Below are 451,742 nucleotides of genomic sequence, written 5' to 3'. Positions count from 1 at the left end.
TGCCCGCGGACTGGGCCAGAAAATAATTTGTTTCGCCGGGCCTGGGCAGTGTCAGGATTCAATCTGCGGGCCCGGACCGAGTTTGCGCTCGTACAGCATCAACTGCATTCAGTCGCAAGGCGACGAGGGCGCTTGCATGTTCAGGCGCTGTTCTCGGGACGGAGACACCATTGGAGCTGCTTCTGGCGCAGCTGGTTCTTTAGTGTACCCATCTGCTGCCCGTCGCACCTGCCGCACAGATAATTTTTCGTAACACTATTGTGGAACACTTTATGTAGCGTAAGACTGGACACAGAATTTAGAATGAATGAATGAATGAAAAACTTTATTGTATAAGGGTTATTTCTCGCAGCGTAGGTGGAGCCCTCAGTTCAGGGCCCCAGCGGCCTTTGCAGTCCTGCGAGCCCTGTCGATCAGCTTGAGCTGCTCTTCAGGCTTCGAGCTGGACAGCGCAGCCTCCCACTGCTCCGGTGTAGGTGTGTTGTTTATCGGCGCTGCCTGCATTTTCTGAGAGGCCCATGTAACGTGGTAAAGCGTTGCGTGTTCACCGCATAGCGGGCATTTGTTTTCATAAGTGGATGGATAGATTTTGCTGAGTAAACTCAGATTGGGGTATGTGTTAGTCTGTAGTTGTCTCCAGGCAACCGACTGCTGTTTACTAAGGTCTTTGTGGGGAGGCGGGTAGGTCCTCCGGAGGGCTCGTTGGCGTTCTAAGATGGCTCCATACCGTCTAGTGACTGCGTCCAGTTCCCCTTCGGTGCGCGCCTCCCGGTTGGCGTATGCTCGGGCATTGGCGTCCGCACATTGGTTCCCTTTGACAGCCTCATGGCCTGGTGTCCACGTGATGAAGAATCTCGTAAAAGTGATTGTCTTCGCCTTGAGTATGTGAATGGCTGCAGTGGATATGCGTCCACTGCTGTATCTTCTGCACGCCTCTTGCGAGTCTGTAATGATGTGTGCATGGGGCTGGTCACTCTGCTGGGTGATGGCGAGTGCAATTGCTGCTTCCTCAGCCTCGAGTATGTTGTTGGTTTTTATCGAAGCGCAGTTGATTTCCCTGAGCTGGTGATCCACCACGCTGGCTACCGAGCCATATCGGTGTCTGTATGTTGTTGCGTCAACATATAATACGTCTTTTGCCCCGGCGAAGCTTCTTTCATGGAATTCAGATCTTGACTTTCTTCTCGCCTTATGTATATCTGGATGCATGTTTTTTGGAATCGGACTGATCTCAATTATCCTCCTGATTTCATTTGGAACGCTCGCTGTGCTATTGATTTCTTTCAAAGCATCCCTCATGCCCAGCAACCGCAGCGTGTTTCTGCCTGTTGCGGACAGCATCAGTCTTGTTTTCTCCGCGATAAGGTGGGCCTCGATATGTTCTTGTACTGTGTTGTTTTGCCCAGTTTAAGGAATTTCTCCGTCGAAGTGCTGACCGGCAGTCCGAGAGCGCATTTGTATGCTTTTCTAAGAATTGCCTCCAACTGCTCCTTTTCTTGCACGAGCGGTGCTTGGTAGGGGACGCCGTATAAGATCCTACTGACCACGAGGGCCTGTACTAGCCTACATGTGTCTTCCTCCTTCATACCTCTTCTTCTGTTGGAAATTCTTGCAATCATCCTGGTGATCTGTGCTGTGGTATTTGCTAGCTGTCTGATCGTGTGATCAATACGACGGTTGCTTTGGACCCACATGCCGAGGATCCTAACTTTCGATACTTCTGGAACCTTCGTTTCCCCTATGTATATATCTATGGAGTTTTGCAGATCATACCCTTGTCTGTAGACTCTGAGCACCTCGGATTTTTCAGGGGAGCATGCAAGTCCACAGTGTCGGGCGTATGCGTTGACCGTGTCTGCCGCTCGCTGAAGAAGCTCTTGTTTTTCGCCTAAGGATCCCCTTGTCACCCAGATTGTGATATCATCTGCGTAGATGGCATGCCTGATTCCTTCAATTTCTTCGAGCGCCCTTGCTAAACCAATCATTGCAATATTAAAAAGCATAGGTGATAGCACAGAGCCTTGTGGTGTTCCTTTTTCTGGGGTGTTGAAGGTGTCAGTCCTGATGCCTCCTATTCCAATGGTAGCGGTGCGGTTAGTCAGAAAGGCTTTCACATAGTTGAATATTCTCTGCCCACAACCCAGTTTGCTGAGCCCCTCCAGCACAGCCCTGTGACTGACGTTGTCGAAGGCCGCTTGAAGATCGAGAGCGAGCAAGATGTTTTCTCCATATTTTGGAACGGAAGTAAGCACCTCCTCCTTGATTTGCAGGAGAACGTCCTGTGTCGATAGGTACTTTCGAAATCCAAACATAGTGTGCGGCATGAGTTCGTTGTCCTCAAGGTGGGTCTGCAACCTGGGATGCAAAACTCTCTCGTACACTTTTCCCAAGCATGATGTTAAGGAAATGGGTCTAAGATTGTCCAGGTGTGGAGTCTTTCCGGACTTCGGAATCATTACTATTTCCGCATGTCTCCAGTCGTCCGGGAGGGTCCCCTGTTCCCAGTGTTTATTGATGAACTCCGTGAATCTTTTGATTGAATTGTCATCCAAATTCCTTATCATGGCATTGGTGATGCCATCCCTCCCTGGTGTTGTGTTCTTTGTGGCGGACATCACAGCGTGTCTGACTTCATCTATGGTAAGGGGTTCGTCCAGAGCGGGATTCGTTTCACCCGTGTATGCCAAGCTGCTGTCGGCGTATGTTGCATTGCCGATGTAACGCTGCTTGATGTTCTGTAGCATTTCCTCGTCAGTGCCTTGGAACTGGTGCGCGATCCTTTGGGTCGTCTTACGGGTTTCGGATTTTGTGGTGGTTGAGTCTATGAGAGCCCTTAGCAAGGCCCATGTCTTGGCCCAACCTAGAGTCCCCTGAAGTTCGTTGCACTTTTGGTTCCAGTCGCGCCTCGAGAGCTCCGTCGCATATTCTACAGCTTGTCTGGTGACCTCAGCGATCTTACGCTTGAACCGCCTATTATGCTTTTGCCTTTTCCACCTTTTTAGTAGGCCCCGTCTGGCGTCCCAAAGGTGTAAGAGATGTTTGTCCACCTCGGGTGTGTTGGTAGTGAGGGCGACCTTTCGGGTTAGTTTTCGCCAGTCTGTCTTGATTCTTGCGACCCAGCCTTCTATGTCGGTGATCTCAGCGTCTTCATGCTGTGCCCTGGATTTCCTATAGGCTTCCCAGTTTGTCAGTCTAGCCTGGCCATGTTGTCGCCTGATCGGGAGGGTTTCTATATGGATGCGCAGGATGCAGTGGTCACTGCCTAGAGTTTCGCCGCCGTTTTCCCATCTTGCGTGCCTTACCCCTTTGACAAATGATAAGTCTGGGCACGAATCTCGGTTGATGCTGTTCCCCACTCGCGTGGGTTGGGTGTGGTCAGTGATGAGGGTGAGCCTTCTACGATCAGCTTCCCTGGCTAGATCCCTGCCTTTCGGGGTTTCCCGAACGTAGCCCCAACTTTTATGCCAGGCATTAAAGTCCCCCAGAATAACGATACCGTTCTTGCCTGCTGCTTCTTCTGCTTTGCCTAGCAGGTAGCTGAAATTGGCTTTCCTCTGGCTTGGCGGGCTGTACACGTTAAGTAGGAAGGTGCTTTCTTGGCTTCTCTTTTGGGTAATGATTTCTATAAGGACGTGGTCAATGTCCGTTCCGTCGATGTCGTGTCTGATTGCGGTGACTGCTTTTGCAACCAGCGTGGCGACCTTGCTTTGCCCCTGCCCCTCGTAGACGGAGTACCCCGCGAGAGTGAGTGAGCAGCCGGTTTCCTGTAGGGCGATTATGTCTGGCGGAGAGGTGCAATTTGTGATGTGTTGTTTAAGAAGACCCTGCTTTCGGCGGATCCCACGGCAGTTCCACTGCCATATTTCAAGGGTTTCCAACTTGACCGAGCGTTTACGGTTGCTCGCCATACTGGGATGGCCTGTTATAGGGTTTTCCTCTGGATTTCATGGCTGTCAATTGTACTAGACGCTCTCTATCCTTGCGCGTCTCGTCTTGGATGTTGGAGATGAGGTTGCTAAGATTTGCCAGTGCATTGTTAACAGCAATCATGGCAGTTGTAAATTCCTGGCGCCCTATAGTTGTCGCCTGAGCTTCGTCTGTTTGCGGGTTAGTGCTGTTCTGCCTTGTTCTTTGGGCCTTTAGTTCGTCTATCAGATCGTTTAGTTTCTGTCTCAGCTCGGCGTTTTCTGCCCTGAGCGTCTGAATTATTTGTCTTAGCTCTTGAACGTCCTCGTTAGCTTCCCCATTAGCGTTGTTACCTATCACTGTTTTCTGTGTGTTTGTGGTTTTTGGAGCAGTGGGAGAGGTGGGGAAAAGATGCTCTTTCCAGCTCACCCTGGTTGCTTCCTCCTTTTTTGGTGCGGTCTTCTTCTGCACCTGCCTCTTTTTGGTTTCTGGATCCTCCCGGATCCTGGACGCCGATCTCGACTTTGATCCTGATCTCGATGCCGTTCTGGACTTGGATCTCGAACTGGAGTCCTCGCTGAACCAGCGTTTCCGGGCCCGGCCGCGTCCGCCGTTGTCTCCGCCGCCTGGTTCCTCTTTTTTTCTCGTGCGTGGTCTCGGTTTCCTGAGGCGTTTCTTGCACTCCTTTGCCCCCGTAGGATGCGCTTCCATGCATAGCACACACCTGGGCTCGCAGGAGTGTCCGTCCTCGATCACTGGCTCGGTGCATTTAGAGCAGACGACAACGTCAGGCGTCGGGCATACGTCCGCCCTATGTCCGGCCTTTAAGCATGTATAACACACTTGCCGCGATGGTCGATAGAGGTAGCAACGTATCTCGCCGCCGTAGTAATAGACGTAGCGCGGAACGATCTTTCCCTCGAAGGTAATGACCGCGCTTTGGGATTTGCCAAGCATTCTTGCATAAAGTATTTTGACTCCTTGGGTACGTACCCGGAGATGCGATAGTAGTTTAGTTGGCGTGGTCCCGGCGTCCACTCCATGAATGACACCTTTGCACGAATTGTCCGGCGCGGCCACGTAAGCTGTCACTGCATAGTTCTTTGCAGCAAAGCGTAGACTTGAAATACACTGCACATCACTGGCAGTCTCCATGCATGGCGTGCTGAGTATAGCGATGTTGGATCCGTTGCGCAGCCGTATAAGGAAGCTGCCTTCGTTGCAGATGTCTGGTTTTCCGCATGCTTTGGTTATAGCCCGGGCCATCTGATGCGTGCTCAGTTCGCTGATGTTGAGTCCATTCTTCGGTCTAAGGATGACTTTGAAGTCGTTTTTTTGGCAAAGGAGGTAGCTTCTCTCACCGAACGGGATTCCACTTGAGTTTGGGTTGGCTCAGCGCTGAATTGTCCGCCGCGTCTGTCCCGGCCTCTGGAACGGCAATCAGTCTCGAGTTCTGGTATTTAGCAGTGAACCATCCCCCGTTGTCGATTGTTCTCTTCTGCGAGAGGTCCGTAGCGTTGTCGGTAGCGTGGTCGGTAGCGTTGTCGGTAGCGCTGTTGGTAGCGTTGTCGTCGCTGTGAAGATTCTCTTCGAGCGGTGTCGTGGCTCCAGCCGACGCCGCCGCGTCAGCGTCCGCCATCCTCACGGGTGCGGCGTGAGCTGTAGCAGCGTTCCTTCGGGCCGACGGCCCGACGCCGCCTAGGCTTAGCGCGGCGTTCTCTGCCTTGGATTTTCCGACGGGCAGAAAATGGCGAAATCTGGACTCACGGATGTAAAGCGGGTATCCACGGATTCCGCTTGATCAGTAGAGAGCGATGGAGTACTCCATTTTCTACTGCGTTGATGTTTGCCGGGTGTAAGGAGGCGTCGAGGCAGGAGCACTTGCGAAGGGCGTTCTCTTCGTCTGGCCCCCTAGCGGCCTCTATTTAGAGGCTGGCGCTCAACGAAGTAGACGACGAGAAGCGCCGAACATTGCGAAGCTCGAGAGCCGAACACTCCGCAGCTCGAGCGCCGAACGCTCGGTCGCTCGTGCGTGCTCTGGACTGAACGCGGTTTCTGTTCTGTGCCTGGACGGTTCGGCTGGTTGTTCGTGACGCTGTGCTTATTACTGTGCTGTGCTCTTATTACTGTGCTGTGCTGTGGTGTGCTGCGCTTGATGTGCTTCCCGGTTGATGTGCTGGGAAGCACATCAACCGGGAACCGCTGGATCATCGTTGCCATCGACCACCTTACACGTTACGCTGAAACATCGCCTTTACCATCCGCTACAGCCCACGACATTGCATCCTTCATTCTCCATCGCATCATTCTTCGCAATGGTGCGCCCAAAGAGCTGCTCAGTGATAGAGTTTCGGCCTTCCTCTCAGAAGTTGTCGAAGCTCTCCGTCACGAATGCAACGTTGTTCACCGCACCAGCTCCGCCTACCATCCCCAGACAAATGGCATGGTTGAGCGTTTTAATCTCACCCTCGGTGATATGCTGGCCATGTATGTTGCTTCCGACCATTGTAACTGGGACCGCGTTCTCCCTTTTGTCACATACGCTTATAACTCCGCTGCTCAAGCCACCACCGGATTCTCTCCGTACTTTCTCCTGTACGGCCGTGAGCCTTCTTGCACAATGGACACCATTCTACCTTACCGCCCTGATGCTTCCGAATTTACAACTCTTTCTCAAGCCGCAACTTATGCCGAAGAATGCCGACAGCTTGCCCGGTGCTTCACTTCTCACGCCCAGCAGCAGCAGAAAAGCACCCGTGATCCCCCTGCACTTCCTCCCGCTTACCTTCCTGACTCTTTGGTCTGGCTCTGGGTACCCTCCTCAGATCCCGGCCTTTCCTCCAAACTTGTTAGCAAGTACCAGGGACCCTACCGTATTCTTAAGCAGACATCCCTCGTCAATTACCTCATCGAACCCCTTACGCCATCCCCTGATCATCGCCGCCGAGGCCGCGAAATTGTCCACACGACCCGCCGCAAACCTTACTACGACCCCGCCGTCGTCACATCGCCCTAGGCTGCCAGGATGGCGCCCTTTCGCCCGGGGGGAATTGTAAGACTGGACACGGGCTTTAGAATATTCAGAGGCTGGCGCTCAACGAAGAAGACGACGAGAAGCGCCGAACATTGCGAAGCTCGAAGGCCGAACACTCCGAAGTTCGAGCGCCGAACGCTCGGTCGCTCGTGCGTGCTCTGGACTGAACGTGGTTTCTGTTCTGTGCCTGGACGGTTCGGCTGGTTGTTCGTGACGCTGTGCTTATTACTGTGCTGTGCTCTTATTGCTGTGCTGTGCTGTGGTGTGCTGTGTGTGCTGTATTAGTAGTGTGCTGTGTTCTTATTACAGTAGATACGCATTACTACCAAGTTCTTAGCTCTTATGCTGGCAAATTTGGGCCCGCACAATCCTTTACTTTTTGCAGCACCGACTGAGCAACAGCCCTGATAACTGCGCAAAGAAACCTCGTTGGCAGCAACCTCCATACCTGATAGCTCATGAAGTACACCGGGCAATGGGAGCAGCTTTCCTGCGCTCTGAGCAGAATGTGTCGGGATGCTACGCCTATATATACCGGATTGTAAGCTTGTAATCATTTGGCGCTTGCGACACCACTACTTTCCTTGGTTGGAATGAAAACATCTAGTATCTATGGTAGTTATCACGAAAGGTCAATTATAAATCCGCAAAGCTAATGCCGTTTAGCTTGAGCTACTCATAAGCAAAATTTTTACAGCCATTTCTGGTCTTAATGAACAAACGTAATGAACAACACTGTAGGATTTTGTTCGTCTTATCGTCTTTTCCTTTATAAAGCAATTTCATTTTACTCTGTTTCCAGCTGTGCGGAATTTGTTTATTTGTTATGACTGCCTCCAATGCTTTTATCAGCGTTTCCTTGCCTCTTGGGCCAAGTTCATAAATTAATTTGATTGGAATTTCGTCTATCCCTGCGAACGTGCATTTTGGAATACTTGCTTCTGCGTTTTTCCCGTAAAGATTGGCCAGTTCTAGGCTCTTTTCTATTGTGCTATTCTGTGTTGCTCTCTCATTTGGGGCGATTACCCTGTCGTCTTTCCTAAATGGCTCAGCTGTAACTGACGCAATGTATTTCACAGCGTCATCTCCCTCTAAACATTTTCCCTCGGCATCGTGAATCTGTTCTTGCTTTCTGTGATCCGCTTTACCCAGCCAGCTTATATTGTGCCAGAATTTTCTTGAACCCCGTTTAGTTGCATCGCGAACTTCAGCCAGCCAGCGAACAGAGGACTGCTTTATTTTAGCCTGGACGAGGACCTGCACTTGTTCTTTTTTTTTTGTCGATAAGATTCCCATTTTTGGCCTATTTCCTGCTCAGATAACGGCGCCCTCTTTGCTTCTCTGTGTTCCCGTGATGCCCACCGTCGTTGCTTGATGGCCTCTCTAATTTTCATATTCCACCAACTTCGTGGCTTCCTCTTTCCTCCCCAGCGGTTTACTCCTTTTACTTCTTTTGTTTTGTACTAATCAGCAGTTCTAAATGATTATAATCCCACTTTTCCATGTCATGTTTCTCTATTGCTTCCTCTATGCCGGTCGCTATTCGCGCCATTTGTTCGTCATTTATTTTTCGTACTCTTTTTGACTTCCCTGGATTTCTCATTTGACCAGGCCTCCCAACTGTAGACTAATACACTTATGATCACTCCCCAGGATGTACTTTTCCTCTTCGTCTATTTCCATTATTGCGAACTTGCTATACATCCCTTGCGACATTAAGCAGTAGTTAATGGTCGTTTGCCTGTTACGGAATCCCCACGTGATTTGTCTCTCACACTTAATTTATTTACAATAAGTAGATTGTTTCGCTCACAGAAGTCTAGCATCAACTTCCCGTTACAATCTGTGTATTCATTCAGATCCTCGACTTGGCCATTCATGTCACCCAATAGAATAATATCGGCGCCTTCTCCAAACTGCTTTATATCGTCATTGATACATATAACTAGATGTTGCACTTAACGAAGCTCTTGTCTTACGGCGTTCTTCTGCTATGTGTGTGTTTTTCGGCGCTACTGTTTTCCTTTCTCGAGTACAACGAGCCATCTAGCTCCAATAGAAGTTTATCTATACATTTAACTAGATCCTTGTTCTCTTGCCTGCATTTGTCGTCTATCCCTAAATAAACTACTCCTAGCCACGTCCTTTTACCGGCAATTGTACCTGATACCCAGAGATGTTCCTCGCAAGTTGACTTTATTTTTGCCAATTTGTTCCTTGATGTATTCTATTTGTAATCACATCGCTCTTTTTCTACCGCCTTGCATGTTTATGTACCTGATCCTGGTTGACCTTCTCTTATCTCCTCTTCCCTTCCCCCAGAGTAGAGTAGCAGGCCATATTTTTCTTTTTCGGGCCAAGCTCTCTGCCTTTCCTATTAATAAACCCTCTCTCTCTCTCTCTGATCCTGGTGTCAAATTTCTTTTTTGTAGTTTTCTCCCTGGACCTCCTTCTGGCCATTTTATTGGCGACAGCCTCCATTGTTACATTTTCTACTTTGCTTCTACCTACCCCTACGCCCTGAGCAGAAGTGGACCCCCTAGAAAAGCTACTTCCCGGTTTGCAAAGCGCCAGCCGGTCTCGGCTCCTATCCTTCCATTAAAGTGGATGCCATCTCGTGTAAAGCCTCCGTCAAAGCCTGCTCTATTCACTTCCCTGTTTATGTCTGCCACTTCAAAGCCTTTCTCTTGGCTTAACTTCCTTATCTCTTGACTAACAGCCACAACGTCCTTGGCAATTTCTCCGTTCCGTCCTTGCACATCCGGCACTGTGCACACTACGATCTGGGCTTGCTGTGCTATCGCCCTTAAACCGTCAACTCCCTACGCTAATCTTACCACTACTTTAGCAGCTTCGCCATTCAGGACATCATTTAGCCCCGCCGCTACCACTACCAAATTGCGCTCTGCAACATTCTTAAACAGTTCGCTTTTTGTCTCTCTCATTACTGCGTCCATTGTCCTGCCTGGGAATGCCCCACCTGCTACCCGATCATTACCCCTTACAGGCTCCATTATAGTTCTTTTCCACCTACTCATAGTTGAGTAGGTGCACCTACTCATAGTTGCACCTACTTTTGCACCTACTCATAGTTGGAAGTTCTTCTGTATCAGAACGCTGCCTTCACGTCTGTGCAGTTTTTTGGTAATTTGTGCTATAATCAGGGAGGCGCCGCTCCATTTTTGCCACGGCGATGGAAGTGGAGGCTGCTGTGCCTCTATTGGAACCCGGTGGGTCGGCAGCAGCCGCCCAGAGGAAGCGCCTGCACCGCCAGAGTGACTCGAGCAGCCAGGGCACTGTTGTGTACTCGGTACCAAGTGAAGACTCCTCGTCCTCGGCCGACGACGGTTTCATACCGGTTGTTCGCAAGAAGGCCAAGCACAGACTGCGTCGACAAGCCGACTCGTCCTCATCGAGCACGTCAACGGTGTCCTCATCAAGAACGCCAACGATCTTCACGGCGCGAAGTTCCTCAGCGCATACAGCCTTGTTTGTGCCGTTGGACTCAACGGACAAATTGAACCTACTGAACAGGCAAGCCATCTCTATTTATCTGGAGAGCCTTGTACCGGGAGGCATAAAAGATGTAAGAATAAACCCGTTCAAAAACGTCGTCAACTCTGTTCAGGCGTGCACTTAATACGCAGCATTTGCCCATAAAATCCGCGCTTTCGGCCTCCTCTACAGATTCGAACCGCGTTTCTTTCAAATGCACCGACACCTCACACTCCTTGCATTTAACCTTCAGTTGCTTGACCATCTCAGCAGCACTCTATTGTTACTACCACAAAATGCTAGAAAGGAAAAAAAACACTTGTAACCACGTGCTCAAATAAAATTCTGCCTGCCGCAAAAGCCGATAACCTAGAAAAGAAATACTGACCACCTGTCTAAACTAGTTAACTCAATAATGAGCCCTGCGAATGTATAGCTGACGCCCGGAACAGACCAGGCAATTAGGGCACTGACCTGCTCTTTCGCGAGTACTGCACTTAACTAGCGTAGATCTATAACTAGCCTAAATCTAAACTCTCAAAATATTAAAGGAAAGAACTCATCTAATTGTCGTAGTGACGGCGCTCTCGCAGTCGTCCGTCCGTCCGGTTCTGGTCTCCACGCGTGATCCGAAGAGCACCGAAACAAGCGCCCGCACCGCACGGCTGTCAACTGTCAACTCATAGAAAGTGTCAACTCTAAATGGCAAATAAAACGCTCACTTCTTGGGCCAGTGATTCACACTTTGAGCAGTGCGATAGGAAACATGATTTGCATGTAATATAAATTAAGTACTATCACCTGTATCAGAGCACACTTACGTCCAGCGACGCGTAGCTAATGCGTAGCGGAGCTTTTTCCCTCGGCCGTTTTCATCTCTTGAGATGAATAAATTGAGGTATTACCAGTTCTCTCAGAGGTATCTCGTTGCATTGATATGAGTGCACAGGTTGAATGCATATTCATGGACTTGTCTGAAGAGTTTGTGACTATTTTTCTCACAAACACTTGCGAAATCTTAAATGTATGCTGAAAAACCCTAGAATCATTATCGAGGATATCTAGGTTTCATTCCAACGCCCAAAGTAAGTATGTCTGAATTTTATTAGATCATCGGTCATTGACGTTTCAGGAGGCATCGCAAAGCGTTCCATTCTAGGCCAACTTGTTTTCCGGTTAGGGAAAAAAGATTTTTGCGCCAAGACAACACACACAAGAAAGAAGACCCCACGGGCGCTCCGGTATCTTGTTGTCTTGGCGCAACAATCTCTTTATTATGTCTGATCACCAACTCGCCAGGCGGTTAACTCTTCTAAAGTATATTTCTTTTCCTGTTTCACAACAGTGACCTACCGCTACATGTAAACTAACATATACGCCCCGATGATTGGGATTGTCTGCTCAATATTACAATTAAATTACCCCTCGATCGTCCGCTTCTCAACAAGAAAGCCACATGAAAAAGGCTGCATAGGAAATGAACATTAACAACTGGAATTGTGTTTGAAAGGGTTTTCTGATGTACGGGCCATCTCGACAAATTCAAAGCATTACAACCACACTTTGCCTCTTGTACAACGCGCGGGTGATGGCATACGCGTGAGATTTAATGAATGCTCAAGAAAGACCACTTGCAACAAAATTGAAGCGCCCCGGTTTTCAAGCTATGGCTTGCAAGGTTTCGTTCAGCCATGTGGAAAACTTTTAATTAACCAATTTCCGCGAGCACTTTTCAAGTATATCCGCCTCATACTGGTGTCCCCGGCGCATTTATTTATTTTTATAATTTATACAAAATACCTCTAAAGACCCTACTACTGAGGGTTTTACATGTGGGGGGAGGGGGGGGAGGAGAGTGCATGCAATAGATGAAAATACCAAATACTGACACCACAAAAAAACAAGAAAACAAACATTACGTGACGTTGAAATAAAATTGCTAACTCCTTATAATTTAGTTCAAGCTGCAAAGGTACAACAAAAGAAAAAAAAGGCATGAACAAAGCAGCAGACAGTAAAAAATAATACCAGCCAATGCAAATTAATAAAGCACAAGCATTCAAATCAATCAATAAAAAACATCTTTTACCGAAATAAAATGCAAAACGAACACAATGTGCATTTATGTTGTACAATGTGCGTTAGAAGTTAAGCAGTAGTTATTGCAGACATGAAAATTACATTGTTAGAATTATATGGCAGATTCTAGTAGAATTTATCAGGATCAGTAGCAGTTGCAACACGTGAAGGCAGAGCGTTCCAGTCAGTTATGTCGCGTGGTATGAATGTAGCTGAATGCACAACATGAAAAACGCTTTTCATTGAAGAGATGGTAGCGTCGTTCAAAAATTGAAGGCAAATAAAAACAGTCGTTAAGCGATGACAAAATTGCAAGTCCTGCTTTCTCGGGCAAAAATTTCGAAAATTGAAGAACTGTAAGATGCTCTTATAGATATATTGATGACAATGGTTCATTATTCGAATATATAGCAAAATTTTTCTCTTAAATTGTTTCCGGCGATCGCATCGGAAGTAAAGACTGCTTAGAAAACCAATCGGGAACGCTTTTGAAAATGGCAAAAACGTGAAGAGAAAAACAAACTAGAAGACTGCGGATATATTGATTGTTATAGTGAAATTCTAGATTGTGTGAAAAATTGCGTTTATAAACGGTTTCCCGCTCTAAAATGTTTTTGTCCAGAATTGCTAGGTATGAAAAGTGATAATCCTGCAATTGGTCCGTGGAGACATAATTACTGCAGACTTGCACGTTTCTTCAAGGCTGTGATGCTGGTATGACGTGAATAATCTTAGTAAATAAAACGAACTGCGCAGTTCTGCAATGATTCGATGTTTTTTTATTAACTATGCTTGATGAGGGCCCCAAATAGCCGAAGCCTATTCGATTTTAGGTCCGATTATAGTGTAATCATGCGATCGAAGGTGAGGGGGCGCGTGTTTGAAGTTGGGTTTTAAGAGACCTAGTGACCAAGTAAAGGATGCAAGACTAAGGTCAGTACGGTGGCTCCATGCTAGGTCTGAATGAAGGTGAAATCCGAGGTACTTATGCATAGTTAAGTATTCTAAAGAGGGAGAGATGAACGGAAGGGTAGGGAGGTTAAGTAGGCGACGTCCAGTATGCTACCCTATAGGTGGGAAGGGGAACAGAGGGAGAGATAGAAAAGGGAGCGAGGAAAGGATAATCACTTTTCCCTGTGTCCGTTAGCCATTAGCTACAGGGTACACAGGGCACACACTTGAAGTTCACGACCTATTAAGGAGTACACTGTTTGAATGCGAGAAATTCGGTTCGTAAAAGATATGGGGTCACTCTGCGTCCAGCCGGCCGGGAAGGCGAGCTTCCGTGCAAGCTACACGCAGGCGTTATTCAAGTACGCAACACGTTTCCCCAACCCGTGGCGCATAGTCGCAGCCACGGCAGGTCCGGACGAAATAGGCAACGGCAGGGCACGCTAGGAAATAGTTTATTATCCTAACGCGAGGTAAAGCACACTGCGGAAGAATGTTCTATCCGTAAAATAGATGTTCAGTAGCTCACCAAGTCGTTGACGTCGGCCGGCGTTGGTGTTCGGGGGCCGGCGGACAGCGAAAGGGGTACGTGGGGCACTTAGGTAAGGTCCGGTGGCGAGAGTCCCTTCCCGCCGCGCGATCACCCCTTTTATCCCCTCGGTCATTGCCTCCCTGGCAGCAAATCGTTACCGTCAAGCTTAGGCGTGCTACCCTCTCCGCAGAAGGCAGCGCGCTGCCGTGACGTCACGTCAGTGCTGGGGCGGAAATGAGCAGAGTCGCGGGGGTGCCTTCTCTCCACATTCCTGGCGGCCAGCGCGCCCGTGTAAGTCACGGTCGCCGCTGGCGCGGGGGACGAGGAGGGGATACCAGTGTATCCCACATCCTCCCCTTTTTAAGAAGCCTCCCGAACACAGAAACAGGGGCAACATTACTTGATCTCCACCATCCTGGGATCGAAGTTCTTCAGCTCCCGCCGGTGGATCGGTTGACGGCCGCGCCACGCCCCCGCCGATCAGCTGCTTCGCTCCGAGGGCTTGGCCTCCCGCACGATGACGCTTGGAATCTTGCTCCCTCTCAAGGTCTTCCGAGTGCGCGCGGCTGCGCCGTTCCGGTGAATTCGGTCGACCGCCTCCTTGGCGCCGGCTGCGATGGCTTGGAGGCCAGGTACATGGCTGCGCCCCTGAGGTACTGGGTCAGGCGGCTTCAGGGGCCAGAGCTGCGGCGCTTTATGGTTGAGGCCGCGGTTGGGCTGCCCTGGCATACCTGGTCAGCAGGCGAGGACCCAGGGTTGCGGTGGTAATGGGGCCCCGCAGGCGGTGGCGCACAGTCGACGGGTGGGCAGCTCCGATGCGTTGTGGCAGGTAGCCGGGGTGGCCAGGGTGGCAACTGCAGGTCGCGGGCGAAGCGTAGCGTCGAGCCTTGGGCGCGGCGCGCTGCCGAAGCTGGATGGTGGCTGGAAGTTGAACGGTGTAGTTCTGATGTGCCCTGCTTCTTTTCCATCTGCGCTGGAAAAGGTCAACACAGATGTAGCCAGCTCCCGCAGCGCGTGCTGCGTGGCTGTTCGACCCTCACGAGAGTCATGAGGGTTAATGCAAGTCAGTCTTGCGTGACACTGATCGGCATGGGCGGCCCGCCCGTACGTTCATGCATCTAGCGAGACTGCCTGTCGGCTCGCGCCCTCGCTCTAGGCTGCGCAGGCAGATTCTGTTTCTGCCTAGGGCGCAAGTTATAGCGGGACGCGGGGTTCGCCGGCTGATCGCAGCGCTCGTTATCCGAGTGCGGCGCGGGTCGGGCTGTGTCCTCTACCCACTCCTCTCGCTGCACGTAGCGTTTCAGGTCGCATACGTGCACCGGTCCGCCTGTCGGTTTCGACCGCAAGTCCTCGAGCCTGTAAACGAGCGAGGAAAGTTTCTCTCGCACGCGGAACGGCCCGATCCATTTCGGCGCCAACGAGGCCGCAAACTGTTTGCTAGCGTCGCTGAGAACGTGCTGGCGTCGAAGCACCAGATCGCCCACTTCGTAGTGAACATCCCGGTGCGAGCGGTCGTACTGTGCTTTCTGCTGCGCCCTAGCGGTGCTCAGGTTGCGGCGAGCCTTGCGTAAGGCCTCCGTCATCTTAGCGCGCAGCTGCGTCGCGTACTCAGCTCGTGCTGACGAAGCGACTGGCGTCTTCCTGCTGTCCGATAGAATCCGGTCCATCGGATTTAGCAGCTCTCTACCCAGATTGAGAGAAGACGGCGCATACCCAGTCGAGCGGTTAACGGTCGAACGCAAAGCAAACGCGATCTCCGGCAGATAGGAGTCCCAATCTTTCTGCCTCTCAGAGTACGCGACAAGCAAGTGCTTAACGTTGCGATTTACTCGTTCCGTGGGGTTCGACTGAGCATGATAGGTGGTCGTTTTCTTGTGCTTAATGCCGAGTGCAGCGCACGAATCAACGAACACCTTCGCAGTGAAGTAGGACGCGTTGTCCGTTATCAGCTGCTCTGGGAAACCGAACCTGGTGAATACGTCCATCAGCTTCTCCATGATCACTCGTGCCGTCAGCTTTCTAAGGGGGAAAAGTTCAACCCATTTGCTGAAGTGATCCGTGACCAACAGCAAGAACTTGTTCCTACTCGGTGTCATAGGATACGGTCCCATGATGTCGCACGCCGCGATTTGCCAGGGAGTCTGGCTGTTAATCGGGTGCATGAGGCCGGGTGGTCGTCCGCCTCGGGGCTTCACACTTTGGCACACGTGGCACGAGTGGGCGTAGCGTATCACGTCCCTTTTCATGCCAAGCCAGGTAGCAAAGCGACACAACTTAGTGTGTCTTGGGGCCGCTTGCATGCCCAGCGATGCACGAGTCGTGAAAGTAGCGTAACAGTGCTGCTCTCAATACTCGCGGTATGACCACCTTGAACGCCTCGTTCGTGTCGTTCTCGGAGGGGATATACCTCAGCAGGACGCCGTCGGAATCCAGCAGATACGAATCCATCGCGCTCACAGCACTACCAGCTGCTTCCGAGCGCTCCGCACCGACAGCAAAACCAGCTGTCTCCTTGTGCGCGGCGGCCCTGCCGCCCGGCTCCCGGAGCCCGTCGAACACCTTTCGACAAAACGGATCCTTCTGCTGAGCTTCGAGCAGCTCCTTTCTGCTGAACACGATCCCCACGGAACTCGCGTAGTCCACGTGGTTCACGCTCTCGCCCTGGATCAACGGTTGGTCCGCGTTCCTTACATGGGCTACGGCTCGGGTCAGTCCCTCGCTCTCCCCGGCTGTCGGGCGGTCGGTCGCGTGACCTTCCTCGCACTGGACAGGCGCTCGCGAGAGTGCGTCAGCCACAGCGTTGTTTTTCCCTTTGCGGTAGCGCACGGTGAAGTCGTAACGCTGCAGCAACAGGGACCAATGCGCTAGGCGGCCGCTCGGCTCGCTGAGTCGTCTCAGCCAGGTGAGCGCCATGTGATCCGTCTCGATCACAAATGTCACCCCATCGACGTAGTAGTCGAACTTACGCAGAGCAAAAACTATCACGAGACATTCCTTCTCTGTCACCGAGTAGTTTCTCTCTGCCGGCGTCAACGAACGGCTCGCGAAAGCTACCGGACGGAGAACGCCTTCATGCTCCTGAAGCAACACTGCTCCTAAGCCCAGGTCGCTTGCGTCGGTTTGAATCACAAACTCCCTGTTTAGGTCGGGTAGCTGCAACTCAGCCGTGTCACCGAGCACTTTGGTGAGGTTGCGCAGTGCATCCTCTTGCTCGTGACCCCAACTCCAGCGCTCGCCTTTCTTCAAAAGCTTTGTCAAAGGCGCCTGCAGCGCTGCGCACTCTGGGATGAACTGGCGATAAAAGTTCGCCATTCCCAGGAAGCGCCTGAGTCCGGCTATATCTGTGGGCGACGGAAACTTAAGCAAAGCCTCAAGCTTATCGTCGCACGGCAGAATGCGGCCTCTGTCGATCGTGAACCCCAACAGTGTTATTCGGGTTGCGGCGATCTGTGCCTTCTTCGGGTTCAAAGTGATTCCCGCGGACCTCAGCCTCTCTAGGACGTCCCTCAAGTGGCGCAGGTGTTCCTCGAACGTTTTCGAGTACACCACGATGTCGTCTAGGTACGCGAGCACATGTTGCCACTTCGCATCTCCCAGAACACGGTCCATTAGGCGCTGATAAGTAGCGGGTGCTCCTACCAAACCAAAAGACATTCTCTTGAATTGGAAGAGGCCTCTGTGACAAGTGAAAGCAGTTTTCTCCTTTTCCCGCTCATTCATTTCAACCTGAAAGTATCCGCGGCTAGCATCGAGCGTTGTGAAGTACTTCGCCCCACCTAGGTTGGACACTAGGGAAGAAATGGTGGGTAGAGGGTAGGCGTCTTTCCTCGTAACCTCATTCAGCTTGCGGTAGTCCACGCAAAGTCGATATGTATCGTCTTTCTTTGGAACCAAGACTACCGGGAAGCCCCAAGGGCTGTTAGACCTCTCAACAACGCCAGTGTCGATAAGTTCGTCTAAGGCGCTGGCCAGTGCTTTTCTCTTGGCCAAGCTAATTGGTCTAGGATTGCACTTCCAAGGCGGTGCGTCACCCGTGTCTATTCGGTGCCTGACTAGGGTAGTGAGGCACGGGCGGTCAGTGAATGTCGCGTTGTACTCGTAGAGGAGCGATTACAAACGTGCCTTCTCCCTCTCCGTCACGCTGTTCACTTCCGACAACAAGGGGTGCGCTGACCTTCCCTGCGCGGCAGAGCAGCTTTCTACCGCTGCAACCTTCTCTCTGCCCTCTCTCTCTCAGCGGCGACGGTCCGCTCGCCTCCTGGATCTCGGGCTGGCGGGGTGGATTTGTCACGGTCTCCCCCCGCTCGCGCCGCGTTCGGAGTCTGAATGGTCTGCGACTCCGCGGGCGCTTTCGCGAAAGGCTTCAAGGCGCCTGACGTGCGCTCCCTGTAGCCTCCGCTGCTGATGTCTATCACAATACCTGTCTTGGCTAGGAAGTCTCGTCCAAGAATTACAGGAACGGATAAACAGGGAAGATGAACGAGGCGTTGTCGCCGCACGCGTCTTTCCCAGCGAACCACTATCCTAGCTGCACCGCTTGATTGCGCTGTGCCGCTTGCGAGGCGAAAAGTGGTATCGCACTCTCTCAGCCGGATTTTGTTCTCGCGGAGATGGTTTAACACCTCATCACCGAACAAAGAAGCGCTTGCTCCTGTATCTAGTAACGCGGTGAATTTCTTTCGAGCTATTGTTAGCTCAATGAACGGCGCTGACAGGTCAACAGAATTTCCTACGCGACATGCCAAAGGCGCTAGCAAACCGTGGTTTTCTGTGTACGCCGCGCGGAATCGAAGGTCGATCACCGGCGGCTTTGGCCGTTTCCCGACCGTGTTTGGTCACGGGCGGGAGGGCGGCCACACTCGCGGGCGAAGTGTCCCGGCTGGTCGCACCGGTAGCAACGGTTGCCCGGGCCCCGACGGGCTAGGCGCTGGTCGCCCCGTTCCGGTCGGTCATCTCGAACTCGCGGCGCGGATGGTGGGGGCCGCGTGTCGGCCTCGCGATCTCGCCTCGGTTCGTTCCGCTCTGCGGCAGCGTGTGCTGTTCGCAACGCGTAGCTGAATGGGTCCAACGCGCGGTCGGACAACTCCCAACCCCTTGGGACACGCTCGTCAGCAAACTGTGCTGACGCTTCAGTTCTAGATGGACTGCGCGCTGAGCTGCCATTCCACGCGCAGCGCGGCTCAAGTGACAGCGATGCGGGTGGGGGCGGCCGATACGCTCGCGCAGAGAGGATGTCTCCCTGAATGCGCTTCGCCTCAGCTGCCAGCTCATCCAAATCTCTGAACCTGACTCCTCTCAGGTAAGCCGTGAAAGTCGGGTGCGCTTGTCTCGTGACACGCTCAACTTTCTCCGTGTTCGGGGCGCGAGGGTCAGCGAGGCGATAAAGTTCGTCCGTCGCTCGGACGTACTCTCAATTCAATTCAATTCTTTTTTATTATCATTTCTTCAGTACAGTACATAACATCACTGTCTGGATCCTTAGCCAAAGGCTAGTTATGGATCCATGCAATAAAAGCAAAGAGATTAGTGAGGACATGATTTCTACTGCATGCCAAAATAATACACATAAGAATGGTGGAAAAATGCAAAGCGCACAAGCAAGATGGTTCAAATTACAGAAATACAAGAGGGCTCATGACAAAAAAAAAACATATGAAGACAGGAACAGCATTTTTTATACAAAATAAACGCAGTTGCCTTAGAAGTGATTATTCAATGACATATGAATGGCAAACCCAACATAGACACTACAGAGAATAATAAGAGACAATCACTAAGCGATTTGCATTGTAAATCAGGTAATTATTTGTGACAGAAAAAAGGTCTTTAGTGAAGTATAAGGATTGGACGTTGCAAAGACTGCACAGGGGATTTTATTCCAAGTTTTTACCCCTTGATACTCGAAGCGGCGCTGGCCATAGTCATTGTGAGATGTAGGAACCAGAAATATTCCCTGTGCTGCTGAACGGCTGTTAGTTGGGGCTCTATGGAATGTGTTCAAAGGAAAGGGGGAGGTGCCGGAGAGGACTCTTAGTACGAGTAGTGCAACGCGAAAATCTCGAAGCTGCAATGCCGGCATTATTTGGAGTCTAAGAAACAAAGGGCGAGAAGGCGTATATGGTGTTGTGCAAGTCATTATTCTCAGTGCCCGCTTTTGCAGGCGTAAAACAGGTTCAATGTAAGTGATGTAAGTGAACCCCCATGATTCTATACAGTAAGTTAATTGGGACTGAAAGAAGCTAAAGTATATTGTTTTTAGTGTGTGTATTTCGAAATGTCGCCGAGCTTTGGCCAGAACGAAACATGCATAAGATAGTTTGCTACGCAATTTTTCGATATGCGGTTTCCAGTTTAATGCAGCGTCTAAGGTTACACCCAAGTACTGAATAGTCTTAACTTCTTCAATTTCTTTATCTCCTATCGTTATTGCGGAGCAGGTATTCTGGTATTTTTTATAAGGGGATGCAAATATAATATGTTTAGTCTTGCCTATGTTCAAAGTGAGTCTATTTGTTAAAAACCATTTATTGACTCTCTGAAGTTCTGAGTTTAAAGTATGCTTGGCTGTTTCAACGGAATTAGCGGTCACCAACAATGAGGTGTCGTGGGCGTACATAATGGCACGGGTATTTATTAGGCAATCGGGTAAGTTGTTTATGTAAAGTGTAAAAAGTATAGGCCCCAGTACTGAGCCCTGCGGAACACCTACGGAAATAGAACGCGAACTTGACGCGTGTTCGTCAATAATAACACACTGCCGTCGCCCAGTTAAATAGCTTCTAAAGAAATCGAGGATACACCTCTGAACCCATATCGTTCTAGTTTCTTGCATAAAATATCGAGATCCACAGTGTCGAATGCCTTCTTAATATCCAGGAATACACCAACAGAAATATTGTTATTATTGAGTGCTTCATTGATTGAGTCAGTTATAGAAAGCACAGCCGTGGTGGTCGATCTAAATTTCTGAAAACCATGTTGGGACGTTGACAGAATTGCATTTTTAGTCAGGAATTGCGTAATTCTTTTAGCCAATAGTTTTTCAAACAGAGTGTTGATACAGCTAAGGATTGAGATCGGCCTATAGTTTCCGAGTTCATTAGGATTCCCACTTTTGTAGATAGGGACTACCTTGGCGAGCTTCAGAGAGACTTCTAACAGAGACTCGTCGGGGTGCTGGGTTCCATTGTCCTCGCTCGGTTGCCGGCTAGTCGGTACCAGCGGGCCGCTTGCTCCGTCAAAGAAACAGGCACAACATGCGCGAGCATTTCGGCGTCTGCGATTTCTGTCACTTGCTGATAATGCAGCAGACGGTCGAGGTACTCATTTGCTCCCGCAATGTCGTGGTACCCCGTGTAGGTAGGCAAGTCTATCCTAACACGTGGTGACTGGGCCGGGGCTTGCAAATTGTTTTGCAAAATACCCGGTAGACTCCGCATAACCTGCATTGCGTTCTGCAAGAGCACCTCGGATGATTGCGGACTAACGCCCCCGGAGTTGGGCGCAGCCGCTGATGGCGTCGAATGATGAGGCCTAGGTGCCTCATTGTTCGCGCCGCGGAGCGGCGAGGCGCCTGATGTGGAGCCCCCCATGCCAGGCCTAAGTCCTACCAACGCGTCAGGGGATGTTACTCGGCTATTCCGCGTGGAACGCCCAAGATTCACAAATTCAAACCCTTCCAACGGCGCGTCAAGTAGGGAGCCCTGGTTATGTGCCGCTGGCTCTGACAGCATAAACAAAGACTGCAAGTCACTCCTGTCGGCTGCAATCCTTTGTTAGGGCGACGGTAGTCGTTCGCTCCAACAAAGGTCACTGCTCGATGGCCTAGTTCGCCCCACGTTCGGGCGCCAAGATATGGGGTCACTCTGCGTCCAGCCGGCCGGGAAGGCGAGCTTCCGTGCAAGCTACACGCAGGCGTTATTCAAGTACGCAACACGTTTCCCCAACCCGTGGCGCAGAGTCGCAGCCACGGCAGGTCCGGACGAAATAGGCAACGGCAGGGCACGCTAGGAAATAGTTTATTATCCTAACGCGAGGTAAAGCACACTGCGGAAGAATGTTCTATCCGTAAAATAGATGTTCAGTAGCTCACCAAGTCGTTGACGTCGACCGGCGTTGGTGTTCGGGGGCCGGCGGGCAGCGAAAGGGGTCCGTGGGGCACTTAGGTAAGGTCCGGCGGCGAGAGTTTCTTCCCGCCGCGCGATCACCCCTTTTATCCCCTCGGTCATTGCCTCCCTGGCAGCAAATCGTTACCGTCAAGCTTAGGCGTGCTACCCTCTCCGCAGAAGGCAGCGCGCTGCCGTGACGTCACGTCAGTGCTGGGGCGGAAATGAGCAGAGTCGCGGGGGTGCCTTCTCTCCACATTCCTGGCGGCCAGCGCGCCCGTGTAAGTCACGGTCGCCGCTGGCGCGGGGGACGAGGAGGGGATACCAGTGTATTCCACAAAGACCATTTGTACTTTCTAGAGATTAAGTTGCATGAGCCAAGTAGAGCATTTTGCAATTACTGAGTAAAGGTCAGATTAAGTGGCCTGGTGGTCATCATCAGAATACGACAAATTACGATAAATGACAGAACCTTCAGCGAAAAGTCTGATTAGAGAATAAATTGAGTTAGGTAAATTGTTAATAAATATCGAGAAAACAAATGGGCCGAAAACAATTTCTTATGGGACGCTAGAATGTACTTGGCTGAAAGACGAACTAGTGTTATTAACAGTTGTAAACTGAAACCTGCAAGAGAGAAAATCTTTTACCCGTGCAGTGTCAAGGAGTGAATATTTAGCAGTGTCGTTTTTTTTTTTGAATGACCAGTTGTGAAGCATCCTGTCAGAAGCTTGAGAAAAATCAAGAAATATGAAGTCGACTTGAATACCACCATCAACCGATGAATGCAGGTCAAGCGTGAACCCAGCAAGTAGCGTTTCAGATTGGTAATCTTTACCGAAACCATGCTTTTACTTAAAGATGAAATTGTCTTTTTCTAAATAGCTCATTACCTGAGAGTGAATCACGTGTTCAAGGATTTGCAAACTGTCCTAGTTAATGAAATAGGTCGATAATTGAGTGGTGAAGAATTATCGGCGTACTTGAAAATTGGTACAACCTTAGCTAATCTCCAGTCACGTGGAATCAAACCAGTTGGTAGAGACTGAAAAAATAGCGGACAACATGCGATCAAAACCTTCGGATTAATTCATGAGTATTTTCTTGTTAAATCCAAGGTGATCGAATCTGATTGGTTTTAAGCCTCCTTATCAATGTTGTTTTTTAACCAAGGGAAAGGAGCAGCGCAAAAACAAGCAATCACACAAGAAGGACAAGACACGACACGAGGACAAGAGCGCTGCTCGTGTCGTGTCTTGTCCTTCTTGTGTGATTGCTTGTTTTTGCGCTGCTCCGTTCCCTTGGTTAAAAAATGCACCAACTAGCCCAAATAGAAGTTTTACTGAAGTTATCAATGTTAAGATACCGATCTCACAATACATATTTCGGAAGAGAGAGAATTTTATTTAGGCAAACGAATATTTTTCAGGAGCTCGATAGTCGGTGTCCCTAGTCGATGGTTCCGCTGGCGGAAGTTGACTTGCGGACTAGCTTTGTAACCCCGGCTTCCTGGTCCAGATTGTCGCTGGCCACGACCACTTCCAAAATCAGCCCAAAATCAGCATGGCCACGAATTCGCCATTGCGTACGCCAGCCGCCTTCATTCGACCGCCGAAAAAAATTATTTCATAACTGAGCGCGAGTGCCTGGCTCTTGTTTCAGTATTTTACTATTTTCCGACCTAACTTATTAGGCCGGCTATTCTTCGTCTTTGCTGACCACCATGCTCTCTGCTCCCTTTCTTCCCTCAAGTACCCCAGGGGTCGTCTAAAATCGTTGCGCCTTGTGCGCACAAGAGCACTCGTTCAGTCTAGTGTACAAATTCGGTCGTCTGCACCAGGAAGCCAACTGCTTGCCACGCGATGCTGTGCAGCCGCTTGACTCAAGTGCGAACGACGTGGGACCTCCTATTTTGCCATTTTCGACCTGCTCCACGTCGCTAAAAAATAACGTCGCGAGCATTTGTTACGTCCGCTCACTGAAGGCATTTCCCCTGGTAACCCCGATGGCTCCGTACACCCATTTGTCCTTCAAACTGACATCCTGTACCACCGCAATCTCCAACCTGACGGGACTGGCCTGCTGCTTGCGGTGCCCCAAAGGCCCAGGTCGGCTGTCGTGCAAGAGCTCAGCATCTGCCCGCTCCTACACATCTCGGTGTGTCCCGCATGTGCACCGGGCACGCCGCCGTTTCTTTTGACCAGGACCGTTTCGTGCAGCGATATGTCGGCGCCTTCGATCTGTGTGAACACTTGTAAAAAAGCATAATTTTTGCCGGCTCGTTACCTTCAACCTTATTTATATTCCGTATGACCCATTATATACCGTCCACCTCGACCTTTTTGACCCTTTTCCAATATCGAGCTCAAGCATTAAATGAATTACTGTTGCCACTGACTATGCGACAAGAAACGCAATCACGCATCTGTTACCAACGATCTGAGCTACAGATGTTGCAGGCTTTCTCCTCCAAGACGACATCCTTCGCCATAACACACTACCACAACTCCTCATCGGCCGAGGCCGCTACTTTCTACCAAGAGTCGTAGACGACCTTCTTCACTCCTGTTTCACCCAGCTCAAGCTGACTACAGCCTATCATCCCCAGACTGATGGCCCCGTCCGGCGCTTCAGTCGTACATTGACAGATATGCTTTCAACGTAAGCCTCAATTCTTTAATTCATAGAAACTCCTAAATGCCCTCACCAGGCAGGTATTACGTAGCGGGGTTGAGAAAAATGTAAACATAGACATAGAACAGGGGACATTTAACATGACAAAGACAACAATAAACAGAACTATAAAAAGCGCAATTAATAGGCTACAAGTATAAAAATGTGGGGGATCAATAACACGTAAAATGAACGTAATGAAAAAGCAGCACGATAAACAGTACAAAAAAATCAAACGCATTAAGGTGAGCAAAACAGAACAAGAAAAAACTACCCATAGTTTTTTTAACGTTTATCAAATAACGTCATCGCTATTTAATTGGCGATTGCAGACAGCGGCCAGTTCCAATCAATTTTTCGGTATGAAAAAGTTGCAAAAGTTGGAGTGAGGCACGTGATGCGTTTGATAATGAAGCGTTGGTAGAGGCATGGGAAAACTACTGAGAGGGAGTGAAAGATATCATCATGACGCAGCAGATGATGGTAAGTATTGTGAAAAAGTGTTACGCGAGCAAGTTTGCTACGATGGAAAAGTTTGTCAAATCCGGAAGGATATTTTATCGTCGTGGCGCTAGTGAAACATTTGTAATCTGAAGAAAAAAAAACGAGGAGTACGATTCTGCGGGGATTCTTTGCATCTATGGTGTAGGCTTGATCCGGGTACCACGAGGCTGAAGCGTTCTTGATTTTAGCTGGACTGAAAGTAGTATAAAGAACAGGGTTAATTGGGGAGACATGGGAGAGGCATTTGCCCTGCAGTGGGTGTGATCAGGATGATGATGGTGATGGTAGTATAAGCAGGTTTTGGCAACTACGTAGCAGCATGTCAAAGGTTACGTTTTACGAGAGGTAATAGCAGCTGCTAGAATCAAATTAAAGTGATAGTTCCAGGTGAAGTCGAAGAGAAGGTAATCTTCTAAATATTTGCTACGTAGAGGGTGTCCCAACTGTTATATCAACAAGAGTGTGTGTGGTTTTGATGCGGCAAGAAATTTTTTTAAAGGAGACGAGCTTTGCCTTAAAGTTGTTTATAGTCATTACCCACGATGATGAAGTGTTAACTGAATCTAGATTGGTTTGTAAAGATTCGCGGTAAGCGTGACTTTTAATGGTTAGGTACACAAAGCAGTCGTCAGCAAAAAGTCTACCTTGGGAAAGTGCGCAAGTCATGTGAAGGAAACAGCGTGAAAGACAAGGACGTGACACGGCAACAACACAACAACGCCTCTGCTGTCGTCTCACGTCCTTGTCTTTTGCGCTGTTTCCTTCACTTGACTTCATTGGCCAATTAGCCCACCGAAAAGCCGTATTGAAAGACACAATTTGCTAAATCATTATTAAACATCGGAAAGAGCTGAGGACCAAGCACACTTCCCTGCGGTACTTTAGGCAGTGATGAGTTGGAATCATTAAGAGAGGTGAATTGAACGCGATACAAGAGGAAGTTTTAATGCATGCTATACCTGAGGGTGAACATTGAGATGCAGTACCCTGAGAACTACTCTTTGGCGGAGAAGCCGAAAACATGCCTTGTAAAAATTTAGAAACAAAGCAAGGACTCGAATCCTGAAGTCTATTGAAGTATATAAGTCGCTAGTAAGACCAGGGAGCTGGATCTAACAACAAAATCCTTTGCGAAACTGTGCTTAAAATTTAATGTAACGTTGTCGTCTTCAAGATAATGATTTGAGTATGTGTGACGTGTCCAAGGAGCCTAGAGAAAGTGCAAGTCAACGAAATGGGTCTATAGTTTAGAAGATCAGAACGGATGCAAGATTTGGGGCTACACGGGAATCATGATGGATTGAGCCAGATGATAAGGTCTGAGGAAAAATGCGAATAACACTTGAAAAATGCTCTTGAGGTATTTTTATGAGAATATTGCTGTTAAAGCCCACTGGATCCGTGCTTGTAAAACCTTTAAGATCAGTTAACAAAGAAAGAATACCGTCTTCACTTTTGACTTTTGGGCTCATAATTAAACATCATATGAATTGAGGACTACAGAAGAGGTAATGACTTCATGAGTAAAAACAGATGCGAAAGCATTTTTAAAAGATTTGAGCACAATATGCATCGTCCAGATGGTCACCATAAGAACTTGCCAGGAAGAAATCAGGAATTGCATGCGGTTTAATTAAGCTGCAGGATCTTCGGGAGTTGTTAGAGAGCATAATGGGCAAGACGTCTCTGTAAAACTGGCGACGGCTAGCTATGAGCCACCTTTGATAATATTTATCACTTTTTCAGCAATTTTTTTATGAAGTTAATAGGATTTCACGAACTGCCTCGCTACGCAAAACATGTTCATTTTTACTGGATCTTTGGAGCTCCTCATTCAACCAAGGGCCCTTTCTACTGCGCATAATTGTGGCAACCGGAATAAATCTTATAATGAGGCTGATTAGGTTAGTTTTAAACAGTGTACATGTTTGTCTAGTGGAAGACAAAGAACAGTCAGCTAACATGTCCGCTGTATTTGGACACAGATTTCGAATATAGGAAAATTGTAAGGTACTGTTATGGAAATACTGAAGGTAATGGTTCATTCTTCCGATGCGGTGCCAAATCTTTCGTTTAACGTGTTTCCATCGTTTGTACGGACAATTATGACTGTTATAGAAAACCAATGGGAAACGCTTCTGACGACCGCAGAAGGGTAATTGCAAAAAAATGTGAGCTTGTTGGCGGGAAATTCGTGAATATATTGATTGTTACAGTGAAATCTTACAATATGTGAAAAAAAATGCCTTCATAATCTCTTTCCCGTTCAAAAATGTTTTTTGGACTATACTGTCGGCTACCATAGCCCAGAAAAAGAACTAAATTCGAGATTCATCTGGCCAAAATTAGCTTTGTTATACACTTGATCAGCTTATAGCACTTGATTTTATTTTCGAGAACACGGTGATTGTTAACCCAGCAATGATGTCAAGGCCAGAAGGACCACTGGGGTGATCGTTTTAGAAGAAGCACAGAGATTATTGGTGAGAACCATGTCGAGAATGTTAGCAGGGGTACTACGGATCGCGTGGGCTTTGTAATGAGCTGAGTTAGGTGAATATCTACACAAGTCTGCAAGAAAGCGTGCGCATCCTTATCACTTGCTGAGATGGGGTGTCCCAATTGATATTTGGGAAATTAGAACCACCAAGGTCCAAAGATATTTAGCAGCGAATTTGGAAAACGCGTACATACATGACTTAGTAGGCGACAAAATTCTTCAGCAAACCCATCCTACAGGCCGGCTGGATGGTACAGTACACCGGCAAGTTGTATTACATTTTAAAGCGGGTGAATAAACATTCGGAAAAATAAGCAGCAACTGGTACCGTAATTAGTTTCTTTACCGCAACAAGAACGCCACCTCCTCTTCTGTTCTTTCTGTCGCACCTAAACTTCTTCCCTCTATGACACTGCTGGATTTTCCCCTTTCTGTCTCTTGTCCGGCCGGTACCCGCTTTCACCGACCGCTGTCACCTTGACAACGCAGCGTGCGTAGAATGTCATCGCACGAGTCGACATGGTGCGCCAATTTGCCCGCGCCTGCCTTTCTGCGTCCGAAGTCCGTCAGAGGTGAATTTAGGACAGCCAAATCCACCTGTGGTGTCCCACTCGCCGCATCGGGCTCTTTGAAAAGCTTCTGCCCCCGTATACGGGCCCTTACCGCCTCCTCCGTCAGGCTACTGAGGTGAATTACGAGATTATCCCCCTTAATTCTCCGACGTCGTCCGCCAGCGCTGCGATTCGCGCTGTTCATGTGGTTCGGCTCAAACCTTACCACGCACCTGCCATGTCCTAGCACCGAGACGGTACTATTGCCGCCGGGGCTTGTGTCACGGCCGTAGGCATCGATAACGGTCAGGACGTGGAGAGGACAGAGTTAGTTCATCGTGCTGGGCGCCGATTGCTTATAGCTGTTCGGCTGCGCCGCTGTCAGATATTCCTCTGCAATACATCCACCGTTTATATGCATGCATACTTCTACGTCGCAGTGTGTAACCACATATGTGTCATGTAAAATTTTTATTTCACCCTAGTTCTGGATCAGGTCCCAGAGGCCCGATATTAGAAAGCGAAATGATGTCCTGTTTGTGGGGTCTATTGAAGGCAGAAGGCGTGGCTTTCGAAGATATGGCTGAAACCGGTGGTTCTGCATTTATTAAGCTCCTTTCTATATGACCGTAAAGGGGGAGGCCCACCTCCTCGTGGCTAAGAGGCGTTTAGTATGGTGACCAATAAATAGGGCGTTTGCCGAGAAGCGCCGAACGCTGTATCGGAGTCGAATGTCGCGCCCAGCGTCGGAATGCGGAACAGTTCCTCTTGCTTTCAGTCCCTCGCGCGCGCCCACTGCACCCTGGCGACGGCCGGCGCGATGCTCGGCGGCCTTGGCTCCGACCCGCGTTTTCCTGCCGCCTGTCGGCGTCCACGTCGACGTGCGCGACGCGTGACGTCACGGACGACGAGAGAAAGAACAAATTGCATCTGCTGCACAAGGGGGAAGGAGCCTGAGACGAAGGAGCACGTGGAAGAGAATTCAGTGTGTTTGGAGGGAAGCATAAAAAGAACGAGCGGAGGAGAGGGCGGGGAAGTGTAATGGAGGAGGGTGGCGCGTCAGTGGTGGCGGCGGAGCTCCCCATCTCCCGTGTACCGCCGGCTCCCTCTCAGAGCGGAGTCTGAACCCGGCTCTCGGAGCCCGCGGGCGTCTCTCCTTCGCGCGTGCGGAAGAAGCGGAGCCGGCGCTGGGGCCACGCGGCATCGGCGAACGGGCGATGTTCTCCTTCGCGTCGCGCCCTGCCGTCGCGTCGGCACCGCCGGCGACGAGTCGGTTCGTTTTGCGAGGCGCACCATGCTGGACGTGGCTCCTGTTGTTGCTCTGGGCAAGCGTTACTGTGAGCACTGCTTCCGGAGTTACGCCTCCCACGGGTGAGTCACTGTCCTTCTCCTGTGCGCTACAAACACGCCGACGCACGTCTCTATCGGCTAGCCTGTAAACCGAACCGAACGGGTTTACGAGTGTGCCTGTTTACAGATTTCGGGCTGCTCATCACCTGCAGCACAGACGTTAGGTCAGACGCCCCTACAACTGTAATCGGCATCCCGTCGTCGTTTTCTCATAGGCCACGTGTTTACGTGAACTAATTTTGGATTAGTTGTTTCTTTCTTCGCTGACATCGTTCTCGGACACTCTTTTTCTATATTATAACCTCTGTGAGGCTGCGCTCATAAAGCCCAACAGTGGATATTGCATTTGATGGTGTATAAGATGTCACTTGGAATTTAAGTAATAAAATTGGTCCCAATATACTGAAACAGTATACTTAATTAAGCTCACATTGTCGACAAAGCTGCAAGTAAATAAAAAAAATTGCGGTGACATTTCGTTCGAGAGCAAATATTGCTCACGATCGAAAATATTCTGTGACTGCACTCTTAACACTCTAAGCGTCGGCAATGATTCGTTGTGTAAAGGATAGCATGGTTCTCCGGGAGCCTGGAAATGGAAGGTCATTATATTTACGATCCTTCAATTTCGGGTAAAACTCGGCTGTGACCGATACTTCCACGCCGCAAGTAATTTTTTAAATTCGGTTCAACCCTATATTTACCCAGGAACGAACCTTAAAGCAACCGTACTTTCTCAGCACACAAAGCTAAACGCCCAGCACGGAAACTAGTGCATTGCTTGTACTTGTTCTTGAGGTGTGTTTCCAGTGGAATAATGGTGATTTTAATCCCCTTTGAACGCTTGCCACCCGTACTGTTGCTAGCTCTAGGGATAATTAAAAAAATGTACCAATTGGAAGCAGGCGATCAAACACAGGCACTGAGAGGACGTCTTCTTTGCGTGGACGTTTTAGCGGAGCTACCCAAACAATATCCTGCTGCAAGGCTATTGTTCCTTAAAAATCGCAGCTGTGATGACGAAGGAATCTTTTCGCCACTTGTGTGCGGCACCTGGGGATGAAAAACCACCCATGACAGTCACTGTTATTACAGTGTTTACAGTGGAGAGAATGAAGGTAACAACTGATATCAAAAAAATTTCTTGTTTCAGTTTTGCCATTTCTGCAATGATTGCAATAATATTGAGCAAGAGATTGGACATGTGATGTCTCGCAGAAGTTCACGCACTATTAGTGAATAATTTTTGGCAAAAAAGTAACCCAAAAAAGCCCATGCTTCGTAACTTTTTTTTTATAAATTTCTCTAGAATTTCAATTCAAATTATGGAACCCCAATTTCACCCCTTGAATTTCGAATAAAAAGCTCGAAGACGGAGGGGATTATAAATATATTTAGTGAGAGCGTCTCCTGTGCCCGAGATGCGTTAGGAGCACTAGCCGAGGCGTCTGTGTTCGTACAGGTTCATTTATTTATGTTTTGTCACTATTTTCTGCATACCCTAAAACGGGTGCACGTTTTAGTGGACTAGTCATAGATGAATTTGATAGCGTCTTCTCATTCCGTACTAAAATAAAACACCGCGCTATCGTGTTGACCCGCGGTCTTGCGCGTGCGTGTTCTCTTGTCGATTTAGAACGTTTTATACGTCAGTGTTTAATGCTTGTTACTAGCACAATCTTCTCAGTTGGCTAGCGAAGAAGTTTAGGCTGCACATCGGCCATTGTTGCGTTGTGAGGCAGTCGTCTCCAAGCTTCCACGACAAGGATGGCGGTCTGCAGCCCAGTCTGCTGAAAAACCCAAGGGTCGTTCAAGGCGTTAGTACTACCTCTGAAGACGGATCTTGGAACCTTGGTATGTTAACCACCTCGCGGGCAGACTCACGGCAGCCACCAGCTAATAATACAAGTAAAGGCAAGGGCTACGACGGAAGACCGCAGGCTTCTTCTTAGCTTCGAAGTCTACGAAGAATGCTTCGAAGCTTAAGCCACTGCGAAGAATATTGGCTAGAACACCAAGAAGCAGGTGTTTCTAACGCTTGACGGAGAGGCCGTGTGCACTGCGAATCGAAATCTACTGTTTCCCAAGAAGCCTAAGTAACCAACCTATCAAGACGTCGTTAAAACCCTGAGATTGCGCTTCTCTCGCGAGCGTTCGGTGTTAATATAACGATGCAAGTTCTACCGAAGGAACCGAAGTTGAAAGCAAAACATTAGCGTCCGTGCCGTCGAGGCCAAGAGGCTCGCAACTACTTGAATTTCTGCTCGTTCCGAAATAAGCGCTTCGTCACCCTCTCATCGTGCGTTGCACGACGACGCCATCCGCTGCGGGCTCCCTGCGACTTCGGGCGGCAAGGACCCCACGTTTGAGTAAGCGTTACTAGAGATCGTAAGCTGCCATTACCTTCGCCTTTCACGTGACGCTGCGCCACTGCTGGCATCTTTGAATAGCGGAATCCAGCGGCGAGGTTCTTGAGTGTGAAAGAGGCTTATGCCTGGCATGGTCATCGTCAGCGGCATACATCCACTGCAGGAAAAAGTTCTCCAATTGCTCCCTTATTTCCTTGTCTACAGTTTATCCCTTATTTCGTCGCCCACCACCTCCTTGCCTCGCAAACTTCCTGTCCTCGTCACTCTACGTGAGCTGCGGCCTCCGTCCACTGTTCCCCTTTTACCTACTCTGCCACCGGCTATTTGTACAAGACGCGACATTATGTGTCCCACTGATGTCCGTTGCCCCGAATGCGCTTGTTCCTTAGTCCACGCCACTGTCATTGTGCCTAAGAACGGTACTTGTACCAATTTTCTGCCCATCGCTCTCTTCGCCGCTGTTAGCTTGATCAAGAGCTTCATTAGTCTCCATCCTTTGAGCCCGTGAGAACGGGTTGGAAGGACACACCATGTCATGTTATTTTCTATCGAGGATGCATCGATAAACTCCTGTTCACGAATTAACAGTGTCTGTCGACTGCATACCGGTTCCTGTACCCTTGGTGATCTCCTGAAGATCAAACCGGTTATTCTTCCCGTTAACCTCCCTGCCTTTCCTATTCCTCTCTATTTCTATTCTTTCTATTCCTCTCTATTTCTATTCGCCTTTTCTATTTCTTTTTCCTCCTCCTCCTCCTCCTGAAGATCAAGTCTGGTAACAACCAATTGCGCAAGCATGAAAGATACACACGCGAGGAGGCTGATGGGACGAGCGAAAATTCAATTTTGGCCGCGAACCTTCTAAGGAAGGTAAAGAGCGAAAAATGCGATAATAGGAATGAACGGACGTTCAGAGGACGAAGCCCATTGTTTTGCCTGATATATACAAGGTCGCCCACAATACCATAAAAAAGGCGACAAATAGGCTTGACATCATTGTGTTTTGTTTTTTTTCAGCACCAGTAAAGTTCGCCGGGCTATGCCTGGGAATAAGTGGCGGAGCTCCAACAATTGCATGCGGAACGAAGCATTTAAACGCGTTTGTAAAATGTGGAAAAAACACGAAAATGTAGAAGCGTCTACGTAAGCCACACGAACCGCTGCGTTAATTTTGGGCGCAAGGGTGGACGCGGTACCGACATAAAATAAAGGAGAAAACTAGCTCCCGCGTTGCATCGCTTGCAAAGCTCGAAAGCCGCGGCTTGAGAGTATCAGGATTCCGGGCAGGGAAAAGAGCACAGTAGCACGTAAACTGTTGGAGGTGTATCAGATTAAGGAAACTGCGATGCTTTCGTCAGTGAGACATCGCTTTCACTGCACAATTGAGAAAAGAAATTTCTCCAGCATTTCGTTTGGCATGTTCACAGGCTTGACGTGTGATCCCGCTTTTCGTCGTGTTTCTTTTACCGCTGCCTGTATAAGCCGTCACCTAATGGCAATAAAACAAGTTGAAAATTTCCGCTCGTACCTTCAGCCTCGTCTCCAGTGTGTCTCTTTCATGTCTGAGCAGTATGTGGTTATTAGAAGCTATAATCCAAATCGCACAGCAAGAAGTACTGCTGAGTACACTCACGATGAGCCGCTGAGTGAAAACAGCCTAAATCTAATTCATCTGAAGAATCCTGGACATACATTGGGGAGAGAATCATGTGCTGACATGTACCCTCCGTGATAAACCTTGCTCCCGTAACAGATAACATTGTTCATCCAATCTAAACACGCCGTTTTCGCCAATTCTTCTGAAGATGCCCCGCAGCTGTCACCAATTGGTCCAGATTATTTCTCGTGTCACCCGACCAATTACAGTAGTTGCGCCTCGTTACGGCGCACTTAATTTATACCAGCCCCTGAAAAGCGATATTAAAATAGACGGAATTTTTCCGTATTTAGCCATTCATGTTCATCTTAATCCTAATGAGCACCCAGATTAAGGCGACTACTAGGGGACAATGGCCTTTCTCATTGACCGTCAATTACACTATGCTCCTTTAGCCGCTAATTTCCGCTCCCAACTAATTTCTTAACCTCATCACCGAGGCGTTTCGGGCTCCAATTTTCTTCCTTTTAAGTCTGCTTTTTGAGCAAAAAAAAATACACCATCGGTAACCTATTATTCTCATTGGATGCACTGAACAAGTTGTTGTTGTTAGTGGCTATTTATTAATAAAATAACAAAGGAAAGAAAAGATCTTGCCAGCCGCGGCATCTGCCATCGAAACCAAAAGCACCTGAGATGCGACTAGCGGGAATAAAAGGGCAGGAAGAAGGAAAGAAAGGGGGGAGCGATAGTGAGAAAGGATAGGGGTAGGGGGTAATAAACAAGTCCCCTTTCTCCTTTTTGTTCCCTCCATTTGGGGCGGATTTTCACAACATTTCATGACGTGACCGCTATTTTCTTTCCTTTCAGTTAACCTGTCTACACCTTCCGTAATCTAAATTTCATTGTCTTGGTTGCCTTCCAAACTCCAGCCCTGCAGGCGAGTGCTCCAAGATTCGAGTTTTATGTACATTTGTTTTGTTTTTGTTTTTCAAAAAGTTACCGGTAATCTGTCCTCGACAGCCTCCGCGCTTACAGATTTCTATCACAATCCTAGTCTCCGGGTAGTTTCTTTCACATGGCGTGGTTCTGTGGTCCCTGCAAGGCTCAAATAAATACAGCTCCGCACCACTTGGAGCACCTCACTACATTTTGTAAGCTGTTCTTTCCATATGAGAACTGAATGTTGCAGTAATCTCGTTCACTTAAAATTTGATAAATGAATTTGCCAGTTTGGGCATCTCCACTGCTGCGCTGTAGTTGGTTGCATGATTTACAAGGAAAATATCGTAAACAAAGGTGGTGTTGCTAACATCCTATCCTTTCTATCTGACACGTAGTTCATCCGAATTCAAGTCTTTGAACAGTTCTTGAAGACACAAAGTGAATAACAATGGAGAAATTGTCTTCGTCTCACTTTTTTTTTGTACCTTGTTCCTCGTCCAATAAAGGACCATGTTGTTCACGCAGCTCCTGTATATGCTTTCGCGCTTGCTTACACAACCTTCTTCGTCGCTTCAGTATATATAGCACAACGCGTTCGGAGAGGCTCTTGTTTCAACGCAGTCGGCCGGCTTTCCTGCGTTAGCTTGTGGTGGGATGTGAGGCGGTTGTCCCTCGTCTGAAGCCGCGCATTCTCGAGGCGTGAGCAGTCACTCGTAACCATGGCAGACAACATGAGTGACCCGAAGCGGTACACAGAAGAGCTCCGTGAACGGCAATGTGAGCCAGCGACGGCTACATCATAATCATCATCATCATCATCATCCTGACTCCCCTCCCGTGTCTCTCCAATTAACCCTGTCCTTTACCAGCTGCAGCCACCGTATCCCCGTAGCACCCTCTGCTGCGTCACAGGTCTGACCGTCGCCTTGGTAAAAACAGTGCGTCTGCTTTCTATAGACTTATTTGCACTTTATTGCTTTCCTAGAGATATTTCCTTCTGTCTATTCATAGTCTATAGACAGTCTATAGATAAAATCTACTAAATTTACGACTATAAATTTACAAATTATGTATAGACTGTGTATACGATTTCTATTGTCTAGCGACTAGTCTACAGTATTTAGCTATAGGAAGGCTTTCGACCTTACTGACAACTCCATAGACAGTCTACATTGCCTAAAGAAATATATGTAAGAGTGGAGTTGCGCGCCCATGAAGCTGAGCGACAGTGTCATCAGCGAGAGGATCTTGACGCCTGAACTTGAGATGCCGAGATGAGGCTACAGCGTCATTATTGGGAAAAAGCCCAAGTAGGCGAACTCAATGAACTGCCCAGTGTAAAAACACGACAGAAAAGTTTTGCGACCACAAGACATTTCCTGCAATGTTTTTGCGCATGAAATTGCAGTAACAACAGACATTTTTGTAGCAACAACAAAATTTCCTTTGTTTGCTGCAGAGACGTTCTAAAAAATACTGAATACAGGAAAATGCTACAGAAAACGCTACAGCACTGCAAAGAAACTACAAGACAACAGGAAACTCTGTCGGCACTACGAAACGACAAAACATGCATTTTTATATGGCTTTGCCGTTTTTTTTCTTCGGGGAGGGGAACCACGAAGGAGATACTTGTGCTTGAGCGTCAACGTCAACCGGCTCAGTTGTGCGCGTTTGGTCAGCGACAGGATACCAACGGTGTGGCGAATTCCAGTGGTAGCTCTAAGCTTAACCGCCCCATTGATCAGTGATATTGTAAAGAAGCGGTATTAAACGTCAAGCTAGCGCTCAGGTCCGCAGCGCCTGCGATGACACCTGGGTAGTCACTGCCTCTTACGGCTCAGTGGTTATGGTGCTCGACTGCTGACCCGAAAGACACAAGTGCGATCCTGGCCACGGCGGTCGCATTTCGATGGATGCGACATCCTAGAGGCCCGTGTAGTGGGCGGTATCAGTGCACTTGAAGCAAACTCAGGTGGTCGAAATTATTGGGTGTCCTCCCCTATACGGTGCCATTGAAAGCCTGAGTCTCTTTCTGGCGTTAAACCCCATAAACAAGCAAACAAACAAACAAACAAACAAACGAAAGCTAAATTTGTTGCATTGGCGTATAGAATTGAACGTTTCTTTGATTTTATTAGTATTCAAATTAGTCAAGATATACTGGGCTGGCGAAAGGGAGCCTCTCGGTCGTTTCTTTTTCCAGGTCTTAAAACTATCCTAAAGCCCACCTCCTATTCGTTCATCATTCATGAGTGCAACCGGTGCAGTTTAACGCACAGGGCACTGCCGGAAAATGCCCGTCAGTATGTAGGGGTGAGAACATCCATGTTGTACCAACACACAAAAGCACTGAGGAGATACGGTTTAAAATATCAGTGTGCCGATGACCCGTCTTCCCAGCACCTCACAAAAGATCCTTTATCAAGCTGCTCTCAATTCCACCGACCTCCTCATCATTACTCTCCCCTTCCCCTCTACCTGATAACCTCCGCATCACCCCCATTCGAAAAGAAGTTGCAGCCGATTCCATCCCGGGCAGACGCGGCGCTATAAGCGTTACTCACCACACTGATCTCCTTCGTTGCTCCCCACAGACGCTTCTTACGTCGGAGCTGCTACTTTCTCCATAGCGCATACACCCTGTGTTCTTGCATCTACCCTACTTCGACCGCTACCTTATGAACTCTCCCAGTGATCACCAGTATGCAGTACCGCTCCCAAACACCCCGTAACTCCTCCGGCTGCACGACATACACCGATTCCATGCGAGCTATACGCTCGGTTCGCATCAGTCGCATTCCTGCTCAACTCAGAATGATCTACAACAGCCTCTCACCACACTTCAGCCACCGACAGTCACACTCGGGTGGATTCCTGACCACGCTGGGATCCAAGGCTATTAGGTGGTGAATCGCCTCAGCCAGGAGCTTCGACCGTGACGCCACTTCTATGACGTCGCAGCAGTTCATTTTTCGCAGGCGCTTTGAATATGGGAGGGTTATGGGATGCTCATTGAGGTTTTCTCAGCAACAGAGCCACCTTTCCGCGCAGAAGAAAACGTCAGTATAGTTCCTGAGGGACTTTCCTAGTTTTATACTGCCCACTAGTTTCCCTTTAAAGAAGTTAAAAACGCACAATATGAATAATTTTATCTGCGCGCAGACGGGAGCCTCGCGGCGCAGCTGCCGATTACGAGGCAGAATTCATATTTTCTGCCAGCGCTAGCCAAGCCAAATAAGCAACCTCGTCTTCCCGGCATTCTAGCGATGGATGAAGTGCTCTTTGAGCAACTCGCATATACGGTGACGCCAGCTTTCCCTTTAGGTAATATTGGGAAACTCGATACCACCAACGGCACCTTGAGCTTGACGATGCGGATATTGCTGTGAATTTGTGCCGTTCTTTCGTGCTGGAATTCGGTCGCTGTAGTCAATAATGGCCTCAAAATCGACATCATCAGTCTCAGAAGTTCCCAGGTCGAAGAGCCCGTTGAGTGGAGGTGGAGGGGGAAGGGGGGCTGTAATGACGGGAGGAACCGCTGCCATTCGCTGCTTTTGCGAATGAAAATGCCTGCTGGGATGCCGCTACTGCTGGAGGTAATGCTCGCTGGAAATGGCGGATACATTCGTCTTCTCTCGACAAGCGCGCGACCACACTTAAACCGTACGAGGGCGTCGGTCTGAAATCACACTTCAAAGATGGCACTGTTCCGTACATATTTATGATGACATCTGAAAACGTACTCGAATTTGCACTGTACATACCGAGAATAATTTTTTCACCTTGGTATCAATAAATTGGAGGGAACACTTAAGCTCCGCCTTAAAGATATGACGCGATAGCTGTAAAGGATTGTGCCATATGCGGAACTAGTCATTATCGGCTTTCATAGATCCCTGGGAGTATTCATGCCATTCCTGGTGCAGTGGTGCAGCGATTAAGAGATGCGCCACTGCCCTCCGATGGCAAGTGCTGCCCCCGATGGGGCTTGTGGGTACCAGGTTGTCCTTGCCGAGCAACCTGTCGCGACCCATCATCAATATAACAGTGACCTGCCTCAATTTTCTCACAGTCCGTTGGCCAGGTGATGACCTCGTCACACTGTCACGTGACCTAAATGGCCCCCCCTATGTTGCTTCTCCGAAGATTTTTCGCTCACAACCCCGACGCCGACGACACCGGATTTTCTGCAGGAAGAGAACATAACGCTGTCGCGTTAAAATTAGGCTATGATCAAACACCCGATGCGAAATCTACGCTAAAGCGGCTGTATTTACCTCCGATGACTGCTCTGGTGCTTGCACTCCAGTATATTCTTTTGCTCCCAGCTCAGCCTGCACACAGGCGACAGACTGTCTCGACAGGGAAGGTGGGCAGAGGTGGGTCAAGGGTGGCCAAGAGTGCGTTGGCATCCCCTTAGTTCTGGCAGGTGGGTGGTGCTTCTGTGAGGTAGCTTGCTTTCCCGCTGCGCCTTTGAATTCTATTTCGCCTTCGTTTTTGCATTCCCATGCAGCGTGCGCTTCTAGTGGGTGAAGACCTTGTGGAGCGTGGCGGAAGGTGGTTTGGGGCGGGTGGCACTTCTGCAGGGTAAAGTTAGACAGGTAGATGGAGGATGACACTTTTCAAAAGTGCAGGGGTGCCTGTGGGTGGATGGGCAGCCCTGTAGCTGGGGAGAGCGTGCAGAGAGGATATGGCCGGTAGGAGACGCTTCTGGAACGAGAAGGTGGATCGTGGATTGAAGCGCCTCGCTTGGGATGGAGGCTTCAGCAGACGCAGATTTCTGGGGAGGGTACAGCAACATTGCTTCTCAGGAAAATTAAACAGTCCCCACTGTTTTTCGAAGCACGTAATAGCGCCTGTCTCGTCGCGTGTATTTTGAGTACGTCCGTTAAAAAATACCGCTCGGTTATTTTTCTTTCAAGCCGTGTATCCGAATATTTTCCCCATTGTGTATGTTAAGTGACTACAAGAAAACGGAAATTTGTTTGCGGGTTTCGTTAACCTCAGCATCGACTACGCCGCGAAGCGTTCATTCCGAAGCTGTCTCAAAACTTGATAGCAGACGCCGTGACCTCGGCGCGGTTCAAAAGCGAGCCATTATATGGCAAGTCTGAGGTCTTTACGCGCTGGCGGTCTGCCAGCTTGCTGGGCAAGGAACCGGTCGCCGCGCACGACTCATAACAGATGGGTTCAAAGCGTCTGGCGATGTCCTTTGTGCCCACAGTGATGTTTCCCACCCGTCTTGACTCAATGGGAATGGCGGTAAAATGCGGGCACTCACGTCCTGAAAGCATTCATCTCCATTTACGACGTCGCAACCCGAAACAACCTGCTAGGTATCACAGCCAAGTGCTTTCTTGGCGTGTTAACCGCGCAGTTAACCGCCGCTCAGAGAGCCCTAAACAACTCTTGTCAGCCTTTTCCTTTGCCCCTTTCGGCCGTTGTCATTACGCGTGGCAGTAGTTTACTAAGAATGCCGTGTCAAGCGTGATTGAGCGCCTTTGGCCTACCGTTGGTACTGCCATGCATGCAGTCATTGGCTATGCTTCCTTGCGAGAGAAAATGGGAAATCACGAGCCCTTCATCATGAGCCAAAAAGAGACCCCAAGGACAGTGTAGAGAGTATCGCATGATTGTGTTGGGAGGACAGTGAATTCGCCACAAAAAAATTTATGTGACATGAATTTTGTCTAGTAATTTCGTTTCGTTGCATGTATGTAACATCGCTTAAGATTTAATTGTGCACTGCGTAATTCACATGCTCAGAATCGAGTCGCATATATATACTCCAAGATGCGTGCAAGAACCATGATGGAATTAATTTCGTTCGCGAATATTCCGTTCACTAAACGCTTGACTGTGCGTGCACGTGCCCCACCGATGCGCCATGTACTACCTTCCAGCGCTATATTGAAGGTGCGAGAAAGGGGAACCTTAAGATAATAAAGAAAGAGGACGTCTTGGGTCAAAGGCCCGGTTTATGGCTTCTTCGCGCGCACACTGTCCGCGCATGCTCAGACATGTATACCGGAGTGAGCACACTTCTACGCGTGTGTACTACGCGTCCGGGTGCGCTAAGCGAGTCGTGTGGCGCGCCCCAACTCGGCTAATTAGTGCCGTGAAGCGATGCGGCACCGTCCGCTGCCCGCCTTTCGCCGCCTCCGCGCGCCTTGTCATCATCCACTTTGACGGCTCCTTTGGGCGCTCTGTCGGCGGCGGTGGCAGCGCTCGTTCCAAAACGCGATCGATCTTGCGACGGAGCGCACGCACTGTCGCAGAGCCGAGTTACGAGCCACTGCTACTCTTTGTACGCAATTTGCGAACGTTCGGAGACATTTTAGTTTCTTGTCAGACGCGCGAAACGAAGCGGTTGTTCCGAGGGGCCTGTCAGTCGCTTTTTGTGTGTGCGTGTCTCCGTATAAGCGCGTGGGTGCGCTCCGAAGCGGGAACGGTCGGGGCAAGTTTGAGGCGGCGAGGCAGCGCGTCTCTTATTAAATTTAATACGGTAAGTGAGCCGGGCCCGAATCTGCAAAAGGCGAAGCCGCGGGAGGTTCCTCCTTGCCAGAACCCCGCCAAGCCCCGGGAGCCCCCGCTGTGCGCTCGCTCGACGGCTCCTTTGTCTCGCACAAGGGGCTTCGATACATAGACGTCTTATTTGCTTCGCCACTGGGAAAGGAGAGTTTAGTTTATAGTGTTCCCTTGTTCGTTTTTTTTCCTTCTAAGCGCAGTCATGACGTTTTCTAGCCAGCTACAGAATATCAAAAATCGTAGACTTAAGAGGGTGCTCTAAATCAAATTTCTGAAATTAAAAAAGAAACACTGAGCAGTACACGAGACCTTTTTCGCACGCAGCCTATGCGACGAGGTGAACACAGAGAGAGGATACTTGCTTCGTAAACCTCCTAAATGACCAAAACCAAATAAAAAATTGGAGCGGCCACTTAAGCTCCACGATCCAGAAAGGAAAAACAGTAGCGCTGAAAAAACACGCAGACACAGTAGAAGAACGACGTAGGACGAGCGCTATGGTGTGGTCTATGAGATACCAGTGACCTGCGGGAAGGCCTATGTGGGCCAAGCGGGCAGGTGCATCAATGACCGTGCAGCAGAGCATGCACGCTCGCTCAAGGAAGTAGGAGGAGCGCATCTACCCAAACACTGCGCAGAGTGCAAGGTGTGTCACCGAGCGGCTGAACATTCGGCGGGGGAAAATTGCAAACAATGTAAAAAGTGTGAACCACGACTTGATGAGATATAGATTCTGGGCAGGAGCGGTGATAGTAAGGCACGAGAGGTTTTAGAGGCGTACCACATCAGAAAAAAGAGCAAAAGAGTGTGTCAGCCTGTGAGCCTTGTTAAAGCTGAGGTTGTATATCTGGAACGGTTTTGTTGATCGCACGTGAGATTTTGGTCTGCGCATGCCTAGATTTTTCTGTATATTTGCTCGCTTCTCAAGGAATTAAGTCAGATGAAGTAAATAGCGCTCGTCCTATATCGTTCTTCTACTGTGTCTGTGTGTTTTTTCGGCGCTACTGTTTTTCTTTCTGGATCGAAATGAACCATCCAGCCCAAATAGAATTTAAGCTCAACCTTAAGTTTATGACGCGATAGCGTAGTGGGTTAGGCTTTCCACTCTGAGCAGTTTGACACCATTGAAATCATTTGTGATTTGTTTCAATTGTTTTGAACTAATTATTTGATCAATTACAGGCTTTAAATTTTATTATTTAGCATCATCAAGCATTGACTTTTTATTATGAGCATGTTGACACCATTTAACCCCCCCTTTTCAATTTTTTTAATCTTTTCATTTCTCAAAATGCATTAATTATTTACAGTGATTCCATTAACTTGGACTGCATATTTATGTTAAAAACTTAGAGGCATTCGCATTCCTATCCCCCCTCCCCCCCTCGAATTTGGCGGAATTGGCCTAGCACGCGTGTTTCGAGATGTTCGCCTCTAAATTCCGAACTCAATGGCGTCATTGCGTCATGCAAGGCAGGGGCGATTGTCGCAGAACTGCTTCCGGCGTGACGCAGCTTTCCGTATACCCCGTTTCATGCACTACTTCCATTCAACTTTCGGCTATCGAAATTAAAGGAATCCCTTACGCAACGGCATCGTCCGCTATGAGCAGTTCCGCGCCGATCACCACCACCTTGCATGCGCAAGCACGATCTGAAACTTAGAAGGGTGAAGATCTGGGTCTACGCGGGTGTTAGAAGAATTCTGCCAAGTTGAGTAGTCTAGGAATGTGACCACGCCTCTACGAGAAAGACAGAGGAAGAGGGAATGCAGGGAAGTTAACCAGAAGGGTGTTCCGTATGGCTACCCTGAACGAAGAAAGAAAAATGAAGGCATGTGAAAGGGAAAGATGGAAGTGATGAGAAGCAAGGCCATTGGGTAAGGTCATGCTTGCTGCCACGTCACAATCTCTCGCACAAACACAAGGCCACGAGCTATCGAAACAGGTCTTTGAAGACTTGATAGCCGTTGATTGCTGCTGTTAGTAAGAGTATCTTACTCTCTGTCGAAGGGCGAGAATCTAGACGGTCTGGAAAACAGCACAGCGTAGGTCTCTCGATGCTGAACACTGGGCATTCTCACGGCCACGTAGTGTCAAAACCGGGGTGTTGATCATACCAGTGCGGAATGGGTAATGTTTTAAAACGGCAGCACCGACCGAGACATATCTTGCTTCCAGTCGCGCTGTATAAGGCAGGAGACGAATTAATCTAGGGTCCAGTTTACTGAGGCGACGGTTTGCAAAACTCGCCCAGCTTTTATTGGGCATGTGCGAGTTCCCGCGCAGGCCTGCGAAGCCTACCCACTGCATCAGGCCTCTATACAGGGACAGTCACATGAAATCCGTCGTTGTGGGGAGATCAGGCGGATTCGTCCGAACAGAGGCTTCCTCTGATGCCGGAGTGTACTGACAGCCACTGGATATGTACGTCGTGACCTTTGGTTGTGGCGCCGCGATAAACATAACGGACTTCTAAGACGATTCTGAGGGAATTTTTGAGACGAAAGGGAGCTTGCAGGCCTTGGAGGGTATGCCTCTAGCATATGAAAAAAAAGACCATTCCTGTGGGTTTTCTGTCAAATGAACTCAATGACGACCCGGACGGCATCGAGTTCCGCGCCCGTCGAGGAATTGCGGTACGTGGTTTTCACCTCTCAGTTTCGATCATAAACGTGCTCCCTATATGCAGTTGCTAAAAGCGTAATAATTGTTTTAGCATAAAGGTTGACAATTCCCCCCTCACTTTGCGTGCGCCTTATTTCATAAGCAACTGGGGAAGAAACATCCTCGTCATGCTCATCGTTTATTTCCCTAAAAAAGTCTTTTTTTTTTACTATTCACTCTTCGCTTAGCTCTTCGTAAGCAGCATTCCTGGTGTTATGCGGACCCAGCAACACCATTGCTTTCCAGTTGTCAATAATGACGTCACCGGCAGGAGCCAACCACGATGAACGAGCAACGAAATGACTCGGAAAACTATCACGTGAACAGGCGGCTTCTCGTCGGTGTTCTTTTTTTCAAGCTACTATTTCGTTTCCGTTCGTCACTGTACGAAGAGACGGGCAAAACTTTTTGATAGCCCCAGTAACTGGGCACTACTTTTTGATATGAAATGCACGTGCATTGTTTCTTTCCGTGACATACTATATCATCCTGCCGATGAACAGCTGCTTTGTTCGATTAAGCGGCGTTCCGTTACAATCAATTCTTTTATGTTGCTATCTTGAGCGGTTTCTAGTTCTTGCGCTGTCTCAACCGCAACGGCTCAAGCGGGTTCCTTCAGTGGGTTTTGCTTCGAGAATGGAGCTGTAAATAAGCTCTGCTGAGACCTTGCGTGCTTATTTTCTCAAGGATCGGGTCACCGGAGAGAGAATTAGCTTCAGTGAAAAAGATCGCTGAACAGTGTGATTGAAAATGATTGGATGAAGCATTTGCCCCACAGTGGACATCCATGCAGCTGCCGCCGCTTATGAGGGTAACCGTGAAATCCTGGAGTCTTGTACGTTAGCAACGTTTCACCATGGTAACCAAGGTAGTCCTCGTACCTGTCTAAAATAGGAAAACACCGCAGATCGGAATCATCGAGAAGATATCGCCGTGATTAAGGCGAATCGGAGTGGATTTGGCAGGCATTTCAAAATTGTGAGCAGCAGCTTAACGCTACCCTTCGAAGGAAATGCGTGTGACAGTTGCATCATGCAAGTGCAGTCGTCCACACACCTGTCTAGGGCGCTGGAACGGGGTGCTCTGTTTTGCATTCATTACTGGCTGCCTGGGGGGCTCAATACGTCTTTTGCACACCTAAGGAGCTGAACACGATCCATTGTTATGTGTACGCATGACAGAGTCAGGTTTCAAGCCCTAGGTCATTCGTAAATGACACAAGTGTACCAACCGGTGGGCCGCTCAAGCGCTCCATGCAGGTGTGTGGGCGACTGTACTACCCTTTGAAGCTGAAACTTGCAGCCTTGTTTATCTGGCACTGTTGAAGCGATATAAGTACTGTCCAATTCGTGCAGATTTCCGTATCTGTGGACAAAGGAAAATGTTTAACAGCGCTTGGAGTAGCCAAAAATTTACTAAGATTACCTAAGCTATGCTACGGCTTAGTCAAGACATTGTGCTCGAGTTTTCATCTTTTAGCCAACTAATATCATTGTTTAGCCACTCTTTTTTTCTTCTTTCCACCTCTCTCTCCATGACGACGACTCTACTTTTTCTCCCTCTTCGTCCATTCTTTCTGTCTTCTCACTCTCGGCTGGTCTTCGCTCTTGAATTCGCTTGTCTTCACTTGGCGCCCATCTACTTGGGCGCGAAGCCAGGGCAAGAAAAGCCATCCCAAGAAAGAACAACGACGGGCTTCAGTTGCACGACGACTCGGAGGGGCCTTCCATTAACGGCTTTCGCCATATTTTTATAGCAATGTGTATTGCGTATTTCATTTGCCCCGTAGTCCTGTATAATGATGTTGCAATATTTTAATCTACGCGCGTTCATTATCCAGCTGTTCAGCATTGTTCTTACGTATCACTTCGCGACCGCTCACTCCCCCTGCGTGATCCATAACGGAACTTGAAATAAAAAAAAAATAAATGAATGTAGCGGCGTTCTTGGACAATTGCGGGACCTTAGCGCGGTCAAGTAATATCTTCGCCGGCAACGATTCGCTCTTCGCTTTCACGTGCAACCCTAGATTGACAAAAGGTAGGACCAAAATAACAAAGCATCGCCATGCGTTCTCTTGCGATGCGAGGATGGAGTCGGCGGAAGAGATTAGGAAGTTTGCGGGGATAGGACGGCCGCGAATGGCACATGACAGGGCTGTTTCAAGGGCACAGGGGAGGCCTCTGTCACGCAGTGGCCTTAGAATGACGCAGACGAGAATACGAAGCTTCGCTCGCTTCGCATAGCGCCCAGTCGGCCAGCGTGAAGCTTTCGTGCGCAGCATCTTCAGAAGCTCAGTAGATACCTCTAGCCTACCGCATACCGTGCTGCCGTTACCAGAATACCAGGAGCCCGCGCGCCGTCAGTGCGCATGCGCAGGTCGCCTTGAGGGCGTCAGCGGGCCCTAGGTACCCGGCAGCTCACGCCTGCTGCATCGGGACTAATTAGCGCGTGCACACTGGCGGCGGGTGGACTCCCGGTGCTCCGGTAGTGATAACGGTAACGGTAACTAGGTACACGTTATGCTAAAGGTGTCTAATATCACTCGCTCTCCGAAAGGTAACGCCACCATCAGAGCATGACGAGTGATAAGCTGGGTTTCGTTACAAACGGTATAAGGGCACCACCTTGTTCATAAACAACGTAACGAAGACCCGCGTGATCGATGTGAGAAGTGGCATTATTTTCGTTCATTTCTTCTCATTCCCGAGAGATAAACAATAGATATTCTGGTCGATATATCCGCCGTTTTGTCCGATTCGCTGAAGGCATAACGCCTTACAGTCAATACCACCAGAAGGGCTTACGTGGGAGTCAGAGCTTGAAAAAAATCAGAAAATTTTGTGATTCTGGCTCCAACTAAATCCCATTTTCGTGCTGATGAAACGCTGGTAGCACGCCTGACGGGAAATCCCTCCGTTCAGTGCGGCTTCTCATTCCCGTTTACTTTCCATTTAATGTCTCTTTAAAGTCACTTTACTTAACGTATTATTTCATGAACGAAGTGAGGTCAATCATGCAACTACCGCTGAAATGCGAAGCATCGGTGATGGTTGTTTTTTTATTATCTTTAATGCGTGAGCATTATAGGGGTCTGTGCAAGTGGTCATGGGGATTCCCATCACGCGTGACGATACTTGTTACGTCATAACAGCCTGTCCACCGTGGCAGGTGGCAGCTAAATTTATGGTTGGTAACCAGTGGTTGCTCGAGAATAGCAACCTGGGTCTCACAACCAACGGTCTCACAATAAATGGGTCTCGCAACAACTGTAGAAGATAGACAGCCATGCATTGTAAATGGCCAGAGAAAACGTACACTTACGTATCTACGCCAAGTAATGATCCAGTATTTGATACATGAGAATGAATTACCTAGGAGGATAAGAGTCAGGCATAGTGACGTTGGCGGGCACTCAGGTCATGAAGAACAGTTTCCCAAGGCCTCTCAAATGGAAACTATATTATAGATGTGTGTTGGCGGTACTCGCAGAAACCTGGATTATCAAGAAAAAGTGTCATAAAATTTGTTGAAGCCGCGGCGACCTATACAAAAATATTTATAAAATGTTTAAAATCTTCTGGGTGCGTCTAGCGACAGCGAGAGGGCAGAGTGGGTTACAAAAGAAACTTTATTTCTTGATAACCTAGTGAGATCAAGAGAGGAAGTTGGCATGGAACTAAATCTTACGTGGCGAAAAGCTAACCGATGGTCTCTTAAGGTCACGAAGTTTACTGAAGGGAAGGCGCACGAAGGAAAGGGCGGCAGCGAGTGATTTGGCCAAATGGAATCAGTACAGGATAGGAAAACTGGGAACAAATGGAGGAGGGGCTCATGGTACAGTGGGCGTGGCTTGCCTAATGATAATGATTGCAAACCACCACGACTGCTTACATTGCATAAAGGCATACCGACTGCATATCTGCACTTTCAATCCATCACCAATGACTCTCACTATACCTAAGTACCATAGAGAAGTGTCATAGCGTGACGTCACGGAGATGCGGCAGCGCTGTTGTCAGCAGCGACTTCCACTGTGTATGCCAAAGGCGGGACCGTCAGCATTAGAGTGGCGCGTTTCAGTCTTTTTGAACATGTTAATGGTTAACTTTGTAGCCCGTATTATATCTTGGGGTTTATTAGCGATGGAACACAATGAAACGTCTCTGCTGTGGGCGAGAGCTCGGTAGAGAATTCGCTATATTCAGGCGAACTGAGCTTTTGTTAGTTGCGCCGACAGGCGGAAGAAGGGGAGTGGCATACGTTTCTACAAACTTCCTCGGGAGAAAAGGAAGGCAGAGCGATGGGCGACAACGTTCGAGCGGCCACTTCTTTGACGGATCCGCTTTGAGGGCTGACATTTCATTTTTGGAAAAATTATCACTTTACCTGAGGCTCCAAACTAGCATAATTACCCTTCGGGGCCGCGGCAAGCAGTGCAAGAATCAACGTCTGCAACTCTCTTGTGTTCTACTGTGCTCTAAGCGTTAGAACTTCCTGGGTCGTTCCATTCTCCTCAAAACGGCGATCCTGGGTGGAGTTCTACAAGCTGCCCATTTTCAATTGTCCATTTCGCGTCTATCTGTTATTGGTCCCTCACATATACACGCAGCTTTCAAGCTTCTGTGCGAAGCGACTAGGAAAGTACCTCGCAGTTATAGCTGCATGTCACAGCCAATGCCAGCCAATGATGAGTGAGGTCCGGTCACCAACCACCCAAAGGCCGGGTTGCTTCCCACCGAAGCTTGAAAGCTGCGGGTATATCTGAGGGACCGCTGAGAGAGGACAGAATGGACGCGTAATGGACAACAGGAAATGGACAGCTTATGTAGAATGCGTCTCCTTGGGTCCTTTTCGATGTAGGCGTCGCGAGTTTGAATCTCGTAACCGGAAAGTTTTTAAATCACATTTTACAAGCACTAAAACGTCTTTTATTGCAGGAAACGCATCAAGGCGCCAATATAGAATCACATAATTCAGTTTTACTTAAAATTACTGTTGGATGGAGTTGTCATCAGGGCACTTTTAACCCCGGCTGCCATATCACAGCACACCGACATTTTTGCATTTCGCCTCCTTCGAAATACGACTCCCTCGCACGGATTGAACCCGGGACATTGGAATCAGGAGCCGAACGCAAAAGCAACGCAGCCGCGTGGCTGGTGCAACCCAATTGTGTTTACAGTGGTAAGGAATCCTTACTTGCCCCAAAATAAAGTAGCCATAAGGTATCCCACGCTTTCGTCTTGTGCCATGGAACGAATGCGATTTCTCGTAAAATTTCACTCCTACAAGAAGGGCGTACGGTGCTGCCATGATGCTTTCACGCATTGCATAAAGCTCGCCTAGTCTTTCCCACGATTATAAAAAAATGCTTTGGAAAGCACATCCAGATATTGGATTTGTCCCGAATTTCTGCGTTCCGTCTTTTTCAAATACATCAAATAGTATGAGGCTGAGCTTTTAAATGCAATGCGAATAATGTTCAATCTGTAAAATTTAAACCGTATTCGAAATTTGCACACATCCGCACAATCCTACTTACTTTAGAGCATCTAATTTAAATAGTTCATACCTTCGCGTAAACGAAGAGATATCCTAACGAAACAAATATATTCGCGTAATGTATGGAGTCAAAAAATTCAAAACTCCCCACAAACTATTCCCCTGCCGTCACATGTTATTCAAGCGAGTGAAAAGTCAACAGGAATATCAACATCAAACATTTAGCGCTGTGTTTTACTTTAAATGAACGCCTTCCTGTTCCCTGTAAATGAAGATAGCTAATATATTTCATGTATTTGGAGCCATTTCTTCTCAAGTGGAGGACTCCCGTTCATTTGTGCTTCTGATTACATTCCTTACTTCAGCGAACTAATGCTTGAGCAGTTCACGCTGCCCTCACATCTCTGTCAAATCATGAAGAGCAATATTTTTTTACGCCACGTAGCTTTCTTTTTCCCTGGTACAAGAAGAGACCTCAGTTACTGGAATCCTCCTTGTGAAGAAATGCTTGCCTGCTCGTAATCTGCGTCGTTTACGATGTGCGTGGGACACGTCTTTAACAAGCTGTCGCCATCGTCTTCCCTTCGGCGACGCCTCCAACGCCGGACGTGCGCCACGAGCCTCAGTTTTCAAATTCTCGGAGGCGGGCTTCCATTGAATATCACTGCCATTTACTTCCTACGGCTTCTTTCAAAATGCGTCGCACCCTTTTAAACGTTGCACTGGGTTCTTTGAATTTACTTTGAATGCCCTGGCTAACACAGACAGAAGAGTCGCTATAGAAAGCGCACTGTGCTTTCACGAACGAAGGCGCTTCTTTGCTGTACTTGCCCACCGTTGCTAAAAGTTACTGTCAAAGCGCCGTCATCATCTCCCGTGCCTTTTTACATGGTTTCCCTCTACTTTCCGTTTGCTTCCCATCGTCCTGTACTGTCGGGGACAAAAGTAGTTAACTGTACCACGATCAAGTTCCGAACCGTGCCGCACTGCATGCGGGCGCCACCTGACGATGCATAGAAACAGAACTTGGATGGGGGGCTGCGCATGGTGCACGACGTGGTACGCCGCCCACATGTATTCCCACGTGTCCGCATCTGTTTTACCTATGGCACTCAAATTTTCGAAATGTTCCTTATCGTATCCGCATAAACCATACAGAAAACATTATTGAATCCTCATACAGCACCGTTTACTTTGTTTACTTAGGAGCCACTTCCGGGTAGGTGACAGAGTTGCTTGTACACCAAAGTCACCGCGGAACGTGCAGTGAGCGTTGTTTTACGCCCTACTATATACGTACGGGCTTTCGCTTTCTGTTCAGTACACAATCGAAGGTCAGCGCTGTTGTTGTAGTGTGTGGCTGTTTTTTTTTTTTATCTGTGCGAGTCGCCCTATTTTACATCTGCAGTTTTTAATGGCACCATCCTCCGAAGTATGCACAGAGAAGGAGTCTGATGAAGGAGGAGGAGAGAAGTAGAAGAGCAGGGGGGGGGGGGGGGGGGGGGGCTTCGTGTGGGATGATGCTATTACTCTGCACAAAGGCATTACGCTGCAGAGCGTAAATGTTGTCAGTTTTTACAACGGGATCCTTTGCCAGCGTGCCCTGCCAACTACTTTGCTGAAGTAGCTGGGTGGCACGCCGTAGTGGAGTGCTTCGGATAAATTTCGGCCATTTTGCAACGATTTTTATCGTTCACTATTTATTCCTGTTGATCGGTGTTCACTGTTGATCGGTACGCACTTTGATAAGAGAGCAGGCGCCGCTTGCTAGCTGTTATGAGCCCTGACATTAGAGGCAGCACCACTGAGAACGGAGAGGAAGACCAAGAAAGGGTAAACAATCGTTTCCTCAGATTGTTTAACGTGCACAAACATCTCAGTACGCGAGTGTCTAAGCAATTACCCTGAATCTGTGGCATTCTTCTGTCCTTATACTCTTGCACCTGCACCGCTTAAAACCGAGGAAACCGTCATTGGTTTTCAAAGTACAACAGACGAAATAGAGAAACCAACTGCTCTTCATGCGGCTGATGGAGGAGATCATACCCCAATATGCATGGTCACCGGCAGCAGTGGACAAAACCAAACAGCAGACACCGTAAACATGCTAGAAATAAAATTTTCAAATGTCCTTGTAAAAAAGATGATCCTAAAACATCCCGGAGCGGACAAAAACATCGGTTTCCTGAATCGTGGGTCTTTCATTACTTTCGAACGTAAATGGCATTCTACGCTGACCCAAAACATTCGGCCGATGACCCGAAAGACGAGGGTTCGATGCTGGCTGCGGCGGCCGAATTTCGATGAAAGCGAAATTCTAGATTCCCGTGTACTGTGCGATGTCAGTGAACGTTAGAGAACCCCAGGTGGTCAAAATTTCCGGAGCCCTCCACTACGGTGTCTCTCATATCTTGAGTCGTTTTGGGAGATTAAACCCCCATAAACCAAAGCAAACCAAACCAAACCAAAACAATCAATGCTGGATGTTGGTTTGACAATAGTTCTGATTTGTTTCCCCGCGCAAGTTCTAGAGCTTTTTCTCTATGCAATGCTATTATTGCTTGGTATTTTGCATGAAGCACTACTGAGGGAACTGCACTTATCGGCACGCTCGTGACGTTATATGTTTAATGCACATATTTTGTATGCACATCATCAACTTATATGGTTGTGCGTACAGGATTTCTTAAAAATTCACAGCCCAAGAGGTTTGCTCCCAAGCCACGTAGCGGGCCAATTAAGCACCAACGTACACCAACTAGCCCACCAACAAGTATTACGCTTAAGCACATTTGACAGTCCTAGTCATGGAAGGGTACTTCAGTTCCTCCCGCATTCGTGAGATTAAAGACCCTGAGTATGAAATTGGAGCTTCGCTCTGGAGCTCAGAAGCTGACCCCTTGGGCTGTATACTTTTTAGAAAGACTACTTACATGGTTGGTGGCATACGAAGGTACGTACCTGTATGTGGATCAGTGCGTGTAGTACCTGGGACATGTCGAAGCGGTTGCTGTAGCTGCTAGTACACAGCATACTTGTACCATCTCTAGAAACGTAAAGCAACTAATTCATCATTACGTGTGTTCATACATTGCTGCTCAAGGCAGGTTCCTTTTTTTGTCTTTAGGCTTTTCATGTAATGTAGACAAAAGAGGAGCGGGCTGATATGTTTAGCTGAACACAATGTTAGTAGCTGCTCCTCGTACTGAATAATAGCACACAAATCGTAAGGTCGTGCCGTTGTGTGGTTTCTGTCATTTTTCAAGAAACGTGCTAGTTTGCGCTATTGGGCAGTATGTGTTTCGACTGAAGTTCAGCAGCACAACGATTCGTCTCATTACCTTATGTGTCAAACATCAAGTTCGTGATTGGTTTAGAAGCACCCTGTGTGCATGACGGAAAAAAAATTGATGAAAGCAATGGCATATATACTTTGTTGCTTTGAAATTATGCAATATTTAGGTATTATTCGCAAGGTTTGTACGGAAAGAAAGCATTATTCATTTGCACAGCCTATGTGATAATCCCACCGTTGCTAAATAGAGAAGATGCATAAGCACTTTCCTTTCACGATTGATATCGAATCTATGCTTCAACGTTGAGTTCCCGGTACATATTCGTTTTCTTTAAACTCGTCACGGCAAATGAACATGATCAAGCAAGAACCGTAAGATTCCACAGTTGCCACACGACTAGATGTATTATATGCTTTTCTTTTGTTTTCTTTCCACGTTCCAATTTCGAAAGTTGTTTGAAAGCCTGCACCATTCCTGAATTTCTCCCCCTTGTTCGTTTTCCTTGTTCTCCTCCGTGCCCTCATCCCATCATCCGTTTTTCTTTTTAATCTTCTCGGAGTGCCCTCTTTGTTTTCTCCAAGCTCGTGATTCACTTTTGTAGATTGAAGTCACCACATGCGCCGGAGATAAATGAGATTCCTCTCTTCGGTTTCCTGCGCAGGCTTTCCAGTTCTCTGGTGCGTGCATGTTGAGACATTGACGGAGCGCCCTCACCGCACCCTCTCTCACATGCTTTCGCTTTCTCCTGAGAAACCTGGGCAACCCAACTTGATCGAACTCTTATTCGTTCCTTGCCCTTTATATATGGCAGGCCTTTGCTTATCTTCAGCTCTAAATATTTTTTTTTCTATGTTTTGGGTCAAGCAGTCCCCCTCCTGATTCTTTCAAACCTCTGACGGGTATTTCAAGTGGTTACCTGTCTTTCAGCGTCCCCAAAATACTGAGCTTATTTCCCTTCCAATTCTAAAGCCCTTTTTTTCGTCCTTCTGTCATTCCTCGCGGTCCGAATCCTTTCAAACAGACGTATACTTTCTTTTTCTTATCATGACTTGGTTTCTTTTATTATGCCTTGGCTTCGAACTCAGATTCCAGCGGATGCGTTGCCAAGCGAGAGCCGTTGAAGGGAGCGTTTGTTTATTTCACCCGCGCACCCGCATTTCGTCTTTAGGTTTCTCTTAAGCTTCTTCCATGTCGCAACTTTCGCGCTGCCGAAGCTGCGGCCTTCGGGATAACGGTCGGTTGCCGCGTACACGCCTGAAGGAGGCCGTACACTGGAGAAAAAGTAGAAATACGCGGTGCCTGCGCCTCTCCTCTGCGCAGAGTGTTCTTCTCTTCGGCGTCTTTCCTCCGGAAAAATAATCAGGAAATGGTTCAACGGACGTCCTTACCTTTGTCAATCTGGCCTTTCATCTGCAGAAGTAGGTTCATCGTTTCTCAAAGCCGCGCATTATCTTCTTCGTGGAATGGACGCCAAACAAGAAATGGCGTATGAAAAAACTCTAAGCTCCAATCCTGGCGATCCGCTTACGCCGTCCGCATAGTAGGGCTACCCTGTCATTTTCCAAATTCCCTCGTCCCTTTCACTCCTCTTTTCCCTGACACTAATCCGCTCATTTCCTTCCGGCAGCCGAATGTGGCATTTCTTCCCGTCGTCCCTACTCACATGGTAACCTCTCGCTCCCTTTGCTGCTCTTTTTTCTTGGTATATTTCTCACCTATGCCGCCTTTTTTTCGCCGCGCTGCACTGAACTGTGAGGATATTTCCGATGAACGGCGTAAAAGAGCGGCTCTGCTTAATAATATTTGCGCCATCTGAATCCAGATGTTGAAGTCAAATCGCGGGTTATATAGCTACTCTCTGAGCCATTTAACACCAGCATGTGTTCTCGGTATGATATTTTATGCGAACAGACCTCAAAACACATCTCGCCCGATGAAAACCAGCAGCAAGTCAAGGAAGACAATGTCATTGACTATAGGTAAGGAGCGTCATGAAATCCTGACAAGTGTGTGCGCCCGGTTACCTGTGTAGGTGCTCGGAGAGGAGGTGATCGTAGCGACTTAAAGGGTTATTGGCAGCGGCGGACAGCACAAAATTGCAAGTGTGCAGCGCCTAAGCCAAGCCTAGATAAGGAAATACTGATCATAAAAATGAGCAATTTGAAATTTTGAAAATTTGACAGAAAATTTTAACGGACTACGCAATCCGAGCCATTGACAGTGAGGAGAGTACCACACTTATTGTGCGAATGACACGAGCGAAAGCTTGACGGGCGCGTGCTACGAGGTCGAAGTCGTTAGTTAACATTGTCACTGTGCAAAACAACGAGACCTCGTAAAGGTACTCCTTCTTGTGGGATATTCTAGGACCGTCTTATAGTTCCAGAATCCCCGCGCCTGATCACACGGTTTCCGTTGATGCAGACTTGAGATCTGTAGTCTACTTCTTTGAAGGCCTTCTGGGCCTACATAAACGTTAACCGCAATTTACATGCGCATGATTAACCGCAGTAGAGCCCCAAACTTCAAAATTGAGGCAACCTTGTTCGCTCAAGCCTTTTAAGCTTCCGGATGGCGATTACCCCTTTTTATTGTTGCATCTCTGGAAGTCTGCTCTCCATTTATCGTCATTCAAAATGCTACGTCTGCCTTGCACAGCTACAGTGTTACTTTTAGCACGTCTTGTACAGTCCATGTCATTGACGGGCGGCTTGCCACTATTTTTTCTTGTTCCGAAATATGCTGCTATAGTTCGCACGATAAGGCCGTGGCTGCTGTTTCCTTTTAGTCAGCCACAGTGTGGTGTTCAAAATGGTGCGACAACAGAATCTATTGTGCAAACCATATTCGATATGCTTCACTTCTCTGGGCCTGAGGGGAAACGCGATTTCCGCTCGCGAGTTTTTGACTAGCAGCCATCCATGCTTGTTTTGCCTGTCTGTGAAAGTACTCAACGCATCTCCAAAAATGGGCAGTGAGCGGTCTGCGCATCTCATTGAACAACAGTACCAGGAAAATTATTCGTGTCTTGAAGCCTTAAAGCCTTACAGACAGCTTGCAGGCTTCAAAGAGCTGGCCTTAAGGTCATTAGCTAAATTCGCAGGCGACTGCAGGTTAGCATCAATGAGCCTGTCCTACCCAGACCTGGTTCGTAGGAACCAAAATTGTGGAAAATATTTGCACCTACGTTGAACGGTTCCGTGTAATTTTCTGTGGATTGTTCTGTATAAGACGCAGAGGCAAGGCTCGAATATTTGCTACATCGTTCGAATCGACTCTCGAATGAGAGCCATCATTCAAATGCATTTTACGACATTCACGAGAAAGTTTCCCCAGGCTTGCGGAAAATATCCTATACAGCTTCTTTTTTCTGATTCTAAAATGGCGACAACTTCCATCGGTGGTAGAACCACAGCGGGGCCGTCGGTCGGAATAAAAGCAACGGCGCGGCCCGATTCACCCATGATACAGTGTGTTTTATTCGTATACTGCTAAGCGGGTTCTGCAACGAAACTGCGCGCTTGCACGCAAACATCGCGTTATAGCACCTAAAAACTTTCAGGGTCACTCGCAAACTTATGCACAGCTTTCCTACCCTTGCTAGAAAACAACCATAAGCATATACTGGTCGCTTCTTGTAGCCCAGCAATTCTTTTAACATTTTTATTTATTTTTCAAGCGGGCAGGAGGAAGATAAGGGGCACTTACCGATCTGCTCGTGGCTGTCTGAGCTTTTTCATGACACTAGATGACATTCCGATGATCACCCATTCCGGACGTGATGACTGGGGAAACTAGCTGTTTTAACACTCTAGTCGCCTTCACGCTCAAGAACCCTATCCGTGACCATCATGGGCTGAATTCATGCTACGCCGATCACAAACCAGAGATCGCTGGGTAACAGGCACCCAACCTTATACCCCTGTCACACGGGCATTTCGAGGGCCCTCGAACCGATAGTCTATCGACTCAAAGGCGATCGAGCGCTGCCACACGGGCAGTTTCAATGGCGATCGAGTCAATAGCCTATCGAGTCAACGGAGCAGCACGGAACTCCATCGAGATTTCGAGGGCCTTCGAGCGCTGCCCAAGGTTGCTAGCGTTGCTCCGAGCGGCGCCAAGCGCACTTTCGTACACGACACATTCACGGTGAAAAAACATGAACAAACATTATTCGCATAAAATTTAATGTAAGCAGCCTGTAAAATTATTTTAAAATTATATTAGACTGGTTTTAAGCGCATTCATTTTGCGTTGCAGTCTTTGCGTTGCTTGCGTACTTAACGTTGACAACATGTTGTATTCGCCTTCGATTTGCCCATTCTTACTCCCGCATAAAGTTTCAAGAGAAAAATAGCTCTTGTTTTTCAGATATCATGGCGATTTCCCCGGTCTAAAGCCTGACGAAGCAGCGCTCCGACGCAGTTGGACTGGCTTGGTTTTGGCTCGTCTTGTATTAAAGTGGCTACAGCAGTGTATGCATATGTACGTCGCGTACGTGCAATTAAAAGGGTTTTTAACGAATTTCGCGTATGTCTGTATTTCAGCATTTAGTATACATTTATCAACTACTTTTGCTATTTTTGCAAAATCCAAAGTAGCGATTGTGGCGCCCCTCATCTGTGGCGTAAGACACGAGAACCATTTCAATGGCCATTGAGATTTGCCGTGTAGCAGCGGCGAGTTCGGTGGCAATTGATAATCTCGAAGACCCTCGACTCGAGGGTGATTGAAACTGGCCGTGTGACAGGGGTATTACACTGCGTTCTCGTGCTCCCATAGGAGGTAACCCATTCTCGGTCATATTTCCTTTTTATTACCGCCGTTATGCTCGGGTTCGAACTCAGACCGAAGGAGTATTGTTGCGGCTAGCCACTCTGTTTCTTTCTAAAGATCTGTTAAAGTTACGACTATTAATTCAGGGAAGAAGATCAGTGCATGCTGCAGGCACGACAAAATTATTCTGTGCGTGAAAAAAGGAAGCACTGGATACACCTATATTTCGTCAAAGTGAAAGGACATCTGTGGCGATGGGACGAATTTAGATCCTCTCTGTGAGGACAAGGATCGCATAAGCATTTAAACCTTGCGAAATCTAACCTGTCTGCATTTTTGCTGCCCTTCTTTATATATACTCGATTATACATACCTTTATACGTATACCTTTATATGTACCACGATCAGGCAGACGCGCCATACTTTGAAATCACCTTCAATCAATATTTTGTGTCGCTGACATCAAGCCAGCGACATTTAAAGACTCAAAACTCACTTCACTCAGCAAACAAACCTTTTCGCCACCCTTGGAACAAACCTGAGCCCAGTAGCTCCTTGCGAAAAAACCGCCGGCTTGGCAGAAAATTTTAGCTGACTTGGAGCTCGCCTCAGAGTTCTCCCGTACATCTCCCTCTTGAGCACAGCAGTCGTCCGACGTCAGCCCGGTTGGCCTGCAGGGAAATGCGCACAGGAAACAGAAGCAAAAGGAGAGGGTTCGTAAAAGGTCCCGGAGAAGGGGCCCTTTTTGTTTACTTTGGCTGAAAAGAGTTTTGCGAGTCGCCCAGAAAAGAGATGAGACGAGGGAGAAATATCAAACGCAGACAGAAAGTAAAGGTTGAAGAATATGAAGGGCGGACGAATATAGGAAGAGCCCTTCGCGGCGTCGCATCGACCGGAGTATAAAATGCGGTGCGCGCCCGCAACTGTCTCTGCTCCCCCGCGGCGGAGGAGAAGGCGGCTCTGAGTCGCCTGAGCGATGCTGGAAGAAGCGGCTCTCTTCACTTCTGAATTATACATCAGCGATGCGGAGGGCTTCGGCAGGGGCCGCGCTAAACCGGCAAATCTCTGAGCGCTGCGCTATCGGACGGGGCGCAATTCTGGCGTGGTTTACGGCACGAAGAATGAGCAGCAGTGACACGCGGTTGTGGAAGCGCAATCAACGGTGCACGCGCGGTATAACAAAACGATAACGTCGCAGAGGAAGCAAAAAAAAAAACAACTCACTACTGGTATATCGTAGTGGCAGCGTAGAAGAACGATGCTCTTCGACTTTTCCTTCATTTTTCTGGCTACTCTCTCTGCAGACCACGCGCCATGCCACAAGAGAGCACGGGAGGCTGATAAGGAAGACGTGTGCTTCGAAGGGATTTCAGTGCTATCGGAAGCTTCAAGTCTTGGACGTCCACCAAAGGCAGCAAGAGTGACACCTGGTGCGGAACCGTAGCCCACCGTACCAACGCTGGGTGAGGAAACTATATCCTGCGAAGTTCTCCACGCCAACGGCTCATGCGCCCGGTCTTTCCTCGGCTCATTCATTATGCTTGCTTTGACCGGTTTGCGTCCCAAGCAGCACAGGCCATCGGCCCAATATTGCAACAGGATGGTCCCATCCTGGCCCTTTGTAGGGCCGGCCTTTGCCAATACGGCTCCAATGTTAGGCCAATTACTTGTGCTTCTTGGGGTCTTTCCCTATTTTATGAATACATGACGCTTCCTCACTATCTCGGAGAAAATGCGTTGTCCCTGTGGTTTTGCAGCATGAAGATATGATTCCACCTGCTTGTGTACTTTCAGTGGACCATTTGGCGGATAAGCGCCGATTTTTGAGTCCGTCAGGAAATCACGACAGTTGCGTCCACCTGTCAGGACGTATATGTGACAACCGCTTTCAAAGAACATTTTCAATACTCATCGAGTTGGCTTTCTTGCGTTGAACTACGATCAAAAAATGGCGGCACATATCGGTAATTCGACGCAGCAAAACGCCTCAAAAGGCATTTATGATTGTTGCCGGGCCAGTTAGTACATGATATCACCAAAAAACACGAGGCTTACACGGGACAGAGAAAGAAAACACGCACACACGCAGCACCGACTTTGAACTGCAGCTTTTATTCCATTGCTCGCAATAAATACCGGAAAACAAAACAACAAACAAAAGAAGGCGAGGAAGAGTTCTTTCTGTCACATCATGTCGTCATGGTTATTCAACATACGCAATCTCTTTTCTTGACAATGTCATCGATGGTGTGCTAACCCATGACGCACCTTTCCTGTCTATGATGAATGCTTCATAAAGCTCGTGCTTGTGCCGATGACTATACCGCCTCAAAATCTGGCTGCGTCCAAGGTTAGGAGTGTATTGACAGGCAGAAACGTGTTTTTCCAGCGTGCTGCCGTATGCCGTGCTGTTATTGGCGTGCTCTCGTAAGCGGTCCTTTATGCAGCGTCGGCTTTGACCCACATAAGACGCTCCGCATGGCAGCAGTATCTCATAGATAAACTCAGTGTCACAGGTGGTAAACATTTTGTCATGCTTCTTATTGCACCTCGCTGGCTTTGGGGCTTCTTCGTTCACCATTGTGCAAAGCAAGTTCAGCTTTCTGGGTGCAGTTAGGATCATATTCACTCCAGCATGCCCTAATATATCTTCAACGCGTGGCTGATCCCCCGCGGACACGGCATAACAGCCATCTTCTCTCTTTCCTGGCTTCTGCGGGAGGATAGAATGGCGGAGATCTTTCAAGAGCTTGAAGCCGATCCCTGAAATGAGGGCATCCGGGAAGCCCGCTTCGCGTAGACGTTTCAGCCGGGATTCCATGCTTAATTCTTATCGGTGATGGCAGGACCTTGTGGGTTTCTCAGTAGGCACAGGCCACTACCCACCGCGGGCTCGAGCTTCGCGCGAGCCAAGGGCCCCGATCAGCCGTCACCACGCGCACCCTGGGGCACCGCTGCGGCGGCGTTCAACCTCTGCAGAGAGGAGAGCGGCTCGCCGCAAGAAACAGGCCTCCAAGTTCACAAAGGAGACGTTTATTGACGCCGTCCTACAGCGGTACACACACACACTCAACAGTCACCCCGTCCCGGGGCGCGCTCAGAGCAAGGCTCCGGTGCGCGCTCGGGGCAACAAGAGAAATGCGCGCCGCTAGCACGCCGCTGCCGGAGATTGTACCCGCGGCAGTGCTGTGATCTCTCTCGTGTCGGCCGTTGGGCAGTTTGCGAGAGAGTGGGCAGTCAACGCAAGGTGCGCCTGTCAGAGGTCGTTGGACCCCTGGACAGGCTCGAGCCGCAGCGGATCGAGGACCCACGCTGGCGAGCTCGAGTATGAACTGGTCCGAACGGCAGAAGCCGGCCCGGACGAACAGCAACGTACGCACCTTATACCGCATTTACACGGGCACCCTTAACCATGGTTAAGTAAACTACGGTTACCCTTAACTATAGTTAGCCGCGCTCACACGGAAAGCCAAACTGTAGTTACGCCACTAACCGTAGTTACCGTAAACCGAGCTGGCTAACCTCCGTTTGCGCTTAACCGACAAAATGGCGGCGTCCGTGGAAGGCATGGAGGCAGCATCAGCAGTGTCGCAGGAATCGTCCTCCCAGAGGCGTGTCAACTGGCCTGATGCAACAACAGCGGCTTTGATTCGCATCTGGGAGGACCAGCTACCCGCTCTGCGGGGAAATACGCGCAATGCGCGTATATACGCTGCCATGGCGGCGGAGCTGAACGCCGGGCTAGCGCCGGGCGAAGGCCCCTACACTGCAAAGCAGGTGAAGCAGAAAATGGATAATCTCAACAAAAAATACCGGTAAGTGCTATCTTTACTCTCATTGCATTGCTCACCTAGCGCTGTTTTTATGGCGCGACGGCAGCCCCACGTGTGCGGCAGCAGTGTGTTGGTTCAGCAACGTGCAAACTTTTCGCCGTCGTCGCGTATTTACCTCGCGAGCGCCCAAGATGTTTCAATTATGTATGTACTCATATAAGAACTGAACAACGAGTGCCGTGTGACGGGAGCAGCGTATGTTACACAGCGCCAGTCCGTTTTTTTTTTCTTCGTAAACTGCGTAGTTGTTGGCCTAACAAAAGATGACACATACCCACATTGGGGGATCGGCCAAGAATCGGGTGGCTATTCACCTGTACTGAGTTAATAAAAAAGAAAAGCACCTTTTCGTCTTCGTTTGTGTACGCGTGCATGCACCGCTCTGCATGCAAACTTTGTCTTTCTCATTTTCGCGGCAGCTGTTGTCGTTCAAAGCTTTTGTTTCAAACTGACAGAGCGCTGTACATAGTGACCTTGCCATACAGCCGCCAGCACGCATGGCAGCACGCATGGTCAGCGTTGTGATCATTACTTATCTCCTATTTAACTTGCACTGATTGATTGGCAGGCAAAATTCTCAGTCAATCAACTTCCGCTCAAGTGTAAGCATTGCGTGCAGAACCGAATACACGTGCTTCAAAATTTCACTCTTTTTTTTTCTGAGTTAAGATGTCATTATAGAGTGCTCGGGTACTTCTGGCTACCAGCTAAGGTAACAGTTCAGCAAATTTCTCGATTTTCTGAAATATATAACTTTAGGCCTCACTGGCCTACTATGCAGATACTGCTAGAATGCTATCAGCTGAACCAATCACTTGAAAAGCTCCAACTGGTGCAGTTAAGTGACATTTTCACCAGTACTTGCCAGTTGGTACCTGCATATTGATGTAACATTTGTCTTAAGTACCAGTGTTCACAGGAAGTTTGATGGCCTAAAGAGATCACCAAGAGCACATTTATTATTGAAATCATTTCTATCTTTCCAGGCAGCTGAGACGAACTGGAACTGCCACTGGCTCTCCTGGTGTCCCGCGGCAGTTCTACTGGCAGCTGCACAGTTTCCTCGGCAGCCTACCCATCAATGATGATGGGCGGGTCGAGGAAAGTTTGGAGGTAATTTACAATTTCAAACATTACCCATTATTAGACCGCTCAGTCACTGTGGAATTCCATCACTATGAATTTTTTAAATGTACAGAATACTGCACAAGGCACGCCGGCTGCGGATACTAGAGAACTGAGTAGAAAAGGGAGGGAAGAGGTTGCACAGAAAAAAACGACACTTGTACAACCATGGTTGTCAGGCAAGCGCGAACAAAAGGTTCTTAACCCACAGCAGTTCAATTCAAAGTGTCATACTGCAGTTACCACCTCATCTCTATCTACTTTGGTTCATTGGTTTGGCCTCTTGCCAAGGTTATATACCAAGTTGTACGTAGTTGATTACTTGTAATCTGTTACTTGTAATTGAATACATTTTATGTAATTTTGTAATCAATTACTTTTTCAGACTAACAATACGGGTTATACAGTTTTCCTTTATTTTTATAGCATTGTTTATTGCCTCTGGGCATAAGGAGAGTTGGGAAGAAAAGAGGAAGGATATAAGTGGCGAAATTGAGGCCACGTCCCAGTTACGGCAGGAGTGAGGGCAACCCCTACCCGGATCCTCCGGAGCACAATCTCCTCTGCACGGGTAAGCCCGTGAGGCGGAGGGTTATCGCACTCTGAGGGACGAGAGCACGTGTGTGGCACCGGAGGTGTTCCTTGTGAGGAGGGTAGCATCATCTATACTGAGGAATTGAGGCATTGATGTGGGTAGGGTCGGCAAGCAGGTTGCAGAATCTGCAGAGCTTTGTGAATTGATTAGGTCACGTGGGACCCACTCAATTCGAATGGCTTGCGGGATGCGAGCCACCAGGCGATGTATATTCTGGCAGATTTCTGGGCTGCGGCTGACGCGTCGGAGTAGACGTATTGCTTGAAGGGCGTCAGTGCGGATGATAATGTGGGCTGTAGGGAAGCAAGGTAACTGCGGCTACAGAGGAAAGCGAGTCTTGTATAGCAACCAGCTCAGCACAGAAGGAAGAAGGTTCCGCGAATCGAAACCTGACCGTCTTGTCAAGTGCAGGCTTGCAGGGACAGTAAACTGCAGTTGTTACACAGCCCTGGGTACTGACATCAACATATATAATAATTGAGCCGCGTTATTATTATAACATATATAATAATGTTAGCCGCTCAGTCGTCCGGCTAAAATACCTCTGTGAGCTTGCACAGTGTTGATTTTAGAGAAATAGGCCGGAAGTTGCCAAGATCCGTCGGTGGCTTCCCTGCTTTTGTAATTGGGATCACAGTGGCCAATTTCCAGGTCTCAGGAACAGAGCCGTTTAGCCATACTGGGGCGGTAATTGACCACTGTAATCAGTTACATTTTATGCAACGTGTACAAGACTGGTTATATATTACCAATGACACTATCGATGTCTCATTCATTTTAAACATGCTATTCATTATTGCTGTTCAGTGATTAGTTTTTGCTAGACTCTATAATTAAGTTCTTCAATAATATATCTATGCAGCTACTAGACTGTGTTAAGTTCTTCAATAATATATCTATGCAGTTATATGCAGATAAAAGATTTGAACTGTCCCTTTGTTCTAGCTGGCATAGGTTGGGGCAGCTGATGATTGCATACTATTACGGCAGCTTTGACCATTCACCTGGGAAGATGAAAAATGCAATATACTATGTTTGGTCGTGTGCAGCTGCCAGTCGTCAATGAGGTGCCAGGCACTGCCGAGGTACTGGCGTCAGGGGAAGACGAGCCCCTCGGAGACAGAGCGGACCCCCAACTGCTGAGCACGTCTCCCCTGGCTGTGCTACCCAGTACCAGTGGAACCATGGGCTGCAGCAACCGAGCTAACGTTGGTGGAACAAGTGGAGGCGGCAGAAGCCGACGCAAGCGGGACAGCAGTTCCGTTGTGCACCAGCTTCTTGCGCTTCATAAAGACGAAGCCGCACAGGCGGTGAAAGCGGAGAAAAGGGCCCACAAATTTAGAAAGAAAATGCTTAGAATGACACAAGAGGGCAATGATATTAACGCCAACTTGGTTCGGCTGTTAGACAACTACATGAAATCAAAAGAGGATAAAGAAAATAATGACAGGTAATTTAATAAAACTTTTTGCTGGGTAAGTTGGTTCATTTTACTTGAAGGGATGCTTGTAGCGCGACAAAAAACAAACAAGGGACAGATGTCGAACGGGACAAGTGCTACTCTCAACTAGTTTTATTGAAAGATCAATCGCACTCATTTATACAATTTCCCTTTTCCTCCAAGAACACAATCACCAGAACACTCATGCGAATGACACACAAATTTCACACGCATCACATCAGGCTATTTAAAAACTTATGCTCGTTAGAGTACATCTTTACCGAAGGGCTGGTGGCGCACTCCAACCCTTCCTTTTTGATATGGAACGCCTCTATCAGTTCCCGTGTTAGTGCGAGCATGAAAAATGCGTCGAGAATGGGAGTGGAACGAATCCGGTAGTTTACTGCAAGTCTTGCAAGTGCTCGTCATTCCTAAAAAAGACAAGAGGTCATTGGTCAAAGCAAATGCGCGCTAAAGCGGGAACTGATATAGGCGTTCCATATCAAAAAGAAAGGGCCAGACTGCATCAGCAGCCCTTCGGTGAAGATGTACTCTGACGAGTATGTTTTTAGATAGCCTGATCTGATGCAGGCGTGTGAAATTTGTGTGCCATTCGCATGAGCGTTCTGGTGATTGTGTTCTTGAAGGAAAAAGGAAACTATGTAAATATGTTCGATCGATCTTTCAATTAAACTAGTTGAGAGTAGCGCTTGTCCCGTTCATCTCTGTGCCTTGTCTGCTTTTTGTCGCGCTACAAGCATCGCCTCAAGTAAAATGAACCAACTTGCCCAACAAAAAGTTTTATTGAACTTCATTTCTAGTACAGTGGGCCCTTCTTTCGTGTTTTCCTCTCCATCGCAAGAGTCTGTGTTAATCACCCACATCACTTGGACGACATGCAAGGCAAGACGCTTGGCGTATTGCATAAGGAAAGGGCTGGTGCCGGTAGAGTTGGCTGCCGCCATAGACGTTGAACATCTCTACTATTCTATTCCCCACAAAGAACTGTTTACCTCTGTTCTTAAGTGCATTGAAGAGAAACCGTCGTCCACTCCAGCGCCTACAGCTGCGGCTTCGCACTCCGGTGACGAGGCGCCCCGCCTTGACGAATTTGATGCGGCGATATCCATTGTGTCGGAGCATTACAAATCGTCCGTGAATGTAATCGCCGCACGTCATCGCTTTCGCCGTCGAGTTCAGGCTCCAGGAGAGACAACCGATGAGTACGTCGCTGTCCTTCGCAGCCTTGTCGGCGACTGCGGGTTTGGGACCATGGCGGACGATATGATCAGGGACCAGCTGGTGGAGAAGGCCTCGAGTTGCCATCTGCGTGAGTGCCTACTCATGGAAGGCTCCTCCTTGACTCTGTCGCGCGCCATGCTCCTTGCTCGACAGTGTGAGCAAGCTTCCCGGGAAGCCAGGGAATTGGCTGAGGAGGTCGCTCCAGTACATCGTGTGAGATGCGAGCGCGGATCGAGACAAACACCACCTCAGGCCTATTGCTGCAAGTGCCAAAGTCAACCATCACAACCTGCTGCTGCAATACCAGAGCGCATGTGCTACCGCTGCGGTTCTACAACTCACCTAGCGAACAACCCTGCATGCCGAGCCCGCAACCGCAAGTGTCGTCGGTGCGGCAAGGTGGGCCATTTCGACTCTCTCTGCAAGTCGTCCGACCGTCCTGTTCAAGTTCAGCAAGTTGCAGATACTGCTGACACATCGTCGATGCCGGATGGCTCCAGCAGTGCGTCTATTCTCAATGTTGAAAGTCAAAAAAACGGAATTTTCGCCTCAGTCCTGATTGAAGGCAAGTTCATCCGCTTCCTGATTGACACCGGCTCATTTGTGTCAATTATTTCTGAAGATCTATACCACCGATTCTTCGCTGAATGTTTCCCGCTTAAATCAACTGCAGTTCAACTATTGGACTATTCTAAGTCTCGGATTATAGTCCAAGGGTGTTTTGTTGCCACAGCAAAGTTCCACGGCCGTACCGCCTGCATCCTGTTGTACGTTGTCTCGGGAGGCACAACGCTGCTGGGCCTGGATTCCATTGCCGCTCTACAAATGAAGATCAAAGGTGCATCGTTGGAATGTCTTTCCATGACACCTGATACGCCTCTGTTACCTCCTGAGCTACGTCCACACTTCGAACATCTCTTCTCCAAGGAACTCGGAGTTGCTCGTGGCTACGTGCACAAAGTCAGAGTGCAGGATTCCGTTTCTCCTGTTGCTTGCAAGCTCCGACGGCTGCCGTTTGCCATTCGTCAGCAGGTGTCCGAGGAACTCCAGAAGCTTGAAGCTCAAGACATCATTGAACGGGTCGACGCTTCCAAGTGGATTTCACCCATAGTCGTGGCTCGGAAAAAAGATGGCTCCATCCGAATGTGCGTCGATTTGCGTGAGCCGAACAAGGCTATTGTGGTCGACAGTTTTCCTTTGCCTCAAACGGAAGAACTTCTACATAGCTTGGCCGGGTCACAGCGTTTTTCGAAGTTGGACCTTGCCTCGGCTTACCATCAAGTACCACTTAGCCCTGAGAGTCGGGAATTGACCACATTCATTACCCATGATGGCCTCTTCCGCTTCAAACGAGTGTGTTTCGGCCTTGCTTCAGCGCCTTCGGCTTTTCAGAAGATGATGCACTTAATTTTAAAAGAGTGCAAAGGTGTCCTCTTCTACATCGACGACATCATAGTCCATGGCACCTCCCGACAGGAGCACCTGACCAACCTTTGTGCTGTTCTCGAGCGCCTGTCCCAAGCCGGACTCAAGCTCAACCACAAATGTGTCTTCGATGTTCCGAAGCTCACTTTCTTGGGGCATGTTGTCAGCGGTGAAGGACTGTTTCCGCTTTCTTCTGCCATCGAGGCGATTACGAAGGCTTCGACTCCATCTAACATCAGCGAGCTTCGCTCCCTCCTTGGACTTGCGGGTTTCTTCTCCAAGTTTATCCCGCATTACTCCGACGTCGTTGAGCCTATGCGCGCCCTACTTCGAGGCAGCGACTCCGCCTTCACTTGGACTGCTGCTGCGGATTCAAGCTTCAAACTACTGAAGTCCATGTTGACGTCATGTGACGTGTTGCATTTTTTTGATCCTGCCCTTCCCATGGTCGTAAGGACTGACGCTTCCGGATATGTCCTTGGGGCAGTGCTTCAGCAAGACAATGGCCATTCCCTGCAAACTGTTGCGTTTGCCTCCCGTACCTTGACACCCCAAGAAAGAAAGTACTCTGTTGGTGAACGTGAGGCCCTAGCTTGCGTTTGGGCGTGCGAACGGTGGCACGTGTATTTGTGGGGTCGGCCTTTTGTTCTACGCACCGACCACAGTGCACTTGTCATTTTGCTGTCGACGAAAGGAACGGGCCATCGGCCGTTGCGAATTTCACGTTGGTCGGCTCGCCTGTTGTGCTACAACTACACTGTAGAGTACCGCAAAGGCAATGACAACTCTGTTGCGGATGCTCTGTCTCGCCTTCCCTTACCGACCACATCGTGCAGTGAGCCCAGTGAGTTCGACGCTAGTGACGACGACTTCGTCTGCCTGCTATCGCCAGCCGTGACTCTACAAGAGCTTCAAGAGGCAACCATCAGCGACGCGGCAGTTGCTCAAGCCATTCAGTTTACATCGGCGACATGGCCGGACAAGAAATCCCTACCGGAGTACCTTAGGCCATACTATCTCCTGCGCTCGGAGCTGTCCGTCGTGCAAGGCGTCTTGTACCGAGGTGACAGGCTCGTCGTTCCCGAAAGTTTGCGACGACGCCTCATGGACATCGCGCACGAGTCACACCCTGGGATCAGCCGCACGAAAAGTCGACTGCGAGAGCTCTACTGGTGGCCGCGAATGGACGAGCACGTCGAAGAAATAGTACGGACATGCGTCGTGTGCCAGTCCTGTGACAAATCGGCTCGTCCGGTGGCAGCTCCTCTGCAACCTGTCGCCTTCCCAGAGAAACCTTGGGATAAGGTTACCATTGATATCGTGGGGCCTTTCGACCAAGCTCCCAGTGGCTGCCGCTTCGCGATTACTCTCATGGATTATTACAGTAAGTGGCCAGAAGTTGTCTTCGCTGATGCCATCACAACTCAAACCGTTCAAGAATTCCTGCTTGGCCTCTTCGCTCGTGAGGGTTACCCTCAAGAGATTGTCTCTGACCACGGACCTCAATTTTCATCGATGGCCATGCAAACTTTCCTCCGCGAACGGGGGATACGCCATTGCTACTCTTCAGTGTACCATCCCCAAGCTAATCGACTCGTTGAGCGATTCAATTGAGTGCTTAAGTCCCACATTCAGCTAGCTCTGTGCGAGCGACGCGACCTACGTACAGCGATTGTGGACTACCTCGGTGTCTACCGCTGTACGCCCCATGCCACGACAGGAATTGCACCAGCTGTCCTACTTCATGGCCGGTTGCCCCGCACAAGACTTAACGTCGTAGGACTGCCGGATCAGTCCTTCTCAATGGATCCGACAAAAGCGCTTAAGCTTTTGCGGCAGAGGCTTGACGAGAAACAAGCGCAATACAAGCTTTATGCGGACCAGCGGAGTGGCGCCCAGTGTCGTGACTTTCAGATTGGCCAGTACGTGCGTGTCCGCAAACCAAATGTGCGAGGCAAACTGTCAGCTCGGTTTTCGGAGCCTCGGAAGGTTGTGGAGCAGCGTGGACCTGCATCTTATCTGCTGGATGATGGGCGAGTGTGGCACTCGCCCAAGTTTTCTGCGGTTCGCCCAGAAGTAGTTCAGCAGCAACTGTCCTCCTCAGCTCCAGCGGCCCTTTTCGCTGATATTTCGCCGCCTATCGACGGCAACCGAATGCCGCCGCCCAGTCCACAGTCCGGAACCGTGGTCCAGGGTCCTTCTTCGGACGCGCCTTCAATCCATATGATGCCAGCCGTTCCGCCCGCTCTGGAATCGGCAGCCGCTCCTCAACCCTCGTGTAGCAAATCCACAGCGGCAACTGCGGCTTCACCTCCTGCGCCGCCTCGCTGAAGTACTCGCAAAAAGAAGCGGCCCGCATGGTTCAAAGACTATGACATCCGCTAGACATTTTGTTTTTTTTTTTTAAGTGCGGCGGAAATGTGATAAAGATGAAGTGTGGCAAGTGCGCTGCACGCACTCGCGCGCATGGGGGGAGAAGAGACGACGAAGTAGGAGAATACAGATCGGCTCGACCGTATGCTACGTGTACTGTTTCACTGCTAATTATCATTACTACGATACAACAGATCTTATCTACCCGCACTACTCAACCGCATCTTTGATTGACATTAATAAATGCAGCAATGCTGACCTCCGGGCGTTCTTTCACTAAATAATTCTCTTTTTTATGGTTTGTGGCTGTTACGTATATGGTCGAAATATGCAAGTTCGTTGAAAGCTTAGCATAACCCGACAGCACGCCAATATCATGTTGTCTTCATTCATGTATGTTGAAAATTGTTCTTTTTTATACGTTGTCAATGTGTTCACTGCTGTGAAATTAAGTGCTATAATCTGTATATCCCCTTCAGGCGCGAATTAAGACAAGAAGAAAAATTGTGATTCCTTCAAATATTGCCTATAAACAACTACCCACACTGAGTGGTATGAAGAAAAACATGTTTATTAAGTCAACAGAAATTTTTTGTGATGTGGACATTTGTACACATGGCGCCTCTAGGCCGTAAAGTATGTCGACAACCACTCACATAGGCAGAACTATTTCCAGGTGCTGTGACTCTTCACAAGTACTTCAGAATGAATTTTCAATGCCTCTCAGCTTGCCCACTTCGATTGCTTCTACTTTTTGGCATGAAATTCATAGTAACAATCCCTTGCGGCATTTAGGCAGAGGAAAACTGCGCATTTGCAACAGCAAACTCAAGACTTCGAAACACAGCCTGTGTTTCGACACCTTTGCAGGAAGTTGGCATTCATGTGAATGGGCCAGTGATTGTTTCCGTCAAACCTTGTAGAGTTTGTCGGCATGGGCATGCCGATATGTGAGTTTTGGGCAGGCTTTGCAGAGCTGGTGCTCGGTCTTCCCCTCTTGTTTGGTGCAGTCCTGTTGCTTGCAATCAAGCTCCTTGCAATGTCGGACTGAAAGGCCATAACGTCCTTCACATCCTTTTTTGGCAGTTCCTCTGCATTAGCATCGTGAATGTACTCAAGCCAGCTGTCTTAAACTGCAAAGGAAATGAAGTGGTAGATTACCCTTACTGGCCATTTCTTCGTCTTTGTATGAAGGGGATAGAGCGACATCAAAAAATCCAACTTGTCAACGCCACCCATAAATCGATTGTACTCGGCGATTACCTGCGGGCAGTTGATGTCGACATGCTCCTTTGCTGCTTTACTCCATCTCTTCACCTTAGTGATACTGCCTAGTCCTACAGCTGTAGAGATCATGTTGACTGGACCATTGTTGTGCCAGCGAACAATGGCCATGTGTTCCTCTTCAACAATCTTGAAGTCGTAGCTTCCGCGCCCTCCCTTCTTCAGCTCTTTTTCGCTTTTCAGCTCACAGCCTAGAATTATGTTGGCCGTAATCGTGCCAGACGCTAAAATTCCAAGCAATTTCAGCTCTCGGAAGAGCGGCACAGAAGAGAAATAATTGTCCATGTAGCATCTCATGTTGAGGCCATGCGGGAGCGCTTCCATAAGCCGCACCACAACCGAACCACCAAGGCCCAAATGTGAATGGTCGTTGCTTACGCCAGTGCCTTTCCCTTGATAGAGCTCAAAGTCATGAGCCATGCCGTCTGAACTAGGTGAAACTAGGTTTCACTAGTTGTTCACTTATAAGGCATTCATCAATGCTCACGTGGGGTGTCGGCCCGTTTGAAGCAAGGGCGGGAGCGCAAAGTGGCGCCAAATTTGATGTTTACAATTGTACACACCGCCGCTGAAGGGGATATAGAATGTTTAAATCATGCTTCCAGTGCATGCTTTGAATTTTGTATATAACTTGTTCTTTATGTTATATTGTGCGCTTAGTTTGTGTTTCCGCTATTCATTCATGGATTGTGAATTATGCCTTAGGTTTATGTATGCCTTTCTTGTTTGCATGCGACCAATGGTGCCACTGTTGCTGGATGTTGTGGGCCTTGGGAGCTTGCCAAGCTACGGCATTTCTTCCCGGGGCCCACTGCTCTGTAGCAAGAAATAAATAAACTGAAACATAAAACCCTTGGTGTTTATTTCTCCTCTCATCTACAGTGGGACAGTCATGCAGACTACCTGCGAAAGCTTTCGGCTGTTACTGGAATATTGTCACGTGGCCGAATGATCCTTCCTCAAACTGCTAAACTCCAAATATATCATGCCTTGTTTCTTCATATATAAATTATTGCATGTTAGTCTGGAGTACAACTAAAACAAAGTTCTACTTCTTCAGAAAAAGCAATCCTTCATGTAGCGAATATACAGCCAATGCACACAACTATGCATACTTTACTGCATGTAACATGATACAAGTTGATCGTATATATAAATTTTGATTACTACAGGTTATGTATTTTTCTACATCTGGTGCTAAAAAGAAAGGGCCGGACTGCGTCAGCAGCCCTTCGGTGAAGATGTACTCTTACGAGTATAAGCTTTTAGATAGCCTGATCTGATGCAAGCGTGTGAAATTTGTGTCATTCGCATGAGTGTTCTGGTGATTGTGTTCTTGAAGGAAAAAAGAAATTTTATAAATGTGTGCCATCGATCTTTCAATAAAACTAGTTGAGAGTCGCACTTGTCCCATTCGTCTTCTGTCCCTTGTCTATTTTTTGTCACGCTACAAGCATCCCCTCAAGTAAAATGACCAGTAAATGCAGTAAATATCATACATACTCCTATCAACTACCCTGACGATCATAGCATTATCTTCGATCATCAGTGCTGTTTTCGCAAGGGCTACTCATGCGACACCCAACTTGCCGGTTTTATTTACGACATACATGCACTGACTGACGCTGGTTTTCAAGTTGAAGCAATATTTTTCGATTTTTCTTAAGCATTTGATTGCATTCCTCACCAAAGGTTGTTAAACCTTCACAACTGAACATTCACCCTTATATTATTGCATGGATAGCAGATTTATTTTCATCTAAAATCCAGTTCACAGCAGTTAACAACTCAAACTCATGTTTTGCTAATGTTACGTCTGGAAGGCAGTTTACTTTTTCTCATCTATATTAATGATTTACCCAGTTACGTGACGTCTATGATCAGGCTATTTGCTTATGATTGTGTGCTTTATCGATGTATAACCTGCAACGCTGACAACCAATTACTACAGTCTGATCTAGAAGCGATAAGCACAGTGTTCTAATTGGTTAATGCCATTAAATCTTTCCAAATCTAAGGTCATGTAATTCACCAACAAGCCACATGTTCCTACCACCTACTCTCTTCATAGCTATAGTGTAGAACTCGCCACAAGTTACAAGTATCTTGGCGTGAACCTTCAGTCCAACTTATCATGGACTAATCACATTAATCTCACTCTTGCCTCCGCTAATCGTACTTTCAGACTTCTCAAACATAATTTGAGAGGCCGCAACAAATGTAAAAAAATCTTGCGCATACCACATTATTCAGTCCAAAACTCTTCATACACGTCTGCCATTTGGGATCCTCATCAGACTTATATCATAAGTAACATCAAAGCCTTGCAAAACCGTGCTGCGTGATTCATCTTTTCTGATTATTCATGTTACACCAGTGTCACCTCATTGAAGTTTACACCCGAGTAAGAAAATTTCCTACCTATCACTTTCCGTAACCTTTATCACCATCCTTTCCTTCATGGTGAATTCTTTCAGCCACTGCCTATTGCCTTTCCATGTCGTGATCATCCTCACAAAGTTAAACACATTAACTACCAGCCATCCCATTATGCATACTCTTTTTTACCTTGCACAATAACTGAACTTTACCATCACACATTGCCATATGCGACCTAAATAAGTTCCAACACCTTAATCACACATGTTTCAACAACTAAAAAGGTTTTTTTCAGCGTACTGTCTTCTGCCTTGTCTTCTTTTATTTTTCATATGTACTTCAGCGCACTTTTTCCGGCGTTGTCTTTTCCTTGCGGTGCTGTTATCTGTTCCTAAAATTCTGCTGCTATGTGCATTGTTCAGACTCTTCTTGTGGATGTCTATTTTTCATTGATATTTGTGAAACCACAGCGGTGGCCAAGTTGTTGAGCATCTGTCTCGTATGCGAGAGGTGCGGGGTTCGATCCCCAGTGCCGCCGGGTACCCACCGGTGATACAATGGGTACAAGCTTTCCCCTGCCTGGTGCTCGGCTTATTTAGGGTGAAATGCTTGGTAAATGGGTCTTTGACCCCACCTTGAGAAAAAGAAAATTACCTTGTGTCATGGCGCTCTTTGGCCATAGATGCCTTTGCACCATAAAAAAAAGATGTTTGTGATTTCACCGGTTTGGTCTAGTGCATTATTATAACCTTGAAACAATGCCTTGTACCCACTTCCCCCCCCCCCCATGTAATAACCTCGAATGAGGGCCTTTGGGGATATTTTAAATAAATAAAATAAATAAACTGAACATTCATTATGAATGCTCAATATTTGTTGGTTTGCATTCATGATACAACAGCATGTGATTAGCAGTAGCAGTAAGTGTTTATTTTAAAATTAACAAAAGGAAGGAAAAGATTTTTGCCAGCCCCGGCATCTGTCATCGATACTGAAGCACCTGAGCTGGGGCAGCGGAAATACAGGACAGCAGGCAGTTTGAAGAAATGAAATGAAAGAGGTGAGTGGACAGTAAGAAAGGATGGAGGATGAGGTGATAAATACACTATTTACATAATACATTTGTACAAGTCGCACGCGTGCAGAGTTAATAAAGGAACGGAAAAACACGCGCACAACAGTTCGCACACAACAGCTGCAGCAGGGTGTCCAGCTGTTAATCGTCCGAGGTTGCACACGCGGAGCGTTCGGTCACTGCACGGCACTACTTGATGCAAAACAGACGAGATGTCAAGCCCCTCTGTTCGAGAAGTGCACAGAGGCTCACCAAGGTTCGCTCACGGGTGTGCGCACTGCCCTGCAGCCATAATACCGATATTTTACAGGCATAACTTCAAAGCAGTAAGCATGCATATGCACTACAAGAGTAGTATGTGAATAAGGAGTGGGTGCAGGTAACCAGTAACATCACTGTTGCTTTCAGAGTATTTAAGAATAGAAAGCACAGTGCAAAACACAGGATATGAAAGATTTGTGAAAAATTGTATTTATTATTTTTTTGCAACTACCTTTGTAGCTATGCTCAGGTCATTCAAAGAGGTTACTACTTTAGCTCAAGTGTTTTGCAATCTGGTCAACATCGGAGTTTAGTTTTGTTGCCAGTTCTGTGTAATTTATATGTAAACAATGTAATAAGAACATAGCACACTACTAATACAGCACACACAGCACACCACAGTAATAAGCACAGCGTCACGAACAACCAGCGGAACCGTCCAGGCACAGATCAGAGACCGCGTTTAGTCCAGAGCACGCACGAGCGACCGAGCGTTCGGCGCTCGAGCGCCACAGTGTTCGGCGGTTCTCGTCGTCTTCTTCGTTGAGCGCCAGCGTCTAAAGATTCTAAAGCCCGTGTCCAGTCTTACAATTCCCCCCGGGCGAAAGGGCGCCATCCTGGCGGCCTAGGGCGATGTGACGACGGCGGGGTTGTAGTAAGGTTTGAGGCGGGTCGTGTGGACAATTTCGCGGCCTCGGCGGCGATGATCAGAGGATGGCGTAAGGGGTTCGATGAGGTAATTGACGGGGGATGTCTGCTGAAGAATACGGTAGGGTCCCTGGTACTTGCTAACAAGTTTGGACAAAAGGCCGGGACCTGAGGAGGGTACACAGAGCCAGACCAAAGAGTCAGGAAGGTAAGCGGGAGAAAGTGCAGGGGGATCACGGGTGCTTTTCTGCTGCTGCTGGGCGTGAGAAGTGAAGGACCGGGCAAGCTGTCGGCATTCTTCGGCATAAGTTGTGGCTTCAGAAAGAGCTGTAAATTCGGAAGCATCAGGGCGGTAAGGTAGAATGGTGTCCATTGTGCAATAAGGCTCACGGCCGTACAGGAGAAAGTACGGAGAGAATCCGGTGGTGGCTTGAGCAGCGGAGTTATAAGCGTATGCGACAAAAGGCAGAACGCGGTCCCAGTTACAATGGTCGGAAGCAACATACATGGCCAGCATGTCGCCGAGGATGCGATTAAAACGCTCAACCATGCCATTTGTCGGGATGGTAGGCGGAGCTGGTGCGGTGAACAACATTGCATTCCTGAAGGAGAGCTTCTACAACTTCTGAGAGGAAGGCCGGACCTCTATCACTGAGCAGCTCTTTGGGCGCACCATGGCGAATAATGATGCGATGGAGAATGAAGGATGCAATGTCGTGGGCTGTAGCAGATGGTAAAGGCGATGTTTCAGCGTAACGTGTAAGGTGGTCGATGGCAACGATGATCCAGCGGTTCCCGGCTGATGTGCTGGGAAGACCAGGCCGAAAGGTCGTGGCTGGAAAGGAGCTTGTTCAGGGGGTCGACGATAGTGGCAAAATTGCGGACAAAGCGGCGGAAGTAGGAGCAGAGGCCGACGAAGCTGCGGAGGTCTTTTACAGAAGTGGGCTTTGGAAATTCAGCCACAGCTCGCAACTTGGCCGGGTCCGGGAGACCGCCATCTTTCGACACGACATGACAGAGAATGGTGAGCTGCCGAGCTCCGAAGCGGCACTTTTTTAAATTAAGTTGGAGGCCAGCGTCGGCCAGGCAGCGAAGAACAGCCTCGAGGCACTGGAGGCGAGACGGAAAGTCCGAGGAAAAGATTACAACGTCGTCTAGATAACAAAGACATGTGTGCCATTTGAGCCCTTGGAGTATGTTGTCCATCATGCGCTCGAATGTGGCGGGTGCATTGCAGAGTCCGAAGGGCATGACATTAAATTCATAGAGCCCCTCGGGTGTGACGAATGCAGTTTTTGGGCGATCGGCCTCCGTCTTTTTTCTTGACCAGAACCACTGGCGATGCCCACGGGCTGTGAGACGGTTGTATCACGTGACGCTGGAGCATGTCGGTCACCTGGGCGTCAATGATGCTGCGCTCAGAGGCTGACACGCGGTACGGACGTTGGCGCAAAGGGGCATGCGTTCCAGTGTCAATACAGTGGGTAACGGTGGTGGTGTGGCCCAAGGAAGGTTGCCGGTAGTCAAACGAAGCTTGAAAACGCTGCAGAACGGCTACAAGCTGGTCTCGTTGAGTAGACGTCAGGGCGGCGTCGACGGAATGGTGAAAAATATCGACAGACGACTGATTCGTGATGGGAACAGGCGTAATGGCGCTGACGTGAAGGCCGGCCGTGCTAACGACGAGGGGGTATGCAGAGGCGGGCTCGAGAACAGCAACGTTACCAAGTGATTGGCCACGGAGTAAAGTGGTAGGGCAGGAGAACGGGTTGGCCACATAAATAGCGCTGGAGCCACGAACAATTGTCAGCACAGCATGAGGCAGCAAAACAGACTTCTGGTCAGTGCATCGTAAAGAGGGGGTATAAGTCACAGTTGCATCTGAGAGCACAGCACAAGAAAGAGGCACCAGCACTGAAGAGAAAGGTGGGACGTCTGTGTCCTCTGAGACGACCACAGTAGTGGCAGCAGCCCCGGTTACGTGGGGCGTCACTGTAGGGCGACAAGTCAAGCTGAGCACGGGTGCAGTCAATAACAGGGTGATGTGAGGAGAGGAAGTCCCAACCAAGGATAACGTCATGAGAGGAGCGGGCGAGGACGATGAACTCGATTGTGTAGGGAACGTTCCCGATGAGCAGGCGGGCGGTGCAGGCGGCTAACGGTCGAATGTCCTGTGCGCTGGCCGTGCGGAAAGAAACGGGAGGAAGGGGCATCGTCACTTTTTTGAGTCTGCGACAGAGGGTGTGACTGAGAACCGAAACGGCTGCGTCAGTGTCAACAAGTGCTTCGACGGCGACTCCTTCAACGAAAACAGTAATATTGGCAGGTGCAGAAACAGGTCTTGAGTGAGCCGCTGATGACGCAGTTCTTGCCTCCGGAACTGCGGTGGTTAGTTTTCCGCGTGGACGGCGGGTTGGCGACGGAGCATTGGAGAACGGGAACGACGGCCAGGAGACGGCGAGCGGTGGGAGCGGGGATGGTAACTAGGAGAGGAATCCGGAGGCGGAAAGTGTGACGCAGGCGAGGACGACGGCGGAAGGTCGTACGTTGGCTCACGCCTATAATCGTAGGGACGGTGGTCACGACTGCGACACAAACGAGCCACATGACCAGCGATGCCACAGGCGTAGCAAATAGTGCGGTTGTCTTGTGTGCACCAGGGGTTGAGTGGCTGCAGCTGTGATCGGGGGTGGGCAACCGGATGGTAAGGTGGGGTTGCAGGTCGCTGGGGTTCTAACTGCCGGGTAGGTGGCCTGTAGACGGGCAGCAGGTGAGGGCCGCGACCGCAGGTGGTAGGCAATGCGCGGGTGCGAAGCTCCAGGGCGAGGGATCGTTGGCACCTCCACCACTTGTAATAATAACACAGCACACTACTAATACAGCACACACAGCACACCACACCACAGCACAGTAATAAGAGCACACACACAGCACACCACACCACAGCACAGTAATAAGAGCACAGCACAGTAATAAGCACAGCGTCACGAACAACTAGCGGAACCATCCAGGCACAGATCAGAGACCGCGTTCAGTCCAGAGAACGCACGAGCTTCGGAGTGTTCGGCGCTTCTCGTCGTCTTCTTCGTTGAGCGCCAGCGTCTGAACATTCTAAAGCCCGTGTCCAGTCTTACAACAATGTCTTCTGATATCACTCATTTTAGGTTATTTGAATATGCATACATTACCATTCATCTCTGTTGTCACTTTTCTCTTAACTTTGCTATGGCCTGTTCAGAAGTGGACGCTCTTCTTTTATAAACTGGTAATGAAACAGCCAAATCTCTGCTGATCAGCAAAAAACTAAGCGTCTGTTTTTGTAGCTCTCACGAAAAGCTAAAGATTGTGCCACCTTATGCCAGATTTGCCAGATTTATGCAAAATGCTTCAGTTGCCTGCAAGGTGGTTCGCCAGGGCATTCCTTATTGCTACTCCTGACGGCTCTAATCGGCTACTCGTGTATACTGGTTGGGGACGCCTTTCGTTTGCACTTTGCACCGCACTCAGCCATCCTGCATCACACCCATCACTGAATTGCTCGCAGACATTGTGTAGCACACAAGCAGCTCGGACCACAATGTTCACATTGTGAATACTGCACTCGAGGCCTTTCAACAGCATTCTGAAGCGTGCCTTAACACGTCCAAACGCATTTTCTACGACACGTCTGGCACTTGACAGATGGTAGTTGAAGGTCTGTGCGGGCGACCCAGCAGTTCCAGAAAAGGAGTAGGGCTTCATTACATTCCTCTGCAGGGCGAACGCTTGGTCAGCAAGAAGCACTGGGCCAACTTGCACCCCTTGAATTGTCCTGGTTTCTAATTGAAACAGGTCACTGTCTAAAATACGCGGAAGTCGTGAGGTTTGAAACACTGCAGAGTCATTATTTTTGCCAGGACTCCCACTGTTGGTGTACAAAAACTTGTACTTGTGGTCAACCACAGCGAGGAGGATGATGCTGTACCACCCTTTATAGTTAAAATAATCTGCCGCCTCTTCCTTTGGAGGGCACACCTCGATGTGGCAGCCATCCAGGGCACCAACACCTTGAGGAAAGCCACAAACTGCAGCGAACTGGCGCATGTGCTCCTGCAATTCATGCAACTTCGGGAAACACACAAGTTGAGCTTCCAAGTTGTTCACAATTACGGCGCAGAACTCGCGAAATATCATGTTCACAGAGGCAGGGCTCACGCCAAAAAGGTTCGCTACAGTCCGCTCTTCAGCTGACGTTGCGAGGCGGTAAAGGCCAATCGCCACGCGTTTTCCCAGAGCGATTGCCTTTCGCATGCTGGTGTCTTGCCGACGCATGTTCTCGCAAACGCCCACAATATAGTGAAATGTGGGGCGGTTCATTCTGAAATTATCGCGGAAGCCGCTGTCCGGAAGATGGGGCAGCGTCGTCTCGTACCACGAATTTGGGCGTGGATACATCCATAACGCTCGCTGCCGCGTGCATTGAAGAACCGCCGCCAACAAAAGGCGTTTCGATCGCCTGCGATGACGCCTACTTTTCGCTTCCAGCATGTCGATTTCGGCGCTCAGAGCAAGCCGCTGCATGCGGAGACGTTGAAGTGCTGCCTGATGCGCCGCAAACACAGCCCAAAACTCAACGTCGGCGTCGTCCCCACCGTCCGCCACAGGCCGGCGTGAAGCCATCGCAGCCTGAATGCTGAATGTCGACACACTCGCAATACACGATATTGCACACACAGAACGTAAGCAGGCAATTAGACGCCGCACGTGACTGCACTGATCACGTACACGAGGTGCGCTTGCAATCAAAAGAGGCACAATGCTCCCACGACGGTTCCCAGCACAGTAGTGGCTACAAGTGGCTATTATGCCGGCTAAAAAGTCAGCTAAAACCATCGTTTGTAGACTTCTTTTTGCTTTTCGTTAATGTCCGCCACATGCGTAACCAAAGCTCTGCCCCGCAGGGGGTAGTGTGATAAACAACCTTTTTTTTCTTTCATTTATCCTTTTTAAAGTAACCGTATTTAATAATACACTGGTATACGTGCAGTCACAAATTCGCAATGGAGGTGATCACATGGTGGTTTCCGTCACACTAACCGACATGCCTAAACCGCGTGTAAGCGCGGCCAACTACGGTTTGCGCTAACCATAGTTAAGTCCTATAACCACAGTTAAGCTTAACCATGGTTAAGGCTGCCCGTGTAAAGAGGGTATTACGCTGTCTCGGAGGGGGTCTCTCTCTTTGGGCCCCGCTCGGACTGTCGCGCGTCGCGCGACCACCCAAATCGGGTCCCGAATTCCCGCCAAAAGTCACCAATGGCAAAGGCCCTTGGGAAGCCGGGGGCGGAGCTGCGGCCGAATGACAGAGATTAGCCACCAGCCGTCTCTCCGCCGCCCGAGGCGGGAGAAAGGGAAAGAGAGCGACGCGGGATGCCGCGCAGACGCCACGGCGGGAATCTAGCAGGCTTCCCACATCCTCCTCTCCTTAAATGCCCTCCTACCCATCGGCGAAAGCGTGCGACAAAATAAAAAAATTAATCCATATAAATCTACCACACTTCAGTTCCAGCCATAAACTCAGAAGACAAACAAACAAGAACAGAAAACAAACAACACTTGCATACGTTTCAAGGAGACAAAACTAACTACATGCACTGTACACTGTACACGAGGCCAGCTGACAAGTGGCCTGCAGCCTCATAATGTTCGATGGCGCGGCCCATTGGGCCTGTCGGCGGCCAACTCACGCTTTTCCTGCCTTCCGGGTCCCGGTGGACGATTTATTGACGGCGTCCCATGTCCTCCACAAGGTCATCAAAGTTGAGCATGAGGACGTCGACGACGCTCGACGATCCCGAAGAAGACCCGCAGCCCGACATGTCGGCACCGTCAGACCAACGGGAAATGATGCTGTCCTTCCTGCCCCCCTCTCGGCGTTGCCTTTGATCTTGGGAACACGCACATAATCCCAGGCACGCACCGGCGCAGAAGCGGACATTGATCAGTGACAACGACCCGCTTGTCGGAATCGTCCCGAGGCGCCGTGGCAGGGGTCAAAGGACACACAGACGCACTCTTCACGCTCCCCATAGCCACACAAAAACCATGCCGCGAGACACTCGCTCCTTAACGAGCAAACCACTCCCCAGCCGGAAGGGGAGACTTTCGCCGACCTCTCCGCGAACCAGCCGGTCCCGTGTTCGCGAGGAAGGCCGCACCCGTGGGGTCAGAACGTAAATGAAAAGAAGGCGCACTGTACAAAAAAAGGCCATCTCTGCGCTACAAGAAAAGTGCAATCGCGAGTAGGCTGAAGTTTACATATTGGCGCGTGCTCATGGGAGTGCGCCGACGATGAAGACGAAGTGTGCGTGTGCCGGTGGACAAAGACGAAGTGTGTGTGTGGTTCGGACAGCCATCTTGTGAGTTCCCTGCTATGCGCTGGACTTCGCTGAGACTGTGATCTGTGCCGGTCCTGTCTTCGTTACATTTTTGGTGGAGGTGCTGGGTACTTTCCAACTTCTACGTGCCCCGAAGGCTCTCTATGAACACGGATTTGACTCCGATTCATCGCAGTACGAGCCGCCGAATCCAAGGTCAGTTACCAGAGTACGGTCCGTTATCCCCTAGGACCAGGGCTCCAGCTGTGACGCGCAGGACTGACGCGGCACCTATGGCTAGCAACGGAGACGCGGCAGCTATGGCTGACAACGGGAACTCAGCTGCTCATTTCCTGGTCCTCCAGCCGCGAACGCCGCCGACCTTCCATGGCGAAGTGTTTGAGGACGCGGAGGACTGGCTTGACCAGTTCGAGCGCGTTGCTAGGTACAACGGCTGGGATGCGGAGCGGAAGCTGCACAATGTTTACTTCGCTCTTGACGACTCGGCGCGGACGTGGTACGAGAACCACGAGACAACGTTTCCTTCTTGGGAACGGTTCCGTAGCCAGTTGCTGGCGACCTACGTCAACACCGACCGTCGGGAACGAGCTGAGTCGGCGCTGCAGTCAAGGAACCAGCGACCCAGACGACTCCAGGATACCCGCCCTGCGTATTGCTGCTGATGACGTGACGGTGCCTCCGCGGTGCAGCATGATGGTCCCCGTGCAAAGTGACTCGCCCGGTGATCGAGACGTTATGGCAGAGAGAAACGTCAGCCTTCTACTCGAGAAAGGAATCTGCGCTGCAAGAGGGCTCGTTCGCTTACGGGATCGCTCTGCGACACTCTTGATCACCGACTTCGGAACAGAGTTCCAGCCTATTGCGAAAGGAACGGCCGTCGCATACGTTACCGACTTCGTTGAGCCCGCAGAAATATGTGCTCTGGAGCTACCGTCGCCGGACGGACGCGATGCAGCAACCGTTCTGTCTACCGTGGACATTAATCCCGGCTTGTCGGTGGGTCAGAAGCAGCGCTTGTTAGAGCTCCTTCACGATTTCGCAGAGTGCTTCGCCACGACATCAAAGGTAGGGCGCACCCCGGTAGCCAAACACCGCATCATCGTCAACGAGGAGACTAGCCCCATATCCCAACACCCGTACAGAGTGTCGCCGGTGGAACGGGAGGCTATACGATCCCAAGTGCAAGAAATGCTTGCAGACGACGTAGTCCAGCCGTCCACGAGCCCCTGGGCTTCGCCTGTGGTATTGGTGAAGAAAAAAGATAACACCTTGCGATTCTGCGTCGATTATCGGAAGTTGAATCGTGTCACGAAACGTGACGTTTACCCCCTTCCACGTATCGACGACGCCTTGGATCGACTGCGTGACGCTAAATATTTTTCTTCACTCGACCTTAAGAATGGCTACTGGCAGATCGAAGTGGACAAAAGGGACAGAGAGAAGACAGCGTTCGTGACACCTGACGGCCTTTATGAATTCAAAGTGCTACCCTTTGGACACTGTTCTGCGCCAGCAACCTTCCAGCGCATGATGGACACCGTTCTTTCTGGGCTGAAATGGCAGACATGCCTAGTGTACCTTGATGATGTTGTCATTTTTGCTCCTAGCTTCGAGGAACACCTCAACCGGCTGCGAATGGTGTTACAGGCGCTCCGTTCGGCACAGTTGACGATAAAGCCACAAAAGTGTCACTTTGGTTTCGAAGAGCTCAGTTTTCTTGGTCACGTGATAAGCGCTGACGGAGTCCATCCTGACCCGGAGAAGACTGCCGCTGTGGCACAGTTCCCGCGCCCAACCGACAAAAAGTCCGTTCGTAGGTTTCTGGGCCTCTGTGCCTATTACAGACGTTTCGTTGAAAACTTTTCCACAATTGCCGAGCCCCTTACAATGCTTACTAGAGACAATGTATCTTTTGTGTGGCATGATGATCAGGAATCTGCCTTCAACGAGCTACGCAGCCGCCTACAAACTGTCCCAATACTCGCCCATTTTGATGAACGAGCTGCCACTGAAATTCATACTGACGCCAGCAATGTTGGTCTCGGCGCTATTCTCGTTCAGTGGCAGGATGGCAACGAGAAAGTCATAGCGTACGCCAGCCGCTCCCTCTCGAAAGCAGAGGCAAACTACTCTACCACAGAGAAGGAATGCCTTGCGGTAGTGTGGGCGATTAGCAAGTTCTGACCATATCTCTATGGTCGCCCGTTTCGAGCTGTCAGTGACCATCATTCGTTAGGCTGGCTAGCCAATCTCAAAGACCCTTCGGGACGGCTTGCGAGATGGAGCCTTCGCCTCCAGGAATACGACATCACAGTAGTGTACAAGTCCGGCCGTAAGCACAATGACGCCGAATGCTTGTCACGTGCACCTGCCGACGTTGCTCCGGCCGAAACGGAGGACGACTTCCCGTTTTTTGCTCTCGTCACGTCGTCCGATATGGCCCGGCGTCAACGGGCTGACTCAGAGTTGCGTCCGCTCATCGAGCATCTGGAGGGCCTTAACGTCGCTGTTCCGCGGCTTTTCGTTCGAGGTTTGGGTTCCTACAGTCTCCGAGATGGCGTCCTTTACAAGAGGAACTTCGCCCATAACACGGAAACCTTTCTTCTGGTTGTGCCATCCGAACTCCGTCCAGAAATCTTGCACGCCTGCCACGACGAGCCATCGGCTGGCCATTTGGGTGTTACGCGGACGTATGCCCGCATTCGTGCGAAGTATTACTGGCCAAAGTTGCTCTCATCAGTCCAGCAATATGAGAGGACCTGCCGTGACTGCCAGCGACGAAAGACACCACCAGTTAAACCCGCAGGGCTTCTCCAGCCCATCCCACCGCCTACAACACCTTTCCAACAAGTGGGCATGGACTTGCTGGGCCCATTCCCATTGTCTTCCTCTGGGAACAAATGGATTGTTGTGGTGACGGACTACTTAACGCGGTACGCCGAGACACAGGCGCTCCCCCACGCTAGTGCTGCAGAAGTGGCTCAGTTTTTTGACATCAATCGTCTTGCGTCACGGTGCGCCATCAGTCGTCATCACGGACCGTGGAACCGCCTTTACGGCGGCATTAATGCAATCTCTCTTCGAACTCACCCACACCAGTCTCCGGAAGACAACAGCCTATCATCCCCAAACAAACGGCTTGACTGAACGCCTCAACCGGACGCTTGCAGATATGCTTGCTATGTATGTCGACGTTGAGCATCGTACGTGGCATGAAGTTCTTCCTTAGGCAACCTTCGCCTACAATACGGCAGAACAGGAGACTACCCGTCTTACACCTTTCCAGCTGGTCTACGGACGGTGTGTCACTACCATGCTGGATGCTATGCTACCCGCTGCTCACAACAACGGAGACATCGGCCCCTACGCTGACGTTGACACATTCGTCCAGCGGGCTGAAGAAGCCCGCCAACTCGCAAGGTGCCGGATTCGACATCAACAACTCGACGCTGGTCGCTACAACCTCCGACGCCGATGCGTTCGGTACGAGCCCGGCGACTCTGTATGGGTATGGACACCTGTGCGCCGCCGCGGACCCTCCGAAAAGCTCCTCCGACGCTACTTCGGTCCGTACGAGGTGGTTCTTCGTATAAGTGATGTCACATACTAAGGTTTTCCGCGGGACACGACCTCCTCACCACGTCGGCGCCATCCGACCGAGACTGTCCACGTGGTGCGCATGAAGCCCTACCATGACAGGCTGCAACCCGCCGCTTTACCAGCTTAACAGCTCTCTGTATTCTCTGCCGTCCGCCGTCTATACCGAACATTACCTCTGCTGTCCGTGTTCGTTTCCGGCGTCGGGCCGCCGCCTTGATGGAGGGGGTAATGGCGCGTGATCATGGGAGCGCGCCGACGATGAAGACGAAGTGTGCGTGTGCCGGTGGACAAAGACGAAGTGTGTGTGTGGTTCGGACAGCCATCTTGTGAGTTCCCTGCTGTGCGCTGGACTTCGCTGAGACTGTGATCTGTGCCGGTCCTGTCTTCGTTACAATATGTACAAGTCTGGTTTAAAAAAAAATCTGAACGCCTACGCAAACGTATATTACATTAGTACAGATCTCGAAACATTAGAAGAAACAACGAATAAACTGGAAACAAAAACATGCTACAGACTGACTAAAACAAAAAACGACTAAATAACTGCACAAGGCTGGAACTGAGCATGCGGCAAACAAAAAAAAAAGAAACCGCCGTGCTTCACCTGGGGTAGGGCCCGACGAGAAAGCTCGCCAGCTAGCTGAGGCTGCGTGCCTTCGGTTGCGGAAGAGTGCGCCATCCGGCGTCAATCACATCGGTGACCGTCGCCTCAGATTGTACCGGTTCTCGGTACGGTTGCGTTAGGCAGCACCAGTTGTGCCTTTGCGCTTACTTGTGATACCAATGGGTACCGACGCAAACTCGTCAGACCGTGACGCATAGGCCTTCAGGTCTGCGATGTGGACACGGCTGGTTTTCCCCGTAAGGGGATCCTCCAACAGGTACGCGAGCGGCGACCAGACTCGGTACGGACCAAGCCACTTAGGAGCGAGCGAGGCTGAGAACCTCTTGCTCGCATCACTAAGAACGTGGTTGCGCTTCAGGACAAGATCACCCGCCTGAAAAGTCAGGCTGCGGTGCTTGCGGTCATACTGAGCCTTCTGTTGGGCTCTGGCTGCCGCCAAACTCTGCCTTGCTCTGTTGAGAGCCCGACCAAGCCGGTCCCGAAGCGTCGACGCATAAGCAAAGCAGTCTGCCCGCGTCTGCTCATCCCCGAGCTGGCTCTGCACGACGTTTGACATCGGATTCGCCAGCTCCCTCCCGAAATTGATGAAGGCGGGAGAGAAACCAGTTGAGCGATTCTCAGCTGTTCGAATGGCGAACGCAAATTCGCTCAAATGGTCTGCCCAGTCCTTTTGACACTCGGCAAAGGCCGCCAGCATTGACTTGAGCGTTCGGTTGATTCGCTCGGTCAAGTTGGACTGGGGATGGTAGGGTGAAGTGGTGTAGTGCTCAATTCCGAGGGAACGGCACGTGTTACCGAACACCCGAGCGGTGAAATAGGACGCATTGTCCGTGATCAGTCTTTCCGGAAAGCCGAACCGACAGAACACTGCCTGGAGTTTATCCAGCACCGCTCGTGCTGACACTTTCCGAAGCGGGTACAACTCGACCCATTTGGAAAAATGGTAAGCTACTACCATCAGGTGAATGAACCCCTGCTTATTCCTGGGGAAAGGCCCCATCAGATCGCAGGTGGCCATCTGCCACGGACGCACACTGTCAATTGGTTTCATCATTCCGGGCGGCTTGCCGCCCCTTGACTTCACCGCTAGACAGACATGGCAGGAACGGCAATAGCGGAAAATGTCACGCTTCATGCCGGGCCACGTCGCCGATTGACTCAGTTTTGCAAAAACTTTGGAGCCACTCACGTGACCGGCCAGTGGTTCGTCATGAGAAAATCGCAACAGTGCGTCTCTCAGACTTTCGGGGATAACCACCTTGAACGGGTCAATGGACTCATGATCGGTGGCTATGTATTTCAGCACGAGCCCGTCATGGTCCAGCAAATATGAATCCCCCGGGGCTCGCCGCGACACACGCTGGCTTTTACCCCCTGCGCCCGCTACATACAAGTAGCGTCCCGGCGCTCCGTCTCCCTGAGACCGTCGCTCATCTCGCTACACATGGACTCATTTTGCGGGGCTTTCAGCAGCTCTTTCCGGCTGAAAACGATTCCAGTTACCCCAGAGGGGGGTGTTGCGTTTGGAGACGCCAACATGCCAAGAATATTAAAGCCACTGGGAATCATCAATCTACCGAGGCTTCAAAGGGCCGTCGATGTGGTTGCAGCGCTACGAGTGCAGGTGGTGGCGTCTACAAGGGTCATTCCCCCCCCCTGCTGTTTAAGGGGTGAAACGGCTCCCCGCTGTCTGAGAACGGCTTTAGTGAACCTGTCTTTTGTTCTCAACGCCGGACCCACCCGGGACATTTTTCTCCCGGAGGGGACGACGGGGAGCCGGCGAGCGGCGGAACTGCAAATCAGCCGTGACAAATGCGGCCGGGTTTGACTAAGCCAACGTCTCTGGAATCTTCGTGCTTCGAAAACAACTTCGACTTAGACTGTGCTTTCCCACACCCATACGTGAAAGCTTCTGCGAACTGCGGTGGGATCCATTCGCCCCACGCTACCGCTGTGAAGTGCAGGTGACTGACCTTCAACGCTATCAATGGGACCCCCTTCGGGCTATTCATCACTGAAGCCTGGACAGCGCGGACACTAATCTGCCAGAAGTGGCAAGAGTGTGTGGCTGGGGGCGGACCCGGAAGACTGGACACGTGATCTACATCACAGTGATTCGACGCATTTTTAATGAACTAGATTCCCCAACTAGGGACCTGGGGACAGCGGACCCTATTTAAGCAGCGATCTGGCGTGTGTTCGCCAGCTCCCGATTCACTCTTTCAAACTTTGTATAAATGTAAATAAACCCTTCAGTCTCTTCTTCACCTCGAAGACCCTCTCATCTCTTCGTCAACCCCACTACAGCAGTCTCTCGATCCGGAACCCGGGGACACCGACCTTGGCGAGAGACGGCACAGGCGAACCAGGGGCCCGCATCTAATAACTGGTGGCAGCGGTGGGATCGAAGCGCAATCCCCCAACACCGGTGGCCTGCTACGGGAGAGAAGCCCCACTTCTAACAACTGGTGGCAGCGGTGGGATCGAAGCGCAATCCCCCAACACCGGTGGCCTGCTACGGGAGAGAAGCCCCACTTCTAACAACTGGTGGCAGCGGTGGGATCGACCATGCGGCGGGGTGTTGCTTCCGTGGGTGAGTGCTTGAACTTTGCTTGAGATTCGCCAGGCTTCAATTGTTTGGGTTAATACATTGAACTGCTGGGAATCGAGGGAAGTTGATCAGTGAGTCTGAGTGCGTGTAGCTCACGTCAACAGTTGTTCAGCAAAGTCAAGGCTCAGAGCAGCAAACATGGACCTAATGAAGTTGCTAAGGTCAGATTTGCTGTCCTTGTGCGAAGAGTTGGGTGTAGATGTAGAGGTTAAGATCAAAAAGACGGAAATTTGCAAATTGCTCTTGGAAACCGCCGAGGAAGGAATAATTACCGATACGTGGGAACTCGTCAAAGCTGAGCGAAAGAAAAAGGAAGATGAGCAAAAGAAAAAGGAAGATGAGCGGAGAAACATAGAGGAACAAAGGCTAGCGGCAGAGAAAAAGAAATGGGAGCTCAGAAGGTTGCAGCTTGCGCATGAGAGAAAGGAACTGGAAGATGAGATCTCGAGAGCCAAGGCTCCAGAGAGAGCGAGTCAGGCCGGATCGTTCCAGTTGGACAGACGTGACGACATAAAACAGTATTGTGAAACAGCGCACACGTATGAGCTAAAGAAACTGGATGATGAGATCTTGAGAGGCAGGACTCCAGAGAGAGCGAGTCAGGCCGGATCGTTCCAGTTGGACAGACGTGACGACATAAAACATTATTGTGAAACAGCGCACAACCGTCAGGAAGGCTGCGGAGCTGTAATGTTGAAACGCAGTATCGAAAGCCACGCGGAGACAGAGGACGAAAGCTCAATTGCAGACGAGCAGGCCGTTTCAGGGGTAAGCGCTCAGGCCGATAAGCGGGCGGTGGATGACTGCCTTCAGGAAAGCGAACTGCCCAACTCGGGGGCAGCGGAAGGTTCGTCTGTCAGCGGTGTGGAGCTGACACTGACCTGCGAAGGCAAAGCGGCCAGTTTGCAATTGGATGAAGGTCTCCGAGGTGCCTCTGAAAAACTAGATCAAGCTAGTTGCGATCAGGAGCCACAAACGGAAGGGCTAAGGCGTAAAAACAGGAAGAGGGCACGGACCAAGAAAAAACGGTTGAAATGCCAAGCCCTAAATCCAGGAGCGCAGACAGGTGCTAATGTTAGCACAGATATAAGTGCGGCAGAAGGGAAAGAAAAGACTTCCCGCATGGAACCTTGTAATTTTGCAGGTAAAGTTACTGGTCAGGCGGCACGCGCAGGTGCTTCTAAAGGTGACCGCAGTAACAGAAGGAGAAAAGCGCATCTTGCAAGCAGGACAGGAGCAAGGTTCTTGAAAGGGCATCGGCCAGCGTTAAGACCCAGACAACCCCGACCTGACAGAAAGGCGGTAAAGAAAAAGGCAAAGTGGCAGGAAAGATCAGAGGGCGCTAGATTGCGGTACACTCGGCGCATGCGAGCTCAGGGGTCGAGCAATAAAGACCACGCATGCAGGCGTGTCCGGCGCCCACAATTGACAAGGATGGGTCCTGCACTTTCTGCACTGTATTCGAGGAAGCGCGCAGGGCGAAAGGGTAGGCGGGCTTGCTTGGGGCGAGAACAGAGAGCAGCTTCTCGCTCCGGTCGCTGTCCGTCGCCCGGAATCGGTTATCGGCACTGCATGAGCTACCGGGGCCTACTGAGCGCGTCGAGGGACTGTGGAGAGGACAGTAGCGATCAGCAATGTCTTCTTTCAGTTGCCCTTTGTCACGAGTTGACAGTCGTACAATCAGTCAGAGCGCGACCCCGGCGGGCGCGGCTGAAGGACTAATCCTTTCGACGCGGGGGTGGTGAGCCATGTTTGACCCCGCGTAGCAATTCGAAGTAGCTGTTTTTTTTTATTCCTCTTTTTTGTGTGTGCGTGTAAAAACAGGGAAGGAAATGCTACTTTGTTTTACGTTAATGATTTGGATTTGATCAGGTGTTCCTGTTTTCTTAACACTTAGATCAAGGTTATTGTGCCATTCAGGTGGAAAGGACATGTGTTAATTTGGGATGCTACCGAGTGATAAAGGCACTAACAGGAGTGCAGCGAACACAGTTCCTGAACAGACGATGAGCTCTTTGCGTAGGTAGAACCGCTGAGAGCTAGCAATTTTTTTGTGTGTGTTTGAAAATTTCGCACAGTACACCTCCACCCTTGACCTAGTGAGAGGGTACTGGCAAGTCCCCCTCTCGGAAAGCGCGAGTCGGTATGCAGCATTTATTTCTCCCATGGGGGTATTCCAACCTTTGGTGCTCAGTTTTGGGCTAAAGAATGCACCTTTTAGCTTTTCAAAGCTAATGGACATCATCCTCAAGGACATGCAGGATTTCGCGCTGCCTTACCTTGACGATGTGGCCATTTTTTCTAACTCTTGGGAAGACCATGTTTCCCATCTCAGGAGGGTACTGACGAGTTTGAGGGACGCTGGGCTAACCATTAAGGCCGAAAAATGTAGTTTCGGCTGCTCACATGTCACCTACCTTGGTCATGTTGTTGGTAGAGGGACGAGGAGACCGTCAGACCTCAAGATAGCCCCTATCGCTGAATTCCCGCAGCCCCGAACTAAGACGGATGTACGGTCATTTCTCGGTCTTGTGGGGTACTACCAAAGGTACATACCCAACTATTCACAGCTAGCAAGTCCTTTGACCGATGCGCTTCGCAAAGAAAAGCCGAATAGCGTTATCTGGGACGCAGCAAAAGAAATTTCGTTTCAGAGCTTGAAGAGCGTGCTGGTTTCGCGGCCCGTGTTACGCGCGCCGGACTACAGCAAGGAATTCGTGGTCCAGTGTGACGCCAGCGACCGGGGTATGGGGGTCGTATTAAGCCAAGTCGGAGACGACAATGAGGAGCACCCTATCCTTTATGCCAGCAGGAAGTTAACCGTAAGGGAAGAAGCCTACAGCGCTTCGGAAAAGGAATGCGCTTGTCTGGTTTCGGCCGCACAGAAGCTAGCCTGTTATGTTTACGGGGCGAAATTTACTTTCGAGACAGATCATTGTCCGCTTACATGGCTGCGTCAAATGTCGCCCAAGAATGGCCGCTTGCTACGATGGAGTCTAGCCCTCCAGCAATATAACTTTTCTGTGCGATACAAAAGGGGCAAATGTCATGGAAATGCCGACGGATTGAGCAGGTTATTCCCATAATTGAGGTATCCGTTCGGTGGCAATTCGGTGCCTTTTTGTATTTTTTTAGGTACTAGTTAGCTTTGTTTAGGCGTGGTGTCCTATTATCCTTTTTTTTGCTTCCAAATTTGCCACCTCTCTTCAAGCCGTGTTCGGCGAATCGGACTTTGGCAGCGAATTTGGCAGACATGGAAGCTGTTCTTAGTAGCCGAGATTATTGCTGTCAGCTACAAAATTTTGTGCTTACGTTTACATTGACAATGCAGTAGTATTGCATAACAGCCTGGCGGCTCTCGGGTGAATTTCGTGCACTGCCTGGGGAGTGGCGCCATGTTGAGTGGCTGATTTCGACTAATGCCTCCGTTGTCCGAGGTTTAGGACTCTACTCTGTGCTTGCAGACAAGATGAAGAAGGGCCTCCCACGCTACAACTCAAGTCATCTCTCCTCGACCAGTGATTGTGACCACTGGCCGATCGTGATTGTCCTGGCCGCGGAGGAGCTGTTACGTTTGGAGACGCCAACATGCCAAGAATATTAAAGCCACTGGGAATCATCAATCTACCGAGGCTTCAAAGGGCCGTCGATGTGGTTGCAGCGCTACGAGTGCAGGTGGTGGCGTCTACAAGGGTCATTCCCCCCCCCCCCCCCTGCTGTTTAAGGGGTGAAACGGCTCCCCGCTGTCTGAGAACGGCTTTAGTGAACCTGTCTTTTGTTCTCAACGCCGGACCCACCCGGGACATTTTTCTCCCGGAGGGGACGACGGGGTGCCGGCGAGCGGCGGAACTGCAAATCAGCCGTGACAAATGCGGCCGGGTTTGACTAAGCCAACGTCTCTGGAGTCTTCGTGCTTCGAAAACAACTTCGACTTAGACTGTGCTTTCCCACACCCATACGTGAAAGCTTCTGCGAACTGCGGTGGGATCCATTCGCCCCACGCTACCGCTGTGAAGTGCAGGTGAATGACCTTCAACGCTCTCAATGGGACCCCCTTCGGGCTATTCATCACTGAAGCCTGGACAGCGCGGACACTAATCTGCCAGAAGTGGCAAGAGTGTGTGGCTGGGGGCGGACCCGGAAGACTGGACACGTGATCTACATCACAGTGATTCGACGCATTTTTAATGAACTAGATTCCCCAACTAGGAACCTGGGGACCGCGGGCCCTATTTAAGCAGCGATCTGGCGTGTGTTCGCCAGCTCCCGATTCACTCTTTCAAACTTTGTATAAATGTAAATAAACCCTTCAGTCTCTTCTTCACCTCGAAGACCCTCTCATCTCTTCGTCAACTCCACTACAGCAGTCTCCCGATCCGGAACCCGGGGACACCGACCTTGGCGAGAGACGGCACAGGCGAACCAGGGGCCCGCATCTAACAACTGGTGGCAGCGGTGGGATCGAAGCGCAATCCCCCAACACCGGTGGCCTGCTACGGGAGAGAAGCCCCACTTCTAACAGGGGCCTGTTCTCGTCCCCTTTCAGGTTTGCAGCCAAAATTTCCGCTCGCGACGGCGTCTCCGAGGCGCTCACGCGGAGCTCTGCCTCTCGCCCGCTTTGCGAAGCGCTGCTTGCCTGGTTAGCGGAATGGGTTAGCCCGTTTGCGGGCTCCCCCTCCTTGCCGCCCGGCGGCTCGTCCGCTTTTTCGCCCGCTCCGCCTGCTGGCGTCAAGGCGCCGCTGGCGAGTGGGGCACGGGATAGCGCGTCAGCCACCACGTTTGTGCTCCCCTTTCGATACTGCACCGAAAAGTGGTAATGCTGTATCAGGAGAGCCCAGCGCGCCAGCCGACCCGCAGGCTCGCGGAGCCGCATCAGCCAACTGAGCGCACTGTGGTCTGTCTGCACCGCGAATTGCGTTCCATCAAGGTAGTCGTCGAATTTCCGCAGTGCAAACGCGATGGCGAGGCATTCCTTCTGGGTCACGGAATAATTCCTCTCCGAGGGCAGCAAGGAGCGGCTGGCAAAGGCCAGCGGCTGCAGCACGCCATCGAAATCCTGTAGGAGAACTGCTCCTAAACCCAGATCGCTCGCGTCAGTCTGGACTACGAACTGTCTGGTCAGGTCGGGTAGCCTGATCTGCGCTGTCTCGGCAATGGCACTCGACAGGAGGCGAAAGGATCGCTCTTGCTCGGGCCCCCATCGCCACGCGGCAGTCTTTCCCAAGAGCTTGGTCAAGGGTGCCTGCACGCGGGCACAGGACGGGATGAACGACCGATAGAAATTGGCCATTCCCAGAAAACGGCGGAGGCCGCGTACGTCCTTGGGCACGGGAAGCTCGAGTATGGCTCGGAGTTTGTCTGCATCGGGCTCAATGGAGCCCCCGCCCAGCGTGAACCCTAGCAACTGAACTCGGGTCCGCGCTATTTGGGCTTTCACAGGATTCAAAGTCATCCCAGCAGCCCGTACCCTCGCGAGCACGTCGGCAATGTGGCCTAAGTGCTCATCGAAGGTTCGTGAATAAATCACGATATCGTCCAGGTAGCACATGGCGTGAGACCATTTCGCTTCCCCTAGGACGCAGTCCATGAGCCTCTGAAAAGTCGCAGGACCATTGCAGAGACCGAAGGGCATGCGAGTGAACTCAAACAGCCCTCTGTGGCACATGAACGCGGTCTTAGACCGGTCAGCGTCCGCCATCTGGACCTGTAGATAACCTTTGGAGGCATCTAGCGTGGAAAAGTACCGCGCACTGCCCAGGTTTCCTACGATTGAGCTGATCGTCGGGAGCGGATAGGCATCCTTTCGAGTCAGCGCATTCAGACGGCGATAATCCACACACAACCGGTGGCTGCCATCTTTCTTAGGCACCAACACAACCGGAGACGCCCAAGCGCTGGACGAGCGACGGATAATGTCCGCCGACAGTATCTCATCCAGCAACCCATCGATCACCTGCCTTTTCGCAAGGCTGAAGGCGCGCTCACACTAGCGGGAAGCTTCCCGCACCGGCACAGCGTCAACGCCGACGCTGCCTCGCAGCTCCTCAGAATGACGCTCACACTGCGCGCGTTTTCTCGCTGCGGTTGTCTTGGAATGTGGAGAGAGGAGGCGCTGAGGGAGGACCCGAACGAGCAGAAAGAGAAGGGGATAGTCACGTGACACTAGAGAAGACTGGAAAGCGCCCCCTTTTCTCGCGTCGTCGTCTTGATCGTCTGCTAGCTCCCCTCCCGTCGCCCTTTTTGTCTCGAGGATGGCTGGTTCGAGCGATAAGCTGTTGGCTACGGTAAACGTACTTACACTTGTTTGTTCGCTGCTTCTGCACCGTCGCTTCTTCACCGTCTCAAGTCGCATGTTCATGCTGGCAAAGAAGCCGCCGAGTGCCCGGCCGGCCGGACGCGCGCAGCCTCCGCCTCCGCCGACGGCGTCACTGAACTGGGACCGACGTCACGGTTCACAGTCGGCGCCCATTGGCTGTTCTCGTCAGCGGCACGGCAAAAATAGGTACCGAACCCATCGCTCTGCGGGACGGCACAGCAGGCTGTCCGCGGGAGAAAAACCGGCTTGCGCGGGAAGCGGCACGCGGAAAACGTCCTGCGTTGCCCGTTTTCCCGCTAATGTGAGCGTGCCTTGACGGGTCTGGGGTTGCACTTCAACGGAAGCGCATCTCAGATGTGGATCTTGTTGGCGTGTCATCCAACGTTACCGCAAAGGCGGCCAGCGGATGTGGTGCCTGGTCGTGCCGCGCCGCTCGGTCCCAAAGGGGAGCGTGAACGACGGAACGCTCGACACAAGGGCTTGGCCCTGGTCGCTGAGCGTGGCGCTCTCCGAACGCCTTCACTGCGCAGGCAGTTATTGACGCCGGTGGGCAGATGAACGGCTTCAGCTGGGAAAATGGTCCGTCGCGATAGCCGCCATTCGCAATGTCCACCACGATCCCGGTTTTCAGGAGAAAGTCTCTTCCGAGAATCACGGGCACACTGAGGCCGGGGAGGTGGATGAATCGCGTGCGTCTCGTCCGCTCTCCCCACCTGACAGTCAGCCTCACGGCGCCAGCCGAATGGGCTACGCCTTTCGCAAGGTTGAATGTCGTACGGCAGTCCCGCAAGCGCACCGAGTGCTTTTTCAAGTGGGACAACACCTCTTCACCGACCAAGGAGGCAGTGGCTCCCGTATTTAGTAACGCCAAAAATTCGCGGCCAGCAATGGTGACCAGAATAAACGGCGCGTGCGCATTAGCAAGGCAGCTTGCTCTGTACGCTGAGGGGATTAGCAAGGATTGGGCCGATCGTCCCTTTACGACCGACCCGCGCCGCCATTTCCCTGCCTCAAAGGAGGCCTGGTTACGGGGCATTCTCTCGCTAAGTTCCCCGTCTTTTGACAGCGGAAACAGCGCACACCGCCGCGAGCTCGGTCGCGGAACAATGGCGCCTCTCCCTGCCTGGTTCCGCCCGTTGCACGGCATCCGTTGTGGGGATGATGTGTGCAAGCACAACCTGATCAGTGGGACCCATAGCTCTCTGGTAATGGGTGAGGGACTCAAGGAGATCCCGGGCACTGAGGAGGTCATCATACCCGTGGTATGTTGGCATGGGCAACTTGACCACGGGGTGAGACACCTTCGGCGCTGCCAAAAGCGTCTCAACCGTCCCTGACAGCGACTGAATCATCTGGGCAGCACTTCTTAGCAGCGACTGCGCCCCGGCCTCAGAGGAGGCTTGGGCGGGCTGCACGAACGCAGGAGGCAAGGCGCCCAGTTCGGTGAGCGGCGCGGTTTCCACAGGGAGCCGGGCCAGCGCCTCACCGTTCCCAGAGCAGAATTGACTGCTCGCGGGGCACGGCTGCTGCTGTGCAGGACGGCCGGTTGCGGCAGCGTCGCACGCACCGCTTTCGCACGGGGCGCAAAGCACGCACAGCGGAGGCATGTGATTGACGGGTGCACCGCAGGATGCTCCCGATACAGCTCCAATGGGAGCTGCGTGATCGACTTTGGGGGTTGTACCGCCGTGTGCCCCAATGGGGGCCGCGGCCAACCACGGTGTTTGGCTATTCGAAGAAACAGCAGCCAACGGATCAACGGACGCTACGACTCCTAAGGGAGCCGACACGTAGCTGCCGAGTGCCCCGATTGGGGTGGCAGACATGGTGCGCAAGCGTGATCGTCAAGGTGACCTGCTCGGCAAATGTGCTATCAATGGCTAAGAGCCGGTGGCTTAGCACGTTGGGCGCCAGTTGTGGGTTTCTCAGTAGGCACAGGCCACTACCCACCGCGGGTTCGAGCTTCGCGCGAGCCAAGGGACCCGATCAGCCGTCACCACACGCACCCTGGGGCACCGCTGCGGCGGCGTTCAACCTCTGCAAAGAGGAGAGCGGCTCGCCGCAAGAAACAGGCCTCCAAGTTCACAAAGGAGACGTTTATTGACGCCGTCCTCCATCGGTACACACACGCACTCAACAGTCACCCCGTCCCGGGGCGCGCTCAGAGCAAGGCTCCGCTGCGCGCTCGGGGCAACAAGAGAAATGCGCGCCGCTAGCACGCCGCTGCAGGAGATTGTCCCCGCGGCAGTGCTGTGATCTCTCTCGTGTCGGCCGTTGGGCCGTTTGCGGGAGAGAGTGGGCAGTCAACGCAAGGTGCGCCTGTCAGAGGTCGTTGGACCCCTGGACAGGCTCGAGCCGCGGTGGATCGAGGACCCACGCTGGCGAGCTCGAGTATGAACTGGTCCGAACGGCAGAGGCCGGCCCGGACGAACAGCAACGTACGCACCTTACGCTGTCTCGGAGGGGGTCTCTCTCTGGGCCCCGCTCGGACGGTCGCGCGCCGCGCGACCACCCAAAACGGGTCCCGAATTCCCGCCAAAAGTCACCAATGGCAAAGGCCCTTGGGAAGCCGGGGGCGGAGCTGCGGCCGAATGACAGAGATTAGCCACCAGCCGTCTCTCCTCCGCCCGAGGCGGGAGAAAGGGAAAGAGAGCGACGCGGGATGCCGCGCAGACGCCTAGGCGGGAATCTAGCAGGCTTCCCACAACCTTTTGAGGGCATTCTTCAAGTCGCCCAAAGCTATTTCTCGTTTGACTAGCTTAGTACGCGCGGCAGAGTATGGCTAAAGGCATTTCGTAGACCTCTGAGCACAGCATCAGCACAGATGGTCCTTACTCAAAGCACTTTCAAAGTGCTTGAAAACGCTCGGAATCAGATCGCGGTGTCATCAGGAGAAGCGCATGAACGTCTTCGACGCCTTAAAAAATTATAAAGGTTACGTATGCATCCTAACTTAAAATTTCACTGTTCCGCCGTTCCACGAAAAGGCAGAATTCGTGTGAGGCTCACTTAGCATTTTTTCTTCCAATGGGTACACTATGACACATTGCCTTATGACCTTGAACCTACCAGGAGCTTGGATGAACGCAAACATTGTCTCAATTCATAGCAAAGGAGACGTCAAGGACTTGAAAAATTACAGGCCGATCAGCTTACTGTCCGTCGTCTGCAAGGTATTATTTACGAAGCTAATCGCTAATACAGGACAAACTTAGGTTTGAACCCGCCAAATGATCAGGCAAAAGATACTCGACAATAGACCATATTCACGCTATCAATCAACCCTATCAACGCTATCAATCAAACCATCCCCTATATATAGCCTTCATTGATTACGAGAAACCTTGTGGCTCAATGGAAACCTCAGCAGCCATGCAGGCGCTGAGGAATCAGAGTGTAGAAGAGTCTTATCTCAATATACTGGAAGATATATATAACGACTGCGCAGCTACCATAGTTCTCTATGAAGTCAGAAATAAAATTCCAATAAGAAAGGGTGTCGTCAGGCAGGGAGACATGATCTCGCCAATGCTGTTTACCGCGTGTTTATAGCAGGTTTTCCTAGGCCTGGATTGTGAACAGTCAAGGATGAGAGTTAATGGAGAATACCCAAGTCATCTGCGATTCGCTGATGGCAATGCCTTGCTGAGTCACTCAGGAGATGAACTGCAACTTAAAATCATCAGTGAGTTAGACAGGCTGAGCAGAACGGTGGGTCCAAATATTAGCACGCAGGAAACCATAGTAACATTCAACAGTCTCGCAAGAGAACAGCAGTTCAAAATTGGTAGTGAGGTGCTGGAAGTGGCAAAGGAATACGCTGACGCTGACTGCTGATCCGGATCATGAGAGGTAAATAACTAGAAGATTAAGAATGCGGTGGAGCGCACATGGCAGGTTCTCTAAGATGATGGATGGCAGATTACCAATATCGCTCCGGAGAAAAATATACAACGGCTATAACTTACCGGTACTCGCGTGTGGTGCAGAAACGTGGAGCCTAACTTAAAGGAACGTCCTTAAGTTAATGACAACGCAGTCAGCTATGGAAAGAAAAACGATAGGCTTAACGTTAAGAGACTGTAAGCGGGCAATGTGGGTGAGGGAACTAACGCGGGTTAATGACATCCTAGTCAAAATGAAGATGAAGAACTGAGCTTGGGCAGGGAATGTAATTAGAAGAGAAGATAACTGCTGGTCCTTAATAGTGACGGAGTGGATTCCAAGAGAAAACAAGCGTAGCTAGCAGGACTGGACAGAAAGTTATGTGAGCGGATGAGCTTAATGAGTTTGCTGGGGACGGTGACCGCAGCTGGCAGAGAACAGGGCTGGTTATAGAGACATGGCAGAGGCCTTTTCATTGCAGTGGGCGTAGTGAGGCTGCTGCTGCTGCTGCTGCTGCTGCTGCTGCTGCTGCTGCTGCTGATGATGATGATGATGATGATGATGATGATGATGATGATGATCACGACGTACTAGTCATATGGTATGATAACTCGCAGTGTGCGTGTTTTTTTTTCTCAGAACTACATGTGTACGTTATTACTATTGTGCGGAAGTTATGAGGGCTTGTTTTGCAAAGCGGATAAGAAAATGACTGGCCCATCGCGTCAAGGTTATACGCAAAGAGTCATGGTGCAAAACCGCTTCCGTGTCTGGTCTGAGGACAGGTCATATATGCAGGCAGCACTTGAGACTTTTTTCTGGAAATTCATGTCTACATCCCGTCTGCTTTCTTTTGTATTATCGCGGGCTAGAAACATTGTAAGACATTGTAAGCCTTTGTTTTAAGGCTTTACTGCTAGAAAGCAAAGCTTGATCAGAGGCTGAGTAAAGTAGGAACCAGGGGAAGGACCCTTTCTACGGGAGCAGTTTACACTGCCGTTCAAGTAACGAAACGACCGATCAGATTTGCAACACCCGTTTGAACGGAGCTTCTGCCGGCTGCGTTCACATGACTTTTTCCTCGGACGTACAACCCTTCCTGGAGAGGCGATCAGTGTTTAAACTTTTGGACCACTTTTTCACATTTAAAATTTCCGTTATGGCTGACGCTTCTTGTGAAATAAAATTTCAGTGAGTTTTCAAACATTTATACGCCGTATTTCACTGAACAGCAATTTCGGCAGACGACACGTGCTGCGTGTACGCCAGTGTTGAACCCTCCCTAGAGTCACTACAATTCAGGAGAGGGACTCTTGTCTTCGATGAATACACTGCACACTAGACGTATCGTTAGGCCTGATTTATGAACAGCATCAAAGAGAAGTAATTGCAATGGAAATAAGAAGGGCGGGCTGTTTCTTTTTTTCTTTTGTGCTTGTTTCGCATAGCATAGCTTTTATTCAGCGCTTGGCTTCAGTTTTTACGTTACAGGTAACGCATGCTTGCGTGTCGTTCTCCTAATAAAAAGTATTCATCACGCTCTAGACAAGCCATGATACAGTAATAATTCGCGCCATTTAGAAACATACGGCACCCGAAACTGTAGCCGGCTCAGACGATTCGGCGGGTCCGTCAACCGCCGTCGTGTCTGTCGACCCTTTCGATTGGGACCTCGAATCTCAGCTGAATGCAAATAGAGTTAAAAAGAGAACAGTAGTCGGCTCCAGGGGCGTAGCTAGGGGTGGGGGGTGCTTATAGGGCTTCAGCCCCCCTCCCCCCCCCCCCCCAAACTTTTTCGAACTGTCGCTCACCGCTGAAAAAAAACAACCATCGGCGCCGGAAGTCGTTCTGGATTTTGTCACCTCCAATGCCTTTTCCAGACTAAAAAAGACATTCTGCCGTGAACGGGCAATTATGGGCATAAATGGGCAATTACGAAAATGTATGACTGTTCATACCACAGAAATTTCTGCCGTTCATTGTAACAGTTAGCATCATGATCAAAATTATCATGAGAATACGAAAATTTTGAGGACATCAATAACCGATTTTGATCGACCTTGCTCATTGAAAGCCTTGCCCACGCGGTGTTTCCCAAGCTACACACCCCGATATTGGTTATTCCAACTTGCGGCATCATTCGTGGCTTTCGTTTGTCCTTTTCTTTCCTTTCTATCTACCTGCTTTTGCGTTTTCTTTGAATCAAAGGAATACCCTTCTGTAATTATGGGTGCAGAATAATGGTCGCCGTGCAGGCAGTTAAAAAATACATACTTTCGTATTTCTTTCTGCATTTCCCCTCTATTATTCTAACCATATGGTGCTGTCGCGACCGTAGCATGGCCCAAGTACCTATCGTGACGTCTGCTACCATAGTTTTATTCTTGCCTGGATCGTCTGTCTTTCTGTATGTAATGTTTACTATCTGCGATTGCGCAAGATGTTTATTTGCCCTGTTTAACGCGTTGTATACAGTCACTTTTGCTTAGATACGTATATTTAATGGAGACATACGTTTATTTAAATATCTTGTTGTGAGGTATTGTGCATACATAGGGTAACTTGTTTCCAGTGACACTTTCTTGTCCTCTATCAAGTTGTATCTTCGCATTTCTAATGCTCCATTTTATCTTCACAATTCTAATGTAAATTTTGCAGAACTCCTCGTTGATACATGTGCTCGCTGTTGGCAATAAAATTTCGGTGCAATTACTCGCAATACATGACCGGTGACAGCTGCTGTTGCCCAGTGCACTGGAACGAAGGACAGCGTCATTGAGATTTTTCTTTGGCCGTTGGATATGTACAAAAATGTAAAGGTTCTTGAACGACAACGATTCATTAAAATATTTGCCTTCTGCTTGCTCATTTCATGTCCTTTATGTTTTTCACAACAGTGTCATGCACTGCTTTGCTGGTTTCGGACAGATATAGTTTTAGACTTCGTGTGATATTTTCTTTCCTAATTAAATACGCAAAAGCATGGAACCATTGGTATTAGTTATGTCTGCCACTATTTTTAATACATGCGAATACATTCTTTTATTTAAAGAATTCATATTTCACTCGTCTAAAGAGTACGTAGCGCTATCTAATACAAAATGGCATTGCCAATGGCAATGCAGTTATCATTCTTGCGCTTTATTCCTCCACAAATTCTATAAGGAGGCCGCCCTGCAACATGAGCCCCCCCCTTAACAAAATTTCTGGCTACGCCACTGATTGGCTCTGCCGCGAAACGCCGCTGAACAGCCGTTGAAGATGCTTGCGTATGATAGGTGCAACGCAGCGTTGCAAGCGCGAAGAAGGGCTACCACAGGAATACTCAGGGGGTAGACACACGACGAGAGCCAGGGGCCTGTGTGTGCCTCGTAATTACGCGCTCGTCCCACATGCCTTCCCTGTAGTACGTGTGCTGCTCAAGATTGCTGAAGAGCAAAGTTACGACCGCACAGTGTTCAGGGTCCCGTTCAACGGAGAATCCAGCGTCGTGGTTAGCGTTGGCGTGTCAAGAAAATGCGCATGGGTCGAGATGGTCGTACCGTAACACGTGGGGCTGTGGAATTGAAAAGTAAGTAAAATGCTATGGCAATTGCTGTTATGAGATAGCACCATGACTGTAACGCCATTGTGACAATTAAGAATGCAAAGTAAATTAACTGCGCTGAAAAGAAAATTAGGGTAATTAGATTGAAACGCAACCTGTGACCCTAGGGTCGTGAGTCAGACACGCTACCCCTCGGCCTTCTAGTCACGTTCGTTCGACTTGGTAAAGGGGAGGCCTAGCGTATCTTGTCCAACAGCGTCTGTGTCTGAGAAGACATGTGCAAATAGGATCGCAGGCCGCTGAAGGGAGCCATTAACGCTATCGCGTCTTACCCCATCGCATCATACCACCGAATTTTCGAAATAGGCATCTCTGTATCTCAGCGTCAGTATGCGTTGTATCAACAACAGCGACTAACAACCGTCCCTCGAAGTGTCCTCATGAATCGAGCATATCTTTTCCAGTATCCAGAAGAGCTACACACTTTAATGTTTAATCAGCCGTCAAATTTTTTCAAAGGTTTGGTTGTTAGAATACCCCTATCTTTTTTTTCTGTATTTAATAATGCGCCGTCACTCATTCGGCAATAAAACTGAGGGTGTTGAGACGTCATGCCTTCTAATTTTGGAGGCAGCGACGGAACGTCCGATGTCTCCGAAGCAAGTGTGCCATGTTTATTATTTTTGTAAACAACGTACCGTCTCTCGGAAAAGCAAAATGAAAGCCGCTATTGTATTGGCCAAATGTTGTTCCCGGGCTTCTAGGTTTTATGAGAGGAGGTAGTAAGAATCTGCCTGAGGGTGTTTTCTGACAAAATTGCCTTTTCGGCAACTACTTTCTGACGTTCCCTGTGAGGCTAATGCGGTTAATGACTATGACGCTACCTGCAGTCTTGATGCCAACATTGCGTGTACTCGCAAGAAAATTATTGTCACTGTAAGGAAGAACAGCTTAAGTCGCCTGCCTTGGATGTGCGGCACGTTGGTCGTGTGCGGTGGGGCCTGTTGATAATGACCAAGAAATTATCGCTGTTCGTGCTTGGCAGAATTGTGCCCTTATGTGCTTCAGTACCTCATTATTAAAACTAAAGGACGTGGAGAACAAACTAAAGTATTCTTATATCGCTATTTTTTAAGACAAAAAAGCTATTATGACTGCAGACTGAGCCTTTATGAGCTATAAGAGGTTAAAAAACAAAGTACATGTGTTGCCACCACCGACTGTTTTCGCAAGAAAAGTGCTGTGACGTCACGGCAGCCTTTTTCGTACGCATTATTGACGCTTGGCTACAGCGCCGATAATTTTCAAACGGCTATCATGGAGTCCTTTTCGGGCTTGAAGTCACGATTTTGAATTGAGCTGCTAGAAATTTCGTTTATTTCTGTATTTGAAATTTTGGCAAATATAGTTTTTTGCCCTAGAACTGAGGCAGACGGTGACATACCAGTCAACTGACTGGGCCTTCGGCAGCAGATAATATACGTGCAGTATAACAAGGCAGCAGGCACGCAGCGAAAGAAAAAAAAGTCAGTTACAGATCACGAACATCATGCATAAACATTTAATGATACACACAAGCAGCAAGACATGAGACCGATCATTCCCGCAGCATAAGAGAACAATTTGTGGCACAGTATATGCAATAACGCTGCAGGAATAGAGCATAAACATTTACATATGCTGCCCAAAGTACAGTTTAGCTTTTTTCCTGAAGATGAACAAGGGGGATAATTGCAGTATTATATCAGTTATATTAGGGTGACTGTTCAGACGAAAGGAAATTTGCCTTTTAACTAATTGAACTGAATTGATTTTTTTCTGCAGAAAAACTGAAAAGATTTCCAGACAGAAAGCTGCTTTTGCAGCTTCACTGGGCCCGGAAAACCGTTACATAGCAGAGGCATCTACATATCAATTGATGGAGATAAACATAAGATAGATACAAATAAAAAGGAGAACAAAAACACACTATAATATACGAACAATATATACACCTAATAAATACAATTGTGAGGTGAAAACTATAACTTCCGAGCTCACCTAGAGCAAAGTAATACGCAAGCAGGAAATATATGCACTGAATGCTCGCTAATAAACATTCTGACCATATGTACATACGTAAAAGGCACGTAATTGCATTCCATACCCAGTTCTCATCCGAGGTTTTACAAAGTTATTGTTTCTGAAACCGTAATCCAAATCTGTTTAAGTGTGTGTTTAAAAACGCTGCAACTCGCTTTTTGTATTGTTGATATGTAATTTCTTACAGTCGCTGGTTGTGGAGGGCTGTAATATTTAATCCCGAGACAGATACATATCTCGACACATTAAAAACGAAACGAGGGCAATCCTTTCGTAAGAGACAAATCTTTTCCATGTTTGTTTTGGAACCTGTGCCCCACACCAGCAGACAGTGCTGCACACTTACAGGACAGTAGTAACATGCAATTTCTTTCTCAGGTTCTCTGGTAGAAGGGAGCGAAATTTACTCAGAATACCGATGTACCGGGAAGTTTTGCTCGTGACTAGGTCTACATGGTGTGTCCAGCGAAGAATGTCTTGGAATAAAGCCCTTAAATATTTATGCATCGAAACGCGCTCTAAGGAACAAGACTGCAACGAGAGTGTGCTGGTTACGCTTACTGGTTTAGTGACAGCTGAAAAGACCGTATATTTCGTTTATTGAAATGCAATTTGCTCCGCTCTAAACGCGCCTCTTACTGCCAGACAAACATGAGCGCAGTCGCAAAGACCACCACAGAACTGATTTTTTCTGATAGCGAAAAGTGGACGCCATTGCACTCAGTGACCCCAATAAAATCGTCGCATGCTGTGATGGCGCGAGCCGCGGAAAATTTTAGTTCACTCTGGAACATTTTTACTGAACTCATCCTAGCCTATATTCTTTAGTACGTAGGTTCGTGTTTTTTGTTCAAAAATAAACTGTTTACTTTAAGTTTTCGCTAGTGTCCAGTGCCTACGGCTGTAATGTGTTTGCTGCTAAAAAGTTGCGTTATTTTTTGTTGTCCTCTGCATCATATGTATTAGCTTATAGTGGTCGTGATCTTTAAACAAATTTTGTTGGGGTCCCTGAAGTTGTATTTGTATTTCATCCTTTATGCTAAATAAATTCGCTTTATTTTCTTTCTTAAAAAATAATAAGAAGTAGAATGGCGAGCGAATATCGCCCTCAGCTCTTTTTGAGGGACAGATGGAAATTACGGGAGTTCTGTTGGTCTTAGTTATTCGAAGCGTAGCGCGTTGTTTCTCGGAATTCTTCTGCACAAAACCCAGTTTCAACGGGAGTTTTCCTGCACAGTCAACCTGGTAACTTCTTGAGAGCGTGGTGTTGCGCCGTTTATTTTTTCTTTTCCGGTTAAGGGTAGCCGACCAGAGCCGAAAAAAAAATAAATTTAAAGACTAAACATTAGAACACTCCAAACCAGCCTCCGAGAATAAAAGGCATACAGAAGCCCTTAATAAAGCAGCAATGCGCCCGGTTAAAGCTATTTCTTGCGTGTTTCAATTCTGAAGAAAACTTGTTGCCCGAAAACTACAAAAAAAATACTATAAGAAAACAACGAACCGTGACGACGACACGAAGGAAGTTCCCAACACGGTGGCGCCGTTGTCGACGCCTTATCATGTTGCTAAATATTCTCTGTGAGTTTTCAAAAAAGAACGAAGCCCAGGAAAACAATCGGAGCAAGATGCACAATTTTCACATGTCAGTTCCCTCTCTTTCTCGTTCGCTAACGGGTCCTATGACACGCATGATGACTATGATCTTCTTGCAGTCTTCTTTTGAAAGTTCACCTGATGTCCAGGAAGCGAATTTGCTTGCTCCCTGGGATAATGCGTCTCGAACGAAGACACCGCTGCTTTCGTATAACTCACCTGATGCTGAACTTTTTAAATGAGGCATTGTCAAAATGAGATTTAAGAAGGTGATGGACAACTCATGCGACTACAGGACTAGCAGTAGCTTCAACGAACAGGTCAAACTATCAAGAAAAACCGGCTATCCTAACGCATGCTTGGTGTCGGTAGCCGAAAGCTTTATTAGTAAAATTAATCTCTAGGTCAAAGACCACCGGAGAACTATCAAAAAATAGCCCTAGTGCCGTATGTTCATACGATTACGCAAAAGCTGAAAAAAAGGGGGCAACGAGCTGAAGTTAAAGTAGTGTTTTCAGCCCCAAATAAACTTGCAAACCCGGCTAGGATGACTCATCCTTTTGCCGTGAAGAAAAGGGTGTGCAAAACAAAGCGCAAAAAAAAAATCTGTGGAATTCCTTGCCACTCTCATGCGGAAAATTGTGCATGCGTCAGAAAGGAAAGTGATTGAATGGAAGGCTAAAAGAGCACAACAGAAATCTTGACAATAATAAAGGGGAACCTGACGCAACGCTCTTTCGTGTTCAATACGGATGCCTGCCATCCAGTTTTCAAGCAATGCAAAATCGTAAGTAGGACAAAAGAACACATAAGGTGTGATATTGTGCAAGACATACCCGTAAAAAAAACTGAAAGACAACTTTATGAGTGTTTGATCTATACCGCTCTCGAAGGAATAAATCGCTTTTCTTTAAAGTGTAAACAAAAATTAGGCTGTGTGGTGCGCGCGCTGTGGCTACCTGCTAGGATTCTGTTATGTGCATGCTACCACAGAGTATCGAAAAACTAATTGCAATGAATAGAAATCAGTTGAAAGTTACAGCCCGTGTTGTTTACTTCATACTTGTTCGTGTCTTCAAGAGCAGCAAGTTTCGTCATGATTAGCGAACTCGCCCGACCTGTCCCCCCGAATATTTTCTGTAGTTTATGCAGCAACCACTGCCATTTTCCAGTTGAGCACGATTTGTATGCTAGTGCAGATATGCTAATAGAGACGTTTAGTATAGCTCGCACCGCTACCGCGTGCCGTGCGCCGATGGTATCGACACGCAAGGTGTACCTGTAGCTGGCCGGCACCTCGCGCCTTTAGGGCGATCTGCGCATGCACAGTGGCGGTGTGCGGTGCTTGGCAAGTGGCAGCAGTGGTGATGCGCGTCATACTCAAAGCCTCTTTCTCCTTGATGGACGAAAACGCCTATGTCATCAGTCTTCATTATATGTTTATTTGCTTATTTTTCTACTGTTTATTACTATCTGTAAAGGCTCTCGTGAGACGGTATCACGAGCGGGGCTAGGGGGTGATACGTAAACTATACAAAAAAATGAAAAGCAAGGCCAATAACGATGTTGGGAACAGTAGAGTACCACTAATTAAAAAATAAAAAAAGAATTGCTTGAAAAGAAGCGGAAGGAAAATATAATCGCTTACAATGTTCTTCCCAAATTGACCTTGGGCCTTCCTCTCAAAGGAAAGGACTTTCAATCGAGTGAGCCCTGGGCCGCGTTGCGAGAGCGTTTCGCATGAGCTCCGAGGATTACGGCTACCACCCGCGGAATAGCCCTCGACCGGCTGCTGAAACCTTTACTAACGCCTTCAGGACCTCGTCCGGATCCCGAGGACGACCGATGTTTGCGTGCAAGTGCTCGTGTGCCTATTTTTCGGCGCATTTTGCGTCGACCACGTTTTTTCCGCCGCTAGGCCTATTAGGCCTAGCACGAGTACGGCCGCCTGGCGGTAACCACTCCCGACGACCTCGGCTCCCCGGAGGGAGCTGACACGCCTGCAGCATGGAAGTCACCGTCGAGGGTGAACCGATCACAGAAAATGATTTGAACGACGGAACATGGACCTCCATGGCACTCAAGAACCAGCAACGATTCCGCCGGCGCGGCGTCGACAAAGAAGACGGACGCTCGGCGCCGGGCCGAGCCGCCATCGGGACGCCCGGCGTTGGGGACGAGGCCGCCGTCATTACTGGCGCCCAAGGCTACGAGAAGAAAGGCAAGCCCCTTGACTCTACCCATAGGAAGCCTAGGCCTCCCCATAGAAGAAGAAGACCCCCGATCCCGAGGCTACCGGCAGAGCATTACAAAATTGTAATCAGACCGCAGTCTCCCCTTGACCTTCCCACCCATGGCGGAGCGCTACTGCTAGAAGCGTTTCGTCAAGCCGCCAAGATTACCAACGACACCTTTACCGAAGATATTCTTCAGAAACACCCAGTAAACCACACCTTCACGATAAGCACGCCCAACGAGAAACGTGCGAACGCTTACCTCAACCTGCAAGCGTTCGTCATGGGGGAAAAGCAGTACCCCATCAAAGCTTACGCGCCTTCCCCGGATCTCTCGATAAAAGGCCTCATCCACAACGAGTATTGTGGCGAAACGAACGCGCAGCTTGTTCATAACTACAACACCTACAACCCCGACTGGACTATCCTATCGGCAAGACGATATGGGAGAACAAATCATATAATCATTACGGTAGCCGGAACGGAGCTCCCCCGACTACTCCGATACCCCGGCACAAGACATAAAGTGGTCCTCTTTCTCAACCGACTAGAGGCCTGCTTCAACTGCCGCAAGACAGGGCACCGACAAGACGTCTGCCCACAACCAAAACGAACCCGCTGCGTCAGGTGCGGAGAAGAGCACCCCCCCCCCCACCACATGAGGGACAACCACCAACCTGCGTCCCCGTTTGCATCGTCTGCACGGGGGCGCACAGAACCGGGAGCACCAGCTGCGAGTTCAAATTCGTCAAGCAGCAAGCCACCCAGAAACCCGACCTGGCCAGGAACGCCGACCAAAACGCCGGGCAGAGCGACACCTTCGGACGCCAATCGAGGGACAGAACCCGACAAAAAGAGACGCTGACCCTAGGCGACGAGAGGGAGGAGTCCTTCCCGCCGCTGCCACGAAGTAGAAGCAAGTCTGCTACACGACGCAGCCAGTCGCAAGACCTTCGACAGGACCTACCATCGTCCAGCCGGAAGCGGGACCCCAAGAACCCCTGGACAAAGCAAGAAGAAAAGGCTCTCAAGTGGCAGGAAGATCCGGAGAAGCAGGCACTTCGCAATCAGGTGAGGGAGCAAGCCATTTTAATAGAACGCATGCAGTCCCAGATCAGTGAGCTAAGCAGTAAACTCGCGAGCCTCACGCAAACCCAACGCCACATTGAAAGCGCGACAACCGCTAATGACAGGTCTCAATCCCTCCCTCCTTCCGAAGGTGCGGGTATGGACATAGAACAACCGAAGGCTCAAAAAAGACAGGCCCCAAAAGACCAGCAAGAGGCCCAGAATCCCAAGAAGCGAATTGAAACAGACGCGGCGTCCCAACCGACGTCAACTTTCGCTGTTAAAGCCAAGCTAGCTCTCCAGCAGAATGAGAGGGTCAACAAACTGGAAGCCCGAGCAGATAGGCTAGACGCGACATGCACAGATACCGCCAAGAACCTACAACAGACCAGAGAAGAAATGATGGACGCCATCAAGGCATTACAAGCCCAAGTGAGCGCAATAGCGAGCGCCGTTACGCAGCTGACAGTGCCCCAACATGGCAGCTCGTAATCAAGATAGCATCATCTGGCAATGAAACTGTAGAGGTTTTCGAGGCAAAAAATCCAATCTGCAGCTTTATATTCAAAACTTAGAAGTCAAACCGGACATTATTACGATCCAAGAACCTATGGGACCCGTTAGTTTACCAGGATACAAAACCATATCACAAAAAAACATACCACACAAAGCAGCAATGACAGCCACGCTAGTGGGTAACCAACTCACGGCCATTCAACATGAATTCGACGATTCTCAAGCAGACTACACGCTCACCGAAATTATTCCCGCCAGAAAGAGGCAGGGGAGCCTATACGTTCTTAACCTATACAGCTCCCCAAAAGATCAATCCAGAGAAATCCCGGCATTACTAGAGTCCACCACGAAATTAGCCAAGAATGGGCAGCTAGTGATTACGGGCGACTTCAACGCGCCACACGTAGAGTGGGGATACCAGAAGTCAAGCAAGAAAGGCAACATCCTCTGGAACAAAATCCAAGGATTAGGACTCTCGCTACTAAACGATCCTAGCACAACGACCAGAACTGGCAACAGCGGTAGCCGAGACACCACCCCGGACCTCACGCTAGCCAGGAATGTGCAGAACCCCGCCTGGCGAAACACAGGCAAGGATCTAAACAGCGACCACTACATCCTGGCCATTACTCTTCGCACCGAGATTCGGAAGAAGGGCTGGAAGGTAACGAAATTTACAGACTGGGAAAAATTTCGGAAAGAACGGGATCAAACGGCCCCGACTGAAATCGAAGACATCCAAGATTGGGTTAAATCAATATGTAAGGATGTAGAGTCGCACACAAGCGAAATAACAACAGACGCCGCACAACCTAACCTCGATTCAAGATTGGCACACATGTGGGAGGCAAAAAATAGTCTTATGAAGAGGTGGAAACGACAGCGGCTCAACAAAAGGCTACGAAGTCGAATCGCCCAACTCGAAAGAGAAATTGAACAATATGCGATAGAACTTACCCGGCAACAATGGTATCAAACCTGTGACAGCCTGAACGGACAACTGGGTAGTAAGAGGGCGTGGCACCTGCTCCGCCACCTTCTCGACCCCACACAGTCCAAGTCGGCTGCGCAAGGACAGCTCGCTAAAGTCATCCATCAACACTCCGGGGACTAACACTACTTCTTGGACCTCCTCAGGGACAAATACCTAAATACCGCATACGACGGAGAAACGAGCCCACAGTATTCGGGACAACCAAATCCGCAGCTAGACGAGCCGTTCAGTGATGCAGAAGTCTGGGCAGCGCTGGGCCAGCTTAGAACAACCTCAGCGGTAGGACCAGATTTGATTACGAATAAGGTCCTCCGTAACCTGGACCTGAAATCTGTCACTGCAGTCACAGATTACTTCAACGTATGCTGGGAGACAGGAATCATTCCCAGCAGCTGGAAACATGCCCGAGGGACATTTATTCCAAAACCCAACAAGAAACTCAACGTGGACAACCTAAGACCCATTTCCCTCACATCCTGTCTCGGGAAACTCATGGAGCACGTGGTTCTGAACAGACTACGGGACTACACCGAAGACCACAACCTCATGCCACACTCCATGGTGGGCTTCAGAAGAGGACTCTCCACCCAAGACGTCATGCTCCAGCTATCACGTGACATACTAGACCCCTCCATTAAGAACACAAGAGCAATATTGAGCCTCGATCTCAAAAAGGCATTCGACAACGTGTCACACAATACCATTCTGAAACACCTAGCCGACCTCAACCCAGGCGAACGGGCGTACAATTATGTTAAAGCCTTCCTAGAAAATAGAACGGTGGAGATCACCGTTGGGCCACTGAAATCCACCCCAATCAGGCTCGGTAACAGAGGGACACCACAAGGAGCAGTCTTGTCGCCCTTCCTCTTTAATCTGGCTTTAATCAAGCTTCCAGACAGGCTCAACGCAATTCAAAACATTCATCACACTCTGTACGCAGACGACATAACTATCTGGACGAACCGCGGCTCCGATGGACAAATTGAAGAAGCTCTCCAAGCAGCGGCTGAAACGGTTGAGTTGGAGGCAAGGAGAGCCGGCCTCGAATGTTCCCAACCAAAATCAGAACTCCTAATCGTACGGCGGAGCAAGAAACCTGAAGACAGGATCCCCATCAACATTAAGATCCAAGGCAAGAACATAGATGAAGTGGAGAACATACGGGTCTTAGGACTCCACATCTCCAACACCTCCCGCAACACTGTAGCACTGGGGAGACTCGAAAGCTCAGTACACCGGGTGGCGCGCATGATCAGGCGCATCGCCAACAAGAGACGAGGCATGAAGGAGCACGACCTATACAAACTCCTTCAAGCATTCGTCATCAGCAAAATTACATATGCCTTCCCATATCTCCATCTCAAGAAAGGAGAAGAACAAAAGATCGATACCCTAATACGGCATGCATACAAAACGGCGTTGGGCCTTCCTAAATTCACAGCCAACGAGAAACTCCTCGCCCTGGGAGTACACAATACCTTTTCTGAACTTAAGGAAGCCCACCTAACAACGCAGACGGCTCGACTCTCCAGCACTGCAGCGGGCAGAATCATCCTCGACAGACTTGGCATCGAAGGGGAGCCTATGGCGGACCATCCAGGCCCCGTTCCTAGCCATATCCGAAAAAAGATAAAAATATTACCTCTACCCAAGAACATGAACCCGCAAACCCAACAGGGTCGTCGGGAAGCAAGAGCCAGAGCTCTGCATCGACGCTTGCAGAGTCTTCAAGACGTCATCTACGTCGATGCAGCCAACTACCAAGACAGCCCCCACAGATTCGCCATCTGTGGGGTATCTCATCCTCAGGACCCGGACCCGGCCACTACACTCATGTCCGCTACAGTATTTACCAAGAACGCGGAAACCGCGGAAGAAGCTGCAATTGCAGCTGCTATCGCCTTTACGGACGCTAAAACCATCGTTAGCGATTCCAAATATGCCATTTCGAACTTTGCCAAAGGCCGCATCTCACTCACGGCCAGAAATATCCTGGAAAATGTTAAAGACACATCCCCCCTCCGAGACATTGACCTGGTATGGGTCCCGGCGCACGCCGGAAACCCCGGAAACGAGGCGGCCAACGCACAAGCTCGAGTTAAAGCCCGCCGAGCAGTAGACGGTCCGAACCCGGAGGCAACCGGTGAAGCGCTAACCTCCTATCACGACCACACCACCCATTTTAGACTCGCACGTAGGCAGTTCCCGCCGCCGCACACCTCCCTGTCAAGGGAGCAGCAGGTGGCGTGAAGACTACAAACCGACTCTTTCCCCAACCCAAATGTGTACTCGCACATATTTATTACAACCTCCAGCCCTAACGGCCGCTTCTGCGGTGCAAAAGCTACTTTAGACCACATAATCTGGGACTGTAAAGCACATCCCCCACCCCCAGATCTCATGCCTGCTCCCTCACCTGACGCGTGGCTTTCAGTAAAGGTCAGCGACGACCGAGGCACTCAAGTCAAGGCTGTCGAATGGGCCTGTGCGGTACGAGACCTACATGGTCTGGACCTCACTTACTGACCACGAATCTACACTTTCTTTCAATAAAGTTTTTACTCACTCACTCACTCACTTTCAATCGAGTCAAAGCAATAAATCAAAACAATCAAAACAAGAAATAAAAACAATGAAGAAGAAAACAATGGAAACGTTGAGAAAAACAATAAAAAGTCAGACACAACGAAAACAATATCAAGAAAAAAATGTAGGCATAACGTTAATATAGCGCGGTAATAAAAACATGCGCACCGAATTAGCATAAACTCATAGAATGAAACCAGGATATCGAATAAATTTTGTATAATTTGACGAAATTTTGAGCAAATATGGGAGTTTGTTTAACCTATACTCTCATCGCTGCACGCGACACAGTTAACTCTCAAGGGCAACTTTCCTAGCATCGCGTAGCCTTCTTTACTCGCCCCTGTCGCGGTAAACTTCTACTTTAGGATCAATTCTTCTACTACCGAGGACAAACGTGCTTCACGCTGGTCCACCTAGACTGCCCGCATGCGTGCCCATGCAATATGCGTGCATTTTCGTGTGTACAAGACCCTTTTACGAGGCTTAGTATTGCATGGGCCCCTCATGTCACTTGTTGCTATTTTATACGCTAAAGTTTGGCTTACGGAACCTGCAACAAATGTCCCAAGCCTAACTTGGATTCATAGCGCTAACACGCGACAGGTTGGGCAAATTCATAGGTTACCAGCCAGCTAATACAAGTTTTCTCCAACAATTCCTTCCAAGATGATAATAAAAAAACTGCTTACTGCATTATTTATTAAAGCCTGGATTCCAGATGTGATGTGAAAAAAAAAAATTGCTGACCAAGTGAAACAACGGAGATATGTTTATCAGAAAGATTTTAGAAACTGTTTACGTAATAGTACGGTGTTTTTTCGCTACACTATAAGAAAGCTATTAATTGTGACTGAATGCTAAGGCGTTACCACACTCAGTAATATGGTTTATGGGGGTTTAACGTTCCAAACCGAGCCAGGCTTTGAGGGACGCTGTAGTGAAGGGCTCCGGAAATTTTGACCACCTGCGGTTCTTTAACGCGCACTGACATCGCACAGCACACGGGCCTCTAGAATTTCACCTATATCGAAATTGGAGCGCCGCAGCCGGTATCGAACCCGCACCTTCCGAGTCAGCAGCCGAGCACCATAGCCACTCAGCCACCGCGGCGGCACATTGAGCAATATCGTGTGCAGAGCAAGGACATCGTCTCGACAAATTATAAACAGCTTTTACCATAAAGCGATCGATGCTCATAGCGATTTACTGTGAATGGCCGCACTTAAACCTACTACTCTTACGTTTTCTTGTAGCTCTCGGTTTCTGAGCTTAGCACAAGCACAGTGGAGACTCTCTGCAGTCGGACTGCCCCTTTCTTCTCCTAACGACGGCTGAAAACCTTACCACCTAGAGGCACTTTGAAACGACGTCGCGAAAGGTGAAAGCTGGTCGAAGTGTCGAGGGGGCTAGCGCTAATTCATAGCCGACCTTCCCTTGCTTTAGCGCTGTTATGTGGTCACTAGATTACCGCGAATTGATGTAAGAGGAAAGTGAAAAGCTGCAGATAATAGGTTTAGGGCACATCTCCAAGAACCTTGCTGTAGCAAACACCGTTCCTGATTACACTAACGGCAACATAGCGCAGTTTAAAGCTCCGCATTACGGCCCATAAACACTTCTACTGAAAAATCTGCACAAAATAACCTGAGTTGCGGAGAGCTAATGTGCATGGGTTCTCTAATTTGATCACCTCTTTAACCATCAAATAAGACACATGACTTCAGTAAAATTATGGTACTTCCAAGTTTAGGCACTGGTGATGATTATATGAAAAAAATACTGGATTTACTGTAAAAATTTCTTAGGTTGTTGCTATAGTTTCGAGGCGAATGTACCATCGACAGAGTGACAGTCATATAAGGATTATGCGGTTATCCGGCATTACAGTGCGTTCATTTATTTACACACGTTCATTTACGCGCAGAAGGCTCCGTCACTTGAGCAAGTTCGTGATGCACTATCCGCAAATGTTTAGCGGCGAAATTTTCACATTCTGAATGCTCAGTCCGGGGAAGGACTGCAATGCATGATAAGGCCTCCAAGGTCTACATTGCCGTGAAAGGTTGCACTGGTGTCTTTAAACCTTTAGCAGATTTCAAACTTGTTTCAGCGCCCAACAGTTTATGCACCGTTCTCGAAACTTCATGCGCTCAACATTTCGTGTGTGGCTACGGTGGATTGTTCACGCAGGTGCCCGGCTACCTGGATGACCTCCTTTATCTCAGGAGCTTAACGCGGGCGTCCGGCCGTGGAAAATTCGCTGTCGCATATTTATGCCTGCCGAGGTACTGCTCTTCAGTGCAATCTTTTTTCCAGACCTCGTTATTAACAACGTTAGGTTCGGCGGTATTGACGCATTTGTCAAAGTAAATTACTCATGCAGCCAGCCGTCTTCTGTAGCGATACTGAAGCGTGAAGACCTGTTCAGTAATCTCTTCAACTGGTCTCTGCTATTTTCGTCAAGAAGTTGTTCACATGGATAGTTGTTGTTGTTGCCTCAAAAGCGACGGCAGCCTCGGGATGTTTTCTTTTTCCATGCGAGCAATTTTCAGGCGACGAATACTCGTCTACACGGGCGCAGCGAATATCTGAAAATCCCTAAAACAGACATGGATGATTAATTTCACGCTCCGTTTCTTGCGCGTAAATGCTTTTACAGGCTTGATTGATTCATTATTCTTCGTTAAAGGCCCCTCTCAATTTTTGTCGCTTTAATACCGGCCGAGAACAACGCACCTGGCGTATCGCAGAACAGATACGGGCATTTATGAAAGTTTGTTCCCTCCAGACTGTCACCGAATTTCTCCCGTTCATTTAAAATGGTGCGCCGTTGTAGACTTCCTTGCCTGCGTGGTCGTCTATCAGTTATTTCCAGAATTATTCTGCGCAGGAGATTAGGTTGGCGCTTGAATTCCCCTCGATTGATGGCCTAAGCGCCTGAGGCCTTTATAGCGGGCGTTTCGCTTCCAAAGAGGTTTTGAAATTGAAGAAAAAATGCGAAGTACGGTTGCCCATGTGGAGCGTGGATTCAGCGACATCTGCCGGCAGTGGGAAGGGAGCACATTAATGTTTATTGGTTGTTACTTGTCTTCTTCTTGGTAAAGCGCGCGTGACGTCACCATCATGTCACTCGTGACGCCCCCCGTATTCGGCCGACTGAGAGTGACGCTGCCATGGCGCACTGCAGTTACGTCAATGCATGCTGACTCATCAGTGTGGTGCGGTGTTAGGCCAACGACGCTGACGCTGCAGAACCTGGAAATCTGCCCTTAACAGCTGTCGCTGTAAGAGACCATTCTGCCCGTCAGGCGCTTGCCTCCAACCGATATGGCTGCTTGTAAGAACGATGTCAGTAAGCTGCAAAGCGCTGCTCCAGTGGAGTCTGGATAGGGCCGGTGTTCGAGGCAATCCATAAGGGTTAAAATTAAGAATTTTGTGATGCTCTAAAAATTAAGGGTACAGTGGAGCTTCAGGGTCAGCAGCAGTCTCTGACATCAGCAAAAAAGGAGACGAAGCTCTAACCAATGCTAGATGAAATAATGACTCTTACACCAAGAGGCTTTTTTTTCTTTGCTCGCCTTCGCCTGAGAGGTGGTAACGGACGTCATCGCGCATCAGCAGGCTTTCTCGACAGTCTAACGTTCGTCCATTCGTTGTGCAGGGCGGGTTAGTTCTGTCTCTTTACACCGAACTGCAGCATGTGCTGGCGATGCAAAGAGCTTGCACCATCTACCGTCGCACGATTCCTTATTGGAGAAGAGTTAGTGAAAACTGCCGGAACGTGGATTAGCTCAGAATTTACTTCCCTCGGTCGACAGGTATGACCCGTTGTGTCGCAAGACGGTGCGGGCCGGGCAATTGTTTTTTTCTTTAGCCCAATCTAACCTCTGTCGACGGGTATGGCTCGTCAGTTGTACAGCTTTTGCGCAGCCTGTGCAAAAGCCCTGAGCAGAACGATTCATTAAGCGTCCGCAGGCACTTATCGGGTCATGAATCGCGGGCTTAAAACTACACTCTACGTATTGAGGAGTAAAAAGGACTGTCCTCTAGCGACTCCCTTTTTTGAAAGGGATTCAGAATCATTGCAGTCCGGGCGAGGGACACAAACAGGCGCCTGTGTGTGTGCCATTCATGTCCTTTCGTGCGTGCGCGCAATTATCTCGAAAATTATATACGGGAGTCCGCAAGAGGAGAGCTTGCTCCATTTTTTTCTCCTGTGAAGGCATATTCGTGTTCAGAATGCAGTGGCACATATCCACTGCGGCGGATCGCAGTTTATACTGCTTGTGTACTAGGTGCTCGCCATATTCCTGCTACTACTGCATCTCCCGATCGTTAAGGAGCACGTGAGACGGAAAAGCCGGCGTCGTCGTTGCTCTAGTCACAGTCTATGGCTGCCGCAGCTCCCTCGCCTCGGTCGCGCCTGAAAAATCCGAGCAGCACCAGCAGCAGAGGCCTCGCTGAGCGGCTCCCTCAATGAACGAAACGGCACCGCCTTAACCCCTCTTCCCTGCACGCTGGCGGCTGCCAATAGTGGTTGCCAGTAAGTGGCGAACCAGCAACACCCCCCCTCCCCCCGCCCTCGTCGCGCAGGGCTGCCTGATAGCGGTAGCCCATAAGTGGCGAAACGGCTCCCTTCTTATCGCTCGCAGCTGCGGATAATGCGGATAAGAGGCGAACCGGTCCCCCCCCCCCCTCCTCCTCGTGTGTGGCTGTCCAATAGTGGCGGCTGATAAGCAGTGGTGGCCTGATAAATTTATCTTGTTCTACTCTGAAAGGGGCAGCTTAGGTGTCCTGCCAAGTTTTTGAAACGAAAGCCTCACTACGCTAGGTTTCAAGAGGGCAGCATCAGTGCAGTCACGTGGCAGGTGTCACGTGGCAGGTCATGTGACTTACCGACGTTCACACAATCTGCCCACCGTGGCATGTGGCAAACTGCACCATCAGAATCGGGCATTTCATCGACGCTTTACAGACAAATCGTTCGGCAATGTATGCGGCGCTTGTGAACGCAGCCACGCAAAGGAAGCTTTCGCTTTTCACCAGGGTTAACCAAAGTTTAAACCACAGCTAATTTTTTTCCACTTTGACATGTGTTACCAACAATATGGGCACTCATAAGTTTGTCCCTATAATAAGGGCGTGATGAATGGATAAACAAGTGTTTTCCAAGTGGTGAAATTATGTCTGTGCTAGAAAGCAATGTCGTGCGCATCCATTCGGAAAGTTCATCCATCAGACACCAAGCTTGCGAACCTCTGCACACTAACATTTTCCTTTCTTTAAAAGTCAGCGTAGTTATTTTAAAAATACTGTTTTGCCTTTTTGTTTTCACTTTGCTTATCGTTCGTGACCACTAATGTCTGTTATTGAAAACATCTTGCCATCCCTTGCAACGTGGTTCAGCAATGCACACCCTGCGCTTTTATCGAGGTCTTCATGGGGCGAACTTTTATCCATCCGATGTCTGATGTAGCCGACGCCGTGTTCAGAGAAGAAAGCGGTATGCGGAGCGGAGAGTTTGGGCTTCACTTGCTGCGCTGCACAGACGCAAATTCATTTGCCCTAAACGCTTAGTGTGTCGGTGTTTTTTTTTCATCATCAACATCATCATCATCAACCTGACTACACCCACTGAAGGGCAAAAGGCATCTCCCATTTCTCTCCAATCAACCCTGTATTTTGCCAGCTGCGCCCACCCTATGCCTGCAAACTTCCTAATCTCATCTTCTGCCTTCTCCTCTGCCGCTCCTTCTGCCGCCTCCTGCTACGCTTGCCTTCTCTTGGAATCCTCTCCGTTACCTTTAGGGACCAGCAGTTATTTTGTTTTCGCAGCACATGCCCTGCCCAAGCCCATTTCATCCTCTTGATTTCGACTAGGTTGTCATTAAACCGCGTTTGTTCCCTTACCCCATCTGCCCGCTTCCGGTCTCTTAACGTGACACCTATCCTTTTTCTTTTCATGGCTCGTTGCGTTGTCCTTAACTTAGTTGAACCCTTTTCGTTAGCCTCCACGCTTCTGCTCTGTAGGTGAATACCAGTAAGATACGGCTGTTGTACGTTCCTCTCCCGAGGGACACTGGAAACCTGCCATTCATGATCTGAGAGAACCACGCTAAAACATGGTTTTCTTTCTTTGCCACTTAATTCTGCAATATTGTCGCCGACAAACGTAGGGCGGCACGAAAAGGGGCTTTTTTAATCCGAAGGCCAGAAACCCAGCAGCGCGCGTTCGAACGGTAACGTCCTCTTCTTCGCTCCCACACGAGCCCAGTAATGCCGCTCGGCCGCATGGCGGCGCTCGCAGAATGTGAGCAGTGTGGCATTGCCCCCCTCCTTTCAAGAGGCTTCGCCTCGATGCCTCCGGCAAGGGGGATAAAGACTGTGGAGACACCGAAAGTGCGATGGCGTGTGGTGGCAGCACTGAATGTGAACTCCGGGAGGGGCTAACGGGCGTAATACGGTTTCATGCGGGACACGTGGACGACTTCAGACTTGGGCGGGCGGGAAGACCGGACAACTCCTTGCGGGTACACTTCATAGTTCACATCGCTGAGTTGACGTAGCACCTCGTAGGGGCCGAAGTAGCGCCGCAGAAGCTTTTCAGAGCGACCGCGCACACGTGTAGGGCTCCATACCCAGACGTGCTCGCCGGGTTGATAAATCACCTCCCTGTGGCGGAGGTTGTAACGCCAGGCGTCAGTTGTCTGCTGGTGGCGAATGCGTTGTCGAGCAAGGTGGCGAGCGGCTTCTGCATCGCGAACGAATTGGTCAGCGCCTGGGACAGACGAGGGGGTACAATCCGGGAGCAGCATGGCGTCAAGCATGGTCAGGGCATCTCGGCCATACACCAAACGGAAGGGGGTGAAGCGCTTCGTTTCTTGGAGGGCGGTGTTGTACGCAAACGTGATGTAGGGAAGTATTTCGTCCCAGTTGCGATGGTCAGCGTCGACATACATAGACATCATATCTGTGATGGTCTTGTTCAGCCTCTAAGTAAGTCCATTCGTTTGAGGATGGTAAGCAGTCGTTTTTCTATGACTGGTGCCACTAAGACGGAGGACCTCGTGTGTAAGGGCCGACGTAAACGCGGTTCCCCGGTCAGTTAATACAACCACGGGGGCGCCGTGGCGAAGCACGATGTGGTGAACAAAGAACTGTGCAATTTCAGCCGCGGTGCCACGGGGAAGAGCCTTGGTTTCACAATAGCGGCTTAGGTAGTCCGTGGCAACAACAATATACCGGTTTCCCATGGAGGACACCGGGAATGGGCCCAGGAAGTCCATGCCGACTTGTTGGAATGGGATTTGTGGTTGATCAATTGGCTTCAGAAGGCCGGCCGGTTTTGTTGGTGGTACCTTCCGTCGTTGACACTCACGGCAGGTTCGAACGTAGCGTTGGACGACCGCAGCAAGCCGTGGCCATTAGTACTTGTGGCGGAGGCGTCCCAATGTTCTGGAAAAACCGAGGTGGCCAGAAGAAAGGTCGTCGTGGCATGCAGCGAGAACTTCCTTACGAAGCACGGTTGGGACAACGAGGAGATACGCAGTGTTGGTCGGACCGTAGTTTTTCTTGTAGAGGACTCCATCTATTAAGCAAAATGACGAAAGTCCGCGCGAGAAGAGTCTGGGCGGAGACGGAGCGGTTCCTTCGAGGTACTCGATTAGAGGCAGCAGTTCGCAGTCGGCCCTCTGGTGGTGGGCAAGGTTGGATGTGGTGACAGCGCCGAGGAAAGCAGAATCGTCGTCGGACTCATCTGGTGGGCACGGAAGAGGAGCTCGGGAGAGACAGTCTGCATCGCTATGTTGCCGACCCGACTTATACACGATGGTGACGTCGAACTTTTGCAACCGAAGGCTCCACCGTGCAAGTCGCCCCGATGGATCTTTGAGGTTCGCAAGCCAGCACAAGGAGCGATGATCGCTGACGACTCGAAACGGGCGGCCGTACAGGTATGGACGAAATTTTGTGATTGCCCACACAACAGCGAGACACTCCTTTTCCGTTGTGGAATAATTCACTTCGGAACGGGACAAAGTGCGACTTGCGTATGCGATCACGCGATCCACACCGTCTTGCCACTGCACAATCACCGCACCGAGGCCCACATTGCTGGCATCTGTGTGCAGTTCCGTGTCGGCCTGCTCGTCGAAGTGGGCAAGGATAGGCGTAGATTGGAGGCGGGCCTTAAGCTCTATGAAAGCTTTTTCCTGATCTTGGCCCCAGAAAAAGGGTTCGGAGTCTTTTGTCAGGCGAGTCAGCGGCTCTGCGAGCTTGGAGAAGTTTTAAACGAACCTCCGATAATAGGCGCAAAGCCCCAGGAAACGCCGCAAGCTTCGTTTATCTGTTGGCTGGGGAAATGCAGCAACGGCGGCGGTCTTTTCTGGGTGGGGCTAACGCCCTGAGCGCTCACAATGTGGCCAAGAAACTTGAGCTCCCGAAATGCGAAGTGGCACTTTTCAGGCTTGAGAGACAGACCCGCAGAACGAATTGCTTCGAAGACGGCACGCAAACGTTTCAGGTGCTCCTCGAACGTGTCGGAGAAAATCACGACGTCGTCGAGACAGACAAGGCAGGACTGCCACTTCAGGTCAGTTAGTACGGTGTCCATCATACGTTGGAACGTCGCAGGGGCTGAACACAAGCCGAAAGGAAGCACCTTAAATTCGTACAGTCCGTCAGGAGTAACGAAGGCGGTCTTTTCTCGGTCACGTTCGTCGACCTCGATTTGCCAATAACCGCTACGAAGGTCGAGTGACGAAAAGTAGGTAGCATGGCGGAGGCGGTCTAATGAGTCATCAATGCGCGGCAGTGGATAGACATCTTTTTTGGTAACGTTATTGAGACGTCTATAATCTACACAGAACCGTAGGCTGCCGTCCTTCTTTGCGACGAGAAGAACAGGTGACGCCCAGGGGCTCGTCGATGGTTGTATGACGTCGTCGTGGAGCATTTCGGCAACTTGGCGGCGGATAGCATCGCGCTCCTTCGACGAAACACGATAAGGACGCTGACATAGCGGTCTCTGGTCACTTTCGACGATAATACGGTGCTTAGTTATTGGCGTCTGGCGAACCTTGGATGTTGATGCAAAACAGTCGCGGAAAGAGTCAATAAGGCTTTCCACGCGGCGTTTCTGATTGGTCAGAAGGTCAGGGTTCACGTCGGTCCCAATGGCTGTTGCAGTGTCCTGTTCAGCTATTTCGAGGGCCGTTGTTGATAAGGCACATTGACCGGCATGCTCGCCAAGTTCTTCAAAATGGGCAATCACCGTGTTTTTCATCAAATGTTGGGGTTCACAACTAAAGTTGGTCACTAAGAGCGTGGTACGCGCGTGAACAAGGTCGACAAGGGCGCGAGCAACGCAAACTTGCCGAGACAGTAGCAGCGACATATTCACTTCGGTAATGCCCCGAGTACCGGAGCTGGTATCACACTGGACTGTGACAAACTTGCTTGCTCTCGGCGGTATCGTTGTGTGGTCATCAGAGATGCGTAATGGTGCTCTGTACGGCTCGGGGTCGGTATCAACGGCTCGCTGTGTCGAAAACGATACCAATTGCTCGTGCAGGTTGATGACCGCCCCATACTCTTTAAGGAAGTTCATGCCGAGAATCAGTTCTTTAGAGCACTCTCGTAGCACGGCGAAGGAGCCAGTGAAAGTTGCACCGCGGATCTTTATACGGCTGGTGCAGACGCCAACCGGCGTTACCACATGGCAACCAGCTGTGCGTATCTGCGGCCCATGCCAAGGCGTTAGAACCTTTCTGAGGGTTGCGGCTAGGTTACTTACTCATGACAGAAAAGTCGGCTCCGGTATCGAAGAGTGCAGATACGTCATAGCCATCGGCGGCAACAAGAATTTCGGCGGCGGAAACAATTGTTTGACAATTTGTCGGCGAGGTTTTTGGTGCGGTCGTCGATGGGGTCGTCGCTGAGGTCGTCGGTGAGGTCGGCGGTGGGATCGTCTTTAAGGTCGGCGGGTGGGGTCGTCGCATAAAATCGTCGGATGGAGGCTGTTCACTGTCTGCGGCAGCGGCGGTCCTACCCCCAGAGGATGCCGTCTTCAGTTTTCCCGGCGGGGAGACGTGCCTCTGAATTGGCCAGATGATGGTGCATGACTGGGTGGAGGAACTCGTCTTGGAGACGGCGACCTAGACTGGCGTCGTGGAGGCGTTGAGGGCAGCACATTATCGGCCAGGTACTGCTCAATGTCTCGCGGTCTCTCACCATAGCGCGGTCGAGGTGCGCTCGGTGGAAATCCTCTTAATCCCATCCGCCGGTAGGGGCAGTTGCGGAGGATATGACCGGGCTCCCCGCAGTGGTAGCATAGTGGCCGGTTGTTGGGTGTGCGCCACACGTCAGCTTTTCGAACAGGGCGCGGGTCACGCAGCTCGGCGGAGGGAAAGTACCCCTGCGTTTGTTCGGCAACAGGGCGGAACGCATGTGGAACTGGCGCAGGTCTCCGCAGAGCTTCACTGTAGCTCATGATGTACGGCTCCGGCTGCGGTGTCCGTAGGGCTTCGCTGTAGCTGCTGGCGTACGGCTCCGGCTGTGGTGCCGGTGGTGGCTGGACTGCTCGCCGAATTTCCTCGCGGACGGCATCGGCTACAGCTGCAACACTGGCAGGTGGAGCATCTATGCGGAGGTTGCGCAGTTCTTCGCGAACTACACTCCGCACAAGCTCCCGAAGAGCCTCGTCCCCGGCGACTGGCAGGGACGCACAATAGTTGCTGGCCGCAACACTTCCCGGACGACCGTACTGCGCACTGCGTTCCTGTAAGGAACGTTCCATGCCTGTGGCTTCTTTAGCGAAGTCAGCGACGGTTCTTGGTGGGTCGCGTATGAGGCCAGCGAAGAGCTGCTCCTTCACACCACGCATGAGGTGGCGCACCTTGGTAGCCTCTGGCATGGCAGGGTCAGCCCGATTGAAAAGACGTGCCATGTCTTCAATAAACATAGCGACGCTTTCGTTCGCCTGCTGTGACCTGGTGCGAAGGGCGAGTTCGGCATTTTCCTTGCGTGCGTTTGTGCTGAAGGTAGCCAGCAACTGACGGCGGAACGCTTCCCAGTTCGTAAAGGATGCCTCATGGTTCTCGAACCATGTCTTCGCAGAGTCTTGGAACGAGAAATAGACGTTTCGTAGTTTTTGGTCGTCGTCCCACTGGTTAAAAGTGGCCACACGGTCAAAGCTGGACAACCAGTCCTCGGCGTCCTCGAACCGATCGCCGTGGAAGGATGGTGGTGAGCGAGGGGTGAGAACTACAACGGGCGGGACAGTGCCGGAAGGCTGGCCTGTCTGACTGCCTGTAGTAGACGTCATGGTACGCACCGGCCTCGTCAGTGGCTGACACTCAGGTTGCAGGCCTCGCAGGCGGCGGCTCGCTTTGTGGACGGGTGTTGTGTCCAAGCGTCGCTGATCAGCGTCAGAGTTGCCCTCGGGGTGAGCGTTCATGGAACGATACCCAGCGGCTCCACCAAAATGTCGCCGACAAACGTAGGGCGGCACGAAAAGGGGCTTTTTTAATCCGAAGGCCAGAAACCCAGCAGCGCGCGTTCGAACGGGAACGTCCTCTTCTTCGCTCCCACACGAGCCCAGTAATGCCGCTCGGCCGCATGGCGGCGCTCGCAGAATGTGAGCAGTGTGGCAATATCTTCGAATTCACAAGAACACGCATGGATTCTCGCATCGCATTTCGCTTATCCTAGACGGCGTTATTAGCATCTGCACCTTTAAACGTTTGTAGCGGGAGCTACACTGGGCTACCAGTCGAGCATTTCGCGGTACACGCGACACGCCAGTTGTGCGCATGCGCTACCATGGTACATGCTGGAGGCCAGTTGTGCGCATGCGCCGTTACCATGGCAACCGTGGAAGAATGGTGGGTGCGCCGCGTGCTTTGTCGTTTCCCTCCCTCCTTCATCCGTTCCTTTACGGCGCGGTTAAGGGTGTCCACCGAGATGTGAGAGACGGTTACTGTGCTTTGCATGCTCGCGGCGTCATCTGGCATGACGTCACACCACACGGCTCGCCGCCGCCGTTTGGTATGACGTCACACCGCGTTCATTACCCGAATCGCGAATCGTCGCATGCGCAGCATTGCGTATAAAAAGCGGAAATGTAATCGGCGGCTGTATCGCAACGCTTGATATGGATGCAGAGAAGGAGAGTCCAGCCGCTGCTAAACGGCGGTATAGAAAAGAGAACATTAACTCTTCCGATCCTGAGGTTGTCGCCTGGCAGTTGGCTACTCAACAAAGAGAGAACGAGCGTCAGAAGGCGAAGAGAGCAGCGGAGACGCCGGAACAGAGAGGAACGGCTTGCCAAACGGAGACGCCAGGCTGCCGAGCGTAATAGACGCCGCATAGCCGCCGAGACGGAGCCTATGGAAGGCGTCAGTCAACGGAAACGAACCGAAGAGGATGTGAAGGTCCATCGTGTGACTGACCGCACAATTCTAGTTTCCGAAAGTCCATCTGCGACCTGGAGATTTCAAGCGGACATGTCTCTCATTGCTAAACATAAAGTGCCAACAACAAGCTCAGCCAACGAACCGTACCTCCCGCTACGTATATCCCGGCATAGCGAAGCTCAGTCACTGCCAATTGTTTTCTTTCGCCACTAATAACGGAGCTCGAGCGACTACTTCGATCTTGAAAGTGGGCTCCTTTCGCGATGCGTAAGCTCACTTGAGAGAATTATACATTTGTATCATCAAATCTTCACCTTGAACGGCACCAAAAGCTGGGATGACAATATCCGGCAGCTGAAAGTCCAATCGATTCCGCGCACAATTACAGGAAAAATCATTGCAGAAGAAACGTAAAACGACAACAAAATGACAAAAATAGATATAGCCTTCAACTTTATTTTCACAAACTTACGAAGATCGCGCGTTACGATTATATTTTTAGAATGCAGACTGAAATTTTACACACCAACCTAAGAGTTGAAGTTTTAAAGCAGCTATTATTAATTATAGCATATCAGAGGCGTTTGCGCGGTGGAAACTCATTAGAAACAGGGATTGTATATTATGATTAACGTTATAAACTACTCTTGTTGTTTGTTAGCGCCTGGATTTATCATAACGAACGTATACCAACTAGCTAAGTTTTCTGCCCTGGTGCTAACGGCACGTCTTTCTCGCTTTAGTCTTTCACCCCCTCCTTCATTCCTTTTCTGACAGAATTATCATATATAAAATTGGGTTAAATTGGCTGAGTGTTTACAGTGATTGACGAATGCAATATTGTTGCGAACAACCTGAAAACATCCTACGATATAACTGCGCAAACTCAATATAAAACAAAGCGAATGAGTACAATAAAGCAAATGCCTTCGCAGGTTCGAAAGGCACATTGCAGAGGTAGCACAGCAAAAACCAAACCGGTGCTTAATCAAAGCAGAGAGCAGTAGCTATATTCATGCATATCTGAATGATGATGATGATTAATTTTTATGGCTGCATTGTCCAAAGAGCGGCATGACACAAAGTATATTCGACTCAAGGTGGTGTCTAAGACCCATTTCCCAAGCATTTCACCCTAAATAGGCCGAGCACCAGACCAGGGGAAAGCTTGTAGCCATTGTATTACCGGTTGGTACCCGGCGGCACTGGGGATCGAACCCCACACCTCCCGCATGCGAGGCGGAAGCTCAAAGACGGATATGAATCACTAGCCAACATCGAAGATGTTGAGAAAGTTCCGTTTCAGATAAGCTATTCCAAGTCTTGATCCTAGAAAAACTGCGAACTGTTCAAGCGTCATGTTATTACGTAACTGCAGTTGTAAACGTTTACTGTGCCTTGACAACCAATAAGACTTGAATTAATTATGCTTGCTTGTGGGCAAGATTAAGGCGATTACTGTTCTTGAAAAATGCCAGTGTTTCAGTAATTAAAGCGCTTATTTGTTGGACGTCGAGAAAACCTTTAGAAAGAAAAAGAAAGACTAATCAGGGCGCATAGTTCATGGCACTTTCAGAATTTTGTATCGATTGGGCAGACTCTACCAAGAGCTGGACAGCGCTGAAAATTTCGCTTCCTCTGCAGCAACAAGAACAGCAAGCAGATTTATGGAGCAACAGCAGGCTGAAGGACGCCGCTGCCGCCTGTCGCTGTATACAGCAGGCGCCGCCGTTACCCGAGCAACAAATGCAGCGGGGACACAGACGGCGGCAGCCAAAATCACTGTTCCAGCCGGGTTCCTAATTGGATGCGCTCCTCGGAGGCATCACTTCCCCCCCCCCCTTTTTTTTTTTCAGCCTCTGCGTTCCACCCAGCGCACCCGCGCTCCGGGGCGACTCTCATTTTGGATTCTGCGCTCTACTCAGAGGGCCCGGCCATGCCCCTGAGAGAAGAGCAACAATCGATGGATCGCTCGCCACCGCAGCCGTCAACCGTGTCCCGGTTTCCTTCCGTACTCGGGCCAGCGCACAGCCAAGCCTTCGGTCCTGAAAGCCGGGTCCGCGGCGTACGAGCAACGCATGCGCGGCGGCATCGGCGACTGCAACAGCGCCCTTCGTGTCAGCTGTGCGATCTCCGTTAAGGCACGTCATGTCGTCGCCCTAAAAGGTTAATGGCGACTGCTCTCGGCTGCTTTTTGTCTCACCGCTTTGCGCCCTCAGCTGCACTGCCCGCTTTCTCCCCACTTTTTTTTTTCTCACCCAATGGTTTCCCTCTCAGGTGCACTTACATTTCTTACGCGGAACCCTCCCTTTCATCCCACTCCTGTTTTGCTTTCCAATGTTCGCGCCGGTAGTCGTCGCCTCCAACAGAAAGCGCAGCAGAACATCACGAACTTCTATTAACGGTTTCCCCGTGAACCGGCTTTCATGCACCCGCCAGCCCGGCGCTCTAGCAGCATGTGCCCACTATGTCCGCTAAAGCGTGCAGCAACTTAATTAAGAGCCTGTCGTTCGTCCGTCGTCGCGCCTTGTCTGCGTTGCGTAGCCTTTCGCTGTGTCTTTCTTCAGTTTTGAGCCGCTGCGTTACGGCTGCCAAGCTCGCTGCTCGAAAGAGGCGCGGCTACCCCTTTGTGCGATCCTCGCCGAAACCCTCAATGCTCTCGCGTTGTTGCGCGCTGGAGATGAGAGGACGCCAGCCGCTTCGCCTTTTCTCTGCCGCGGCTACAGTCGCAGTTTTGGTCTCTGGAGCTGTTTAACTCCCCCTTTTTAATGTCATATAGAATAAGAGTAATATAGTAATATAGAATAAGAGCACGCAAACGATACAAGCAGAACTGTGCGTCACACTGTTGCTCAAATTGACGTCATGTCTCGGGAAGTGCTGAAAAGCCGCCAAGAGAACGGAGTCTACTTTCGGTCCTCAAGAAATCTGTCCGCGAAGACAGGCAAATCAAAAGAAGCGCGCTTACGAAAGGAATCATAAAAAGCGATGCGCTGAATCCAACGACTCTCTTGTCGCCAGTATATCCTTATCGTGTGGTTGCATGTGCGCCGGATATCCTATCAGCTACTGGAGCACGCCTGCGCCCTAGAGCTGTAAAACAACTTGGTGTTCCACCGAAACTGTGGTCGATGTCAAGAGCCGTTCATTAATGCGGAGGGGTTCAAACGTATCGCGGCGTATTGGGAAGGGTGAGCAGTTGGTGATTAACTGTTTTGCTCGTCTTTGCTTTCGACCCTCCCTACAAATACCCCCGAAAACACGGCTGTTCAGGGTTTCAGTCCTATATGCCATTATGGGATCATGTGGCAGAATGCCTTATTTTGCTGGCCGTCTGGCGTCCAAACCGTAGCATTGCACGCATCAACAGCCGCACCTCAACTCTAAAGTCTTCATTTTACGCGGCAGCGTTAAGCTCCCGCTCAGAGGAGAGACCACCGTAGTCGATGGCTTTGGCATGTCGAGAAAATCGCGATTTCTTAAGATGGTCGTAATGTCACACGTTTAACTGTGGAACGAAAGTGATCATAATTCGAGTTAAATTGCGGTTAATAGGTCTGAGCATGTCTCAAATCTCATTATGGCAAGTAAGGATGTAAAGTAGATTAATTACGACAAAAGAAGATTGCGGTCAATGGTTGAGGTCAGAAGATAGCGGTCATTAGCCTTACGCCACCCGCAGGGATTCATTGTATTACTTCCTACAAATAAAGTTACTTACTTACTTTAAAAAAAATTGAAATCATGACCCTTGGATAGCGAGCCAGACACGTTACCCCTAGGCCACTAAGGAACGTTCATCCGACTTGTTTAAAGGGAAGCATGGCGTGTCTTGTGGTGCATTACGTCGTCAGGTGTCGAACAATCATCAACGCAGTCGACTCATACATTTCAAGGAGAGCTTAAGTGTCCCCCTAATTTTTCCCGGGTGCAGTTAAGAGCTATGGAATGTCATGTCAGATACCATCGTATGGTTTCATGCACCACCCGCATATCATTGTGGGAGGAAATAAACGACCACTTTCCATGACAACAATCTTGTCTGCCTATATAGATTTCAACCGTTCGAACTACCGATAGTTATTACTTTTATTTTCGTTTTATAGCATACCTTTTGTACAGTCGCCCACAAACCTGTGTAGGGCGCTCCAACGGCGCACCAGGGAGTTCGCTTGTGTACGTTACGAGTAGCCTACGTCTCGAAACCTGGCCTTATCTTGATTCCGAATGCGCATTGGTCGCATTTAACTCCTCACCTGTTTAAAACTCGTCCTGGGTCTGCTATACTGCGGCAAATATCATAAAAGCACCACAGAGGGCGCCTTTGCAGCGCTCTTGACAGGTCTGCGGATGACTACTGTACTTGGTCAGATATTACATTGGTGCATTATATATTTTTCCTGTTCCGACTATTTTTTCTATTTCACTTAGCTCTGATCATTTCACTCAACTTTTTTAAGTTAATGAATGCTGAAGTTTTCTGTTTTCTCTTCCTTTACCCCTTTGGTATTTTTCTATTTTGATGGGATTGGTTGGAAGCAAAATCATAAGTTTGCTTTTTCTTTATGCAATTTCTCAACTCATTTAACGGGAGAAGAAATGAAGTGATTGAATACATTTTTGAAGCCAGGATAAAATCTTCTCAAGCAGTTTTGCTGTGGTTTTGCTTGTAAAACCGGTATCAATTTTTATGACGCGCGCTTACCCTTTACCTCTTTGGTTACAGGCGCGAAAACGGACACAACACAAGTTGGTAAGGCAGGACGGAGCGCCACTCATAACTGATTTATTTGAAGGGAACACGGACAAATATATACCATGGTATTTCTTGCCCAGCAAGACGTTCTTTTAATAACCTTTACCTATTGCAACAAGGCTGACGACTGGGCGAGCAGGTACTGAATCACCTTAAAACCAGTGAAAAGACGCAGCACAGCTAGGAGAAAAAAAAAACAACCCGAGGCGAGGTGTGGTTCATGGTGGTTTAACGTCCCAAAGCGACTCATGCTATGAGGGACGGCGTAGTGAAGGGCTCCGGAAATATCGACAACCCGGGGTTCTTTAACCTGCACTGACATCGCACAGAACACGGGTCTCTAGCATTTTGCCTCCGTAGAAATTCGACCGTCGAGGCCAGGGTCGGACCCACGTCTTTCGGGACAGCAGCCAAGAGCCATAATTACTGAGAAACCAGGGCGGTCGAGACAAGGAAGGATTAGCAAGTGAAATTTTAATGAAGGGAAGAATGAAAAGAAAACTTGCACAAAAATTCCCGCACACATAACCCAAAGCAGTGAAAGGCCGGATAACAAAGGACAATCACCACTGTGTAAGCAGCTCATCTAAAAAAATGGATGTGGATTTGCTCAGCTAATCCAGGTTATACAAAGCGCAAGCTGTCGGCCTTCATTGTGTTCATTGGCGTTGGCGTTGACAACGTTCTAGACCCCGATGATTTTGAGGAAAGGAAGGGCGCATAACTGGCTCCCTGGGTCAGTGGACGCCTCAATCGTGCTTTAAGGTACGTGGCGGTGGTGAGATAGAGATGTGGTCTGCATGCATTAGCGCTGACAACATTGTGGCAGACACGCGGCGCTGTTGCAATAGGCCGCAGCGTTCATTGTGTGACCAACTTCTCGGGATCAACAATTAACTGCCATCTGCCATGGTGGCAGGGCGGGCGCGCTGCCTGTCCAGTGTGCGGAACGCACTCAACGTTACAGACGCCAAGCCGCTTCTGCTTAGCTAGATCACGTGGTCAGGCAGCAGCCGCTCCGCGGCTGTGGAGCCCTGGCGAAGCGACGGCGAAGACTCGGCTCGGCGGCGCGGTTAAGTCACGTGATGGGTTGCTATGGCACCGGCTCAGCAAGGACATTTAAGGTCAAACTGCAGCCCACGGCGAAATCGGCGCCGCCAGGCCAGTAAAGCTTTCGCTTTGAAAGCAAATTCCTTCAGTGCGAACTCAATGATATGATGTGACAAGGCTTTAAATACTTTCCCTGAAGCGAAGAATAAAACCAGTTGTTAGTAGCGCTCATCCCTTGTGTCGTCGTTCTCTCGCCGTGTTTGTCTGTTTTAGCGCTGACCTGTTTCAAACGAAATCCAAACACACTTGCGCCGCGCGTCACCGCGCGCCAGGCGTCCCGCACGTCACCCGGAATCAGTCTGCGCATGCGCGTTAGATATTTGGCGCGCACGTAGTTTCCGGCCCACCGACGCATCGTTCTACTTCCGCAACGAGACCAAGCACAGTGTTCTGGCAACCTGCCCGCTCATTCGGCATGATCGGAAGCAGGTGCGCACTCGGGCGAATAGGCTTTCGATTTCGTAATAAACGCTCAACGCCGAAGCTGCGCAGCCACGCTAAACAAATACGACCAAGATGCGAGGATGCGAGCACACAGCGGACGAGTGTCGATGGCGCTGCGGGTTATGCAAGTGCTGAGATATAGGATCACAGTGGCACGGCGTGCTTAATTTTATGTGCACCAATACTTTCCACGCATTCTAAAATCACTCTATTACGTTAATGACAACCTCTCACCACCATTGGCAGTCGAACTGCTCCTAGCAACGTCGCTGTAGTGCGTGGCTCTACGCGTGCCCAGTCGCGAGCGGCGCGATCCAGCTCCCGGAGACTGGAGATGCGTGCCTCTCGACGCCCGACGCGGCGCGGCGCTCAACGCGCCAACGGGTGGGGCGACGCCTCGAAAGTGTGATTGGAGTCGTGCCTTTCCGGAGAACGTTGACAGACGGCTTCGCTACAAACGTGTCCTTAGCCTTAGCGATATAGTATGCCTCAACTATCTCCCTACATATCTGATTGTCGCTAATCTGGCACTGCATTGCCAATCTCGCAAATGTAAATCGTAGGACGTCCCGAAACTTTGCACGCCCGATTTCCGTGACACTTCAGTTGTGCATGGAAGTGACAAAGATATATGCAGATAGATAGTTGAGGCATAGTATATCGCTAAGGCTCAGGACACGTTTGTGGCAAAGCTGTCTGTCAACCTTCACCGGAGGTAATTTACTTCTTTAGATGGGGCATACTTACACACCATTGACTGTCCTTTGTTATCCGCCCTTTCACTGCTTTGAATTATGTGCACGCGCATCTTAGTGCGAGCTTTTTAATGCCGCTTGCCTTCATTACAATTTCCTTTGCTAGTCCTGCCTTGTCTCGTGTTTATAACATCATCTGGTTTTCAGAATGTAATTGTTACACCTTCTCGTGTAAATCCAACTTCTACTATTTGTATTTGTTCATCACTAATGCTAATACTCCGTGGTGGCGGCTCGCATTATAAGCTCTGGAATTAGTGATCACTGTCCAATATTGATAGCTTATTCGCGCACCAGTCCTCGGGTAAAACCATGACTACCCATAATTAAGTATCAGAGAGTTATCTATTCTAGCTTAGACTTATTTCGCAACAGGATCCAGAACAACGATTGGATTGCGGTTCTTAATGAAAGCACAACAAACTGCGCCTGCAATATCTTTATGTTGATGTTCTTAGAAATTTACAAACCTTGCTTTCCTCTAAAAAGCCTTAAGCTTCATAGGCATGCGCGGAAACCTTGTATCCATCCCGATCATACAGTTCGTCGAGAGAATGAACTCTGCGGCGCATTTCTAAATAGCAAGGATCCGTTATCGTTGGCAGAATTTTAAAAAAAAAATGGCTGTGGTTTAGCTCTGGTTAAACCTGGAGGGATGAGATAGCTACAGCTGGCCGACTGGAACTGGCTCAGCCGAATCGCAAAGTCAGGCTTTCGCCGCTCCATTTAGCTGGGTGTTCCTTCTTCATCTTCGTCCCTGAACGTGATTCACTCTCTCCCTTTCTCCCCTCACCCCCCCCCCCCCCCCCCCCTCAGTCTCACCGGCGCGCCGCGCCGTGACGGCGCCGCCACGCTGAAGGCTCGAAATGCTAGCGTAATGTATCGCTATAAAACTTCGCAACAAGATTACGGCCGAACTTTGAAAAGCAAAAGCACACTACTACCAACAATTGTTCAGTGACGTGTCTATGAGTCGACCGGACTGAACTTGGCAAGTTATCAATGACGTTCTTGGAACGGGCCTTAACCGCCCTTATTTGCTCGAGATCATCGTTGATGGTGAACCAATTTCCGGGTCTCTATTATCGGACTGCTTTAACGCCCAAAAAAGATGTGTCACCAACTAAGGCCTCATGCTGCCTACGGAACGGATTTTCTGAGACAATGAGACCCACAGGTGAACCCGAAGTGTTTGACACGTTTATAAGCCCGAAGAACAGTAAAGCCCTTGACATTGACGGCATTCAGATTAAACCTATAAAACATGTTCTCGATTTCGTCTCTCAGTACTTAGTGCATATATTAAATCTTTCGCTAGCATCTGGCACTTTTCCTAACGACATGAAACGCGCAAAAGTGTCTATTATATAAAAAGGAGGAAACAAGTATGATATAAGCAACAACAGACATATACCTGTTATTCCAACCTTCTCAAAGGGCCTTGAAAAGATTTTGCTCTCGACTAGGCGGATTTTTTATCAAGCACAATATCTTATCAGAATGTCAACATGGTTTTCGTAAGGATAAGTAAACGGAATCTGCCCTTGTGTCGCAAAAAGAAAGTATAATTAAAAATATTGAAGCTAATAAATATGCGCTGGGAGTTAAATATATTGACTTCAGTAAAGCATTTGATTCTATATGTCATACAACACTCCTTAATAAGTTAGATCATTATGGTGTCCGCGGGCTAACAAATACTCTTTTGCGGTCGAACCTGACTGGCCGATCCCAACGTGTTGACATTCATGGCTACTTTTCCACTTTTCGACAGATTTCGTCCAGTGTCTCACAGGGAAGTATTCTTGAGCCGTTCTTATGTAATGTCAATGTAAATGATCCTATTTATATACTGATCATAATGATGTATTTGTACTATATGCGGATGATCAAACTTGTTCTTTAGCTCAACTGGGGAACTCGATTTGTTTAAAGTGGCGAATAGAGCTTTGCCAAAACTACTGAAATGGTTCCAAGCAAACAACTTAAAGATAAATGGCAAAAAAAAAGCAATTTTATATACGCCTAAAAACAAACGCGTGGCCTTTAGACAAGAGGAAAAATTAGGGCCTGATAAGATAGATATCGTGAAACAGCTTAAAATTCCAGGTGCGATATTCTGCAATCAGTTGACATGGGACAGTCATATTGAACAGGTGGCCAAAAATTCATCTGCTGTAGGTGCCTTATTTCGGGCACGTGATCGCTTTCTGATCTCCGTTGGACTACTTGTTTGCCACGCCCTCTTCCGATCGCAGCTTAAATATTCTGTACTCGTAGGGGGACGACTACTAAAGAGAACGTTAGTAAACTTCTGCGTCTACGAAAAAAAAGGCATGCGTTGTACAAGCAATGAACAATATTTACATCCTTGAGCCGAGCTATTTCGCCAGCATCATGTAATTTACACCCAGCCTCTTTATAGTTACCGCCTCCTCTACCACATTCATTTTGATAACGAAAAGTATAAAGAATTTCTAATGATGTTTTCAGGTACCACGTTACACTGTAATACTTCTAAAACACGTGCCCCTGATAAAGGGATGATTCCGCACCACCGAACCAATTACCTCCTGCAATCATTAAGCTACACAGTGCCAATGCTACTAAATAAGTTCAATGTATTCAGTTTTCGTAATGCTGTAATAACACGCCAAGCTTTGCGTTCAATGTTTATAGACTGAAGTGTGCCTGCTGCTTCTAGCGTAAAAAGGTACCGCCTGTAATGAACATGGCAATGTTAAAGTTGTGTCTGTCGTGTGTTCGATTATCTGTTTTCTTGTATCGTATGCATGTAAGCGCTTGTCTTTGTATAACGCCTTTGACATTTTTTTATACTTTTCCCTCACCTCTTATTTTTGTAAAATTATGATACAATGTGACTGCTGTTTTTTTCTTTTTGCCGAATAGTAGATATCTTACAGATTTTTCTTGTACTGCTCTCACTGTTGCCTCCCGCCTGTTTCCAGGCTTCCTCAAGTTGTCCTTACAGGTTTTTGCCTGGGAGACCGTCAACATCGTAAAGTGTTGATAATAAAGGTGAATTGAACTCTCGAGACATAAAAAAGTAAGAAATATGAAGATCTTTTCGACGCTCAGGCGTTCAGTACACGCCTTTCAAGTTGTTTCACGCATCTAAATTGGACCTGTCTTAATTCTAAGTTCGGTTTCCTACATCAATGCTTCTGCACTCGACTAGAAAGATTTACTGATCTCAGTTCAGTTTCATGACACATAGACGTATAAGGTTGCCAAGCGCCAACCACGTGGTTAAATATGTATATTTGTTTTTTCCTGACTGAGCGTTCTCAAAGCTGCCGCTTCTTCCAAAAATTTCCTTCTTTAAGGGACCTCAGGACACATGAAATCCACAATTTCATTTTCACCTAAAAGCAACCTGGGGCGAAAAAGGATGTATTTGCAGCAATATTGAGTGAAAATCTTTTTCTTAGCTTTTCAGGTTAAGTTCACCTAAATAAAATATGATCACGCTTCATATAGAGATTTTTGTACTATGAGGACGCAGTAAGTGCCGCTCTGGGTCCATTCGCAAAGAAATTTTTTTCGCTCTGCAAAATCCCCCCAAAAAACAAAAAAAGGCATGATCATTCCGGAAACCTCCGACGTCAATGTTTCCACAAACGACAGCAGGTTCTGAAAGCAAAAATAAGCACACTTCTGAGGAGTTGCAAAGGCCCCACACTCTTTCCTCGAGTTGCGTCTGACTTACGGGTCCCATCTCAAAGCAAATTGTAAGGGCGACCCAGGATAGTAATGTCCGCCCCGAGGAGGAGACAGCGCTATTTCGAAGCGCTAAGAGTTGCCTGAAAGGTGGCAAGGGAAGCGAGAAGCAGCGAGTCAAGACGAAGAACAGAGGGTGGGAAAGGGGCGGACAGTAAGCGTCTCAGACCTTAACGCCTAAAAGCCGCGGAGCGAAATTCGTCACGAAAGCCGGACGTTTGCTTTGTGGCAACTGCTGCAAAGCCCTCAGACAGTTTTGAAGCGAAAAAAAAAGGCAAGAAAACTAGCCCCCTTTCTTTGGAGCTCCACTTGGGTACAACTTCAAAAGCTTTTTTTGATGCCATTGCTTCTTTAGGCAGCTGACCTTCCTTTATTTCTGTCGTTGTTGTCGTTCCCACTTCAACACGCACAAGCGTGATGGCTAGATTGCTGGAGCTTCGTGTATTGATTTCGACAAGTGCAATAGCTCAGGTTGTTAGTTCCGGCGCCACTCTTCTTCAGCTATTTTTCTCTGCTAGCCGGCGTCGTTCTGTTTGAATTTTGTTCCGCGTGCAGCTTTTGTGACCACTAGTTCGGGCGTTTGCTCTGAAGTGAGAAGCGACTTTAACCCTCTTCCTCACTCCGCCTCAGGTTTTCTGTCGACTCTGCTGCTGCCCCGTGGCGACGGGATAGTTTCTGCGTTTCCTCTTTTATCGTGACGCTATTGGAGCTGCTCGTCCCGTCGCCTCGCTTCATATTTTCTTTTTGGTTTCTTCTAATCGCACAACTGAATCAGAGCTTGGGAAATGTTTTCATTATTGCTAAATTCTGGACGCACTAAATAATCGTGCCACCGTTAGACTCTCGACGCGCGTAGGGCTCGTTCACACCTTCGGTATCTCCCTCCGTAAAATTTCCATGGCATGAAATGAAGGCGAGTAGCTTCGGAGGATAATGAGGGAACCAACGCAACGATAATTTACGAAAGTAATTTAATGCGAAGACGCCTTCAGTGTAGCCCCAGAACTGAGCTCTTTGTCGAGACTTACCAACGCCGAAGTTTCAGCAATAAAGTTTGATTCCCTCGTTAGCATAACGAAAAAATGCATGACCCTCCTGTGTGATTTCCTTTTCATGGCCTCACTATTCAGTTGGACATCCAAGCCAATATCCAATCAATATTCAAAGGCTGACAGCACCCTTAACAAATATCAGTTAGGAATAACGAACTTTAACCTGCCGTACATGTCCTAACCACACCGCGAGCTCCATTCACCACGCCTTCGTCAGCGTTAGGAATGATTCGTTCTTGTTTTGATATCTTGGTTTGTTTCAATTTCTTCGCACATGATTGAAGACAGCCCTAAAACAACGCCGCTGTTTGTCTAAGCACATTCAGGCCTGTTTTTTTTTCTTTTATTTAAACAAGTAAGGCTTCTTACTTTAGCAATGAAGAGAATAGAGGAAAGGAAACCTTGAGGAGACACTTTTAAGGGTATGACGGGATATAGTTAATGAGCTCCTTCAGCGGCGTGGAATCTTCTTCGCGTATCACTTGCAAACACTGGCGCTGTTCTTTATTTCACCCTCACATGACGCTTAACCTACCGTTAAGAGCACAATACGATTCGCACTGGAGATTCCTAGCTCGCAACTACTCCTTCTCTGTCGCCTAGGCTCTGCCCACATGTCCATATATGCGGAATTGGTCATTCTCTGCTTTAGGGTGTCTTCGACTGGTCGCTCCCGTGAACCGGATAGGATTTGGCAGAGTGGGAGCCGCTCTTGCTCTGAGCGCTTAGCGAGACTAGTCAAGCCGAACGGTCAACGAGCTCTTAGAGCGGAAGTGCTGGAAGCAGAAGGAGGACGTAACTTGAGGAACCACGACGTGGCACCGCCTCCGGTGGCTGCTGGTGCCAACAGTAGCCGCACGTGGTCGCACACAGTCTGCATCGCGATCGCCGCTTAGCCTGTATCGATCGCTACCCCGGCTCTCCGTACAACGGAACGCTCATTTTTCGAACATCGCCTAGTGGATAGCACTGTCGTCCTCGTCTGAGCTTCTGCTGGAATCGCTGTTGTCATGTGACAGCAACACAGACCGTGTTCCTAGCGTAGTTATCCGGCGTCTCCTGGACATTTTGCCTCGCACAGCGCAGCACCCGCAAAACACAACACAGCAAGGAGGTTACAACTGCGCTACTGCTTCAAAAGCCTACACTTGCTTCTTCCTACGCATAGGGGACGCCGAGGCCCGAGGCCTGGAACTGCTTTCGTGAAATGGCGGAAGTGGCTCTGTCGCGTGAACTCATCTCGGAGCCGCTCCGTCTTTTTGTAGCAATAGCTACATTACGGTAGCATTTTGAGCCTTCAGCGTGGCGGCGCCGTGGCGGTGGCAGCGCCGCCACCATGTGGCTCCTCCGCCATGCCATGGCTGCGCCGCCACGCTTTCACGTGGTTGGTCACGTGGTGCGGAGCAGCTGCCGCTGACGCGGCGCCGTGGTTGATCACGTGGTTCGTCACGTGGTTGGCCACGTGACCAAGTTCCACTCAGACAGCTGTAGCTATCGCGTTACTCCAGGTTTACCCAGAGCTAGACCACCGCTATTTTTTCTCGGAGCTGTCAGAGCACTCTGAGCTGGAGGCGAGCACTCAGAAAGAACCAGCTGAATGTAGTCAGAGCGGCCGGTTTCGACCAGCCGAATGTGCGGTCGCCTCTCCAAGCGCTCTAGGGCGGTCTAAAGCGACCAGTCGAAGACGCTGTTACATTACAGATCGCGGGACGTCCTCATACCACTCCTGGCGCAATTGTGCAGCGGTTAATCGATGCGCCACTGCCCTGCGATTGCAAGTGCTGCCATCGGTGGGGCCTATGAGACTAAGGTTGCTCTTCCGGAGCAACCGCTCCCGATCAGTGATTACTTTAACTGTCACCTGTTTTGGTGGGTGCTTTGTTTACAATCTGGTTCGAAGGCAGCAAACTGCCAAGGTGGGCACGTTGGAGGGACGTCACAAGGTCGTGTGACCTAGGTGACAGGTTACCTGTATTTTGCTAAGACCACTCCGGATTTTCTTCAGAACAGGAGCCTCAACGCTCTCGTGTTAAAAAGATGGCCAGGCAGGGAAATAAGGAAGATTAGAGCCTGGTTTGTTGCCCTGAGAGATCGAGGAAACAAGGGCGCGAAAGAAAAGGAATATGAAACGGTGTAATGACCACGGTCCCAGTTCAGGAGTAGTAGCTTACAGTCAGAGGCGTTCGGGTGAGCATGCGCCCCTGAGAAGCCGCAGGAGTGTATTACAAGCTGAAGTGGGGTAGGTACGTTACTTTGACTTTCGTCGGATGTCCAGGCAAGCCAATGTTGTGGATCATTACCGCCTCTCCGAGTATCACAGTAGCCGGTACACACTAAACAATTTCTCACCCTTTGTAGTGTAAATCAGCTGTCCCCAGACGAACACCCTTATGCTAAAAAAGGGTGCAGAGATCACCACCCTTAATGAAGGGTGCACTTAATGATACTTTAGAGGATGTAATGGTTGCACCCTCATTAAAGGGCAATATTTTTCCATAACATCTCTACGAATGCATGTTGGAAGGGCGCTCCACAATGATTCACCCATGAAGCAAAAGCATTGGATTGATGCGCGCCATCGAAACTTTCATGTTTGCACCCTTCCTGAAGGGTGCTGATCTTTGCACCCCTTTTATCACCCAAAAGGGTGTTCGTCAGGGGACAGCTGATTTACACCCTTAAGGGTGAGAATTTGTTTAGTGTGTAGCGGGGAGTATGTTCGCAGCTAGAGGTCATTCGGATGCGTTAAGAGTAGTCTTTCGGGACAGCCACTCCGAATCGCACTCTACACGGGACGGTTGCCTCGCATAGGCAGTGTTTCGCCGAGGCTCAGGCGGTTCGTTCATGGAGTGCTACCGGGTGCTTGCCAAACGTGTTGCATCCCACTCCTGCAATAAGAGCGTGCGTGCGACAAGGCTTTTATCTTGTCTTGCAGCATCTGTCCTGGATAAAACAATGTACCCGCAATTTTCGACCGAGTGTGATGCTTGAGCACGCCCATCAGCAAGGGCATTACCGATGACAATTATAATGATAACACCGTTTAAAATATTTGTAATGCAACATTCATCACTAACCAGCTGCTGACTTTCGAAGTTGATAAATACCAGTACCAGTTGCAGATACTGAGGCCTGCCGCGTAGCCACTACGTGTAATGTAGAGTCGAAGGGAATTTCAAGTGAGAAGCTCAGGCACCCAAATAAGGCATCCAAGCTCAGCAGCAGAAGGTATGACGGGCGATGTCCTAAATCTTGTTGTAACCGCACTTACTAAGTACCCCACCGTCGGAACGGCTGGTAAATATAGTTCAGCGGTAGGTGAGACCGTTGTGTGCCTACCGATATTTATCGCACAAAAAGAGCTCCTGTAGTTCACAACAATAAAGTCACACGTGAAAGCAGCTGTTTGTTTACGTTTCAACAACGCCAGTTTATGCGAGTACTATCTATATCCATAGCAACTGCTCAGCGGCTATAGCCCTCGTCAGCAAAAGTGATAAAATAGCAAACCGGAAGGGTATCAGGCAAGACGATGCAGTCTCTCTACTGCTATTCCCTCTGTGTTTACAAGAGCTATTGAGGCGGTTTGCTTGGGACGACAAGAAAGCCGTCCGAAAATGTCTTGCACTGCGCGCCCACTAAAGGCGGTCCGCGAAGGACTTCTGTCGCATTGGCGAACTCTTGGCACATCTGATGAAAGAAGACATCTTGTTCCGATGGCAAGAGCAGCAAATCGATCTCTTCAGGGAGCTTCAACGTCGCTTGCAAGCCCCGCCGCTCCTCAGCCACATCGATGAAGAAGCCTGGGCCTCTAGGCGCAGTGTTCACTAATATAAACGACGAGCTGGATTGTGTCATCACCCACGCGGGCTTCTCCTTTTCATAAGGGGAGGTGAACTGCTTCAAAAAAAAGTAGTTCCTTGTGATTATCTGTGCTGCATCAAAGGTCCACCCTTACCTGTACCGCTGATGATGTGTTTCTTGACTGCCAACGACGCAGAACGCACTATCTATACACTTTCCATAGACTTCTGTCTATAAAGTCTATAGACTCTCTATAGATTAACCTTAAGAACAGTCTATAGGCAATACATATTTTATAGACAGTCTATTGACAATCTATAGATTTATGGCCATACACTTTTAGTAGACTTTTGTCTTTAGACAGTCTATAGACTATGAACAGACAAAAACAAATATCTATAGGAAGACAATAGAGCCTATAATAAGTCTATAGACCGCCTGCAGACCATTCTATAAGGGACAAAATAGCAACATTCCTGGTTTCAACTGAGTCATGAGCGTGTCCTTTTAAGCACATATATATATATGGGTCTGCTCGGCTGTTTGTTCGTGTCGAAGTCCGCTAACAAGTGCATGACTGAGGAAATCGGTTACTGGACCCGTTGCGGTAAAGCAGAAGGCTTCCCCATTCACAAGCAGCTCAGGTTGCAATTTTTCTTTAGTCGAAAACACCCTCCCCTGCTACAGAAGTCATACTGAGGTGTATAAAAGTCACTAAAGAAACGTTGCCTCGGTCTGTATGACTTGCGCATAACAGTTTTAAGGTCGATTGTAATCAAAAATCAATGTGTCCTAGATCGGTCAAATAGGCTTTTAAACAGTGTGCTCCCGAATTTCTTATGGCAGATAGAGAAACAGAGCTAGACAGGCTCAGGGAGTTCAAAGAAGCGATCCTGCACTACACTGAGACCAGCCACAGACGGACGGCCGTACACCCTACACAACCCAAAGTAACAAAGAGAGTGGCTAAACGAGACAATGACCAGCATGCCACCCATGTACGTTAACATCGAACTCGAGACGTCGGTGATCACCTCCGTCGAGGACAAAGCCCTCATGAGCTCCTAGCAAGAATATGCCTTCTTAATTTGGAGCCCTCGTTCTCAAACTTTTACTACCCACTACGAGTCCCTGTAGAATAAAGCAGCCCGAAAAATCTTATCCGGTTACAACCGAACGTAGAGTAGGCCTGACTTGAAGCTAACATTATATATTACTGACCTGTCTAAGAGAGGCCGTATACAAATTGCCATATTTTTCTACAAAATATTATATAACACGCCGCACCAAAGGCACCCATATAGTTCGCCTCCAACCCATATCTCTCCTAGAACAGATACCTCCTGCAAATTTTTTCTTCCACTCCCCCGCTCGTCATCGTTTTCTTCCTCACCATTACTTTGAAATATTCTATCCTGGAACAAACTCTCTTGCTTAGTTTTTGCGATAATCCTGGAAAATATCGCTCTGCAGTCACTTACTATTTCATTTGTTTTTAAGTGCATTTCCTGTGATTTATCCATTTTGGTACCACTGCTATATCTAGTGTGGTCAACAACTTTCTTGAATGTGATTAGCTGTCACTTTTCTTACTATGATTGTTACGTTTGCGTGCTAAAAACTGTCTAAACTTAGATAACATTCGTGTACAATCTCACGCGTTGATGTTATTACATAATGACAATATGCAGCAGAGGTAATCTGCGAGACAAAGAATCGATGGCCTGGGACAGCAGAACAAAGCACAAGCGCGCACCATAGCTTCATCGTAGGTCTAAACACTTCGTCGTCCTCCCAGCGTACGTAGCACTACCACCCCCCCACCCCACCCCTTGGTGCGAAAGTACAGTCACGATGTGCAGTACACAGGTAAGGTAGAGTGCGAGTAGTAAGGCTTGAGGCGTGACACATGTACGATGTCGATGTGGGGTGTAGCGGGCGGGAACTGTAGATGCAGCGGGGGGGGGGGGGGGGGGCATACGTAATTGCGGTTACCCGACATACAACACGGTAAGGGCAAGACAAGGGAGCCAGGAAGGTAGGTGACGTCGCGATGGCGACATCCATGACGGCGTTTCTGAGTGAATTGAGACGCGGTCACCCTCGTGCCAGTTGCAAGACGGGCGGCGTCGGCGTCCCGAGCATGAGTACTTGTGACGATTCCCCAAGGCAGCAGACGCCAAGGACACCGCAGGCGCCTTCTCAGCGGCACCCAGCTGCACGGGGGAAAGGGAAACGATAAGAAACGCTCCCCCGCTTTTCAAGGAGAGGGGCCAGTCTGACTCCCGCCAGCAACGTGTACTGTCGTTTTACGGCGCGCTCTTCCCGCGCCCTCGTTAGGGCACGTCGGTGACACGTTTCGGCATTCGCTTCTAAGCTCACCCCTTTGCAATACTATAACAATTCTTCGACGAGGTAAAAGTTTTCCGGCATCGCATCATCTGCAACCATGCCGACCTACGGAGCATTGGAGCCATTCCGCGGGGAAGGAGGAGCCTGGACGGAGTACCTTGAGCGAGTCAAGCTGTTCTTCGACGCCAACAGCGTTCCAGAGGAGAAGAAAAAGTCCGTGTTCCTGACTTGCTGCGGGTCCAGTACCTACTCCTTACTACGGAGCCTGCTGACGCCTAAAACTCGAGATCAAGTCTCTATCGACGAGATATTTTCCGTGCTTTCGGGTCACTACATTCCGAAGCCTTCCGTGGTGGTCTGCCGCTTCAGATTCAATAGTCGCTCTCGCCAACCGGAGGTGTCTGTCAGCGACTACACCGCATCACTGAAAAAGCTTTCAGCAAACTGTGAGTACGGCACCTTCCTTCCTGACATGCAGCGGGACAGACTCTTTGCGGCATGAATGACGCGTCAATGCAACGACGCCTGCTTGAAGAGCCAAACCTGACGTTCGAGTCAGCAGTCAAGCTCCTAATTGCAATAGAGACGGCTAAAAGAGACTCAAGCATGTTGATGCAAGCTCAGGGCATGACCAAAGCGCAGACAGTTCACAGTGCGATGAGCAAGCAAATAAAACAGACCATAAGTTGTTATCGCTGTGGAGAGCCGCACTACGCAACAGTATGCCAGCACGCCAAATCACGGTTCAACGCATGCAGCAAGATCGGGCATCTGACCAGAGTATGCCGCTCAAAGGCTGCCGACATGAAGCAAAAGAACGTGTCAAGGAAGCACAGTACGCAAAGGCAAACAAAGCAACCAGTTCACAGTCTTGAGGGCAGTGGAAATCTTCCTGAAATCCAGTCACAGGTCTACGAGACGTGGCAGATGAACAGCGAGGAAACAATACCTCCGTTTGTAGCAGTTTTGCAAGTCGCAGGCAGGCCTCTTAGAATGGAACTAGACACGGAGGCCAGTGTCTCCGTAATAGGGGAGACCGCATTCCAACAGCGGTTTCCCGAGCTCTCAGTAGACCCATCAGACGTAATTCTGAAGAGTTATTGCGGAAGACTGACAGCCGTTAGGGGCAAGGTTACCGTTTCAGTCCAGTTCGGATGAAGAGAGGCAACACTGCCTTTGTTTGTAGCTCCGGACCAGTGTCCAACCCTTCTCGGACGAAACTGGATCAGTGCGCTTCAGCTCGACCGAAATGACGTCAGATCCGTTGACTCACTTGCGAGCGTTGACGAGCTGCTTACTTGCTACAAAGAAGTATTTTCGGACGGACTAGGAACATTCAAAGATGTGAAAGCCAAAATTGTTGTCAAGGAAGATTCACCTCCAAAATTCTTCAAACCACGAACGATTCCTTTTGCATTGCAAGACAAAGTTGCAGAACAATTGCGAAGAATGCATCGAGAAGGGGTACTTACACCCGTCAGAACGTCTGCGTGGGCAGCCCCAGTTGTTCCTGTGCTCAAGCAAGACGGCCGCGTGCGCATATGTGGCGACTTCAAGGTCGCAATTAACGGTGCCATAGTGCTGGAAAAATATCCTGTGCCGCGAGTCGAGGACCTATGGGCGAAACTTTCAGGTGGCAAAACGTTTACGAGGCTGGACCTGAAAGACGCTTACCAGCAGGTAGAACTTGACACGAGCTCACAGAAGCTAGTGACCATCAATACGCCTCAGGACCTCTTCCAGTACACCAGACTACCTTTCGGAGTAGCTTCAGCGCCGGCCATATTCCAGAGAGAAATGGAAAATTTGCTGCAGGACATGCGTCATGTCACCGTGCAGTTTGAAGACATCTTGGTAACGGGATTGGACGACGCAGATCACTTGAGCAACGTAGCCAGTGTACTGCAGCGTCTACAGGAAGCAGGCCTCAAGCTCAAGCTAGAGAAGTGTTCATTTCTAGCGACAGAAGTTGAGTACCTGAGTCATGTCATAAACGCGGACGGACTGAGGCCAACACCAAAGAAAATAGAAGCTGTCGTGAATGCTCCATGTCCCAAGGACGTCAAGCAACTTCAAAGCTACATTGGACTCATTATTTTTTACAAACGTTTTCTGCCTAACCTTTCGACAGTTCTCCGGCCCTTGAATCTGCTACTTACAAAAGGAACTCCTTGGAAGTGGACAAGCGTAGAGGAACAAGCTTTCAGAGAAAGTAAAGTTCTCCTGACTTCCACGCCGGTACTGCATCATTTCGATGCTTCCAAGCAAATCGTTCTGAGTTGCGACGCTTCACCGTACGGAATCGGAGCTGTTCTCGCACACCGAAATGAAACAGGGGAACGTCCCATTGCCTTCGCATCGAGAAGCCTTCTTCCAGCAGAAAAGAATTACAGTCAGCTGGACAAAGAAGCTCTTGCCTTAATTTTCGGCGTATCGAAGTTTCATAAGTATCTCTTGGGCCAAGATTTTGAAGTGGTGGCTGATCACAAACCACTTCTGGGTCTTCTCGGACAGGACAAGCCTATTCCCGACAGATCATCACCGAGAATGATACGCTGGGCAATTACCCTGTCAGCGTACAAGTACACGCTTGTGTACCGCCCTGGCACCAGCATCAGCAACGCCGACGCGCTGAGCCGACTACCGCTTCCTACAGAGCCAGGCACAGTACCCAAGCCTGCTGATATCTTCATGATTGAAAGTGCATATCCTCGACTTCTTTCACCATCCACCATCGCCAAAGCTACAGAGCGTGATCCTGTTATGTCACGCCTACGACTGGCGTTCCTTACTGGGAAGAGCTGCCAAGAGGAAGTGATTGGACACTATTTCAGAAGAACCGTACAGAGTTTAGTGTTCATGAGAACTGCGTCCTGCGAGGAACATGAGTCGTCGTTCCTAAAGAACTACAAGCAGAAGTTCTTGATCTCCTTCATGAAACTCACCGAGGTGTGGAAAAGATGAAAACAGTCGCACGAAGCCACATTTGGTGAGAAGGACTAGACAGCAGCATCGCACAGAAAGTGCAACTTTGCAAAATATGTCAAGAACACCAGAGAATGGGACGGAAAGCACAGTTTAATCCGTGGCCGTTTCCGAAGAAAACATGGTCTAGGCTGCATGTCGACTTTGGTGGTCCATTTCAAGGACACTACTTTTTCGTCCTAGTCGATGCCTACTCTAAATGGGTAGAGGTGGTTCCCGTTCATGCACCTTCAGCGGACGCCACAATTCGATGCCTGCGAACCATATTTTCCACACATGGCATTCCAGACATCATTATCTCCGACAACGGCACCGCATTCACCAGCGAGAAGTACGCTGACTTCCTGAGCAAGAACGGCATTCGGCGAATCCTGATCCCACCATACCACCCAGCATCGAATGGAGCAGCGGAAGGCGTCGTGCAAACAATTAAGGGAAAACTCAAGAAGGCGGTGCCTGGAGATTTCCAAACAAACATCGACAGGATCCTGCTTTCCTACAGAACAACGCCGCACGCGTTTACTGGGTCCTCTCCCGCTGAGCTCCTGATGGGCAGGCAGCTGCAAGCGCCCATTCAGCGAATGCACCCCGGCCTAAGGGCGCATGCGGACTTCAAGCAATTGAAGCAAAAGATGCGCTGCGACAGTAACGCACGCAAAAGCTGTTTGCCTTCGCCCGGCGAGCCCGTCTTTGTTAGGAACTTCCGACCAGGCCCAGCTTGGATTGCCGGAACAGTTCGCCATCCCACAAGTTCTTCGTCGCTTCAAATAGAGCTCGAAGACGGAACGCTGTGGAAAAGGCACGCGGACCACGTGCGACCGCGAAGGACGCCCGGCGTTCTCTCAGACGACGAGGAGCCTCCTCCTGCACTAGCAGCGACAACGGACACGGAACAGCTGTCCCCACCTCGCTGCTCATTAAGCACCGAGCCGTCTACAACAGCTTCGGCGCGGCAACAGCAGTCAAGTGCGGCACCTTTGCACCCCCAGCTCCGCCTGTCTACCCCGGTCCGGAAGCCTGTTATCTACTACGGACTGTAGAGACGTAAACAAGACACGGCTCGTCCCCAGTACCGTGCAGCCGGCTTCACAACAAAGGGAGGGGTGTGACGATTCCCCAAGGCAGCAGACGCCAAGGACACCGCAGGCGCCTTCTCAGCGGCACCCAGCGGCACCCAAGGGAGAAGATAATAAACGCTCCCCCGCTTTTCAAGGAGAGGGGCCAGTCTGACTCCCGCCAGCAACGTGCACTGTCGGTTTACGGGGCGCTCTTCCCGCGCCCTCGTTAGGGCACGTCGGTGACCCGTTTCGGCATTCGCTTCTAAACTCACCCCTTTGCAATACTATAACAGTACTCGTGGAGGCGGTGGCGAGCAGTACACTGTCGAAGGGCAGTGAATGACCGCGGCCAAACAGAAGACAAAAAGGAGAGAAACCTACTTTATCGTGATGGGTAGAATTTCGTGCGAAGGCCACAAATGGGAGGCTAATATCCCATTCACGGTGATTGTCAGAGACGTACACGATGAACATATCGGTGAGGGTACGGTTCAGGCATTCAGTCAGGCCGTTCGTCTGTGGGCGGTTTGGCCGTGGCGAATTCATGACGCACGGAGCAGGAGCTGAGAAGTTCGGCGAACATTTGGGAAAGAAAGCAGCGACCGCGATCGGTAAGCAAGGGGCGGGGAGCACCGTGATGGAGTATGACGTTGTGCAGGAGGAAGACAGCGGCATCTGTGGCGCAGCTGGTTGGGATCGCTCATGTGACAGCGTAGCACGTCGAGTAGTCCGTCGCGATGGCGACCCATGTGTTCTCCGTGGCAGAGAGCGGACAAGGGCCGAACAGCTCGAGGCGATCATGGAAAAACGGGCCTATTGGAGTCAGAATCGGCTGAAGGTATCCGGGAAGGAGAACCGAGGGCTCTTGCGGCGTTGGCAGAGCTCGCAAGCGGCCGCAAAGCAACGGACCGAGCGCTACAGGCCTGGCCAAAAGAAGCTGCGGAGGACGCTGTCGTACGTGCCGGATACGCCAAGGTGATCTGCCGCAGGAGCATCTTGCAGCTGTTCATAGACGCTGGAATGCAGGCGTTGAGTGACCACGAGCGAGAGCTCAGTGCGTCAGGCCGCATATTGCACCGGTAGAGAATGTCGTGGAGCACGAACAGAGCGAGCATCAGTGTGGTTGGCAGTGAGGCGACCGATGAGGGAGCGTACCAAGGAATCTCATCTTGAGCAGTGCTGCGGAAATCCGATATAGACACAACGTAGGCGTCCGCCTCACATTCGTTGGAGAAAGTCGGATTGACAGGGTGACGGGACAAGTAATCTGCATCTTGGTGCAAGCGGCCAGACTTGTGCACGACAGAGATTGTGCATTTTTAAAGGGGAAGAGCCCAGTGCCCCAGCTGGTCAGCAGGGTCCTTGAGCGAAGAAAGCCAGCTTAAGGAGTAATGATCCGTTATAACCGAGAAGGGATGCCCAAACGAGCGCGCGGCATTCCGACTCGTTGATAGAATAGTTGCACTCTGACACAGAAAGAACACGGCTGGCGTGCGCAATCACACGAATCTGAATGCGCTGCCGCTTATCAATGCCACGGCCGCGCGCGTTGGTCCGAAGTTCCGTGGGGGCTGAAGGATCGAAGTGAGCCAAGACAGGTGGTGCGGTGAGGGCACTGATACGGGTTCTCAAGGCGGCAGGTTGGTCGGGCCCCCAAGAGAACGAGACGTCCTTCTTGAGCAGCGTGGTAAGAGGGTGGCCAATTTACGCAAGGTTCTCGATGAACCGACGGAAATATGAGTAGAACCCGAGGAAGCTGCACACATGCCCGGAGAAACGCGGAGTAGGAAAGGAACTCACGGCGCGAACTTTGTCGGGGTCGGGTTCGCCTCCAGTGGAATCGACCAAGTGACCGAGGACCTTGAGTTGAAGGCAGCGGAAGGTACGTTTCTTCAGTTTAGCTGAAGAAGGGCGCGGTGGAAGAGGTCAAGGGGCGAAGGTGGTGCATGTGGCTTTGACATGTGGACGAAAAAACGATCACATCATCCAAGTAGCAGAGACACGTCGTCCATTTAAAGCCGCGCAAGAGGGTTTTGATCATGCGCTCGAAGGTCGCAGGAGCATTGCAGAGGCCGAAACGCATGACTTTAAATTTATACAGGCTGTCCAAGTGACGCGGTTTTCTGACTATCCCGTTCGTCGAAAGCGATCTTCCGGCACCCTGAGCGAAGATCTATGAAGGAAAAGCGGCTGGCGCCATGAATGCAGTCGAGAGCGTCGTCAGTTCGGGGCAGGGATTAGACGTATTTCTTTGTTATAGAATTCAGGTGGCGGTAATCGACGCAGAATTTCCAGGTTTGTTCTTTCTTTTTGACAAGCACGACAGTGGATGCCCATGTACTACTCGAAGGCTCGATAATGTTGCGGGCCAACATCTTGTCTACCTCCACTTGTATGACACGGAGCTCAGAGAGGAAGACGCCCTATAGGGCCGCCTGTGAATACGGTGGGCGACAGCAGAGAATTGACCCAAGGGACGGTCATCAATGTGAAAAACGTCTCTATGTAAGGACAAGAGGTTGTGAAGAGTTGTGGAGTCGGCAGGCCAAAGATCGTCCGCAAACGTCCTCGAAATAGAATCCGCATGGGAGGGCTGCGATTCAGGTGTGTTGGAGACGTCAGTCGTTGGGTCAGGAGCTAGGGCAGAAACTGCTCAATCGGTCAGTGGTGACAGGGCAGCAAGTGAAATGCCGGCGGGAAGAACCTTAGGAGACAGACTGAAATGGAGGTAGGTGCAGCTCTGCAGCCACATGGAGGTAGCTGCAGCTCTGGGTTATATGGACAACGGTGTGGGGAAAGACTACATGACGGTGCAGCATCGCAGTGATAATATAAGAAGCGACGTAGTTTCCATCGGGGACGGGAGGAGAGGGCGACATAGGGATGTAGACGGCAGCTTGTGGCGGGAAACGAGCAAACTCGATGGAGTGAAGGCGAGGTGAGCTGGTGGAGTCGTCAGAGGAGAGGGGCAGATTCAGTTGGAGACAGCCAGAGGCACAGTCAATAAGAGCTGAACGGCCAGCTAAAAAATGAAAGCAAGGATCACTTCCTGAGGGCACCTGAACAGAACTGGAATATGACGTCCGGCAAAGCTGACTTGCGCAGTGCACATTCCAGTCACGGCAGCGGTACTGCCATCGGCGGCGCGAACGGTTGACGTGGCGGAGGGCGTTAAAATTTTCTTGAGGTGGCAGCGCAAATGTGAGCTCAGGACAGTGACTTGGACGCCATTATCAATGAGGGCAGGGGCCAAAACACCATACACAAGTGCGTTCGAGAGATTTTGTCGGGAAGCGAGGGTCAATAGAGGATTCGTAGGCCGCGTCAATGATGCAGCGTCATCTCCGGGGGCTGCATCGGCTAATTTTCCGAGAAGTGGCGGGAGCTGGGTGGAGCTGAGTTGCGGTAAATGAGAGGGGAACGGAAGAGATGGCCTTGCTGGAGTGGTGAGCGGCTGGATCCACGAGCTGGCGGAGCAGGCTCGTCACGGAGGGGATCGGGACGAGCTGAGTAATGCCGCGGGGTGTAGTCGCTGCGGCGGTCGAGGAAAAAGAAGGGACGGGGTAGCGGGGACCAACGGCTTCAACAGTGACACGATATGTGTCCGACGCAAGAGCACGTAAAACAGATGGGCCGGCCATCAGGGGTACGCCATTCGCCATGATTGCTGTACCAGTACTAAGGCGAGAAGGTAGGACTGGAAGTGGCAGCCGCGATCACTTGAAGGTCTGGGCTGACATTAATGTTGTCTACTACGCCATCAGAAGGTACGACCATGTTCGCAAACTCCTGGCAAACGACAGCCTGGATGAGGACTAGGGTGTTGTCCAGCAGTTGAAAGGTGCAGACAGCGAGAGTCATCGCCTCCAGTTCGTGGCGCACAGTGCGCGTTAAGTTAGCCTGGTCGGAAGGCTGCCGCAGTGGTGGTAGATCATCACACTAGAGATGTCACCGGTGTTCGGCAGCTGGTCAAAACTGTGAAAAATGTGCCTGAGTTTGGCCTGCTCGAAGACCTGGCACACCTCAAGAGCAGAAGCGACCGTAGAACAGTCTTTGCGTAGCAGCAGCTTCGAAGCGTCGTCGGCACTGCACTTCAGTATGTGGCCGACTGTATCTACCTCGGGCATGTCTTTGTCAACTTTACGGCACAAAGCCAGGACGTCCTGAATACAAGCGATGATCGCCATTGAGGATGTTCGGGCGCGCGACGTCAGAGCCTTCTTGGCGGCGAGTTGACGTGCGATATGTTTCCCGAACAGGTGGCGGAGTTTCTGCGTACAGACGTCCTACGAGGTCAAATTAACTTCGTGTTTCAAACCACACTCGCGCGGTGCGGGTCAGATAAAATACCAGACTTGCGAGCATCAGCGTCGCATGCCACCTGTTATCCGTGCTGATGCGTTCATAAAGGGCGAGCCAGTTGTCCACATCAGCGTCGTCTGTCCCACACAATGTGTCTGGTTCTCCGGGGTGGGCCAGGACAATGGCTAGCATTGCTGGCGGGGATGGGGCGGATTCGGTAGATATGGTGGTGAGGTGACGGCCACTGCGGAGATCTAGCTTGGGGTCCGGGATCGAATTTGGCAACCTCCACCAAATCTTACCTGATAACAACATGCAGCGGAGGTAATATGCGAGACAGAGGATCGATGGCCTAGAGATGCAGAACAGAACACAAACGCGCACCACAGCGTCGTCGTCGTTCTAAATACTTCGTCCTCCTCTCAGCGCACATAACACGTTGAGTTAAATGCATGGAATTTAGTCTGTTATTGAAGCATCATAAAGGTACTTCACATTAAGTATTTAAATAATACTCAGTAGCATAAGATTGGGGTGGAGTGCATTTGGGAGGAACTCTCAGATGATGAACGGAAATTTCACAGTATCTCTTTCGAGGAAAGCATATAACAGCTCAATCTTACCCTTTCACCGATGGGGCATAAGTATGGATCCGAAAGAAAATCGTTGAACTTAAACAGAAGACACCGGAACACGCTGTGGAAACAAAAAGTATAGCTATAACGTTAAGTAATAGGAAGAGAGCGAAGTGGTTCGGAGATCAAACGCGAGTTAATGATATACTAGTGGAGATCTAGAAGAAGAAATGGGCTTTGACAGGGCCATGTAATGCGCAAAGAAAATAACCGATGGTTGTTAAGGGTAACTGAGTGGATTCCAGTAGAAGGCAAGCGTGGCAGAGTGAGGCAGAAAGTTAGGGGGCCGAATGAAATTAGGAAGCTTGCGGGGATAAGGCTGCAGCAGCTGGCACGGTACAGGATTAATCGGAGACATATGGGAGAGGCGTTTGCTTTGCAGTGGTTGCAATTAGGCTCACGATGATGATGAAGTATTTAAAGGCCGCAGTCAGCTCAGTGTTATTACGTGCGGTTGGGGAAGGGGATGATTGGAATGACAACAATTTGGCTACTTGGAGGATCCAGTGGAAACAGTAATTCATGCTTACAAGAATGTTAACGGGCAGGTGATGGCGACTGCGTCGCGGAAAGGGTGGTTCTAGTCTGGTACATTACGAGGGAAGAATGAGGCAGTGGAAAAGATGGTCCGAGCACATTGGCGAGAAATCTGTCCTGCATGGTAGGTGCTACGAGGTATGCGCACTGGTGGGACGACGTAGGATGACTGACGAAGGAAGCAGGAAATTGACTTCTCAAACAGACGTTGAGGCGATGCGGTGGTGATTTAAAAGCCGTCTGAAATCAGGACCGCGTATAACGATTTTTTATGCTAAAGCTCTATTGCACAAGGTCACACCGGCACACCGGCGTGTGTGAATCTTGATCTTGACGGTGGCCTTGGGTGAATCATAAATCAATAAATAAAATAAACATTGCCCCGATTGGGATTCGAACCCGTGTGGAGCGAACAGATCATCTTCGCTGGCCACTGCACGGGAGCACTAGGCGGCCACAGTGCCGTGTTAATGATGATGATGATGAGGCTCAATCACGGTGCAGTGTTAAACTGCAACACACTCTCGCGCTGTACATTGCACATCGTCTTCTTTACCTACCAATACCACTATCAAGCTAATATTCGCGCTTTCAGCTACGTGGCGGTAGTGACAGAGAGATGTGCTCTGCATGCGTTGGCATGGGTAACGTTGTGGCAGCAACACGGCACTAGAGCAATACGCGTTGGCGTTAACAACATTGGTGCAGGAACGCGGCACTGGAGCATAGGCTGCTGGCGTACATTGGGTAAATTGGCAGTGACGATGGAAAAGTTGAAGACGCGCATAACTGGTTCCCTTGGCCAGTGGTGTACACCTGCAAAAAAGTGCGCTGTCGCACAATATTTCGCGCTTAGCAGTGCTAAACCGCCAGCCAATTTAAGAACCACTTCAAGAACTGCACATAGTTTAGAATTAGTTTTTTTTACTAGAGGTGAATTAATAAGCACAATGAATGATTTTAATCACGCGATTCAGAACACGTACCATGTAGCCAACGCTTATTGGATTCGCTCAAGTATTTACGGCACATTAGTCGCCGTTCTCGGAACACATATTGCGTTCAATCATTTTAATGGGCTACTTTGCTTTCCCAAAGCATTGTGCGCCAGACAATGCTTAGATTGCCGCATACAGCCAGAGTTTGTCGTTTAAGCATCCTAGTTTTTACTGACGAGCTGTTCCGAAATCCTTGACTCGAAGCGTTGTAAGACTTCTTTTTTTTTCAAAGCGTATCCTGAAAGATGGTGCAGTCCGCGAGCAGACAAGGCAGTAAAAGAAAAGCTTTTTCATTGTGTCTTCAAGCATCGCTCGGACATCTTACGGCTCGAAACAGCGAGGGTGGACGAATGCCTCCTCTGCAGCGTTTCCTCGAAGATAGCGCTCAGAGGATTACGATTCTGTGCCCGATTCCCCCCGCACATTTTTGCACCGAGCCATGACTCAGCTGTTGTATTGCAATCGGCGCTCTTCTGCCGCTCCATTTGTACAAGCACATACGCACACGTGTGAATAGAAATGTTAAAAACAAACATTCAAAAGAAAAGGCGTCGCATAAAGCCTGATTTTCGAGGCTCTAAAACGGCTGGTTCAAATATAAGTCGGCATTAAAAAGAAGCCCCCGAGAGAGCATTGTCGGCTCGGGCGCAAGGCGCGTTGGCGTTCGGACACACATTGAGAGAGCGCAGGGCTTGCAGCCGCTCGCTGGCAAGGCAGAAAAGGCGCCGGAGCAGACGGCGTGTTTTGTGCATGGAGGGCGTCGAGCAATATTTGCTGCCTCTTTTTAAGGCGCTGACTGCTGTTTGTCGAAGAGACTGTGCGAGCCCACACAATGTCACGTTTCTTGCGTGTTTTATTGACATTCCACTGAAGTACTCTACTTATCATTTAGGCCTGTCGCAAAAAAAAAAAAACGGGAGCTTTTATTGTGAGCTCGTCCGTGTGCAGGAGGCGGCAGATGGCAGAAGCGACTGAGACACCGAACATACGGAGAATGCCTCCACGCGTCCTAGGCTGCCGTAGTGAGCCATATTGTACTTGTGATATATTTTTTATCTAATGGTGAATTCCAATCGCAGGCCCGGAGCGGTCTGCACACTCTGTGACAGAGCGCCTGAATCTGGCGCTGAGCGCGCGACCTGAAATTGTGATTGGAGTACACTTGCTCTCGCCAGTGCATGTAGGACGCTGCTATCGCCGCTCAATAAGAACGTCACACAAACTTCCGGTCGGATCCGCCGATTTCGGCGGAGCAGTCCCAACTGCTCCACGGAGCAATCTCGGCTCGGCAACAGCTCCCTGTCTACAATAGGAAGACGCGATCCGTGCCTCAGATCTGCGTTTGGAATACAGTTGCTCCGAAAAGAGCAGGAAACGTTGCCCCGGAAGTGCTCCAACTCTGCGATTGGAAGTCACCATAATTCCGGTACTCTTCTGCCCCTCGTGTGGACCCAGGTATTTTTTGAATAAATTGCTGAAGCGCACGAACACCAAGTGATGGTTCTCTACCGAGCACTAAAGTTTGACATTAAATTCTTCTTCAGTTCAAGCACTCGCTTACGGTGTAGTCTTCATCATGTGTCTGCGATTTCAATGCAATAGCGTTGGAGTTGTGGTCACAGCAAAACTTCGCCGATATCTGAGACCAAATTCGATTATTGGTCGAGTAGGATCTCGCGACCGTGTGATGACCCCCATAATGCGCAGGTCCACACGGGACGGAGAGGCAAAGAGACACCGTATGGCTTAGTTTAAACAAACAGATATATTCAATAATTACACATGATTAAGATTATACATCAGAGGCTGGGGCGTCCGAGCTTACGTGCCGACGACTTCATGGGGGCGATGGAGTGGCTCCGGAGTTGGGCTCGAGCGGTTGCTGGCAGAAGCTGCACGCCGTCGGGCTTCGGCACTGAAGGCCCTCTTGGCGAACGATGTCGTCCTGAGCGTCCTTGCAGTAGAATTTCAATAGTCGTCCGTTTCTTCGAGGATGGTTCACAAACCCTTCCTCTAGTGTCGTTCGGCTTGGAAGATGAACAGGAGGCGAGCTTGTAGATGATGACAGCAGAGCATAATTTTACAACATACATATACAGAGAGTTAAACTGGAAAAAGCAGAACTGAATTTACAAAAGAACAAACTTTGCACTACTTTACTCATCGACCGGGCAGGTTAGTGCCTAAGTAGCATCACATTACATGCTAAGCATGGAGCCCCAGCTCAGACTGGACTGCATCCGTTTACATGTGCTTTTAAGCACTTGATTAACAAAGGACTAAGGGCGGTCATTTCCAGTGGCCCGCCCAAAGCATCAATTCTCCAATCCAAAATAACATGCGAGATGGGGACCACCCCTTGGGTTGGGCTTAGCCTCGACCCCAGAGTCTGTTAACAATACAAACTAAATAAACAACAAAAACGGCACCACTCTATCTCAAGTGAGAGTATACACAGGCTCTCTCTTCGGAGCTAATTCACTAGCGCCTGTCTTTCCACATTCTTGGCGAGTACTGCCTGTCCGCCATGACAGGTGTCCGTCACGGCCCTTCTGGGAATGCGCTTTTGTTCACGAGGCACGGCGGGAAGCTGTGGGTGCCTTCCCGGCGATAGCCCACGTCGAAAGGGGAAGGAGGGAAAGAATGTTGTCTTCGCGGTAGCGCATAGCGTCGGCTGTGGTACGGCGCGCTCTGGCCCGCTGACAGCTCCCTTGTCCTGGAATGTGCCCGGAAATTGGGGAGGATAAAGCCTGTTTCCCCGGGGCGGCGGCGGGTCCGGTTATTCTGGTCGTCACTCAAAGAGCATGGCTGGGTAATTGATGATGCCGCTGTCACGGCGGCGGGTCCCTTCGTTCTGGTCGTCACTCAAGGAATGTCACACTCGCCCACCCTCCAGAAGAATGTTCTCCGAACATTTGAGTCCCTGCAGCTCCCCTTGTCTTTCTGAATCGCCTCGCACAGTGCGTCCGACAAAACACTTTTCGCTGCACTCAACACCACTGCACAACACCATATGCCTCCGCTGTCATAACTGGCGTCTCCAGGGGCAACACTGATCTTCTTTTACAGATAAACATGAAACTCAGCACCCAAGCCTCTCCTTTCTAGTCCAAACTGGACGAAATAAATTTACCACAGTTATAAAGGAGCTCCCACTTCTAGCACGATCACGGCACAGACAAAAATATAGATAACGAAAGGAAGTAGGGCAGGTTCTGCATGCGCTCCGCATGCTCTCCTGTGAAGGTGTTACTTAATGACAGAAAGGTTTAACTACCAACTCCGATAACTTAACACATAAGCACATAGCAATGTTATGAGCTGTGGCATTACACAATTCTAACCAGTTCAAAACTCCGCTCTGTTTACGCCATTAGTCCGACTTAGCTTTCCGATTTCGCAGCGGATATCGGCCTTCATGAGTCATACTAAGTAAGTCTGTGCCCCTTTGTCTGCTTTGGGACTCGCGAGGGCTCGTGGCAGGAGCCTCTCCTGGCGTTATCTGCGCGGCAACCTCGCGCGCTTCTTCTTCTAGCAATGCATGAAGTAAATCCGGTGGCATTCTGGCCGTCACCTCTGGCGCCTGCCGAACAAATGCAGGAGAGGGCGTTTCTTGCGAACTATCTGCGCGCTCCGCTTCACTTCTGTCCCCATCAAAATCCGCGCTTTCCCTTTCCTCATTTCGTGAATACTGAACCGGTGCCGACTTGAGGCGATTTGCGTGTATCCTTATCAAGCGCCGGTTCACGTCTCGGACTCTGAAGTTTACCGGAGAAAGCTTCTCGACAACCTCGCACGGTCCTCTCCACTTCGTCTGGAACTTACGAGCTAGCCCAATCTGCCTTTGGCAGTTTTCAATGTACACGCTGTCCCCCACATTAAACGGCGCGTCTCTAGCACTGCGATCGTGCATCTCCTTCCTGCGCTTCGCCGCTTTCTTTAAGGCCTCCTTTGCGATGTCCCTCGCCACTTGTAAGCGCGATTCTAGCTCCACCTTATAGTCGTCCAGTGAAGCGTATGGGACACGACGGGGGCCCTCTGGCACTTCACTAGGCTGGTCCGGGTCTCGGCCGTAGAGAAGAAAGAATGGCGATTCGCCCGTGCTCTCGTGTGCTGCGGAATTGTAGGCAAACATTGCATACGGGAGCCACAAATCCCAGTCCCGCTGGTCGCGCGAAACAAAATGCGACAGGAACCCGGCCACGGTTTGGTTCAGTCGCTCCACCGCGCCGTTGCAAGCCGGATGGTACGGTGTTGTCTGCTTCTTAGCGATCTTAAGCAGCTCGCAAACTCTCCTCATTAGCTGCGACACGAAGTTCGTTCCCCGATCTGTCAAGAGTTGCCTCGGGGGTCCATGTCGGAGCACGATCTGTTCGACAAATGCTCTTGCAACCGTGTCTGCCTTCTGATCTGGGAGTGCTACCGCTTCCGCGTATTTTGAAAGGTGATCGACAAATACTAAAATGTACTTGTTTCCGGAAGTGGTCGTGGGCAATGGGCCCATTATGTCCATACCTGTCCGCTCGAAGGGAGCCGAAACCTCAGAGAACGGCTGAATTGGAGCTGGTCTTCGTCCCTTGGGTGTTTTTCTTTCGAGACAGGAATGACACTTCGCACAGTAGTCTCTAACATCCTGTCGCATGCCACTCCAAAAGTACAAACGCTCCACACGCCTGCGTGTCTTCGCTACGCCAAAATGACCGGCGCATGGCGCATCGTGAAACGCGCGAAGAACCCTTTCTGTCCACGACAGAGGTATGACGACTCTCTCCCAAGCGGTTTTCTCTAATCTATCTTTACTGGTTGGCCTCGTGCGCCGACACAGGGTGCCGTCTTTGTCAATGAAATAACCTAGCTGTTCGGGGTGAGACGGTGCGCCCTCTAAGCTTTCGATTATTCGCTTCAGGTCAGGATCTTTGCACTGCTCTGTGCGTAATTCGGCGGGGTCGACTACGGGGACAAACTCATCTATAGCTGCCACGGCAGCTGTGCGGCTGAGTGCATCAGCATTCAGATGTGTCTTTCCTGACTTGTGCTCAACTTCAAAGCAGTATTCCTGCAGGTGTAGATTCCATCTAGCGAGTCGCGAGCTAGGGTCCCTGACACTCATCACCCATTTCAGAGGATGGCAGTCTGTGACTAGCTTGAATTTGCGGCCGTAAAGGTAGCATCTGAAGTGCTTTACTGCCCAGACAACGGCGAGGCACTCCCTTTCCGTAGCTCCGTACTTTTGCTCTGTGGGGCTCAGCTGTCGGCTAGCAAAAGCAACGGGATGTTCTTTGCCCTCGATAACCTGAGATAGCACGGCACCAACTGCGAACTTTGACGCATATGTGGCCATAACGAAGGGCAAACTAAAATCCGGGTGGCGCAACAGCGGTGCACTCATTAGCTTCCTTTTCAGGGCCCCAAAAGCATTCTCCGCGTTTTCGTCCCAGCGAAAGGCGACATTTTTGGCTGTTGAGGCGGTGAGCGGCTTAGCGAGCTTGGCGAACTCCTCTATGTGCCTTCGGTAGTAACCGATAAGGCCGAGAAACTGCCGGACCTGGCGGACGCTAGTCGCGGATGGAAAATCCGAGACACACCTTAGTTTCTCAGGGTCCGGTCGCACGCCGTCAGCTGAAACAACGTGCCCGAGGTACTTCACCTCGTTTTTGAGGAATTGGCACTTAGAGGGCTTCAGCTTGAGACCCGCTCCTCTTAGTCGCACCAAAACCTGCTCAATATCGCGCAAATGGTTCTCAAAACTGTCACTGTATATGATAATGTCATCCATATACACGAAGCACAGCCTCCCCAGAAGACCTGCCAGGATAACATCAGCGGTTCTCTGCCAGACAGCAGGGCTGTTGGCCAGACCCATCGGCATTCTTTTCCATTCATAGTGCCCTGAGGGCGTGTTGAATGCCGTTTTCTCGGCATCTGCCGGATCCATTGCTATCTGCCAGAATCCCGCCGCCATGTCCACTACCGTGAAGTACCTGGCAGAGCCCAGCTGAGAAAGCGTCTCCTGTATATTGGGGATGGGGTATGGATCGATGCGAGTTACGGCATTTAGTTTGCGGTAGTCCACTACCAATCGATACGAGCCATCTGGCTTTTCCACCAATAGTGCTGGTGCTCCCCAGGGTGACTTTGAGTGTTCGACAATGCCGCGATCAATCAGGTCCTGCACCTGCCGCTCCATCTCCTCACGTTGGGAGTAAGGAATCCTGTACGCACGCTGGTAAACGGGCGATGAAGTGCCGGTTTCTATCCTGTGCTTTGTAACGCCACAGCAGCCCAAATCTAGGTTGGACGCGGCGAATACCTCCGAGTAGTCGTTCAGCAAACCAGCCAGAGCCTCCCTCTCCCTGGAATTTACGTGAGAAAGATCGAACGACACCTTTGGAGCAGCCGAAGGACTCGCATGCTCTACAGTTGCGAGTACCGTATCGGTGGGCTCACGTTGCTCTATCGCAGAGGTGAAGAAAGCCAATGTTTTGTTCTTGGGAAGGCTCAGTGGCTGCTGGCTACAGTTAACCACCCGTAGGGGCACTCTGTGGGCGTCATTAACTGTCACGAGGCACGCGGCTGCCTTCAGGCCATTGCTGAGAGAGTCGACCGGCTCAAGCACTCCCACGGCGCCGCTCTCTACATCTGAAGGCACAAACGCGTACAAAATGTGCTCCGACCAAGGAAGGACGACCGCCTCATCGACCAGCCTGACGGCAACCCGCGAATATACCTTCTCCAATGATCCCACTGTTTGACGGGTGTCAATATCGGTAATGCGAATCTCAGCCCCTCTCCTGTTCAAAAACGGAACTTTTGAGCCGCCCGCATTAACCTCTTCCTCAGAGAATGAGACTACTACCTTCCCTTTTCTCAAAAAATCCTGCCCTAATATACCTGACACTCCGTTTGGCAGAGACACCGTGTCCGGGCATACGTAGCAGGGGTGCTCCAATGCAATTCCGCCGAGAGAGAAGTGTAACCGGTAGAGTCCACTTATGCCAAGAGGATCCCCCGTTATGCCTACAAATTTGGTAGCCATACCACCAGACGCTTCCAACACCTCGCGGTCCCCCTTCCTTCGAAGCGTGTTAAAACTGCTCTCCTTAAGCAATGTCACCTTTGACCCCGTATCTATCAACAATTCCATACAACAACCATTTAACTTGCAACGCACAACAGGGCATGCCTCGTCGGCCACACAAACTAAAACCACCTCATCATCTACTGCTCCCTCCCCACGCTCCTCAGGCTGGGGAGGACTAACTAGTTTTTTGACTCGGTATCTGGAGCCCCGCTGTAGGCTTGCTTAGGGCGTGTCTCGCCTGCTTCTCTTTGTGGCTCCCCACGGCGCACGTTTTGGCAGAACCTGGCGATGTGTCCGCGACCCTGGCAAGCGAAGCATACGATTTCTTCAAAATCTCGCATACCGCGCCTGTAGCTTTGTGGCGGTCTCCGGTTTCCAGCGAATGGGCGCTGTTGAGCGCGCGCTTCAACCTGGCGTTCTACCTGCTGAGTTAGCAGCTGTTCCAAGCGATCTAACCGCTCTGTCAAGAGAGCAACCTCAGGGTTGAGCACCGCTCTCTCTATGACGCGTACTCTCGCTGCGGCTGTCGTTAACGCCTCATTTCGTTCCTCATCCAATGCGGCCTCCACGGCTTGGTCGAAATTGCTCGGCTTGCGCGAGAGCACGAACCGGCGCACGGGGTCTTGCAGACCAGCCACGAACAAAGCGGTCATTTCCTCTTTAAGTATATCCTCCGCGTATTTCTTCCTTAGCTGGTCTCCTTCCTCCTCCCTGCTTAACGTATCGCGTGCTAGGCGCTGAAGCCGCGACGCAAATGTTCGCACGTCCTCCCCTACCATCTGTCCGGCGTCACGGAACCTCTGTACCCGCACGTGACGTGGTTCAGTGTCGAAATGCTCAAACGCGAGCTTCTTAAATTCCGCAAATGATTTTGTGGATTTTACTTTTTCGTCTCGCCAGGCAAAATCATGAGCAGCTCCTGCCATCTTACACCTCGCCATTCCCAGCATTTGAGCATCGGACCATCCCCCCATTTTCCCAATCTCTTCTAGCATGGAAAAGAAATCGCAGATTGGAACCCCTGTCTTATCTCCCGTAAACGTCGGAATGACGCTTCCTAATGCCAGCATGCTTGCTCCGAGCGACGGCTGTGGAGTGGGAGGCTCCCTCAGATACAGTCATTTTATTTTTTCAAGCCCTCCAGTGCCTCAAGCCTCTCAAATGGGGGTAAAAGTCCCACAATCAGTCCCGTGATTCCCTTTTGATTACAATTTTGAAGTCATGAATGTCACAGCATTCAGAGGACATTTGCTTTTGAGACCCCACTTCTGACACCAGTGTGATGACCCCCATAATGCGCAGGTCCACACGGGACGGAGAGGCAAAGAGACACCGTATGGCTTAGTTTAAACAAACAGATATATTCAATAATTACACATGATTAAGATTATACATCAGAGGCTGGGGCGTCCGAGCTTACGTGCCGACGACTTCATGGGGGCGATGGAGTGGCTCCGGAGTTGGGCTCGAGCGGTTGCTGGCAGAAGCTGCACGCCGTCGGGCTTCGGCACTGAAGGCCCTCTTGGCGAACGATGTCGTCCTGAGCGTCCTTGCAGTAGAATTTCAATAGTCGTCCGTTTCTTCGAGGATGGTTCACAAACCCTTCCTCTAGTGTCGTTCGGCTTGGAAGATGAACAGGAGGCGAGCTTGTAGATGATGACAGCAGAGCATAATTTTACAACATACATATACAGAGAGTTAAACTGGAAAAAGCAGAACTGAATTTACAAAAGAACAAACTTTGCACTACTTTACTCATCGACCGGGCAGGTTAGTGCCTAAGTAGCATCACATTACATGCTAAGCATGGAGCCCCAGCTCAGACTGGACTGCATCCGTTTACATGTGCTTTTAAGCACTTGATTAACAAAGGACTAAGGGCGGTCATTTCCAGTGGCCCGCCCAAAGCATCAATTCTCCAATCCAAAATAACATGCGAGATGGGGACCACCCCTTGGGTTGGGCTTAGCCTCGACCCCAGAGTCTGTTAACAATACAAACTAAATAAACAACAAAAACGCCACCACTCTATCTCAAGTGAGAGTATACACAGGCTCTCTCTTCGGAGCTAATTCACTAGCGCCTGTCTTTCCACATTCTTGGCGAGTACTGCCTGTCCGCCATGACAGGTGTCCGTCACGGCCCTTCTGGGAATGCGCTTTTGTTCACGAGGCACGGCGGGAAGCTGTGGGTGCCTTCCCGGCGATAGCCCACGTCGAAAGGGGAAGGAGGGAAAGAATGTTGTCTTCGCGGTAGCGCATAGCGTCGGCTGTGGTACGGCGCGCTCTGGCCCGCTGACAGCTCCCTTGTCCTGGAATGTGCCCGGAAATTGGGGAGGATAAAGCCTGTTTCCCCGGGGCGGCGGCGGGTCCGGTTATTCTGGTCGTCACTCAAAGAGCATGGCTGGGTAATTGATGATGCCGCTGTCACGGCGGCGGGTCCCTTCGTTCTGGTCGTCACTCAAGGAATGTCACAACCGTGTGGCTTCACCACTGCCATCCTTGATGAGCCATTGCGATTGGTCGAGAGAAGCCACTTGACCTTGTGAGGGGATCACAGTCTGCCTACCGTGGCAGGTGGCAATAAAATTAATGATTGGTCGAAAGAGGTCTCGTGAGTGTGTTACTTCATGCAACCTGCCCACCTTGGCCCGTGGTAACCTGTCCACGGCGTTGTGAGCAATCCGCAGCGGGGGCAGGTAAAGTAAAGTACAGAGGGACCAATTCCACACACGTAGGCACGTAGGCCGAACCTAGGAGATAGAGGAGTACAGGCACGGCAGGATCACTAGTGCTGCCACATGGTACTCCTAGGGGTAGGTAAAGCTCCATAGATGTTTTTCGACGTGGTTGCTTTAGTTACGTCTAGCTGCTCGGTAAGTTCCTTACAGGTGAATATGTAAGAACTGTAATGTCAGTTGTGTGGGGCACGGTGAAGTATCAAGCAGGGCACGTAATCTACACCGTACGTGCGAGTTCGATATCATTAAAAGCCCATTTAAGCGCATTTTCTAACACTATCAGCAGTAAATTATATAAGTTCTTGCGGAGTTATTGACTGATGCAACAGGTCAAGTATCTCGTCAGCTTCCGGTTGAGCGTGACTGAGATCACGTCGGCCGTATCTCAATCAGCTGGTAGTAAACAGTGTGACCACGGGCGCCTTGCCAGCCCACCGTCAGTACTATGACATATCTGTGCAAAAAAGGAGGATTAAAGGAAAATATATCAGAGAAATACGAGAAATACACCGAATGCTCCCGGAGGCTACCCAGGAATAATACTCAGTTGGAAACATATTATTTTGTAGGGGAATAGTTGGAATGACAGCGAGGATAGTGTAGAAACGTTAGGCGCGTCGCATGTCGATAGATGTCTACTCAAATCCGAAGTCCGCACGTACACTTCAATACCGTAGACTTGAACGCAGCCGTAGTGCTTTGGTGGCCATCTGGACCGGTGGGAGGAGAGTCGAAACCGATATCACAGGTGCAGCCTTCTGGAAGGTAAAACAGTTCAGTGGGCAGAAAGCCGCTATACGATCTCTCGTTGATCATCGAAGTGGGGAAGGTGACGGAGCAGGTACGCGGCAGTCTCATTGGCACGTTGGAGAGTCGGCCATTCAAGTGCCAAAATAACTGACGTTGGTAAACCCCATTCCGAACCATATCTTTTAAACACGAATACGCTTATGTGGTAGTAAAAAGGGTGTAGGCTTTCCTTTTACTCCCTATTCTAAAAGGAAGTGCACTAGAGGGCACCTTACTCCCTTTTTACTCCTTCCTGTTTAGAGTGCTATACCTGCCACAACAAGAACCATGGATCAGGGTCATTGTGGGATCGGTGATGGACCGAGGTTTACTCGGAGCGTTCCAAAAATCGAGTGATATTTTAGTGCCAAGTTTGCACGATAGCCTTGCACTCTATGCCCTTCGCAGTGGAACGCGAACTACTTCATTGTGCGTCTGTTGAGTCAGCATGGTCTTGCAGACGATGCTGTCGGAAACCGGCAGCCCCTGCAAAGTGACATCGTGAGTTTTCAACCCCTCTGTGATAAATATTTTTGAGTTGTGAAGCTTTATTGGTCGCCATTTTTATGATGTAAAGCTTTCTACAAGCGCTGAAATATAGTCTTAGTGTTACGAAATGCTGCCGATTTTGGGGTGCGGGCGGACGGTGAGAACAAAGAGTGCAAGCAGGGTGGCAGCAAAGGAGACGCCACGGAAATGGTCGTCCCGGGCTTGCAAAAGCTCTATTGTTACTAGTCTGGTCGGTGTCACCATTGCGCCTTTGAACTTGGTAGACGAAGTGGACGATCCGTGTACGTGTGGTCTGGCCACTCTCCGTCAGTGAACGACATTGCCATCCGATCCAGGGCTAGCAGTGAGATGTCCACCCTCGTTGTAGTCATCGGTAGGCATGGGCGCACGTACGAGGTGGTCGTTGTCGCCAAAAGGGAGAGGATACCATGTCCGCAGGAGAGGTTTCTAATCGATGCAGCCACTAAATGTTTCACTAATTCGAGTGCTAGGTCCAACGATACAAACGTTTTAGTTCACAAAATTCATCATTTTCTCATAGGAGATAAAGTTTGTATTTCAAATAACGCGCAAATGAATCAGCTATCTGTTTATCCTCGAATTCGTTGGCTCGCTGCAAAAATTGACCTCCTTCGAGGTCAAGTCCTCTGGAGTGAAGACAGTATGATATTGCTGTATTATGAAGTTTATACTTGCATTAGTAAAAAGGAGGAATATAATACGCCATTGTCTTTTTTTCGACCTTGTGCCCACTCCTGCGTTTGTAACTAAACAAAAGTTTCAAGTCGTATGGCTCTTTCATGACTCGTTCACACTTGGGCATTGGACGGCGAGAGCGAGCGGAATCCGCCGCCGAAATACGCAGCGGAAAGCCCCATCGGTGCAGATAAGATTTCTGCCGCCGAAAAGATTACGGCGATTTCCATCGGCCATTAGGACGGCGAGGAGCAAGTGGCATTCCTGCGGCGACATCGAAGGTGGCGCCCTTTGAAGCAGGACCCCTCGCTTCGGATTGAATTCGTCGTTGGTACTGCCTTTGCCACTGCGTGCACTGGCCATAAATAGGGCACCGGTCTCTCGCTTCGTCTCAGATGGCGTCACTAGGCTGAGCTTATCGTTGTGTTTGCATATATACGCTGAACAAAAAGTGCGAATGTGATAAATGGCATTACGTCCCGTAAAACGCCTGCGTTTAGCGTACGTAAGCGTTCGTATGCCTATGGTAGCGTCGATATGTACTCTTTTCTAAGCATATCTATGTACGCCGCGAGCAGACGGTAGGCAGACGTCGAAAGGCGGAGCAACTCGTTCAACGCGACAGCTCGAGGTCGGAGCGGCGACGTGGCGGTCGCGTAGTGTGGACGAGGCAGCGGATGAAGCTCGTTCTGGTTGCCGAATGCCCAAGTGTGAACACGGTGCGAACGAGCCATGTGGGCAGCGTCAGTGCCGCCACCTCTTGGCTCCTACCAGTTACCTTCCAGTTTCCTTTCGCAGCGCGCGTTGTGCTGCCTGCGGTGTGCCACGCGTTTCTCGGCTGGTGTGTTCGCGCATTTAAGAAGATACAGTGCACCATCTTATTATTAAAGCGAAAGCATTACTAGGCTATGTTGGCGGGTCTTGTCACCAAAACGTGTCGGCAGCAGTTGTGGGGAACTCTGAAGAGATAGCCTCAAACGAGTGGTTGTAATCGAAAAAGGATGATGTGAGGATGTTGCGCAAAAAAATATATATATGTGTATAGAGTGATCATTGAAGTAATTAGAGCCAATAATGTTAAAGAACGACGAAATAGCGCGGACATCGATGTAGTGGGTGGACGGGAAAACAGTCGTGGACGGAAAAATAGGCAAAGAACTAAAAATAGTTTGAAATGGATTGCAATGTGTTCGTTGAGTAATAATAAATCGAACAAAAGGTTTTATTGCCATAGATTTATTAGTTAATTATATGGAAACAAAAGTCAATGGACGGTTGAATAGGCTGGACGGGTATATAGTAACTGGACTTGAAAGCAACCTTGGCGCCAAATTTGAATGCCCAAAATGAGGGATTTGGGTTAAAAGAGAGTATAATCAGAGTATAACTGGTTAATTAAGGTGGGTAATAATAAAAATGGGAAAAACATTAAGTATTAAGTGGACGGGAAAGCAACCACGGCGCAAGATTTGAAAGCCGACGAGTGTCCAGGACGCCTCAACGTCTTCGCATTCCTCCAATGCGGGTAGCCGCACTGATCTCCAGTTTTTTATAGGCTTTCGCATGTCTTCTAAATACCGTCTATATTCCTATCAAATTTTTCATGTTTTTATTCTTTGGTGTTTTTCTATAGATACGCACGTCATTCCCCAGATAAATTGCTCTTCCCCATCGTCTCTTTCTATCCAAACTAAAGCTTACAAACTTTCAGCCATTCATAAGTGGGAGTATGTAGGTTTTGTGCAGCCACTTTTTCACTCGAGCACAACAACGAAAAGCGTGAAACGACCAGAATAAAGTATTGCAAAGTTGTCTAGACTTTCCTTTATAATAATAATAATAATAATAATAATAATAATAATAATAATAATAATAATAATAATAATAATAACAATAATAATAATAATAATAATAATAATAATAATAATAATAATAATAATAATAATAATAATAATATAAATTAATAATTGGGTTTGGGGAAACGAAATGGCGCAGTATCTGTCTCATATATCGTTGGACACCTGAACCGCGCCGTAAGTGAAGGGATAAAGGAGGGAGTGAAAGAAGAAAGGAAGAAAGATGTGCCGTAGTGGAGGGCTACGGAATAATTTCGACCACCTGCGGATCTTTAACGTGCACTGACATCGCACAGCACACGGGCGTTTTAGCGGTTTGCCTCCATAAAAACGCAGCCGCCACGATCGGTTTCGAACCTGGGAACATAATTGCTGGATTGAAATTTATTACAGATACTATTACTTTTGTTTAACCATGACGAGTGATGTTAGGCAGGGGACGTGTAGGGTAGTCTATTGGGCATCGCCTGCTTAACCTCCCTACCTTTCCGTCCTTGCGTTTCTCTGCCTCGAACGTGACACTAATTTTGCGTTTCCCATCACAAATATTGCCGTTCACAATGCGGATGCAAATTACCTAGCTTATCTTCTCAGTTTTTTTCAACTCCGTACGTGCCTGAAATCCAAAGAACGCATCCTTTCACATGCTTTTCTACTTTCTCGCACAGCAAAAACACAAGTTTATATACAATTTTATACTCATTAATCAGTCGCTTGTTTAACCTGGCCAATTCGAATTTACAAACAGTGGTCTACTTCAACATCTCTAACACAGCTGTCAGCTTGGCCCCTTTTCTTTTCCATTCTGGAGAATTTTTAACTCTTTGATCATTGTAGGTTGGAGGTGGTGGGGATGCGCATGGACCGACTGGAACGGTCTTAGAGTGGTTTGTCGGCAATTGCTCTGAGTTCCTTAACTGCCTGAGTTCCTTAACTAAATGAAAATTTGTTGTACGCAGCCAAATACAATGTTTTTCTTTGCTGTAGCCTTGTTCCGATACAAGTTAGGCGTATTCATTTTTGAATTTTCTGTCACTTTACCTAAGCACCCCCACTGCTTCGCTTGCACTTCCTCCATCCGGGGCAGCTCGTATATCGAAATTGTTTGACCTCCGATGCAGGCCATGTTCTGCCCTCTAACTTAGCCTGTGCTTCTCCACACTGAAGATCGCTGTTGTTAGAAGATCGCTGCACTTCTTCACTAACCCAGTTTGATTCAAATATCAGTGGCATTGGAGAAGCCATCAAGAAACAGTAGTTGTGTTTAGAAGCAGCGAGCTGACGGCAAAAATGTATTTGCATAATTGCCTAAAAACTATTTGTCTGCAGCGCAGAACACACTGCGGTCACATACAGCCGTGAGGACGCTTTCCGAGTGCGTTGAAGCGGTGTTGTGCGTACCGAACAAATCGAAATCATTGCTCTGCTGCTCTCCTGCTGCGCAGCGTTGGTGCCTTCACCGCTTACATAACATTTCGGCAGCATTCCACCGGAAATATTACTGGGTAAAGTCCAGTGCCTCATTTAAATCGCATTTTGTTTAGTGAGCAGAGAACTTATAGAGGGCTCTAGATAAGGCTGCTCTGATTGTACGTTACTGATTATGTCGCTTCTGTGGCCACCAGCCTTTAATGACATTGCAGAGGGGCGTGTGCGCTCTTGAGAATGCGTGTTTTGTATGAAAACGCTGTACCATAATTTAAGAGCTAGCGCCCACTTTTTTGATGCAGATCGGGTTGCCCTGGAGCCAGGCAATATTGATGTATGCATCAGAAAGGAGAGGATGTGTTTATAGCCTGCTGCAGCAGTGCGCAGATTCTAAAACATATTCTGAGAGACTGTAAATCCGTACCTCCAGATATCAAGGAGATCATGGTAACCCCTCCAGAAGGACTAGGCTTTAGGAACTGTAAGAAAGCAACACTAACACATCAGCAGTAGAGACGAGCAAGGGAAGACATCAGTACTGGTTTATGGTTTGTGTGGGTTTTACGTCCCGAAGCGACTCAGGCTATGAGCGACGCCGTAGTGAAGGGCTCCAGAAATTTCGACTGCCTTGGGTTTTTTAGTGTGCACTGACATCGCACGTGCACGAGCCTCTAGCATTCGGCCTCCGTCCAAATACGACCGCCTCAGCCGGGATCGAACCCGCGTCTTTTGTGTCAGCAGCCTAGCACCATCACCACTGAGCCACCACGGCGGCTGAAGGCAGGAGTACTGACAGCGTCTAAGCACACTGTGAAAGTCCCACGAGATGTCAAGGAATTTATAAGGTCCTTACAACATCAGAAGGAAAAAAAAGCTTAGAATAAAAAAAACGACTAAAATTGCACAAAGGCAAGAAATAAATAGCCACTGTAATTTAATATGTGAGTAGGCGCTCGCCACCCTCCCAATTCAAAGGGGCGGTCAATACAATCCGCCTGTCTATTCCATATCTTGTGGCCCGCCGCCAACTTCTAAGGGGATGCTGTTATTGTCCGTATGTACACGGTGTTTCACGTTACGCTTTACACTGTTTTGGAAAAATAGGGTTATTGAGTTAGAAGAGCGCTTTTTTTCGGCATAGCATCGTCAGCGGTGTAGTACAGCACAATACAGTTAAACACGTTAAGTAGCAGGCTGGATAATTAGCACTAGATAATTACCTTTTGCACTGTTACCGTTAGGCTTTTTAATTATTGAGAGGTGTCTCTCTACCGTGAGCAATATCCGTACCAATTTTCAAAATTTCGAACAGCGGTTACCCTGGGCGCTGTGGCCCAACAAATTCTCACTGCATCGCGCCAAAATGCATGCGCTTTCAAGAAGCTTGCAGGCAAAGCAACCTCTCCAGTGTACGTGACTCGTCGAAATAGCCAAAATTTGTTGGGCCAGAGCGCTTAGGGTAAGCGCGTATGCCAAACTATTACTTACGGTGTCCTACACGCCTCTTAATAATTAAGGAGCCTAATAGATATGGTTAAAAAGTTAACTATTGAATATTTGTTAACCAGCCTGCTAGTCAGCACGCCTTAGCTGTATTGTGATGAACTACACCGCTGGCAATCCTGTGCCAGAAAAAGCGCTGTTACAAGTCAAAAAGTATGTTTTTATAAATTGTGTATAGTTTTAGGTGAAACACTCTGTATATGTACATTCAGTACAGTATATGTCAGTAAGTTAGTATACGTACAGTACAATGAGTGGGCCGGGGAACTGGTGCGCGCTTATGAGAAAAAGGCTTGGGGGCATGCTGGGAGCCGAAGCAGTTTTCGGTCGCACTTTTGCAAGCAGCCTGAGGGCGGAGTTTTTCAAATCATTTTATTGTTTTTGAAGTCACTGCACACGCGGTGAACAGCAGCATCCTATGTTTTCACGAATTCTACCTCGGAGTCAAATCGACAACAGTACTACGAAAACGCCGCATGCAAAGGCGGACACAAGGCGCTGCAGTCAATATGAATCCATCCCAACCCATACCTTGCATTGTAGTTATTCCATGTAGCATAAGCTCAGCATCTGAAAGAGCGCAGGTTTAGAACGAGAGAAAAGAAAGACAAGGAAAATACCAGCGAAGTGGTACCCGTGGTTCCCACTAGGTTACCGCATTTACATCCATGCTACTGCCTGAGTAGTACACACACTTCCGCCGTCGGTCGTGCAGAAATGAGCAATGCGTAGCAGGGGGAACTGCTTCAACCAGTGCAACTGCTTCAAAATCGGCTTGAGCGCAATAATTTCAGGCGCAAAGATTCCTTTTCATATATGCCGCCGCGGTGGCTGAGTTGTTATGGCGCTCGGCTGCCGTCCCGAAAGACGCGGGTTCGATCCCGGCCGTGGCGGTCGAATTTCGATGGAGGCGAAGTTCTAGAGGCCCGTGTACTGTGCAATATCAGTGCACGTTAAAGAACCCCAGCTGGTCGAGATTTCCGGAGCCCTTCACTACGGCGTCCCTCATAGCCTGAGTCGCTTTGGGACGTTAAACCCCCATAAAACCATAAACCAAATCCTTTTCATATTTCCAGCAGTACACCCCAGGGTCCTGGTTTGTGTCGTTCGCTCGTGTCCCACAGATATTCGTTTCCCCGTCCCCTCCTCTCCTTTTCCACCCTCCCTCGTTTTCTTGCTGCTTCGCCGAGCGAAGAGAGCAACGAAAAGCATAAAAAACATACGTAGAGGCAAACGCGTACGCTCACAAACATATGGCGAGCGCCACGCATCCACTACCACCCGAGTGCGGGTCGTTTGGCACGCCCTAATACTTCACTACGCGGCCTAGCAAAGCGTATTTCTCCGCTACATGCCTTGAATAAGTTTCAGAACGGCCCACATACCATACGTCAAATACGCAAGCTCGTAGAATCCGCTTCGAAAAGTTTAACGCAACACTCGTGAACAAAAATGTGCGCATAGGCCCGGTAGACGGCCATGGTCATTTCTCAGGGGACTGAGAGGTTATTATTTCACCTCTTACCTTTTTTTTCGCCTCTTTGCTCTGCACTGCATTTTATGACTGGCCATCAGTCCTGCACAAATAGGAGCGCTCGGTTTATCGCAGCAATGTGCGGTTGCAGGTCATTGTTCGGAATGCGCGCCGGTGTCGCCAAAACCTAGCGTTGTTTTTAATATTATTCTCAAGTTGACTTTTGTAGGGTATACTTCATCCGGAGGTTTTTCACTGCTACTCTAACCCTGTCCACGAATAACTGAAAAAGCTGGGGACGAATTCGCGCTTGCATGATCGCTTTTAGGGCAGGCTATGAAGGAAACAGAATGTGAAAAACCTCCGGATGAAATATACCTTACAAAAGTCAACTTGAGAACAATAATAAATTATTTAGAATAACAATATTAACAATAATATTTTTGTGCAGTTTCGTTCCTTTCTCTTCAAGCTCTGCGTACTGTACATTCTGCATAAATCATTTTCCACCAAGAGGAGAACTTAAGACGCTCTTGCCGCCACTAGTAGCTCAGTTTCGTCTTTGGTACTAAATTACGAATGTGAGCAGCTCGTACGCGTTACAAATAACTTTCCAGCCATTTTCGTTTGCATATAGCAAGTTTTAGTCAAACAGTGCCTTTATTTCGGGCGACGTAAATACTTTTCTCAATTCAACTTATTCTTCCAAAGTTCTTCAGAGGCGTTTCCGCCATTTCAACCATACACCGTTCCACGAGTGATTTCTATTGCAGCATTATAGATGACAGGGCCAGTGATTACGAAGCACCTTTACCTCCTTCACTGCAGTCCAGATAGTGAAAAATGAACACTTTCGTCATGCGGTTTTTGTTTCACGCCAATGCTCTTTGTAGATAGCCTATGCCAAAAGCACTGCGGAGGTCTCGGTGATATGTGCCAAGTGGCGTATGGTGTCTAGGGCGGCTCAGAATTCTCGCACATGGTGCACCCTCTGCCGCGATGCAAGAGAAAAGAAAAAAACAATTAAGACTTGTTTCCACAGACTACCAATTCTTCATGGAGCATCGAAAGCGACACTTCATTGAACGCCTTGTGCAGCACAGTTTGTTCGACGCAACGCAGTTTGAATACTTTTCCCGTTTTTTTTTCTTTTTCTCCAGTCGCTCCGCCCACACTGTACAGAAATAAAAATGGTGTACGTAGCAGTTATGGACAAATCCCACTTGGCTTTCGAGATGGAATTTTACGTTGTGGCTTTTACGCCACCTCATGGCCACTGTCATCGCATGTGAAAACCACACATAGTGGTGCAGGGCCATTATCGCCACAAATAATCCAGATTAGGTGCGCACAATACGAGGTAGCTGAGTGCTGTCCAAGGTATGCAGTCGCTGCTCTCGAGAACTGGGTGGTGATTTGAATGCAAGCGCCGCCACGAAGAAAACGAAATCACCTATCCGATATCCCCCGCCCTCCGTGTAATAAACGCACTCTTTTTTGTATGCAGCGGATCCGAACCCTAAGCTAGTCTGTAACATATATTAATATATACCGGGTGTTTCAGCGAACACTTTCAGAACTTTTCGAAAATAGGCTTTCTGGTAATAAAAATTTGGCTTTTGCGGCATAGTATTACCTCTTTTGGCGGACACCAGAAAAGCGGTGCATCGTCTCACTTAGGTCGTAATCTGGTTACCTAATATTTATTAATGATCTTTTTAACTTGTACCGTTAGTTAGGCGCCTAGTTGGAATTATATTTGGAGCCGGTCGTTAGTAATATCGACATCAGTTTTTAGAATTTCGAAAACGCGACTACTCTCGCCGCTTTGGCTCGACAAAATCTGGCTGCATTGTGCGGAAATACATGCGCATTGGGAAGCATGCAGGTAAAGCGGCCCCTCAAGTGCACGTAACTGGTATAAAAAGCCGAATTTTCTCCAGCCACAGCGTCAAGGGCAATCGCTTCTTCCAATTCTAGAAACCGATATGGCTGTTACTAACGACCGGCTACGAACCTCTAATTGAAACTAGGCGCCAGACTCTAGTAGGTGAAAAGTAATTATTAAAAATTAGTTAACCAGCTTACTTAAATAATGGATTCACCGCTTTTCTGGCGCCACATTTTACCCCTAAAAACATATTTTTCACAATATTAGGAAGTGTTCGCTGAGACACCCGGTATATAGTCTGCAACACTCCCCTTTGTCATTCAGTCCGCCCATTTTCCGTACTTCTCTCCTCAAGCGTGATGGACCAGATAACATACCAATTGGCACTGGTCACCTGGCGCAGGATATCATCAGCTGATAAATTTATATATCTCTAAATATTTTGATCCCGGTGATCTTGCAGAAGGTCACTCCTTCTTCGTACGGGAGCGTATGACATTCATGACAATAGATCAGACCATGGCTTCGTATGTGGTGCTGACGGGACCTTACTGACAAAACCAGGACGACTGGAGTTCCGCACTGACCGCAGTAGAGCTCTTCAAGCCGTTCGTACTGCGTTGAGCGAATTGCATAGCACGATCGAATTTTAGCGGTCGGTGGAGCCTCATCAAAACTTCAAGACGAGTTTGAGGCTGTTGGCTGCAGTAGGGATTAGCCTTGGATTAAATCGACCTGCAATATTGCACCGTAAATGCGCCATATATAATAATTAGAGAAGAGTTCGTCGCACAGTTGTGAGACCTAGGCAAGCAACCTCAAGAGACAAAATGCCGCAGTCGCCACTTGGACTCCAATCCAGTATCCTGAAAGAATTAAAGGGCGGATATCTCCTTCCTAATCGTCCGGCTTCCACGCGGGCAAATAATGCCTTGAAGGGAGACGTGCAGCACACCTGCTCACTTGAGGCAGCAAGACGTGAGGAAATGTTCTAAATCACCGGAAACACATTCAGAACGATTTACTCAGCTACTTCAGGGATTGCGTTAAAAAATATTCTTTTACATGGAAACACTGCACCATCGTTGTCAAAACTGTCCGAGTTGAGCACACAGCAGCACTCTCCCGACATCCTCATATTATACTTGTTCTGTACCAGTCGCGGCTATTTTGACATACAAAAAAGAACGAAGAGAAAAGTGGCGCATTGTGTATGCGACGCGAAGAATTATTAAGGCATGGGTGCCACAGAGCCTCCGGGTGAGATATTGAGGGCTCCGTCGAGACTCTCTGTTCGCGATTTTTCACATCCGAAACTCGGCGGTGTTTCTTTAAAAACGGCACACCTGGCGTTGTTTCTCGCCGCATTATATTGAATTTCCCCGAGGTTTGGGGCTAGAAAACCAATGCGGAAACTGCCCGGAGGCGTTTCTCCGCAGATACGACACGATTTGGAAAGCGCTGTTTTTTTTCCCTTTCTTTATTTCCGTGCTTCTTCCGCAAAAACTGTCGCACGAATCGCCGAGCGCCGCAGTAGTGTGTCCCTCCTTTTCCTGCCCCCATTTCCATCTACGATCCCGGTTTTGCGGCTGGGAAGCAAGGAGGGGTGAGAGACTGAATTCTGAGCGCCCGGTAAGCGTAAAATTAGTTTCACTGTTGGCGCAGTGAGAACCTCGCCGCAATCACGAGAAAAGGAGAAATCTTTCTTCGGTGTCGTAGCGTAAAAGCACCGAAGCAAGCAAAGCTGCCAGGCTCTTCAGTTGCGTTTTATTTTTATTTTTTGCTCGTTTCATGCGGACGTGTAAGGTAAATGTAGCGGCTCAGGCGTGTGACACCCCAATTTCCGCGCTGCGCGCGCTGTTCAAGCCAGCCGTGTTATGCGAGCCCGCCGCGAGATGCGAGGAGTAGATCTCGTGTCTCCAGAGACGCACTTTTTAATTCTCCTCGCCACTCGCACTCAGAAGCCATTTCCTTTTCGAATCTCCATCGCCTGGAGCGGTGTCGAATCCGAAGCGAAGTGTTTGGCTTTCCCACTTATCTTTCCCGACATATGTCGCCGGCATTTCCGGATAACTGTCCCAGGAGATTGCATTCTCGGACGCATGATTGAGTTTAGTCCGTTCTTCAGGCATGTGCATTTAAAGTTTCGCAAGCATTCTTCGCAGCTTCAAGGACAATTTTACAAATTTGTCATTTTCTTCGGCACCACGCAACTGCTCAGCTAAAGTATGTTGAGTTTCTCCAAAATAAGCTTTCTGCCTCGTTCAGTTTATTTTTTGTGCAAACAATGGTCAAGTTATTCATAACAGTCATGTCTCCGCATAAAGTGACTTGAATAAGCGAACGAGACAAACAGGCAAACCGAAAGCTGGCCTATAAACTACTACGGCCCTCAGAGCAGTTTCGTCTATGGGCAATGGGTTTCTACCCGAGTGCATTTTCGATTGGTTGCCTTGAGCTCGACCTAGCATTGTGCGCAAAAGCTTCATTTCTTTCTTTTTTACTTGTCGTCATCACTTTTCCATCGGTGGGAATAATAAAAACCCTAATTTTCTTCGCGGGCTATTGCGACCCGGCTGCTCTGGGCAAAGCGGGTGGCCCGCCCAGCGCGCCTTTGGTCCTTCTTTGCTGCGGAGCTAACTGCATTGCAGCAAAGCCTAAAGTTACAAACAGTACCTTTGCTGCGTGCGTGAACTGTTCTGCAGCGAAGATACCCAAATGCGCCAAACCCTTCGCAGGCGCGTTTGATGCGTCTTCCCTGCAAAGCAGTCCTTGGCCGTAGCAAACTTGACAAAAGAAAGTTTTGCTGCAGGCCAGGTCGGACGCGGAAATATCTTCAAGTTAGCGGAGTTTTGCGCGTCAAACAAGCAATGTGGACAGTTAGGGACGTAGTAATGTAGAGTTTGGCTTTAATTTTGTCCGCGTGGTACAATATATCGGGCACTGGAAACTCAGTACAGAGGCATTTTTTTTTTTCAATCCGTCTGCATCTAAATGTGGCCGCAGCGGCCAGGATCGAACGACCAACTCAGGCGCAGCGGTAGATGGCACTCCGGTTAGACACAGAGGAAGGCCAGACCCGGCTTCTCCTCTAGTAATTAACAATACGCGCTCTCACTGCGCAACGAAGGTCAATACAAACGTGGCCACCTTTTTGGTTCTAGAGAAAAGTTTTATTGAAACGACCGCCTGATGACCGCGAGTCATTACCGCTCATGTTTAGCGCTACTACAGAGCACATTAAAGTTTCATCGTTGCTTAGAAACTTCTGCGCAAAGGGACGAGGAATGTGAAAGAAACGCAGACGACACACACATACGCAGGCTAACAACTTTATTCTGTGAAGGCATAAAAATGGTGTATAAGCGATCTGCGTAGCTCAATTTTCTCTGCAGTCTTCAAAATAATGGATTCAAGTTATTTTGCCCTCTAATCGGCGTTTGGTCAGCTTTTTGACGTGCCTATAAGAATGCGCATGAGGATTATCGGTTCCAGCACGAAGTTCCAGCCGTAGTGCGCGCCGTGCGTGTCACCACTGGCCCAGCTGCCGGAATCTAGCGTTCGACGCCGCGCACGCTCGTCGGACGCGGCGAGTTTCGCGCTGCATTTCCTGCAGCCGTCACCATGGAAACGACGCGGCGTCAGGCATGCGCTGGTATTTGAGACGTCCCAATACGAAACTTCTAGACGGCGCAATCGCCTAATATCTGGCGCCAGCGTCAGGGCGGATTTCCAGCGTCAGCAACGCTGCTGACGCTGTCGCCAGCACCCTCGCGAAACGCGCTGCTCCCCTAAACCCTTGAAGTACATGCACTGCGGACCAAGTCACGTTATAACAGAAAAAAAATACGAGTGCTCAACTCCTAACGTTCTCGGTATATGCTCTTTTTAACGCTAGTTCACTGATTTATAAATAGAGATATGCGCTCACACACACTGCACAACGGTACCTGCTCGGTCTGCATGCTGCCACATCCATTCGTCACAAACTCAGAAAGCGCACCTTCCGGAATCTGTGCTCTGGCCAGCCTCTTCATAAGCGGTACAGTTAAACGCTGGCTTCCAGCCACGATTCCTTCCCAAGCTTATTTATTTCCGATCTCACGTGTGCGCCTACTATGCCGTAATCACCGCGCAGATGGCCTCTTACGCTCAGAGCCTGCAGCTGGGATCTCAACCCCACACGATTAAGGCTCTAATGACCACGGTGGATGCATTGCGAAAATTATTTGATGCAGTGGCGGATTATGCGCACCAGACAGCTGGACCGATCCGGCTTACGCACTATAGAGCAACCGTCTCATCCCTCGTCGCCATGGTTTTGCAGCATCGATAGCAAACGCAAGCTTCAAGTAGACTCATAAAAAAACAATAAGTATTACCAGCGGTACCCCCATGACGAGGGAACCGCTCTCTTTCCCTCCAGTCCGCGTAGTAGTCCTTTGATCCATAGAGCGAGCCAGCCTTAGTAACCGGATACGGAGCGACCCGTTCGGTGCACTCAGCTGATGAGGCCCTTGATGCGCCTTATGACGCTGCCCCCGCTAGGCTCTGCTCGAAGTTACTCCTTGCAGGTCAAGCTTAATTCTGCCTAAGCCTGGAACAGCATGCTACGCATCCTAAAGATCGCTCTATTTTTTTTTTGTCTGAAAGACTAAGTCCTCTTGCCTCTTCGCCTTCGTGGGATGTGAGCGCGAAAAACATGCGGAGAAATGAGACGTCCAGGCAATACCGCTTCAGAGAAAATGTGAGGAGTAAACAAAATTGCACTTTGAAGACAGAGTTCGTTGTCCTGGTGTCGACTGCGTCTTGAGAGCCTGCTATGGCCCATTATTCTTCCTTGCGTGCCATTCTTGCAGCGGATTTTGATGTCTTTAAAACATTGCATATATAAGCGTGCATGGGTCCACGTACGTATTGAAAGGGTTGAAATTAGGCCAAGGTATTTGCTCCCGAAAGCTTTAGAATCTTCCTGCAAAAGCTGTGCAATGGTACAAAATAGCGATGCAAATTTTGTGACCTCTCCGGCAGTGACTTTTATATTCATATGCCAGCTATTTCCAATTATTCATCACAGATTGTCCTTTGAAAAGGCATGCGAAATATGACAATGCGTTTTGGCTGGTGAATTCTGCACCTTGGTGGATATTAAGTGTCAGATATAGAGCTATATAATTTAACGTATAGCTCATAAAGTTAAACTAATCGGCTTTTTAATTTTTCATCTTAATTGGCAATATTAAATTCCGAAATTGAAGGCGGACACCACTGCAGGTGAGCTTAGTTTTTAAGTTTTTTTAATCACAATGTGATTCGAAATATCCAACGTCAAAGTATATATATGAAAGCTAGTTGAGTAGGTTTTTCTGCATTGCGCATATATCAAATAATGTCGCTGCGTGTATTATTGACGCGTAAATCGCTTTAACTGCTTTTACGTAATGAGTACACAAACGCATATCTGCTTGCTGTATTAGAACTGTGGGAAAGCCAAATCAACGACCCTTGAAATGAGTATTTTCGACGTTCTATATTTCGAACCACATCATGATCAACATTCTAGGACAAACATTTCGAAAATTGGAAAATTGCAAAATACTGTTATTGATATATTGAAGATAATGGTCCATTCTTCTGATATGTAGCAAAATGTTTCTTTTAAAGTGCCTTCATCGATTGCATCAAGCAGTTAACAATGCCATAGAAAACCAATGCGGAGCGCTTTTGATGATAGCAAAAACGTTAATAAAACAAAAAGTGCAGGACTGCGTTTATATTGGTTGTTATAACGAAATCTGAAATTATATTGAGAAATTCAGTTCATAAACGATTCACTGCTTAAATGTGATTTCGTCAAAAATTGTTGGGTAAGTGCCGATTTGTAAGATTTAAAAGCTGGCTTCAGCTTCAATGTTGATGGCCGTCAATTTAGGCATTTCTATAAATGTTAAATGGGTTTTGTAATCCATGTGTTTCAAGTAGAATTACATATTTAACTTGTTTTCTGAGACTGTAGTGATTTTCGCCCTGTAAAAAATGGAAAGGGAAAAACACATCTATTCTCAGCTTTAATTAGCTTCTGAAAAAGTATTTATGTTGTTTTGATCTGTTCCTGAGTGTCGATCGCTGTTTGTCCTAAGGTGGCATGACCTCGTCAGGAAGTTTCCTGCCTTTAGCCACGTCCCCCAAAACGATAGTTTTATTACTGTCCTTAAACAAATAAAAAATAATAATTTGCCCCTAAGATTAAAAATATCAAAAAGTTGAATAGGCAAATTTAGTTAGTTATTCATTTAATCATAGAGCTCTCTCAGGTACTTAATGTCCGCCATGCTGTAGAATCCAACTTCGCAAACCACATCGTCGTATCTCTCATGGATTTTCAAAGAAAAACCTGCATTCAGCAATTTTAAACACACGGCATATTACAGGAGCCTAATGCGTTATGATTTCAGTCTGAAGTCACGATACTCTGGACTCTGAAACGTGTTTCTGGCTTTGAGTCATTCCTGAATGAAAAGTACGGAAGGACAACAGAAAAACTGCCTTTCCAGTGTGGTTTGTCCCTTATTTTCCGGAGGCGTACTATGCGTCACTTTAGCTTATATTCCAGCTGAAACCTGTGTAGTTGGTGCCTTGGTAAAGAGAAGTCTAAACTGAATTGCACGACAGGACACAGGCTTTGTAGTTTAATCATAGTGATCTGATTTGTGGGCTTCGGTCCATTCCTTCGCGCGGCGCGACGGTTCTCGTTTCCTCTGTGAAGGATGTGCGAACAAACAAAATGGTTGGGTTTAACGTAGTTGAACAGAATAGGGCGTGCGAAAGCACTTGAGGCAACACCGCCTCAAAGGCAACCGCATGTAAGATCTTGTCGTCAGCAGCTATAGGCAGCCTCAACCGCTGGCCTCCACCGTTGCCGCTGCGTCAAAGGCTGAGGTTTCACACATAACTCGGGATTTTCAGCTTTCCTAGTGAACTAGTATTATGGCACTAAAAATTGGAGGGGACACTTAAGCGCCTCCCTAAAGTTGTGACGCGATAGCGCTAATCAGTTAAAAGGAAGCTGGAATAGTTTTTGGAGGTTCGAGATTATTCAAGAATTCCAATCTATGACGCTTGTAGTTAAGGCATGCAAAGTATTTTTCCGCTAGCGTTGAAAATGGTGATGTAATTATCGATTAAAACAGCGACGATGTTCAGGCTTCTCCTCAACGTGTTGGAGAAGCGTTGCCTAAATTTCAGGTGTCCGCTGCCTTCGCCTGCATGCATCGTCCGATGCCGCCAAACAATGCTTCGTGAGCTTCACCTTCGATGGCATTCTTCCATGTAGCATCCGCTGTAAACGTAGCGCCTTCGTACACGGCGCCATTATCGGGGCCCGTCCTTGTGCACTGAACGGAAGCCAACACCGATTTATTCGTCGAAATAGCCAAAGTTTGCTGGGCCACAACGCTGGGGGTAACAGCGTTTTGTGAATTGTAAAAACTGGTGCAGATATTACTTACGGTGAGCTACACGCCTCCAAATAATTAAGGAGCCTAACCGTAATAGTTAGAAAGTTAACTTAAAAAGTTAAAGCCAACACCGCTTTATTCGGCGCTTACGTCACCATTTCAGATTCTAGCGCCAAATAACCTCGCAGGCTTTACCTGCAAGTCTCATAGATTCGACCCTTTTAAAGTGATCCAGTCCCATGACCTCTTCAATGGTGCGCATATATGTGGAATAGGTAATCCTCGACTTTACATTCATGGGCCCCTGCGAGTCCCCGTGCTGTACTCCTGGCGCAGTGGTGCAGCGGTTAAGCGATGCGCCACTCGCCTGCGATGGCAGGGGCTGCCACCAGTGGGGCCTGTGCGAACGAGGTTGCTCTTCCCTAGTAACCGCTCGCGACCAATCGCTAATTTAATTGCCACCTGCTGCGGCGGTCAGTGTGCTCACAATCCGGTAGGCAGGTTGCGATGACCCCATAAGGTCACGTGACGTGTGTAGCCCGCCTAGTTTGCTTCTCTGGGAATTTTCCGCTCACAACGCCGCCGATGACGACGCCGGATTTTCTGCAGAGCTGGGGCCGTAATGCCACCGCGCTAAAACATGAGCTGAAAGTTGCGTAATTTGTGCTTTGCGCTCCGATGCAATTTCACCCCTCACTCCCTGGTTCGCAAGTTGCGCCTCGTTTGAGCGCCGCGTTTCGAAGCATGGTGGACCAAGCAATGGCCTCTGCTCCAGGTGACCAAGGGACAGCCACCTACCGGTGCACTGAGGATGACTATTTTTTAGCAGAGAAAGGACAGTGTTGCAATGATTTTGGGAAAGCTCACTGGGCACATGGTAAATGACTTAAGCTTACAGCTGAGGAGTTTACCTGCTGAGACTCCGAAAGACCACTGCATAGCGAGCATCAGTTCAGGCATCTTAACGAAATTTACTTTTGTGTATGATTGCCCTTTCGACTCCTGTGGCGGATTCGCTGGTGTTATAGAGCGTTTGTGTTTATTAGCTGCTTGCTCAGTTTCGCGCCGTCTTCAGCGTTTGCAGCGTCACCTGTATCGGTCATCAGGTTCCAAAAGGAGAGAGGGAAATCTACCCACTTTTCGGGGAGAAGAAGGTGGGGAAAATAGGGAGAGAGGGGGGGGGGGCGGCTTGGGCGTCCGCTTCTCTGCAGGAGGCGTTTGGTTCGAAGCCCAGCGCCGGACAAGGATGGGTATGAAGCGTACCCAGGCCCGGCTTCTCTCTTTGCTGCCACATCGCAGCTAACGATCAAAGGTTCGCGTTACACACTCGCAGCCGTCCTATGGTTCTTGTTTTTGGCTTTTCGCAGATCTGCGCATGAACCCTTTTTCGTAAATATCTTGTCGTTTGATGTAACTGTATTGTTGATAGCAAGCGCTTGGTCTATGTAGGCGTTGTCATCGTGGCGCTCAAACATTACAAATACCTGCCAAGTTTTCCAGGTTGCCCCTCTTCTATATGAGCATTGGATTGTCGGTGAGCCACGAACGTTGGATGTGTGCCCTGCGCACAACCATGACTTTGATTAATTTTGCCTGTGGGCGTTCCAGATAGGCCAAGGGGTCAAGGACGGGACCGATTCTTCGCTTAGCGCCGTAGTGACCAAACCGTGTGGGCACCTAGCAGACGGGAGCTTCCTTAGCAAGGCTAATCCCACCTGTAGCATTCAACACCTCCACTCAACTCAACTCAGAGCTTTCTTCACCGAGTCGCACGGCTCAAAGAAGCGTGTTACTGTCATCGTACAATTTCTCCTGCATACCTAGAGGGAATTCTGGCGGCACAGCACTTAATCCACCGAGGCCATGCAGGGAATACGAGGTTTCGTATTCGATTTGGCGGCTATTGGTGAAAACGTCGAGTCGATCGTAACAGCACAACTTCTCCCGAATCAAATCTGAAGGAAAACTTTGCAAATTTCCTTACAAGCCTAGAAGCAAACATTCACTCATACTAAATTTGTTGAAGAAGTAACAGACGGTGGCGCTGCTGCTCCTTCTAGGTGATTTTTGAGAAACTTCATGACCTCATTGCTGAAGACCAAATAAAACAGGCGGGCAGAACAGACAGCTGCAGCTAGGAACAAGAAGTTCGGATAACATAGCAAACCTCTGGAGCCCGGTCACATTTGAGTCGTGCCGGGAGCAAGACTGCAGGTCGTTATACGTGAGGGCGGCGAAATTATCTCGAAACGCAGGAATAAGACCGTTAGGGAGCCAGAGCTAAGATAAACCTTTCCCAGAATACGTGACTAGCAAACTATTGATTGCGATACTACACGCATCTAATGATTGAATGGACTTTTTCTTTTATATCCTGAATTCCTGTCTGCGAAGCTTCTGTTGACTTTTCCGTTTTTACTACTTTAAGCTTATTTTCTTAGAGAACAAGAGGATTTGTGCATCCACAATTTAGGGTTTCGGTGCACCCTGCAAGGCACTTTTTGTCGCTGGAGCATCGGTGCTTCCAAGTTAGCGGTTTTCCGCTCGTCGGGTGTCATCCGCCGCAGTATTCGCCCCGGAAAGCCGAAATCACCGTCGCCGTCGCTCTGCACTTTCTCCTCTCCTACGCAGGAAACCGATGCTCGCTCTGTTCGCGTATACACACTGCGCAGCGCCAGAGATAAAAGCAGGCGCTGCTCGCCAGACGGCCAGGCGCCGAGCCATATCTCGAGCGAGCAGAAAGGCAGTCAGCCTGCGCGTACGACCTGCGTTCGGCGCACCCGAACCCAAAGGCCCGAGCACGCACACACACGCACGGTCCCCCAAGGCACCCGGCCGGCTGACTTTTATTCCTACCCGCGCTGCGGGACGAGTATTTCTCCCCTCCGAGCAACATGTTCCCCGCGTGTTCGCAGCGCCTATCGGGCGACCAGGGTAAAGCTCTCCCGCGTAACGCTTTGCTTCTTGGGCGCCTTTTGTTTTCTCGCGCGCTGGGTTCCCTGTTGGCGTTCTTCTTGCCCGGTGTACGATCGGCCTTTTGTTTCAGCCGCCGGCACGGTTGAGGCAGCGATGGAATCGTTCTGGTGCAACACAACCGTGATCGACCGGCGAGCGTTTCCCGCATCGCTGGCCCTGCGATGGGCGCCGATACGCGGCTGCCGCGCGGGCCGACTCGCTGGACCGTACGCCGCTGCTGCGCGCGCGCGCGCACACACACACACACACACACACACACACACACACACACACACACACACACACACACACACACACACACACACACACACACACACACACACACACACACACACACACACACACACACACACACACACAAAGGCGTGCACCAGGAATGCTTCGCTCACACGCACGTCAGAGAGCAACAGACGGAGGCGCGCAGGAAACAGGCTTATGCTTGGCGATGCACAAACGATACGTTGAACCAAGGCGCTCAGCTGCCGGCAAATAGTATACAGAAGCCACGTGTAAGCGCACGCACACACACGTGCACATACGTTGTGGAGGAGCGAAAGAAGCCGGAGATGAAAATATCTAGCGAACCACAAGACGGCGACAGAAAGCTGCATTAGCAAGAGAGAAAAGGAAAGGAAATAGCAGCAACAGACGGACGCGCCGCCTTTGGCGCGAGAACGTACTACAGTACACACAAACGGCGCGCGGCAACGAACGGCAGCGCCAGTTGCGGTACGCTTCCCCCGCCTTTCGCATCGCTTGCTCGCCGACGGTGATTCTGTTAGCGGAGATGTTGAGCCGCGCGGATGATCGCGATAAATTAAGTCGCTACATCTGACGCTGCTCTGCGACGCGGATTAGCTGCACCATCGCGCGGCATGTCGCTGCGTCATTCGTTTTGTTTGCCTTGCGCTCGGGACGAACTTCCGTGTGCGTTGTTACACCGCTCGACTTGCCACGCAGTTGGTGTCGCGGAGTTTATTTAACGAACACCTGCTGCGTCCAGTATCCACATCGCAAAATGGCGCCGGTGTGGCGGGACAAATTATTTTCAGGGTACACAGGGGGACGTTGGTTGGGCCTCTATCCCGATGGCCTGGTTCGCTTGTTCGTTTGCGATGCTTTACCATTTGGTTCATTCTACAATGGCGGGCGTTTTCCGCGTATGCCTAATCCTTCATCGCAGGCCACGCACAGACACACGCCCGGAAAAGAACTATACAGGCTCCCTTACTCGAAAGCACTGCCGGAAGTTGTGTCCTGTGATCGATCGCATTTTCCCGCGTGCCCCTAATTACCGAGCTCTGTAATGCCTTCTCTTTTTCATCGGCGCTGGGTGGCTGCTCCTTCGTAGCAGCTCTTTGCCCCCGCGGTTCGGGATGCGCCCAGAAACCCTCCCGGTGTCCGTGTGCCAGCTGGCCGGTCCGCGTGTGCCCACATTTAGCTCATAGCAACCGCTTGTGATGCGCGGCAGGAGTCCTCCAAACCTGCAAGCAGCAGCGCACTGCCCGCGCAGTGTTAAATATTACAAATGGAGGCGATGGTCACAGCACGCTTGTAGTCTCGTTCACCGCTACGTGCAGCAAGCATAGAACAGTGAATAACGTACCGTAAAGCACCCGGAATAATAATGCACAATAGTCGAAAGGCGTAAAAATTGGCTGCGGAACATTTTTATTTGATGTGTTTTAGCTTATGGGCTCTGTCTAAACAGGTGTACTTCACAGGAATCTGTTCGTACCTCTTTTATTGTATTTTTCACATGGTCGGTGAATTCGGAAAGTTCGCATTCAATTTCGGAAAAATAGTGAGTGCTAGATACTAGGCCCAATATGCATCGTACGCTCGGTGCTGTCGCGCTTTCTTGCCCTGTCCTCTTTCTTCTGCTACATTTCAAATCATTAACGATGTCCTGTAGCCAGTGTACTAGGTGCAGCGGTGCAGTGTTTTCATTGGACAGCCAGTACAGCGCACAGGAACATCTGCGCCTCTAAGCGCCAAGTGGAAAGCACCGCGCTTCTGCTTCAGCCCCGAAAGCATGAATAACGAATGAGGCACGGAACGTAAAGTTCACGCTACTGGAGTGTCCCAAAAAGACACGCCTATCCGTACTGTTGGCGCCGACTTGTCGTGAAGAGAGCGAGGCGCGCCCGGACAGGCGAGGGACAAACCGCGTCCCTCGGCGCAGCATGGGTTTCGGGTCGACCCATGAGTGCGCCTGCATTGCGAGAGCCGTCGTGGCTCTTTCTTGGCGGGAAATGCGGCTGCGTAATCTCAAGCTATGCCAGCACAGCTCCAACAGAAGCTATATCGGCCTCGTTTCGTTTCGGTGCCGCCTAAAATGCTCGATACCATGCCTATGGCGTCTGCAACCGCCTCGCTCCTCGATGGTGTAGAGGTTGCGTGCCGGGCTCCAGACCCAAAGGACAATAAATATTGTGGGACAATACTGAACAGAACAAAATATGAAGTGTCCCTGCCCACCGTTGGATTGCGCCTGACCAACTTTTTCATTTTTTTGTTTCTACGTCACCACTATCTCGACCAATCGCGATTTTTCGCGATAACACCCGTTCAGTGAAAAACCCGGCACCGCCGTTGTCGGCGGTGGCGGCGTGCGCAAAAAAAAAACCTGATAGAAGCAGCCTAGGTGGCAGGTTGGCCACCTTGTGACGTCATTACAATCTGCCCACTGTTTAATATGACAGTTAAATTAAGGATTGTTCGCGAGAGATTGGTCGGGAGGGTCGCACAAGCCCTACCGGTGGCAGCACGTGCCTTCGCATAGTAATGGCGCGTCGCTTAACCGCTGCACCACTGCACCAGTAGCGGTATGAGGACTCCCAGGGATCCCGTCATACCCTTATGGCGGAGCTTATGTTTCTGCTCCAGTTTTTTCTTTTTTCTCCAGAACGGGGCTATCGTATAATCCTTACTAATGCATTTTGTATTTGCTGATCTGAATATTCCTCCACTCGGTGGTGCTCTGTGGTTGCTTCATTGTGATGACGTTGCACCCGTAACGTGGCCCTGTGATGACGTGGCACCGTCTCGACCAATCAGGAGAATTAGAAAACACTAATGCTATCACATTAAAAACTGACGGAGCGTTTACTATCGTGGTAACGCAGATTTGTGCGACTTCTTGAAAGCCACTTAATGCCGATGCCAGTCGGAGTGTTTGGTAGCTGTTGCTACGAGGTATGAGATTTCTGTCTCGTTCATACCTCTGCGCTCGCATTAATGCCACGGGTAACCTATAATCAGTGCCTCGTGACGCCACGAGAGAGGACATTGTATTGGGAATAGTCAGCTGGCGGCGCCTTCACATGGTGCCATGCGGGACGTCATTGAGTTCCAACCACACATCGTGGCATGTTTTTCTGACGTCATGCGCGACGCCACCCATTCTGACCAATCAGCATGGCGCATTGCATCTGGTGTGTCACGCGAGCAACGAAGAGCGTGTCCTTAACTGCTCTTGCCGCAAAAAGTAACGTTTTAATACAAGGCTGGAAAATGTAAACACAGAAAGTAGTTTCAGCGCCCTTCAACGCAGTATAGTGCCAAGCCGCCGCGAGCATTCGTAACTTATTCCTCTTTGTAACAGTCTCGGAAGAGGCCTATAGCCACTCATAGAGTCGCACTAGGCTGCTTTTGTTACGTGTTTTCTTTGTTTGTTTCTTTCTTTTTTCTTGCACTTGCCTCTCCATTCTGAACGAAATGTAATGCGCATTGAAAGCCAAAGTCGCGCGTTTAGCAGGGCTTGATTTCAACGGCCTGTCTAACGCGTCTCAAAATTTCATAGTGCCGGAGGTAAACGTTTCAAGGCGACTGACCGTTGATAAATTCCACTAGTATTCGGCAAATGTTTGCTACGAATGCGACGGTGAAGTCTAAGCGTTGCGATCAAATGCCGCAATATCTCATATATTTTCTTTCATTAGGCTTTGCCCGCATCGATCGTGGCAGTTCCAAACGAGATTTCTGCTTTCTTCGTGTAATCAAGAGGAAAATCGGATTTGGACTCGACCGAAATCCCTTTACTAAGGGCACGTGGCTGACCTCTTAACTCAGTGCATTGATCTGAGCGAAGCACTGGTCAGGAACTGAAATAATTACGCGATTAAATCACAAGTGAACTCATCGTCAAACTTTTCTCGCCAACGGAAAGTGCAGCTTGCGGAGAACGGACAGGCCACAGCAGCTCCAATGAGCGTGCCACACGGCGCAGCGAAGACTTGGAAGAGCTTCAAACGCTTTTGTGTGGAGCTTAACGGTACTGCCTAAAACAAAAGCCGTCTCCAAGAAAAAAATAACTAGAAAAAAAAACCTTGCTTAAAGAGTTACTATGGCCAAATCGAAGCTTTCCTGATTCGATAGATTACTGCGTTCTAGGGACAAATAGCTGCTTTTACTTAAAACGAAGCTTTAGTAAACTTTAAATTAACAAAAACGAAATAGTGCTGTCGCCACGGCCGTGAAGCGTAATTCTCGCAAGTGTAGTGCGGTGCGTGCTTCACTGCAAATCTCTGAAGCTTGGCAACTCCGCCATTCACTTTCTAACCGTGATCACGGAGTCCTTTTCGGTTTTCACGCCATGAGGTTAATCTGCTGGCGGCAATGCATTTTAACAACATATCGGGAATAAACGCGCCTTTTTCTGCAGCATAACATCGCGTAGCGGGAAAGAAACACAGAACAGATATTTTTAAGAGCAAAAGGTGTATGTAGTTCTCGTTAGTCTCCTTTTAAAGAAGTAGTTGAATTTATCGTCCCGACAAATCACATTTCAGATTGGTATAAATCACGGGACAAAGGGCCAGTGAAGAATACTTCAAAATGTAAGCGCGCAATCGCAGTGCGTGAGCATGAAGAGAAGTTTGTTTTTGCGGACAACTACAAGAGCATGCTATATAATGCGGCCCGCTGCATGTCGTAACTGGCGGACTAGTCGGGTCTACATCTGCTCATTGATCGTGCAGAAACCACCGCCTGGCGATTTGGTTCGACAATTTCTGCGGGAGCAAAAACAAGCGGGCACGAAAATAATGTACTGAATCTTCTCGTGTAAGATATAATATACGCAGGATAGCTTATACACATAGGACACAAAACCCAAGCACAGAATCGCGGCGCATCTGACGCTCTTTCCTGTTCAACATTCTTCCTCCAAGACACCTCCTCTCATCGATAATCCTACCATCTACAAAATCCTGGAGCTTTATCTGACGCACCAGGTTGAAAACGAGCCAAAGTTCGCGCCCTGTTAGTATGCGTCACTGCAGGTGGGGCTCACCGAGTGCAAGGAGCGGTAGTCGTCACCTAAAATATTCATTAAAAAAAGCAGATCGCTGACAGATTAAGCAGTGGAGTACTACCCGTGCAGTGAGGCCTGCCACATTCATGTCTCCGCTGAAGGGGCACACATGACAGCGTTGCAGGAGCCACGGGATTAGAGGGCACATAAGCGGAACAGCTCAAACGGAGCACTTTCTTAGGAGCCTCAATCAGACGCGGCGTGTACAAGAAAGCAAGCGCTGGAACAAAAGACAGCGCGAGTCGCTGAAAAGGGTCCCGGCAGGGCGCGAATTTCCTCGCGGTGAGACGACAGGCGTCGCGCTTTCGCACAATGCCTCCGGGGAGTCCCGGGGCGACGCTAACGTCCAGATCAGGCGCCTAAAAAGAGCGACAAGCCGGCGGAGACAGCGCGTGCGCCCCGCGGCGTGTCGCAGGCGCCCATTGTGAGTCCCAGAACGGAGCCGCGAGAGCAAATACGCCGTGAAGCGGTCGTCGCCGGAATGTGCTCGCGCTATTCACAATGGCACTGCGCGCCAACGCCATTGTGCTCCGGACTCGACCTTTGAATTCCGTCCGCCCGCGCGCTGGTGGCCTCCGACCCGCGGAGACAAAGTTTTATGCCTACATCTCGCCCGGCGCTGACTCTTCGCTAGCGCTGTTTCTTTCGCCCATTTCATTCTGCACCGGGCTCCCAGAGGTGCTTATCGCTTGATTTAAGCCCGTACCGTTAGAGCCAGTCTTCAGCTTGAGTCAAAGAATTTTTTTTTGAAACTTACATTTTGAGCGTGTTCCTTTGCCTTTCAGTGGTGGCGCTGTGGGTTCTAGTCGGCAGGTTTCTGCGCCATTTAGAAACCTTGCCGTGTTTTGTACGCTGAAGGATGGCTAGACAGAAGAGAATGGCTTCATTTATGTTTTAATTCTTCGAGGACGTTTTTATTTTCAAGATCATGCTTCATTTTCCTTTTCGTCATGATCTCACGTCTCACTCGTTGTTATTTGCCTGTACAATGCCAGCAGATGGGGAAACTATAGCACTCTGACCAAAGATGTCATTAGGGCGACTTCTTTTGAGCGCCGGGTATCCACTGTAAATGCTCTCGTTGTCATGAGCAGCATTTCAGTTCCGAGTGAAAGTAGTATCTTCACATTATGAGAGCATTAAAATTCCTCATTTCTGGGAGCGCTCTTTTAACGTCTGTCAGAACTTGTTTCGGAGAGTTTCGCTTAGATTTCGACCAGGTTTTAGCGAGATCTCAAAGTCGTCAGGAAGGCTTCAGCGAAAAGCGAAACTTTTTTCACGGGAAATACCTTGGACCAGCTACAAAACTGATTCCATGCTTGGAGACGCTCACAACAAAGATATGATTCCAGAAACCTGGGTGTGTAGTATTTCTATCGACTCCCTACAATTTTCTATTTACAATTTTTCGCTATCCTCAAAGGTTGAAACGAAAAGACGTGCGCCTTTATCAAAGGCTTACTGAATAATATATGTTCCTCAATTTACAACGCGGTGACTAAGGATAACGCTTGATGTTCATTTTCGATACATGAACCAGTGAGTTTCTTAAACTTTAATATTTTGTCAAGGCGTTTATTTGAAGCACAGGTCGGTTGGTCTTGGTTGTCCGGCGACACAACGGGCACACTCACAGGCGTCGTTCGAAAAAACCCAGCTGCACTTCGTCTGCTTCTTCGTTGTCCCGCTTGAACTCGTCCGCTTCTTCGCTGCGCTGCGCCTGTCGGTCCCATTACAATTACTCTCCCTCCGAAAAAGGAGCCATCCTGGCGACTTACGGAGAGGAGAGGATGGGCGGGTCATAGTAAGGCTTGAGGCGCTCAACGTGCACAGTTTCGCGCCCCCGGCGACGGTGGTCCGAAGAGGGAACGAGCGGCTCAACGATATAAGTCACCGGAGAAGTTTGGTGGACAACCCGGTAAGGTCCGTGAAAGCGAGACAGTAGTTTCGTGGCGAGGCCGGGAGTGGAGCAAGGCACCCAGAGCCAAACGAGGGCGCCAGATGGGTATGACGCTGGAGGGTCCGGGGAATCCCGACGGTGCTTCTGATCCCATTGTTGCTGTGTGGTGAAAGAGCGGGCAAGTTGCCGGCATTCTTCGGCATACAGGTGAGCTTCGGAGAGTAAGGTGGTCTCGGAAGGGTCAGGGTGATAAGGAAGGATGGTGTCCATGGTGGATGTAGGCTCCCGGCCATATAAGAGGAAGAAAGGAGAAAACCCCGTTGTTGTCTGAGTAGCTGTGTTATACGCGTACGTGACGAACGGGAGCACTTGATCCCAGTTGGAGTGGGCGGTGTCAACGTACATGGCGAGCATGTCACTCAGAGTGCGGTTGAACCGCTCAGTCATGCCGTTGGTCTGGGGGTGATAGGCGCTGGTGTAGCGATGAACGATTTGGCATTGCTTGAGCAGGGCCTCGACGGCGTCCGAGAGAAAAACACGGCCGCGGTCACTCAGAAGTTCTTTCGGGGCGCCGTGACGAAGAACAAGACTGTGTAGAATGAAGTGGGCGACATCGTTTGCGGTAGCAGATTTGAGAGCCGACGTTTCGACGTAACGGGTGAGATGGTCAACGGCAACGATGATCCACCGATTATTAGCCGAAGTAGTTGGAAGCGGGCCATAAAGATCAATGCCGACGCGGTCAAAGGGACGGCCAGGGCAAGGTAACGGCTGCAAAGGAGCGGCGGCGGGGTGGGGAGGTTTCTTGCGTCGTTGGCAGGCGATGCATGACCGAATGTACTGACGTATGTAGCGGTACATACCTCGCCAGTAGAATCGCTGACGAAGGCGAGCATATGTTTTCAGTACACCGGCGTGGCCGCATTGTGGAGCGGAGTGAAAAGAGGCACAGATTGTAGCACGGAGGTGTCGAGGGATGACCAACAGCCACTTCCGGCCGTCGGGGAGGTAATTACGGCGGTATAAGAGGCCATCACGAACGGCGAAGTGGTGGGCTTGGCGGCGAAGGGTCCGGGTCGAAGGATGCGGCGAGGGAGTGTTCAGGAAGTTTAGCAGCGAGGTGATCCAAGGATCCTTCAATTGTTCGGAGAGCATATCAGGGATGTTGAACGAAGAGAATTCGTAGGCACAGACGAGGGCAGAGGTTGACTCGCATGGGAGTGGTGAACGAGAAAGGGCGTCGGCGTCCGAGTGCTTGCGGCCGGAGCGATAAATGACGTGTATATCAAACTCCTGGAGACGTTAAGCCCAGCGGGCGAGTCGGCCAGAAGGATCTTTGAGGGAGGATAGCCAGCATAGGGCGTGGTGGTCTGTGACGACATAGAAGGGCCGGCCGTAAATGTAAGGGCGGAACTTGGCAATTGCCCAAATGATGGCGAGACATTCTTTTTCTGTAACAGAATAGTTTGATTCCGCCTTGGTGAGGGCGCGGCTGGCGTAAGCGACGACGTATTCCGGATACCCAGGCTTTCGCTGGGCAAGAACTGCGCCCAAGCCCACACCGCTCGCGTCAGTGTGAATTTCTGTCGGACAGGCGGGATCAAAATGGCGAAGGATGGGGGGAGAGACCAGCAGGCGACGTAAAGTGCTGAACGCGGTATCGCAGGCGGGGGACCAAGACGAAAGGTTCGGGCTGCCGGCAAGAAGCTGCGTTAAAGGGGCGATGATACTGGCGAAATTTCGGATGAAGCGGCGAAAATATGAGCATAAGCCTATAAAACTGCGAAGTTCTTTTAAGGTGGTTGGTTTGGGGAAGTCAGCGACGGCGCGAAGTTTGGCAGGGTCAGGAAGAACGCCGTCTTTGGAGATGACATGGCCTAATATTGTGAGCTGCGTTGCACCGAAGTAACATTTTTTCAAGTTTAGTTGGAGGCCGGCGTCAGTAAGGCTAGTGAGTACGCGCTGAAGGCGGTGCAGATGGGAAGGAAAATCTTTGGAAAAAACGACAATGTCATCTAAGTAACACAGACAAGTTTCCCATTTGAGGCCACTGAGAATAGTGTCCATCATCCTTTCGAATGTGGCTGGAGCATTGCAGAGGCCGAATGGCATCACATTGAACTCATACAAGCCGTCTGAGGTGACGAAAGCGGTTTTCGGCCTGTCGTTCGCCGCCATCGGGACCTGCCAGTAGCCGGAGCGTAAGTCGAGGGATGAAAAATACTCCGCTCCCTGCAAGCAATCCAGTGCGTCATCGATTCGGGGTAGAGGATAAACATCCTTGCGTGTGATCTTGTTGAGACGGCGGTAGTCCACACAGAACCTGATGGAGCCATCTTTTTTCGTCACCAAGACAACAGGAGAGGCCCAAGGGCTGTGAGAAGGCTGTATTATACCGCGCCGAAGCATGTCGTCAACATTGTCACGGATGACGCGGCGCTCGCTCGGCGAGACTCGGTACGGTCGCTGACGCAAGGGAGCCTGGGTACCAGTGTCAATTGTGTGAGAGACGGCCAATGCGCGCCCCAAGGAGGGCTGGGAAAGGTCGAAAGAGTTGCGGAAGCGGCAGAGAAGTTCCAAGAGTTGGTCACGGTAAGCGGACGGAAGGTCGGGAGCGATGTTACGACGAAAGACGTCGATGGAAATCGGATCGGGCGCTGTCGCACAACAGGCTAAGGCAGTAACTGGGGAGCAGGCACGGGTATCGGAGAACTCGGAAGCAAGAGCAGGGTCCAGTTCTTCAATAGAGCCGAGGCATTCGCCGCGAAGAACAAACGACGGGTAAGAAAATGGGTTGGTGACATAGATGGCGCAGTGGCCATCGGAAATCGAGACAACGGCGAATGGAATGAGGAGGCGCTGATGGCGAGTGGGTGCTGCGGTAGGTGTGAAAAGAACAGGGCCGCTGAGGAAAGAGTCGGGGCGGAGCGGAACGAGGGCTGAAGAGGAGGGAGGTATGTCGGTGTCGGCAGCTACAAGAAGCTTAGCGGAGCGCACAGGTAGGTCACACAACGAAACATCACACAGGGGAGAAAGCTCAAGTTCCGCACGGGCACAATCAATCACTGCACGGTGGGTCGAGAGGAAATCGCAGCCGAGGATGACATCGTGAGAGCAGGCGGTCAGCACAACAAACTCGATGGTATAGGCGACGTCGTTGATAGTAACGCGGACCGTGCAGGCTGCGATGGGGTGGATGCGCTGAGAGGTGGCCGTACGTAGTGAAAAGTCAGACAGCGGCGTTGTCACCTTACGAAGTTTGCGGCGAAGAGCATCACTAATTACTGACACTGCAGCACCCGTGTCGACGAGCGCGAGAACGGGGACGCCTTCAACAGACACCTCAATCACGTTAGCAGGAGAACACGGAGGACTTAAAAAGTTGGCAAAACACGCAGTTCTTGCCTCCTGAACTGCGGCAGTCAGTTTTCCTCTGGGAGAGGGTCCGGGCGGCGGAGCATCGGAGAAATGGAACGTCGACGAGGGGAAGGCGAGCGACGACTAGGGTACTGGGAGCGATGTGTAGAGGAGGCAGAAGAGACATTAGGCAAGGGCGGCCCGGAATCGTACCGGAAATTGCACATGAAATCGCCAGAACGAGGAGATCGCTGACGGCAAAAGCGTGCGACATGGCCCGGAAGACCGCAGGAATAGCATATCGGTCGATTGTCCTCGGTACGCCAAGGGTTCGTAGGGTTTCGGCGGGGTCGACGAACCGGGACCTGCGGCGGGGGTATAGACGGCGGTGGAGCATAAAAGGCCGGGCTGCTAGGGTAGGCGGCAGAGGTGGGCGAGCGCCGTGTACCGGTGACTGCTTCAGCATAGGTGAGCGGCGCTGCCACAGGAGGAGGTGGGGGACTGGATGGCAGAACTGCAGCGACCTGCTCCTGAATAACACGACGGATTGTGGGCGTGAGAGATGGCGCCAGGTCGTGCGGAGGGCAAACGGGGTCGGGAAGGTGATGCAGCAGAGAAAGCTGGCGAGCGACCTCTTCGCGGATGAAGTCTTTAACCTGCTGCATGAACAGGGACTGCTCAGCAGACGAGCCACCAAGGGCCAAGCCAGCAAGACCCCCCGCAGGCGCGCCGGACTGCCGCGTGGATGCGCGTTGCTTGCGGAGTTCGTCGAAGCTTTGGCACAGCTGGATGACGGTGGCGACGGAGGTGGGGTTCTTCGCCAGCAGCATCTGGAAAGCGTCATCGGCTATGCCTTTAAGTATGTGGTTGACTTTATCCCCTTCGGACATGGAGGGGTTGACACGCTTGCACAGGTCAACGATGTCCTCGATGTAGCTGGTGAACGTCTCGGAAGGGAGCTGAGATCGAGCACGAAGACGTTGCTCGGCGCGAAGCTTCCGGACGGCGGGGCGACCGAAAACGTCGGCGAAGCTTGTTTTAAAGGACGACCAGGTGGGAAAATCGGCCTCATGGTTGCGAAACCAAAGGTTGGCAACGTCCGTTAGATAGAATAGGACGTTGCTAAGTTTGACGGAATCGTCCCACCGATTGTAAGTGCTGATGCGCTCATAGGAGGCCAGCCAATCGTCGACGTCTTGGTCATCGGTGCCACTAAAAGGAGAAGGGTCACGCTGGCGCTGCACCCCGTGACAGAGTACGGTGGCAGGGAGGGGCTGCGATGGTTCACTCGGACCTTCCGGCATGGTGGCGGAGACGAGGAGCGTTCCACTTCGAAGTTCCAGGATGAGGACCGGGACGGGAACCGAGGCACCTCCACCAAGTGTCAAGGCGTTTATTTGAAGCACAGGTCGGTTGGTCTTGGTTGTCCGGCGACACAACGGGCGCACTCACAGGCGTCGTTCGAAAAAACCCAGCTGCACTTCGTCTGCTTCTTCGTTGTCCCGCTTGAACTCGTCCGCTTCTTCGCTGCGCTGCGCCTGTCGGTCCCATTACAATTTATACATGACCTGCGTTGTGAATACATTTACACTCAGGCCAACTTCCCTGCGTCACGTTCAAGAACAAAACAAGCATAAGCGAGGCTTCTGGTATTCACTATGTCTTCGAAAAAGCGCCCCTTTCTCTTTTCAGTGGTCTGTAATTTGCAGTAATAGCGAGTTTAGTTTTTGCATGCTTGCCTGTCCCGTTCAAATAGCCGCTGAGGGGCACACACGGACTATACGGACTATATTCATAACGTCAAGCTTCACAACTACTTAAACTGGACTCTTTTAAGCCGTTTATTGAGCACTAACCTCTAGAGCAGCCGTTTGTTTTGGGCTTGTCGCTGTATCTGGAGTGCACATGCAACGTCGAAATCGGTCAACCAGGTTCGTGTCAAAAAAGCGGATTCAAACTTTCGGCCACACCAGATTAAGCACTAATTTGAATAACGCGTCCATAACTGCGCAGATCAAGCGCTGCGTACGCATCCCACTGCTCGATTCCAGGCGGCTCGCAAATTACCCTTCTCCAACTGAGCCGACCACTTCTGGGCAGAAGCGGAAGCAGGGAGGCGTCTCCAGTGGCGCTCTTCCCTGCCAGTCAGTCCGTGAGGCAGCCTTGTTGACCCGGCAACTTTTAATTAAAGCTGGAACTCATTATCACTCGCCGCAGAAGTTTCCCTGGGTGGAGCAAGCACTTGCGGTTTCACTTCCGCTATCCTCTAGGGGTTAACAAGAGGCCCTCCCTCTGACGGGGCTCAAGTTTGTGGATTCTTTCTCCGATCGCCTCTCCTGAGACTTTGTTTCACATGTCGAGAATTCTAAATAAGGTTCACAGTCTTCACCACGCTTTGCTGTGGCTTTTGTTTTCCTCTTTCCTTTTTGATTGCATCCGGAAGGACTTTCCTGTTTGTCCGACGGCTTAAAAGGACACTGAGGATGACTGCACGCTAGCTTGCTGCTCTTTCTGCATGTAAAGATGTTTGTCCAGCAGCGAAATACGCATTTAGTGTTCAGAAATTTTAACTGAAAATTTTTCCCGCTGCTCGATTCAAACTCGTGACGCCTACATCGAAAAGGGCTCCGTGACCACCAATTGTAGAGTGAACGGCGATGTAGCATAGCCTCTGAGACCCACGTTAACATTTTGCGTCTACGCAAGCAGTTCACTAGCGAAGTCGCCCGTTTTGTTCTTTTGAATAGCTTGCAAAATCCTTCGATGAGAATGTTCATCTTGTGATTAAAATGCGTTGATTGATCGACTTATAACAACTACAATTTTGTCCTCAGTGCCCCATTAAAACTTGAAGCGTCAAACAAATGAGCGAAATGACGTGATTGCCTTGCTTCTGAACTCCGGCAAATACCTGGAAAAAGTGTTTGCGGAACTTTGCACGCAGCAGCTCGTAAGAGATTTTGCCTACAGTGCAGAGACTACAACTTAAGGCAAGGCTGCTTGCGGGTCTGCCTGCAACTGCTCCATAATGTTCCATACCATGAAAAGAGATCTTTTTGGGGAGTGTTGGGAGAGGACTGAAAAATAAAGAGGACTTTTTTGAAGCTTACCCCTGCTAAATAATCTTCCCACTCCGTGCCTACTGCTTGCACGGAAAAATTAGTAGCGCCATGCCCAAGAACACCGTATCAAGGGCACGCAAAACCTAGACTGTAAAAGACAGATTCCTCACTAATGGCCATAAGCTTCTCTGGAATGGCGGCCCTGTTGGTGGGAAAGCGATTATGAAAAATTGGTCACCATCTCGCTATACGTAACAAGTCGGATGCCCTGCAGCGACAGCTGAGAGAACGCTTTTGAAGACGTGCTTTTCAGGTGATGTTCGTAGCACACTTTAGGACACGCCACAGTTAATGCCTGCCACGCTCTTTAAATTCGCCTGGGCACGTTATCTGGAGCGGCGTTGTATCCTTTATCCAGCAAAGTTAGACACGCTTTTTCTCCCCTTCTGGTTTCTAATGCAGCCTCTTCCGAACTGTATAGCTCTTCTTTGCTCCAATGCCAATCCAAGTCGTATTCTCGAATCCGAAGATGCTTCTTTCCTGATAACTATCCAGCCCCACCCACCGGTTGCGGCAATCCGGCCGCCAAGTTTATAGACTTGGTTCACGTACACAAATACCATTTGACGCAACGTACACAGCGTCGCCGTAATGACCAAGTGATCTACTGACGCTACTGGCTCTATTCCGGCTATATATGAATGGCGTGGTTCACTTTCATGTGCTTCGAACACACGTGGCCTCGCAATACCAACGTGCTGATTGCAACTTCTGCGCACCTTGGCTCTACTTTCCTCTTCGGCGGCTCACTATTACTTCCTCTTACGGACTGCTCGCGGGAGATGTGCATGCCGGCCTCGCAATACCAACGTGCTGATTGCAACTGCTGCGCACCTTGGCTCTACTTTCCTCTTGGGCGGCTCACTATTCCTTCCTCTTACGGACTGCTCGCGGGTGATGTGCATTCCGGCCTCGTAATACCAACGTGCTGATTGCAACTGCTGCGCACCTTGGCTCTACTTTCCTCTTCGGCGGCTCACTATTCCTTCCTCTTACGGACTGCTCGCGGGAGATGTGCATGCCGGCCTCGCAAAACCAACGTGCTGATTGCAACTGCTGCGCACCTTGGCTCTACTTTCCTCTTCGGCGGCTCACTATTCCTTCCTCTTACGGACTGCTCGCGGGAGATGTGCATGCCGGCCTCGCAATACCAACGTGCTGATTGCAACTGCTGCGCACCTTGGCTCTACTTTCCTCTTCGGCGGCTCACTATTCCTTCCTCTTACGGACTGCTCGCGGGAGATGTGCATGCCGGCCTCGCAATACCAACGTGCTGATTGCAACTGCTGCGCACTTTGGCTCTACTTTCCTCTTCGGCGGCTCACTATTCCTTCCTCTTACGGACTGCTCGCGGGAGATGTGCATGCCGGCCTCGCAATACCAACGTGCTGATTGCAACTGCTGCGCACCTTGGCTCTACTTTCCTCTTCGGCGGCTCACTATTCCTTCCTCTTACGGACTGCTCGCGGGAGGTGTGCATGCCGGCCTCGCAATACCAACGTGCTGATTGCAACTGCTGCGCACTTTGGCTCTACTTTCCTCTTCGGCGGCTCACTATTCCTTCCTCTTACGGACTGCTCGCGGGAGATGTGCATGCCGGCCTCGTCGCAATACCAACGTGCTGATTGCAACTACTGCGCACCTTGGCTCTACTTTCCTCTTCGGCGGCTCACTATTCCTTCCTCTTACGGACTGCTCGCGGGAGGTGTGCATGCCGGCCTCGCAATACCAACGTGCTGATTGCAACTGCTGCGCACCTTGGCTCTACTTTCCTCTTCGGCGGCTCACTATTCCTTCCTCTTACGGACTGCTCGCGGGAGATGTGCATGCCGGCCTCGTCGCAATACCAACGTGCTGATTGCAACTACTGCGCACCTTGGCTCTACTTTCCTCTTCGGCGGCTCACTATTCCTTCCTCTTACGGACTGCTCGCGGGAGGTGTGCATGCCGGCCTCGCAATACCAACGTGCTGATTGCAACTGCTGCGCACCTTGGCTCTACTTTCCTCTTCGGCGGCTCACTATTCCTTCCTCTTACGGACTGCTCGCGGGAGATGTGCATGCCGGCCTCGCAATACCAACGTGCTGATTGCAACTGCTGCGCACTTTGGCTCTACTTTCCTCTTCGGCGGCTCACTATTCCTTCCTCTTACGGACTGCTCGCGGGAGATGTGCATGCCGGCCTCGTCGCAATACCAACGTGCTGATTGCAACTACTGCGCACCTTGGCTCTACTTTCCTCTTCGGCGGCTCACTATTCCTTCCTCTTACGGACTGCTCGCGGGAGGTGTGCATGCCGGCCTCGCAATACCAACGTGCTGATTGCAACTGCTGCGCACCTTGGCTCTACTTTCCTCTTCGGCGGCTCACTATTCCTTCCTCTTACGGACTGCTCGCGGGAGATGTGCATGCCGGCCTCGCAATACCAACGTGCTGATTGCAACTGCTGCGCACTTTGGCTCTACTTTCCTCTTCGGCGGCTCACTATTCCTTCCTCTTACGGACTGCTCGCGGGAGATGTGCATGCCGGCCTCGTCGCAATACCAACGTGCTGATTGCAACTACTGCGCACCTTGGCTCTACTTTCCTCTTCGGCGGCTCACTATTCCTTCCTCTTACGGACTGCTCGCGGGAGGTGTGCATGCCGGCCTCGCAATACCAACGTGCTGATTGCAACTGCTGCGCACCTTGGCTCTACTTTCCTCTTCGGCGGCTCACTATTCCTTCCTCTTACGGACTGCTCGCGGGAGATGTGCATGCCGGCCTCGCAATACCAACGTGCTGATTGCAACTGCTGCGCACTTTGGCTCTACTTTCCTCTTCGGCGGCTCACTATTCCTTCCTCTTACGGACTGCTCGCGGGAGATGTGCATGCCGGCCTCGTCGCAATACCAACGTGCTGATTGCAACTACTGCGCACCTTGGCTCTACTTTCCTCTTCGGCGGCTCACTATTCCTTCCTCTTACGGACTGCTCGCGGGAGGTGTGCATGCCGGCCTCGCAATACCAACGTGCTGATTGCAACTGCTGCGCACCTTGGCTCTACTTTCCTCTTCGGCGGCTCACTATTCCTTCCTCTTACGGACTGCTCGCGGGAGATGTGCATGCCGGCCTCGTCGCAATACCAACGTGCTGATTGCAACTACTGCGCACCTTGGCTCTACTTTCCTCTTCGGCGGCTCACTATTCCTTCCTCTTACGGACTGCTCGCGGGAAATGTGCATGCCGTCGTCGCGCTCGCCACTTCGCTGGCTAGACGACGGTGCCATCTTTTGGGGACAATCTCTCGGCCTCAACAACTACGGCCGACAACGGAGTTTCCTTTAATGGGGTTAATAAGGCTTTTGCCTTAAAACTCCGAGAACACATGCGGAGATATTCGCGCACACAGCAATGTCAAATTTAAAGCATAGATCAAACCCGGTACTCTTTTTTCCGAGACGCAGAAGGGGTGCTAACGCAACTATTTCTATGGCTTCTTAATCTCGGTTTGCTCCCATAATTGTTCTTGCGAGCTTGTGTTTGCTTCTCGCTATAAGCTGCGTTTTTTAAAACAACTGGCCGGAACACCAGCCACGACAGTGAATTCCAAGGTGGCGGCATACATTCATGCCTTCATTTCAGTGTTCTGTAAGCCATTCATTTAAACAACGACCGCAGTGGCCCTACTGAGAGCACGGCCATGCGCCCGCGTGTTCGCGCAAAGGCTGGATGATCCGGTACACGTACTTGTAATTGCACGCAGAAGTTAAGTACTTGCAGAAAGTGCGTGTATTGTTTACAAAAGACGATCGTTTGGCGATCAATAAGACGTAGCCGCTCACAGTGTGAGTGGCACGATCGAACGCCCGTGAAAAGCTGGCGGCTCGAGGAGCGCTTTAGAGATGGCACTTTGCAGTACGATCGTGCGTGGCTTGTCACGAAGACAGGACTTCGGAATAATCCTTTAGCGAAGAAATCGAAAGCTTCTGTTCCATTCAATAGTTGCCGGTAGAGGCGAAATCAGCTGTGCAGCCACGTGCCTTCTGGGGTTCTGAAAAGAAGCAGACCGCAGGGCTTCCTGGGTCCAGGTAAAGCGGCTTAAAACAGTGCAAGGTATTCACTAACGTGGCACTTTAAGCTAGTTGGTGTGACAGCGAGAGATGCATTGCTGGAGCCTCCAAGGAAAATTCCCTCGCAGACACTGATGAGCAAATTGAAACGTTTTGGAACGCGTTAAAGGACGTTAAATGGACCGTCTAATGGTAGTCGTAAAGGCGTACGAACTGCGTCATGACGAAGTAACACGTGTGTGCAGTCTCAGCAAGCGCTGAGGTGGTAATGTGGGCGAGAACGCGTGAAGAGTAATGGTAGTACGATGGTGTCCATAGTAGGCCGAGTGCATGTCAGTCGATGCTGCGTGGTGTAGCATCCAAGAATTCGCCGGGAACGCGAAGCCTTGTTCAAGAACCCTGAAACAAAGTGAACAATAGACATCTCCCTTTCATATACAACGTGACGTCAAAGGGGCGCGGCCCGATAGGTAAAATTGCCCTCTTTTGCCTCTGAACCTGTTTTTGAGATGCTGAGCGTTCCCCGGCCGCCTTTCATAGCCTGATTAGAGCCGCCTCGGTACGCGTCGCATCTGCTGCACCAGGCTGCCAGAAGCCACATGTTTCGCCCACCAAACCAGTCTCACGTGTGCCAATGACGTAGGCCGGGGAAAAAACTATTCCCTAATGTTAAAAACAGAAAAGGAATGACACTGCTATCTTAAAGATCGTTTGCATCTCACGATATTCCCGCTGAAAGTTGGTAACAAATATTGCTGTATCCTATCTGCTGAATATTACGGTTTCCATCATTATCATCATCGTCTAGGTAACGCCCTACACCAGGGCAACGGGCTCTCGGAACAATGCAGTCCTACCCGACGCCTCCCAGGCAGCTCCCTAATGACATGTGTCCACCTGAATTTGGATCGCACCTGACGGCGTTTTCTCTCGGTATTTACTGCGCTACTTCAAGAAACGATGCTAAGGTTGCGGGCTCGGTCCCGGCCGCGGAGGCAACATTTCTATGGAGGCATAATCGAAAAACTCCCTTGCGCTACGTCACGTCAGCTCACGTTAAAAAACACGAGGTTGCCTAAATTAAACCAGACATCGTGGTCTACTACGGCGTCTCTCATAGCCTCAGTTTCACTTCAGGATGTTAGACCGCACACTTTACAATTCTTAAGAGACGACGGGCCTATCAGGTCGTGTCACTGCGTTGCCCGCCTAGGCCTACAGCTTTCCTCTCATTTTTTTGCTAGGATATTCCCAACTGAAGTTTGTTGTCTAATTTCCTTTGCTTTCTTTTTGTCTGTAAACGCTGCCAATCATTTTTTTTTTCGTAGCCCGCTGTGCTGCTCCGAAGTGATTTCATGTTTTACTTTGGCCTCCAAGTTTTTGGCACCATTAGTGAGCTCTGGCAGAGATGCATCTGTTTGATGTACTTGCGAGCTAGATTTCAAGTTATGGCGTAGTGCGTAGTCTACCGCGTGGCTGCCTATGTAAATTTCCTATGGCATTATGCAAGTCCCTTAATTTTTAAGCATTCCTCATAACTCCTCAAATCTCATGATGTCACTTCTGTGTGTCAAGATTCCTTCGTTCGATGAGCCATTAAGCACCCTTCGAACGTCACCATAACAGTGGGTATTGCGGGCAGATAGCTAAATGCAGCAAAAGCAAAGCTTGCTTAGCCTAGTCATGTTTTGTCTTAGTCATATTTTGTGTTGAGATGACCAGCATTTTTATCAATTTCCTAGTTTGTCTGCTGCTTCGTTCGTCCGTTTGCTTGCTTGTACCGTGCAAAATGACATTCTGCGGGGCTAGTTTGTATGATTACATCTGTGGGCCAGCGTGAACTTTGTCTTGAAAAAAAGCGAAACGGGCGGAAATGTATACAGTGGGTAGAGGTGGAGAGAAGGATGGAGAGAGGGCAAAGCGCATGGCAAATAGGGCCGCAACAAAAGCAAAAACAAATACAATACCTTGTAAAAGTTCAGGGAACAGCCGTCGGCGGGAACGCGACACCAGTGAAACCAGACATCTAAGGCTGTGTTACAATTCTGTGCGCACGTGTGCTGAGAACCGGCAGATAACCGAAAATAAGCTCGGAGAGTAGTCACAACATCAGATCTAGGCCACAAACCAGACACCCCGTTTCGCTCTTTTTCATTAAAAGTTGTTAGCGCTGTGTTCCGTGTTTAAATGGGTCTCTCTACGTCCCTGCGTCCCAAAGTTAACACTGGCTCACAGATGGAATTGTACCGTGCGTAGGGTGAATTTCGATATTAAACAAAGGAGGGTCGAGAGTAATGTACAGTCCCTTTCTAAAGTTTACGGTCCACAGCGCCTTTCAAATGAATGACACGGTGGTTTGTAAACTCTTTCAGCAGAGACACGGCAAAACATGAACGTTATAGAATATAACGGCAGGGTAAGCTGGAGTACAGAACAGAAGATGCGATATAACAAATGTCTTGATAGAATACTACAAGTGCTCGTGATATATTAGCACCCAATTAGCAGTTGCAAGTGGCACTTGTGATCGCTTCTCGTTTTGTGCCTTGTCTCTTTTACGCCTTATTCATTACAATTCGCGAAACTCGCTCAGCTAACTAGATGAAAAACTTGAAGTGTTTTATTAATATTATTCGCCCAGTTGCGTCCTCTGTAAATAGGCGATGGACGGTGGCCCCGGGCCTTGCAAGCATTAAGGGAAAAACGGCTTCGAGTACGTTATCGTGCATGAAGGGAGAATTCCTGGCTAGGCAACTTTCATAGCAACCAGCAAAAAAGGACCTTGTCGCCTTCAAATAAAAGAGACACGTGAATGGTCAGAATACATTGTTACGTGGCGGCCAGCCGGAGAATGAGTCGCCACGAACGGTGGCAACGAGATGATTTAATGGCCGCTAGGCTAGCGCGAGCGCTCCGTCCCGCGCCGCGGCCAGCTTCGTCTTCTTCGTGACACTACCCAGGGCTACCGAGCCATCGGCCCGATCGTGAATGAAAGACACAGACGAAGAGACGCGTGAAATAGCGATGGGCTTTAGAGGATGGTAAAACAGTAATGACGAAGTGGTGAAGTGCTGGCTGCCACGATGAGTCCACGAAGCTTCCGGGCCGCAGGTCACCAGGACCCGACGGCCGAGGCCCTTGGTCGCGCCAAACGGCACAGGCAGGGGGTTGGTGTCTTTTACATGTGAGCGGCGTCTCCGTTCGGTGGGTCGGCACGTCGGGTCGATCATTGCGTAGGCTCCATTTCGTGGTGTCGGGTGGTCGGGGCGGGGGAGCAACGGCGAGGTCGGCTCAGGTCCCGCAGGCTGAGACAGAGCTCGGTGACGCGGGCCTGGAACGCGCAGCCGACGGATGGATGACCAGGAGGAAGAGAGTTCGGTGGTACTCCGCTTGCTCCACCAAATTTTACATGGCGACCAGCCGGAGAATGTGGCCCGATGAGTGATGGCAAAGAGATGATTTAGTGGCCGCTGGAAGGAAGGAAGGAAGGCCTCAAACGTTGCTGGCACATACCCACTACGGGGGAGTGGCCAAGACACAGGCGGTTAATTACTGGATACAGGAAATTTTTGACGGGAAAAGCAGTGAAAATAGTATGTAGTCTGATAGATTGGAAGAGGGAAGGAAAGCGATTCAGTTAACTTGGAGATCGAAGACGGGACAATTGCTTAATGTGCATAATAGTACACAATGCCTGTAATGTTGCAATGTCTTACTGACTGAGATCGGGAAAAAAATTAGAATGGGAGTCGCTGCGTTTCTTGAAGAAAATTTTGCACAGCAGAGCGTACACTCCTGTCGCACACTCCTGTCGCTAGGCCGCTGGCCTAGCGCCAGCGCTCCGTCCCGCGCCACCGTCAGCTTCATCTTCGCGGCAATACTTTATCAAAGAGACTGATGCCAGAAAAATCCGGTCATGTTTACCACGGGTGGAAAGCAGTGGCATGGCCTTTGACAATAATTAATCCTTAGTGATAACGTTTTGTGCCGCGCCTTGATAAACTCTTTATTTATTTATTTATTTATTTATTTATTTATTTATTTATTTATTTATTTATTTATTTATTTATTTCGGAGTACACGCTAAGGGCCGTGTTAAATGAGGGATTGCGCATAGATCAATGTATGTTTTTTCATGACATGCTTTAAATGTTGGTTGGAGTGGCGCGCGGCTTCACTGGGAAGATCATTCCACTCTATTGCAGTCTGGATTTAAAGAATGGTAGGGTTTTGCTTAATTAAACAGAGTAGGACGTGCGAAAGCACTTGAGGTGACACCACCTTAAAGACAACCGCGATCGAAACCAGCGCAAAAGAGAACGAAACACAAAGACAAGAGGGTAGGCACCACCGCATGCAGGATGTTATCGAGGGGAGGGCAGGGGGTGCCAGTGCTGTGCAAGTCCTCCGCCGCTGGCGCTCCGGCAAAAGTCAAAGGTTGAGGCTGCACATATGCCTCGGGTTTTTAAGCTTTACTAATGAAGTAGTGGTTCCGCACTAAACGAAAAACGAGAAGGGGAAACTCCACGAGTTTTGACGTTTGTACAGGAACAACAGAACCACTTCCAAATGCTCTCCAAATCTCAACACTTTGATCGTGTTTGCGCCGTTGCGCGGTGCCGAGCTTCTGTTCAACATCACAACGATCAGCATCATTAAGCACAAATAGGGATGTTTAGCTATATCTTAGGCGGCTGGAGGCCCCTGAGTGAGTTGCTCCACGTTTCCACGGCGCTGCATATATGCGGCCACGTGTTTTAAACGCAGCTTTACCCAGCACGTCCGAACCAGCGCTGTCCCGGATGCAATTTAGTGATTCTGACAGTGTTCCCTGACAGCCCGCTGTGCCTGGTGCGTTTGTTTTGGCCGGAGGCAGCCTGCGCGGGGTTGCCTGGACCGTGGCTCTGATATTTAATAAGCGTAATCAGCGCGCGGTTAGCGCTGTGCCGACCGATCAATAGCCCGCAAGGCACAATAGCAGTCCGCAGCCTTTGTGGCGGGCCACTTTTCGCTATTTTCTTCCCCTTCGGCCATTAGCTGTGCCGAAATAAGAAGTAAACACGTTGAAGCCCTTCGCCGAGCTGCCGCGTGTCTTCGAAGGCGGTAACAGTGCTGTGAACTTTTGTTGTGCGCGGTGGATCGATGTGTCACATATTTCACCCCGTTCTTTCCTTTCTATTTAATGCGCAACTTTTCATTAAGGCAGCTTAAAAGAGAACCCATGGGGCCGATGAAAAGGTGGAAACAGTGGAGGCAGCTTCTTGTTTGAAGCAGTTGGTCTTTAAAATTCTCTCTTTCAATTTTATGCTTTAATAAAGGCTAGTGCGCTGTGTTCGGCGTGATAATGGAGCCAGGTCGTAGCACGCAGCACTGCGGTCATCTTCACGTGACCAGAATGTATGCATGTCTGCGCTCAATTTCCACTCATGCACCACTGCAAAATATAAGATGTACGATTATTTTTTGCAGCTCGTTTCAAATGCAGGAGCAGAAGCTGGAGTCTACCATGGAAGTGCGTTTTCGCTAGTTAAAAAAAAATAGCGCATGAACGCTAGACAGGGACAATCATAATCGCGGCAGCGCTGGTCCTTACACAGCGTTTTACTTAGTGGGCAAGGGGACAGTTTTCGGGGCAGAGCACAGTTGCGAAGCGCGAAGGCTGAAGGGTGACCTCGTTGTTGCTTTTTTTTTTACATAAAGAACGCTGTATTGTAGGGCACGAACGACAACGGACGAGTGATGCACGTGTCGCACGTTCATTAGATGTGGGGGCTTCCAATATAAGCCGTGCTAGCTTCTCTCAGCACGTCGCTACTGAGCTACTGTTTTTTACATTACTGTCGTACAGCGCCGACATTCTTCTTTAGTCGGCAATCTCAAAATGCCACACGAAAAGGAAGCTTGTGCAGAATTTGGCATTGTCTTTGCGAGAGCCGTTTGCTCGGGTTCTTTTCACAAGGCCGCTCGCGTTCCTCCTCAATTCCATTTTTGCGCAGCCGTGGTTTCAGGCGGTAAAATGTAACTAGGGGTTGGACGCTTGGGTTTAAACCGAAAAAAAATAATAAAAGTAGGCCGAATTCAGTTCTCAAAATTCGGTTTTAATCGAAAAAGATCAATATTGTTAGCTTGTAAAACATAGCCAGCTGGCAGTTAAATGCGGGTTACCCTCAGTGAAATTTGAAAATTAACTAAGTACAGAAGGCAGGTGCACAACACTGCATCAATGGTTAGTTGGTTAAGCGGCGCAGTTGCGTGATTTCAGGCATTGATCTGCTAGCTTCCATGCCCGTGCAGACCAGAAGCACCACTTCCTCGCCGCCTTTTAGCTAAACACAGTTTGTTCATGATCATCACCAGCTTAGAGCAGTTAATCTTTGGTTACAGGCGCGGAAACAGACACAACACAAGGCAGAACGGCGGGACGGAGCGCCTTGAGTTGTTCTGCCTTGTGTTGTGTCTGTTTTCGCGCCTGTAACCAAATATGCACAGTTATACCAACTTGCCCCGCAAGACGTTCATTTAGAGCAGTTAAGTAGATTAATCAACTGCATGTAGAACACTCACATGTAACCATGCATGGGCGCCACGAAAAAGTGTAATGTTCTGGCTACCGCGACGATGGGGTGGCAGCTCCATGCAATCACTGCCATCAGCACGCAGACCACGTCATGCTATGCCCTCGCGCTCAACCCAGCGTGCCAACGCAACGACAGCATATGAACCCAGTTGTTAGAAGTAAACTTCCACTTCCGTTTTTCCATTCCGGCTATTCTTCAGTCACTATTTATAATGACGACAGAAATTTCTCCTGCAAGCACAGCTCCAAGTACTACCATTTTCTCGTTAATTCCTGGTAAAGAATACTTCGCGATGACGAAAACACCGACATAGACTTTAAGTGAGTTTTGAACACACAGAATTGCTATATTAAATGACCGAAAAAAGTCAGTATTTCATTCGTCGAAAATAATATTCGCCGAAAAAAAAAAACTTGGTTCTGAAATAAAACAACCGAAAAAAGTCTCTCGAAATTTTTAAAAATAAAGTCCGACTTCTAAATGTAACCCAACACTACCTTTCCTGGCGTCTTCTTCATATCCCCCGGGCAGAAATGAGAGCAAGTTTGGACGGCAGCCTGCAGTTAACCGAAATGCGCAACCGTCACACGTGACTCGACAGTTTGTTTAGTACTGATTACCGGTGATCAGGCATACGCGTGCCGCAAGCTGGGTAGTGTCCACGCGCAATGAACATCCGTATTTTACACTGATAGTTCTGCCCATTTAACCCGAAAATGACTCTGATGAGCTGATAAACCATTGTGTTGTTCTCCCTGCGCAACTGCTGGAATCTGGCTACAGTACCGAGCATTACAAACCAAGCCGGTCTCTGTCTGTCCTCTTGCGGACATGAGTAATTCGTGAAGATGGTCACAATATCGTACAAACGGACATCCATTGCAAATATTCCAGAAATTCTCTTCAGTGAAGCGCGTAAAAATACGTACTTGTGTCCTTTCTTATTGTTTATTTGGATTATTAATCAATTGGTCTCATTATAGCTGACCATTACATATAGTTAACTTTCAAAGCCAAGTTAGAAATCCGTCATATGCATTGCATTGTCTCTCGTAGTTATATTTTGATTAGCTTCATGTCTCTAGATGTAGTATGGTTTATTCCCTACTGCGAAAAACAGCGGCCGGCCCCGCTGTCAGCCACGCACTCATAATTTATAGTGCAAAAAAAAAAAATCGGCCGACTCACTGCGACAATCTGGATCGCCTAGCAGCGCAAATCAAGGAGCTCTCGTGAAGTCTCAGAATCCCCCTACTCCTAAGCCTCCAGTACTGACACGGGATCTGAGACCCACCGCGTTAGAATGCAGAGGCTACATGAATACGGAGCAGGCAACCATTTTTATTGTTGTCAGTGGTGGTCGGAACACTTCTCTATCGTTTCGAAAATTTCGCTATGATGTTCAGCAATAATTATCAATGTGAAAATACTAGAAGATATATATAGCAACTGCACAGCTACCATAGTCCTCCATAAAGTCAGCAATAAAATTCCAATAAGGAAGGGCGCCATGCAAGGAGACACGATCTCGCCAATGCTATTCACCGCCTGCTTACACGATGTATTCCGAGGCCTGAATTGGGAACAGTTGGGAATAAGAGTAAATGGTGAATACCTAAATAATCTGCGATTCGCTGATGACATTTCCTTGCTGAGTCACTCAAGAGGTGAACTGCAAATCATGATCAATGATTTAGAGAGACAGGGCCGAGAGATGGGTCTAAAAATTAACATTCAGAAAACCAAAAAAATGTTCAACAGTCTAGCAAAGGAGCTGCAGTTCACAATTGGCAATGAGGTGCTGGAAGTGGTAAAGGAATACGACTACTTAGGGCAGGTAGTGAAAGCTGATCCGTATCATGACAAGGAAATAACTAGAAGAATAAGAATGGGGTGGAGCGCTTATGCAGATTCTCTCAGGTCATGAATAGAACCTTACCAATATCCCTCAAGAGAAAAGTATACAACAGCTATATCTTACCGGTACTCACTAACGGGGTAGGAACGCGGAGGATAACGAAAAGGATTCAGCTTAAAGACAAAGCAGCGAGCTATGGAAAGAAGAATGATAGGTGTAACGTTAAGAGACCGGAAGCGGGCAGAGGGTGAGGGAACAAACGCGGGTTAATGACATCCTAGTCTATATCAAGAGGAAGAAATGGGCTTGGGCATGGCATGTAATGCGAAGGCAAGGTAACCGCTGGTCCTTAAGGGTAACGGAGTGGATTACAAGAGAAGGCAAGCGTAGCAGGGGGCGGCAGAAGCTCAGGTGGGCGGATGATATTGGGAAGTTTGCAGGCAAAAGGTACATGCAGCTGGCAAAGGACCGGGTTAATTGGAGAGGCATGGGAGAGGCCTTTGCCCTGCAGTGGGTGTAGTAAGGCTGATGATGATGATGATGATGATGATGATGATGATGATGATATGATGATGGTGATGGTGATGATGATGATAATGATGATGTTTTCTAATGCCCGAGATGGAGAAAAATAAAAAGTGTGCATCGCCACTCAACGGCTGCAAGAGAAAAGGAGACTCACGCCTTCACACCATGAGTCAGTCCAGGGCTGGCCACTCAGCTCCAGCTACACATGAGAACAAAGAACCCACTGGCAGAGCGTAGGGATCGCGTCTTCTACTCTTCATTTTGAAGGCGCGAAAAGAGGACAAACAACGAAGGAAAACAGCAGGACGAAGCGCCTCCTGGACGAAGCGACAACAGGAGGCACTTTGTAGTCGCTTCGTCCGGTTGTATTGTCTTCCTTCGCGTTTTGTCCTGTTTTCGTGCCTTAAAAGCAAGAATAAGCCGAGACCAACAAACCCAACAGCAAGTTCTCTTACGCTTCTTCTACATAAATTGAGCAAACAGCGAAGTTTAGAAGAGATTTCACCTCTTTGTATAATACTATATGTAAAATAGGCAGCCAACCACTTTCTCACTCTCTCTCTCTTTATTTCCCTCTCCATCTTTGCTGAAATCACTAGAGACCTGCTTTCGATCCAGCCAGACCTTCAGCGCTATCGGCTCTCATTTGTAGATGTGACATCGATGAAGAGTGGCACTGCACATTGTGCACCAGTAAACCTTCTGCGCGGTGCGTTGCCTTAGTTGTATTGGAGTTCAAGGTCCAACATCGAGATACTTTTCCAAAAACGCCTGCGAAATGCCTCCGTTAGGCTTTTGCTTTTCGTTTGACCTCCGTAGTGCTGATTAAGGACGTGGTGCAGATCGCCGCAGTAGCAATGAATGAAGTCTTCAGAGGAGCACAACCCCTTGCTGAGCTTTCCGCAGGCCTGATTTGACGTGTGGCACATTGAGAGAATACCCACGAAGAATCTAAAGGCGAGCCAGATGGTCATTACGTCGACGCAGTACACGAGATAAGAAGCAGACAGGACGCGCGCTGGCACGGAAATAAGGAACTTTTATCTAAGTTCCGAAATAGAACGGAAGAAACAAGCCCCACAAAAAGACCTCGTCCAAGGTCGAAAGGGCAATGATGCGCGGCAAAAAATACATCGGTTTAACAGGACAATTATCAACAAACGGCTCAATGAGCATAAAACGGCCACAAACAATTTGACTGATAATCATATAAAATTATAGCTGACAATAAATCCGCAGCTGGCACAGAAGCTCGCTCTTAGTAAAGAATCTAGACACGATGCCAGTGACATCGGATGCGCTGAAATGTTTGGCGCTCTTTATCTGCATTTACTATTTGAAATTCACGCGCCGACTTTTGCCTCATCCGCTAATATTCAGTCAAATATATGTGCTGTTATATTTTATGAAGCTGGCATATCCTCCCACATTGAAGAAATTAAAATTTTGTCGTCAGCTCGAGTAGGCTAGACGAGATTAACTCTAATGTATTGTGCAATACTAAAGACTTTTTAGCAGCGTACTTGAATCTGATGTTCTCACAGTCGCTTTCTGCAGGGTACTTCCGAACGCTTGGAAGTGGGAAATGTCGTTCCTGCCTGTAATCTGGTAACAAAGACTCCCCACTAAATTTTTATCCTTTCATTAACCAACTTAACGTCTAGAATGATAGAAAATCTCTTTTCTCAGATCATCTTCTTTCAAATCAAGAACTTTCTCGGCAGTACCAACCTACTTCTGCCTTCAGAGCACGCGCTTCGCAAAGATTTGTCATGCCATGCAAAACTCACCATCTTGCTTCATGATATTGTTGTAACCTCGTCCTATATTCCAAACTGATGCTATTTCTCTACACTTTGCGAAACCATTTGGCAAAATATTTCGCAGGAGTTTACTGCTAAAACTAGTCCAACTGAAACTGTATCCTAATGCTTCATTATGGATTAAGGAATTCTTTACTAATCGCTCTTAGTTTCTCTCGAAAACCCCTTCCTCTCCTTCCTCTTGCAGAAGCTCCACAGAGGGTTCCTAATAAGGGAAACAAAAGCCGTGGAACCGAAATCCCCATGGCTGACGCCACCTTAGGCTTGCATGACGCTTTAGCCAGATTGAATATCGTTGTATGAGAGGTTGCACATGTCTAGGAGGCATTTCCGCTTCCACAAATTAGTGGTCCACTCTTGTTTCTGAGAAGCGAAGGATTCATGGCAGCAATCAGCGCACAGAATCAAGAAACGGAGCCATGCAACACAAGCCCAAAATGGTCGACACGTGGACTATAGTAAGAAGTCATCTTGGGTCTATGAAAGCAGCAGGGGACGGAAAACGGAAAATGAAAATACGCATTCAAACCTGCCGCTTAATATTCCTTTCCTAGTCAGCAACAAAGTAGCTCGTCGAGTGCACCCCCCCCCCCCCCGCCCCTCTTACTCCGGCTATCTTGAGTACCGGCATCTAGTGTGCACGCGCTTAAAATTCAGCTATCTTAATATAGACATGATGAGGCTTCTTGTGCCCAAATCAACGGTTTTCCAGCTCCCCGCCAACATCAGGGGTTGACGGGGCGCTGGCAATGTTGCGCTCTCAATTGTTGCACCGGCAGCCTCAGTTGTAAATTCGTAACTGACGGCTAACGATAATTTGAAAAGCTGCATAAAAACTGGCAATTCTACTGTCAGGGAGTAATTGCTGATAAGCATCCACCCAAGTGTAGTCATACTACCACAAAGAAACTTGCTAGTGGAAAAAAAAAATTGGCTAGCGGTTTAGCATTGCTAAGTACGAAATATTGCGCGAAAGCACGCTGTGCCGGCCAAATTTTGCGGGTGGGCCAGACACTGTCGTGGAGTCCCAAGTCGGTTCCGACAGTCAGTGAACGCAATTTTCAAATTTTCTGGGAAGGGCCACCCAAATTTCGGGGGGGGGGGGGGGGGGGTACAAGCCCATTTTGGGGATGTCCCATGCTGGTTCCGATGGTGGGTCAACTCAATTTCCGGAGGTGCATCATCAATTTATGGGAGTGGGCAAACCCGATTTTTGGAGGTGGGCCAGCTCCATTTTACGACTAGGACAAGCCTGTCTCCCACCCGAGCACACTCAGATTCACTGGCAGTTATATTCGGCCAAGGTCATTCTAAGGGCAAATTTTGGGTATGCTAACCAAATTTGGGACATGCCTCATGTGCCATACCATGTCTGCCATCCTTACCATGCAGGGACTTCCCCAATCTTAGTTTTGCTTGGTGTCTCACACGTCTTTAATTCGGCAAATTACCGCCGTAAATTGGGTCACGCGACCCGCAAGGAGGCTTCACTCATCCGACGGCTTTCGCCGTGAATGCAGATTTCTCACTAAAATTCGTTCTGGTCCAGCGATGCAACCTGGGACCACTGTTTATCCGGAGCAGTCGATCTACCGGCTGAGCTGACCGGGATGGCTAGCATAGCAGGTGGTAAGGCAAGAGCGAACTGATCTCAGCCCGAAGATGTTAACGTGCTCATGACGTTCCTGTGAAAGCTATATAGCTTTCCTTTGCGGCCGTATCGCAGCGTTCGGATAGATGCCAATTCGCTGGTTACAATTCTGCTGCTCGCTGGGAGTTTTCCCTCAATTTTTTTACTCAGGCTACTTTACCCATAAAGCCCCTGCTCGCTCGGCATCAGATCAAAAGAGTTTGAGGAGGCTACTTGGAGTTGTGTACAGGAAGTTCCGTACGTCAAAGTGAAGGATTATAAAGTATTCAATTTTTCATTCTTCTTTGCAGCTTTTCATGACCACGCTGGTCGTGGTCAATAGTAGGCATACACTGCGATCCAGGATATGGCCTTTGCAGCCGCGTGTTTATGGCTGAGACGATCGGCATGTCACGCTGCGGACTTATTAATAAGCCATTAAGCTATGGGACGAAGACGATGAAGTGAATCCTTGTGGAACGCTTTAAGTCTCCAGCTTTTTTCTGTGTTTTTGCGTGTATACTGCGGGGACGCCGTCCCCCATCATACGGCGATGGATCTGAACCCTCCGGGGCCTCCGAATGGCCCGGCGGCCTCCTCCTCGAGCTCGTCGAGGAAGCGGTGCAGCCGTTCGAGCGACCCCGACAGCGATGACACCATCGAGTACCTCAGCGAGGCTAGCAGTGAGGACGGCTTTGAGACTTACCTCAGTCGGAGGACCAAGAGAAGACTGCTCGGAGCCAGGTCGTCATCCAGTGAGTCCACTGTAAAAACTAGTGGCAACACACCGACATACACCATCCTCATCCTTCTTGTGCAGCCAACCGACAACATGAGGCGGCTTAACAGGCAAGTCATCTTTGTAGAACTCGATGCCCTCGTGCCTAACGAAATCAAAGACGTTCGAGTGAATGCGCGGAAGAACATTGTAGCCGTTGATATCCAACTTGCGGCTGCGTTGGAACTACTGCGGGTCATAACTCAGCTCGGCGGATTATCAGTACGTACCGTTATCCCCCTCGGCGAGAAAGAGTCCTATTCCGGCGTAATTTATGATGTCGACGAGGCTATCACGCAAGATGATTTGCCCATGCTCGTGAAGCCGGCAAATGATGGCACCGTAATTCTACGGGTATCGCGTCTGGGCAATTCCCTTTGTGTGAATATTTTGTTCCAAGGCGACAGCCCTCCATCACACGTGAAGGTGGGCCATTTCCGTCATGCCGTGCGGCCATTCATTCCGAAACCCCTGGAGTGCCACAAATGTTTGAAACTGGGTCATGTGAGCGGGGTCTGCGACAACACGAGAGTGTGCTCTTGTTGTGCCGGAGCTCACAGCGCTGAGTCATGTAATGCACAAGTGCTTAAGTGTGCCAACTACAACGGGCCTCAGGACGCCTCATCTAAGAATTGTCCGCGCTTAAAAAACGAGCATGCCGTTCTAAAGCAAATGGTTCGGGACAATTCTACGCACCGTGAAGCTGCCGCGACTGTTCAGAAAAGGCGTTCTCGCCGCAAGAAGAACTCAAGAAAGTGTATTGCAAAAAGCAACCACATCGATGCGCCCACGGCACCTCCTTCTCAACCTCCTCCCGTGCCGCCACGTACAAGTGTGTCCAGTCCGCGAAATGTCGCCAAGGATAATCAGACCTTTTCGTGTGCGGATGCTTGGCCAGCGCTTCCACCGTTACGTCCTGCTGAGCCTCCTCAGCGCAAGCTCCCATCGCCGAGCTCACCTGTCGTTAGAGACGGGCTCCCAGAGCAAGATCGCCAAGCCCTCGTGATCCTCAGGACGGTGGTCAACGCCATTCGCCCTCTGATACAGGCCCTGCAATCGTCAACCGCCCGAAGCGTCTTACTGGTGCTAGACTCTCTGGTTCCAGCACTACAATATCTTTAAAACATAATGGCTGGCCAGCTTCCCACGTTTCGTGAGGAAGTCAGGGGCGCTGCGGTCTTCCAGTGGAACGCAAGAGGGCTCAACTCACGAATCGCAAGTTTTCGGCAATATGTTTTCAGCAACCACATCCCGATATTACTCATCTGTGAACCTAACTTATCCCAAGCAATCAGGCTTTCCGGGTACGAGCCCTTCTTTGCTCCGACATGCGGGAAGCGCAGCAAAGTTCTGGTCTACATCCGCACTGACATAACGTACGTTTTCTGCCCAGTTCAGCCCCACAATTACAATCAGTACGTGTGTTTCATAGTCAGAAAAGGATCCCTAGAGTTCACATTGATTGTGGCGTATGTCTCCGCCTCCTCTCAACTGGGCTGCGACAGGTGAAAGACAATTATGGAGGCAACGCGGGCTCTTTGTATTATCAGCGGAGATTTCAACGCCCACCACCAACTGTGTGGAAGTCCTATAGTCAACGCCAAAGGGCGGAATCTGGCCTTATTTGCTTCGGAAAATGAACTTTCCGTAATGAATGACGGCAGCCCGACATACCTGCGAGGCAGTTCATACAGCAGTTTCCTATACCTGACGCTGGTTTCGCGGTCTCTGCGCCGGCGTGTCCAGTGGTTTTGTGATGTGGAGACCCACGGGAGTGACCTCATACCCACCTACCTCAAGATTCCAGGTCTTGGGGCGTCCGGCCCAGCTAAACACGCGCACATCGATTGGACGGCATTTAAAACTCGAATGGAAGAGGCGTGTAAAGAAGCCCTCACTTCCAGTTTGGAGGACATTATAGCAACAGCAATGAAGGCTGCTAGAGGCTTCCTCACGTCAACTAGAATGCGCACCGAATTTGATGTTGAATTAGACCACCTACGTGCTTTTCGTCGGTGTGCATAAAGACGTTACAGGCGGACCAAATGCGTAAGGGACCTCAGAGAGGCGCGTCGTGTGCAGAGGAAAATCAAGCGACGAATGGACTCGCTGGCGGAAAAGCGCTGGAAGTCCATCTGCAAATCTCTGGATCCTCGAAAGCCCATGTCCCTCATTTGGCGGACAGTGCGGGGGCTTCGAACGCCTCCACAGCAAAGACAGCCTTTCTAAGCGTTGGCTCTGCATCAAAACCGTCATCAGATTGAAGTTGCAACTGACTTCTGCGGGACGATCGCGGGTGCAGTGACTACCTCGGGTTCCCAGCGTGTTCCTCCCGCATCACGGGATTCATCGATGGATGTTGTCTTTACTCGTGAGGAACTTGATGCTGCCCTTGCAGAATGTAAGTGTTCGTCTGCACCAGGTCCAGATGGCATTACACATGCTGCGCTGTGCCACCTTGGCCACGACGCGCGTAGAGAGCTACTCAGCCTTTACAACCACTCGTGGCAAGACGGAGTTGTCCCTCCCCAGTGGAAATCCAGTCGCATGGTACCATTACTAAAACCAGGGAAATCCCCGCTCGACCTGTCATCATGCAGGCCAATAGCTTTGGCTAGTTGTGTGGGAAAGTCATGGAAAGAGGGCTTCTGGCGCGTCTTGAGCGGTACCTTGAGCACAATAACGTGTATCCTAATGCCATGGCCGGTTTACGACGGGGTCGTTCTTCTATAGACAACGTCAATGATCTCGTGTCCACAGTACAGCAACAGAAACACCAGAAGCGCATGTGCGCGGCACTTTTTCTTGACATCAAAGGTGCATACGACAACGTGACACATGAGGCCATCCTTGATGCGCTAGAGGCTGTTGGAATCGGTGGACGGATGTATAGGTGGATCGAAAGCTATGTGACCAAAAGGACATTTTTTATTATGTGTGAAGATTGCTCTACACCCGTGCATTACACATACCGGGCATGCCCCAGGGCGGAGTGCTCAGTCCTACTTTGTTTAATCTAACACTTACAAGACTCCAGGAGTACCTACCTAATATTGTCCATATCTCTATGTATGCCGATGACATCTGCATATGGGCATCCTCTGTGACGCGTCTCCAGGTGCGAGCAAGACTTCAGAGGGCAGCAACCATAACTTCCTCTTATCTCCGAGATCAAGGTCTGAGCGTGTCAGCCGAGAAGTACGCTATAGTGGCATTCACGGCCAAAAGTATGACTCGTTATCCGCTAACTATTGACGGCCATGTCAATGCCTATCGTGCATCTCATCGTTTTTTAGGAATCGTTATAGATCAGAATTTATCATGGAGCCCACATTGCTGCATTGTAAAGAAAAAACTAATATATATCACACACCTGCTCAGATTTCTTGGCGGAAAATCATGGGGATTGTCGATTCTATCAATGCTGCAACTCTACAGAGCACTCTTTTTTTTGGATTTTTTCGGTATAGTGCACCAGTGCTTTCAAGCACATGCAAGACGATTTTGCGTGCTCTCCAAACTATACAAGATCAGGCACTTCGCACATGTCTGGGGCTACCTCGCAGCGCATCAACAGTTGGTACCATTGCAATCGCCCAGGACTACCCACTCTCGACGTATATAACCCTTGAAACCCTGCGAATCCACATACGGCATCTAACAAGGATTCCACTGCACCACCTTGTATCAGTGGCGAATCAAAGACCACACGCAGCGTTTTCAAAGGTTATAGCAGCCCACCAGTCGTCCATCCCATCGCAGTTCACTCCGGCAGCACGGCCTTCCTCAGCGCTGTGGTGTCTGCGGGAGCCATGCGGGCGCCTTACAATTCCGGGCATAACGAAAAAATTGAACTTATCGACACCGGCCATTAAACAGTTGACACTCTGCCTACTCCACGCCGCATATAGTGACCGCACTCATGTGTATACAGATGGTTCGGTCTCAGGTACAAGTTCAACCTACGCCGTGGTCATTCCTGCGAGACAGACCAGTATTGTTCAGCAAACTTCACATCGGAAAACCTCCACCGGGTCAGAATTGGCCGCTCTTCGCGCGGCTGTGCAGTACATCGGTGCACAAACACCCCACAAATGGGTTGTGTTCTTTGACTCAAAATCAGCCTTACAGTGTCTTAATTCTGCTTTACGCCATGGCGATCACGATCAACTCGTAGCTGAATTAAGACATCTCCAACACCAGGCGCAGGAAGAGGGTCATGACATCGTCTTCCAGTGGATACCGGGACACTCAGGCATTGTTGGAAACGACGCAGCTGACGCTGCAGCTCGAGCGGCTCACGACAGTGCCAACGTTGTCCAGACACCGTTGACAAGAGCCGACGCAGCAAGACATCGGCGAATGCTTGGCCGAAGAGAGCTTTTAGCGTCATGGTCTTCTACTGGCAACTCCACATCCTGTCTGCACCGCCTAGACCCCTTACTTCAACTCAGTCCTCCGTCCGGCCTCTCCCGCTGCGATGCTACGCTGTTGTGTCGACTGTGGCTGCGAATGGCGTTCACAAATGCCTACTCCCACTTAATCGCAATGGCAGACTCTCCTGCGTGTGAGAACTGTGGGTGCGATGAGACTATAGAACACCTTCTTTGTAACTGCCCTCGGTTTCAGCGTGAGCGTGCACTCCTGGCTGCAACACTCCGCCGTTTAGATCATCGGCCCCTTACTGAAGCAAATATTCTGGGTCCTTGGAGTAAGCCTTCATCGCAGAGGACAGCTTTGAAGGCACCTTTAAAGTTCTTAAAGGACTCAGAACTGAGTGCAAGATTGTGAACAATCAGTGAGCGCCCTGTGTACCCTGCAAGTAACGGCCAACAGACACGTGGAAAAGTGATCATATCCCTTTGTTCTCTTCCTTTTTTATCTCTCCCTCCGTTCCCCTTTTCATGTGTAGGGTAGCATACCGGGCGCTGCCTAGTTAACCTCCCCGCCTTTTCTCTCTCTCTCTCTTTCATTTAGCTATGCAGGCCACAAATGAAATACAAAAATTTGAAATCGTCAGTTGGGACTGTAATATTTAGTTCAACTGACTCTGCGCGTTTTATTCACGTTATCTCACTATGTAAAGTATGCACAAGGGTTCATTTACGTTCTTCTTGTCATCGATTGGCAAAAAATGCACCAGTGTTGCACTGTCGCCGAAACTGATAAGTAACCACTAAAATGTCGAACCGACCCTAGCTTTGACGTTTATGCAGTTTCATGCTTGCTGCTTGAAATGAACTAAGATAGATGCAATGTGATGAATATTAAGGACTAATTGTATGAAAAACTAAACAAGGTAAAAAATTCACCTCGATTGATCAGATCTGTACAACTATGAGCTGTAATATCAAGATCTTCCCTATAGTTTTATTTATCCTCGTTCATTGCATGCGCCAATGTGCTGGCAATTAGTGCAGAAATTTAATTCAAAAATATTCACTCGGGAAAAAATGTTGTTATTATTGGCATAACATGCGAGTCAGCCAAAACGTGTTTTGAGAAAAACAGAAATAATGTATTCAAACCATAACAGAGACACGAAATTCAATCAGTACAGATCTAAACTGCCGCGTACTCATAGCTGCGACCCCTTAACACCTAGTGAGGCCTCCTTAGCTGGTGTCGCTTGTCGTTGTTCTTGCTCGCCCGTTTTGTGTAATTAACTGATGGGCGCAAAACCCTCTTTATCCGTTCGTAATCTGCTTTGGTGAAAGCCATTGTGGTGTAGCATCCTGCTTCTATGCTACCATCTGCCTTGAGGTACCCAGGTTGTGCCCGCTTACAATACTGAAGTCACCTACAGCGTCATGCAAGCTGGAGACCACTGCTCGACAAGCCCATTGAAACACTCAGTCGCATACTGTTTTTTTAGCATTTATTTATTTATTTATTTATTTATTTATTTATTTATTTATTTATTTATTTATTTATTTATTTATTCATTGTACCCTCAGGGTCAAAGGCATTACAGAGGGGAGTGGGTTTAGGATAAACAACAATGAAATAGAATAGAGTGAAAATAGGTATTACAAAGAAATTTCCTCCAGAATAAAACAAATAACAACATCCAGAAAACGTAAATAGTATAGAAACAACGTTTACAATACAGTGAAACAGATAAAACACACAATCAACTTACTTCAGAATTAACAATATTAGCTACAGCGTTATGAAAGATTTTATTATCAGGAATGGCTGCAATATCGGCGGGAAGGCGGTTCCATTCCACAGATGTGCGGAGAAGATAAGACTGAAAAGAAGATTTGGTGTGGCATGTTGGGATGCCAACCTTGTGGCGGTGATCGATGCGACGTGAAATGTATTCGGGGGGTGACATGAAATAGTTGTGAAGCGCAACGTGATGATATAGCTTGTGAAATAGCGTTAGGCGACCAATTAGGCGACAATTAAACTTGAGTTTATCTGTAAATATCTGACTGTATACAGCTTTCATGCCGTTTGGACGGCTGCGCAGCTCTTTGACCGAGTGTTTCATATATCTCTTTCTATACAAACCACTTGCTCGACCGAAGTGGCATAGGCCATTCCAGGTATGCGTCGTCGCAGTGAAAGAAAGTGGCTAGTGCGGGTTGCTTTATTCCTTAAAGGTGCCTCACGTTGTTCCGTATTGCGGTGCCGCAGCAAATTTTTGACTGATTGGTAGAGGCATCAGTCATCTTTCGTTTCCCATCGAGTCCACGTACTGTCTCCGGACATAGCGCATTTATTTATTTATTTATTTATTTATTTATTTATTTATTTATTTATCGCAATACCCACGGTGCCACAAAATGGTATTACATTAGGATAGAATAATACACCATACAAATGAAAACAAGAAGCAAACCGCAATACAAACAATGCAACCGTGACACATAATAGTAATGTTTATTTGTCATCATACATTTGACATGGGAGGGCGGCGAAAAAAAAAACCGCTCGCCGGCAGCTTGACCAGCCCGCAGTCCCTGGTTTGTTTTCATACACGCAGCATATCATAAATAGAGACAAAACTGGCACAGCAAGTAGAATATAAGGTAAAGGTGGTAAATGCTGTGTTTTTAAAAATAAAAAAACTAACTCCGATTACAGTTGAGTACAAACCAAACAATAACATGAAATCACAGAGAAATGTAACTTTCATAAATAAGTGCTAAACAAAAGGCGGAGATTCTGGCAGAAAGAACAAAATAAATAGAAGCCATCTAATATCTAGGCGCTAAAAAGAAAGGGTAACGTGTACGATAAACGCCCGTTGTCCGGAGTTGAAACGAGAAGTAGGAACTAACCAGCTTTCTCTACATCCATTTGGGTAGTGCTGTACATATCTTCCAAATTTCTAGGAACTTTTAAACTAGTGAGGTTTTGTTTTATTTCTGATTTAAACGTCACGCTCTGTCGATATTTATATAAACTGTGCGTACTGATTATTCTGGCATTGTGAAATGCTTAGCAGTGTGTGATTCCGAGGGTGCATTATAAATATGACGCATATATTTCCTCTGCAAGAAGTAAATGCGTTGCAAGCTAGTGGGCGCTGGTGTCTCTTACACAAGTTTACAGTAGTTGTGACGAGAATAAAAAAGTGAGATATATAAGCAGCTTAGATAACATTGATAGTTGGTGTTTTATTCGGCCTACCAATGCCGGTGAATGGACCTAACTTTGTCGTCTCGTCCCAAGGCATGTGAGAGGAGAAAATTGCGCCGAGACATTTTAAACTGCCTACAATATCTATATCATGGGAGTTCAGTATTTTGGTTTGATGTGCCGGTATATTTTGTTATATATTGCCCGGAAGATAACTGCCTCAATTTTCCGTTCATTTGTACGCATGAAGATGCACGTTGCCCATTTTCCTACCATTTTCATGGTGCCGTTACATCACAAGTTCAACCCCCAAACAACATACTTACAGTGATTAAGCAAATCAATCACTGGACATAATAAACATTACCTCTGCAGATCGCCTATTCCAATCTCTTATAGACCATGCGAAAAAACCATACATTTCCAACATTCTTGGACAAAAATTTTGAAAATTGCAATATTGTTAGGTATTGTTATAGAAATATTGAAGGTAATGGTCCACTCTCCGGATGTATAGCAAAACCTTTCTCTTAGAGTGTTCCCGTCACTTGCATCGAAAAGTTGAGACTGTCACAGAAAACCAACAGGGAACGCTTTTCACGAAAGCAAAAACGGTAATAGCAAAAAATTTCAAGCCTGCCGACGGGAGATCCGAGGATATATTGATTATTATAGTAAATTGTTACAATATACGAAAAAAATTTCGATCATGAACTTGTTCCTGTTTCTAAACGTTTTGTCCGCCATTTTTGACGTCAGATCTACAGGTAATGTCGTCTGCTTTCAGCGCATGGCCAAGCGGTAGCGGAATGTAGTTAGGAACATAAATACACAAGTCATGGTTTATGCCGGTCTTTCAATAATAAACACTGTGAAAAAATTGTATTGCAAGGAATATCTGCGTTTTTTAGCAGCTGCCATCCCGAAGAGCTTTTCGCACTTGAAACGCTAAAATCCCGGCAATAATTATTAAAACATATAGCACACTCCTACTTTGCACCCTAGCCTGCAGGTTATCAATATCTGTTTTATACGAAGGGTCCTTTAGTGAGCAATCATATTCGAGAACTGAGCATATGTCATAGTCGAAATGACGTCACCAAGTTATATTAGTGGTTATGTTTACATCGAGGTGTTTTTATTCTGGACCTGAAGAAAGTAGCGTTGCTTTAACAACATAAACGAACTCATGCGGATTTCTTTTCTCGTGCGTGCGTATATACAAATTTTTGCATGTTTACGCACATCTCTCATTTCATTGGCTATTCGGCACTCCTACTGAATCATCTAGTAGTGCGACACGGTGCTCCGGACCACAAATAACCTTGTACAACGCACAGTCATCTGCAAACAGATTAATATTAGAGCACTGAAGCGCTGGCAGACGACGGACGAGGGGAGGACGAGACACGCAGTGCTTGCTCAGAATGTCAAACAAACTCGCCCAGCAACACACCCTGCTCAATTAATATTCGAGGCAATGTTAGCGCCATAAAATTAAAAAATAAAAAAGGTCTGAGGACTGTTCCTTGAGGTACCCCATAAGATACAACACATTCTCTTAATAACTTACTATTTATTACTACTCTTCGTTTTCCTTTTATAAGTCAGTAATTTTGATAATAATATTATACCAAGACAGTTTCTGCAGCAGAAGAGAATGGCGAACAACATCAAATACCTTTCTAAAACCTAAGAAGACGAAGTCTATAGAAAACACTTCGTCATGTGCGCATCCCTGGTCATGAATTAATTCCTTCAACTGTTTACACAGAAAAACACTTTCCGAAAAGAATGATGCCGTTTATTTAACAAGGCATGCTGGTTCATATGGTTAATAATAGAAGTGAAAAACACACGCACTAAAACTTTACAAGCAATACTTGTCAAAGAGACGGGACGATAGTCAGAAACGACACTGCGAAGGCCAGGTTTGTTTAAAAGAACGTATTGCTGGGCAAGTTGGTAACTGTTCATCTTTGATTACAGGCGCGAAATAAGACACAACACAAGGCAGAAAGACGGGACTTCAGCGCCACTCACAACTGATTTATTCCAAGGCAACACGCACAAATATACACCGTCTTACATGCAAGGAATATTACTATCATCTTCAAAGTTGATATGATAGCGAACGAGTGAAAAAACTGTTCTCAGCATTATATAAAAATATGGACATGTCGCTGACGCACTTTCTGCCTTTCTTTGCAATAAACAAACTTTCAAATAATTTCCTATATTTTGTATCTCTGCTTTTTGATAGATACGCGCACCGGAAAAACATGGCTTACAAGAGCGTGACAAGCAGGACCTTATGTGCTTAGGCATGTTTGTGCCTTCTTTATCTTGCTCAACGTTTCTTTCGTGTTCCCTGATTCGCTCGTTAACGCAGCGCCCAGTTTGTCCTATATAGGAGCGGCCGCACGAGAGGAGAATTTCGTAGACAACTCCTTCGGCGCACTTCATGAACGATCGCCCATGTTTGGTGCCACACCCTCTCTTTAACGACGTAAGCAATGTTTCCTATTGTACGCAAGACAAAGAAAGTGAGGCATATATTGACATACGCTTGAAAACCTTTTTCTTCTAACATATACTCCCAACACGGGTGTTTGGAACGAGAAAGAGCCGAGATGCACTGATTGTTTAAAGGTTGAACTGAGTAATACGTGACTAGGGGATTTGTCATGGACGAGAAAGCAATAGTTGGTTTACCTGGGCGGGAAAAAAGGGAGAGAGCTATAAATTATTATAATGATCCAAGGAGAAACGCTTGCAAAAAGCGATACTTATTGCCCAAATGGAAACTGCTGTCATCCGAATCTAAATAAAAAGTACTGATTTGTTTATAAATTTCTTCTCGAGGCGATCTGTCCAGCATCGCAACCCCATTTCTCCCTCCACTGTTAAATACACAACACGAAAGTTTACTTAAGTTTGCCAATAGAATGGCATCCTATTCGAAATCAAGAGGAAGAAATGGGCAGGGCATGTAATGCGGAGGCAGGATAACCACGCTCTGGTCCTCATGGGTAACGGAGTGGACTCCAAGAGAAGACAAGCGTAGCAGGGGACAGCAGGAGGTTAGGTGGGTGGATGAAACTAGGAAGTTTGCAGGCATACGGAATGAATAATACCTAATACCTAAGGGAAATTAGATCTACTCGCCATTATAAAATTTTCTTTGGTGTAATAGCACGGCCAAACGGACATAATCGGCGTAAGGTTTGGGTATTTCTTGTCTATCTTCGACGCTCTCAGCTACAGCTCATCCAATGCTGCCGTTCTTCTGTTTCTATTTGAAACGGGCACGTAGGGCTAAAGGCTAGGCAACAGTGGAGCCCACGATTTTGCACAAGAAACATGTTCCAGTTCAGAAAGCTTTGCGTCGTCATTAATTTCGGAAGCTTTAAAAGCAATTCTGCACACGTTCTCAACGATATATGAGACAGATATTGCGCCATTTCCTTCCCCCCCCCCAAAACCAATTATTATTATTATTATTATTATTATTATTATTATTATTATTATTATTATTATTATTATTATTATTATTATTATTATTATTATTATTATTATTCTCGTCGTCGCATTTCAAAATTTTGCAGACGTGCTTAAGCTTGAAAATCGTAGTGAAAACAAGAAGAGACGCTTTCAAAAAGTTTGGCACACCTCCAAGTGCGGAGAAAAAAATAAGCTCTGCGTATGCCGCATATCTGCGCACTTTTGCGGAAATGGCGGTCCAGATCCTGGAACCGCCGACGGCAGGCATTCTGCATGGTCCCCTCCATGTTCAAGTGCCATCCGCTCTCGCAGCAGGAGATTCTAGGATAACACGGAGAGGCGCCCGGCGTGAAACAGTGGCTCACCCTATATTCTGCACATGTGCACGTAATTGAATGCAAGCCTTATCATCTTCGATTCGTCTGTGTTCCCGTCCCCCTTAAAAATACCCACAGCAGCGTACCAAAACAATCCTCCGCTTTACGGACTGTTACTGCCATACAGTCGCAAAAACCTATAAATTGCACACGTGCGACTGAGCTCTCGCTGAGTTAAGCACGTTGCACGGCATAGCGTAAACGTCAATTTTTCATTGCTGTTTAAGGACCTCTTACAAGGTTTGTATATTTCAAATAAAGCAGCCCGGTGCTTAGATCAGGGGGCTAAGATCGCTCTGCGAAATATTCGAGTCATGAGTGCCGTTAAAAGCGAACAGAATTCAAAGAAAATACCGTTCGCAGTTTCTTTCATCAAAGTCTATGTGAACGTCCACTTTGCTCGCATGCATGGGGCGGCTCTGACGACACTTCTATAAAATATTTCGTTGCTCTTTCGTTCTGATTCACGTACGATATCAGACCGCGTTGTGATGTCTGCTAGTTGCTGTCGTTCTTTTTCGCTAGGCCTTTCGTGTTGATACTAGAAATGAAACATTCTAGCTTCGTTCCAAGGTCTTCCCATGGCTCTGAGGGGTATGGTACTGCACTCTTCGTTTCTGGTTCATCTCGTTCATTTCTTCCTATTTTACCGTGCTCTCTGAAGCACCGCCTCCGCATGAAGCTGCCCGCTCATTTTCATGACCCCGCCCTCCATAGTTCGAGTTAATCAATTTATGTTTAGAAATGCACTTGAAAGGAAACTTCTGTGATGTATTTAAAATTTGTTTTGGTACGTGTGCCTACTATTCTCTATTTCAGTGTTTTCGTTAGCATCATGATCAAACTTGCTAACAATGAATTCCAATGGTCTGTCCGACTATTTGATATTGCATACCTATTTTTCATCGTGTTCTTTAGTTCTGTATTTGTATCTTTTGCACCTCTGTGTTTGTCATGAACAGATGCCAACTCGAAATTTTCAGTCCTTTGTGTTGTGCTTTGTTTTCAATTTATGCGAGTTTTTATTGATGTTTACTTTGTATTTTCTTATCCCCTCTCTTCTCTAATGTACTTTGTACCATGAGGATGAATTAAATAAAACGAAATAAAATAAAACGTCCTTAACGCACCAGTGACGCACCATTAGGCGCGGTCTTCAGACGATAGGCCCGCACCAGTAAGCGCACGGAGGCGTTGCCATGAATACGATGTGAAGCGCAAAGCAAGAAAAAATACCTAGCGAGGCGAGGCTATGCCGTGGCCATGCGACGTACTCCACGCAGCCTCCTCACAGCGGTCGAGGAAGGGGAATGTCACTTGCAAAGGTTTGTCGCCCTGACAGTGACAAAGGAACAGACTCGGTTGGAGAATTCACGGAAGAGAGAATCGAGGTGAAATTGCCTGATTGTGACGGCTGTGACACTGCTGTCTCCTTTTCCAAAAAGTTTTGCGGATGCGCGCTCCTGAAGCGATGCCTGACAACAGGAGGGATGTAGAGAATTTCTGTCCTCAGTGTGATTGGGGGCCCTATTAGATATTTGATTGATTGATTGATTGATTGATTGATTGATTGATTGATTGATTGATTGATTGATTGATTGATTGATTGATTGATTGATTAAACGGTTTCTTGATCGATTCGTTTATTGACTGATATATCGCTCACCAACGCAATGTGTTCAACCTTATAATAGAATTCGCAGCGTCAAATCACTTCTACTTGTTTCACTCAACGCCAATGGAAGTGCCAAACAACTACAAAAAGAAAGAAAATATTGAGTTGCTCACTTCTCTAAGCGCAAGTGTGTCAATGTACGCGGCCCTTCCCGCTCGTTCGGTGCTTGTATTAATGGTTACAATTCTTTTTCGGCACAAACGTCAAGCGGCTAGTGCAGCGTCGAAGGAATAAAAAGTACATACACGCAGTGGGTGACAGTCCCTTTCAGGGCCGCTCTGACAGCTTCCTCCTATCCCCATTTAAGGAAGAGGTTGGCAAGAAAAAAAAAACAACGAAGCGCTCACACCGTAAGACGAGCACCGATCTTACGCCGACCAAGAACGCGAAAGCGGGTAAACGGAGACCGGCGGAAGAGGATGGGGCGGTGGCGAGGATTGCGCCGCGCAGACCGCGTAACAAATCGGGTTCCTCGACTCATTTTCCTTATTGCTCTCGGTCGTTTCAGAGATCGGGACCCAGCGAAAAGAAGTCGGCGACGAAATATAGAAAAAAAGCAAGGACGGCCTTCTTCTTGCCTGTCAGAATCACCACGTGTGCGGCCGGGCGATGTGGTCCAGGTGCATTAGCCGTGCTCTCTGAAGTAATGAAATTTCCGCCAGCGGCACCATTATTCGTTTTAGCGCCGCTCTTGACGTGCTCCTGTCGTCGCGTTATTAGATTGATTTCCGGAGCCGTGGCACGGGGAAAGTGGCGCCCTCCGTGACGAAGTTTGGAAGTGTTTGTGCTCGCGGCTACGAGCTCTCTCTCCCTCTCTCTTACTCGGCGTTCGTGAGTGGCCGCAAATGGCTAGATTAAAGCGCAAGCCCGGTCTGATGTTCGGCGATGGACTTGCCTTGCTTCGCGAGGAGTCGTTCACTTCTTCCCCAAAAGCTTCCCGGAGCTGGCTGGAGCGAAAATGTTAGGTGACTAAGATAAACGGAAAAGAATTTTCTGCGGATCGAAGAATATTCCGCGATTCCTCTGTGCGTAAAAAGCGGCTCCAGTTACACTGTTCTGATGGTCCATTACAAATCATGACTCATTTATATTGTAAGAACATGGTTTAAGCAACTTAGTGGCTTATGTGAAGCTTTAAATCTCATATGTTACCGGAGACGCCAAAGTACAGTCTTCAGTTGTTTTTGTTATGGCTGTTCCATCTGTTGTCCGAACACTTCCATCATCTGCCTATGGCACTTGTAATGCTTGATTTCGTTGTACGTCCCGCCTGCAATAATTCCTTCGGGCGCTGCAGGAATCATCGAATAAAGAATGAATAATTCAGACTATTTTCTCTTAGCTAATTCTACGGTTAAGGTTTCTTAGGCACGTAAAAGAATATTTCTTGGATATATTTCTCTGTCCTGAAAGCATGTGCCTTACGCCATGGATATCGTATCCCCGCAATAGATCAGAACCCCAAAGTAAGCGCAACTGGCAGTCGCCGCTTGACTCACGCCCAATTAGCTCGGTCACAATAACGCTCAGCAGGCTTAATTCTTGCGGAGCGACGCCTTATTTGTTCTTCGTCTACAGTGGGAGAGAAGAAATGCAGATACAACTGCACTGTTTATACGAAAAGTGAATCACGTTATGAAATTCAATTTTAAGCAGCCAAATTTGCGCCTGCATACGTGGTCGAATCTGCACGTAATAAAGGGCGCACTTTGCACCCACTGTGCGGTAGCCTGTGCCTTTTGTGCTTTCTTGTGCTCAGCCCTCGACATCATCAGCTTTTCTCATTAAAAGCAGAATCTCCACGCCCCTTTTCTCAGCCGCGTTGCTTATCTATGCTGGACATGGCAGGGCAGGGCAGCTAGAGTAGCCACTCCATCTCAATACTCAGCAGCGTCGCAACTGTCACCGCAAGGCACTGCGCTCTTTGAACTGCGCGGGGCGCATCTTTCTAGAATTGTTTTCTGGACATGTTTTTATCGCTTTCACCCCCACCCCCCTCCCGCCCGCTTTCTGCCCTTCTCCAAAGGAAACTGAGAACATCTTTGCGAGGACAAGTGCAATTTTTTATTAATTTCTTCACCATAAATACCCAAAAAGGCTTTATGCAGGAGAGAGAGGGGGAGGGGGGGCAAGCATGAAAAATTAGTAAAGTGTCGTAATAAAGAGGGGAAACATACACAAATGCACAAAAAGTATAACGCCACTGAAATGAAGAAAGCTGATGGTAAATAAAATAAACAAATGTACCCACCATCATGTGAACAGATACGATATACGAATGAACACAAAAAATTCAAAGTATAACGCATACAACGAGACGATATTAAAGCCGTACGCTCACCATGGTGAAGTTTACAAGTTTTTTTTTTATTATTATTGAAAGGACTATGGATCGCGGCGTCTTGAGCTATTAGCTTTCGAAAATGGTTTCATTCGTGAATGTACAAATGAAGAAACTAATGCTGCTGTATATCTCTATGGGCAAACACAGGCTCGGGTTTGTTTTTAAAATAAAAGAGAAAGAGCTTGAATTGCATTTTGAACTTGAAATAACATGAAACTTGAAAGAATTGCGTCTTAATGTCAATGTGACGTGCTCTTCATATTGTGCGTAAACTTTAATTTAAGTGCGCAGATGACGCGACGAAGCAATGTTAATTAAACATAACGATAATAACAATGATATTTAGAAAAACAGAATATAGCAAAAATATAGAAAACAGCAAGACCCACGAGAAAGGCGGTCTTACATCTACGTGCTGATTTAGAAAACCCTGCACCAGCCTCCTTCTTGTAGAGGCCTTCCGAAAATTTTTAAAGGCAAGCTGAAGGGCGAAACGAAAGTTAATTGAATTATGCCTCTGGTTTGTTATCGCAATGAAAAAAAAATTATCGCCCGGGTCCTAATCGTATTTTTGTGTTCAAATGCGAACATTAAAGATAGAGGCGAACCATTAATTTGTGACCCAGTTTTTCGGTAAAATACTGCCGGAATTTACATAGCTTGTAGTGTTAAGAACTTCGTCGGGGTGTCGTAAACTACGCGTGCAAGCGTTCGAAGAGCAGAAAATGACCACCTAAAACTGCTCTCTGCTCGTAGCACCTATTAGAAAAGTGTCTGAAAAATCTCGTTTTCAGCGAAATGCCCCCACATGGAAAAAAATTTATAAGTTCATCTCACTCGTCCTCACGCGTTCACACTCGCACAAATCGTCGCAAAAGTCCTTTGCAGCGCTGTGGAGGCACCCTCTGCATAGCAGTGATCCTCCGCTCCCGTCATTCTGCGACTAATGGCTCTACCGCTGGGAAGGAAAGAGCACCAGCTGCTGCGCGCAGGAGACTCTGCGGACGCCATGTTTACGAATGGCGGCACACCACTTCGCCTCTGCTGGGTTGTGTTCACTTTCTCTGCTGATTCAACCTGTGAATGCATGATACGCTTGCTATAGCTCCGAATAACTAGCTTGAACTACCTTTTCAGTTACTGCGATAACTGTTTCAAAAATAGTTCAGTAGTGCTCAAAAGTTTGAGGAAGGAAGCTGTGATTGGAAGAGAGAGATGCACCTTCCACATTGCTGCGGAGTATAGATAGGCTCATTCAAGCTGGATGCACCATTTTCTTCACGAGAACGGTCCCTTCTGGCAAGGTAGTAGGATGTAGATGGCAGAGGCGTTTGCCCTGCGCCATTACAATGCGCCGACAGGATTCGACGCAGTGCGTATGACGACCGTTACTCCATCCGCAGCTTCTTAAATGGCCCTAAACTTTAGATAGGGCGATGGACTTTTCGCTGCCCTAATAGCGACCGCGCACGGGGTGAGACGACACGACTTGTGCAGAGGAAGGATTAATACCAATTATTTAAAAGGACACGACGCTACAAGTACAAGCACAGAAAGGCGAGGGGACCTATAGGACACGCGACATTATCTAAATGTTTAATTTCAAAAGTGGAACACATGTATTTATAGCATCGAGCTACGCAAATATTTTCACACTTTCTGTGAAATACATGTGCTTTGCTTTCGGGATCAACAGTCGGAATTCGGCGCCTGCCCTTCGTCTCCTAGTCTTCTTGTGCGTGTACTTTTAGCGCCGTGTCTTTTACAAAAACGCAAAACCAGTTAGCCCCGGTCACACGCTACTGATTAGTATCAAGTTTGGTGTATACGTGTCCGTCTATCTGGCAGCAACTGATGTACTTGCCCTCTATATAATATTTTCTAGTACCCACTATGCCATCCCCTGCAGAAGGTGGACATGCGCACTACTGTTGCAGCACCCACAAGTTTTTGGCATACGCAACGGGCGAAAACCTTGTAGGCTTTCAAGGCTGCTATAGAAGAAGCTGAATCATCTGCATATTTACTACAAGCCGGTGACTAATAGCCAACGTACACGCTCGGACACCACATGTTATGTCCCGTTTTTACAAGTTTGAGGCACTAACAAAAAAAAATAAAGAAATGCTCCAAAGATAACGTTTGCATAACTTCACGATCGCTATCACTGACAAGCCAGAATATAAAGTTTTATCAGTTTTTTTAAAGAAAATGGACACATAGATGGACATATCAACGAGCATGTGTGACTGACGTCTGATTTGGCTGGTTGGTTATTGGGGCTTAACGCCCCAAAGCGACTGAGGCCATGAGGGACGCCATAGTGAAGCGCTCCGGAAATTTCGACCGCCTGGGGTTCTTTCACTTGCACTGACGTCGCACAGTACACGGGCCTCTAGAATTTCGCCTCCATCGAAATTCGACCGCCGCGGTGAGGATCGAACACACGTTTCTGGAGTCAGCAGCCAAGCAGCATAACCACTGAGCCACCGCGGCAGCTTGACGCCTCAGTAACATATAAAAAAAATGCATAACATCAAAGGCAAGCAATTGAGTACTTGTGCTTCATGTTACGAACATGTCACTCCTCACATGCATACCATAATTTTCCGTGAAAATTTGGCACATTCATACAAATAAGTTTGCACTACGAGCTAGCCTGCTTCATGGCATTAATTGTCTTCATTTGCTTGCTTCATGCTTCACACATCGCGTCTCTTGTCGCGGAACTCATCTCTGTGCCAGCCAGTATACTTCGCCCTGCGAACGAGTGCTGTGCGCAGTCAGTATCGAGGTGTGTTCGTACACGCATTCACGATGGTACCCGTATGTGATACCTAATAGTCTGTTGACACCAGTAAGGAAGCAGACTGCTTCAGTATCTGGTGGAAGCTGCAGATGACGTCATCTGAGTCCTATTTCTCGAACCTGGTCACGCGGCAAAACGCTGCATTTTTGCCCGGCACTTTTCCTACTGTGCTCCGGGTCGTGTATTTTGGTGGTATTCACTAAATGGGCGTGCGTTTCCACTGTGGTTGGTGCACCAAATGCGAACGTGACGGCTGCGTGACGACAGATGATCCTCTTTCCTGTGACGTCATATCGGCTGGAGCTACCCTTGTCATTGCATACATGACACTAATACAAGGGTGAATATGGTAAAGGCGATGTCTGCCAGCGCTGAAAATGCTGGCGATTCATATTAAATAATTCCAAAGCAAAAACAGGGGGCTGTGTTTGATCTGAAGGCGGCGGGAGAAGCTGCTGCAGAATTAACGCTTTCCGATAGGTCGACGAGAGCGTTGCTACTTTTTGGAGCAAGGGAGCGCGCCCAGTTTAAGCAACGCCTACTTAGGCATGTCATTAAGTATGCGGCCTCAGGTCACCTCGTTAGCTGATGTGCGTCATAAATAGTTGTCTCCTTTCAGATCCTTGTTTCTTAGCGCCAGCTGTAAATTCCACCCCCCACGCCAACGAGTTCTGAGGAACAGCGTTGGTGCTAAAGTACCATAAACTCATTTTGACTGCACATGATAAAGGCCTCGTACCCCGTAATATGGTTTTCCTTCAGTATGCAGTAGCGTTTTAATCTTGTTTCGAAAGATTTCCTTAATCTTATCTGGTGCTCCTATTTTTTACAGACGAGGTGAGCAGCGTCTACTGAGCGGTGCCACTCTACTACGTAATGTGTGTTAAATGCAGCATGCTCAGTAACCTGCCCACCTTCTTGAGTAGCGCAACATTCTCGTGCAGGATGAACCAAGCGCATGAATTGCATTTTTTTTGCATGTGCAACTGCAAATCTAAATTCGACCACACGATGTACTGCAATCTTGCTCTTCTGTAGGCCTTCATTGGGTATTTGTCAGTGGTCTTCACACGGCGTAAACAAAGTTATAATCTTTATTGAAGGTGGAGGTCACCGGGCATGTGCGACTGGTACCGATAATCTTACCTGCTTGAGCTTCAGGTTTTCCGCCCTCTGCTGCTTTTATCCCCTTCCCTTGTGTAGTACGGAAGGCCACCTAGTGTACCTTATATTCATTGGTCCTTCTTTTGTTTAAAACATTGTTCCACCTCTGTTGATGACGTGAAAGGTAACCGACTGAAAAAAATGCTAAATTTTTACTTCACTTAAATATTTCAAAGATTAAGCATCACCTTCCGCGATCATCGCTATGGTCGTCAACAAGTTCAAGTCCTGTTCAAAACTAAGGTCTCTGCCAGCGATGAGAAATTACCTCACCATGCTCGCCATGTTTTTCATATCAAGTTCTTTTCAACTTACCACGAAAGCCTCGCCGTAGACCTTGCTGTTCGGTTCTGTGTGCGTTAATCGTTGCTGCAGTTTACTCTTGTTGTCTTACAGCAGTAATGCTCTTTCTAAAAGCGAACATTCCTTCTTTGTCATTGCAGAATATGAAAGAAGCCAGAAACTTGCGGACACGGTGAGTGACATTGCCCGCCATCTGGCGGGCTTCTTGTTTTCCCCCATTTGTTTTGTTTACGTGGAAAAAGAAGCATTCAGTCGTCGAAGTTGCATGCAATCTGTACATTCCACACGCAGTATGCTCGGAATACTGCCGATGCGGCACGTCCTACAGATACGGAGGTAAAAACATGTCTCGAAAGAACAGCATCAGTCTAGAGCTTACAAAATTAGTCTAGAACATCGATTATTTGTAAATGGAGATAACAAATAACCGATGATCCCTTACGTTTCCAGAGTGGCGGTGTAGACAAAGGAATTTTTGCCCACCCCAGAACGGGGCGCTTATAGCCAAGGAGACACGATTTTTGAGCACGGAGCACATTCTTTCGAAAGTTACACTGCTTAGACGTGCGACTGTTCACAAAGTGCCCACTTTTTAATTTTATACTCAAATGCCGTTATTGAGGCCCCATTTTGGCATCACTACTTCATAGTTCAGTGCCGCTTACTCGTCTCTTGTTAAATCATTTTCTGCCTCCGAACTCAAGTAATAATTACGCAAAGCACAGCTCATAAGCAACATTCATCAGCTCCTTGCACCTTGCTACGTGCCAAAGATATTTAGCAACACGCATATGTCTATGTTCGGAAAACAAAGGTAATCAAACAGCTATGACAATTTTTCATTTAATTTTTTTTCTCTGATAAGCAAATGTGTCAACACAGTGGAATGACCCTTAGTTTCTGGAGAAACGCTGTATTTTTCTGGAAAAAAAATTGTTTATCGAAAAAGGTGCGAAACGTCGCTTTTTGCGGCTTCGTAAAATTAAATATTTTGACCTGGAAAGAATGAAACGTCAGATTGTGTGAGACCTGAATTTTTTTCCCGCAGTTATATGCACATCTTCTTGTGTGAAGCAAGGCGAAAACCGTTTTTTTTTTCGTTGGAATTCGGCAGTGAAAAAACTGCGCATGTTGTTCAAGAAGTTATACGTTCCATAAAGGACAGATTTCAGGACGACAGTGTGGCAAGAAGGAATACGACGTGGCCGCTGTGATATATTAGTGGTGTTTATCGCTCTTCTTTGCTACCCTCTGGGAACATTTTTACTTCTAGAAAGATGAGTTTGTTACCTGCTTGTTTACATCGGATGGAATTCAAAAAGTGGGAAAAATAAACAAGTTTAATTAGCATTTAAAAACTCTCATTGCCGATTTTCTTTAAAATTCCTCTGCAAGACCTTTAGTGCCTGGTAATCCTAGAGCATCGATAATGTGTTGCATTATATTGTTCTAAATACTGAAGATGAATGCCCAACACCGACCATGCTTTGTTCAGTTGTCATTGCTGCATGTGGTCACTTAAATAGAGTAACCCCATAGCCGCAGACAACGGCCGAAGGGCTCGAGCCCTCAAGCTGCCCCCCCCCCCCCCCCCAGTATATTGAGCGATGGGGTCAGAGGGGTAGCATTTCTTCTTTCGTACGGTTTTGGAAGAATCGACTCAACTACAGTTGCATTAAAGTTTGAAGAACAGCTTAACCTTAAGCACAGCCTTAAACTGCCGCGGGTGCATTGTCTCCCACCAAGAAAAGGGAAGGATGACAATACTACGTGTTTTAGATCCAGTTCACAACCAAAAGCAACAGAAGCTTTCCGAACGGGCCCTGCTTCAATAATCCATGCGGAACCAAGTGAATGGCACTTTGACAAGCAGAGGTTTTCTTTCGTGGACAGTTTTCTTTAAAACTTGCAACCCTTCCCGAACGGAAATCACGTCTATACCCTAATAATCAACTATGAACGTACTTTTCAAAATAAGCCGTCCGCATTTTGCTTTTCGCATGAAATGTGCCTCGCAACATAGTTTTACCCCCCCCCCCCCCCCCTCCCCAGTTCTCGAAGCTCAGCAAAGGCTTGCTACCGGGGGCGAGGCAGACATAACGTGCAACCTGACCTCGACAAAATATAACAAGAATGTTCTCGCTGCAAATGTTATCCTACAGGAATTCATGGACCTCACGGCATTACATAATGATTACATCTGTTTATTTAAGGCCGGACAAAAAATCCCTGACCTTTATAGCTGCGCTGCCATAGACATTGCGATCGATGAGGCAAATAAAACCAAATGCATCTTTCTGATCCGACCGCTTTGGGTTGCTAACAACTGTACACAATAGATCTTAACGTAAATGCAGACAATAAACTGTGTTTACTGGCTCGCTCAGTTCTGCGTTGGCTTTGAACTCCATCACTTCTGGAAGCACCTGCTTGTTTCTTTGTTACGAGGTTATTCATGCCCAAAAATGTGGCATAGTCATTGTATTCACGCGACAGCGTTAAAGGGATACTTAAGCAAAGTTACGGGGTGTCCATTTGCTCTGCCTTGAAACAGGCTTACGGGCCTAGTAGTCACTATATGAGCTCAAGCCACCAGTGCACAGCGCGAATAATTAATTACAAACGATTTTGTACGGGCAATATCGGTCTCGGTCGGCGCCAGCGCTGAAGTGCACTTTGACATCGTGATTGGCCGGCCAACAGGGACTGTCACGTCCCTGATAACGTCGGCGTCGCCGGCAAACACTGATCGTTCCTGTGGACAACCTCCGGATTCGGTGACGTCACAGTAATTGGGGCAAGTGCACCTTGACGTCACTCGATTCGGGTTCAAATCCCGAGCGGCTCCACAGATAACATTCAAAATCATATGAAATGTGTTCCACTCAACTGCTGCGTCTGAAACTTGCTATAAAGGCATCTCCTTACCTCCGTGAAACAAATCATATCGTTGGTTTGGGTTCGAAATTTTCTCAGTGTCTCTTTGTAAGGATCCCAAGTCGTTGAAGAGTCGGCGTCGTCCTCGCCGCCTTTGGCTGTGAGCGAAAATTCCGCGAAAAATCGCCAGAAGCGAAACCTAGGGGCGCATGGGCCAGGAAAACCACACTACCTCGTGACATCATCACAACCTGCCCACCGGATTGTGAACAAACTGGTTATCGTGGCAGGTGGCAGTTGATGATTGGCAGCGAGAGGTCTCACAAGCGCCACCGGTGGCAGCACCTGCCATCACAGGGCAGTGGCGCATCGCTTAACCGCGGAACTACTGCAACAGGAGCGGTATGAGGAATTCTAGGGACCTGTGAATGTAGACAATGACCGGATTCCGGTCATTGTCTATATATATATATATATATATATATATATATATATATATATATATATATATATATATATATATATATATATATATATATATCCACCACTGCAACAGGAGCGGTATGAGGAATTCTAGGGATCTGTGAATGTAGACAATGACCGATTCCATATATATATATGGAATCGGTCATTGTCTACATTCACAGATCCCTAGAATTCCTCATACCGCTCCTGTTGCAGTGGTTATATATAAATATATATATATATATATATATATATATATATATATATATATATATATATATATATATATATATATATATATATATATATATATATATATATATATACACGACGATTTAATCAATTAACGCTACCGTAAGACAGAGTTTGATCGTCCCCTCCAGTTTTTTTTCCAAGCCACACTGGATTAGCCGGCAATGAGGAAGCCGACAGAGACACTACTGCCTGTAGGCACAGAGCAGTCGACATCAACAACATCCCGGCCGAAGATTACACATCATCTTTGCTAAAACGAATAAAATGTTTGTGCAAAATGAATGGTCTTCTGCGCTCGATAAAAACTCCACAGCATTTAAACCCGTCTGAAACAAATGGCGGAGCGCCGGATACCGGGAGCGGTTATGCGAGGTGGCCACACACACTTAATCAACAGCTACCTACAAGGTGGGTCCTAAAAGTATGACCCACCTGTCTGTGAAGAGTGTTCGAAGATCTTAGCGTTGATAGGGATGTTCGATTGACACTTATAGTTTTTCCATATTTTAATGAGCACCGTCACAAATGCCATTGACCAGCAATATATGTATAAATATTTGGGTGTAGCGTTCCCAACTGGTTGTTCATGGAACGCCCACGTGAATAATGTGGTCGCAAAGGCTCAATTGTTTTTTCAACGAAACCTGAAATCTTCACCTTCTGCCCTAAATAAAACTGTGTCAGAAGCTAGCGCCACACTGCGGCGGGCGAAGACGCTCAAGGGGGAGAAAAAAAAGAAGGAGACGTGGCGAAGAGCGCGTGGGAGCTGGTGCTTGGCTTCGAGCTCAACTGTGGTGTCCTGGTGGTGCCTACGTGGTCATCTCTGGTGAGGCCGTTCTGTGTGGGGGATTTGGCCAGGTCTCAGGTTAGGTCTGTAGGCCAGGTTAATGTGCATTTGAGGGTGCGTTTGGCTCAGGTATGTCGCTGACCTCCCCAGGTGGAGGGACGGCAACCTGGTTTGCCAGCTTGCCCACCCAAAGCACCGCTAGAAAATTTTCGTAAAAATGGAATTGACATCATCCCTGTGGCTCTCGTGCCGATCGGTGAGGGAACGATCAAGATGAAAAGCCCCAAGGTCCTTCAACAGGAGCTAAGATCTCTCACTACCCACTGCCTCCAGATCTCTGAGGTGCTACTGTTCGGCCGGAGAGGCATTGTTTGCAGGTCCGCTGACATTGATTGTGTCACAGACCTGCTCCAGTGCAAAATATTTCAGTCCTTAGCGGTTAAAGCCTTCATCCCGGAACAGCTCGCATGTTCCAAAGGTATTGTTCGTGGCGTGGACCCAGCATCTTCCCCGCAGGATATACTGAAGGAGTTTCAGGATGCAGGTGTGGGGGTTCTTTCTGTCTACCGGTGCAGTAGAGAATTCAATGGTGTGCGTGTTGCGACAGAGTCAGTTATCACTACGTTTGCTGGTTCCTCCTGTCCTTCTGAACTCAAGGTTTGGCCGATAGTGTATCGTGTGGACCCTCTGCAGCCCCGTCCTCTTCAGTGCAACAACTGTTGGCGTTTCGGTCACAGTGGTAAAGCGTGTAAGTCGGCGACCCGCTGCCGGGTTTGTGGAGAAGGGCATTCAGATGACAGCTGCGCCTCTGATCAGCCCCAGTGTTGCCTATGCAAGGGCAACCACTCAGCTGATGATGTCAACTGCTCGAAACGAGCCGACAAACAAAGCCTGCTCGATATCATTCAAGCGAAACGATGTTCGAGAGCAGATGCTTATGCACTTCTGGATCGGAGGGATAATACATATGCCAGCCGTGCGCGAAGCTCTGTTGCTGATATACCGTCAAGTTTGACTACTTCAATAGTGTCCTCAGTAGAACAGGCTCTTTCTGTGGTGGTCGAGCGAATGCTGGGCAGTTTCACCGAGGCTCTATCTCAACTTGTTGCTGGCCAATCTCTGCCTACTGAATCACATGTTTCGGCGGCTACGCCGGCATCACTCCCGAGTGCTGCTAGTAAGAGTCATTCCATGTCGTCTCCTACCGTGCCCCAAGTACCGCCTGCCAACTGCGCTCCTGACAGTGTCGCTCACGTAGATCCTTGTAGCATGGACGTTGAAATGCTCACCACTTCCCAGAAGCGTCGAGCTTCTTCCTCACCCTCGAAGTCAGCTGTTCCGCAAGTCAAAGCAAAGAAAGGACCCCCCAAATTAATTCCCCAGACTGATGTGCTGAAGGAGGCTGTTGATGCCTCTTTAACCAGTCGATAATCATGGCGGGTCTAAAAGTTATGCAGTGGAATTGTCGCTCCGTACTTTCTTCTTTACCGGATCTTGAATTACTTCTTCATAAACATAATCCAGATATTGTGATTTTACAAGAAACGTGGCTCTCTCCACTTAAATCATTCACATTTAAAAAATTTCGTGTTTTCAGGGTAGATCGCGTTAATGGCAGGGGTGGTGGGTTAATAACTATGATCTCTACGAAAATATGTCACCGGGCATCAATCTCGCAGACAGTTATGCGCCCTGACTGTGAGTTGTTGGCGGTTGAAATCTCCCTTCCACAGTGCGCCAAAGTCACTATTGCTAACGTCTACTTCCCAATCGGTGTTCACAGGACAGACTGTTTGGACACCTTACTGAGCGGCGCAAACAGCACAGTCATCGCAGGAGATTTTAATTCGCACCACAGTGCCTGGGATAGTCGCTCTGACTCCTGCGGCCAGCTTCTGTGGTCCTGGATGTCAATGAATGCAGTGCGCTGCTGTAATTCCGGAGCAGTAACATTTATGCGTGGAGGATCCCGTTCGATCATAGATTTAACATTAGCATCTCGTGGGGTTGGCGTATCTGCATGGTCAACTGAAGAATCAGGTACATCTAGTGACCACTTTCCAATAACCTTTTCTATTATATCCTCGCCTATCAGAAAAGGTGGTGCAACCATGAAATTTCTAAACCACATTATGTACAAAAAATTGATATCTGCCTCACTCCCCTCCATAGTTAGCTCAGGTCGAGCACAAAGAGCTCAGCGGACAATTACCTTTCTGCAAGATGCTGCTGAGAGTTCTGTATTCTCGGTGTGCACTACTGCTCCTGCCAGACAGCCGTCTCCTTGGTGGACGGAGGAGTGTGGGAAAGCTTATCGTCGTAGAAAAGCAGCCTGGAAAAGCCTTTCCTATAATCAGAGCCCAGCTAATTGGATAAATTATAAGTTCTTCTCTGCATGTTTCAAAAGAACTGTTAAAAAGGCAAAGGAGGATTATAATCAAAATTTAAACACGTATCTCTCAAAACCCCAGAATAAGAAGGCTCTCTATAGATTCATGGCGCAGAATAACAGCTCTCCGGCCTCCAATCGCATAAGGTCAATGGTATTGTCTCCGCAGGAGGCTAAGCAAAACCTTGAACGCATCGCGCAGGGGCTGGCCTTACGTTTCCAGGTACAGAAAGCAGAACCTTTGCACACTCTCACCCCCAGCTCGGACTATCCTGAGGTCGACGTGTCGGAGCTCCTGCAAATTGTTTCCTCGATGAACTCTGCTGCTCCGGGATCTGACGGGATTACTGTGGGCATGTTAAAGATTTTAGCGCACGACTTTCCAACTCACCTTCTAGATATTGTAAATGCGTCATTGGAAACCTCTTGGATTCCTCACAGTTGGAAAATTGCGAAAATAATTTTACTTTTAAAAAATGCAGACAATGGATTTCAATTAGACAATATTCGGCCGATTGCTTTAACCTCAAATTTAGTAAAGCTAATAGAAAGAGTAGTACACAGTCGCCTCACAAAGCATGTTCATCATATTAACGGCCTCAGCCCCGCACAGATTGGCTTTCGTCGCGGTTGTTCCATATGGTCCGCGCATGTGGATCTCGAGAGCCGAATACGACTCTCAATGCGCCAGAGAGAAGTTTCGGCCTTGGTGACGCTTGACGTTGCGAAGGCCTATGACAGCGTGGAGCACACAGTCCTCATTAACAAGCTTGCTCAACTACAACCACCGCATTACCTCTACGCCTGGATTTGTGAATTTCTAAAAGATGGATTTTTCTTCTGTACAGACGGATCTTTTTGTTCTAATACCTATGGTCAATCAAGAGGTGTGCCGCAAGGCTCTGTTCTTTCTCCGCTGCTTTTCAACATATTAGTTCGGGACATCCCCATTCATCCTAACGTTACAGTTTATGTATACGCAGATGATATAGCTTTTTTCGCATCAGCAAATGATATTCATGTGCTCTACGGGTATTTGCAGGCATATCTGAATGCTCTTGAAGTCTGGTTGGACCAAATCAATTTATCACTTAATGTCAGCAAATGCGGCGTGCTGGTATTTCCACCCGACGCTCCTATGTACATCTCGCTAGCCTACCGCTCCACTCCAATTCCGCAGGTGGAGTCGGTTAAATACCTAGGTGTTACTTATGACCAAAATTTGGACTGGCGACACCATATTAAGAATAATGTTATTAAAGGGGAACGTGCACTGGGCCGTTTGACCCGAGTTGGCAATAAAAAGTTTGGCATGCGTCGTGACACGCTACTGTTGCTCTATAAGGCTTATATGAGACCGATTCTGGAATTTGGTTGCCCCTTGTTCTCTGGTAGCGCGAACTACAAGCTGCAGCCATTAGCCTTACTGGAAAGACGTGCCCTACGGCTATGCCTCGGGCTCCCAAAATCAGCTTCCAACGCTGTCCTTTATCTGGAAGCGCGTATCCCCAACCTCTATTCCCGCTTCCAACTTCTAACAGTGCGTACTTTCCTCAAGTCTTTTGACCCGGCCCCAGGCGTTAGTATTCCAATTTTTGTATCCCAACCACACCTTTTTTTGACTAATCACTGGCCACGTTATCAGCTTCCGCAAGTTAGGTTCACCGTTTGGTCTGGGTACCTGGGCATTCAGGCGTCTATTTTAACGAGGTGGCTGATTTATTGGCAAGGTCAGCTCTCAGCGCACCTGTAATATATCCCGTCCCTCACCTCATTCTGTTAGCAGCTTCACGTTTCCAGCGGTTCCAACATATTTCAGCCACTTTGAGTGATCCGTTGCTGAATACCGTGGACTTTCAACACCTAAAGTACCCACGGAATATCCGGTGGTGTAAGTCAAGGCTTTGTGAAGTGTCCATGACGCTCCTGCGATGTAGAATCCCTCACTTAAACTTGTACTTATGCAGGTGCGGGTTCGCTGCGACAAACCTTTGTGTATCATGTGGGCAAGTTGAATCAATCGATCATTTTCTCCTCTCTTGCCGGCGGTTCGCGGTTCAGAGAAAGCAATATCTGGAGGTTCCTCTTTCGAGACTAGGACTGCCTCTGTCTCTTACAGTTCTTCTATCGTTCGGTGCGAGTGCCAAGGGATTCCCGTTAAGCAGTGTATGCGGCTACCTTCACGATTACATAAGTGCAACTAATCGATTATCTTGTTAGCTATACACAAAATTCTTTCGCATGTCCAAAAAAGGCTAGATTGATTCTATTCCGGATGACTCATACCTCTTGAATTCATTTTATTTTTCCCAATTTTTTTATCTTGATTCAGTCTTCTGACGTTTCCTTCCCCGCGCAAATGCTTCATTGGCATTCTACCCTATACCTTGGCCAATCCCCCCCACGTGGGTATGTGCCATATTACTTGAGGAGAAGAAGAAGAAGAAGAGGGAGAACGGTTGGAACGCGGTCGGCGACGGATGTGGAGAAGATCTGCTGGCTCCCCGATTTTCCAGACTTGGGGCTTAGCCGCAGACGGCCGGGCTACCAGACCTGGACAGCCGTCGTCGAGCGCCAGGCCCACCAGACCTAGGCACCGCGGTTCCCTTCCTGTGCGGCAGCTTCAGAACACGGGCCGCTTGGTCTTCTCCGCTGCTTCCCCGGATTACCAGGCCTGGGGGCCGCCTTTCTATCCACCACGGCATCCCCGGATTACCAGACCTGGGGGCCGCCTTGCTATCCACCACGGCGTGCCCGGACTACCTGACCCTGTCGTCCACCAGAGCGTCGACCTGAGGGCTTGATTGCGCCAACGCCCCGCCACACCTCCTCGCCCGACGCACCACCTTCACAGAGCACACTCAGGACGATGAACATTCCGCCGAACGTTGAGTGCACGCTTCCTCTTTGTCCTTCTACCTTTCCTTTGTCTGTGGCGAGTGTTCTCTTTGTCAGCTTTCCTGTTTATGTGTTTTTACCTCCTTTTCTCTTAGTTTCTCACGATAGAGTTTCCTTTTTTCCCACATGCCGCCTGGGTTTATTTCTTCGACCTTTTACGCTGAGATAATGTGAACCTGCAGTCCTCTTTCCAATCACAAATTTGGCGTCCGCGACAGGACTCGGCGGGTTTTATGTTTTTTTTCCCTGTGATTAGCGAAATTTTTTCTTCAGCATGAGTGCGTCAGAGTTGGTTGCTTTAAGTGAGCGCATGGGCTTGCATGACGCCGAGTTACGCGCGTTGGTGGAGGAAGAGCTACGTAAGGTGCGCGAAGAAAGAGCGGCTGAGCGTGAAGCCACAAAGGAGCGTATGGCATTAGAGGCTCAGATTTCTGAGTTACGAGTGAGGCTTATGGAGGGCGGTGGGCGACTTGCCGTATCGTTTGCCGTACCATTGCCGTATCGTTTGGGGCCATCAACCCTCATGGGCTCATTCCCGTTTTCAATTAAGGGCGCGATGATCTTGACTCGTACCTCAAGCGATTTGAGCACGTGGCCACTGGTCAAGGTTGGCCAAGAGACAAGTGGGCCACGGCGTTAAGCCTATGCTTGGGGGGAGAAGCTCTTCGGGTGTTCGGAAGGTTATCGCCAGAAGACTCTCTAGATTACACCAAAGCTAAGCTAGCGCTCCTGCAACGGTTCCGTTTCACCGCGGAGGGGTACCGCGAAAAATTTCTCCACAGTAAGGCCCACGACGGCGAGACCGGTAGGCAGTACGCTACGAGACTGTTTAGTTTTTTTGACCGTTGGGTGGTAATGAGTGGTCGTGGCAAAACATCCGAGGAGGTTCGCGACATGATTGTCACCGAAGAATTGCTGAATAACTGCCACGCGAGGCTTGCGATATTCATTCGCGAACGGGACTGTAAGACAGTGGACGAGATCACAGTAGCTGCGGATAATTTTATGGAGGCTCAGCGGCAAACTAATTTGCTCATTTTCAAGGAGAGGGTGCAACCCAACAGCCGGACGTCGAGGGACAGTACTCCGGGATCCAAGACACTGGTGCGATGCTTTCTGTGCGATAAGGCGGGACACAAAGCTTCGGACTGCAGGACGCGGCCGAAACAACCGTACTCATGGTCTGCCGCAAGCAAGGGCACGATGCACAGTCTTGCCGGCGCAAGAACCCAGGAGACCGCGAGGCGTCAGCCTGTTGTATGCATCTTTCCAGGCCCTTGGTTGAAGTTTGGACTGATGTCGCCAGTGTGGATGTGGGTTACCGGCCAGCTGGATTCAGTGTCAGCATGTCTGTGCAGGCAGGCGAGCTGTTTGGGCAGCCGGTTTCTGTTTTGCGTGATACCGGCACTAACAGTATCGTGGTGCAGAGGGACCTGATTCCCGAAGCAGCTCTTACGAGAGATAGAGCTACTCTACTCCTGGCGGATGGCAGTAGTTTGAAGGTCCCCGAGGCGGAGGTCCTCATCTCGTCGCCATATTTCACGGGCAAATCCATCGCTCGGTGCTTGGAGACCCCACTGTATGACGTCATCATTGGGAACGTGCCAGGCGCTAAGGAGCCATTTTCCATCAATGGGACGGGGCCGCCAAGACATCTGACTGTCCCTGAGGGGACGGGAGAGACTGAAGACTCTGCCATGCTGGGAACGGCGAAGGTTGCTCCGGCGCACAGGGATGAATCCCTCAATGCGTGGGAGGTGTCCAGTCCCACCTTCCGAAAGAAACAAGAGGAGGACACCACACTGGATGTGTGTCGGAGCAAAATTGGCAAGACTTATCCAAGCAGGAACAACATCGCCTATACGTTTCATTTCGAGGGAGGAATTTTATTCCGTTCGTTCCAGTGTTGTCCAGGAAAAACAATACAGCAGGCTGTGGTACCACAAAATTTGCGTAATCAAGTCCTAGCACTTGCGCATGAAAGTGCTCTCTCTGGCCATCAGGGCATCCGCAAGACCACTGAAAGGGTGCTCGGTGAGTTTTATTGGCCATGAGTGCAGGCGGATATCAAGAGGTTCGTAAGGTCTTGCGACGCATGCCAGCGGACACTACCCAAAGGGAAGGTAGGGAGAGCCCCCCTGGGTCGTCTACCGCTCATTGATACACCATTTGAGCGAGTGGCTGTAGACCTGATTGGACCGTTGCACCCCACTTCATCCAAGGTAAACCGCTTTATACTTACGTTGGTGGACTTTGCAACACGATATCCCGACGCGATACCTCTACCTGCAATCGACTCGGCCACGGTGGCAGAGGGTCTTCTGGAAATATTCTCACGGATTGGTTTTCCAAGGGAGGTCCTCTGTGATCGAGCATCGAGCTTTTCGTCTTCGTTAATGAGGGAAGTTAATGGAATGCTTGCAATCAGGCATCTGTCTTCCACACCATACCACCCCATGTGTAATGGCTTGGTGGAGCGATTCAACGGGACGTTAAAGAGCATGCTCCGCATGTTGTCTCAAGAACAGCCCAAAGTTTGGGACTGTTACCTCGCGCCTCTGCTCTTTGCGTACCGGGAGGCACTGCAGGCTAGCCTGGGCTTTTCCCCGTTTGAATTAATTTACGGCTGACAAGTTCGAGGACCTCTGACGATTCTCAAGGAGCTCTGGACCGCGGGCCAGCTAAGCGAGTCAGCGAGAACCACATATGGCTACGTACTGGACTTGAGAGCGAGGCTAGAAGAGACGTTGCGACTTGCGCATGACAACTTGGCGAAGACACAGAAGTCGCAAAAACTATATTATGACAGGCGCACTACCCGCCGGCACCTTCGCGTTGGAGATCGCGCGCTGATTCTTTTGCCTACGTCGTAAAATAAATTGCTACTGCATTGGAAAGGCCCCTTTATTGTGACCGGCAGGAAGAACGACTTTGATTACTGGCTTGAGGTCGGCCACGCGAAAAAACTTTTTCATATCAATATGCTAAAAAAGTATGAAGAGCGTCAGCCGGTGACGGCTCTCCAAGCGTCGTCATTCGTCGTCGTGGAAGAGGTTGAGTCGGAGCAACATATACCTACCTTCGCTGCGAAGCCGGGCGTCGGCATTGAAGCCATCAAAAGGTCTAATGCGTTAGACAGTTCCCAGGCGGCCCAGTTGGACTCGCTGCTGGCTTCGTACGGTGACATATTCTCGGAGGTTCCAGAGCGGACCAACCTTCTTCAATGCCGCTTGGACCTGACGACAAAGGAACCTATCAATACTCCTCAGTACCCGCTACCGTTTGCCATGAGGGATGTGGTGGAAAAGGAAGTTAGTGACATGCTGGCGCTGGGGGTCATTGAACGCTCCCACTCACCTTACAATTCACCTTTGGTCCTAGTGAAGAAGCCGGATAACACATACCGCACTTGTGTCGACTTCCGGCGAATCAACAGTGTGCTCGTCGCCGACGCCGAACCCATCCCGAGGACGGACATTATGTTCGCGGAGGTTGGCACTAAGAACTACTTCGAAGCTGGACCTCACAAAGGGTTACTGGCAGGTTCCTATCGACGAAACATCTCGACCTATTACTGCCTTTTCGACCCAGTCAGGACACTACCAATTCCGGTATATGCCTTTTGGGATCAAGACCGCGTCTGCTATCTTCACTCGCCTTATGAGATCACTCCTAGTAGGCCTTCCAGATGTAGTTCATTATATAGATGACGTCCTAGTCGCAACCGCTACTTGGGAGCAACACTTGCGCACCTTGACAGAGTTGTTTCGGCGCATTCGAGCGGCTGGTCTTACAGTCAAGCCTCAGAAATGCGAGATTGGTGCTACCCGCGTTATTTTTCTGGGGCATACGTTGGGTGAGGGAGCTATCCAGCCGGTAGATGCTATCGTGGCAAAACTGCAACTTGCCGCAAGACCAGAAACAAAAAAGCAAGTTCGGTCCTTCCTTGGTTTGGCTGGCTACTACCGCAGTCTCATTCCCCACTATGCTGATCTCGCTCAGCCTTTAGTCGAGTTAACGCGGAAGACGGAAGGCAACCGTGTACGGAGGACGCTAGAACGAGAACAGGCCTTTGACAGGCTTAAACAAGCCCTTACATTCAAACCAATTGTTAAGGCTCCTGACCTCGCAAAGGATTTCATTCTCCGCACGGACGCTTCTGGTACCGGTCTCGAGGCGGTCCTTCTGCAGGAGTACGACGGCACCCTTCATCCCGTATCTTATGCGAGTCGACAGCTCCTTCCCCGAGAAACGCGCTACTCAGCTATAGAGCGAGAGTGTCTTGCACTGGTTTGGGCGGTAGAGAAGTTTCACATCTTCCTTTATGGGCGCATGTTCACTATTAAAACGGACCATCAGCCCTTGGCATACTTGGCTCAGGCCAAGCACTTAAACAGCCGGGTGTTGGGTTGGAGCCTTGTACTACAAGACTACAATTTTCATATTGAACATATCAAAGGGTCCGCGAATGTTGGTGCTGACTATTTGAGCCGGGCATGAATGACAGAAGTGTTCTCATCCTGTAACTCTGGTACATAATGGTCAATGTATTGATGTTTTGTGAGCGTGTTCCGGGGCTTCCCCTGTTGTGTTCTATTGTGTTCCCTTATGTTTGGTTGGCAAGTGTACAACAGCATAATCTTACCGGTACTCACCTACGGGGCAGAAACGTGGAGGCTAACGAAAAGAGCTCAGCTTAAGTTAAGGACAACGCAGCGAGCCATGGAAAGAAAAATGATAGGTGTAACGTTAAGAGATCGGAAACGGGCAGAGTGGGTGAGGGAACAAACACGGGTTAATGACATCCTAGTCGAAATCAAGAGAAAGAAATGGGCTTGGGCAGGGCATGTAATGCGAAGGCAAGATAACCGCTGGTCTTTAAGGGTAACGGAGTGGGTTCCAAGAGAAAGTAAGCGTAGCAGGGGGCGGCAGAAGGTTAGATGGGCGGATGAGATTAAGAAGTTTGCAGGCAAAGGGTGGATGCAGCTGGCAAAGGATAGGGTTAATTGGAGAGACATGGGAGAGGCCTTTGCCCTGCAGTGGGTGTAGTAGGGCTGATGATGATGATGATGATGATGATGATGATGATGATGTTTGGTTGGCTGCCGTGTGTTCAGTGTTTTCTAGTTCGAACTGAGGTTGTGAGAACCGTTGGGGGCGTTCATCGTGCGTGTGTGGGGTGATGTGATCTGATGCGTGCTCAACAGTGACCAGTGTCTTCTCGTCGCGTCTTCAACTTATGTCTTGTGTGCCGCTGCCCCACGTTGTAATTTTTTCCTATGGAAAAAACTCTGAAAAGGGGGCTTTTGTCAGAAGCTAGCGCCACACTGCGGCGGGCGAAGACGCTCAAGGGGAAGAAAAAAAAGGAGACGTGGCGAAGAGCGCGTGGGAGGGAGAACGGTTGGAACGCGGTCGGCAACGGACGTGGGGAAGATCTGCTGGCTCCCCGAACTTCCAGACTTGGGCCTTAGCCGCAGACGTCCGGGCTACCAGACATGGACAGCCGTCGTCGAGGGCCAGGCCCACCAGACCTAGGCACCGCGGTTCCCTTCCTGTGCGGCAGCTTCAGAACACGGGCCGCTTGGTCTTCTCCGCTGCTTCCCCGGATTACCAGGCCTGGGGGCCGCCTTTCTATCCACCACGGCATCCCCGGATTACCAGACCTGGGGGCCGCCTTGCTATCCACCACGGCGTGCCCGGACTACCTGACCCTGTCGTCCACCAGAGCGTCGACCTGAGGGCTTGATTGCGCCAACGCCCCGCCACACCTCCTCGCCCGACGCACCACCTTCACAGAGCACACTCAGGACGATGAACATTCCGCCGAACGTTGAGTGAACGCTTCCTCTTTGTCCTTCTACCTTTCCTTTGTCTGTCGCGAGTGTTTTCTTTGTCAGCTTTCCTGTTTATGTGTTTTTACCTCCTTTTCTCTTAGTTTCTCACGATAGATTTTCCTTTTTTCCCACATGCCGTCTGGGTTTATTTCTTCGGCCTTTTACGCTGAGATAATGTGAACCTGCAGTCCTCTTTTCCATCACAAACTGTTTATGTTTCACTGGTTCGACCGATACTGGAGTTGCATGTTGTGTTTGGGACCCTCACCAGAGATGCTTAATTGACCGAACTGAAAGTATACAAAACAGAGCGGCAAGGTTCGTTCTGGGGCGCTACAAGCGGGAGCAGAGCTGTACTGAAATGAAAAATGGGCTTCAATGGGAATCGCTCTCCTCTCGTAGAAAATGGCGTTTTAAAATGCTCTTCAGAATATACAACAACAAAACCCGAATCAAAAGAGACGCATATATTAAGCAACCGCACTACATTCCTAGAACGATTGCTTATGACATTAAAACCGGAGAATGCCGGACCGGAACGAACCTTTATGCAAATTCATTTTTTTCGCGATTCATAACAGAGTGGAATCAATTGTCTTCAACAAAGTGTGCTTCCCTGGTGAAAATATGTTCTTTTAGATGCTGTAACCCCCCCCCCCCTGCATACACGCCTTTAGGCAAAGCTGGGTATCTCTGAATAAAGAATAAAGTATGTGTTACGAAGCATAGACCATTCTGCATGGCCGTTCTACTTGGCGATGAGCATCTTGTTTCATACACACAGGTCGTAGAGATAGAGAGAATGACAAACGGAAAGGCAGGGAGGTTAACTAGGCAGCGCCCGGTATGCTACCCTACACGTGGGAAGGGGAACGGAGGGAGAGACAGAAAGGGGAGAGTGCAAAGGGAGATGATCTCTCTTCCACATGTTCGTTGGCCATTACTTGCAGGGTACACAGGGCACACACTGATAGTTCACAACATTGCACTCGTGAGCAGCATTCAACGACTAATTTTTACCGAAGTGACTACACGCTCTTAATCTATCATTTCTAGCCTCACTCACCTCGCTCTTGGCACTCTATGGCCTTCGTTTCTGATGAAGCATAAAACCCCACACTTATTCTTCAGGTAACCTGCAATGACCAAACCAAGCGGCGCCACCAGTGGCAGCGCCCAGTAACTTAAAGACGCCGGCGCGGGGGGCTTGCTTCCGAAGCAGACGGCGCGCAGTTAACCAGATTCCTTTATAATGTCGTATGGTCATTTTTTTAGGGTTTTAAGGCTATTGAGGGTACTTTGGAAAACAATGGGCAACAGTTGCCCAGTACCTTCTTTCACTTCGACTAGGGATGTTATGAATGTCTACCAAGAGTGTGTATTTTTCAGTTTGTCTTGTTCATTTTTCATTTAGTATCTCATGGACCATAGGGTCATTCTTTTTAGCATATGCGCTCAGCTGAAAACAAATAAAACTGATCTTTAATAAATACCCTCTCCGCCTGTGTATGCCTCTTGCCAAGGAGGCATACACAAGAGAAGAACAAATTAAAAAGAGAGATTGGGTTCTAATCGAGCTTCCCCCCCCCCCCCCCCAGCAGAAAGCTCGGCGCCCGTAGAGTAGCGGTCATGAATTCGGCTTCGAACTGACTGCATGTGGCTATATTTTAGTTACCACAATTGCAGAATCACAGAAAATACTTTAGTAGTGTGTTTTTGTTTGTTAGCTTCCTTAGTACTTCGAACCATGAATACGTTCGCTCCTTCGTGGTGTTCCTGTAGGTCTGGATGATGCGAATCTCAATTTTGGCATAGTTTTAGGATATTTCCTGGTCATTTGGCCTGACATCAAGTTTATAAACTGCTTAAGTAAAACTTTGGGGCCCTTTTATTTTATGCATAGCCACTTTAATAAAACTGATACCGAAGGTGCAACAAATTTTATAGTGGTGATTTGGGCTTGCCGTACTCCAAAATGCGGCCGGAAAGACCTTAATGCCGACAATATGAAGATTATCTGCATACGTTGGTTAGCTACAGCTGTCTGTTCCCTCGGTAAATGCAGACGTTGGCGAAGAGATCCCATCTTCGTCACACAAAAAAGTTTGAATTCAGTAGTCAGTACGAAAACCTAACGGCAACTTTAAATTCGAAAGACATATTGAAGAAGCTCTGACTTCTTCATTGTTATTAAAGTTCCAGCACGACCTGCAATCGCCCTTATAGCGCGAACTAAAGACATAAGTATTCTCAATCACTACCGGAGTGTCGTAATGTTGCCTTTTTTTTCAATAGTGCATTCAACGCATTAGAGATGCCTGGAAGCTTGGCTGTTTTGCTACCACAAGTTTGATGCCTATTCAATAACCACATCCATTCTCTGGCAGCGAACTCATCAAATTTTCACCGAAGTGTGGCCTTGTGGTAGATCATCGGCCTCGCATTCGGGAGGTGCTGGGTTCGATCTCCAGTGCCGCCGTGTACCCACCGGTTTTCTAGTGGGTACAAGATTTCCCCCTGCCTGGTGTTCTGCTCATCTGGGGTGAGATGCTTGGAAAAAGAGTCTTCGACCAAACCATTTCCTTGACTGATCAGAGATGTTTCGCCGTCAAGCAACCTTAAATCTACCTCGTGCGGTAGAAGCCCATCATGTGGCCCTTTTTCGATTTGCGTGTGGCATATTTAGCTCTTCCAAGAACACAGTGACGGGATTTGAAGGCGTAGGATCCTCTGCCAAGCCATGCAACCCTAGCAAGCCGAACTCCAGGCCGGGGCATAGCTTCTACCCATCTTGAGGAAACCGGTGGGTAACCGGCCGGCAGCGGGAGTCGAACCCACCATCTCCCGAAGCCGATGCGGGTGCACTGCCACGAGGCCACGGCTGCGAGCCCACGGCGACAGGACTAGTGCTCGTCCTCTCGTGCTTTCACTGTCCTAATCTCCGTCTTGTTTGTGCTGCGAAAGTCTTCTATCAAGAAATATCATATATTCGATTACATGTTGCTTGTTGTACCTCTCTTTAAAGGAAGCAATCCAGTAAGGAAGTGGCACGCTCGGAGCGCCCTCGTTCAGCTGCCTACCACTCCACAGAAAGGAGGACCTCTACTCCACGCGCGTCGCGCGTGTCTGCCGGCTCCTCGGAGCCCCATACTGCCAATTTAGCGAGCTCCTAGCAGCGCTGAAGTTCTGCCGTCTTGCCCAGAGGATGAGCATCCTTCGGGCTTGAGGTGTCTTCGGATGGTGCTTGCAGCAACACCTAAGTCTCGCTTAATCCGCACTCGTTAAACCCCCCGCAGTCAGAGCACGAATGCGGCCTACTTTTTAGGTCGAGCACACCCCGCCTGTCACTAGCTCGTCGGGAATTATATCCTTGCTCCCAGAGTTTCACTCAACCGTTGAGGCCCCGCACTCCAACTGGCATAAGCAAGAGTGCCGCTGTGCGCACTGGATTCGCCAGCCTCTGGAAGCAGCGGCTCGCGCAGACGGAGAGAATTCAAAGACCGAAGCCGCACAGGGCAGCAGGCGCCAACTCTAAATTCTCCCCAGATGGCCAGACGCCCGTCGGCAGCGGCGCCTTCGGTTCCTCTGCACGCTTGCTCGGCTTCCACCGGTCAACAACCGAACACAACAGAAGCGGAACCACGAAAGCGAAAGCAGGCAAGAAGAATGGCGCCAAGAATTTCCCCAAAGGTCTAGAATCGGCCCTCGCGGGGCCTCAAGCATGCGCGCGCTTCGCTTTTGTTTCCGCATTCCCTCTCCGCTGGTCGTGCTTTCTCCACGGCCGGTTTGGTTCCGCTCTTGCCGCTCGCTTGTCGCGGCGCGCCGCAATAAACATCGCCTGGGAGCCGCGGGCTAAAAACAGCGCCGCGGTTTCTCGGGATTGCATTCGCATGGCCGAGGCTGCAACGAGCACACGAAAAGCATGCTGTGCAAAGACGAGCCGTACTCCATGCTCGATTCGGTGTTCAGACGAAAGCCCCGAAATATAAATGTGGCGCGGAGGAAAGAACAGAATGCGACCAAGCAAAGCAAGGCGGAGTTAGGAAAACATTTTTGTTGTTTTGTTTTGTTTTTGTTCTTAGATAGAGAACAACGCTATAGAAATGGATTTTCAAGAAGTGGGGCCAGCTGTTTCGTTTGATCAAAAACAAAATAAAACTACGCATATGCTTTGAATTGGCAGCATACCATTGTGAGCTCCAGAGACCATGCGAGCCGAAACTGGGCGGCTATTTATGATGGGAATGTGTGGGAATAAGGTCAAAGTCACGGTATTCTAGGGGCTCGCATTTCGATGACGCGAAGATGAATGGTTTATATTCGTTTTGTCGGGTGGATATCGGTACTGACTGTAAAGAACACAGTAAAGTTCTCAACATTTAGTTTACCTGGGAACAGTCCCAAGAGCAGCAGTGTAATTCAGGTTTATTTGAAATTAGATTCATTCAGTTCAGGGCAAAACCGCGCAATAAAATATTTTTGTGCCCTTGGGCGACTTGGCTGTTCCATTGGGCCATGCGTGAATGGCAGAGATCGTTGCACATCGTATGCGAGTGACAGCCCTCCACACGAATTCAGGCTGACAGTAATTATAAACACGAATTTCACCGAGGAAATGAATGGAGTGGAACAACCGCAAGCTAAACGAGTAAATTTAAGAAATGTTTTTGCATGAGTAGGCTGCATGAATGTGTGATACCAGACCCGTACACAGATACAGTAAATGCATAATTCAGTCAATATAGATGGAGTACAAGCACCGGCCATTGTTAATAACTAGAAAACGAACCAAATTCACCATCTACATGGAAAATATACAAAATAAATGATCGTCTCTCTACGTGGGTTACAAAAGTGGTTAATCGCTACCGCACCATAAAATGCTAATTAAATTTGCTAGCAAGCTGAACGTAAAAGCGCAAAAAACACGGACGTAGAATAAGACACACAACACGAGCGCTCGTGTTGTGTGTGTTACTCTACGTCCGTGTTTTTTGCGTTTTCACGTTCAGCGTGGTAAACCAACTCGCCCAAACCCGGCCTTTATTGTTAGCCGGACGCCTGCGTAATCGACAGCATTCATTCGCAGCTCAGAATGCTTTCCCCTTTTATTGCATTTATGTGCGTTTTACTACATTGCCAGGGTAGTTAGGTGCAATGTGAGACGCATGAGAATTTGTTGCAACAAAATAAGTGGTTTTTATTGTTTTGCCTTTCTTTATATTTATCTCAAAGCTTTCTGAAATAATAGAAATCGTACCGGCTTCAGATCACCATAGAGTGCGAAAATGTTTTAATTTATAGCTTTCCTGCCAGAAAATCTCATGGTTTATCATTCTTTCAAATCTTACTTCAATGTGAGGCTTTGTAACTTTTTAAAATATATTGACAGTGGTCCTGGGCAGGTACGCTTTGTGGTGTCCCATTAGTTTCACCCTCTAACGTACAAAATTTGACAAAAATATCTTCAGCGTTGACTTCGCCATGTGAGCACTGGATAAACAATTTTTATGCGTTTCAAAATGCGAAAAAAAACAGGCAAATTATAGGTAACGCCAGATACAAAATCAGTGAAACTAAGATTAAATCGTTCCTTGACGCTGTTTCCTCGTGGGCGCGGAAAAATTGATGATACCGCTTAGGAAATAAATAATTAAGATATGCTTAAAAATGTTTTGAGAGAGTCCAACACTATGCCACTTACACAGGTTTCCAAGCTATATAAAAAAAACTCCGGAGTTCTCCTGATTTTCAGTAATTCTCTTTGACTACAGTTTTACTTTAATTCACCAGAGTCACTTCCAAACGTTTTCTTGGATCTTTTTAGAATTTCCGTGTTCCCGCCGCATTTATTTTTGTGCTCTGAATGTGACGCTTGGTATCTTTAGTCTAAAACATTGGCTCCGGTCAACCTCCTCCTTCTTCTACCTCTTCTGTTTTTTCATATTTTTCTTTCTTTATGGTACTGTAATACATCACAGCGTCCGGTCGAGCATAACGATATTGCTCAATAAATAAATGTTTTCTAGCGAAAGGAGTGTTGCGTTGTTGTACGCTTATGTATGATTACGCATAGCCTGAGCCAACCACTCTCGTAGGCCGCCAACGTAAGAACAACAGTGGCCTTTCGTCCGCAGTGTTCAGGGCCGTATAACGAATACGAGCAGGTAGGAAACAGTACTTCGTTGTGAACCAACAATTACAAAAGCGTTAGTACTTCCACGAGTTGCAGAGGTTAAAAATAGCTTATTTACATTACCGTGAAGATTTGTTATGTTTGCCTCCTCGCGGCGTTGTTTGTTCATCAGCGAAAACCGACATCTTTATCATTTTTGTTCACCATCTCGGTAGGGCAAGTTACCCCCAGCAGTATACTCGGTAAACACGCCCAGATTGCTCGCAAGCGATCACGCCCGGCTCAGCTGCTTTCTCTTCAGCGTGGGACAATTTCACCGAAATAAGCCGCTTTGAGTTCTGCGCCAGCGCTCCTGCTGGCTGTTCTATCCTTATTAACGTCGATGTGATAACATACCGAAAAACGAGGGGTTAATGGGCATATGAAGGGTCAGATAATTTCTGCTTCGACGTCGACTCTACATGCAAACAGCGGGGAACGACACTACGAAAAGCGTGCAACAAAATGCTCTTTTATAAAAGTGGTACGTTCAAAAAACGGGAATGAAGACATTGTATACACAGTTTTTCGATAACGGTACCGCCCTTCTGTTTTTAGTAATATTTGTAGCGTGCTATAAATCATGGACAAGCGTCAGGATTTTTAAGAAGTTCTGTTTTTGGTAAACTGATTGCCGCCTTACAGCAGCGGCTCAGCACGTATACAGTCTTGCAACTATCCCATCCAAAGCTGCGCCCTAAAACCCTGTCCTTAGGTACCTTGAAGCCACAAATTTTTCAACCATTTTTTTTCACGTCTCCCACGGACATAGTTTACCTTCTCTATTCCTGAACCAAAGTACATTAGTGGTCCTGATCTCTCCGCCATCGACATCCATATAGGCTGCGAAATTCTCATAAGATGCGCTAAAGCAAGCCTTGCAGCGTGAGAACATTTTTTTTTTTTTCGCAGGAAAGCGAAACTGAGTACATGAGGAGCGCTGGAAGTCGTCCCCAACTACGCGACCGTCAATTGTGAGGTCCCTGATAGGCGCTGCCTGCAGTTTTCCTTCTTTTTTTTAGCGCGACAGCATTTTTAGTGGCCATTCTCTGCATTTAGCCGCTGTTTGTTTGTTTATTGCTTGTTTATTTGTTTATTTGTCTGTATGTTTGTTTGTTTGTTTCAAGCCTGCTTTGTGGCAGGCTGCCCACCTGCCCACTCTGTTGTGGGCATCCTGCCCCAGTACACATATTTATTTATTTATTTATTTATTTATTTATTTATTTATTTATTTATTTATTTACATATACCCTCAGGGTTGAAGCATTACAGAGGGGTTTTTCAATGACAACATACAAAAACAAGAATGCACTATCATCATAATTACAGGTTATCAAGTAAATAGTTATACAATTCTAGTGATTTCAATTTCGTTAAGAATAGTGGAACGAAAGTTATGTTAGCAATGCCTTCTGCCTGTGCAGGAAGGCAGTTCCAGTCACGCGATGTCTTGGAAAGAAACGACATTGCGAATGAGGTAGTGTGGCCTGCCGGAACAGTTACTTTGTGATGATGGTCACGGCGAGTTGATACGTAAGCTGGCGCGGGAAGAATTCTTGTGCTTGTGTGGGATGATGAAAAATAAAGAAAAAGCGGCTCAGGCGGAAGGTTCTTCGGCGATCTTGTAGGTTATGTAGATTTATATTAGATTTTATTAAAGTTATGCTGGAAGTGCAGTTATGGTTAGAAAGATCGAAACGTGCTCCATTATTTTGAACCTTTTCTATTTTATGGATTAAATTGGCGTGATCAGGGTCCCAAATCGAAGCTGCGTACTCTAATTTCGATCGAACTAATGTTTTTCACAATTCGAGTTCTAGAGGTGAGGGGGAAAATGAGAAATTTCTTCCTGTGCATCCTAAAGTACGGTTAGCGCTATTCACGACGTGATTAATGTGGAGATTTCAAGTTAAATTGTTTTTTATATGGACACCCAAATATTTATAGGACGTCACTGTTTCTAGTTGTGATCCATTTAGACAGTATAGAGGAGCGGTGTTAGAACTCCGACTTATTCTCATTACTTTGCCTTTAGCAGCATTTAGTTCCATTAGCGGGTTGACAAACCAGTTAGGAATTCGGTCCATGTCTGATTGAAGGTTTCATATATTACTATCATTTTTAATTCATCGCAGCGCTATGCAGTCATCGACAAATAAGTGAACGGATGAAGACGAACAACCAGGGAAATCTTTAATATATATTAAAAATAACAGAGGGCTTAAGACAAAGCCCTAAGCCTATATACACATCTGGGAGCCCGCCTATTGTGGCAGGCCGCAGTTCAATTAATGATTGGTCGCGAGAGGTTGCTCAGGAGGAGCAACCTGGGTCGCACAAGCCTCAGCCTTAAAAGCACCTGCCATCGAAAGGCAGTGGCGCTTCGCTTAACCGCAGCACAAGTGCGCCAGGAGTGGTACCAGAAGTCCGAAGGATATGTTCATGTAAATTCGAGAACGACCAATTGCGCATATGCGGGCAATAGCCTGTTATCGCTCTCCGAATCGCGTAATCGAAGTGAAAAACCCGAGTGCTAGCGCACTCAATTCTAATTTGGCCTAACTACGCAAATCGATCGTCAATTTTTCTTTCTTGATCCCGCCATCTCCAATGTGGCTACCAGGTCGGCTGGATATGAGGCGTCACGATTCGTTCCTTTATTTACTCCGTTCAGCTTAAGTTCGTGTATAATCACTGCGAAGTTAGGAGGCGCATCAGACAAAGAATATTTTCGTCCGCTTGGCAAGAAGGGTTTGCGCGGCAGCGGTTGTGTGCTATTAGGCGCGTGTTCTTGCGGCTTGTAGCGCTAGGTTCATAAAAAGCGTTGATGTTTGCCTTTGAGGGGCTTATTTTGGAGCGCGTGCTACACGGGCATTGCAGCGCTAGTGTCTGAAATCACTTTCGGGTACGGGAGTGTCACCTCGTCTCTATAAAAATTAAAACTTCAACGCCGCAGCGTGTAGATCGCAGGGAAATGCCGCACTACTCCAGTACTCCGCCACCGAGAAAGTGGATATTGTGTTCGCTTTTGTAAGCGCGCAAATGAACGCGGAGCTGGCATCCAGACTGCATGCTGCCCAACATCCTTGCCGTCATGTGCCTCCTTATGCCACATTTATATCGTCATTTCACTGATTTAGTAACCCTGTATCAGTCCACATTCTTAAAAGGAGGCGACGAACCAATACAAACGATGATTTTTACATCGCTGTCCATGCGTCTGCCAGGACGGAAGCAAGCGTCAGGAAAATTGCGAGACCGGCTTCAGTTCAGCGGCCATTTTCAAGACACAGTTGCCCCCAGCATATGTGTGAAGAGCAAGAATTTGTCCACAGAGTGCTTTGACTGACGAGGCCTAGTTTGGCAGGGATTGGAATGTCAATCTGCACAAGGGCCATTATTGTCGCGATCGGAACCCACACTGGCTACGTCAACTTAAGCGCCAGGTAAGATGGTCAGCAGATGTTTGGTGTTGCATTTATGACGGCCGCACTGCTTGTGCTTACGTCATCGACGGAAATTTAAATGTGGCTCCAGCATGACTTAGTCCCTCCGCATTTTTCTTCGTCGGCTGGGCAACTCATGGACCAGTTCTTTCCATACCAATGTATTGGGCATGGGGAGCCACCGCCGGGCCTTTATAGGTCGCCCCATTTATGGCCCTTGGATATCTTCCTCCGGGGAAAAGTTAAAAATTAAGTTCCCAACACGGAACTGGCAAACCTCGAATAACTAAGGCAACGTTGAAGAATGTGATTTGCAAACGCTTCCACGCAGATTCTTTAATCTGATGTGAATATCATGAAAGATCGCCTTCTTCTGTGCATCGCAATCGACGGGAAAAAGTTTGAGCACATCATGTAAGTATTGTGTGCTGTCATTCCAAATGATAGTTCTTTCGGGGAGAGCCCTATGGGGCTGCAAACAACTTACACATTGAAATATGGAAATTTCTCTCGTTCATGCGTGTAATATGACTTTAAACTGCTACACATCCCAGGTCAAGATTTCCTAATCATCGACTACCACTTCTTAAACTAAACGTGTCTTCTCCAATACACGGCAGCGGTATCGAGACAGCTAGTGCAAAGCAACGTCGTTGTCACATATATTAAGGAGCCTAAATTAAATTTTAAAGGAAAAAGGTGTGAAGAAGACGACGCGAATTAACCGAAGAATAAAGAAGACGTAGAAGAAGCATTCGGTGAGGTGGAGAGAGAGATGATTGGTGGAGAAGCATACAGTGACGTGGAGAGAGATGATTGGTGGAGAAGAGAAGAAGACGACGACAAGCCTTACGTGGACTAACACCGAGGCTACAAAAAGGGGGAGTGAGAGCGAGGCACTGGGGGAACAGCAGAGAAGCGGAGGCTCCGGCGGGTCAGGGACACTTTGCCTGGAAGAGAGCGACGCCGGCTACTGCTCCGGTGAGCTCGCGTTCTACGACATCGCATCGTGGACTTCCTGCCGTGCGTGAGCCCGTTCCGAGGAGTCAGCAGAGGACGCTACCACCTGCTACGGCCAGGGGTGTCTCCAGCGCTGTTGCCACCCATCCGGGTGGTGCCCCCAACGCCAACAACACCGGCATCATCTCCACGGGCGCTTGGACCGGGACTTGATACGACGCAGCCAGCGACGCCGCCAGCAACGCCAGCCCAAGCACGGCGAACGCCGCCTACTGGATCCGTACAACGCTGCAGCCACACCGAACCAACCGTGAGCACGAACGCCGACCGCTAATAGTAGAACACTAGTAGTAGAGGCTAGTAGCTGTGTGCCCGGGTCGTGTGTATTTATAGTCTTCGTGCTTTGTCTTAGTTTTGTCTTAGCAAGGAAGAAGCGATGCGTTTCTGTGACGAGGAGAAAGAGGAGGTAAAGAGGCAGAGAGAGGAGGCAGATAGGCAGAGAGAGGAAAGGGCGCAAGCACGCGCAGACGCTCTCGAGGCGGAAGAGCGAGAAGCTAGAAGAGCTCGCGAGGCAGAACAGGAGAAAAGAAGGATAGAACGGGAGAAGGAGTTTATTTTGTGAAAACAGGCGCATGTCGCGGGAGGATATGAGGAGATCACGGAATATGATCAGCGCTCCTTAGCGGGTACAGACTCTCCTAGACCGGCCAGAGTTTGCCCAAGGAAGCTGATGGCTCCTTTTGGCGACAAAAGAGATGTCTTGGATGCATATCTGGAACGATTCGAGCGGATAGCTTTGGGGCAAGGCTGGGAGCTCAGTGAATGGGCCACGGCATTAAGCATGTGTTTAGTTGGAGAGGCGCTGAATGTGTTTGGAAGGATGCCCGCTGCTCATTCCATGGACTACGATAAAGTCAGAAAGGCACTCCTCCAAAGATTCAGGCTTACGGCAGAGGGTTTTCGTGAGAGATTTCGCACCGCGAAACCTGAGGATTCGGAAACCGCTAAGCAGTTTCCCTGCAGGCTATCCAACTATTTTGATAGGTGGCTTGATATGTCTATCACAGAAAAGAGTTTTGAAGGGGTGCGTGACAAGCTGGTCACAGAGCAATTTTTAGCGTGCTGCAGCTCAAAGCTGGCGCTATTCCTGAAGGAAACAAAATTGTGTTCATTACAAGAGTTCGCCGACACTGCAGACCAATTCCTCGAGGCTCAAGGGATAAAAAACTTCAGTAAGGCAAAGCAGGAAACCCAAAAGACCTTAGAGACAGATGCGGCAAAACCAAGAGCTTATGGCGGTGCGTCTAAGGCGCCAGTAAGGTGTTTTCTCTGCGCCAAGGTGGGACACCGTGCAGCTGACTGTCGGACTGGTAGCGCTGCCCAAAAAACACAGATTGTGTGTCAAGGTTGTAAGAGGAGGGGTCATACTCTGGATGAGTGCCGGTACAGAACGCAGGACCGAGCTGCATGCGTTGTCGACTCAAGGGTAGAACTTTTCACGCCATCCGATGTTCCACAGCTGAAAGGACAGCAAACGCAGCTGGAAAATGAGGCAGTGAGTGGAACACCCAAGTCGAAAGCAGCAGTGCCAGTGGTGGTTGGGCAAATAGGGGACCGTCCTATATTGGTGCTTAGAGACAGCGGAGCTAACACAGTCTTGGTTCGTAGAAGCCTGGTGAAGGACGAGGATCTTACAGCGGAAGCGTCGGCCGTCACTCTGGTAGACAGCACAGTAAGGTACTTTCCTGAAGCCAGGATTTTAGTGTCCACGCCATATTATACTGGGCAGGTAGTGGCAAAATGCGTAGACCAACCCATCTACGATCTCATCTTGGGGAACATTACGGGCGCAAGAGGTGTCGAAGACCCCGATCCCGAGTGGAGGATGCTCGACGTTGAAGAACATCCAAAGGAGGAAAAACCTGCGAAAGCTCAGACGGGTGCAGTCAGTTTCTCGTCGGCAGTGGAGACAAGAGCTCAAGTGACAGCCCGAGCAACGCAGCGTCCGCTCTCTACTCCTAGTGCGATGTGCTTGAGCGTAACACCGGGAGAAATTGCAATTAGGCAAAAAGAACACCCTAGCCTGAAGACTCGCTTCGAAAGAGTCGGGGAAAGAGTGAAAAGAAAGAAGAGTCGGACGTCATTCGAGTTTCAATTGGTAAATGGTCTTCTGCACAGGGAATGCATATTTAGTTCAAGAAGGCGGGTCCAACAGCTGGCATTACCAAGAGATAAGCGAGAGACCGTGCTACGCTTAGGACATGACGCCATTATGGCCGGACACCAGGGTGTTCAAGGAACGGTGTCTAGGATCACCGAGGAGTTCTTTTTTCCGGGTGTTCAGAGTGACGTTAAGCGCTTTGTTCGCTCATGTGATGTGTGCCAGCGCACAGTTCCGAAGGGAAGAGTTGGTCCCGTACCTCTGGGCAAGATGCCAGCCATCGACCTACCGTTTCAGCGAGTTGCAATTGACATTGTGGGGCCAATCTCTCCAGTATCCGCCAAAGGCAATAGATATGTGCTTACTCTAGTTGACGTGGCCACTCGTTATCCTGACGCTATTCCACTGAGAACTATTGACAGTATCCAAGTGGCGGAGGGTCTTGTGGAAATGTTTTCGCGTTATGGGTTCCCGAGGGAAATTTTGAGTGACCGGGGCTCGAACTTCACATCGGAACTAATGAAGGAGGTTAACCGCCTTTTGTCAGTGAGCCAGTTATTGACGATGCCTTACCATCCCATGTGTAATGGGCTTGTAGAGCGGTTCAATGGCACCCTCAAAAATATGATCAAGAAAATGTGCCAGGAGAGACCTACTGATTGGGATAGATATCTCCCAGCTCTTTTGTTCGCTTACCATGAAGTACCACAAGCGAGTCTTCGTTTCTCGCCATTCGAGATGTTGTATGGGAGAACCGTTAGAAGTCCACTTGCAATACTCAAGGAGCTTTGGGCTATTAAAGAGATTGCGTCAGATCTCAAGACAACTTACACATACGTGTTTGAGTTGCGGGATAGATTGAAGGAAACATGCAGGCTTGCACATCAAAGCCTGGAAAAGGCGCGTGAACGCCACAAGGGATGTTATGAAAAGAAAGCCATTCACAGAAATCTGAATCCGGGCGACAGGGTTCTTGTGTTGCTACCCATGGATCATAATAAGTTACTGATGCAGTGGAAGGGCCCGTACCTTGTGACGCGGAAGAAAAAGGATATCGATTATGAGGTATTGATAGATGTCATTAAGCGGGTTTTTCATGTAAATATGTTGAAGAAATATGAAGAAAGAGGTCCTGTACGGCGGTACGCCCCCAGGGCAACTTGTTCGGTGGTGGCCGAGGAGACAGGTGATGCTGCCGAGGTGTCCACGTTCAGTGGGAAGAAAAACGCAGGAGGGGATGAGGTACTTGAGAAGCCCAATTTGAATGCAGACAGAGGATTACAGCTCTACTCCAAATCAAGGGGGAGACGTTTTGGGATAGGCCAAGCCAAACTGAGGTCATATGTACAAATTAGACTTGTATAGAGATGGAGCTAACTGGTCAGCTCTGGGTGTCTCTGGGATATATGTTGTTGCTGTGTTAATGTGTCTCTGGGATTTACCTTGTTGTTGCTATTGTTGGTGTTATGTGATTATACAAGAGAGTGTGTTGTGGACACGAACATGTTTATTAAGGTCTCTGTGCGGACAGCGGCAGTGTTGTGTAAGTGTTCTGAAAACGCAATCTGGTGTGGTGTAGTTCCCGGGTTCGAACCCGACCGCGGCGGCTGCGTTTTTATGGAGGAAAAACGCAAAGGCGCCCGTGTGCTGTGCGATGTCAGTGCATGTTAAAGATCCCCAGGTGGTCGAAATTATTCCGGAGCCCTCCACTACGGCACCTCTTTATTCCTTTCTTCTTTCACTCCCTCCTTTATCCCTTCCCTTACGGCGCGGTTCAGGTGTCCAAAGATATATGAGACAGATACTGTGCCATTTCCTTTCCCCCTAAAACCAATTCTTATTATGTGGTGTATTAGTGGTGTGCGTTTGGTGTGTGCTGGACATCTGCAGTGTGGTGTGTGCTGGGTCCAGAATCGCCACAGAACATAGTCGGTTGGCTGGATGGCTTGGAGATGAGGATGACGTGAGCAGTTTTTCATAGAAAAACTCTTGAGAGAGGGGGCCCTTGTCACATATATTAAGGAACCTAAATTAAATTTTAAAGAAAAGAGGTGTGAAGAAGACGACCTGGATTAACCGAAGAATAAAGAAGAGGAAGAAGAAGCATTCGGTGAGGTGGAGAGAGATGATTGGTGGAGAAGAGAAGAAGACGACGACAAAGCTTACGAGGACTGACACCGAGGCTATAAAAGGGCGAGTGAGAGCGAGGCACGGGGGGAACAACATAGAAGCGGAGGCTCCGGCGGGTCAGGGACGCTTCCGCTGGAAGAGAGCGACGCCGGCTACTGCTCCGGTGAGCTCGCGTTCTACCGCATCGCATCGTGGACTTCCTGCCGTGCCTGAGCCCGTTCCGGGGAGTCAACAGAGGACGCTACCACCTGCTACGGCCAGGGGTGTCTCCAGCGCTGTTGCCACCCATCCGGGTGGTGCCCCCAACGCCAACAACACCGGCATCATCTCCACGGGTGCTTGGACCGGGACTTGATACGACGCAGCCAGCGACGCCGCCAGCAACGCCAGCCCAAGCACAGCGAACGCCGCCTCGACGCCGCCTACTGGATCCGTACAACGCCTCAGCCACACCGAACCAACCGTGAGCACGAACGCCGACCGCTAATAGTAGAACACTAGTAGTAGACGCTAGTAGCAGTGTGCCCGGGTCGTGTGTATTTATAGTCTTTGTGCTTTGTGTTAGTTTTGTTAGTATTGTGTTCTGGTGTGTGTGCCACGTAGGGTGTATTAAATGTGCGTTTGTGTGGGTACACCCGTCGCCTAGTCCATTCTTTCGGTCCGAGTGTTCTCCGGAGAGATCCGTGACAGTCGTGCTACAATGCTAAAACGTTTTCAGCTATCGAATCACGCTCGCTTATTTAGTTGTCAAGCCAATAACTACAAAAACAAACACTTGACAGAAATTACACGATACGGGTCAAGATACCAGCATCGCTAAACAGAACTATGCACGCTGCCACAGAAACGTGGCTTCATTCCTATAACGAAGATAGCGTAATCAGAAAGAAAGAAAGACTGCTTCTGGTGGTAACTGCACTGGCTGAGCGCCCGGCCAGCGCCTGTCAGGGTTCTCAAAATTCACAGCCGGGTTGATTGGAATGACTAGCCTTATTCTTGCTGCCAGTAACGAAGCAAAATTTGACACCGGGCGCGGATTATGCTGAAAGTTGAGGCTATGTAGCCAGGGAAATTACCACAAACGTTTTAAATTGGGTGCCGCAGTCATTCCAAGACGTCACCAGCGGATCTTGAGTTTGCACTGGACTTATGACCCTCCGCAAGCGCTTAGTTTCGATTTGTTACGAACAAAACTACCATATTTTCCCGCGCTCGGCAACTTTAAAGACGTTAAAGAACTTTTTCTTTGTTTTAAAAATTGATATGGCATTTTATCCTCCGTGGCTTCAAACTCGCCATTGGCAAAAGCCTCCAAACTTCGCTAATTATAAATTTAACTTGATTTTTTTTAATTAGCTAATTGATAAGCTTGATTGTTACAATTAACCATGTCTTCCGCTGCTGATAGTTTTCTCCTGAAGAGATTTTCTTTTTTTCTCGCAAAGCCTATTTTTATCAATCTTCGAAAACGTTCGCTGCAACACTCGGTATACCTGTCGTTCAAACTCCGAGATATGTGTACTCTTCTACCCGGGGTATTGGGTGACTTTGTAATGCGAGCGCCGTTTTTTTTTTCATTCACTGAATATCACCAAGTCTGACTCATTGAATCTGCATTTGAATTCTAGAGCGTCATCTTGTAATCTAAAAATAGCCACAAAAAATACCTCTCTTTGGTAATCAGCTTAGAGTACAATATCACTGCATGCGATCACACAGGGGCCGCTACTCTACAACTGTTCCGCCTAGTTCCGCAAAGCAAATTGTATTATGACTTCCTTCTAACGTTCTTTCAATTTTTTGTCAAATGCATAACGAACAACAACGGTAATGAACATATTTAATTTTATTTTATTTATTTCATTCATTGTTGGTACAGAAGTCCTAGACAACGCAAACAGCCCGACCAAGGCCTTTCCTCCGCGCGCAGTTCGGCACCATGGCGTTTCAAATATGCCCATTCACAATTGCAAACACAATTCGCTTGTATATGCAGGATGTAAGATTTCAATGCTACGCATTCAGAACGGTCTATGTTCGCTGTTTCAAACCGTGTAAAAAATTATCTGTACGAATGAATCTCGAGAAACGCCTGACAAGAAACAAAACTCGAAAAGCACCCCACGGTTGAAGATACGCACATTCCAGTTGGCAGTGCCATTCTAACTCTGCATCCTCCTGCGCGCTATGAGACGTAGCAAAATTATTTTACACGCGTGATTTTCATTTCTAAACAGAAGTAGTAAATAATAAGCAACAAAACGTCATATATATGCGTACAAAGCACTAGAAAAATTAAGTCATATAAACTGCACATTTTCTTATATCGTTTTCTTGAGCAACTTTTTGAGTATCGCCTTTTTTAAATCTACTGTTTCGAATGTTATTGAGTGAATGTGAATGTGATTTAGTGGAAGGCATTTGAAACTGTATGTGTGGCCTTCCGTAATTTGTCCTCAAGCAATATTCTACCGAGAAGTTTGCAGCAAAGATTTTTTTTTATATGTTGCAACAGCATATGTTAGCATTGCCTGGAAGGCTTGTGATGTTAGCTGGTTCATGCTCAAATCTTCCTACACGCGGTTTCATCGCTTCATTTGCGACGAAATATGCGATCAGATTTATCTCGAATGTTGGCAGCTCCGGGCAACTAGCTCTATGATGTTCGAGATTGTTATGATTGCTTTTCGTGTTTTATCTCGAAAATTGTCAGCTTTAAACTCTGCGTGGCCGCTAGCAGCGATGATTTTGTTCTTCGACGACCGCCGAGCACGTTGGCTGCCATCTCCGGCACCGGGTTATTCTGTTATTTATGGGCGCGAGGCAGCCCAATAAACAATTCGTTTTATCATTTCAGAGCCACTTCAGCCTACTAATTCATTGTTCACTCTGTTGTGACCAACACGTGACAGTATAATTGGTATGCCTGCATGAGTGAATATTTTTTAGAAGCCTATCTGGACATAAATAATGAGTCTGCTTATAGCTTTCGCGTATACGCTGGACTCGTTTCTGCAATTAATAGTCGCAACTCAGATTATTTAGAAATACGACATACCTAAATGGAAAAACGTATAATTCTGTGAGGTTTACAACCACTGTAAAATCAGTGAGCATAGATCACAACATCTATACATGCTGAAAAAAATGTAGTCTACTATTCAAAGCACCTTCATACACTTTGAACGAAATAGTTTATACCTATATTAGTTGCTAATTATTTAACGCTTGTTAATAGCCATCGTTAAAAATCGGGAAGACACTGGCCATGTCTAAACGATGGGTAAAAAATAGTTTCGAACGTTCCATTAATAATCTTTGTTAGGATAAGTGATTTAGACCTGAGGCATGTTTCATTGGCCCAGATTTTTTTTCGTCAAAACCAGCTGCAAAATTGTTGTTTATCTTGCTTATAATTCATTCTACTCATCTCAAGTAAATCAAGTCTTGATTATCGAATTTACAGCATCAGGTTACTGTAGCACACTTATGTTGCCACAGCTATCCAGGATATAAATATTTAGCGCAGACGGGGCTTCCTTCCTGCTTAACAAACATGACGTTGCTGTGATGCTTACGATTGAACGCCTATATTCAGAGGTGATGTTTCTGCCTCCGCCAAAATCTTTCTAGGGTTGTTTCTCACTCTTGCGACGAATTCTTCGCATTGCTTGAACCCTGCTTTCTCAATATCGCAGTTTACCTTATTTTTGTATTTCTTGAAGGCAGCGAGCATGCTTATATCCTCGGACTTAACAAAACCGTGATGCGTGTTTTCTTTAGTGTCTTTTAAACAAGAGATAGAATGATTCATAGCTTACGATTTATTTTTGTTTCTGGTTCTATTTTGCCTTAACAGATATGCTTCATCACATAGCACCAAAATAAACAAAATTTGCGCTTTGTTTGCATTGTATTCGTCTAGCAAAGGACTCCAGCTGTCTATAGTTTCTACAAGGAAGCGAAGGTTGCGCAATGCTCGGTTGCTGATAGCAAGATAACAGGTTTTTTCTTCTACACTGAATTTTCTGCGTAAGCGCCGGATGAGAAGGGAACTTGACAGATGACCAGTAATCTAATGACAGCATTCCAGCGACAGTGTCTGGTATTTTTGCGATACACATGTCGAGTAATGTTTCAGTTCGTGTTGTTAGCACTATAGTATTCGTAATCACATTTGCACATACCGACAAGCTCATCCGCTGTCTGCATAGGGCATCAGTCAATTACATAGAGATATTTATGTCACCAATTTTTTTACAAATGATACACCGGAACTGATATGGCAGCGTGTCATCTGGCTAGTCAATGAAATGCGGCTTGTTTCCATTTGGAGGCCTATACATCACCATGACCAAAGATGCATCTAGGAACAGGAACGTCTTTACGCATTCAAGACAGGTGTTCACTATGGAATTTCGTGAATTAATTTGTGTTTCACTGGCTGCTTAACGTAAACAGCCACACCACATCCTCCGTCGCAAAACCACATTAACCCATTGTATGAAAAATTCTCAAACAAGAATCATCGTCTCCCGAGAGCCAAGTTACTTTTGTTAAGAAAATGTCGAAGCCAATTTTAAGCCATCTGAATAAGTGGCATAACACGCCTTGTTTATTCCGCATACTACGTGTGCTGAGGTAAGATATGATCAGCTGCTTCTGGACATCCTTAGCTAATACATTAAACGTGAAGGAATAGTAGACGTATGCGTTGTAAGCAAACATATACGGTTTTAGATTATCTGGGCTCCAGTGCTGAGTGCGTCATGCTCCTCCGGTAGTCATTTCGTGGCGATAGCTACACAACGCCAGCTCTTCGAGCCTTCAGAGTGGCACCCCTTGAGCTCCTTGGCGGCGCCGTGGCTGGTCACGTTGTTTGTCACGTGGTTCGGAGCAGCTGCCTGCGGCGCGGCGCGCCGGTGAAACCGAGTGGGGGGGGGGCGGGTGCAGATGGGGGAGAGAAAGTGAATCAACGTCCAGGGACGAAGATAAAGAAGGAACGCCCAGCGAATCATAGCGGCGAAAGACTAACTTTGCAATTCGACTGAGCGAGTTTCACTCGGCCAGCTGTAGATATCGCGTCTCTGCAGGTTTAACCAGAGCTAAACCACAGTCATTTTTTTTTCAGATCATCTTCGCTTGGGACCTTGAGGGCTGGTGACTGCTTTTATTTTTTAGCGAAGTGCTTGCCACAGCCTGTCCAAACAAACTTTCAAAGCACTTCTTCTTATCTTTTCTATGGCTGCACCAAGGCACTGTTTGTCATACCTAGTAAGGCGCTCGTTAACGCAGACAGCGTCAGACAGCTATATACCTAATGCTTTGGCGTTCTCGTGAACCTCTTTCGCATTACTTAAAAACCAGCCTTAATCCTTGGCAAACTTCTACTGTGCCCTCTTACTTGCTCCTTCCACGCAGTTCAAGACTCATTGTACAGGTGAAATTACTTTATTCATTCTGTTTACCTCACCACCAATCTCTTCCTCTGAGTTTGATCCATAGGCCCTCTCTACTTGCGTAGGATTATATTCGAACGCACCGCTGGTATTAAGGAGGGCTAAAGGTGCCGACCTGTTTTCCACCCTAGCTATTTCTGCACAATGCGTAGGCATAACTAAGTCATCACACAAACTCTTCCCGGTTAATTCCGAGGCCATTCTAAAGTTCTGCCAGTATGAAATTACTTTCTCTCAATGCCTGCACATTTCTTTAAGTATGAAATTCTTTTGGCTCCTATTCACAGACGTCTTAGTCGAACACCGCACCCGAACTAAAGCGGCAACAAATGCCGAAGCAAACATGATTTCCGTCTGAAGTATCTTTGTAGAGGAGAAAAAATGGCTGTGGTTTAGCTCAGGTTAAACATGAAGTGACGCGATAGCTACATCCGAGTGAGATAAATTGGACTCAATAATCAGGAGATGCTACAAACGAGCACTCGGAATACTCATAAGCACCTCAACAGAAAGACTCCTAGCAATGGGAATCCATAATACATGGAAATAAACAGCCGAAGCAGTAAGGACCGCCCAGCAGGAAATACTCAGCCAAACATACACAGGCAGGGCCATACTAAGCATGGTGGGACTGCAGACGGACAGAGGCATGCAAAATAAACAGGATATTCCAAGAAAAATCAGGGAACAGCTGAGGATTGGCCCGCTTCCCAAGAACATGCATCCCACTTTCAATAAGGAAAGGAGGGAAAAAAGAGCTGAAGAACTAGTCAAACGCTTCAGCGAAGTAAACAGCGAGACAGTGGCATACACAGATGCGGCGAGCGGAAAACTGGGAGCAGCAGTAGCCTTGGTAGTAGATGGCCAAGGTAAAGCAATCTCCGCAGCAACAATACGCAGCCGCAATCCAGAGGTAGCGGAAGAAGTAGCAATAGCGCTTGCTTGCGTAGGTACCAAGGCAAGTTACATCATAAGCGACAGCAAAACAGCCATCTACGATTACGGAAGGGGCAGAGTAGCACCAGAAGCGGTGCGAATACTAGTTGGAAGGAAAATTGATAGGACAATTAGCCTCATATGGGCACCAGCTGACACGTCAGTTCCAGGCAACGAGGCGGCGCACCTCTTAGCCCGAGATCTCTACCTCCGGGCAAGAGCAGAGCCGCCCAATTGCAAGGAGCTTGACGAGAAACTACAGACATACACGGAGATAATAGAAAACTACAGATTACAGCGAAGAACTGTCCCTCCACTGGACAAAAAGCTCGGAAACAGAGAGGCAACAACTTGGCGCAGATTACAGGCAGGCAACTACATAAATCCGGTATGGGCATCACACGTCCTGAAAGACGAAGACATTGACTATAAATGTAAGCAATGGGTGGAGAGGGGGACCCTCGACCACATAATCTGGCAATGCACACACTCCCCAGGGGTCAATGAAGGAATATATAGTAGAGAAGCCTGCGAGACCCTTCTGCAAAGCGCGGACCCCGCCATGCAGAGGGAAGCCATCCATCTGGCGGTAGAGGCCGCGAAGAGCCAGCAACTCTTTGCCTGCATATAGTCGCGGAAGCCCCGGCCCCTGCCCCTAGACCTGCGCGCCAGGGGTAAGGAGTACGGGGTCTCCATTTCTGATGGAAATAAAAGTTTTTAGAATGGAATGGAATGGCCAAGTGGAACTCGCTCAGTCGAATTGCTCCGTTTCGCTGGGCGTCCCTTCATCTTCGTCCCTGGACGTGGATTCACTCTCCCCCTCTCCACTCTCCCGCACTCGGTTTCGCCGGCGCGCCGCGCCGCCGGCAGCTGCTCCGAACCACGTGACCAGCCACGGAGCTCAAGGGCGGCCACGCAGCTCAAAGGGTGGCACGCTGAAAGCTCGATATGCTAGCGTTGTGTAGCTATCGCTACAAATTGTTTTCTCCGAGCTGAACTCATACCCACGCCGACGCGGAACTAGTAGTATAATTAAAGGATGTCTCAGGTGGCTCGGCTATTGCTAGCTTTTTTTCATACATGAGATTTATTTAAAACATTTGTGTAGAGTAACTCAGTATATGTATGTACAGAGGGCATTTACAAAACGGCCGACTGGTGGACCCCACGCCCCTGACGGTTACGGAATATCAAGCACATAGACGGCCCACGGCACATAGGCAAGGGTAAGCAAAACATTGATATCCTGCCGGGGGATGGCTACCTCTTCCATACACATCCTACACCTTCAGTGGTGTCACGGATCTCTCCGGAGAACACTCGGACCGAAAGAATGGACTAGACGACGGGTGTACCCACACAAACGCACATTTAATACACCCTACGTGGCACACACACTAGAACACAAAACTAACAAAACTAACACAAAACACAAAGACTATAAATTCACACGACCTGGGCACACTGCTACTAGCGTCTACTACTAGTGTTCTACTATTAGCGGTCGGCGTTCGTGCTCACGGTTGGTTCGGTGTGGCTGCGGCGTTGTATGGATCCAGTAGGCGGAGTCAAGCCGGAGTTCACCGTGCTTGGGATGGCGTCGCTGGCTGTGTCGTGCAAGCTCCCGGTCCAAGCACCCGTGGAGGTGATGCCGGTGTTGTTGGCGTTGGGGGCACCACCCGGATGGGTGGCAACAGCGCTGGAGACACCCCTGGCCGTAGCAGGTGGTAGCGCCCTCTGTTGACTCCCCGGAACGGGCTCAGGCACGGCAGGGAGTCCACAATGAGATGTCATAGAACGCGAGCTCACCGGAGAAGTAGCCGGCGTCGCTCTCTTCCAGCCAAGTGACCCTGACCCGCCGGAGCCTCCGCTTCTCTGCTGCCCCCCCCCCCCGGGCCTCGCTCTCCCTCGCCCTTTTATAGCCTCGGTGTTAGTCCACGTAAGCCTTGTCGTCGTCTTCTTCTCTTCTCCACCAATCATCTCTCTCCACCTCAACGAATGCTCCTTCTTCCTCTTCTTTATTCTTCGGTTAATTCGCGTCGTCTTCTTCACACCTTTTTCCTTTACAATTTAATTTAGGCTCCTTAATATATGTGACAAGGGCCCCCTCTCTCAAGAGTTTTTGCATGAAAAATTGCTCACGTCTACTCATCTTCATGCCATCCAGCCAACCGACTATCTTCTGTGGTGATTCTGGACCCAGCACATAACACACCGCAGAGGTCCAGCACACACCAAACGTACACCACGAACACAGCACACCAAATTGCGTGTTCGGAACACTAACACACCACTGCCGCTGTCCGTACAGAGTCCTTAATAAACATGTTCGTGTCCACAACACACTCCCTTATATGATCACAACACCAACAGCAACAACAACAACAAGATAAATCCCAGAGATACATTAACACAACAACAACAACAACAAGATACATCCCAGAGATACCTAGAGCTGTTCAGTTGGCTCTACTCATGAAGTCCGCTCCAACGTTATATCTGCCTTTAATATATTCCACCTGAAATGAGTATTCTTGCAAGGCCAAACTCCATCTCATAATTTTACTATTGTTCATTTTGGCCTTGGTTAAGTATTCAAGTGGCTGATGATCTGTTGGAATCCTAAAATCTCTCCCATAAAGATGAATGTGGAATTTCTTTACCGCCCACACCACCGCCATATGATCTTGGTTTTATCGCATCTGTCTCTAAGGTCTTTTGGGTTTCCCCCTTTGCCTTACTCAAATTTCTTAACCCTTGATCCTCGAGGAATTGGTCTGCAGTGTCGGCGAACTCTTGCAACGAACACAACTTAGTCCTTCCAGCACAGAATGCATTCGCAACCCCTGCTTCATCTAGCGACAGAATCGAAGAGCATGATTCGGACGTGAACCCTATGCAAACGATCGACTTAGTCAACTGCATAACATGATGAGACCTTTTACTGGGACCAACTTTGTAATGCAAGAGCACTATCTCTACACGATAGCACAACCCGCCATATTTTTTCCAAACAAGTAGGTTCAGGCATACCTTTATTTAAACAAATTACAGTTCTCAAAAACTGAAGCCGTGATCACCAGTTCTCTGCGCACGGATAATGGTTGGCCGTACTGGCCAGGGCAGCGCCCGCCATGTGAACACTCATTGTGAAAGCTCAGGGCAATACATTTCCCTTAATCCCATGCGCAGGGTTTCTCAAAGGTCCGCTGGCCATAGGGTCTGTTTTTAGGTTGTGCAGCCAGGTACTTACATTGCCCCCGAAGCTGAAAATATGTCAATGGTGAGGATCCTTTTAGTCCTCAAAATTGAAGACCTTGGTAACTTCATAGGCGCCAAAACAGGCCGCTTTAGGCGGTGGTGGTGGTGAAAACATTTATTAATCATAGAGAGAAGTATTGGGTGTCGTGGCCTGAAGGGTCACGCCCTTACAACCACTAGGTGGGATGCCTAGTCAGACACCCCATTGGAGGCTGCCGCAGCCCGGGCGCGCTGCGTTAAGGACCTTTGGGCCTCGAGGGTGCAGCAGCCGGACAAGGTCGCCTCCCAGTCCTCTCGGGTGGGGTCTGGGATAGAGGGTAGGGATGAGTTCTGGTGGCACGCCCACACCATGTAGTAGGTGTGAGACACCTCCCTACAGTGCGAGCACCGCCCGTCGAATTTAGGATCGAAATGGCTTAGAGTTGCCGGGCACAGCATCGTGTTAGTGAGCAGGCGTGTGCAAGAGTACCCGCTCGTTGGCCTTCCCCAGCCCTTTGCACGGGGTGGGAAGAGTTTTGTGCGTGGATTTGTAATAATCCCGTATTTCCTTAAAAGTGTAAACCGGATTGAAATCGGAGCCCTGGTCAGCGTCGGGTCCCGCGGGAAATGCCCGGAGAGAAAGCGCGCGGGCGGCGGCGTCGGCTGCTTCGTTTCCGCGGACGCGGAGCAGCTTGCTCCTTGGCATATAATACAATGAAAGTTCTGCATTAAAAAAACAGATGATATAGAACCGTAATTGCCAACTTCCTTCAGAACTAAGCGGCAGCCCTTGCTATATTGTACTCGCGTTCACATGAATGTGATGGTCGCATTATCAAGACTCCACATACCCCGGCGCATGTAATCATTCGCCCAAACAGTAAAAAACTAAGCGGGGTTACGACGGCGCTGTTTACTGTAGGTAAAGTCCCCTCTAAATCTATCACTGTAAAACAATAAAACAAGCAAGCACCGAAAGTTATAACAAACAACATTGAGACAAGAAAGGGAGCACGTCTAAAGAAATTTAAGTCCTGGCGGTTGCTCTGTGCGCACACAGCATACATGAAAATTACGACTCGCCAAGTTTAAGCTAGAAGAATAAATGCTAATTCCAAAGTGTGCAGAAGTCCGTGCAAATATTTTTCCTGGACAAAAAATCTGAAAATATCTGATTTCTTTGAAATTTATAAAATTTTAATGAAAGTACAATCTTCCCGCCTCTCTAAGCAAGTGTCGGCCTGGACCGAGTACCTTCCCCCAAGACCGCAAATTTCATTCGATGATGGGCAGTGTACTAATGAGCTTTCTCCGAAATGCATCTCGCTTTGGGTAATGCAAGAATATTCATCAGACTTCCCGCAGTAGCATTACACATTCGAGATGCTCCTTTTTTATTAAAAGCTCTTCGTGTATGCAGTGGCCTGGCATAGTATGCTTATGACTCACATTGATAACGACTTTTCTTATAGGGGGGGGGGGTAACTTCCCAAAGTGACTCAGTTTATGAGGGACGCCGTAGTGAAGGGCTCCAGAAATCTCGACCACCTGTGTTTCTTTAACGTCCCCTGACATCGCACAATAAACGGGCCTTTAGAATTTCGCCTCCACCTAAACGCGGCTACCGCGACCGGGGTCGCACTCGCGTCTTTCGGTTCAGCAGCCGAGCACCATAACCACTGAGCCACCGAGGCAGCTTGACATTGATAAGGAGTTCAAACTGTCTTAATAGATAGATTTGAACCAGTGTTGAGCTCTTACCGCTCTTTTCAAACTAGGACCTAGTGAGCGGTTCGCGTACAAATTTTTGAAACCGAATCTCTCTTCCTTACGAGCCGGGAATACTTTGTCAGAGAAGGAAACACCCTACTAACGTAACGACTTGGTTAGTTGGTTCAACGTTTCGTCAAATGGAACAGCACTACACACAGAGACGCAGGCAGAGGTTTTTGTTGTTGTTAGCCTATCAAAAAGGCAGAGGTTAGGAGTGTTTGTCTCGCCTTCGTCTTCATCTCTGCGTGTTCCACTGTTCCACTCGACAAAACGTCTTGTTTTTGTATTCTTTCATGTGCGTTAGTTTATCGGCAGCATATCCACTTATATCGAATGATTTCGCACTTGTTCAAGTCAGATTTTGTGATCAAGCTGCCCAGCTGCTGCCGAAACAGCTAAAGGCTCCTCGTGGGATAACTTTTGCAACAGCCAAGCCTTCTGCCGGTGCATCTGCGAAAGCCTGTACACCGTACGGAACTTCGGGATTGTTTCACAAATACCGCAACGTTTGCGCTATGTCGCGTAACGAGCTTATCTCGCGAGGACTGTGCGGTATGTGCGCGCTGAGTAGCTATTGGCGGCTTCGGGATATACTAGTGAACTTCATATCTGCTGTAATCGAGGTTACACAAGCTTCCTCTCCACTCCTAGCATACACCATGCTTTCCCTCCTATGCGCCTAATCGAAAACCTGAGGGTGCCGTTGCGGAGAGTTTCCCTCATGTCCAGCTCCAACCCACAACTGCTTTCCTTACAGACGGGATACGTCCACGTGTTTTTCTGGAGGTGTCTCATATACAGTTATCGCTATAAAGCTATCCAAAACATTTTCGAAAAGTGTGCCGTGTCAATTAACAAAGAACCACGCCAGTGCCAGTGGGAACGAAAATAACTTTAACGTTAGCGCTGGCTCATGCGCCTTGCGCGCAACTGCGCCCTTTAGCTGACATATATTATATTGGGACTAAAAGAAAATAAATACAAAAATGTGTCTCGGCCCGCGCCATAAATATAATGCCAGACATTGATTATATTAAGACTAAAAAAAGAAATATGAAAATTGTGTTCCGGCCCGCACAATATAACGGCCGACAGATGTCACGCACGGGTACGCGTACACTTGCTATATTCACCAGGTCAGGACTGATGCACCCGGAACTAGGGTAGAAAGGTGCCGCCAAACCATCGAGCAGATTCAAACAAAGAACTCGCTCGCAAGGGAAAATTCAACCAATGCCGCGGGGATTAGGCAAGACTAGATTTCCATCGTGGGCAAAAGCAAGTAACGCCGTCCAAGTTCTTACCCGTCCCAGTCTACGTGGGGGCGCAACTTACAAAGCAGTTCTGGTGTCGAGACGGGCCCAGAACGGTGCCATTCTGCGTCAGGGCGCAACTTGACAAAAAACTGCTGGTGTCGAGACGGGCCCAGAACCGTGCCATTCTGCGTGAGGGCGCAACTTGACCAAACACTTCTGGTGTCTAAACGGGCCCAGAACCGTGACACTCTGCGTGAAGGTGCAACTTGACAACTTCTGGTGCCGAGACGGGCCCAGAACCGTTACATTCTGCGTGAGGGCGCAACTTGAGAAGCACTTCTGGTGTCGCAGCAGGCAAACCACCACATCATTCGTATACCTTCTTGGGGACGTCTTCGTGAGTCGAAAAATTGCACGGCGCAATGACTCACCACTCGGGATCCGCAGCGGCAGCAGGGCGCGGAGCAAGATCGCCCGGATGGCAAACGTATTTGGCACCGCAAACATCCGTGTCCTCTCTACAGTGGCGTCATCTCGCGCCACTCGCTACTAATAAGGACAGCCTCGAGCGGAAGCGAGCGATTAGGCAGGCTTCACACAAAGGAGAATGCGCATGCGCACGTTGACCTCGGCACCAGGTTGCCCGGCAACTAGATCGCGCTGATCCGCGTTTTCAATCCGCAGCCGTCGTCCATTGTATTCTCTCCGCGACTGTACACACAGCGCACATTTGTTTGGTGAGCCGTCACTTTCTAATCACTCAGACGCACGATACGTGTGGCTTCGACAAAGCGCGCAAAATTCCACCTTAACAGTGTGTCACGGATCTCCCCGGAGAACACTCGAACCGAAAGAATGGACTAGGCGACGGGTGTACCCACACAAACGCACATTTAATACACCCTACATGACACACACACTAGAACACTAAAGTAACAAACCTAACACAAAACACAAAGGCTATAAATACACACGACCCGGGCACACTGCTACCAGCGTCTACTACTAGCGTTCTACTATTAGCGGGCGGCGTTCATGCTCACGGTTGGTTCGGTGCGGCTGCGGCGTTGCATGGATCCAGTAGGCGGCGTCGAGGCGGCGTCCGGCGTGCTTGGGCTGGCGTTGCTGGCGGCGTCGCTGGCTGCGTCGTATAAACTCCCGGTCATAGCGCCCGTGGAGGTGATGCCGATGTTGTTGGCGTTGGGGGCACCACCCGGATGGGTGGCAACAGCGCTGGAGATACCCCTGGTCGTAGCAGGTGGTAGCGTCCTCCGTTGACTCCCCGGAATGGGCTCAGGCACGGCAGGAAGTCCACGATACGATGCCGTAGAACGCGAGCTCACCGGAGCAGTAGCCGGCGTCGCTCTCTTCCAGCCGAAGCGTCCCTGACCCACCGGAGCCTCCGCTTCTCTGTTGTTCCCCCCGTGCCTCGCTCTCACTCGCCCTTTTATAGCCTCGGTGTTAGTCCTCGTAAGCCTTGTCGTTGTCTTCTTCTCTTCTTCACCAATCATCTCTCTCCACCTCACCGAATGCTTCTTCTTCCTCTTTTTTATTCTTCGGTTAATCCACGTCGTCTTCTTCACACCTCTTTCCTTTAAAATTTAATTTAGGCTCCTTAATATATGTGACAAGGGCCCCCTCTCTCAAGAGTTTTTCCATGAAAAACTGCTCACGTCTTCCTCATCTCCAAGCCATCCAGCCAACCGACTATGTTCTGTGGCGATTCTGGACCCAGCACACACCACACTGCAGATGTCCAGCACACACCAAACGTTCACCAAATTGCGTTTTCAGAACAGTAACACACCACTGCCAATGTCCGTACAGAGTCCTTAATAAACATGTTCGTGTCCACAACACACTCCCTTGTATGATCACATAACACCAACAACAGCAGCAACAACAACAAGATAAATCTCAGAGATACATTAACACAGCAACAACAAGATACATCCCAGAGATACCTAGAGCTGTTCAGTTGGCTCTACTCATAAAGTCCGCTCCAAGGTTATCTCTGCCTTTAATATATCCACCTGAAATGAGTATTCTTGCAAAGCCAAACCCCATCTCCTCACTTTACTATTGTTAATTTGGGCCTTGGTTGAGTATTCAAGCGGCTGATGATCTGTTTGAATCGGGAAATGTCTCCCATAAAGATAAATGTGGAATTTCTTTACCGCCCACACCACCGCCAAACATTCCTTTCCAGCAATGGAGTAGTTGCGTTCGCTAGTCGATAATCTCTTGCTCGCAAAAAAATACCGGATGTAGCACATGATTCTCTTCTTGCAAGAGTACAGCTCCTAAAGCTAGGTCTGATGCATCAGTGCGAAGCACAAACTCTTTAGCCAGATTCGGAGCGAGCAGAACGGGCGGCTTTGCCATATACCCTTTTAACATCACGAATGCATTTTCATGCTCAGCAGTCCAATTCAACTTATTGCTTGCCCCCTTCTTACTGAGTTCGACAAGCGGGTCGGCTATGTGGGCGTAATCGGGAATAAAGTCCCTGTAGTATCCCGTTAAACCCAGGAACGACTGTACCTCCTTCTTGTTTGTCGGTGTCTGGGCCTGCTGTATTTTGTCCAAGATGTCTTTCGTCGCGATGCGGCCCATCCCCAGCTTGTGTCCGAGAAAAGAAATGGCTTCAAAGCCCATCTCACATTTTGCCGGTATTATGGTCAATCTGGCTTGCTGTATTCTATCAAATAGTTTTTCCAGCGTAATTACATGCTCTTCCCAAGTATCTGTTGCCACCAGGATGTCATCAATATAGTGTTCTACATTTTGGAGCTCCTCCAAAACCTTCCCCATCAGCTTCGTGAATATTACGGATGCTGTCTTCAAACCAAAAGGCATGAATTTAAACTGGAATAAACCAGCCGAGCAAGAAAAGGCAGTCTTCTCTTTAGACCTTCCATTGGTATTTGCCAATACCCTTTAGCTAAGTCAAATTTAGAAAACAACCTTTTGTGAGCCACCTTAGCGAACACCACGTCCGCTCTTTGTATGGGTTCTGCATCGGGTACTATGATGTCATTTAGCCGACGAAAATCTACACACAGTCGGTTAGTACCATCGGGTTTTTTGACAACCACGAGAGGCGCATTGTACGCTGACCACGACCTCTCAATCACCCCAAGCTCCAACATATCCCGCACCTCCTTTTCTATTGATTCTTGAACTGCTAAAGGTAGTGGGTATTGCTTCACACTGATTGGTCTATCTGTAGAGAGATCTGGTGTGCAACATATGACATTCGTTTTGCCCGGCACATCCGAAAACGCATCCCCCCTGCTTTTGAGTAGGGCCTTTATCTGTGAACTTCGGTCTTCATTCAAATTGGGGTTTATTAGCACCTTATCCCAACCTACAGTTTTCTTCCCACTGCATGTGGGCATCTCGACAACATCATCTGTCTCCTCGGCTACTACCAAACATGCTACCTTAGGGGCGTAACGTACGGGAACTCTTTCTTCGTACTTTTTCAACATGTCTGCATGGAAAACCTTCTTGGTGTTATTTATCAGTAAATCATAATCCATGTCATTTTTCTTCTGCGTCACAAGGTAAGGGCCCTTCCACTGCATCAGTAACTTATTATGATCCGTGGGTAGCAATATGAGAACCTTGTCGCCTGGATTCAGATTCCTGTGAGTTGCTTTCTTTTCATAGTAGCCCTTGTAGCGTTCGCGCGCCCGTTCCAGCCCTTGATGTGCAAGCCTGCATGTTTCTTCCAACTTGTCCCGCAACTCAAGAACGTATGTGTATGTTGTTTTGAGATCTAATGCAATCTCCTTATTAGCCCACAGGTCCTTGAGTATTGTAAGTGGACCTCTAACGGTTCTCCCATACAACATCTCAAAGGGCGAGAAACCAAGACTCGTTTGTGGTACTTCGCGGTAAGCGAACAAAAGAGCTGGTAGATATCTATCCCAATCAGTAGGTCTCTCCTGGCACATTTTCTTGATCATATTTTTGAGGGTGCCGTTGAAACGCTCTAAAAGCCCATTACACATGGGATGGTAAGGCGTCGTCAGTAACTACCTTACTGACAAAAGGCGGTTAACCTCCTTCATTAGTTACGATGTGAAGTTCGAGCCCCGGTCACTCAAAACTTCCCTCGGGAACCCATAACGCGAAAGAATTTCCACAGGACCCTCCGCCACTTGGATACTGTGAATAGTTCTCAGTGGAATAGCGTCAGGATAACGAGTGGCCACGTCAACCAGAGTAAGCACATATCTACTGCCTTTGGCGGATACTGGAGAGATTGGCCACACAATGTCAATCGCCACTCGCTGAAACGGCAGGTCGATGGCTGGCATCTCTCCCAGAGGTACAGGATCAACTCTTCTCTTCGGAACTGTGCACTGGCACACATCACATGAGCGAACAAAGCGCTTAACGTCACTCTGAACACCCGGCCAAAAGAACTCCTCGGTGATCCTAGACACCGTTTTTTGAACACCTTGGAGTCCGGCCACAATGGCGTCATGTCCCAAGCGTAGCACGGAGTTAAACTTTCCTGTCCTGCTACCGATGGGAACGGCGGTTAGCAGTACGAAAAGCACTTCAGGTCTTCGTCCGGCGAGACGTTGCCGGTTGGGGCAGCAATTCGAATTCTTAAAACAAAACTTATTTATTTAAGACGGGACCGAAATACAAGGCAGTGATGACAAGGCAGTTTAAAGAAAAGGCAGTTTAAAGAAAGGCTGTTTAAAAAAAAGGCTGTTAAAAACGGCCGAGCTTGAGACTCGGCGCTCTCGTCCCAAGACGTTGTTTCCCACGTGTTTTAACCCCTTCGATAATTGGGCGGAGCTTGAGTAATCCAGCTCTCGACCAGTCTTAACCAACCGCAGTGCAGTGCACCCTATGTGCAAATGGGCGGAGCCCAGGGCTCGCCGGTCCGAGCCCAGTGAAATGCGCAGCTCGCTGCATGCGCATTCGATCCACCGATTGCCACGCGTCAAGACAGAAAGGATTAGTGCCGCAGCTCACCCTAAGCGCGGGCGTCACGCCTCGACGTACATTCCTCGATTCCCCCTCCCGGGCATGACCGCTCCTGGTAACAGGTGCGGGAGGGGGGGGGGTCCCATCGGCCCTGTGGGCTTCCACTTAACACCTCCCCACCAAGAATGTTGGGGGGACACTTGCTGTACACACAACATACCGAAGCCCACAATAGCACAAAGGATCCGGCCTTCAACAACATACAAAACGCGCGAAAGCACAAGTACCAGCACAAAAAAACAAAAACCAAGCAGGGGCACTTCACATCCTACTTATGGCAATAGCGAAAAGAGTATGTTCACAAGGATATCTTGTTGCATGCATCTACACTCAGATTTACATATTTTTCTCTTTGCGAGCAAATAACAGTCGAAACACTCATCACACAAGGAGTCCATCATTAATGCACTTGAGATGGCAGTCCACAAGCACTCACACACACACACACTCAGGTTGGGCCACCGCTCCGTACGTTCCTTGGCCCGCGGTGTCTGATCCATCTACCTAGCACAGGCGGCTCCCTCATTTGTTCCTGTGTTCTGCAGACTTCTTGTTCGTGCTGCGCTGGGTCGGTGTCTGTCTTTCCGCTGTCCACGTTCAGCTGGTGGCGGAAGGGGTGGGTGTCCCACAGGTGCTCACTGCGGTGCCCGTCACGTCCTCCAGGCCGATGAAGTCTCCAGCCACAGATGCCGCCGAAGTCGCCGCGCTTCGCTCCGTCGGTCCGCTTCACTAGCCCTTCAGCGCTGACGTGGAGCCTTGACTCCCAGGCCTCGCACAAGGGTTTCGCCTCACTTGGACCTTGGTCCCCGGGGCTTCTCACCAAGATGTTGCCCCGTCAATCTTCCAGAAGGTACTGCCTCCAACCGCTCTGCAGGAAGCCGCTCAGACGATCCTGGTCACGGCACCAGTTAAACTTTCCTGTCCTGCTACCGATGGGAACGACGGTTAGCAGTACGAAAAGCACTTCAGGTCTTCGTCCGGCGACACGTTGCCGGTTGGGGCAGCAATTCGAATTCTTAAAACAAAACTTAATTATTAAAGACGGGACCGAAATACAAGCCAGTGATGACAAGGCAATATAAAGAAAAGGCAGTTTAAAGAAAGGCTGTTTAAAAAAAGGCTGTTAAAAACGGCCGAGCTTGAGACTCGGCGCGCTCGTCCCAAGACGTTGTTTCCCACGTGTTTTAACCCCTTCGATAATTGGGCGGAGCTTGAGTAATCTAGCTGTCGCCCAATTTTAACCAACCGCAGTGCATTGGCACCGTATGTGTAAGTGGGCGGAGCCCAGGGCTCGCCGGTCCGAGCCCAGTGGAATGCGCAGCTCGCTGCATGCGCATTTGGTCCACCGATTGCCACGCGTCGGGACAGAAAGGATTAGTGCCGCAGCTCACCCTAAGCGCGGGCGTCACGCCTCGACGTACATTCCTCGATTCCCCCCCCCCCGGGCATGACCGCTCCTGGTAACAGGTGCGGGAGGGGGGGGGGGGTCCCATCGGCCCTGTGGGCTTCCACTTAACACACGGTCTCTCGCATATCTCTCGGTAACACCAGCTGTGGGACTCGCCTTCCTGAACTAAATATGCATTCCCTGAGCAGAAGACCATTTACCAACTGATATTCGAAGGACGTACGACTCTTCTTTTCACCTTTTCCCCAACTCATTCGAAGCAGGCTTTCAAGCTCGGATCTTCTTTTTGCCTAATTGCAATTTCGCCCGGTGTTACGCTCAAGTACATCGCACTAGGAGTAGAGAGCGGACGCTGCGTTGCTCGGGCTGTCGCTTGAGCTCTTGTCTCCACTGCCGACGAGAAACTCACTGCACCCGTCTGAGCTGTCGCGGGCCTTTCCTCATTTGGATGTTCTTCAACGTCGAGCATGCTCCACTCGGGAACGGGGTCTTCGACACTTCTTGCACCCGTAATGTTTCCCAAGATGAGATCGTAGATGGGTTGGTCTATGCAATTTGCCACTACCTGCCCAGTATAATACGGCGTGGACACTAGAATCCTGGCTTCAGGAAGGTACCTTACTGTGCTATCTGCAAGAGTGACGGCCGACGATTCCCCTGTAAGATCCTCGTCCTTCACCAGTGTTCTCCGAACTGAGACTGTGTTAGCTCCGCTGTCTCTAAGCACCAATATAGGGCGGACCCCTATTTGCCCAACCACCACCAACATTGCTGATTTCGACTTGGGTGTTCCACTCACTGCCTCATTTTCCAGCGGCGTTTGCTCTCCTTTCAGCAGAGGAACTTCGAGTGGCGTGACAAGCTCTACCCTAGAGTCGACAACGCATGCAGCTCGGTCCTGCGTTCTGTATCGGCCCTCATCCAGAGTATGACCCCTCCTCTTACAACCTTGACACACAACCTGTGTTTTTTGGGCAGCGCTACTAGTCCGACAGTCGGCTGCACGGTGTACCACCTTGCCGCAGAGAAAACACCTTACTGGCGCCTTAAATGCCCCGCCATATGCTCTTGGTTTTGCCGCATCTGTCTCTAGGATCTTTTGGGTTTCCTCCTTAGCCTTACTAAAATTTCTTAGCCTTTGAACCTCGAGGAATTAGTCTGCAGTGTCGGCGAACTCTTCCAATGAACACAACTTTCTTTCTTTCAGGAATAGGGCTAGCTTTGAGCTGCAACATGCTAAAAATTGTTCTGTGACCAGTTTGTCACCACCCCTTCAAAACTCTTTTCTGTGTTTGACATATCAAGCCACCTATCAAAATAGTTGGTCAGCCTGCAGGAAAGCTGCTTAGCGGTTTCCGAATCCTCAGGTCTCGCGGTGCGAAATCTCTCACGAAAACCCTCTGCCGTAAGCCTGAATCTTTGCGGGAGTGCCTTTTTGACTTTCTCGTAGTTCATGGAATCAGCAGCGGGCATCCTTCCAAACACATTCGGCGCCTCTCCGACTAAACACATGCTCAATGCCGTGGCCCATTCACTGCGCTCCCAGCCTTGCCCCAAACCTATCCGCTCGAATCGTTGCAGATATGCATCCAGATCATCTCTTTTGTCATCGAAAGGAGCCATCAGCTTTCTTGGGCAAACTCTGGCCGGTCTAGGAGATTCTGTACCCGCTAAGGAACGCTGATAATTGTCCGTGATCTCCTCATATCCTCCCGCGACATGCGCCTGTTTCCACAAAATAAACTCCTCCCGTTCTATCCTTCTTTTCTCCTGTTCTTTTGCCTCGCGAGCTCTTTTCTCTTCTCGCTCTTCCGCCTCGCGAGCTCTTCTCTCTGCCTCGCGAGCTCTATTCTGTTCTCGCTCTTCTGCCTCGCGAGCTCTTTTCGCCTCGCGTTCTTCTGCTTCACGAGCGTCTGCGTGTGCTTGCGCCCTTTCCTCTCTCTGCCTCTTTCCCTCCTCCTCATTGAGATGCATTGCCTCTTCCTTGCTTAACCCTAGCTTTAGCGCCAGTTCTAACGTTCTTGCCAAATTCATCCTTTCTGCCGTCGAGAAATCGGAACAATCCGAGACAAAGCAAAAAGAAAAAAGTAAATGAATCCTGGCAGGCTCGTCACTTATCTTTGTCACGGATCTCCCCGGAGAACACTCGGACCGAATGAATTTACTAGGCGACGGGTGTACCCACACAAACGCACATTTAATACACCCTACGTTACACACACACTATAACACTAAGGTAACAAAACTAACACAAAACACAAAGGCTATAAATACACACGACCTGGACACACTGCTACCAGCGTCTACTACTAGCGTTCTACTATTAGCGGGCGGCGTTCGCGCTCACGGTTGGTTCGGTGCGGCTGCGGCGTTGTATGGATCCAGTTGGCGGCGTCGAGGCGGCGTTCGGCGTGCATAGGCTGGCGTTGGTGGCGGCGTCCCTGGCTGCGTCGTATAAACTCCAGGTGCAAGCGCCCGTGGAGGTGATGCCGATGTTGTTGGTGTTGGGGGCACCACCCGGATGGGTGGCAACAGCGCTGGAGATGCCCCTGGCCGTAGCAGGTGGTAGCGTCCTCCGTTGACTCCCCGGAACGGGCTCAGGCACGGCAGGGAGTCCACGATGCGATGCCGTAGAACGCGAGCTCACCGGAGCAGTAGCCGGCGTCGCTCTTTTCCAGCCGAAGCGTCCCTGACCCGCCGGAGCCTCCGCTTCTCTGCTGTTCCCCCCGTGCCTCGCTCTCACTCGCCCTTTTATGGCCTCAGTGTTAGTCCACGTAAGCCTTGTCGTCGTCTTCTTCTCTTCTCCACCAATCATCTCTCTCCACCTCACTGAATGCTTCTCCACCAAACATCTCTCTCCTCCTCACTGAATTCTTCTTCTTCCTCTTCTTTATTCTTCGGTTAATCCACGTCGTCTTCTTCACACCTCTTTCCTTTAAAATTTAATTTAGACTCTAATATATGTGACACAGTGCACGCGCGTGTAGCTTCGTCGCGATCGAAGTGACTTCCTGAGTTCATGAGGCAGCGTTAAGGCGCTGCGATGGGCATGGAAAGTTCCAGCGCAAGCTCCCTGCGGCGTATTTTTGAATCTCATCATGAAGTTCGGCGTTCTACTCGACAACACGACCCTCAGCCCCAGTATCGCAAGCACGTTCACATACTTCTTGATGTGCTTCGCGCAACCACGAAATCCGAAACTGTTTGCTATGTGCATATAGTAAGTGTATAACAGACAAAGCAATAACCCTTATCTAATATTTAATTGAGAAAAAGGGCATTTAATGAAATGGACTGAACAATAAGCTGCGGAGTTTTTTTTTTTACTAGTCATCCAAAAGCGCTAGAAGAGCTGTTATTCGAGTTCTGGAGTAGTTGTGATTGTTTTGAGAGGGCGCAGCCGTAACTGCCCTTAAAAACTTGATGACATTCGGAGGAAACCAGTGTACGTGGTCGTTATCGGACAAGTATGGATACACACAACCGACGGCTAGGGTCAGCCTAGACGTTTACCCGGAGACCATACTACAGCCTCCTTCCCCTCTGCGCATTTAAACAGAGAAAACAATAACATCTTAGGGAAAGTCAATTATTTAGAGCACAGCGACTTTATATAAACGTTTCACTCGACGTGCCGGTTCGCATTAGTGTATCGTAAACGAGCTTGAAAAGGATATGTCCTGTGAAGGATATGTATGCGCATGTCCTGGTCTTTTCGTGGTGCGTCATTTCTTTTAGCGCAGTAGCGTTCTTTCAGGCTCAAGAAAATGACGCTTGAAGGTCAGATTTCTTTTTTTACACGAACATGACCTTTCGCTTCAAATACCATCCAAATTTACGTTTTTCTTTGAAGTTTTTTTGAGCATTGCAGCTGGGCCTGCATTCGTTTCTTTAAAAAGTTGCTTGAATTCGACTGAAAACCTTGCCGTCAGATAGCATTGCGTTCTTCTTAACGACTTCTTACCTATTGTTGCTTTACTTTGGGCGCCATCAGTGAATTCAAAGGACTTTAAATAGCGTACTACGGCGGAAAGATGGGGCGCTTACACAAAGACGAGTCGTCAGGCGGGGCTTTTATTCCGGTTTTGTGAAGCGAAAACGACTCGTCGGAATCGTTAAAAGCTCAGAGCACAAAGGGCTTCTTCTGTTTGCTTCGCTGCAGCTTGGACGGGCGCCAGAATCCTTGGAGAGGTCTTTCTTTAGTTTCTGACTCCATCGTCACGGTAACCTTTTGCCGAAGCTTTGAGCAAAGGGCTTTCTCAGTGTAATTCTTCACTCGTTTTGAGTATGGTTTAGGTTTCTAGAATTTCTCAACAAAAAAAAATGCATTCATAAAAGACGGCTGAACTTCCTGCGATGTAACGCTGCCTCTTTTATTATCACGACACAATACATAGTGAATGCGAGAAGCAGCTCTTTTTTTCGTGTTTATTTTTACGTGCATGCGTGCCAGCCTATCTGTGTGTGCTCCTTATCTAGCTTCATTTCACTTTCTAGCAGTGTGATTGTTCTGTTCTTGCCAAGCTGCTTGCATATCGTTATCTTGAGTTACGCTTTTTGTTTTGCTGCTCCTGACATGGTTCCTTCATTAATTCATTCATCCTGATTTTCAAAGCAACAATCGAAGACTACTGGCGCAAGAACAGTGATTATGCCTATTCTACTATCATAAGACTTATAATATGGCACCCCTGCACTTAGAAACGCATTAACTAGTTTGAAAATGTACAAAAAAGCGATCAAAGTTGCGTACAACAGCTTTGAGCGCACTTAAGTACCATTACTTTTAGCGAACGCTAAAATCTTCATTTTAACCGAAAGAAGTGTTTCGGACCTAAAAGTCTTGCTTGGACATTTAATCGAAGGTAATTACGATGTAGACATTTCACATACAATTTATTTTCCTACAAAATGTGCTACAAGACAGTGGCATGCTCTAAAAATAACTCCTAATTTCACTTTTTATAATTGCTTCCAGTACTGCTTCTTTCCTAGGATGGTTAATGAAGGGAATAAAGTGTAATTTTATTATTGTAATAAATATATAGTTTAACGATGTAGTTTTGCGATGATAAACGGACTGTCGACCTTTTATCATCGCGCCTTGATCGGGGATGTTTAGTGCGACCACTTCATGTCATATTCGTATTTCCACAGTTCGCTGGATCTCATGCTCTGCTATGAATTTCGTTTCCTTTTGCTGTTTTTTTATTCCTGCCATACATGTAGTATGTATCAATGTATTTTCCACCTTGCGAAATGCGAAAATAACCTCTGAAATTGCACTATTTGGGGAAAAAATATCCGACATATATATTCGTTACTACTTTGGTTTTTCTTACCACTGTGTTTTTGAACAAATATGATCCAGTTAATATGGTCTTCGTGCTTTCCTCACTGCTTGGTCTGAGCTGTTGGGGTCTGTCCCATACAGATTGACGGCTTTGGACGAGAAGCATTTTGCTGACACAATGTACCGCCACGCCCACCGAATAACGTGCTTCATTGTCCGGCACATAATTTCTCTGCCTGATGTACAAAACATTTTATGCCGTGCTTTCACTACCAATGCTAAATTAAATGGACATAAACCGCAAGACAAAATGTAGACACATGTGTGGGAAAAAATGAAAAGAAAAAGATTTCAAACAAGTAAAAAACGCACTCTAAACGTGCAGAAAACATAACGGCAAAAGACACAAACCGGAAGGTGAACTTTAATCAGTTTACGCATGCCTAATGTATTAAGCTCGTTTCGGCACATTCCGCTAGGTCTTGATTTCGGCGTGGAGCTTACACTTGGTTTTGAAAGTTACCTAGCCACTTTTTGAGAACAGTTTCTGTGCCTTCGTTATTAGTATCTTTCGAGGTTTCTTGGAAAAATAGCTAAGCTAAGCAGCCACATATACTTGCTTCTGCCCCTTTGGCTTCACCGCCTGCTTTTTGGTTTTACCAGCAGGACAGGGTGCGGCACCAGATACGAAAGAAGGTTAATCGCGAGACGAAATTGTTTCGGTCGGCTTATGTAGCCCTTAAAGGGTCACAACGTCGCATACATCTTGAGTGTTTCTTACGTTGTATCAAAGCATCCACGTTCTCATATAATTTTACTGCGAAAGCAATACCACTGTCACAATCCGAAAACGCCGGCGTCTGCCTGTAGCGTGGCAAAGTGCAGCTTCCACCTTCCAGAAGCGCCATCCGCCAGCTACCTCCCCACCGCAATCCCTTGCTAGGGAACTGCCCACCCACCCACCATCATCCTCTATCCACCTTCTTTTCCCAACTTCGCCCTCCAGAGGCGTATTGCACCACCCACCAGCCAACTCTACCGTCCAGAAGCATCGCCCACGTCTCCACTCCTGTCCCCTAGGCGGGAAGCCGCCCCCTCTACGCCACCATCAACCCACCGCTGCGCACCTGCGCATTGCGGAAAAATTCTACCGCTTGTGTGAAGCTATTTCATCATAGTGATCGCGTAAAGTAAATCCAACTGCTTTCGCAGAATTGCTCCGTCAGATCTCAGATCGTCCTGTAATTTTTTTGTTCTTCTACGATGTCAGGGAGCAAAAGCCACAGATCAATCGGCCGCTCTTTCTGTTTTCCCTGGAATAGAGGACAAGACAAGACTAAAAAGCTCACAAGGATGACATTGAGGTTGTATACCCGCTTTTGAATTCAGCACTATACACCATAGAAAAATCGTACATTTTTTTTTTCAATTTCTCATAGCAGAAGTAGAAAGTAGAAAACAACTAACAACACTACGTAAACTTAGTGGTAGTTGTGATAGCACGTGACATTAACGTCGCGTGACATTGATATTAACGCACCCACTGGTTTCGGCGACTACGCTGAAGGCGACGAGAAAGCCAGGGACGGTCGCCTAACAGCTATCGCTGTAAAAATGAGAACAATTTAGCTATTAACCATTAACTTTGATTTAAACCAAATTTTTTTATAACATAACTTTAATTTTCAAAAGCCCGAGGATTTATTGTTTTAACCTATAACAGATGAGACAGGTACGGTGTAACAAATGAACTTCTCAGCGTAATACTCCTCGAGTGGCGACAGCAACCACGTTTCTTTTTGTCCGGTCTGCGGGATATTCATATTTTTCACATGTTTATTCAGGTGAGCAAGACAATTTCTTCCCCTTTGGGAAAAATATAAAACTAATTCAAAGTCGTAAGGCCCACCCCTCAATTCGCAAACCTTGAGCGCGTAAACTCAAGGTAGTCTGCCAGAGCAGTTTGAATCACCCGATCGTTCTAAGCTCATTCGAGACAGCACATTTCATTTTGCCAGTAGGAGAACTTCGGCACCTTTCGTTGCGAGACAAGGCGGACGACGCAGTGCTCACGCCAGAAATTGACAGTTCCTAGCACAAGAAAGTGCGGTGTCCGTTCTTCGTCCGTTGAAAGCCTTTAAAATTGTTTTCTCCGGTGGGTACACCCTCTCATGTATCTGTAAGGTATCTTGTTTCTCTCTGTATTCTTTTTTTTTTGCTCTTCTCGTATTAAAGACAAACACCGGACGGCGCTACCTTCCGTCGCGCAGGCGCTTAGAGGAGCTCGCTTCTTTGCTCACGTTCCAGCAGTCTTGAGAGGACGGGGCAGGAAATTAAACTGACCCCGTCATTTCGCACCTCCGAAGAAGAGTGCGCAAGGGGTGCGGTTTCATCGCCGCTTGGCTGGGCGCAATAAAGAGAGTTCGCGTTTTCCTCTTGGCGGTTGTTTGAGAATGACTGAAGTAAAAAAAACATTCATTGCAGAAGGGCGGAAAAGCAAAAAGCCGTCCCGAAGTAAGAAGTAAGTAATTTCGAGACTGCAGCGACATAGGAGCAAAGTTTAAAGTAGAGTTAACAAAACCGTAGTGTCCTTCAATGCAGGAAAAAGCAGCTGGACAGTGCATAGTCACTAAACGCTCTACGCTGCACTGAAAGAGTCAGTTAACTGGTGCACTGCATACGGGCACTTTGTTATACGTCTGCTTGTGCGGAGTGTACCCAGTAATCCGCTCGCACAAAGGAATGCGACAGCGTTAACTAGATTCATGCGTGAAGCGGAAATAACATGTCTTAAAGACAAAAGCTCCTCCTTCCTCAAGAAAAAGCAGGTCATTTCGCGATTCGCTCGAGGTGATTGCCGCTGTGCTTTTGGACTGCCTTGACGCTGCCGCCCTTCGTGATTTCGGAAATTGACAGTGGCAGCTCTGGAACCCACAGCGTTAGTGTGTCAAAAGTGCCACACAATTATTGAGAGCAGTCTGGCGAGTGGGTAAGGCTCTTTTGTGAAAAGTGCCACCGTCGATCACCATCAGAGAGGCGATCGAGGCCTTACATATTGCGAATTCAGGCAGCGTCTGTCCGACCTGTTCATAGGTCGCCCTCTCCAGAGGTGAAATCGCTTTTTAGACGGGACGTGACTCTACACTATTTATGCCTTTGCTCTTTGATAGCAGGAAAAAGAACCTTCGCAGCAGTTTTGTTTTTTTTTTGTTTCTATATGTCTTCTTTAATAGTGATTTAATCGTGAGTACCGTGTTGTGTTCCTTCTATTTCATATATAGACTGCAGGCTGCTTACCACACTTTTCGAAGTAGAGCGACACAAGCCACACGGCATGGCGGAGCGTGCGCATTTCTGGCGAAGGATATTTTTTCTTTCTTAACTGTGTCTCCGCAAGCCGTGTGATTGTTTGTTGCCGCTTTCAAACAACTTCGCTGAAGTATTTTTACTGTTTGTCGGTTGTTTGTCGTGTTTTCAAGCTCTTTATGGCCGCAGTAGCTTGCAGAACAGGCTTCTGGAGAACTCCGTTCATTGCACGACCTATGAAACTTCGAACACTCAACCCTCTGAATAGTAGCGAGGACATGTGTGGCATCATATTATGAATAGGTTACTAATAACTGATCAGAAATCAGAAGGAAAGTGTTGGAAGCATTTATTATTGCTCCCGCGTCACCTTGTAACTACTTTATTTGAATTTTCATCACAGACTAAAGGGGCTCTGAAATACCTTCTTAACAGAGTACAGAAAACTCGCTCAATGACTACAGTCTCTCCTCATGAGCACCTGAGCCGAATATTACATATCCACACGCAGCAGGGAACCCACAATCGCGCGCGAAAGTTGGCAAGTCCTTTCCGGCGACTTTTTCACGCGCGCGCCCTCCTACGTAGCCTGCACCTGCGGAAGTCTGTTGAGAGATGGCTATTTGTTTTTTTTAATTGGTTTTTGGGGAAAGGAAATGGCGCAGTATCTGTCTCATATATCGTTGGACACCTGAACCGCGCCGTAAGGGAAGGGATAAGGGAGGGAGTGAAAAAAGAAAGGAAGAAAGAGGTGCCGTAGTGGAGGGCTCCGGAATAATTTCGACCACCTGGGGATCTTTAACGTGCACTGACATCGCACAGCACACGGGCGCCTTAGCGTTTTTCCTCCATAAAAACGCAGCCGCCGCGGTCGGGTTCGAGCCCGGGAACTCCGGATCAGTAGTCGAGCGCCCTAACCACTGAGCCACCGCGGCGGGTCATGGCTATTGGTTAGATTCTTTAAAACGTCACGCAGCTACCACGGTCGCGGCCAGTCGACCGCTACGACGGACTAGAGAGTAACCCTTCCCCCCCCCCTTCACACACACACACACACACACACACACACACACACACACACACACACACACACACACACACACACACACACACACACACACACACACACACACACACACCCGGGGAATGCCCTCGCAAGTCGGCGGCAGGCGGAGGATCACCGACCTTTTAGTGTGCAAAAAGAGGCGAGAGGAGAGGCAAAGGCTCGAAGGCGCCGAAATTCAAATTTTAACCACAGATAGCTACTACAAAAGGCATTAAAAAATTACTGCTGGAGGATTTTTTTCGAAGCGGCTTCATCAATATTCAAGGAATACCGCACCTATATTGAGAGAGCTTTTCAGAGCCCGTTTAACTTCCGCTATATTTTCAGTAATCTGCCCATACTTTGTATCCATATATGGAGCTACCGGGACACGAACGATGAATATCTTTGAAGTCCCAGCACGGTGAAAGATGAGCTTGCACTGCCAAAGTGAGCCTAAAAATCTGGTTCTTGCCATCTGTTCAGTGCTCGTTATAGAGTGAAGATCGACCCGCGCTTTGGCGTAAACCAATGCATAAATAAATATTACCCCATTCGTGATAGGTGTGGTGCTCTACAACAATAAGCAGTGTGATCTTTGAATACCCGACTGGCTTTGTCGCACACTCTAGGACGGCTCATAGATGCCGCCAGCTCCTCTCTTTGAGTAACTCTTCGAGTAACTCTTTGAGTTGGCCTGGTTTCTACCGAGAGACGTTCGCCCAATGTCCTTCACCAGCCATTGAGTCGTGTGCGGCCCTCTCCTCGCGATCGCGTCTGGCCGCACACGGTGCCGTTGCTACTAGCAGTCAAGTGTCCTGCACTAGCGCCATGCTTAGGCCGCATTCCAGGTTCTCAAGACACTTGCTGGCTTTTTAATCGTCCAGCCCGACCAGCCAGTTCCCAATTCTTTGTCGCTGAGCACGTGACCCTGGTTCTTGCATACAAATATCAGTCAGACGCACCATTTGCAGATTTGCGGCGGTTCGAGGCGCGTAACCAAGCGGGCTTTGCTAGTTCTACGCCGGGGTGGATTTGGATTCCGCTTTTTTAATTTGAATTTGAAATTTGAATTCCGCTCTCAGTGTACAGAGAGGCTTTTATTTTTCTTCTATGAAGTGATACGCTCTCTTTTCATGTTCCTTGAACGGTGAACACTACGACGAAACAGAAAATCGACAAATGGACAAACAAAACTTAAGCAGTTTGCGTTTCGGGACGCTTACGGGTTTTTTTTTTTTCGTGTGATACGAATGCCGGAACAGCTGTATTTCGCACCTGCTTCTGGCGTTGTTTCATGTCCAATCAACCAGACACGCAGATAACCGGACATTCAGGCCCATGCCTGAAATATATATATATATATATATATATATATATATATATATATATATATATATATATATATATATATATATATATACATATATATATTAAGGAAACAAACAGTCACCGAAAACCCAGGTGCATAGGGGAATTTTTTCTATTTTTTTTAATTTCTAGTGCCAATCAATTGCCTTTAAAGAAAATTATTTATAAACCAGCAGAAAAAACAACCATGCCACTGGTGGGATCCGAACCAACGACCTCCGAATATCGCGTCCGGTGCTCTTACCAATTGAGCTACGGCGACGGCTGTCCAATCTGCTGTTTTCGTGGGTATTTATGTTTTTGCGTGTAAGCGAACCATGAGAGTGTTCACCAGCGCCACCCTCGTTCATAGCGGTGGACGTAGTATGTCCTGTAATACCGCAAGTTTGACGTAGAACGTCATCTAATGGCGAGAGCAGAAACTGTGCGAGAGCCCTCTTATGCTACCTATGGCATCAAGACTGCCAGAACCGAGACCCCCGTTAAGCTATTAGCAGACAAACAAATGAAATAAGGGGCTCGTTTGACAAACATATTAAGGAAACAAACAGTCACCGAAACCCCAGGTGCATAGGGGAATTTTTTCTATTTTCCAGGCCGTGCAGCCACTGCTGTGATAGAAATTTCAATACGCATTTGTCAGCCCGGCGTAAAATTGAACCGCGGTCGCAGTAGCCGGCACCCCCACCAAAGTAAATCTTCCTAAACTGCCTCTACCACTTGTACGTAACAAATGCGTCCGCCTTGTTCGTACTGTTGCGTCAACCGTCCTTCTCTGCCTCTGGTCCCTGTGCGTTCAGGGCGGGGCGGCGCTGTCGATGCCGGAGGCCTCCTGGCGTGGCTACCCGCGGCTCTTCACCGAGAGGACCTCCTCGCTGCTCAGCGAGGCCGTGCAGATGCTGCACCGTGCCAAGGACGTCCAGGAGCGGCGCTGGCTGCAGGCGTTAGTCCAGCGGCTCACGAAACTCGCCGTCGACCTCAAGCGGAGCACGCTGTCCCTCAGGTGCGCCATATATTGCCGGCCTGTAGTTTTCTTTTTCTGGCCGGTTGTTGATGGTCAAGTGTCAATACGTGACTAACGCCGCCCTTGTGACCACCGCCGTCACCGTGCGCCTGGCGATGGTTGCGGTAACCCAGGTTGCTACAAAGCACAAAAACTACGAGTCGCAGACTTCACTGTTCTGAGGTATCATTAGATGATAGCGACCAGCACAGCGACATCTTTCACCGAGTTTAGCACGCTACCCACGAGAGTGTGAACACATGGCAACTTTTACTGCGCACATCTTCATTTTTGAACGCATTCTTACAATACTGTTTGAGCCCGTGACCAAACGGTAATCGACGGTCTCAAATATACATACGCAAAAGAAGGCACCGCTTCCAACTATAGCACGAAAGAGCAGCAGCCCTCTTTGCACACCAAAAATATGCAAGGCAAAACATCAACACGCAGTAATGAAGGGCAAGAAATGAACAAAATAACTTTCAACGTGATAATCACCTGCGATTACTGCGAGAGAACTGGGATCCTGCGAATAATCACTGTGTAATAAGCAGGAACTCCTCAGCATAAATCTGCGATATCTGAAATCCCCATGCTCTAATCAGCATCGTCATCATCAGCCTGACTACACCCACTGCAGGGCAAAGGTCACTCCCATGTCTCTCCAGTTAAACCTGTCCTTTGCAAGCTGCGCCCACACTATGCCTGCGAACTTCTTAATCTCATGCGCCTACCTAATCTTCTGTCGCCCCTGCTACGCTTGCCTTCTCTTGGAATCCACTCCGTTACCCTTAAGGACCAGCGGTTGTCTTGCCTTCTCATTACGTGCACTGCCCAAGCCCATTTCTTCCTCTTGATTTCGACTAGGATGTCAATAACCCTCGTTTGTTCCCTAACCCACTGCCCGCTTCCGGTCCCTTAACGTTACACCTATCATTTTTCTTTGCATGGCTCGCTGCGTTGTCCTTAACTTAAGCTGAAACCTTTTCGTTAGCCTCCACGTTTTTGCCCCGCGGGTGAGTACCGGCAAGGTACAACTGTTGTACACTTTTCTCTTGATGGATATTGGTAACCTGCCATTCATGATCTGAGAGAACCTGCCATAAGCGCTCCATCCCATTCTTATCCTTCTTGTTACTTCCCTCTCGTGATCCGGATCAGCTGTCACTACGTGCCCTAACGTATTCCTTTACCACATGCAGCACCTCGCTTCCAGTTAAGAACTGCTGTTCCCTTGCTAGGCGGTTGAATATAACTTTGGTTTTCTGCATGTTAATTTTCAGACCCATCGGCTTGCTCTGCCTGTCTAAATCATTGATCATGCTTAGCAGTTCATTTCGGGAGTGACTCAGCAAGGCAATGTCATCAGCGAATTGCAGATTATTTAGGTATTCTCCATTAACTCTTATCCCCGACTGTTCCCAATTCAGGCCTCGGAATACCTCCATGCTCTAGTAATGTTTCTATATTCGTTCGCTGCATATGATAACACTTCTTTTCATGCCGACTAGCCTGGACCCAAGCGATACTTAACGAATAGTCGGTGATTTATTTAATGCGCTGCAGAAAGGTGAACCACGCACTGATGAGGATGTTTACGTCTACTCCCATAGCGCTATAAACACAAACAACGAAACAAGAACTAACACAACACAGAGCTTATGTTACGTTAGTCCTTGTATCGTTGCCTCTGTTTGGCGCTGTGGCAGTAGGTGTAAACCTTGCACGGACAGCAATGCCCAAAGAAAATCCAGCGCCGCCGTCGGCGTCGTCGGCTTTATTGATCGGGAACGAAAAATTCACGAAGAATCCCCAGAGAAGCAACGTAGGAGGCAGGTTGGCCACCTAGGTCACGTAACCTTGTGGCGTCATCACAACCTTCCTACCTGACTGTGAGTAAACTGCTCATCGTGGTAGGTGGCAGTTAATGATCTGTCGGGAGAGGCTGCTCGGGAAGATAGACCTGAGTCGCACAAGCACCACCGGCGGTAGCGTCTGCCACCGCATAGCAGTAGCACATCGCTTAACGGCTGGACCACTGCGCAAGGAGTGGTATGAGAACTCCCAGTGATCTATGAATGTAAAGTCGAGAATGACCAATTTAAATTAAACGGACATTAACCCATTACGCTACCACGTCATACCCTTAAGGCGGAGCTTAAGTGTCCTTCCCATTTTTGTAAAAAAAAGAAGGCGTGAAATTACCGAGTGGAGTAGAACTGATACTAACATGCCAACTCTCTTTAAGTGCTCATCCTTTGTTTCGTTCCCTTTCCTCTATGACTTTCGCGCTGTTTCCCTAACAAATTTATCACCAGGCCCACGAACTGTAAATGATACTTCGGCTTGGCGAATGAAATCATGGCAATGGTGTCGCTCTCCTTAAGTTGTCTTGTCTTTTATACGACGTAGAGTCGCAGATTGCGATTTTTAGAGAAATAAATTGTGTGAAGCCCTGAGATCCACCGTCAAAATCATGCTCCAAAGGGGCGAAACTTACACTGTATTGTATAGTTCACTGTGTTATAGATACAGGGTGACTCTCCAAATCCCGCCAGTAATATTTCAAAATAGGCTTTTCAAGGCATAAAGCCGCTTTTGTGGCATAGGAATTTCACTCGTGGCAAACTCCAGCAAACAGGTTAATTGTGTTAACTAGTAAACTGGTTAACAAAATTGTAATAATTGACTGCTGCATTGATTTAAGTGTGCGATCAATTAACGTAGTCAGAGAAAGGACGTAGACGACAGGACAGAGGCACCACTTCCAACTTTAATGACGACACATGAAGCCAAACGAGATTTAATAAGAGCGCAAAAAACAGGTCAAGCGCGTACGAAAACGTCATTAAGCAAAAGAGAATATAAAGGGGCGTGCCTCTGCAAAAACTGCAGCAAACAAGGCGGGCTAGAGCGACATGCACAGAGCCCAAGAAAAAATAAAACGCTTGTGCACAGAACGTGCGCGCATGCGCTGCAAAGTATGTAACAACGCGAGCGAAAAACAAAGATGAAAGAGCCAGGGGTATCGCGAACCAGTGGTAACGTTGCATTAAATGAGGCTGTTGTGCCTTTAGAGTCACACGCTGTTAGGACTGGGCATCCTACCCTGTCACCACTGTTGCTACTGGGGCTTCTCAGCCTGCTGCCACCGTTGTGCGGAGCTCAGCGATGAAACGGTCAAAGCGACGGTGAGTCAACAAAACATTCATGTACAGTATACATGTATACAAGGCAACAGTAGCGTTAAAGGCGAAAATGGACTTAGTGATGGAAAAGGACGAGCGCTTTACTTGCAACAGGCTTTATTTGGCAAAGATCGCTTATACAGCTTCATTTTTACCCGTGCACCAAGGCACGGGCCCAAACCAGTCACTACTGTGTTTTTGCTGAATATGCACCAACACGCCCCGCTACAAGTTCTCATATAAAAGGGCGTTACATAATCGGCATAGGGGCCGAGAGCACAACGGCCTCGCACAAAGCAGCACGGCGATGCCCGGGAGAGCGTCTCTTTCGCTTGATGTCGCCGTCTGCTCCCTGTCTCCTGTTCCCTCTCAGCGTGGCGGTTTTTATAGCCTCGGGGACCATTGCAGCAGCCAGCCGTTCAAACCCTCCAACACCTCGAAACAAATCACGCCACTGGTCACCGTTTGAATTGTAAGAATGGACGAGAGGGGCTCGGCCGTTCAAAGTTCGCGGCCGGGGAAGGGCTGCTGGAGAAGCGCTGGATGAGTATAGAGCCGGCCCTAGCGAGGAAAGGGGGGGTTGCGCGTGTAGAGTCTGGACGAATCATGCAGCAAGCCGCGGCATGAGTGAGAGTCCGGGCTTGCTTTGCGCTATGACGGGCACATGGCGCTGGTTTTCCATGGATGCCAGCGGAATGCGTGCTCAAGCATAGCAACCCCTATACAGGACGATGGGATACATATCCCCGCCAGACATCGTCTGACGGCGTAGTGCTGTAAATTGAATGTCATCATCAGATCAGGGCAGTTTCTTCACTGCATGTAAGAACACTGACGCGAAACCATGCATGAGAGTTACGAAAAGTATGTTCTGGCTATACCTCAAAGATTTAGTGGCAGTTCTATCGCCGCCATCATCATGGAGACCACGGGATGCATCGCCGCCCTCCAGACACACATAGCTCAACAACCCATCGACACTATTACAGCCCAGTTCTTAAAAGAGCAGCGGCTTTGTCTGACGGTTCCACCACTTCATTCTGGGTACTTTTTTTCTTGCGGTCCATAAGATTTCATCCACGTGCGGAGCTCTCACGGACGACCATTTGTTGCGTTAATTACTGTTAAATCGACTATTCATGCTGAGTCCGAGATAAACTCTCGCTGATTTTTGACCAATCAGTAAAGCGCATTTACCACCGAAAAGAAGTAGTAATACCTCCGTAGAAAATAATATTCGTCGAAAGGAACCGAAAAAGAATTTGCAATAAATGAAAACCGAAAACTCCAACAGCAAGCTATTATGTTAAAAATTAACAAATAACTTATATGTTGCGTGCTAAACACTTAAATCTTAACGTTAAAAACTAAACATTGTGCTTTTACAGCGCTCGCAATGTTATTTTTTATGCTAAAATGATGACTACAATACAAGATAAAAAAATGTAATGTTATTATGAAGTTCAAACAATAAATTTAAAACCAAATTACCAGTACTTTAAAGCATTATCTGCATCAATCCACCACTCTCACTTACAGCACCTTTCACGGCTAGCTATACAAGTTTGAGGCCACGATATGCATCAGAAGGTGCGCGTATGAGCTGAATGTACTAGTTTGGGGGCTTTGCAGTGCATGCCTCCCCTGGTTGCCTCATGCTTCTACAAAGCGTTGATTGACGTTGTGTTCATTCAGAGTTGCCGGGTCTGGCTTGCCAGGGTTACCACGTTAGCGAAAGTTGTACACATGTTGTTTAAATGTTTACGCGAATTTATGAGATTGTTATTCCAAAGCTTATTTGCTATGTTTCACAAACGCTAAAAAAGCATTGAAGAACAATGCAATAGCGTCTGATCATAACAAAAAGTGGCATTGTTGTAATGTTTTGATGCCACCTGGAATGCGGCCTGCTTTTTGCCCACATCCTGCGTCGCCGTAGACCCCAGCGTCGCCTTTCTCTATAAACATGACTTCTGTCGAGGTGGACTTCTGGTTGTGTACTACAGGGTGACAAAAAACTCGCGATCCTCTAAGCTTTATATGTTCTGAATGAGACTGACGTCTTCCATTCAGGGGAGAGGATGTGCCGTCTGACCGATGCGCCGCCACGGCGCTTTCACGCCGAGTGGCATGTCTCCTGTAGAGCGTCTGGCACAAGTCTCATGACTTTATATCGCAAAAGCATCAAATCAAAGGCTGTGGTTCAGGCCCGAGGGTTCCATGGTGCTTCCGCAGCACTAGGTTTTGCTCCGTGTTGACCATCCTGGAGATAATGGGAGTGATCTAGTGGTGTGCTGAATGTTCCATGGCGCATTACCAGGGATCCGTGAGAGCGGCCAGCCGGCGATAAGCCTAGCGGAATATCCTGTTCTGTTCTGCAGTGTTTCTGTTTTGTTTGTTTACATCATGGATGATGTCAACGCGCTATTATTGAATGTCATGCGCCACTTGGTTGCAGCCAAAAGAACCAGAGGCTGAGTAAGCAGGCACCTGCGCTGCCGCGGTGCAAAAGCTGCGTTCCCGACGGCTTTCGTCTGTATGCCTCCTATGGTAGTATACATTAGCAGTGGTAGTAGCTTAGTCGTGTACAAACAGTTAATTGCATGAACTTTTTGTACAGTCGTTGCCACTGACTTTCCGAATAGTCTTGCCAGTCGTTATCAACGCTCAGTATTCAAGCGCCCTCTTTTTACCCGGGGAAGTCTCCCAGGCCAAAAACGTGGTGTAAATGTCAGCGCTTCTGTTTTAATGAGCAAGCATGATATTGCTCATCGGTAACAAAGCCAGGCGGCGTTGACCAGCAGCAGTGGTCTGAAAACAACCCAGTGACGCCAGCATCGTCTCGCATGGCGTCAGCAGTTGATCATGCGATAGTAATGTCAACAGCAAGGATAGGTAATATTTCCTCCTAAGGTGCGGGGTTTAAACTAAGAACCTTCAGACTGCGAGGTGAGCATGCAACCCCTAGGCCACCAAATCGCGTTACTTCTAGGCGAATAAAGATGAACTAGAGTATGCGTTTCCTTGCTACTGTATGCTAATGAGTAGGTGTGTCATTACAAAAAAAAACTTGGCGTTGGTTTAGCTCTGGTTAAACCTGGAGTGGCGCGATAGCTACAGCTGGCCGAGTGGAACTTGCTCAGTTAAATTGCAGTCAGTCTTTCTCCGCTCCATTTCGCCTGGCGTTCCTTCTTCGTATTCGTCCAACTTGACACGGCTCATGCGCACAGCTGTGGCAGCTCGGTGGCAGCACAGCTGTGGCAGCGCGCCGCGCCGCCGGCAGCAGCAGCTGCTCCGCACCAAGTGGCTGGTCACGTGGCCAACACGCGACGAACCATGTGATGAGCCACGGCGCCCGCAGCTTCTCCGCGCCACGTGGCCAACCACGTGACAGCGTGGCGGCGCCACCACGCTGAGGCTCGAAATGCTACCGTAATGTAGCTATATCGCTACAAAAAAAAAGGGAATGTTTAATAAACCTCGCAACAAAGCTCACGATGAGGCATTCCCTTCATATTCGAAGCACGCCAGTAATTTTTGGTGTCAGTACATCCTCGCTTGAGAATCCCTCACGCGTTAGCCCCAAGCGAAGAAGTCCCCATTGTTTTGGTCTTTCGCAGAAAGCTGTAGTTTAAAATATGCGAGCGAAAGGTGCTTGGCTCGGTAGTTCCCGTCTGTAAACTTATTCGTCAAAAAAAAAAGCTAAGAGCGTACACGGCACGGGAGAAAGCGCAGCTTTAAGCGGAAAGTATGTCTTGTACAGCTTGGCGTTGCGGCGAGTGTTACGAAACTTCCCGTTTCGTTGGTTTTCTTTCAATGTGTTTTGTTTCTGCAAATGCTCCAAGGCAACATTGCAGTCGCTCAGGAAAACACGGTAGTAGAAACAATAGGTTACGGTGGCGCCCTGAACACAGAGCGGGTGCCTCGAAAACGCTGAGTAAGTGGATCGCGAAGTTTACGACATCTGGTACGCGGTGAAAGCAAGGAAAGTTTTGGGGAGGCTGCACTTCGTCTACTTTTGGCCCCGGAACTTTTTTATTTTGTTCGGCGCCCACGCCGCAGAGGCCGAGGGTGAGGTCTGTTGGCAACAGTTCTGCTACACCCGAGTGCGACGGATGTTCGCAAGGACGCCCCTGGAGACTCACTAATCTCTCACTAATCGATCTCAAGGCTCGAGAAGTCTGTTGTCGTTTGTCTGTTCGGACTGTTGTTGCCAGCCACTGTGTAAAGGTCAAAAGGTAGTTGCATTATAAAAAAGGCTTCGCCATTAGCGGCGTCTAATTAGCAGCGTTCGTGTTTTCTGCGGACCCTCAGTCTTTCGATATCCTATTGTGCAAGAAGAAAGTTGGGAAGAACGACGGCACAAGTTTTACCTCGACCTTTCAAACAAAAAGAGGAACACATATAATCCCAAAATCTATATTATGGATCTAGCCTCAATTTTCTTTTGTAATCCTTGACGTTTTCACAAAAGAAAATTGGGACATAATTTTGCTGACGTCGTTGTGGTTTTGGGAATCTGTAATCGTACTTAAGTCGGTGCGCGTATGGATGTCTTATTATTATTAATTGAGCTCAGAAGCGCACGACCAAGCATCGGATGTTATTCTTATTTTTATTAAAAACCTTTCTCGAGTGAAAACCACCGATACATACTTCGCATTTAAAACGTGCACTGCTTTTGATTGCTGCTTCCACTTTAATGCTACTCGAGCCAGAGTTCTGTCGCTTCACCGTGCTTTCTAGATTGAGTAAATTCAAAAAGCGGCTAAGCTACTGCTTTACACGAGGAATGCAGCTTACCACGCGGCGGTGTTCCCGACGCTGTCCGGCTTTGGAGCAGGCTGTTCATTCTTCAGCACACGTTTTGCAGGTGCCCATGCAGCACAAGTAATTGGCCCAACATTGGAACTGTATTGGCAAAGTTGGCCCTACAAAGGACCAGGATGGGACCATCCTGTTGCAATATTGGGCCGATGATCTGTGCTGTTTGGGTGGCCGCTTCGTCGACGCTCCGGGCACGGCCAATTCGAATGCTTCCCTTTCCCGAACATACGCTACATTCATCTGACGACCATGTTGGGCTTGAGCAGCGCAAAGCCTGGCGTGTTCGCCTCATGGACGGCAGCTTTTTGTAGTTGCCGACGCTTCTTCTCGCGCTGGCGCAAGCGCTGAATCTCGGCTGCTGACTGCGGCTGGCCCGACGATCCCGCGTCTTCGGTGACTAAGGCGCTGCGACCTGCGCTCTAAGCCAGAAAGTAGACGGTGCGGTCACGGGCGCCTGAAGAACGCGCGTGGTCGTGAGGCTGCCGCATTCTAGGAACGCATCACTGAAAGCTATCGCGACTGAGGTCGATGTAACACCTTTTGGGTGTAAAAACTTCCATGCTTTCCGCCCTCCCCCCCTGAGAAAGAAGCGAGCGCGGTAGCCGCGCCTGCACCGCTCCTCAAGCATACGTGCGCCCAGTCACAGACCCACCTTGTTCGCGTGGCCACCGGCGTCAAGTCGTCCTTTTAATCGGGATGCGTCTAATCTTCTAAGCTGGACATGTGCTTATCCTCTGCTGAGTGGTTCAGGCGGCTCAAAATGGCCAATGTAGCTAGTTTGGCTAGCCTTGCAGTGAGCGCAGGGAGCTCTGCCGACAGCAAAACAAGTCGCATGGCGAAACGAAGAACCCGAAGGAAAGAATCAGAGCGCATAAAAACGAGCGCTGCAACATGCACCTCTGCCACACGTCTTTGACGCAACGACTGGTCAGCGTTTCAACCACTTACGGAAGATGCTTGCAGAGAAGGCTTCTCGGCAGGTTTGGAAGGCAGAATTAAGGAGGCATAGAAAACGCGATGTGGTTCTTCATCCCAGTTACAAAGTACACGGAATTTTATATGGCATTGCAGCGCCTGCGATCACTGCGACAGACTGCAGAGCGTAGAAAAAATGAAATGAAAATTGGTTTTCAGGAAAGGAAGTGACACAGTAACTGTCTCAAATGTCAGGTACACTGTATGGAAATCGTATATAAATTTTATGGAACGCTTATTAACTTCCTACAGAGATGATATAAGTTTTCATAATTCTTCCATGCTTTATGGGCTCCATATTTCCATAACTCCAGACGAGCGACTGTCAAGATATCGTGGGCGGCTGTGGTGTTGGTTGGCGCCGAAGTTACAATTAATCGGGCCAACTTGCCCACCCCTGCACTCTCCTTAAGTTCGGAGGGGGAGGAGCGACAAACTTCACCCCGCGTGCGAAAGATTGTGATTCGACTGCTGACCGGCGATAGGGGCCACGCCTGATTAGTCGTTGACCGGAGGCATGAGGCGTAGGCAAGTTCCGTAGCGAATTAATTTAATTAGGCAAATAACAACCAAGTATTACAATATGTCCGACAAGGTAGCACCGTACACTGACGTGACGCAAATAGCACAAGCACCAATTTAACACGTTAACACAACAATTAACACAAAGAAAGAAACATCAGGCCGATTGCTATACAAAAATGTTACGAGTGGGAAATACAGTACAAAGGATTACAACGAGAAACACAGAAAGCAAGCAAAAATACAAAGATAAAAGAGTTGAAGTGAGTGGTGAGAAACGATGGCTTAGCTGCGAAGTGGCAAGGTCCGGTCGCAGGGAGCGTCGGGCTGCGGTTGCTCGTCGCGGGGCTGATGGGGGCTTGCGGATACGGACAAACTTGGGCCTCGCGTCTTCGGGACCACCGTCGCCGCGCTCTGCGCGTCAGATCTCCGCCTAGGCTCCTTGCCGACCACTTACTTCCCTGGCTGACTTCACTCACGACCGCACACACCGAAATCTCCAGACCAACTGCCAGCCCGCGGCGTTACCGTCGCCCCCTTCGCATGGCAAAGAATGGGAAAAAAAACACAGGGAAAAAAAAGACTCTTCAGGAGCCACGCACAGAGGAATGCAGCTCCCAAAAAGAAAAAAAAGAACACATGAAGGAATCTCGAAACAATTCGGCACAATGCCTTAATCCCACGAGGAGTCATTGGGGGCCGCGAACAATGCCGGGGCATTCAATCCGCTTCTGCTGTTCCCAACACATGCAAGCGCTTGCCACCTGTATGGCAACAATGCTAGGAGGGGGGGGGGGGGGGGGGGGAGTAGTTTTGAGTGACCCCTCCAAGCTATGGTGAGAATGCCGTTCCCCCGACTTGGAGGGGGAAAAAGTCGTCGACGCCGCTCCGCGACATGTTTCTAGGAAACAAAGGTCAAAGCTGGACAGGGCAGGCATGAACTTTGTGACAACGACTCATATGGAACTTATAAGGGGGTTACATATTGTATCAGGCGTATACAGTACTAAAGGGCGGGCGCGTACTGTGCTATCGTGGATTAGCAGGCAGACGAGAACTGTGGGACTTCCCATCAATCAGGATATAGCTGGCAACATAGAGAAGCTCTATAGTATTAGCGAGAGGCTGGCAGGTATCGTAATTAGGCTTAGTAAGAGGTGCAAGCTGAAGGTTCTTCAGGTCTACGCGCCTACTTCCAGCCATGATGACCAGACTGTTGAAAGCTTCTATGAAGACGTGGAATCGGAAATGGACAAGGTAAAATCACAGTACACTGTACTGATGAGAGACTTCAATGCGAAGGTGGGCAAGAAGCAGGCTAGTGACCAAACGGAAGGCCATTATAGCGTATTCTCAGGAATAGCCGGTGGGAGTTGTTGGTAGATTTCGCAGAGAGAAATAAGTTACGGATCACGAATACCTTCTGCAGAAAACGACAGAACAAGAAGTGGAACAGCCCCAGTGGTGAGACTAAAAATAAAATAGAGTTCTTACCGTACGCTCACCCTGGCATCGTGTAGGTTGTGGAGATCCTCGTAAAGGCGCGTTGTAGCAACCACAGAATGGAAAGGTCTCGAATTAGCTTGCTCTTGAAGAGGGAACGGCAGAAACTAGCGAAGCGGAAGCCCATTACAAGTTTGCAGTAAAAGGGAAAGTAGAGGAATTCAGGATATTGCTGCAGAGCAGATACTCGGTTCTACCCGAGGAAGACGATTTTAATGTTCAAAGAGTGAATGATAATCTCACAGCTATCATAACGGAGGGCGCAGTAGAAGTAAGCGTTAGGATGGTTCGACAGGATATCTGCAACCTATCTTAGGAGACGAAAGGACTGATTAAGAAAACCAGAGCATGGAAACGCCTAACCCTGCAGTCAGAATAGAACTGGCAGAGCTACCAAAGTTAATAAATAAGCGAAAGGTAGCCGACATAAGGAAGTTTAATATAGAGAGAATCCAGCATGCTCTAAAGAATGGAGGTAGCCTGAAAGCGGTAAAGAGGAAACTAGGCATACGTAAAAACCAGATATATGCGTTAAGAGCCGAAGAGGTCAATGCAATTAACAATATGGATAGGATAGTTAAATTAACGGAGGAGTTCTACACAAATATGTACAGCAGCCAATACAATGAGAATGTTAATGACAGAGACAGCAGCGCACAGCAATGAGACATCCGCCCCCCCCCCCACCCCCACCCACCCCCCATGTAACGAAAGAGGAAGTAAAGAAAGCCTTAGGAGCAATGCAGAGGGGAAAAGCAGCTGGTGAGGATCAGGTAACAGCATATCTGTTGAAGGACGGAGAGGAGGTTGTGCTAGAAGAACTAGCTACCCAGTATACTTAATGTCTTATGACCTCGAGTATACCAGAAACTTGGAAGAATGCTAACATTATCTTAATTCATAAGAAAGGAGACGTCAAGTACTTGAAAAATTACAGACTGATCAGCTTACTGTCCGTTGCCTAGAAAGTATTTACTAAGGTCATCGCTAATAGATTCAGGGCAACCTTAGACTTTAATCAACCCAATAATCAAGTAAGCTTTCGTAAAAAATATTCCACAATAGACCATATTTACACTATCAATCAGGTGCTAGAGAAATGCGCATAATATAGCCAACCCCTATATATAGCCTTTATTAATTACGAGAATGCATTGGACTCAGTGGATACCTCACCAGTCATACAGGCATTGCGGAATCAGGGGGAAGAAGAGCCTTATGTGGACATACTGGAAGATATCTATATTAAATGCACAGCTGCCATTGTCCTGCATAATGTCAGCAATAAAATTCCGATAAGGAAGGGAGTCACGCAGCGAGGCACGATTTCGCCAATGCGATTCACCGCCTGTTTACAGGAGTTATTCCGAGGCCTGAACTGGGAAGACTTGGGGGTAAGAGTTAAAGGGGAATACCTAAATAATCTGCGATTCGGTGATGACATTGCTTTTGCTGAGTTACTCCGGAGACAAACTGCAAAGCATGATCAATGAGTTCAATAGGCAGAGCAGAACACGGTCTAAAAATTAACATGCAGAAAATCAAAGCAAGGTTCAACAGTCTTGCAAGGGAACAGCAGTTCACAATTGGTAGCGAGGTGCTGGAAGTGGTAAAGAAATACGTTTACTTAGGGCAGGTAGTGACAGCTGCTCTGGATAATGAGAGGGAAGTAACTAGAAGGATAAGAATGGGGTGGAGCGCATATGGCAGGTTCTCTTAGATCATGAGTGGCAGTTTACCAATTTCCCTAAAGAGGAAAGTGTACAATAGCTTTATCTTACCGGTGCTCACCCACTGGGCAGAAACATGGAGGCTAACGAAAAGGGTTCAGCTTAAGTTAAGGACAACACAGCGAGCTACGGAAAGAAAAATGATAGGTGTAACGTGAAGAGACTGGAAGCGAGCAGACTGGGTGTAAGAACAAACGCGGGTTAATGACATCCTAGTCGAAATCAAGAGGAAGAAATGGGCTTGGGCAGGGCATGTAATGCGAAGGCGACATAACCGCCGGTCCTTAAGTGTAACGGAGTGGATTCGAAGAGAAGGCAAGCGTAGCAGGGGGCGGCAGAAAGTTAGGTGGGTGAATGAGATTTAAAAATTTGCAGGGATTCGTTGGCCGTAGCTGGCAAAGGACAAGGTTAATTTGAGAGCCATGGGAGAGGCCTTTGCCTTGCAGTGTGCGTAGTCAGGCTGATGATCATCATTATGAACCAATCTGTCACATAATGGCTCTGGAGCGGCTGGCGCAATTAAATGATGTTTTTTGCTGCTAGACGACCCTAATATATTTTTTGTAACCAAGAAAATTGTTCTTTCCTTGACATTCAGCATTGAAAGTTGTAAGTTGTGTAAGAATTACGCATTAAAAAACGAAGGTTGACAATATATTATGTTTCAAGAGAAAAGTTTTAACTACAAGCGGAGTCAATATTCCGCTGCGTAGGAAGAGAGAGCGCGTTTCGACTTTGTAGCTTCCCATCCATTGCCAGAAAAAGTTTCTCACGGAGTGCAGTAATGCCGCCTATAGCGAGGGGCAGCTCATCATGACAAAGAGTTGGGGAGCACATGGCAACGCCGGAGAGCTTGGAAAGCGCTGTGATAGTCTCTCATTTGGACGACTAGGCATGTGTGACGAAATTTTTTTTTAACAAATGTCGCTTTCGTCTGATCTCGTGTTTTTAGATGCGTTATGGAAAGTCCTTATGCTACGAACATCGTATACAACGAATGAAATCCGGGCGACTGTCAGGTTCGTTATAAGTGGGTTCGACTTGTTCCGCTTGGGTGGCTGGTGGGCGGATGGGTGGACGTAGTCAGTTTCCCCATTTTCAGGCGTTGTCACCTGAAAGCGATGTGGCCCAGCTTCCTTTGAGAACCATGCCGTAAAGCATTGCCTGCTTAATTACGCTGAGGACTTCCTTATGCCGGCCGTCAAAAGTTTCAGACGGACATGTCCGAAACTGGAAAGATTTAGTGTGGTCCGAAGTAGAGGATGAAAATTATTTCCTCACTTCTACAGCTCTATGATGCACTGAGGGACGCTCCCCCTTTAAATGTACGCGTTCTTCTTGAAAGGGCGTTCGCATTGGTGTGGAAACCTAGGGCCTGAGCGTAGATAGTATCGCCGAAAGATGAGACGCGATGCCGCTGGCTGAGAGCGACACCTTTCACTTCTTGATCTTCATACGTCTGAACTCCTGTCGGGTGTGCCTCGCCGATAGCGTACAGACGCAGCGCGCTGCAGTGTTCTGAGGACTCACGAGCTACCTAGCGCAGTTTTAATGTGACGAGGGGTGCTTTGGTTCGAGTACCGTTTGTATGATCGCGCGACTACACCTCCCAACATCTTCTAAGCCAATTAAGAATTCGGTTAGAGCAGATAATGGCTCGACTAGACAAGTTGTTATTTCTGTTGCGTTCCTTCTTTTTCTCGTCTGTCGCGCTGTAACCATGGGTTGCAATAATCAAGCTCCCATCCTCCCTCTTTTATCCGCCCCCGTAAGAGGCCTTCAGGAGCATTGATCTTTGCTTCAAGTACACGATCCACTCAGCCTTATGCTATGGGGAGCTTTTTCTTGAAATGACAAAGCAGACATTGCAGCTTCTGGTTTTCAGGTAACCATGACACCTTGGTCATCCTTTGCTGAAAGGAAAACACAGGGACCATAACAAGCAGCATTCAGGCTACTTCTCATGATTTGTCATCATGTTTGTCTCTCGTCGGAAAGGGCCCAATGAATAGTTTTTGACAATAAGTTCTCCGTTCTATGGAATAGCCCATACGAATTTCCCTTTTGGGCGAAGGCACGCCTACCTATTTTCTCTCCACGGGGCGTTCATATCTACAGGCTTGCGAGTGACTGCGTTTTTATAGAAACGTGGCAACACCTGAACGACCTCATCTTCTACACAGCTCTTTATGGTAGTGGTTTCTCCACTTCTGAGGCGTGGTATGGGCAACAACCAAGCACACCTCGTAAGTCGAAGCGGCACGCTACGGTTCTAGAAATCATCCAAAGTGGGAATCCAGATACCTTTTTCTAAAACAGAGGCAGCGGCACTTGTTTCTGCTGTCGTGCCGGGCTTCCAGTATTCCCTCAGGTGCCATGCGGGGTATCACTGCACGCATTTTCCTACTACAAGCCCTGGCTGCTGCTGTCGCGTGCCACGTAGTCTAGTCATTGACTGCAGCGTACTGCCGCACTGCAAAAATTCCTGGTTTAAGCTTATCAGCGTGCATATAATGAGCAGTTTGCCTTATTAACGAGAAAGAATTAAATGGCTTATCGACACGAAAGCCCGGCATCGCGATTGCTGTAACGTCATGGAAGACCGGACAATGCGAAATGTTAACCAGTAATAACCAATACTAATACTTGCAACTGCACCGATTACATAAAATATAATGGGATTACAATATAATTAGAACAGAATTGTATTAGAATTTTAATACAATTCAAATGGAAATCGAATATATTTATAATAAAATCGGAATGAAATTACAATGCTTTCGCATTACTCGCAAGTAAGTGCACTAAGCGCCGCCTGTAATTCTGCCTGGTCAGTCGCTTCCTGTGAAGCGAATTTTTTTTTCGGAATGTTTTACGTGGGCTTCGTGGACCACGTTTGTGCCTGCAAAACGCTCTCAGCTCGTTGGTTGGCACCCAGTTTTGCGTAGGGCAGCCACTGACATAACTAAAACTTTGTAAATGTCTCACTTCTGGCGCTCTCTCCGCCTTCGCTCCTGGTTACCGATGTCTCGTGTCTCTCTTTCCACTCACAGGTCATCGCCGGCACCGTCGCCGGGCCATGAATCCTTCCAGCAGGAGCAGACCGTTCCTACTACGGGTCAGATAAGCCCACCGCCGTCGCCCTCTTCTTCGGGCCAGGGAGCGAGAACGACGACGCAAGGTTTGTTGTGGTTAATGTTTTTGTTGTTTTTATAGTTGTAGTAGTAGTAGTAGGAGTAGGAGTAGTAGCAGTAGTAGGAGTAGTGGTAGTGGTAGTGGTAGTAGTAGTAGTAGTAGTAGTAGTAGTAGTAGCAGTAGTAGTAGTAGTAGTAGTAGTAGTAGTAGTAGTAGTAGTAGTAGCAGTAGTAGTAGCTGTTGTTGTTTTTGTTGCCTCAGAAGCGATAGCACATCCCCACGGTGGGGGACTGGCCAGGGTTTGGTGTTGCCTAGCTTCCTTACGCTTGTCTAGACTAGGATTAAGAAGACAGTACAGCCCCGCATGTCAAAGCAGAGTGGCTGCACTTAACAAGCCAGCAACCACTTAACATAAATTGCTTCTTTTTTCATCGTTTTATTACAAGTCCTTTATTGTAAATTTTACGTGGAAAACAAAGCGACATTTAATGACACTAAGTACCGGATTAATATCAATAAACTACGGTACATTAGGAAGTAATGGAGCCCTCAATGCAATGTCGTTTTAAAGTTTGTCACGTACGTTTCCCTGGCGTCGCTCTCGACGCCCGTTTCCAATGGTAACGAACTGCAGCCAAATTTGGCTCCGCTTATTCCCGCCCCTGAATGTGGTCCAATGAATGGCAGGAGGTAAATGGGTAAATCGTCCCTCCTGATATGTCGAACTGCCTGAATATCTGGGATTGAGCCCTATAATATAGCAGCTACCTTTATTTTCCCCATGAATCCGTATTACAGTTTGACCGTCTAAAATTTTGCGCAAAGTGCGTTTCATCTTTTCTGTTCCAAATTATTAAACACACTTGCGCTGAAATTCCAAGCATGCAAAAAGTCAAGAGACGTGCCGCAGGAATTCCATACATGCGTTCACAAGCTAGCACACATCAAGAAGCTCGGTGGTAGCTTTGGTGTGGACGTCGTTTTTTCAGCACCGCTCAAACATGCACGGATTTGCTACACAATGACGAGGCGACCACAGGAATCTGCTGCGAAGCATCTGGTAAGGTTTGCTGAGTGTCAGTCTGTCTCATATACGAGATACGTCTCTTGAATGCGGGCATTGGGCATTGGCCAAACAGACCGATGCTTCAACGAGAGTGCGCGTGAGCACAAGCGCGCGTTGGAAAATAACTCAAGACGGCACTCAAGACGCAAAAATGTAAACAGAAATATAGTGGTTTTTGAGGAGATGAAATGCCGCAGTAACTGCCTCATATGTCTCAGTGGACACCTCAACCGCGCCTTAAGGGACGGTATAAAAGAGGGGGTTAAAGAAGAAAAGAAGAAACTGGTGCTGTACTGGAAGGCTCCGAAATGATTTCGACCACGTGGGGATCTTTAACGTGCACAGACATTGCACACGACACGGTAGCCTTTATCGAAACGCAGCCGCAACCACCGGGCAAAAAAAAGAGAAAAACTATCATTCAAAGAGCCAAATTTATCAGCGATGGTAAGGACCGACTGGGAAGAGAAATCATTAAGGCAGCTTGGCGCATGTGTATCAGTGCACCGTCCGTGCGACGCATGGAACAGTAATTGGTTTTTTTAGATTTACCCGCGTGGATCAGGATTGCAATCGCTGGTGATATCCGCTCTCCGAATGCAATATCTGTGCCCCTTCCCCTTTAAGGCGTCTGCGTGTAAGCTGGGTTTCGCATGATAATGCACCGTCATTATGTATAAAGGTTCTTGCGTCGGTGCAATAAATTGGCCGGTAGTCGGCGCTCGCCTCGTAGTATTCGTTCCTTTGCTTTCGTCCTTGTCTTTCTGCGCCGTGTTAACTTGGACCATGAACCAAATGGCCATCCAAAAATGCTTCTTACGAAATGCCAAAATTTTGCAGCTTTGCCAGTTTCCACAGCACTTTAAACAATGTCATGTGCCTGATTCCAGGTCATGCTGAAGAAGGAATAAGAGCGTGAGCTCGCACCACACCGTGTCTTCGGTGAAGACCGCGACAACATGGTGTCGGAAACAAGCACGGGATCAATATCAAGTGCAAGTTTATCCTAAGCATAATAAAATTATATTACTATCGAATCTAACGTCATTCACTGGAAATATTAGATGTACCGTGCAAAGGAGTACAACCATTATTTGCTGATATACGGCTTTCTAACACGATTCTCTTCACTCGACACCAGCCGATATTTTTCTCCGCACACTTAAGAGTTGCGAAATGTGTTCTGAAAGGGGATTTCAATAAAGGTACGGTATTCGTGGGGTGTTAAAGGACGCCGCACCACGATTATCCTCCCGCAAGAATTTTAAGTCGGCAGCGTTAAGGCCCTCGTTGTGCGGAAAATCCGCCGTCGTGGGCGTCGTCGTCGGCGTTGTGAGCGCATATATATGCGTTAACCCATGAAAGCTGTCACGTCATATCCTTAAGGAGGACCAGAAAATCATGGACATGGCTCTGGCAGGTGATCACCAGCGAGCAACCTAGGAGGCAGGTGGGCCACCTAGGTCACGTGACCTTCATCACAACCTTCCCACCGTGGCAGGTGGTAGTTGAGTTAATGATAGGTCGCTCGGGAAGAACAACCTTGGTCGCACAAGGCCCACCACGGACAGCACCTTCCATAGCAGGCTAGCGGCGCATCGCAGCACCACTGCGCCAGGAGGCGTATGAGGACTCCCAGGGACATAAGAATGTAAATTATACAACGAAAATTCTGCATACACGGGCATTAACCCATTACGCTATCACGTCATGCCCTTAAGGGAAGCATAAGTGTCACATCCAATTTTTTTTAATGCTTTTGTAGAAGCTGAGTTATCAGCAGCCAAAATTTGAATTTCAGCGTCTTGGTATCCCTTTCCTTCTCCTCTCGTCACTTTTTGCACGCTCAAAGGCCGGCGGCCATTCGCCAGCCCTTTCGCTGATGCGTGCGGGAATTCTTTTGTGGGTGGAACATCCTTACCCACCGTAGAGACGCTGCTGACTGGCTACGGCCATGGCAGCTGCGTGACGTCTGAAAGAATCTAACCAATAGCCATCGCTGAACAGAATTACGTAGACGCGTGCGATGAAGGAGGGCGCGAGCATGAAAAAGTCGACGGAAAGGACTCGCCAACTTACAGGCGCAATTGTGGGTTCTCTGGTGCGTGCAGAAGTGTACTATTTGGCTCAGGTGCTAATGACGAATGCACTGATTGAGCGAGTTTATGTACTGTCCTCAAAAGGTGTTTGCAGAGCTCCTTTTACCAGAATATTTTTGAGCGCTTGCTTTGAAAATGTGCTGCCTGCCTTTATGTGCGCCTCATCGCGAAGACGAATAAGAGTTGAGAATTGGAGTTGAGAGTTTCACAGACCTTTGTGCCTTTTATTTAGTGCCCGCCCGCCCTACCTTCCCGCACTCCATTTAGCCTCGGGCCATCCTTTTCGAATAAAAACTGTTCGATTCGATTCGCCACTGCCTGGCACTCGCAGAGTCGGTGCAGGACGAAGTCCGCGGTCTGGGACGACCGGATGCAGTCACGCAGCCCAACTTGTTTCGGGACGAAGGCGACGACCCCCTGACGAGGCAGCTGCAATACCAGTGGCGTCGGCTCGAGTCCAAGGCGACGGCGGCGCTGGACTCGCCCGGGGCAACAGGCGGCTCCGGGAAGCAGCCACACGGGCTGCGCTCCCCCGCACGCCTGTCTGTCGGCGGCGCGTCGAGCCTGGAGGAACGGGACGCCTCTCTCGACCTAAACAAGGTACAGAACGTCTTTTTTTTCTAGCACGGTTTATTGCCCTAGGGAGAAAAAGGAATAAGAAAAAAGGGCGTAAGGAAATAGCATTATGAATAAAACAAGGATTGCTCAATTAATGAAATTGAGAAGAGACCCTTGATGCGGTTCCTGTCTCCAAGCAGCACAGGACGCAGAGAACTTTGCGGCCAGGCGCCGGATCCTGCTCGTTTCAGTGCTGGCCGGACAGTCTTTTAAACAGGCCACTTGCATGACTGGCGGAGCGCGTGCCTGTGCTTTCATAAAGAGTTTTAATTTCTCGTTGTTTTAGTCCACTTTTTGTTTAGTCAAAGTTTCCTGTGCCTAGTGACAACTGTTTTTGAAGGTGCATTTCATTGAGCCTGTCGGACTTGAAAATTTCAGTGAGGTAGCTAGCTGTTGACGATAGTTGACAAACAGCAAACAAAAAAATTGCGGACGCGAAGGACGTGTCTTGTGCGTTCTTCTTTTGCGTCGGTCCGTTTTATTTTCCTTTCTGTAAAGTGTTGATTTATTCATTTTGGTGAATCCAAAGGTTGACATGTTACTTCCCGTTTGCTTTTTGTAACGGGAGGAATGTCTTCATTGATTCCAAGGGCTTTGAAAAGGCGAGATGAGGGAGGCTGTGTGTGTCTTTTATCTATAGTTGATTGTCCAAAGGTTAAATAGTTTTTATGCAGAAAAAATACACTTCCTTTTTTTGGATGATGCTTTCGTCAGAATCAAGATCATCAATACCATGCAACCGTGTGTGAAAGAAACAGGCATCACGTGTCTCTCCAGGTTTTCTGGGCACTGATGATTTTGCATGTTGGGGATTAATTAAAGTTATGAGAGGGGGGGGCGGGCAGTGCTTCCTTAATTTGGCAGAAGTATAAAATCGTTGTAAGCAGAACATAGAACCTCAAAGTCTGTGTACGTACCTTTTTTAAACAAAAGAAATTGTTATTCCGTGCAAAGATGTCTGGCTGAAAGTCATGCGGTAGCTTATAAATGACGCATAGGGGCAGGCCTTCAAATTTTCTTGCTGTCTGCCCTAACATAGTTTACCCCACTGGTTATATCGTTTCCAGTTTTCCTTTTATTTCGCATTCATCAAAATGCTCTTGCCGCAGCCAAGTGCTTAACTTTCGATCTCATGTCCAACAGCGCAGCGTGGAAGCGGGGAATTGCCGTGACGAGTAATGCAAGTTGCTTTTAAACGCTTGCAAACGCCCTATTCACCGCGACGCATTTTAGAGTATTAATTCTTTTCATTGCTTTTAGTTCAGTCCGCAAAAATGCATTTGGTTGTTGTGAGAAACGGCAGGGGCGTTGTTGATAATCTAATAAATATCGTAAGGCTATTACAATGGAATATACCCCACTCGTACTAATGTACATGAACACAAGAATCCACAATTGCTCGACGACGATGAGGTCTTACACAACACCTCCAAAAAAGTTCTGAAGCATTTGATATAAAAATATGGCAGTGGGCAAGCAGCCGCAGCAAGAGAAAATTCAGAATAAAGTTAGTCTTCAGTACACACAAACCATATACGTTCCTTTCTTCGCTTACTTTGTTGCTGAATTGGACATGTTTCTTTTCTTTTAGTGCAAAAAACAACCGTCTCAGCTTGCTTGTGTACCTCGCTTTTGTAGCGTGCAAAATTTGAAAACACTGTTTGGACCCATAACCAACGGCTAGTTTCGAGTGGAAGATCTGACCAACATGATAAAAGGTGGAAATGCTTTGCACAAGTTTCGTCATAAATGCAAATACTCTAAAAAAAATTTTGCAGCAATAACGAACGGACACTGAGCACTTACTATTTTCGCGCGAACGCAGAGAACAGGACAAGAAGGAATGTAGAAATACACAAATTTCAAGGCATCGTCATTTGTTGCACGAGGTATCTCTCGAGTTCTTCATCACTTGGTTAGTTCCCACTTCAATACTAATGGACGATGAATGGCTCGTAAGTGCGGCTGCTATATATATGTGGAATAAACTAGACTGAGAAAGCGGCTTGTGCACCTCCTCGCCGTTTTAAAAGGTGATGTTTTCCGACGTTAATCACCGTAATTGAGCACACTCTTTTCCAGTTCTAGTTTTTACCAGAAGCAACATCTTGCTGCTGTTTTATGTTCTCCGTAGTACCAATGCTTTAATGAGCTGTTGTTTTCCCCGACTCTTTTTTCCTTTGCATGGCTTCTTGTCCGCTACACAGAAGAACAAGTGTCCGTTACGCCTGCACTGATTTTTGCCCTGTCTTCTCTCTCGAGCGCAGATCCAGACTCTTATTGCACTTGGGATGACAGATGTCACAAAAGACTTGCAAAAACGAAGAGGTAAGACAATCTCCTACATCAGTCTATGATTTACCTGGTATTCGCAGTGAGGGATACTCTTAATTTAGGGGTTCCTTACCTAAAGAGGGCTGGAAAATAAGCTCTATTCTATTTCATGGAGAGGACACCTGAGCTTTTATTTCGACTCATTGCAAAATGCGAAATAGAAGAACAAAGTCTTGACTAGTAAGATGTTCACACGCGCTCAATAAACAGTGCCAGGTGGGCGTCAGAACCAACTTGAGACTCGGCGCGTAAGCATGAAGTATTGCTTTTTATTATGCGTGAAATCCTATCAACCCAAAAAGTTTCGTTATGCTACGCCTAAATATAGTTCGAAGGCCATAGCGTGCTCCGTTTACTTCTGTACAAACCTGCACCTGAGTGGTTCACCGTTATGTCTGCTGAAGTGAAAGTTCAAATGAGCTAAGATCCACTCAATTGAACCCTATCTGCATTTCATTTAATAGGGACTTAGAGGGAGAATTCGTAAATGGGGGGGGGCTCCTCCTATTGAAGTTCATTATAGTGGTCTTTCACGTTGTACAGTGACTAATCGTTACATTGCCTGGCAAAGTGAGAACACCGCCCTTCAAGAATGATGAGCGCTGTGACGACCCCCCATAATGCGCAGGTCCACACGGGACGGAGAGGCAAAGAGACACCGTATGGCTCAGTTTAAACAAACAGATATATTCAATAATTATACATGATTATGATTATACATCAGAGGCTGGGGTGTCCGAGCTTACGGGCCGACGACTTCATGGGGACGATGGAGGGGCTCCGGAGTTGAGCTCGAACGGTTGCTGGCAGAAGCTGCACGCCGTCGGGCTTCGGCGCTGAAGGCCCCCTTGGCGAACGATGTCGTCCTGAGCGTTGTTTCTTCCGTACTCCTTGTCGATTTTTATATCCTTCTTATTCCCCACATTCCTTAGGTTGAGGACGCCCACGCCGGAGTGGGAGGGGCCTAGGGCTTTCACTTGGGCGCACAAACACACCACTGCACTTATGATCTCGCCCCCGTCACGTGTTGAGTCCGAAGAAAGAAGGTTGTCGTCGAGGTAGCGTCGGCTGTGGTAGACGGTCTCTGGCCCGCTGACGGTTCCCGCGGGTCACCGACCTCCGTTCTCCATCAAATGACACTCGCACTCAAGGCCGGAACGCGAGGTCACCAAAAGGCCGGGAAAGTGGTCCCTTGTCCAAGGATGTGCTCGGGAGTGTTGGTGATGATGCCCGCCGTCTTGTCACGGGGCCAGGCCCACCGAAACGAGGCCCTTTGTCCCCGGCACGGTCACGGCAATTGGGGAAGATAACGCCCGTCTCCCCGCGGCGGCGGCGGCGGCGTTCGACATGTGCCGACACTATGGAAAGGGGGTCCGGTTGTGCTTAAACCCCTTCGTTTTGGTCGTTCACCCTTAACGAGTATGGCTCGGTAATTGGACGCAGCTGTCACCTGGGTCTTCTCCGTGCGGTCCATGGCGGCAGGCCTGAAAGCAATCCCACTCAAGTTGCTTGCAGCCATATACAGTAGAAACATGTGTGCTGGCTGCTTCCAAAACGAGACCGGCTGTCGCCGATCTCCTCTCTTCCAGCTGAATTGCTTTCCCTTGAGTGCTTTTGCCGCCACTGGGGGCTCCGTCTACGCCGCGCCGTCGAATGCGGACCCTCGTAGCACACACAAGGAACGTCACACTCGCTCACCCTCCAGAAGAATGTTCTCCGAACATTTGAGTCCATGCAGCTCCCCTTCTCTTTCTGAATCGCCTCGCACAATGCGTCCGACAAAACACTTTTCGCTGCACTCAACACCACTGCACAACACCATATGCCTCAGCTGTCATAACTGGCGTCTCCAGGGGCAGCACTGATCTTCTTTTACAGAAAAACATGAAACTCAGCACCCAATCCTCTCCTTTCTAGTCCAAACTGGACAAAATAAATTTACCACAGTTACAAAGGAGCTCCCACTTCTAGCACGATCACGGCACAGACAAAAATATAGATAACGAAAGGAAGTAGGGCAGGTTCTGCATGCGCTCCGCATGCTCTCCTGTGAAGGTGTTACTTAATGACAGAAAGGCTTAACTACCAACTCCGATATCTTAACACATAAGCACATAGCAATGTTATAAGCTGCGGCATTACACAATTCTAACCAGTTCACAACTCCGCTCTGTTTACGCCATTAGTCCGACTTAGCTTTCCGATTTCGCAGCGGATATCGGCCTTCATGAGTCATACCAAGTAAGTCTGTGACGCTTTGTCTGCTTGGAGACTCGCGAGGGCTCGTGGCAGGAGCCTCTCCTGGCGTTATCTGCGCGGCAACCTCGCGCGCTTCTTCTTATTCTAGCAAAGCATGAAGTAAATCCGGTGGCATTCCGGCCGTCACCTCTGGCGCCTGCCGAACAAATGCAGGAGAGGGCGTTTCTTGCGAACTATCTGCGCGCTCCGCTTCACTTCTGTCCCCATCAAAATCCGCGCTTTCCCTTTCCTCATTTCGTGAATACTGAACCGGTGCCGACTTGAAGCGATTTGCATGTATCCTTATCAAGCGCCGGTTCACGTCTCGGACACTGAAGTTTACCGGAGAAAGCTTCTCGACAACCTCGCACGGTCCTCTCCACTTCGTCTGGCACTTACGAGCTAGCCCAATCTGCCTTTGGCAGTTTTCAATGTACACGCTGTCCCCCACATCAAACGGCGCGTCTCTAGCACTGCGATCGTGCACCTCCTTCCTGCGCTTCGCCGCTTTCTTTAAGGCCTCCTTTGCGATGTCCCTCGCCACTTGCAAGCGCGATTTTAGCTCAACCTTATAGTCGTCCAGTGAAGCGTATGGGACACGACGGGGGCCCTCTGGCACTTCACTAGGCTGGTCCGGGTCTCGGCTGTAGAGAAGAAAGAATGGCTATTCGCCCGTGCTCTCGTGTGCTGCGGAATTGTAGGCAAACATTGCATACGGGAGCCACAAGTCCCAGTCCCGCTGGTCGCGCGAAACAAAATGCGACAGGAACCCGGCCACGGTTTGGTTCAGTCGCTCCACCGCGCCGTTGCAAGCCGGATGGTACGGTGTTGTCTGCTTCTTAGCGATCTTAAGCAGCTCGCAAACTCTCCTCATTAGCTGCGACACGAAGTTCGTTCCCCGATCTGTCAAGAGTTGCCTCGGGGGTCCATGTCGGAGCACGATCTGTTCGACAAATGCTCTTGCAACCGTGTCTGCCTTCTGATCTGGGAGTGCTACCGCTTCCGCGTATTTTGAAAGGTGATCGACAAATACTAAAATGTACCTGTTTCCGGAAGGGGTCGTGGGCAATGGGCCCATTATGTCCATACCTGTCCGCTCGAAGGGAGCCGAAACCTCAGGGAACGGCTGAATTGGAGCTGGTCTTCGTCCCTTGGGTGTTTTTCTTTCGAGGCAGGAATGACACTTCGCACAGTAGTCTCTAACATCCTGTCGCATGCCACTCCAAAAGTACAAACACTCCACACGCCTGCGTGTCTTCGCTATGCCAAAATGACCGGCGCATGGCGCATCGTGAAACGCGCGAAGAACCCTTTCTGTCCACGACCGAGGTATGACGACTCTCTCCCAAGCGGTTTTCTCTGGTCTCCCTTTCCTGGTTGGCCTCGTGCGCCGACACAGGGTGCCGTCTTTGCCAATGAAATAACCTAGCTGTTCGGGGTGAGACGGCGCGCCCTCTAAGCTTTCGATTATTCGCTTCAGATCAGGATCTTTGCACTGCTCTGTGCGTAATTCGGCGGGGTCGACTACGGTGACAAACTCATCTATAGCTGCCACGGCAGCTGTGCGGCTGAGTGCATCAGCATTCAGATGTGTCTTTCCTGACTTGTGCTCCACTTCAAAGCAGTATTCCTGCAGGTGTAGATTTCATCTAGCGAGTCGCGAGCTATGGTCCCTGACACTCATTACCCATTTCAGAGGATGGCAGTCTGTGACTAGCTTGAATTTGCGGCCGTAAAGGTAGCATCTGAAGTACTTTACTGCCCAGACAACGGCGAGGCACTCCCTTTACGTAGCTCCGTACTTTTGCTCTGTGGGGCTCAGGTGTCGGCTAGCAAAAGCAACGGGATGTTCTTTGCCCTCGATAACCTGAGATAGCACGGCACCAACTGCGAACTTTGACGTATCTGTGGCCATAACGAAGGGCAAATTAAAATCCGGGTGGCGCAACAGCGGTGCACTCATTAGATTCCTTTTCAGGGCCCCAAAAGCATCCTCCGCGTTTTCGTCCCAGCGAAAGGCGACATTTTTGGCTGTTAAGGCGGTGAGCGGCTTAGCGAGCTTGGCGAACTCCTCTATGTGCCTTCGGTAGTAACCGATCAGGTCGAGAAACTGCCGGACCTGGCGGACGCTAGTCGGGAATGGAAAATCCGAGACACACCTTAGTTTCTCAGGGTCCGGTCGCACGCCGTCAGCTGAAACAACGTGCCCGAGGTATTTCACCTCGTTTTTGAGGAATTGGCACTAAGAGGGCTTCAGCTTGAGACCCGTTCCTCTTAGTCGCACCAAAACCTGCTCAATATCGTGCAAATGGTTCTCAAAACTGTCACTGTATATGATTATGTCATCCATATACACGAAGCACAACCTCCCCAGAAGACCTACCAGGATAACATCAGCGGTTCTCTGCCAGACAGCAGGGCTGTTGGCCAGACCCATCGACATTCTTTTCCATTCATAGTGCCCTGAGGGCGTGCTGAATGCCGTTTTCTCGGCATCTGCCGGATCCATTGCTATCTGCCAGAATCCCGCCGCCATGTCCACTACCGTGAAGTACCTGGCAGAGCCCAGCTGAGAAAGCGTCTCCTGTATATTGGGGATGGGGTATGGATCGATGCGAGTTACGGCATTTAGTTTGCTGTGATGACCCCCATAATGCGCAGGTCCACACGGGACGGAGAGGCAAAGAGACACCGTATGGCTCAGTTTAAACAAACAGGTATATTCAATAATTACACATGATTAAGGTTATACATCAGAGGCTGGGGCGTCCGAGCTTACGTGCCGACGACTTCATGGGGGCGATGGAGTGGCTCCGGAGTTGGGCTCGAGCGGTTGCTGGCAGAAGCTGCACGCCGTCGGGCTTCGGCGCTGAAGGCCCTCTTGGCGAACGGTGTCGTCCTCAGCTCTATGCAGTAGAATTTCAATAGTCGTCCGTTTCTTCGAGGATGGTTCACAAACCCTTCCTCTAGTGTCGTTCGGCTTGGAAGATGAACAGGAGGCGAGCTTGTAGATGATGACAGCAGAGCATATTTTACAACATACATATGCAGAGTTAAACTGGAAAAAGCAGAACTGAATTTACAAAAGAACAAACTTTGCACTACATTACTCATCGACCGGGCAGGTTAGTGCCTAAGTAGCATCACATTACATGCTAAGCACGGAGCCCCAGCTCAGACTGAACTGCATCCGTTTACATGCGCTTTTAAGCACTTGATTAACAAAGGACTAAGGGCGGTCATTTCCAGTGGCCCGCCCAAAGCATCAATTCTCCAATCCAAAATAACATGCGAGATGGAGACCACCCCTTGGGTTGGGCTTAGCCTCGACCCCAGAGTCTGTTAACAATACAAACTAAATAAACAACAAAAACGCCACCACTCTCTCTCAAGTGAGAGTATACACAGGCTCTCTCTTCGGAGCTAATTCACTAGCGCCTGTCTTTCCACATTCTTGGCGAGTACTGCCTGTCCGCCATGACAGGTGTCCGTCACGGCCCTTCTGGGAAGCTGTGGGTGCCTTCCCGGCGATAGCCCACGACAAAGGGGGGGGGGGAGGGAAAGAATGTTGTCTTCGCGGTAGCGCATAGCGTCGGCTGTGGTACGGCGCGCTCTGGCCCGCTGACAGCTCCCTTGTCCTGGAATGTGTACGGAAATTGGGGAGGATAAAGCCTGTTTCCCCGGGGCGGCGGCGGGTCCGGTTGTTCTGGTCGTCACTCAAAGAGCATGGCTGGGTAATTGATGATGCCGCTGTCACGGGTCTCCGTCTACGCCGCGCCGTCGAACGTGGATCCTCGTAGCACACACGGAATGTCACATTGCGGTAGTCCACTACCAATCGATACGAGACATCTGGCTTTTCCACCAATAGTGCTGGTGCTCCCCAGGGTGACTTTGAGTGTTCGACAATGCCGCGATCAATCAGGTCCTGCACCTGCCGCTCCATCTCCTCACGTTGGGAGTAAGGAATCCTGTACGCACGCTGGTAAACGGGCGATGAAGTGCCGGTTTCTCTCCTGTGCTTTATAACGCCACAGCAGCCCAAATCCAGGTTGGACGCGGCGAATACCTCCGAGTAGTCGTTCAGCAAACCAGCCAGAGCCTCCCTCTTCCTGGATTTTACGTGAGAAAGATCGAACGACGCCTTTAGAGCAGCCGAAGGACTAGCATGCTCTGCAGTTGCGAGTACCGTATCGGTGGGCTCACGTTTCTCTATTGCAGAGGTGAAGAAAGCCAATGTTTTGTTCTTGGGAAGGCTCAGTGGCTGCTGGCTACAGTTAACCACCCGTAGGGGCACTCTGTGGGCGCCATTAACTGTCACGAGGCACGCGGCTGCCTTCAGGCCATTGCTGAGAGAGTCGACCGGCTCAAGCACTCCCACGGCGCCGCTCTCTACATCTGAAGGCACACACGCGTACAAAATGTGCTCCGACCAGGGAAGGACGACCGCCTCATCGACCAGCCTGACGGCAACCCGCGAATATACCTTCTCCAATGATCCCACTGTTTGACGGGTGTCAATATCAGTAATGCGAATCTCAGCCCATCTCCTGTTCAAAAACGGAACTTTTGAGCCGCCCGCATTAACCTCTTCCTCAGAGAATGAGACTACTACCTTCCCTTTTCTCAAAAAATCCTGCCCTAATATACCTGACACTCCGTTTGGCAGAGACACCGTGTCCGGGCATACGTAGCAGGGGTGCTCCAATGCAATTCCGCCGAGAGAGAAGTGTAACCGGTAGAGTTCACTTATGCCAAGAGGATCCCCCGTTATGCCTACAAATTTGGTTGCCATACCACCAGACGCTTCCAACACCTCTCAGTCCCCCTTCCTTCGAAACGTGTTAAAACTGCTCTCCTTAAGCAACGTCACCTTTGACCCCGTATCTATCAACAATTCCACGCAACAACCATTTAACTTGCAACGCACAACAGGACATGCCTCGTCGGCCACACAAACCACCACCACCTCATCATCCACTGCTCCCTCCCCACGCTCCTCAGGATGGGGAGGACTATCTAGTTTTTTGTCTCGGTATCTGGAGCCCCGCTGTAGGCTTGCTTAGGGCGTGTCTCGCCTGCTTCTCTTTGTGGCTCCCCACGGCGCACGTTTTGGCAGAACCTGGCGATGTGTCCGCGACCCTGGCAAGCGAAGCATACGATTTCTTCAAAATCTCGCATACCGCGCCTGTAGCTTGTGGCGGTCTCCGGTTTCCAGCGAATGGGCGCTGTGGAGCGCGCGCTTCAACCTGGCGGTCCACCTGCTGAGATAGCAGCTGTTCTAAGCGATCTAACCGCTCTGTCAAGAGAGCAACCTCAGGGTTGTAAACCGCTCTCTCTATGACGCGTACTCTCGCTGTGGCTGTCGTTAACGCCTCATTTCGTTCCTCATCCAATGCGGCCGCCACGGCTTGGTCGAAATTGCTCGGCTTGCGCGAGAGCACGAACCGGCGCACGGGGTCTTGCAGACCAGCCACGAACAAAGCGGTCATTTCCTCTTTAAGTATATCCTCCGCGTATTTCTTCTTTAGCTGGTCTCCTTCCTCCTCCCTGCTTAACGTATCGCGCGCTAAGCGCTGAAGCCGCGACGCAAACGTTCGCACGTCCTCCCCTACCATCTGTCCGGCGTCACGGAACCTCTGTACAGGCACGTGACGTGGTTCAGTGTCGAAATGCTCAAACGCGAGCTTCTTAAATTCCGCAAATGATTTTGTGGATTTTACTTTTTCGTCTCGCCATGCAAAATCATGAGCAGCTCCTGCCATCTTACACCTCGCCATTCCCAGCATTTGAGCATCGGACCATCCCCCCATTTTCCCAATCTCTTCTAGCATGGAAAAGAAATCGCAGATTGGAACCCCTGTCTTATCTCCCGTAAACGTCGGAATGACGCTTCCTAATGCCAGCATGCTTGCTCCGAGCGACGGCTGTGGAGTGGGAGCTCCCTCAGATACAGACATTTTTTTTTCGCTCAAGCCCTCTGGTGCCTCAAGCCTCTCAAATGGGGGTAAAAGTCCCACAATCAGTCCCGTGATTCCCTTTTGATTACAATTTTGAAGTCTTGAATGTCGCAGCATCCAGAGGACACTTGCTTTTGAGGCCCCACTTCTGACACCAGTGTGACGACCCCCCATAATGCGCAGGTCCACACGGGACGGAGAGGCAAAGAGACACCGTATGGCTCAGTTTAAACAAACAGATATATTCAATAATTATACATGATTATGATTATACATCAGAGTCTGGGGTGTCCGAGCTTACGTGCCGACGACTTCATGGGGACGATGGAGGGGCTCTGGAGTTGAGCACGAACGGTTGCTGGCAGAAGCTGCACGCCGTCGGGCTTCGGCGCTGAAGGCCCCCTTGGCGAACGATGTCGTCCTGAGCGTTGTTTCTTCCGTACTCCTTGTCGATTTTTATATCCTTCTTATTCCCCACATTCCCTAGGTTGAGGACGCCCACGCCGGAGTGGGAGGGGCCTAGGGCTTTCACTTGGGCGCACAAACACACCACCACACTTAGGGTCTCGCCCCGTCACGTGTTGAGTCCGATGGAAAGAAGGTTGTCGTCGAGGTAGCGTCGGCTGTGGTAGACGGTCTCTGGCCCGCTGACGGTTTCCGCGGGTCACCGACCTCCGTTCTCCATCAAATGACACTCGCACTCAAGGCCGGAACGCGAGGTCACCAAAAGGCCGGGAAAGTGGTCCCTTGTCCTAGGATGTGCTCGGGAGTGTTGGTGATGATGCCCGCCGTCTTGTCACGGGGCCAGGCCCACCGAAACGAGGCCCTTTGTCCCCGGCACGGTCACGGCAATTGGAGAAGATAACGCCCGTCTCCCCGCGGCGGCGGCGGCGGCGTTCGACACGTGCCGACACTATGGAAAGGGGGTCCGGTTGTGCTTAAACCCCTTCGTTTTGGTCGTTCACTCTCAACGAGTATGGCTCGGTAATTGGACGCAGCTGTCACCTGGGTCTTCTCCGTGCGGTCCATGGCGGCAGGCCTGAAAGCAATCCCACTCAAGTTGCTTGCAGCCATATACAGTAGAAACATGTGTGCTGGCTGCTTCCAAAACGAGACCGGCTGTCGCCGATCTCCTCTCTTCCAGCTGAATTGCTTTCCCTTGAGTGCTTTTGCCGCCACTGGGGGCTCCGTCTACGCCGCGCCGTCGAACGCGGACCATCGTAGCACACACAAGGAGCGTCACAGCGCTGCTTCATAAAAGACTATTTAGGTCTACATTTTGACGTTCAGAAGAATCGACTTATGGGCGAAATCGTTCATGACTAGTTTAAACAAGGCGTGCGAGACTGTGCACAGGGCGCAAGGAAGAAACGGAAAATGACACTGCATCTTAATCGATGCTGTGGCATCGAGCGTTCAACTCAAGGCTTTTGCACGCCCTTAGGGCCTTCATTTTAATTTGAGGCAAGGAAGCATTCCGTCTGTCGAAGACGGAACTTATGACTTCCACACTTCCACTGCCTTGGTATTGTACTCACTGCATGACCTTTTTGATACCCCCTCATTTGAAATTTAAACTTTTTATTTGCGTTTCTAGCTTCTATAGCAACTTCTATAGCAACTAATTGCTGGATCTATAATTTAATCATGTCGTTCATTTGCGGGTGTCCTCCGGATCGCCTAGCAAAGGCTTTCAATCAAGCATCGCCCGAGTGGGTTGTCCTTGTACCGTTTTTTGTTGTTGTTGTTTTCTTCGCAATCACAAAGCAGCGCGCAGAAACAAGATACAGCTGTAGAGCCGCCAGTTTGGTGCTAAGAAAAACAATTATCGTTCTGTTTGCCTGCCGCAAAACTAGTACACCGTGGGACAGAACAAAAAGATTCATTCAATTTAAAAACCAAAGCCGACTTCAATGTAGTGCAATGCCGCCCATTGGCCCATGCTAAGCAACTGCAGTAGTTTAGCCTATCGACGAAGGCGGCGTTCACAATCTTTCCAACGCAGCGATGTCTCGACGAAACGCAAAGCTGTCACCGGTACACCCATGAGGCTGTTTCTCGTCCTCAATAGAGAGTTTTAGCATAACTAATACTGCCCACTGTCCCTTGTTACTGTCACTATTCGCCAATAGGCGCGCGCAGATGATGCCGACGGGCCGGGTTCTGGCATCTAGCGCTATCTGCGCGTTCGCATCGGCAACTGGCGGCCACGGTAAGCGGTGACAGTAGATGATATACGTTATGTTAGAACGCTCTAATAGATTCCGCATAGCGGCGGCGCAGTAGCGGAGACGTCTACCGGATTAGCGTATGCCTCCTGCGCACGCGCAGTGGTCCCTCGCGACCGCGCACCTGCCACTGTGCATGCGCAGGTGCCGTAGTGTAATCCGGCAGATGCCCCTGCTACTACGCCGCCGCTATGGTGAATCTCTCTAATATCGTCGAAACAGCAGCCGGGCCTTTTTGCGTGGGACGCTGCCTTCCTGGGATGCTAGCATCGCTACCTACGTGACTACAGTCACCGACAGCTTCTTGGCTGAAAACAGGGAGCCCGCGCTTGGTACGCTGTCGTAAACGCGCTACCCGATACCACCATCATGTCTGCTCTCGCACACTTCAAAGATAACAAGTGTTAACGTTAGTGCCTTGCTGCGCGATGATAGGAACTCAGCGATACCAGTATCGTCTAATCTCTTTGATGACTCGTTACACACGATTCAAAGCCAAGCTGCAGGCAAGAGCCTCCTCACTCTTCCAAATTACCGCAGATTGAGCGTCTGCGTAGAGGTTAGCGGTAGTTAATAACGAAGCTAAAGGGCTGGTACCGTTCTCGGAGTTTGTCTACACGTACACCTTAACGCGCGGAAAGGAATTAAGAATTGGGGGTGAAAGATGGAGGGAATTAAAAAAAAGCCGTTTGCTTAGTATCGCTGAATTTCAAGATAAGATTTACGCAGAAAGCGTAAGCGTTGTAATTTACTTTAGTCATTTTCTTAGATCAGCTGTTCCTAGCTCACTCGGCTCATTTAGGTGCTGCTACGTTGTATTCTCACCCTTGCAGATTCTTCAGTTCATACCAAGTACCAGCCCACACTGTGCTGGCTCCTGCTGTCGATGTTTTGGCCTTCCACAGTTCTCTTTTGTGGGCGTACCTTATGATTCTTTGCATGAGCTTATGCAACATCAGCACACATTCGCTTCTGCTCTCAAGCACACGAGAACAGTCCGATCACGCAACAAACGGTTCTACATTTGGTCAGCAAAGCTGTGAATGGTCCTCCTTCGTTTTTCATGATTGACTTCCGTAGTGCGTTATTCTGGGTACGAAAAATTGTTGCTTCGTACCCAGAGTTGCACACTAAGGAAGTCTACATTTGGCATCGTTCAGTTTTCGCGCACGTAAACATTGCGATGAGATGGTAGCAAACTTTGCGGTATCGCTTTTCGTGCTTTTCATTAAAAAGGAATGAGAGGAAATTCGCGAGACCCGATCTCTTTGAAACTCATTGAGATAACTTCTCAATCTTAGCTGAAACAGAGAAGAGGCGGGCACATGGTAGTGGTTGTTTATTAAAATAATAGTAAAAAGGAAGGAAAAGATTTTTGCTAGCCCCGGCTTCTGCCATCGATACTGAAGCACCTGAGCTGGGGAAGCGGAAATAAAGGATAGCAGGTATAATGGAGAAATGAAATGAAAGAGGTGAGGGGACAGGAAGAGAGAATAGGGGGAGAAGTAATATGTACAAACTATTTACACAATAAGAAATGTGTCCAGGTTGTGCGCGTGATTAGTTCATTTTAGAGGAATTAAATCACACACGCGCACAGCACTGTGTTGGCTTCAACTGGAGTGGGGCGTCCAGAGAATTTAACGCAAAAAGCAGGTAGGCGCTAATCCCTTATGATAACGCAGTATGGAAGAGAAGCGCAGCCGACGGCGGCAGAGATTCAGGCAGATCAGATTTGGAAGTTTGCGGGGATGAAGTGGCGGCAGGTGACGCAGGAAAGGGTTAATCGGCTGGGTATGGGATAGGCCTTAATCCTGTCGTAGACGTGGTTAGGCTGACGATGATCATGATGAACAAGTCCCGACTGACGCACCGCCGCGTGCCTTCGGTGCAAATGATGGCGGATCGCGCACCCTTCGCTGTACCTCCATTCTCGAAACTCCCCATTGCGAAAGCTCAACGCATGCGCACCGGTCAGCTGTCACGTGCAGTAACGGCCTCAGCAGCCTCCCTCGTGATGTGTCACGACCTCCTCTCTCGACCGTCGGACCCTCACGTCTTCGAAGTGCGTGAACCCACCAAAGCCTTCTGTTAGCCTGCGACAGGTTTCCGCCGTCATGACATTCAATTTCCGAAATCAAATATCCCGATTCTAAAGCAGCGCCCGCTGTTCTTTGTGGCTTAGCGGTGGAAAACAACGGCCCTGTGTCACGTGGTTACAGAATACTTTCGCGAGTGACGCGCCGTAGTTCACTGTAAAATGCAGGGCAGCAGCAACGCCGCTGTAGACCTCGCCGCACCGTGCACCGCCCCATATGGCGTCAAAGTTCGGGAGAGGGGCTATAAAATGTTCTCTTTAAAAGCGGCCACGTGTTCTGGCCCAAGCGACAGCTTTGACGGCGAGGCAATATTGAGGCCGGCAAAGATTGAAGAAAGCGCGGAAGGCCGGGCACCACGCGGCGCGCAAAGACGCACGGATGTCGAAAGCAACGAGATCGATGCAAGGCTTGAAAGCGTATGCGCGTTGCCTCCTGGCAGGGGGATGGGGGAGGGGGGGGGGGGGGGGGGGGACTGAACGCCGTCTTTACGCAAGGCTGTCTCAAAGCAGGCGAGACATGAGCGATATGGAGGCTGCATGCCCTGCGAACGTTGCGCGTCAGTCGACGGCCCAGACCACGCGAGCGAAGCTTGCGCAAGGCCGCTGTACGAACATGTCCGAAATGACACAGAGTTGCTTTGAGCGAGGTGAAAAAAAAATTTCACGAGACATGACGTTGAAGAAATGGCCATTCTTTATATACTACGTACATTCCAGAAAAAAATCCCGTGTTGGCAGCGAATGACGCTTTTCATGCGCCGTGTAAGAATGGTGCGCCCTCTTCACCGTTCAGTTTTGTCTGATCTGCGTACATTGTGAAAACAACTCTCTCGAGGATTGAGTGATTGTGTTATTGGAAGAGAGCTGGACGCAATCATGTTATTGCACTCCTGACAGCTGCCTGTAAAGCTCGATGCAAGGAGCAAAAGGCGGGTGTCATGTGTCTTCCCTCTGCGTCATTGTAAAGTTTGGGCCCACAAATACGCCTCAAACAGCCTCCAACTCGCCCGGCTTTTTATTCTGTTTGAAAGGCGAGCGTTCCGCAGCGATCGAAAAAAGGAATGATGAGGGCGTAGAAGATGAACGGCGTGCAGTTACAACTCAGCTGGGCAAACCTTTCGGGAACTCTCTGGAACTTTTTTTTTTTTTGCTTACGAGGCAGTGCTTTCCTTTTGCCATTTGTGTAAACGCAACCATTTATATATCAAATATGCTGCAATGTACCTTAAATGTGTTTTGTTAAATACGTTAAATTTTAAAACAGGCCCTAATAAACCTCAGCTTATCCCATCGTTATTCCTCCGTAATGCAGCCATATAGCATCGATCGAGGCGCTCCCTCTAGGTCGTTAAAATAGCCAATACTACATAGAGAGAACGGAAAGGCATTTATTTGCTTTTTCTGAGCGCCTCACGTGGCCTAAGTTTTACTTTTGATGTCATCGCCAACATTCCATTGCAAAAACCGAAGCTGCATATTCGAATAACATTAATTAAAAATATTCTCTGTGGACAAAGCCAACGGGACATGGGGATCCGCGGTCACTGGCGTCTTATGCATCATCCTAAAAGAAAAAAAGACGGAACAAAAATTTCGCGCATCCACCCTTTTAGAACATCTCGCCGATGTTTTATTATTATTATTATTATTATTATTATTATTATTATTATTATTATTATTATTATTATTATTATTTTATATTATTATTATTATTATTATTTTCCCCAACATGGCGCCCAGTAAGGACGCATGTGTGCTGTGCTCCCGTCCGTTTTTTGGTAAGCAGCAGTTTTTTCGTTGTGCCGACTGCAACAAACGTGTACACGCGAAGTGTGTCACTTGGAGTGACGACGAGCTGCAGCTTTTGAAGTCCGGCTCGCGACCATTCATGTGCAATCTGTGTTTGTCGTCTTGCGGCGGTGCTAAGCCTAGCGACGGTGGCGAGTCAGCGGCTGCATTCCTTTCTTCCACGGCCCACCAGCCCCATCACCCGACCGACCCGACCGGTTCCCTCGCTTCCTCCCCGACGGGCGAACCTGACGGTGCGCTTGCCTCCCTTCGGGCTCTCCTCCTCGACGCACTTGAAGGAATCTCGTTTCTGAGCGACGAGGTCGCCCAGCTGCGGGAGGAGAATGAGCGCCTTCGTGGTGACAACTCGCGGGCGCTCGCTCTCCAGGCTGAGGTCGTTGCCTCTCTGCGGGCTGATGTTCGCAGCTTACGCGAGGAGCTTGCGAGGCGCCCTGCTTCATCGCAGCGTGATCCGCCTTTCGTCGAGCCCCTGTCCGCGAGCAGTCCTTCCCGTATGTTCCAGGCATCCAAGAGCTACTCTGCTGCCCTTCACTGTGGGATGGCACCTGTTGATTTGGCCACCTGCCCGACATCTGTATCTGTCCCCCCACTTGTAGTTAATTCGCCTGAGGCGCAGAAGAAGCACCGAAGCCCAGCCATCACTGGCTCGTCGAGCTCATCCAGTCTGAACGTCGCCAGACCTCAGAAGCGCCCGAAGGCTATTTTCGTCTCCAAGCTGTGCCCTGAGACAACGTCGGCTGATCTGACGAACCATCTGAAGTGCGTGAACGTCACCCCCCTAACCTGCCGGCAGTTGAAAACGAAATATGACTCCTACTCGTCCTTCCACCTCACAGTCAGCGCGGAATTTTACGATCAGCTTGTTGACCCTTCGATGTGGCCTACGGGCTGCATCTTCAAGGCTTTTCGTGGAAAGCTCCTGGATGGTATGTTGCATCCTTCCGAGCTGACGGTTGATCGCAGTCAACCCTAACTTGGATATATATTATCAAAATGCCCGAGGTCTTCGGACTAAGGGACCTGTATTTTTTTCTAATGCATTAGCCTCTTGTTACTCGGCTGTTGTAATTACTGAGACCTGGCTGTCTAGCGAAGTTAACTCAGGTGACTTCTTTCCTAATAACTATTCTGTTTTTCGAAGTGACCGCCCTGAATCAGCTTCTAAACAAAAGGGAGGGGGAGTGCTCATTGCTATTGACAGTTCCGTGCAGTGCGTTCGGCGTTCCGACCTGGAAACCATCGAAGAATCTGTCTGGTTAGAGCTCACTTTAACTCGACATCAAAAACTCTTATTGGCAGCTTTCTATATTTCCCCTAATCTGCCTCCTCCTGCCTACGATGATGTACTACATTCTATTGAATATGTTATCACTTCTCATAGCAAGCACAAACTGCTCATTTTAGGGGATTTTAATACTCCAGGTATTAACTGGAATACCTTTACATATTCACACAACAATCATTATGTAGTTAGTAAGTGCAACCGGCTTTTAGATTTCATAGCTTTTAACACCTTGCAGCAACACAATTTAATTGAAAACTGTTGTGGTAATGTTCTTGACATTTGTTTATCTAATTTTGAAAATGTTCGAGTCTCGTCATCTGACATCTCACTTACTCGCTGTGACAAATTTCATCCTCCAATTCTAATAACGGCTTCGGTTTCTGTCCCACCTTCTGCTAATTCAAATCGTGCGGGGAATTCCCCCCGTTTCGCTTACGCACTTGGCGACTATGTTGGTCTCTTCGGTTTCTTCTCTTCTGTCGACTGGTCTGTTTTAAGCGAAATCAGCGATGTTGACGAACAAGTCAGTCGCTTCACTGAAATAGTTCTCAATGGTATGCGCCAGTACATACCTATGCACACTCCTACTCGCAGCAAGTTTCCGTTCTGGTTTTCCAAGGAACTTCGAACAGCGCTGAAACTTAAGGAGCGGGCCCACCATAAAGCGAAACGCCCTGGGCTGGATACATGGGCAGATGAATTTCGCCGCTTGCGTTCCCTTTGCAAACGCCTGTACAAGCGGGATCATGAGTCCTATCTTGATTATTTAGAGAAAAGTGCCTCTAATCGTCCTACTGAATTCTGGCGATACGTTCGCAAGCGTTCGAATAAATCTGATAGTCATATTCACTTAGTTGACTCTCATGGGAATGAAATTCGGAATGTCGCTGACGGCTTTGCTCAACACTTTTCCTCCGTGTACAAATCTCCACTTTTCGACTCCGTGTGCCTTCCAGCTGGCGCACATAATTCCGTTCTTCTCGACGAGAAGTTAGTAAGTGTTTGAAACCATCTTTATCCCCTGGACCTGATGGCATTCCAGCCGCCATAATAAAAGCCTTCAATAGTACCTTCGTCCCTGTTTTAACCACGATATTTAATAACTGTTTGAAAAATTCTGCCTTTCCCCGCGTGTGGAAAACGGCGCGTGTTTTCCCTGTCTTCAAATCAGGAAACAAATCTGATGTTTCGAACTACCGCCCCATTTCTCTTCTTTGTGCAACCTCTAAGCTTTTTGAATTAGCTTTGCACAAAGTACTTTCCTTCCACCTCAAAAATGTAATCATTCATAATCAGCATGGTTTCATAAAAGGTCGTTCTACTACAACTAACCTTGTGACTTTTATGACGTATACATCAGCTGAAGTCCTTCAGAGGAGTCAGGTAGACGCTGTGTACTGTGATTTGAGCAAAGCTTTCGACGTTGTTACTCACTCATTACTTCTTCAAAAGCTTCTGCTGTTTGAGATCGACGTTTCAATTGTAGCCCTCCTACGCAACTATCTTCTTGATCGGTCCTGCTTTGTCAGTGTAAATGGACAGACCTCATTTGTTTACACTCCAACCAGCGGAGTTCCTCAGGGCTCGGTATTAGGCCCGCTTCTGTTCTCTGTTTTTATCAATGACGTTTCCTCCGTGGTCAAAAACTCCTCATTTCTCCTTTATGCGGACGATATAAAAATGTTCAAGGCAATACATACTCTTCACGATTGCTTGTCATTGCAATCTGACATATCCGCCTTCTCTGATTGGTGCTTGAAGAATGGGCTCACTTTCAATTCATCTAAAACCAAGGTTGTTTCATTTACGCGTAAAACGCAGTCTTCTCTACTCTTATTCTGTGAATGGTAGGCCGCTGCCCAGGGTTGATGAAATTAATGACCTCGGCGTACTTTTCGACCGTAGCCTCAGCTTCTCCTCTCATACAAAACGCATTGCTCTACGGGCTATGCGTACACTCGGCTTCATCTGCAGGCTTTCGAGAGAGTTTCGATCCCCACTTCCTTTCTTAAAGCTCTACCTCTCCATATGCTTGCCGCTTTTGGAATATGCGTCTGTTGTTTGGAACGGCACTTGCCAGTCGAACTGTGAAAAAATCGACAGAGTTCAGCTAAAGTTTTTACGCATATTTCAACATCGGTTTTCTTGCAAAACTTCCAGCTCCCGTCCCAGACGGAGTAACTCACTGCAGCTTCCTTCTTTTAGCTGCCGTCGCGTGAGGGCAGATATAATTTTCTTGTATAAACTTCTTCATGGTCACATTCTATGCCCTCAGCTCCTAGCGCGTATCCTTTTGCGTGTACCGCGAAAGAGCATAAGGGAATTCAGACCATTCCAAGTTTCTGCGCTCCTGCACTCCCTCTCCCCTCTGGACAGAATGCAGAAGTTGTTTAATTCTCTTTGTCCTCACCTAGATATATTCGAAAATTCTCTCCCTTCCTTTATATTGGATGTCCGTGACGTTCCACTTTGAGCACTCTTTTTCTCATACATAACTTCCCCTTTCATGCATTTTGTCTTTACAACACTTGTGCGTTTGCACCGGTATTATATTGTTTTTTCTCTCCTTAATTGTTCATCACGTGTACTTGTTTTCATTAATATTATTTCTTTAATACTGTATACTCACGCCTGATTGTCTGTAACGCGTTCACTAATTACGTTTCTTATTGTGTATGATTGTATTTCTAGCTTGTATTTCAGAGGTTTTATATTCGTTCATATTAGTATTGGCTTTATTCTTGTTTGTATTTTGCTATATGCTGTACTTGGCTGTTATCGGTCGTTCATTCTCTTTGTTTATTGTTTCATTAGTTATTTATATGTCTGTTGCCTGTTCTAGCTGTTTTTATTTACCGCTGTTCTCGCTGTTTTCTTGTTTTCGCTTTTTTGCTTCATGCTTGCTGTCACGCCTAGTTTATATGTCTTTTTTTTTTCTATCGCCGTGACTGCTGCATTACCTCCCCTGAGTGTCTTCCTTTGTAGTGAAATAAATTTACATTTTGTGCGTGTGAATGGTGTACCAGCACCAAGACCTTTGGGTTGTTCCTGGGCACCGAAAAATAAAGATTGATTGATTGATTATTATTATTATTATTATTATTATTATTATTATTATTATTATTATTATTATTATTATTATTATTATTATTATTATTATTATTATTATTATTATTATTATTATTATTATTATTATATAAGCCGATAGGCCACTTTCAGTCCAGCTTGCGATGCGCCTGCAGCGTTCTCCTCTCTATCAGTGCGCTACCTTCTGCGATGCTTAGATACCTAGCCATTTTTTGCCCCTTATATGCAGCACTGGTTTAGTAGTAGTAGTAGCAGTAGTAGTGGTATGTTTGCCATATTATACGCTATAGCATCGACGTGAGGCTAAATGAGGAAGACGAAGCATGCCTCCTGGCGAGGCCTGCACCCCGAATTATACACCTTGAACAATGGTGGCCGTATGCACAACAAAAAAGCACACACTTTCACAACAATAAACAAAAATTACCACCATAGAAATAGTGAACAACGGTAAACAATACAAAATATGCTGAACAATTATTAGCAGTAAAAAAAAAACATTTTCGAAATATGCACATTCGGGTAGAAAAGGAAACAACGCACAAAAACTTAGCATACATAGATAGCTGAAGTTTATGCAGGGGGAAAAGCAATCTTGAGTTTTTTTCTTAAATACATATATACTATGACCAGCAAAATTATTACCAGCACATTTGATAGGAAAAACCGCAACGCCATCATCTAAAGGTGAGAACGCGTTTCTAAAAGCATTAATGCCAGCAACAACACCTACTGAAGTAGGGGACAAAAATATAGGATCAGTCCTACAAGAGGGCAAGTATGGGTCTACTGTCCAAGTTAAGTGACAGCTAACAGAAGATTGGTATGATCCGGCAGCTAAAAAGTGTTCATTGAGTATATTGGCAATCGAGACTCCAGCATAATTCACCCCGTTGAATTTTAGCTCAGAGGAAAGATCATTCTTGCTGTTCCTCATGATGAGGTTAATACTTTAATTGCCAAAGTAATTTAGAGTTGTGTGATTTAGACAAAAACTCATTAATATAGAAAGAATATTTAGCGTTTTTTAAATCTGAGTTTAATTTGTCACGAAGTTTCTTACACTTAATTAAATCATGCGGGCACCGCGTTTCCAAAAAACGAGGGAACATGTTATTATGTTGTCTCACTTGTTTCAAAAGCGCTCCTGTCATCTATTATTTTCTAGCCTTCCTTTGTTCTTTATAGATTTGGTTGGGAACGCAGCGTCACAACATTCATGCAGTTTCTCAATAAATATAACATAGGCACTGGACGAGTCATCTTCATGATATGCATCCCCCAATTAATTGTAGACATGAAGTGAAAAAATCTGGAGCTGCCTTTTTCATTATAAACTCTCCGCGCATGTACGGGAATATTGGATTTGGTCGTCTCAACAAAAAATTTGAAAAGAAAGGCAAGTAACCACTAAACGCAGAAGAAAAAGCAACTGGTATGCAGCTATCGGGTGGGAAATTAGTGCAACACAAATCAATGAATGTGTCAGAGAGCAGTTAAATGCGAGTTGGCAATTAAAAAACATTGTCACAAAAAATAGACAGCATTATTTGATTTAAACTGATCTTCAGAGGGTTATCCTCCACAAAGTTAATATTGAAATAACTTAACAAAACGATACGCCGCTTGCAAACTTCATAAAAGAATCAATGAACCGAAAAAGTTGTCTGAATTACCTTGAGGACAAGATCTCAACGCACAAACGACTTTTGACATATAAAGATACACCACCACCACGCTCTCTAACTCAGAATACCGAAATTGGTTTGTAACCAGCAAACTCTGGAACTCTTGCATATGAGGCAAACCATGTTTCAGTGAAAGCAATAAGGTCAAAACTAAGGTCAAGTTGAATAATTCGGCTTCTACTTCCTTCGATTTTTTATTTAGGCCCTGACATTTCAATTCATAAAAAGATAGCGTGTTGCGAGGATTATAAACATCATTATTGAGAATGTCAATAAAAGACTCGGAAGTAAAATAAGCCATCTTTGAGCAGGTGTACTGCGCAGCCTCGCAGCTACAGCACTTAAACATTCTTATGAATGTCCTCCTCGCAAGCGATTCTTATGGCTCGTCCTCCTGGTTGCTTTCGAGCATAAGTCTTTCCTTCCTTAGTCCAGACGAAAGTGTATTTAATTTCTTTAGCCTTCATTTTAGCGAGCTGCAGGAAATTCTAGCTGGTAGCAGTGAAGTTATCAAAAAATCGAATGTCATCTTCGCATTCATTCCGCTTTGAAATACAGTCTGCTTTGGTGGATTTGTTGGTATAATGGATCAGGACTACAAGCACCTTGCAAGGTTCAGAAGTACGGCGATGTAACCCTTAAATGTCATTTGCTACAAGTGAGGGTAAGTAGAGCTTCATCGCAGTGGTAGCGACGGGCAATGAGAGCTTAACAAAAATAAGAAAAGACCAACTAACCTGAAAATTCAAGACAGTTGTATGAGCAGCCTTGTGCAGCAACCTGCCACCGCCACCCGATGTATTGAGGTCATTCATTTAACTCACACCAATTCGTTTAAAATATTACAGGTGATGAGTTTCGATTGATGCGGTATAGTATGCGTTAGTATCAGTGGAACAGCCGCTGACGTGTTCAGACTGTGCAAGTGGGTGGCGTTATCCAGTCTGTCAATCACCGTAGCATCAGGATGTAGCTAGTCAATCAGGGCAGCGGAATAGACATACACATTCAGAAAGTTCTTGATGTATGGCATCAGCCAGCCTTAATTCCCTTTCTAGCACGAAAGAGGGTCCCACCGGTAATCTTGCGTGGAAGTTAACCCAACCAAATAGCAGCGTCCCTCACTTTCTCCGCATCATCTGCTTCACTGTATGAATTTTTTTAGAGCCAACAGTAAGCGCTTAAACAAAACCACTGCAAATCCCAGGATCACAGGAACATGGAAAACCAGTACACTTTTCTACTTCTCAGTATATCAGTTATAAGCACAACCAACGGCCGCAACTTGGGGAGTTTCAATTTACTCGCATGACCTCCTATGCAGCGTGAACAACTGAGGTATATCGTTTTTAGGACGCTTTTAATTAATTGGTAAAAAGAATGCAGCGCGAAAAAAACAAGGACGAACAGAAGTGGACAGGACAGGGCGCTGACTACCAACACATTTATTCAGAAGGATGAGCAGCTTATATAACGCAGTCCAACACCCACGTGACCAAGAAAATAGCAAACGCGTTCAACTATCTAATACAAAAAAAAAAAACAAAACGAAGTACACAATATCAAAGTGATACATATCTGGGTAACGCAAAGTCAGCCAAGAACCGATAAAACCGAGAGGACCACGACGAACCGTAAGGTGCACGCATGGAAAATGAACAGTCAGCGACCTTTGCCGCCAATGCAGCACGAGGCAAAACGAAGACGACAATAACAAAATAGTCACCGAACAATAAGTAAAAGTCGAAGCTAAAAGCAGGGTCGGGGCCAAACGCATAACAAAACAATACAAAACGCAACGCAAAAGCTGAGTCAACCGTTCACAGTCAAACTGAGTCAAAAAAGTTGAAAGTTCTCTAGAACAAGAATTAAAAGCAGACGTGAATAAAAAAGACGTGTTTATAGTGGGTCTAGAAAACTGGACTCCTTGTCTGTAAGTGAAATTGAAGGCGTGCTGACGCACTTGTCTCCAGCTTTGGCTATCATCCTTGCCTCAATGATGACCCTTTCATTTTCTGTCCGCGCCCGTGCTCTGACAACCGTGCGAGTGTAACATGGTTCGCAGCCTATGCAAGACTTGCAATGGTCGTCCAGGTGCCCGCCGCTTTTGTTACGGACCCTACGGCGGTGTTCAAACAATCTCTCGTAGAGACACCTGCCGGTTTTCCCAATATACACGCGTCCACACTCCAAGGGAATCTCGTAAATGACACAAGTAGCACAATGTGTGAGTGGTTCTACATGTCTAATAGGGCAAACCTTTTTCTTTTGCTTTGTCAGCAGTGTACACACTCGTGACAATTTGCACGGGGCTGAGAAGACAAGGTTTACGTTGTTTCTTTTTGCAACCTTCTTTAAATTGTGAGACAACTTGTGAAGATACGGGATGACGGCCAAAGGAGGTCGTTTGGCCTGTTCTAGTTTGCCTGCGTCTTTGCCTTGCACTTTCAATTTCTGGAGAAGAGTCTCACACACTGTGCTACTTGTGTCATTTACGAGATTCCCTTGAAGTGTGGACGCGTGTATTTTGGGCAAACCGGCAGGTGTCTCAACGAGAGATTGTTTGAACACCGCCGTAGGGTCCGTAACAAAAGCGGCGGGCACCTGGACGACCATTGCAAGTCTTGCAAAGGCTGCGAACCATGTTACACGCGCACGGTTGTCAGAGCACGGGCGCGGACAGAAAATGAAAGGGTCATCATTGAGGCAAGGATGATAGCCAAAGCTGGAGACAAGTGCGTCAGCACGCCTTCAATTTCACTTACAGACAAGGAGTCCAGTTTTCTAGGCCCACTATAAACACGTCTTTTTTATTCACGTCTGCTTTTAATTCTTGTTCTAGAGAACTTTCAACTTTTTTGACTCAGTTTGACTGTGAACGGTTGACTCAGCTTTTGCGTTGCGTTTTGTATTGTTTTGTTATGCGTTTGGCCCCGACCCTGCTTTTAGCTTCGACTTTTACTTATTGTTCGGTGACTATTTTGTTATTAATAATAATAATAATTGGTTTTTGGTGGAAAGGAGATGGCGCAGTATCTGTCTCATATATCGTTGGACACCTGAACCGCGCCGTAAGGGAAGGGATAAAGGAGGGAGTGAAAGAAGAGAGGAACAAATAGGTCCGTAGTGGAGGGCTCCGGAATAATTTCGACCACCTGGGGATCTTTAACGTGCACTGACATCGCACAGCACACGGGCGCCTTAGCGTTTTTCCTCCATAAAAACGCAGCCGCCGCGGTCGGGTTCGAACCCGGGAACTCCGTCTTCGTTTTGCCTCGTGCTGCATTGGCGGCAAAGGTCGCTGACTGTTCATTTTCCATGCGTGCACCTTACGGTTCGTCGTGGTCCTCTCGGTTTTATCGGTTCTTGGCTGACTTTGCGTTACCCAGATATGTATCACTTTGATATTGTGTACTTCGTTTTTTTTTTGTATTAGATAGTTGAACGCGTTTGCTATTTTCTTGGTCACGTGGGTGTTGGACTGCGTTATATAAGCTGCTCATCCTTCTGATTAAATGTGTTGGTAGTCAGCGCCCTGTCCTGTCCACTTCTGTTCGTCCTTGTTTTTTTCGCGCTGCATTCTTTTACCATGTTCACTGACCAACAAGCCCAAACAGCCGCTTTAGTTTATAATTAATTGCTTCAAGCCAGTCACTAATGAGAATTCGCTTCAGCCGGCACAACACGGGTAAAGTCAAAAAGCTTAGAAATGTCAGCTTCCGAACACTGGTCAACCGCGTCAAAACTTAATAATAATAATAATTGGTTTTGAGGGAAAGGACATGGCGCAGTATCTGTCTCCCATATCGTTGGACACCTCCGAACACTGGTCAACCGCGTCAAAACTTAATAATAATAATAATTGGTTTTGAGGGAAAGGAAATGGCGCAGTATCTGTCTCCCATATCGTTGGACACCTGCACCGCGCCGTAAGGGAAGGGATAAAGGAGGGAGTGAAAGAAGAAAGGGAGACAAAGTCGCTGTATTGGAAGGCTACGGAATAATTTCGACCACCTGGGGATCTTTAACCTGCACTGAAATCGCACAGCACACGGGTGCCTTAGCGTTATGCCTCCATAAACACGCAGCCGCCGCGGTCGCGTTCGAACCCGGGAACTCTGTATCAGTAGCCGAGCACCCTAATCACTGAGCCACCGCGGCGGATAGCGTCAAAACTTAATGACCTTAAACTCTATGCATGCTCTTCCACTTTCCAAGGGACTGAAAATAGAGCAAGCATTTTTCTCTCACAAATGTAGCGTATACCACACGTAGCGTGCACGGCCATATAATAAAAGGGGCTGTCACAAACAGATTTAACATTGTAATTCGAGAATCTGGCAGCAGGTTAATTCTGCTTCCGTGGAGAAGCATGCGTGATTTGTGCGATGCCCGAAAGCATGGAAATATCAGCTCTGTTATCTTCAATTTCAAGCACACCTTTAGTGCAAACCTTCCCAACAGGCGGCACACAGCGTTAAGCACAGCTGATGTTAGCAAGCTACGGTTAGTCGTTAACGTTAAGAGTTAGCTATTAAGGGGAGGGTACGAGTCAAGCACTACAAGTACCGTCTGCGTTTCGTTCGCAGGCGACTGTACAAGTACGAGCTTTATAAAAGGAAACACGTATTTTATATGTAACCGCCAGTTAAACGTCAAATGTGAAAAGCGGTTGCCTTTAAATGATCCCCAAAAAACTTTTTGAACTTTAATACAGAGGTAAAAAAAATAAGCATCATTTCTCGAGTGTGGTGTCGGAGGTCATCAGAGCGCGTCGAAGTGAGTCGTCATCAAAATCTATTGTGCGCACCTGCCAGCCATTCCAAACGCTCTTTAAGTAGGCCTGAACCTTGAGGGCATGTGGGCTGTATGGCGGGTGTGATTCAAGATGTGCCCTCTGTCGTCGTTTTACCGAGATGGGTCCGATCCGGAAGGACACTGCGTACTAAAGACAGTGCGTTTTCGATAATGCTGCAGGCGTCTCTAGTCACGCGGTCTAAGCCGCCGTAAGAGCGAGAGCTGCCGCGAAGGGAGCGGCGCAACTGCCGAGTCGTTTCTTCGCCGGCTCACATTCCGTAGTTTGGAAAATAACTAAAAACAAAGCAAAGAGCCTCTTTCGTCCTTTTCCCGCCGAGTTAGTTGGATCGTTGTGACGCCCTGCTAAGGGCACGAGGGCGCCGTTTTGATTCCAGGCGCCGGTGACGGCTACCATGATTTCAACGCCCATTAGAGAATCCAAGGCGGTCGACATGAATCGAGAACCGTCCCCTAAGGCGTGCCTCAGTAGCCTTGAAGCACCTCTTCTCGCATTAAACTTGTTGACTGACCATTATTTATTTTAGCGTGCGCCAAGCAATATTTGAGTCGCTCCTGAAATCCTGCATCTTGCCGGAAAGCACTTTTAACTGTTTTTTTCGCGGCTGTTTACAAATTGCGTTTCCGGCTTCTACGTTCCCCTCTTGCGATGCACGCGAATCTGTTTGTCGCAGGAAGTCATTCATAATAAATGTTTCTGCCACAAGCTTGCTTTCAAGCAGCGCTGCACTTCTACCCTTGCTCCTAAGTTCAGCATTGGGGAAAAGAACAGCGTCAAGGACTTGCTGATGAAAGTATGTAGTAGTTCCGGAAGCTGGTGGTCCGCTTGGAGTACAGCAACACATGTGTGGCAGTGGCGTAAGACGAGTGGCCACGTATCGCTTAATAAAGGTATGTCCAGGACAGCATGTATACTACGTTGAATTCTCTTTACCAGCGCATTATAAGCAAAGGCGAAACAAAGGAACCCGACAGAAAAGCGCTGTTAGCGCTCCTAGACAACCGTGCGTACTGAGTATTCCTCCTCACTCTTTTTGTTGCCCGCCTTTCACTGTGACGCGTAGGTGAAGCTGAGTGGCTTTCGGAACGCCCCTCAAACTGCCTCGGAGCAAAGGCCATAAACTGAGTTCATAGGCTGCCACAGCAGGCTTAGCCTTCGCGCCTTGGCTGCCGTCACTGGTGCGGTAGAAAAATAACCCAACCACTAATTTGCGCGCGAGCTCACCGCTCTTTGTTGGTCTTGACTGGATGAGCATCGTTTTTGTATGAGGCAATCCCACCATTTATCTCACACCTAGCGTCGTGGTGCAGGCGCAAACAGAGCAGCCACCTTCAATAAGTCGCAAAGGGCCCTTTGCGGCCGAAAAAGTGGTCTTTGAAGAGATCTTTAGGCGGCCATCTGTAAGCCACTCTTGCGCATCTCGTTGCACTCTTATGATCGACTGAAATGCGTTCTTTATTAAATACCCTTTACGGGGATTTTAATAGAGGCATGAGCGCCGATGCGTGGGCCCATCGTTGTCACGGCGACTTAGGCGTATGCTCCTTTCGTCACCGCCCACTGACCTAAAGACGGTTGCTCGAGCCTTCTCCCTGAAACTCCCTCGTACATTGCCGAGAGCAAAACGATGACCATGCAGTCTTGCGCCTGTGGAAGAGCCCAGTCTACGTACGTGCTCGGGCAGGTGGCAATAGGGAGTTTTGTCAGGTTCCCTGTACGTCGCTTCGAACAGTCGGGAAACTCTACGACGGTATGGGCAGCGATCGCTGCGTTTCAGCAGCGGTGGCACATCCCTTCGATGGGAACAGAGCAAAAAAAAAATTGTATCCCTAAGGCCGACGGTAGTGCAGTATTTGTTGCGAGGCTGCCGACGTTCGATAAAAGCAAAGCCGTCCAAGACCTCACGCGAGACATTTAGAGCACAGCTTTTAGGCGCCCGATCCCGGATTCCACGTCGTAGTCGTTGACATAGTCAGCGCAGCACGCCACGTGACAACCGTGAAAGGTAGTAGCAGAGTGAAACGCCACCTGCCACGGAATAACCGGAAGGCTCCCGGCCAACATTCCGGTTGTTCCGGCACCATCTGGTTGCAGCTACTACGGGGAGGCATCAGATGGTGGCTAGCAGCGCTACACGCCACATGCCAGCCGTGACAGGTAGCAGCAGAGGGAAACGCCACCTGCCACGGACAACCGGAAGGTACCGGGACAGCATTTCGGTTGTTCCGGTACGTTTTGGTTGCAGCTACCACGGGGAGACATATATCGGATGGTGGCTAGCAGCGTAACACGCCACATGCCAGCCGTACAGGTAGTAGCAGAGCGAAACGCCACCTGCCACGGACAACCGGAAGGTTCCAGGACAGCATTCCGGTTGTCCCGGTACCTTCTTGTTGCAGCTACCACGGGGAGACATCGGATGGTGGTTAGCAGCGTAACACACCACATGCCAGCCGTGACGGGTAGTAGCAGAGCGAAACGCCACCTGCCACTGACAACCGGAAGGTTCCGGGACAGCATTCCGGTTGTTCCGGTACCTTCTTGTTGCAGCTACCACGGGGAGACATCGGATGGTGGTTAGCAGCGTAACACCCCACATGTCATCCGTGACAGGTAGTAGCAGAGGGAAACACCACCTGCCACGGACAACCGGAAGGTTCCGGGACAGCATTCCGGTTGTCCCGGTACCTTCTTGTTGCAGCTACGACGGGTAGACATCGGATGGTGGTTAGCAGCGTAACACGCCATATGCCAGCCGTGACAGGTAGTAGCAGAGCGAAACGCCACCTGCCACGGACAACCTGACGGTTCCGGGACAGCATTCCAGTTGTTCCAGTACCTTCTTGTTGCAGCTACCACGGGGAGACATCGGATGGTGGTTATCAGCGTAACACCCCACATGTCATCCGTGACAGGTAGTAGCAGAGCGAAACACCAGCTGCCACGGACAACCGGAAGGTTCCGGGACAGCATTCCGGTTGTCCCGGTACCTTCTTGTTGCAGCTATTACGGGTAGACATCGGATGGTGGTTAGCAGCGTAACACGCCACATGCCAGCCGTGACAGGTAGTAGCAGAGCGAAACGCCACCTGCCACGGACAACCGGAAGGTTCCGGGACAGCATTCCGGTTGTTCCAGTACCTTCTTGTTGCAGCTACCACGGAGAGACATATGCATCGGATGGTGGCTAGCAGAGTAACACGCCACATGCTAGCCGTGACAGGTAGAAGCGGAGCAAAACGCCACCTGCCACGCCACGCCAAGAGCTGCGCTCAAATTTCGCATTACCAACTATTGTAATCGCTTGTCAACATTTCATGTGCACTGTTTTAACTGGACAGTGACAGGAGCACACTATCCGTTTCACTGCGTTGAAAGGGAATCGCGGTTTTATTTGAAGTGTCGTCCTTTCGTGGTATTTCGTCGATCACACGCATGCGCCGACAAGCACTCAACTTTCTTAGTTTCAAAATGATTTATTATCCGGTGCGAAATCTTATAAGCGCCAATCATGCATAAACTTCTACCCTCCAGAATCCGAATTATGCTCTTTCAAGGATTTAGGTAGCAGTTCTAGTAAAGAAATGATATATTTCTCCCCAGGGAAAATGTGCAACATGTTTGGTTTATGGTTTATGGGGTTTAACGTCCCAATGTGACTCGGACTATGAGGGACGACCTAGTGAAGGGCTCCGGAAATTTCGACCCCCTAGGGTTCTTTCATGTGCACTGACATCGCACAGTACACGGGCCTCTAGAATTTCGCTTTCATCGAAATTCGACGGCCGCGGCAGGAATCGAAACGTCTTTCGGGTCAGTAGCCCAGCGCCATAACCACTGAGCGACAATGTGCAACATGGGTCGGACAGGCTTGACTCCATGTTCTAAGTTTTGTGTGGTCTTTTTCTAATCAACAGCCTCGAACCGAATATCAAAATTAACGAAGAGTGCACGGATAAGAGACGAGCACTTGCTTCGTTTCGCTTCTATGTTCATTTGCGTTATTTCTTCCCAAGACAATGCCTGACTAGGCCACGGTAACGCATTATTTCGTTACACATCCAGAAATCCAGGACAATCGCCGTTTTCAACGGGAACTTGTTTATATATGCAATTTATTTAAAATCCTAAGATTGCACCACACCAATCAATACATCTGCAGATCCCCCATCGGAGTTCTATTAGTTTTCTGCAATTTATTGTCAAAAACTCACCCCATTCGTTTTATATGGCATTCCTAACTACTTGATGCGATCGCAGAACAAACTTTAAAAGCAAGGTTTTGGTACGCCTCGGAAGATTAGACCGTTCCTATCAATATGTTCACAGCAGTATCTTACAATAATCCACAATTGCCTCGCAACCGGAAGCGATGGCCAAGACAGCTGGACTTGTTCTCGATCTGAGACGTCGGCTCTCTCGCAGAGACGGAGTCCAAGGCTGACGCCCCGGCTGTTATCGAAGAAGAGGGAGACGCCGAGAAGGCATCCACGAGACCGACTGTGGCACCGACCCCACTGTTCGCGTCGGTCGCCGTCGCCAGTGGACCATCGAAGGCCGAGGACGATCTGATCCGCCAACTGGAGCGGGAAAAGTTCCAGCCCGGTCGATAGGCCGACAGCTGGCCAGCACCGGGGGCCGCGCAGTCCTCGAGTTGAACAGTCGAGTCGCGGCAACCCCGCCCGCTGTCCTGCACTGCTGCATCGATCTCCGCGGCCGCCGTGAACTTGGTGCGCTGCCTGCCTGCGCCCGCTGCTTCCACTTACTGGCAGCAGGGATTCGCCGCCTGAGAACGCCCAAACCGGGGGATCGATGACTTCAAATTCCCTGTTCTTGCCCCCCCCCCTTACCTTCCCACCCCTCACTTTTCGAGCCATTCTTGCAACCCTTTCCCGTCTCTCTGTTATAGGCGAGCGGTTGGCTCTAAGCGCTGCGCCATTGTTGAGCTGGTGCCCGCGTAAGTTGGCCCAGCCGGCTCGCGGACTGGGCTGCCGGACTGTGTGCTTGCGCTGTGCCTCTATACAAATACACGGTGCGGCACCTCGTTGAAATCGTGCAAATTTGAAGCAAGCAGTCGAACTCTTCTCTGCGCGTTTGTCATGCCTATTTCTGAGAAGCGTAGGTCGGCGAGCAATGCGAAAGCAAGCTGCCTGCAGCTGCCTGCTCATTTAGCACACGAACTCGATTACTACGACGACCATGGGTTCTAATGTGTGGGCCTCCGCCACTGTTTCCGAAATAACAGGAAAATAAGGTTGCTTAAATTTGCTGGATCGCACCTGCTGCTCCAACAAGCGCTACCCTTAGTATGAAACGGAGCGAAACGTAGAGACGTGTTGCCGCCCCTGTTTTATTTACCATCAGGCGACGGTGTCGTGCAACAATATAGCGTGGAACATTACCGCGGCCACTGGTAGCTTCAACTCTGAAATGAAACATATTACAATACGCAGAATTTTTTTCAAGTGAGCTCGTTCGTGAATAGTTTAATTCGCTCAAAATAAAAACGCGTTTTTCAATTTACCAACTACAAATTAATCTCTCTTAATTTTACCTTGAGGGTTTTCAGGTGGTTTTGAATGGTTTGGGCGGCCCGTTGGCGGAGCAAGTGCTACATAAATACTAGTGTTGACCTCATCGCGCGGCTGGTCCTTTACCGGCTGACTGCCTACGGGGAACAAGTCGTCAATGGGCCAAATCAGTTTGACAGCCTGTAGCTTCTGATAATTGCTGTCGATTGGTGCAAATGGGCCGCCAGCGTAGGACTGACACGGGAAGAGCAACCAGAATTGACCGTAATCTGACGCCTGAAGTTCCTCAGCCCAATCTTAAAGTAGGCGGAGTCGCCCTCGGCGCCCATTGTGTAACCTTACTACGGAGTGTGGGTCTCTTCAAAGACTTGACCGTTTCCTGGGCAGTGGTTCAGAGCGCCGATCGCACACCACATAAACCACATGCCATAAGACGCGTGGCGGCAGTTTCGGTTTGTGAGCCCAGGGGCTCTGAAAAGTTCGTTGAGGACTGTAACTGCCAACGACCATTGACCTGTGTGGTGACTCAGTTTGTTTGAATTGAGCTAATGCCCCCTGGCCCAGCCATTGCGAGAGTTTTTACCTAGCTACCGTCGTTTACCTGAATATATGCGACACACGGACCGGCTAAAAGCAGAATTGACCGACAGTTGGCAAGAAAAAGAAGACGAACTTTGTTTATTGCTAGGCGTGAGAGGAGTAGTGATTTTGTCATCTTTCTGTAGATACAGAGTACATTTAATATAAATAAAGAGTGTTCGTGAATTAGACCAGTGTTGATGTGGCCTTGTGTCATCTTTTGTCAGAAGCGCTCTTAATATTTGTTTTGGTTTCTGTCGAGGCTCCTAAGAAGAAGCCATTTAAATCGACCTTCCATGTCCGGCCTCAAGCGAATGCCGTCGTCCACCCAGTTCACTTGCTGACGCATTGTAGGCTCCCGACGTTCATGTGTACATTCTCATAACTGCCTTTGTGCATATGCTGTTGTTGTTCTTATTCTAATAAAAGCCCGCCTTGAAAAACAAGAACCGAGAAGACTATTTTATCTGTACAGTTCCTTTATTTTTTTGTCGCGATATTGAAAATTAACAACCGTCTGTGGTGGCCCAGTAGCTTTGGGCGGAAGGCTGCTAATCCCAAGGTCGCTGGTTCGAAACCGACCGCGGCGGACATATTTTGATGGAGGCGAAAATCAAAAACACCCATGTGCTGTACAATATCAGCGAAAGTTAACGGACACCAGGCGGTATAAATTAATCCGCAGCCGTTCACTACGGCGTCCCTCAGAGGCCATATTTTGCTTCGGGACGTTAAGCCCCACAATATATAATCTGGAAAATAACATGTTATTAGGATTTACTGGTGGAGAAGCACCGTTCGCAAGCAACTCTTCAGCTTTTCCATTCTAGCAGAGCTTTCTACTGTAATATGTACACCCGCGGACAGAAAAAACGTTAGAGATCACTGCGGTAACGCGCTTTCTACTGTAATATGTACACCCGCGGACGGAAAAAATGTTAGAGATCACTGCGGTAACGCGCATTGGAGTAATGCGAAAGCAGTGACGCCTCCTCGGCTCGAGCTCGTCGCCTCTCTTTGCTGCTCTTTGATTCTCTTTATCTCGATACCTTATTGATCATGCAGTACTTTGGTTATGTATCAATCACTTATCACTGGTCGCGTGATTGTCCATTTCGAGTTTTCAAACTTGCGCCACGCTTTGGCTCTGTCCACACTTCCAGTTTTTATTATTTGGCCCCGCTCTGTAGCTCCGCCTACTTCCAGAGTTTTCAACTTTCGCGCCACTTTTGCTCTGGCCCCGCCCACTTTTGTGCATTTCTGACTCTTATTAATTGACTACTCATCCGATTTTGAATTTTTTTTTTGCGACATCAGCCTCACGTCGTCCTTCTATCGATCACAACCATCGGTTTGGCACTCTCTGTGCTGAGTTCCTCACAACTCCTACGGACATATTTGGCGGACACGATCCCTGTCAACATAGCCTAGTAAAGCTTTCGCATAAATAATATGGACTACGCTTCGGCAGTGAAGCTCTTCTTACGGGTTACCTTTAGCGGGAATTATGCCATGGGTGTTTCATCCTTAAGCCCTTAAACGCCGCTTGTGCACTGTCGCGTAAAGGTAGCGAACTTTTCTATTTGCGTTTCCGCAAACACTAGAAGCAATTTCAACACGGAATCTTGGTCCATATTAGACAGATTCAGCATAGCGGAGAGGTACTAGCGTCGACGTATGACGGACAGCAGCTGCACACGAGCCTGGCTCCGCCAATGCCAGTGCGCGCGTGCAAGAGGAGTCCGGGAAACCGGTGCATTACGTAGTACGTTAGTACGTTTGATGCACTACGTCCGTTAGCGCGTCCGATTCCCAAAAGTGATATGTAGAATGCGCACAAATACTACGAAATAGCACCTGACGAATGCCTCTAGGGCCAGTCTTTTATCCCGTCAGGCGCATTTTCCTGGGGGTGCATTCCTTAGGCATTTCAGATCCGGCCCATTATTCGTGCAACACTTCCAGACCACTGTCGGAGCGAATCCTTCCCTCGCTTGGCGGGCTTGCAAACCCTGATATTAGGTGTTCCTTTATTTTATTTTCATTGTTCTTCGTCGCAGGCGTGCGTGAATACAGTGTGATGACCCCCATAATGCGCAGGTCCACACGGGACGGAGAGGCAAAGAGACACCGTATGGCTCAGTTTAAACAAACAGGTATATTCAATAAATACACATGATTAAGATTATACATCAGAGGCTGGGGCGTCCGAGCTTACGTGCCGACGACTTCATGGGGGCGATGCAGTGGCTCCGGAGTTGGGCTCGAGCGGTTGCTGGCAGAAGCTGCACGCCGTCGGGCTTCGGCGCTGAAGGCCCTCTTGGCGAACGATGTCGTCCTCAGCTCAGACTGGACTGCATCCGTTTACATGTGCTTTTAAGCACTTGATTAACAAAGGACTAAGGGCGGTCATTTCCAGTGGCCCGCCCAAAGCATCAATTCTCCAATCCAAAATAACATGCGAGATGGGGACAACCCCTTGGGTTGGGCTTAGCCTCGAACCCAGAGTCTGTTAACAATACAAACTAAATAAACAACAAAAACGCCACCACTCTCTCTCAAGTGAGAGTATACACAGGCTCTCTCTTCGGAGCTAATTCACTAGCGCCTGTCTTTCCACATTCTTGGCGAGTACTGCCTGTCCGCCATGACAGGTGTCCGTCACGGCCCTTCTGGGAATGCGCTTTTGTTCACGAGGCACGGCGGGAAGCTGTGGGTGCCTTCCCGGCGATAGCCCACGTCGAAAGGGGAAGGAGGGAAAGAATGTTGTCTTCGCGGTAGCGCATAGCGTTGGCTGTGGTACGGCGCGCTCTGGCCCGCTGACAGCTCCCCTGTCCTGGAATGTGCCCGGGAGGGCCGCACCTGGAACGGCCACGCAAATTGGGGAGGATAAAGCCTGTTTCCCCGCGGCGGCGGCGGCGGGTCCGGTTGTTCTGGTCGTCACTCAAAGAGCATGGCTGGGTAATTGATGATGCCGCTGTCACGGCGGCGGGTCCCTTCGTTCTGGTCGTCACTCAAAGTGCATGGCTGGGTAATTGATGATGCCGCTGTCATCTGGGTCTCCGTCTACGCCGCGCCGTGGAACGCGGAACCTCGCAGCACACACAAGGAATGCACCTCGCAGCACACACAAGGAATGTACCTCGCAGCACACACAAGGAATGTACCTCGTTGCACACACAAGGAATGTACCTCGTAGCACACAAGGAATGTCACACTCGCTCACCCTCCAGAAGAATGTTCTCCGAACATTTGAGTCCCTGCAGCTCCCCTTGTCTTTCTGAATCGCCTCGCAAAGTGCGTCCGACAAAACACTTTTCGCTGCACTCAACACCACTGCACAACACCAATGCCTCCGCTGTCATAACTGGCGTCTCCAGGGGCAGCACTGATCTTCTTTTACAGATAAACATGAAACTCAGCACCCAAGCCTCTCCTTTCTAGTCCAAACTGGACGAAATAAATTTACCACAGTTACAAAGGAGCTCCCACTTCTAGCACGATCACGGCACAGACAAAAATATAGATAACGAAAGGAAGTAGGGCAGGTTCTGCATGCGCTCCGCATGCTCTCCTGTGAAGGTGTTACTTAATGACAGAAAGGTTTAACTATTAACTCCGATAACTTAACACATACGCATATAGCAATGTTATGAGCTGCGGCATTACACAATTCTGACCAGTTCACAACTCCGCTCTGTTTACACCATTAGTCCGACTTAGCTTTCCGATTTCGCAGCGGATATCGGCCTTCATGAGTCATACTAAGTAAGTCTGTGACCCTTTGTCTGCTTTGGGACTCGCGAGGGCTCGTGGCAGGAGCCTCTCCTGGCGTTATCTGCGCGGCAATCTCGCGCGCTTCTTCTTCTAGCAATGCATGAAGTAAATCCGGTGGCATTCTGGCCGTCACCTCTGGCGCCTGCCGAACAAATGCAGGAGAGGGCGTTTCTTGCGAACTATCTGCGCGCTCCGCTTCACTTCTGTCCCCATCAAAATCCGCGCTTTCCCTTTCCTCATTTCGTGAATACTGAACCGGTGCCGACTTGAGGCGATTTGCGTGTATCCTTATCAAGCGCCGGTTCACGTCTCGGACTCTGAAGTTTACCGGAGAAAGCTTCTCGACAACCTCGCACGGTCCTCTCCACTTCGTCTGGAACTTACGAGCTAGCCCAATCTGCCTTTGGCAGTTTTCAATGTACACGCTGTCCCCCACATTAAACGGCGCGTCTCTAGCACTGCGATCGTGCACCTCCTTCCTGCGCTTCGCCGCATTCTTTAATGCTTCCTTTGCGATGTCCCTCGCCACTTGCAAGCGCGATTCTAGCTCAACCTTATAGTCGTCCAGTGAAGCGTATGGGACACGACGGGGGCCCTCTGGCACTTCACTAGGCTGGTCCGGGTCTCGGCCGTAGAGAAGAAAGAATGGCGATTCGCCCGTGCTCTCGTGTGCTGCGGAATTGTAGGCAAACATTGCATACGGGAGCCACAAGTCCCAGTCCCGCTGGTCGCGCGAAACAAAATGCGACAGGAACCCGGCCACGGTTTGGTTTAGTCGCTCCACCGCGCCGTTGCAAGCCGGATGGTACGGTGTTGTCTGCTTCTTAGCGATCTTAAGCAGCTCGCAAACTCTCCTCATTAGCTGCGACACGAAGTTCGTTCCCCGATCTGTCAAGAGTTGCCTCGGGGGTCCATGTCGGAGCACGATCTGTTCGACAAATGCTCTTGCAACCATGTCTGCCTTCTGATCTGGGAGTGCTACCGCTTCCGCGTATTTTGAAAGGTGATCGACTAATACTAAAATGTACTTGTTTCCGGAAGTGGTCGTGGGCAATGGGCCCATTATGTCCATACCTGTCCGCTCGAAGGGAGCCGAAACCTCAGGGAACGGTTGAATTGGAGCTGGTCTTCGTCCCTTGGGTGTTTTTCTTTCGAGACAGGAATGACACTTCGCACAGTAGTCTCTAACATCCTGTCGCATGCCACTCCAAAAGTACAAACGCTCCACACGCCTGCGTGTCTTCGCTACGCCAAAATGACCGGCGCATGGCGCATCGTGAAACGCGCGAAGAACCCTTTCTGTCCACGACCGAGGTATGACGACTCTCTCCCAAGCGGTTTTCTCTGGTCTCCCTTTCCTGGTTGGCCTCGTGCGCCGACACAGGGTGCCGTCTTTGCCAATGAAATAACCTAGCTGTTCGGGGTGAGACGGTGCGTTCTCGTTGCTTTCGATTATTCGCTTCAGGTCCGGATCTTTGCACTGCTCTGTGCGTAATTCGGCGGGGTCGACTACGGGGACAAACTCATCTATAGCTGCCACGGCAGCTGTGCGGCTGAGTGCATCAGCATTCAGATGCGTCTTTCCTGACTTGTGCTCAACTTCAAAGCAGTATTCCTGCAGGTGTAGATTCCATCTAGCGAGTCGCGAGCTAGGGTCCCTGACACTCATCACCCATTTCAGAGGATGGCAGTCTGTGACTAGCTTGAATTTGCGGCTGTAAAGGTAGCATCTGAAGTGCTTTACTGCCCAGACAACGGCGAGGCACTCCCTTTCCGTAGCTCCGTACTTTTGCTCTGTGGGGCTCAGCTGTCGGCTAGCAAAAGCAATGGGATGTTCTTTGCCCTCGATAACCTGAGATAGCACGGCACCAACTGAGAACTTTGACGCATCTGTGGCCATAACGAAGGGCAAATTAAAATCCGGGTGGCGCAACAGCGGTGCACTCATTAGCTTCCTTTTCAGGGCCCCAAAAGCATCCTCCGCGTTTTCGTCCCAGCGAAAGGCGACATTTTTGGCTGTTAAGGCGGTGAGCGGCTTAGCGAGCTTGGCGAACTCCTCTATGTGCCTTCGGTAGTAACCGATCAGGCCGAGAAACTGCCGGACCTGGCGGACGCTAGTCGGGGATGGAAAATCCGAGACACACCTTAGTTTCTCAGGGTCCGGTCGCACGCCGTCAGCTGAAACAACGTGCCCGAGGTATTTCACCTCGTTTTTGAGGAATTGGCACTTAAAGGGCTTCAGCTTGAGACCCGCTGCTCTTAGTCGCACCAAAACCTGCTCAATATCGCGCAAATGGTTATCAAAACTGTCACTGTATATGATAATGTCATCCATATACACGAAGCACAGCCTCCCCAGAAGACCTGCCAGGATAACATCAGCGGTTCTCTGCCAGACAGCAGGGCTGTTGGCCAGACCCATCGGCATTCTTTTCCATTCATAGTGCCCTGAGGGCGTGTTGAATGCCGTTTTCTCGGCATCTGCCGGATCCATTGCTATCTGCCAGAATCCCGCCGCCATGTCCACTACCGTGAAGTACCTGGCAGAGCCCAGCTGAGAAAGCGTCTCCGGTATATTGGGGATGGGGTATGGATCGATGCGAGTTACGGCATTTAGTTTGCGGTAGTCCACTACCAATCGATACGAGCCATCTGGCTTTTCCACCAATAGTGCTGGTGCTCCCCAGGGTGACTTTGAGTGTTCGACAATGCCGCGATCAATCAGGTCCTGCACCTGCCGCTCCATCTCCTCACGTTGGGAGTAAGGAATCCTGTACGCACGCTGGTAAACGGGCGATGAAGTGCCGGTTTCTATCCTGTGCTTTATAACGCCACAGCAGCCCAAATCCAGGTTGGACGCGGCGAATACCTCCGAGTAGTCGTTCAGCAAACCAGCCAGAGCCTCCCTCTCCCTGGATTTTACGTGAGAAAGATCGAACGACACCTTTGGAGGAGCCGAAGGACTAGCATGCTCTACAGTTGCGAGTACCGTATCGGTGGGCTCACGTAGCTCTATCGCAGAGGTGAAGAAAGCCAATGTTTTGTTCTTGGGAAGGCTCAGTGGCTGCTGGCTACAGTTAACCACCCGTAGGGGCACTCTGTGGGCGTCATTAACTGTCACGAGGCACGTGGCTGCCTTCAGGCCATTGCTGAGAGAGTCGACCGGCTCAAGCACTCCCACGGCGCCGCTCTCTACATCTGAAGGCACAAACGCGTACAAAATGTGCTCCGACCAAGGAAGGACGACCGCCTCATCGACCAGCCTGACGGCAACCCGCGAATATACCTTCTCCAATGATCCCACTGTTTGACGGGTGTCAATATCGGTAATGCGAATCTCAGCCCCTCTCCTGTTCAAAAACGGAACTTTTGAGCCGCCCGCATTAACCTCTTCCTCAGAGAATGAGACTACTACCTTCCCTTTTCTCAAAAAATCCTGCCCTAATATACCTGACACTCCGTTTGGCAGAGACACCGTGTCCGGGCATACGTAGCAGGGGTGCTCCAATGCAATTCCGCCGAGAGAAAAGTGTAACCGGTAGAGTCCACTTATGCCAAGAGGATCCCCCGTTATGCCTACAAATTTGGTTGCCATACCACCCGACGCTTCCAACACCTCGCGGTCCCCCTTCCTTCGAAGCGTGTTAAAACTGCTCTCCTTAAGCAATGTCACCTTTGACCCCGTATCTATCAACAATTCCATGCAGCAACCATTTAACTTGCAACGCACAACAGGGCATGCCTCGTCGGCCACACAAACTACCACCACCTCATCATCCACTGCTCCCTCCCCACGCTCCTCAGGCTGGGGAGGACTAACTAGTTTTTTGTCTCGGTATCTGGAGCCCCGCTGTCGGCTTGCTTAGGGCGTGTCTCGCCTGCTTCTCTTTGTGGCTCCCCACGGCGCACGTTTTGGCAGAACCTGGCGATGTGTCCGCGACCCTGGCAAGCGAAGCATACGATTTCTTCAAAATCTCGCATACCGCGCCTGTAGCTTTGTGGCGGTCTCCGGTTTCCAGCGAATGGGCGCTGTTGAGCGCGCGCTTCAACCTGGCGTTCTACCTGCTGAGTTAGCAGCTGTTCCAAGCGATCTAACCGCTCTGTCAAGAGAGCAACCTCAGGGTTGAGCACCGCTCTCTCTATGACGCGTACTCTCGCTGCGGCTGTCGTTAACGCCTCATTTCGTTCCTCATCCAATGCGGCCTCCACGGCTTGGTCGAAATTGCTCGGCTTGCGCGAGAGCACGAACCGGCGCACGGGGTCTTGCAGACCAGCCACGAACAAAGCGGTCATTTCCTCTTTAAGTATATCCTCCGCGTATTTCTTCCTTAGCTGGTCTCCTTCCTCCTCCCTGCTTAACGTATCGCGTGCTAGGCGCTGAAGCCGCGACGCAAATGTTCGCACGTCCTCCCCTACCATCTGTCCGGCGTCACGGAACCTCTGTACCCGCACGTGACGTGGTTCAGTGTCGAAATGCTCAAACGCGAGCTTCTTAAATTCCGCAAATGATTTTGTGGATTTTACTTTTTCGTCTCGCCAGGCAAAATCATGAGCAGCTCCTGCCATCTTACACCTCGCCATTCCCAGCATTTGAGCATCGGACCATCCCCCCATTTTCCCAATCTCTTCTAGCATGGAAAAGAAATCGCAGATTGGAACCCCTGTCTTATCTCCCGTAAACGTCGGAATGACGCTTCCTAATGCCAGCATGCTTGCTCCGAGCGACGGCTGTGGAGTGGGAGCTCCCTCAGATACAGTCATTTTTTTTTCAAGCCCTCCAGTGCCTCAAGCCTCTCAAATGGGGGTAAAAGTCCCACAATCAGTCCCGTGATTCCCTTTTGATTACAATTTTGAAGTCATGAATGTCACCGCATTCAGAGGACATTTGCTTTTGAGACCCCACTTCTGACACCAGTGTGATGACCCCCATAATGCGCAGGTCCACACGGGACGGAGAGGCAAAGAGACACCGTATGGCTCAGTTTAAACAAACAGGTATATTCAATAATTACACATGATTAAGATTATACATCAGAGGCTGGGGCGTCCGAGCTTACGTGCCGACGACTTCATGGGGGCGATGGAGTGGCTCCGGAGTTGGGCTCGAGCGGTTGCTGGCAGAAGCTGCACGCCGTCGGGCTTCGGCGCTGAAGGCCCTCTTGGCGAACGATGTCGTCCTCAGCTCAGACTGGACTGCATCCGTTTACATGTGCTTTTAAGCACTTGATTAACAAAGGACTAAGGGCGGTCATTTCCAGTGGCCCGCCCAAAGCATCAATTCTCCAATCCAAAATAACATGCGAGATGGGGACAACTCCTTGGGTTGGGCTTAGCCTCGAACCCAGAGTCTGTTAACAATACAAACTAAATAAACAACAAAAACGCCACCACTCTCTCTCAAGTGAGAGTATACACAGGCTCTCTCTTCGGAGCTAATTCACTAGCGCCTGTCTTTCCACATTCTTGGCGAGTACTGCCTGTCCGCCATGACAGGTGTCCGTCACGGCCCTTCTGGGAATGCGCTTTTGTTCACGAGGCACGGCGGGAAGCTGTGGGTGCCTTCCCGGCGATAGCCCACGTCGAAAGGGGAAGGAGGGAAAGAATGTTGTCTTCGCGGTAGCGCATAGCGTTGGCTGTGGTACGGCGCGCTCTGGCCCGCTGACAGCTCCCCTGTCCTGGAATGTGCCCGGGAGGGCCTCACCTGGAACGGCCACGCAAATTGGGGAGGATAAAGCCTGTTTCCCCGCGGCGGCGGCGGCGGGTCCGGTTGTTCTGGTCGTCACTCAAAGAGCATGGCTGGGTAATTGATGATGCCGCTGTCACGGCGGCGGGTCCCTTCGTTCTGGTCGTCACTCAAAGTGCATGGCTGGGTAATTGATGATGCCGCTGTCATCTGGGTCTCCGTCTACGCCGCGCCGTGGAACGCGGAACCTCGCAGCACACACAAGGAATGTACCTCGCAGCACACACAAGGAATGTACCTCGTTGCACACACAAGGAATGTACCTCGTAGCACACAAGGAATGTCACACTGGCTCCGCCAATGCCAGTGCGCGCGTGCAAGAGGAGTCCGGGAAACCGGTGCATTACGTAGTACGTTAGTACGTTTGATGCACTACGTCCGTTAGCGCGTCCGATTCCCAAAAGTGATATGTAGAATGCGCACAAATACTACGAAATAGCACCCGACGAATGCCTCTAGGGCCGGTCTTTTATCCCGTCAGGCGCATTTTCCTGGGGGTGCATTCCTTAGGCATTTCAGATCCGGCCCATTATTCGTGCAACACTTCCAGACCACTGTCGGAGCGAATCCTTCCCTCGCTTGGCGGGCTTGCAAACCCTGATATTAGGTGTTCCTTTATTTTATTTTCATTGTTCTTCGTCGCAGGCGTGCGTGAATACAGCGTTGAGGTGGCCTCCTTTCTATACTGCACGTTAGAGCATATCAGCGAGGTGAGTCCATCAAGTCCGACGGAAAACGCAGTGCGAAGACGCAGACGGCCGTGCCAGTAACTTCGGCGGGGCCGCAACGCGGAGACTTCCCCGAGACTGGAGGGGAAAACGACTAAGCACCGAGCGCCGAGAGGAAGATTAACGCATTCGCCGCATACTCGAACACGCACGATACGAGAGCCGTCAGCCGAGTGCTATGAAGAAACGCGCGACGAAGTCGAAGTAGTCCATCAAGCGCGACTGCCTTCCGCACACGTCTCCGGCCGGGAAAGGCCATCACTCAAACGGGATTATGCGCCGAAAGCCGCGTCGGGACCGGGCCTCCTCGTGCCTCGCGCAATTTTCTCGGCTTAGAAACGTTCGGACTTCGACGAGACAGCGCGCGCGTTTCCAAAAGAAACGTAGAACCAGTATAAACGTACGTACCGTGCCATAACGTACGAAATTTCTGTCGTAGACGTAAGTCACCTTCTTTTAGCATATTTTTCACTTTTGTGAGCAAGTGGTATAAATTGCTTCCCTTCAACTTTTCTTTTTCTAATATCCCCTCTAGCTGTCGCACACTGCAGATGGAAAGGAGAGAAAAACCACTCGCGATGGCCCTTTCACAACGCGCGTCGAACGCGCGTGATAATGTCACTGCGGCATAATTGAGAACTGTCAGCGCTCGACCGTTTTCTGCGTTTTCAGAACAAATAAGACGTCGGGAGCGCTGAGTACTCGCCTTACCACACCTCAGTTCTATTTGTTTCATCTATTTAAAACTAAACAGAAAATTTCGACGCTGAAATTTTCTTCGTCGTCTATAGAGCAAAACTTTCAGAAGTGCAGTGCGGGAGATTGTACAGTTTGCCCACTCCAATTCAAGGTCTTCTTGCTGTTATTCTCGGTTACTAGCGCTTCCAAGCCCCCCCCCCCCCCCCTCGTCTTTTTCGGCCTGGTCATAAAACAGGTGCCGTCTCCTTTTGCGGCACTCCTCGCCGGACACCAGAATCAACACATTCCGCAGGGTGATAGAGCACCTTCCGCACGAGTTCGTCCGACACGGGCTTAATTGCTAGTCACCAACAGCGCCACTTCCTCTCTGCAAAGAACGCAGTGAAGGGAGAAAAAAAACAACTAAAGATGGAACGAACCGTGGAGAAACGGAGTTAACCCGAACCCCGTCCTGTCCCTGACCTGTTTTGGAAGACGCGTCGCCGCCGACCGCGAGAGGGAAGCTTGGCGCGTCGCGCGGCTACGGCGTCTGTTGTCGCGTGCCCCGCCGTAGGCCGGCCGCAAGGCAGCAGGTCCGACTGGTTCTCGCGACCTCCGCCGTTGCGGTCCTCCCGGCTTCTTCTTTTCTCTCGCTGTGTGCGGAGAAAAACACGGACGTCTCCGAACGCGCTCGCCAGCCAAAAAAACGAGCGCTGCTCCGTCTCCGTCCGTGTCTTCCCGGCCTCGCAAGAAGGAGGGAAGGTGCGCAATCGTCAAGCCGGCAATGGGGCCACGATGGTATCTCCCCTGCCTCCTTGTATCCTCCACGGGTGCAGTGAGCGATTCCACCCGACGATGCACTGCACTGCGAGTTCGAGAGCCATGTGGCACCGTGATACGCGAACTATAAAACGCCTCTGTGTACAGGGTCGTCCGCTACTGAGGTGAACAAAGCAGCGCGCGATGAAGTCGAATGGCACCTCTGCAGAGCGTTAAATAGGAGTGATGTTCATTACTACGCACGTGCAAAAAGCGCCGACACCCCTGTCTGGGCGTCTGCGCTCTCTGCGGGGCTGCTTAGTTCGCAGGCGTCCAGCGTGTGGCGCCAACGTGTTCACCTTAGAAGTGAACGAACCTGGACATACATTTCGATTGGCGCTACATATCGAAACTGTAGCTCGCCAGAGACGAAAAACTGACGAAATGCGTGCGGCGTCATAACAGCTCTGAACGGATAAGAATTCTGAGTGCAACACTTTGGGAAGCTTCTTTTCCTGATTCACATTGCTTCCCTTTTGCCATCGGTTAGCCTTGAATTTGAAACCGAGACCCGGTTGTTAACCCTTGCCGCCAGTGACCGGCACTCACTTCGCAGCCGGCAGCTATCAGGGATGGTGCATCGAAACCTGTGGTTACCGTCTCCTCTTCCTATAGTCTTTTCTTCCACAATCCACTCCTCATTAAATTGCCATATATCGCCTAGGTTCCCCAACTCGTAGCGCCCTAACACACTGTGGCGGTAAATTTGTGTCCGAGAAAAAGTTAGATACCAAAAGGGGAGCGCAATGTTTTATTAAGGCGAGAGCATTAGGTGGCTCATCAGCACCGCAACAAAGCCTCGCACAAGAAATGACAACGTTTGAAAACTCGCGATTGATCGGAACAGTGTGATGTCATCATAGGCGGGGAAAATGCAATATGCTAACCAGTAATAGTACTAGTACTTACTACTGCATCAACTACAAAAGAAAATAATAGATTTATAATAGAGTCGGAATATATTTAAGGTAGAATTAGAATAGAATAGGAATAGAACTGTATTACTCGCGCGTAAGTTGCTGAAGTGCCCCGCGATGACTTTTCTATATTATTTTCCTTAACGAATAGGTGCTCCGTTTGTGTTTATACCTGCTTCATACACACTTGCCTTTTTCTTCTGGTCACCCTGCATCAATCATATGTCTGCACGACCAGAAACTAGCTCCTCATTACGCCCTCACGAAGGCGAGACACGGAAAAGGTTCTCAGCGAATCTGAAGCCCGGCAGCCGCCTCACGGCTCCAAACGGGCCGGCGCATCTACTCGCGCGGACACAGTACTTGGCTTTCAGATTGACATCTCACTTGCACTGCAGGCTGAGACGTTTCTCACAGGGCAGAGGGAAACGAGAAAAAGTCGGAATCAAATCCATTTCTTGAGTCTTCTAACGAAGCGGTGGCCTGGTGGTTTGAGCATCCGCCTCGCATGCGGGAGGTCCGAAGTTCGATCCCCAGTACCGCGGTGTACCCACCTTTGACACAATAGATACCCCTGGCTTTAGGGTGAAATGCCTGGGAAGTGGGTCTTTGACACCAGCTTGAGTAGGCGAAAACACCTTGTGTCATGCCTTGTTTGGCCATTGAGGATCTTGCGCCATAAAAATTCACCATCGTCATCGTTCTATGGGGCTTGGTGGCTTTTTTGGGCACCTAAGAACGTATTTATTCCCGACAAAAACGCATTTAAAATTTTAAACTCGTGGCGTCAAAAATGATAAATTTGGATGGCGCAATGGAACGAACACAGGCAAACACGGAGACAGAGAGTGTATTCCTGCGTTTGTTCGATTGCCCCATTCAAATTTATGATGAACCAACTAGCCCCAACAGCAAGTACTTCTGCGTCGTGGCGTCAAGGCCGACAGTTACTGTCATCACCATTTGAACGTAAGTAGCTGTATGACCTAGCCACAAAGATCCGCACAAAAAATTTTGGAGATACTTCACCTCCGCCTTAACGGTATGGCGCGACAGCGTTAATAGTTATTTGCTACTTGTTTCTAATTAGTATCTATTTCTAATTACATGAGTGGGAATACTAGACCACGTGATAGACCACAAGACACACTGGTCTTCATTTAACCAAGACGTACGAGCGCGTCTAAGTTACGTTTAGGAAGGTGGGGACGTGAAAGGCTATGGTGGGCTTGTATTACACAGCCTGGTGTTTTGTGGCATAAGAATACTCTGCTTTTCGGCACTATTTTCATGCAATAAAGAAAAAAAGTGCCTAAGTGGTCTAGGCGTAGCGCTCCGGACTCGCAACGAAAATGAATAGGTTCGATCCCGCAACTAATTATCCCAATTTTCCTATTCAGCGTAATTAATTTACACATGTCATAATGACATCTGGGTCGTGATCAGACCTCGTAATAACGACTTAAGTTTTAAACATTCTCATTCCACAGCTCAGCGTGTGAACCCTGTTGACCAATGGAGATTTTCTCGACACGCCAACCCAAACAACTAGGGCGGTTTCTCCTCCTCTGAACGGGAGCGTAAAAACGTTTTCTTGCGTCACCTCTGCTTGCTTTAAGAAACGACCTTTAGTGATGACAGCTTAATTGTTTGATTCCTTGATCAACAAACGGCACCGGGCCAGTTCGCTGAGATCTGAGCGAAGCATATTAGCGTCGACCGTTTCGGCACACGCGTAGTGTCAGTTGCAGGTTCTGCCCGGTGTGTTTGCGGGCTCTGCAGGAGGACGATAATGTCGCCCCATCAGAAGTGACAGGTGTGCTGAATCTGTTTAGTGTTACCGACAGCACGTGCATTCTGGGCCGTCGTGCACCCGTCATAAAAAGCCACAGCCGGGTGGCGACATAGCTGTGCCCATAACGGTAACCTTGAAAAAGACCTTAGGACGGTTACGAGTGTGTACACGAATGTCTGAGCGTTAGCTGTGGTGTGACAGCAATGGGAGGCGCCGGACAAGGGTACGCTTGCACCGATCCTTGTCCAGCAGCCGGTTTCGAACCAACCACTTCCCACAGCTGGGGCGGACGCCCGAGCCACTAAGCAACCCGCCACTTCCCACCCTCTCCCGGGGAGGGTCGGGGCGGTGGATCCAGAGTTGGGCGGGCAGCCCCGTACCTCACAGCTGGGGGTGGGGAAGGGGGGTAGGCGGCTGGTGTGTGGGGCCTCTGGAGGGCGAATGCGACGGCGCCCCGCTTGGGCTGGAAAGCGCCACTTTAAAAGATGTCGGGTTTAGAGGGCGGCGCTTTGAGGCCCAGCAGGCAAACAGACTGCCTGGCGCCCTTTAAATATGGTGCTTATAAACGAAATGCTGGCACTAGCGCTTCTGCCGGTTGCTTCATTTACCGCATTGCAGCCGCGGTATCAGGAAATGAAATTGTTAATTAAGATAAAACAAAAGCCGCCAGGAAGCTTTTGATTGCGAGTGATATTAATAAAAACGCTGGTTTTTCATTTTATTGTGAATCATAAGCCAATGCAATATTATTGTCCTGTCTTCGCTATACTTCGGCGGAAACACACGCCACTGCGGTAGCACAGCCCATCCCGTTTTTTTTTTCTGCCCTGTGGTCAAGCACTGAAACCAAACTGGTTTCAGTGCTTGACCCCCCCCCCCCCCCCCCTACAGTGTCGGTTTTCACAATGGGGCTCCCATCGACGGCTTTGGAGACGCCGCAAATTCAGGTAATCTCGGGCACTGTTGTTTCATTGGTTTGCGTCTTCTATCTTAACGACCCTGCGCGTGAAGCTGGCTGTGGAAGCAATGCGCAGAAACGTGATGCAACTCGGACCCGACACGTGAACCAGTTTCACGCGACCTTCTACTCCAATCCCTTCCGAGCTAATCTGCCAAGGCACAATGATCGCTACCTCTCTGACGCACACTTCTTGCTCTTAGCTGAGTGCGTCGAGGTTTCATTTTCCAGTTGCTGCGCAATTTCCGCTAGGTGCTGTGGAGGGCTGGCTGCATTCCATCGTCATCACTATCCCCATCTACCTACACTGCAAAGCTAAGGCTTCTCCCCCATGCATCTCCAATTAACCCTGTCCTGTCCCGCCTGCTGCCCCCTTATCCCCGAAAACTTCTAAATCTCATCTAGTCACCTGACTTTCTGTCGCCCCCTGCTGCGCTTGCCTTCTCTTGGAATCCACTCCGTTACCCTTAAGGACCAACGCTTATCTTGCCTTCGCATTACACGGCCTGCCCAAGTCCATTTCTTCCTCTTTATTTCGACTAGGATGCAATTAACACGCGTTTGTTCCCTCACTCGCTCTGTTCTCTCCCGGTCTTGTAACGTGACACCTAACACTTTGCTTTCCATAGCCCGCTCAAACTGAACAAAAAAGCTCTGGCTAAAACTTTACATTCAGTTTCCAACGCAAACGAGAAGTTCTCTTAACGCGGCTTGTTTTTCGTCTGATGCTAGACACTTGTGCCTTTCACACTTGTGCCTTTACTCGCCGAGTACAAGCTAGCAAAAGAATTTTCTTTTATGCTTGCATGTACTCCAGATATGCGTGAAAGAAAAAGCATAATATGATCAACTAGGCGTGGCTTGTATTTTGAATCTGTGAACGTATTCTCCAAGAGAGTACGAAAAATTATTCATTGATAAAATAGTCATCAGTAGCTACTACAAAGAAGAGAACATGCCGGCAAAATCTGTAGCTGTAAAGCACGAACAGATTGGTTTGGTTCATGTGGGTTTAACGTCCCAAAGCGACTCAGGCTCTGAGGGACGCCGTAGTGAAGGGCTCCGGAAATTCCGACCACCTGGGGTTCTTCAACGAGCACTGACATCGCACAGCACACGGGCCTGTAGCATTCCGCCTCCATCGAAATTCGACCGCCGCGGCTGGGTTCAGCAGCCGAGCGCCGTGACCACTGAGCCAACGCGGCGGCCCCCCTTGCAGAATATATAATCTGAAACGTTGTTAGCAGGAGTAATCACAATGGACGGCGGAGCCGATGCGGAAACTAACCTCCCGTTAAGGCACTGACTCCTGGAATTGTTTCGCTTTAAGCGTACTTCCACTCCCGCCAAGCTGTTGCCACGTGCGTTGCACACCGCATGACGCGAGAAATTCAGGGAAAAGTGCTGGAAGCAAAAAGTTACTCTTGCATTTTTTTTCTCAGAGTTGCGTGTGACGCGTCTAGATTTCCGAGACATTTTGTTTTCATTGAGCACAGGAACCGCAAGCGCCGTACTTTATACACGAAAACCAACCGCCAGGAAGATGTGTTGTACTCATCAGCGCAATTTGGGCGAAATTATTTCGCCCCTTTGTCCACAAAAACATCCACCGAAGCTCTCGGGTCAGGTGCGGCGTGTGTTGTTGTTTGTTGCATTAAACGGCATTTTAAAGAGACCGCGGTCTGTACAATTTTAAAAAGTTAAATGTCAGTGTTTTGCAGAATATCTATTTGTTTGTTTTCAAACTCTCCGAGAAAAACTTTTCAGACGCATTTGACATTATCACTATGTTTTCGTCTTTTTCTAACGTGAGACTTCAAATCACTTTCATCGCCTTCGCTGAGCTACCTAGCTCTGCGGGTGCTTACTGGCACTAGCTTAATTTCCATCGTAATTCCGAAGAATATTCTCCCCTCGACTGCTCTTTGAAAATAGATAATGCACGCGGCCAATCATATTCGTACCTGACTTGCTTGATTCATAGCCTGCTGCGAGTTTCGTCCCAACGGAAGGAAAACCGTAAAGCATATGGGTGCAGAATGGCTCCGAATTGAAGCGCGTTCACCACACTGTACCGTCCTGGGGACTAACGCATCCCTGCAGATGCGCCCTGAGGAATAACATACCTGGTGCAGGAAACCTGTTTGTTTTTTGTCTCCAGCATAGTTCTCTATTGTAGACTAATGCCCAGAAATTACGGTACATTCTATTTCGCTTGCGGATGCACTAAAATAGCCAAGCAAGCCTTCTTTTCTCTCCGCTTCCTTCTACGCCTAAGCGAGCGGCCGCGGCAGGAAAGGTTTGCAACGAGCCGAGCAATTCTTGTTGTCGCTGCAGCTTATTCCACCTTCGCACTTCCTCACATTCGCCAGCGCGCCACGTGCAGCGCATGTTTTAGGAAGGGTAAGTGCACGCGCCGGCCAAGTTTCACGCCCCTAGCCTCGTTACCATACAGCGCTTAGCGACTGCTGCTTCTCGCGTCCTTCCTCGAACTCCGCCATTCAGGCGGCGCTGCCCCCTCACTCACGAGCGTGTGCGAGTTGGGCGCCTTCCGATGAGAGGTGACGTCGCCCCACCGCCACCACCGTATGACGTCCGTGTTTGCCACCAGTGCTGCGCAACTCGACGGCAAGGCTCCTGCGGGCTTCCATGGCCCGGCACGAAGCTTGCGCGGTTCGAGTGGGCCAGTTTTGAGAGAAAAGAAATGAACGTATACATCAAGTGTGCACGAAGTTGTGCTTTATCGATTCAGCTAGAAAGCTTTGAGGGAGTGCTGCACTGAAGTGGGAGCTCTAAAACTAGCACCAGAAAATGGGGAACTCCATTTTTATAGCTGTTCCCGTCTGTATTAGAAAGGTGCAGATTTCTTGCGCACTTATCCTGCTACACACCGAGTCATCGTGACTGCCAACTGAAGGCGGAAGAACCTGCTTATTTAAAGCAGCTACCTGTTACGGTGGCTTAGTGGCTGTGGCGCTCGGCTACGGAACCCAAGGTAGCGCCGATACAATGCCAGCAGCGGGGGCCGCATTTCGGTGAGGGCGAAAAGTATAAAATACGTCAGAATTGTAAATTCTTGAGTTTAACGGCCTTAAGCGAAACATGGGCTATGACCGACGCCATGCGCTCACATCGTATGTCACACGGGATTATTGTATTTCGCCTCCATCGAAATACGGCTGCCGCGGCAGGGATCGAACGAGCGCCCTTGGAATCAGCAGCTGGGCTCCAAAGGCACTGAGCCACGGCGGTGGGCAAAAAGTGCACGTTTAAGGAACACTAAGGACAACTCCACTCAACTTTTGTAGGCGAAAATCAATTGCGTGCCTCTTTTTTCCCGGAAAGTTCATGTTTTTCTTGCAGTAAAAGAAGGATATATTGAGTAGAAAATCTGATCCCGCTACTCTGTTCAAACTCTTGGCGCCAAGAGCGCAGGTGAGTCCGTGATCCCTGCCTCTGGTGGAGCACTCCGGTAGGGCTTCTTTCATTGTCCATATGCAGGTTCCGGGCGTTAAACCCCAAATGCTCATCCCGACACAAAATAGAAGCAGCACTAACAAGAGCGATCCCATACGAAAAGAAAAAAACAATTGGCACAGCGGGCACTGTTGTGTCGGAGCAAGCACAAACGAGAAACACCGTACCGTTACGACATAGATGCATCCACAACACACGAACTCTGGCCTCGGAAGAAAAAAAATGCTGGTGGTATAGCATTGCTAAACGTGAAATATTGCGCGGAAGGACGGTTTTTTCTAGGGTTTTTTTTTTTCATTTACCTCAGAGCGCGATTGAGGCGTCCGCTGACCTAGGGAGCCAGTTATGCCCTTTCGATTCCTGAAAATCTACCGAGTCTAAACCTTCCGCTGCTTTTGATAAAAAGAAATGCGCATAACTGCCTCAGTTTTTAGGCGGACGCCACCGCTTACAGCGCGATTGAGGTGTCCACTTGCCAAATCTATACTTGCTACTAAGAGCCTTCACACTCCACTGAAACCCTGGGAGTGCGGCTAGATGTGCTTTCGCACTAAACGCAATCACGCAACGCTTATACGCCATCTGTTATAATAGACAACCTTAATCGCGCTGCTTTTAACCAATTTCGACATGGCCCGCCGCAGTGTCTCAGTGATTATGGCGCTCGGCTGTTGACCCGAAAGACTCTGGTTCGATCCCAGCCGCGGCGGTCGAATTTCGATAGAGGCGAAATCCTAGAGGCCCGTGTACTGTGCGATGTCAGTGCACATTAAAGAAAACACATGTGGTCGATATTTCCGGTGCCCTTCAATACGGTGTCTCTCATAGTCTGAGTCGCTTGGGGCGTTAACCCCCTATAAACTCAACCCTTTCCGACATGAACAAATCAACAACCGTCGTTTCAGTGGCGGCTAGGTTTAGCAAGCGAAGTGGTTTATTGGTTCGGTATATTTCTAAATGACACCAGCTGTAGTTTCTGCCCCACTGTCAACAAGTACGGAGAGAGAGCTTAGGCGAGCAAATCGAACGAGTGGTGAGACCTCTCGGTCACTACTCGCAGCGTTTCGACTGGGATATATGCAGGGATATTTACAGTTACACCGTTTTTCCGACCGCCATGGTGCCTCGGCAAAGGTGATTTTAGATTATACCTTGCCGAACACGAATGTTTGATGAGCATGGCATTCTGCAGCCAAAGGTCCGTGCTATTACAAGTCTCATTTCTTGTCTGAATTTTTTTTTATAATTTTCTTATAGAGCCTGTTTTTGTTTTTAAAGAGCACGATTTTTACCTCTTTAAAAAGCCTAAGTATTACACTCTTTTGGCAGCACAGACGCTGTTCTTTTAACCACCACCATGCACGTGCACTTCTGGAAACTTTCTTCGCAATAACCGTGGATCTTCGCCAGCATGATTAAGCTTTTGCCAAACCAAGGTAACCGCGTTAAAATCGCGTGAGCTTCGCCCGATGGCGCCGTTGCTGTAAGAGGTGCACGACTTTACGATGCGCGTCATGAAAAGCTGATGACGCGTCAGGCATCAATAAACAGTAGGTCTTAAAATTTATCTAAGGCGGAGTGGATCTCTGAAAGAATATCAGATCTTTTAACCGGTGCTCTCTCGACTCTGCGAATGCTGTAATCGATTTCTGTCCGCAGCTACCTGAGTGGCCCTCTCCCGCTAAGAACATCAGTAATTTTTTAGAATGGAACGCTTTTAGCTCCCATTCTCGAAAAACTTAGCCGTACCTGATTGAGAACATGAAACCGAACCTAAATATGAATATGACCAACTTTTCAGAAACATTCCATCTTTTCTACCAGAATCGCAGGCAGCCGGTAATACTTTAGCGCATTCGGTGCAGGATGGCCTTAGGTATGTGCCATTAAACATGACGCACAAAACAACTTTCAGCATAATTGTAGGCTCAAAAGGGATTCGAACAAGGGCCGAAGAAAAACATAACAGTTCTGTTTTCCGAAGCTTTATACTTTTCGCATGTCGCTATTTCTTATTTATTACCCGACGTCATAAATAATTCATATATTGAAGCCTTAAGGGCCCGTAGGCATCCCCTAAGGCGGGAAGAAAGTTGAGGTTCTCTGCCTGTACGAAGTTTTATCTTTCGATGTGTCTCTTCAAGCCCACAGCGACGGGATTTGAAGGCGCAGGCCCTTTTCCCAAGCAATGCGCCCCTTGGAAGCCGAGCACCAGGCCGGGGCATAGCTTCTACCCATTTGGAGAAAACCGGTGGGTGCCCTGCGCCAGCGGGGGTCGAACCCACCACCTCCTGAAGGCCGAGGAGGGTGCTCTACTATGAAGCCACGACTGCGGTTGGAAAACTAAACAATGCAAATAAAAACATGAATATTCACTGTTCTTATGAGAATGACATTAATATTTAAAACTCTTGGATAGGAAGGTACAGTTATTTATTTATTTATTTATTTATTTATTTATTTATTTATTTATTTATTTATTTATTTATACTCCAATCTTATGCGGGATGTTCGCATGGTGGTGCAAAATATGATACTACTGATATGCGACAAGGAGACAATATAACAAGCATAGAAAGTTCGATACAAAGCAGAAAGTAGTAGTAGCAAGTGGTTTAAGAAAACAATATTAAAACGAAGGAAAATCTAACATCGATACTGAAGCACGTGAGCTGGGGCAGCGGAAATAAAGGATAGTGTAGCGGCGCTGACGAAGAAGAATAAGAGCTCGTTCGCTCTGATCAGAACGCTTTCGGGAACCGGCCTGGCCAGCAACGTCGACAGCCCGCTCCACCCGGCAGCAGTTACGAGAATATTGCCGGGAATATTTGCAGTGTTTGTTCGTTTTTCAAATCTGCCGCCACACCTCTTTATCACTTTGTTTGCGACGCAAGACGCGACTAGATTTATCTCGATTGATCGCAGCCAGGCAGAGCTGATTCTACGTTGTTCCAGAATGTTCTAGTAACTTTGCACGCTTTATCTCGAAAGTTCGCTATCAGCTTTAAATTGAGCACGGCCGAGAGCGGCGGGCATTGTGTTCGACGACCGCCGAGCACGCTTGTCGCTTCGCCGCCGCCGAGTGATTCAGTCCATTTTAGGCCCGGGCGACCTTCACGAACTCTGACCTGAACTTCATTAGCATGTCGAAACTTGTACACACCGTTTTATTCTTTTCCGTTTATCGCGCATCGCGCTAGGACGGGTGGGATGGGGGGGGGGGGGGGGGGAGCATGTGTAGCGGCGCTGATGACAAAGATGAAGCTGGGGAGCGCGACCTCGCTCGCGCAACACAGAACGCTTTCGGCCACCGGCCTGGCCAGCAACGTCGACAGCCCGCTCCGCCGGCTCACCAGCCGCGGCTACCGGGACACTCCAATAAATGTGCATCACCTTCCACAATAGCAGGCAGAATGGAGAAATGAAATGAAAGAGGTGGGGGGATAGGAAAAGAGGATGAGGGGAGAGGTGATATACACAAAAACCCTTTACACGGTGAGAAATATATACAGTTTGTGCGCGTGATTAGTTCATGACGAAGCAATAACAATACACGTGCACAGCGCTATGCAAAGAAACAACTGAAACAAAATAAACCATGGCAAGCAGAAACATAGAAATGGTAATAGCAGAGGTCACAGAGTGAGGCGCGAGCAAAAGAGTTTTGTAAAAGGCAGGAAAAGAGTGTCATTGTCTAGCTTATTCCGTTCAGTAATAGTCCTGAGAAAGAACGAATATATGAAGCCGTTATTACATGTGGAATAATGAGTTATTGTTAGGATGTGTCTTTGTGGTGTAGCGTATACTGCAGAGAACAAAATTATGTGTGAAACGTCTACTTTATAACGACATTTGATTAACTGAACTAAAAAATTTAGGCGCCTAGTACTGTTTCTTTCGGTTAGGGTGGGAAGTTCAGCGTTTGGTAAAAGTGATGTCATTGATGTGCGCCTAAAGCTGTTATAAAAAAGCGCACTGCCTTTTTATGTAAATTTTCAATCTGACTGATATGCTTTTGAGAATAAGGGTACCACCATATAGTAGACGCGTATTTAAATTTGGAAGGACAATGGATTTATATGCAAGTAACCTAACAACAGATCTTCGCGCAGACCACATGTCAAGCACAGAGGGATGCTTTAAAACTCTGAGGCCTGTGAAGGAGCGCCATCCAAGACCGTCACGGCGGCACACACACTCATTATTGTTATCTGCTCTTAAACAAAACTGGATATACTTTCTCCGAAATACACACTAGTGGGCCTCGCGTCCCGATTATAATGTAAACCGACCATGCGGGTTCGCTATAAGCATTGGAAGCCGGTCCGCATATTAAGGGTGAATGAAAGCCCGTCGTCAGTTTCTATCGGCAAGTACCGAATAACATATGGATGCAACGCAAACTCTTTCTTGACTGTTCTCTGGAGAACGTCCCAAAATTACATCCCTGCGCAGCAATGTGAAAAAACAGACTTCTGTAGTTTCAAGTTGCTTACATATTAGACAGTAGGTCCGCCGTGGCATACAAAAGCCCTGCTTCTCGAAGAATGATTTGACTGAGCGCGCTGCAGTGTAAAGCTTCAAGAAAAATGACTTTGTGCCCAGCAGAACATGCATTCTCTTGGCTCTCTTCAGGGCATCCTGACCCCGGACTCAACTGCGCAGGTCTCTGTACCAAGAGACCGGCAAAATTCTAACACATATCTCTGTATAGCGTTTTCCTTTTCACTGAAGAAAGATAAATTGTTTAAGAAACGAACCGACAAAAAACGCACACTAGCAACAATTCAGCTCCTTTAGAAAACCGAAAATAGACCCTGGCACAAGATTTTTGCCAACATAATCAGGTAACTCATGACTTAGCTTCACCTGGTACACTGTGCGCTAGCCCACAGGGGCATCTGCAACATGCAGATGATGGTGAGTTGTGACGCCACGGGTTTCCGAACATCCACATGGGTATGATGATGAGCAGTGCTTCACCACGGACCCGAGCACCCGCGCTTAGCCGTGTGTGGCCTCTCCATGTTCGGGGAAAAGGGGATCCTGGTGGTTGAGTTATGCCGAGCGCTTGGACCTTTAAGGCCCCTCAGCGAAGGCAACACGCCACTTTGGCCCCAGCATGTCCTAGACGCTACCTCCGGCCTCACACGAGCAGGGAAATCAGCAGTCGCCTTTTCCTGTCCTCCTCCCTATCTTTTACTTTCCTATCTTCTTTCTCACAACTTTCCTATCTCCTATGTTTTCTTTCCTGTCTCCTACTATCTTCTTAGTTTTCCTGTTTCCCTGGCGGCTAGGTTTAACCTTGCGTGGAGTAGCTACCCTGAGTTGTCCCACATTTCGTTATAGTCACGGTGTACAGCTGGCGTGTGCAGGACTTGCTTGCATGTTCCTATCCCGTCCCCCCGTTGAGCTCCATGGTGGGTGGCTGGCACCGCAGCCTAACAATATTTTTTACGGCTCCTCCTTTCCCACCAAACGATCACCCTCACAAAAGAGAGCGGATCGATGTAACAGCTCAGCTCCTCACGAAAAAGCAAGAAACGATCCCAAAATACCACGTGATCCACAGTAAAATAACGGAGCAACCAGCCACAAAAATAACCCCATTTATAGTTCCTAACAGCCTGACAGATGCTTTGGGGCCCGGCTACAGGGTAACAAACTAGCAAGTGGTGACCTACTACTCGAAACAAAAGATAGCATACAACAAGCGAAACTTCAAAACATTGCGTCTTTCGGAGACATTGCAGTCCCTGTCACCGCACACCGATCCTGAATACAGTCAGGAGTGTAAATTCTGAGAATGAGTTTCTCCTGCTCATCGAAAAAGAGTATGGATGTGCTGACTGACGAAAATGTCGTAAACGTCCACGGAATAAAAATCCGTAAGATGACAAAGGCATAGCAGCAAAACACTTAGTACTCAATTTCGCCTGCAGCACGCTCCCTGAATCTATTCAAGTTGGCTATGAGAAAATCCTCGCCCGCGCCTACATTCCCAACCCCCATTGATGCTTTAATTGCCAGAGGCTTGGCCATGGCTCCACGAGTTGCCGCGGCCACCAAACATGCGAAGATGTGCCTCAAGAGAACATAAATTCAAGAACTGTGAAGAGTCACCGTACCGCACAAACCGCGAAGGCGTGCACCCAGCGTATTCCACGTCTTTCCCATCACAGAAAATGGAAAAGGAAATAATAACGTGTGGGAACTGCGCTGCACTTAGACAAGAGAACTCGTGAGCCTTTGTGCTAAAGTCAACAGACCTACAGAGCAACAAACCCACAGTGTGGGATAGGCCACGAGACAAGTTTTGTCGAGTGTGACAGGGAAGTAGGGTACAACGTGGCGCTACAATGTGGGGAGCTATACATCGGACAAACCGGATGGTGCGTAAACACAAGACTCATGGAACATGCCAACAAGTGTGAACGATCACTCACCCAGGCAACCTGGCTTCCCACTGTGACCATTGCAAAAAATTCAAGCCACGTTTTGATGACACAATAATCATAGGCCATGCAAGAACAAAAACAGAACGAGAAATAATCGAAGCGTTCAAGATTAGAACCGCCGGTACAGAAAATTGTGTCAACGCTAAATCATTAACTCTCGAAGATAGCAAATTTTTCTGACTGAGTTCTTCGCCCTGAACAATGGGCACGGGTAATGGTTGTTCTTGTCTGTAGTGCTTTCACTTTTTTTTTGTAACCAAAATTGTCATGCCATTCTGTGTTTCACATAAAAAGCGTAACCCATCCGGTAATAAATTCAGTTAAAAGTTCGCGCTTCGTCTGTCGTCGTCCTTATAGTTCTCTTGTCAAAGTCCTGCACTGTGCCCACACGATGAGCCACCAACTAGCCCCTGTAATAGCTCTCTTAGAAATAATAACATTGAGAACAAAGGAAAACATTTCACTCAAAGAGGCACATCAACGATTTTCACTTTCTGATCTATTCGCCTTCGCAGCAAGGACAAACTTCGCGGATGTAATGCGCAGGGGTGGTGCACCACACCGCAATCTGGCGCCTACCCAGGCCCCGTTTACCAGGACAAAGACAGCTGGGTCATCCACGGCCCAGGCGGGGACAGCGAAAGCTGTCTGTCATCTCCCAAGAAGTTACGGCAGTTTCTCGAGTCGGCGGACAGCCAGGCTACTCCCCATCGTGGGAGGCCTGAAACCCGCACACGCGCGGTTTCCTCGCGGGTTTCCAGCACCTCGTCCGAGGTGATGGATGTAACCCCTAGCACGTCCGTCCCGCTTGGGCGGCGTAGCTCACTCGAGCGTTGAAGCACAGGAAGCGCCAGTATAACGGAGCCCGAAAATCCAGAAACTTAGGTTTGTGCTTGGCGTTTAAAAAACAAAAAAAAACAAGAAAAACTACGAAAATGGCGTTTTTAATCCAATTGAACTGTAGACGATTAAAAAACTACAGTGATGCAACAAGTCTTTTAAATTAGCTTCTCCAATCTTTTTTTGTTTACAACAGACAAATTGAGAACCGCAACACAAAAACATACTGAAAAAGTATCAAGTCTTTCGTTGCGACCGAAATCAAGCATGCAGGCTCTCTGGAGGTGCTGCTATTGTCGTTCAGAGCGATATTGCAGCTCGCGAAATCACGTTGCAGACTAAATATGGAACTGTTGCAGTCGCTTTTCTGCATTTTGAAACCATCACTGTATGTTCCATCTACCTTGTTCCACATAAGCAGTAAAACTTCAAGACTTAGAGGCACTTCTAAAACAACTACCTGTGACATACCTGGTAGTTGGCGATATTATTGCCCTCTCCTATTTTAGCGGCAGTCAGCAAACAGGCACTCGAGGTCAAATTTTAGAAGATTTTATTCTTAGCAAAAGTGTCTGCTTAATCAACACGGGAAAGCGCGCAAACTGCTCCCCAAGCACTGGAAAAACTAGCCCCTTAGATTTTATCTCTTAGTTCACCACCACTTTTTACACACTTTAAATGGGATGCCCTGGACAACCCATATGGAAGCAACCACTTGTCGGTCATTGTCAGCATACCATCCTCACCTTAAATTATCCCAAGCAAACCTCGCCGTTGGAAGCTACACTAATCTGACTGGTCACTCTCAAGAAATGGCCAGCCTGGATAAAATACTTTCCGATAACCTTAAAACCGACAAAATCAATGTAATATTCACAATTTGCATCATAGCTTCCGCGCGCCTAGCGATTCCGCAGTCCTCCGGAGTGGTAAAACTAAACCACAAGGTTACGTATACACAAGAATGTAGAGAAGCAAAAAGAAACTAAATAAAGCCTGGGGAATTTTTCGACGATACGCAACACATGAAACCCTTATCAATTTTAAAAGGGCGAGCCAAATAATGACACATACGTCGCGGTACTGAGAAAACTTCCTGGCAGAACTATGTATCGTCCGTAAATAGTACAATCACATTGAAAGAAATGTTCGTAAACTCGCAAGTTCGTAAACTCAATGGCAGCTTCTCCCAATTCACAATTCCTTTTCTAACACCCCCTGGTACCCAAGAAATTATTGATCAGCAGGCAGACGTACTAGGAGAACATTTTTCTACAGATTCTAGTTCATCAGATTACACACAGTCATTTTTAAAGTAGAATAACACAGCCGAAAAACAGACTCCCAACAAACATCAGTACAAGCCAGCCTTACAATAACCCTATTACGCTTCAAAAAATTCACAGTACTGTCCGCCGGTAAATAGACTGCACGCGGCCCTGAGAAAATACATTATGAAATGCTAGCCCATCTCTCAAAGCCGGTCGTAGGGGCACTTTTAAGATTTTGTAAGAAAATATGGGCGTCGAGGAAAATACCAGACGCCCGCAAAAAAAAAACAATTATTGATCCACTCCTGAAATCTGGGAAGCGTTCAACCTCCTGTGCTAGTTATAGATAGGCCCATAGCATTCTCGAGGCATCTTGTAAAATTTTTTGAAATTGTATTGAATATTAAGTTAATGTTTATCCTCGAATCCTCTAAAATTCTGAGTGTCCATCAATATGGATTTAAAAAAGCATGCTCAACAACTGACCATCTTGTCCGCCTTAAAAACATAGTCCGAGATGCGTTCATACATAAACGACACTGTCTAGCAGTCTTCTTTGGTATGGAGAAGGGTTATGCCGCCACCTGGAGGGTTGGTATTCTTCGCGACCTGGTTGACCTATAGGTATCCGCGGTAGGGTACTGAACTGCTTGTAAGATTTCTTGTTCAACCTCTCATTTCAAGGACGCCTGGGTTCAACGCTTTCGAGGAACTTCATGCAGGAAAATGGAGTACCTCAGGGGTGCATTTTAAGCGCTATGCTCTTTGTTGTAAAAATGAATTCCATAGCCAAAATAATTCCAAAGTCCATTATATATTCTGTTTATGTCGATGATCTTCAAATTTCATGCACATCCTCCAACTTACCGTCCTGTAGGAAACAGATACAACTAACATTAAACGGACCAGCGATTTGGGCAGATAGATGTGCGCTTAAGTTCTTCCCACAAAGAACAGTAGCGGTCCTTTTCTTTCTCAAAAGAGGCTTGAAGAACTACCCTACCCTACACTTGAATAAACAGTACTACCACAAAAATAGAACACAAATTTTTAGGCACTACATTTGACAAAAAGTTCACGTTCATACCACGCATAAGCACGCTAAAAAAGAAAGCCGCGGAATTTTATACGCGTTGAAAGTGCCCGGAAGGAAACATTGGGGACCTGATAGAACATGCCGTCGGCACATTTATCGCTCTTTGGCACGTTTCCTTAGATAATGAGTGCATTGTGTACGGCTCAGCAAGACTGTCCTACCTAAAAAAATTACATCCAGTACATAACTCAGGTATGCGCCTCTCGTGCGGTGCATAAAGGACATCCCCCATAGTCAGCCTCTATGCAGAAACAAATTCACCCTCAATTCAAATAAGAACTGCTCTAACTTGTGCTTATATCCTTAAAGTACGATCGCTACCAAAGCACACTTGCTACCCAGTTGTAACAAAATGTCCTTCGAGAATAATACAGAACGACAAAAATCAAGCTACAAGGCCACTGGTCTTGCGGTTCGAAGATGTGCCAGAATCTCGGTGTGCAGGACACACCATCTGGCATTGCTCAAAGACCAGATCCACTACCTCCATGGCACAATTTTCCTGTAATCTGCGATTTACACTTACACAGTTCCGTAAAAAGCAAATCCACAACATATCATGCAATAATTCCTTGCACTCGAAGAAAAATACAGTAGCATTTCGGACTTTTCAACTGGTGTTTCTGAAAACGATGTTTATGCAGTAAACGCAGTAGTACCAGGTAATTGGGAAGAAACAGTAAGGCTTCCACAGTGTGCGTATGTTTTCACAGCTGAATGTTACGCCCTCTGTGTAGCCTTATAAAAAATAGTAACGAGAGCCTTGCAAATAGTATCATTTACAGACTCCCTAAGCTTACTTACAGCTGTTCATTCTGGAAATGCCATCACTCCGCTATATACTTGATTGCATCATACACAATATAAGAGCAGCCACAGCACAACGACAAAATATAAAACTGCTGAATCCCGAGTCATGTCGGAATAAAAGGCAACGAGAGAGCAGACTTTCGCGCTAATAAAGCTTGTTCCAAGGAAATCAAAAACGTAAATATGTCCTTTAAGGATTGTGTAAAAGCTAGAAGAACAGAAATTCAGGAAAATATGGAAGTCCGCTTGGTACACTGAAGTAAGTAACACACTACACTTGGTATTGCTAGCTTTAGGTGAATGGAAGTCTTGCACGCACCAGCAACTTTTCAAGGAAGTGATTCTCTGCCGTCCTCGTATAGGCCGCACACATCTCACACATAACTTCATCCTAACAAAACAAGACAAGCCTACACGAAAAATCTGTGGATAAGTGTTAATCATAAACCACATTTTATGTTTGTGCACTCAGCTCGAACAACTAAGACGAAGGCATTTCTCACAAATCTATGATGAACACATCCCATTACATCCTAGGTTACTCCTGGGGGAAGAAGCACTTGTTGAAATTTCTATCGTTTTTACATTTCTAAAGGAAGCAAGGCTCCTTAAGAAGTTGTGAGATGTTAATTCATTGCAGGTCCTTTCCACAATGCAAACACACAAACCTTGCGTTCGGCGCATGGTGGCCTTAGTTGCCTATGTGCCTTTAAACCCAACACAACACACTGTGCAATAAAATTATTTTTTGTGTCGAGAAAAAACGTAAGCCTGTCTACTGGCTTCCATGCACAAAGATACACGAGCCCTAGATCCCATCATTTGCCCGCCTGAACAAGTTCGTTCAACTTCACCTTTTCCACTGCGATGCCCATTAAAAAACGGCACATTCTGAACAGCTTCCGCACATTTAGCCGCGAACGGTGAAGTACTTGCTTGAGATTGCACGCAGTAGCTCGGGCAAAGAACAGAAGACACTCCCCAGTAAACTAAACTTGCGGTGAAGCCCCAAAACTTTTTCACCATACCAACAGTTGCTGTGATACCTTCTTGGTCCAAGCAGCACACCGCAACGTCACCAGCATGCGCTAGAAGCTTTACTTCTGTCGCATGCACCTGAAGTTCATTGACTAAATCATTTCTCATAGTGGTAAGACACATTGTTTCCAAATAAATGCAAAGCAAAAGTGGGAAAAGAGGGCAGCCTTGGCGCATCGAACACCGCAGTGTAATGGGTGCCTCCAATGACTCATGGTAATTCAGCTGCATGGAGCAGTTCTGGTACGTCATGGCCACGTCCTCTCTGATGACCGGACCAGCAGTGGTATCATCGATGATAGCGAGGGAGAGAGTCAGCATTTTTCTCTTTGTGAAGTTGCAAACTTGGACACAAGCGTGTTCGACATGACCACACTCCAGCACAGATCTCATCTTATGTATGTTCGCAATGAACGTTCCCTTAATGCCACATGTTTTATGGCTGGTTTGGTTTATAGGGTTTAACGTCCCAAAGCGACTCCAACTATGACGGATGCTGTAGTGAAAGTCTTCGGATAATTTCAACCATCGGGGGTTCTCTAACGTGTATACGGTGTCGCACAGTATACGGGCTTGTAGCATTTCTCCTCCATCTAAATGCAGCCCGGATCGAACCTGCGTCCTTCGGGTCTCCACCCGAGCATCATAACCACTGAGCCACCGCGGCAGCTTTGTTTGATGGCAACCTGCCATTTTTTTATTACTGTCTGTAGGCATCCTGCTAAACATTTGATAGAATCTTGTAATCCAAACTAGTTGGCGAGATGGGCTCGTAAGATGTAACAAGCCGAAGTCTTGCCGCACTTAGCCTCAGGGATGAGAACTGTATGCGATGAACAGTATGATGGTGGCAGCGCCTTAACCTCGTATGCCCCACTGAAGACTTTTGTTAGCGCTGGAGCTAATTTCCCCATAAAAGAATTATATGAAGTGCCGGGCAAGCCATCAACCATGGTGACTTGCCCTGATTTAAATTCTCAATTGCTCGACAAGCCTCCCCTTCAGTTATAGTATCTGAAAACATTCTCTCATATCATCATTCAGTCAGCGCATGCCGTCTATAAAAGCCTCGCTGAATCCATCTAAGTCACCCTAATAGAATGCGAGCAGCGCTTGATAATGGTAAAAAACCACACCCCTTTGCCGTCGTCGTCAGTGACCGCAACGCCCTTGCGCTCTATCTCGTCTTTATGATTCCGCCTGGCATGGGGCTTTTAATGCGTAAGCAATCCTAGTCCTATAATGAAAAAAGCCAACTGTGCGTGTGTGTACTCAAAGAAGGTGCACAAAATCCCAGCGATGACATAATAGGGTGATGTTATCAAGCAGCTGCATGGCACACGCAGCAAGCCGAGCACCGCCACTTCAGGCAATCCTATACAGGTCGTCCGTTTAAATACACTCGCGACCTCTATGTGACGCCAGTTTTCCCGACATTCATACAAAAATTGTGATGCAACCATTTTCCGTACACCGTTGCGGGTGGTGTCGTACAGTTTCCCGTTGCACATAGCAACATGTGCTTGTCAAGTTGGAGGCAATCTTGCGACAGAGATTCAAACAGAGGACATGTGCCACCAATTCTATTGCGTGCCTTCCCAGATTTCGTATCAAAATTATGATGCAACCGTTCGTCGTTCAGCCTTCCGGGCGGTGTCTTACTCTGTGTGTGTGTGTGTGTGTGTGTGTGTGTGTGTGTGTGTGTGTGTGTGTGTGTGTGTGTGTGTGTGTGTGTGTGTGTGTGTGTGTGTGTGTGTGTGTGTGTGTGTGTGTGTGTGTGTGTGTGTGTGTGTGTGTGTGTGTGTGTGTGTGTGTGTGTGTGTGTGTGTGTGTGTGTGTGTGTGTGTGTGTGTGTGTGTGTGTGTGTGTGTGTGTGTGTGTGTGTGTGTGTGTGTGTGTGTGTGTGTGTGTGTGTGTGTGTGTGTGTGTGTGTGTGTGTGTGTGTGTGTGTGTGTGTGTGTGTGTGTGTGTGTGTGTGTGTGTGTGTGTGTGTGTGTGTGTGTGTGTGTGTGTGTGTGTGTGTGTGTGTGTGTGTGTGTGTGTGTGTGTGTGTGTGTGTGTGTGTGTGTGTGTGTGTGTGTGTGTGTGTGTGTGTGTGTGTGTGTGTGTGTGTGTGTGTGTGTGTGTGTGTGTGTGTGTGTGTGTGTGTGTGTGTGTGTGTGTGTGTGTGTGTGTGTGTGTGTGTGTGTGTGTGTGTGTGTGTGTGTGTGTGTGTGTGTGTGTGTGTGTGTGTGTGTGTGTGTGTGTGTGTGTGTGTGTGTGTGTGTGTGTGTGTGTGTGTGTGTGTGTGTGTGTGTGTGTGTGTGTGTGTGTGTGTGTGTGTGTGTGTGTGTGTGTGTGTGTGTGTGTGTGTGTGTGTGTGTGTGTGTGTGTGTGTGTGTGTGTGTGTGTGTGTGTGTGTGTGTGTGTGTGTGTGTGTGTGTGTGTGTGTGTGTGTGTGTGTGTGTGTGTGTGTGTGTGTGTGTGTGTGTGTGTGTGTGTGTGTGTGTGTGTGTGTGTGTGTGTGTGTGTGTGTGTGTGTGTGTGTGTGTGTGTGTGTGTGTGTGTGTGTGTGTGTGTGTGTGTGTGTGTGTGTGTGTGTGTGTGTGTGTGTGTGTGTGTGTGTGTGTGTGTGTGTGTGTGTGTGTGTGTGTGTGTGTGTGTGTGTGTGTGTGTGTGTGTGTGTGTGTGTGTGTGTGTGTGTGTGTGTGTGTGTGTGTGTGTGTGTGTGTGTGTGTGTGTGTGTGTGTGTGTGTGTGTGTGTGTGTGTGTGTGTGTGTGTGTGTGTGTGTGTGTGTGTGTGTGTGTGTGTGTGTGTGTGTGTGTGTGTGTGTGTGTGTGTGTGTGTGTGTGTGTGTGTGTGTGTGTGTGTGTGTGTGTGTGTGTGTGTGTGTGTGTGTGTGTGTGTGTGTGTGTGTGTGTGTGTGTGTGTGTGTGTGTGTGTGTGTGTGTGTGTGTGTGTGTGTGTGTGTGTGTGTGTGTGTGTGTGTGTGTGTGTGTGTGTGTGTGTGTGTGTGTGTGTGTGTGTGTGTGTGTGTGTGTGTGTGTGTGTGTGTGTGTGTGTGTGTGTGTGTGTGTGTGTGTGTGTGTGTGTGTGTGTGTGTGTGTGTGTGTGTGTGTGTGTGTGTGTGTGTGTGTGTGTGTGTGTGTGTGTGTGTGTGTGTGTGTGTGTGTGTGTGTGTGTGTGTGTGTGTGTGTGTGTGTGTGTGTGTGTGTGTGTGTGTGTGTGTGTGTGTGTGTGTGTGTGTGTGTGTGTGTGTGTGTGTGTGTGTGTGTGTGTGTGTGTGTGTGTGTGTGTGTGTGTGTGTGTGTGTGTGTGTGTGTGTGTGTGTGTGTGTGTGTGTGTGTGTGTGTGTGTGTGTGTGTGTGTGTGTGTGTGTGTGTGTGTGTGTGTGTGTGTGTGTGTGTGTGTGTGTGTGTGTGTGTGTGTGTGTGTGTGTGTGTGTGTGTGTGTGTGTGTGTGTGTGTGTGTGTGTGTGTGTGTGTGTGTGTGTGTCCGTCCGCCATAAGTAAGTATACATTCACGCACGCACCTACGGTCCCCGATAAAGATCTTCGACAGACTGCAATTGTTCCTTTACTTTGCGAATCATCTATGAAAACACAAGGCACTTTGCACTCCTGCACTAGTAATTCATGCGGAGTAGACCGCAGTGCTGCCTCATTGATTTCATCTAATGAAACTGGCTCCATCCGTTTATTTATTTTAATTATCTGCTTGCAGAGTTCCCATTGTTGTCCGACACTATACCTATAGTTTTGTCTGATCTCGTCAATTCGTTCCATCGCAGCTTGCAAGAAGTCCTCATCATCACGGATGGGAGTTTCTAATTGAATTTCCACAGATGCCATCGAACCCTCGGCGTCGCTTCTTTATTTGCATTCCACATTTCATTAGGCACTGGTGAGAAAAACATATTGGCAGAACGGCATAACTGTGCAATTCTGGATTTAATCAAGCCCTAAGTAAAACCTAGCCAGGTGTGCTTGGCTGGTACCCTAGGAGTAAGTATACTTGACAACATGTCCAGACTCGAGGCATTCAGCCACGTCATCAAATTCGGCTTCACTAAGTAGCTCCAACAGTAAATCAGTGCTCCTGTCTCTGAAACCTGTTACTGCTTTGCGCCTTTTAGGGACACAGTATGGGCAAACAGAGGCAAAATGTCCTCTAATCCGTGGCGTTTGGCGCGCATACAAACATGACCAAGTGTTCACACTGATGAAACCACAAATCACAAACCAAGAATCTTCCCGTTGGGTTTCGTGTAATACTTTGTACCTCAAGGAAAGGCAACGTTGTAACAAAAAGGACGCATGCATCTGAAGAAACAACAGTGTGGCTAACAACAGCGTAATACCTCGCTTTGAAATACAGCACCATGCTCTCGGTCTGCTCCTCCCCTTCGACTGTTGTCTCATGTACATCTAGTCCGAAGCTGTCGTTGTTCCAGAACTAGCCTTCACGTCCTTGTTACTGGTAACATCACGAGCACGCTTTGCAGCGGTGCCGCTGTCTGTTGAAATCTGGCGTTGCTCGTGCACTGTTGGTTCCGTACCCTTCAGCGACGCAGGGCGTGTCACTGGTGTATACTTGTTCCGCGTTTAGCGCTGTCCACCACTGCCGATGAAACGCTTACTGTTGGCAGGGTCAGACGATCTGTTTTTCCATTCTTCTCTTCTATATTCGATGCCAGCAATTCTTTGGTTACTGCCTGAGGAGGTCCCAGATGACAGACCCCCTTTGCCGCGTCTTCAGCCTCTGTCGCATCCAGTAGGGGCTCCACAGCATCCTCCTTAGTCCCTGGCCTTGCCACTGCGGCATAAGAACGGACGCACTCAGCGTCGACTTGGCCAAACCGCCCGCAGACTGAGAAACGCGGAAAGTTGTGCTCGCGTCGAGCGTGTCCGGTGCCGTGGCCGGACAAGCATTGCCTCCAACGGCCAGGTCGCGGCAACCAGGGTCAATTCTCCAGCGACCGGTATTTCGTGTGGCAAGTCGTGAACCTTCATACCGCTCTTCAACTTTAACAAAACTGTACTCGCAAGGGACCCCTTGTCAATAGCGTTGTGATGACCCCCATAATGCGCAGGTCCACACGGGACGGAGAGGCAAAGAGACACCGTATGTCTCAGTTTAAACAAACAGATATATTCAATAATTATACAGGATTAAGATTCAGAGGCTGGGGCGTCCGAGCTTACGTGCCGACGACTTCATGGGGGCGATGGAGTGGCTCCGGAGTTGGGCTCGAGCGGTTGCTGGCAGAAGCTGCACGCCGTCGGGCTTCGGCGCTGAAGGCCCTCTTGGCGAACGATGTCGTCCTGAGCGTCCTTCTTCCGTACTGCTTGTCGATTTTTATATCCTCTTCTCCCCACACTCCCTAGGGTGAGGACGCCCACGCCGGAGGGGAAGGAGGGGGGCTAGGGCTTTTTTCTTGGGCGCACAAACATACCACCGCACTTATGGTTTCGCCCCCCTCACGTGTTGAGTCCGAGGGAAAGAAGGTTGTCTTCGAGGTAGCGCATAGCGTCGGCTGTGGTAAGGCGCGCTCTGGCCCGCTGACAGTTCCCGCGGGTCACCGGCCTCCGTTCTCCATCCATCAACTGACACTCGCTCCTCAAGGTAAGGCGCGCTCTGGCCTGCTGACAGTTCCCGCGGGTCACCGGCCGGGAAAGTGGTCCCTTGTCCTGGGATGTGCTCGGGAGGGGCCAGGCCCGCCGAAACGAGGCCGCCCCTGGAACCGCCACGGTAATTGGGGAGGATAAAGCCCGTTTCCCAGCGGCGGCGGCAGTGGGTCCGGTTGGGTCCGGTTGGGCTTAAACCCCTTCGTTCTGGTCGTCACTCTCAAAGAGCATGGCTGGGTAATTGATGATGCCGCTGTCATCTGGGTCGCTCTGTCTACGCCGCGCCGTCGAACGCGGAACCTCGTAGCACACACAAGGAACGTCACACTCGCTCACCCTCCAGAAGAATGTTCTCCGAACATTTGAGTCCATGCAGCTCCCCTTGTCTTTCTGAATCGCCTCGCACAGTGCGTCCGACAAAACACTTTTCGCTGCACTCAACACCACTGCACAGCACCATATGCCTCCGCTGTCATAACTGGCGTCCCCAGGGGCAGCACTGATCTTCTTTTACAGATAAACATGAAACCCAGCACCCAAGCCTCTCCTTTCTAGTCCAAACTGGACGAAATAAATTTACCACAGTTACAAAGGAGCTCCCACTTCTAGCACGATCACGGCACAGACAAAAATATAGATAACGAAAGGAAGTAGGGCAGGTTCTGCATGCGCTCCGCATGCTCTCCTGTGAAGGTGTTACTTAATGACAGAAAGGTTTAACTACCAACTCCGATAACTTAACACCTAAGCACATAGCAATGTTATGAGCTTGGGCATTACACAATTCTAACCAGTTCACAACTCCGCTCTGTTTACGCCATTAGTCCGACTTAGCTTTCCGATTTCGCAGCGGATATCGGCCTTCATGAGTCATACTAAGTAAGTCTGTGACTCATGAGTCATACTAAGTAAGTCTGTGACCCTTTGTCTGCTTTGGGACTCGCGAGGGCTCGTGGCAGGAGCCTCTCCTGGCGTTATTTGAGACAGAAATGGTAATAGCGCTGCAATTAGACGTACACAAGAAAGACTGACACAGGACATGCGCTAACTTCATCTGATTTTATTTACTGCAAAGCCAGCAAATATATGGAAAATTCAAGGCATGCGCAAACAACACCTACACAACAGGCATCAACAAAACCGTTCAAGATATGATATCTCATTCTTGAAAAGGCGAACAGAGGTATCGCTCACGCAATCTACTCCCCTCTTCCTAATGTGGAATGCTTCCAGAAGCTCCCTCGCCTTCGTATCTCCACTCCTGCAGAGAATCTTTATCTCCCGAAGCCGTGGCTCACACTTCTTGCATTGCTGGCATCTTTTTTGCCCCGGCCCATGTTCTGCCGCACGATTACAAACGAAGCACTCCGCGCAATGCTGTGAAAGATGCGCACCTCCTAGATTTGTAAGCGATCTTGCGTGCTCAGCCGCGCGGCCATTAACGTACCGCCCCGTTTGGCCCACGTAGGCTTTTCCGCAGGTCAGTGGTATTTCATACACCACACCTGTGCAGCACTTCACGTACTTCTTACCATGCTTTTTGTTGCAGGAGCTCTTTTTATCGCTCCCAATGCGCGCGCATAGCTGGCCAAGCTTTCGTGGGGCAGAAAACACGACCGGCACGCCATGTCGCTTTGCCGCTTTCTTCACATTGTGCGCGACCCTGTGCACATAAGGCACAACTTCTGGTCTCACCGACTGTTTGTTCGGCTCAGTCGACTTGTGAAACAACGCACACTTGACTTTTCTTAGGAGGGCTTCAGCAACTGCTGTGATAACCGTGCATGGGAACCCCGCCGAAACCAACCGATCAACTTGCGTGTCAAAACTCATCTGCATAGCATTGTGACACGACTTCACGAGAGCCGACTCAAGGCAGAGGCGAGCAATGGCGCGTTTTACAGTTTTTGAGTGTGCTGATGTGTAAGGCAAAAGCTCCTTCTGGGCTCGAGGGGAATAACGCCAACAAACATGATCCTCGCTCAGGGTAATATTAAGGTCTAAAAACTGTAAGCTCCCCCTTTGGGTAGCTCATGAGTGAACACCAACCCCCTCCCCTCTTTTTGGAAGTTGGCTAAAACTGTGTTAACAGTATCCGTGTAGGTCAAGTTATTTTGTTTTTTAAAAACAACTAGAAAATCGTCAACATACCTAAATACTTTTAGTACTCCCTTCCCTGTTAAACTTAGTTCTAGGGCGCGGTCAATAAAAGCTAGAAAAATGTTAGTAAGAACTGGAGCTACGCAGGATCCGATGCAAATCTCTTGTCTTTGGCGGTAAAATTTGTTGTCAAATGAGACAAACGTCACACTACGATAAAATTCAAGCAACTTAATAAAATCACAAAACGACACGCCTGAGGAGTTCTGGAAACTAACAGCACCGCTACTTTCTATGGCTTCCCTCACGCAAGTGAACATGGCATCGTGGGGCACCGAATAAAACAAGTCTTCTACATCAACAGAACAGACATAACCAATAGAGGCATTTCCCTCCAGAAACCTAACAACATCTTTTGAACTTTTTGTAGCGAAAGGATCATGAACACTAAGTGAGCTCAGATGCTTCTGTAAGAATTTGCTAAGAACCACCTGCCACGTACCATTCTCACTGACCACAGTTCTAAAAGGTATCGACGGTTTATGCGTTTTTGCTGTAAAAAATACAGAAAGAGCATTGTATTTACTGTTACTGATGTGGTTTGCCAGCCTACCTAATTCTAAGTCCTTACACAACAAGATTGCTTTCCCTGACGCACTGACCAGATCTACAAGTCGCTCCTCTACTGGACCAGGCAAGGATCCCATGGCAAAAGTGGTGTCCTACTTCAAACAGCACAGCCTCCGGCTTCTCCAAGCCGACAAGGATGGTGGCTTCGTGGTGCTCCCCGAAGGAGAGTTCCGAACAAGAGCAGGTGAAGCGATTGCCAAGAACTTTGTTCCTTTGAAAGCTAGCGCAACGAGGGTAAAAGGGAAAGCAATCTTGTTGTGTAAGGACTTAGAATTAGGTAGGCTGGCAAACCACATCAGTAACAGTAAATACAATGCTCTTTCTGTATTTTTTACAGCAAAAACGCATAAACCGTCGATACCTTTTAGAACTGTGGTCAGTGAGAATGGTACGTGGCAGGTGGTTCTTAGCAAATTCTTACAGAAGCATCTGAGCTCACTTAGTGTTCATGATCCTTTCGCTACAAAAGGTTCAAAAGATGTTGTTAGGTTTCTGGAGGGAAATGCCTCTATTGGTTATGTCTGTTCTGTTGATGTAGAAGACTTGTTTTATTCGGTGCCCCACGATGCCTTGTTCACTTGCGTGAGGGAAGCCATAGAAAGTAGCGGTGCTGTTAGTTTCCAGAACTCCTCAGGCGTGTCGTTTTGTGATTTTATTAAGTTGCTTGAATTTTATCTTAGTGTGACGTTTGTCTCATTTGACAACAAATTTTACCGCCAAAGACAAGGGATTTGCATCGGATCCTGCGTAGCTCCAGTTCTTACTAACATTTTTCTAGCTTTTATTGACCGCGCCCTAGAACTAAGTTTAACAGGGAAGGGAGTACTAAATGTATTTAGGTATGTTGACGATTTTCTAGTTGTTTTTAAAAAACAAAATAACTTGACCTACACGGATACTGTTAACACAGTTTTAGCCAACTTCCAAAAAGAGGGGAGGGGGTTGGTGTTCACTCATGAGCTACCCAAAGGGGGGAGCTTACAGTTTTTAGACCTTAATATTACCCTGAGCGAGGATCATGTTTGTTGGCGTTATTCCCCTCGAGCCCAGAAGGAGCTTTTGCCTTACACATCAGCACACTCAAAAACTGTAAAACGCGCCATTGCTCGCCTCTGCCTTGAGTCGGCTCTCGTGAAGTCGTGTCACAATGCTATGCAGATGAGTTTTGACACGCAAGTTGATCGGTTGGTTTCGGCGGGGTTCCCATGCACGGTTATCACAGCAGTTGCGAAGCCCTCCTAAGAAAAGTCAAGTGTGCGTTGTTTCACAAGTCGACTGAGCCGAACAAACAGTCGGTGAGACCAGAAGTTGTGCCTTATGTGCACAGGGTCGCGCACAATGTGAAGAAAGTGGCAAAGCGACATGGCGTGCCGGTCGTGTTTTCTGCCCCACGAATGCTTGGCCAGCTATGCGCGCGCATTGGGAGCGATAAAGAGAGCTCCTGCAACAAAAAGCATGGTAAGCAGTACGTGAAGTGCTGCACAGGTGTGGTGTATGAAATACCACTGACCTGCGGAAAAGCCTACGTGGGCCAAACGGGGCGGTGCGTTAATGACTGCGCGGCTGAGCACGCAAGATCGCTTACAAATCTAGGAGGTGCGCATCTTTCACAGCATTGCGCGGAGTGCTTCGTTTGTAATCGTGCGGCAGAACATGGGCCGGGGCAAAAAAGATGCCAGCAATGCAAGAAGTGTGAGCCACGGCTTCGGGAGATAAAGATTCTGGGCAGGAGTGGAGATACGAAGGCGAGGGAGCTTCTGGAAGCATTCCACATTAGGAAGAGGGGAGTAGATTGCGTGAGCGATACCTCGGTTCGCCTTTTCAAGAATGAGATATCATATCTTGAACGGTTTTGTTGATGCCTGTTGTGTAGGTGTTGTTTGCGCATGCCTTGAATTTTCCATATATTTGCTGGCTTTGCAGTAAATAAAATCAGATGAAGTTAGCGCATGTCCTGTGTCAGTCTTTCTTGTGTACGTCTAATTGCAGCGCTATTACCATTTCTGTCTCAAATAATGCACCATCTAGCCCAAACTGACGTTCTTCTAAACCATCCTGGCGTTATCTGCGTGGCAACCTCGCGCGCTTCTTCTTCTAGCAATGCATGAAGTAAATCCGGTGGCATTCCGGCCGTCACCTCTGGCGCCTGCCGAACAAATGCATGAGAGGGCGTTTCTTGCGAACTATCTGCGCGCTCCGCTTCACTTCTGTCCCCATCAAAATCCGCGCTTTCCCTTTCCTCATTTCGTGAATACTGAACCGGTGCCGACTTGAGGCGATTTGCGTGTATCCTTATCAAGCGCCGGTTCACGTCTCGGACTCTGAAGTTTACCGGAGAAAGCTTCTCGACAACCTCGCACGGTCCTCTCCACTTCGTCTGGAACTTACGAGCTAGCCCAATCTGCCTTTGGCAGTTTTCAATGTACACGCTGTCCCCCACATCAAACGGCGCGTCTCTAGCACTGCGATCGTGCACCTCCTTCCTGCGCTTCGCCGCTTTCTTTAAGGCCTCCTTTGCGATGTCCCTCGCCACTTGCAAGCGCGATTCTAGCTCAACCTTATAGTCGTCCAGTGAAGCGTATGGGACACGACGGGGGCCCTCTGGCACTTCACTAGGCTGGTCCGGATCTCGGCCGTAGAGAAGAAAGAATGGCGATTCGCCCGTGCTCTCGTGTGCTGCGGAATTGTAGGCAAACATTGCATACGGGAGCCACAAGTCCCAGTCCCGCTGGTCGCGCGAAACAAAATGCGACAGGAGCCCGGCCACGGTTTGGTTCAGTCGCTCCACCGCGCCGTTGCAAGCCGGATGGTACGGTGTTGTCTGCTTCTTAGCGATCTTAAGCAGCTCGCAAACTCTCCTCATTAGCTGCGACACGAAGTTCGTTCCCCGATCTGTCAAGAGTTGCCTCGGGGGTCCATGTCGGAGCACGATCTGTTCGACAAATGCTCTTGCAACCGTGTCTGCCTTCTGATCTGGGAGTGCTACCGCTTCCGCGTATTTTGAAAGGTGATCGACAAATACTAAAATGTACTTGTTTCCGGAAGTGGTCGTGGGCAATCGGCCCATTATGTCCATACCTGTCCGCTCGAAGGGAGCCGAAACCTCAGGGAACGGCTGAATTGGAGCTGGTCTTCGTCCCTTGGGTGTTTTTCTTTCGAGACAGGAATGACACTTCGCACAGTAGTCTCTAACATCCTGTCGCATGCCACTCCAAAAGTACAAACGCTCCACACGCCTGCGTGTCTTCGCTACGCCAAAATGACCGGCGCATGGCGCATCGTGAAACGCGCGAAGAACCCTTTCTGTCCACGACCGAGGTATGACGACTCTCTCCCAAGCGGTTTTCTCTGGTCTCCCTTTCCTGGTTGGCCTCGTGCGCCGACACAGGGTGCCGTCTTTGCCAATGAAATAACCTAGCTGTTCGGGGTGAGACGGTGCGTTCTCTAAGCTTTCGATTATTCGCTTCAGGTCCGGATCTTTGCACTGCTCTGTGCGTAATTCGGCGGGGTCGACTACGGGGACAAACTCATCTATAGCTGCCACGGCAGCTGTGCGGCTGAGTGCATCACCATTCAGATGTGTCTTTCCTGACTTGTGCTCAACTTCAAAGCAGTATTCCTGCAGGTGTAGATTCCATCTAGCGAGTCGCGAGCTAGGGTCCCTGACACTCATCACCCATTTCAGAGGATGGCAGTCTGTGACTAGCTGGAATTTGCGGCCGTAAAGGTAGCATCTGAAGTGCTTTACTGCGCAGACAACGGAGAGGCACTCCCTTTCCGTAGCTCCGTACTTTTGCTCTGTGGGGCTCAGCTGTCGGCTAGCAAAAGCAACGGGATGTTCTTTGCCCTCGATAACCTGAGATAGCACGGCACCAACTGCGAACTTTGACGCATCTGTGGCCATAACGAAGGACAAATTAAAATCCGGGTGGCGCAACAGCGGTGCACTCATTAGCTTCCTTTTCAGGGCCCCAAAAGCATCCTCCGCGTTTTCGTCCCAGCGAAAGGCGACATTTTTGGCTGTTAAGGCGGTGAGCGGCTTAGCGAGCTTGGCGCTCCTCTATGTGCCTTCGGTAGTAACCGATCAGGCCGAGAAACTGCCGGACCTGGCGGACGCTAGTCGGGGATGGAAAATCCGAGAAACACCTTAGTTTCTCAGGGTCCGGTCGCACGCCGTCAGCTGAAACAACGTGCCCGAGGTATATCACCTCCTTTTTGAGGAATTGGCACTTAGAGGGCTTCAGCTTGAGACCCGCTCCTCTTAGTCGCACCAAAACCTGCTCAATATCGCGCAAATGGTTCTCAAAACTGTCACTGTATATGATTATGTCATCCATATACACGAAGCACAGCCTCCCCAGAATACCTGCCAGGATAACATCAGCGGTTCTCTGCCAGACAGCAGGGCTGTTGGCCAGACCCATCGGCATTCTTTTCCATTCATAGTGTCCTGAGGGCGTGTTGAATGCCGTTTTCTCGGCATCTGCCGGATCCATTGCTATCTGCCAGAATCCCGCCGCCATGTCCACTACCGTGAAGTACCTGGCAGAGCCCAGCTGAGAAAGCGTCTCCTGTATATTGGGGATGGGGTATGGATCGATGCGAGTTACGGCATTTAGTTTGCGGTAGTCCACTACCAATCGATACGAGCCATCTGGCTTTTCCACCAATAGTGCTGGTGCTCCCCAGGGTGACTTTGAGTGTTCGACAATGCCGCGATCAATCAGGTCCTGCACCTGCCGCTCCATCTCCTCACGTTGGGAGTAAGGAATCCTGTACGCACGCTGGTAAACGGGCGATGAAGTGCCGGTTTCTATCCTGTGCTTTATAACGCCACAGCAGCCCAAATCCAGGTTGGACGCGGCGAATACCTCTGAGTAGTCGTTCAGCAAACCAGCCAGAGCCTCCCTCTCCCTGGATTTTACGTGAGAAAGGTCGAACGACACCTTTGGAGCAGCCGAAGGACTAGCATGCTCTACAGTGCGAGTACCGTATCGGTGGGCTCACGTTTCTCTATCGCAGAGGTGAAGAAAGCCAATGTTTTGTTCTTGGGAAGGCTCAGTGGCTGCTGGCTACAGTTAACCACCCGTAGGGGCACTCTGTGGGCGTCATTAACTGTCACGAGGCACGCGGCTGCCTTCAGGCCATTGCTGAGAGAGTCGACCGGCTCAAGCACTCCCACGGCGCCGCTCTCTACATCTGAAGGCACAAACGCGTACAAAATGTGCTCCGACCAAGGAAGGACGACCGCCTCCTCGACCAGCCTGACGGCAACCCGCGAATATACCTTCTCCAATGATCCCACTGTTTGACGGGTGTCAATATTGGTAATGCGAATCTCAGCCCCTCTCCTGTTCAAAAACGGAACTTTTGAGCCGCCCGCATTAACCTCTTCCTCAGAGAATGAGACTACTACCTTCCCTTTTCTCAAAAAATCCTGCCCTAATATACCTGACACTAAGTTTGGCAGAGACACCGTGTCCGGGCATACGTAGCAGGGGTGCTCCAATGCAATTCCGCCGAGAGAGAAGTGTAACCGGTAGAGTCCACTTATGCCAAGAGGATCCCCCGTTATGCCTACAAATTTGGTTGCCATACCACCAGACGCTTCCAACACCTCGCGGTCCCCCTTCCTTCGAAGCGTGTTAAAACTGCTCTCCTTAAGCAATGTCACCTTTGACCCCGTATCTATCAACAATTCCATGCAACAACCATTTAACTTGCAACGCACAACAGGGCATGCCTCGTCGGCCACACAAACTACCACCACCTTATCATCCACTGCTCCCTCCCCACGCTCCTCAGGCTGGGGAGGACTAACTAGTTTTTTGTCTCGGTATCTGGAGCCCCGCTGTAGGCTTGCTTAGGGCGTGTCTCGCCTGCTTCTCTTTGTGGCTCCCCACGGCGCACGTTTTGGCAGAACCTGGCGATGTGTCCGCGACCCTGGCAAGCGAAGCATACGATTTCTTCAACATCTCGCATACCGCGCCTGTAGCTTTGTGGCGGTCTCCGGTTTCCAGCGAATGGGCGCTGTTGAGCGCGCGCTTCAACCTGGCGTTCCACCTGCTGAGATAGCAGCTGTTCTAAGCGATCTAACCGCTCTGTCAAGAGAGCAACCTCAGGGTTGAGCACCGCTCTCTCTATGACGCGTACTCTCGCTGCGGCTGTCGTTAACGCCTCATTTCGTTCCTCATCCAATGCGGCCTCCACGGCTTGGTCGAAATTGCTCGGCTTGCGCGAGAGCACGAACCGGCGCACGGGGTCTTGCAGACCAGCCACGAACAAAGCGGTCATTTCCTCTTTAAGTATATCCTCCGCGTATTTCTTCTTTAGCTGGTCTCCTTCCTCCTCCCTGCTTAACGTATCGCGCGCTAAGCGCTGAAGCCGCGACGCAAACGTTCGCACGTCCTCCCCTACCATCTGTCCGGCGTCACGGAACCTCTGTACCCGCACGTGACGTGGTTCAGTGTCGAAATGCTCAAACGCGAGCTTCTTAAATTTCGGAAATGATTTTGTGGATTTTACTTTTTCGTCTCGCCAAGCAAAATCATGAGCAGCTCCTGCCATCTTACACCTCGCCATTCCCAGCATCTGAGCATCGGACCATCCCCCCATTTTCCCAATCTCATCTAGCATGGAAAAGAAATCGCAGATTGGAACCCCTGTCTTATCTCCCGTAAACGTCGGAGTGACGCTTCCTAATGCCAGCATGCTTGCTCCGAGCGACGGCTGTGGAGTGGGAGCTCCCTCAGATACAGACATTTTTTTTTCTCAAGCCCTCCAGTGCCTCAAGCCTCTCAAATGGGTACAAAAGTCCCACAATCAGTCCCGTGATTCCCTTTTGATTACAATTTTGAAGTCATGAATGTCACAGCATTCAGAGGACATTTGCTTTTGAGACCCCACTTCTGACACCAGTGTGATGACCCCCATAATGCGCAGGTCCACACGGGACGGAGAGGCAAAGAGACACCGTATGGCTCAGTTTAAACAAACAGATATATTCAATAATTATACATGATTAAGATTCAGAGGCTGGGGCGTCCGAGCTTACGTGCCGACGACTTCATGGGGGCGATGGAGTGGCTCCGGAGTTGGGCTCGAGCGGTTGCTGGCAGAAGCTGCACGCCGTCGGGCTTCGGCGCTGAAGGCCCTCTTGGCGAACGATGTCGTCCTGAGCGTCCTTCTTCCGTACTGCTTTTCGATTTTTATATCCTCTTCTCCCCACACTCCCTAGGGTGAGGACGCCCACGCCGGAGGGGAAGGAGGGGGGCTAGGGCTTTTTTCTTGGGCGCACAAACATACCACCGCACTTATGGTCTCGCCCCCCTCACGTGTTGAGTCCGAGGGAAAGAAGGTTGTCTTCGAGGTAGCGCATAGCGTCGGCTGTGGTAAGGCTCGCTCTGGCCCGCTGACAGTTCCCGCGGGTCACCGGCCTCCGTTCTCCATCCATCAACTGACACTCGCTCCTCAAGGTAAGGCGCGCTCTGGCCCGCTGACAGTTCCCGCGGGTCACCGGCCGGGAAAGTGGTCCCTTGTCCTGGGATGTGCTCGGGAGGGGCCAGGCCCGCCGAAACGAGGCCGCCCCTGGAACCGCAACGGTAATTGGGGAGGATAAAGCCCGTTTCCCCGCGGCGGCGGCGGCGGGTCCGGTTGGGTCCGGTTGGGCTTAAACCCCTTCGTTCTGGTCGTCACTCTCAAAGAGCATGGCTGGGTAATTGATGATGCCGCTGTAATCTGGGTCGCTCCGTCTACGCCGCGCCGTCGAACGCGGAACCTCGTAGCACACACAAGGAACGTCCCAGCGTCATTCACACGGCGGCGTTCCCGACTGACCTCTACGACATTCCCGAACGCCACGAAAGCTGTTCGTTCACCTTTGTCTCAGCTGCCCGGAGTAACCATGCAGCAGCCTCTGAAGCCTAAGTCTCAGCTGCTGGGGCTGGAGTTAGACGATGGTCCCTTCACCTGCAGTTCTTGAAAGCATGGAGCCGCCCTTTAGCTTCCGGCTCGTACAATGTGGCCGCCCACGCGTGATAGTCTCCGATAGCCACAACGTCCGCCAGCAAACCATTTGGAATGAGATCGTTAATAATTTTCAGAGCGATGCGTCCGGTAGGCAGTTGACGTAAAATAAACTGGTATTCACTGTCTTCACTATCAGGAACCCTCTTTCAGCGGCTGGCAAAACCTGCTGTAACCTTTTCACTGGAGCCCATGGTTACAAAATCCGAACAGAGCGATTAAAGGAAGTACACATCTCGCCCACCGCCACCATCTCTCACGCTGTGTTATAACGGCTGTTGTTGCATTACGGCATCCGCTGGAAGATACAGAAATCGAAAATGTGTTCGTGGAAATCATCCCGCACAAGAGGACGAGAAAGGGCACGCTCATTTGAAACGTCTACAGTCCGCCGTCGCACGTAAGGGTCGATTTAGACACTCTTAAATTCCACTAAACCCACATCCAAAAACTGGCAAAATCTTGCAACGCATCAGGTTGACGATGCAGTCCTCCTGCGTAAAATTGCTGACCGGTACATTGGAGCGACCAGCTATGCGGCTAGCAGATCAGTATACCAAGGCTCGGAAAACTCGAACTATATAGACCCACCATTGAAGAAGATGTCTACGCCGCAGTCAGCATAGTGACAAGAACACGGCACCAGGATGGGACGGCATCGCTGATGCAATCATCTGAAACATCGGACCTAAGAAGGTTGACAATTTACCCAGTACCTAAACGAACTTTGGGGAGCAGGCACGATACCCAGGAGTGGAGGCATGCGGACATCGTAATGATCCCCAAGTCGGGGAAGAAACCGGACCCAGACGACCTCAGACCCATCTCTCTAAAATGGTGTCTAGGGAAGCTCTATGCAAAGGTCGTGCTAATCAGACTCCAGAGCTACCTGAAGAATAACGACCTTCTGCCCAAAATCATGTTCGGCTTCCGACCACACCTGTCGACGCAAGGAATCCTCCTACTAGTTAAAGAGGTAGTCTGCCATAGACCTCAAAGGAGCCTTTTACAACGTCAGTCATGACCAGAGATCGGCATCCTCACGAGAGCGAGCACTCATGAGGGCGTCCTCACGCTCACCTCATGAGGATTTCACTCGGTGAGGCGAGGATGAGGAAGTATGGGCGCATAAAAATTCGTGGGGACGCTGGTGAGGGAGGAAAAACATGGTGAGATGAGGGAGGGGAGACATGATGAGGTGAGAGCGAGCGAGGGAAGATATAATGAGGTGACGGTGAGGGAGGGCGAGATGCACTGTCTGAGGGCGGGGGTGGTGGCCCGAACCGTACTCCTGGCCAACATTTTTTGTTTGTGCAGCCCGTTATGAATTCCCATTTTAAAGCGCTAGTTTTTAGGGTCAAGCTACCCGGAAAAAACGTAGTTTCTGCAGTATAGAGGTACACGAGTCGAACTCGAAAGGCTGGGAGACGCACGCCTGCTCCGTTGCCGCGATGTACTGTACCGCGAACAATGCTATGCCGAAAAAAGTGATCTTCTAACTCGAAAGCCTATTTTTAAAAATTTTGTAAATTTTTAGGGGAAACACCCTGTATAATGCGGTAACGGGGCACTTGCTGGGCCGTTCAGGTGGCCGCCAGTCCAACGGGAACCGTGGCATCGCAGTCAACATTTTCATTATCAGCCCCGAGTCTGTCAGACGATCAGAGTGTACGGTAAAACATTTAGAAATTATACCTAGTAAGGCTGTTGAATTTTGAAGCCTTGTTTCCAGGAAAGGAGTCCGATTTCAGCTTAGTCAGGTGTAAAACATGGTTTGGTTTATAGGGTTTAACGTCCCAAAGCAACTCAGGCTATGAGAGACGCCGTGGTGAAGGGATCCGGAAATTTCGACCACCTGGGGTTCTTTAACGTGCACTGACATAGCACAGCACACGGGCTTCTAGAATTTCGCCTCCACCGAAATTCGACCGCCGCGGCCGGGATAGAACCCGCGTCTTTCGGGCCGGCAGCCGAGCGCCATAACCACTCAGCCACCGCGGCGGCTGCTCTAGGTGTAAAAGAACTGGCTGCGGCGCAAAAAAAAAGCTTCTACGAAATTCTACTGTCAAATCAAAGCCTGTTGGCAGCGTTGGTGTGGAAATTTTTCACTCACACTGTGAACAGATCAGTGCAGTCACATCTTTTTTCTATTTTCGCTGGAATTGCAGTATAGGAAAGAAGTGCCGCAATGTGGTGGGCAAAGCCAATCACTGCAGTCTTACCATGGAAATAAACCACCAGCTTAACCACCTTGGTCTGAATCATCGCTCGCTCTGCCTTGCAGTATACGATGCGCTAAAAAGAAAATGTTGTACTGCTCTCCAAATAAGAGGAACATCTCTTGGTTTATTGCTGTCCCTGGTGAGACCTGTGGCCAAGTAATGGCGCGTCTGATTTTACGAACCAAATTTCTTGCAGGCATAGCAGGAAATTGGCACTGAGTATATAGGTAATGCGTAGACGTGAAAGCAAAAAATCACGGGCGGTTTAGCTTCAGCATTTCCTAAACCTAAATTGGCTTACTTTGGTTGATATATGATATGATGTAGGTTTGCGTGATATTGCAGCATTTATACTTGTACTGCAGTAGAAGTGGTCATTCTCTACATTCACAGATCCCTGAGAGTCCTGATTCCGGTCCTGACGCAGAGATGCAGCGATTAAGCTAGGCGCCACTGCCCTGAAGACTTTATCGCGACTAATAATTAATTGAACTGCCACGGTGGGCAGTTTGCTCAAAATCCGGTGGGAAGCTTGTAATGACGTCTCAACGTCACGTGACCAAAGTGGCCCACGTGCTAGAAGCAGGCTTCGGGCAGACAGACAACCTCTTTTCGGCGGAGAGGAAGCGCTAGGGCATTAAAATGGCAACCACAGGAATATTTCATTCCAGACTGTGGGATTTAGTGATTGCCATTATTCAGCCCAAATGCAGCGTTTTAGGGACCCGTTTGATTTTGAAGCGTCCTGAATAATATTTTATTTTAAGCGACTGCGTAAGAGCCTCACTGCAGCGGAAAGCCGGCATCGCCAGGGGGTAGACACTAAAGAAATAAAAAAAATAATAGCTGGGGGAGCGGGATCCGAAACCGCGGCGGCGCTAGAAAATCTATCCAGCTAGGTGGCCGCTGCTTCAGACCACTACGCCATCGCCACAGCTTTTTTTAAGCATGGTATTTATTTCATTCAAAATATATTCCGTTTACATTAACGAAATAATTTACACAGCATGTAGGAAATTCCACGAAACACATCGCAAAAAGACGGAGCAACAGAGCTCTAGACGCGAGGTAAGGCTGAGCACATCACCAAGAGGGAGTGCGACTCCGGTTTAAAGTAGGTCGGCTCATACACTTCCCTCAGATGAAAAATCAGTTGGGAGATGGCAGAAATCTTAACATCCTGCCTGTACGAGCTGCCAAGCTCTTAAGCTGCAGCTTAAGAGCTTGCATGTGTTTGCAGGGTCGTAGTCTTCGCGACGTACCCGCGTTCACGCGTGTCAAACTGCCAGTCTCTCACGCTGTAGTTTGAAAGTATGATCTTCATCATCTTCTATCCGTGCGCGTGGAAGCATCGTCAGAAGAGCATGCAGCAAACCGCATGAAATGGCGGGAGATTAGAAGCACTGAAATTCAGAAGATCCAGTGCTTTCGCAATATCATCTGGTAATCGCAATTAAACGACCAACAAACAATGCTACTGCATTGTTTTCTAAATATTCTTGGCGTACATTAGTTTTCGTGCACATACAAAACAACGCGCTGACTCATTTGAGCCCTGCATATTGATAACAATGAAGTGTTATAAGTGCAGGACACATGTATGCATGCAGCGCATGCCAGAGGATAAAGCAGAGTGATATTGTGGCGGACTAGAAGAAGACGAACTGTGCAGGAGAGTGGGCAGGAGTGCTCGAGCCAGGCTGTCGGCCATTAAAAATCATTCTGTAGCCATCTGTCGTCTCATCTCATTCATTAGCTTGCCGTCACGTAACAGCATTTTGGGGCTAATCTCGTAACGGTCTCGATTTTGTCTCACGTATTAGCTCAAACAACACACGCACACGTACACGCGCAAAGAATAAGCACCTAGCCTCTCGTCCAATAGTGCCTTGAGGGCTTATCTTATATGTTTATTACTCAGTAATATCGCCAGACGTTGCCGACAACAAAAAATAGCTCGAGATTTAAAACAACTGTTGGTGAGGATAAGGGTGAGGGAGGGCCGGCGATGTGAGGGCGAGGGTGATGGAGAGCCAGCAAGTTTTTGGAAGTGAGGATGAGGGTGAGGGAGTAATAATAATAATAATCGGTTTTTGGGGAAAGGAAATGGCGCAGTATCTGTCTCATATATCGTTGGACACCTGAACCGCGCCGTAAAGGAAGGTATAAAGGAGGGATTGAAAGAAGAAAGGAAGAGAGTGATGCCTTAGTGGAGGGCTCCGGAAAAATTTCGACCACCTGGGCATCTTTAACGTGCACTGACATCGCACAGCACACGGGCGCCTTAGCGTTTTGCCTCCATAAAAACGCAGCCGCCGCGATCGGGTTCGAACCAGGGAACTCGGGATCAGTAGCCGAGCGCTCTAACCACTGAGCCACCGCGGCGGGTGAAGGGTGAGGGAGGGCTGGATAACTTTTCAAAATGAGGACGAAGGTGAGGAAGGATCATGGATTCAAATGTGAGGGTGAGGGAGGAAAAGCAAAAATAAGGGCATTTGCCCACCTCTGGTCATGACGCAGTCCTGACGGGGCTAAGCCGACTAGGCAGCGGCAAGAAGATACACGATAACGTTAGAGCTCTCAGAGGAGAGATCAGCAACCATCGGAGGATAAGTGAGATCGGACAAGCTGGCAATGCATAATAAACACACCCCACAAGGCTCAGTGATCTTCCTTCTCCTTTCTTTCTCTCCCTTTATTTGCTCCTTTCCGTTCAAGGAAGTCCGAGCGAAAGCTAAATGCTAGAGTGCCTGACAAAGGCTTTCGCTCCGGATGACGTTGAGCGAGCTGGTGAAGGGACGTGTTAAAATAGCATTCGATGACAACAATTCAGAAATACAATCTTTGGTCACAAAGATTTCCGCCAGACATGATCAGAAAATTATTTAAAAGTAAACAAAAAAGGAGAATATAGTATTGTCGATTGCTTTGCAATGACAAAACTTCCGACTATAATTATATTCGATGTCAAACATGCCGTTAAAAGAGACATTACTAACGAAAATCAGTAATACTAAAAAACACATAAATTTTCAGGCAAAACAGTGCAAAAGGCATAGCACAAAATTATACCAATTCAAGGTCATGCTTGACCAATAGGGTTTTTAGAAATTCCTGGTAACTGTTTGGCTAAAATTTACAAACTAATCAACATTATTCAAAAATAAAGGTATCTGGAAGTCTGTATGCTGCCAGCCGTAGTTGATACTTGTAATAGGTGTCCTTCTGTGTCCTCTGCCAACAGAATACTGTAAACATGGCTCGGGATTTGCTGTAGTGTTGTGGGGACCTGCCCTGCAGCCCCCTGAGTTTGCTTTTCCGCGAGGCACCATGCAGTGGCGGTCTCACCTCGAGGCTGAGAGCATTCCCTTGTGAGTTACATTAACTGGCAAGAGAGGGCGCCAGCATCGCTGCGCGGAGACTGCCAAAGACCGCGGGCGGGAGAGGGGGTAGGGGGGCTTCGGCTATGATCGTCGGCCCGAGCGGACGTGTCGCTCGCGGCTCCGCTCTTCGCCGGCGGGGCGAGGAAGCGACGGGGAGACAGGCTCCGGTACTCGTCCCGCACGGCCTTCGGAGTATATATCCCTTGCCCTAGCGCGGGCGAACATTCGCTCGGAACCTTGCTGGTGAGTCGGACGACCTCGATTAATTAGCGTACCTTGTTGCTAGCTGGCGTTATTGTTTCTGTAGCAATAAATGCCTGTTTGTGTCAGCCAATGTGTCGTTCCTTTGTTCCTTCAGAGCAAGGCCCGCCGTGGTCGGCGAGCGCTCGGTAGCGCACGCGATCACGGGGTCGGGTCCGGGCGGCTTTGAACCGTGTCAGCCGCGATTGAGTGGGGAGAACGTACTTATCTCCCCAATTCAACCCCCACAGTGTATAGCGCTTGTTCTTCATGTACTGCAACACCTTTAAATAAGAGACCTGGTTTGCTTTTATTATTAAATGCTTTGAAAAGAGCGCGCGAGTGGGAACCAGTTGATGCTTGCCATGGAAGTTTTCAAATATTCCCAGTGTTTTCTTCTGCACTGAAATTAATTTATTTTAATTTTGACCTGTTGTTGTTCCCCAGACCAATGCGCAGTATGATAGCTGAGAATAGAACAGTGTATATCAAACATTTTTTTATCCAAAGCGAAACAAGGTTTTTATCTTATACAAACAGCCAACTTCTTGGCTTAGTTCCCTTGCTAGATGGCTGACATGTATAGTCCAGATTGAGTTACTTTGAAATCATACACCCAAAATTTTTGCGTCGTTACCTACTCTAATTCATTATCACGAAGGCGTATGGTGATTTTACAACTTAAAGACTTATTAATTGGTGAAAAAATTACATATTTAGTTTTTTGCCATTAAACCGTAACTTAGTATCAAGCCAGCGGTGCAACAAGTTGAGGTACTTAGTTACTGCATCCTGAAGTGGAGTTAAGCCCCAACTCGATGTACACATCCTACGCGTACCGGCGGAGCGCCTACGCGCACGGGCGCACGCTGGATCCTGTCTGCGCATCCGCAAAGCGCGACGCGCGCGCAGGCGCGAGCAGGGTCAGATATCTGTCCATGTCAGATATCCGCGCCTGCGCGCGCGTCGGAAGCGGGGTCCGGTTTACAACAATTGGAGGAGGGCGGGGCTATCGGGGACTCTTTTCTTTATGGCTTGGAGCTCTTTCAGGTTCCTGGAACATTTCTTCGCGATTTAAGCTGTCCTTTCAGCGCCCCCCAAATCCCCTTTCTTCACGCTTGAAATTCCTTCAGTCGGCCCGAGAGGTGGAACGCGCCAGCACAGGGAGCATGGAGGTGGATGCCTTTTATCGACGCCCGTCGCGGAGCGGCGCTGGGCGCGTAGGCGCTCCGCCGTACGCCTAGGAAGTGTGCATCAAGTTGGGGCATTAGTGATCTGACAGAGAAAAAAATAGTGATATCTGTGAACATGAATAATTTAGGTGAACTTGGTGTACTGCATATGTCATTGATGCACATATTGAACAACATCGGTTTAAGGATTGACCCTTGTGGCGCGCCATACAGGAATTTTATTACTGATCAAGATGCATCATTTCTTTTAACTTATTCAACATATCCGTGTCAGGGCTGCCTGAAAGACTCGACCGCCTCGAAGTCATCAGCCATGCTATGTAAGCTGACGAGAGATCCCTCAGGGGGGAAAACAACCAAATCCAAGAAGCCGTGACCTGCATTAGGAAATGCACCAGGGAATGCGGTCTCTCCTGCTTACCAGAAAAGTCTGAAGTTGTATCCATCCACTCACGTAGATACAAGAGCCTCCGACTCAGCATTCATCTGAACGAACAGGAGATTCCTGGAGTAGCAACGCTAAGGATCCTGGCATGTGGCTACAATCCAACCACAGAGTGACCACATGCTCAGACTCCTCTCCAAATTCACAGCCCAAGAAACTTGGATGATCACCCGAGTAGCCAACAGAAGACGAGGTTTAAAGGAGGAGGACACAGTCAGACTGATACGAGCTCAAGTCATCAGCAGAGCCACGTACAGACTACCGTGCCAAATCACAAGAGGTCGAGCACGTAGAGGCTATGCTGCGGAAGGCATATAAGACGGCGCTGGGTCTACCTCTGAGAACGTCTACGCGTAAATTAATGGACCTCGGTGTATCCAACCACATGCCTAGAGCATCAGGAAGCACTCATCATCGTTCAGAAAGAACGACTTCTACATGCGACCTCGGACGACCAGGCTACCGTGACAGCCACAAGAAGGTCCAAGAGACACAGAACCTACCAGACGACATCAGATCGACCTGCATGGTCATGACCATCCTATAAGCACATTAACCCACAACTGCACCGAGGCAGAAGGAAAGCAAGAGCGCAGGTTAGAAGAGCACATCGCTGGCAAACAATAATCTGTCTTCGAAGACGCAGCCAGCTACCCAAGACACAGAACCGTGGTGGCAGCGGCAACCGACTATGCTCACAAGGAGCTAGCCAGCGTCACCATAAGCGATCGTACCTCTACTGAAGCAAAGGAAACTGCGATTCCTCTCGCCATAGCCGAAGACAACTTCAGACACTAATCCCTGGTAATAATATCGGACTCGCAGACGGCCTGTCGAAATTTCCTAGGAGGCGGAGTTGGCAAGAAAGTTCTCCGCGTTCTAAGCCAAGGTGACTCAAGCGAACAAAAACATTTCATTATATGGGTGCCTGGACACGCCGGCCTGGCCGTGAACAACGTATCAGACGCCATCGCTCGAGGTCATATTAAGCGAGCGAGGGCTAATAAGTTGGTACTTGAGCCAGTTACCCAGACGTATGGCGACGTACTGGATCCCCTTAGGCGACTACGGAAGGTCTATACTTTACGACATAGCCAACTCACTAAAGAACAGAGTGTCAGTCTGAGAAAGCTCCAAACAAACACATATCCGTTCTTATTTATTCTAAATAATAGACACCCCACTACATACAGGCCCGCATTCCCATGGTGCGGAGAGACGGCCATACTATACGGCACCACTAGGGAATGCCAACACAACCCTACAGCCCCAGCCATACACAATGCCACACTTGAGCAGTGGGACGTAGCGCTGTCCAGGTGAGAACCCGGAGATAAGCTTCCAGTGGTCGGACGGGCTTAAACTGCCGCAGCCGACGCAGGAGTCCTGAACTAGGGACTCCACCCATGAAGACTCCCAAGACCTTAGTAGAATTGCATAAAAGTTTTGTTTCTCTCTCTCTCTCTCTCTCTGTTATTGTTTTTGTTGTTTCACCGATGGATAAAGGGCGCGCACCTACTGTGGGGGAATGGCGGACACAGGCGGCGACTGACAGTCGCTACAAAACATCATTCGGCAGCAGCGGCCTGACTACGCCCACTACAGTGCAAGGGCCTCTCCTATGTCTCTCTAATTAACCCCGTCATTTGCCAGCTGCGGTCACCGTATCCCAGCAAGCTTCTTAATCTCTAACCCGCCTCACGTTCTGCCGCTCCCTGCTTCGCTTTTCTCTTCTTGGAATCCACTCCGTTACCCTTAAGGACCTGCAGTTATGTCACCTTCGCATTACATGCCCTCAAAAACGTGTTTGAAAAAATGCAGATTAGGAGATTAAGAACAAATGAGTGACTGAAGATTGGTGACTGATGGGTGACTGAAAATGGAAAAAGGACTATATGAGCTGAATTTTGGGTGGATTTATTACGGACGAATTTTGCGCATGAGCTGACAGAATTTGGAATTAGAAAGCTTTCAGAATTGGAGCCGTTTAGTGTCTAAAAGGAAGCTTCGCATGGCGGACAGCACGTTCTTCTTGCTTTGCCAAAGTGTAGAACACCAAAGGAAACGACCTATGTGAACCAACTCTGGCCGAGCTGTTGGAAAGGGTGTTCTAGCAGGCGCCTTCATAAAGAAAAGTGGTGGCAGGACAAAAAAAAATTCGGCAGAGACACTGACGGCTGCTTATTTGCCGGAATCCGAAAGCATTACTGTTCCTTGTATGTTTGTACATGCATTAAAGACCTTTTCCTACAAGTTTATGTATATGACGCCACCTGGAACATTGTACAACGAACGGTTGCATCACAACTGTGGTACGAAAATCTCCGAAGGCATAAAACTGAAGGTGCATATATCGTCGGATAGAATCACTGTTGCAAAATAGCCTCCAAGTTGATGAGCACATGTAAGCTATATGCAAAGAGAAGTCATATGACACACCTGGAACGCTGAACCACAAAAGTTTGCCAGAATTTTGGTAAGAATGTCACCACATGGAAGGAAACACATGGAGGTAGGCCAATGGCGGGTTTATATAGACAAACGACATGTATAGGGTTGTCTGAAGTGACGGTGCTCGGCTCGCTGTGTGCGTCATACGGCCGCTTGATGACGTCACCCTTTTTCTTGTCTCTTGCCATCACTGTGATTTTCTCTCCCATCTGCCGGTATACACACACCGCCGGCTTTTCTCCTAATGGGACTAGTAATCCTTACGCATTAAAATTCGGCAGACACACTTAAGACTGCTTACGTGTGGGAATCCGAAAGCATGTCATAGACGCAAGACGTATACGTTTGGTGGAGGTTTTCGAACTGAGTGATATTTCAAGAGATCGCTCTTTTTTTTTCAAGTATGACACCACCCACACCCAAACACGCGTGTATGACACCTCTCGGAACGCTGTAGGACGAAGGGTTCCATCACCATTTTGATACGAAAGCCTGGGAAGACATAAAATTGAAAATACATATGTCGTCGGTTCTAATCAATGTCGCAAGCTAGCCTCTAACTTGACTAGCATATGGAAGCTATATGCAAAGAGAACTCGTATGACACCACCCGGAACGCTGTATCACATAAGGTTGCGTCAGAATTTTAGTACGAATGTTACCACATGAATGTCGCCACGTGGAAGTCGGCCAGTGGCGAATATACATAGAGTTGCATGTATGGGATTGTCTACTGTGCAGGTGTTCGGCCTACTGTGTCTTCATACGGGCGCTTGATGACGTCATCCTTTTTGCTTGCCATCGATGGGATTTTTGGTATCATCTGCAAGTACGAACACACAAGCGCACGCCACCGGCCTTTCTCGTAATGGGACTAGTAATGCTTTCGTATTAATAAGAAATTATCTATTGTTTCGCATTCAGCACAAAACGGGGGCAAAGGGAAGACCACCAGACCAGAACTATGGAGGTAGAAGTTTTGAAGTATGCGACACTGTGGACGCGTGAAGGAAACCGCAGGCTTGAGAGAGCGCCATTTTCTACTGCACCAGGGGAACCAAAGATGCTGCTAGTCGGGAGAGGAAGTAAGTACTGAGACTGCTCATTCTTTCAGTAACATATACCTGCAAAATCTGGCTGATGTAATGTATGCACAGATAGGGAGGAGGTTCACGACTGGGTGTTGAAGAGATGTTTTAGCCAAAGTATCTCCAACCTCATTTAAATGGATTGCTCAGTGTGTAGGCACCAAAACTAACCGCAATAAACACACCTGAGGTGGAACCAAAAATTTGAGTATGCGGAGTGCCGGCGTTTCTGTAAACGCTGTTAGAGAGGAACACCGGCATAATGAATCTGGCGGAATTATAGCTGAAGAAAAAGAGCTGTGTAACTCGCGCAACGCCAGAACCACTGCTAAACATTCGGCCAAGAGAGAGAGAAAATACCGACACTGGCTTTTTCTTCACGCTGTGAGGAGTCCGTCACAATGACAACATAAAGGTAAAGGGACGTGAAGTAATCTTGCAATAAATGGTTGAGCGTACGTAAGGGCAGAAGTTTTGCATTGTCTAGAAAAAAGTCGCCAAGACAATCTGAGTAGATGTAGAGTTGGTGCAGACTGAAAGGATGTTCAAGGATTTTCTTGCGAGGTCTAGTTTTTCACACTTTATGCCTGTTATAGAGGAGATCCTGGAGCGACGTCCTCGGGGCTTCCCCTAAAGGGCAGCATATCTAAAAGGTGGGAAGTATTAGGCTTTAAATAAGGCTACAGTTTTGTTTTCTTTCGGATTGGGAGAATTTCTTAAGCTTTCTTCTTCCGCTGTTTCTCAGTGTCCAAGTGCATAGAGTAATTGCTTACGTGGTCCCGTAATCGAAAGCATTTGGATACAATTTCCAGTAAGGCGGTATTTTAAGGAAGGAAAAGATTCACGCCCTACAAATTATCAGCACTCTCGATAGTATTACGCAAAGATAGCAGCAGCCAATAATAAGCGACACAGACGCGGGCGGACACGATAAGAGGCTGATTAGTATTAGCTCAAGAGTATTAGTTCACCCGAATGAAGTATTCTACTTAGGCATGCCAAGAACCGAAGCCAGCCGCCGTCAGCAGCCTCAGACACTTGTCACATCATTCTGAACACTCAATACTGCACCATTACTATCGACCCAAGCCAAGACTGCATCCTGGGAGCCGGGCATACCTGTCCGTTGTTTCGGCAAATCCTTTTGTAGTAGCCGCGGGGTTTCCATCACTACAAGTAGCTCACAGGAGTAGGCTCGCCTTAGCTTCTCTACAGAAAGAAAAAACAAACTATGCTGAAAAGCAAGCCGGTTAATACCTTTCCTTCACTTTCTTAATAAATTGCAAGGAAGATGAAAGTACCGACACCTTGTCAGGCCCTATCTACGAATAAGAACTGCAGGAACAAAAGCTAGTGTATTTTTGTCTTTCCATTACAGCTTTAATAAATTATGAAGCAAGTTTGTATTCGATGTCGTGTAACGCACGTTCTGTGATGCCATAAAGCTTGCGCGGAACGCGCCACGCACCTCATTATGCTTTTATTTTAATACTTCTACGACACCTTATCCAAACTCTACGGGTCAGGGAAATGGCTATACGGTATAATGAAGCAGATGTATCAATAGGAACTGGCTGCACTATAGATTTCATTTTCTATTCAGCGCTGCAGGCATTTCGAAGAGATGAAGCCTCTGGCGTGGAAGGTGAACCTTTAGTGCGTGTAATGAAAGAGCCTCAAAGGTCAAGCGCTACCTCATGCCAGCAGAGTGTAAGAGTATGCGTGAATGGAAATGTGCCGAAAATATGAAGCATACGTAACGGATAAATGAATGAGAGAGGTTTAGTGGAGGCGGAGTCGAGTGTTCAAGACAAAGGCACATCAGGACTACGCGCGTAAGGCTTTCTTCGCGAAGGACAAGATCACGGTTTAAATAACCGCGTACAAATGATAGGATCAGCAGAATTTGAATGTGGGCATGGGTGTATGCGTTAAAGAGAACAAGAGCGCAATGTCCTTAGCAGTATGGATAAGATACTTAATGTAGCCGAAGAGTTCTACACAAATCTGTACAGTGGCCAATGTAATCAGAACGTTAATGAGAGAGACAGTAGCGCACAGCAATGCGTCATCCCGACAGTAATGAAAGAGGAAGTTAAGAAAGCATTAAGAGCAATGGAAAGGGGGAAGGCAGCAGGGGAGGATCAGGTAACAGAAGATCTGTTGAAGGACGGAGGGGAGATTGTGCTGGAAAAACTAGCCACCCTGTATACGCAATGCCTTGTGACCTCGACCGTACCAGAAGCTTAGAAGAATGCAACCATTATCTTTATTCATAAGAAAGGAGACGCCAAGGACTTGAAGAATTACAGGCCGATGAGCTTACTGTCCGTTGCCTGCAAGGTATTTACTAAGGTAATCTTTAATAGAATCAGGACAGCCTTAGACTTCAATCAACCAAATGATCAGGCAGGCATTCCTAAAGAATATTCGACAACAAATCATATTCACACTATCAATAGGGTGGAAGAGAAATGCGTAGAATATAACCAACCCCTATGTATAGCGTTGATTGATTACGGGAAACTTTTGACTCAGTGGAAACCTGTGCAGTCATGCAGGTATTGCGCAGTCATGGTATAAAAGAGTGTTATGTGAAAATACTGGAAGATATCTATAACGACGTCACAGCTACCATAATTCTCCATGAAGACAGCAATAAAATTCCCATAAGGGAGGGCGTCAGGCAAGGAGACACGATCTCGCCAGCGCTATTCACCACGTGTTTACAGGAGGTATTCCGAGGCCGGAATTGGGAACAGTTGGGAATAAGAGTTAATGGAGAATACCTAAATAATCTGAGATTCGCTGATGAAATTGCCTTGCTTAGTCACTCGGGAGAGTAACTGCAAAGCATTATCAATGAGTTAGACAGGCAGAGCAGAACGGTGGGTCTAAAAATCAACATGCAAAAAACCAAAGTAATGTTCAACACTGTCGTAAGGGAAGAGCAGTTCACAATTGGTAGCGAGGTGATGGAAGTTTTCAGAGAATACGTCTACATAAGGCAGGTAGTGAACTCTGATCGGAATCACGAGAGCGAAATAACTAAAAGACAAAATCGGCAGAGACACATAAGACTAATTACGTGTGAGAAGGCTCAAGACCTGCTCGCCTGCTCACTTTGTGAACGGAGTCGCCGCGCCGCATGATGTAACCCGATGCCACGCTGGCAATTCTACCTCTGCATGGCTCTACGTAGCCGCCACCGCGACGCCGGCGCACAGCTTCTGTGCTGCATGCTGATCCGCGTTGAGGGTATGAGGCGATAGATAATTGGTTAGTGCCCATATATGCAGACTTGGTCTTTCTCTACTTAACATTCACAGATCCCTTGTGGTCCTCGTATCCCTCCTGGCGCATAGGTGCTGCGGTTAGGCGGTGCGCCACTGTCAGTCACTGTCAGTCAGTCTGATGATGATGATGCGCTCCAAGCAGACTACACCGCACTGCAGCCGTTTGTCAGGTTGGCCAAGCTCATCGGCTGTCAGGGCCATCCTTAGCCTTCCTAGGTGCGGGAACTGGCGAATTAGACCATAAAGAATCTCGGAATAGGCCACACTGCACTCTCGCCTTGTGTCAGGTTAGCCAAGGTGACTGGCTGTTAAGACTATGTTTAGCCGTCCAAGGTAGTAGTGATTTATTATTGCAAGAAATACGATACAAGAAGGAAGAGATGTTGCCAGCCGCGGCAACTGCTATGTATTATCTTAAGCATCCGAGCTGTGGCCGGCGGAAATAAAGGGACAATGAGGGGATAGCAAGGGGAGCTTTAACGAGAAAGGACAGGGGAGAACTTTATGCACTATTTACAATATTTACAAAAATATAAAAAGGTGAACAAATTTCCGCCACTCACGAGCTAGTCTCCAGGCACTGTCCGAATTATAACCGCGAGCGAGCGACCACTGCAGATAAGTACAACAAAGAAACACTGTATATGTACAAAGCCGCGCGTACGTAGCGTTCCGTTCGCTAATGTTTCGTGCGCGTGACACTGTCCTAGGTGAGGTGAGTGGCCAATTAGGCACTAGAGCATCTCAGAGCCGACTATACCACATTCTAGCCTCGTATCAGGTTCCCCAAGATGATGGCTGTTAGGGATATACTTAGCCTTCCTACGTGGGGTGAGTGACGACTTAGGCACTGCATCATCTCGGGGCAGACTACAGAGCACGGTAGCCTCGTGTCAGACACTTTTAACTGACAGTCAAAGCTCACTGAATGCATCAAACAGCCTTAAACTTGCGGCAGTTCTATTTTGTACAAGTCAAAATCGATCACCGTAGAGAGGCTGATGAACCTGATTCCAAGCACTTGTGGCATCATTATGGCTAGCAATAATTTCCCGCGTGCGAAATTAGTCAAGAGATAAGCTTAGTCCAGAAAGCTGAAGAGCGGAGCGTACATCTTTATGAACTATTTGTCCCTTCTCTCGGCAGTAATACGGAAGTTTGGGCTATTCGGTTGGCCATAACGAAATAACACACGTACAAGAGACACAACTGATGAAGACAAGCGTTGATTACAACTAAATTTTATTAATTAGGGCATCACTATAAAACAGAAACGGGAACAACTTCGTAAAATGAATTACAAAGACGGACATTATCGTTTTTATTATAAGGTGCGCTAACGCGCCAGTCCCCTCCAAGCGCCATTTTCTCTGCATAGCTTTTTCATCTCGTCATTTTTCAGCGGTTTTTAGCCAGATTTTTCAACCGCGAAAGTCGGGTTAGCAAGGAGGGTTTTGGTCGCACAGGCGGCAAAGCATTCCTAAATATCCTGACACTGTTGTTATGTTCTCGTTATAATCTGGCTCATAATGCCTTTCGTCTAGACGTCGGCCAGGCTGGTCGATGCACGATTTGCCACAGGCTGATTATCTTCTTTTTTTTCGATGAGAAACGTCCTGTTCACATTCACCAAATGGTCGCTGGTGCTTTGTTTCGCATGCAGTGCTCAGATTTTTTTTTTTTACAGGGTTCGTTGTGTTGCAAAGTGTGATAAGTTTCATAGGGGTTGAAAACACTACCTTGACGTTACCGTCCGAAACAATACTGTGGATGTCGTTTAATGCCTTGTGAATATAGCGTATGACCACAACATTTACTTCTTTTTCGACGTCAGTTCTTCGGTATTTTTTTCCATTCTGCGACTCCTTTCTAGGCATACTTTTCTCATACATTATATTCATAAGGTATCGTACGTATATAACAGAATCGCTGTGAAGGGCAACGTAAAGGTAGTTTTTTTTCGCCCTTGTAAAACTTATAAAGCTGTGCAACGCAATGAACCAGGCAGAAATACCGAAAATTGGATGCGAAACAAAGCACCAGCAACCGTTTGTTGAATGCTATGAGGGTATTATTTATCACGAATAAATGCCCCTGTGGTGAATCGTACATCGACCAGACCGGCCGATGCCAAAACGAAAAGTTGTATGGGCATAATTAGAACGTCAACTATTGCACCAATATGTTTAGGAACGTATTGCCGCCGTAGTGATCTGAAACCTGCTTGCCAACCCGACTTTCCCAGATGTAAAATCGTGGCCGTAAGCATCTGTAAAAAGACAAGAGAAATTACCGAAGAAAAAGAAATATCGCGTGTAGCCGACTCGCGCGTTAGCATGCCATCAAATCTTTCATAAAACGATATCCCGTTTGTGGATGTGCAAACGTTAAGTGCAAATTATGTTCTCGGAGTCACAACCAACTCCACAGGGATGAAATCTAAGATTTCACAACATCTTGTCTGGTCTGGTAGCAAGTTCAGAATGAAAGGTTTAACAAAATCTCGTCCTTGACGAAATTCAGCCTTTGTAAATCTTTGTGTGGCTATTCTCGTTTCTTCTTTTATTGTGACAGGCTTAGATCTGAATAAAACTTAGTTGCAAGTTAGCACTTGTCTTTGTCATTTCTGTCTCTTGTCCCTCTGTTGTTGTTTTTTCTGGTGTTCTGTTCTTAGTTATCTTTTATACAGTCGTTATTTCTATCCATGCACGCCTGAACTGACGACCGTCACGTGTTCCATTTAACCGTGCCCCCAGGGATTCTGATGGCCGCAGGTTTTCTGCAGGAAGATGTTTTTAATTTTTTTACTCTTTACAAAATAACTCTCTCCCAAAGCTGAATTTTTTTTACTGATTATTCCACTTTTACTCAGTTCACAGCGCATACGTGTGAGCACATGTCGAGAGGACACACTGCTCTCGCTCGATGTCCGTCGAAATCTGAAAAGGTTAAAGCGCTGCTTCGTCGAGTCAATAAACGATCGATTAGTTGGCCGCTAGAAGTACCTTTGTGGAAGCGCTCAATGGACTGTCGAGTCAATTCGCTGTCGTTTCGAAGGTCATCAAAATGTCCTCGTGATGCCCAGCGGTTGCTTTCTGTATATGTACCTTCTAGGGCAACCGCAAAATGCAAAACGCGGATAGGAGAAATACAAAAGCGTCCCTCTGGTGAGTCATGTCACCTCCGTTACCGAACTCAGGTGGGTCATAGTCAATCCGGAGCCCTTCACTACAGCGTCTTTCATAGCCTGTGTGCAGGTTAGGGAAGTTTGACCCTGCATAACATATCGTATTGTCTGCATTTCTTTTTTCCTCTTCAGGGCAGAAGCATTACAGAGAGAAGTGTGTAGACAATAAGCATCAGTGCACAGCTTAAAATAACAAAAAAGCATGGCCCCTCCTAATTATATTATGTTAGCAATGAAAACAATATCGCATGAAACGCGATTTCAATCCCGTCTCATGAGGCATTGTTTTCATCTATAATAACACGAAATTTAATATAAAACCAGCTAACATTATTCTAATCGCGTTAATTTAGGGGTCACCAAATCATAAAGAACAGTTTTGGTATAACATGGCTACAAACCAACCTTAAAGCAGTAGTCAATACGGTCACATATATAATGTGGCCGAAAAAATGAATTCATAACGGGGGGGCAGGGTGCTAACAAAGTCTGAAAAAAATTCAAGCGAAAAATTTTTTTCATTCAGAAGCTAATGACGGAAGATAACTATCCGATTTTAATAAAGCATACTGGCAGGGTGATTATAACAGGATCAGATGAGTCGAGTTGATTGCTTCTGTACCGTTTCATGGGAAGTAATCAAGTTGTTAGTGCTTGGAGCCCAGATTGGAATGGCGTATTGTAATTTAGATCGAATGGGTGTTTTTGTTGCAAGAATTTTAAAGAAGGATGATCACAGTGGATATGTATTCTGCGTCACGTCGGCCGTTTGTTGAGCCGGGAAAACATACTGAGCGACAGAAGGAAACAGTGCGGGCGACTGCTGCAAAGAGCGCTCTGTCATGATTCCCTTGTAAGGAATTTTTTTTTGTTGGGCTGCGTGAACAGCTGAGCTACCGCAAAGGGCAACAGGAGGCGTGCCTTTAGCTTTGAGGAGCAACTAAATGTCTCTCTCACAGTGGCCACGTTGCTGCAGCCTCTCAACTCGGCCAATGTCTGCGAGTCTAAAAGAAGGGCTCGCTGAAGACACTGTGAACAAGACACTGGCAAACAAAGACGAGGCAATAAACTCTAAGCCGCTAGGATGGCATCTTTTCAGAAAAGTGTCTTGGAATTTCGCAAAAAAAGTTGACAGCTGTGGTATTTTTGTTAACGTTCGTGGTGCTTAGGAATTTCAGCGAAGCTCTGTTATTCTTTTTTTCTCGGAAAGAACGGCGCTTCGCGGATTGCAGTTGAATCACTGCACATTTTCTTTTAGACTGCACAATCTCAGAATTAGCATGAACATTACAAGATTGCTTGCGACGGCCGTACTTGGCCTATGATATTTTTTGAGAGTGGAACAACAATATTTGTGTACAACGAATTTCTATTCTCTGGGATGAAAGTTCTGCCTAAAATACTCGACCTGGCAGACATGTCATGCATTATTGTGGTTTAATTCTAGGCTTGCCACAGGCTTGTCAATTCTAGGATGTCACAACAGCCTACTTCCCGAAGTCCTTTGAGAGATTTGGAACCTCTTGATGAGGGGTATTGTTAAGAAGTAGGGGGAACACCTGAACGCAGTGTGTTACCTGCATACACTGAAAACCTTCCTAGCTAAACGCCTGACACGTATTAATCGACCACAAGGAGCGAGTTTTTTTTTTGCGACCGAAAATTAAAAAGTCCCTCATTCAGAGGGCCCCAAACGGCGGGCTGCTGTGACTCCTAGAAAAAGCGGTTACATGGAAAGAATTTTTAACAACATAGGGTCTCTGTGGTAGAGCTTACCAAGAAATAGTCAAACATAACTGCGCTTTTGAACTGACTTGGGAGAACACAGGGACGACACAAACACTGGTGCGCAAACTGCCAACTGAAGTTTATTGCGGTGTGCACACTTATGTAAGCTTCACATATCAAAACATAAATCCAATTTTTTTAAAGCGCCCGTCCCTGTGCTTCCATGTTTGACTTCTGTCCTGTTCTTAGCGCTGTTCCTACACCATACCTGACTTCGTATTTTATATATAACACCTCCTGAAACAATTTTTAGGCGTTACACACCACTTTTAGCCATTTCTACCAGATTCGCTACTCTTAGGCCCTATACACATGCTGCTAATTTTATCATCTGTACATATTTTAGCCTGAGCCAACCAAAAACCTCGTGTTTGGCGCTATTTGGCCTTATATGCCCTTGCGCTGTAAAGACCTAGCGTCATCGTTAATTACGATAACTACCACACGCTCGTTAATACTATGGAACTCTTTTATGTTGCCAGCTATATCGTGATTGATGAGGAATCCCACAGCTAGTTTTCGTCTGTCCGCGAATCCACGATAGCATAGCACCTGCCCGCTCTTCAACACGGCATACGCCTCATCTGTCCTCCTAACCTCACTAAGCCCTACGGCACACCCAATTTTATATCCACTAGTTCTTCGAACAGCACTAGCAAACTAGCCTCACTGGATAAAGTTCTTGCGTTAGACGTTGTCAGGTTCATTTTCCTATGGCGGCCTGTCCGGAGTCAGAGATTCTTAGCACCCTCCGCAGCGTCAGAGTAATGTTCAGCAGTCTCGCAAGGAAACAGCTCTTTACAGTTGGCAGCGAGGCACTGGAAGTGGTAAGAGAATATGTCTACTTAGAGCAGGTAGTAACCGCAGATCCGCATATCGAGAGGAAAATAACTAAAAGAGTGAGAATGGGGTGGAGCGCATTTGGCTGCTTTTCTCAGAACATGAATGGCACTTTACCAACGTCCCTCAGGTGAAAAGTACTACATAAAAAATATACCTCTCGAGTACTCAGTTATGGCGCAGAGACGTGGAGACTAACGAAAAGGATTCCATTAAATGGAGGTAAATGCAGCAGGCTATGGAAAGTAAAATGATAGATGTGACGTTAAGGGAGGGGAAAAGAGCAGATTGGGTCAGAGAACAAACGCGAGTTAATGGCATCCTAGTCGAAATCAAGAAGAAATGGGCTAGGGCCGGGCATGTAATGCGAAGGCAAGGTAACCGATAATCTTTAGGAGTAACTAAATGGATTCCAAGAGAAGGCAAGCGTATCAGGGGGCAGCAGAATGTTAGATGGGCGGATGAGATAAGGAAGTCTGCCAAGATAAGTGGCGGGGCTGGCACAGGACAGAGTTAATTGGAGAGATATGTGAGAGGTCTTTGTGAGGCAAAGGACGTAGCCAGGCTGGTGAGGATAATGATGATGATGCTGAAACACTAGCACAGCCACAAAGAGCCGAAGAATCGACTTTTAGCACAAAAATATTTTAATGAAATCGTCCTCAGTGCCGATCCGAACAGACTCAGCAATCGTCTTTGAACACTGTAAATAAACTCGCCCACTGGTGAGATCCTGTTGTCTTGAACATTCACGTGACTCCACGCACACCAGAGAACGCGAAATCACGCTGGAGAATCGCCTTAGTATTTTCTCGACTTTTTAGTACTCGCGCCTTCGCGTACCGCATCAACCTGTAGCGGCTATTCGTCAATACATTGAGGTGTCATATTGACGTCATGGAGCAAGTGAAGAGAAAGAATGTATGAGAGCGAACAGAATAAACTGCCGTGCAGCGATGACAGCCTGACCAATCAGGCCAGCTGCGTTGCCAGATCAATAAAAACATGAAAAACAACAAACAAACAAGCTGAAGTCAATGATGTCATTTACACAGGCGGGTTCGCTGGAGAGGCGCTTATTTTTGAGCCTGCTAGGAATCACGAGAAGCGAACGAAAATCTCCAAGTATGCTAGGGGTGAATTCTAATTCCTGCTAACTCAGCTTTTACAAAACACAATCTAAAACAATTTGCTGCCGATGATTCATGAAGCATTGTCCTGTAACATGAGTAGCATATCACACATTTTTAAGAAGTGTTTATCACGGCGCCATAATAAAAGATTACGATATATTTTACACTGCGGCATCGGAGGAAACCGCCTCGCGGAAGAAGCCGCCCGACCTGGCCACAACAACGTACTTCACATGACTATTCCTGTATTCTTATTTCGTACTTATGCTTAGTTTCAGCTTTCTATTTGCTATCGTGACAGAAGTGTCGTCGTATGCCACTTTTCCCGTCAAAACTTTCGTGTATCCAGTAATTAACCGCCTGTGTCTTGGCCACTCCCCCGTAGTGGGTATGTGCCAGCAACGTCTGAGGCCTTCCTTCCTTCCTTCCACTGCTCACTTGCTGTACAGGGTGTGGGAACATTGTCAAGTGTTAATTGCTTTTATTCCCATCCCCTACACCAATCTATGGTGATGGAAAATGAGTCATTATCATTATTATGAAAGCTCACGCCATGAACAGGCTTCGCATGATTGCGTGGGGGCTCACACTTGCCACGGAGAACTCGGGTGAGTTTTTCAACCGTCGCCGCAGTGGACTGGACCTTGAACTTCGCCTTCATCTTACGTCTTATAAAGCACGACTTGAAGCAGCATTGCTCTGCCTTCTATTTCCCATGTTGCTTTTACAAAGCGATACTCATTCTCCATTGATCATTGACATGGACGGCAGCCTTACTCTTAGTTGGGACCCAAGCGGTTGTGAGGAGAACACAAAACATCCGCTCTGTGAACGTCTAGTGTTAAGTGCCGAAAAATATACGCTGTGTTGAGCCGTAGCCCGCCTTGATCGCCACCCTCTGACGGGGAGCAATATCCTTGAACTATTGCCACAGCAATCGAAGTCCCCAAGGCCTACAAAGCACAGTTTACGTTGCGTTGACGTGAGAAGTTCGTCTAGTTGGTGCGTTATCATGGTTAACGAGCGCAAAAAAGAAGACGCAGAAAAGAAGACGACATTCGTTAACCATGAACACTGTTTAAGTGCCTCAGGGTGTCATGATTTGGCAACATATATTGATTTGGTAGCAAGCATTTCCTTGCCTGATTTCCTGGCGTCTCACCAATTCCCGGTTTCTCTTATATATCCCCTCATACCATTTTCCAGAGCAGGGTCGTGAACCGGGACACCGGGGCCTTCTTATTGATCTCAGTGCCTTCCCTCTTCCTCGTTTTCTTTCTCCTTCTTTTCTTTTTTTCCCATGGTCTTGGTCTTTTAAGCGACGGAAGCCCAATCCGTTTCGCTGAGGACAGCAGCCACAATTTACTTTCCTCTTTGTTCGCAGACCGAAAGTTGAGTGCTTCTGCCTTTCTGCGACAATGAGTGGAATATCAAGGGACTTTGTTTGGATACCTCAGCTACTGCATTCATATCAAGAAAAGATTTTAACAAATTCTGCTTTTAACTGAATAATTTGATTCGCGGTTCCTTGCGACCACCCCAAGGACGTTTATTTTAACAAGCCAGAAGGCCAATATAACTGTGATCCAGCAAATAGTTCTCCTGGGCTTGTCTCGATATATGCTGATTATTATTAATATCGTCACTGGACGTTCTTTAATGCAGTCTTTTGTGCTGCACAACAGTCTCATTTCATTTCATTTATTTCATCTTTAAAGGCCCGAGGGCATTACATTTGAGGGGCTTACAATTGGTTTTGTGTAAATGCACGCATGATGAAAACATAGGCACAATGAACGCAACACTGCAACTGTAAACACTAAATAATAAAAAAGAGGATCAAGTGGTTACAAATAAGGTAAGCAAAAATACAAAAAAATACCGGGAAAATACACGCCAACAAAGTTCACGTGTTCTGAAAATGGCTGGTGAGTTTCGCGCAAAATTATTTGCGATCGTTGCATGAAACTATGTTGCTGGGCAGGGCATTCCAATAGGTCATTGCGTAAGAAAAAAACTGTTCATCGCTAAAGTACGGCTCTCGATGCTGGCTACGCGGTGGCTGTGGCTAAGACGACTGGAAGTTCTGATCGGCGGTTTCAGCAGGGGGTGCTTTAGACGTCGGATGGTAGAAAAATCTGTGCAGTAGGCAAAGGCATGAGACGATGCGACATGACTCAAGTGCGGGGAGGGAGATAGAACGTTTGAGTGCAGTGATGCTAATTTCTTTTGTGTATTCACAGGTGATAAAACGGGTCGTGCGGGTTTAGATGGCCTCAAGTTCGGCGGTGAGGTAGGCCTGAGAGGGACGCCAGATGTATGATGCAAATTCAAGTTTGGGACAAACAAATGTTAGGTAAGCAAGTATTTTTTTTACTTCGGGAGATGCTGTCTTGGGATGGCGCCGGAGATAACCTAACGCAAGGGAGGCATCGCAACATATTCTTTGGACATGGTTTACCCAAGATAGTGAAAATGCCAGATGTAATCCAAGGTACTTATATGACTTTGTGGGGGCATCGGGACTTAGTTAATATTGTATGAACGATGAATTACAGAGTGTTTGCGAGAGAACGACCACAGTTGGCATTTGTCCAGGTTTAAAGGCGTGAGCCATCTGTCGAACCATGTGGCTATTGTGTCAATGTCTTTTTGTAGTAGGTGACTATCGGTGTGATGACGAATGGGGCTGTATATTACACAGCCGTCCGCGAACAGTCTTAATTTTGCGTGTGTGTTTACAGGAAGATCGTTGATGTCAATGAGGAATAGCAGTGGTGATAAGCCGGCGCCCTGGGGGACACCTGATGATACATCGCTAAGGGATGAGCGGTAACCATTGCATGCGCCCACTTAGAAAATGATCAATCCAGGTTATTAAATTATCAGAAATGCCGAGGGAGGAGAGTTTTTCGAGCAGGTGCGAGTAGGGAACACGGTCGAAGGCTTTGGAAAATCTAAAAAAATGGCGTCGATTTGAAGGTTATTGTCCATAAAGTGCAGGTAGGATGTCATGAGTGAATTTGGCCAACTGGGTTTGACTGCTTCCGAATACCGTGTTTGTGGGGATAAAAAATTTAATTGCATCTAGATGGCTCATTAAGTTGGACGATATAACATGTTCATGTAATTTTAAAGGAACACTAGTCAACTAAATGGAGCGATAGTTGGAAGGATTTGTGCGGTCACCTTTCCTGAATATAGGAATGATTTCAGCTATCTTCTAGTCATCGGGGACTTCTCCGGATTTCAATGATTGGGTAAAATTAGATGCAGGATCAGGCTTGACACTGAACTAGTATTTTTCAGGAGTTTGCAGTTTATATTATCGCAGCCTGCCGATGGTGAAGTATTGAGAAAAATGATTAAGTTTGCTATTCCTGCCGGTGTGACTGTGACATGGGGCAAGGGTATTCCTGAGATGGCTGACAAAAAATTTGAACTGCTAGTTGCTAAGGTGAACACTGAACAAAAGTATTTATTTCATATTGCCGCGCACTGTTTGCTGTCTATGGGCTCACTGTTAGTGTCTAGAAGCTCAATTCTACAGGATCGCAGTTTAAGGGAGAGAATACGCCAGAATTTATTAGGGTTTGTTTGACGGATAGAATGTTAGTCGGAAGAAAAAAACTTCAGTTTGGCGGAGACTAATTTTTCATTATATTATTTTGCGCATTATGGTACCGTTCCCATGTTTCAGGTAGGTTATGCAAGTTAGTCTTACGATAAAGATGGTTTTTTTGATTAAGAAGCCTTTTCAGGTCTCTATTGAACCATTCATTCTTACAATCGGATTTTGCAAGGAAGGACGGAATGTGTGCATTTTTTAATGTTAGCATTGTAGTCTTAAAAAGTTCCCAGTTGCCATTTACCGAGTGAGCAAGAAAATATTTCACAAAAGAGTTATAAAATTCTGATAGTGCGCGGCTGATGGCCTCGAAATCAGCTCTTTTAGAGTCGGTTATTATCTTTTGGTTTCAATACTGCTCTTTATAAAACAGAGGCACTGGCGTTGGCATGCTATTTTTTATTGTAACATACATTTTAACGGAGCTTTAAACCAGAGGGAAAAAAAATGTTCTGTCCGTATGAACAGAAAATTGCGGCATCAGTTAGCCATGTAGTCACTTTCCCAGATATACTCCTAAATTTTGTACTAAAAATCTCTCATCGGCTTCCTCAGCTTTCCGTGGTGATCCCGGAAAATGCTACCCGACCTTTCCGTTGACATAGTAAATTCCGTACAGTGAACGCGGCCACGGCGGCAGCGTTTCGATGGAGGCAAAACGCAAAACGCGCCCGTGTGCTGTGCGATATCAGTGCACGTTAACGATCCTCAGGTGGCCGAAATTATTCCGGATCCCTCGACTATATGGCATCGCTTTCTTCCTTTCTTCTTTCACTCTCTCCTTTTAGTCCTTCCCTTACGCTGTTCGGGTTTCCACCGATATGTAAGACAGTTACTGCGCCATTGTCTTTCCTCAAAAACAAAAAGAAAAACCAATTTTTGACAACGTACGTCAAAGTTTCCGACGCTTCGATTTCAGGCCAACGTACACGATACGTCGCGCTAGGACATCTATACGGTTCAGAAAAGAATATGTCGGAAGAGGTTAAAAAACAACATTCTCAAGTTGGTAATCCCGTGCGACAGAACTAAGAGGTGGTTTTTACACAAGGCGCTTGTGCACCAACTCTACATAAACTTCCTCCGTAGAAAACCTCTTCACAAGCAGAAACAAAACCAGGTAAACTTCACTGAATGCAGTAAGCTAGGGGTCTATCATTCAAGTCAGCGTGCAGTAAATTAGTTACGTGGTCTGCTCCTAAAGAGCGGCTAATGATTTGGAACAGCTTTCCAAAAATGAATAGTCACTCCGCCTTGTCGGAAATAATAAAACTGTCGCCACCTCCAAGCAACTGCAAGAAATGCATAATAGGCGTGAATTATAAGCTTGTTGCTCATTTACTTTGCAAGCAATATTAGTTCAAAAATTGAAAGTCAGAAGTGGAGTTAAACAGATACCGCCGCAGTTTTCCTGGAAACTGACGTAGTTCTGTTGTTTTATTTATTTTTAAAAAACAAAGCTATCTCCAATTTACGCATCCTTCCACTCCTGATGCGAGCACATCGCTCACACAATATTGGTCGTTAGTCCCCAGAGGGGGCATGGCGCAGCTGTAATTCTGGCAGCGAAGCTAAAATTTGACCTCTTTCATTCTCGCCAGCCAACGAGAGACGTCTGGATTCCGGCTTTTACATACAGATGTGCCGCTGTCTTTTACACTGAAAGCAGTCCTCACGCTGGCGCACGCAGGTGCCGGTAATGCGTGGGGCGAATTGAACAAACTGAAAAGCGAAAACGACAGAATTTCATATCAGCTCCGTCAGCAAATAGCACACGTGGGATTAGGCGCTTCCTAACCATATAGTCCGCAGTGCTTCATCGTCCCCCGGTCAATATGTTAGCTCTGCAAGGTTTGGGCCGAATTCCTGTCAGGGAAAGTAATTGTCCCCATCGCGCTGGTAGTGAATCTTCGTTTTCTCGCGTCAGTCCCACAGCGCTGAAGTAAGGGAATGAAAATAAAACTATATAATCAAACAACTCAACTGAAAGCTACTGCGCGGGGCGATTCGTTAAACTCTGCTGGCTGCGTATACGTGAAGTACAGAACCGGCTCTGAAGACAGGAAAAAGGGAAGAGTTCTTCATGGCTTGCAGACGAATGTGTGCTTGCCTTCTTCTCCCTTATATTGTAATGAGCATGCTTTTTACTGTAACTAAAAATGATAGTAACGTTTTTATAGTTTATGGTTTACGGGAATTTAACGACCCAAAGCGACTCAGGATGTGAGGGAGGCCGTAATGAAGGGCTCCGCCAATTTTACCACCTTGGGTTATTTAACGTGCTCTGGCATCGCACAGTGCACGCGCCTCTTGCATTTTCCTTCCATCTCAATTCGACCGCCACAGCCGTGATCGAACCCGCGTCTTTCGGGTCAGCAGCCGAGCGCCATAACCACTGTTGAAGGTGGGGATCGGGGTCGCTTCTCGACACAACCTCTGCCAAGATGACGCCCGCTCCGACCCGGACAGGAGTGCCGCTGAGTGAAGGTTTCGTTAGTGGAGAAAGAAGACTTGGTTTATTTTACATATTTACAAGGTTTTTAGTTCAGAAGTGAGCTACTTCAACTGCATCTGCAGTCCACTTTTATACACTGCGTCTTCCCTAAATTCCCCAGGTAGGGGACGCCCTCGCCGTGGTGGGTGTGGCCAAAACTTTCACTATCACACACAAACAGACACCTCTGCATACATGGACACGCCCCTGGCATAAGTTGAGCCCGAGGGAGAGGGGTATACGGCCAGGACCCCGCCGGGCTGGCAGGAGACGTCAGGTGGTCGGCCCGATCTCCGCCGGTAGGTGAACTTCGAAGAAGCCGAGGCGCAAAGCCGGAGCGCCCCGTCGGGAGATAATCCCCAGTGGTTCTGCCATTAGCGATGGCCGGCGAAGCCTGCAGACGTGCCACTGTGGCGATCCGTTCCCACGCTGATGCTGTGCCCGTGAAGCCAGGAGTAGTCGGGTCGGTGGAGACGTCTGGAAAAATCGGAAGACAGCCGGAACCACTTCGCTGGCGGCGACAGCGACTCCTTAAAGGGATTTTCGCAGAACCCTGCTCCCCGCTTGTCCCACGCAGCAACGACCGGGCGAGCGCGGTAAATGCATCGCGCAGACACCTGGCGAGATATGCTGTCTTGGTGGCAATCCTCGAGACCTGCTGGCGCCAATCCTAATACCAGCTGGCGTCAATTCCTAATACCACTGAGCCACCGCTGCGGCACTGTAGTATTTGAATATTCGCTTAGGAAACATTTGATTTCTTCCTATGGGATAACTAGAAACCATATTTTAGGCAAATGGGTGGAGGGCGCTCCAGTCGCCGCGCAGTGCGGATGTGTCCGCTTCGAGCTCCGACAATTTCGCCTATGATGGGTGTCAAAAGCCTGGATACGTGATCTAAGTATGCACATTGGATTCAGCTAAGCGTGCTGCATCTGTGGATTTCGGTCTCGCCAGGCAGGACCCCTTTTTCGCCACTTGCTCCGACCACGTGCGAATGAGCCCTAAGCCTAGCCGTAGGCTCACGGGACAAGCACGAACGCCGGCGACAGCCGGCGTCCGCGGAGAGAACGCCCGTGTGTGCGGCGCGCGCCGGGCGCCGACGAGCTTCGCGGACGACATCGAATACGCCGAAGGGAAACTATCGGGCCTGTGGCACGCCTACCTGGTGAAGACCACAAGATTGTCGTCAGACCGAAAATAAATTTATTTATCCGCCGCAGTGGCTCAGTGGTTTGGGCTCGGCTACTGATCCAGAGCTCCCGGGTTCGGACCCGACCGCGGCGGCTCCGTTTTCATGGAGGCAAGACGCTAAGGCTCCCGTGTGCTGTGCGACGTCAGTGCACGTTAAAGATCCCCAGGTGGTCGAAATTATTCCGGAGCCCTCCACTACGGCACCTCTTTCTTCCTTTCTTCTTTCACTCCCTCCTTTATCCCTTCCCTTACGGCGCAGTTCAGGTCTCCAACGATATATGAGACAGATACTGCGCCATTTCCTTTCCGGAAAACAAATTATTATTATTATTATTATTATTATTATTATTATTATTATTATTATTATTATTATTATTATTATTATTATTATTATTATTATTATTATTATTATTATTATTATTATTATTATTATTATATTATTATTATTGTTAAATAAATAAATTTACGCATAATTCCCCCCGGCACACTGCTGGTGGCGGTGTGCGCGCAACTTAATTTCCTGATGTAGGCGATCAGAAACGAAGACCAGTTACCTATTAGCTCATACAACAACACTTTCACCATCAGTACTGCGAGTGACGAACGCGCCCAACTCTGCATGGACCTTCCTGGTATCCGCATCAACGATGAGGACCGCCCAGTCATGGCCTACCTCCCGTCTCCCGACAACGCCATATGCGCAGTTACCTATGGAGCGCTGGGAAACGAGTCGCCGGAAGAGATCACGAGCTTTGCATCATCGAGAACCCGAAACTCCAGATACTATCTGCGAGGAAACTGGGACGATAAAGGGCCATAGTGATCACCTTTGTCGGCAAAACAGCTCCCGAGAATTGTCAAATTCTAATATATGCCCTTCAGCTGCTTTTCCCTTCAGGGATAGAGTGGAAACGTGCTACAACTGCACCAGAACCGCACATCGAAAAGAAGTCTGCTATCAACCGCCGACGCAATGGTGCGGCCTTTTCTGGGAAGAACACCTACCGCCACCTGAGGAAGAACCCCCATCTGCGAAACACACTGCATGATATGCGACAGCGCACACGCGACAGGCAGCCGTAACTGTAAGCAACACCCAAAAATGCCCAGCCTGTTTACCCCCCCCCCCCCGACTTCGGCAAGCAACAAATTTCTAATTGTGTCATCAGATGACGACGGTTCAGGTGACGATGATTACAACGACCCCTCTGCAAAGAAGAAACCCGCGAGCCACCGTTCAAGTGCCCGACAACGACCTGACAGCCAAGGGCGCAGCGCCAACCGCTCCAGGGACAGATCAGTCTCCTCCCCACATTTTGAAGAAATCAAGAAAGCACGAACCAGACCGGCGGCAGCAGTGGCAAGAGCAACAGCAAGACAACCAGCAGCCAGGACAACAAGAAGCCCGAGAAGACAATATTTCAGCTCAAGAAACAGCAGCAGCTCCCGGAAAGCGGACAAACAGGTGAGCTGGGCAGCTAGGGCCTCTCACTTTAATTCAAGGGAACACGAGCTTCTGGAGTATAACGCTATGAACAAAAGACTGCTCGACACTATCGAGCAACTGCAGAAAGTCATGGCAGAAATGGCTCAGAACCAAAATTCTCCGCCTAAATTAACCCCCTTAAACCGCCCACTCGTAACCCCGGTACCAAAACCACCCCGTCCCTTCACACCTCTTTCTTCCACCAGCGGAGAATAGCCAACATAGATGCGGATGCTAATCGAGGCACTCAAAAAAGACAGTCCTCGGGCAGCATTCACACTGCCCCAGAAAACTAGCAGAAACCTCTCGCAAGGACGACCCGGTATTCCGGTCTATGTTCCAGTTGACGTCCAAGGCTCATGGGCGTGTCAGTGCGCGCCTAGATAAACACGACCAAGAAATCCACCAGCTTAAAGAAGCTTTCAGCCTTTTTTCTGATCAAACCATCCAGCGTTTCAGTAGCATAGAACAACGATTTGAGCGTACGACGAAGACTTTGAGCACATTGAGCAACAGCTGCAACTAATCTTGCAAAGTTTAGCACCGCATAATTTTCCCGAACACCACCATTGCCTTAACATTTGGCAATGAAATTGCAGGGGCTACAAAAACAAACGTAGTGACGTACCTGCTCTTGCGAGTCAAACACGCCGTCAACGAGCCAGATTTAATAGCACTTACCTTACCCGCCCGTCTCGCCGGCTACACCCATTACATACCCGCTAATGCGGATCCACAGGGAGGTAGTCATCTCGTTGCGGCAACTCTAGTCCATAGAAACATCACGTCCATACAACACGAATTCGACTACACGTCAGTAACGCACACGATGATAGAGACTTTGCCAAGAAAGAAGGGGGATGGCAACGCCTCCCTTCTTTATGAATATATATATATATATATATATATATATATATATATATATATATATATATATATATATATATATATATATATATATATATATTCCAGCCAGCGATCGCACTAGCTCCATATGAGGTCTAGTCCGCAAAGCGGTTACGCTCGCCGACAAAGCGCAGTTAATCATAGTCGGAGACATGGACGCGCCACATCCTGCCTGGGTACAGACGTGCTCAATATAAAGGGACAGTCCTTTGCAAAACCCTACAGGACCTTGGTCTAACTACACTCAACATCATAGGCACCCCTACAAGAATTGGAAATTGTGTGAATGCAGGCACATCCCAAGATCTCACGCTCACGAAGAACGTACTTACGGCCACGAGGTTATGCCCTGGACTCACAATGGGTAGCAACCACAACCTGCTCGAAACGACTATGGAAACAGCACAATTCAATCCACCACCATCAAAAGCACGATTGACCAAATGGGATAATTTCCTCAAGGCCAGGGAAAGAAAGGCCCGATCGACATCGAGGACCTCAATGAGTGGACGAACAAAGCCACACCGAAGTCACCGAAGCAGTGAATGAGCAACATACGACTGACCCCACGTTAAATCACTTGTAAGAAGCGTATCTAGGGCTGCAAAAGTGCTGGAAGTCGCAGAAACACAGCCGCAAACTCATTAACCGCATAGCCAAGCTAGAAAAGCAAATTTCCGAAAACGCCGCTGAGCTGTAAAGACCGCAATGGGGACAAGTATTTGAGCGGGTCAACGGTCAACTCGGCAGCCGGAATACCTCGCTCTTGCTGCAACATCTCTTTGACCCCACGCAATCCAAGTCAGCACAGCGAAACAAATTCATTCAGATCGCGCATCAACACGAGGTTACTGCGGAGGACCTCATAAAGGTCCTCAAAGACAAATACCTCAGTACGCATCCGAAGCCCAACCTGTACCCATGGTATGAACGTGAAGAAAAGTCGGAACTAGACCAGTAATTGAGTATAGAGAGACATGGCACGCCCATAAGACAACTCCAAACCACGTCAGTGGCTGGCCCCGATGGCATGACTAACAAAACCCTCAGAAATCTCTACCTTACGTCGGCTACAGCCCTTACTAACCTAATCAACACGTATTGGGATAAAGGGGATATTCGGCAAGGAATGGAAACTAGCCGGAATCATATTCATTCCGAAACCAGAAAAAATCATGAACACCGAAAATCTCAGACCGCAAATTTCGACCACCTGCGGTTCTTTAACGTGCACTGACATTGCACAGCACACGGCCCTCTAGAATTTCGTGCCGAAAGGGAGCACCCGGAATTCGTACTGACCATCCGGTGTAATAAAGGCGGTCTTTTCCCGGTCGCGTTTGTCCCCCGAGATTTGCCAATAGCCGCTGCGTAAATCTAGCGATGAGAAGCACTTGGCGTGGCGCAGCCGATACAGGGAGTCATCAATGCGCGGCAGAGGATAAACATCCTTTTTTGTGACTTTGTTTAAACGTCGGTAATCAACGCAGAACCGTAGGGTTCCATCTTTATTTGCTACTATACAACAACAGGCGACGCCCACGGGCTCGTCGATGGCTGCATCACCAAGGATAAATTTAACTTCAAATAAAGCACTCTAAAAGAGCTCGAATTCTTACCTCAGGCGGCGTTTTAAAAGTCATTCCTCCCAACAAACATACGCGTTCATCGACCACAGTAGGGCATTCTGGAATCTGAGAATTTTAAAATGTCTCTCAATTAGCGTGCCTTAAACGGTGTGCACCGCATGCTCGTAAAAAAAGGAGACAAGATACAAGGACATCTTAATTACGCTAGAGTCGACATGGGCTGTACAACTGTGCAGAAAACTCGGGGCAGAATGGTCTTTTCACAAGATGTGGCGCTCTCTGAGCAGTGAGCGAAAACTGATCGAAAAGCATGCCCATATCGCGCACCTAGGGCGCTGTAACTGATAGAACAAAGGCTGCGACTCGTAGGGAAGCGCCTCTAATCGGGAGAAGAAAGGCGGCGGGGGAGAGCTCGTACCAAGCAAAACCGGTTCAGAAGCGAAAATGGATGCTTTTTCCCGTCGCATGCACAGTAGGAGCTGTCAGTTTCCAACCAGTGGAGCTGAAGGAGGATAGGCGCACAGCGATCGTGTGAAAAAGGCGGAGAAAGCGGGGCTTCCGTTCATTGGCTGTTGGTGAAGGTGGTCTAGTTCTTACTCTGGAATTTCGAAGGACACACACCCAGTGTTGTAGGCGTTACCTAAAAAAGTAACTAAATATGTTACTCGTTACGCTAAAAAAAGGAACGCGTTACCGCCCTACGTTACCTACAAAAAAGGTAACGCGTTATCGTTACCGTTACCGAAATAAAGTACCGTGCGTTACTTTGCCGTTACTTCATAGCCATTAATTTTAATTATTCTTCGAATTAAGAACCTACAATAACAATTTTATAAAGCTCACATTTCACATAAAACTTCTGGCTCAAACAAAATTTTACGCGAAACCCCGATTTAACTAGAATACTTTGCACAAATGTGCAGCAGCTTAGCAATGTCATAGTGGCCTAAACTTGCCTGTAGAGTTACATGTGATGGCTTCTAACTCTGTGGCACATGGTGAAGCTATTTTCTAAATATGACATTAAACACAAAATGACATTTCATCATCAATTCTAACTTCACGAAGAAAACGTCGTTGAACTGTCAACAAATTTAACGCAATTCTGAAAAATGTGAAGTTCCAAAATGGTCCGCATGCTTCTGCTCTTTAGAGAGTTGTTTGTGTGAGCGGTTTAGGAAGGGGAGGTACGTGAAGGCAAGTGTGTGAATGCGTGTTGGTGCACGTGTTTCGTGCTTTATGCTATTCTGTCTTTCCTTTTTAGTTGGGTGCGTTGTCAAGGGCAGGTGCTTTTTTTGGGCATGCATGCGAGCCGCAACAAGGGCCGTCGAAAGCACCTGCACATTTTGTTTATTCACAACATCACTTTAGGTGTTCTGCGGTTTTTCTTCTCCGAAAAAGGGGGCGGAGTGGGTCACAACTGGAACAAAAAGTAACTAGCAGCGTGACATTTCATGTTACCGAAAACTGTTAACGTAAGTACGTTACCCGTTACAGTTCCGAAAAGGTAACGAGTACGTTACTAAGTTACCGGAAAAATTAACGCGTTGCCGGTAACGGCGTTACTTGTAACGCGTTACTGCGAACACTGCACACACCATAAGAAGCGAGAGCGGAGCCTGAGGTGATCCCGTACATTCACTGGATGGCCCACAATCTCATGACGGTTAACAGCATTTCTTACAGCGAAAGCTGCTATAGCTTTGCTTTACTCAATAACCGTGCATTCTACGGTGGAATCTACAGCGTGAGGAAAAAGATTTTAATTACTTCGTGAAATACTTGAATTTAGCTCAATTTATGCAATTTAATTTACGATAATTTATTTAATTCACCTTCAATTAGCCTTCCAACTGTGGAGGTTGGTAATTCATTCGAAATAAAATTCATTAAATTTTCACCTGCCAATCATGGTAAGTGGCACCCGCCTGCCACGGTTGGCCGGTGAAAAAATGCAAAGAAATCCCCTCTCCACGTTTATGGGAGAGGAGCGATAGGCCAAGTGCGAGGGGAAAAGGGAGAGGGTGGGATGCGACCGGTGGCCAGATCAGATTTTGCTGATTCGCATTTGCACGGCTGGGCTATCTCTTACGGTTGACGATGTAGATTCCAGGGTAGAAGGCAGACCGAAATGGCTAAACCAAAGCTAGAGCAGCTTCCGTTGGTTAATGTGCTAAACTGGTAACCTTAGCTCTGCTAATTTTTCAGCCCCACGTGAGCTATGCGAACTGCGCCCTCGCATTAGCGGAGATTAGCCGTCAAAAATAGCATGCGCCAAGAAAACCGCAGCAGTTTATTTAGGCTGTGAAGTCGGTGTTGATTACAAGATACTTCTGCGCAGTGCAAAGCCCTAAATCAGGCAAACGAGCCGACGGGGCAGCGTCCTGCCAATGGAGTATCACTTATTTCACTTGCACTTAACCAGGGATGGGCACCTACCAGTTCATTTTAAACCTTGCACGTATGAACTATGTTCGTGCATAATCAGCAGTGTGAGAAAGTGTTGAGAGAACTTTTGGGGACTTACCCTGTTGTAAAAAGAAATCGGCTGCGTGCGCGACAATATATAGTGCGGCTTCAACAGGAAATCACTTCTTAGAGGTTTACTCTGTTCGGATGCTGTAATGTATTGCCAGGTGGCGCTCAGACTCAAAGACGTTGACGCTCGTAGCGGTCGAACGGAAAGACGTTCTCTGTCTTCCCTTCCGAAGACAGAGATGTGAATATTGATACAATATCGGACAGCACGAATGCAAACGAATTCCGCGACATTATGCACCTGTACGCTTGCACTAATGTTGTGACAATACCTACAAGGGTGACTATTGATACCGCAACGTCCCTGGATATCTGTGTTACCAACATGAGTTGTGAGGATATTTCTGCTGGAGTCATGATATGCGACCTCAGTGATCACCTTCCAGTATTCTGCTTGGGACCCCCTGTGACTGGTAAATATAAAAGTAGCAAAGAAAGTACCTGGTATCGCACAATTAATGACCAAAGCCTGCGACATTTTTGCAGCCTAATCGAGAAAGAAAGCTGGGACGACGTTTACAAGGAAACTAATGCTACAGTCGCCTACAAAATGTTCCTGAGTAGGCTGCTACAGTGCTACGATGCAGCTTTTCCCTTGCGCGAGCATAAAACAAAACGAAAAAGAATGCGGAAACCCTGGCTGACTGTTGACTTGTTTAAACGAATAAGAGAAAAAAACAAGAAGTTTCATGCGTTTCTTAAATGTCGTGATCTGCAGTTACTGAAAGAATTTAAATCCTACAGAAACAAATTGATCTCAGACCTGAAAAAAGCAAAGATCGAGTACTTTCAGGCTCAAATTCTTCGTGCTCGCAACGACTATAAAAGGTTATGGGAGATGGTTAACGACCTAATGAACAAAAGGCGCTCAAGCCATTGTGTAACAGATATCACAGTCGATGGCGAACGTCTGTATGATGATCAGCTTGCTGAAGAAATGAATCTTAGGTTCATTAGCACAGGGAAATATACAGGCCAACTTGCTAGCATGTCCTACTATACACATGCAAACAGTCCAATGAGCTCTATCTCGCTTTTTCCGTGCAATCCAACTGAAATTTGCAAAATAATCGGAAGCTTGAAAAGTGACGTAGCGCCTGGAGATGACGGTATAAAGGCTTTGCCAATTAAACATGTTGCAAATCATATTAGTCATGTGTTGTCCCATATAATCAACTTAATGCTTCTTACTGGGGAGTTTCCGGATGACCTGAAGATAGCTAAAGTAGTACCCGTGTATAAAGGCGGCGGTGCAACAAATATGAATAACTACCGGCCAATCTCTGTTCTAACTGTATTCTCAAAAATATTTGAGCGCGTCATTAATGATAGACTTAACAGCTTTTTTCAGAAACATAAAATAATAGCTGATGCACAGTATGGTTTTCAAGCAAATAAGTCTACGGAACAAGCTCTTATACATATAAAAGACAAAATTATTGAAAACATAGAGAAGAAACTCTTAACCCTTGGTCTATTTATAGATCTTCGGAAAGCGTTCGATACTGTGCAACATGACATATTGATAAAAAAGCTAGAGATCTGCGGGATTCGGGGCGTTGCGCTGAGGCTGTTGCAAACGTACCTGAAAGACAGATTACAGTATGTAGTCATAAACGATCGCACTTCGAGTAAAATGAAGATAGAACACGGCGTCCCTCAAGGATCAATTTTGGGGCCTTTACTCTTTCTTATATATGTGAATGATATAAATATGATACCAGGATCCCCCCAGTTAATCATGTATGCTGACGACACGAATATATTTTTTACAGGAACAACAAAAACATGCCTTGAAAAATCTGTCAATGATTACTTATTAAAACTTTCCAGGTGGCTACAAGCCAATCGCATTACTCTAAACACAACAAAATCTAAATACGTAATTTTTAAACCGACAAGCGTTAGGGATCAGAACCCTATTAGCATCAGATATGAAGGTAGCCTATTGGAGGAGGTCACTGAGCAAAAATTCTTGGGTGTATGGTTCAGCAGTGATCTGTCCTGGAACGCCCATGTTAGTTGCCTTAAGTCTGATTTATCACGGATCATTGGTTGTCTTTACAGAATCCAGCACTTGATTCCATCTTGGATGAAGCAGACATTATATTATTCTCTATTCTATTCTAGAATTAGTTATGGTATTTTAGTCTGGGGTACGACAACTGAAACTAATTACAAAAAATTAATTACTTTACAGAAGAAAGTGTTACGCATATGCGAAAATTATCATGGCGAAAATAGGGAACTAAGAACGCATCCACTTTTTTTAAAGTACAATATGCTGAGGGCAGACAAGGTATACTACTTTAAGTTGCTACAATGGATACATAAAAATCGCTTGTATGTCACATCCACAGACAGAATAAACTTGTACGCTATCAGAGACCCGAAAATAGAGATGCCGAGGATAAGGACAAATTATGGTCGTCAAGCACTTTCTTTTCAAGTTATCAGAATTCTCAATAGAAGAGATATAAATATTAATTACAGTAAACCCTTCTCCACTTTCAAAAACGAATGTAAGGGAGCTCTTCTCTGCAGCGATGTCACCTATAGCAATCGCTAAAATTTCTTATGCGAGCAAGTTGTGGTCTATTTTTTTCTTTTTTTTACTGATTCTGTGTTCGCCTCTCTGTACTCTTTTTTTGGGTTTATATGTACATAATGTCTTGTTTTTCAGTAGGCTAGAACAAGCCTTAAGTAGAACTTTGTTATTTGATGTAGTGTTTCATGTATGTCTTGGTCCTTGTTTCTTATTTATATACTCATCGTACATTTATTATGCAAATTTTTTGTCACGCGCTTCTGTCTTTTTCTTTTTTTTTGCTGAGTGTGTATGTATTTTCCTCTGTATGTATTTTCTTCCGTATGTATTTTCCTCTGTATAACGCTTACATCTGGCCTACTTTTTTTTACCGGCCCGCCGGACTGTTATAATTTGTAATCTGTATGTTTGTTTGTCATGTAGTAGGGGGCTGAGGCCCTGTCAGGCAACATTGTGCCTTTAGCCTCAGCCCCTTCTTAGGCAAACGTCTAAGCAACAAATAAAAAGAAAAAAAGAAAGAAAAAAAATACGTGTTGTCACGCTGCCCCGTCTATGTCTTGTCAGGATATAATAGCTGCATCTTACCAGTACCAACATACAGAGCCAAAAATCGGAGGCTGACGAAAAGGTCTGAGATTATGTTCAGGCCAGCGCAGCGAGCTATGTAAAAAAGTTACTGGTGTGACATTAAGAGGCAGAAAGAGTTAATGGTATTCTCGCTGCGATATAATCCTGTGGGACCTGTTTGTACACTACCTCACAACCTCTAGCGCACCGGCACCTTGGAAGAAAGCTGACATAATCGCAAGAATGGGGACGTAAAGGACTTGAAGCAGCTACAGACCGGTCAATTTACTGTCCATTGCTTACAAGGTATTTTCAAGGTAATCGCTAACAGTGTTGGAGCAACATTAGACTTCAGTGAACCAAAGGACTAGGCTGGATATCACAAAGCTAGGCTTCTCGATAATGGACCATACACAGGTTGTCAATCAGGGAATACAGAAATGCGCAGAATGTGATCAATATTCAAGATTACAAAAAAAGCGTGTGACTAAGCGACTACAAAGCCACAGTAGTCATTCATAGAAAAAGTGATTAAAATCCTAATCAAGAACGGCGCCACGCTGGGCAACACAATCTCTCCAGTACTATTGACCGCGTGTCCATAGAGAGAACTGCATGGGCGAAGAGTACAAGTAAAAGGTAATGGAGAATACCTTAATATCTCCGATTTGCTAATGACACTGCCTTGCTAGGAAAGTGAGAGAAAAATTGCCAAACATGATCAAGAAATTAAACTAGACAGGCAAAATAGAACGGTGAGTCTAGAAATTATTATGAAGATAGAGAGACAAAACGTTTAATCACTCCTCCTAGAATGTTGGGAGTCTACATCCACGCACAATGTGGCTTTCCACTGTCTGCTGCAAGCTGAGCACGGGGCTACAACTGGCATGGCGCAAATAGTGTCCTTTCCTATTAGCGTGACGAAGCTTTCCTCCTTTCCACTGAGCTGTAGCTATCATTTAGCACAATGACACATCTTTGCAGCGCACCTAAAACACATAGACAGAGGGAGTAGACACCACGGACGCATGACTTCAACTAGACTTAAAGAAGGCGAGTGACCACTGCGGTGTCCGGGTTGTCTTTCCAGCCGCGGAAAAGTTGGCGCGAATATTGCCTCGTAAATGCAACCAGGAGGAGGCTAGCCTGCGAAATAAAGCGCACCGGACCACTCGTCGACTGCGAGGTCGGCGTGGTGCACAGCATTCTTTTTGCCTTTGGCAGACACTTTATTAACCAGACTGGGCGGTGTATCAAGTGGAAGACCATCGCAGGGCAGTTAACCCCTTAATTGGTCGATGCTATTTAACCGGTCACATTCGCCGCTGCTCGTACGAGCCGGCATGCAAGGCGTTTTTGAAACGAACACAGGTGGTGCGCAAGTTCTGCGCGCAAGAAAGCCGGAAAATTTTTGAAGCCCTCTCTATCTAAAATGAAAAATATAAATGTATCAGTTACTCTTGTGTCCCAATCGAGGAAAAAGAAATAAGTTATCTGAAGTCAAACTTGTCAGCATGGTAAAAGAAGGAAAAATACGCAGATGCGGAAGAATGAACGTCAGTTGTAGAAAACACAAACCTTTTGCTTGTTTGTTTGTTGTTCGTTTGTTTGTTGTTCGTTTGTTTGTTTGTTTGTTTGTTTGTTTGTTTGTTTGTTTGTTTGTTTGTTTGCTCGATTATCATCCTGTTCCCGAAACTTATTCGTGCGCTAGGAGTCATCAGCGCGGCATATTGTATGTAAACGCCTCCTTTTTCTGGAATAAAACCTAGTTGAAGTCCGCGTCCGTGGTGTCTGCTCATCCTCAGTCCGTGTGTTTTATGTGCGCTAGAAAGTTGAGTCATAGTGTTACAAACCACCAACTAGTCCAGCTGCGTACGCTTAGTGCTATCGTGTAACCTGTTTCATTTTGGGAGTAACTAGTGTGACATGATTTCGTTCTTTCCACATTGATTCAGCTGGTGCGACATTTGGTTGCAACTGCCGCGAAACAGGTTTCCTCCTTTCCACTTGACAGCAGCTGACGTGACACTTGATCGTACCTTTCGCGAAGCCGCTTTTCCTCCTTTCCATTTGCCCACCTATCACAGTGGACAGGTGGCAGCTTCATAGAGAAACACACTTACGTAAAGAGCGGACACTCAAGCTGTTTCGCGGCCAAGCAAAAAAGAGACCACCCGCCAGGCGGCCTATGTTTGCTTCCACTCTACTTCAAAGGTCGATAGCTTATCACACGTCCATCGGGTTGCATCCAAGCGTTCCATTTCCATATGGAAGTTGGTGCTGCGCCGGTTATGTGCCACCGGTTACGCTCACCTCACCGCGCTTTTCAACGCGTCGCCTCGTTTTTCCGGTAAGTTGTTTCCTTTTGCCTGCAGGATTAATTCTGATGTTTCTTGAGCTAATAACATTGTAGCAAGTCGTTTGTTATGCTGCGCGAAAGTATTTTGCACGTGTAGCATATAATATGAGCCGTGAGCCACCCATTTGTTGTCTTTTCCGGAAGAGCATGTGCATTACTTCGAAAGCGTAATTTTCCAAAAGCCACTGACAACACGTTCGGTTTAAAACACAGAATTTATCGATGCCTCACTTGTATCGTAACACAAGCCTTTTTATATGGTGTGGGTCGAACAGTGTAATGCACATTTCAAATCGACCACGTGAAAATACTTTTGCCACATGAGAAGCACGCAGTTTTGATCCTGATCGCTCGGATCCTAATCGGGCCTCAATATGCCCCGATCGCGTTTGAACCGCGTTTAGGAATAGTTGGCTGCCATCTGAGCATCGGAACAAGCTGCCCGATTGCGTTTGAGCCGCGATGAGGAGTAGTTGACTGCCATCGAAGCATCGGAATCGAGCTGCCCGATTGCGTTCGAAACCTACTATGTGCTTTTTAGGTGTCATAGGGTGCTTGGAAACGAACAGCAACGGAGAGAAGCCTAAAATATCAACAAGAAAGATTGTTTTAGACTGCAGTACAACAAATGCTAACACGTTTTATTCAGGTATAATTTCCCATACCTGTGTCAATACCACAGACATGATGTGTTTCGGAGAATTTCAGGTGATCGGCATTGACAGGTACGTTCTTTAGCCATCATAACAAATTGAAATTCTTTTTCTGGAAAAATTAATATACAAGGACTCTTTTCTGCCAACTTAGCAGATTTTTTTGGGTGTTTCGAGCCTGCTTAGGGACGTCTGTTGCGCTAGCACTGTTCTTAGTCCCGATCCTTGGACCTCTATATCAGCGATCATTTTCCATCGTGGTTGAAAGTCGGATCCCGGTCGAGGGCTCGACCACAATCGAAAGTGCCCACGTGAAGGGGTATAAGAAAATCGTTGTGGATACTGCGATCTACGCAATCATTACGACAGTGTGCGATCACTGTAAAATGAAAGTTTATCACTGCTCGGTACCGCATATAGGTACGGTCTGGAAGAAAACCATAGGGACATCCATTGACAACAGTCACTGCTTTATAGACAAAAAATCAGTTTACGTCAGCTCGTTTCCGTAAGGCATTGAAGCTAGTTAGAGAGAATTTTTCACGAACGATATGTTAACATGGTTCCCTGCAAACATTTTATAAATAACTGTCATCAGCGAGTTTATTTGCCTTTTCTATCTTCTTTTTGCTTCGATATATTTCTCTTTGCCGTTTGATGACTGCAACAATCTTTACAGTGTGTACACAAGCCCACAATAAAATACCACGGAGCGGATTAAATTACGGGAGCTACTGCTGCGTTTCATGGTGTGTGAACAACTGGCGAAGACAAAGGAAGCCGGGGACGAAGCTCTTCCGCATTCCTCGTGACATCCAGTGATTGACGGCTGTTCTGTGTACTTTGAAGAAAATATAAAACAGTGCTGCCAATCTCTTGTTTGAACCGGCTACTATGCGCATGTTTTCTTTTTTTTTAGTCAGCCATTGAAGCGAATAATTACAGGTTATACTGCGCCATAATTGTTTCAGGTCGAAGGCTTGGATCGAGTGTGCCAAGAGGGGCGACCTCTTAGAAAAGTCGCCGACCCAGCTGTACGCCACGTACCGCATCTGCGGGGACCATTTCACCGCAGATGACTTCATGGACACCGCGATGACTTCGCTGAAGAAGACGGCTATTCCTACTGCTCAGCCTACAGGATACTCGAATTGTCAGCTCGCTGAAGGTAATTTCAGTGTGCGCTTGTCGTGTATTTAAACGCTTGACGAAATCACCCGGCCAATAAAGCTTTTAATTGTCGTTTTCTAGCTACGATTTATGATTACTACAGGACCCACTCGATGAAATCCCAATGATTGAAACGTACATTTTTCAATAATATATATATATATATATAATTTGCCTTTTCAGGCTTGTACATTTCATCAAATGCAACTTAGACAGCATTCGCTTCAAGAAATCAGTGTCTGGCAGACAGCTGGACTAATTTAAAGTCTGATGTCTCATTGTTTCTCATCGCTTCCAATAGAACACAGGGTTCGCTTACATATATTCGTTGCTGAGTTCATTATTGCGCTGATCGTTGATTACATCTCTCCTTCCTTTTGCTAGGTTCGATAATTAGTAAAGATATGGACTTAATTCTGTACATGTAGTTCAATGCTTGTAGAAAGTTGTATTCTTGTATTGTTCTCGAAGGCAACTGCAGCCTTCTTCGAGGAGACAATTTACGTTGTTGTTTTTCATTTGTGCATATTTGTCTTGTTTTAGAACAAGAGCATGCAGCACGAATATTGATTTTTTTGCGTGGTGTCTACACCTTGACCAAAAAATCGCAATAACTGCCTTTTACTAAGAGTGCTAGCTTTCTATTGTGTTACTATGATGTATTGATTACGTTGTCCTTGTATTTTTCAGCAGCCTATGAACCTATGCCTATCACTCAAAGCTGCTGATGTGCAGGAATAGAGCGTGCTATACGTGCCTTTTTAACCCCTTACTTGTGCCTAGCTGTTGACAACTCTTGCTGTGTGGTTCGCACGGGTGATGTTTTGGATTACAAACCTGTGCAGTATGTGCAGTATTTTTTTGTTCGTGCCATCGTACCACCGGCTTTACCGTAACTTCTTTCTTGTTGCTCTCTTTATTATGATGTATTTTATAAAATGTGTGTCATCCAGTATTTTATCTGTACGGTTCAAATAGAAAACAAGAAAAAATAAACTCTGTGCGAAACCACTCCCTTCCCTGTCTGCAACTGAAAGAGGCGGCTCAATGACAGCACAAGATTAAAGTAATAACAGCTTTAATCTGCGTGAACTAATTCAGCTTGCGTACGTTTTTTCGAGACGCTTGGTGGTGTTTCCAATAAAAGTCTCCAGTCCTCTGCGATCCCAGAGTTTATTACGTCTATACGTATGACATGCTTAGAAATGAAATATTGAAGCACTTGTGCTCCACTTAGACGATGTAGTTGAATATGTTAATAGCCAAAGATAAATCAGAATCGAAAGCATTGCTATTGAAACCGAAACTGAAACAGAGCTGAAGCACGGGCCTAAAATCTCGAACGAAATTAGCGGTCTGACCACCCGCTCGAGGCTCTGGCGGCAGTGTAGTAGCTCGGCCGCAGGGCCCTACGAGAGTGTCCGCTCTTTACGTAAGTGGGTTTCTCCATGGCAACCTGCCCAGCGGACTGTGGGCAGCCTGCCACCCTTAGGCTTCAACCGCAGACAGGACGGCCTTTTCGCTAGCGAGGCATCTAGAGAGAGAGAGAGAGAGAGAGAGCAGTGAAAAAAGCCAAGAAACTTGTTTTTCAAAATTCTTTCATCCGCTTGCATGCCTCGTATATAACGCTCTCCCAAAGTTTCATTGGGGAAATAGGCAGAGAAGTACTTTAAAGAAATTGTTTATGAACCGAGGCAGCTGTACATTGCAGGAAAACGCTCGAACAATGGAAATTTTTCTCAGTTACGGTTTTCTGCCTGGATACTCACCTTGAGGAGCAGATTTCTCCACGCCTGTTTTATTTCTTTTTACCCTGCTTCATTTGTTGCCACAGATGGCGCTCTGATCTCAGGGTGGTAGGAGACCCCACGAAATCTTGAAACGTGACGAATAAGGACTAACGCTCTTCAAAAAAAAAAAATCGATGCCAGCCGTGTCCCGCCTTAAGCTAGGCAGCGAATCACTGGAAGTGGTGAGGCAACACGTCTACTTGGGGCAGGCTGTAACTGCAAACCCGCATCACGGAAGTGAAATAACTGATAGAATAAGAATTACGTGTAGTGCACTTGGCAGCAACTCTTCATGAACAGCAGCTCACCAGTATCCTTAATGAAGAATGTATGCAACAGCTGTATCTTGCTAGTGCTCACTTCTGGGGCAGAAGCTTGGAGGCTGTCGAAGAGGGTTCTAATTAAGTTGAGGGCAGAGCAGCCAGCCATTGAAAAGAATATGAGTTCCCAGAGAAGGAAAGCGCAGCAGGGGGCGGCACAAAGTTAGGTGAGCCGATGAGATTAAGAAGTTTGCGGAGATAGGGTGGCCGCAACTGGCACAGGACAGGGTTAATTTGAGAGATATGGGAGAGGTCTTTGTTCTTGTAGTTAAGATGATAATGATGATGACGATTACTCGATTCGAGCGAGTCCAGAGTGAGTGGTGCTTTTTTATCCTTTCCTGTGACCACGTTTTCAAAACAAGCTTCCTAACCTAACTCACCCAAACGATTCTCAGCCCCACCATGCTATGCATGCTAGAATAAGCTTGCAAATATTGCGGGTTTATTTTTTCTACACAATACTTTGCCATTATATTGCTACGAACCCGTCGCCTTGGCTCAGTGGTTATGGTGCTCGGCTGCTGACCCGAAAGCGGCGGTCGCATTTCGATGGAGGCAAAATGCCAGAGGCCCGTGTGCTGTGCGATGCCGGTGCACGTTTAAGAACCACAGGTGGTCTAAATTATCCGGAGCCCTCCAATACGGCGTCCCACATAGCCTGAGTCGCTTTGGGAAGCGAAACCTCATCAAATCAGATGAAATTAGATTGCTAAGGGTGACATGCTCTTTCTAGCAGAAGAAGGCGAATGTTGTTAAGTCATGTGCTAAGACTAAACACTATACCTCACAATGCAGTAGTATACTATACCTATATTTTATACCTGTACTAAACCACGTGTCTTCCGTCAGCCGCCCATATGGTTGCCGTTGGAGGAGGAGGAGGAGGAGGAGGAGGAGGAGGAGGAGGAGGAGGAGGAGGAGGAGGAGGAGGAGGAAAAACTTTTATTAGGTATAGTGTGCTTGTTTCTCTAAAGCCCTCAGTCAAGGGCTCCAAGCGGCGCCGCGATCCGGAAAGCCCGCTAGAGAAGATGTGGCTGTTCTTGCGGTTTCGTGCTGGTCAGACCGTTCTCAGTATTCATAACAGCAACGCCCCTCGAGTGAAACTTCGGATTTTCGGGTCGCGGCGGCTGCATTTCAATGGAGGCGAAATGCGCACTGTGATATCAGTGCACGTTATAAAGCTCCAGGCGATCAAAATTAATACGAAGCCCTCCGCTACTGTGCGCCTTAACGCCCGGAATAGCGCTTTTGCGCGTGAAAACCTATTCATCCTATTTCTTTTCTTGAAACGAAATAGAGAGAAGCAACAGCAAAAACTGTATTGATGCCTCATGGAACCCTCGCTGTCGGCTTGATAACACTGCTGTAGAAGCAATTTGGATGCTTGGAAACAACGCCATAAAATAAAAGGATCGTGAGGCAAGATGAGGAGTGTTTCCCTAACGGTAGCCCGATCAGCAACGGCACAAGCGCTGCCGCTCAAATTGGAAGGATGTAGCGCTATCGCTGGCATCTATAATTCCGGGACCTGGCACGCACATCGATAATCCGAGGCATGCAGCCGCTCCGGCTTGCCCTGGCACAAGTGAAATAAAAGTTCGATCCCGCGCGTCTGACGTCAATCTCGGGAACACTTAAGGCGTGGACCTGTTTACAGAGCGCGGGGTGCGCGCGGCGGCGGCTATACGGGCCAGTGCCAACAAAGTTTGGGGCCGTTTCGCAGCACCGGCGGCTGGGGGGCCATCGATTGCCGATGATCCGCCTAGGTTGGAGTGACAGCGCGCGGGGGAAGAAGGGGTGTCGGGAAAGGGAGGCAGTGTCGGTGCGAGAAGTGGGAACGAAAAACCAACCACTTGTTTCTCCGCAAGGACCCGGTGGTGCGACTTGCCGGACGTGCGCCGTCGGATCGGATGTCCAGCGGACCGTGCTGGTATGTGTGCGCTCCGGCGACCACTGTGCGGACGTGGTCAAGCTTGACACGAGCAGGCACTCAGAGAGTTCCAACATTCCTAAATTTCGAGGCGCGCGGCGGATCTCCCGCTGTCCTTTATGTTTCAACAAGCCTGAATGGTTGTGCCCAGACTTCCGCGCAAGCTGACACCTGCGTGCAGTCGCAAGCTGTACCTTCCACAAAGTAGAAGCAGTGCTTTTTTCATTTATTTACGAAGCAACTTCAAGACTGATCTGCGCATGAGCAGTTCATGTGCGAAATCTGGCTATTTTCTGAGCGGAAAAGTGTAACAAGAGCTACTGCTTACTGCAAAGCAGTTCGATTATGACAGTGAAATACTCCAAACGCTTGTCAGGCGGTCATGCCTTGCTACAAAGTACGGCGTGAATATCACACTGCAGAGCTCTTTTGTAACTGTAAGCAGTCATTTGAGGAGCTAAGGTGTTTTCGGAAAGAAATGCTGAAAGTCCAACGTGCACGTAAACTCAGCAGACGGCAACTTTTGCACTTCGCCCTTTGAAGTTCCAGGGTCCGGGTCTGCGCCCAGGAACACGTGTTCTAAACCACCATGCCAAAGCCGCTTCGTCTACAGCGACTAATTCCCCATTAACCATTTCATGCCTGGTGTCCCCAAATGAGGACGATATTATCTGAATAACTATGGTAATGGAAGTCACTGACAGCAGAACTGACATCGCAAAATAAAAGGTCTCTTTGCTGATATGAGCTGCAGTTTTCAAACTTCATGCTTCTTGCTCCGATTGAAAAGGACAACGAAGATGTCTTACCACAGAAACCAAGGTCGCCACGGAATGCACATCTCTGGATATCTCTTTTTTTATGCCATAACTGGTTGCTTCAGCGTGCTGAGAATTCAGCGCTCGTTTGAACTAACAAAGGCTCAAACGTCACTAAAATGTTTTCGCCCTGTCATAATTGCAGATAAATTGCGCAATTTCTTACGTGATCTGATGAGAAAACATTTAATAGAGAGAATAAATCCAGGTTAGTTGGGTGGGCCCTCATTCCAGGAGCCCATTGGCTTTCATTTGCCGCCGCTCTTGCCCGGTTCACCAGCGAAAGCTGGTCGTCCAGATGTGAGCTGGGCCGCGTTGCCTTTCAAGGCTCAGTTATTGCGTTACTGATTCTCGCAATATCTGCATTATTATGGCGTGCCGATACCATGTCGTATAAGTCAGCCACTACACCGAAGAAGCCGCAGTGCGGATCGTACAAATTGGGAAATATACAGCTGAATTTGACTTGGTTGATAAAAGCAATGATTTCAAAATCCTTAGAATAACCCCTTAGGAATCAAAAATGTTGGAGCCATTCGTCAGGGCCTGGTGGTCAGTGTTATACGCAGGCAAAGCCAGAAAGATTTTCATTTTTTGTGGATTTTAGGTTGTTGTTTTTATTTACATCTTTCATCTTGAATTTTTTTCTCTACGCCAAGTTCTTCGGGCGCCGATTAGAAGAGTAAATGTTTCAGGAAGAGCAGGATTATTAGATATAGAGGCAAGAAAAGAAGCGGTAGGGGTAAAGGAAGGCGAATATTCAAAGGTGGAAGTATTGTAGGAGACGGAAAACTAAAAGACACCGAGCTTGTTCGGAGCATTTACCTCGTGTGTGCAGTGGACGCACTGGCAACAACTGGCATTACCTGCCGGCATCGAATGAGCGGAAGGCCATCATGTTCCCCACTGCTCCCATGGAAAAGGCTACGCTGTTCTGAGCGGTTACCGATCGAGGGTGTTCGGCACGGCCGAATCGACCTGCGGCCATTTGCGCCCAAGAAACAGCACACGCGCAAGTTCCATGGTTCATCCTGGAAAGCCAGAATCAATCAGAAGAAATGGAATACGTGTCCATGCTTGCTGAATGGAAAATACTGTTTCGCTGCTGATATCAGCTTCGCTTATGCTCTAGTTAGCATGGTGTCAATTCGATCGAATCATATTGTATGTGCGCAAACGATATGGGTAAAATATCATATGCCGAATTCACGGCTCATCGTGACCACTAGGTCTCGGCTTCCCCCGCCATTGTTCTGTTTCCCTGCATACGCCAGCTTTCTTGACATTTTGGGGTTTCTTGGTTGGTAAAGAATCTAGACAGGACAGTATAATTCCTGGGGCATACAAAAATTTAGCGATGAAAGGTTTGAAAGTAAGGCACCATTTGCAATGCTGCTCCAATAAGGAATCAATAAACAACTTGCTTCCAATGACTTCAAAATGTTGATATTGGACGTTTTACACATTCGCTAGCAAACCTGCCACCTACCGTGAACGAAATCTTTAGCTGAAGAACTAGTAAACACAAGGGAACGAAACAGGAAGAGTGTTGCTGTTGGAGCAAATGAGTATCGCCTTGACTTTGCACCGATTAAATTAGCATCGAATGTGCGTTAATTAAGGCGTGAATAACCGAATACTTGCGAAGCGTTTCAAATTCAAACCTCTAGACTGTCGAAACAGACCTCAAACAGCGCAGTCTGTGCGAAGCAGTGGAACGCGCCGACAAAAGGGAGAGGCTCTCATGGCGGCGACGCGCGCGAGTTTCGGGAGCCTCGGTCTAAGCGAGGGGGAATGGTCTGATCAGACGCATGTGCCGTAAAGGGTTTGTCTCCCCTCGTTGTGGCATGTTTCTAGTTAGCCACGGCAGCTTGCTCGATGGGCCAGCGCCGGAGGCGAGCGGGCATCCGGGCACCCTAGGCCAGAGCGGCTAACAGGACGCATGTGTCGTAAATGGTTTCTCCCCCCTCGTTGTGGCACTTTTATAGTTAGCCACGGCAGCTTGCAGCGAGCCATGTGTTCGATATTTTGTGCTTTTCCTTTGCGTTGCAAGGCGTGTGTTTTATACTCCGTGCTTTTCTTTTGTGTTGTGATATGTTGCGTCCGAAATGTGGCGGGAAAGTCACCTATTGGCTGAGGGTGTAGTTTTGGCGGGAGGACAAGGAGATGTGTGCACGCTAAGGAGAGCGCAGGAGGTTGGTTGGTGGCAGCCGGACAGATCGGTCGTGTGCGGCCGCTGGTGGTCCCGGGGTCGCGGAGTTGGAGAAGCGAGTTCCTTGAGCGGCGGCCGGGCGGGTTGGCCGTCTGGTGGCCGACGGTGGTGCGGAGTCGCGAGAGGTTGGAGTTTCGTCTTTTTTTTTTTTGTTAAAGCGGAGAGGCCGAAATCTTTCGGCAGATGTAAATCATTTTTGCAAATATTGTAGTAAATAACTTTTTGAGGAAAGCCTTTCCAAGTGCCAACGTCAGAAGACCTGCACGCCTGTCTCAAACTCACCAGTCGCGAAGTACGTCCCCCGGGTCACTCACGAGACCCGCCCTCTACCACTGCACCTCAACATCTGGATGCAACAACATCGCACAACAAGAGAGAGGGAAAATAATTCGTGACTGGCGCAACGGACAGGATTAAGAGATCGCTGCTTTGCGACGGGAACGAGGAAGACAGAGGCAATGCAAGTTGAGAAGACGTCGAGCTAGTCAGCTCACCAGCAACGTTTGCCCCTGGGTGGCGAAGAAGCGTGGAAAAACGGACATCAAGAAAGAAGAACGCCAGCTCAAGAACAAGAGACAGCAGACGGGTCTTTACCGATCACCGCAGCATCGACACCGATGTAGGTGTGGAGAACAATCGTGGACCCGAACAGAGCAAGGTAGGATGGACTCAATTGCAGCGGGAGTTGACATTGTGGCGGTGATTCGTACCAGGACTGGTGGCATGTTAAAACGAGTGATTGTGAGAGAACTCTGAAACTTGGCCTGATCGACGATCTTTGAAGACAAGACGACGAAAGAAAACGGTGAGCGAACAGCGCTGCTCTCAGATTTTGTTGCTTTATGCTCACGAGGGGAAAGAGTGAGCTACTGTCGCCAGAGATGGATGATAGCACGACTGGGGGAGTGAGCGAGGCAAGCACGCAAAGGGGCGAACCTGGACCCAATATGCAAATCGAAATGGAAATAGAGAAGATGAGGCTAGGGAGGGCCAAAATTGAATTCGAGACAGATAAATTACGCAGACAAGGCACAGCTGATCTATCAGAAGGGAAAGAAGCAGTAAAATACTCCACAATGCTGAGCAGTATACTGTCCCGAATGCCGAAAGAGGAGTCACTTATTCCGGGGTGGTTTGATTCCGTGGAGATGCTGTTCCACTCCTTCAGGGTACCGGAGAGCGTGCAATCCATCACCCTGATTCCTTACCTCACTGACCGCATGCGATCAATGGCGATGCAAAATGGGACAAAAGAAATACTTGAATACAAACAGCTATAGGAAGTAATTTTGAGGGAACTGAGACTGAGCCCGGCAGAATATAAACGAATGCTTGACACGGCTAAGAAAGGACCGCAGGAATCGTGGCGCCAGTTCGACTACCGACTTCGCAGTTACTACTCATATTATATCAGCAGTAGAAAAGTGACCGAAACGGAGGAGCTGATGGAGCTGGTAGTGGTGGATAAACTGAAAGAGGCCCTGCCCAATGACGCGCTGCGACAGATAGCACTTCAGAACAAAAGCTGGCTGAAAATAGGCGGACTTACAGAAGTAGTCGAGGCTGTGGAGAGCAGCCGAGGGAAACCATCTGGAGCTAGCGTTCCGCGCATGGGTATGGCCAGTGGTAAAGGACGTAGAAGAGAGGAGATGGCTGGGGCATCGCCACTCCACGGGCAAGAACAGATAGAGGTGAAGAATGCGCCATTTAAAGCACATATGATGATGCGCCAGTGTTACCGTTGTGGCCGACCAGGTCACATGGCTAGGGAGTGTCAAGAAACTGAAGAAAAAATAGGAAACTGAGGTTTAAATGTTCGTAACGATGCCACAGAGGGGAATTCTGCCGGCAGGGATTTGGAGCAGGAAAGAGGAAAGAAGGCTGCGTCACTCCTTTGCTACCGCTGTGGCCGTTTAGGGCATATGGCCCGAGAATGCCTAGAGACAGAGGCTAGGAAGATTACCGCCAGAGTGATAGAAGTAACCCCTCACAGCGCTGAAGTTCGTTGCCAGGGTCAGGAGCCAAAAGCGAGCACTCAGTTGGCTGGGACACATGTAGGCGATGTTCCTCTGTGTTCGGGCGAATCAGACATCTTGGCGCGATTGGATTCGGGCACGGATATCACGGTGGTCAGGAGGTCACTGCTGCCGGAGGAAGGGGTAGATTCACGAGGGAAAGTAGCATTGAAGGGAACCTTCGGACATCACATTGAGGCTGAGCTCGCACATGTGCCGCTAAGAATCGATCGGGGGAGCCCACATGTTGCCATCTTGTGCGCAGTGACAGAGGAGTTGGCGAGCGAAATTGACTGCATGTTAACAGTGAAGGACTATAACGAACTGGTCAAGCAGAAGGAACCCCTGAGCTTGGAGCATGAGAGCAGCGATGTTCGAGGCTCGCCTCGGTGGACTGTTGTTGTTGCTTTTCTGTTTATTTGCAGGCATGCTTCGGGTATACTCTGCCTTCACTTTAAATATGCGATCCTGTGGCATATGGTGTAGTGTGTAGCAGTGTATCTTGCTTTCATGTACTTGCATGCCTGTATTCTTTTTCGGAGTGAATCTTGAGGGGGAAATTTAATGTATCCTCGCACTGTAGAGAGGAATGGCGTCCTGAGCCAGCCTTGGGGGAAAGATTGTTTTTTTTTTTGAACTGGCAAAAAAAAGGGGGGGGGAGAATGGAGAAGAAGAGGGGAGGTGTCACGACGCAGCTGGCGTACATAAAAAAAGGGGGGGGGGGGAGAATGGAGAAGAAGAGGGGAGGTGTCACGACGCAGCTGGCGTACATCGTGGTAAGGCGTGAGGAGGGCTGCCGAAGGGGAGCAGGGGAACGCGCCGACAAAAGGGAGAGGCTCTCAGGGCGGCGACGCGCGCGAGTTTCGGGAGCCTCGGCTTAAGCGAGGGGGAATGGTCTGATCAGACGCATGTGCCGTAAAGGGTTGGTCTCCCCTCGTTGTGGCATGTTTCTAGTTAGCCACGGCAGCTTGCTCGATGGGCCAGCGCCGGAGGCGAGCGGGCATCCGGGCACCCTAGGCCAGAGCGGCTAACAGGACGCATGTGTCGTAAATGGTTTCTCCCCCCTCGTTGTGGCACTTTTATAGTTAGCCACGGCAGCTTGCAGCGAGCCGTGTGTTCGATATTTTGTGCTTTTCTTTTGCGTTGCAAGGCGTGTGTTTTATATTCCGTGCTTTTCTTTTGTGTTGTGATATGTTGCATCCGAAATGTGGCGGGAAAGTCACCTATTGGCTGAGGGTTTAGTTTTGGCGGGAGGTTAAAGAGATGTGTGCGCGCTAAGGAGAGCGCGGGAGGTTGGTTGGTGGCAGCCGGACAGATCGGTCGTGTGCGGCCGGTGGTGGTCCCGGGGTCGCGGAGTTGGAGAAGCGAGTTCCTTGAGCGGCGGCCGGGCGGGTTGGCCGTGTGGTGGCCGACGGTGGTCCGGAGTCGCGAGAGTTTGGAGTTTCGTCTTTTTTTTTTGTTAAAGCGGAGAGGCCGAAATCTTTCAGCAGATATAAATCATTTTTGCAAATATTGTAATAAATAACTTTTTGAGGAAAGCCTTTCCAAGTGCCAACGTCAGAAGACCTGCACGCCTGCCTCAAACTCACCAGTCGCGAAGTACGTCCCCCGGGTCACTCACGAGACCCGCCCTCTACCACTGCACGTCAACATCTGGATGCAACAACATCGCACAACAAGAGAGAGAGAGAAAAAAATTCGTGACTGCGTCCCTTGTAACTCCTCCTTAGAATCACTGGCTGAAACATGCCAGTGAATCAAAAGCACCAGTCTTTCTTCTTGAATCATCTTCTTCTTAGAAAGTCGTCGAGGCACTCTTCAAACAATTAAGGTACACAGACTTGAGCACCACACTGTGAACTTGCTGTGAGCGTACTGTGTTGCAGTGGACTAGACGAAAACACTGGCACGTCCCGTACTGCAATCCGCTCTGATCTTTCATTCCTCTCTTCTTTCGCTTCCTTCAGCCCCCCCCCCCCCCCCCACACACACACTTGCAAGGCAGCTTACCGGCCATTGGCTGGTTCACACCCCTGTCTTTCTTTCCTTCTGTCGCTCTCTCTCTTCACAGCGATAGCTGTAGCAACTCTTCATGATTACTGGGCGCTTAGAAACAGGGACCAAGTCCAGAGACTTACAACAGATGCGCTGACTTCCAGCTGGTTCATTTAGTAGCGCAGGTAGGTTGTTCTATAATGTGGGCGCTATCCTTTGGGATCTACCTTCCTCCCACTCTGTAAAGGCTGTGGATCCTCCACCGAGAGAGACTGAGATGCGCTGAAGCGCTTCGCGCGAAGCCTAGCCTTCCTTCTAAGCACCTCATCTCCACCCCGTGGAACGCCTGCACGAGATGTTCGGTACTAAACGTGCACGAGGGAGACCTGTCCTCGAGTGACTGGAAGTTTCTGCAGAGTCCCGCATTCCTCCTCTCGGCTCTGCCGAGTTCTGAAAGGGCATGGTTTCTATCAGCTAATGGTCTACAGCACAACAAGCGCCTTCGCAGAACTCTCTATTTCTCCGAAACGCCGTTACTGTCTCGGAGGCAGTAACGGTGAGTGAACCTTGGATGCCTTATGAGGTTTAAAACTTGGTCATGAAGAGAGCTGGAAGCAAACCTTCTTTACGGCTGCAAGAAAGGATGACATGAAACTGTAGCCAGGACATTGTCAATATTTTTCACACAACTGCCTTCGAAAGGAAAAGTCAAAACAAAATAGCAACACGAAACAATGGTTTAACGAATCTCAAAAGGGGGAAAATCATGCGGGCTCTTTGACCACCGCAATCACACAACCCGTCATCATCATCAAAAACTTTATTAATAAACAAACAGAGGAGTTTGGAGCACACAGGCTCCCGGGCCCCCGCAGGGCCCCACTGCACTTAATCGTTTATGTTCCTGCGTTTGATAACGCTGGCAGCCTGGTCGGTAGAGATGGACCGCATGACGGATCTTCGGAGCGCAGCAGGGTCTCCCAATCCTCCCAGTTAATGAGATGCTCTAGGCCCCGCGGGAGGGATCCGCCAGGCAATGAGAACGGAGATGAAGAGCAGAAGCGATAGGTTCGGCCGGGACAGGGAGTACAGGGTGAAGTGAGGAAAAAGGGAGTGATAGCGAGAAAGAGGGAGAGGAGAGTGTGCATTTGTAATTTGTGCCAAAGGGTCGCCTGGGATTACTGAGGGACATGTGCGGTGGGGGTGTATAGGCCTGCGTCAGCTCGCTGAAAGTGTGCGCGCACTCAATCGTGAATCGCGGGCGGGAGGCCGCCAAAGCCCGGTTTAAAGAACCTCGGCCTAAGAGGTTGGCGTCTCGTTTCCAGGATTTCCGGATTGCCGGGCGCCCAAATCAGCTCCACATGACGGAGCGGTGGTGCACCATGCGAGTCCAGTGTACAAAAAGCGGGGACGTAGTTTCGGCTTCATGCGAAATATCGGATTCCAGTTTTTGAATCTCATAAAACATACCGCGCTTTTGTGCTGACAATGGCGAGGGAAATGGCGGAAGCGGTGTCTCTGGGGAGTGTGTGTGTGTACCAATGGGGGAA

General features: G+C 48.6%; 1 protein-coding gene across 2 annotated transcripts; it reads left to right on the top strand.

The window, feature by feature from the left end:
* The first annotated feature begins 29,269 nt into the window (after positions 1 to 29,269).
* Positions 29,270 to 439,085, top strand: LOC144094108 (uncharacterized). 2 transcript variants are annotated; one of them, XM_077628021.1, is made up of 7 exons: positions 29,270 to 29,701; positions 235,283 to 235,314; positions 296,420 to 296,622; positions 312,424 to 312,551; positions 316,002 to 316,270; positions 318,556 to 318,616; positions 348,257 to 350,130. In XM_077628021.1, the coding sequence occupies exons 1-7, from the start codon at positions 29,548 to 29,550 to the stop codon at positions 348,442 to 348,444; spliced, it is 1,035 nt and encodes a 344-aa protein (XP_077484147.1). In that variant the 5' UTR covers positions 29,270 to 29,547; the 3' UTR covers positions 348,445 to 350,130. The 2 variants fall into 2 exon arrangements, with proteins under 2 accessions (XP_077484147.1, XP_077484148.1); XM_077628022.1 differs by lacking the exon at positions 348,257 to 350,130 and adding an exon at positions 438,911 to 439,085 and having other exon boundaries at positions 29,416 to 29,701.
* The last annotated feature ends 12,657 nt before the right edge of the window (positions 439,086 to 451,742 follow it).

Source organism: Amblyomma americanum, chromosome 6, assembly GCF_052857255.1.
Source record: "Amblyomma americanum isolate KBUSLIRL-KWMA chromosome 6, ASM5285725v1, whole genome shotgun sequence".
NCBI classification, from domain to species: domain Eukaryota; kingdom Metazoa; phylum Arthropoda; class Arachnida; order Ixodida; family Ixodidae; genus Amblyomma; species Amblyomma americanum.
This window is presented reverse-complemented; position numbering and strand designations above follow the sequence as displayed.

Bases quoted from the DNA above. Each gene is read 5' to 3' on its own strand.
- LOC144094108 (XM_077628021.1), top strand. From the start codon at position 29,548: ATGTTCTCCTTCGCGTCGCGCCCTGCCGTCGCGTCGGCACCGCCGGCG. The intron at 312,552-316,001 runs GTTTGTTGTGGT...TGGCACTCGCAG, and splicing joins AGCGAGAACGACGACGCAAG to AGTCGGTGCAGGACGAAGTC. The intron at 318,617-348,256 runs GTAAGACAATCT...GCTCTCTCGCAG, and splicing joins AGACTTGCAAAAACGAAGAG to AGACGGAGTCCAAGGCTGAC.